This window comes from Rana temporaria, chromosome 1 (genome assembly GCF_905171775.1).
Source record: "Rana temporaria chromosome 1, aRanTem1.1, whole genome shotgun sequence".
NCBI classification, from domain to species: Eukaryota; Metazoa; Chordata; class Amphibia; order Anura; family Ranidae; genus Rana; species Rana temporaria.
The window spans coordinates 90525916-91102631 of NC_053489.1; the positions used below are offsets into that span (position 1 = coordinate 90525916).

Sequence of the window (576716 nt, forward strand, 5' to 3'; positions counted from 1 at the left end):
ATATATATATATATATATATATTTAGCGCCCCACCCCTTCGTGCTTGAGCACAGAAGCGAACACATACATAAGTCACCTCCACAAATGTGCATAGTGTTCAAACCACACATGTGAGGTATCGCCGCGATCGTTAGAGTAGGAGCAATATTTTTAGCACTGAACTTCCTCTGTAATTCTTAACTGGTAACCGTTAAAAATCTCCATAGACGTCGCTTTACCGTAGTTTGTCGTCATTCCACGAGAATGCGCAATTTTAAAGCCTGACATTATAGGTATCTATTTACTTGGTGTAACATCATCTTTCACATTATACAAGAAATTGGGTTAACTTTACAGTTTGATTTTTTTATTCATGAAAGTGTATTTTTTCCCCAAAAATTGCATTTGAAAGACCGCTGTACAAATACATTGTGACATTAAATATTGCAATGACCGCCATTTTATTTTCTAGGGTCTTTGCTAAAAAAAAATATATATATAATGCTTATGGGTTCTAAGTAATTTTCTAGCAAAAAATACTGGGCCAGATTCACGAACAATTACGGCGGCGTAACGTATCCCCTTTACGTTACTCCGCCGCAAGTTTTCGTCATAAGTGCTTGATTCACAAAGCACTTGCGTGTAAACTTGCGGCGGCGTAGCCTAAAGCCGTCCGGCGCAAGACCACCTAATTCAAATGGGGCGTGTACCATTTAAATTAGGCGCGTTCCCGCGCCGAACATTCTGCGCATGCTCCGTTAGGAAATTTCCAGTCGTGCTTTGCGCGAAATTACGGCGCCCCGACGTGTTTTTTGAACGGCGAGGTGCGTTAAGTCCTTTCATATTCCCGGACGTCTTACGCAAAAAAAAAAAAATTAAATTTGACGCGGGAACGACGGCCATAATTTAACATGGCTGGTCTAAATCTAAGCCATGAAATAGCAGGCTTAAGTTTGCGATGGGAAAAACCGACTAGCGACGACGTAAGAGAATGCGACGAACGCGCGTACCTTCGTGGATCGCCGTAAACAGCTAATTTGCATACCCGACGCGGAAAACGACGCAAACTCCACCCTGCGGTCGGCGAAGTATTGCATCCTAAGATCCGAAGGCGTACGAAGCCGTACGCCTGTCGGATCTTAGCCAAAAGCCGTCGTATCTTTGTTTGTGAATTACAAATAAAGGTACGACGCGGCAAATTTGAAAGTACGTCGGAGTATCAGCAGATACTCCGGCGTACTTTTTCTGTGAATCTGGCCCAGTGATTTTAACTTGTAAGCAATGTGTCAGAAAAAGGCTTAAGCTTCGTACACACGATCCAACTTTATGGCCAGAATTGTCTAATGGACGTGTTGTGCCGGATAATCCGACCATGTGTATGTTCCATCAGACAATTGTTGGCTGAATTAACGACAACAAAAGTTGGCTGTTCATGCTCACCAATTGCTGGGCAATAAATCTGTTACGTCGTTTTTTTCTATCATGTGTATGAAAGTCCGTCCATCTCTTTTTGGCCGATCGGATCAGATTTGATGTAGGCAGGTGTAAATGGACACATTTCCGTTTACACCTGGCACTCCATAGGGAAGAATGGAGGCTCCAACTGGGACCACCTGAAAAATGAACAGGCTAACCTGATTGGAACATCCATTTGAAAGGCACCTTAACCACTTCCCGATGGGCCTATAGCAAAATGACGGCCAGGTGGTGGTTCAGTTATCCTGACTGGGCATCATATGATGTCCAGCAGGATAACTGCCCATCATCAGTGCCCATCAGTGCCACCTCATCAGTGTCACCTCATTGATGCCACCTCATCAATGCCCATCGGTGCCGCCTTATCAGTGCCCGTCATTGAAGGAGAAAACGTACTTATTTACAACATTTTATAACAGAAACAAAGAAAATAATATTTTTTCTACATTTTCAGTCGTTGTGCACAAAATAAAAACCCCAGCAGTAATCAAATAACACCAAAAGAAAGTTCTATTTGTGGAAACAAAATGATAAACAATTTGTTTGGGTACAGTGTAGCATAACCGCACAATTGACATTCAAAGTGCGACAGCTAAAAATTAGCTTGGTGTAACAGGTATTTGTGGGACTTTGCACAAAGAAAACTGTAAGTGCAGATGCACTTATAATTACTGTATATACTTGAGTACAAGCTGAGTTTCTCAGCCCTTCTTTTATCACGGAGGTCCGCTCATCCTCGGACTCATTTTCTCAGCAGACACTGTGTTCAGTGTTCCGCCAATCGTAGACGTCCTCTTGTTTGAGGATGAAAGAATGTCCGTGATTCGCGGAACACTGAACACAGTGTCTGCTGAGAAAATGAGTCCGAGGATGAGCGGACCTCCGTGATAGGCAAAACACAGTGTCAAATGTCTATCACGGAACGGAACACCAAGAGGAAGCCGCGACTTTAAAAAAAATGGACGCCTGTCAAGATTGCAGGTACTCGGGCACAGAGAGGTATGGCACAGTGAGACTGCAATGGGCACAGTGAAGTATGGCACAGTGAGACTGCAATGGGCACAGTGAGGTATGGCACAGTGAGACTGCAATGGGCATAGTGATATATGGCACAGTGAGACTGCAATGGACACAGTGAGGTATGGCACAGTGGGGTTGTAATGGGCACAGTGAGGCGTGCAAATGGGCATTGTTGACCCTCTTTTCCGCTTACAGTAGCTTCTGCATTCTCACCCTCGGCTTATACTCGAGTCAATACGTTTTCACTTTTTTTTTTGTGGTAAAATTAGGTCCTCGGCTTCAAATGTGTGAACAACTGAGGCACAGGCAGGACAGGAAGGCTTTAATAATCTTCTTTTTTTTTCTTTATTTGTTCTTAATTTGTTATGTAAGACAGAGTCACTTTAAAGATGTGTAGTTATACAGATGAATACATTAGAGGAGTGACAAATGTGGAAAAAAGAGTGGCAGGTAATTTTGCTCCAGAATTGGGAGCTGTGAGCTATTGGAAAACCATGCTAATTTTCTTTTTGTTTTGCTAGAAACAAAAGCCAACAAATATAACTTCATAATCACCACTGAGTTTTTAAAAAGGTTCTCTACTAGAAATTGGACCTACTACCTCCACCTTCTTTGCCTGTGCTTTGATACCTGCCATCACAGGCCTGGTCTGGTGTAAACAGTGCTTTGTGTACATCTGGCCTGTCTGCATTGTAAATACAGAAAAGCACACATGCTTTTTTGATTTAATATCTCTACTGCCAGGAACCATAAATGATGATGCCTATACTGCACTACACTCCATTCTTGGAGGTCAACAGGCATTCCCTGAATAATTGTAGCTTAACACTCATCCCCTCATTGCATGTAAATCCAGACAGCCATTTGTGAAAGGAAGAATGCAGGTCTAGATGGATCTCTGATGCCTTTCTTGTTCTGGGTCCGGGACACTATAGCTGACATTATGCAGGGGCTGCCTGTGTCTAGTGTTTTCTGATCTCCAGTGATTGCATGAATACACTGCAGCATAGAAACAGTCCTTTTATAAAAAAATTTGGCAGTGAAGATTTTGGGTCAAATATATGCATGGAGCAAACAGTTTCCTTATGCTCAATCCTTGTCTGCAACTACGATGCGGATTTGGACATGCTGAATGTCAAATGCATATAAATCAATGGTTACGCTGGTCTGGTCCTCTGAGGCCTCGTACAGACGAGCGGACAGGTCAGATGAAAACGGTCCGCGGACCGTTTTCATCGGACATGTCCGCTGGGATCATTTGGTCTGATGGCTGTACACACCATCAGACTAAATTCCCCGCGGACAGACGACGCGGTGACAACGCGGTGACGTGACGGCGACGATGACGCAGCGACGTGCACGAACCCGGAAGTTCAATGCTTCCACGCATGCGGCGAATCACTTCGACATCATGCGCGGGTTCTCGGGCCAGCGGACATGTCCGATGAGTCGTACTGACCTTCGGACATGTCCGGCGGACAGGCTTCCAGCGGACATGTTTCTTAGCATGCTAAGAAACATTTGTCTGCTGGAAACCTGTCCGGTCGGCCGGAAAATTTTCCGGTCGGCCCTACACACGACCGAACATGTCTGCTGAAACTGGTCCGCGGACCAGTTTCAGCAGACATGTTCGGTCGTGTGTACGAGGCCTGAGAGGAACTACTCTTGAAGAACTAGCAGATGCGACAGAATCCTGAAGGATATAAACATATAATAGTATAATAAACCACACTATAAGTATAGAGGGTAAAGGTAAAGTATGTGATCTTATTCTGTAATGTTATTCTATAGATGATTGACCAAACACACTTACCAACATGGGCAATAAATGTAGCATATGGTAACTGGTACATGGTGAGCCGAAAATACAGACCCCGTCTCGGGAGCTGAGGTGGAGATATATAGGGCCGCAGTAACAGATGATGTAGGGAAATGATTGGGTAAGGGGATAAACTCCTTGTGACAACAGTGAAAGTTGTAGCTCATCGGGCATACATATCTACTGTAGAAACAAGTATTAAGGGCCAGATTCACAAAAGAGATACGACGGCGTATCTCCTTATACGCCGTCATATCTCTGTGTTAGGGCCGTCCTTACTATGCGACTGATTCATAGAATCAGTTACACATAGCTAGCCCTAAGATCCGACAGGTGTAATTGAATTACACTGTCGGACCTTAAAGCGGGAGTTCACCCATTTATTAATTTTTTTTTTTCTCCCCTTAGATTCCTGCTCGTTCGGTCTAGGGGAATCGGCTATTTGTATTAAAATATGAGCAGTACTTACCCGTTTTCGAGATGCATCTTCTTCCGTCGCTTCCGGGTATGGGTCTTCGGGAGCGGGCGTTCCTTCTTGATTGACAGTCTTCCGAGAGGCTTCCGACGGTCGCATCCATCGCGTCACTCGTAGCCGAAAGAAGCCGAACGTCGGTGCGGCTCTATACTGCGCCTGCGCACCGACGTTCGGCTTCTTTCGGAAAATCGTGACGCGATGGATGCGACCGTCGGAAGCCTCTCGGAAGACTGTCAATCAAGAAGGAACGCCCATTCCCGCAGCCCATACCCGGAAGCGACGGAGAGGATGCATCTCGTAAACGGGTAAGTACAGCACATATTTTAAAACAAATAGCCGATTCCCCTAGAGAAAACGAGCAGGAATCTAAGGGGAAAAAGTGCCCCCTAAGGGTGAACCCCCGCTTTAAGGATGCAATTCTAGGCCGGTCGCTAGGTGGCGAGGCCATTGCGGTCAGCGTAGAATATGCAAATGAATAGTTGTGGCGATCCTCGAACGTCCGCGCTGCCCGTCGATCTAACTTTACGTCGTTTCCGTCGAGTTACGCCGCGTAAAATTAGGGCTGAGCCCTAGTTGTCCTAAGCCATGTTAAGTATGGCCGTCGTTCCCGCGTCGAAATTTAAAAAACAACGTCGTTTGCGTAAGTCGTCCGTGAATGGCGCTGGACGCTATTTACATTAACGTCAAAACGTTAACGTCAAAACGTGCGACGTCATTTAGCGCAATGCACGTCGGGTAATTTACCCGACGGAGCATGCGCAGTACGTTCGGCGCGGGAACGCGCCTAATTTAAATGGTGCCATTCAAATTGGGCGGGCTTGCACCGAGCGCATTTACGATACACCGCCGCAAGTTTACAAGTAAGAGTTCTGAGAATCAGGCACTTACACTGTAAACCTGCGGCGGTGTAACGTAAATCACATACGTTACGCTGCCCAGGAGCAACGTAATTCTATGTGAATCTGGCCCTAAAAGTATAAGTAATTTGAGTAGTAGGGGATTACAAGTAATTCATAAATATTAAACATAATGTGGCTACATCTAAAGTGGTGATAGGAATAAAAACAAGGGCGATATTAAATAATATACCTATGTGTAGGGGGGAAGTTTCAATATTTTAAAAATAAGTGTGCACCAAACTTATATGGGATAGTGAAGTAATGAAGTAAAAACCTACAAGTGAAACAAAATTTAAAGGGTGTGTAATAGGACTAAACCAGCAAGATAGATTCAAATCCAGGGATCACTTACCCCAGTACTGTGGACGTGCAACATCAGCAAGTGTAGCTGGTGTGCAGAGATCCCAAGAGGAGATCAGCCGTGCAGACAGCTCGCTCCAACTGGGAGAGGGATATATACTCCACCAACGCCACATAGGTGAACCTTGTCAGGGGAGGCGTCCACACCTGAGCTGGATATCGCTCAATGAATGGCGCCAAATCCCTTCAAAGGTCACGTGGTTGGTACACGTTACGTCGGCGCAATGACGCCATGGATGACGTCATGCGCACGAAGCACGGTTTAGTCCTTTAGTCCTATTACACACCCTTTAAATTTTCTTTCACTTGTAGGTTTTTACTTCAGTACTTCACTATCCCATATAAGTTTGGTGCACACTTATTTTTAGAATATTGAAACTTCCCCCCTACACATAGGTATATTATTTAATATCACCCTTGTTTTTATTCCTATCACCACTTTAGATGTAGCCACATTATGTTTAATATCTATGAATTACTTGTAATCCCCTACTACTCTAATTACTTATACATTTAAAACTTGTTTCTAGATATGTATGCCCGATGAGCTACAACTTTCACTGTTGTCACAAGGGGTTTATCCCCTTACCCAATCATTTCCCTACATCATCTGTTACTGCGGCCCTATATATCTCCACCTCAGCTCCCGAGACGGGGTCTGTATTTTCGGCTCACCATGTACCAGTTACCATATGCTACATTTATTGCCCATGTTGGTAAGTGTGTTTGGTCAATCATCTATAGAATAACATTACAGAATAAGATCACATACTTTACCTTTACCCTCTATACTTATAGTGTAGTTTATTATACTATTATATGTTTATATGCTTCAGGATTCTGTCGCATCTGCTCCTGATGAGTGGAAATATCCACGAAACGCGTCGAGCTATACCTGATGCCACAGCTATACTAGATATGATCTGATATCCATCGGCCTATATTATATAATGTATTCATATATCCTGGTAACACAGACACAGCTATCGGGCTGGCCGCCTTGGCATTTAGGCCAGTTCATCGGTCATGTTTGTATAATTACATCAACTACTATTTATTCTTATGATTATGCTTTATATCTGAATTTACATGTACTTTTTTATCCATCATATTGTTATCTTGTGCAATCAAATATGTATATATATGAAATTCTTGGTCTACTACAATTTTGTCATTAATAAAATAATTTAATTACTCTTACCTCCGCATTTTAAATTGCTTCATTTAAAGTCCCAACTTCCCTTTTTGCGCATCTAAACCAGGGATGGAGGCACTGGCCTGTGCCTCATTTAAAGTTCCACATTCCCCCCTTCTACGAATCTCCAGAGGAGACAGCAACTTCCCGCAAAACTCCCACTCACACTACTCTCATCCATTTACATAAAATACCTCTTCCTAGCTCCCTTTTAACTTACCCAAATCAACTATCCTATGAACCTCAAGGATACCTCTTTCAGGAGTACAGACTGGTGATCCAACTCTGCAATCCAGGCCTGGCCCAGTTGTGATGTCACCACTGGAGTCTTCAGGGCTGTGAGAAGATCCCATGGATGACCCAATGGATGACCCATGGATGACCCAATGGGACATGTTCAGATCACCAGGCACTGGTGACCCCAAATCTGCAGTTCAGAATAGAAAAGACCAAGGTCTTCATTTGATTGCATATTCAGGTGTGTATTTAGGCTATTAAGAATTTTTTTTTTTGGGGGGGGGGGCAATTACCTAGAGGAGGAGGCATGTCTGCTGGTGTATGTATGTGAGTGTGTCAGGGGGTTCCCTCGACAGACTTTAGGTCTTTTTCACACAGGTGGCTGTTGTTTTTTTTGCAAGGTGGCAATATAAGCTTCATGGATGCCTTTGTTTTTTATCCCGCCACATCATGCCACAACCACGTGCATTAGGCGTGTGCATGGTACGGTCCCATTTACTTAAATAAGGTTCTTTTGGTAGTACCTGCCTAAAATGATATGGTTTATAAAATTTGCAGCGGCACAACAATGTATACAGAGATGTCCACTGGCAATGTTAACTTGCCAGTGGGTGGTCAGGAGGAGCATTAAAAATGCAAATCAAACCTCTTGTTATTACTGCAACCCATGTGAATGAGCCGTGAAAATACAGTTCCCCTTTAAACTTGCTACATTCCATTCTTATTCCTTAAGTGTTTTCCTTGCAGTACTTAATCAGTTAACTGGATATGTAATGCAGACTGTCAAGACAACTTTAAACTAATACTGTAGTTCATCCTTATCGCTGTATCATGTCATATTTCAGATAAGCTTTACTTGGTTTCTCTTTGGAGACAGACATTTTGCCAGTTTGACAAACTACCCAGCCTTAGGATAGAAATTAAGGCATTTAGCAGATGGTCCCAGTTAATATAAATTTCTTTACAGTGATAACAAACAGTAGAGAACCTGAGGATTAAGCTGCAGGCATGGTCTATAGCAAAGACACTTCGGGATAACTGTGGTAGCCTCTTCTTACACAAAAGAGTCTATTTTAATGCCTTGATTTTGGAACTGAGCCATAATAAGTGAGTTTTCTGAGAAGAGATATAAAAGCAATTGTACAAACATATTGAACATGCTTATTTGTATTACTCAAGAGGTGTTCAGGCTTGAAGTGTTTTATCATGGCTGCTATGATAATATATTAACAGAAAGTATTTTGCTTGGAAGAGAAAACAGTCCATCTAATACCAAGTTAGATGAGGCAACTTCTGCCTTTGTTTGATAAATCTGCCTTGTGGTGAGATTACTTGAGCAGATCCATGGCTTGCACCTAAAATACATGGGCTGTAGATGTAGTCTTTTTAATCTTAATTATAATATATATATATATATATATTTGTTATTCTATAGCACTTTTTTCCTGAGGTCTCAAAGCATTTAGGAGGTGAGACAATTAACCTACCAGCATTCCTTTGGAGTGTGGAAGGTAACTGGAATACCCAGAGGAAACTTGCACAAGCAGAGGGAGAACATCAAAGTCTATGGAGATGGTCAGGATTTTACATTTGAAAATGCAATACTCTCTTAAAGCTGAATTGACATCATTTGGAAATTGCACCCATCATTTCATGGTGCACCACATTAACAGATTTTCAGAGATTCATTTTTATCTGTGTAAGAATGACCCACAGCTTGGACTAGACTGTGGGACTGCTCCCCATACATAATATAAAGGCCGTAAAAAAGAAAATATATCCTAAAATTATGAACATTTGTACAAGTCTCAGCTAAAAATGAGAACATCTTTAAATTCGGGTTAGGTCTTATCTTAAAACGAAACACTTCTAGTGAGGTTTGGTAAGTGTAGCACCCTCCTAGTTGGTGTGGGAGGCTAGGTAAATTTAGTTTTGATTGTTTTAGCCTGCTCAGTGTTTCACAAGCTGCTGATCTGATTACTCCCTCCTGCATTCAAGTGGATTATTGAATCAAAATGGGAGGAAGGCTAGAGCGGCAGCCTGAATTTTTATGGAGATACAGCTGGAGAGGTGTGTCCAGAAGGTGGCTGGATAGACCATAGACTTAGCCCTGGAGCAGAGTATGTGGTTCCTTGCTCTAGTCAATGCAAGAGGGCTCTGCTCCTAAGGGCAGGCTGCTGGAAATATTTCCTGAAGGTCATCAAGGTCCCAGTGTCCCAGTGGAGCTAATGCTGGGGGGGGGGCATTTCTAAAGTTTGATCTGGAAGTTTATGGCCTGGAGAGCTTAGTGAAGAGTACCTGGTGGAAGTTGGGGAGGGGGGCTATAGTGTCTAGCTGTCCTGTGTTATTGTGAGTTTCTGTGTCACCCTCACAGAAGAGTGCCTGATTGATATCAGAAGGAGGCAGCCCATGATCCTGTGGCATTGTAAGTAGTACAAAGTAGACTAAATATCCCGTGCATTTTAGTTGACTTAAATTATTTTAGTCTACTAAAATCTCCAGTCCTTTTTAGTCAACTAAAATCATTTTAGTCTACTAAAATCGAATGTGTTGAGTTAAATAATGCATTATTTAAGCATTTTTCTAGAATTTCAAAACTCATTATACACTTCTGGAGTAAATATAAAACACCTAATATAATGTTATTATTTATGGTTTGAAAAAATTACACCGACACAGATTTAGCCGTTATAGAACGTCTTTACGCTGTAAAACCAAGTTTTGTTACAAAAATATTGCTTTTCTGAGTCACAGCTTCATTCCTTGCTATAAGTGCATGCTACTTTTCTGTTGTTGTGAACAAGTATCCCATAGCCTACCCACACACTGCACAGTCAATTAAATCACTATGTGGACAAATGCTTGCACGAGTGGGATATACCAAAGAGGAAGATCCTAAGCGTTATAACAGACAATAGGAGTAATATGGTGGCAGCATTTAAACAAACCACAGCAGCAGCAGCAGCAGCAGAAGAACCACCCAGCTCTAGGGAGGAAGATTCCCTCATGATAGAAAGTGACTGTGAGATTGCATCCAAAATGAATGACCTGGGTGACCCATTTTTATTATTCTTTTACATCATAACACTATAGTCAATTATCAAATGGGTGTGGAATGAATATTCTTGGGGCTGCTCTACTGGTGTATCTTTGTTATTTTTCCACTTTATTTGTATCTTGTGTAAAAACTATTCCCATTAGATGGACTGTACGCCGTGTATGGTCTTTTCTGGTGCATGGAGGCAAGTGTTAAAAGAATCTTTGATAAAGCATGATCAAAAGACTCCTCAAACCAAAAGAGTCGGTCTGCCAAATCGCAAACAACATGGGCTTCTTTGGAGCGCATTAGGATCGGTGAACTCACCGATCCTAATGCACTCCTGCCCATTGAAATCAATGGGCAGTGCTGCCGTACCGCTGGCAAAAAGTCTATGTAGGGGCGCTTTGCGGGCGGTTTTAACCCCTATTTTCGGCTGCTAGCAGGGGGTAAAACGGCCCGGCTAGTGGCTGAAAAGTGCCGCAAATCCGACGGTAAAGCACCGCTAAAAATAGCTGCATTTTAGCGCCGATACTCGTGGCGGTATTGTACTTTGATTGTACTTTGAAACACTTAAAAGAGCAGTGAAAATAGTTTGCTGTAGTGGTGCACTGGCTTGACTTGACCCGTCATTGGAGGTTTTATGTAGCTATGGGGTTGAATTAAGGTAAAAAAAAAATATTCTGATTTTATTCTCTCACCCCAAACAGTCTCTCTATAATATACTACATGTATGGCTCTTCCCAGGGATGGCCTTAGGCCTTTAGGTGCCCTGTGCCGTGCAAAAAATTATTGACAGTGCCCCCCACAGTGACCACATCCCTCTATATATATTTAGATGAGATACTTCAATTCTGGGAAAGCAGCAGCTGAGAGATATTATGAAATCACTCCCATTAAGATTCAGTGACTAAGTGCACAACATGACAAACAGCTATTACTTTGGAATAAAAACAAAAGGCATGCAATCTGACTGCAAGAAAGTTTTTAAAAAAAGTCCCTGCCATGTACATAGATAAGACAGTTCTTAACAAAAGTGTAGTTAAGTGTACTGTGTTTACCTTTGTATGAATTTTGGGATGGGTTGTCTGGAATGTCCGCAAATCATGCTTTAAGTTTGTTGTATTTTTACCAGCAAGTGTTGCTCCACATGGTTTGCAGAGGGTCTTGTTGTCTTTAACATCACAGCACTGGACGATCTGAGGACAGTGAGGAGGCCTTTAATGCTGCAAAATGCTCTGGATGGTGGTCTGAGGAGGCCTATAAAGCTGCAGAGTGCTCTGGACGTTGGTCTGAGGAGGAGGCCAAGATGGTGGTAGGAGTAGCCTGTAAAGCTGTATAGTGCTCTTAGCGGTGGTCTGCGGAGGCCTGTAATGCTGCACAGTGCTCTGGACGTTGGTCTGAGGAGGAGGCCTGTAATGCTGCAGAGTACTCTGGACAGTGGTCTGCGGAGGCTTGTAATGCTGCATAGTCCTCTGGATGGTGGTCAGGCAGGTCTGAGGGATGGTCTGTAATGCAGAGTGCCTTGGATGACGGTGGTCAGAGGAAGCCTGTTGTATTGCTGCACAGTGCTGGATGGTGGTCTCAGGTCTGAGGGATGGCCTGTAATGCACAGTGCCCTGGATGCCACTGCCAGTGGTCGGAGGAATACTGTAATGCTTCACAATGCTGGATGGTGGTCTCAGGTCTGAGGAATGGCCTGTAATGCACAGTGCCCTGGATGCCACTGCCAGTGGTCGGAGGAATACTGTAATGCTTCACAATGCTGGATGGTGGTCTCAGGTCTGAGGAATGGCCTGTAATGCACAGTGCCCTGGATGCCACTGCCAGTGGTCGGAGGAGTACTGTAATGCTTCACAATGCTGGATGGTGGTCTCAGGTCTGAGGAATGGCCTGTAATGCACAGTGCCCTGGATGCCACTGCCAGTGGTCGGAGGAGGCCTGTAATGCTGCACAATGCTGGATGGTGGTCTCAGATCTGAGGAATGGCCTGTAATGCACAGTGCCCTGGATGCCACTGCCAGTAGTCAGAGGAGGCCTGTAATGTGGTGCAGTGCTCGATGGTGGTCTGAGGGATGGCCAGTAATGCACAGTGCCCTGGATGCCACTGCCAGTGATCAGAGGAGGCCTGATATACACGCACACAGTGCTTTGGACACCAAACGGTGGCCTGAGGGGAGGCCTTAGACCTGTTGTAATTGTAATGTACTACATAGTGTACACACTTAATCTGCTCTTCTCTGGGCACCTGGCGGTCATCTTGTGAGTCGGAGTCGGGACTTGGTCGGGAGACCAGGCTGGCCTGTAATGCACAGTGCTGCAGAAGTTAGTTCACAAGGGTAAACGTCCCTGCCTCAAATTCAGTGGGAACTTTTTTCTTGTCAGATCAGTGTGGAGAGAAGAAATCAGTTCAGTATTTTTGGGGTATTCTATCCTTAATCCCATCCAAGTTTATTTCAGCAATAAAGGCACAAAAAGAAACTTCAATGTCAGCCGCCCCCCCCCCCCTCTATGTCAGCCGCCCCCCCTCCTCAATGTCAGCCGCCCCCCCTCCTCCTCTCTGACAGCCGCCCCCCTCCTCTCTGTCAGCCGCTCCCCCTCCTCAATGTCAGCCACCCCCCCTCCTCTCTGTCAGCAGACCCCCATCTTCTGTGTCAGGCCCCGTTTTCTTTGACAGCTCCCCCTCTTCTCTGTGATCTCTCTGCTGCCTGCCTTCACTCTGAGACACAGCAAATGGCAATCCGCTACATGTGGCAGGTGAAGTGACAAGTGACAATCTGCTACGTGTGGCAGGTGACGTTGTGGCAAGTGACAATCTGCAACGTGTGGCAGGTGGCGTTGTGGCAAGTGACAATCCACAATGTGTGGCAGGTGAAGTGGCAAGTGACAATCTGCTACGTGTGGCAGGTGACGTTGTGGCAAGTGACAATCTGCAACGCGTGGCAGATGGAGTTGTGGCAAGTGACAATCCCCTACATGTGGCAGGTGAAGTGGGAAGTGACAATCCGCTACGTGTGGCAGGTGACATTGTGGCAAGTGACAATCCGCAATGTGTGACGTTGTGGCAAGTGACAATCCGCAATGTGTGGCAGGTGCCGTTGTGGCAAGTGCCAAAACGCAATGTGTGACGTTGTGGCAAGTGACAATTCGCAATGTGTGGCAGGTGACGTTGTGGCAAGTGACAAAACGCAATGTGTGACGTCGTGGCAAGTGACAACCCGCAATGTGTGACGTTGTGGCAAGTGACAACCCGCAATGTGTGTCAGGTGGCGTCGTGGCAAATGACAATCCGCAATCTGTGACGTTGTGGCAAGTGACAATCTGCATCTGAATGCAGGTGATGTGGCAAGTGACACGCTTGGGGCTCCCACTGATTCTGCATTATGGTGAGTTGAACTATTTTATATATTATATAACAATGTAATAATAGAAATGATGCACTTCACTAATTTTGTTTTGCGATACGGCACTGCGTTGATTTAATTAACAATTGCACAGTCACGCGATGCTGTACCCAAACAAAATTTACGTCCTTTGTTTCCCACAATTAGAGCTTTCGTTTGGTGGTACTTCTTCATCAGTTTAGGCCAATATGTATTCTTCTACGCAATAGGTGTATATTGATTAGTTAGCGCGAAAGTTATAGCGTCTACAAAATAGGTGATAGATTTATGGCATTTTTATTATTGTTATTATTATATTTTGTTATTACTATTATATTATTTTGCTAGTAATGGCGGTGATCTGGGATTTTCAGTGAGACTGTGACATTGCGGTGAACAGATTGGACACTTTTGACAAATTTTTGGGACCAGTGACATTTATACAGTGATTTCTGCTATAAAAATGCACTGATTACTGTGTAAATGTCACTGGCAGGGAAGGGGTTAAATGAGGTGTTTCTAACTGGGGGGATGGGACTGACTGAAGGAGGAGAGAGATCTCTGTTGGTAATAACTAGGAACAGAAGATCTGTCTCTCCTCCCCTGTCAGAATGGGGATATGTCTGTTTACATTGACAGATGCCCTTTCTGGCTCTCTGTGGAGCGATCGCGGGTGGCCGGCTGACATCACGGCCACACACAGGTCATTTTTTACTTCTATATACATGTATAGAGCCATGACATGTCCTCTTTATATTCCTACAGACATTTATTGAGCCAAGACACATCCTTTTACACTCCTATACACATGTATAGAGCCCTGACAGGTCCTTTTTAACTCCTGTATACATGTATGGAGCCATGACCAGTCCTCTTTATACTCCTATACATGAATACAGCCATAACAGGTCCTTTTTATTGAGCCATGACAAGTTCTCTTTATATTCCTATACACATGTATAGAGCCATGACAAATCCTCTTTATACTCCTACATACATGTATAAAGCCATGACAGGTCTGCTTAAATTATCATGATATAAAATGATATCTTTTTGGTAGGCGTGATTTTTTTTGGGGGGGGGCAGCATTTCATTCTTGATACCAGGCAGCACAATGTCTTAGGCTGGCACTGCCTGCAGCCCTTTCCAGCTTCCCAAGTCTTTCTCTCTCTCTCTGCACCGTTGATCAGCATTCCCCTCTCTCCTGTGCTTTACACTTGCTCCCTTTTCTTATCCCCTGGTGTCCTATCCCCTGGTTTCCTTGGTTCATAGTCTCCTGTGGGTATCCCTTGTCCTTCCAGTGTGTTATTTGGTTGCACTATGCTGCACGGGTGTGCTAGGGAGCCACAACCTGGGGACTGCCCCACAGCGCAACATCCACACCTCCTGTGGCTCTGGGGAAGACCGAGTGGCTCCTTAGATCCTACGACTCTGAAACATCTCTGTTTGCGTGCACTCACACTGCTCCTGCATCTGTGAGGACTGATACCCAGGCACACCTGTTTAGTTGTTCCATTGGCTCACTAGATCTTGAGTTTACAGTCCCAGGTGGTCTTACGGTCTGATCATGACACATACGTTGGAATCCAGTACTAGATAAAAATAAATAGCCCAATAAACAAAACCAGTTTTTGCTGTAATGTTTACCCATTTCCCACAGAACTTCTTTCTGCCACTAGATGCCATCAGTCTTATGATCAGTGCCATTCCAAGCACTTCCGTTGAGCCCAGGTCATCCTGGACCAGCCCCAGCCCATTACTGGAAATGCAGCAGAGTGATGAGATAATTCTCTTTTCTCCTCTTATCGGCATCTTTCTCGTATACCCCAGCTCTGGTATACAGAGACTGCAAGAGATTGACACCAAAACAGATTTAGGTACTTCAACTGCTTGAATGTAAATACATTTATTGATGCATGAATTAATACAAAGCTACATTCTTTTTATCTTTGAAATCTGCCTAGAGTTACTTACCCCCTTGCATCAATATACTAAGCAGCAAAGAAGTGACTCACCCTTGTAAAGGGTAATCACTATGGAACTTTTTTAGGCATCCATCATTCCCCCTACTGCGGGGTGGGTCTACATACCAAACAAAAAAACTGTATTGAACAATGGGAGAGTTTTCCCAGGACAGAAGGTATAAAGTGACCCCAGACGTTTATGCAGTAACAAAATTGAAACAGTTTATTGGACTCAGAACAAATAGAAACAAGCATTAAAAATGTATCAACCTTCCACCTGTCACCAAATAAATAATTTGGTGACAGGAGGAAGGTTTTTTAATGTCTAATGTTAGTTTTAAAAAGCCAATAGACTGTTTCTATTTTGTTACTGTATAAATGTCTGGGGTCTGTCCTGGGAAAACTCTCCCATTGTTCGTTACTTAACCACTTGCCTACTGGGCACTTTCACCCCCTTCCCGCCCAGGCCAATTCTCAGCTTTCAGAGCTGTTGCACTTTGAATGGCGTGCAACACTGTACCCAAAGAATTTTTTTATCATAGTTTTTCCCACAAATATAGCTTTCTTTTGGTGGTATTTAATCAGCACTGTTTTTTTTATTTTTTGCTAAAGAAATAAAAAAATACCAAAAATGTAGAAAAAAACATAGTTTTGCAAACAGGTAATTTTTCTCTTTCACTGATGTGCGCTGATGAGGCTGCACTAATGGGCACTTTTAGGCTGCACTGATGAGACGGCACTGATGGCCTGCACTGATGGGCACTGATGAGGCGACACCTGTGAGCGATGATGAGAAGGCACTGATGAGGCTGCACTGATTGGCACTGATAGGTGGCTTTGAGGGGCAGCACTGAAGGGCACCGAAGGGTGTACTAATAGGTGACACTGATGAATAGGCACTAATTGGCAACACTGGTAGGCACTGATTAGCATCACTGGTAGGCACTGATTGGCAGCACTGATGGGCACACATTGGAAGTACTGGTGGGCACAGATTTGCAGCACTGGTGGGACTGCACTGATAATCAGTACCCTGATAATCAGTGTAGATGTTTTTTTTTAGAGATGTCGGTTATTGGGTCTCTTCTCCAATGCTCATGCTGTCAGTACGAGGAAAGGAGTGTCGATAACCGGCATCTATTTACCTCTGTGATTAGCTGTGATTGGACACAGCTGATCACGTTGTAAAGAGCTGCTGATTGGCTCTTTACTTCATTCTGTGATCAGCAGTGTCCGGAGAACTAGACAACCACATTGTAGCCATTATTTGGCTATAGCGTGGTCAACAAGTGGTTAAAAAACCTCTTGTATCCATTTGAAATTCTTACAGATAAAAGAGCATAAAAATCAGCATTAGTACAGGAAAAGTGATGCCAATATTAAAAAGACGGTCGGAGAAGTTGAACTTTCAAGCAATGCTTTTCTTCAGCTCCATATATTATAATTGTTGCCCATCATGTGGAATACATTATTCTTGCTACTCTCATTCATAAAATGTCTTATGGAAAACGACTGATATCAGTAGATCCAGATCTCCAGTCAGGCAAGCAGACTCACCTTAAATACCAGACATGATTGGATAATACACTCCAGGTTCTGAATCTCTAAGCTGATTTCACATTCTTAAACCCTCCAAGACCTGAGGGCAGCTGAGAGTTTACCAGCAGATCATAAATATTTATTTCACACTAATGATTTGTTATTTGTCTTTCTGGGCAGTTCCTAGAATATATACCGGGGTAATAAGTAAGGTCCTAAAGTCATGGATGTATATTATAAAAAGAAGAAATAAAGGTTTATTCATATGGCTGTTACAGGCACAGTGTGGAAAGATTATGATGAATCGCAGAATGCGTTAGCATGATGTGGAAGACAACATAGTCGTGCTTGTTTTATAAGTCACCTCTTAGAAAAGAGATTACCAAGAGACTGAAATTCACTGTGGGCAACTATCTTTTTTAAGAGATTAGGGTTGGTTTGGTTTGTATGTATAATTCCTTTTTTTTTTTTACAAAATAAATATAAATAATGACAATTATATAATTTGTGGATAAAAATAATTATTGCTCTTGCCCTAAACTGAACAAAAAAGAAAAAGCTGCTACGCAAGAATGTGACAGAATTCTAAAAGTGTAATGGAAGTGAATGTGTAGCCTTAAATATGAAAATAGTGAGATATGTATATATCACTAAATGGTGTATATCAAACTAGGTGTAACAGTGGAAAAAGCATTATAATAATAAGTCCACGTGCAAAACAAAAGCAATACAAGTGAAAATGTCCATCACAATGGAAAGAAGAGTATCACGGTAAAGATGTCATGTAGCCGTGAAGACAATCACATTGAAATTCCTTTCAAGTATGGTATGACTAAATACGCTTACCGGAACTGTAGGATCCAATTGTCAACGGATCAATTAAGCATGGATATCCCAATTGGCAAGTAGACTCAGCTGTCTGGAGACTCTCTGTGATGTTAACCAGTAATAAAGCCCATTGACCTGACAGTCCACTCCTGAAGATCACTCTGGTGTTGGTGTCCCAAACGTGCAGAGGAAACAAGCAGAGCAAACAAGGAAACAAGCAACCCCGGAAATCCACGACACTTTCAAGTAGTAGTAAGCAGGTTCAGGTAAGCAGGATCCCTTAAGGGTGATGAAGGGCACAAAAACTTTTATCCACCGAACATGGAAAGAAGGAAAACGGTGCTCCAATCATGCAGGTCAAAAACATAGGTTTTAATAATTAAAAACCAACAAACATTGAAAGGGATCACAGTTCGAAATAAAAGCAATATGGGGAGTGGTGTACCAAGTCCAACACGTTTCGTCTGACTAGGGCCTTGTACACACAAGACAATCCTCTGGTGGATTTTGATCTGATGGTTGTACTAACCATCAGATCGAAATCCGCGTGGAATTCATCCGCGGTGACGTGTCGCGCCGTCGCCGCGATGATGACGCGGCGACGTGCGCAACGCTGGAAGGTAAAGACTTCCCACGCATGCGTCGAATCATTACGACGCATGCGAGGGAGGGGATCGGACGGATTGATCCGGTGAGTCTGTACAGACCACCGGATCAATCCGCTGGACAGGATTCCAGTGGATAGATTTCTTAGCATGCTAGGAAATTTTTATCCGCTGGAAATCCATCGGCCCGAAAAATATCCGCGGATAAATATCCGCTGGGCCGTACACACCACAGGATCTATCCGCTGGAACTGATCCGTGGATAAATACCAGCGGATAGATCCTCTCGTGTGTACGGGGCCTAGGACTTCTACTGGGGCAAATATTTTTTAAGAGATTAGGGTTGGTTTGTATGTATAATTCCTTTTTTATTTTTACAAAATAAATATAAATAATGATATTTATATAATTTACTGCCTTGTCATTAAGTCTGGATTATATTTTTGTAAACTTTTTCTTAGTTGTAGTTTAGCAGGTTATCCCCAAAAGCCTAAAGAAGATTAAAAACACAAGAAAATGGACATCAGTTATTTATTGTCTTTTGTACATGTTCAGCAACCCACCTCACTCTCCTCATCTCCCCTTCTCTGTGACAGAGGGTAGGGGGGGCTATTCTCCCTAAAGTCGCTCTGACATTTTAAAAATGGTGTGGACGTGCAGGGCTCCTCTTGTCCAGCCAAGTAATTCGTTCACAGAGGTCTGTGAATAACCTACGAGTGCCATCTTCCACCGAGGCAGCAATTTGTAGTTCTCAATGACCTGCAAGGGAACAAGAGCACCCTCATTGTTCACTGTAACTTCCTGCAGCTCAGTAACTGTCTGTTTATACGGAGGTACAGGCAGAGAGCTGTCTGCAGGATATGTTTAAAAAAGAGAAAATGCGCCAACCTAAGTGCAGTAAGTAGGTATTTAATTCAAGCAATTTGCACAGTAAAAATGGCTACTCACAAAACCAGTATAAATACAGGCATGTAATGGAAGAGACGGCTGGTCCGATGTCACAACTTGTAGTCAGCAATGCAACAGGCTGGTCTCTTATCCTGGTCCCCCGGGTGATGGAAATGAAGGTCCAAGATGTTCGGGAGCCTTTGGGGAACCCCACAGAGAACAGGAGCCGTGGATGCTGTACCAGAAGCGGCGTGCGTTCCAGCGTGGAACGCAGCGTATCGCCGTATAACCGGAAGTGACGTAGGGGCTTCGGACAGCCAATGGGATGACGCGTTTCTCAGCCTCCGCTGGTTCATCAGATCCATACTGTCCAATAGGAGCGGACATAATAAATAAGCAGGGGAATGCCATGATTGGTCAGCGGCGCCAGTGGGCAAATACACACAATGAAAGGAGGAAATTCATATGAAATAACTGGGGAAATATACACTACTAGTAATAAGTGATTAAAACAAATGATGATTAAAAAGGGACCTCTAAAAAGGGGACCAATTTAAAAAGGACCAATTTAAAAAACAATTTAAAAAACGATTTAAAAAACGAACAGCAACATATCATATCAATGTAACAAGCGTGTCTAAGCATAGATTTGGGATGAAAAAGAGGGGGGGAAGTTACAAATGGGGACTGAGGAAAACAATCTGAAATTTCACATAAGCATGTGAACATCACTGAGTGGGTAAAATATACTAAGAAAAATTATACATATACATATATAAAAATAGTAAAAATAAATACACATATACATGTATATACATATATATATATACACATGTATATATATATAAAAAATAATAATAATAGACCAAAAATATAAAAAATATATACAAAAAAAAATTTATTATATATAAAAATATATACAATAATGAAGAATGAATAATAAATAAATAATAATAAATAATGAGCAATATGAAAATAGAAATAGATATAGATATCAACAGGTCAAAAAATTAATTAATATTAATATCTGATCCATAAAAGATCATAGGTTTACCATATATGTATATGTACATGAGATAAAATGTGTATAATAGAAAATAGAATATAGAACCGACACATCCAAAATTAATCATAAATCAAGGTATATATATATATATATATATATATATATATATATATATATATATATATATATATACATAAAACTGATGGTAATTCAAAATATTAAAATACACTGGTGCATATAATGCACAGTGTGTCTATAAATGATGACACAATAGATGACAAAAAGACTATTACACAAGGTAATCCTGTAGTACCCCGTGCATATGTCAAATACGTATCAGAAAAAAGTGTTTTGCATATATATGAAAATATGAAAAGTACCAAAGAACTATCCTCAACCAAAGGGCAAAATCTGTTAAAAGTAGGAGAAATCTATTAAAAATAGGAACAACCTGCACACATTAAATAATATTATTCGTCTCAATTTCCTCATTGAGGCCATGAGGCGACATCGTGTTTAAAGAATAAATCCAGAAAGTTTCCTGTCTGCATAAGCGCTGAAATCTCTCAACTGCAGTGGGGGTTTCAAGAATAGCCTCAATGACCCACACCTGCAGGAGAGAGATATCCTTGTGATGGTTAATGGCAAAATGACGTGCAATACTAGACTTGGGGTCCCCAGCATGAACAGCATGTCGATGTTCCCCAAATCTAGTACGAAGCGCTCTAATGGTTCTACCCACATAAAAAAGTCCACAAGGACAAGAGATGCAATAAATGACATAAGTCGTCGAACAGTTATAAAAAGAATTCAAATTATAAGTTTTGTCATGAATGACAAAACTTTTTTGTCCATGCTTAACATTGGAACAAGTCAAGCATTTGGCCTTTTTACATTGGAACATTCCGACAAGAGGAATGAGCGTGAGTTGTTTGAGCCTATTAAGTTTAGTATTACCAGAGGATTTTATTTTACTGGGAGCAATTTTACTCTTGACGCTGGGCGCCCTACGATAGGCAAATTTAGGCTGAGCTGTTATGGATGAGGACAGGTGGGGATCCTGAATAAGAATGGGCCAATGTTTTTTAATAATATTTTCCATTTTTTTGTATTTAGCGTGATACTGGGTAATGAAACGGGTAGTGGGGGCCTGGTCTGTTTTCTTGGATAAAGGTAGGGAATCCGAATCATAATTATTACAAGCGGATTCCACAAGGTTAGGAGGATAACCTTTGACGATAAATTTATCTTTAAGATTAACACTCAAAGATTTATAGTCCTCCAATCTGGTACAATTGCGTCTAAGACGATTGAATTGGCTTTTGGGAACATTATTGATCCATTTGGGGTGGTGGCAGCTAGAATAGTGAAGGTACGAATTCACAGCGGTCGGTTTGGTGAAGTTCCTAGCACCAATGATATCATGATCGTGAAAAAGTTCAAGATCCAGATAACATAACGATTCGGGGTCACTGGCTGAAGTGAAAGTCAGTCCAAAGGAGTTGTTATTGCAGTATGCTAGAAAATTGGTAATGGAGTCAGTAGACCCATCCCAGATCATTATGATGTCGTCTATATAACGACCATAGAACACAACATGTGCCGAAAAGGGGTTGTTTTTATCTATATAGCTAGCCTCCCATCGACCCATGGTCAGGTTGGCATAGCTAGGTGCAAAATTTGCACCCATGGCTGTGCCTTGCTTTTGTAGAAAAAACTCATCATTAAACTGAAAATAATTGTGTTCTAGGCAAAAACGAGTTGACAAAAGGATGAACTCAATCTGTTGTATGTTTAGACTACAATCTTCATTAAGGAAATGTGAAACAGCCTCTAATCCCACAGAGTGTGGTATGGAAGTGTAAAGCGAGTAAACATCAAGAGATAGCCAACGGTACGAGGGCTCCCAGGTATAAGGGGACAACAACTCGATTAGATGGGTACCATCACGAATATAGGATGGGAGGGCTGCAGGAGCCTGACATTGGACCTGTGATCCACTGATCACAGGTGAAATGCTTTGAAGGCTCCATTGTAAAAAAAAAAATGATAAATGCAAATTTCTACCTGGAAAATTATGGGCAATTATTGTTTTTTTACTAAAGGTGAACTTATCATTTACATTTAAGTCATATCTTAAAAGATAACTGCTACAGTTACCAGTGTGCCTAACAGAACTGTCAAGCCAATAAATGGCTAGTGTCATAAATGATCACATGCACAGCACTATTGCAAATGCAGATCAAACAGAGGCTAAAGTAGCAGTTTAGTATAGTATAGGACTGGTTAGTTCCACTTTAATGTGGACAGTAAAGCAATGCTGTATTTTTGCCTAAATAAACAGATGGATTTATTTGTTCCTGCCCCCAATCCTTCCTTTGCTCGCTGCCTGGATCACATACCTTCATCACTGTGATATGTTTTCTGCTGCACCACTGGCATGATTATATCCTCTCAGTCCTCCATACATTTTGCAGAAATTTGTGCTTAAAGTAGAACTATAGGCAACACTTTTTTTTCCCATTTTTCATAGAGTAAGGGATGGTTATAGCCCCTGTTAATTTTTTTTTTTGTTTGCCATCCGTTCATTTCCTGCCCCATAGCCAAACAGGAAGTTAGAGGAAATCTTTGCAGATTAAGGCAAAGGCCCCAAGGCCCTCAGGACTAGTGTCCCCACTAGAAAATTTCAGGGCAGGTGCTAAACAGAAAGGGGTGTGACCTTGACAGGAAGAGATGGATCATATTTAAATTAGGGGATGGACGAGTTTAGTCAGGCCTAAGGCAGCACAGAACCTAAATACACCAAGCCAGATCCACATACATCTGCACCGGGCGCAGCGTATTTAAGTTACGGTGGCATAGCGTATCTGTTGCGGCGTAAGGGCGCGGAATTCAAATGGAAGTGATGGGGGCGTGTTTTATGTTAATACGCCGTGACCCGACGTAAACAACGTTTTTTTTTAACTGCGCATGCGCCGTCTCTGGGGGTATCCCAGTGCGCATGCTCGAAATTAAACCGGAACCAGCCAATGCTTACGACGGTGACGTCATTCTACGCAAATTCCTATTCGCGAACAACTTACGCAAACGACGCAAAATTGTACGCGGGAAGGACGGCCATACTTAACATTGAGTACGCCTCAGAACAGCAGCTTTAACTATATGCCGGAAAAAGCCGAACGCAAACGACGGAAAAAAATGCGCCGGGCCGACGTACGTTCGTGGATCGCCGTAAATAGCTCATTTGCATACTCAATGCGGATTTCGACGGAAACACCACCTAGCAGCCGCCGAAAAATTGCATCTAAGAAAATATACGCCTGTCGGATCAAGCCGCGATGCCGTCGTATCTTGTTTTGAGGATTCAAAACAAAGATACGACGCAGGAATTTTGAAATTACGGCATCATTTCTTTGTGGATCTGCTCCACCGTCTGCCTGCTGGGAAAACAAAAAATAGTTTAAAAATAAGTTAGAAACGGAAATAAAATGCACTTACAGTATATGCACATAGTAGCAGTAGGACCATCATTTTTTTATTAGTAACTAGTATGAGTTTATTAATTACATACTGAGTTAAAAAAATTACAAGCAATTCCTACTGAACTGAAAATGTTCTTAAAAAGGGTTATCTAGTCATAGAGAAGTACTTAAATACTGCCATAATGACTGTTGGAATTCATGATACAAAAAAAGTGTGCATAAAAATCGGCCTAATTCAAATGGGGCGTGTATCATTTAAATTAGGCGCGTTCCCGCGCCGAACGTACTGTGCATGCTCCGTTTTGAAATTTCCCGCCGTGCTTTGCGCGAAATGACGTCGCACCAACGTCATTTTTTGAACGTCGACGTGAGTTACGTCCTTTCCTATTCACGGACGACTTCCAAAAAAAATTATAAAATTAAATTCGACGCGGGAACGACGCCCATACTTTAACATGGCAAGTCTAAAGATAGGCTACGAAATACCAGCTTTAACTATACGCCGGGAAATGCCGACTAGCAACGACGTAAGAGAATGCGACGGCCGCGCGTACCTTCGTGAATCGCCGTAAACAGCTAATTAGCATACCCGATGCGGAAAACGACGCAAACTCCACCCAGCGGGCGCCAAAGTATTACACCTATGATCCGAAGGCGTACGAAGCCGCACGCCTGTCGGATCGAAGATAAAAGCCGTCGTATCTTGGTTTAAGGATTCAAACTAAAGATACGACGCGGCAAATTTGAAAATACGCCGGAGTATCAGTAGATACTCCGGCGTATTTCTTCTGTGAATCTGGCTCTATGTGTCTTCATCGGCCAGCATGCCCTCTTATACTGCACAGTGGTCTAGAGACCTGGAGATTGACCTGGAGGTGGAGGATTGGGATGATATCTGGGCAACTACTAAATTTTCCTCTCAAAACAAATTCTAAAGTTCTTGTGTGGTGGTATTTGGTCCCAGTAAGGATCTCAAAATTTTTATCTGGGTACCCTCCTGTTTGTTTTCGTGCCTTTGGCCAAGAATAATGTCCATATCTGGTAGACCTGCCCTGTTTTGCAACAATTTTAGGCTAAGATTTTTAGAATGGCCTCTACCTTGATCAACACCACGCTAGACCCAGACCCATCCCTCTTGTTGCTGAACCAAAATAGTCTGCCCTGTACCCGAGCTGAGTTCCGTCTTACACTGCAGGTCATGACAGCAGCCAAACAAACCATAGCATGAGCCTGGAAGACCCCCACACTTTGCATTACTGAAACCAACCATAACCCAGGCCATGAACCACAATGAAAGTGAAGCTACCATCCAAGACAAAATACCCAAACACCTCAAAACCTGGCAACCCTGGGCGGACCATTTTCTACCTCCAGGTTTTGAAGAGTCTCTCCTGGAACCCATTGCAGTTGTTATAGCCTGCGCTTGCTTGGAGGCATTAGCCTCCCTCTCTCTCCTTCCTATTTTCCACCTTCTCTCCTTTTTTCCTCCTTCTCTTGACTTATTGTTATAACCCCATGCCTTAATATACACTGGAACACGATATTGCGAGTTATTTCTTCAGTATATCCCTTATTTACCAGTGCTGACCACACTGTAATTGTTATGTTACTGACTTCACTGTTACCTGTTTTTTCTTTTGTTATATGTTTAGAAGGCCTTGTGTCACTTTTCTTATTATGTATGCTGCATACCCATTGTGCAAGTTCTGCACTTATTGGAGTACTTCCACTATATGTATACTGTATGTTACACTTTATTTGGGAGTAAACTCTGTGTTCTTCTTTATAACTTCAAGAAAAAAGATTAAACAAGAAAAAAATAGAAGTGAATCTTATGGATCCTGAGGACTCATGTAGACAGGTGTTATAGCCCTGAATTTGAGGTGCATTCAATATGGAAATGATCAGTTAATTTAAAGGATTACTGTAGATGACAGTTATTAGGATGTGTTAGGCCTACTTTACATTGTCATTTTTGGAGGCAGAATGTCATTGGAATTGCAGACAGAGCAGGTAACCAGTATTATTTTCTTGTCAAAAAAATATTTTCTTTTGAACGTAAATGTATTAATTCTAAAGGAAGAAGCAGCATTTGACAAAAATAGAAATGCTTTTAGTTTAAAATTAAACAAGGTTCACCAATGAAAGAATCCCAGGGAATATTCACCTGCCAGCTGCCCTATTGACGTATGTTTGAACTGCAGGCATAGCAGTTTAAATGTAGTCTTTTCTTGTCATTCGCTGTGTTTTGCATTTGAACATTCATCTGAACAATGGTACATTCAAATGGAAAAAAGCTGTATAGTATTTGACAAGAACACACATTTTTATTAACCCCCCAAAAGTGGTGAGTAAAGCTGGCCATACTGTTTTATTTTTTTTTATAATTTTTTTTAGCCAGCAGGCTAAACTTAGAAAAAAAATACTAGATTCCTCTTTCCACACAAACAAGGTAAATGGAGGGCTGGGACATTGTATTCTGACAGCTGCACTCACCGCTGTCAAAATACACTGATCTGTGGATGCAGCTGATTGGCTGCAGCTGCCGATCGAGAACAAATTTCCAGCATCTTCCAGCTCGACTTTTGTTGATCAGGGATGGCCAAACACTGATCAAAATTCAGTCGGCCCCTGCAGAATCAGCTGAATTTCAATCATTGTTTGGCCTGCCTAACTTTAAATTGACTTTCAAGTAGAAATTGGCCTGTTTGTATGTTGCCTGTGGTAACCAGTTATCTATTTGTGCTCATTTATGGTCATCATTGTATCACAACAAAACATATCTTTCTTGTTGCAGCTGTTTTAAAGTAAAGTTACATTTGTGAATTTTAAACCAAGTAAAAAATAACAAAATCTGTTTTTCTGAAAATAATGATGAATACCAGAAAGGGTGTCACAGCTGAAAAATACATGTATAAGCAAAAAAAAATAAAAAAAAATACTATAAATACAAATGGAAAATGTGATACAATTTACACAAATGTTTTGTAATGCTTGTATAACCCATAATCACTAAAACAAAATATTATTTAAACGTGGTAAAAATTCACGAGTTGTCCAAGGGAACATATTTTGTGGTTACTGTAAATATGAGCCTTAAAATTGCCTGCGCAATGTCAACCTGTTGCCTGCATGACAGGCAAAATACAGTCATGCTTAATGAATTTCACTGCGAGTCAAAAGTACTCTTTGTTTAAACAAATCTGGAGGCAGGTTGTTGCATGAGACTCGATTACAAAACAAAGGAGGAACAATCATTTATTATAAAATTAAGTTGTCTGGTACAGTGATGAACTAGCCAAAAGCTATGGCTTCAGCTTGGCAGATTGCACACCTCCAGATATGGCTGAACTTCATCCCCCATGATAGAGCTGAACATGTAAGCTGACTAAGGTCACACAGCTTCTAATCTGGTTCCACTATTTGGAAATAACCAGGTCTGTGAATTTTTTTTATTTTTATTCAATGTTTATTGATTGCTTTAATTGCTTTATGGAGTATGTCGAACCCCTTTTTAATTAGCTTCTGCCCATAAATGTAGAGATCAAAATTGGCCCTCATTTATACAATATAATGCAACTTTAAAAATTGTTGTCACACTCATTTGCATTGGTTGTTTACAATACATCCATAGACTCAGACCGGCATCTATCAGAATTTTTTTGCCATATTAACATTAATGTTGATAACCACAATACATTTTATGACAGGCTTGTTGGAGTGATGTAGCCATTACAGTTAGCAACGATAGATACGTATGTCCATAGTAGATATGCTATAAATTAGTAGATAATGTTTTTCATTGCAAAGTTGGCCACTGACATTAGATGAAGATCTTCTTTTCAAACATTGAAGTACAAGCTTAGATCACCCTTTGCATGCATGTTAAGGTCAATGGAGGAGGGAGATGGGAGGGCAGACAGATATGTCTGGCGCTGGTTTAAAATTAACCTGTGCCCAATCAGAAACATGGATAAAGCTTTAACTCTGGCTTTTGTTCAGCTGTTCATTGACATTATATATATTTCATATATAGATTTCAAAGAATAACATACGTAATAAGTGTGTTTCACGTTGAAAGTGGAAGTGATGTAACATGGGACAGTAGGCGGCATGAACTCCAAACATACAAAGAACACTAGACACACTAAACTGGATTAATAATGGCCATGGTCTTGTTTATTGCTTTTCACAAATATAAGCAATTAAAGTAGTTGTAAAGCCACAAGGTTTTTCACTTAAATGCATTCTATGCATTAAGGTGAAAAACCTTCTGTGCTGCAGCTCCCCCCAGACCCCCACCCCCCTTTTTCTTACCTGAGCCCGATCGGATCCAGGGATGTGCAGGATCACAGCAGCTCCAGCCACTGTCCCTCTCCTCATTGGACTGATTGATAGCATCCAGTGACACTGGGGCGGAGCCGAGTCCCACTGTCTGTGTCAATGGACGCAGCAGCAGGACTCAAGAGCGAGCGTGCACCCCTATGGAAAATGGCTTACCGTTGCAGTACCCGATGAAGAGGAGGGCCCTGGAGTGCCGGTGGGGCACCCCAGAAAAAGAGGATCCTGGCTGCTCTGTGCAAAACTGTGGCAAACGAAACACAAGAATTCTGCAATGAACTATCTGATTTTTTTTATTGACAAAATCACAAACATTCGTGAAAAAATTCAGCAGAAAAAAACAATCAACCTCACTCGGCCAGAGCAAGAAACTAAATTTACTCTGGTACCAATCACCATCGGCACCACCAAAATCATCATCAGAAGTTTCTGAGACAGCACATAACCAAATGACATTATTTCTACAAAACCTCTGAAAGAATGTACCGACGTCTTGGCACCCACCATAACACACCTCATAAATCAATCATTCAAAGAAGGTATTGTATTGTTCCGATCTCCCTCAAGCAAGGCATAATCAAACCCCTCCTAAAGAAACCCAACCTCAACCCCAAAGACCCAAACTACCGCAAGCCTTTACACCATCTCCAAGATCATTGATAAAGGAGTAGTACAACAGCTACAGTACATGTTGCCGAGAATGTGTTTCTAGCACGACAGCATCATGCTGATTCTCGGCGACATGGTGCCGACATCTCGCACTCGCTGGAATAGACAAAGCACATTCCAGTGAGCGCGTCATAGAAGCGACGGGAGATCCGACTTTGATTCCCGCCAATTCTAGCTGTGGCATTTGGTATGCATTCCTGAGAGGGAGAACTCCACGCCAAATTTTAAATAAAAAACAGACATGGGTTCCCCCCCAGGAACATACCAGGCCCTTAGGTCTGGTATGGGTTGTAAGGAGACCCCCCTACGCCAAAAAAACGATGTAGGGGGTCCCCCTACAATCCATACCAGACCCGTATCCAAAGCACGCTACCCGGCCGGCCAGGAAAGGAGTGGGGACGAGCGAGCGCCCCCCCTCCAGAGCCGTACCAGGCCGCATGCCCTCAACATGGGGGGGTTGGGTGCTCTGGGGCAGGGGGGCACACTGCGGGGCCCCCCCACCCCAGAGCACCCTGTCCCCATGTTGATAAGGACAGGGCCTCTTCCCGACAACCCTGGCCGTTGGTTGTCGGGGTCTGCAGGCGGGGGGCTTATCGGAATCAGGGAGCCCCCTCAAATAAGGGGGCCCCCAGATACTGGCCCCCACCCTAAGTGAATGAATATGGGGTACATCGTACCCCTACCCATTCACCTGGAGGCAAAGTGTAAAAAAGTAAATAAATACAAGACACAGGGTTTTTAAAATAATTTATTAGTCTGCTCCGGGGGCCCCCCCGTCTTCTTTAGCTCTTTTAGCAGGGGGGCTTCTTCTTCACCGCCGTCTGGTTCTCTTCTGCTCTCCGGGGGGTCTTCTCCGCTCTTGGGGGTCTTCTCCGCTCTCCGGGGGGTATTCTTCGCTCTCGGGGGTCTTCGTCTATCTTCTCCGCTCTCCACTGTTGACTCGGCGCACCCTGGTTCTTCTCCCGCTCTCCGGTGCCTTCTCCTTCAGGGCTGGCGGCCGCTATCTTCTTGTGTTAGCTCAATTACTAGCAGGCGGCCAGCCCGCTCTTCTATGACGTCTTATTCTTCTCTTCTTCTGCCTTCTTCCGATGTTGACACAACGCCTCTTCTCGCTGCAATGACGGGTGCGCTGTTTGCATCCGATTTATATAGGCCTCTCGTATGATGTCACAGTCCCATCATGCTCCGGTACCTACCCACGTGGTTAGGTACCGGAGCATGATGGGACTGTGACATCATAAGAGAGGCCTATATAAATCTGATGCAAACCACGCACCCGTCATTGCAGCGAGAAGAGGCGTCGTGTCAACATCGGAAGAAGGCAGAAGAAGAGAAGAGAAAAAGAAGAAGACATCATAGAAGAGCGGGCTGGCCGCCTGCTAGTAATTGAGCTAACACACAAAGATAGCGGCGGCCAGCCCTGAAGGAGAAGGCACCGGAGAACGGGAGAAGTACCGGGGAGCATCGAGTCAACAGCGGAGAGCGGAGAAGATAGAAGAAGACCCCCCGAGAGCGGAGAAGACCCCCCGGAGAGCGGAGAAGACCCCCAAGAGCGGAGAAGACCCCCTGGAGAGCGGAAGAGAACCAGACGGCGGTGAAGAAGAAGCCCCCCTGCTAAAAGAGCTAAAGAAGACAAGGGGGCCCCCGGAGCAGACTAAGAAATTATTTTAAAAACCCTGTGTCGTGTATTTATTTACTTTTTTACACTTTGCCTCCGGGTGAATGGGTAGGGGTACGATGTACCCCATATTCATTCACTTAGGGTGGGGGGCCGGTATCTGGGGGCCCCCTTATTAAAGGGGTCTCCCAGATTCCGATAAGCCCCCGCCCGCAGACCCCGACAACCAACGGCCAGGGTTGTCGGGAAGAGGCCCTGTCCTTATCAACATGGGGACAGGGTGCTCTGGGGTGGGGGGGCCCCGCAGTGCGCCCACCTGCCCCAGAGCACCCAACCCCCCCATGTTGAGGGCATGCGGCCTGGTACGGCTCAGGAGGGGGGGTGCTTGCTCATCCCCACTCCTTTCCTGGCCGGCCGGGTAGCGTGCTTTGGATATGGGTCTGGTATGTATTGTAGGGGGACCCCCTACATCGGTTTTTCGGTGTAGGGGGGGTCTCCTTACAACCCATACCAGACCTAAGGGCCTGGTATGCTCCTGGGGGGGGAACCCATGTCGGTTTTTTATTTACAATTTGGTGTGGAGTTCTCCCTCTCAGGATGCATACCAAATGCCGCAGCTAGAATTGGCGGGAATCCAAGTCGGATCTCCCGTCGCTTCTATGACGGCTTTGTCTCCATCGCGGCAAGCCAGCTCGGCGCTGGCTCCCGCGATGGGGCTCGTAGGTGGTCAATCTCGCCGAGAAAGGGAGCGAGATTGACACAATATCGCGGTCACCTACTGTACAACTCCATTTGGACACCTACAAACTCCTGTATCCACTACAATCTGGTTTCCGCCCAGGCCACGGGACAGAAACTGCACTTTTTAAAATATGGGATGATGCCCTTGAAGCAGCAGATGATGGAGAATCATGTCAATTGGTGCTGATGGACCTCAGCGCAGCTTTTGACACAGTAGACCACAAAACTCTGCTCACTCGTCTCACAGAAGTAGCCGGAGTCGCAGACTCTGATCTACCCTGGTTCACATCCTGCCTAGAGAATCTATCCCAGACAGTAAAACTATGAGCTTTCACTTCGGAAGCACTGCTGCGTAGACTCATCCCTTTCATCCCGGAAGAGGACACAGTAGTAGTAGTTGGAACAATCATCAATTCCCAACTCGACTACGCAAACTCCCTCTACCTCAAACTCCCCAAATACCAAATTTTGAGTCTACAAGTCGTCCAGAACACAGCAGCCAGACTGGTATTGGGAAAAAAAACTGGGAATCAATCACCCCGTTCCTGAGGACCCTCCATTGGCTAGCCGTGAAGGATCGGGTTACATTCAAGACCCTCTGCCTCACTCACAAATGCACACAAGGAAACACTTCTCAATACCAATGCGAGAAAATAGAACACTACACCCCTAGTCGCGCCCTCCCGTCAACTAACCAAAACCTCCTCCACATCCCCAAGACCCGCTACAAATTTGGAACGCTCTACCCACGGACATCCGCATGAAAGAAAACCCAAAAAATTAAGACCCACCTCTTCTGAAGACACAGGATGGCACTGGATGCAAAAAGCACCTTGAGGCGATTTAGTTCGCATTTGTAGCGCTATACAAGTGTCAGGTCGCCTGTGGCCAGGTAACAAGTGCACCCCGTTGGGGTCAGGGATGCACCACAGGGTAGTGAACCCTATAGCCGACTGCTGCAATCAGAGAGGAAGCGTGAACCCAAGATTCCCCATGGTGCGGAGTCTAAGACCCAGCTTTGTGTTCACTAGAGCCTCTAGTGGTGAGAATGGCCTTCGCCGCAGCTGGATCCAGGTCGCGACCCCTGGGATCCCCTAGGTCATGCTCCGCAGGGAGAGAGGGGAAGCAGCAACCAGGACAAGTAATAGTGATGGGTAAGCCGAGGTCAGGGTAACCGAGGGACAGGCAAAAGCTCAGGGTCACAGGCAAACAGGAGAAGTCAGGGACGAGCCAACAACGGTACACAGGAAGGTAAACGTAGCACACTGCAGACAGAAACTTAAGCTAACAACACAGTTGAACAGCAAGCAGACCTGCAGTGCAACAGTTAATATAGACTTCCTGGGATGGCCTGGGGTGGGGCCATACAGGAAGGAGAGGTGATAAAAAGGCAGCCAGAAGAGAGTCAGGCCTCTGATGGAGACATGAGAAGAAGGTAAGCTGCAGACATTATTGCATGTCCATGACAACAAGTTACTCACTCACTCACAGTTGGCAAAAAAATAAGTCTACAGGGGTGTTTAGGCTTCCCTATCCAGAGCTAAAAATAAAATCCTGAGCATTATTCTAAAATTATTCTGAGGCTACCTTTTAGGAGTGGCATGGAACGTTGTTGTCACTTGGTTTGTGGCTGACTAGCTGATTCTCATTGCTATAGATAGTAAGGAAATAAGGAAAGCTGCAGAATTTACCTTGTTTTTTATTTCCTTTCCATAACTTCAACGGCTGGAACAACAAAACAACTTATCCAACAATCTGCTGCAATTGGCCTTCGGTGGAACAAAGTCAGTGACACTGACCTGCCATTATTCTAGTTATTTTATCACTGGGCTACTCTTTCTTCTCAGTTCTGGCATTGCACACATTTATGTGTTGGAGAAGTTTCAAGCTTGTTGTATCAAATGAACATTATTTTGTTTAATGCTGCGGAACCACAGCCTGATGGAGTCTAGTCCTTATAATGATAGCGTAGATACTGTGCACATTCTATTGTTCCCACTCTAGAGACTGATGGAATCTGTTTTCTTTAGAGAAAATGTTGGCACAATGTTAATACGTCGTGAATTATCTTCTTGTGTTTTGAATGTAAGAAAATTGTTCCCGTGAGGAGAAACAAAAATTACATATTTGGTCTGTCTTAAATCATAATACTGAGTTCAGAATAGCAGTTCACGATAGATTATAAGAATCCTCTGTGTCCAAATAGAGGGTTCTAACAATCTGCAACAATAAGTAAATTTTTTTAATGATAAAAAGATAAACCATAGAAAGTTTATATTGTCTCTTGGATCAACTTCTCTGTCCTCACTGATTATTCGATGATCTGGGAAGAGAGAATTATAGTGAAGTGCTTTGTTTTTCATTAAAGTTTACCGCATGCGATAAGGGTATCATGTTACTCATTTGCATAAATTATCGCATGCGGTAAACTAAGTTCAATTCACAAAAAAAACGATTATGTGGTGCTAAATACCACATAAAAAGCTCTTAAGTCCAATTCACAAATGGACCAGAGCATTTAAAAGCATGTGGTATTCACCACCAGGGTTTTGCTGGCGATATTTGTCAGAAAACCTGTGGTCGGGGGAACCCCCTATGCTCCAAACCACCCCCCCTCATGTTAAGGAAATCCAGCCTGGTATGGTTCAAGAGGGGGCGCTCACTCCCCCCCTCTTTCTTGACCTGTCAGGCTGCATGCCCGGATAAGGGTCTGGTATGGATTTTGGGGGGGTTCCCACGCCATTTTTTTTTTTTAATTGACGTGGGATTTCCCTTAAAATCCATCCCAGACTAAATCATACTTTTTAATTGTCTGCTTTTTTGTACAATTAGCTGTAAGCGGGGAGACCCACTGACAGCTGATGAGTCATCGGTTGTTAAGGACGTGGCGTCCGGCTTCCTAGCCCGCTCCTTAGCAACCAGCTCAATGCAGTAAATTACATGCATTAATAATGCGGTAATTACTGCTAAATCTAACAAATACCGCATGCGCTATTAAACTACAAATTATTAGTGAATTAAACACTTACACAATTGTTACCACATGCTGTATTTTACCGCATAGGATTGGCCATTATTTAATTTAGTAAATCAACCCCTATGTTCCAAATCATGCACCTCTGCTTCTCCTAAGTAAGTTAGTAGTTTCACAAAAACCCACCTTAATCATGCTGTACCCATCACTCCTGGTTTCTGTCTCTTTCCCTCTACACTATTTTTTCCTTTTCATCTCTCTCCTGTTCTCTTTATTTTGACATTGTTTTCTCCATGGCCCTTGGTATTAAGGGCTGTCTCTTTCAGTTTGCCATAGTTTAGACCCCTCTTACCCTGGCACCGCTCTGCGTTAGCAGGGTGCTTTTAACCCCCGCTTGTGGCTGAAGAAAGGGTTAAATTCCCCTGCAAAGTGCCGCTGCCGAAGCACTTGGCAGGCACTTTGGCAGTGGTGCCTATTAATTTCAATGGGCAGGGGCGGTGGAGGAGCGGTGTATACGCCTCTCCTCCACCGCTCCACAGATGCTTCTTGACTTTTTTCTAACATCGTGCAAGTGCACCGCTCCAGTGTGAAAGCACTCGGGGTCTCACACTGGGGCTGCAGAGAGGCATTTTTCAGGCGCTAGTTTTAGCCCTTTAGCGCCTGAAAAACGCCTCCAGTGTGAAAGGGGTCTTAGAGTTCCTTGCATATTTATGTAGCAACCCCAATGATGTAATGACTTGTCTTGACTAATTGCCTTCTCAGATGGTCACTTACACATTTTCTATGGTTCTCTTCTCCAATCTTATTTTGGAGGGATACAGTCTGAGATTATTTAGTCTTCCTTTATATGGCTTTGCAATTTGCTCCAAACCACCCCCCCTCATGTTAAGGAAATCCAGCCTGGTATGGTTCAAGAGGGGGCGCTCACTCCCCCCCTCTTTCTTGACCTGTCAGGCTGCATGCCCGGATAAGGGTCTGGTATGGATTTTGGGGGGGTTCCCACGCCATTTTTTTTTTTTAATTGACGTGGGATTTCCCTTAAAATCCATCCCAGACTAAATCATACTTTTTAATTGTCTGCTTTTTTGTACAATTAGCTGTAAGCGGGGAGACCCACTGACAGCTGATGAGTCATCGGTTGTTAAGGACGTGGCGTCCGGCTTCCTAGCCCGCTCCTTAGCAACCAGCTCAATGCAGTAAATTACATGCATTAATAATGCGGTAATTACTGCTAAATCTAACAAATACCGCATGCGCTATTAAACTACAAATTATTAGTGAATTAAACACTTACACAATTGTTACCACATGCTGTATTTTACCGCATAGGATTGGCCATTATTTAATTTAGTAAATCAACCCCTATGTTCCAAATCATGCACCTCTGCTTCTCCTAAGTAAGTTAGTAGTTTCACAAAAACCCACCTTAATCATGCTGTACCCATCACTCCTGGTTTCTGTCTCTTTCCCTCTACACTATTTTTTCCTTTTCATCTCTCTCCTGTTCTCTTTATTTTGACATTGTTTTCTCCATGGCCCTTGGTATTAAGGGCTGTCTCTTTCAGTTTGCCATAGTTTAGACCCCTCTTACCCTGGCACCGCTCTGCGTTAGCAGGGTGCTTTTAACCCCCGCTTGTGGCTGAAGAAAGGGTTAAATTCCCCTGCAAAGTGCCGCTGCCGAAGCACTTGGCAGGCACTTTGGCAGTGGTGCCTATTAATTTCAATGGGCAGGGGCGGTGGAGGAGCGGTGTATACGCCTCTCCTCCACCGCTCCACAGATGCTTCTTGACTTTTTTCTAACATCGTGCAAGTGCACCGCTCCAGTGTGAAAGCACTCGGGGTCTCACACTGGGGCTGCAGAGAGGCATTTTTCAGGCGCTAGTTTTAGCCCTTTAGCGCCTGAAAAACGCCTCCAGTGTGAAAGGGGTCTTAGAGTTCCTTGCATATTTATGTAGCAACCCCAATGATGTAATGACTTGTCTTGACTAATTGCCTTCTCAGATGGTCACTTACACATTTTCTATGGTTCTCTTCTCCAATCTTATTTTGGAGGGATACAGTCTGAGATTATTTAGTCTTCCTTTATATGGCTTTGCAATTTGAATAATTTTTACTCTTTTGCTGTTTGTGAAAGCTTGTACCAGGGCTCTAGTTGTCGAAATGACTAATGTGCTTTTTCTTTCTGTCTCATTTAATTTTTTTTAATAAAAACCAGTGAAAGTAAAAATCCCACCTTAATTAACCACATATGGCCAAAGTGCCTCCTTATTAGTGAGTGTTGAAAAGGTTCCACCTTAAATGCTATATCTGGGCAAAATCTCACCTTAATTCGTAACTGTAGCAAAAGTCAGCTTGCTTTTAACATGCTTATACTGTAAGTCACCCAAGTTTAGGCAAGTCTCTGATGACAAAATTATTTCCATACACAAAGCCAACGCTAAACTGAGTAGGGGTTCTTTACGGTCAAAGTGGTAAGGATGTGGAAATTCCTTCCACAATCGGTGGTGTCAACGGGATGTGTCGATAGTTTCAAAAAACTTTTAGCAAATGCAATATACAGGGATATGGAAAACTATAGTGACCTAAGCACACACACGCATACCCACACAGGTTGAACTGGATGGACTGGTGTCTATTAAACCTTATCATCTATGTAACTATGTTAGTAGGCTAATGCATGTTGGATTTAAATCTGTAGTATTGTGCTGTGTTAGCTATAGTAAGCATTAGGGAAATATAAATGTATGTGATACCTTTCTTTGAACTAAGTGGACCTACCAAATTTTCAGTTTTAATTTTGATAAAGTACAAAAAGGGTTAAAATTCCCTGCCACTTTTTATTTTATACATTACTGTTCAAAAGGCTTAGGCGGGTGTGAAAAATGCTTTAAATTAACAGTGCTTTCAGAACAGAAGTGTTAATAGTTTATTTTCATCAGTTAACAAAATAGAAAGGAAATGAACAGTAGAGAAAATGAATTCAAATCAATATTTTGTGTATCCTCCCTTTGCCTTCAAAACAGCATCAATTCTTCTAGGTACACTCAACAGGTTGGTTGTTCCAAACATCTTGGAGAACTAACCACAGATCTTATGTGGATGTAGACTGCCTCAAATACTTCTGTCTCTTTGTGTAATCCCAGACAGACTCAATGATGTTGAGATCAGGGCTCTGTGGGGGCGAAACCATCACTTCAAAGACTCCTTCTTTACGCTGGAGATAGTCCTTAATGACATTGGCTGTATGTTTGGGGTCATTGTTCTGCTGCAGAATAAATTTAGGGTCAATCTCCCACCTGCCTGATGGAATGGCATGGTGGATAAATATCTGCCTGTATTTCTCAGCATTGATCCTTACCAAATCTCCAAATCCATTTGCAGAAATGCAGTTCCAAACTTGCAAGAAACCTCCACCAAACTTCAATGTTGCCTGTAGACACTCATTATTGTAGCCCTTTCCAGCCTTTCGGCAGACAAACTGCCTCCCGCTACAGCCACATATTTAAAATTTTTACTTATCAGCCTAGAGCAGTGGTCCCCAACCTTTTTGGCACCGGGGACCGGCTGCAGGGAAGAAAATGTTGCCAAGGCCCGGTTAGGGGGAGGTTGGGGATGGCATGCGGGGGGTAAGCGATTTTTCGTGGGCAATTTGTCAGCGCATTATTTCTATTACATTGTAGTAATAAATTAAATAGTTAAACCCCCCATAATGCAGAATCAGTGGCAGCCTACCCCCCACATTACATTCCCAACCTCCACTTTAATATCCTCAGCCCCCCTCACATGACAGTTCTTGGTCACCCCAATTTAACTTCTTCAGGCCCCCCCACATTACAGTCCTCAGTCCCCCCCCCCCCACACTCCAGGCCTGCCACCTACAGCCATGTCACTTGTCACCTGCAGCCATGTCACTTGCCACCTACAGCCTGCCACCACAGCCTGTCACTTGCAGCCATGTCACTTGCCACCTACAGCCTCTCACCTGCAGCCATGTCACTTGCCACCCACAGCCTGCCCCTGCCACCATGTCACTTGCCACCCACAGCCTGCCACCTGCAGCCATGTCACTTGCCACCATGTCACTTGACACCTGTAGCCATGTGACTCGCCACCTGCCGCCATGTCACTTGCCACCTGCAGCCATGTCACTTGCCACCTGCAGCCATGTCACTTGCCACCTGCAGCCATGTCACTTGCCACCATGTTGCTTGCCACCACAGCCTGCCACTCACAGCCTGCCACCTGCAGCCATGTCACTTGCCACCTGCAGCCATGTCACCTGCCGCCACGTCACTTGCCACCTGCAGCCATGTCACTTGCCACCTGCAGCCATGTCACTTGCCACCTGCCACCATGTCACTTGCCACCACAGCCTGTCACCCACAGCCTGCCACCTGCAGCCATGTCACTTGCCACCATGTCACTTGCCACCTGCAGCCATTTCACTTGCCACCTGCAGCCATGTCACTTGCCACCTGCCACCATGTCACTTGCCACCACAGCCTGTCACCCACAGCCTGCCACCTGCAGCCATGTCACTTGCCACCATGTCACTTGCCACCTGCAGCCATGTCACTTGCCACCATGTCACTTGCCACCTGCCGCCATGTCACTTGCCACCTGCAGCAATGTCACTTGCCACCATGTCACTTGCCACCTGCCGCCATGTCACTTGCCACCATGTCACTTGCCACCACAGCCTGTCACCCACAGTCTGCCACCTGTAGCTATGTCACTTGCCACCCATGTTCCCCTGTATAACCTTCCCCTCAGGAGGCGGTGCCGATGTAGGCAGTGGAGAGGACTGTGCACAGCATGTCTGGATAGGGACAGGAGACTGACGAGAGGCGTTGCAGGGAGGGAGGCGGGACAGTTCTGGATGGAGGGTCGAGGTAACAAACAGGTGATTGGCTGCTAGGATGAAGGACAGTCCTAGCAGCCAATCGCCTGTTTGATAACCTCGGGCAGCTCCGCCCTCCACCCAGAATTGTTCCGCCTCCCGCTGTCGGCTCTGTGAGGATTACAGAGCGACGGCAGGAGGAAGAAAAGTCTCATGCCGCCTGCTCGCACTCGCGGCCCGGCTGCAGAAGGGCTGCGGCCCGGTAGTGGGCCGCGGACCGGGGGTTGGGGAACACTGGCCTAGAGCACCCACTGCCTTTGTTCTGCACCCCAGTTCCTATGTTTTCATGCATAGTTGAGTCATATAGCCTTTTTCCACATTGGAGGTATGGCTTTTTGACTGCAATTCTTTCATGAAGACCACTTCTGACCAGGCTTCTCTGGACAGTATATTAGTTTACCTGGGTGCTACTGGTTTCCGCCAGTTCTGTGCTGATGATACTGCTGGACACCTTCCGATGTCAAAGGGAAGTAAGCATAATGTATTTAATCTGCTGCATTAAGCTTCCTTGGCTGACCACTGCATCTACATCCTCAATGTTGCTCGTTACTTTGTGTTTCTTCAAAAGATTTTGAACAGCACACCTTGAAACCCCAGTCTGCTTTCTTTGCCTGGGAGAGACCATGCTGATGCAGGATAACTACCTTGTGTTGTGTTGCTGTGTTTTCCCATAATGTATGACCTGTGACATGAACCTATCTTCCACAACCTCACCTTAGCAGCAGAGTTTGACTGTTCCTCACCCTGATTTAAGCCTCCCACACAGCTGTTCGTGTTTCAGATAATGGCTGTTTTAACCTACATAGGGAATTGATGATCATTAGCAAAGTACTTGGTATAATTGGTTAGTAATACTCCTGACTCCAATCCTATAAAATCCCTGACTTTGTGTTAGTGTACAAGGTCTGCAAGTGTAAGAAATTATGCTGGTTTAAAGCCAGAGGGTAGTAGTACACACAAATATTTTTTTTCGATTTTTGTTCTGTTAGCTTACTTTTACATTTTGTAGATTGATAAAAATAAACAATTAAAATATATATATATATTTTAATACATTATTACTATACAGCATTTCTTCACAGCTGCCTAAAACTTTTGCATATACAGTGCTCTGCGAAATCCAAGAGATTTGAAATATAGGCACCAGGAGCATAAAGGCCTTCTAAAGCCTCTTTACTTTTATTTAAAAATAAGGTTGTTTGATTGTGACATAGAGCACACCAACACTGCTTCTACATTATGCTTGTCAAAAGTGGGTCCTATGACCAATTCCTATGTTTCCTGGCATTTATTGTTCCCTGTTTCTATGTATTGTTAGTTTTTGTCTTTTTTTCTTCTCCTTTTATATACCTCAGGTATTCTATTTTGCATCGATTTTACTATTGTATTGAGGTTGTTGTTGACCCTTAGGCTCCATTCCCGGATATATTTTGCAAAAACACATCTGAAGTCTCTCAAAAGCATGTGGGAAAATGTTTTATGGTCTGATGAAACCAAGGTTGAACTTTTTGGCCATAAGGCCAAAAGCTATGTTTGGCTCAAAAACAGCACTGCACAATCACCAAAAGGACACCATACCCACGTGAAGCATGGTGGTGGCAGCATCATGCTTTGGGGCTGTTTTTCTTCAGCTGGAACAGGGGCCTTAGTCAAGGTAGAGGGACAGGAATGGCTTCCCCAGAAGAAGATTAAAGGGGATGTGCCATGAAAAAAAAATATTAAAAGCCAGCAGCTACAAATACTGCAGCTGCTGACTTTTAATAGTAGGACACTTACCTGTCCTGGAGTCCAGCGTCGTCCGCAGCAGAGGACGAGCGATCGCTCGTCACTCTGCTGCTCCCCCCGCCATCCTCAGTGAGGGAACCAGGAAGTGAAGCGATCTGGCTTCACTACCCGGTTCCCTACGGCGCATGCGTGAGTTGCGCTGCGCCGCTGATTGGCTCCCGCTGTGCTCTGGGAGCCGAGTGTTCCCAGAGCACAACGGGGGGAGGACGGGAGGTGACGTCATGCCCGCAGTTTTCCCGAAACTGTGTGGCCGGAAGTGGGTGCACATACCTGTCTTTAGACAGGTATCTGCACCCCCCTCCCCCCTGAAAGGTGTCAAATGTGACACCGGAGGGGGGGAGGGTTCCGATCAACGTGAGTTCCACTTTAGGAAATTAGGAAAATTAGGAAACTTTCGCCTTTAGAGCAACGCTATTGCAGCCTGAAATACGCAGGAGGGGTGATTTTACATTGTCGGCTATGGAGATGGTTCACATCTCCACGCCGAACGCCGAAACGCCGTACGCCTGAAGCTCAAAACAAGTCCCGGACCCTTTTTTCAGGTGGCTTTCGGCGTTCGGCATAGCTGACAATGTTAATCATCCCTCTGGCGTATGTTAGGCTTAAAAAACGCTGCGTTTTGTCGCGGCAAATCGCGGGACAAAACGCCGCAATTTGTCGTGGCAAATCGCGGTAAAATACGCCGCGTTCAGGTGTGAATGCAGCCTTAAACTAATACTTTGTTAAAGCACCTTTTGATTTTATTACAACACTCAGTGGCCCAGATTCAAGAAGCACTTGCGCCCGCGCAACCATAGTTGCGCGGCGCAAGTGCTTACTTGCTCCGGTGTAACGAGTGCTCCTGATTCAGGAACCTCGTTACACCGAATGCAGCCTAGGATGTGACAAACATAAGCCTCCTTATGCCTTCACATCCCAGGCTGCATTCTTGCGTTGGCCGCTAGGGGGCGCAGCCTTTGTGATCGGCGTGTAGTATGCAAATTGCATACTACCACCGATTCACAAAAGTTGCGCGGGCCCTGCGTACGCAAGGTACGGAGTTTCCGTACGGCGCCTTTAGCATAAGGCTGCTCCTGCTAATAGCAGGCGCAGCCAATGCTAAAGTATAGCTGCGCCTCCCGCCCGTTAAATTTAAATTTCACGTAGTTTACGTAAGTGAACCCGTGAATGGCGCTGGACGCCATTCACGTTCACTTAGAAGCAAATGACGTCCTTGCGACGTCATTTGCCGCAATGCACGTCGGGAAAGTTTCCCGACGGAGCATGCGCTGTTAGCTCGGCGCGGGAGCGCGCCTAATTTCCTAAAGTGGAACTCACGTTGATCGGAACCCTCCCCCCCTCCGGTGTCACATTTGACACCTTTCAGGGGGGAGGGGGGTGCAGATACCTGTCTAAAGACAGGTATGTGCACCCACTTCCGGCCACACAGTTTCGGGAAAACTGCGGGCATGACATCACCTCCCGTCCTCCCCCCGTTGTGCTCTGGGAACACTCGGCTCCCAGAGCACAGCGGGAGCCAATCAGCGGCGCAGCGCAACTCACGCATGCGCCGTAGGGAACCGGGTAGTGAAGCCAGATCGCTTCACTTCCTGGTTCCCTCACTGAGGATGGCGGGGGGAGCAGCAGAGTGACGAGCGATCGCTCGTCCTCTGCTGCGGACGACGCTGGACTCCAGGACAGGTAAGTGTCCTACTATTAAAAGTCAGCAGCTGCAGTATTTGTAGCTGCTGGCTTTTAATATTTTTTTTTCATGGCACATCCCCTTTAATCTTCTTCTGGGGAAGCCATTCCTGTCCCTCTACCTTGACTAAGGCCCCTGTTCCAGCTGAAGAAAAACAGCCCCAAAGCATGATGCTGCCACCACCATGCTTCACGTGGGTATGGTGTCCTTTTGGTGATTGTGCAGTGCTGTTTTTGAGCCAAACATAGCTTTTGGCCTTATGGCCAAAAAGTTCAACCTTGGTTTCATCAGACCATAAAACATTTTCCCACATGCTTTTGAGAGACTTCAGATGTGTTTTTGCAAAATATATCCGGGCTTGGATGTTTTTCTTGGTATGAAAAGGCTTCAGTCTTGCCACTCTATCCCATAGCCCAGACATATGAAGAATATGGGAGATTGTTGTCACATGTACCACACAGCCAGTACTTCCCAGATATTTCTGCAGCTCCTTTAATGTTGCTGTAGGCTTCTTGGCATCCTCCCTGACTTTTTTTTTCTTCTTGTCTTTTCATCAATTTTGGAGCCAGTTCTTGGTAATGTAACTTTTGTGACATATTTTCTCCACTTGATGATAACTATATTCAATGTGTTCCATGGTATAGCTAATGCCTTGGAAATTCTTTTGTAACCTTCTTCTGACTGATACCTTTTAACAATGAAATCCCTCTGATGCTTTGGAAGAGCTCTGCGGACTGTGTCAGGGGAGCTTGGATTTTTTTCCCCACGCCAGTGGACCATGATCAGGGATGCATGCACTGTCCTGTCACCATTTCAGGAGGCCACAAGGATAGTGAGCAGTGACAGTGCATGCATTAGTGACACTGTCCCTCTTATCCACCTGTTGAAGCACATGCTGCGTGGAATAATGGACAGGGCCCTTAAGGCAGAACAGAGGGAGGAAGAGGAGGACTTCCTTACCTCTCAAGGCCCCCTTTATCCAGACAGTGTTCCTGCTTGCCCGCCTATCACACAGAAGGAGGACGAGGAGGAGAAGGAGGTCGAGAAGGGGGAGGAGGATTGTGTCAGCATGGAGGTGGAGCCTAGCACTCAGCAGCAGTCTTCAAGGGATCAATTACAGTCCCAAGAAACCCATGGACTTGTATGTGGCTGAGACGAGGTGGCTGCGGATCCTGTAGTCCTCAGTGACCCAGAGGACTCTGCACCGAATGCCTCAGCAAACCTACACTGTATGGCCTCCCTGATCCTGCAAAGCCTGCGGAAGGATCCTCGTATTCTAGCTATCAAGGAGAGGGATCATTACTGGCTGGCAACCCTCCTTGATCCACGTTACAAGAGTAAGGTTGCGGACCTTATCTTGCCGGCGCAAAGGGAGCAGAAGATAAAACATCTTCGGGAGGTCTTGCAGAAAGGTCTGTGCAATGCGTTCCCAGAGACTGGGAGGTTACAAAATCCTGGTCCTGGACAACGTGTTGCTGAGGCTTCGGTTAGTCACAGAAGGAATGGTGGAGAAGGTGGCAGTCTGACTGATGTGTTCAGACAATTTTTTAGTCCGCAGCCCCAAGGTATGACCAGTTCCAGCAACCATCGCCAGCGTCTGTTTTACATGGTGCGGGAATACCTAGGGGCAAGATCAGACTTGGACACCTTTCCCACCGAAAATCCTCTGGCTTACTGGGTCTTGAGGATGGATCACTGGCCAGAGCTTGCACAGTATGCAATTGAGCTACTGGCCTGTCCTGCATCCAGCGTTCTTTCGGAACGCATATTCAGTGCTGCTGGAGGCTTTGTAACTGATCACAGGGTGCCCCTCTCCACCGACTCGGTTGATCGACTGACCTTTATAAAAATGAATCAGGCTTGGATCACCACCAGCTACCAAGCACCTGATGCTTTTTTTGAAATGTCAGATCCCTTCAAGACTGCCTATGCTGATGCTGAGTGACTATCCTGTTATGCTGAGTGACTACCCTTTTCCTCCTCAATGATCATGCTGATAGCTTGTAAGAACATTTTTGGTTCTGGGCACCGCCACCAGTGGCTAAGGCCCAATTTTTCTGCCCCTGTTTTACATGCCCCCTGGCATGATGCAATACTTTGCAGCGGGCTCATTCCGGCGCTCCAACTAGAGCATCTGTGAGGGGTTGCAGTGTTGTGGCACCAGCACCAGTGCCTAAGGCCCAATTTTTCTGCCCCTGTTCAACATGGGCATGCAATTACAATTCTTGATCTAATATTTCACAGCAGGGCCCATTCCTGCACCCACCAAGAGTAACTGTGAGGACTTACAGTGTTGTGGCACCAGCGCCAGCAACAAAGGCCCAATTTTTCTACCACGGTTCAACAATGGCATGTAATTACAATTCTTGATACAATAGTTCACAGCAGGGCGTTCCAGCGCCCACCAAGACTAACTGTGAGGGCTTACAGTGTTGTGGCAACACCAACACCTAGGGCCCAAATTCTGCAGAGTATATACGGCAGGCCCCTACTTTCAAACATCCAACTTACAAACAACTCCTACTTGCAAACGGAAGGAGACAACAGGAAGTGAGAGGAAATATACCCCATGGAAGGGAAATCCTGTTCTGTAAGAGGTGTCTCCTGTCCACTGATGCTTTATCACCAATCCTTGTTTCACAAAAAAACCCACATTTTCAAAAAATCATTTGTCATTGGGACAGAAAGTGAGGTGCAATCTTCTGAACAGATGCGCACAGACAGCAAAACAAATGTTACAGGGGTGATAACCCTTCTCTATGTTTTCCGAAAAGCTTAAAAATAGATTTTTTGGCTGGAGCTACACTTTAAAAAAAGTACCAGTTCAAAATTACAAACAGATTCTACTTAACAACAAACCTACAGTCCCGGTCTTGTTTGCACCGCCTGTATACTGCTGTTCAAAGTATATAGGGCCAAAGGGGCTTGTAATGACCTGGGGGAAGGGGGGGAAACCTATGCTATTTTTGTCAATGATTTTCATCCATATTGCAGGGACCATTACATTAAAGCCGCAAGCAGTTTTAAATGACTTTTTTCTTATAGTAATGTAATTTTGTGCTGGGACAGTTCTAAACACGTGCCACTTCATAGGCATACTATAGACACCCAGCAGGTATGATATTTAAAGGAATTTTTTAATTTTGTTTTTCACTTTAAGCATCATTAAAATCACTGTTCGCGAAAAAACGTCAGTTTTTAAAACTTTTTTTTGCATTGATACATGTTCCCTGGGGCAAGACCCGGGTCCCCAAACCAGTTTTAGGACAATAACTTGCAAATTAGCCTTTAAAATTTGCACTTTTGAATTCGAACGTTCGAGTCCCATAGACTTCAATGGGGTTCTAAAGTTTGCGCGAACGTTCGGTTTGTTCGAAGGTTCTGGTGCGAACCGAACGGGGGGTGTTCAGCTCATCCCTAATTAAGACGTGCATCATCCTGGGCTAGCCAATATTAATGGCTGAAGATACTGAATCCAGAGGAAGAACAGGCAAAGATCGTGGCACCTGCGAAGGAGCTCCGGGAAATTGCATAGCTAGGTGCTGTCTCTAGTTCCACTTAATTTCTTGTGGATTTCAATTTTTACTGAAGGCTTATTTTCCTGACGCATTCATGGCAGCACACACTGGGTTGTGACTCCGCCCCCACAACCTGACAGGATTGGTTAGCTATAAATTTGAAGGGGAGACGCCCCGCACCATTCTCTTTTTTTATCCTCACCTGACAGATTGGACGAACAAGCAAGAAGCATGCCTCTTACCGCAGATCGCCCCAGCAGGTTCAGCCTCTCCTGTTTGGAAGTCCCTCCTGTACAGTCTCTAAATGAGCTTTATGGTGGGAACCCCCGTTCTGGTGGTCTCAGGGGCTCTGGAATTATACTGGCATCTGTAGCAAGCTTTAAAGAAGCTTCAAATCTCGCAGTGGCCCCCACTTTCGCTCTGTCTTTCCTTCCAGTGCAGTGTGTGCTTCCACAAAGGTATTTGTATCATTACATTTGCCACCTAAGGTTAGTCCATTTTGTACCTTTGCCTGCCTGTTGTTTTTTTCTCAGCTCTGCTGAGCCCTGTGGTTCCTCTGACACCCCATACTCTCGGGGTCACCGCCGCGTACCCCTCAGCGCTCTGCGCATGCACGCAGCTCAGTGATGATGCCGCCGGTCTCCTCTGCCCTCTTCCAAATGGCGGCGCCGTTTAAAAAAAAAAAAAAAAAAAAGGAAACACTCCTATCGCTCTGTAGTTCTGGCTGCAGTCCTGCTGCTCTGCTCTACTCAGAGTGAAGATTGCACCAGGTGTGTGCAGGCTCGTCCCAGTTCAGCCTGGGCCAATTGATTACACAAAAAAAAAAAAAAAATAGGAACAAATAGGTTAGAAGATATAATACATTTATATATTAATTTATAACATATTATAGGAGAAAGTATATCCATAATTAAACAATTAATATAATCCAAAAAATAAAAAATAAAATAAGGATAGATATATGTATATAAATCATTATATTTAATAAATATAAATGTTGGGGGGGGGGACATATTGTAATGTTTTCCCTTCTCTCTTTTTTCCCACCTTTCCGGGCTGTCTCCCTGCTATCCTCATGGGGGCCACTGCCCTCGCAGACCACCATCAGCTGACCAGGTATAGAGGCCGTCCAGAAGGTGGTAAGTAGAGAAGAGACAAAAAAGAGAGCTTGGCCACTGACGCTACAGTTTTGGTAGCCCTATCGGGTCAAAAGACGCAAGTTTGCGGCACAGAGGGAGATTCTAGCCATGCTTCCGGCAGAAGGCGCAAGAAGTCACTCAAGGTTACCCTCTTGCTTTCTTCAATCAAGGCATAGCCGCTCGCGTCACAGCCACTCCTGTCATAGTCGGTCCCACCGCAGACAATTACCTTCATCCCAGATGGAGCTATCTTACCCGCACCACAGCAAATGTTTGCCAAATATGCGGGGCGCCAGCCTTGCCAGGGGAATTGGCCTGCCGCTCGTGCTTCATTGAAGTAACCAAGGATTCAGAGGCCAGAGTATATACTAAGCTCCTAGGAGAATCGCACAGGGATCAATTGTGGGCGATCCTTCCCCAAGCACATCGCCCAGCACCCGGCCGTTACGCCAGGCTGCAAAAACCCTCTCTAAGAATGAGGAGTGTGAGCAGGCGTCGGACTGTCTCTTCTTTAGTTGAACCATTTGCCCATTCAGTCGAGGAAGCGATCGGCTGGGAAGGGGTTATGGCAGAACCTCTGAAGGTTCAGAAATATTTCCTGGTGCTGAAAAGGGGGCCCTGAATCATTTCCCTTCATCAAAGAGCTGGAAAACCTCATAGAGGATGAGTGGGGGAGATCGCATAAGCGGCCCAGTATGAGCAACAAGTTTGCAGATTGTACCCCTTGTGGGAGTCTAGGATCAATTCTTTGATCAATGCAACTACGGTCGATTCATCTTTAATGCGACTCGCTAGAGACGTTTCTCTACCGATTGAAGATGCAGTTACCATCCGGGACGTTCTTGATCGTAAAATCAATATAGAACTGAAGAAAGCCTGCTCCACGACAGGAGACGCTAGTAGGCCGGCTATCACCACGGCGGCAGTAGCTAAAACTATCGCTGCATGGGCGGCTAACATTGAGAATTCCATTCTAGAAGGAGCCGACCAGGGGAAGATATTCTCCTCCCTGCAGGGAAATTAAGTTGGCTTACGGCTCCTGAGGGGGCGACTTCATGACTGGGAAGAGCCTTATGGCTGAGACCCTGGATAGCGGAGACAGCATCAAAATCTACTGGTGCAAAACTCCATATGGCGGCTCAAGTGTATTTGGCACAAAGATGGACTTGGTCATCTCCAAGGTTACCGGGGGAAAATCCGGGCTGATTCCCTCCGATAGGAGACCAGAGCCCCAGAAGGGCCCCGCTTACAGACGCGATCTTCCTGTCAAGTACAGGGATGCTAGATCCTACCGTCCCGGCAGGAAATTTAGGAGGGACTGGAATACTCGACCCTCCATGTATTTACAGTAAGCCAAGGCTATCACAGCCGGGGAACAGCAGAAGTCCTTTTTGAGGGTCCGTCTGCCCACCCAGCTCAGGTGGGCACCAGACTCAAGAGATTCGCTCGGATATGGGCAACTCGTATAACAGATTCATGGACACTATCCTCTATCAAGACCGGTCACAATTGGAAATTCATGGGCACATTGCCAGGGAACACATTCCAGCCTACCAAGTACCTCCACACCAGAAAGGGAGGGGGTTTTATTCCCCTTTATTTCTGGTACAAAAAAAAAAAAAAAAACAGGGGATCTACGTCCAGTCCTGGACCTAAAGAGGTTCAACAGACGATCAAAATAGAGGCCCTCAGATTGGAAAAGCCTTCAGTCCATTTTGTTGACAGTGGACGTGGGAGACTGGATGCTATCTCCTAGATTTTTCGGACGTTTACCTTCACGTCCCGATCATCCCGCCTTCCAGAGGTCCCTTCGGTTCTCAATCTATCAATCTCATTTCCAATTTTGGTGCCCCCCATTCGGCATCGCCTCAGCACCCAGAGCATTCAGCAAGTCAGGGTGTTCCTAGGGGCAGAATAATATACCAGGTTGTACCGGGTGCAACTCCCTCAAGAGAGGCTGAAGCCCTTACTCCAGAAGGTACAGAATCTGCTATCATCCAGACGTCTACTGTCAGAGCCTGCCTCAGTACCCGGGGGTCCATGTCAGCATCCATACCTTTGATACAGTGGCCCCTGTGACACATGCAAGTCTTACAGAACTCCTTTCTCAGGCAGTGGAATGGAACGTCAATACTCCAAACCATTCACATCCCGAACTGGGTAAAGCAATTAGTATGGTGGTGGACACACCCGTCCAACCTCAGGGAGTCCATTCCAATAGTTCCCCCAAGTCCAGAAGTAGTAACATCGAACGCCAGCCAGGGGGGATGGGGTCCACACTATCTAGACCAAGTAGCCCAAGGACAGTGGCACTTTCGGGCTCAGGGCATAGTGTCAAATATTTTAGAGCTCAGAGCAGCCTTTCAGGCTCTCCTGGCCATTGCGCCTCTTCTAGAGGGGAAGAGTGTCCTGATCAGGATGGACAACAAGTAGCGGTGTCATGTATCCAGATACAGGGGGGCATCAGGAGTCGCACGCTTCAAGAGGAAGCTTGCCCATATTGGAAAGGGCACAAGTGCACCTGTTAGATCTATGGGCAGTGTATGTCCCGGCAACACAGAATTCGTTGGCCAACTACCTAAGCCGAGAGACACTTTCAAACAACGAATGGTCCCTGAACCAACAGGTATTCTCCATTCTTACGAAAACTTGTGGAATACCAGAAGTCGACCTAGCGGCCACGCCAAAGAACTCCAAGTGTCAGAGGTTCCTGTCCAGAGCTCACTTTCCATCAGCCGAAGGGACAAACTGCCTAGCTCTTCCATGGAGCTTCGAGCTGGGGTACATTTTTCTTCCAACTTCTCGGATTACAAGATTCCTGTCCCGACTTCGGAGGTCCTCAGCCACGGTTATTGTACTAATACCGTTACGACCGAGGAGGCCAGGGTTTACGACCCTGCTACAACTAGGTACGCGGCCTCCAATACATCTTCCAGTAACCTGGGATCTCATACATCAGAGGCAATTCTTCCATCCAGCCCAGAGAAGCTGCATTTGCCAGCTTGGAAGTTGAGAGGGCTAGGTTAGGGGAACTAGGATACTCTCAGGAGGTAATATCAACCTTATTACAAGCTCTAAGGAGCTCCACTGATGTCACCTATACTAGGATCTGGGAGAGGTTCGTGTCGTCGCAGCAAAGAGATTGGAATCCCATCTCAAATTCTTGAATTTCTTCAGTCAGGGCTTAACAAGGGCCCGGGCCCGGGTACCCTGAAGGTGCAAGTATCCGCCCTTTCAGCATGACGGGTACTAGATGGGCTCTTCATCATCCGGTCACTCTGTTCCTCAGGGCCTGCGTAAGATCAGACCACCTAGGAGGCCAGCCTTTCCAAAAGGGGATCTCTGTGTAGTACTCGAGGCCCTGTCCAATCCACCCTTTTCTCCATTCAACTTAGTCTCACCGTGGAACCTAGCTCTGAAGATGGCTTCCCGTATTGCGATCACCTCAGCTAAGAGGACGTCGGAGATACAAGCACTTATGGCTACGGAACCCCTATTTAGTGTTCTCCCCTGACAGAGTGGTTCTGAAGCCCTCAGACCATTTTTATCCAAGGGTAACTTCCTCCTTTCATTATAACCAGGACATCGTCCTTCCATCTTTTACTAATGAGAGGGGCGAGTCCCATGACTAGGATGTCAAGTCTACCATCTCCAGTTACTTCACAGCTACATCTCAGGAAGACGGATTCTGTCTTAATTATCCCACACGGGAGCAGACGAGGTCAGCCAGCTACCTCCCGTACCATTACCTCTTGGTTGTTAGTGCTATCGCGGAGACCTATTCCATCCAGCAACTTACGACTCCTAAAGAGCATTAGGGCTCATTCGACAGGAGCAGTGGCCACTTCTTGGGCAGCATTTTGCGGGATTTCACCGGAAACCATAGGTAGAGCAGCAACTTGGTCTTCCCAACACATCTTAATTTCTCACTACAGAGTGGATTCTGCTCTCCTGGCTACCGTCGACTTTGGCAGATCTGTTCTTAGAGCCAATTCCTCAGCGCTATAGAGAATAAATATTACTGTTTTCTTGCACCCTCCCGACTGGCGAGTTATTTCCCAGTGTGTGCTGCCATGAATGCGTCAGGAAAACGGAAAATTGTATACTCACCTTTCCGTAATTTTCCTTTCCTGACGCATCTTCATGGCAGCACACAGATGCCCGCCCTATTGTTTTATGATGATATATACAGAGAATGGTGCGGGGCGTCTCCCCTTCAAATTTATAGCTAACCAATCCTGTCAGGTTGTGGGGGCGGAGTCACAACCCAGTGTGTGCTGCCATGAAGATGCGTCAGGAAAGGAAAATTACGGAAAGGTGAGTATACAATTTTCCGTTTTTCTTCTTCATAGACTTGGTGATCCTACCTCTAGTGGAGTCTACAGGGGCCCAGCATTGCAACCCTAGGACACAGCAGTAAAAGAGACGCTGACATAAGCACATATAGTTTGACTGACATGTCTGGGACTGTTCTTTTTTAAAAGGGTCTTGGCATCTGGCCCTGCCTACTTTGCCGGTATGTACCAATTTACACTTACTGGAGCAGTTGCACAAACTGGAATGCCAGCCACAGGAAACACAGTGCCATGGATGGGGCAATTATTTACAATGGTTTAATTATACTTTATGTTCCGGAATTAAAGAACAGTTATTTCTACGAACCTGTATCAATCATTAAAAACATGGTCAGAGGTGGGATCTCACTGAAATGTACATGTCTTGTTTAACTTACTCTACAAGTTCTCAACCTCTGTATCCACCGATGTTAGTATCATTTAGCAGGCAGCCAACAATTGTTTCTGGTCATAAGCTTGAGATTTTCTCCTAGTTTCCGATTGGTTCTTCTGTTGATGTTGCTCAACTTTTAACTTGAACGAACATCAACTCAGATGTCATTGGGCTTTGATATACAATCATGCTAACACATACTCAGATGTCTGGCAGTTCCCCTTTCTGCTCTTCTAAAGCCCATTGAGGCCTCTCTTTATGGAAAGATAAACAAACAAATGAGCAATGGTAACAACAAATTAATAAAAGCAATAACATGCTACCCTGCCAAAGTGTTCTGCTTCTGGAGTCTGTTCCTCACACTAGACATGTGTTTAGCTTGACAACTGTATTTAATCAATTGTGATTCAATAAGCTACTATTTGTTACCCCTTTAGTACTGCTGGATAATCTGTACAGAACTTTTTCTTGCTTAAAGATTATGTTTTATTAGCTAGATTCACATACATGGCCGCAACTTTAAGGCGGCGTAGCTTAAGGCATTTAAGCTACGGCGCCGTAAGTTAGCGAGGCAAGTACATGATTCACAATGTACTTGCCTGCTAAGTTACGGCAGCGTAGCCTAAAGCGGGCGGGCGTAATGGCGCCTAATTTAAATTTTTTATGTTTTTTTTTTAACTGCGCATGCGCCTACATTTCCCAGTGTGCATTGCGGCTACGTCTGCCGCACGGGCCTATTGATTTCGACGTGGACGTAAACAACGTAAATCCCTATTCACAGACGACTTAAGCAAACAACGTAAAATTTTCGAATTTCGACGCGGGAACGGCGGCCATACTTAAGATTACTATTCCATATATTTGATGGAATAACTTTAGGCGGCCTATCTCTTACGTAAACAGTGTAAATGTACTGCGGCAGCCGGGCGTACGTTCGTGAATAGGCGTATCTACTGATTTGCATATTCTACGCCGACCGCAATGGAAGCGCTATCTAGCGGCCAGCAGAAATATTGCAACCTAAGATAGGACGGCGCAAGCCGTCGTATCTTAGATATGTTTAAGCGTATCTCTGTTTGAGAATACACTTAAACAGGTCGGCGCCGATTCTGAGTTAGGTCGGCGTATCTACTGATACGCCGACCTAACTCTTACTGAATCTAGCTATATGTCCCAAACTATTTTTATAGAAATGCTTTTTTATGTTTACTTTAAATGCTAGAACCTGCTAGCCAGTCTAATGATGTCATAGGTCTTTGTTCTTCTATCTTAGTCGTGGTGGACAGGTTTTAGAATAGAGCAGCATTCACATAATGAAGTGTGAGCACCACTCTGCCCTGGAGTACTGTGAGCCAAGACCAATATGATGACCGTACCTGGGAATTTACCATATCCCTACCGGCATAGCAAACTTTTCCCCTGTTTGAAAGCTTAAATGGCTCCGCAACTCATATTTGTCAGCAAAATTATGTGATGCTAGTGCATCATATGACTTGAGTCACTGCATACTGCACAGCTTGCTCATCTGTAATATGCACTGCCTGTAGAGAGGCCCTGTGCATTAGCTGAGCTTCCACATTGATCTGTGGAAGATTTACCCCCCTTCATAACCAGGCCATTTTTGCGATATGACACTGCGTTGCTTTAACTGACAATTGGGCAGTCATGCAATGCTGTACACACAAAAAAAAAATATATATATATGTAATTTTTTTGCCCACAAATAGACATTTCCTTTGGTGGTATATTATCACCACAGTGTTTTTTTTTTGCACTATAAACAAATACATTTTGAAAAAATGTACTTCCTGCTAAAACACACATCCAATATATATATAAAAAAATAATCACATTTCTTCATACATTTAGGTCAGTATGTATTTTGCTACATGTTTTTGGTAAAAAAAATCCAAATAAGTGTATATAGATTGGTTTACACCGTGGGTGCTCAACCTGTGGCCCTCTTGCTGTTGCAGAACTATCATGCATCTGCAACAAATGGAAAAAGAAAATATGGACAGCCGCACTCCAAAAAACCTTGATGGTTGTCTTTATTTAAAAAAGGAAAAATGCACTACAAGTCACAGCACACTACACGGGAGTAAATCAGCTGACGTGTTTCGCACTATAAATTAGTGCTTAATCAAGCATGATTAAGCACTAATTTATAGTGCGAAACGCATAAGCTGTTTTGCTCCCGTGTAGTGTTCTGTGACTTGTAGTGCATGTTTCCTTTTTTAAATAAAGACAACCATCAAGGTTTTTTGGAGTGCGGCTGTTCATATTTTCTTTTTCCATTTGTTGCCTTGTGCATTGCCAGCACCCTTGATCTCCTGAGACCATACTGATCATCCTAACACAATCCACCTGGAGCGGTAACTTTCTTTCTATCATGCATCTGCCTTTGGGAGTCTTGCGTGTATCGGTCAGTGGCTTGCAATGCCTCCTCGGACATATAGTTCTGCAATAGCTGAAGGGCCATGAGTTTAGCACCCATGGTTTACGCAAATGTTATAGCATCTACAAACTTTGGGATAAATGTATGGATTTTTTTTTTTTATACTAGTAATGCCAGTGATCAGCAATTTATAGTGGGACTGTGATATTGCGGCAGGCAATCCCACACTAATTGCCACTTTTGCCACTTTGCGAGAACCAGTGATGCTAATACAGTGATTAGTGCTAAAAATATGCGCTGTCACTGTACTAATGACACAGGCTGGGTAGGGGTTAAATATCTAGGGGAATCAAAGGGTTAACTGTGTGCCTAGCCAGTGTTTTTGTGTACTGCATGTGCTGCTTTTACTAGAGGAAGAGATTTTATTCCCTGCTTTGCAGGGCCCAGACATGTGTGGGTTGTTTTATTCTAAATTGAAATTCAGAGAAATTTTCCATTATTCTGAAATTAGTATGTCTTCGAATTACAATAGTAATACATTTAAACAAATCTGAAATAACAAAACAAAATTTGGATGAAATTTCGGTTTGAATTAGAAAGCAAATTTGAATCTAAATCAAATTCTAAAACACTAGAAATCGATTTTCTAAAAAAGAATACAATAAAAAATAAATGATAATAAAGCAATATAATAAAAAAGAATAATAAAGAATAGAATAGAATTTAATAGAATAGAATAAAATTAAATATGGCCATCTTCCTAAATTCTGATAGAATAAATTCAAATTTGAATAGAATAGATTGGAATAGAATTCAAAACAATGGAATCAAAAATAATAGAAAATAATTCAATAGAAAAAAAGAAGACAAAATAGAATAGAATAGAATAGAAAAACAATAGAATAGAAAAAAATATAAAGAACCAAAATGTGGAATTTAAATTTGGAATAGAATTTTCTTGTGAAATTTTTTTTTTGGAATAGAATACATTTGAATAGAAAAAATGATAAAATAAAAGAATAGAACAGAAAATAAGAGAATCGAATAGAAAATAATTGAAAAATAATTAATATAGAATAGAATAAAATAGAAAGAATATACCGTATTTATCGGGGTATTGCGCGCTCCGGCGTATAGTGTGCACCCCTAAAGTGGACCCGCATTCATGTAAAAAAAACATTTTAGTACTTACAGTTTTGGTGTCTTGCGCGGCGTTCATCGGTGGCCTCGTCGGGTCCGGCGTCCGTCTGCGGCTTCGGGTGTCCTCTTTGTGGCGTCCGGCGTCCTTCTGCGGCTTCGGGTGTCCTCTTCGTCGGGTCCGGCGTCCGTCTGCGGCTTCGGGTGTCCTCTTCGTCGGGTCCGGCGTCCTTCTGCGGTGTCCTCCCCGCTCGATCCCCGCGTTCCCACGCTGAGTTTGAACACTGCGCCGGCATATAGGGAGCGCAGTACACTCGTGTATAGTCGGGCAGGCTCGGCTACTCTCGCGCTCATGTCCTGGACGTCCTGCACGTCCGGGACATGAGCGCGAGAGGAGCTGAGCCTGCCCAACTATACACGAGTGTACTGCGCTCGGTATATGCCGGCGCAGTGTTCAAACTCGGCGCGGGAAATCGGGTATCGGCGTATATATCGCGCACCCACGATTTTGCCCTGATTTTCAAAAAAAGTGCGCGGTATACGCCGATAAATACGGTAACCATAATATTTTTCCTATTTCATTCTAATCTATTGATTTTCTTTTTTTTTTTTTCTTTTTTCTATTGTGTTCTTTTCTATTATCTTTTATTCTTTTCTAATCTTTTCTATTCAAAATTTGAATTTCGGAAGATGGTTATACATTTTTTCTATTTTATTCTATTTGGTTCTAGGTTTCGAATTGTCAGACAGACAGTATCAGTAGCCTTTGCTACTTATCGCCAAGTCTGTTTTTGTCAGATTAATCACTTAATGCAACAAACTGTCTATATGTTCCGTGTGGCGTCTACATCATTGCTAGGACTTTTTTGATCCAATTTGCATGCATACTAAGGACTGCCTTTTTACCACTTCCCCACTAGTCTCATATCGAGTCAGTGTGGTTGCCCAACAGATGGAATTAATGTGATTAAAGTCTCCACTTGCAACCAATATTGGTGCAAGCCAAGGCCCCCTATAAAATTACTCATCTCTTACCAGATTCCCTCCTTCTTTCCCAAAACCCAAACCCCTTCTTTCCCAAAACCCAAACCCCTTCTTTCCCAAAACCCAAACCCCTTCTTTCCTTGGAGCCACACACAGCCAGCCTGCCATTAAATGACTAGCCACTAGGCATAAGTCTTTATTTAAAAGCACTAACTTATGATGATATTTTTATCTGACAGACTGACTGCGTGTTGATACACGGCGTCCGGACCTTCTCTTAATTTGTTATATGTTGTGTCAGTTTGTGTATTTGTGGTGATTATGTCATAACCGTTAACGGCTATTGGTCAGGTTTTAGTGAAACTTGGCTTTTCATTGTGCCAAAAAATATTTTGCAATATACTAATAAAATTTGTGATTTTTTACGATAAATCTAGTATGATCCAATTACTGTTGCCATAAGTAACTCTTCTTCTTGTGTTCTGTGCCAGGTCACTCTTTGTTGTATATGCTTTTTTGGTTACGGCAACAGCACCTTACACAGTGAATGATCTACCATTGGCCACTCTATTTAGGTGGCTTAAATAAGTGCTGAGCCTGCCTCTTGTTTCTTCCTGTAGCAGTAATTCTGCTATAGGGTGGTCCGAAAGTGGTTAAAGGAGAAGTTTAGCCAAAGCTATTTTGAATGTACTTCTCCTATAGATCACAGGATTGCATTTTGTTCTGCTCTCATGTTATTTGTTTTCACCTGACAGTGGGCTGAAACCTGCTGTCGACTGACTTCACAGAGCCGGTCTAGGTTCAGAAAAGATCCCAGCCATACAGTCAGGATCTGTCCAGAAGCCTGGATCAACAGCTGGCCAGACCCTCCTGCCCCCTCCAAAGCCCAGCACTCCAGTGAGCACTGAAGGGGCAGAGCAGAGAGCTGGAGACTGATAGTCACTGGCTCCTTGCTCACAGAATGCTGAGAACTGAGCAGTCAGCGGTCTTTGATTATTCAGTTCTCAGTGCAGAGATGGCATGGGACAGATGCAGCATTTTTTTTTTGAAAGTCTATACTTCTCTTTAAAAGTGGCACTAAACTCTGGTTTTAAAAAATTCTATTCAAATATGTATTGCTAACTTTAAAAAGCATTGTTATTACTCTCTGCCACCTCCAAATCTCTAGTTTTTTTTTTTTTTTGCTGCTGTGATCTGACTTTCAGCTAGAGGGTGGCTATGTCTGTGGCCCATGGTCCCACTGTATGTAGGAATGTAGCCACCCTCTCTTGCTCAAGCCAGAGATGTACTAGTAACTATAGACTGTGGACTCTGGGATATGTAGTGTGCATAGAGCAATGCACATGACTGCAACTTGCATGCAGCAGGAGTGGACCTGGCAGCACGGGGCTGGATGGAGGGGCCTGTGGCTGCTCTGAGTATTAGGATGGCAGGATCAGTAGAGTACAGAAAAATGTTAATGTACAAAAATCTTATTCCAGGAATATAATTTCTCCTTATAAATGTGCCAGCTATGTTTAGTATGCAGAGCAGATTATTATACTTTCAACTATAAAACATGAAATTGATGTCTTGTTCTCTTCAATTTATGTGTTTTTGGGTTGAACTGAATGTGCAGACATTTTGTTGGGTCATACATAGCTGTGAATAAATATTTTTAGTAAAACTGTCACTTTGAGTTGGAAATGTTTTTTTTTATATTTTTCTGTTAATTTGTCATGACAATTTGAGGGAAAGAGAACATTTTTTTTTCTGGGTCTCCACTGTGTATTTATATGAAGAACAAGTGTCTTCATTTTAGATTAATGATAATTGTGTTCTGCTCACTGAAGATCTGGCTATAATATTGTTGGATTACAATCAGTTGGTTTCCACAAATGGTAATTTTCTTCTAATTCAAGTGGAATGTGTGGCCGTTCTGTATTTTCTGTCTTTTGCCCAAGTACTCAAAACAGTTCGTCTGAAGTACAGGTGTCATCGGGAATGACATTTTTTTTCCTTTGTATGGTCAAATCAGAAATGTCTCTTCAGAGGACCATAATTTGTTAATACAACCCCTGCAGTCTTGTCACTATTAAATCGCAGCAGTGTACTTGGCTGGGGAGCCTAAAGTCCCTCAGGAACCAAACACATTTTGATCAACGTGTGAGCAATTGGGGCCACTGTCAAAATAAAATGTCTTGGCAGGGGATATTTCCTCCATATAACAAAAGGGAAAGGGGAAAGGAAAAAAGTGTACCTCATGCAGGAAAACTACTAATGTATAGTAGCGACTGTGCTGAGTGGGCCCTCCCCGAGTGTGGGGTCTTACCGTAGCCAAACAATATAGGCACAACAAAAGGAAGGTGCCCCAGGGAAACCCCCAGGAGGGAGGTGTCCCAAGAGCAGAAGGGGCTACTATAGGTAAAAACAGGCTGATCTCATGAAACAAAAGTCTACAAAAAATATTATTTTTTTATGAAAAAAGTCGCTACAAAATATAAATTGATTAGTAGTAAAAAGTACATGTGTAACTAATAAAGCAAGCAACTGATCCAATTAGGTGAGCAGCATGCACCAGTATTAGTTACTATGTGCTATGGAAAAACATACATGAAAGACAATGACGAACATGAAACATATATAGACAGACAGTCCGGACACTCAAAAAGTCACCTCTGCTGTATTCTCCGATCGGAAATGACAGAGTTATATAAGTAAAAAACCTGTGAAAAATTGGTATAAATACTGTGGAGGATAACAACAGAGGTGACCCCACGGGAGGTAGGAAATAATGTGGTACAAAAAATATATCAGGGGAAAAAAATTGCCTATGTGTGTAGGATATCAAAGAGCCCGCCCCTTAGGGTGAATTATGCTCTGAGCCTCAGGCTGAGCCTCTATCCTGTTGAAGGCAATTGGATATACCCTGATAGGAACTAAATATAACACAGCTGTGGATATGAGTATATCAATCAAAATGTCTCAATGGGGATGATCGGTTCAATAAAGTATTTGTGTAAGCTAGTAGATCTATTTAATGTCACTAGCGGCCGCGGCCATGGATGGTTGTGAATAAACAGTTCCCATGAAATTAGATTGAGTTGTATATCTTCTTCAAATGAATGTAGATACAGAGCCGAATAGAGGGGTAAGCGTCAGATCATCAGATCAATTGCATGTAATAGTCTTACCAGCACCTCGGTTAGAATCACAGCCGCACCGATGCTCAGCGGGTGTAGCGAGTATGGGGGAAGATCCTCCTGATGTCCTTTTGGTGTAAGGAAGATAGTGACCCTCTAATCCTCAAAGAGGCAGTGCCGATGGTGTGCACGGTATGATCCGCGTGAACACGTACGCTCTGTACTCAAATCATTCATTGTTTGTGGCAGTGATTCGAAGCTGGTTCGAAACTGGCGCGATGTGCCGTACTATCGTATCTCCAACCCAGAGTGGCGGGGGGGGGGGGTGAGAGACGTCCGGAGGCTGTGACGTCATCTACTTTGTTTGTGTGGAGAGAGGAATGTTATTTTTTTCATTCAGCCTACTGACTGAATGAAAACAGACTGTGTATGGCCAGCTTTACATGTGCCCCTCTCAGACGATTGCTGTCAATTTTTTAGCAGCATGCTCTGTATGCCGCTGTTAGCCCCTCCACTTGCCCTACGCATCGCTCTACCCCAATTATAAGTTGACTAACTTTGGAAAGTTTCCATGTAAGGTGATAATGATGCCTGTATATATAACCTTTATAACAGGGGCTCACAGGAAGGACACTGGGCCTCATTTGCCTGAGGCCCCATACACACCATAGAATCCATCCGCAGATAAATCCCAGCAAATGGGTTTCAGCGGATAGATCCTATGGTGTGTACACGCCAGCGGATCTTTATCCGCGGATATATCTCCCCTGGGATGGATTTCCAGCAGATGGATATTCGCTGACATGCACAACAAATCCATCTGCTGGAATCCATCCCAACGGATGGATCCGCTGGTCTGTACAGACTCACCGAATCCATCCGTCCGAAGGGATCCCCCGCATGCGTCGTAATGATTTGACGCATGCGTGGAATTCCTTATATGACAGCGTCGTGCACGTCGCCGCGTCATAATCGCGGCGACGGCACGACACGTCATCGCAAGAGGATTTTGGCGCGGATTTCAATGTGATGGTGAGTACACACCATCGCATGAAAATCCGCCGAAATCCACGAGAGGATTTATCCGCGGATACGGTCCGCTTCGACCGTATTCGCGGATAAATTCTATCGTGTGTATGGGGCCTGAGAAGAGGTCCATTACTGAACTGGAGAATCATTGTGCCCTTCACACATCTGCAAATTCAAATCGTCCAGCCCATACTAAGACAACTGTTATATGTTTCATGGTCTGTTTGGGTCTCTTTAAGAGGAGCAATAAAAGACAGGGGTTCATATTCACATATTCATGCAGGGTGAGGGGTTCTGTGGAAGTCTGGTTGGAAAGGAGAAAACTGATTTACAGTTCTCTCAAGAAGTAGGTTCTTATTTAGGGCCCAGGATTTGGAGAGATTTAGATGGAAAGGGCCTCCAACCCTGAATACAAGGATTTTTCTCCTGAAAGGGCATGACTTTTTGTCCTGCAGGAGAGGCCTGAAAAGCAACAGGAAACAGCCAGGAGGTGTCTGTTAGGTGAAGGGTGAACCAGGATAAACTTAGGAGATAGAGTGTTGGACTCCCTGTGATTGAAACCCTGCTAAGGGACTTGTGACCTACTCTTTGGGACCCCTGAGGCAGGCGGGGATTTAGCCCTGTTAAAAAAGTTTTGCATGGTGAGCCAGAAGCTTGATATTTGTACCATATATGTGTACTTTTTTGTTTGTTTTTACTGCAATCAAGCTGTTTTCTGTAAAAAAATAAAAATAAAACACTGCTTTCCTTTTACCAACTTGGCTGGCTGTTGATCCCAGACTCCCCAATTCTACAATGCCTATAGGCTGGTTTCTAACACTCTAGCTTAGTTCTTTATTTTGTGCTTTTCAATAAGTGTTTCTGAATGCACCAAGGGGCCAGGAGCAGAGAGCAGGGACCCGAAAAGAAGAGGATCCGGGCTGCTATGTGCAAAACCAACTGATCAGAGGAGGTAAGTATACCATGTTTGTTATTTTTTTAAAAAATGACCTTACAACCACTTTAAGGTGACCATAAGTCGAATTAACAATTATAAAAGCCACCAGAGACCATCACATAAAAAATTAACCAAGCAGCAGATAAGTGAGGCACTGGACATGCCAAAAAAAGTTTTTTGCATTGCGAACATCTTGCAACATCAAAAGTGGCTGCCTACTGGGTTCCATGACCCTTTACATCTAAGCAAACACTGATCAGACAGAACATGCAACAGAACAGTCTTTTAGTGTCTGAATCCATATGGAGATCCACATTATCACAAATCCATACTATGCTCTGGGGAAAATTTCCTTGCAAGGTGAGCAGCCTGTTTTCCTTTAGTAAATCAATCCCAGTGAGTTTAAGACCCTAAGGCCCTGTACACACGATCAGTCCAAACTGATGAAAACAGACTTATGTTCAGTTTCATCAGTCTAAACCTACCGTGTGTATGGCCCATCAGACTTTTGTCCTTCAGACCAAAGTTTTAAAACTTGCTTTAAAATCGGACTGATGGACTGATGACCGATCGGTCAAAACCGATGGTTAGTACGCAAAACCATCGGTTCAAAACCCGTGCATGCTCAGAATCAAGTCAACGCATGCTTGGAAGCATTGAACTTCATTTTTTTCAGCACGTCGTTGTGTTTTACGTCACCGCGTTGGACTCAATCGGATTTTGAACTGATGGTGTGTAGGCACATCAGACCATCAGACCATCAGACCATCAGACTTCAGCCTTCATTCCGTTTTTATCGGATGGACTGATCGTGTGTACAGGGCCTTAGAAACAACATCCCTTTTTCATTCTGGGTTCTTTCCAGGTTTTAGTGATTTATACATATACAGTCCTGACCTCAACCTGACAGAACACCTTTGGGATGAATTAGAGCGGAGACTGTGAGACAGGCCTTCTCGCCCACATCAGTGCCTGACCTCACAAATGCGCTTCTGGAAAAATGGTCAAACATTTCCATAGACACACTCCTAAACCTTGTGGACAGCCTTCCCAGAAGAGTTGAAGCTGTTATAGCTGCAAAGGGTGGGCCAACTTAATATTGAACCCTACGGACTAAGACTGGGATGCCATTAAAGTTCATGTGCGTGTAAAGGCAGGTGTCCCAATACTTTTGACAATATAGTGTATATTTACAGTATGGTTCTACAAGATCACAAAGCAAGTAAGTGCCTCAGTATCAAAAGCCATGCTCCTAAAGAATAAGGCCTTTTTGAGCATTGATGGAAAGAGATTTTAACCTTGACTCACGTGTCACATATTAGGCCCCGTACACACGACCGAGTTTCTCGGCAGAATTCAGCCAGAAACTCGATCGGAGCTGGATTCTGCCGAGAAACTCGGTCGTGTGTACACTTTTCACCGAGGAAGCCGACGAGGAACTCGTCGGGCCAAATAGAGAACATGTTCTCTATTTCCTCGTTGTTCAATGAGGAAAGTTGGCCCGCCGAGATCCTCGGCGGCTTCACACAGAACTCGACGAGGAACTCGATGTGTTTGGCACGTCGAGTTCCTCGGACGTGTGTACGGGGCCTTAGTCTTGGGGCAGTAAAGCTAAACCTACTCTATGAGTCACTGCCAGAGAGTTACTATGCGGTACATGAATCAATGAATGACCATTCTACTTAGAGCAGGTGTTTTTCTTCATGACAAGGTCCTTAAAAAAAAAGATAGACAATGGCCCTGAGAGACTAACTACAAAACCCAGTAGCAGCTGGTTATGACCTAATGACCATGTCAAACAAGACAAAAAATCCAAATTCCTTCACAGTGGGTGGCATGGGAGCTGCCTATGATTTAAGCAAGTCACATACTCTATACAGTTAAAGACTTTAGTGGACTTAGCTGCTTGTCTGCATCTGGATTTCATTAGAGTGATGTTCCTGAGAGGTCTCTTATGTGATAGGACCCAGTGCACGTCTTCAGCCAGCTGGCAATCTGTGCAGGTTTGCAAATCAAGAGAGTGTGTTGGCTTTTGCAAGCTTTCCTTTTCTACCCAAATCATGTATAATAGTTAATATTACCTAGTGTATATTTCCAAGCAGACTTACTTTGCCAAATACTTGTCATCTCCATTAAACAAAGAATGACTGATCGGTTTAAATTAGTTGTGGATCTAAGTAGGTGCTACAGATACTAATCACTCCTAAAAATAAGCCATCCTACCAAATGGTTATATACTTAGGAGAGTAAGCGTAAGAGTAGCATAAAAAACAATAAAACATGATTTGTGCCTATGAACAAGAAAACATAAAGAGTAAAAAATGATAATAAAGTATGACCAGGATGATATAATTTTTTCTCCCTAGTATTTGATTTGTGTCCCATTTGTAATGTCTGTTAGTAAGATTACTCTATGTACAGACTCTGTGTAAACACTAGCAAAACATTGCCAGGTGTCTCCCCTTGAAGAGACAAAGTAGATGAATCTGTCCCAAACTTTGTTTGTGATTGGGTCATTCAAGTTTTTTCTTATTGCTTGTACTTTTCATGATGTAGTTTAGTGTTTAGGCAGCTATGTACAAATAATTTTTCTCGAAATGTACATTGGGCCCGCATATTCACAGAATATAGATAATAAAAACGTATTTTATAAAATTATATAGCAGATATTCTGAAAGTAACAGGATAATCTCAAAGTGGAACATGAAATCACTATGATCGAGCCTATTGCTAAAATTAAACATTCACACTTATGGTAAGTACAGATACCTAATTGTATATCATGGAGGGTAGTTAAAGGTAATGTATAGTGGTTTTGCACACATTATCCTAATTTACTGTAATTAGGACTAAAAATGACTTTTAACATTTTTATGGTCAGATAAATAAGAATGAATATTTAGTTTTCATATCTAATGCAGCAAGTGATTTTTTTCCCCCTGCACATGTGTACCTATCTCTTCTTAGCTACTCTGTTGATAGCTAAACCTGATATATCCATGGAACTAAATGAACTATGGCTAAGGCCACTTGCATTAGCTTACCAAAAACAGTGACAAATATCACACTAGTTTTATATTGTCCTCTTTTACTTTTATAATAAAAAATATTTACAAAAAAATGAAGTTTTATTACTTAGATATGTACATTATCTATATCAGTTATCAATAATTTGTGATCTGCATGACTTTTTCTGCTCATTAACTATCCTTATTGTTAGTGTATTTTATGTTTGGCAAAAGCAATTCCTCATCTTCCAATGTGGTCCAGGACGGTCAAAAGGTTGGAAACCCCTGACAGCTTTAATGAGGTCCTAGCGTGCGGCTTCTGGTAAGCTTTATGGAGCTGGATTCTGCCTTGGGGAGATGGGGACGGCTCATGGAGGCCTCTGAATCACTGAAGTTATTTTTATATGTCTTTCTAGAATAAAAAATCCCCCTGAAGAAGACCACGACTACATGGATTGAAACACATTGGGATATTAATGTGTCTGGCATTCTGTAATGTAATGTTTTGCTCCACTGTGTTAATATTGCTATGTATGATGGAATATGTCCTCTAATGTATAACCAGAGCTCATATTTTAAACAATTCATAAATTTGAATTTCCTTTTTGGTACAATAAAAAGATTTTAATTAAGAATTTGTTTTTTTTGACTAAATCAATTTGCTGCTAAAAAATACAAAAACCTTGGGAGAACCATTCCATATTACAGCTTTAAAGCATTTCACAAAAATACAGTTTAAATGATTGGTGCTGGTGATCAAAGTAGCATTTAAAGGACCTTTTACCTTTTTGTAAATATCTCCAATAATAGGCCCAGTTTCCCATTCCTTTTTTTTTAAGCACTTTTTTCATTACCCAGAATTAAGTAGCAAGATACCCCCTCCCTCGTAGTCTTCAGTGGGATTCATGGCTAATTTCAGTTTTCGTGGATTTCAACAAAAAAATCTGTGTCCCACTTACCCAGTCGCCTATCCTTATTGCTTAACATTTTATAAACCAAATCCACTGAACTATGAATCAATTTACAATTTTTTTCTGTCAGAAAGCCTAACATCCTAATTCGATGAATGCACAGCAAAAATAGCATTTGTTTTGGACAGTAGAATGTCTTAATGCTGCTGAAATGGGTACAGTAGATGTGACACCTTCAAAGTGTTTACAGAGCTCTAAGTTTTTTTCATAACTTTTGCCATGCCAAAACACAGTAAAAGACCTGAAGATTTGTCACAAAAGATTCACCGGTACAAATAATTTTGCAAACCATATAACACTAGGGATACTGTAAGTAGTCTCTACTTTCCACAAACTTTGCAGTTATTGTAAGCTGTGTTCCAAAATAGTGCCTATCCAACCAATCAATGTTGGACTCTATAACCTTGTTGGGAAAACTTTATGGGGAGATAGGCTTGACAGATCACCGGTTTTAGTAAATCAACCCCAATGAGTCTGCATGGATCCTTGAGTGAGTCTGGCCTTGTTCTGGTGTCATTGAATATAGTGGTGTAGAGAAGTAACATCCTGAGCCGACTTTGTGTGCCGGGAGGAGAGCGGAGACATCTTCCAAGAACTTCCTGCTCCCTGAAGTTGCTGTCCCCTACACCTGCACCAACAGAAGGAGGAGACCATTGGAGGAGTCCTATCTGGAGCACCACTACCGGTGGATAAAAGCCTAGTTGACCCACAACTGCAAGGTGGTTTGGGTCCTCGTCTGCTGCTTCCTCATTCCAGTGATCAGTCATAGGAGGAACGATCGTGGATCGCAGTGTATTATCTGGGCATCCTAACACTTATATCGTGGAAGATATAACATTGATGTGCCTACATTACTTATTTGTAAGGTGAGAGTTCTGGGAGACTGGTGGAGGAGAGTCACCATAGTTCAATATTAAAAATAGGGAATATTTACATCAGGAATTTGGAAACATTGGAGGACCTACCCTCTCATCAAACATATGGGACATTTTATTCATCTTCTGCATATACCATCATTGCATTATTGAACCATCCACTATTGTGTATATTGGTGCAATTTTGTGGCACTATCGGCACTTTTTATACATTTTTTTTGCAGTTAATTTGCATCATTCAGCCCTGGTTCACACTGGGTACGATTTGGAACGATTTGAGATGCGATTTGACATGTCAAATCGCATCTCAAATCGGCGGCAATTGTCGGCAATGGCACTGTCCTAATCAGTGCGACTCCGCATCTGCGATTTCAAAAAGTAGTTCCTGTACTACTTTTTGTGATTTCGGGCCGCGATTTACATTAAATTGCGGCCAAAATCGCGGCAAATCGCGGCAAAATCGCGGCCTCGAAATTTCGCGGTAAAATCGCGCATTTTACCGCGATTTTGAATTCGCAGCAGTGTGAACCTAGGCTAAGAGTTACTATATTTGCACAGCAGCACTTTTTAGTTATTGATTTTTTAGATCACTTGTATATATTTGATCTTTTTCACGTGTGTATTATAATAGCCGCTTGTTATTTATTATATAGCACTTTATCACCTTATTGCACGGTGAGAGGATCGTTTGTATTTATTTACTCTAGCGCAAAATCATTTATTTATTTATAAAGGAAAGGTACACCATTCCTACTGTGAAACACGGAAGTGGATCGCTGATGTTTTGGGGATGTGTGGGCTACAAAGGCACAGGAAATTTGGTCAAAATTGATGGCAAGATGAATGCAGTAATTATGTACGATTATGTTTTTGTAGCATATTAGTATTGTATATGGCTAATGTATGTATGTTCTTTATCTAGTTATTAAATTAAATTGAATATCGGTTTCCCCTGAGGAAGCGGAACACCGCAAAACATATAGGGATATGCGATTTTCCTGTTAAGTTTACCACAATCTCGTCTGCTGATGACCATTGATATCCGTGAAATCAATTGAACATTCGATTTTAATATATATCTTTTTTGCAAATTCCTATGTATTAAATAACATTTATTTTGTATTTTTATAACAAAGACATTGTTCTTTCTCATCATTTCCACCAATCTAAATTGCACCGTAAATTATCCCCCTTTCCTTTACCATTCCAAAATTCTACAATTATTTGGGATAATAACGTGACGTTCCCTGCTAGTGTGACGAGCAGGAAGTTGGAAGGAGAACGCTGCGGCTGTGAAGCCCTCTGAGCACCCGGAAGAGGACTGCATATTGTCCAAAGCATAACGTCTATCTGTCCACAGGCAACGATCGAGCAGCTGGCTTACACAACCGGGACGGTTCGTGAATTGCGATTACTGCACGACTCTCCCGCCCAGCTGACTGGCCAAAGCATACTGGTACCATCCAAAACATCTAAAGGGTCAACTACCGTTGAACATGCCTGTAAATGACGACATATTGGTAAAGTATTGACCTCTTCCTGATTGTTTAATCCCACTGGATACCGGAACCAGGTATTTCAAATATCAATGATCAAATCCTCTTGCTGTCAGCACCGTTTACTTTACAACTGTGATAGGACTGTTTATGAATCAATAATCAATGCTAAAAGGTGTATATATAATAATGCGCAAACCAAATGCTTAGTGTAGATCAGGCTGCCAACATACCATATGGATGTAAGGTGAAAAAGGTGGAAAAGAAAATGTAGCGCCCAAAAGTATAAAAAGACCCCTAAAAAGGGTGAATTTGATGTGTACCCTGAAGGTAAATGACTAAATGTCTAAGCCTAGTACCTCTTAATACACAATGGTGAAATTGTGGAATAGTGAGGTGGGCATTGGGAGCTGTAATGTGAAAAATGCTCCTATATAGCAAAATTACATACAGATCCGTGCTATAAAAAAATCAACAAGCAAATATACATATGTGAAATAACTATGGTGTAATCACCATACATGTGTAGAAAAAAATTATATACAACAAAGTGATATATAAGACTAAACTAGATGTTTAGTAATAAAAAGAAAAAAGTCAGTGGTAAAGACAGTCCTCCAAGGCCAACATTCCACTGTTGATTAGGTGTGCCTCAGTATTAAAGGCGTAAACCCAATCCTGCAAATATCAAAAAGTCTGCTGGGGAATGTGGAGTCTAAATTGCACATATAAACTTCCAATGTTGGGTGGAGCAGATATCTTCAATACCAAAAATCTTCAGTGCTGGACAAGTAAATAAATAAATGGGTGGGTACCCTTACCAGAACTGGTGGACCCTCTCAACCACCATACGGTGGGAGGGTCGTCAGGGCTTGTATAGACCGATTGTCTGGGTCCAGGGGTCCTCACTCCACGTGTCCAATCCAGAAATGGTTACTGAAGCACTTGTTCTTCCAAGATAGATAGCCAAGGTTGGTTGATCGATAGTAGCTCAAAACACCCAAAGTGGTAAAAAAGGAAAAATATAGAGGTGCTCCTCGTAGTGTAAAAACATTTAATAAAAAAGCATTGCAAATACACACACGTGGCAAAGAATGCAGTAAAAATATAAAAAACTTCAAATAGCCACACAAGAAAAAGATCACTCTGCTAGCAATCAAACGAAAAAATAGCAAAAGTAAAAGTAAAAAATACAGCAGCAAACTCCCACCTTGGATAAAGGTGTGGGGAGTGTTCCAACAAAGTTGAGAATGCAATGGGGATGCAGTGGAGTAATCACCCGACCGGTTTCGTCGCTAACGGACTTCAACTGGGGTATCTGGTCAGACCAGATACCCCAGCACTGAAGATTTTTGGTATTGAAGATATCTGCTCCACCCAACATTGGAAGTTTATATGTGCAATTTAGACTCCACATTCCCCAGCAGACTTTTTGATATTTGCAGGATTGGGTTTACGCCTTTAATACTGAGGCACACCTAATCAACAGTGGAATGTTGGCCTTGGAGGATTGTCTTTACCACTGACTTTTTTTCTTTTTATTACTAAACATCTAGTTTAGTCTTATATATCACTTTGTTGTATATAATTTTTTTCTACACATGTATGGTGATTACACCATAGTTATTTCACATATGTATATTTGCTTGTTGATTTTTTTATAGCACGGATCTGTATGTAATTTTGCTATATAGGAGCATTTTTCACATTACAGCTCCCAATGCCCACCTCACTATTCCACAATTTCACCATTGTGTATTAAGAGGTACTAGGCTTAGACATTTAGTCATTTACCTTCAGGGTACACATCAAATTCACCCTTTTTAATAATCAATGCTGACCAAGCCTTTGTCATTTAATGATTACCGGAACTTATTGGATCTAATTGGATATGCATAATCAGGACTGCCTGTACATAGTATAATTCTGTATTGCCTGACTAACTACAGCTTACCATAGTGTTTGCAGGACTACTAACTAACAATACTCACCAATGCATGCTCATGGCTTCCTTCTTGATACCGACCAATATGGACACTTAAAACCCTAATTAACTTTTGGTTCCTTCCAGATAGCCTTCCTTCCCTTTCCCCTCTATCTCGCGCAGGGTTCAGCCACCAGCGCCCTTTGGCTCTATTTAAGAAGGTGTTATCAAATTAATTTATTTTGATTTATACAATTCCTTCTTTCAATAATCTTATATATACATTTTTGAACCATATTGGACGGGGCGCATACACTCTGTGGCTTAACTATACACGTCCGGACTGGTGCTGTCTTTGTGTCTTGTATTATGTGAGTCCTGTTTGTCATTTGTGTTCATGATAAATCATGTTCTTTTAAGGATCCATTTTTTTGTATCATTTAAACTGCACTTTTCTAAGATTTTATGGTACTAGAATAAAATTATATTGTATCATTTTGGTGAAGATCATTAATTGTTGCTAAAGGTAACCTCTTTCTAAGTGACCTTTTCTTAGATCACTTCCCTTCCCCAGTCCTCCTTCTATTTAATAATAGACGTATATTACGGTTACAGCAACGAAACCCAACAGGGTACATGATCAACTATAGGTACTTTCAGAGATAATCTATAAAACTAGCGTACATTTGCCACTCCCCTTCCCCCTATTCCCCCTAAATTATATGAGAAGATAAAGAGCCTCATCCAAAAATACCACAAAAGACTTCAAGCTGTCATTGATGTTAAAGGGGGCAATACACGGTATTAAGAAGTGGGGTATGTAAAGTTTTGATCAGGGTCATTTGGGTAGTTTGTTGTCATTATGATATAAAAAGAGTAAACACAGTTGATTGATAATAAATGGCTTCAGCCAAACACTAACCACAACTGAAAGAAAAGTTTTTGTGTTGTCATTCATATTCTCTGAAAAATGGCCAAGAAATCATAATTGCTGCCAGGGGATGTAAACTTATGAGCACAACAGTAGGTAATCTCTCAGAGGAGCAATGGGAAGACATTCCTAATATGCTGCCATAATGCCTACATCACAATCTGGAAGACTAACCTAATTATTTATTCTACATAGGACATATCACACACCAATACCTGTTTATTTTTAGGCTACGTGCAGATTCCATTTGTAATAGGTGGCAAGGCAAAGTAAAATGACCACTTAATTTCCTGGAACCCTATTCTCTCTATTCCTTGTTCCTGCGTTGCTCTGTTCCTCCACCAGGACTGGGAAAATAAACCATGCATAGGCTCAAAACCTATATGTCTTCCCTCACCCAATCCGTCAATTCTAGGTCACTCAACAGGTACCCCAGAGATGTCTCATGGGAGAGGCTGAGTGAGCCATATGTTCACCTATACCCAAAAATGAGAGACATTTCAGTTTGCTCCTGGTGGATGAATTCAGCAGCATAGGACTGAAGAAAAGGTGATTTTATGCTGTTGGGTAGGAGCCAAGGAAACCTTTTACTTTGTGCTGCATGGGCAAAGGGAACATTTGCTTTAAAAACAGACAAACGCTAAAACAAAATTGTTCTATTCATGTACTATACTTTTGGTTTAAAAAAGTAAACAACTGAATATACTAATCATTTCTATGTATGCATATAAGAAAGATACTTTTATTATCTTAATTATTAATACATGTTGTAAATAACCATTCAAGTGGCTTCATATACCTTGGAAGTCTGTATGATATTCTATACTAGAAGGCTCATCAATGCTTGACCTAGGTCATGGGAACCCACAGATTTAATACAAGAGGCAAAGGTTAATGAGTCTTCTGTGCAATATATGCCACGTTTATGACAAAATCATTTTGCAACCTATATCCGATTTATGTTTAAACCCCAGACTCTACTAATCCTAATCTCATGATGACCCTTTTAAGTGTTTCAATCTGTGTGCTCAACAGTGATATAGAAGGCACAACCAAGCACTAAATGTGGTAAGATGCTGACCCACCTTTGCAAGGGAAGGTAGCACTGTTGGCCGTTTTTAATCAGCCTTTAACATTTTAGTCGTATATAATGAAGAATGAGTTCATTTCTCAAGAAAGAAATATAGTAGATGAACCTAAAGTAAATCCCAACCATACCAACATATTCACAAGTAGATAATAAACATGTCAGTGTATACTATTTATATACCAGGCAGTGGAAGAAAGCTTTGGAGATCAGTTTAGTTTCAGCCAAGCTTAGACAGATAAATCAAAGTAATAAAGTTATAGTATACTTAGTAAACTGCCATAGATAACTCAGCTATCACCAGTAGGAAGAACAATATTAAAGCTTTACTTCACATTTTGTTCACATGATCTCAGAATTATATAACTGATTAAAATCTTTTTTAAACATTTTGGGCTTATTAAAAAAGGAAAAAAATGTAAAGTGTAACTGAATGCAAACTTTTTTGGATAGAATAAGGGAGGTTATAACCTCTGTGATTTCTTGTTCATACATCACGGGACACAGAGCCTTAACTACTTAATGGTTTATGGAAAAAATGGAAAGAAACTGTGCTAAAAAATACCAGAAATAAGAGGAAAGAAGGAGAAGAGAACCTGCAACATAGTCACAGTCTAATCCCTCCAGGTGCTGTGATTATCGTGTAAACAATAAATACAAGAAATAAAATAGGAAAAATATAAATCGTGCTACCTCAACCGCCCTTCTTGCCAAACATAAATGTATGTAAGTGGGTGATCTACAATAATATACGTGAAAGGCTGGCTGCTATGTCAAAGGTGACCTATAATGGCCACTAGGGTGCAACATGTAGTCACCTCAAAATCCCTCAACAATCATAGTGATGGTGATTTACAAAAGAAATAAACAAAAACCAAAAACAAACACAAAAAGCACCTGGATCAAAAGACATCAACTGAATATGAGTTTTGTCTCTGAATAAGTTAATAAACAGTCCAAAATGTTGACATTAGAGAGTGCATTAGATAGCAGGTAGTATGTCAAACACCTGTGCATCTGTGCCACATTGCAGATTAGTTGTGAACGTGTCCAAAAGAAAAAAAAAAAGAGTGACATCTCCTCCACCAAACTTAAAGATTGGCCTCTTACCGAATTCCCACGATCCCTTATGACAGGGGATCAGAAACGGCATATAATAGGTCCCAATCTCATGGTTTCAGATTTGCAGTCCTGATGGATCTCATTCTCCAAGAAATTCAAGCAGTATTAATGCCCACCATGTAAGAAACAGTGACAGCTCCACATAGTGCATTAAATGTGTAGAAATGTATTTAAAAGATTAAAATTGCACTTACAGTTATGCAGTTTAAAACTTGCCTTGAATCTAATGTGCCGGCCGGTACACAAAACTCTCAGGCACCCGTCCACTGGGAGAACGTCAGGAGCTTCTTGGGTGACGACAGCGCGCCCCTCGCTGCACAACCTGATGCTGAGCAGGAGTCTTAGGTTTGCCTGGTTGAATCCACAGGTTGAATCCCTGAATCAGTTTCTGAACATCCTTTCGCATGGAGTCTGTCCGTTCAGTTGTCTCCATCCTCCAGGGAGGAGAATTCCTGGCATCAATAGACATCAGAGATGCAGATCTACATGTGCCAATATTCCACACTCACCTAAGGTTTGTGGTGGATCAGCGCCACTTTCAGTTTGTGGTCCTTCCTTTCGGTCTCGCTACGGCACCTCGAGTGTTCACGAAAATACTGGCCACGGTCTTGGCAAGGCTGAGGGCATGGGGCATAGCAGTAACAGCCTATCTGGATGATCTGTTGCTCATAGATCAGTCCGCTGCACACTTGGGCCCCAATGTGCACAGCACAGCGGAGTATGTAAAGTACACAGGCTGGATACTCAATCTGGAAAAATCCTCCTTACAGCCTCAGAAAAGGCTGGAATATTTGGGCATGATTGTAGACACATCCCAAAGCAGGGTATTACTTCCCAAGCCAAAGGCAAAAGCCATAGGAGACTTGGTCCGAGTGATAAAGGCAAAAAGAAGGCCTTCCATCCGGCTATGCATTATTGGGAAAGATGGTAGCCTCATTTCGAGGTTGTCCCTTACGCCCAGTTTCACTCAAACCCGCTACAGGGCAGAATTCTGTCCGCTTGGAACAAAGATGTTCAGGCCCTGGACCTTTCTATGATCTTATCTCCAAAGGTTCGCCAGAGCCTCAATTGGTGGTTGCTCCCCCAAAATCTATCAAAAGGAAAATCCTTTAGTCTGGTTACCTGGAAAATGATAACCACAGACGCCAGCCTTCTAGGCTGGGGGGCAGTTCTGGAAGAGGCATCTGCACAGGGGAAGTGGTCCGGAGCCAAAAATCTCCTACCCATCAACATTCTGGAGATTCGGGCAATTTATCTGGCCCTCAGAGTCCGGTCTTACAGACTGCAGGGTTGTCCTGTTCGGATATAGTCCGACATTGTGACAGCTGTGGCCTATTATATCAATCACCAAGGGGGCACCAGAAGTCTGGATGCTCAAAGACGTGAATCAAATCCTGTCCTGGGCAGAAAGGCATATTCCTTGCATGTCTGCGGTCTTCATTCCAGGGGTAGAAAATTGGCAGGTGGATTTTTTAAGCTACCACCAACTGAGTCCAGGAGAATGGTCTCTACACCCCGACATATTTCAAATCATATGTCAGTCAGAAATGGGGTTACCCAGATGTGGACCTGTTGGCTTCCAGGTTCAACACAAAACTGGACAACTTTGTCATCCACAATCTTTCCCCTTTTCTTTTTCCCCTCCTCCATCAGTTATTAGGGATGGAGATCTATGTACCTTGGAGTCATGGTCTCATTTAAAGTCCCACCTATATATATATATATATATATATATATATATATATATATATATATATATATATATATATATATATATTGACAAACTTTGTGTCAAGGACAAGAGATCCTTTTGCTCAAGGGTCGGATGCCCTGACAATTTTGTGGGATCGATATTCTCTAATTTATGCATTCCCTCCAGTTCCGCTTCTCCCATGATTCCTTCAGAGAGACAAAAGGGAAGGAAAGCCGGTGATTTTGGTCGCCCTGGCTTGACCCAGGAGACCCTGGTACGCAGAAATCTTAAAGCGGGGGTTCACCCTATCGACGGGAAAAAAAATAATTTTTTTTCTTTTACCTTTAAATCAGGCATTGTAGCGCGAGCTACAGTATGCCTGTCCCGAATTTTTTCCCCCCATACTCACCTTGTAGTCGTCCATCGAAGATACCGGGGAATGGGCGTGCCTCTGGAGACGGAGGATGATTGACGGCCGGCTCTGGCGCGTCACGCTTCTCCGGAAATAGCCGAAATAGGCTTGGTCTTCACGACGCGTGCGCATAGCCTGTGCGCACGCGCCGTGAAGAGCCGAGACCTACTCCGGCTGTCTTCGGGGAGAGTGACGTGCCAGGGCCGGCCGTCAATCATCCTCCCTCTCCATAGGCACGCCCATTCCCCGCGGGAGCCGGAATCTACGATGGACGACTACGAGGTGAGTACGGGGTTAAAAAAATCGGGACAGGCATACTGTAGCTCGCGCTACAATGCCTGTCTCGATGGTAAAATCAAGTACGAGAGGGTGAACTACCGCTTTAAGGATGACAGAAGGAAGACCTTGGGTTCTACCACTACGCTCGGACCTACTATCGCAGCGTCCAATATTCCATCCTGCCTTACAAAGTCTAGATATGATGGTTTGGCTGTTGAGACATACATTCTGAGAAAACGTGGGCTCTCAGGCCCAGTCCTATACACTCTGGTTAATGCTAAGAAGCAGGCCTTCAGGCTCATCTACTACAGAATCTGGAAGGTATATGTTTCCTGGTGTGAACCCAGAAGATGGCATCCTAGGAAGTATGTCATTAATAGGATTCTTGCCTTTCTTCAGTTGGGCCTAAATTTGAAGTTGGCCTTGAGCACTATCAAGGGCCCAATCTCGGCCTTGTCGGTATTCTTTCAAAAACCGCTTGCCTCTCATTCCCTAGTCTGGGCCTTTGTTCAGGGAGCACTGCGCTTGAATCCGCCGGTTAAGTCTCCCATGTGCCCATGGGATTTGAATTTGGTATTGTCTGTTTTACAGAAACTACCTTTTGAACCATTACATCATGCTTCTTTAAATCTTTTGACAAAGAAACAGTTTTTTCTCGTAGCCTTATCCTCAGCAAGGAGGGTATTGGAATTGGCGGCTCTTTCGTGTAAAGTACCATATATGATTATTCATGACAGGGTGGTGCTGCGTCCTCACCCAACCTTTTTACCTAAGGTGGTTTCAGGATTTCATCTGAATCAAGATATAGTCCTACTGTCTTTTTTTCCAGATCCGCAGTCAGCGGAGAAAGATCTTTAGATGTTGTAAGAGCGATAAAAGTTTATCTGCAAGCTACGGCTCAGATACGAAAGACTGATTGTCTGTTTATTCTGCCACAGGGCCCAAGGAAGGGCCAGGCAGCGTTGAAATCTACTATTGCATGTTGGATTCAACAAGTCATTATTCAGGGCTATGGTTTAGAAAATAAGATTCCTCCTTTTCAGGTGAAAGTGCATTCGACTAGAGCAGTTGGTGCTTAATGGGCAGTGCATCACCAGGCCTCCATGGCTCAGATCTGTAAGGCTGCTACTAAGTTCTACCAGGTAGATGTGAGAGGGTACGAGGATGCTGCCTTTGGGCGTAGTGTACTGCAGGCAGCAGTATAGATCCTCTGGCCAAATGGCGGTCTTGTTTCTGATCTGTGCCTCCCTCCCCTCAATTTAAGCATTGCTATGGGACATCCCATTAAGTAATTAAGGCTCTGTGTCCCATGATGTATGAGCAAGAAAATATTTTTTTTTAATACAGCTTACCTGTAAAATCCTTTTCTTGGGAATACATCACGGGACACAGAGCTCCCGCCCCTCTTCAGAGTTAAACGTGGAACACTTATTGCTTTGCTACAAAACTGAGGTACTCTCCATTTGGGAGGGGTTATATAGGGGAGGAACGCAATTCTAATTGGGTTTGCCAGTGTTCAATCACCTGTGGTGACTACATAATCCATTAAAGGAGTTGTAAAGGAAAAACATTTTTGCCTAAAATTAATGTCTGCAAGGTAGACAGACAGAATAGTGTAATGATTCTGTTAAAAAATGAGTAAATACCTATTAAATTTCTTCATCTATATCACCTCCGGCGGTCTAGTTTCTGTTCTCTCATTCACTTCCTGGTTTGCAGCGCTCGTTCATGTAAGAACTACATTTCCCAGTATGCATTGTGGCACGCCCAGTAATTCACACCTCCTTGAAGTCTCTAACACGTAGAGAGCGTCCTGCCGCACAGATGTAGTTCCCAGGAGGGGGTGAGCACGTCACTGACCACCGCAGTAAAGCCTCCCTTCACAGTGGTGAGTAACAATCAGACAAGCAGGAAGTGAACAGAACAGAGAAGAAATAGAGCAAATTTTGAGCAAAAACGAGGAAGTGAAAAGAGGAATGTCTGCAGGTAAAGGATGCTTATTATGAACAAAAACATTTTTCCTTTACAACCCCAATTAAGGTTTGTGTCCCGTGATGTATTCCCAAGAAAAGGATTTTACAGGTAAGCTATATTAAAAAATCCTATTTTTTGTTATCTGTTTCCTATTGGAAAGATTTTGCTTCACTGCCTGTTCAAAATACAATACAGGAATTGAGAGAAATCCCCCCAGTGAGGGAATCCTGGGGTGTCCCCAGAACAAACGTATCCATTGGAAGATTTCCCCTCTATTTCTTTTCTGTTGTCAACCCAACATTTTGGATTTTCTTTTTATTTCACTTTTGACGACTGTCAAGAACAGGAAACCATAGCAACAAATCACACTTTTTTTGCACTTTGTCAATATCAAATAAGCACAGGAAGAGCACTTAGAAGAAACACATTGAAGAAAAAATGTAATAAAAATTATATATATATATATATACATAAATACTGTATATTGAATCAAGTTCATCTTTTTTTCTTTTTTCAACAAGTGGCCCCATCTCTGAAGACTCACTGGGCCAGATTCATCAATAGATACGACGGCGGATCTCCTGATCCGCCGTCGTATCTGTGAGATCTGATGGTCGGAGCTATGCGACTGATTCATAAGAATCAGTTCCGCATAGATCTCCCTTAGATCCGACTGGTGTAAGTGACTTACACCAGTCGAATCTTAGGCTGTAATCTCCCGCCGGCCGCTAGGTGTCGTCGCTTTTTTTTACACGTCGCATATGCAAATGAGGAGAACCGCCGATTCACGTCCGTACGCCCGCCCGTCGCTCTTTTTCAACGTCGTTTGCGTTCGGCTTTTTCCGGCGGATAGCTACCCCTGCTAATATGAGGGGTAGCTAATGTTAAGTATGGCCGACGTTCCCGCGCCGAGTTTTAAATTTTTTACGTCGTTTGCGTAAGTCCGTAGGGAATACGGATGGCCGTAAGTAACCTAGCCGCCGAAAACAATGACGTCCTAGCGACGTCATTTGGAGCATGCGCACTGGGCTTTTTCGCCGGCGGCGCATGCGTAGTTAAATCAGCGCGGTAACGCGCCTGATTTAAATTGTACACTCCCCCTAGCCGCGGAATTTGCATTCTGCCTGGGGGAGTTAGGATCCGACGGTGCAATTTGCGAGGTAAGTGCTTTATGAATCATGCACTAGCCTCGCTAAATTGCACCGGCGGATCGTAAAACAGGTAGATCTAGCGGATCTAAAGATCTGCTAATCTACATGAATCTGGCCCACTGTGTGGTTGTCAGATTGTATGCCCTGTTATAGAATTTTACCTCTTACTCTGTATATGCTTTTACAGTCTGTCTGTCGTATTATGGTAATACAAACATACACCTTGGTGTATTTTGTCTCTATGCATTTGCTCATTCTAGTAGTCTGGAGACTCTCTGTACTTCTGGTAACTGGCTGCTGCTATATAGCATGCCTGGCACAAAATGTAGGAATCTGTGCTACAAGAGAGGACGTCCTTGGCGTTGACCTCCAAAGTGTCAATCACACTGGTAACCGTGGGAAGACTTTGGATGGCTCCTGAACATTGAGTAGTCATACCTGACTCCATCACATTATTTGGAGTACGTAGTATTCAGTTAATTTCGAAAGGTATCACAATTTTAGCTTAGGTCCCTGTATTGTCATTGACAGCTCCTTTTCATTGGACGATTGTCATGTCCTCTGGGTTGGAGTGGCATTTTGGACCATCTTTCTGCTTAGAGACAATAGCCTCAGATATAATTGACACTTCCAATTGCATCCTGGGGTTCCAAGCTAATTACCTGTTATTCGTTTCTTGGTCCCCCTTTTGCCCAGTTATCTATTTCTATCAGGCAATGCCACAATTTAATAACATACATTTTTAGAAGGCCACCAGGAATGTTGCAGCAGCAACAGAGGCATCATCTATCCTGTTCTGGCTGGAGTTTCATGTTTTTGCATTCTCCACTGTGACTATTTCCAGGTTAGAAAACTAGCAGGCAGATTTTTTTCTGTGTTGGAGGGTTTGGATGTGGATCTGCTCTTTTCTAGATTTAATAAGCATCTAGACAGGTTACAGTATTTATTGTTAAAATACTATTTGCGACATCTAGTTGGTGTTGGAGTAGCCTTCTTGTCACTTTGTCCAAAAGGGTTCTAAGTAATCAGTATTATCTTGTAAGGAGCTCCATTTGTCCTTTCATTGACAAGGTTGACCTTTTATTGACAAGGTTATTTGGAGACCAAGGATGTCCATTTTATCCATGGTGATCACCGACCTTCGCCTTTATGACAATAACAAGTTACCTCCCTGTAATGCGTTACCACCCTGTGCCATTCTCTGTTTTACCCTACAGACATCGCTATACATTTTATGGATGTGGTGAGGGCCCTCACAGTTTACCTCTTGGCCATTGGTTCTTTTAACCAGCTGGAGTTTCTGTTTGTTATTCCTAAAGGTCCTAAAAGAGGCTCTCTGACTTCCAGATATACTATTTCTGAATAGTTTCAACAGTATGTTGTGTAGGCGTAGAAATGATGGGATAATGCGCTCCTTTTCCCATTTAAGCCTGTTCCACTAGGACAGTACCGTATTTATCTTCCTATAACAAAAATTCCTGGAAAAAAAAGAAATACTTACAGTTTGGATGCCCCTCGTCGGTGTCTTGCCCGGCGTCCATCAGCGGCCTTGTCCGGTGTCCTTCTGCGGCCATCGTGGTGTCCTCCCCGCTGTGTTTTTCAGCCGATCCCCGCTTCCCGCGCTGTGTTTGAACCACTCCGCCGAGATATACCAAGCGCACTACACTCGGGTATACTCGGGCAGACTCGGCTCCTCTTGCGTAAAGGACGTACAGGACGCATAGGACGCGACCGCGAGCGGAGCCGAGCCTCCCCGATCATATCCGAGTGTACTGCACTCGGTATATGTCGGCGGAGTGGTTCAAACACAGCGCGGGAAGCGGGTATCGGCATATATCGTGCACCCACAATTTTGCCCTGATTTTAAGGGCAAAAAAAGTGCGCGGTGTACGCCAATAAATATGGTAAGTGCTTTTTTGTCATTAGATCTCTGTATTTCAGATCTGCATGGATGCAACCAGAACTTCTGTAATTATGTTTTCCAAGTTCTATAGGGTGATGTGTCTGCCTCAGCAGATGCTATTTTTGGTTGAAGGGTTCTTTAATCAGCTGTTTAATGCCCATAGTTTGAGTTTTGCTTTGTTTTCTTTTTTAATGGACTGGTTCAGTTGTACTGTGTTCCCTCTGTCTGGACTGCTTTTGGAAATTTCTAGTTTGCCACGTGATCATCAAGCTGTGTCCCTTTGATTGAAAACCCCCCCAGAAAAATAGGATTTTTGTACTCATCGTAAAATCCTTTTCATGGAGGCCATTGAGAGACACAGCTCCCTCCCCTCATACTTTATTGTTTTTTGCTTGTTGGACTGCTTGCTACAGGGGGGTTATTGACTCAAGGGGGCCGGCCCTTCAATCTACTTGCGTGTAGTGTCCATTTGTTCTGTTGGAGGCAGGGAAAGCTCTGACACAAGGAGACAAACCCCCAATGCCTGACCAAAATGGCTTTCTCTAAACACAGAGAGGAACAAGCATGGTAAGTCAGTAATAAGGAAAACATCATCCGCAGGGAGACCACAGACAATGCTAATAACTAGACTTTTGTCCTCTGCTTGTCTTTTTTGGGCACATCTACCCCAGTACAGTCCCTATTTACCCCCTGTCATTTTGCAAGGAGGATTTGACTCTCCTCTGCAGCAGTACAAATAGTTATCTCAGATCCTTTGTTCAGTGAGACTCGACAATGACACTTTTTAATTACAAATATGTCAATCACAAAATGTGTTTTGCTACCCAAACTCAGTACCTATTTTCTTTGATATAACTCTGTGGATCAGTGGCGACTGGTGCTCAAAATTTTTTGGGGGGCGCAAAACAAAAAAATAATAATAATAATAATTGCAGCCTCGCTGTGCCCATTAAATGCAGCCACTGTGCCCATCAAATTCAGCCACTGTGCCAATTGTCACCACTGTGCCATGCCATCAAACGCAGCCACTGTGCCATCAATTGTCACCACTGTGACATGCCATCAAATGCAGTCACTGTGCCATCAATTGTCACCACTGTGACATGCCATCAAATGCAGTCACTGTGCCATCAATTGTCACCACTGTGCCATGCCATCAAATGCAGTCACTGTGCCATGCCATCGAATGCAGCCACTGTGCCATCAATTGTCACCACTGTGCCATGCCATCAAACGCAGCCACTGTGCCATGCCATAAAACACAGCCACTGTGCCATCAATTGTCACCACTGTGCCATGCCATCAAACACAGCCACTGTGCCATCAATTGTCACCATTGTGCTATGCCAAACGCAGCCACTGTGCCCATCGATTGTCGCCACTGTGCCAATTGTCGCCACTGTGCCCTTTAATTGTCACCACTGTGCCAATTGTTGCCACTGTGCCCTTTAATTGTCACCACTGTGCCCTTTGATTGTCGCCACTGTGCCAATTGATGCCACTGTGCGCTTTAATTGTCGCCACTGTGTCCATTGATGCCACTGTGCCCTTTGTCGCCACTGTGCCCTGTAAAATGCCCCACCCCCTGCCTGGCACTTACCTTTCTGGGAGCCAGCCATCCTCCTTCCACGTCCCTCAATGTCTTTTCCCGCCCTCGATGACGCTTCAGCCAATCAGGTTACCGGTAACCAGAACCGGTGAACCTGATTGGCTGAGACGCCTGTCAGTCTTATCCAAGGAACGCACGTACATTCCTTATTTAAGCATTTAGAAGCCGACTACAGCCTGAGGGCTGTACTCGGAAAGCCTATCAGAGCCGCTGGCTCTGATAGGCACTTCCACACAGCCAACCAGCTGCCGTTATTCAGGTGGCCGGCGCTCACCATCTGGCCATCTGAATAGTGGGCGGCAGCGGCGAAAATACATAGATTCATGCAATACATGAATCTATGTATTTCAGTGGCAGTGCAAGAGCCAGAGGGAGTGGCGCTCTGGCACCCTATATGGACAAACCGCCACTGCTGTGGATACTTCTTGTTAGTCCTGCTATCAAACACCACTTATTTGCCTTTTCGTTTTTGTATATCAAGTTTCCAGTTTGTAAATTATTACAGTTCATTTTATCATTCATTTTTCATTTAAATTGAGTGATGATGCCCAGCCAAGCTAAACCACTGTAGTTACCAGTATCCTTGTATTTTGAATACCCAATCTGCGGTTTTGAAAATGAAACCTTGTGTGTTCTGTTTTCCGTACCACCCTCTCTCTTGGAGTCCACTACCTCCTTACCTGCAGAGCTTGGTGTATAAAGGTGCACATTGGCTAAGTGGTTAGCACGTTCACCTAGCAGCAGTCATCAGTTTGAACCCCAACCCTGGCACTACTTGTATGTTCTCCCTGTGCTTGTGTGTGTTTTCTCTGGGTACTCTGGTCTCCTCTCACACTCCAAAGACATGCTGGTAGGTTAACTGGCTCCTGTCTAAATGGGTCCTATTGTGTGTATATAAATGTAAGGCTGGGACCTTAGATTGTAAGCTACTTGAGGGCAGGGACTGATGTGAATGTACAATATATAGAAGTAAATTGACAGTGGTAAAGAAGTACCTCTAATAAATAAATACGGGTCATATGCCAATAGACTGCAGTCCCAAATGGAAGTGCTATGCAAGCCCTGATGGATCTGGCAGTAAGGTGTCAAATATAAAAAATGTGAGCTAATATAAACTCAGAGAACCTCATGGCTCTAGCACAGATTTTTGGAAATCATCTTTATAAGTGATTTGGTTGCCTTAAAGTGGACCCTCACTCATGATTATGACTTGCACCTCTTTCACTCCTCCTTCCTCCCTCTTACACAAGTGGACATTTATTTTTATTTTTTCTAAAACATGAACCCCCATGCATGAGCAGAAAACTGCCAGTCTAATCTACGGGACCAGACAGAGATGCAAGACATGTCTGTGCATGTGCAGGGATTTCACAGATTTTGCGCATTTGCAGAATCACTGCAGGTCTCTGTTCTGTGGCATGTCGGCACAAACATGGGGTATCAGTCTAAAATGGCATGGGAGCAGAGTAATGAAAATACATTTTGGACTGAAAGGTGGACAATGCTTTACTCCATGGACGAGTATGTATTTTTCAATTAAATATGGCAACAACTTCCAGGGATTAGCAATACCATTTTTGCTGGGTAGAGTTTCAAGTTACTCTTTAAGCCTACCATATTTAGCACATGAATGCATCCTGGTTACATTTCAGGACACTCTGTGAAGCTAAGCAGACAAGATAGGGAAAGGACCTTGTGTTTGTGGACTTGTTGTCATGACATGTCATTCTAGGTTATCGACTCTATATTACCGATGGATACTGGGCTTATCTTCACATGATGGGCTGTAGACTGCGTGACAGCTGTTTTTTTCCTGGATAACTTAAAAAAGGCACCATTGTTCCTTATTCAAACTACAAGCACCATCATATTGGTAAATTATTATTTTAATACAGCCTCTTTGTATGTCATAGTATTCTTTATTAGAATATAATGTAGTATTAAAACTAGTAATATTTGTCAGTATTAATATGTGCTCAGAAAATAAAAATGACAACTAAGGGATGACACCCTTAAAAATGAGCTATCATCCATATATAAGCAACTGTTTGTAGATGGATTCTTGTACCCTGTCATAATGCTTAATTGGCTAATTTTCCTAGAATGGTTGGGGATTACTGGTCTGGGATGATATCTGGGACTTATTCAGTAGAATGGTGTCTGCTAGAGACCACCTTATCCAATATAAATTATTGCACAGAATATATTTAACTCCGGCTAGATTTGCGAAGAAATTTCCTTCTCAGTCACCTAGTTGTTGGCAATGTAATTCCTCCCATGCAGATTCCATCCATGTATTTTGGGACTGTACAGCAATGCAACAATTCTGGCTCAATGTAGTACAATGTGTAAATTCTGTTACAACATTAAACATAATCGCTACTTTGGAGATTTGCTTGCTTGGTCGACTCCTTAGCCCCTACAAAGGCAATCCAAACTCTCCTAACCTCATTGTTCTTGTCACGTACCTGATGGTTGTGAGCCTGAATTGCAGAGGACGGCCTCCCTTACGGCTCCCACTCGTTGCCCCCTGATAGGGTAACAGGAGTAAGGAATGGCACGGGTGCCCGGCAGGATCAACAGGAAGAGGAAGTGAATCAGTCCAGCAGAAGCTTCCTTGCAGGAACTGGAATACCGAAACTGGATCAGCTTAGCAGACTGGATCAGCTCAGCAGACTGGATAGGCTCAGCAGGCTGGATCAGCTTAGCAGACTGGATAGGCTCAGCAGGCTGGATCAGCTTAGCAGACAGGATCAGCTCAGCAAACTGGATTGGAACTAGGAACAGACTGGAATCGTTCAGCTGGACTGGAACTAGGAACAGACTGGAACCGTTCTGCCGGACCGGAACTAGGAACAGACTGTAACCGTTCAGCTGGGCCAGAACTAGGAACAGACTGTAACCGTTCAGCAGACTGGAGCAGACTGGATGGTCAGACAGGCCGGGTCGGTTATCGGGCGGACAGCGAGGTACAGAGGTGCAGACAGAAGGGTAGTCAGAACAGGCCAAGGATCAGGTGCAGGCGGATGGCTGGAATAGTCACAGGTAAGCTGGGGTCTTTCACAGGTTAAGTTTCAGATCAGGTTTCAGATACACAACGGTATAGAGCAGACAGCAGGGATGGTGTGTGAGAGGCCGGCTTAAATACCCCACCTGGCTCCAACAGAGGCGTGCACGCACACGCATGCGCGGTCGCAGCCGCGATCGGGAACCGCAAAGTCTGAGTCGCCTGTTTCTGGCAGGATCTTCATGACAGTTCTATTATGCCAGAAAAAAAAACATTATTCTATCTTGGAAAAAATAAAATAATGCCACAGCCAACATGGCCTGGAATGCTCTAATAAACAAAGCCCTACCTCTTTCTGAAGCTGCATATGCCAGTAAAGAGGTACTGGCAAAATTCGACAAAGTGTGGGGAGGCTGGGTGAGCGATGCGTCTACTGCATCAGCGTGAGAGCTATCTTGTTTTGCATATGTGGTTCAATTGTTTATTAAGATCATACAACTGCATGTAGTGCTTCAGGTTTATAATTTAATTGGGGATAGGTATCAGTCAGTAATACATGTGGAATTTATATGTGAAGTGTTGATTGTATATCTGGGTGCCATAGTCGGTTGCATATAATACTATTGTAAAAAAAGAAAAAATTATTTATGTGGTAATGTGGTGAGCTTTTCTCCTGAGCTAGTCCTTTACTGTTAGTCAGGGCCATGCTGGCCACTTGTGTTGTTGTATGAGGCCAGGTTCACATATGTGCGAATTGGATGCAGTTTACACAGCATCCAGTTTGCATGTCATGAGTGTGACTGGCTCTCATTGGAGCCACTTCACACATGTCCGGGACGGTAGCAGTGCAAATTTCGAATAGCTCCTGTGCATTTTTTTTTTCCATAACATTTTTATTTGAAATCGAAAACAGATAAATGTGTACAGTTGGACAGCATGTACCTCATACAGACAGGAAAAAAAAAGAGTTGTGAATCATACGTGCTCTTCAATTAGTTTTGTGTACCAGAAAAATACAAAGAATGTACAGTAATCAGGAAACTCCATTTAGCGCACATGTGACATATCTAACCATAACTTTATGTGCATAGTAAGCAGCCCTGTTATGTCTGGCGGGTCCTGTGCATTTTTGGGTCCTTGCTGGTTCTCTCCAAGTAGAAACAATAATAAACAATGTCAGCGTCCCACATCCACAAATCAGATTCAAACCTGCCCTGAAAAATGAAAAAAATCTACCCCCCCCCCCAAAAAAAAATGTTTTGCATGTTTTTTGTCTTTTTGTCCCCTTTATTTTTTTTACCTGGGGATTATCTGCTGGTAATACACTTTTCTGGTGCTTCCATGGCAGCATACCTGTGATAGAGCTCCGCCTCGACTCCTCCTTCAGGACTAGTGAATAGAATAAATTAAAGGCGTAGTCCCTCCCCCATCATTGTCCTTTTTTTCCTAATACCATCTCGTGCTAGTGAAGAGTAGCAGTATGTCCATACCTCTGCAGTCGGCAGCGTCCGCCAGGTTTAGCCTTTCCCGTGCGCAGTCCCTGTTCTTGGGCCGCTCACAGCGCTAATAAGTCTGGGAACCCCTCTGTGGATCTGTTGGGGTCTTCTTGTAGAGTTTCCTTACAGGAACGCAATCTGCCAAAGCATGTAATGATGAATGTCAGCGAGGCACAGAAGGATCAGCTGCTGTCACCCCCAGGCTAGTAGTTATTTTTTTTGGGCATTATTGCTCACATTAAAGTTTAATCTCTACCTCTTCCCCCTTGTTATGTTTTCCCCTTCTTCCTCTTCTTGGTAGTTTCCCATTTACTTGTACACTTTAGGTTGGTTTTTATCTTGTCAGGGATTTTTTGTTTTCCCTGACATACTCTGCACCCCTCTCATGTCATATTTCCAAAGTTAGGACCCAGCGGAGGCGCAGCTTTGGGCGTGGGCGCTGTTTACTTTCCCTCACCTGTTTCCCTGGATGGCGGGGGGCGAGCGGTGCAGGTCGGCGCCCCTGCCGTCGTTCTGCGCAAGCGCGGTCCAGGGCGGGATCCGGCAATCTGATGCAGGCTTGCCTGTGTCACGGACACCGTCGCGGTTGTCCGGTGAGCCGGCGGCCATTTTGGTTCCTGGAAAAAAGGGTCGGTTTGCCCTTTATTTCCAGTTTCAGCCCAGGGATGGGCGTTTTGCATTAACCCTCCCACTTGGTCCATCTATATAAGCCCTATGAGCAGGGTTATGGCTGTCAGAGCCATTTCAGCTGTGGCCTGCTAGGTGCTCCCACCCAAGCCCTGTGGTAGGTGCAAAAAAAAAAAAAATGATGACAGTGTTTTTTTTTCTATTTCTCACTCCCATAGCCTTTCCTATCTATTATTATTTTTCGCAGCTGATCTTCCTGCTCAACTTCACAATGAGTCATTCATCCTGTAGCAAAGATCCTCAAACTTCCGTTAGGTATGTGACCAACTATACATGAGTATAAAAAAAAAAAAAAAAGTGCGCTCATTGGTTTTAACGTGAGTTCCTTACATCGTAGCCCTGCCCACTCCATGAGGTCCAGAAAATCCTCACGCCACCGGTCCAGCTCATCAGGATGCAGGTTCCAGTCCTCACACCATAAGTCAGGGAGGTCAAGATCCAGAGAACATGTGTGGTCCTGCTCTCCCAGTTCTCCCACTATGCGTCCAGCCGCGAGCTAGAAAATCAGCGGGCTGTAGATCTACTAAAGCGAACAATGAAGGTCTCCTTCTCTGAGCTTTTGACTTTGGTTCCTGCTCAGCCAGCTCCGCAGATATCCCAGATACAGATCCCAATCTCTCTGGTCCTTCAGCAGTCAGTGCGCCTCTGCCACCAGTAGACCGACCAGCTAGAGATTCACCATCCGAAGACTCTGCAGCAGACTCTTCAGCGGACTTGGTAAAGCCGTTCATCCAGGCAGTCAAAGCTGCAATCGCCTGGAAGGATGTAGAAGATCCTCCCCAAGAGTCTACGAGCTACTTTCCATTCCTCACAAGGAAGCAGGTTCTCTTCCCGTTGATGGGCGAGATTAATCAAGTCATTCATAATGAATGGTCAAAGACTGATAAAAAACTTTCATTGGGTCAATAAACTATATCCCTTACCAGAGTCGGGAACGCAGTCACTAAACTCCATGCCAGTGGTAGACGCTTCGGTGGTGCGACTTACAAAAAAATATAACTTTGCCAATGGAGGATTCCGCTTCCTTCAGAGACCCTCTAGACAGGCGAATCGATCTAGAACTGAAGAGGAGCTACTTAAGAGCAGGAGCGGCATGTAAGCCAGCTATTGCCCTCACGTCGGTTTCAAATGCCATAAGGTCGTGGACAGATAACATTGAGACGGCTTTGCGTCAAGATGTCCCCAGGGAAGATATAATTAAAGCCTTGGAAGAGCTCAGATTGTCGGCAGACTTTGCCGGGGTAGCAGCCATTGACACAATCAGGTGCTCAGCAAGATCCATGTTACACGCAGTAATGGCGAAAAGGGCCTTGTGGCTGAAACCCTTGACGGCTGACCTTTCCTCCAAACAAAAGTGGTGCAAAATTCCATTCGATAGAAAGGCACTATTCGGAGACAAAATGGATAAGGCTATCTCCAGGCTGTCAGGAGGGAAGTCTGGTATGCTTCCACAGGACAGAAGGATGCGAAGGTTCAGAGGTGGTTCCTCTAGATTCCGCCATTCGAATCCAAGGGATTTTAGGCAATCGGGGCAACCCAGAGACAACAAAAGGCCCTGGAAAGGTACGCAGCAATCCTTCTTGAACAGGAAGATGAAGGCCCTTCCGGCTCCTCAGGAGCAGAAGCAGTCTTTTTGACGCCAAAGTAACCCAGGCACTCCCGGTGGGAGCCAGGCTAAAGTTCTTTGTCCCAGTCTGGGCCACCCACTCCCAGGACCCCTGGGTTCTGTCAACAATTCAATGGGGGCATTTCTCTCACCCCCCACCTCGGAACTCTTTCAAAGAAACAGAGATTCCATCCTCTCCACCGAAGGCTCAAGCTTTGAAAGACTTCCTAATGTCACTCCAACTTCAGGGGGCGGCTGTTTCCGGTTCCCGTGGGGGGACAGTGTCACTACCACCACCGAAGGCAGAGATTGTCATCCAGAGAATGATCAAGGCCATCCGGAGCCCATTTCTGACGGCCTCACAATGTCTGAGCCTCATTGGCACAATGTCCTCCTGCATACCCATGGTCCCTTGGGCCCATTGGCACTTGAGGTATTTCCAGATTGGTTTCTTGGCGCAGTGGAATAAACAGCGACTATCTCAGACGATCCTGTTGTCGGGAGTAATGCGCAGAAGTCTTCACTGGTGGACAGTTCCAGTGAATCTCTCCAAGCCTTGTCACCTGGGCTCCCTACCTTGGATCACAATTACGTCCGATGCCAGTGGGCAGGGCTGGGGAGCCCATTGCGGGGAAACCAGAATACAGGGGAGATGGTCATGTTCCACCCAGGGAGTGGTATCCAACATCTTAGAGATGAGGGCAGCCTTTCTGGCTCTGACTGCCTTGGCTCCCCAAACCAGAGGCCAGAGAATACTTCTACACCTGGACAACAGTGCATCTGTCGCTTATCTGCAGAGGCAGGGAGGCACTCGCAGCAAGTCACTCCTCAAGGAGGTAGAGCTGATCATGCTCTGGGCGGAAGAGAACCTCCTGTATCTCTGAGCGATGTATCTGCCGGGCAGGTTGAACACGGAAACAGACATGTTGTCCAGAAACTTTATGGACGAGTGGGTTCTCCACCCCCGCGTATTCCATCAGATTTTCAGCATTTGGGATCCCCCTCAGGTAGACCTGTTCGCCTCCCCGAAGAATGCCAAGCTGGACAGATTCTTCTCTCGGCTACCACATTCGCAACCCGAGGCAGTGGATGCCCTGTCATACCCATGGAGGTTCACCATGGCATATGCCTCCCCCCCGGTCATTAATATTCAAGTTCCTCCTGAGACTCCTCAGGGAGTCGATCCAGGTGGTGAAAGTACTCCCGTATTGGCCGAAGAGGCCCTGGTTTCCGCTAACCATGCGCCTCAGTGTGGGCCCTCCAATCAAGATCACTCCTTTCCCTCAACTTCTGTTGCAGGGCAGTCTAGTTCATCCAAACCCTCAGAAGTTGAATCTTCGAATCTGGAAGTTGAGAGGCGAAGGTTTGAGTCCCTAGGGTGTTCCCCGGGAGTTATAAAAACCCTTCTAAAGGCTAGGAAGCTGGCAACTAATGCCATATATTCAAGAATCTGGGACAGGTTTCTGTCATTTGCTTCCGGAAACAGATTTGATCCAATCCTTCCCGCTACAAGCCATGTTTTAGGATTCCTCAAGACAGGACTTGATCTGGGTCTTGGTCTAAGCTCCCTCAAAGTGCAGGTAGCAGCAATCTCTGCTGCAACAAATAAGAGATGGGCAGAGGATCCTTTAGTAATCACTTTTCTCAGAGGCGTATCGAAGATTCGCCCACCCATCAGATGATCCTTTGCTAAGTGGGATCTGTCCCTGATCCTCGACGTTCTATCTGTCCATCCCTTTGCTCCAGTGGAACAAGTAACAATATGGAACCTAACATTAAAAACGGCTTTTCTGCTAGCCATTACATCTGGCAGAAGGATCTTGGAACTCCACTCTTTAGGAATAGGTAACGACCACATCTCCTTCTTCCCTGATAGAGTGGAACTTCGCCCACTTCGGGGGTTCACACCGAAGGTCGCTACTCTAAGCCACCTGTCGAAACCCTGGGCTCTACCAGTATTTACAGACACAGATTCAGAGTCTTGTCACAAGCTGGACGTATCCAGAGCGCTCAGTGCCTACTTAGAAGCCACAGGTCCCTTCAGGAACTCTGAGAGACTTTTCATCGTACCTTTCGGTAAATACAGGGGCAAAGAAGCTTCCATCAGAACTCTGGCATCCTGGATTGTAAAGTTAATACAGAAGGCCTACAGGGTGAAGAATATGGAGCCTCCATCCCGAGTGAATGCTCATTCTACAAGGGCAGTCTCAGCTTCCTGGGCAGCAAGGGCTAATGTTTCGTTGGAGATGGTGTGCAGGGCCGCCACCTGGTCTTCGCATCACACATTCCTTAGACACTACCATATTGACCCAGGAGCTCTCACGACGGTTGAGTTTGGAAGAAGGACAGTTCAGGCTGCTATGTCCTCTTCTAATTAAACACTTATTGTTAAGCATTATCCCACCTGTGTCAGCTAGTTATTTATCACAGGTATGCTGCCATGGAGGCACCAGGAAAACGGGAAATTGTATCATACTTACCAGTAATTTTCCTTTCCTGGTGCCTATCCATGGCAGCATACCTGTGATAGATCTTTGCCTTGACTCCTCCTCCAGGACTAGTGAATAGCATAAATTAAAGGCGTAGTCCCTCCCCCAACATTCTCCGTAATTTACAATCCTGAGGGTGGGAGCGTATGCTGCCATTGATAGGCACCAGGAAAGGAAAATTACTGGTAAGTATGATACAATTTTCCGTTTTCCTGGTGCCTCCATGGCAGCATACCTGTGATAAATAACTAGCTGACACAGGTGGGATAATGCTTATCACAGGTATGCTGCCATGGAGGCACCAGGAAAACGGAAAATTGTATCATACTTACCAGTCATTTTCCTTTCCTGGTGCCTATCAATGGCAGCATACACTCCCACCCTCAGGATTGTAAATTACGGAGAATGTTGGGGGAGGGACTACGCCTTTAATTTATGCTATTCACTAGTCCTGGAGGAGGAGTCGAGGCAAAGATCTATCACAGGTATGCTGCCATGGATAGGCACCAGGAAAGGAAAATTACTGGTAAGTATGATACAATTTTCCGTTTTCTTTCCTCTCCTTTCTCTAGTTATTGTGTTACATTGCATCAGGATGTGAGTCCAGTGATTGACAAGTATGGAGAGCTGTTTAAACACTGCTAAAATGAGCACTAATGAGTAAAACATATATGTAAGAAGTGAAAAAATGCGCATACCAAAAAAAAAACCTTAAAAAGAGCAGCAAACTCAAAATGTTATGCAGCATAAAAGTCAGATGTTAGAAGATGGGAGTTGCGCTAAAAATTATAAATGAGTGAACATATGAAATAAAAATAAAAGAAAGCTGTGCCAAAGACAGCTCGTGGAAATGACAAAAAGATCAAAAAATTAATTAATTATAAGTCTCAATATGTGTACATAGACAAATCAGTAGAGAAGCTTGATTGAAAGAATTCCAAAAAATAGTCCAAAAAACTAAAAAGTGAATCCAATTCTGTGGTTAAAGTTGGGACAGTATCCAAGTGAAAGAATTCAGGCTTGACCCTTACCAGAAGTATAGATCCCCAAGGATCAAGAAGAGCCATCCATACTGTAGCCACAAATAGATCCTATATGGAGCGGTGCAGGAGTTCCTACTTCCGTAGACTCAGCCCAGTAAAAAAAGAAAAAGAAGAAAAAATAGTGCAAAAACGAATGATAGGCAAACACAGACTAACTCCCAGTGGCTAATGTTGACAGACACTGTGCAGTAAGGCTGGGGTCCCACCACCAAACAAACACACTGACCCTTACCAAAGCTAGGCGACCCTCAAAGGATCAATTTTGCATGTCAGTGTGTAACGATCTACAGCAAGGAGACGCTTGTCAGGCAGGTCCTTTTGATCCAGAAGTCAGGTAACCAGGAACCATGAAAAATATGCAAACTCTCATAGTGAAATACCATCAAGGTTTAATCGGTAAAAAAAGTAGAGCACTTACAGTTAAAATGAATAAAAGCAGCAGGGATAAATTGTAGCCGGCCGGCAAACAAACAAACGAGGCACGTCCTCTGTACGCGGTGACGTCAGCACGCCAACCTCCCAACGTTTCGTCTTCGTATAGACTTGGTCACGGGAATGAGGATGCGTGCCGCGTCACCGCGTTAAATACATCCGTTTCATGGGGCGTATCAGATACCTGATCTTAACGAGTGCAAGCCCGCCATCTTAAGTAAGGGAACCCAAATGGGCAGAACCAAAACTCCGATGGTAAGGCGGATGTTGCCCCAGGACAAAAACTGATAATAAATGCGCTGTAAACGCGGACATCACAGAAATTAAAAACATCTACAAAATTGTGGAATTAACAAAAAGGGGATGTTACAAGACCTGGTCCAAGATGATTGGACAAGCGGTATAAGATGTAAACTAATATAAGAACACCATCCGGGCATCCATACAGCGGGCTTAGCAACCCCATTAGAAAGGACAAAAAATCTACAGCAGCACAATGTAAAAATAAGTTTAGTTTTGCAGTACTATACTAGATGTTCATTAGAAAAGTGATTATTTTTTTACCTGATGTCACGGACAATAACAAATAATTAATTGTAATGTTAAGTGTGAGATCTAAATTCTTTGTGACTGATAAAAAATATTAAAGAGAACTTTTCCCATTTGGACTCATGCAAGAATTTCTCCATTTATTATAACTGTTCAGGCTTACTTATGACCTATTTAAAATTGTCCCGTTATTGACAATGCATGTGCCTAGCTTATCCTCCAACATCTTGGGTCAAAGGATGCAAGGACACCGCCCTGCGAACTCCCTGAGCTCAGCTTTAATTTTCTATTTATGGTTGTCCATTTTTCTGTCACAGACCAATAGCATTCCAATAATTTAATTGGCACTAGTTTGTGCTTGCGTTTGACAATACACTGTAAACTGCTTCAGATTCATGCAACACAGTGCTATAGAAAGGTTTCAGCACTTTAAGGGATTCAGTGTAAAAAAAAAATCGAAGGGGGTCTTGCAAATTTTTAGATTTAACTAGATGGTCTTTGATATTGGTTTGCTATGAATTGTATGTTAGAATCGTAGTTCTTTTTTAAGTAGACCTTGCCAAAAAATGCATAAAACACAGGGCGACTATTGACTGTGAATGCAACTGTTAGAGTGTACCAACGTCCCGATACTATGGAAATGAATCTGGGCTAATAGAATGGACTTTTGGCGGTACAAGTAATTAGTATAAAAATCTATAAATATTTATTCATAAAAAAGATATATGAAGAAAGATAAACATAACTTCGTGAAAACAGTACATTATCAGCATATTATCTCAGTACATATTATAAAGGATACTACAAAAAAGCTTATACTAGGTGAATGGTGACTTATAAAGGGGCTATGATTGGTGCTAATTTTGTGCAGCTGCAGACACTTTCACAAACGCCAACCAAGGTTGGCGTTTGTGAAAGTGTCTGCAGCTGCACAAAATTAGCACCAATCATAGCCCCTTTATAAGTCACCATTCACCTACGGCACTCCTTACCTACGATTAAGTGGCGTAGTTCAGCCACGCAACGCGTCAGGTGTTAGGAGAAGTGCCGTCGGTGACGTTATTTCCGCTCGCGGCCGAGAGTGGAGATTAGCTGTCTGTCATTTCGTTTGTCTGTGAACCGTTTGCTGTTGCTGCTGGTGTTCAAAGATTTTAACTAGCGGCTGGGACCTTATGTGATGAAAATTACCTGGGACCTTATGTGATGAAAATTACCTGGGCTGCCCTGGATCCAGAGCTATCCCCTGCTGACCTTCATATTACCTAAAGGCTCTAATTAGCCTTTCATGAGGTGAGAGGCTAGTATTTACCTTCTGATTCTGCACTACTACACGGAATGGATCGTGCATTGGATTGCAGCATCATCCTCTAACCTAGCACTATTGCACTTTTTGGGAATTTTTGCATCAAGCACTTTATTATTTATTCCACGTTCACTGTGATACAATTATCCTGTTTTTTGCATGGGAATTTTTTCGGGACACTTTGATTATTGGAACATTATTTATTTATTTGGCACATTTAATTAGTGCACCTAACTGGAACATTATTTTTTATATTTATATATTTTTAGGCACAGACTTTATAGTGCACGTACTGTCATTTGGGTTCACCATTTTACTACGTTTATTTGTGGTTGCATGGATTCACTCTTACAGATGCAATTATCCACATTTTGCTTCATCATATATGATTGTGTATGAACTCAAGACTTTGAGTCATAAATATTGTTTGGATCTCATTATCTTCACCCAATCCCTCCTTCACATCATAGTCATTGATGTGAGAGGAGTTTATAGAGGAATTTGGAGTGGAACACATTTTTTTGGACATTATCACACGTTGCTGTGCATTTTTTATTTTTTTTTGCCTATTATTATAGTATTATAGTGCACGTACTGTCATTTGGGTTCACCCTTTTACTACGTTTATTTGTGGTTACATGGATTCACTCATACAAATGCAATTATCCACATTTTGCTTCATCATATATGATTGTGTATGAACTCTAGACATTGAGTCATAAATATTGTTTGGATCTCATTATCTTCACACATCCCCTCCTTCACAGTCATTGATGCGAGAGGATTATAAAGAGGAATTTGGAGTGGAACACATTTTTTTGGACATTATCACACGTTGCTGTGCGTTTGTCTATTTTATTTATTTATTTACTGCAAGTGCCACTACACCCCCTATTTCTAATAGTAAAGTATAGTATATACAGCACTGTTACCTAAACAGCCTTTTGGGCATGTGTTAGGTACTTTAAAACATCGTTGTATATGAAGGTAAAAAACGTTGGCTATCGCACGGTTGCTTGGAAGGTGGTGGTAGGGGGTAGGCAAACGGTAACCCCATCCAATGTCCCTAGAACGTGTCCCAGGATCGGATGTACCTCCAAATATAGGATAGCTGTAAGCTGAACAGCAAGGGGGAAGAAACAAGGGGTAGAGAATAGTAACCCCAGCACAAAACGGGAAATAGTCCTTTAGAGGGTACAGTAGTATCTTAGTATCCAGGGAGTGAAAATCCAGCAAGGACCAGTAGGGAGCAAGGAGGGGGTAGTGTGTCCGTATTGCACTAACCATAGTTCTGGTGGAAAATCTTTATCTTATCTCCTGAACACTGGTTTCTTTTTATGGACCATCAATGAGCTGTTATAAGTCACGGTGTAGCAATCAAAACAGGCCTGAAAATCTCTTGGCCAAACAGCTTGTGGGCAGGCTACACATATGCCGAAAAGGCAATTTAAAACCGTTTAATTAACAGAAACCACTTTTACCAAACAGATAGTGGAGAAATGCCAAGATAGTAAAAGCCTTTGACACATATCGTCTAAGTGAATTACAGTATTTAGGAATGTAACACTTAACTTTTCCACACCCTTCTTTATATAAGTCATTCATTTAAAGACCATGATGATGACAGCCTTGTATAGCTCCTTATTTCACACCTCAGCTTTGGGTTTTGTTATCTCAGAGATTGTAGAGTGTATTTAGACATAATGGCTTAATAGAGGGACCTTTTCCATGTGGCTTTTCTTAGTGTAGCACAATGTTTTATATATCTAACACTTTTGAAGCCATCAAGACAATCTGGTAGAGACATTTAGATAAAGGCATTAGTCTTTGTGTTCCTGTTTAAAACTTCAGTGGCTTATTTTGCATATTTGATATGTAAAATCCCATTAATATATTAATCTCATAAAGGGTGGGTAAACTATTTTCAATTATTGTATAGATGGCAGTTATTCAAGTGTTGACTATTTTGTAGTAGATTGAGGGTGGACTTGCTGGTTGGGTGTAGAGGTATGAGACATACACAGTTGCTGTTGGAGTCCTTACAGGAACTTGTGGTGAGAGAAATATAGTCAGCCTTGACAATTACTTTTTCTGTAACTTCTAGTTTCTTGGCTGTCATAGTGATACAATGGGGGTTATTTACGAAAGGCAAATCCACTTTGCACTACAAGTGCAAACTACAAGTGCAAAGTGCACTTGAAAGTTCAGTTGCTGTAGATCCGAGGGGGAACATGCAAGGAAAATAAAAAACAGCATTTTAGCTTGCACATGATTGAATAATAAAATAAGCAGAGCTTACCCTCATTTCAGATCTACCCCTCAGTTTTACAGCGACTGCACTTCCAAGTGCACTTTCAGTGCAATTTCAAGTGCACTTTGCACTTGTAGTGCAAAGTGGATTTGCCTTTTGTAAATATTTAAGCCATGAAGCCAGATTAGGAGTTCATTGACTATAGAATGTAACAGTTCACACCACTCTAGTTGACCCAATGTGATCCACTCCTTGGCACTTGTAGGTGTTAGGTACAGTTCTTTTCTTCCTATTACAACAAGAAAAGTGGACCATTGCCTTACTGCAGGGCTCGACAAATCCCGGTCGCCAGGTCGCCATGGCGACTAGAAATAGGGTCCTGGCGACTTGGCTTGGAAGGGGGGGCATCTGTTGGTGAGCCGTTGGTATTACAAGTTATTACCACCAGATGTGTAAGCTGGAGCCATCTGGTGGTGGCCGTTGGTATTACAAGTTAAGCATTACAAGTTAAACAGCAATTCTAATGTTATTTTTTACTATTTTCACTGCCATCTTCTTCCCTCTAATTAGAACCCCCAAACATTATATATATTTTTTATCCTAACACCCTAGAGAATAAAATGGTGATCGTTGCAATACTTTCTGTCACGCCGTATTTGCGCAGCGGTCTTACAAGCGCACTTTTTTGGGAAAAAAATACACTTTTTTTAATTAAAAAATAAGACAACAGTAAAGTTATCCCCATTTTTTTTTTATTATTATGAAAGATAATGTTACGCCGAGTAAATTGATACCCAACATGTCACGCTTCAAAATTACGTCCGCTCATGGAATGGCGACAAACTTTTCTCCATAGGCGACGTTTAAAAAATTCTACAGGTTGCATGTTTTGAGTTACAGAGAAGGTCTAGGGCTAGAATTATTGCTCTCGCTCTACCAATCGCGGCGATACCTCACATGTGTGGTTTGAACACCGTTTACATATGCGGGCGCTGCTCACGTATGTGTTCGCTTCTGCGCGCAAGCTCGTCGGGACGGGGCGCGTTTTCTAGCTCCTAACTTTTTTAGCTGGCTCCTAGATTCCAAGCAAATTTGTCAACCCCTGTCTTACTGGATTATCAACTTTAAACATAGAGAATCTGATTTAGCCCTCCAGAGTGCACACATAACTCAAATAATAAATGTGGGTGAGCCAACACTATAGTCAACTATTGTCAATAACTTTTTTTTTATCCTTTTATGATGTTACAAATACAGGTGCCAATAGGGATGTAGGATAATAAGTTGCAGTAACACAATACTGTTAAATTGCACAAAGGATCAATTGATATAAATCATTGTTGTGAAGAAAATTAAACCAACTGCAGTGTTTTTCAACATGAAATAAGTTGTTTTTAGAAATTCCTAATAAAATTCAAACTAAGTCACCCATAAGTTTGACTAGTTTTCACTGAAATAACAAAGAATGATTACTTGCTTTATCTAATATTTTGTTAGGCAACAATCCAGTACCTGGGCACCTTCAGATTCTGCAGACACTCCCCCTGACAAATCTTGTTTTGGGTAAGGGGAGTCTGTTGACTATGTTTGATTTGATTGATTCTGGTTCACTGACTGGTGTTCCTCCGAGATAAGACAAATGCCAAGGTGTTCTTCCGAGAACACACTTATCAAACATGAGCGTTCTTAGATATGTATTAATCTACAAAGGAGCTAATTATTTGTCAGTTAGATAAAGCTTGCATATCCGCTCACCATGTAATTTCTTTGGTCAGCTTTATGAAGTTAGAAGTTTTCATTACATCCTGAATACCTTAATAAAAATTACCATACAAGACCTAGTATTTGCAAAGCACAGAATCAATTTAGGAATTGCTTGTGATAGTCAAGCTGTTCAGGGCTTCTTACCATTGAAAATCTGTCATGCCAACATACAGATATTTTTTTATGTATTGTAAAATGTTCTGTGTTCTTTCAGAAATCATTTCTCCTTCTCAATAGAAAAGGGAAGAGTTCTCGCTTCATGCATGTCCTGCGTGCATACATTGGCCATTCTGGGGGAAAGATTGCATCAGCCACTACCCGAGTATAACGAGCACATGCTTCACCAAAATTCTTATGCCTAGTATACACGATCGGTTTTCCCAGCGGTAAAAAGTCTGCCGGGAAAACCGAGAACCTGCTTGGTAACTATTTCCCCCTACATACGACCAGGTTTCCAGACAGGAAAACTGCCATGAGAGCTTTGGTCGGGAAACCCGGCCATGTGTATGCTCCACTGCAGTCTTGCCCCATAGAAAAACTGCCGGTGACTTGTCCTCAATGTTCCCCTATGGGGGAAGTTCCTCCACTGACTGCGCAGTCGCAAACTTCCCGACGGAAATCCCCGAACCTCGCCCGGCATCCAGGCTCATTCTTTAACATCCCCGTGGATTGGAGGATGATAAAAAAAGAGCCAGGAGGCCGAGCGAGCGAAGCGAGCCGTCCGAGCGCAGCGAGGACGTGAGGCCGACTGGCCACTTTCCTCTAAGTCCACGTCGCCCTGGATGCCGGCCGCCGTTCGGGGATTTCAGTCAGCAAGTTTGCACCTGCGCAGTGCTTGAAAGAACTTTCCCGATGGCTGGAACCATCTCAGCGCATCAGTTCGCGCATGCGCTGGAACTTCCGTGATACTTGGAACCAGCACGGCAGATCACCGGCCTAAAAACCGCCAGGAGTTTTCCCCGGCAGTTTTCCTATCGGGAAAACTGCAATGGAGCATACACAAGGCCGGGATTCCCGGCCAAAAGCTCTCATGGCAGATTTCCCGACAGGAAAACCGGTCGTGTGTACGAGGCATTAGAGACCAACAATGGAGTCAGCAGATTTGCTACATGGAACTCTGGTTACTTTTTAAATCAATCAGATTGTATATATAACTGGTTACTCTTTTCAGTTAACACACCTTGGCTCACATGAACCTAGAACAAGTAGTATTTCCATTTTTAACTGGTTCATAAATCCAACAAGGATCAGTGCTTGCAGACAAAGGCTGCGAGCGCTGATCAGTGTGGTCTGGCGGGGGGGGGGGGGGGGAGTGCCCCTGTCAGTATACAATAGCTTAGCGGGGGGCGATTGCTGCACCAACATTGCTTATGTCAGTTTTTTTGTCCAGCCCGCTGGGTTGAATGAAAAAAATCTGTGCAAACACATGTTTGCATCTTTGAAAGTTAAACGTTTGTATGTAGGGGACTAATGCCGCGTACACACGATCGGAATTTCCGAAAGAAATGTTTGATCTGAGCTTTTGGTTGGAAATTCCGACCGTGTGTAGACCATTTCGGACATTTTCTGTCGGAATTTCCGACAGCGAAAATTTGAGAGCTGGTTCTCAAATTTTCATAAGGCAAAAGTTCTTGTCGTAAATTCCGATTGTCCGTATGCATTTCCGAAGTTCAAAAATCCTTTGCATGCTCAGAATCATTGAACTTAATTTTTCTCGGCTTGTCGTAGTGTTGTACGTCACCGCATTCTCGACGTTCGGAATTTCCGACATTTGTGTGACCGTGTGTATGCAACACAAGTTTGAGCCAAAATTCAGTCGGAAAAAAAAATCTACGGTTTTGTTGTCGGAAATTCCGATCGTGTGTACAATGTCAATACAGTAATGCTGCGTACAAAGTGTGACAGGAAGTCAGGTAAATCTGTGGGTGTTGTCACTGATGGGACATACATTTATGCCTTGTTTAGACGATACACAGATGGTTATCAGGCGTCGGCTACAAACGTAGCCAGAGAAAGGCTAAAGGCCGTTGAAAAAACTTCAGCTGTTCAGAATAAGGCAATTAAGGCCTCTATAAGTAGCCCAAAGGATTACCACTGAAGCCCTGCATCATTCCTAAGGCTTTGTGAGTAGGAGAGCAGCGTACTGAAAGTCTCCTGAGGAGGTGAGGAGACCATTGATTTTTCTGTGTGATAAAAATCAAAAGACTATTGTTTGTGCTGTATGACCAGCACTGTCTACCCAGCAGTAGGCTGTGTTAGACTTCATAGATAGGTTCCTGTGTGGAAGGTAGACGCCCAAAGTGGCTAGGATTTATTTTATGTTTGATTTTGTTTATGTTGTTTGGATGCTTGCAATTGTTTTCCAGCAAGATAGAAAAATAAACCAAAAACTTTGTTTTCAACCGTCTTCGACTGCCAGTCTGTATAAATTCAGTGTGTGTTGAACCCATCCAAGGGGTCACACACCCCGCTACCGAGCTAACCCCCTCACAAAAGATACACAGAAAAATATACAATGGCATCCATTATTACAGTGCATTCAAATCTGCACAAATAATCTGTTACCCAAAGCACAGTGCAGGGTTTTCCAGCTACCAGGACCAGATCATTAAATATTTGAAGAAGGTGTTCCTTTTTAGGTCAGGGACCTTTCCATAAGACCGTACTAAAGCCATATTTAAGTCTTATAGAAAATTTAACTTGTGATTTGAGAGTGCAGGAAAAATTACAGATTTTCGATTGTCTTTGCTGTCAGTGCGATGTTTCTGCGACTGTTGTGTGAGAATCATAGAAAATAGGAGTGTAAAATTGCTACTGGCTTAGGCATAAAAACTTGGTCCCTGAACTTATCTGGACAATCGCACTTAGGGCAATGGGCTGCCCAAAGTGCAACACACATTTGTGCGCGGGAATAGAGCAAAGTTGCAAGCTGAAACGCAAGTTCCCGCAATGCATAGTGTGAACGGGGCCCAAAATAGGGGAGGCAATTTTCTAGGAGACTTCATCTGAGATATAAATAGACATGTTTAACCCACTATTTAAAGTGTTTGTTACACCAACACGTCAACATATTCCTGATATGTGGCTGCTGTACCATGTACTTGTAAAAGAAAGTATCTTGTTCTCTTTGTATTGCTTCCTTTGTGTGAAATTTGTGAAATTCCTGGTGATCCTGCCAGTCCCTCTGCTTTCCCACTAAAAACTGACTACATTAAGCAGGAGAGCACACCGTTGTCAGTTCTCTGGCTATGCTGGGAACTCAGTGTACTCTTCTCCAATGATCAGACTTGACCTGACATGCTCCAGTTGCACAGCCATGCACTGGGAAGCTCAGTATGCTGCTGCTTCTCCCCCCAGCTCTTATGCAGCTGAGAACAAAAGGAATGCGATCACTTATAAAAAAGTGAAAAACGGGTATTTATGTTTTCTTTTATATATCTATGCAAAAATGTCATGCCTTTCAGTTATATTTTAAACTGAATGGGTTGTTTTACAAGGTGATCATTAACAATCACTTTAACTGTAGGGGTCAAAGGGGATACCCATTTTCTTTCAATTGGCTTTCTATTGATTGCCCTTGCAAACTCTGCTTACCACACGTGTATAATGGAGGTGTCAGGGCTGATCTTTCCAGCTTGGGATCTATGTGTAGGCATGCAAATGAAAAATCATAAATACACTTACATACAGGCAAAAATATACATAACAAATATAGAAATTACATCAGCATTTAAACATGTTCTCAAACAAAGTGTATTCTGTCCCTATCTTTACTGTAAATTTGCCAAGGAAGGGTGGCCACACAGTTACTAAAAAGTCAACCCATAAATCTGGCGGGCAGATGAATAAATTATATGCCACACCTTTGCTGATAGCATTGTTATAGTTCATTCATAGGAAGTTACAGAGCAGAATAATTTGCAAAACTATTATGACCCCTTCAAGGGACATTAAACAGAAACTCTGCAACAACATGATTCATAACAGAAAATAATACATTGGAAGGAAACTCTACTCATGCTCGTTTGTGACATTTCGGACATTAGTATGGACCAGCCATTGTTCGCTTTAAGTGGGGCATTTTCCAGTGCAAGTGACCATTACATTATTTATGATGAACAGTGTGTGGGAAATTTCTGAGCACAGTATGTGGTGGGAGAAAGTCCTTGTTCAATTTGTGAAAGTTTACATGCTTGGGAAAGCCCTGCAGCGGAGGTGAAGAACACTAACACAGTGAAGGAATTAAGTAATTACAGACACAGAGGGGACTCCTGCATAGGAAAACAAGATCAAAGGATTATTAAGTTGTGAGAAGTCAGAATGAATAAGCTGAGTAGCAACATTTATCAGGTTCTTGGATATGCATAACAAGATCTGGTTCAAGCAACACTTGGGGCACCAACAGAAAGGTCTCCTTTTTAGGTTGCTTTGAAGTAGGTTAAGTATTTTACATGACATGCTTTGATGTGTTAATATATACTAGTACATCAGAACAAGACACCTTTGGAAACTTTTGTATTTTTGAGGCTGCTGAATAATTATGCAGTGCAGGTCACATTACAAACTTTTCTTTTTTAATATCCTAATGTTTTTAAAATGAGGAAAACATATCAATCATCGTTACCCTAAAACTGGCCTTAGATATTGGTGAATGCGCTGACATACATGCATTATTCAAAAACCTCACAAGGAGATCTGCTCTGGTCAAATTGGCATTCCTGTTTATGCAATGGAGAAGACACATGCAGACTGTCCAGGACTGTCTTATCTCAGGAGAAAGAAAAACAATGGGTTAAGGTGTTCCAGCTTATCGGTTCTCTTTTTATCCTAAGCACAACCATTTAGGGCCATTGGGCGGAATGTCACACAGACATTAGACAGTCATCAGATCAGAACACTTTCATCCAATATTCATGGTCACTGAACCGTGGCTAACTTAAGCTGGCCATACACTGATTAAAACTTGGCTGGGCCAGCAGGGGGCGAATAAAATAGCGATTACTGTGTGGGCTAACCCACTCAACTGAGGTCCATTGTTGAACCAATTTCTGTCAAAGGGACATGTTGGAAAAATCTTCCACCAGTCAGTGGAGGGTGCCCACTGTCAAAATACAATGTTGTGGCAGGTGTTTTTGTAGATGGAGAAAACTGTTAGTTACCAAGTATATAGGCCTATTAAAACCTGCTTGTGTCTGTTACCATGTGTGTTGCACAGTGATGAGCGTGTGTCTCTTCTCCAGGGGTTATATGGGCTGATTTTGTCCTTTTTAATAGCTCTCATAAGTGAGACCTGTTTTTCTCCTTTTCCAATGATCCCTGAATGTGTCCTGACAAAGCGAGACAGCGAAACGTGTTGACGCACAGGGGTTTATTTTCTATCATGTATTTTATATATATATACACACATATATATACATATACACACACACTTTTTTAATTCTTTCAAATGTTCTTTATGTACCATGTGCTTTTTTCAATAAATATTGTAATATTTTTTCCATTGTTTGAGTGTCTTCCATTGTTCCTTTAAAGTCAAATGTGGGGGTTACCATTTTGGTACCCCTTCCCCTTTTCTTGTATACCCAACTATTTAGGGACATGGCCATGTGAGTGCTTTTTCTTTAATTTCCATGTGTGCTGCAACACATGTGGAACATTAGGGCCAGCATGTGTGTTGCAGCACACATGGTAACAAACAGGGTGATATTAGGTCTATATAGTTTGTTTCCGTTTCCTTTTCACAATAAGCTGTATCACAAAGTTGTGAACCAACCATATGCTAAACAATAGGATTTCAACTTTTTTATTCAGCAAAGCATGTAAATACATTCAAGTATTGTATTAAAAGATGCGTTGACCAATATTTGATTGGAATTGCTTAATAAAAAAAGGGGCTAAAACAGCAACATAAACATTAAAAAATCAAAATACAAACCGGGCAGGTTGTACACAAACATCAAAACGCAATCTTTATTATTCATGACCAGCACATTCAATGACATTTTAAAGCTGAACTCCAAGCATAAGAACGTTAATTTCTTAAGAACCACAAAGGATTTATATTCACTTTGCGTGCTCCAAATGTTTTTACAAATCAAGATATTACCTTGTAATAGTATCAGTGACATCATTACTATACCGCATATAGCCTCTGCCAGGAGCAAACAAGACGCCTGGTGAAAACTACAGGAAGGAGGGTACAAAACCACTCTGCACAAGAAGGGTTAGAGAAGTATTCTGCTGGATTACCTATTTATGGGATATGCTGCTGGAATGTGACATACATCTTCTGTTCTAAAAAGGCTTTACTGTGCTATGCATGGATTCAGTTAGAGGACTTTCTTTAAAAGCAGCGATTCTCTTAGTTCCTTCTCACCATAACCAATATGGTTATACTGTCTCTATAATTTTTATTGGTGTTCCATATTGTAATAGGGTCAGAATGTATAGGAGTTCACAATTGCTTTAAATCTGTAGGTATACATTGTAACCAAATAACATAAAAGCCTGTGGATTTAAATGTATATTTTTTATTTTACATTGTAAACACAAACCCGTATTTTGTAGTATACATCACTGACAATAAAAAGAAAGATAATAGGCTACAATACAATGTCAACATGTCCAACTTTAGATTAGATTAGAAAGTGAAAATAATACGTAAAATAGGATTTTCTTTCCATCCTATAGTCTGGAGGAGCTCCTTGAGTGGAATAAGCAAAAAACATTTTACGGTATTACCAGCAAATGACATCTGAAGAATGTAAGCTGGAATCAAATTGGTTGATGGAGAATTAAAGCCGTTTTCCATTGAACATCAACAAAATACAATTCTGGAACAGCAACACATATTTACGCACAAAAAAGTGAAAACAACATCATCTTATACATTTCGAACCAAGGAATAATACGGAAGTGGTCAACAAAGTGAAGATGTCCATGTTAACCATTTGTAATAATAATAATAATAATTGCATTTTTTCAGGTTTATTCCTGAAAATAAAAGATTCTGATTGGTTAAAGCCAATAACTCTGCAATTCATTTAATAAAATACTCCTGTTCATTCAATTTCCCTAAATTAAGTAACAGATAGGGGGGCAGATTCACATACAATTGCATGGGCGCAGCGTATGTGAGATATGCTACGCCGCTGTAACTTACTTTGCCAAGCTTTGAATCCACAAAGAATTTGCGCCGTAAGTTACGGTGGCGTAGTGTATCTCTCGCGGCGTAACGGCGCGTAATTCAAATCGGCGAGTAGGGTCGGGTTTCATTTAAATGAAGCGCGTCCCCGTGCCGAACTGCGCATGCGCCGTCCCTAAATTTTCCCGCCGTGCATTGCGCTAAATGATATCGCAAGGACGTCATTGTTTTGACATGGACGTAAATTACGTCCAGCCGCATTCACGGACGACTTACGCAAACAAAATAAAATATTTTCAAATTCGACGCGGGAACGACGGCCATACTTAACATTAACTACGCCACCAAATAGCAGATTTAACTATACGCCGAAAAAAGCCGAACAGAAACTACGTAAAAGAATGCGACGGCCGCTCGTACGTTCGTGGATAGTCCGAAATAGCTAATTTGCATACTCAACGCAGAATACGATGGGAACGCCACCCTGCGGACGCCGAAGAATTGCATCTAAGATCCGAAGGCGTACGCCTGTCGGATCTAACCCAGATGCCGTCGTATCTTGTTTTGAGGATTCAAAACAAAGATACGACGCAGGAAATTTGAAAGTACGCCGGCGTATCACTAGATACGCTGGCGTACTCTCTTTGTGGATCTGCCCCCAAGTCTCTACCTGCTTTGCGCAATAGCAAAGCTGTAGATGTATGAGCTGATTATGTAGCAAGCTAGGCAGTTTACAACAAGTTAGCTGTTACTGGGCCGTGACCTGGCAGGGGTCCGGGTTGAGACTGCCACTTGTTCACACACAACGGATCTTGTTCCGATATTCAGCTCCCGGTACGTTAGCTCCTGTCTATCATTGTCTGGAGCGTAAGCGGGCTCCTTCCCCGCAGCAGGCACAGAACTATACTTCCATGCAGCCTGAACTGCTCACATACACACCATGGGTTTGCTGATAGGTGGCCAGGGACTGAAATGGCGTACCCATGCAATCGATATACTATGAGTGCTCAGGTGCCAAATATCTGAACCTCAAATATCTGGACAGGACCTTCTAAATTTTAAACCCAGAATATATGGGAAAGTCTTATCTTCAAAAAGCTAAGCTGGTCATACAAGTGGGAATCTGAGTGACTGAATTTTGTATTCCATTTTTTGCTGAAAGCAAACCAATCAGACATAAAATTGTGGTTTCAAACAAAGAATGGAATGCAAACAGATATCATTGAAATCACCTTGGCAGAACCTGATGGGAAACCTGACAATTTTCAACAAAACTGCCATCATTTTTTTCAGTTGTCAATTTGAGCCGTCAAGCAGTATTGAAGCTGTTAATTTATTATCTAGATTCAATTTTACAATTGACTAATTTGTGGTAATCAAACTCTTGGTTAATACAGTGCTTATTTTCTGGTGATCATATGAGGATGGAAAATGTCTGAAATCGACAGAAAATTGCCATGTGTATGGGGCTTTAGGGTTTGCTTTATCCTTAGTTCTACACTTGTTCTCATAAAAAAAAAAATCAACTCAAGAAGGCATCTTTTACGAAGATAATTTCTTAAAATGACAAAGGGTCATAAGGGTCTATAAGTGTCTTGACTTGACAAAAGTAGAATCATTGTTCTACAACAATCATTTTTAATCATATTTATTTTTCCTGGTAAAATATATTGAAATTACAGAAAGTGGACACGTCCTGCAATCATGGAAAATACAGATCATTAATGTGAATTAAGTCATTCATCTTCTCTCCTTCTTCAGCTTCATCAGTTTTTTGCTTTCCTCTCTTCTCCTCTTATTCACTGGGTTCCTTGGATCGTCTATCTCAAACGTGTCCTCATCTTGCATAGTGGCATCTTTTACCTTCCGACTCTTTTCATCAAACTGGAGTACATGAGACATCCTGAAAGAAGATGTTGATGTTAACATATGGAAAGTACGTGGAACAGATTCCATTATCATTAAGTGAGCAATCATATAAAAATGATAAAGCACAGTGTATGATGGCAGATACAGGATGCTGTAAATTAGGATGAAGGGGTGGTTATCTGTGTTCTGTTCCAGGATTCTGTGACTGGAAAATAAAATGTTGGATAATCCTAAACACTTATGGGGAAACTAAAGTTTGCATAGGTAGATTTGGCTCAAGTACATAGTATACAGAACTTTGGCACCTTCATAAATCTGACAGGCTAAAGGAATCTATTAAACAGTGCAATGGTTTGTGTTTTCCCATAGGAGCTATTAAAAGGCAAACAAGGTAAATGGAATTTCATTCTGTAACCCAAATAAAGAGCAGACAGAGCAAGACTGAGAAATATAAATGTCACAAAAAATAAATCTACTGACTATACTAGTACTTATGTATTAAAGACTGCCCACTGGATTTCACAAGATGACTTGAAAACAATTAGGCAAGCATGAACAATACAGCAAACTGTTTCACTAATAGAAGAGCAGCACCAGCAGTGCCTCTAATGCACATAGGATATAAACACGCACATGTTGATAAAACGCTGTTCGGCAGTGGAATCATTTCCTGTTATCGGACGGGTGTATACACTCACCGGCAACTTTATTATTAGGTACACCTGTTCAATTGCTTGGTTACTCAGCCTATCACATGGCAGAAACTGCATTTATGCAAATACAGTAAATGCATCAATGGCTGCATTTAGGCATCTAAACTTGGTGAAGACGACTTGTTTAAGTGACTTTGAATGTGGCATGGTTGTTGGTGCCAAGTAGGCTGGTCTGAGTATGAATCAGTTTCAAAAACTGCTGATCTACTGGGATTTTCACACACAACCATCTCTATGGTTTAAAGAGAATGGTCTGAAAAAGAGAAAATATCCAGTGAGCAACAGTTATGTGGACCAAAATGCCTCATGATGTCAGAGGAGAATAGGGAGACTGGTACGAGCTAGAAAGTAACTCAAATAACCACTCGTTACAACCAAGGTATGCAAAATACTATCTCTGAACGGACAACACATCAAACCCTAAAGAAGCCAGGCTACAGCAGCAGAAGACCACACCAGGTGCCACTCTGGTCAGCTAAGAACAGGAAACTGAGGCTAAAATTCAGACAGGGTCAATTAAAGAATGGAAAAAGTTCCCCTGTCTGATGAGTCTCAATTTCAGCTGCGACATTCAGATGGTAGGGTCAGAATTTGGCGTAAACATGAAAGCATGGATCCATCCTGCCTTGTATCAACAGTTCAGGCTGGTGGTGGTGGTGCAATGGTGTGGGGAATAGTTTCTTGCACACTTTGGGCCCCTTAGTACCAATTGAGCATTGTTTGAACGCCATGGCCTACCTGAGTATTGTTGCTGACCATGTTCACACCTTTATGACTACAGTGTACCCATTTTCTGATGGCTATTTCCAGCAGGATAATGCACCATGTCACAAAGCTCAAATCATCTCACCATTGGTTTCTTGAAAATAAAAAAAATCTCTGAGGAATGTTTCCAACACCTTGTTGAATCTATGCCAAAAATAACTAAAGGCAGTTCTGAAGGCAACAGGGGGTCCACCCCAGTACTAGCAAGGCGTACCTAAAAAAGTGGCTGGTGAGTGTATAAAATCAGTATGTAGAATATGAAGCAGACCGGAGGTGTAATCAACGGGACTTGCAAAAGGAGGAATTTCAACATGCTTGTATTAATTTAAACGTACGCTACAATAAAATGGCACTGTTAATAAAGCATGAGGCTATGGCAACATGGCGCCTGGACCATCCAATCACACTGAAGTCACATGCCCTGTGATAAAACACATAAGGGCCTGTCCTGGAAGACGTTATGACGATTGAGTGACGTGGAAGTGCGGTAACCCACAGTGTGTTGCGATATTGCACATGATTGCTATTTTTCACAATCAAGCTGGATACATTTGGTGAGATCTCACACCTGTTGCATATAAGTGTGGATTTTTAAATTTGGTTTAACAACATTTTTAAAAGGATAAGCATTATTATAGACTGGTGTCATTTTGGAATATTTACCTTGAAACACTTAGAGGGACATAAGCATGTATTGTGCGGTCGATAAATCCAGGTGAGAGCACATCTGGTGGTGGTAGTGGATACATGGAAAGGATTTAATAATTAAGCACGCATGGTGGATGGTTTAAAAAAAAAAAAAAAACATTGAAGTACTTTGTGTAAATTGTGCATGCAATTTTTTTTGCAAAATTTTGCATGAGCAATAACCTGTCAATGTTTCATCGGGGCGCAGCCCAACTTTCTCAAAAATCGAAAGGTTGCCGAAATGTTGCCATTAATAAAACCACAGTGGAAGTTCTTCCTGTTGCATGTCCTCTAAGTATACCTGATGCCTGCTTAATATTCTACATACTTTTTTCATAGATTGCACCTTGGCCAATATCCCTACAGGTGTGTATGCAGTGGCCCAAGTCTACACAAAGTATTTGTATCAGTGTGACCGTAATATACCCTTAAACAAGCCTGTATTGCATGTTCGGACATTAATTTTTTTCTTTTACCTTGGTAGAGACAGTTTTTGTTAGGATACGCTCACACTGGCGATTTAGGCCGGTGAAAATTATAGTAGCGGGAATCAGAAGATTCCTGCTACTGCTCTGAGTGGCTAGGTGTGGCCATGAGCCCCTGCTCACTATGACAGGTTGGCAGCAGCTGTTTACACAGCCAGCAATTACCTGCAGTGATCTCTGCTGGATGCAAACAAAGTGCATACAGCAGTCGGAAATTGCTGGATGTGCAGAGAAGTGCAAATCGCACCTAGCCGCTCAGAGCCGCAGCAATCAGAAGATTCCTGCCGCTACAATTTGCACCGGTCTAAATCGCCAGTGTGACTGTAGCCTAAATCACTGTTACATCATCACCAGGTGTATACAATTCATGCAAGGGTAGCTGCTGGGAGGACAGCTCCAACTGACAACTCCCTCCAGAACTACATCTCCCAAGGAAGCCTTTTTCCTACACAGTGTGTAGGCAACCCCTAGGAGTCAAGGTAGAAGCACAGATTTTCTGAAAAATAAGTCAATGTATGCACATGGAGAAAGACAGAGGTGCAGGGTAGGGCCAATACCACCGCTTACGATTTCAGTTAACAAAAAAATGTAGGTGAGCACTGGATTTCTGGCAGGTCAACAGGGATTTTTCTGTACAGTGTTTTTAAAGGGATAAAACATGAGGAAATGTGCATCTTATAGAGGTGATGTGCATGTATTTATTTATTTTTTGCCACTGGTCTTCGAGTGGGTATACCAGGATGATGCTTGCAGCTGCAGGCATCATCCCAGTATTGTTTTTTCTTAGAACCGATGGTCAGCTTTGCTGTAAAAGCAATCCCAATTGTTAATTAGCCACTGGATTGCTTTTACAAGCAGTGGGAGAGGTGGTTCCTCCCCTCTACCTCTTTCTGCTGCTTTCTCAGGCTCTCCCATCCCACTGGTAGACCTGAGAGACAAGCTGGCGCTTCTGCCAGCTGACTATAGAGGTAATCAGAGACTGGAACAGCGCCGATTGCCTCTGTGGTGTAAGAAACCAGAAATGATAAGTATACATCACTTTGAGATTCCCCAGATGTAAACAAAACCATTTTTAAATAGGAAAAAACAGAGGAGACCAGACTCTGGTTATTGCTATCAAGGGGGATACTCATATGCCCTGAGAGAACAATTAAAGTGACCCAAAAATAAAAGTGACAATGTAAAAATAATAATGAAGAAAAAATAAACTTTTTTTCTCGTCCCCCTGTGCTCACGCACAAAGGTGAGGGCACACGTTGGTTCTACTGATGTGCAAACAGGAATAACCCCACACATGAGGCATCACCATGAATGGATCGTGGGCAGTAATTCTAGCACCAGACCCCCGTGTAAATCTAAAGTGGCATCCTGTAAAGGCTTTTTAAAGCATTGCCTACAGATAGTAAAATGTACACCGTTTGTCACTGTTGCACAGACGTGCGCAATTTTAAAGCGTGACATGTTTGGTATCCATTTATTTAAAGTAACATCTTCTTTTAGGTTTTACCAAACAATTAGGCATTGGATTATGTTTTTTGTGCATTGAAATGCAAAAAAGTGATTTTTTTCTAAAAAACGGTTTGAAAAACCACTGCGTAAATACTGTGTGACATAAAAAAATTGCAGCACCCACCGTTTTATTTTCTAGAGCCTCTGCTTTAAAAAAATATATATGATGTTTGGCACTTCTAAGTAATTTTCTAGCAAAATATACAGCATTTTACATGCAATTAACCACTTGGCATACCGGCTATTGTACATTGACAGCCACAAGGTGGCTCTACAATGCCGGAAGGATGCCATATAACGTCCTCTGGCCCCTCGGCCGCTGGGGGGCGCTCGCTCATGCCCGCAGCGTCCCTCAGGTGCCAGTGCGCGTACCTGGTGGCCGCGATATCCACCAGCTACCCACCATCGGCAGTTACAGAGCCCAGGGACGTGGATCTCTGTGTGTAAACACAGAGATCCACGTCCTGTCAGGGAGAGGAGACCGATGGCATGTCCCTTGTACATAAAGACACTGATCGGTCACCTCCCCCAGTCAGTCCTATCCCCCCACAGTAAGAATGACTCCCTAGGGAACACATTAACCCCTTGATCGCCCCCTGGTGTTAACCCCTTACCTGCCAGTCACATTTGGAAGCACAATGGGCTAGCCTGTACATGTGCTGTAAGTGCCAAGTTTGTAACTCAAAAGATGTCTTGATATGTGTGATAGGGTATATGACAGTGTTCAGATGGGGTTTATATATATATATATATATATATATATATATATATATATATATATATATATATATATATATATATATATATATACCCCAACAACAAATTTCTTATGTGCTCCTTTTTGATATATAGCATTAAAGGGGTTGTAAAGGTTTGTGTTTTTTCACCTTAATGCATCCTATGCATTAAGGTGAAAAAAAAACACCTGGCAATGACGGGCCCCCCGTTTTACTTACCTGAGCCCGTTCACCTGCTGTGCGCGTCCCCCGATGTCCTCTTCTAAACAGAGTCTGGCCGTTGATTGGCTAGATTGATAGCAGCCATTGGCTTACGCTGCTGTCAATCACATCCAATGATGCAGAGCGCCGGGGGTGAGCGATACAGTCAGCTATAGCCGCCAGCTGTATCACAAGAGCGCGCCCGCAAGCTAACCCCCTTGGGAGAGAGCTTCCCATTAGGAGTTAGCTATTGTGGGGAGGAGCCGAGAAAGCCGCTGAGGGACCCAGAAGACGAGGATCGGGGTCACTCTGTGCAAAACGAACTGCACAGTGAAGGCAAGTATAACATGTTTGTTATTTTAAAAAAAAAAGCCTTACAACCCCTTTAAAAATGGTCTTAGTATAACTTTTAACAAATACAAAAAAATACCCCTCGATGCTGCCAGAAATGCAGTCAGTAAACAGCTTCCTGTGCTGCACTGTTATCAGGGTTTAGATACGCAGTAATCAGTAATATTAGGTGTTACACTTGGCTGTGCACATATGTTGATCAGATTGAACAGAGATTTTCAGGTCCAACACATGCAATGTCATCCCTATAGTAGTTCAGCACAGATGCTAGTTACACGGTTTGCGTTTGCCCTTTATTAGCACACTTCTGTATATGAAATATGTTGAACAACAGGACAGACCTATGAAAAGATATGGAACTTATGTTAAAATTCTATATCCAAATTAAGTTAAGAATACATTGTGTACTTTTGCAAAAAAATAAAAATAAACCTCTGCTTCTTAAACGTTGAGGGTTTCTAAATCCTCAAACAGAAGGAACAATTTAAGATGTGCTGGAAAAGAATGTCTGCACACGCCGCACAATTATCACTGAAATGTGTCTTAATTGGTTTTTGTTTTGGTTAAACAATGGCTGAAAAATTAGCTGGATTTAAGCTGGGAGGCTTTCTTTGGCTTGGTCACTGTGTCACGTTGCCTGGAATCTTCTCCACTAATCCCTACTGCAGTGACACCTACAAATGAGGCAGAGCTGATCAGCTGCAGGCTTCCTCACTGTGAGAACAGCCAAGAACTCCATCATTACTCTTGCAGATGTTCCTCTGCACCGCTGGGGATTCAATGAATGCTTGAAAACACTCGTTTTCTCAATATTTGTAATTAAAAAGAAAAGTATGCACCGGCTTACAGAAAACAGCACCTCACAAAGATATTAAACAGTTATTACGCAGAGGATTACATATGAGCTAGAAAAATGTAAAACACTTTCCTTTAAAGTGATGCTAAACACACACTTCTCTATTTACACTGTCCCTACTAAAAATTAATAATCAATAAACCGTTTTAAATTGTCATACAAATATATATTTGAAATAAAATCTTTGGGCGGATTTATGGCAGTCACACATTATGGCTGTGTCTTGCCTCTCCAGCCTATGTCTTAGAATAATAGGAGGGAGATGAAGCCTCCATTAATCTACATGTGATATCCCACTCTCATTGTGTTTAGCTGGTTAGTGGGCATGGAGGAGGAGGGAGGAAGTGGGCTGTCATTTACCACTGTAGATACACCCACATGTATGACTTTATAGTCACATGGGCTGCTCAGATGTGATAGGGAGGAAATGCTCAGCAAAGAAACTCACTGAAAACGGAATTGGGGACATGCACATTAGGTGGAGGTAGAGAGCAGCAGGATCAACCAGTTTTTTTTGCAGAATACAGAAAACAAATCTCATAGTGACAGTATGAACAGCATGTAATACACCATGTATTAATAATTTTTATGATGTGGGTGACGCTTTAACTAAAGATGCATTTTTAAAATGTCATAGGATGGTGATTTTAGGAGGTCAGTTGGCTTTGTGATACATGCAACATGTCTACGTTACCTTGCTAAAATTACCTTTCAGCACCGGACTTGGTTTGATCAATCTTTTCTTTCTAAACTGTACCACATAGAATCACAGGAGTTAAAGAGGTTGTAAACCTCCCTTTTCAAGTTGTACCTATAAATAAGCCTAGAAGAAGACTTACCTATAGGTACTGTAAATATCTCCTAAACGTGCGCTGTTTAGGAGATATTTACTGTGCCGATGATATCAATGGCGGATGCGCTGTGAACAAACCCCTTCCTTTTGCCATTTCTTCACAAGAGAGAGCCGTGACCGGCGGCTCCCTTGCGCGGGAGTGACGTTACATGGCTCCGGCCAGTCACAGCGACTGAGTCCACAGCCCTGGAAGGAAGAGGGGCGAACATTTGTTTGCAAGCAAGAGTCACATAATGTGCTTACTAGCACATTATGCTTTTACTTTGAAGGGTAAAAAAAAGGAAGTAGGGTTTATTTTATCTTTGTGCTACACCCAAAAAAGAAAGCTTTATTACTTCCAATTTTGGGTGCAGCAAAGAATTCATCATATTATCACTTCTTCAGAAACCTTTTGCATTTTCACACTAGACGCAAGCAAAATTTGAAATAAAACAGTGCAGGTAACTATGTAGAACCTCTCTCCTATGTATTCACAATGCTCAATCCAAACCTACTCCATTATTCATTCCACTAAGTGTAGTAAGACTGCTTTCAAGTAGGTATGATACCTGTGTTTACGATGGGTATAGCAAACACCTCCACCTTAGTATAAACCATCGTTACTGCTCAGTCTCCCCTGTACCGCTAATGTTAGCATGCTGGGAAGGAGAGGATGAAGTGACTCTGCAGCCAAAATCCTTCCTTTTATATACAATGATGATCAAACAATTGATACAATTGTCACTTGCTCTCTATCAGACTTCCTAATCCCCTCAATCATTATCACATTCCCACTCTTTCTGCAAATTCTCCTGCACAGAAGCCCGCAAACAATCTGTGCAGATTTTTTTCACTTTTTAATTTCCTCATTGAGCTCAAGGCATAAGTGCACTACCTGGACTCAAATGCTTTCTTTACCAGCGTCTACCCTCATTGCGCCAATACCCCTGGAATAAAATACTAAGGCTCCATTCACATCATGGCATTCCGTTTTGCTGCCAGAATCGCCCATATTCTGCCCATGATTTGGAAACGTTGCGGGACACACTTGCGATCCCTTTTACTTTGAATGGCACCAAATCGCGGCACGATTTTGCCACGATTGTCGCTTGACAAATTGCGGTACAATCGCGGAAACACAATGGTGGAATGCCCGACACCCAAAAGAAGATCTTGTACTACTTTTGGGCGTCCCGCGATTTTACCGCGATTCATTAAGTGGCAAAATCGTGCCACGATTTGGTGCCATTCAAAGTAACGGGGACTGCTCGCAAAACGGAATGCCATGGTGTAAATGGAGCCTATAAGGTTAAAGAACTGTTCCTAAGTAGCTGAATGGAAAAACAAACAAAGCAATACTAATATTTCCTAAAATGTTATGAATGTCCATTAAAGCTCCCTCTTGTGTCAGTCAAAAAAAAAAAACGTATACATCCATAGTCACACAAGGGTTAAGGGTTCAAAATGTTTTTTTTTTTTACAAGAAATTAATTCAAAATGTTTAACTACCTTTTTGCCGCTTTTTACCTCCCGTACAGTGTCTTGTACACACGCTCGGAATTTCTGACAACAAATGTTCGATGGGAGCTTTTGGTCGGAAATTCCAACCGTATGTAGGCCCCATCGGACATTTGTTGTTGAGCTGGTTCTCAATTTTTCCGACAACAAAATCCGTTCTCGTAAATTCCGATTGTGTGTGGACAATTCTGATGCACAAAATTCCATGCATACTTTCAATCAAGTACGAGACAGAAGCGCTTGGTCTGGTAAAACTAGCGTTCGCAATGACATTGCACATTCGTCACGCTGTAACGAACTGAAAAACATGAGGTTGAAAAGTGCGAATCGTCTCTCACCAAATATCTACTAACACGACTTGTATTGAACTTCCCTTTTATAGTGCCGTCGTACGTGTTTGTCACCGCGTCCTGACGTTCGGAATTTCCGTCTCTATTTGTGGGACCGTGTGTATGCAAGACAAGTTTGAGCCAACATATGTCTGAAATTTTTCCACGGTTTTGTTGTCGGAATGTCCGATCGTCTGTACGCGGCATTAGGACTATGCTACGTGCTTTAAGGAAATGGACAAAATCAGAAACATCCCCATTCTGCAGCTGTCAATCTTACCAGCATAATGGACTCCCTTCCAGGTTCTGCCCTGTTTCACCTCATACAAATTTCTTGTACAGACTACAAAACCATCTCTATACTTTGGCAGTTAGATGTTCTACAACATGCATTCAGCCCAAACATGCCCTCAGCTCCAGATGCTCTTTTAGCCACCAAGACCAACCTCTATATATCTCCTCGCCAGTGTCTCGATACACTGCCCTAAGCCCAACCCCTGGTCTGTGCACATTTTCCACTCTATTTCATGTACCCCATTGCATTCTTGCTACCATTATCTTTCTTCCGAACTGTGGACCTCAATTTTTGTTATACAATTCTGTAATTTGCTCTCCAAACTTATTCTTAAACCCCACTTCTTCAGGTCAATGTATAATATGTTGCTTATTCTCTGATGAGGTTACTTATTCTCTTCTCTTTTTCATGCCTCTTGTAGATTGTAATCTTGTATGGGCAGGGCTCTCATCCATACTGTAGATTGTGTTCTTCCTTATGTTTTGCTATGTGTCTGCACATGTTGTTCATGTGTTTTGTATATATCTAAATTGGTTTCTATTGTATGTAATACACTAAATACCTACAGAGGTGACAGTGCCACATAAATAAATGTGGCATTACAGAGGTTGGAAAAAATTCTGATAGAGATCTTAGTTGACTCAACTATTTCTTTGGAAAAAGCTAACTCTGATAATAGGCATCTTGACAAATACAAGTCATAACTGTTTTATTGTACTGTATCAAACCAATTGACAACAATATTTAAAAAGTAAGATACTCTCTTCTGTGCCCAGGTGCTGCTGCCTCACATTGATGGCTTGTTATGCTATGGGTGACTCTGCCAACAATGGTCCCATGCCGAACACTGGCAAGAGCACCACTTTCCATTATTAGGAAGTCACTTGTGTAAAAATATTGTCCTAAACAAACTGAAATAAGGTTGGCTTTATTCAAACCTGCCCACTTAGGAGAAGAAAATTAAAGTGGAAGTAAACCCTTCAATTTCATAGTTACAAAAACAGTCAACATTCCCGGCATGCCGGAAATGCTAGCTGTCACATTTGTTTGTGCTCTCAACCAAACTGCCAAACCATCCAATGGCTGGTTTCATAACAGGTCACATGTACAGCATCATGGCAGTTGCAGATTAAACAGAGGTCAAGATGGGCGCTTCCTTGGCTAAAAACGATAGGAGGGTTTACTTCCACTTTAAGTTTTGATTTAGAACAGAACGCCCAACATGTATTTATTGTATACCTAATATGCAATATTATAATACTAATGGATTTCTGCCCAGAACTCATACATTTAACATTTCCCTTTTGTAACAAAACAAACACAATGAATAGTTTCAACAGCTTTTTCGTAATTTCTTCACCTGTTTGCCTTTCAACATATTTGGCTCACTAAGTTTTTTTTTAAACAAAACAGCTATTGTGATTTTCAGCACAACTCTGATTTGTACAACTCCATAAATCATAGGTTTCACTGTGCTAAAGGCAAGACTACGATGTCCAATGAAATCACAAAATATACACAAAAGCAGAAAATCATTTATTGAAAAACAAATATTAAAAGGTATATAATGAAGTTAGAGCATTTCTATATTTTAAATATTAATTGACTGCAAAAAGTATTTTGAAAGTGGATATCCAGGCAAAAATCGAAATCTAAGGATATGAAATACATCCTACAATTATGGCCACATTACTTAAAAATGCACAGTTCAGCATTTTTAACCTCAGATCATGGGTGCTCTCAACCTGTGGCCCTCCAGCTGCTGCAGTACTACACGTCCCATGATGCATTGCAAAGCAGAAAGTTACAAGCATGACTCCCAAAGGCAGAGGCATGATGGGAATTGTAGTTCAACGACAGCTGGAGGGCCACAGGCCATGCCTTAGATCATAAGAAACCCACCCATTAAATAGGCGACTATATATTTGTTATTTTTAAAGAAAAAAATCAATCATTTTAAGTCACCTCTCTTTGCACGGCCCGTGATTAGACAAAAAAGGAGCAGCAGCACAATAATAAGTGCTCTCCCCACCTGTAAACATGTTAGAATGACAGTACAATGCAAAGCAAGAGAGCCCTGGCTAGCTTACTCGCTGTCTCTTTTGCAGGGCAGCACGAAAAGTTAATATTAAGACCGATACACAAGCTATATTAAAATATGTATTTTATTACTCCTTTAACAAATTTATAAGCGAGTTCCCTATTTTTCTAGAACTTCTTTACATATTTTGTTTTTTACATCTAAGGGGTATATGTATAAAGCAGTGAAATTTACATCCACCCAACATTATTAAATGGTTAATCTGCAGTGAATATTTAGTGAATGTCACATTTACATGGAATAGAGGGTTTTGGTACCATCATACTCAAATATCCTGCTACATGAGAAAATATATCCAGAAAAGTTTGTTGTTCCAACCACTAAACAATAAGCTGGTTATTAATAACAAGTGACACAACTTGGGAAAAGAGGATGCTCAATTATAAGAATATCAAACGTCACAATAAATTTTTATTATTTATTAAAAGTATCATGAAATTGTTATACAAACCATATGATAAACAATTTGTTTAAAAACAAGTAAATTGTTGCAGCAATATTGGGTAATCTGGGTCGCTGGAGTTCCCACATTGAAATATACTGATGGTCAGGTATGATGTTTCCCTATATATTTCGCCAAATTGGCTTCATCAGGGGTTACACTGTGACCATAAATTAGTATAGGGCAGCCAGCTCTATCAAAAAAATCGAAACAGGTAAACAGATGACACAAACAAGAAAACATGTAATGCAATTTTCCATATGCATATAGATATGTGCTGACCAGTCGCCCCAAAGAGCACCTCTTTGGGCGACTGGTCAGCACATATCTATATTCATAAGGAAAATTGCATTACGTGTTTTTTACAAAAATAAAAAATAAACTTTATTCGGAGCAATCTGATGGCCTTAACGTGGAAGAAAAGCCTATGTTTACCTATTCTTAAAAAACATTCCCTACACTAGGTAGACTAGCCTGGCTAACCTATATAAAAAAAATATGTTTGCATCTACCTATTTTGAATTCACTTTGCAGGGGAGAGAAGGGAGCGCCAACAATAGCAGAGCCATGGGAGCCTATGAGTGATGTCATGGGTCCCAGAATTCCCAGCTGTTGTTGAGTGCTCCCTGAGCCAGAGCTGAAGGATTGAGTAATCAGATTAAAAATAGGAAATACACACATTTTTTATACAGGTTAGGTAGGATAGGTAGGGGGAGGGAACAATTTTAAAAACATAGACTTAAGCCTGGTACACAACCACTGGGTCAAAAAAAATAATAATAATTTGGCAGCTCTGGTCGGAGCCGCTGTTCTAACGATCCGACATTTGTGCATCAATCCCCCTGCTGTTCTTTTGCGTTCTGACAGGGGGACAGGACAGCCCCTCAGCTAGAACACTCCAGTCAGCAAGGAGTTGGTCAGCTGCTGGTTTTCCAGCATGCTTGTCCGACAGACAGCCTGTCTGTTGGAAAGGCCGCCATACACATTAGCCAAATGTCGGACAGTTTTTATTGAACCGGCCGATGTCGCCCAACATTTGGCCAGTGTGTACTAGGCCTTAGCCTTTTGTTCCTATTGCTAATCGCAGAATTAGGAAATAGATTGATTTGCATTTAGCCAATGCTAGAAACTAAACACTGTCTGTAGACAATATGATCAGAAGACTCAGGTGGATCCAAGAACGGCAATGCCCCACAGTTGTTTGAATCTCACCGTCATGACTAAAACAAATGTATCACTTTTTTTACAATCATTTATGAAGTCCCTAGTTACCTTATGAAGAATACCTTGGGGGGGGGGGGGGGGGGGGGGGGGGGGGGGATACTATAATTTATGTTTTTGATTTTTTTTAATAGAACAGGAAATTCCATGGTTGTAAAGAGATACAAGAAACCGGCATGTTAATCCAACTTGCCAAAACGCGTATGAAAATACAACGTCGGTTGGAGCTGACCCAACATAAAATGTAAACATAAACCTCCAAATGAGAAATCTCTATTTATGTGTCTAGATCAGCCTTTCTCAGCCTTTTAAATACATAGGAATCCCTGAAATTACTTTCCGAACAACTCATGGTACATCAGTGCGATAGTCAGTGGGAATATTTGCCCTTACACTTGTGGTCATTAGGAGGGATTACCCCCTTAGGCCGCGTACACACGGTCGTTCCAAACCGATGAGAATGGTCCGACGGGCCATTTCCATCGGTTCACCGCTGAAGTGGCCTGATGGTCTGATGGTCTGATGTGCGTACACACCATAGTTCCAAAAACCGATCGGGTCAGAACGCGGTGACGTCAAACACACAACGTGCTGAATAAAACGAAGTTCAATGCTTCCAAGCATGCGTCGACTTGATTCTGAGCATGCGCGGGTTTTGAACCGATGCTTTCTGTACGAACCATCGGTTTGGACCGATCGGGCAGCAGTCCATTGGTTCAATTTTAAAGCATGTTTTAAAATTTTGGACCGAAGGACAACAGACCGATGGGCTATACACACGGTCGGTTTGGACCGATGAAACTGAACCTCGGTCCATTCTCATTGGTTTTATCCGACCGCGTGTACGCGCCCCTACAGATAGCTAAAAATTTCAATGGTGTCAGTAGAAACTTATATGAAAGGCAGAAATTGCTCATTGCTCTAGAAACCCCTAGCAACCTCTGGAGGAACCCTGGTTTAGAAACCCTGATGTAGACACATGCAAACAGTCTGCCATTAGTATATCCATTCCTCCATTTTAACACCTTACACATAATGCCTATCGAAAAGCAACACCTTTAATATAAATGTATTTAAATGTTTGTATTGACTTCTCTGGCTTTGTGCCCTCTCTACACGATTACTTACATTACCACATTCTAATTGGCTACCAGTGTTAACACCTCCCACTTAGACCCCTTTCACACTGTGCCGTCCATAGAGTCGGCGGTAAAACGCCACTATTTTAACCATCGGATTTTAGGCGCATTTCGGCCGCTAGTGGGGCACTTTTGACCCCCGCTAGCTGCCGAGAAAGGGTGTAAAAGGGGTCTAAAGCTGAAAAACATCTGCGTAGCCATTGTTTGGGAAAAAAATAAATCCAACTTTGCACTTTTTGTCCAGGGTTTGCTTTTTTATAAGGCTTCATTTCCATGGACGTTTTTTCAGCCACTTTTCTGAGCATTTTTTGCAGCTTAAAAACGGCTCTCCATGTTAGTCTATGGCCTCATGCCCACCATGACGTTTTTGAGCTGTAGATGGAGCCGTTTTTAAGCTGCAAAAAAAAAACAGGACCAGTGCGTTCTGAAGCTCCAGCGTTAGAGCTGTAAAAACGCCAGACATTAAAAAAAAGCTAAAAAACGCGCAAAAACGCTACTGTGGCATTTTTGAGCTCCAGCGTTTTATCAGCAAAAATTTCTTGGGTCACTGTAGCCTCTGTAAACACAGAAAATTCCCAGGAGTGCTTAATAACATGGACAGGCTTTTTTAAACTGTAAAAAACGCTCAGAAAAGTGGCTGTAAAAACGTCCATGGAAATGAAGCCTAAAGGGTGAGAAAGAATTAAAAATAATCCTTTATTTTCAGTACAATAGAAAACTGAATAGTACTTGAGACTTACATTGTGGCTTGGATTTGACATCAGGTCATTTAGGGTAAATACAACTGAAACCTTTCTACTGCCTATATGACACTTTGACAGACACATTGATGTCCTAGACTGCTGAATTGGCATCACTTTAATTCCAAAACTTTTTTTCCCCTCTTTTATGATAAAATGTCTGTAAATTGTTTTCCAGAAGACGGACTTCCAGATGGATCTATTTTGGTTGTGATAATAAAGGAGGAGTGGCATGCTGCCAGAGAACTGGAGCAGGACTAAAGCAGAGCAAAAAACAGTTAAGATTATATCCTTCAACACTTTTCCAAAAGCACCTGACAGCATAAAGTTCTTACACCTCAGTCTAGTACTGCTGCTGACCAGAATATTGTCTACTGATGACAACAATGTGCAACATCTGTATGTTCATGAGGAACTATGAATTCCAGCAAATAAGCTGCCCAATAAACTGGACCAATTCTTAATATGCAATCTGCAGGCATAAAATGATCAGCGAATCATTTTGGCTTGGGTTTGCAGTTAGTCATAAGGATCGTTGCCTGATTCAGCCAGATAGGATGAGAATATTATTGGCTAAAACTATACTGTTTCTGAATCAAGGCCAACGTTTGTTTTTGAGGAAGCAAAATACACCTTCCAATGGCTTGCTTGAAGGATAACTGTCACAGGAGAAAAACTGAGAATTCCTCTGATGACTTACTTTTTGAAATGGTATCTGATTGCATGTCGTAAAAATTCCATATTCTGAGTCAACAAGTATTCAGCTGATAAAGTAAGCATGAAGTCCTAATATGCATGCTTGTTTTAGGTTAGTGACGCAAAAACTGCTATAGTCAGAAGGTCAGTATGGTAACCAAGCCTCCAAACAAGGTGGAGGTGAGGCCCCACTGAGTGCTGGCGATTCTCGATTGCATGCTGCAGTTGCGGATGTAAGTTGGACGCAAAGATCCCCCCCCATATAATTGTTTTATTTATTTTCAACCCAATTTATTATGTTTCCCTCCCCTATACCCCATTATTAATATTGGTAAATACCCAGTTAAGTATATATCTTCTTTTTCTAGATAAACGCCATGGTTTTTTTCTCCTGATGAGCGGTTAGTAGACCGCGAAACGCGTAGAGCAACAACATTTTCACCATCATTGAATACCATGGATCAATTTACATGATTTTAATAACAGATTTAATTCATTTAGTATGTACCATTGTGGTATTTACTTTTGCTTCTTTTTTTTTTTTTCCCATTCCCTATAAGGATTTTCTAGACCAACAAGGCATTTGTCATATATTGGTTGTGTGTACAATGTTATCATTTGTTAACTGTTTGTAACTGTAAAATCGTTTTTATATGCAACTGCGGATCACTTTGTATTCTGAATTCTATGTGACTCAAATGTTATTATTAAGAGGCTGTATGTGGCTGCAGTGGCTCAACGCGATTGGCACTGCGCTGACAAGCCATTCACCTCTGCAGCTAGGGGTTCGGATCCCGGTCTCAGCTACATGTGAATTGAGTTTGGTGGTCTCAGCACGGCTCCCGGTGGGTGTGCTATGCGAGGTAAGTCTGCGCTTAGTACGCCCACCCCCCTCCCACAAAAACCACCACACTTACACGCACTCGAAATTGGGTTAACATTCACGTACTTTGACCATGCGGTCTCTAAAAAGAGAGGCGAAGGACTAACGGGGCTGGTTGAGCGGGCTAGATCCTCTCACTCCCTTATAGGGAGTCCCTCTGCCCCGTTGGGCTTCAAAGCGGAGCAGGTAGGGCGGGCTGTGTGGGAGGACCCCCTCACACACCCACTATTGCCACCCGGGGCATGGAGAAAGGTGGCAGATTGCCTCTGGGGGAGGCCTGCCTACTCCCAACTCCTGCAGTCCGGCTCCTCTCTCGAGTACACGCACAAAATACACTTTAAAAAAAAAAAAAAAGAGGCTGTATGCCCATAAAATGCTATATGAGTTCTTATAAATAAAAAACAGAAAACATGATCCTACCAGTCGCTCGACTTCCTATTCTTATATTGTACTGCTGTGTGTTGCATTTAAAGTCCCACCTTTGTCATTCCCCCTTTCTCCCACTTTTACAATGATACTCGGGATGCAGGCATTACCCCTTTGTTTCTAGCCTCATTTAAAATCCTACAAAATCTTTATTTTATAAGGTGAGTATATGTTTTATGAAATTAGGATAACCTTTTGATTTTTACATGGTTACATTCTCCTTGATTGTCATTCATTTATAATAATGAAACAAATTTCTTTAAAGCAATTGTAAAGGTAAATGTAAAAATAAAAAATAAGTAACACCACACATCTCTATACTTACCTGCTCTATGCAATAGAATTGCACAGAGCGGCCACGAACCTCCTCTATTCTGGTGCTCCTGGCCCCTCCTCTCTATCCAATGCCTCCATGGGAAGATGCTTCCCATGGGGGCACTCATGCGTGCTTGCTTCCAAGCCCTGCTGCTGCATCCATTGACAGACAGCGGGACCTGGCTCGCCCCGTCACTGGCTTTGGATTGACATTGGTACTCCAGCAAAGCCAGCAAGATCCAGAAGGGGTGAGAAGAGCTTCAAACGCAGCGCTGGATGAAATGAGGGCTCAAGCAAGTAATAAGGGCGGCGAGGGGGGGGGGGGTGTCGATGCCTACACATTTTTTTCCTTCATGCAAGGAATGCATGAAAGAGGTTGAAAAAGGTTCAGATTTTTTTTAAATGAAAATAACAAACATGTTATACTTACAGTTGTGCTCATACATTTACATACCCTGGCAGAATTTATGATTGGCCACTTTTCAGAGAATATGAATGAGAACACAAAAACTTTTCTTTCACTCATGGTTAGTGTTTGGCTGAAGCCATTTATTATCAATCAACCATGTTTACTATTTTTAAATCATAATGATAACAGAAACTAGTCAAATTACCCTGATCAAAAGTTTACATACCCCAGTTCTTAATACTGTGTATGGCCCCCTTTAACCTCCCTGGCAGTATTCCAGAGTCTAGCTCGGGGTGAATTTCTCATACCAAAAGCGGTAACCCCGAGCCAGACTCGGGATCGCATTGCAGGATACAGGGGAAGTTACTTACCTTGTCCCTGGATCCTGCGATGTCTCACCGCTGTGTGCGCACGGTCATCTTGCTCGATTCACACTGGTGACTGCCAAGCTCCGTTCCCTGCGAGCAGCACGACGCACGGGGGGAGGAGTTCGGCGGCAAATTAAAAAAATGAAAAACGCAGTATAGATACAGTATACTGTAATCTTACAGATTACAGTACTGTATCAAATAATTACATATCCCCTTTTGTCCCTAGTGGTCTGTCCACATGCAGTGGACATGCATGCAGTTTTACATTATAAAAACTGTTCTTTCTGCCTGGAAACTGGAGAATGTCCATAGCAACCAAAGTGTCCGTTTATGTCAAAAGTGGTTTTAGACCAGCTAGAAAACAGCGATAATAAATTAGAATCACTTGCAGAATTGAGCGATAGCGATTTGTGAAAGTAATGACAGCGACAATTCTGCATCTGAGCAAATTTCAGCGTTTATTCTGCTGTAGCCAATGACAAGCAGACTTGGCCTTGGGATTGATCAATCCCATGACCAAGTTTTTTATGACAAAACATGTCGGGGGATGGCTGTGCGGCAACCGTCTGAAGTGAACGTGTGACGTATAAAGGTCGATCAAGGAAGCGGAGATCCAGGAAGGAACAGCAGGGAGGTGGTGAGTGATCAGTGGACATCTTGGGTCCGCCGCGACCAATATACTCGGTTTTCGGTTCATCTCTGAACAAAGTTTGCTGTGCAGTGTAATGCTCTATTTTTTGAGATTCATTGAATTGGTTGGAACTGGGATTATCACCTACCAGTGAGGTTTTTTTGTACACGTTTACACACCGAACACAAGAGTGTAAGGCAATTTGAGTTGGTGAGTTTTGCATCTGAAGGGAGAGGATTCACTGACACCGGGTGTGGCGGAAGATTGGAAGCTATTATCATTATTTTTTCACAAACCTACTTGATGTGATATATGGACTTATATTTAATTAATATTCAAACACATTTATAGATATTTTTGGGAATTTGTGCACATATTCACTTTTGTCACATGGTGATATTTATGGACATTATTTTTGAATACCTGTGAAAACGGATATTTCATCTTACATTGTTTACAGCGCTGCTTATATTTTATTACACTAACCCTTCCCTATGCCATTCAAAAAGCTTAAAAATGTATTTTTTGGCTGGAGCTACACTTAAAAAATGAACCTGTTCCAACTTATAAACAGATTCAACTTAATAAAAACCTACAGACCCCCATCTTGATTGTAACCCAGGGACCGCCTGAATTAAACACATTTCAGTTAGCGTGTTCAATGCTTTTTCCCTGTATCATTCCATTTTATTACACAGAAATTCATTACTGAACTTATTTGTTTTGGTTTCTTTGTATGTATGGATTGCATGGGTTGTTACCGGCGTGTGGTGAACATTTCATGTCAATAGCACCTTTAAAAATATATTTACCCAGAAAAATGGTGACATGCTCAATACTTTTTACCCGCTGTATAAGATTTTTTTCACACAAATAGAGCTTTCTTTTGGTGGTATTTGAGCAACCGAAAATGAAAAAATAAAAACATTTTGCTTTCTGCTATAAAAAATATCAAATAAAAAAAAAAACGTCTTCATAAATTTGGGCCAAAATGTATTCTACTACAGCTCTTTGGTAAACAGTCCCAATAAGTGTCTATTGATTGGTTTGTGTGAAATTTATAGCATCTGGTATATATATACTGGAATTTTTTTTTATTTTTTTTATACTACTAATGGCGGTGATCAGTGACTTTAGACTGCAATAATGTGGCGGCAAATCTGACACTGAGTGGGAACTGATTAACTACCAGTGACACCAATACAGTGATCAGTGATAATACTATAAACTATCAATGTACTAATGACATTGACTGGGAAGCAGTTAACATCTCGGGAAATCAAAGGGTTAAATGTGTGCCTAACAATGTGTAATATGTGCTGCTTTTTACTAAATAATTTTTGATTCTTATCTCTTCTTTGCAGGGATAACAGAGATCAATCCTTCTGTACAGACAATTAACACAGGCCTCTAGGCTGTGATTGGACACAGCCAATCAGCAGGTCCCAGCAATGAATCACTGGCCGGGACCTGTTGACAAACTCCTGCTGTGTACCACTACAGCGAGTGTCGGCTAGCGTCATAAGCCCAGAAAACAGGCAGCAAAGTACCAGTACATTGCGGGTGGGTGGACCGGAAGTAAAGTGATTGTAAACATTTACATGTCATACTCACCCGCTATGTGCAATGGTTTCGAACACAACAGCCCCAATTCTCCTCTTCTCGGACCCCCCCCCCCGCTGAGAGCTCACCATAGCAAGCCACAGGTTAACTCTCACATAGACACACCTGGCCCTGACCCCAGATCCCTCTTCGCTGGCTGTGATTGAGAGCAGCAGAAGCTAATAGCTCCTGCTGCTGTGTCTGAGCCTATGCAAAGGAGGAGAACTTATAAAGCTGCTGCTCTCGTGCACATCGCTGAATCGGGGTCAGGCTTGTGAGAAGGCAGAGCTGAAGCCTTTGATACTTTGTGAACCAGGAAAAACAAAATGGTGCAGCACTCAAAACAGTGTAAACCTTTGCAGGTATAAGACGGTGCTGTGGACAAGGCTTATTGTCCGGAACGCATGAGCCCATTTGAATTTTTTAACTCTCTCATGTACTAATAAAATGGATTAGGGATCACTGGAGTCACTGGAGTTACAGCAACTTTTCTTTTTACTTTTGGAAATTTGTTTACCCATAAAAATTAGAGGTGCCTGTTGTAAGAATCCCCATGGCATATTAAATGGTTTCTCCCAGCTATCAGTTTTTGCTGATAATGTAGAGAAAATATAAATGAAGACATGAAAAAATAAAGTCATATACCAAATCCTATTATTTTAAATACAAGTCTCAGCAAACATCTACATACATACATTATATATATATATATATATATATATATATATATATATATATATATATATATATATATATACACACACACACACACACACACACATATATATGTATATATTGTATTATTATCATGGATTGCAGCATACTAATTATGACCAAAAAGCAGTGGACAGAAAGAAAAAAAAAAAAAGAAAAAAAAAAGGAGGCTACTCAACACAATGTTTGTAATGTAATGAGGATATAGGACCACTCAGCCTCCATTATTTTGGCACGGGTGAGGTCACTCAGATGTCAAACCCCCCACATGAACTGTAATTTATACATATGTAATGCTTAGACAGTATTTGTGTCTGTCTACTCCCTTATCAAGACACAAAATAGCCAACACTTAAGATATTTCAGCTTCTGCTGTTACAGATTCACTTTGCAAGTTTTTCATATGACAAATACTCTTGGCGTTTTTTTTTTCTAGAGCTGAAAGCATTTAGTCAAGATAGGGTATGCCCCCAGTGACAACTGCCCTTAAGCACATGCCCACAGATGTCTCCAATGGCACATTATTTTATGCACCTTATCTCAAATGATTTGCTTATTATTCTCTTTAAAATTTTGTAATTGAAAGTTTTAAAGCTGTTTTTTTATTATTGGATTAAAGTGGAGTTCTACCTATTTTCCACAACTGCGATCTATCTCATGGCATGTGAGAATGTCCTTACAGATCCCAGAGTGGTTCCGTTTCCGGGGGGAGTGGTTTAGGCATGGAGGAGTGAGGAGGCGAGTGAGGAGCCCTTAGCGAGAGCACCGTATGCACCCGACAGCAGACCGGCAAAGCGGAGCAAGATACCCCAGCAAGAGCGGCGTTTGTCGGCACATGTCGCGCCGTGGAAGGAGACCAGGAAGGAGTTCCAGTGCTCCAAGTACACTAACCCACTCGTACATCACCCGCTACCTCAGGGCAAAGACGGACGCTGTACTGCAGACTGAAGCAGACACGGGGACCAACGCCAGCGAGAGAGACAGCCCGGAGACAGCAGCTGTACACGTCATGGCTGGGAGGAGGGATTCGCTACCAGAGGTATCCTCTATAGCAGCGGCAGTGACTCCTACACAGCTCGGAGGTATGTCAAGGGGGAGAGATTCAGGATTGCTGGATCTCCCTACTGAAGCGGTTGTTAACAAGGAGGGGGAGAAAAAGGTATGCCTGGTTAATAAGAGCAAGGTTACACAGACTCAGGTGAAACAGGTTCAAGAGACCATACCTGACATGAAGCAGCTTAGTGCACTCATACAGGCACTCCCCACAAAGGAGGACATACAGACATTGGCTAAGAGCATTATGGGAGCACTGAAGGAGGAAATAGAAGAGGTGCGCGCGGGGGTAGCGAAGGGTGAATGTAAAATTAATAATCTGGAAGAACAAAATAGCAGATTGGAACACAGAGTGGAGCATATGGAGGAAGAGTTTAAGAGACAGCGTCAACAGATGGCTATGATACAACTACACACTGAGGAAGCTGAGGACAGAAGTAGGAGGAACAATATTCGAATAAAGGGGGTACCAGAAAATTTGGAGGGTCCCGCTTTGAGTGAGGCAGTTATGATCATACTCAATCAAATTCTGAACAACCCCGCTGACACATTAATTGAATTGGACCGGGTCCACAAAGTCCCTACCTTCCGTCACCCGACCCAGCTGGGCCCCAGGGATATTGTTTGCAGAGTACACTTTTATAGGATCAAGGAGGAAATAATGCGAGCAGCCTGGAAAGTAGGAGTAATAAAATGGGAGGGGGTAGACATCCAGATCTACCCAGATTTGTGTAGATTTACAAAATGGAGACGACGACTGTTAAAGCCCCTTCTGGAGTACGTACGTTGTAAAGAGGCTACATATCGGTGGGGCTATCCTCTGGCATTGATTGTAAAAAAAGGAGGTCAGAACTTTAATTTAAGGTCTCCCGCACAACTAACGGAACTTTTCCAGTTTCTGGGAGCGGACCCCATTGAAGTCCCAAACTGGTTAGAATTGCCCGTACAAATGGATAGATATTAGTTATAAGGAGATAAAAGGGAACTATGGACTGACAGTGGAATTCAGAGGAGATAGGAGGAAAATCCATATGGAAAAGAAGAGAAGAAGTACAGAAGGACAGTATATGGAGACTTTATTTACTTAAAATTTTTTTTTTTTTTTTTTTTTTTTCCTTTTTGGGTTTCTAGTTTTAAGGTTTTTTTTTTTTTTTTCTTTTTTTTTTTTGGCCCCTGCTGCTGCCTGGGGTTGAACCAGAATTTTTTTTTTTTTTTTTTGGAGAGCCAAAATCTATATGCTAGAAGCTGGATTTGTGAGAACTGGGCGCATTGGCGCCAAAATTATTATGTAGAGGTCACTATAAATAGGCAGAGGATAAAGATCATATCCGAGGCCCAATAAATGGGAGGGGGAGGGGACAATGTGGTGTGCATTTTTTTTTTTTTTTAGGGGGGGGGTTGTTGCTGTGTTTTTTTTTGGGGGGGTGGGGGGAAGGGCTTTTTTCCCTTCCTTTTTTTTTTTTTTGGGGGGGGGGAAGGGTAAGGGTTAGGGAGGGGAGGGGGTAGGGGGGTATTAAAGGGCCATAATCAAACGGCATACACAGATAAGGCACACAAAAAAAAATACATATAACACGAACACTATGATATGGGGCACTTGCCCCTCCTTTATTTTTTATTTTTTTTTATTTATTTTTTTCACGATAGAAATGTCGAGTAAGTAGGAAAAGCATACATATAGATTGTACACAACACCATCACGAATATACGATTGTAATTGAGGGATCACAGAGGAAGAACAGAGTTTAGAAGGGTGAGTCAGGGTATAGGGGAAAAGGGTTAAAGGGGCCTTGGGTAGGGGAAGGATCAAAGGCATAAGGGCTAGGTTCTCAGATTATAGCTAATATATTCTTTATATATATATATGTATATATATATATATATATATATTATTATTACTACTATTATCATTATTATCATAGTATATCATATTATTATTATTATATCTTTTTTTTTTTTTTTTGCTGTGGCCGAGATGGCATGTTTTCTTTAAGTATCGAGTATCCGAATCTATATCTCTTAACAAGGTTTAAGATATAAATATGTATTTGAATTTTTTAGTTGTAACAGAGGCTGATACTAGAAAGCTTATTGTTGTTTGCTTGTATAAGAGTTAGGATGTAACATGTCAACAAGATGAGTCGTAAAAGCTATGATGTTTTCAATATATAGATTGTATCTCCCTCCGCAGATACAGAGGAGGAGACAAGTTAAGATATAGACTTTGAGAGGTGGAAGAAAATATTTATTTATATACTTTTATTTTATTTATTTATTTATTTTTTCCTCCTTTTTCTTGGGCTCAGGATGTGTCCTTATGGAAGCTTTGCTTGAAGGCCTCTATGGGGGGTCTCCTGAATACGGGGAGGTCTTTAAGGATGAAAGCCCACACCGCCCCAATAGTGAAAGAGGAAAAGAGCGTAAAAAAAGAAGGGAAAAAAGCAGAAGGGGACGGATGTGTGAGAGGGGCCAATGGATATAAGATTAATATAAAGTTAATGTGAAATGATGAAGGGGTGCATGCGGGCAAACGCAGGGGTGCTCCCGATACGCCCCACTCGCTCTACTCTGCACATACACTCTCCCCACTTAAACGCCTCTCCTCCAGGTGGAGGTAAACCGGAGGCGTTTTATTTTTTTTTTTTTTCCTTCCTTCCTTCCCGCCCTCCCATCTCCGACAGTGGTTTGCCTCCAGAGTGTTGGGAGCTCACTGGATGGGGCTGTGAGGGAGAGGAAAGGAAAGGGAATTACTCGGGTACTCGGACGAGTGACCAGTTCCCGAGGAACGGGGGGGGGGGGATTAATTTTTTTTTTTTTCTTCTTCTTGCCCAGATCTGGGCTATTAACTCTCTCTCTCTCTCTCCATCATCCCCCTATATAGCCACCCCTCCGTGACGTTACTGAAGCCCGTTGTAAGGATAAGGGGAACTCTCCACATTAGTTCTGAAAGGAGATAAAATGGACATAATTAAATTTACATCATATAATTTGAAGGGCTTAAATAGCCCAGAAAAACGTACTAAACTAATGGCAGAACTTGGCAGAATTAAAGCTCAGGTAATTTTTCTGCAAGAGACGCATTTTAGAAGAGATAAGATTCCAAGATTGGGCAATCTAAGATTTCCGATTGTGTACCATGGTGCCTCACAAACATCTAAGGCGAATGGGGTGGCAATTATGTTCTCAAAACAAATGGTATGGAAAGAATCTAATGTAATTACGGACGATGAAGGACGGCTGCTAATAGTAAAAGGGGAGCTAGGGGACCAAAAGATCACCCTGGTGAACCTTTATTTACCCAATGATGACCCCACAGCTGCATTGGAAAGATACCTAGAAGTGGTGCAACTAAATAAAGAGGGGATATTAATCATGGGGGGAGATTTGAATATAGCACTAGAGCCATCATTAGACGTGTCAAAGGGAATATCTCACATTTCTAAAACAAAGCTACGCAAAGCAAGGTGCCTACTGCAAGAAGCACAGTTAATAGACAGCTGGAGGATGATGCATGTACAAGAAAAAGATTATAGTTTTTTTCTGCGAAACATAAGACATACACAAGAATAGATTACGTTTTCTTAGATCAAAGCATTCTTTCACGACTGCGAGATGCGGTAATAGGATCGTTTACAATATCCGATCATGCACCTATGAATTGTAGTATAGAATGGGGGGAGAGGGGGCCACGAGAATGGAATTGGAGAATAAACTAGACGCTTTTAAAAGACCCGGATTATGAGAAGCAGATAGCTCAGGAACTAGATAACTTTTTTTCCATTAACGACACGGACGAAACATTGCCAATGAACATCTGGGAGGCACACAAATGTTATCTGAGAGGGGTGCTCATAGCAATGGGAGCACATAGAAAACGTACTCTGAGTGCTAAACTTGACAATCTGCTGGGAGAAATTCAATTGCTGGAAACAGCGCATAAGAAATCGCAGACGCGCCGGACTGAAGAGAAGTTGGCGGGTTTGCGGGAAAAATTGAATCTCATGCTAACGGACAAAGCAAAAGCCAAACTGAGCCGGTGTAAAAGAACCTACTATGAGTTTGGAAACAAACCCAGCAGGTTGCTGGCGAATGCACTCAGAGAGACGAGAGCCCGGAATCAGATCGAAAAAATTAAAACACAGGGAGATGTGATGGTTAGATCCACGCAAAAAATAGTAGAAGCATTTAGAGACTACTATTCAAATTTATATAATTTGGATAAGCAGCAAGCAAGAGCAAGTACCTCAGGAAGAGAAGAAAGGATTAAAGAATACCTAGAGTCCTCAGAAATGCCAAAGATATCTATAGAAAATGCAGAAAAGATAGATGGCCCGATCACTGTAGAATAATTTCTGGGAGCCTTGGGAGCATTAAAATCGGGAAAAGCGCCGGGTCCCGATGGATATACATTGCGTTACTATAAAAACTTTGCGGAAAAACTGGCGCCTAGGTTCGTCGCGGCCTTCAACTCGATCCGCGACGGACACAGGATGCCGGCGGAAACCTTAATGGCCGAGATAGTAGTGATCCCTAAGGAAGGGAAGGATCCTGCCCAGTGTTCAAGCTATCGGCCGATATCTTTGCTAGATGTAGACCTAAAGATTCTGGCGAAGATTCTGGCCGATAGACTGCTGACGTATATCCCGGCATTGATACACCCAGATCAGGTGGGATTCACCCCGGGTAGAGAAGGCAGAGAAAACACTCAAAGGATAATTAGTACAATACACCTAGCCCAACAACGTCACCAACCAGTAGTCCTGATATCCGCCGATGCGGAAAAAGCATTTGATAGGGTAGAATGGGGGTACCTAAAAGCTATATTACATCATATTGGCTTGGGGAAGGGCCTACAGAACTGGATTACGAGCTTATACTCCTGCCCATCGGCAAGAGTGAAGATAAATGAGAAAAAATCAGACCCTTTCCCTATCCATAATGGAACCCGGCAGGGATGCCCTTTATCCCCAATCATATTTATCCTCACTTTGGAACCCTTTTTAAGAACTATAAGAGCAAACAGCGACATACGGGGTATCCGGGTGAGGGAAGATGATTACAAGGTGGCAGCTTATGCTGATGACCTACTGTTTACGTTAACATCCCCAGTAACATCGCTTCCATGTTTATTAGCAGAAATAAAAAGATATGGAAAAATCTCTAATTTCAAAGTAAACTACAACAAATCGGAGGCAATGGGAGTTGAGGTGGACAGCGGGCTGCAGAAACTGGGCAGGATCTTTGAATTAAACTTCGTACCCCTGACAAAACAAATAAAATTAGATCTACAAAAATGGGATAAAGACATTTTTTCATGGTTTGGCCGAATAAATATAGTAAAAATGAATGTGATACCAAGATTACTATACCTATTTCAGACTCTTCCCATAACACTATCGATAGGATTTCTGAGAGATCTGAGAACTAGGCTTATGAAATTCATATGGGCTGTTAAATCGGCCAGAGTCCGGAGAAACATATTGATTCTACCGAAAGAAAAAGGAGGAGTCGGACTCCCAGATCCTATGGGGTATTATGAGGCATCCCACTTAACACGAATAGTGGACTGGTGCACACATCAGGCAGATAAACCATGGGTTAACTTGGAACGTGAAGTAAGTAATATCCCTATAGAGGGGTTGGCGTGGTTAGGGGAGAAGAAGATATCCCAGAGTATAAAAAATCACCCAATGATTAAGGCCACACTTAAAGTAATAAGAAGGGTTTGTAAGAAAACGAAGTTGGTGAAGTGTATCGGCCCTATGACACCTATTTTGGGAAATCCGAGCTTTGAGCCAGGTCTAACAGACCGATGTTTTAGCAGATTAAGACGGAGAGGAGTTAGTAGGCTGATACACTTCATGAGAGGAAATCATGTGATGCAGAACGAGGAATTAGAACAGGTTTATGGAGAAGATATAGATATATGGAGAAGAAATCAGTTGAGAACGTTCCTAGGCTCCCTGAAAATCCAGGAGGTAGACATAGGGATCCCGTCCAAATTTGAAGAAATCTGTTTAAAAAAAGAACCACTGAGACACACGTTATCATACATGTATAATCTATTGATCGAATCAAATGCGCCACAGGAGCTTGTTTTTATACAGGCGTGGGAAAGGGAGCTGGGAACTAAGTTCTCAGAGACACAGAAAGATAAGATCTTCTCATTCACCCACAAAGCCTCAATCGCATCCAGGTATCAGGAGGGGGGATACAAAGTACTGACAAGATGGTATAGGACACCAACAATACTGAACCGGTTTTTCCCTAATACGTCTAAAGTTTGCTGGAGATGTCAGAAAGAAGAGGGCACCATGTTACATATTTTCTGGGAATGTCAGGTGATAAGAGAATTTTGGAAGATGGTCTCGGAGACAACCCTGGAAATTACCGGGGTGAATCTTGGTGACAGACCGGCGGCTTTCTTATTATTTGACATTCCCATATCACTGGAAAACTATAAGCAATCCCTACTACGTCATTTAATAACAGCTGCAAAGGCATGCATTTCAATTCTATGGAAAAATACTGCCCCCCCAACAAAATTACAATGGCTTAGCAGAATAAACGAGATACAGATGATGGAAAACCTTACAATGGGAATGCAGGAACGAGAGGAGACTTATTGGAGGACCTGGACTCCATACATAGAATATAGGGAACGAAACCCTTAGGGGGGGTGAGGGGGAGAGACTGGGGATGACGCGGTGCGGGATTTATTTATTTATTTATTTATTTTTTTCCTGGGGGTGGGGAGGGGGGACGCAGGGTGAGTGACCAACACTCCCTCGAGACCAAGGTGCTGCTCCGAAGGTGGTAGATGAAGGCCTTGGGGCCACGAAGGAGATAGCACCCTGGCCAGTATATGGAAGATCAGAAATGGAACAGGAGGTAGTAACACAGAGATTGTGAGATGTTTAGGTGGTGATATAAATGAAGGCTACAATACTGAAGATATTGAAAGAATTGTACATGTTATCTTTCTTGTATGTGAAAAGAGAAAAGACACAAAAATAAAGAATTATAAAAAAAAAAAGAATGTCCTTACAAATGGCAATATTTATTTTTTAAAGTAAATACCCTTTTTTTCTTATTATTTTCAGCAGCAGTTCCGGCTGCGGCCACCTAGGTGGTTTCATTACTAGGAGATTCACAAGGACTCCAGGGATACCGGCGTCATGTATCCCAGGAGTCCATGGAAATCGCCTAGTAATGAAATCTTGCGTTAGTTCCAGACTGGAAAAAGAGGAAAAGAGGAGAGGGTGCCACAGTGGCATTAGTGCGCAGGCACGAGATCGGAAGGTGCATGCTGGGTAGCCAGCTGCATAGATTCACAAAAATGGAGAGGAGGGCTTCAGATGCCCGCAGCTGGACTGGAACCTGCCTGCTTCCCAGATGTGGTATAGTATTCCACTATTTTAACAAACTACAAAGACCACACATATGACATTATCTGAATGTTGTTGTATATGTGTGGACAAGTACGGAGAAATGTTTTTTTTTTTAAAAAAAATAAGTATTTGGGGGACTGAAACTCTGCTTTAATTCTCCAGCACCACTGGCGTCCAAGTTTTTCTTGGAAGATAAGATTAAAAGAGAAGTTCACCTTTGAAACATGTTAAATGTTCTATTCGTTTTTAGGGTGGAACATGTAAAACGTTTTAGCTTCTGCACCTTCTCCCCCTTGAACTCACACCCTTCTCTGTAACGGGCAGAGGTATTTCTCCCATAACCGTTATCACTTTTTAAGTAGAGCAGCTGTGGGGTGCTCCACTCACCTAGCTGCATCATTCATTCAATTTCCTGTGAATTAATAAACTACAAGTACCATCAGCCACCGCAGCAATAATACTTGTAGTTTGAATGAACTGCAGGCTCACTGATCAGCTCTAACAAGCAAGGCCCTCTGATTCCACCTGTATTGAACCTGTACTGTGTGCTCTCATGATGTTAAGCGCTGCGCAAACTCTTGGCACTATATAAATCCTGTATAATAATATCAGCACACCAATAGTACATTCACACTCCCTACAGCTCTGCAATGACAGCTAGTATGGGCAACAGAGTTGTAGGCAGTTTGTGCAGGAGCTTGACATTGTACCTACGATCTGTTGACCACAAGTGCAATGCTTTTTAGGCACCTGTTTTATATATTAACAAATGCACAAAAGATGTGTATTTATTATTTTCAACGTAAATGTGAATTTATCCACTAAAAAGAGGGCACCTTGGCTTTAGGGCACCGATAAGAAATTAAAAGTAGTTTTTTTATTTTTTATATACAGCATTTCAGTAAAGTATACTTGGTAATCACTAAGTATACATTGTATCTTGAATGTACGAAATTGTTTTTTTTTTTTTTTTAATGGAACTTCTTTGTCTTTTATAAAATTAACCACTTGCTTACTGGGCACATATACCCCCTTCCTGCCCAGGTGAAATTTCAGCTTCCGGCACTGCGTCGCTTTAACTGACAATTGGGCGGTCGCGCGACGTGGCTCCCAAACAAAATTGACGTCCTTTTTTTCCCCACAAACAGAGCTTTCTTTTGGTGGCATTTGATCACCTCTGCGGTTTTAATATTTTTTGCTATAAACAAAAAAAGAGCGACAATTTTGAAAAAAAAAAAACACAATATTTTTAACTTTTTGCTATAATAAATACCCAAATCTTTTTTTTTTTTATCAGTTTAGGCCGATACGTATTCTTCTACATTTTTTGGTAAAAAAAAAAAAAAAAAAAAACGCAAAAAGCGTATAGTGACTGGTATAGTGCCTACAAAATAGGGGACATAATTATGATATTTTTTTTCTTACTAGTAATGGCGGCGATCTGCGATTTTTATTGGGACTGTGACATTATGGCGGACACATCGGACACTTGACACATTTATACAGCGAACAGTGCTATTAATATGCACAGCTTACTGTATAAATGTGACTGGCAGGGAAGAGGTTAAACACTAGGGGGCGAGGAAGGGGTTAAATGTGTACCCTGCAAGGTGATTCTTACTGTGGGGGGAGGGGACTGACTGGGGGAGGTGACCGATCTGTGTCCCTATGTACAAGGGACACAGCATCGGTCTCCTCTCCCTGACAGGATGTGGATCTCTGTGTTTACACACAGAGATCCACGGTCTTGCTCAGTTACTGGGCAATCGTGGGTGCCCGGCGGTCATCGCGTCTCCCGGGCACGCTCATCGTGTTCCCAGTAACGCGCGCCCCCTAGTGGCTCTGAAAGACGAGGATGTCATATGACATCCTGTCAGAATAATAGAGCTATCATGCCGCTGTCAATTGACGGCGGCCGGTAGTGCAATGGTTAAAGGATATCTAAAGGTTTGTTTAAACAATAAGATAACAAACATATCAATACTTGCCTCCTCTGTGCAGTTTGTTTTGCACAGAGTGGCCCTGACCCCCCCCCCAGTTCTGGGGTCCCTTAGCGGTGCTCCTGGCTCCTCCTTTTTGAGAGCCCCATTGGTGCGCTCCTATGTCCTGCTGTTGCATCCATTGACACAGACAGCAGGACTCAGCCCCGCCCCCGCGTCATTGGATTTTATTGACAGCAGCGGGAACCAATGGCTGCACTGCTATCAATCTATCCAATCAGGACCCGAGACACCGGCTGGAACTGGTGTTCTCATCCCTGTCGCTAGAAAGACCGCGTTAAGGTAAGTAAAAGAGGGGCAGCTGCATCACAGGAGGTTTTTCACCTTAATGTTGACAATCCATTAAAGCTCTGTTTTTTCTATATTCAAAAACCTTAATAAAACAATATTGAAACAAAAAAAAAATTGCATGTGTAAGAGAGCTTTAAGCAAACTATTAACAGTATTAGATTTTCAAGCCCCATTGAACATTCAGTTTAAATTGGCTAAATACATTCCTGGTGCATCAAAACAAAAAGTGTGCAAAGGCATGCACAGTTGGTTATCTTTAGAAAGCTGCCACATCCTGAGAAGAAAAGCCTGTCCTTTGCCAGCATTCTGTGAAGGTGATACCTTGCTCTCGGTGTGGTCTCTTTGCAGACGCAGCAGTAAAAAACCTCCGTTATGTAGCACTGCACAGAACAAGCACAAAAAGATGTACTAAGCCAACATGGCTGCCCCGTGTCCATGTATAAATGCAATATAGCCATAGAAACAAATATTAAAACAAAATAAAAGGATTAAACCATTGATGTGTATACATGGCCATTAAAGTGCTTCTTTCTAATATTCCTTAGAAGGACACCACTTAGAACTTGTTTGTTTATGAAAACTTTATCGCACTATCACATGTACATCCAACAAAAACATTAATATGTGTTTCTTTATAATATTCCAGAGAAGAACACCACTTAGTAATTGTTTGTTTATAAAAACTTTATTGTGCTATCCAAAGTTTCAACTAAAAGCATCTATATAAACAAAACGTGAAGGAGAGGAGAGTGGTCATATGCGGAGTGGAGGATTGGGTTGGCGTCTACATAAAATTCTTTGTGTAATTACCAATATAAAATTAGAAAATGGCCAGACTAATGACTTTAGCCTCTTTTAGCTACAGTTCCTCTCTCCGTGAACAAAACATTTTCTGCTTCATTCTGTAGCGTCATGTAAGAAGCAGTCGTCATAGTTCGCTTAAAACTCTAAAACTTTGACTTAATTTTATCTATGGCTAAACATTGTTTGATTGTTGGCTATAAAAGCATTTTGCAAAGCTTTGGTGCACAATATTCAATTATCACTACGAGCTGGCAGATAGGGCTACCCTTCCATCACACTTATTTGAACCAACTGTTTGTTTTTCTTCCCTCCACCCCCCCTTTTTTTCGATGCCTGAGGAGTGAAAGAAGTCAGTTCCTTTGAGGCAGGTTTTAGACACAGGCTGAATAGCTTACATTTTCAGTCCAGACTTGATTTCCAGTGTCTGACCTGTAATGACCCAGGTTCCCTCAGTGAGGCTCAACAGCTACTTAATATATCATATTTTATTTTGAAGTTTTATAGCAGCTCTTTGTGGACAGCTTCGGCTCACATTCTTTACTGTGTTTGGGTTTTCTGACAGTCTGGGGAGGACAGAAGGAAGCCGATTGTGATGGAGCTCAACTTGTAAAAGTGATAAATGAACGACTGCAGAATGCACTGGGAGCAAACGACCTTGGATGGAATGGTGGCCAATATCCAGAAGGAATTACGGGGGGGCAATCAATAGGAAAAAAAATAACTGTAAAGTGTAACAAGTGCTGCTGCTATGACCATTGCTAAAGTGTACCCGTGATGAGGAAATATTTAGCCTATTTATACACTACTGATGACATCACTTTGGGAAGGACTAAGATGCCAACTACTTCTATTTGACTTTTTGTGGCTCAGGCTTTTTTAGCTTTCAAAGCTAAATTCTTGGATGCATGTCAATTTATGCATTTGATTCTACAAACCTCCTGTGCATCTTCCCCACTGCATTGTCAGTTTTTGCAGTCTATAATAATCTTGATCGTAGGTGAGTATTACACCATGTTAGCCATGAATTAATGTAGAAAGAGCTATCCTAGTCATGTGACTGTTTAATTAAAGCAGAGTTCCACCCTAAAAATTTACTTTCTATTAACAGCTTGCCTTTAATGTAAAAAAATAAATGTTTTTACTCACTTCTATCTGGCTGTTACTAAGCAGATTTCGTAATCTGCCTAGTTCCTGGTCCTAGGTGGTTCAACTTCCTGTCTTAAGACTATTGCCTCCTGGGAAATGACGACATCCCAGGAGTCTCTGGGCATTACTGTGCCTAAAAATCACCCAGCATGCACCACTCCCTGAAAACCAGGAAGAAAAAGGAACTGGGCTTCACATGGACACGGCCACAACATGAGCTGGAGGATTTGAGGCAAGTGTTTGCAATGATTTCTGGAATGATTGGGGAGCTATTAACATGTTTTAGGGACCATTTAATGTGATTAATTTTAGCTTGCAAAAAAAAGAAAAAGAAATTATGCCCAGAACCCCGCTTTAAAGTGGTTGTAAACCCCACTTTATGACTTTTACCTACAGGTAAGCCTATAATAAGGCTTACCTGTAGGTATAAAGAATATCTCCTAAACCTGCACGGTTTAGGAGATATTCCCCTCGCAATGCGCCGCTGACGTCAGCGGCGCATGCGCAGGGGGGATCCTCAGCTAAAGAACCGGCACCCGCCGGACCTTGCCGAATTTAAATCTCGCGCGCGCGGGAGTGACGTCATGGCCGCTCCAGCCAATCACAGCGCTGGAGCGGCGATACCCGGAAGACACACCGGAGCAAGATGATTTCTCGCTCGGCGTGAACCAGGTAAGTTTTACACACCTCGTTCCGAGGTAAGTATTTCATAATGAGCTAATATGCGGTGCATATTAGCTCATTATGACTTTTGCCTTGCAGGAAAAAAAAAAAAAAATTTGATGCGGGTTTACAACCGCTTTAAGTATAACTAAGGGCAAAACATTTTTGTTGTTGTTGATACAGTGCAGAGAGATTTTTATTTTTATTGCCGTCTGTGCTTCTTTAGGATTTGTCCTGTTTACTGTTAGCACTGAGAGTGAAACAGTCTGGTCACTGGTCATCACAACAGGAATAGAGGAAAAATCTTCCTGGTGGGTGGGATTCTCTCACTTTGGAGGGATTTCCTCTTACTTCTTGTTAGGTCTATAGAACAAGAAGTAAAAGGGAAATTTCCCCAAATTATTATTATTATAGGGGATTTATATAGCGCCAACAAGATAATGTTATGCCGAGTAAAATGATACCCAACATGTCACGCTTCAAAATTGCGCCCGCTCGTGGAATGGCGTCAAACTTTTACCCTTAAAAATCTCCATAGGCGACGTTTAAAAAATTCTATAGGTTGCATCTTTTGAGCTATAGTGGAGGTCTAAGGCTAGAATTATTGATCTCGCTCTAACAATCGCAGTGAAAGCTCACTTGTGTGGTTTAAACACCGTTTTCATATGCGGGCGCTACTCACCTATGCATTAACTTCTGCGCGCAAGCTCGTCGGACGGGTCGCTTAAAAAAAATGTTTTGTGTTCTTATTTAGTTTTATTTATTTTATAAATTTTTACACAAAAAAAAAAATAAAAAAAAAAATGGATCACTTTTATGTAAACATCCCTTGTAATAGAAACACGCATGACAGGTCCTCTTAAATATGAGATCTGGGGTCAAAAAGACCTCAGATCTGATATTTAGACTAAAATGCAAAAAAAAAAAAAAAAAAAAAATAATTTGTCATTTGAAAAAATGACAACTAGAAAATATTGCTTTAAAAAAGCATGGGCGGAAGTAACGTTTTGACGTCACTTCCGCCCTGCTATGCTATGGGGACAGGTGGGGGCCATCTTGCCCTCACTCGTATCCCAGCTGAGCAGGGGAGAGGAACCGATCGCCTCCGCCGCTGCCGACGGCTCTGGTAAGCGGCGGAGGGTGTGGAAGAGCGGCGGGAGGGGGGCCCTCTCCCGTCACCGTTAACGATGGTCTCGTGGCGAATCTGCCGCGGAGACCACCGTTATCATTGACAGGACCGCTCACTGAAGAGATGGATATCTCAGTTGTGGCAGCAGCTGCTGCCGTTACCGAGATATCCATCTTTAAGAAAATGACGTATATATACAGTGAGCGGTCCTGTAAGTGGTTAAGGCAGAAGTTTTTTTTTTTATCTCAATACAATATATTGCAGAGACGGTCCAAATTTCGATTCATATATAGGCAGGCTGATCAACTTGTGTACTACCAGCCTGTTAGAAAATGTTCTCGCAATCAGCGCTGCTGGCTATAGCCGGTAGTGCTGATCCGTGTATCCTGACAGCAGGGAAGTCTCTCCCCTGTCAAAATAGAATAACTCAGTGGGAGGGATTTCATGTGTATAGGGGAATAAAGTCCTTTTCTTTTATTCAATTGGCTATTGAACGGAAAAAAAATGTACTCTTGTATGGCCAGCCTTAGTCCACCCTTTTTTTTTGGAAAATAAGCAACTGCACCTGCTGGATTGTGGTTGCAATACAAGGCACTGGCAGACTCTTCCTCAAGCTCTATGTCCATAACTAAACAGTGCAAATTTCTTTCCTGCAGCCAAAGAAATTCACATGATTCCCCCATCAACACAAACCGTGTCGACAGGGCAATCACTCCTGCCGAGAAATTGTCTGCTCCCAGCTGTCCCCACCAGGAGAAGACAGAGATTATTGCTAGCAGCCTCTGGTGATAATCGCAAGAGAATGTGGCAGGCTGGTTGTACCCAAGTTGATCGATCAAGCCTGCCCATTAACAGATCAAACCATGTATGGGCAAGTAATTGTGTTACACTTCAAGAAAGTGAAAAAAAATTGTAAATGCGCTGAAACAGTGAATCACACCACCAACCACTGGTACACAATGAACAGCAGCCTCCACAGCGAAAGGCTGCAGACTGGTGTAAACGAGCACTCACAATTTATTCTCAATTTCCTTAGAAAATTAGACGGGTAGAATATAACTGATTGAACCCCCCCCCCCTTTTTTTTTTATTATTTTATTGCATCTTTCTGAACCCTTGAATCTGGGGAGCTGAATTAAAAAATACAGGGGTTTTCAATTTATACAATAATGTGTTCCAGAAATGTGCAAGTATTTAGAATTTTGTAAAATGTAAACAATATTTTTTTTCCTCATGAAAAAATTGGAATCGTACAAATTAAAAAAAAATTGGAATCAAACATATTTCTGATCCTTCTAATACTAGTGAATAGTGGGCTTTCCAAACATTAACCAAGTTATGGATGACAGTGCAAGTCAGAACTTGTGAGAGGAAAAGGAAGCACTGTAAGCCAACCAGGCATTAAAGGGGTGTTCCAGGCTTTAATGTTTATTAAAAGTCAGCAGCTACAAAAAGTGTATCTGCAGGCTTTTAATAAACAGACACTCACCTGCTCCACGGTCCAGCAACGCGCTGGCCGGAGCTCCGCTCCACTCCCCCCTCTCCGGCCAGCGTCTTTATTCTTAGCGTGGGCACCCGGCCGTGACAGCTTTCGGCTTCACGGGCGGGCACTCGCTGCACACTCTGATTGGTCAGGCCATCGTTTATAGCGAGGGGCCGCTGTAGGCGATATGACGTATCACCTAGGTGGTCCCTGGGCGGAAGGAGGAAGTGAGACAGGAAGTCCCACTCCTCCTGAAGCCCCCCTCCCCTCCAAAAAAATTACGTGCCAAATGTGGCATGTAAGGGGGCAAGGAGTGGATTGAGCGGAAGTTCCACTTTTGGGTGAAACTCCGCTTTAAGGCATTGTAGAAGAGATTTAAATCTAAGGTCTCATTCACAGAGGCAGAAAAAAAAAATAGGAGTACAGCAGATGGTTTTGTATGCATCAAAAGGCAGCACTATAGTAATCAATGAGGCCGTACGCACAGTTGTGTCTACATAAGAAAATGTGTGCTTCGTTTACTAGATCTACACAACACAAGCAGCCAGGCTAACAGCCAATGACTGGAGTGGAGCGGCCGAGGCGAGCATCACATTGGATGATCGGCCGGGGTGGGGCGTCAGATGATAGATGTCAGAGTCTCAGAAACATAGAGCAACAGTGCCCCCCCTTGATGATTCCAGGGGGGGGGGCACTGCCCCCTTGCCCTCTCCTGCAGATGCCTATGGAATGAACACCTAAATTTGGAACTGGCTGATTAAGGGCCCTTTCACACGGGCTGTCCGATCAGGTCCGCCTGTCAGTTTTTCATATGGACCTGATCAGACCTTGCAGTCTCCCTTATGGAGCGGCAGATGTCAGTGGACACATGTCCGCTGACATCCGCCGCTATCCGATCCTGCCTGCAAAACACAGACGGATGGTGGTCCTATTTTCCATCCGTCTGGTGGATTGGATCGAATAGGATCAGATGAACAAGCGATTCGTTCCATCCGATTTCCCCAAAGAGGAAGAGAGTGGCTGTAACTGAGCGGACAGGACCTGTCATCCGCCTGCTCAGTGGGACCAGCAGCAGCAAAATCCGTTGCACGAAGGCGCCTGTGTAAATGGGGCCTAAAGAAAAAAACAAAAAACAAAGAAGACCTCAAGACGAAGCCGCTATCACTACCCAATACATCTTGACCAAATAACATTGATTTGACTGCAGTGGAGCAAAATAAATGGTCAGGACATTTTATAGTGTCTGGCAGAGGTGGCTGGATTAGAAAACTGGCTGAACAGAATTACACATTTTTTGGCAGATAAGACAGTTGACAAATATGTATTTAAACTGTGTGATCAGCTTACACTTTAAGGTATTTAAGCAGCAACTGCCACTTATAGGAATCGCCTCATTCGAAAAAAAGTCAATGAAAGAAATTCCACAAATATATGAATTTAAAAGGCACTCACCGCCTATGATTCTAGGGAGCGAGAGAGTTAAAAATAAAACATAATATAGAAACATTTAAGAACTGTGCATATTTTTGTCTTATATACAAATTAAACATTACAATAAACATTCTAAGTCTGAACAGAACGCAGTGTTAAATGTGCTACCGCAGTGTTTTTCCCTTACCCCAAGGAAAATAACTAGAAGAGTCTATTGGGCAACAGTTTCCATAGACTTTTGGTATAAGAGTGCAAAGTAAAGCCATATGTTCCAGGATTAACAGTCTGCAATAAATGCATCTCTCTTTCAGACAAGCTTTTTGCCTATTACAAATCACAGAAAGCACATAAAACTTTAAGCTGCATTTTCCTAATTCAATTACATGCTTACAGTTTTTAGGTCCTTATCCTAAACTTCCAGTGACAGAGTAAAGCAGCCAGCCCTGGTTTAACGTGAGCCTTCAGACTTGCAGATGTCTGGTTTATTCAAAGTAACATGAATAGGGCTCTCATTGTGCTCCTGTGTTAGACACCGCATGGTTAGACCCGTAACTGTGCTGAAAATTAGCACTCAGGACTTCTTATAAAATCATTGACACTTTTGTAAAGTCTAAGGCTCCATTCATACCGCAACATGGTTCTCAGCAACAATAATTATGAATGGGCTTCATGTGAAGGAAAATGGGTCTTTCACATTTTTTCTTATTAAAAAGGCAGTGCACTGCAACACACCTGACAGTGTATTTGCATATGTGTGTTGTGGTGCACTATAGCGCAGGTGCATTGCAGTGCACTGAAGGTGTACATTGGGGGGTTGTCAACAGTGAAGGCCAATGGAGTGCAATATTTAATAAGTTATTTGTACAGCTATTTATATGGCACTGACAATGCTTTATTGACTGTACACTGATATCCGTTTCTCCCTCAAGGAGCTTACAATCTATAAAAATACTACATGCAGTGTCAAGAGGAAGGAGATCCAATGCACTGAAGGTGGTCAGCCCTATTCAAAAACCCTTGGGTAGATAGGTTAAAATAAACAATAGTCACATTGGATTAGTGGCAGCTGCGTTAGAGGAGCTAGAAGTGACTGCAATGAAGACAAGAAGAAAGGCAGCGCCATCTAAGGCCCCATACACACGAGAGGATTTATCCGCGGATACGGTCCGGCGGACCGTTTCCACGGATAAATCCTCTCGAGGATTTGCGCGGATTTTGATGCAATGGAGTGTACTCACCATCGAATCGAAATCCGCGACGAAATCCTCTGGCGATGACGTGTCGCGCCGTCGCCGCGATGATGACGCGGCGACGTGCGCGACGCAGTCATATAAGGAATTCCACTCATGCGTCGAATCATTACGATGCATGCGGGGGATCCCTCTGGACGGATTGATCCGGTGAGTCTGTACAGACCAGCGGATCAATCCGTTGGGATGGATTCCAGCGGATAGATTTGAAGACATGTCTTCAAATATTTATCTGCTGGAAATCCATCGCATGGGAGAAAAATCCGCGGAAACAGATCCGCTGGATTGTACACACACCATAGGATCTATCCGCTGAAACCCATTCGCTGGGATTTTTCAGCGGATGGATTCTATCGTGTGTATGGGGCCTTAGAGTGGCAATATGTGAGTTTAGTGACCACAATGTGCCAACAACTTACAAGATCATAATAGGTTTGCTCATTAGATAGGCAAGTCACTACTGTGGGCAGCCGGTTTCCTCATCAGGGAGACCAGATGGAGTCCTCAGCAGTATAGGTAGGCACTTTCTGAACCTGGTCCGAGATTCCTGGGTGGACGGGGACTGAGCCAACGTCACTGTCACAATGTCACCCACCATCTGTTACGTCGCCTCGATCCCCGTCCACCCAGAAATCTCAGACCAGCTCCAGGTAGTGCCTACCCATACTGCTGAGGACTCCATCCGGTCTCCCCGACGGGGAACACCGGCCGTCCAGACACCCACAGCGGTGACTTACCTATCCGACAAGCAAACCTACTATGGTTGTAAGTTGTTAGAACATTGTGGTTATTGACCACTTGCCGGCCGCCAATATGACGTGCGCAAAGTGGTTAAGTTATCCTGACTGAACATATGACGTCCAGCAGGATAAACCGATGTGCGGCAATCGGTGATGTGGTGCGCGAGTCTGACACACCGCATCTTCGATTGAGGTAAAGAGCCTCTGACAGAGGCTCTTTACCATGTGAACAGCTGTGTCTAAATCACAGTGTAAACAGGAAGAACCATATATTGGCTTTTCCTCCACTCGCACTAACAAGCGTGTGTAGAGGACAGCTAATCAGCTGCTCTCCTGACAGGGGGGATCTGCACGGATTATCAGTGCAGCCCCCCCCCCCCGAGGATGCCCACCCAGGACCAGCAGGTATGCCAATCAGTGATGCCTACCAGTGCCCTCTGATCAGTGCTGCCGAACAGTGCCATCTATCAGTGCCCATCTGTGCCACCCATAAGTGCCCACCAGTGCCACCTATCAGTGCCCATCTGTGCTGCCTATCAGTGCCTTATCAGTGCCAATCAGTACTGCCTCATCAGTGCCCATCAGTGAAGGAGAAAACTTACTTATTTACAAAGTGGAGTGGGGTTATGTGGTCCTTCCCTTTTTTCTCTTTTCCTCTGCTTTGGGCTGCAACTAACGATTATTTTCATAATCGATTAGTTGGCCGATTATTGTTTCGATTAATCGGATAATAGCCTTAAAAAAAAAAAAATTGCATTTAAAAAAAAAAATTGGGCCAATTTGTTGTTGGGCAGATTACAAAACACAAATTGCCGCAAAAACACATTACATGCTTTTCTGCAGCTTCTCCATTGAAGAATATTGAACAAAAAAAAACAAAAATAGCACAGTTTTGCGTTAAAAACTCGCAGCAGCTGAAAAAAAAATCATGGATGTGAACGTGTCCCTTTGGAAAACATGTAAATGAACTGTAGTGTGTTTCTGCAAAAAGCACCAAAAACAGGAGGTGTGACCCAGGCCTGAGATGTTTAGTAACATAATGGGGTTAAAAAAACAGAAATAAGTACAAAAAGAGCAAATAATCGCTACTGTAAGGGGTTCATTTTTTTTTACTGTGGGACAGTTAAAGTAATATTTACAGTAGCCATTTGCTTTTTTGTACTATAAAGGGCTAATTTTAGTTTTTTTAACCCCATTATGTTACTGGCCGATTAATCGATTATGAAAATTGTAATCGATTCATTTCATAATCGATTAGTTGTCGATCGATTAGTTGTTTCAGCCCTTCTTTAGACATTAGGTTAACTTTTTTGCATTGTATACTATGTAGTTATGCATTTTTCTTTCTGATTTTGTATTTTGGTACGGTTGTCTTGTGCAATCTTCTTTTAACCTTTGTAATAAAGTTGTATTGATTTTATTTCTGTATATATCTTCTTTATGGCACAATTAGAGTCGTAATTTACCTTCTCCCTCTCCAATTGGTGGGTGAAAGGAGTAGGATTTGTTGTATAAGGCAAGAAATTCACTGCCAAGAAAACTGATTGTAGGCGCCCTCTAGTGGCCTGCAAATGCAAAAATGATGGATCCATGAGTAGGTGATCCATCATCAATGATCAATGTCATATCCATGACTAAACTTTCACTGTTTGCGTTGCAGAAAATTAAGATTTCCGGTTTTAATTCCCTACTATATTTAAACTGCTTTCTTTTTGGGTACTATTATTTACAGTAGCCAAAGATGAACACATTTACTGTCAAATTTCTGCTTTTGCTTGGTTTTTGAACCACTTACTATAGGCTGGACACATACAGTAGGTAAAATAAGTATTGAACACATCACCATTTTTATAGGTAAATTGATTTCTAAAGGTGCTATTGACATGAAATTCTCACAATCAGTAACAATCCAAGCAATCCATACGTACAAAGAAACTAAACAAATACGTTCAGAAATTAAGTTATGTGTAATAAAATAGAATGACACAGGGAAAAGGTATTGAACACATGAAGAGAGTGAGGTGCAAAAAGGCATGGAAAACCAAGACACCAGCTGAAATGTATCAGTAATTAGAAAGCAATCCTGTCCCTTGTCTGTGCAAATTAATATCAGCTGGTTCAGTCTCAACTGTTGGCCTATAAAAAGGTGTCTCATTACCAAGATGTCACACAAGGGACATCTCATGATGGGTCAAAGCAAAGAACTATATCCAGACTGTTGCAACTTTATTGTTGCAAAACATACTGACAGCATTGGTTACAGAAGGATTTTTTAACATCTAAACATTCCATTGAGCACTGTTGGGGCCATAATCCGGAGGTGGAAAGAACATAATTTCACCATAAACTGGCCATGACCAGGTGCTCCTCACAGTTGTTCAAGAGCCAAGGACTCCTGTGTTAGTTATAATGTACACCATGTTTGGAGGTCAAATGGCACTGCACATCACCCCACAAACACCCCTCATACCAACAGTGAAGTTTGAAGGTGGGAACTTCATGGTGCAGGGCTGTATTTCAGCATACAATACTGGCAAACTTCATGTAATTGAAGGAAGGATGAATGGAAAACTATACAAGACATTCTTGATAAAAAATCTGCTGCCATCTAGCAGGATGATGAAAGGAGGGTGGACATTTCAGCAAGACAATGATCCCAAACACAAAGCCAAGGAAACTCTCAGTTGGTTTCAAAGAAAGAGAAAATAAAGCGGCTAGACCGGCCCAGCCTATCACCTGACTTTAATCCAGTAGAAAATCCATGGAAAGAACTAAAGATCAAAGTTCATTGAAGAGGCCCACAGAACCTTCAAGAGTTGAAACGGTTTGTGTGAAAGAATGGACAAAAATCACACCACTAGCATGTCTTGAAGCTAAGTGTTAAATACATTTCGGTTAGCGTGTTCAATAATTTTTATACATAGCTATATGTGGAAAAATAAGCAATATTACACATAGCTTAATTTCTGAACCAAAACAAATAAATTCAGAAATTAGGTTATGTGACACAGGGAAAAAAGTATTGAACACATGCAGAAAGGGAGGTGCAAAAAGGCATGGAAAGCCAAGACACTAGCTGAAATCCATCAGTAATTAGAAAGCAATCCTTCCCTTTTTTCAGTGCAAATTAATATCAGCTGGTTCAGTCTCAACTGATGGCCTATAAAAAGGTGTCTCATTACAAAGGTGTCACACAAGAAACATCTCATGGTTGGTAAAAGCAAAGAGCTCTCGCAAGGCCTTCGCAACCTTATTGTTGCAAAAATACTGATGGCATTGGAGCACTATTGGGGCCATAATCTGGAAGTAGAAAAAGCATGTTAAAGCTTGCTTAACCACTTAAGCCAGGGACCATTTGGCTGGTTAAAGACCGGCGACTGTGCCTCTTTACCTGACAATTGCGTGGTCATGCGACGTGGCTCCCAAACAAAATTGACGTCCTTTTTTTCCCATAAACAGAGCTTTCTTTTGGTGGTATTTGAGCACCTCTGCGGTTTTTATTTTTTGCGATATAAACAAAAATAGAGCGTAAATTTTTCTATAGTTTAGGCCGATACCTATTCTTCTACATTTTTGGTAAAAAAAAGAATCACAATAAGCGTTCATTGAATTGTTTGCGCAAAAGTTATAGCGTCTACAAAATAGGGGATAGTTTTATGGCATTTTTATTAATATTTTTTTTACTATTAATGGCGGCGATCAGCGATTTTTATCGAGACTGACATTATGGCGGACACTTTTGACACCATTTTGGGACCATTACCATTTTTACAGCGACCAGTGCTACAAAAATGCACTGATTACTGTAAAAATGACATTGGCAGTGAAGGGGTTAACTTAAGTGTGTTCTAGGGAGTGCTTGTAGCAGTTAGGGGGCGTGGCTTGCCGTGACATGTCACTGATCGTTGATCCCGATGACAGGGAAAACTATCAGTGACCGTGTCACCTAGGCAGAACGAGGAGATGTTTACACTAACATCTCCCCATTCTTCAGCTCTGTGACCTGTTTGCGGGACATCGGTGGCGATCGGGTCCATGGGTGCGGTCATGGAGCTCATGGCAGGGTCGCAAGTGTGCCGCCGCCGGCTCACAAATTAAAGGGGACGTACCTGTACGCCCATTTGTGCAGGTGTGCCATTATGTTGACGTATATCGTATATCGTCATGTGTCGGTCGGGAACCGGTTAAAGTTTGCTGCACAACATTTAGATAAGCCTACAAAATACTGGGAGAATATAAGTCTTGACGGTTAAAACCAGAATTGAACTCTTTGGATGACATAAAAACACACCATGTTTGGAATGGCACTGCACATCACTCAAAAAACACCCCCATACCAACTGCGAAATTTGGAGGTGAGAACATCGTGGTGTGGGACTGTTTTTCAGCATACGGTTCTGGCAAACTTCATGTCATTGAAGGAAGGATGAATGGAAAGATGTTAATAATTTTCTGCCATTTATCAGGACGACGAAGATGAAACGAGGGTGGACATTTTAGCAAGACAATGATCCCAAACACAAAGCCAAGGAAACTCTCAATTGGTTTCAAAGAAAGAAAAACAAAAAGCTGCTAGAATGGCCCAGCCAATCACCTGACATGAATGCAATAGAAAATCTATGGAAAGAACTAAAGATCATTAGAGTTCATAGAAGAGGCCCAAAGAACCTTCAAAATTTGACTGTTTGTGTGAAAGAATGGGCCAAAATCACACTTGAGCAGTGCATGCGACTAGTTTCTCCATACAGGATGCGTCTTGAAGAGGTCGTTACCAGCAAAGTATTTTGTACCAAGTATTTAACACATTTCAGTACAGCGTGTTCAATGCTTTTTTCCTGTGTCATTCCTTTTTTTTTACACTTAACATTACTTTACAACTTAATTTCTGAACTTATTGTTTTGGTTTCTATGTATGTATGGATTGCATGTGTTGTTACCGACATGTGGTAAAATTTTCATGTCAATAGCACCTTTACAAATAAATATATATATATATATATATATATATATATATATATATATATATATATATATATATATATATATATATATATATATATATATACTGTATTTTCCGGCGTATAAGACGACTTTCTGGATGCAAAAAAATGCATCCAAAGTCGGGGGTCGTCTTATACGCCGGGTACAGTCTCAGTACTCACTTTTTTTCCCCAGCGCTGACAGTGTCCCATGCTGCGATTGCGATCGTGAATGATTTCAAAGCCGCGCCTTCACTGCAGAGTGTTCTGTGATAGGATGAACAAAAATCTTCCCAGCAACGCCTCTGTTCTTTGTTCCTCCTATCACAGATGCCTTCTCATCCTCGGACGAGATGAGAAGACGTCCGTGATAGGCGGGAAACATAACAGAGGCGCTGCTGGGAAGATTTTTGTTCATCCTATCACAGAACACTCTGCAGTGAAGGCGCGGCTTTGAAATCATTCACGATCGCAGCATGGGACACTGTCAGCGCTGGGGAAAAAAAGTGAGTGTTATTGCACTGGGGGGGGGGGGGGCAACAAGTTCAGGCACAGTGGGGGCAAGTGATGGCAATGTGGGGGCATGTAATGGCACAATGGCAATGTGAGGGGCAAGTGATGGCAATGTGGGGGCATGTAATGGCACAATGGCAATGTGGGGGCATGTAATGGCACAATGGCAATGTGAGGGGCAAGCGATGGCAATGTGGGGGCATGTAATGGCACAATGGCAATGTGGGGGCATGTAATGGCACAATGGCAATGTGGGGGCATGTAATGGCACAGTGGCACAGTCTGGGCATGTAATGTAATGGCACAGTCTGGGCATGTAATGTAATGGCACAGTGAGTAATGTAATGGCACAGTCTGGGCATGTAATGTAATGGCACAGTGAGGAATGTAATGTAATGGCACAGTGAGTAATGTAATGGCACAGTCTGGGCATGTAATGTAATGGCACAGTGAGGAATGTAATGTAATGGCACAGTGAGATTTGAAAAAGCCTGTTTCTGTCAGCGGTTCTTGCTCCCCCTCAGCTTCCAGAAAGACAGTAAGAAGGGGGTAGTCTTATACAGTGAGTATATCCCAAAACCAACATTTTTCCTGGAAAATTAGGGGGTCGTCTTATACGCCGGGTCGTCTTATACGCCGGAAAATACGGTATATATATATATATATATATATATATATATATATATATATATATATATATATATATATATATAGTTATTTTACCAGTTGTATATTAGATTGAGACTGGACAATTCTACCACTGGGGCATTGCCATCTATTTGCAAGCCCATGAACACTCCTCTGAACAGAACATTTAGGTGCCATGGGCACACTTCTACACTGTACACAGAACAAGGAGGCATCTAGAGAGAAATTTCCTTTCAAACCTGTCTTGAGGCTTTCTTCTGCGGTCCTTTTTACCACATACAGTGTACGGCTGACCTGCTCTCAAGGTGAAATCACATGTATAGGACAACAGGAATCCAACTTGTATGGGCAAGTTTTTGGGATTAGCAAACAAGAGTTATTTTTATAAGCTTTGTATGTAAGTTTAGGGGTCCTTAGAGAAAATTCTCTTGAAAAAGATGCATATTATCTGATCTCAGTATCTGAAGAAAAAATAGAAAGTCTAAAAGCTAGTTATAGACACTAGAAGGCACTCAGGCGTGCAAGCAGTTGCCAAACCCCTTTAGGCATCTGTGTCTTTTGCGGCTACACTCCTAAATACAAATGGTTACAGGACATGACTGTATGGTCTAAGGCTGCATTCACACTATAGCGTACTGAATCGTGGCGTTTTGTCCCGCGAATTGCGGCGGCAAATAGCGGCGTTATGTACCGCCGCGATTGTGAATGCAGCCTGTGACCCCCTCTATGGAGATGGTTCACATCTCCTAGCCGAACGCCGAAAGACGCCTGAAAAAAAGGTCCGGGACCTTTTTTCAGGCGGCTGGCTTTAGGCGTTCGGCGTAGACATGTGAACCATCTCCATAGAGGGCAATGCTAAAGCATCCCTCTGGCGTGTCGGGGCGGCAGCGGCGTTCACACTACAGGCGTATATACGCCTAGGTGTGAACGGGGCCCAAGGAAAGAGGTGAGGAAGGAGGCAGAGCTGCAGATATCTCTGGAGCCACAAACAATAGTGACTACACAAGACTCTTCCATTCACTATTCATTACAAGATGTCTTGGCCAGTGGTAGTTCAAACATTACAATTTTGACAAATTTGTTACAAATTGCCAGATCATAACAATGTATGAGCATCATAAGCCTATTTTTACAAAATTTGCAATTGCATAATGATAAAATGGCAGTTGCAATTCTGTAATGATTTTCTACAGAATTTACTAAACATAAAAACATTGGGCCAGATTCACAGAAAAAGTACGCTGGAGTATCTGCTGATACTCCGGCGTACTTTCAAATTTGCTGCATCGTATCTTTAGTTTGAATCCTCAAACCAAGATACGATGGCTTCTGGCTTTGATCCGACAGGCGTACGGCTTCGTACGCCTTCGTATCGTGGGTGTAATACTTCGGCGCCCGCTGGGTGGAGTTCGCGTCGTTTTCCGCGTCGGGTATGCTAATTAGCCGTTTACGGCGATCCACGAAGGTACGCGCGGTCGACGCATTCTCTTACGTCGTCGCTAGTCAGCTTTTTCCAGCGTAAAGTTACGGCTCCTATTTCGTGGCTTATATTTAGACTCGCCATGTTAAAGTATGGCCGTCGTTCCCGCATCGAATTTTAATTTTTTTTTTTGCGTAAGTTGTCCGTGAATAGGAAAGGACGTAACGCACGTCGCCGTTCAAAAGATTACGTCGGTGCGACGTCATTTCGCACAAAGCACGGCGGGAAATTTCAAAACAGGGCATGCGCAGTATATTTGGCGCGGGAACGCGCCCAATTTAAATGATACACGCCCCATTTGAATTAGGCGGGCTTGGTTTGGACGGATTTACGCTACCGCAAGTTCACAGGCAAGTGCTTTGTGAATGAAGCACTTGCCCGTAAAACTTGCGGCGGTGTAACGTAAATGCGATTACGCCGCCGCAATTCTATGTGAATCTGGCCCATTGACTTGAAGAGAGGAGAACATGTCTATTCGCAAGACAAACAGTTAAAAGCGTCTAATCGGCTGGGAGAAAACAATTTGACAATTTTACTCAAGAAAACAAAAATACTTGTATAAGAAGATCTAATGCTAGGGTTTGTGTATTCTATGTTGCCAAAAATCGAACTTGAATCGCAACAAAGTAGTACAGGAACCTTTTTCAAAACTGCACAATGCCGAGTTGCATTGATGTGAACGTGCACCATTGAAAACAATGTGATTTCCATTGTTATGCGATTCTGTGCGACTCAAGTCACACTATTATAAACAAAAAGACAAAAGGGGGCAGCCCTGGGACTTTGAATGAGGTGAGAGAGGTTTAGCCAATGTTCAAAACGAACAATGAGACAAAAGAAATGTATTAATTCCAAAGTGTTATGTAACGAAGCGGCAACAACAATGATTGTGCGTTACCCGGCATAATAGCCAATGTACACAGCACAAATGAAAGTAAATATATAAAGATTTATTACGATTGTTAAACATCAATGAGCAACAATAAAACTTGAAAGTTGCAGGGCCAGTGGATGCACATATACAATAAAAAAATAAAATGTACATACATATAAACAAAAATATGTAGACATAATGCAGACATCAATAATATCCAGATATTCTCCTGTACTCCCTTGGACTACAGGAGAGTCAGGACACTCTCTACATTGCAGATAGAGAAAGGAGCTGTGTGTTAGTGGACGTGCTGACTCTCCTGTTGTCCAAGAAAGGGGGACGAGCACGACACTCCACACCAGGGCAAAGCCTTGCATTACTGCGTGTAGTTACAGACAGAAGAACAGGAAGTGAGGATTTCTCAGAAGAAATAAGGACATTTAAAAGCAAAATTGAAGGATAAGGTAAGTGAAGGAGAACTAAGGTAAAGGAAGCTATTTAGGGATTTTTTTTAACCTTTACAACCCCTTTAAGTAATATCGGAGGTACATGGTTGCCATACTATTCGAGGAGGCGCAATCATCCAAAAAAAAAATTACACTGATCAGAAAAGATATACTGCAAACATGAAAGTCCTAAAAATGTATTACAGCATTTTCTAGAACATCAGATACTTCCAGAGTAGACAAGCCAGTATATGTTTTATACATAAAGTTCTATCTGGAATGTCTGACATTTTTTTCCTTCTACCAAAACATATGTCTAGAATTAACCGTAATTGAAAAGGACTCTTTAGCAATCAAGAAAAATGCTGTGGCTGGTCATTTTTGTCAGGTATGATATTTTTAAAGAGGTTTGTTTAATCAATCTGTTTATCAGTGGAGAAGAGGCATAGTATGGAATGTGCATTAGATGTGCTGAAGAGTGTTAGGTTTCATGTGCAAAAAGAACCAAGCCTGAGTATGTCAGTGGTGGCAAATGAAGGTTAGAAAAAAAACCAAAAAAACACTTCTATCAAATACACAAGGTGTAAGCGTTAAAGGGAACCCATTGTCCATACACATTAAAGGAAGCCATTTTGGTTTTGACAGATGGCTGGTAAAATCATGACACTATGAAGATCCTGGGTGCCTAATATTATGCTTCAATGTTAAGTACCTATTTTAAAGCTGTATCAGCCAAAAAAAAAAAAAAACACCTGCCTCCACAGTGTATGAGTGGTGCTTTAAATAAAGTCATTCTGATCACTTAAAATATATAATCATATAACATTGTTAGCTACTCTTACAATAAGGTCACTTTATAACTGCAGGTGCCAATGTCTATAAATACAGAAAATTCACTAACTTTGGAAGCATCTTCTACATAACATTTGTGCCCAATAACATTGCTAACCCAAGCTCAATAGTAATTATTGAATCAAATAAGTCTGTGCACTGGAAGTCAAGAAGTATAGTCACCGATTTATGACCGATTTGCTCTGCATTGCAAGGACATATTAATACTCTATGGGCTCTCAACCTGAGTCCGTAAATCACAAAAAGTACTTAACTTATTTGTTTGCAAATGCAGCAACGGGTAGAGCCGTTATACACGCAGAAACACATTTATGGTGACAGGATCACTTTATCAAGCTCCTAGTACTCCTTGCACATTTTCTTGTGCAAAAAAAGAAATGCAACTCTTTTTTTTACACAAAAACAGCAGATGTAGTAGGGGGCTGGTTTGGGACCCCTCCATGTTGCTACACAGAAGGGCCCTTAATCAAACCGAGGATCTAAATTTTCTCTTTTTACTTTTATGAACATATACTATTGTGTTTCTTTACTAAAACTGGAAAGTGCAAAAGTTGGAGCAGCTGTGCAAGGTAGCCATTCAGCTTCTAACTTCGGCTTATTTAACTACTTGCCACCCACCCACGGTCAAATGAGACGGAGAAGCAGTGCAGCTCTCGTTCTGGGAGGACATCATATGACGGCGCCCCAGAACGGCTGCGCCCCGGTTTCTAGGACATGGCACGACCCTGATTTCTGCAAAAAGCCGGTGACAACTCTTTAACCATGTGTTTGGCTGCGTCCAATCACAACCAGTCACATGTAAAATGTGTGAGGTGTGTGGTCGTATCTCCTCTCAGGGGAGATAAGGGCAGGTAATCGAGGCTAAGGATAAGAGGGTACTACAGCATTTCTGGTCCATGGCAAGTGTGCAGGTACGATCCTGCTTAAGCGTTTGTGATCTTTTTTATAGTTAAAAAGATCTATTGAGTCTGGTAAGCACAATTCCCTTCTGTGCACTTTGGGTGTCGTATCTACAGTGTTTTGGTGAAGGAACAAGATTACATAATTTTTTTTGGATAACAAGTTTACTGCAGCAAGAATCCTGTTGGTGGTGGCTGTTTTTTGGAATTGAAACACCAGTTTCTTTTTTTTGTTTCCACAATTATTGGGACTCTAATTTTGATCATTGACTTTTTCAGTTATTGCAAATTGGACAACTATCTGATCAATTATCAAGTTTTTCTTATTAACACACATTTGTTTCACAGGGGTTGATTATTTGTGGTTTTTATATTCACATTTAATTGTGTTTGTAGTTTCACTTTAGTATTACAGAGCCCCCTAATCACTCTCTACTCCATGTATGGTAGTTATTTAAGCTTTGACAAAAAAAAAACTGGAAGCCGATTGGTTTCTATGCAGAGCTGCATCAGATTTTGCACTCTCCAGTTTTAATACATCAACCCCAATATATTTTAAATCTAATAAAGCCATTTTTAAATCATAATCAATAAAACGCTTTGAGATGTTAAGCCATGAAATGTGCACCGTACAACCATCAAAGACAAGAGAATGAGCTTCATATATCTTCTGATGATTAAACCAGCCCTGTGACACTCACAATTCCGGTTCCTTCAGTCAGTTCCCCATAACAGATGCTTTTCTAGTAGACTGTCATAACTTCCCTTTGTGCTACAGGATCTATGACTCCCTCACACACTGGAATTCACTTGCAAAAGAAAAATGTCCTCCTGCTAATCTGTTTAATGGTCACATCCTCCTCAAAAGAAAAAGAAAATGAAAGCGCTATGTATTATTCCAGGCTAAGCTATTTGTACTAGAAAACCAATCATGAACGTATGTTAGAAAATAAGCTATTAAAAGGATAAGTTCACCTTTCTTAAATAAAATAAATGTGCATATTTTTGCAGGTAAACAAATGTGCATTTATTTATTTATTTTTAGGAGCCTGTAAAGCATTGCAACCACAATCATTAGATCATGAGTGCAATGCAGGGCTCCCGCAGACTGTCAGTGTATCTGTTGGCTCGTACTTTGTATGGCCAGGCAGTTACACAATGACAAGTAGACTCAATGAACTACCGAGAGCGCTCATTGAGAACTACAAGCTGTAAGCCCCAAAGGCTGATGGTACTTCATTTATTCAAGAAAATTGTGGTAGATGGCGCACGATTATCAGAGCATATAATAATGATCAATGGTATAATAGCATAAGGTCCATAAAAAATACAGAGGGTTTGGTGAATAGTCCAAAAAAAAAAAAAAAAAGTGCGCGTGTGTGTATATATATATATATACGCACACACACACACACACACAGGCGCGCACTTGCGGCAGCAACCCTGAATCAGAAGCAGGCTCTAGAAAATATTTCATTTAATCACAGAGATCTCTGAATAAATGAAGTATTTGTAAAAGAAGAAAGAGAAACGCCAATCTAAGTGCAGTAAGCATAAAATTTAATAATAAAACAGCCAAGTGACTACTCACAAGCATCATAAGTAAAATGGGCATGTAGATGGTAATTGCAGGCCCGATGTCACTGAGGTGGTGGCGCTAGATGTACTCCAGTTACATCTAGCGCCACCACACTCCTGTGAATGCGCATCGGGACCCAGGAACTGCTGACCACCTCAGTGACATTGGGCCTGCAATTGCCATCTACATGACCATTTTACTTATGATGCTTGTGAGTAGTCACTTGGCTGTTTGTTATATGTTATGCTTAGTGCACTTAGATTGGCGCTTCTCTTTGTTCTTTTACAAATACTTTATTTATTCAGAGATCTCTGTGAGTGAATGACATGGCCAAGTGAGTGGAGCCTCGCACAGCCTTATTCTTTTCAAATTGTAACAGCAGGTTCGGGAAGAAGGTGAACTTATGGGAAACCTGTGGATTAAAAGAATAAAGGTTACCATTGTTGTATGTTCCTTTCAAAAATGCTAGTTCTTTGGTTGCCATGCAGATTCAACCATTTGCTTATCACTGACCTGGAACAATGATTATAAGTCAGGAGTTCCGATTTGCTTTTGAATTTCTAATCTGCATGCTTGTTCCAGGTTAACTTTACTGCTAAAATATTGTAAACAGCAAATACATTCAAGCATTTTAGAAAGAGGTCAGCACTAGGGATGAGATCCGGTGTGTTCGAAAAACTCCACGTGCAGAGCCCGCCAGGAGGTCGGCACAGCGCTGCACTAATCACAGGCAGGGAGACATTGTCCTGATGCTCGGCTGCAGAGATCGGGAAATGTCTCACTGCCTGTGATTAGCGCAGCGCCGTGCCGACTTCCTGGCGGGCTCTGCACGTGGAGTGTGCGAACACACCGGAGCTCATCCCTAGTCAGCACTTCGAGCCTACATATTTTTTTTTTGGGCTTCCTTAACCACTTCAGCCACGGAGGATTTGGCTGCCCAATAACCAGGCTATTTTTTGCAATTCGGCACTGCCTCGCTTTAACTCACAATTGCGCGGTCGTGCGATGTGGCTCCCAAACAAAATCCTAACCATATAATTTTTTCCCCCCACAAATAAAGCTTTCTTTTGGTGGTATTTTTTTACTAGTAATGTCAGCAATCAGCAATTGTTATCGTGACTGCGACATTACAGCGGACACAATCGGACACTTTTTCACGCTATTTTGGGACCATTGACATTTTTACAGTGATCAGTGCTATAAAAATGCACTGACTACTGAGTAAATGACACTGGCAGGGAAGGGGGTTAGCCAATAGGGGGCAAAGAGTGTCCTAGGGAGTGATTCTAACAGAGGGGGGGTGGGCTACCAGCGACATTCATCACTGCTCCCGATGACAGGGAGCAGTAGATCATTGCCCTGTCACAAGGCAGAACAGGGAAATACCTTGTTTACACAGGCATCTCCCTGTTCTGCACCTCCATGACACAATCACGGCAGAGGCACGCTCGTGCCGGTGCCCATGCGCCCGCATGGTGGCAAATTCAAAGCAACTTACCTGTACATTGCTTTGCGTAGCCGTGCCATTCTGCCGACGTATATATCTGCAGGAGGCGGTCAGCAAGTGGTTAAAAGGAAATATTCCTGGATTATACTGTAAAAACTCCCCAGCCTCCTCCCTGGCCATCCCCCCTCAGGTGGGTACCTCCTCTGATGGCAGCAGCCTCCTGTGTTGTCTAGCTAGGCCTATCTAGTGCCATGCTGACTGTGCTTGCACACTAGGATATAGACAACATGGGTGATCCCTGCCATCAGAAGAGGCTAGAGTAACAGAGGTTCAACTTAGGGCAGTTTAGAGGGTCAGGGAGGAGGGCCGGTGGTGTTTCTTATAAATCATGATAATGGAAAAAAGCTATTCCAGGCTACAGAACCACCAATCTTTGGGGTCTTTCACACGGAGCCGCTCTGCTCTGTTCAGCAGGTGATCTGTGAACAGGATGGATGGATGTCCGAGGGTGAGAATGCAGCAGCTACTGTAAGCAGAAATAAGGGTCAACAATGCCCATTTGCAGAATGAACTCACTGTGCCCATTTGCAGCCTGACCTCACCGTGCCCATTGCAGAATCCGATCTGTGTACCCGAGTCTGTGACATAGACCGCGGCTGTGCAGTTTTAAACAAATCGCACTCCTCCTTGTGCTGTTCCGTGATAGGCGGAACACTTGGTTTCCCAGAAAACACTGTGTTCAGTGTTCCGCTTATGACGATCGCCCTCTCGTTCGTGATAGACGAGAGCGGTCGTGATAGACTGAACACAGCTGGGAAACCGAGTGTTCCGCCTATCACGGAACAGCACAAGGAGGAGCGCGATTTTTTAAAACTGCACAGCCGCGGTCTATGTCACAGACTCGGGTACACAGATCGGATTCTGCAATGGGCACGGTACTGACCCGAGTATAAGCAAAGGGGGACATTTTTAGCAAAAAAAAAAGGGCTGAAAAAAAAAAAAATTGGCTTATACTCGAGTATATACGGTACGTTCTCTAGATGTAAAAGTTACAATCGTACTCCCCAGACTCAAGCATCATCACAAATTCTATAGTGTAACTACTGCCACATAATTACAAACTAGGCATAGGAATAACATTTTCAAAAATTTACATACACTAATAAAATTATATAACCAAAATTGATGTATTTTACATGTGTAACTAAATGAAAAAAACTATAAAATACATCCCCTTAAAAAACAATTACCTGGCCAAAGAATGAACGGTGTCTAAAAGTAGACATTTGTTCTTTAAGTGCTTGCTTATTTTTAATTATCTGTCTCCTGTCTGATGTCAGTAGGAAGGAAAAAACATTATCAGTGCACATTTTGGGAAACAAATTTGAAAAACAGTCTTAAAAGTTTTTGAAAAATCCATCAAGGAAATAATAAAAAAAGAAAAATCCTTCTTGTTCTCAAGGGTGGTTAACATTAACTATAGCTGTCTTCAGCTTCACATAAGTCTCTATACTATTCCAGAAAGGGGAATTGTTGTGTACTACAGTCAATCCTTATTTTTCGATATTTTGAATGCTTGATTTGCTCTGAACATTCATAAACAAATGCACTGTAACATTCATTTGGAGTGCTGAATGTGTGCAGCCCATGATTCTAAATATATATTTTAAAAAACATTGTTTTGTATATTAACTTTATACTTATTGCAGAACTGGGTATAATAGCTATTGCTATGCTATTGTCTTGCAGGTTTTTTCCCACCTCTTTAAGTAGGCAATAGTAATAGTTCAATTACAGCCCAAGCTCGGAATGGTGGTAAAAGGGCCACTGGAAATTGTTGTACTTTTTATGTTAAAGTTATCGTAAAAAAGTTCTAGAACATCAAAAAAGAAAAGTTCTTAAAAAAAAAAAAAAAAAAGTTAATTGACCCAAAAACAATAGTTCCAACGGCAAAGTTGTTTGGATCTCAGAATTTAACCAATGATCAATTCTGTATTAGTGTCTGAAACCGGCATTAAAGGGGTTGTAAAAGGATTTTTTTTTTTCATAATAAGCATCCTTTACCTGCAGACATTCCTCTTTTCCCTTCTTCATTGTTCGTTTTTGCTCAGAAGTTGCTCTATTTCTTCTCTGTTCACTTCCTGCTTGTCTGATTGTTACTCACCACCGTGATGGGAGGCTTTACTGCGGTGGTCAGTGACGTGCTCGCCCCCTCCTGGGAACTACATCTGTGTGGCAGGACGCTCTCTACGTGTTAGAGACTTCAAGGAGGTGTGAATTACTGGGCGTGCCGCAATTCATACTGGGAAATGTAGTTCTTACATGAACGAGCGATGCAAACCAGGAAGTGAATGAGAGAACAGAAACTAGAATGCCGGAGGTGATATAGATGAAGGAATTTAATAGGTATTTACTCGTTTTTTTAACAGAATCATTACACTATTCTGTCTGTCTACCTTGCAGACATTAATTTTAGACAAACAAATGTTTTCCTTTACAACTCCTTTAAAGTTCAGCCGAAAAAAAATGTTTTTAAATTAAAAGTCAGCAACTATAAATACTGCAGCTGCTGACTTTTAATGTTAGGACACTTACCTGTCCTGGGCGCGATGTCAGCACCCAAAGCCGATCCTCGGCTTCTTGGGTGGAGGCGCCGCCATCTTAAAGGAATCAGGAAGTTCACTTTCTGGTTCCCTACTGCACATGTGCGAGTCGCACTGCGCGATCCCATTGGTCCCTGCTGTCTTTAGGGACCTCTGTGTCTCCCAGAAGAAAGCAGGGGTGGGGGACGAAGTAGGCGCCGGACGTGGCATAGGTCACAGCGGTGATCTATGCCCAGAAGTGGGAGCAAATACCTGGATTATACAGGTATCTGCTTCCTCCTCCCCCTGAAAGATGCCAAACGTGACACTGGAGGGGGGGTTTCGAAAAGCAGAAGTTACATTTTTGGGTGGAACTCTGCTTTAAGATAATTGAGGGGTCAATGGGAGGTATGTTTTGTCAGTGCCCACCTCTAGCACTGTGATATGCTAAAAAGGAAAATCAATCAGTTATAAACAGCCATGTTTTTGCAATGACAAATGACTGTTGGAGGCACTGGGATCCCATGGTATGCGTTTCTTCATCAAAAGAGTTTTTAAGCTGATTTACTAAAGGCAAATAGATGGTGCACTTTGCAAGTGCAGTTGCACTTTTTCCCAGAACTTGTGAATGTGGTAAAGCTTCACTTTGTAAAGAATACCAAATCAGGTTCAGGGGAAATAAAAAACAGCATTCTTTTCTTGCACATGATTTAGAGATGAAAATCTGTAATCTTCATCCTATCCACTAAGCTCTGGGAAAATTAGTGCAACTGTATCTGCAAAGTAAAGTAAGTAAATCAGCCCTAATGTTATTCTGAGGTTATATTGTGGGTAAATGATGTTGCTAGTTTAGATGTAAACAGTTACTATTTGAGTGCTTCTTTAAATATCCCATCACACTTGTTAAATAAACAGTGGGAAATACCATCTATGAACACGTGTGGGACCTCGGGTCGGCTATGATACTCACATTTACAATATGATACTACAGTATGATATTATACTCATGATGATACGCCCCACTTACAATTGCACAATCACATTTACAATCGCATTGTGAGATGTCTCTAGTACGGATACCCAAGCATTGACTGATCATGCTAGAATATACCCATTAAATGTATATCACTGTCTGTGTACCACCAGAATACTATTCCCTTGCGCATTGTCTGTTGACATGCTCAGTGTCTGCTGTTAATATTTTCAAGGTTGATACCAGTCAACCATGTATTTGGTCATCTTGGGTGTAAAAGGACTCGCACTTCATTGCATTGCACCCCTAAAAATCTTACATAAGCTCCAACATGTTCATGTAAAAATGTATTTTCATTATTTTTTTATGAAATTGTATACTACTGTGAAAGTCCTTGTTCAGGTACATCCTGCTACAGTGTGACAACCCTCTGTCACTATCTCCCAGTTGTACTACTGCATTGTCATCCTGTCACATGGGCTCCTGATGGAGACTACAAGCGACTGTTTCAACTCACATTACATTCAGGCATTTTCACCCAGTTGCTCAAAACATTTTAACATGTCAAGTCAATCTACACCCAACACAGATACCTAAATAGAATTGAAAAAATCTGTTGGTGGTAGGTTGCATTAAATTTTTTTTGCATTATTTTTTTTTGCAATTCCTGTCCATGGCCCAGTAATCCCACAATCTTGGCTTACGCTGCTCATACATGTGTAGATGAGCCCACTCAACAAACCGTTCTCCATTAGTATGTAAATGAGCTCACACAACACATCTGCCTCCATAGATATGAACTCCTACTCTTAAGCTGGGTACACAGGCTGAATGCCGGGAGACAGTGGCCAGTTTAATGGCCGACACTCAGCCCGTGTGTATGTCAGTCTCTCCAACAGAAGCCGGCCGTTCGGCCAGCTTTGGTCAGACTTGCATGCTGGAAAACCAGCAACCGACAGTTACCCAATCAGCGCTTCCAGCCAATGGCAGAAAGCGCTGATCGGAGTGTTCTAGCGGGGGTCTGGGGGTGAAGCTGTCAGAACACAACAGCTTAGCGGGGGAGATCGCTGAACTTTTTTCGAAGTTCAACCCAAACCAAAACTGTGTACCCGGCTTAAGGTAATCTTAACAGCCTTGCTTTAAGTGGGAGTTCACCCATAAAAAAATGTTTAACCTTAGATTGATGCTCATTTTGTCTAGGGGAATCGGCTAGTTGTTTTAAAATCAAAGCTGTACTTACCGTTGTAGAGAGCGATCTTCTCCGCCGCTTCCGGGTATGATCTTCGGGACTGGGCGTTCCTATTTTGATTGACAGTCTTCCGACAGGCTTCCGACGGTCGCATCCATCGCGTCACGAGTAGCCGAAAGAAGCCGAACGTCGGTGCAGCTCTATACTGCGCACCTACGTTTGGCTACTTTCGGAAAATCGTGACGCGATGGATGCGACCGTCGAAAGCCTGTCGGAAGACTGTCAATCAAAATAGGAACGCCCAGTCCCGCAGCCCATTTCCCGGAAGCGGCGGAGAAGATCGCTCTCTACAACGGTAAGTACAGCTTTGATTTTAAAACAACTAACCGATTCCCCTAGACAAAATGAGCAGGAATCTAAGGTTAAAAAATGTTATTTCCGGGTGAACCTCCACTTTAAATAGGATTATCTTTTGAAAAACATTTTTAGTGGTTAGAATAGATCCTGTTTAGATAATCAACCACCCTCAAATACCTATAGCCATTTTACTTTGTTTGTATTTAGACCCCAGGAACAAGATGGGCTGATTATTTTACATTTCATGCTGGCAGTTACCTACAGCTATTTTCCTAACAGCATATTTGCAATAACAAATCAATATTTTCATACACACGCGCAACATCCTCAACCAAGACAAGCTTTACTAAAGAATTTATTTTTTTACAAAAACAAAAGCTCACTATTTTCTTTAAAGATGATATTCCATACAGCAAAAAAATGCAGTTTCTTTGATAAAAAAAAGAAGCTACTGTCTAACAAGAAACAACTGTTCCTTTTCTTGTGCCATAAATGCATGCGTTATACTTGTGGACGGCATACATCCCCGAGAGTCCACCCTTACATAGCTGAAATTTCCTGGTTTGGCTCCATGCCTCGCAATGCCCTCAGGCATCCATTTTAATCACAAAACCAGACAAGCTGTTTGACGATTTTTGCTGTTATACTCAAACGGGTTTGACTTCTTATTGGGCAGACAGATAAGATAAGCCATAGACTCCCCATGGAAAAAAAGCCTATATCTGGAGAAAATTAAGGTCAACGCAACACAGAAGTGATTAGCATGTACACAGATATGTATATATGTTTCTGCTTAGAAGGAAAAAAATGGAGCTCTATTGTCAATATACAATTTACAAGTGTGCGCTAAACAGGTGTACTTTTGCATTTTATCTGCATATCTACTGTAACCGAAATTAACGTTGTCCATTAACAAAATACACAATAAAGACAAAGGTTTGTGAAAACCTACATACAGCAGGAAAATCATTATTTGATCCCCTGCAGATTTTGTAAGTTTGCCCACTTCCAAATAAATGAAGGGTCTATAATTTTGATCATAGGTGTACTGTAGTTGATAGAGATAGAATAGCAACCAAATATCCAGAAAAAAACATGATACAAATGTTCTAAGTTGAGTTGCCGTTCAGTGAGTAAAATAAGTATTTGATCCCCTACCAACCAACAATAATCCTGCCTCCCACAGACTGGCTACAGTATGTGCTCATGTGGTACACAGATTAGTCCTGTGAATTTAAGAAGGTGCTCCTAATGACAACCCGTTATATGTTTAAAAAGCACCTGTCCACAGAATCTCTTTCTTCCATTTGAACCTCCCGATCGTAGGCAAGACCAAAGAGCTGTCAAAGGGCGTCAGGGGCTGGATTGTAGACCTGCACAAGGCTGGAATGGGCTACAAGACCATCAGCAAGAAGCTTGGTGAGAAGGAGACAACCGTTGGAGCAATTGTTTACAAATGGAAAAAATACAAAATAACCATCCATTGTCCTCGGTCTGGAGCTCCATGCATGTTTTTACCTCATGGGGTAAGGATGATCATGAGAAAAGTGAGGGATGGACCCAGAACAACACGGGAGGAGCTTGTGAATGATCTCAAGCCAGTTGGGCCCACAGTCACCAAACAAACTATTGGTAACACAATACGGCAACAAGGATTCAAATCCTCCAGCACTCGCAAGTTTCCCCTCCTCAAGAAGGCACACGTACAAGTCCTATCTGAAGTTTTCCAATAAACATCTAAATGATTCAGAGAAGGATTGGGAGAAAGTGCTGTGGTCAGGTGATGCCAACATTTAGCTCTTTGGCATTAACTCAATGCCATGTTTGGAGGAAGAAAAATTCTGACTATTACCCCTAGATCACCATCCCTACAGTCAAGCACCGAGGTGAAAACATAATTTTTTCGGGCTGTTTCTTTGCTAAAGGACTTTGCTGCATTGAGAGGCCAATGGACAGGGGCATGTATTGTAAAATCTTGAATGAGAACCTTCTTCCCTCAGCCAGAACACTGAAGATAGGTGATGGATGGGTATTCCACCATGACAATGACTTAAAACATACTGCCAAGGCAACAAAGAAGTGGCTCAAGAAGCAGCACATTAAGGTCATAGAGTGGCCTAGCCAGGGGAGGGAGCTGAAACTTTGAGTTGCCAAGCGACAGTCAAAAAACCTTAAAAGGTTTCTTGTGAATCACAGGAGTGTAGTTTTGCACTCCTGTGACACGTTTTCAGCAGACAGCGGGCTGGAGCCCCCTGTCTGCTTAAGTCACAGAGCCAGTCCAGGTTTGGGCAAGATCGCGCCAATGGAGTCAGGATCCGCCCATATGTCTGGCCTAGCACCAGGTTCAGCCTCTCAGTGAGCCACCGAGAGCCTGAGCCAGCTGCTCCAACCCCCTCCACACCAAAGCACTCCGGTGAGCACAGGGGTGGGCAGAGCAGAGAGCTGCTGACACACAGTCACCAGTTTTGTGAGAACCGAGCGATCGGTGGCGTTTGATCACTCGGTTCTCAGTGTTAGAGGTACCGGTGGACAGATGCATCATTGGACAGATGCTGTATACACATAGGTAAGTATGCTTAAGTATCTCTTGAGGATTTAGAGAAGATCTGTAAAGAAGAGTGGACCAAAATCCCTCTCGAGATGTGTGCAAACCTGTTAACCAACTACAAGAAATGTCTTACCTCTGTGCTTGCCATCAAGGGTTTTTCCACCAAGTATTAAGTCATGTTTAGGGCAAACTTACAAAATATGCTTCGTTCTTCATAATCAACACACATGTGAATGAGCCCTAAGTAATCAACACTTTGTAACAGATATTGTCTGACACTCCCCTTCTCTTTCTCTGCATTCCGTATGAGGACACGTTTTGAGGGAAATGACTATTACTAAACTATGCCAGCATAAAACACTGGAGTGTGAGATCAGAAGAACTGGCAAAGGCTGAAACAGTGACATAGTAAACCAACAAAAAGGTGTGACCTAAGAACAAAGTCATAGCCTTACAAGACTGGAAAAACATAAGACTGATGCCAAAACACCCATCAGGCAGTTACTGCCCTATTGGACTGATCCCTAAGGCCCCTTTCACACTACGCAACTTCAAAGTCATGCAATTTTACGGCAGCGATATCAGGGAATGCCTATATAAACTTGAGGTATATGGACCTCAACTCGCATGAAAGTCAGGCCAAAGTAGTACAGGGACTACTTTGAATTTGGCACGACTTGAAGTCGCACATATATGAATGGTTATCATTGGAAATCATGGGGAACGACTTGTCATGTGACTTTGCAGTCCTAAGTCGCAGGACAAGTCGCACAAGTGTGAAAGGGGCCTAACTAGAAAACAGGGGAATCTTACCCTTTAAGACCATATGCCAGTACAATGGTCTTCTGAACCCATCTTAAAATGCCAGGGACTTTGTTTGGGATCACAAACAAGGCATGAGACTTCCTAAAAGATACATAGGGGATCAGAAAAATGGAATAGCCAGGACAACATCCAGACAATGTAGTGCAAATTCCTTCCTTTCCAGACTATGTAGCGCAACTTGCTTTAAGACACACAAGAGCCAAAAACAAGGACGGTAAAACAATGTCCTTATTGAGAAGAAAGTCTGAGACAATCATAGATAGAAAAGACCACCTTGTAATTTTAAAGAACAAAAACATGCTCCCTACATAACAGTGCAGCTAGTTCCAAAACTTTTTTCCACCTAAGCAAACTAGACTAAACAGAAGCATGACTGGTATGAAGGGGCTATATACCCTAGAGATGGCCTACATTTTTTCTGTACAAGTATAGTTTCTCCTGTAGGTGATACTATTATAACCCATGATAATATACTGTTCCTGTGTCCTTTAAAAATAATTTCATATTTCCTTGCTACACATGCTTACACACCTATTGATCCAAATAATAACATTTTTAATAAATTTGATCTTTGACAACAAAATCACTTTTTGCATTTCTGGCACAGCTGTGCTTTTGGCATGGGTCACAGGAGAAATTTTGCCTTCACATTTTTTTTTTCAGCGTTCAACTGTTGCTTTATGCAAAAGAACGAGAAACCTAAGTCTTCTGTAAACATTGTGTATAGTGTTTGATAATCATTACCAGACTGTGCTGTTAAGGAAGTGCCATTAGCAGATTTGAGAGAAGATAGAACACAAAATGGTCCTTCCCTGAAATGCCTGCGGACTGGCTGGAAGGCCATAGCTGCTGATTTCACTAAAACTTTGTGGAAGTCCGTCAGGGGTGATAACATGTACCTGTCGGCACTTCGGCCGTCAGCCGCAAACATCCGGCTTCCTTACCCATCTTTTAGGACAGAGCCGTTTCATAGGCTTGAGTCTTATCTAGCACATGAACCTTTCCAAGAGTGTGTAAAGCATACTTTCAAAGTTATCAATAGACGAAGGTCTAAATATATTCTGCACCAAAGTTCAAAAACAGCAAAACGTTCAATTTATTAAAACAGACTAATGCCGAATAGGAAAGTAGGATTTTTTTTTTAATACATATTTTATTGATTTTCTCATTTAAACATTATGAAATGGTTCCATAAAGATGGAATAGCCACACAGCGTCCCACTTAAAGCATACAAGAAATTGATATCATGAAGTAATTATTATACTAAACGGTTAGCTACATTATAAAAAAAAAGTATGAAAAATGTATAATCTCTATATACACACACACACACACACACACACACACACACACACACACGTAAAGAATCAGTCTCTGCAAAGTGTATAATTTTGTTTAATGATCATTTCTCATATTTCACATAGATTCTGGTGGTGAGATCTCGGAGCTTCAGTTTATAAGAATTACAACTTGGCATAGGATGGAGCAAACGCTTCCTATTTTATTTTATATGAATCTTGTGTTATGAATGATGCAGTAGGAGCAGCTCAAATTTGGCAGCAATAGAGCTGGGAATTATGGTGGGAAGATCTCGTTGCTGGATCTCCGTAGAGAAATAAGAATCAAATGATAAACTAGGGGTAACTTGGCCTCTTGGACTGCACCTATACCTTTAATAATCCCTTGAGGTGAACTTAACTTTCTTTTCAATGCAAAGGTAGTGTGGCCAATATTCAGTACACTCCAGCTAAAGATAAACTAAAACAAAGTTAAGTTTATGCCCACCTGACCTACAATGGAATGGTGATCACCAGCACAAATCCACACAGGGGAGTGCCACTTACATTTTTTTGAGACCTGATCAGCTCTTGGGTACTATGCAGGAATGGTCACTCATAGGTCTTTTTTATTCTTTTATGTGAGATTGACTGTTAAAGAAATGCGATCCCCATAAACATTGTGTTTTTATTCATAGAAAGGATTGTTGGCTCAAAGAAATAGCACTGGGATTATAGTACAAGATCAGTTTCAATCCTAGCAGTGCGGTGGTTCTTTAAGAATACAGGACATTTTCTGCATGTAAATGTTTCATTGAGTCTATAAGTCCAGATTAAGATGGCCACACACAGGCCTTTTCAACACTGCAAAAAATGTTGCTACCTTCAGAGAATAGTATAAGGTGGTGATTTATAAATTCCAGAAGCCTACACTGCAACAATTTTGGAATGTAAAAATCTTATGCAAGACCTCTGTCTGTATACCTCAACTGCATTGTTCTCCAACTAATTTCTAAAAGTAAAACATAATTTTTGTACCCACCGTAGAATATTTTTCTAGGGGTCCATTGAGGGACAGGGATATTCAGATACAGTAAGGATGCTGCTGCCTACAAGAGGATCGGACACCGGCAAACAAAAAAAGGGATTTTTATTAACAGCTTACCTGTAAAATCCTTTTCTTGTAGTACATCACGGGACACAGAGCAGCATAGCCATTACATATGGGTTATATAGTGTACCTTCAGGTGATGGACACTGGCACTCTCCGACAGGAAGTTCCCTCCCTATATAACCCCCACCCATAGTGGGAGTACCTCAGTTTTGTAGCAAGCAATATGCATCCCAAAATTCCCCATAAGAGGGGTGGGAGCTCTGTGTCCCGTGATGTACTACAAGAAAAGGATTTTACAGGTAAGCTGTTAATAAAAATCCCTTTTTCTTTATCGTACATCACGGGACACAGAGCAGCATAGCCATTACATATGGGATGTCCCCAAGCAATGCTCCATGAGGGGAGGGAGACAACCAGAAAAAAACAAACAAGAGGTGCCACCGGACAAGAGGAGATTAAACTGCGGCCCGCAGTACCGCCTGCCCAAAGGCTGAATCAGCGTTCCTCCTAACGTCCATTTGATAAAATTTTGCAAATGTGTGGACAGATGACCAGGTTGCTGCCCTGCAGACCTGAGCCATAGGGACCTGGTGATACGCTGCCCAAGAGGCACTTATAGCTCTAGTGGAATGAGCCTTAACCGATAAGGGTGGACTCTTCCCCTTCAGGCCATAGGCCTGAATAATCGTCTGCCTAATCCACTTAGCAATAGTGGCCTTAGACGCTGCCTGGCCCTTCTTGGGCCCTTCCGGCAGAATGAATAAGACGTCCGTCTTACGAATCTGGGCTGTAGCTTCCAAGTAAATCTTTACAGCTCTAACTACATCCAAGGAATGTAGTAACCTCTCTTCCTTAGAAGAAGGCTTTGGAAAAAATGATGGAAGAATCACATCTTGATTAAGGTGAAAATTTGATACCACCTTAGGCAGGAAGGACGGAAGCGGCCGCAAAACGACCCTGTCCTTATGCAATAATAAATAAGGTGCCTTACATGACAAGGCTGCCAACTCCGACACCCTTCTGGCGGATGCCATGGCCACCAGAAACACTAGTTTCCTAGTCAAAAGGACCAAAGGGATCACGGACAAGGGCTCAAAGGGCTGGCTTTGCAAGGCCGATAGAACCAAATTTAGATCCCAAGGATACAGGGGAGCTTTAATCGGGGGATTCACCCGAATAACACCTTGTAAAAAGGATTTCATTAAGGAATGGGCAGCCAACGATCTCTGGAAGAAGACCGACAAGGCAGACACCTGCCCCTTGATTGTGCCGACCGCCAAACCTTTTTCCACTCCCAACTGTAAAAACTCCAGGATTCTCCCAATAGTATATTTGCGGGGATCCCATTTCCTGGTTTCACACCAGGTAATATAGGCCTTCCACACCCTATAGTATATTAACCTGGAAACTGGTTTTCTTGCGTTTATAAGGGTAGAAACGACCTGCCCTGAAAGGCCTCTGTTTCTGAGAATCAGGGACTCAGCCGCCAGGCCGTTAAATTTAGGGCCTGTAAGGCAGGGTGGTAGAATGGCCCTTGTGAGAGGAGGTCCGGACGTAGAGGGAGGACCCAAGGCTCCTCTACGGTCATCCTTTTTATCAAGGAGTACCAAGGTCTTCGGGGCCACGCTGGGGCCACTAGAATCGCTGGCTTGCGTTCCCTTTGAATTCTGTGAAGAAGACGGGGTAGCATCCGTATTGGAGGGAAGGCATAGATTAGCGCAAACTGATGCCAAGGACACACCAAGGCATCTGTCCCGCAGGCCAATGGATCCCTCGTTCGAGAGACAAAGTTTGCTACTTTGGCATTGAATCTGGACGCCATAATGTCCACCTCCGGAGTACCCCACTTCCGGCAAATGACCTGGAACACTTCGGGATGGAGGGACCACTCCCCTGGGGACATCTGTTGGCGGCTGAGGAAGTCCGCTTGCCAATTGTCCACCCCGGGGATAAAGATAGCTGAGATGTAGGGGACATGGGCTTCTGCCCATGAAAAGATCCGATCTACCTCCCTTTGGGCTGCCTGACTCCTGGTGCCACCCTGGTGGTTTATATAAGCTACGGCAGTGGCATTGTCGGATTGTACCCTTACTGGGGAGCCCTGCAGAACCTCCGTCCAGCCCAAAAGAGCCAACCGAGCTGCTCGGATCTCTAAGACATTTATTGGTAGGGGTGATTCTGCCCTTGACCATTTCCCCTGTAGGGTTAAATCGTCTAAGACTGCACCCCAACCTGATAGGCTGGTGTCCGTGGTTACTATCCTCCATGAGGGGGGATTGAACGATCTTCCTTTCAGAAGATTTTTTGTGACTAGCCACCAACACAGGCTCTGCCTTACCGCATAGGGAAGGGAAATGGGAAGATCCAAGGCCTGGAGTCTTTTGTCCCAGGCCGTGAGAATTGCTCTCTGTAGCCTCCGAGAATGGAAATGGGCATAGGGCACTGCCTCGAAGGTGGCCACTAGCTTTCCCAACAGGCGCATGCAGAGGCGTATAGATGGCCTTGTGCTGCTTAGGACTATGTGGATTAACTCCCTTATCGAGTCCACTCTGGACTGGGGCAGGAAGATCCGTTGTTGTCTTGTATCTAAAATCAGACCTAGATACTCCAACCTTCTTGTGGGCTGTAAAGCCGATTTGTCCCGGTTTAGAACCCAACCCAGGGACTCTAGGCAGTTTACTGCTAGCAACACTGCCCGATTTAGACCGGCCGCTGAGTGGTCGACTACCAGAAGATCGTCTAGGTAGGCCATGATCAGAATGCCCTGTTCCCTTAGGATGGCTAATACGGGGGCCAGGATCTTCGTAAAAACCCGAGGGGCCGTGGCTAGTCCGAACGGAAGAGCCACGAACTGATAATGCCGATAGTTTAGGGCAAAACGCAGATACCTGTAATGGCCTGGGAAAATCGGAACGTGCAGGTATGCGTCCTTTATATCGATGGAGGCCAAGAACTCCTTTCCTTGGAGGGCGGCCACCACCGAACGAATGGACTCCATTCGAAAAGACCGGACTCTTAAAAAGCGGTTTAATAACTTTAGGTCCAGAATAGGCCTGACGTCGCCGTTTGGCTTCGGGACAACGAAGAGGTTTGAGTAAAACCCTTGTCCTTGCTCCCCTGCTGGTACTTCCATAATCACTCCTTGAGACAGGAGTCGCTCTAGGGCGGACAGAAGCGATGCCTGTCTCTGAGGGTCGCCTGGAAGTCTTGACGTTTGAAAGTGAGGAGGGGGGAACTCCCGAAACTCCAGCTTGTACCCCTGAGTTACTGACAGAACCCATTGGTCGGTAACTTGGGCCCCCCACAACTCCGAGAACAACCGGAGTCTTCCCCCCACTCGAGAGAGTGGGGGCGCCCCTTCACAAGGCTGCCTTAGGGGCAGCCTTAACCGGCTTACGGTTCCACGGTCTCTTGTTCCCTGCAGCTTGCCCCTGGGGCCTGTTTGCAGCTGCGCGTCCAGGAGGCCGTCGATACTGCCTAGAGAATGAGGGCCCTGGAACTGGAGAGGTTGGGCGCTTAAAAGAGGGACCTCGGAACCTTTTCTTAACCGGCAAAAGGGTGCTCTTACCACTAGAGATCTTTTGAATATATTTGTCAAGATCTTCTCCAAACAATCTCTCTCCTTGAAAGGAGAATCCTGTAAGGAGTTTTTTGCAGGGGGTTTCTGCAGACCAGTTCTTTAACCAAAGTAATCTTCTCATGTGAACCAAATACAGGGATAGGCGGGACGCCTGTTGGATTGAATCCTTGATAGCGTCTACCGCGAAACATAAAGCTCTAGGTAGATCGGCTAAGTCCTGAGCCTGTTGAGCCGGAAGGTCCTTTAGGGCCTGCTTGGCCTGGTCTTTTAAAGCCTGGCAGACGCCAATGGCAGCTACAGCTGGCTGGACCACTGCCCCCGCTGTGGCAAAGGATGCCTTCAGTAAGGTCTCAAGCCTTTTATCCACAGGATCTTTGAACATGTGAATATTGTCCACCGGACACGTTAACGCTTTATTGACACATGATATGGCTGCGTCAACAGTGGGGACAGCCCATTTCCTTGAAAACTCCTCCTCTAAAGGGTACATAACTGCGAACCTTTTAGGAGGCAAAAAAATCCTGTCTGGCTTAACCCAGTCCTGAAATATCAGGTCCTTTAATAAAGGATGGACCGGGAACACCAGGTTGGCTTGGGGCGCTTTTAGGGAGCCCAATGAGGACACAGCGGAGGCCAGAGGCTGAGGCAAAGGCATTTTAAAAGCTGACCGCACCATATCCGTTAAGGACTGGACCCACAATTTTTCTGCGTGAGAAGCTGAAAAAGGTTCTTCTATAGTAGAATCTTCAGAACCTAAATGGTCCAGGTGATCCTCAGCCTGGTCTCCTGTATCTTCCAATTCCTCAGTGGAAAGGACATCTTCCTCAGGAGATTCAAACCTGGGAGACGGGGACCTAGCCCGCTTCTTCCCGGATAAAGAGGCCGTAATAAGAGCGGCCATCCTTTTTTCAAATCCACCCAAGGTGGAGGCTAACATCTCTTCCGTTACATAGGAAGGAGTTGGTTGAATAGGGCCCGCCATAGCACCTAGCAACCCCGATGGCTCACCCAGGGCAGCAACCTCCGGATCCTCCGGGGAGGTAGGTGCAGGTGGATTCTGGGAAATATCCTCCGAGCCCGATGGGGAACCCTTCGGCTTTTTAACACCTTTAGCATTTTTAGCGTTCCCTGCACCCTTAGGAGCCATAATAAACAAATCTGAGATACTCCGCTAATATACAACTAACTGTAATAGCTGGAGAAAAACACACATTTAAATAAATGAGGAAAAAAATTAGGCTAGGGTAATGTTAGACAGAAAACTAAACTTCCCAAAACATAACAAGAGATAGCAATATTGAGCCCCAAGGGCTTAATCATATCCTAATATTGCTTCCCTTAATGCTGGGCTAAGAGAGTACCAATGCTAAGTACTCTGACTGCTACTTAGTACACCGGCTTCTCAGAGAAAATATGAGCTTAAACAGCTCTTTAGCAAGGTGTGTACAAAAAAACGGCCACTAGGTGTCACTGTGTCAGCATAACATAGGCAAACCTATCCTGCTCAGCTCAGCATCGCTGCTCCGTGTCCCTTCACAGCCTTCAGGAAACTGACAGGCTAAATAGAGTTTTCCCTCTGATGTACAGAGGGGAGGGAACTCCCTGGGCGTCCCCCGCCCCTCCACGCAGCGTCGGCGCCTATAACAGTGCGCGCGCGCGCGCGCTCCCGACGCCGCTCTACAGGAAGCAGGAAGCAGAATCCATGTGGGGAGAGGAGCCCGGGAGCTGCTGGAGACACACAGACATCAGGAAGTAAGTAATTTAAAACCTGACATGCTCCCCTTTACATTTCATGGAGCAAAAACACCTTGTAGCAGCAGCAGCAGTCTATTAGCCCAGCCAGAGGAACAGTATACCTGGGTGTTTGAGCCATCCAGTCATGCAGACTTTGTGGTTTCTCTTTAGCCCATGCACAGAGGCATAAAAAAAGGCTTTTCCCCAGAGTCCCCTGTGGGGAGCCCACTGACAAACCAAGTTCCGTAGGCCCCCCGCTTACCTTTCCACGCCGCAGGGTATTGCTCATGCAAGAGGCCCAATCTTCCCCCTTCACCGTGGGTATGGTCATAGACCTTCAGGGACCGGGGTCCAAGTCAGGAACACCACACACCTGGACCTATACAGCACTACTGGCAGCAGGTATCCATAGGTTAAAAAACCCAGTCCTGGAACCCAGAGTCCAGCCCTCCAAGGAGAGGCATTATAGGCAAAACCCCATCCACGAATTGGGGCCCGGGTACCGTCCACTTTGGCTATGAAGCACCTTGGACGGATCCGGTCGGCTGGCCCTGGTCCCAAGGACAAACTGCAGGCACAACCTTCAACGTGCACCAACACCTAAGACACTGGCGAAAAAACTGAGGTACTCCCACTATGGGTGGGGGTTATATAGGGAGGGAACTTCCTGTCGGAGAGTGCCAGTGTCCATCACCTGAAGGTACACTATATAACCCATATGTAATGGCTATGCTGCTCTGTGTCCCGTGATGTACGATAAAGAAAAGTTGTAAACCAGCCCAGGAATAAACCATCTTTCACCCAGCATGCCCCAGTTTGTAGCAAGCAATACCAAGATAATGAACATAAAAACACAGAAGGGAGGGAAAGATAATGAATACAAACACAGAAGGAAGGGACCGTGTCTCTCAATGGCCACGAGAAAAATATTTTAGATTTAGCACAAAAATCTTTTTTTCTTTTCCCTCCACAGTAATTCAGAATAAGTTGGGACATCCAAAAGCATTCAAGATGAGAGATGGCCAACACACAGCTACTGACAGGCCTGCACTGCAGAGCCCATCTGAAGGACAATGCCTGAATCTGTACCAGATGATGCCAAGCTCTTGCCAGAAAGGGGAGCCACCAACACAACCAGAAGTAGGGGAACAGAGACTCAACCTGATGCTCAGACTAGGAATAAAATGTCACCACCAAAGAATAACTGCACGCTGGAAAAAACACCAATCTGAATCATCAAAAAGCTGATAAAGATGAGACTTCAATGACCTAGACCCTATAACTATATGTTACCGGATCCCAGATAGAGTATATCAAGTAGACCCAAAACTGTTGGAAGAATATGGGCTGGAGTCACCAGCATCAGCAGTACTGCCTCCACTCTGTCGGTGTTTAGACATGTTTCACCCAAATGAAGGAGATGTAACTAGGTCCAAAGTTTAAGGTACTCATAAACTCAGAAAAAATTGTAGGCCCAGATTCACAAAGGACTAACGACGGCATCTCTCCACGTACGCCGTCATAAGTCCAAATGTGCGCCGTCGTATCTTTGCGACTGATTCATAGAATCAGATACGCCTCACTGTTGCCAAGATACGAGCGGCATAAAGTCTCCTACGCCGTCATATCTTGGGGTGCATATTTACGCTGGCCGCTAGGGGCGCTTCCGTATATTTCCGCGTTGAATATGCAAATGAGCTAGATACGCCGATTCACAAATGTACTTGCGCCCGGCGTATTAAAATACGCTGTTTACGTAAGGCGTACGACCGGCGTAACTTTACCCCTCATAAAGCAGGGGTAAGCCATGTTAAAGGTATGGACGTCGGAAACGTCGGAACAGCGTCGTATTTTACGTCGTTTGCGTAAGTTGTACGTGAATGGGGATGGGCGTAGGTTACGTTCACGTCGACTAAGCATTGAGCCGGCGTAATTTACGGAGAAAAATCTACGTGATAGCGAGCATGCGCGCGCATGCGCCGTTCGTTAGGTGCATCATTTACGTGGGGTCACGATTCATTTCCATACAACACGCCCCCTACCACCCTACTTTGAATTACGTGGGCTTACGCCGGCCCATTTACGCTACGCCGCCGCAACTTACGGAGCAAGTGCTTTGTGAATACTGCACTTGCCTGTCTAAAAAACGGGGCGGCGTAGCATAAATAGGATACGCTACGCCCAACTAAAGATACGCCATTGTATCTGAATCTGGCCCATAGCCTTTATTAAAAAAAATATATATTTTTTTTAATAAAGGCTACAAGTTTTTCAGAGTGCGGCTGTCCAGAGACAATCTTTGTTCCTGCTTTGCTAAGTGCATTGCCTGCACCTGAGTTGTCTGCAACGGAGGATATTCATCTGGGTTCCCACCTGGAGCGGCTACTCCCTTTTCACTCATAAACTCAGGCAGCTGACACTGGTGAAGGTCGGACATCTGAAGGTTACCAGATTACTGTAGGCAGGCATTAGAAACCCACAGGTGATCAGAGTATCACTTGGTGCTTTTCAAAGCAGGAGCAGCAGAATTATGCTTTCCCTACGTGGAATGATGGGAAGAGAGCACATTCGTGCGACACTCCACCTAGCAAATTACATCTGTCATTCAGCATTAACCATTTCCATGGTAAATTTTAATGTAACAAGAGGCACCTAGGGCAGCAAATAGATTGTAGCTCCCGATGCTTTAGCCTGAAAAACCTTACTCACAAAGTGAGTATTCAGAGACAGGGTCACACTTTTGAACTGTGCCACAGTTTTGGACATGGCCAACTTATACCAGCATAGAGTACATCGGACTGGGAAAGAACCACAACACAGAGCCTAGTGTCCGAAGGTGACGTTTCAGACTAGCTGGCCAATGTCCTATCCAGTAGAGTCTGGGTATAACATGTCAAGAAGTGATTTACTGAGAAATTTTGGAGTCTTTAGTTTAGGAATCTTTCAGCTAATAAAGGCAATAATCTTAATAAAAAAAATGGGCAGGCATCCATCCTCCAAGGATACTAGAAAAAAACCTGAGGCATGCTGGGTAGGTGAGGAGTTGCCCTGAGGCCTTCTTACAGATTTTCTGTTTGCCAGTATCCAATTTTCCTATAGACAGCAGTACAATCTAATGGTCTCTGACTTCCTGTGTCCCTCAATGGACGAGATGGAAATAATTTCTTACTGGTGTACAGTATACAATGCCAACAATTACATAAACATTTCCAATTGCCTTCAGGGGATTTTCTTTTTTACTCGCACTGGAGCACATAGGATCATACTTTATATGTTTTGTTTTTTGCCTTCCTCTGGATCAACTGTGGGTATAGGGTCCTGTATATAAAGGTTTTCTGTTTTCCATTTATTTATTTTTGGTTGAACTAGATTGTACATGTCTTTTTTCAACCTCACTAACACTGTAACTACCAGTGAATGACCCTCAATTAGTCCACCACTGTGAAAGTGCTTAGCTACTAGAGTCACATAGTAAACCTTTAGGTCACTCCAGAACACAATGTTCCTCAGTAATATCATTAAACAACACAGAACCACCTCACAGCCCTTTCCTTGCTTTTGTCTGGCTCGTGAAAAGCTTTGTGACATTTCATGCTTCTGCTGCCAAAATTTAAAAGGTCATTTCGGACCCTTGGCTTGGCAATATGTAATACTACCTCTAGGTTGACAATCACAGGAAGTGCTATTGAAACACAAAATATACACATCAGAATTGGTCTGATGGCATTCAGCAACAGAAACTGTACAAAGTGCACTAATACCTTGTTATGCAGTCTCTGTAATGTCCAGGCACATTTTCCAGCTGCTACCATGAGACCGGGAATCCAAAACATCTCTCATTTCTACATTCTTAACCAATCAAGTTTACCTTTAATTAGCACCACCGCAGTGTGCTGAAATGTGTCCTGAAAAGTGGTTCCCCTGGAGGCTGTGCACAACGTAACACACTTCCAACACATTCTTCTGCAGACACCAGGGAAAATAAATATTCAAAAACCAGGCACACTTCCTATAATATGTTTTTACATCTAATATGAGGCAACGTAGCATAGCAAAATAACCACTGAGGGTCCAAATAGCAAACTGCTAGAAAGAGAAGACATTTGAGGTCAAGGAAGGTAAACAGCAATATGTAAACTCTACGTTTGGTTCATAAGCAGTACATGGATAATGCTGTAAAGTGAACCTGTTACATGACTAAAGCAGCAGCTGTTACCTTCATCAGTACAAACTTCACTAAAAAGCACGCAGCCACTGTCCAGTTTCCACTTCAATTTCTTTTAAAAAGGAAGTCATTAAGCTGCTGGAGTGGAGTGAAACAGTCACCTACCTTTCAGTGATGCAGAACAGGTGCCTTACTACTTCCTCATTAGAAAATAATTTATAATATACTCCTTGTAAATAGGAATCTAGCTTATTAAAGTGGGGATCAACGAACAGAGTGTGGTGGTAAGCAAATCTTGGAAAAGTAACATAAGTTACTGTTTGGTCTTTAAAAGCCTCCTGAACCCTACAATTTATGACTATATTACAGCCAGGAAGCATATATAGTAAGAAATCCGATTTTACTCTTTTCATTTAACTGGTAGGTGCTGCAGCTATAAAAACATGACAGGGGTTCCAACTTCTACTCTATCCAAAACAACAAAAATAAATAGTTTGTGGGTGAAGTAGCAGTTAAGTCTACCAACCTGCACAGTTATGTATTTGTCCGTCTGTACCAATAATGTGTCAAAGAACCATCTGAATTTTTATTATACCGTATATACTCGTATATAAGCCACATTTTTTAGCCTTTTTTTGGGGCCGAAAATGCCCCCCCTTGGCTTATACTCGAGTCATGCTGACGCTTACTTGTCTCTGGTGTGTCACTCCTCTAGAGCAGGGGTCTCCGTATCCCGGCCTGCAGCTCGCATCCTTCCAGCTCGTGTATTACCGGTATTCTCACTTGCTAGTCTTTTGCTTGTAGCAGAGCCACTGCCGAAAACTCCCGCCCATGCCGTGATGCTCTGCGCTACGATTGGCTGCTGGGATGTCCTAGCCATGTCCTAGCAGCAAGTGACATCATTGGCTCGGCACCTCCCAGCTACCTGCCTGCTGTTTGTATTGCACTGCATTTTACGGCAGGAGTCGGGAGATGAAAGAGAGAGGAAGTCCGCTCTAATAATAACGAAGGCAAGCAGTACAATGTGGACATACACAGATAATGAGGACACTGATGGGGACACTCGTTTCAGAGCGTCCCCGCCAGTGTTGGTTTCAGAGCGTCCCCGCCAGTGTTGGTTTCAGAGCGTCCCCGCCAGTGTTGGTTTCAGAGCGTCCCCGCCAGTGTTGGTTTCAGAGCGTCCCCGCCAGTGTTGGTTTCAGAGCGTCCCCGCCAGTGTTGGTTTCAGAGCGTCCCCGCCAGTGTTGGTTTCAGAGCGTCCCCGCCAGTGTTGGTTTCAGAGCGTCCCCGCCAGTGTTGGTTTCAGAGCGTCCCCGCCAGTGTTGGTTTCAGAGTCTGATCAGACACTGATGGGGACTCTCTGATAAGACACTGATGGGGACACACTGGAAAAAGGAGGACACTGATAAAACACTAAGACCAGTAGTACGTACCAGTAGCTGCTGCATTTCCCACCCTAGGCTTATACTCGAGTCAATACGTATTCCCATTTTCTTGTGGTAAAATTAGGTGCCTCGGCTTATGTTCGGGTCGGCTTATACTCAAGTATATATGGTAACCAATATTACAGATGTTCAAATGTTGCATGGTTGTTGCAAAACAAATCTAAGCTGGCAACGGTGTGGCCTAAAATAAATTATAGGTTGCAAGAATTCTTAGTTGCCCCTTATTGTGTCTGTATACATTGTTATATTGATTAGTTAACACCAAGTCAGCACTTACCATCCCTTGTCATCATCTTCTTCTGGATCAGTCGTTTCTTCTTCGGGTGTTTCAGAAATTGCCTGGGTGAGCTTCGATTTAAACCGGCTCAGAAGATCCAGTGTCTGAAATGTACTATACATATTTAGGTCTCTCCCCAACCACTACATAATATATAATACAGTATATTCTTAGGAGAAAAATAAATAAAACAAAGCTATATTGTAGACACTATATGGGGGTCGGGGACAGACGACACTATGGTGGGGAAAGAGGACACTATAGTGTGGGGGGGGGGGGGTGCAGGGGAAAGAGGACACTGCTCTGGGGGCACAGGGACCCAATCACACCTGGGGATAGGGACCTCATCACCACTGGGGACAGGGACTACTTTTCCCCTGGGGTCAGGGACCGCATCACTCCTGGAGATGGGGACACCTTCTCACCTGGGAACAGGGACCCCTTCCCGCCTGGGGACAGGGACCCCCATCACCCCTGGGGACAGAGACCCCTTCTGCCCTGGAGATAAGGGACCCCATCACCCCCCCGGGAACAGGAACCCCTATCACCTCTGGGGAAAGAACCCCATCTCCAGACCATGCTGGCTGGCAGGGCTGGTGTGGATGGGGGGAGGCAGTAAAATCCAAATCCCCAGCCACCTACTCCCTCAGGGTGAACTGGCTTTTTATTAGTGAAGCACCTTAGAGCGAGGTAAACCTGTATTGTTATTATTACTATGTTAGGACTATTATTTAGGGCTGCGGAAAATTAACGATTAATTGGTCGATTAATCGTTAATTTCTTTGGTCGATTAAAATTATTTTGATCGAGGACGATCCGCGGAGTGAGCTCCGCGGTCTCGCCCATAGGAAAGGCCGCGGCTTCGGCCTAGCTCCGGAGCCGTGGCCATCTTGGTCCACCCGGCGGCAGCCGAGTAGCGGCGCGCTGACGTCATCATCACCTGCCCGCCTGCTTGTATCTTCTTCCCTTGCGCACGTGTGTCCATCAGCTACTCTGCAGATGGGTCTGCCTGCCTGATAGTCAGGTAAGAAAGGACAACCATCTGTGTGTGGTAACATTATGGGGCAGATGTATATATTCCTGGAGTATGGGGACAGATGTGAATATTAAAGCATGGGGGCAGATGTGTATATTACAGCATGGGGGCAGATGTGTATATTACAGCATGGGGGCAGATGCTGTAATGTACACATCTGCCCCCATGCTGTAATGTACACATCTGCCCCCATGCTGTAATGTACACATCTGCCCCCATGCTGTAATGTACACATCTGCCCCCATGCTGTAATGTACACATCTGCCCCCATGCTGTAATATACACATCTGCCCCCATGCTGTAATATACACATCTGCCCCCATACTGCAAGAATATACACATCTGCCCCCATGCTGTAATGTACACATGGGGGCAGATGTGTATATTCTTGCAGTATGGGAGGCAGATGTGTATATTAAAGCATGGGGGCAGATGTGTATATTACAGCATGGGGGCAGATGCTGTAATATACACATCTGCCCCCAAACTGCAAGAATATAGCGCCCAGAAGCGATTCAGTTCGCATGTGCCGCGCTATATAAATTTTTCATTCATTCATTCATTCATTCATTCATATACACATCTGCCCCATGCTGCAATGTACACATCTGCCACACAACTACTTTTAGCTGATCTCCTTGCATTGCAACTCTGCATTAGCCACTGGTAAATGTGGTGGGGGCAGATGTGTATATTCTTGCAGTATGGGGGCAGATGTGTATATTCTTGCAGTATGGGGGCAGATGTGTATATTACAGCATCTGCTCCCATGCTGTAATGTACACATCTGCCCCCATGCTGTAATGTACACATCTGCCCCCATGCTGTAATATACACATCTGCCCCCATACTGCAAGAATATACACATCTGCCCCCCATACTGCCCCCACCACATTTACCAGTGGCTAATGCAGAGTTGCAATGCAAGGAGATCAGCTAAAAGTAGTTGTATCTGTATGTGCGTTAATTAATCGAAATTAGTCGATTAATCGATTAAAAAAAAAAAAACGATTAATCGAACACAAAAATTTTAATCAGTCACAGCCCTACTATTATTATCTTAATTTATTAGCAGGTGAATGCGGCCCTCTGTGCATTCAAGTACATTAAATCCGGCCCTTAAGAGGAAAAAGGCTGCTGACCCCTGCTTTAGGAAAAGGCTTCATTTTTGCCCTAGATGAGAATGGGGGCAGGAGGCGGGTCGATCATAAGACCCCCCCCCCCCCCCCAAAAAAAAAGAGGCGCACTTGTTTTATGCTGTGGAGGAGAGGGGAATTGGTAGGGTGCAATTATTGAGTGAAGGTCTGATTAATTGTCATGCAGAACTAGTTCACTCTGTACCTTTGCTTTCATTTATAAAGTGTATGAAAGTATTCAGTACATCTGTGCAATACAAGAGCACTTTCCCATTTTTAGTCTCATTTTTTCTCATTTTAGTCTTTTAAAATGCTGCAACTACAGAAAAATATCTGCTGATCTGCCAGGCATCCAGTGTGCTGCTAACTTCATGTTTATAGAGGAACTGCAGTCTGCTCACATATTTTGTAATAAAAACATCTTTGCCTTTCTGAAGCTTCCCTCCAACCACTTTGCATATTATTGTATATATACACTGCGATTCTGTATTAGCCAAAATTTGCTGTGGAAATATCCCTTCATAGAGTCTGGCTGCAACCATTTTAACTATGGTCAGCTGAAACTGTTGCCTGTTCACTTCCTGGATTTACACAGAGGCACACCTCCAGCTCTGCAGCTCTCATTGGCCCTCGTATGACTCATTACCCCTCCCTTCGTGGCAAACTCTCATGAGAGTTAGAGAGAGAGCTGTGCATGATGTCATAAGCCAAGGCTTCTTACCAGACAAGAAACAGGATGTGGGCTATATAAGTTATTTAGTGGCAGAAAAAAAATGTTTTACTATCCAAAGTTAAAACAACAAGGAGAAGATTTAATAGATGGAAAGTTGAAAAAATTACTGAAGGTCCTCTTTAAGTTAAGTTATCACAGTGCCTTTGCTACTCTGAAATTCCAGGAAGTGTTGTCAGCCCTACCAGACTCTTTCCTGGACTACAGAAAACCCCTTCTCATCTTTATAACATACGAGGGAAGTATACTGTAATCAAAGTAAAGAACTGTTCCTGGATTTCCTTGATATTTTAGTGCAGCAGAGGCAGCATTGTCAGCACCAATGATGAGCTCTAGTAGGCTCATCAGACATTTTTCCATTCCTGCAACATTTTTCAAGAGACAGAGCACAGGGAAATTTTTAGCCTTTTACTGCGATTTTACCCATTGACTTTTCTTATTTTTTTTGTTGGGATGTTTATATCCTCATATAAAAATGATAGGTAGAGAAATTTTGTTATATACAGTATCTCACAAAAGTGAGTACACCCCTCACATTTTTGAAAATATTTTATTATATGTTTTCATGTGACAACACTGAAGAACTTACACTTTGCTACAATGTAAAGTAGTGAGTGTACAGCTTGTATAACGGTGTAAATTTGCTGTCCCCTCAAAATAACAACACACAGCCATTAATGTCTAAATTGATGGCAACAAAAGTGAGTAATTAAAAGATTTTCAAAGTGAAAATTTCGAAATTGGACCTAATTAGCCATTTTCCCTACCCAGTGTCATGTGACTCAATAGTGTTAAATTTGGCATTATCGCCCTCACTCGCTCATACTGGTCACCGGAAGTTCAACATGACACCTCATGGCGAAGAACTCTCTGAGGATCTGAAAAAAAAAAAAAAAGTTGCTCTACATAAAGATGGCCTAGGCTATAAGAAGATTGCCAAGACCTTGAAACTGAGCTGCAGCATGGGGGCCAAGACCATACAGCGGTTTAACAGGACAGGTTCCCCTCAGAACAGGCCTCACCATGGGCGACCAAAGTAGTTGAGTACACGTGCTGAGCGTCATATCCAGAGGTTGTCTTTGGGAAATAGATGTATGAGTGCGGCCAGCATTGCTGCAGAGGTTGAAGGGGTGGGGGTCAGCCTGTCACTGCTCAGACCATACGCCTCACACTGCATCAAATTGGTCTGCATGGCTGTTGTCCCAGAAGGAAGCCTCTTCTAAAGATGATTCACAAGAAAGCCCACAAACAGTTTGCTGAAGACAAGCAGACTATGGACATGGATTACTGGAACCATGTCCTGTGGTCTAATGAGACCAAGATAAACTTATTTGGTTCAGATGGTGTCATGCGTGTGTGACGGCAACCAGGTGAGGAGTACAAAGACAAGTGTGTCTTGCCTACAGTCAAGCATGGTGGTGAGAGTGTCATGGTCTGGGGCTGCACGAGTGCTTCCGCAGGGCAGTATTCCAACATAACGACACCAAATACACCTACAAGACGACCACTGCCTTTCTAAAGAAGCTGAGGGTAAAAGTGATAGACTGGCCAAGCATGTCTCCAGACCTAAACCCTATTGAGCATCTGTGGGGCATCCTCAAATGGAAGGTAGAGGAGCGCAAGGTCTACAACATCCACCAGCTCCGTGATGTTGTCATGAAAGAGTGGAAGGGGACTTCAGTGGCAACCTCCATGCCCAAGAGGGTTAAGGACTGGAAAATAATGGTGGCCACACAAAATATTGCCTAGGCCATCTTTATGTAGAGCAACAATTTTTTTTTCAGATCCTTTAGAGAGCTCTTTGCCATGAGGGGGGGGGGGGAGAGAGAGAGAGAGAGAGAGAGAGAGAGAGAGAGAAAAAGAGAGAGAGAGAGAGAGAGTGATAACACCAAATTTAAACACACCTGCTCCCCGTTTACACCTGAGACCATGTAACACTATTGAGTCACATGACACCGGGGAGGTAAAATGGCTAATTGGGCCCAATTTGGACATTTTCACTTAGGGGTGTACTCACTTTTGTTGCCAGCTGTTTAGACATTATCGGCTGTGTGTGGAGTTATTTTGAGGGGACAGCACATTTACACTGTTACAGGCTGTAGTCTCACGACTTTATATTGTAGCAAAGTGTAATTTCTGCAGTGTTGTCACATGAAAAGATAGAATAAAATATTAACAAAAATGTGAGAGGTGTACTTACTTTTGTGAGATACTGTAATATATAGATTTTACACACACACAAAAATATATATATATATATATATATATATATATATATATATATATATATATATATATATATATATATATATATATATATATATATATATATATATATATATATATATATATATATACACACACACACACACACACATATATACATACACACACACACACACACAGTACAGACCAAAAGTTTGGACACACCTTCTCATTCAAAGAGTTTGTAGATTCACACTGAAGGCATCAAAACTATGAATTAACACATGTGGAATTATACATAAGAAAAAAGTGTGAAGCAACTGAAAATATATTTCATATTCTAGGTTCTTCAAAGTAGCCACCTTTTGCTTTGATTACTGCTTGGCACACTCTTGGCATTCTCAAGAGGTAGTCACCTGGCGCAGCACCCCATCACTCTCCTTCTTGGTCAAATAGCCCTTACACAGCCTGGAGGTGTGTTTGGGGTCCTGTTGAAAAATAAATGATGGTCCAACTAAACGCAAACCGGATGGAATAGCATGCCGCTGCAAGATGCTGTGGTAGCCATGCTGGTTCAGTATGCCTTCAATTTTGAATAAATCCCCAACAGTGTCACCAGCAAAGCACCCCCACACCATCACACCACCTCCTCAATGCTTTACGGTGTGAACCAGGCATGTAGAGTCCATCCGTTCACCTTTTCTGCGTCGCACAAAGACACGGGGGTTGGAACCAAAGATCTCATGTTTGGACTCATCAGACCAAAGCACAGATTTCCACTGGTCTAATGTCCATTCCTTGTGTTCTTTAGCCCAAACAAGTCTCTTCTGCTTGTTGCCTTTCTTTAGCAGTGGTTTCCTAGCAGATATTCTACCATGAAGGCCTGATTCACACAGTCTCCTCTTAACAGTTCTAGAGATGTGTCTGCTGCAAAAGGTGGCTTACTTTGAAGAACCTAGAATATGAAATATATTTTCAGTTGTTTCACACTTTTTTGTTATGTATAATTCCACATGTGTTAATTCATAGTTTTGATGCCTTCAGTGTGAATCTACAATTTTCATAGTCATGAAAATAAAGAAAACTCTTTGGCCTAGTACACACGAGAGGATTTATCCGCGGAAACGACGCGGTCATATAAGGAATTCCACGCATGCGTCGAATCATTACGACGCATGCGGGGGATGGATTCGGACGGATTGATCCGGTGAGTCTGTACAGACCAGCGGATCAATCCGTTGGACTGGATTCCAGCGGATCGATTTCTTAGCATGTCAAGAAATTTTGATCCGCTGGAAATCCATCCCCGGGGACAAAAATCCGCGGAAACAGATCCGCTGGATCGTACACACCAGGGGATCTATCCGCTGGAGCCGGTCCGCGGATCAATTCCAGCGGATCGATCCTCTCGTGTGTACGGGGCCTTTGAATGAGAAGGTGTGTCCAAACTTTTGGTCTGTACTGTATATATATATATATTTTTTTATTAAACATGGTTATTAAATCACCTGTTGTTCTCTGGATGAGCCCTTCACTGTATTCTTTTTTTTGCAGCCGTCGTACTTTTCTTTCTCCTTGATATATTCTTCCAGAGCACTATTAGCCACAGTTCTTTCAGCTATAATAAAAAATGGGTAAAATTAGCCTCATTTATATAGTTAGTAATAGTTTCCCATCCCTACGTTAAGAGAATTTGGTCAACAGGATTCTTATTTTAGTCATATTAGCCAAACAATCTAAATAGATGCCCAACATTCAAATATATGCCCGACATTAAATCATCTAAAAAGATAACCGATTTATAAATCTGAAAAATCGAATATTATTATTATCTATTTTGTTGCCATTGAGAACTGTCATTTTACAAAGCATCACATTATACCCTGGTTCTTTTACAACAATGAAGGGTTTTAGATACACCACAGGTAGGATGGACCATTACAGCTATATCGAAGCAGAAGAAAGGGGGGGGGGGGCAGGAAGAGCTAAGCTTAAATGATTAACATTCTCCATGCCAAAGTCACAGAGGTGCTGTTCCAACACAAGTAAATATACTGCCAATATATAAAAAAATAAAATTCAAATAGTAAGCTGGCACTCTTTGGAGGTACATGTGCCAACTAGCCTAGCCAAAAGGGATTTCTTTTAGAAAAATAAAAATGCCTCATAGTAATATGATTAATAACGTACACACATAGAGCCAAGATCTGTCCTATTTCTAGCCACCTTGGATAACTATGCTCATACTGTATGTATACTGTGTTACTATACAGTAAAAATATTACAAATACAAATGTATTTTGATGCAATATGGATTTAAAATATATGTGATGGAACCCCATCTTCTTTGTCTACCCGGAATACTAGGCTAACACTGAAGAACCAGTGTGCAAGTAACAAAATTAATAAGGGAAACTGTAAAAAAAAAAAAAAAAGTGTGCTCTGGCTGTGTGCATACTGGGTTTGTTGTGTCTAGTCTCTGTGTTTGCTCTTTCTGCATATGCTGTGACTGTGTGGGGCCTGTCTGCTCTGATTTGACAGGTACCCGCTCCCACTTCTCAGTAAGATCACTGCAGTGATCTGAGTATTTCCATCTCCCCCCCCCCCCCCCCGCTGCTGCCTCCTGGGACACACACACACACACACACAGGTCCCAGAAGGAATGGGGGGGGACAATTCAGAAAGCACAGCACGACTCACCCATGCACAGTAGGAAACCTGCAGTAAAGCCTAAAGGTTTCACTGATGGTTTCACATTGGGGCAGCACACCAATGTGAACACGGCCTGAAAGCTGGTACACACAGGCCGAAGGTTCCCACCCCCCTTTTTTTTTTTGCAGAGATCTGCTATTACATAATAAGTGAGACAAACGAAGAAGTGCCCAAGTCAGACTGCACCTTTTAAAGAACCCCCCCCCCCCCCCGACCCTCTTTACCTCATGTTTTTGGCTGTTATATTTTAGCATATAAGTAATGGGAACTGTTCTGCATCCAGCAGAATATATTTTAGTTCGCCTGCAATATCAGATTTGACCACAAGATGGAGCCAGTGGTAAAATGTACTGTTATTGCAGAAACTAGAATCTAGAGTTCCCCTTTATCCACTTCCCGACCAGTCGGCGTCATTATACTGTGGCAAGGTGCCTCGATCCCGCAAATCGTCATAGGTGTATGTCGGCTCGTATACGGCGATTTGTGGTTGCGCTCTCCGATTGGCCAGCAGGGAAGCCCATGAGCGGGTCCTGCAATTGTGTCCCTATGCAGGAAGACGGATCTGTGTGTTGTCCCAGTGACCCTTCCCCCAAAGTGTTATAGCAAACAGTGAGGGAACATTTAACCCCTTGATCGCCCCTGATGTAACCCGTTCTGTGCCAGTGTCATTAGTACAACAGTGCATATTTTTAGCACTGAATACTGTAATAATGTCACTGGTTCCCCAAAAAGTTTTAAAAATGTCAGTTAGGTGTCCGACATGTCCGCCGCAGTTCCGCTAAAAATCACTGATCGCCGACATTACAAGTAAAAAATAATAATAATAAAAATGCCATGAATCTATCCCCTATTTTGTAGCGGCTACAACTTTTGCCCAAAACAATCAAAATACGCTTATTGCATTTTTTTCTTACCCAAAATATGTAGCAGACTACGTATCGGCCTAAACTGATAAATTAGTTTTACAGTTTCTGGGGGGGGGGGGGGATGTTTTATAGCATCCCTCCAGACATAACCCTCCTCACTGCAGCATGCAGCCTCAGTTCGTAACAAGCAGTACAAACCTAAAAAAGGAGGAGTGGGTGCTGTGTCTGTCTATGGATTTTACGGTGAGTACAAAAAATCCTATTTTGTCTTATCATCCATGGACGGACAAAGCTCCTTAAATCTTGACAAGTGGGATGTCCTCAAGCAGTGTCAAAAGCGAGGGGTGGGAAATATATCAGTAAAACCAATTTTAACTTCACCCCAAAACAAGCAGAGCTCCTCAACGGAGGAGATGCAAAAACTAGCGGCCGGAAAAAGCATCAGAAGATGCACTCACAGCAACCATGTAAATTCTGGAAAAAGTGCAAACGGACGAGCAAGTCGCCGCCTCGCACACCCGCGAGACCGACGCATGATGTCGGGAAAAACCCCAGGAAGCACCAATTGCCCTGGTCGAAAGTGCCATGACCGGAAAGGGGGGCCCGCCACTTAAGAGCATAGGCCTGTATGACAGCATGCCTGATCCACCGAGAAATGGTGGTCGATGAGACCGCCAGGCCATTTTGTGGACCAGACACCGACACAAAAGACAGTCAGAACTCTGAAACGGAGCCGCAGCAGGCTGGTACACCCGCAAAGCACGTACCACGCCTAAAGTATGAAAGGCAACCTCCGTAGGATGCGCCGGCCGAGGACAGAAGGATAGAAGAACAATGTCCTTATTTTGGCGAAAGGTCGAAACCACCTTCGGAAGAAGGGAAGGTCGCGGGCGCACCACCACCTAATCCTTATGGAGGATCAAGCATAGCGGCTTGCAAGACAAGACCGCCAACTCAGAAACCCCTCTAACAGAGGTAAAGGCCACTAAGGGGCCACCTTCTGAGATAGTGTCAAGAGAAAATCTCTCTGATGTATCCAAAAAAAAGGTTCCTGAAGAACCGAGAGCACCAGAGTCAAAACTCATGGGGGAAGAGATGGGCCAAAAGGGGAAAGTATATGACAAACCCCCTGCACACAAAAAGGGACCCACCAGGGAACGGGCCACAATAAGGCCACTGAAAAACACAGCCAAGGCTGAAATCTGCCCAGAAAAACGGTGCTTTAAGCAATTTTTAGATCCACTCCAAGCTGTAAAAACAGCAGGACATTGGACACCGAGTACATCCATGGACGTCACTCCATCCCTTCGCACCAAGAGATGTAGGCCTGGCAGGTGTGATGGTAGATCCTCCGGAAGAAGACTACCGTGCCCTCAGCATTGTTGAGTTCACTTAAAGTCTGGCTTCCAATAGCCATGTTGAGCAAGTCAGTGACTGCACAACAGGAGGAAGTATGGGACCTCGAGACAGAGGGACCTCCCGCCCTGGCAACCGCCAGGGTACCTCCGATCCATACCCCGTGAGGCTCACCTCCTGCAAGGGAGCCGAAACATCCCAAGCACAAGACCAGTCGCCCTAGTCCAGCATCTGGCGACTCCAGTAGTCCGCCTGCCGGTATACCTGATGGTAGACTGAAGCCACGGAAGACTGAAACCAGATCGGATGACCTTGCAACCTCCTCGACCATTGTTGATTTCAGAGACAAGAGATTTTTACCACCAGGACAGCATTTCCCCTGGAAATACCGAGTGTGGAACTAGGCATACAGTACCGCCTCGAAGGACCCGCAGGCCCCGGAACAGCAGGCGCCCGGAGAGAAGACAGATTGCGTGATGCCAATAACTTCACCGCAGACTGAAGAGTTTGCAATTTCTCCAGGGGAAGAAGGACCTTCGCCACCAAGAAGTCCGGATCAACCCTAGATACTCCAACACTGAGTGGGAACCTAGCATGCCCAGGATTTGAACCCTGGGTCGCACACATGGAGGGCAGGCTTGCTGCCACTGAGCTACACCTTCTGGCCTAAACATTTAAAAAACACACCCAAATCTTCGGAGGGTCTGAATGGGAGTAACATCCACTAGGTCTGAGACAGAAGCTGCTCTCAGAAGAAAGTCGTCCAAGTAGCCAATGAGGCAAAGCCTCGCTGTCCCAACAAAGTTAGGTTAAGTGCGAGCTCCCAGCTGAAAACCCATGGTGCTTACGCCAGAGCAAAAGGGAGGGCCACAGGCTGACAGAGACCCTCTCTCATCACGAAGCACAGAAAAAAACACTGACATGTGCAAAACAGGACATGCATGTATGCGTCCCCGATGTCCGAGGACGTCCCCCTGTTGGAGTGCAGCTACCACCGAACGAATGGATACCATGCGGAACTACCCGACGTTCACAAAAGGTATTTAGGGCCTGAGGCCCATAGAAAACCCCAAACCTCTCGTCCTGCAGGAAAGGTAAAATTACCCCGCAGCTTAGCAAGTCCCACACTGCCCAAAGCAGACCAACAGGTCGGGAGAGGAAGACAGGAGAAAAGAACTTTGTTCTGTGGATAGGAGGAAACCCTATCTAGTACTTCGAAGAGACCACCTCGCAGACCCACTGGTTGGAGAACAGGGAGGTTTCACCGAATTGTGAACCTGCAAGCCGCCCCTCCCACCTAGAGAGGGAGTGAAGGCTACATACATTAGCAGGATTTGGGTGCCGGCGTGATCGGCTTACATACCCAGGGACGGATTAGTCCCCCAGCTTTGACGGCCTGGGAGTGTTGCCCCTAAATAATACACACACATAGTATGCACACATGCCTTTGGAGGAAACCGGAGTACCCGGAGGAACCCATGCATACACAGGGAGTGACAATGCAAACTCCAGGCAGATTGGCGTCATTGCCCGGATTCGAACCAATGACTCTCTTGCTGCCAAGCAATGGAGTTAACCACTACACCACCGTGTGCATAAACCCATTCTGAAACAGAAGCCCTGGATAACAAGGGCACAGCATTCAATGAAGCATCACAGACCTATATGAGGCCTTGGACCAGCTGGTCCGCTAGCATAATAACTTCGGGAGAGAGTCGGTGCTCCTCCACTGTCTGGTGCAAAATGCTCACTCCGTGAGTTGTATACAGCACTAGGGGTCAGGACAACTCCAAGATGGCCGCCGAGCGTACAGAACGCGGCCACAGGAAAATGGGCGACCGCAATGTAAGCTGCGCCATAGCGCGGCTACGACAAAATGGCCACCAATGGGAGTTTTCAATGTAATTGAAAAACCTCCCATAAAATGGCACCAGCGCCGACTGAGACCCCAGAGTAGTGGCCGCAAGTCAGACCGCAGCATGGTAATCCATGCACTGAACCGCCCGGCTGTGAGGGACTACAAAAGCCCTCAGCGGCTGTTCTCATTCCGCCTCTTAGAAATCATCAAAGAAGGGCACAGAAGGAAAAAAACTACACAGAGCGGTCTGATTTGTGTGATCCAAAAAAGACCGAGCCCTCTGCGGAAACCCAGCTGCACTATCCAGCTTAAGAGAGTCCCTTGCAGCAGTGAGAAGCGCACCCATAAATGCCTTATCCTGCTTTTTTTTTTTTTTTTACTACCCAGGAACCTGGTCCATGGCTCCATAACAGAGCATTCCCCAGGGGATAACGGGGGAAGGGGGCACTCTTTTACCGCCTGTCCACAGTCCACCCCCACCCTGGCAGAAACGTGTCCAGGACTAACAATAAAACCTCTGTGGGAATTTCAGGTGCTAACACCTGCTGCCACCAACATGTTGGGGAAGGACCCAGATACTGACTCCAGATATTAATAATATTTACATAGTGTGTATGTAAAATATGCACACCTGTCCTTAGAAATAAACAAAAGCTCCTAGAGTCCTATTCAGGGCCTCTCACCCACTTGCTGCGCTGATCTGGGGTACCCAGGGGACTCACCTCAGGAGGAGACTGTCCGCTCTCAGCACACAGCGTGTGAGAGGAAAAGAACCGTGAGGTAACTGTGCGGCATCTGCAGGGACCTGTGTGCCAAATGGCTGCAAAATGCAGCGTTTAAAACAGGAAAAGCCTCCTAGGGCTTTTTAACAGTGATAAACCCCTCACAGGAAAGCCCAATACAAAAAAAAAAAAAAAAACACAGGCCAGATAACAGTCCCCTCAGGAAGGCCACCTCCCCCCTGACAGCGGCAATGTTAGCAATGCAGCAAAGGAAAAGGAGCAGGGAAGGGAGGAGAAGAGGACCCTCGAACCCCAGGAATGCCCAGCCGTACCAACCCACTGAAGCGGGAGGGACTGTACTTACCTAAGCGAGGACTCGATGACGCAATCCTGACAGAACTACAACCGCAATTGAGGTAGCTGTTGGCCCGGTTCACTGTGAGTGAGACAACACCTCAGCCCAGTCATATGTCGACCTCGGAGCAAAGCTCACCGGCCACCCCAGGAGTCATGGGGTATGGCATGGCAGACCCAGCCTCTTTGCAAAGGTGTGGCCACGCTTTCTGGTCGGACTGAGTAGACTACAAGGATCTATATTATCCAGCCTGTCTCTCAGCCGACAGTTGAAAGAAGATTCTTCAAGAAAAAGTAAAATAAAATAAAATTTCTCCTCAGGGCGCTGGGCCCAAAGGGAGCCATACATCCTTCTAGTTGCTCGGCAGAATAAAACTGAGGCTGCATGCTGCAGTGAGGAGGGTTATGTCTGGAGGGACCGCCCCCTGGGCAGGGCTGTTCAACTCTGTTAATGTAACATGTATTTTATTATCCAACATGTTTCTGCCTAGTCCTCTCCTGTAAACAGGGAACATAACCCACTTGTCAAGATTTAAGGAGCTATGTCCGTCCATGGACGATAAGAGAAATAAAGTTTTTCTAAAATGTCGCTCTTTTTTGTTTATAGCGCAAAAAATTTCAAACGCAGAGGTTATCAAACACCACCAAAAGAAATCTCTATTTGTGGGAAAAAAGGACATCAATTTTGTTTGGGTACAACGTCGCAAGACCGTGCAATTGCCGATTAAAGCGATGCAGTGCTGTATCGAAAAAAATGGCCTGGTCAGGAAGTGGGCAACTCCTTCCGGGGCTTAAGTGGTTAACAAAGTTCCCATCATGCTTCAATAAGAGAAACAGGTGCATCCTGGGAACTCAGACTCCATCTTTTAGAAACTGAAAGAAGGAACCAGCTATCAGAGAACATGTTGGACTAAAACTTGCATCTCTTAAACGCAGCATGCTGGTGAGAATTACTTAACACCATCTACAGCCTAGCTTATTCATTGTATTTCTTTATACTTCATATACTGATTATATGTATCTGTATTTGTTTTTTCTCAATAGTTTCACCCCACCCTGATTTGTTAATAAAGCTTCAAAATGACACTCAGTCTGATAATTGCAGAATAGGAGGATATAGCTGCATGTCGAGCTACACACAGGGAAAACGTTGAGCAAGGATAGAACAAGAACATTGGAAGCACAGACTGCATCAGTTTGTCACAAAGCATCAACGTCTGCTTACCAGATGTTGCAAAATTTTCAACTTAGGCCTCATGTACACTGCTGCTGGTAAACTGACATTTAGACCCCATTCACACCTAGGCGTTTTTACGCCTGTAGCGCTACGCCGCTGCCGCCAGAGGGCTGAAAACAGATGTCCCTCTATGGAGATGGTTCACATCTCCACGCCGAACGCCGGACGCCTGCCGCGTGAAAAAAGGTCCCGGACCTTTTTTTCAGGCGTCTTCGAGCGTTCGGCTAGGAGATGGCAATCATCTCCATAGAGGGGGTCATCTTGGGGCACATCTAGGCGGACAATACCGGCGTTTTGTCGCCGCAAATCGCGGTACAAAACGCCGCTATTTTTACCGCGATTTGCGGCGACAAAACGCTGCGATTTCGTCCGCCTAGATGTGAATGCAGCCTTAAGAGCAGTTGGGCGTTTTTTTCAGCTGCCCCTAAACTCTCCTCTATGTTATCTTATCAGTACTTGTACGCAGGGTCAATTATAGTAGTTTCTAGGCATATGAGTATAGAAACCTTTTTTGGAACGCAAAAAAAAAAAAACATGGGTTCAGACGGATGTTCAGAGGCATTTGAAACGCCAAAATGCCTGTAGCAGCTTTTAAACGCCACAAAAAATACGGTAGGCATTGAGCAGCGCTTTGTTTACAGTCGATTTTAATGTTAACAGTTTTTCTGCGGCAGGTTGGCGCTAGGCTGGGAAAACCAACGTTACCTTACATCGTTTCCCACTGTGGCCACTAGGGGGGGCCCACCGGACACCTGCGATTGCTAGTGACAGAGCGAGAACCGGGAGCTGTGTGTGTAAATACAGCTCCCGGTTCTTTTAGCTTTTAGGGGAGAAATGACTGATCGTGTGTTCATACAAAGTATGAATAGCTATCTGTCATCTCCCCTAGTCAGTCCCACCCCCCCTTCAGTTAGAACACAGTGAGGAAACACAGTTAACCCCTTGATCGCCCCCTAGTGTTAACCCCTTCACTGCCAGTGTCATTTTTACAGTTATGAGTGCATTTTTTGCTTTCAATAGATTTTTATTTTTCAAATAAAGGAAACAAGTACAGTATGACCAAAGATTGGGTCTACATCATCATAACATTCAACGAACAAGGCATAATGTCAGCAACAAGGGCTCAATATGCACTGATCGTTGTGAAATTGACAATGGTACCAAAAATGTGTCAAAAGTGTCCGCCGCAATATCGCAGTCTGGATAAATTGCAGATCCCCACCATTACTAGTAAAAAAACAAAATAATAATAAAAATGCCATAAATCTATCCCCTATTTTGTAGACACTATAACTTTTGCGCAAATCAATCAATGTACGCTTATTGCAATTTTTTATTACCAAAAATATGTAGAATACATATTGGCCTAAACTGCGGAAAAACATTTAAAAAATAAATAAGTGGGATATTATAGCAAAAACTAAAAAAATATATTTATTTTTTTTCAAAATTGTCACTCTTTTTTTGTTCATAGAACAAAAAATAAATACAGCAGAGGTGATCAAATACCACCAAAAGAAAGCTCTATTTGTGATAAAAAAGGACGCCAATTTTGTTTGGGTACTGCATTGCATGACCACGCAATTGTCAGTTAAAGCGATGCAGTGCTGTATCGCAAAAAGTGCTCTGCTCCGGAAGGGGGTAAATCCTTCCGGGGCTGAAGTGGTTAAACAACGTCCTGTGTACATTAAATCTTATAAGCATTTGAGGTTTCCAGGTAAACCAAGTATAAATGTATGCAACACTACTCACACCAAATGTTTATGACTATTCCGAAACAAGGAATCTGAGAAACAATACGGCAGTTAATGTCATGTAGCAAGCTTATGAATCCCAATCAGACAACAAGTAGGAAAAGTTAATGGTCAGGTTTAAGTTAAGTTATCAAAAGCTAAAGTATGTAAAAAAAAAAAAAAAACACACAACACCACTACAGTTTACTGTCTAGCAAGTCACATTTGCAAAGCATTAAATGGAAAGATTTCAAGTTGAACCCCAGGCAAAATAAATATTACGACTGCAAAACATGTATAGCAACTGCCTTAATCGCTAAAAGATTTGTAATACTGTTTAGCCACTCTTGTGATCTAAGAACCCCTGCAAGGCTGCATAGCCAGGTAAGGGGCTTCATTTTGTCCCCCACTGCTGTAAAGTAATATCTTGCTCACAGATCCAACCCAGCTGCAACAATGAAGGATCTGAGTATACTGATGAAGTCATTGCTATGGGCAGTCTGCTCTCTCCTGCTGGTAAGAATGCAAGCGTTACAAGCACTGTAAAATACAGTAGAGCTTATTGGCAGAAACTGGTGACCCTCCTCTTATATTCTGAGTCTTGTTATGCATGAGACTATACAAAAGTGAATATGAAGATAAAAGTATATACACTGGCAATACATTTATTTTTAATAATTGTTATTGAAATTTTCTTGACATCTGGAAGGTAAGAAAAAATAACATTGTCACAGACAGTTGTAATATAAAACAGAAAACTGTTCGGGAAGAAAACTAACATCTTTTGACCTACTCGCCCAGGAAAATAAGTTACCCCAAAACAAGAACATAAAATAGGTTGAAAATAAAAGCAGACAGAAGAAAAGAAGAAGAAAAAAAAAACACAACACTGTACCGCCTCCCAATAGCAACCATTGGGGGCTCAGGACCTTCCCATCACCCCACCCCCCAAAAGGGGAGGAGGAAGGGGAGATACCATGATGGCACTTCTGTGAAGTTGGTGTCAACTGTCCCGTGCTCCATGAAGACTGAACATTTTAAAAATATACATGATATATTTATTACATCACAATTTGTAACCTCCATCTCCCCACCACAGACCAGGAGAGAACGAAAAAAAAAGAAGAAAAGTAAATAAATGAAAGTAAGAGAAGAGGAGGAAAAAGAGAATAGAAGAGGGTAGGATACCAGAGAAAAAAGTGCACTCTATATTGCAAACTTATCTGAACCCTTGTTACTCACAAAGGGTCAGACAGATATCTGATCCAGGGTTCCCAGATTGTTTCAAACCTAGCTTGCTTGTCTAACAAAATTGCCGAAAGGCGTTCGTTTATCATGATCCAAGAGAGCTTGGATTTCACCAAATTAAATGGGACTGTGGGTGTTCTCCATGACCTGGCAATCGCTATCTTAGCTGCCGTGAAGATGAAGGCTATGGCCCGGATTCACAAAGCACTTACGCCGACGTATCTCGAGATACGCCGCGTAAGTGTAACTATTCGCCGTCGTATCTGTGCGCCGTGCCCACAATCTGAGATATGCCTAAAAATAGGCTTCCTACGACCAACGTAACTTGCCTACGCCATCGTATTGTGGGCGCATTTTTATGCTGGGCGCATTTGCTGCTCCCATTGATTTTCTATGCACATATGCAAATGAGGGAGATTCGCCGATTCACGTACGTAGTTGCGCCCGGCGCATAATATACGTGGTTTGCGTAAGTCGTACGTCCGGCGTAAAGTTATTCCCCATATAGGAGGCGCAACTCATGCAAAGGTATGGACCAGGGAACACAAGCCGTCATATCTTTTGTCGTTTACGTAGTACGTGAATATGACTAGGCGTAGGTTACGTTCACGTCGTAGGCAGTGATTCAACGTATCTTAGGCAGTCGTTTCGACGTGATTCTGAGCATGCGCACTGGGAATGCGGCCACAGGACGGCGCATGCGCCGTTCATTTTAAGTACTTCTATGGCGCTTGGCCCATCATTTGCATGGGGTCACACCTCATTAGCATGGCTCACGCCCACTTCCACCGAGGAAACCCAGCGTATCTTTAAGAGCGAGTGGGAGCAAGTGCTTTGAGAATCCAGCGCTTGCCTCTGTGCGCTGCGCCGGAGTAACGTAAAAGAGATACGCTACGGCGGCATAAATATGCGCCGATGTATGTGAATCTGGGCCTATGAGTTTGCAACAAATACATTTAACCACCGACAGCGTGAGGAGAGAAAAAAAGCCGATCACCGGCTTGGGTGCAAGGCATATCGGTCCTGAAGAGGAAGGAGGCACATCTGCCTCATATGTATGCCAATCTAAACATCCTGCCAGTGCCACCTATCATTGCTTACAAGTGCCACCTATCAATGGTGCCAATCAGTGTCACCTACCAGTGCTGCCTATCAGTGCCAATTATTGCCACCCATCAGTGCCCATCACTGCCACCCATCAGTGCCCATCACTGCTACCTATTAGTGCCACCCATCAGTGCTACCTATTAGTGCTACTTCTCAGTGCCCACCAGTGCCGCCTTATCGGTGCCCATCAGTGCCGCCTTATCGGTGCCCATCAATGGAGAAAAATTACCTGTTTGCAAAATTTTACAAAAAAATTATTATTTTTTTTTATAATTCAGCGTTAATTTTTTTTTAACAAAAAATAAAAACCACGGAGGTGATCAAAAACCACCAAAAAAAGCTCTATTTGTGGGGAAAAAATGATAAAAATTAAATTTTGGGTACAATGTTGTATGATTGCGCAATTGTCATTCAAAGTACATCAGCGCTGAAAGCTGGTCTGGGCAGCAGGGGGGTTTAAGTGCCCAGTAAGCAAGTGGTTACCGTAATTGGATTTTTGAAGATTTTGTAATTTGATTAAATTGCTGTTTTTATATTTGAGTTTGTAAGAAAAAAATTGGTGAAACGTGTAAAATAAAGAAATTCACAGGTATGGCAATTTGCAAGTGGTTGTCAGAAACAGACACTGGACTGGCTAGATTGCATTTTGAGGATTTCATAATGGTTGGAGTTCAAGGATAAGTTCACCTTTCATAACGTTTTACACCCATATTCAGGGTTATGCTTGCACCGGTGCCCGCACCTCCCCGATCACCACTGTGCCAGCAAGCAGGAGTTCTTCTCCACCCGTTAGCTGTCAAAATAAAAAAAAAGCGTGGTCGTGCAGGGCTCCACCCACCCAGCCACATCACTCATTTACAGTGCTCTGTGAATGGAAAACTACAGGGTCTGGCTGTTGGCTTGTAGTTTTCAATGTACTACCACGATGCTGTGAGCTCTGTGGTCGTTCATTCCTTCTTCCCGTCAGCATGTATCTGCTTCCTTGTATAAGCAAGCATATACACTGACAGGTCTGCAGGAGACCTGCATGGCATCAGAAATCTGCTGATCATCGGTGCAATGCTTTACATGCAAAAAGATTAAAAAATGCACATTTTTTACCTGCAAAAAAATGTGCATTTATCATTTTTCTGAAAAGGTCATCTTATCTTTTAGCCACTTGCCAACCGCTGCGTGCGCGCGGATCCCGCAAACTCTATGTTCGCCGGAGGCCTGCGATTGTGACACGGAACTGCATAATGGAGGGATTTCCCTGTTCTGCCTAGTGACATGACAGAGAGCTACTGCTCCCTGTCATCGGGAGCAGTGATCTCTGTCATGTTGTAGTGAGACCACCACCCCCCCTCAAAGATAGAATCACTCCCTAGGACACATTTAACCCCTTGATCGTGTTTAACCCCTTCCCTGCCAGTGTCATTTACACAGTAATCAGTGCATTTTTATAGCAGTGATCGCTGTATAAATGACAATGGTCCCAAACTAGTGTCAAAAGTGTCTGATGTGTCCACCATAATGTCGCAGACAAGATAAAAATCACAGATCACCGCCATTACGAATAAAAAAATAATAATAAAAATATAATAATAAAAATAAATGCCATAAATCTATCCCCTATTTTGTAGACACTATGGCCCGGATTCACAAAGCACTTATGCCGACGTATCTCGAGATACGCCGCGTAAGTGTAACTATGCGCCGTCGTATCTGTGCGCCGTGCCCACAAATCTGAGATACGCCTAAAAATAGGCTTCCTACGACCGACGTAGCTTGCCTACGCCGTTGTATCGTGGGCGCATATTTACGCTGGGCGCATTTTCCGCTCCCATTGATTTTCTATGCACATATGGAAATGAGGGAGATACGCCGATTCACTAATGTAGTTGCGCCCGGCGCATAATATACGCGGTAAGTCGTATGTCCAGCGTAAAATTATTCCCCATATAGGAGGCGCAACTCATGCAAAGGTATGGACCAGGGAACAGAGCCGTCGTATTTTTTGTCGTTTACGTAGTACGTGAATATGGCTAGGCGTAGGTTACGTTCACGTCGTAGGAAGTGATTCGACGTATCTTAGGCAGATGTTTTTACGCGATTCTGAGCATGCGCACTGAGATGCGGCCACGGGGCGGCGCAGCCGTTCATTTTAAGTACTTCTATGACACTTGGCCCATCATTTGCATGGGGTCACGCCTCATTAGCATGGCTCACGCCCACTTCCACTTACGCCGAGGAAACCCAGCGTAGATTTGAGAGTGAGTGGGAGCAAGTGCTTTGTGAATCCAGTGCTTGCCTCTCTGCGCTGCGTCGGCGTAGCGTATATTCGATATGCTACGCCGGCATAAATATGCGCCAATGTATGTGAATCCGGGCCTAAAACTTTTGTGCAAACCAATCAAAATATGATTATCGCAATTTTTTATTTTACCAAAAATTTGTAGAATACATATTGCCCTAAACTTTGAAAGAAATTCGTTATTTTTAGATTTTTTGGGGATATTTATTATAGCAAAAAGTAAAAATATTTGCTCATTTTTTGTTTATAGCGCAAAAAAAAAAAAATGCAGAAGTGATCAAATACCACCAAAAGAAAGCTATATTTGTGGGGGGGGGGAGAAAAATGTTATTTGGGTGCAAAGTCACACGACCGCGCAATTGTCAGCTAAAGCAACACAGTGCTGTATCGCAAAAAATGCTCTGCTGAAGCGGTTAAAGTTTTACTCACCTGAGCCCCGTATTTCCCATGCCGGAGACGCGTTCTTCCTATCAGCCCTCGTCTCAGCTCTTGATTTGGATCGATTGATAGCAGCGCAGCCATTGGCTCCCGCTGCTGTCAATCAAATCCAATGATGCGGGGGGCAGGGCCGAGTCCAGCATTCTGCATCTATGGATGCAAATGCTGGACTCGGGAGCGCACCCGCAAGGTAACACCCCCCCCTTTCCCAGGAGAGCGCTTTTCCTAGAGGGTTATAAGATGCAGGGAGAAACTACCAGAGGCGTCGGGGGACCCCAGAAGTCGGGGATCAGGGCCACTCTGTGCAAAACAAACTGCACAGTGGAGGTAAGTATAACATGTTTGTTATAAAAAACAAAACAAACAAAAAAAAAAACACGAAGCTTTACAATCACTTTAAAATGGACCTAAATGATTAGGGGTTACACAGGATTTTAAATATTTTCTTAAAGTGTATCTTTATGTAAATTCAAAAATGAAGACATTCAGAGTGCATCACAAGTATTCTTCAATCAAACAACTCACATTGGGGGTTATTTGCTAAAGGCAAATCCACTTTGCACAACAAGTGCAAGCATACAAGTGCAAAGTGCACTTGGAATTGCACTGAAAGTGCACTTGGAAGTGCAGTCATTGTAAATCTGAGCGGTAGAACTGAAATGAGGGGAAGCTCTGCTGATTTTATCATCCAATCATGTGCAAGCTAAAATGCTGTTTTTTATTTTCCTTGCATGTCTCTCTCGGAACTACAGTGACTGCACTGCCGAGTGCACTTTCAAGTGCACTTTGTGGACTTGCCTTTTGTAAATAACCCTCATATTTTTTTGTGTCTTCTATCCATATAAATGTACCTATTGATCCTGCCAGTTGGATTCGTATTACTATTATTTCCAGCAGAGGGTGATCAATGTTGGCTGTCCACTGCTAAAATGATCAACATGGTCAGGCCTTCTGTATAGCGTCTTCCATGTGTCTGTCCCAGGTAATGTAGCGCATCTCATATACAGGCACTTTCAGCCAGGAATTAAAGTGAAATGTGCATATTGCAATGTCATCAAATGAATTTTACAGTGTTTCACCTCATTAAAGTGGTTGTAATGGCAAGACATTTTTAAGCTTAAAGTGGAACTACACTTCATCTGAGCACCAAAAACACTATTTAATTTATTTTTTATATTCAAAGAAGCTTTATTTTGTTGAGAAATCACTGAAAAACACCCACTAGCATTTTTGGCTGCGACCAACTCAAGTAAGGACAGATGATTCATGTAGCATTTACTTCCTAGAATCTTGCCCTTAGCTCAGGCATGCAACTGGGAGAGGGTATGCTTAGCTGAGAAAGCCCCTCTTCCCCTCCTGAAGTGTCCTGAGATGTATGCTATAATTTGCCTAGGCATGGAAACCAAAGTAACTGAACTAAAAAAAGTAAAATGGTTCTAAAAAGGCAGAAAGTTTTTTTTTTTGCCATCTACATCCAATTGGGAGATTTCTTTTCACTTCCTGTTCTATGGACACAACAAGAAGTGTTGTTAAGAATCACGTCTGAACCCTACCCCTTCTGTGCCAACCCAACCACCTAAGGCTCGCCATATATGAGTACTAAGATTTGTAGGTAAAGTTGATCCAGGGTAAATCCGATTGCCTCTCGGGGGATCAGGAGGGAATTTTTTTCCCCTGCTGTAGCAAATTGGATCATTGCTCTGCTGGGGTTTTTTGCCTTCCTCTGGATCAACTGTGGGTATGGAGTTGGGTGTATGGGATTGTATTGTGTTTTTTTATTTTGTTTGTTTATTTTTTTGTGGTTGAACTGGATGGACTTGTGTCTTTTTTCAACCTGACTAACTATGTAACTATATAAGGTTCAAATTTGAACTGTTATGGGCAGGCTGAATGTACCAAGTTGATCGATCAACTTGGGTACAACCAGTCTAGGGAAAACAGGTGTAATGAAGGACTAACGTCCAAAACAGCTCTGTACATACATTTAATAAAGAAATACTATTTTGGATGTCATCCTGAGTGATGACCAGCCCTGTCCTTTATTCTGGGTACAACCAGTCTGATGGATACTCTTTTGCGATTATCGCCAACAACCGCTAGCAATAATCAGTCTCTCCCGGCGGGGGTGGCTCCTCTCTCCGCCATTCCAGGCCAGGAGAAGCCAATGGCCCGGCAGAGAGTGTTGATGGGGGAATCAAGCTAATTTCTTTCCTGCAACCCATAGTTGCAGGAAAGAAATGTGCTCCGTGTATGGCCGGCCTTAGACTTATCTTAGATTGGCCCCTAACCTGGTCCAGGAGCCGTGGCCTACGCCAGGTACCTTGGAACCTTCCTCAGCTGGCAAATGAAGTTCTGCCTGTCTCATGAGTTGTCCCCAGCGGACAGAGGGGGACACTATATTCCACATCTGGGAGGTATCAGGCATATGGTTCTGCAAAAGACCAAAGTTTCTGCAAACCAGCTTCCGGACAGGCAAGTATAAACCTGATAAGCCTGCTTTCATTACAGGCTTATGCTGCTTTGATCCCCTTGTAAGAGGGTCACTTTAAAAGAAGATCACCGACTTCTGTAGGTGCAGACACTGCATATTAGCTGCAAAGAAATGACATAAAAGAATGGACTTGCTATATATATATATATATATATATATATATATATATATATATATATATATATATATATATATATATATATATACATACATATATATATATATATACACACACACATATATATATATACACACACACACACACACACACACTCATGTTAAGAAAACCTTATTTTTGAGCAATAGACTGCATGTAGTTGAATCAAAACTGTCAGTTTTGTAACCTTGCGTTTCTAATCCGTGCCTTTAGTATATGAGAAAATAAAACATCTGGTCACTGTCATTATTATATCCCTTATAAATGTATTAAAAAAAAAAAAGCAAAAAGGGCAGTGCCAGTCTGAATTCCGGGCATACAAATATTACAGGAAATCCAACATATTTTTTACATTATGAAACATCAAAGCCAATTTTCTCTAGCCAGGAGGCTTAAACAAATTAGGTGATGTACAATGTATGGCACCAAGATTAAAATAACTGTCTTGGTCATGATTTATATTGATAAAGCTTTAAATTACTTAAGAACTACTAGGCAGAATAATTAAAGGATAAACCACTATCTTCCACAGCATTAAAGAGAACAAAGAAAAAATAATAACCATGTAACAATACAGTAGTACATATGTGTAATGCTTGCCATATTTAAAATGTATTTATAGACAAGCTGAAAATTGCTTAATGTAAAGGAAAGAATGATGACCAAAGCCCAGGCAGACTGAATAGTGAAGTGGAGAGACCCATTTATCAGGCGCCTGTAATCTATTGTTTGGTTCCCTGACATATGTGACAAAGATGCTCGGTATTGGGGATACGATTCTTGCAGGGTCTCTAGATATTTGCACAGTACAATTAAAGCAAATGATTGGCCTCATTTTTAAATATCTTTTTGAGGGCCTGAGGTAGGAACTGTCAGTATTATCTCAAAGAAACGGATCATGTTAAAGCGATAATAAACCCTTACATAAGCCCACTGAAGTGGCTAGCCTCAGGTGATGCACAGTAATCTGTACCTGTTTATCTGAAGCCCTTTAGTCTCCAGAGCCTTTTGAAAATCCACAGATGAACGGGTATTTTTCAGCTCGCAGGAGTCAGGGGGCGGTGATCTGACATCACACACGGCACAGCACAGAGCTAGGTGTAATCTGACACCTGAGTGGAGTGAATGGACACACCCTCCTCTACATAGGGAAACATGTACAGTTAAGGCTGTCATTCACCTGCTGTGTGCTGGGAAGGGGAGCAGGGTCATCTTCCAAAAATTGCCTTGTGTATGGAAAAATGGTCTGAAGTGCCTCATGCAGATATCAGAGCAAGAAGAGCGCACATAGGATCCATGTTAAATGCCACAGATTGAGGCAAGTACACATTAAAGAAGGACATTCTTAGTTAATTTTTCATTTTAGAGATTCACAACCACTTTAATAATCTGTATAAGAAAGAACCGGGACGGCCGCACTCCAAAAATCAGAAAAAGGGCTAACGCTAGCTATGAATAAGCACTGTATGAGAGTGTGAAACGCGTTAGCCCTTTTCAGATTTTTTGCTGTGACATCCATGTTGTAACCAGTTTTTATTAAAAGGAACAAATTTTTATTTTTGGAGTGCGGCCGTCCCGGTTCTTTCTTATACATTTTTGCATACTATTGCAGTGCCTGCACCCAAGTGTTTGGACTCCACTTTGCAGTTTTTTGGGACCTCTGAGCGGTAAACTTTCTCACTTTAATAATCTGTTGATAATTATAATTTGTAAGTAGCTTACTTTGCATCTTGAAGCTGGTTGATACAGCTTAGAAATAGCCTAGGTAGGTCGACTACCCAGGAGCCAATAAAAGTGAAAAAGAAGAAGAAAACAAAAGAAAAAGATATATACTGTATATAAGTTTATATTTTCTTTGAGCCATGCAAGGTCAATTTATTTTACAAATGTTTGTACAGGTATCAGTTATGTTTGGTCTAGTTGTCCATATCAATCACTGTAGTAGAAATCAACATACTGGTGAAAAGAAACCAAATCTAAAATAGGTACGGCACGTACAGGAGGGCGGATGAGGATAATATGCCAAAGAAGCATCATGTAAAAACCTGATCTTGAAATAAGGAACACCACTATTTTCAAAAGTATGTTAAAGCATTTATGGTTAACAATGCATTTATCAGACACATCCTCCGAGATGAAGGAGTTGAATAAATGACAAGCTGGAAAAAAAAAAAAAAAAAAAAAAAACTTTACTTAACATGTACAGTATGCAATTTTGACAGCACACTTTTCCATACTAGTTTTATGTGTTGTTGGACAGTCTCGTATACTCATAGCAAAATTTGTTTTTTTTTGTCACTGTCGTCGCTGGCTGTGGCTTCAAAGCAGGGCATGCACTGCGCATGCACGATCCGCGTTGCGCACCGTGACTGGCCGAGCAATCATCTGGGACCTGTGACTTGTCCCAGAAGATTGCAGAGAGGGAGAGGGGAAAGGTAAACTTCCTTCCGATGCTGCGGAGCCCCCGGAGGAAGTGGGAGCTGGAACCCTCTAAAAAGAGGGTTTTCATTCCCCCCCTCAAAAAAATAGCCAAACATGAAGTGAGAAGAAATCTCTGCAAATTAACTACTTGCCGACCGCGCACCGTCATTATACGGCGGCAGGTCGGCTCTCCTGGGCGAGAGCCCATAGCTATACGGCGGCTCTTTGAGCGGCCACTAGGGGTGCGCGCGTCCCCTAAGTCCCGTGCGTGTGCCCGGCGGGCTCGATTGCCGACGGGCACCCACGATTGCTCGTTACAGAGCGGGGACCGGGAGCTGTGTGTCAGCGGGGGAAACGCTGATCTTCTGTTCATACAATGTATGAACAGAGGATCAGTGTTTCCCCTAGTGAGGCCACCCCCCCCACAGTAAGAACACACCCAGGGACATACTTAACCCCTTCCCCGCCCCCTAGTGTTAACCCCTTCACTGCCAGTGGCATTTTTATAGTAATCTAATTCATTGTTATAGCACTGATCGCTATAAAAATGCCAATGGTCCCAAAAATGTGTCAAAAGTGTCCGCCATAATGTCACAGTACCGAAAAAAAAAAACGCTGATCGCCGCCATTACTAGTAAAAAAAATATATCAATAAAAATGCCATAAAAATACCCCCTATTTTGTAAACGCTATAACTTTTGCGCAAACCAATCAATAAACGCTTATTGCGATTTTTTTTTACGAAAAATATGTAGAAGAATACGTATCGGCCTAAACTGAGGAAAAAAAAATGTTTTTTTTATATATTTTTGGGGGATATTTATTACAGCAAAAAGTAAAAAATATTATTTTTTTTCAAAATTGTCGCTGTATTTTTGTCTATAGCGCTAAAAATAAAAACCGCAGAGGTGATCAAATACCACCAAAAGAAAGCTTGATTTGTGGGAAAAAAACAGACGCCAATTTTGTTTGGGAGTCACGTCGCACGACCGCGCAATTGTCAGTTAAAGCGGCACAGTCCCGAATCGCAAAAAGTGCTCTGGTCTTTGGGCAGCAATATGGTCCAGGGGTTCAGTGGTTAAGGGAATGCATTGAGGACCACAAGAACTAGCTTCCCAATTGGAAGATTTTCCCACTATTACCTTTTTGGGGACAACCCAAAAATTGGGATTTTCTTTTACTTTCGCTTTCAATGATGATAATAAATAGGTTAAAGAGAGAGGGTGAATCTCCTTAACGGGGCACAGACCGCAATAGAAATTGACAAGCGTTCTAATCCCTGTGCCCTCTAGCCAAAACGATTTTTTTTTTTTGCCTTTAGTTATACTTTAAAGCTTTATTTCAAAGCTGAACCTTTAATCTCCACTGTTCTAAATACTTTGCATCTATTAAATACTTTGTAGTAGGCGTCCTCTGGCAATTGGCACCCAAAACGGCTACAATAAAAGGTCAAATGCCCTTTATAACAGGATGATGTTCATAGAGAGCCAGCCAGTCAGCAGTTCTGACCTTTGACAGAGTAGGTGGGCTGCTGCAGATTACCAGCAAAAAAGAGCACAGATTCATTTTAAAGTGTAGAAAAAACATATTTTACTATTAGTCAGGACAATATAAGATGGTTGCTGTTTGGTTGGTATGTCTTACAAAACTTGCCTTATTGTATAAGCTGGCATATGGTGTTAGGGGTGCAAAGAAAAAAAATATACCTTCTTTTGCATCCTTTTCTTTTTGAGCTTCAATTGCATCATCTTCTTTTTTCCTTTTGGCTGCATTTAGCTCCCGTTTCAGCTGTCGGGCTTCTTTTCGTAGTTGTTCACTAAAAGAAAAAACATGACCAATAACTATAAGGATAGAATGAAAACACAGATTGCAGAATATTATTAATGCAAATCTGCGCTTAGGATATAATTACCATACTTTCACTGTCACAGGAGAACTCCATGCATTGAGGTGAAAAACCTTTTGTGCTGCAGTCCCTCCCCCCAGAGCCCCCCCTTTTCTTACCTGAGCCCGATTGTTCCAGCGACAGGGACAAGCACAGCAGCTCCAGCCACTGTCTCAGGTCCTCATTGGATAGACTGATAGCAGCAGGAGCCATTGCGGTCAATCAAATCCAGTGACATGAGAGCCGGGGGTCGGGCCGAGTCCTGCTGTCTGTGTCAATGGACGCACCATCAGGACTTGGGAGCGTGTCCGCACAAGTGCCCCTCATTGAATGTGGCTCTCCATGGGGGCACTCGAGAACAGGAGGAGCCAGAAGTGCTGCTGGGGGACCCCAGAAAAGGAAAATAATGGCCGCTCTGTGCAAAACCCTTGCACAGAGGAGGGAAGTATAACATGTTTGTTATTTAAAAAACCTTTACAATCACTTTAAGTAAGCTACAAATACATGATTTGTAACATACTAAATTGAACTGAACCTGTTCTTTGCCCCAAGTGCATTTAAAATGTTCACCTTAAAGCCTCGTACACACGATAGGTTAACCAGAGTACAACGGTCTGAAGGACTGTTGTCAAAGGTTAACCGATGAAGCTGACTGATGGTCCGTCACGCCTACACACCATAGGTTAAATAACCGATCGTATCAGAACGCGGTGACGTAAAACACAACGACGTGCTGAAAAAAACGAAGTTGAATGCTTCCAAGCATGCGTCGACTTGATTCTGAGCATGCGTGGATTTTTAACCGATGGTCGTGCCTACTAACCATCGGTTTTGACCTATCGGTTAGGAATCCATAGGTTAATTTTACAGCAAGTTGGCTTTTTTTTAACCTATGGTTAAATAACCTATGAGGCCCACACACGATCGGTTTTGACCGATGAAAACGGTCCTTCAGACCGTTGTCCTCTAGTTAACCTATCGTGTGTACGAGGCCTTAGGCTTCTTGCACACAGGCAAGAAAAAAAATATATATATTTTTTTTTTTTATGCATTTATGTGCTATTCTTGTTTGTATGCAAGTACTGGAATACACCCAAATACACACAGCCATTCAGGTCTATGGGAAGCTGAACACAGTACCCAGGCTTCTCAGGTGGGGAAAATACACACAAATTTACATTATAAAGGCTCAGGCACCCACACGCAAGACACCCTAAAGTACACCTGTCATGAGAAAAGTATGTAGTTTGCCATTGGTGAATTTTCAAATTGAAACTTTTGGTTCCCCAGCTGCCAAGTTGGCATCAGTGCTTTCTGGGTCACTGGCTTGGAGCACAAGCAAGTAATTCTCACACTGTTTGACATGTATTTAAAACATGCTCATTCCAGGTCTGTATTACAACCAGGAATAGCCAGTGTTTTAAAGCACCTCTCTGTACTAAGCGCTTATTCCAAGCTCTCTGCAGCAGTATTTAACAAGATATTAGAAATGTGTATCCTTATTCGTGCTGGAGCAATCTCAACCTCAATAAACCACCTGAGTTGGCCCAAAGAACAGGAAATATGGCTTTACTTTGGCTATGTACAATTACAATACAAGTATTTTTGCCCAGAGAAACTGAACCACAGTTAAGAATTCATCAGCCACTATAGAAATAGCAGATAAATTCTTACATATTAAAGAAAAATTTCCACAGCCTACTGAAAAACAAACTCTGCCTTCTTGAGTTCCTGTCCATATAGGATATAATAAAAAAACACATACCTAATTAAATATTTATCCAGCACGGTATTTAGCACACCCAAAACTTCCACATTATTTCTTTACTTCCCCCTACTGCCATCTTGAATTTGGGAGCCTGCTGTCACATTTTAATATTCAGATAGTGACAGCTATCTCCTTAGTCCAATGAAATGGCAAAGACGGCAACTTAAAAAGTTATTTAAAAAAATATATTATTACAAAATATGTGATTATGTCAACTGAGGTGATAAAGAACTGGGAAAGTTGAGAAAGAGGGTGAAGGTTTGCTTTAAAGTGACACTCATTTCTGGTTTAAAAATATATATTTTAAGTATGCATTTGTAAAGCAGACCTAAAGTCCTGCTGTATAAAACTGCAAGCAGGCAGACTTTAATTATAGAAGAGACATGCACTGCCAGGATGATGACCTCCTGCTCATGCACAGGGGCGACATCATCCCCTGCCGATCAATAAAGAGGTCCAAAGACCAGCCATCATAATTTGTTATGTAGCTGTGGACTGACTTCTTGTAAGAGGGTAACTATGTTTGTTCTCTATGGTTCCAGTGTATAGAGGAACCTAGCCACCCTCTCTTGCTCGCTCCAAAGATGGACTAGGGACTATTTGTAGGGGTAACATTTTGTGTCACGTTAAGTCTGAGTTTTAATTGTAACATGCGACCATTTATAAACAAAAAGTACCTTTTGCACCTAGGTCCTTTGACTTTTGGTTACATGAACCTAAGCATGAAAGTAAAGATTTTCTGTCTTGTAGGGATCTAGAACCAATAATTGTGCTTAAACAGAATCGTAAAATATCACTTTTGTCTTAGATACCTCCTAAAGTAACGCAGTGTACTTCCTATGCATCTACAGTGTGAGATCTAAGACACTGCTGTCTGACTGTGGCTGTCATGTAAAAAATATTAAGTAAAACCCTTTTTATTTTTTTATTGAAAGCCCATGGTGTGTAAAACACTCAAAAAACTTCCCCCGTGCCAAAAAAATGTGCACAATATAAAGAGGTGACACAAAAACGTGCAACGGGTGTACACAAGCCCTCTAAAATCAGAGGGCCTTGCCCGAATCACCCGGGCGTTAAGCTCCTGACAGGGAAAGGGGTCCTTACACTTTGGTCCATCTGGCCGAAACCAGACAGATCCCCATTCTCTGGAGGGTCTGCCGATACAGACCCATCCAAGTACTAGGTGGGGTTCCCCCGTAGGGAGACCCCATGAGAAAGGGCAAACTAAGCCAGAAGGCCATGTCCCCCCACCCCTCCCAAGACTTTCAGAGCAGGCCCAAGGACCTACACCCTACCAGTCACACAGTGCAAACCGTGTACAAACATAAAAATACAAAAACGTGACAAACAAAGGATAAATAATAAGAAAGTGGGGGAGGAATAAGTGGAGAGGAGAGTGAAAAGGTGGCCATTGTGCAATACAATGGCCAGGCCCTCCGGCCAGCAATAAAAAAATTACTCCGGTCCCAACCAAAAGGCCAAGCTCAGGAGGCAGATGCTAAAAAAGCATGTTCTGGTGCAGTGACCATGGTACCATTAAAATCAATGTGACCCTCACTCACAGTAATTCGTTGGTACCCCTGAACTGCCACTCCAGGGGCATATGCACCATAGGCTTTCTAGTCCCATATCCGACCCCTCGACAAGGTCAGTGCAGCCCTCCATCCCTGCAAGATAGAGAGCCCTTTAAAGGTCTTCTCAGGGAGAGCCGCCCTGCAGATAGCAGCCTCCACCAATACTAGCCCTTCTAGGCCCCATCAATCCAGCTGATTTGCATGGCGCCACCCAGCTCCTCCACCAGATCTCTGGCAGGGACAGCACTTACACTGACCAGCCAGAAGGCCGGACTAAGACTCTGCAAAAAGACCAGACCCAGTGCAGCCAACCATCCTCACCAGGAGCACCCTTCTAGACGGCTCAGACTCAGCCCCGCTGATGTCAACTAAGGGCGTCCAGACACTGACCACTACCGAAACCGCCCTTCCAGGTGCTATGACACCATTGGATTTAAACAAGCAAAAATAAAAATTCAATAGTGCAGTGCTACAATAAAAATAATAAATAAATAGTGTCCAAATGAGTATGATCTTCAAAGTGTTGAAGCGAAGGACCTTCACCAAGATTTCAGTGTGCAGATATGAAAACACACCACACCCTGTGCAGTCAAACTGCTTACCAGAAAGACATCATTATAGGCATGTAAAATTTAAATAATGCAGGGGTCAATGGGAGTCACACCTCCACTCGGATGTATAGATGGAAAACCACAAACGTCGTCAAGGATAAGGAAGCGTCCAGAACTCATAAGGATCCAAAGATATATATTGCGTTCATCAGCAAAGGGATAACCATAAAATGCAGAGAGGAGACGACAATAGTGAAGCCCGTAGGTATAAGCAATACGCAATTTATTGTATTGTACTTACAGAAAAGGGCAGGTTAACGGGCATGAAAAAAAAACAGAGGGTTCCATGGATCATAGCGTACTTGTGTCAGGCCAGCCTTACATGTTTCATCCAATAAGGATTTCATCAGAGGCGTGGACTGAGACACAAGCACGCCCATATATATATATATATATATATATATAGCAACATTGTCTAATGAAAAAAGCCCATGCAAAGGCCAGCCTAGCTGCAAAAGCAGCTGTATGCAATCACTGCACCCCCTACCACATCGCCGATTGTGCATGCCCGGCGCGATCGTGCGATCAGAGGATCAGGGGAGTAAATGCTTAAAGCCATCCGCTGGCGCAGCACATCCACACTCACCTGCGGATCAGGGAAACAAACAAATCCTCCTTCCGGGGTGACAAGCGGCAGATGTGCTCAGGCTCGCGCATGCGCACTACTGCAAAGAGAACGTCATAGGAACTAGTGTGCAACCGGGCCGCAAACCTGGGGAACGAGACACACAGGAAATGACGTGGACGCAGAGGAGGGGCCAGGCCAGCAAAGGGGAATCGGGTCAAAACAAAGCAACACGGCCAGGAGACGACGCCCACCGGCCGGAAATGACCTCAGACTCCGGAACTGGCCCACCATTGGATTTGCATGTGTCCTCCCCACACTTGGGAGTAACACAGTGCCTCCCCTCTGGCAACTGATAAGAACAGATACTACACTTGATCGTAGCCAAATGGCTGAGAAGCGATTTTTAAGTAAAGCCCTGCCTTTACCAAGATGGCTGCCTCGACACAGAAACTGTGCACAATAAGGCATAATAAGTCAGTAATAGGAAAAGGACTGCTGCTGGGAGCCTATAGGAAATACTGGAGACTAGTCATTTGTCTTCTGCTTTCCTTTTTTGGGCATGGCTTTCAAATGACAATTTTTTTTAAAGACTGCAGTTCCTTAACCACTTAAGCCCCGGACCTTTAGGCAGCTAAATGCCCAGGCCAGGTTTTGTGATTCGGCACTGCCTTGCTTTAACAGACAATTGCGCGGTCGTGCGATGTGGCTCCCAAACAAAATTGGCGTCCTTTTTTCCACACAAATAGAGTTTTCTTTCTATTTGATCACACTGTGGTTTTTATTTTTTGCGCTATAAACAAAAATAGAGCGACAATTTTGAAAAAAATTAAATATTTTTTACTTTTTGCTATAATAAATATCCCCCAAAAACATATATACATTTTTTTTTCCTCAGTTTAGGCCAATACGTATTCTTCTACCTATTTTTGGTAAAAAAAAAAAAAAATCGCAATAGGCGTTTATCGATTGGTTTGCGCAAAATTTATAGCGTTTACAAAATAGGGGATGGTTTTATTGCATTTTTATTAATTATTTTTTTTTTACTACTAATGGTGGCGATCAGCGATTTTTTTCGTGACTGCGACATTATGGCGGACACTTCGGACAATTTTGACACATTTTTGGGACCATTGTCATTTTCACAGCAAAAAATGCATTTAAATTGCATTGTTTATTGTGAAAATGACAGTTGCAGTTTGGGAGTTAACCACAGGGGGCGCTGTAGGAGTTAGTGTTCACTTGGTGTGTGTTTACAACTGTAGGGGGGTGTGGCTGTAGGACTGACGTAATTGATCGAGTCTCCCTATATAAAGGGATCACTCGATCGATGCAGCGCCATACTGAAGCACGGGGAAGGCGAGTTTACATACGGCTCTCCCCGTTCTTCAGCTCCGGGGAGCGATCACGACGGAGCGGCTATAAACGAATAGCCGCGCCGTCGTCCCAGATCGCTCCCCGCGGGGATCCGACCGCCGCATGTAGCGCGGGGGGGGGGTCCCACCCGCTAGAAGGCAAGGACGTACATGTACGCCCATTTGCCTGTACGTGCCATTCTGTGGACGTACATATACATGCGGCGGTAGGGAAGTGGTTAAACAAGAATTCCAGGCATGGTATATATGTGATCCAGCTTGGACAAATGTAGCTATGTACAGTTATGGCCAAAAGTTTTGAGAATGACACAAATACTTCCACAAAGTTTGATGCCTCAGTTTTTATGATGGCAATTTGCATATACTCCAGAATGTTATGAAGAGAGATCAGATGAATTGCAATTAATTGCAAAGTCCCTCTTCGTCATGAAAATGAGCCTAATCCCATAAGAAACATTTCCACTGCATTTGTGAAGAAGGCTTTAGAGCACCCAAGAAAGTCCAGTTAGCACCAGGACCGTCTCTTACAGTTGATTCAGTAAGGGATCTGGGCACCACCAGTGCAGCGCTTGCTCAGGAATGGCAGCAGGCAGGTGTGAACACATCTGCATGCACAGTGAGGCAAAGACGTTTGGAGGATGGCCTGTTATTAGGAAAAGCAGCAAAGAAGTCACTTCTCTACAGGTAAAAAAAAAAAATCAGGGACAGACTGATATTCTGCAAAAGGTACAGGGATGGGACTGATGAGTTCTGGGGTAATGTTTTCTGAACGAATGCCCTTTCGAATTGTTTGGGACAACCGGAAAAAACCTTGTCTGGAACAGAAAAGGCAAGCTACTATCAGTCCTGTGTCATGTCAACAGTATAGCACCTTGAGACCATTCATGTGTGGGGTTGCTTCTCAGCTAAGGGAGTGGGTTCACTCACAAATTTGCCTAAGAACACAGCCATGAAAAAAGAATTGTACAAAAACATCCTCTGAGAGCAACTTCTCCCAACCAGCCAAGAACAGTTTGGTGATGAACAATGCCCTTTCTAGCATGAAGAAGCGCCTTGCCATAAGGCAAATGTGACAGCTAAGTGGCTTGGGGAACAAAACATCAACATTTTGAGTCCATGGTCAGGAAACTTTGCAGACCTTAATCCCATTGAGAACTTGTTGTCAATCCTTAAGATGCGGGTGCACATAAAACCCTACAAAGTCTGACAAACTCCAAGCATTATAATTATCAATAAAAGCCTGTGACACTTATGAGATGCTTGTAATTATACTTCAGTATACAATAGTAACATCTGACAAAAAATATCTAAAAACACTGAAGCAGCAGACTTTGTAAAAAATAATATTTGTGGTCACTCTCAAAACATTTGGCAATGGCTGTATATACCATATCTGGCCGATGCCCCATGAAGATGGAGATCACTACAGTCAACATCGCTACCCCAGTGATCTCTACTTCTCAGGCCTTGTACACACGACCGAACATGTCCGCTGAAACTGGTCCGTCGGACCAGTTTCCGTGGACATGTCCGACCGTGTGTAGGGCCGACCGGACAGTTTTCTGGCCTAGCGGACAGGTTTCCAGCGGACAAAAGTTTCTTAGCATGCCAAGAAACTTGTCCGCTGGAAGCCTGTCCGTCGGACATGTCCGATGGTCAGTACGACTCATCGGACATGTCCGCTGGCCCGAAATCCCGTGCATGCGTCGAAGTGATTCAACGCATGCGTGAAAGCATTGAACTTCCGGGTTCGCGCACGTCGCCTTCCACGTCACCGCGTATTTTGTCCGCGGGGAATTTGGTCTGATGGTGTGTACACACATCAGACCAAATTCTGCCAGCAGACATCTCCGATGAAAACGGTCCGCTGACCGTTTTCATCGGACATGTCTGGTCGTGTGTACGAGGCCTCAGAGTCCTGTGCTGAGCGGCTAGCCTGATGTATTGTGAACACAGAAGGTTGGCCACTCAGCATGGGCACCATTCAGAGAATGCTTTGCATCTTCTGAATAAATGCAAAGCCTTCTCTGAGTAGGTGAGGTGGAGAGGCAGCGTTTATTGCTGTGTGTGTAGATGCATACATACTCTGCCTGGCCTTCAGGTCTTGATAGAGTCTGTCAGCGCATCTGCGCACGTGCCATGGAAATGCTGCACACGTGCAAAGAAAGGGAACGTTTCTAGCTTCTTTATTAGTGGTCTTTGCATGTGCAAAACCCACACATGCGCAGATACTTGATACCCCGGGATTCCTCCCAGGATCTGAGCCCTGCAGGACATCTGTGCATGTGCTAGGGGTGGTGATGTGCCTATGCAAGTAAAGCACAAGTATTTAAAAAAAAAAATGTCAATTGCAAAAGGGGAGGGCGCAGAGGCAGGAGACGACGACTGCACAATTAGGGTGAAGTTCCGCTTTAATCCTGAATTTCAAAAATACACAAGCTGAAATATTTTACAGCATCAGTATGACAAAAGGCTTTGATATTGCCATTATTTTTATTTCTCGCTATGCACATGCTACTTTTGCTCTTTGAGCATAAATAATGAAAAACCAAACATTTATCAGGATATCTACTAGGTGAGCTTCCAAGAAAGGCTTAAAAATCATATGCAATTTCTAAGAACTGTTAAAATAAGAAAAGCTTTGGAACCAAAATATCTAAATATTGTAATTTGCTACCGTTATTACCATTTCAGAGAAGCTAAACAGAAGAAACAAAGGCTTGTTTAACGATTGCTGTAAAACTAGAATGAAAACATCCAGCAGCTGTCACAGGGCACAAAGTGTACGCTGAAAACAGTGGTTTCATTTAATGAATATGAAACTCCCAGCACCTCTTGATATATCCCAGTTCTGTGTAGACAAAGTCAAGAGGCATAATCTTTTTCATAAAGAAGAATCCAAAATTTGTACTTTCCAATTAAACCAAGAAAATCGGTGAGAAAGAACCCTTTAATCCTTGATGTGAGTTATTACCACTTCAAACTATTTTATGACATGCCAGGCATCTTGCTAGTTGATGTATGGTGCACATACATACTTATTATGGGGCACATTTATGAAACAAGCAGGCTGAAAAACAGCCGTTTTTTGTGGATTGTGCGTGTTACATTGATCTATATCCAAACTTTATTTTAATTAAATAAGAAAAGCTGGCCATACACTGATAGAATGTTTTTTGTTTGGAAATCCTGAAGAACAATGTTCACCAGAGCATTTGATCTTGCCATCACTGAGTCAAACAAATTTTGTTGGAAAGCTCTACAAATTTCATCCAGATCTACTACTTAAATGGAATTTCAGATGTACAGGGTCCATTTTGTGCTTAGAACATGCGCATTACAAGTTTCATGTGGTACAGCTCAAAAACCCCTGGGGTACCCGTCTTTCTCCCTTCTCTATTTCCCTTCCCTCTCTCGCTTTTTCTCTCTCCTTCTCTATTTTCCTTGCCGACTGCCCTTCCGTGCTTTCCTCCCTCATTGTTGAGCTCCTGTAGGCTCTGGGTGAACAGTATAGACCATGGCCCTCTATATTATCTCCCCCCCCTTTTTTTTGCCCTTGCCTCCCACTCATATCTTCCATTTGTGCCTCAGACTTGTGAAGATCAGTGGTTCAAACTGCATGACTGGATGATGTTCTTTTGCCATTTTCCGTGAACAAAATGACCCTTATGTCTTATGCCGCGTACACACGATCGGAATTTACGATGAAAAGTCAGACAGAATTATTTCATTGGATATTCCGACCGTGTGTGTGCCCCATCAGATTTTATCCTTCGGAAATTCCGACGGACTTAGAAAGAGAACATGTTCTCTTTTTTTCCCCGATGGAAAAAAATTTATATTGGAATTTCCGTTCATCTGTATGGATCTCCGACAGAGACAAAAATGTGCATGCTCAGAATCAAGTCGACGCATGCTCGGAAGCATTGAACTTAATTTTTCTCGGCTCGCCGTAGTATTGTACGCCACCACGTTCTCGACGGTCGGAATTTGGAGTGACAGTGTGTATGGAAGACAGCTTGAACGGAATTCCATCTGAAAAATCTGTCAAAGTTTATCCCGATGGAAATTCCGATCATGTGTACAAGGCATTAGACGCTCAACTTATTCTCACAAATTGAGGTCTTATATTTCCCTGTCTTATTCATGTTCTGTTACAGTATTAGATTGTTGCCACTCTAATTTTGCTTTTGGGGAGCAATACTTTAACAAAGTGTACTCATATTTTATGTGTACACTTTGTTTCTGTACTGCCTTATTTCTCTTGTTATACTAAAAAACCTTAATAAAATCTCAGTAAAAGAATATGTGCATTACAATATGTACAATTTTCCTGAACAAAAACCACATTCACAGTTAAAAATTTGTCTAAAGAAAAAATTGCCATCTTGCTCCATCTAATTTTCTCATTCTTACGGATGACAGGGATCAATTTGACCGCATTAACCTATAGAAAATGGAACGACTGTTCCAAAAGTTGAAATGTTAAAATAAAATTCTACTAGTGTATGGTCAGTTTTAAAAATGCTGTCAGGTTTTACATCTATCTGGAGCTCCATTAAAGAGATTTCCCCTCACTTTGTTTTGAGGAAATTCTTTTACCAATATGAAAAAAAAACTTTATACAACTTTTATCAGTTTTTTTATTGTTGATAAAAGGTTCTAGCATTCCCCAATTTAACAAAAAAAGTGTGTTCTGTCTGTTTTGCTGTTGAGAGAGATTTCCCTTCACTTCCTGACTTGTGGGTAACAATTTTTACTAGAGAAATAGTGAAGGACCCTCCAACTGCAGTAAAACCTGAAAAGTACTCTAACCCTTCCCCATTCCTTGGAGCAAAGTTGTTAAGGTGGTTATAAAGGCAGAAGGTTTTTTTTATCTGAATGCATTCAGATAAAAAAAACCTTCTGCCTTTATAACCACCTTATCTGAATGCATTCAGATAAAAAAAACCTTCTGTGTGCAGTAGCTCCCCTAATACTTACCTGAGCCCATCTCAATACAGTGATGTTGCACAAGAGACTCAGCTGTCCAGGACGCTCTCTCCTTATTGGCCGAGACAGCAGCAGAGCGCCATTGGCTCCCACTGCTGTCAAAGTCAGTGGGCCAATGAAGAAAGAGTGAGGGCACGTGGCCAAGCAAGCTGTCCTCACTGTGGTTGCACTTGGCAAAAGGGAGGGGCCAGGAGCGCGGAAAAGGGACCCAAGAACAGGAGGATCCGGGCTGCTCATGTTTGTTCATTTTTAATGACAGAAGAAGTCTGCATGCCAATTATGCATGCTAGGTTATGCATGGCAGTCAGAGGTAGAGGGTGAAGTTCTGCTCAGGCTAGAATCAGGTCCGCTTCTCTTTGAACTGCGCAACCTCTTGTGCCTCTTTTATGGCGGATCTAAGCCACAGCTGCTGTTTCAACTGATTGAATCCTGGTCCAATGACTTTACCACCTGGAGGTCCAGTGCTGAAGGGACAACCAACTGTCCTGAGTTTCATACTAAAAAAGACTTGAAGCTGTAATTGGTGCCAAAGGTGCTTCAACAAAGTATTACGCGAAGACTGTGAATACTTATGTACATGTGATTTGTTTTTTATTTGTAATAAATTTGAAAGGATTTAAAACAAACTTCTTTCATGTTATCATTATGGGGTATTATTTGTAGAATCTTGGAGGAAAATAATGAATTTAATCGATTTTGGAATAAGGTTATAACACAAAAAAATGTGCAAAAATGTAAGCGCTGTGAATACTTTGCGGATCAACTATATGTGGTAATAACAAGGAAGAGCTGGAAGAACATTTTGCAACTAATTAGGGTATTTGGCAATAGGTCAGTAATGATTAGTTATAAAAAGAACAACTTAGAGAGTCAGAGTATCCAAGATGTTCCTCAACATAAAATTGCAAAGCCTTGAATGATCATCTACAGTATAGATCATCAAAAGATTCAGAGAATTTGCAGAAATCTCTGAGGACAAGAGACGAAGCAGAAACACTATTGGATGCATGTTGGATGCCTGTGATATTTAGGCTCTCAGGCAGCACTGTATTAAAAACAAGCATGATTCTGTGATGGAAATCACTGCATGGGCTCAGGAATACTTCCAGAAAATCACTCAGTGATTCAGTCTGTGAACAGTTTGCTTTGCTATCCAAAAATGCAAGATAAAGCCCTATCATGCAAAGAAAAAGCCATATCTGAACATGATCCAGAAACGCCACCGTCTCTAAGCCAAAGATCATTTAAAATAGTCTACTGCAAAATGGGAAATGGTTCTGTGGTCAGCCGAATTAAAAAAAACATACATTATCTCTGGACTAAAGCGGAGATTGGCATTATGGCTTGTTATCAGCGCTCAGTTCATAAGCCTGAATCTCTTATGTTATGGGGGTGCTTTAGGGCGTATGGAGCAGCTTGCATGTCTGGAAAGGCACCATAAAAAAAAACTTCCCACTGCTTCCAAAGTACGTATTACACCTGTGGCAGCAAAAAGTTAGAAACCTTGTCACCAACTGAAAAATTTGCATTTAAAGTGTTACTAAACCCACAACAGTAAAATCAGTCTGTATATGCAGTAAAGCATGCTTGTACTCACTGTGGAACCTAAGGACTTCTTGATCTTGTATGCACAGATCCTCCCCTCCCTGCACCGCCTCCTTGGACAAGTCTGGATAAGACAGAGCCTTGGAGTCAGGCTGCACATGCTCAGTTTGGTGTGTAGTGCTAGAGAGATTTTTTCTTTCTTTCTTGGGAGAGTGCATGTGATCAGCATAGAGCCAACTGACACTGCCCAGACATGTCCAGACAGAGGGTCAGGAGCCTGGCAGTCTCGTAGGACAGCTCGGTGCAGTAGGAAAACTCCTCCTACAAGCTTCACCAGGAACTGATAGAAATCACAAGACTGCTATATACTGCTGAGAAAAGATATTTAGTGGTTTATATTTATTAAATGAATTGCATTTCCATGTTCTGTGTAGGGTCCTGGGTTTAGTAACACTTTAAAATTTTCTATTGGCCTGCAAAGTGCCATTGAACTTGCATGTCATACTGTCTGTTCTAACCAACACCATTTACCTCTCAACTTCTCTATAGAACCTTTTATATCCAAATGTGAATGTTTTTATTTTAAGCAATAAAGTGTTAACTTTATTATTATTTTTATTATTATTATTTTATGTTTTTCATGAATTTTGAAGAAGACAAGCTTTGTTTTTAACAAAGCACACAAGCAAAACTGAAGAATAGGTATATCGTTGTATACAGCACATTGGACAGCAGTGAAACAAGTACAATCTTTTAACATCAAAGAAACTGACATTCCAGAAGACGGCTGCTCTGCAAGGCTAGTAAAAAGTATGCCAAAAAATCTTCAACGAATTGCCCTGGCATGCTTATCTATACTGCAGAATTTAAGCCGCCTAAATGCCTCTGATTGCCAAGTCACTAAAACAGTATTCTTGCTGTCAGCCCCCTGTGCTGGACCGTGCTTGGTCACATAGCACAGGTAAGCTGCTGTGTCTGGGCTCATTTCCCAGAACACTAGAGGCATCCCGCACAGAAACAATAGAGCTTTGTCACTCACCCTCTGCTAGTCAGCACATTTTTCTCATTCACTGTAGTCTGTTTATAGAAATGTTTCAGGCTGCACTGAGCTTCAACTAAATCAGCTGCATTTAACAATTGTTAAAGTATTACAGCAATGCTGATTGTGTTTCATATCACCACACACTCAGGAATGTGCCAACCATACGATTATCAGTATAACCATACAACATGTTGCATTTTATGCAGGACAGTTCAGCTGGAGGGTCAACAATGGAAAAAAGCTCATTTATCAGTTATGTCATTTTCTAATATACTTTAAAGCAGCTTTCCACCCAAAAGTGGAACTCCCGCTTTAAGCACCCCTCGCCCCCTTACAAGCCACACTTGCAATGTCTTTTTTTGGGGGGGAGGGGGGGTGCTTCGTTTTGAGTGGGACTTCCTGTCCCACTTCCTGGCAACTCCTCCTCTCACCCTCCCTCTCGGCAATCTTCTGGGACACGTCACAGGTCCCTGGCCACTCAGAGCACAGCGGGACTAGCGCATGCACAGTGCGAGCCTGGCCGTAAAGCCACAAGCTGTCACAGCTGGGTGCCCACATTTTCAATGGAGACACAGCGGAGAGGAGGGGGGGAGGAGCGAGACTCCGTGCGGCCGCATCGCTGGAGCGTAGGACAGGCGAGTGGCTATTTACTAAAAATCAGCAGCTACACTTTTTGTAGCTGCTAACATTTAACAAACAAAAACAAAGCCTGGAACTCCGCTTTAATTGCAAATAATTACTTTTGACCTTAAAGCTGTATTAGACCCAAAATCAAAAATATGTTGGAGCTTAAAGCGGTTGTAAAAGCACAGGTTTTTATTTTTACCTGCATGCATTCTATGCATGCAGGTAAAAACCCTTTATGTAGCAGCCCCCCTAATACTTACCTGAGTCCCCTCTTGATCCAGCGATGTCCAAGAGGGTTTTGGCTCTCCGGGGACTCGTACTCCTGATTGGCTTTTGGCAGCCATTGGCTCCTGATGCTGTCAATCACAGCCTGTAAGTCAATCAGGATTGCCTTTATCCGGCCCTTGAGGCACTATTCTTCCTACTGATACAAAACACTGTCAACTGACACCAACAATTGGGCATCATTTCTCCCATTGACATCAATAATGTGGCACTATTCTTCCAAATAATACAAATGATGGGGCACTTTGTTTAGAAAGCTTGAAAACCCCTGCTATAGATGACAAAAATGCAAACCAGGTGTGTTCATTGCTTTCACATGCTCCCTCTGCTGATTCAAGAGAAGTCTGAAAACTGAAAACAACCTTGCTGACTTGGAATATTATTACACAGGATTTATATAGCGCCAACAGTTTATGCAGCGCTTTACAACACCAGGGAAGACATTATAGTTACAATACAATTTAATACAGGAATGATCAGAGGGCCCTGCTCGTACAATCTAGAAGGGAGGGTCAAGTGGAACAGAGGGAAGTAGATGTGGGGGGTGATCAGGTGGGCAAAGTTAAAATACAGTTGTTAGATGTGGGAATAAGCACCAAAGCTCCATGTAATACACTGATGAATTTTCCTAGTCCATCGGAGTAGGTATCCGAATACAAAATTTGGTAAATGAGAATAGAATCATTGTAGATCTATCGTATCCAAGGGTAAAGCTAGCCAAACACTGGTAGATGTTCGAAAAAACGTCTCATCAGTATATATTCAATGACAAATGTCATTCAAAATTACTTAAAAGGAAAATGTTTACTTTTAAACATTCGATTTTGTAGTGAATGCGCTTTCCTGAATGAAAACTAAATTCGCTAGTACATATTCAATGTTCGAGAAAAATTGAGATTTGACCCCACTAACCATTAGAAAATGGAACAAACCTTCTTGGAACAGGGGTGCACCGAACCACGCACCAGATACCGCTGGGCTACAAACATCCAGTTTATTCGACCCAATTAAAATTGAAAACGTAGTGCCATATAGTATGCTGTATATGCCAAATTGAGTGAAAAACCTCATAACCCAAGGATATAACTGGAGGTGTTCCAAACTACTTAAAAGATAAAGTAATTTAAAGTACCCATACCCATGAAGGTCCTCCTTGGGAATAGGTATTTTAAATGACTATCTTTTGATAAGTTTCCACTTTTCTTTACACATGCTTATTGGAGTAAGATACTGCTTGTCAAGGTAAGTTGGTTTGGAACCTGGTCTACACTAGGAAAGCAAATTGTGCATGCATGGGCAGAGGCTGGCATTGTTGGCAAGGCTTTTATGAAGCCAGAATAAGCCTTTTAGGGTCCACAGTGCCTTATAGACCTGCTCGATTCTGGCCAAAATGAGAATCACAATTTTTTTGCTTAGAATATAGATCACGATTCTCGCGGACCACCATCATCATTCACATTATACAAAAAAAATTGGACTAACTTTAGTTTTTTCCTCAAAAAATTGCATCTGAAAGATCACTGTGACAAAAAATGCAGCAACCACCATTTTATTCTCCAAGGTCTCTGCTGAAAATAAATAAATTATATATATATATATATATATATATATATATATATATATATATATATATATATATATAATGTTTGGGGGGTTCTAAGAAATTTTCTAGCAAAACATAATGGTTTTAACTTGAAACCAACAAATGTCAGTCTTTAAGTGGTTAAACTTCCCTCATTTACATACCAGAGTTCATTCCTTTGATATAAAGAAAATAACGTTACAATGTTTATATTTAGCTCTGTGGCTGAGGAATGTTGCGATACTTGGCAGACTTTTTTTTTTCTTTTTTTCCCTTTTATAGCTGTCAGCAGGAGCAATTCTCTGCATAGAAAGAATCTGGAAAATGCTTTGTCGAGGTGGCAAGGGGGGAAAAAAATGTGATCTCGATTCCTAACGATTAATCGCGCAGCTCTAGTGCCTTATACAGTAATATAGAGGCAAAGCAGCTATGTACTTATGCAGCTGGAAGGGAACAGGTTGTACACTGCTTCTTTAAGACCAGTTATATATGCTGAAGATGAGACCCCCTCCGGTTATATTCTTAGGTTATGCAGTTTCTAACTCAATTTGGCATTTACCGCATACTATATGGCAGCATTTTTGCCATTTTATTTGGGGTGAATGAAATTGATGTTTTTAGCCCAGTGGTTCCCAGAGCGTGAGTAGGTGCACCCCTGTTCATGTTACTGTAATGTTACAAAGATACTGAATTTCTATCAGAATCAATATATTTTATGTAGTTGCTCATTCATTGATAGTTTTCCTATTTCAGCCCCAAGAACAAACACATCCATTGATGCAAAGAGATGAGTAAACCTCCGATAGAGTAAACTCATAGAAATAAAGCTGTTGCGCGATGTGTCCTGTGTGCTGGATTGGCTATATTATAAAAAGAGCACATGTTGACCACTCTTATTAGGGGGTCACAATCTTTCCGGTAAGCAGAGCGTGATAGTGAAGGGTGTCACGGGCTTTGTTTGGAGACGCTTACGTCCATTACTTCTGTGGGATCACTGAAGTTTATTTTTGTTGGCTTTTCTGGACTTTTTTTGGGTCACTTATCTTGCCCTTTTCACTTTATGGACTACTGATATCTAAATGCATGTACTATTTGAGCGCTGCACTATTGTTTAATTATACATCAATGGATGAGCAAACAATATATTCAAGTTTTGTACTTGGGTTTATATATACACAATTTAAGATGCAAGACAGCTCATAGACAAAGTAGATTTCCTGCTTAGTAAACCATGAAAAACTGACATCTGGCACTGAATTAGGAGATGCAATCTATTTAGTGGATTTTAAGTGTGCTGGAAGACAGGACTATTTCATTATTTGTTCTGCACAATACTAATTAATGATTATGATGTAAGAGCCTGCCAAGTGCCCATTGCTGTCATAGTACTATAGTCAGTATCAGACTTAGAATGTACAAGAGAAGAAGCTGGACACAAATCAACACCAATTTCACCAGAAAACTGAATCCAGCTTGTATGGGTGAACTGAAGTCAACGGAGCCAAGTTTCTGTTAACCATGTTATTAACCCATATACAATCTGGGGGTTAAGGGGCAGCTTTCAATACATTTGTATGTGTTGGTTCTACCCATTTAAGTATGATACACACACGTTTTAAAATGTTAATGTCAATTTTAAAAGTCATTTTTTATGTGTTTAAATCTGCAGCTTTTAACCACTTCCTGCCAGCTGTACGACTTTGTACAGCCGCAGTGTGGATGCCAATTGCCGGGAGGCCGTCTACATACGGCCTACAGCCACTGGGGGGCCTGCGAGCGTCGCCGACAGCGGTGCGCACGTGCCCGCCGCATCACTGAGATGCCGATGCGCGTGCCTGACGGCCGCGATGTCCGCCAGGCACCCGTGATCGACGGTTACACAGACAAGGACGTGGATCTGTGTGTGTAGGCACTGCAGGCACTACCATTCCGTGGGTCAAAATGTAGGCAAGATCTAACGCCATCAATGAGGACAACAATAAAAACATGGAAAATTACTATGGAGAAAAAAACAAAAAAAACAGATATCTCCAAATATACCACTATGGAAAAACCCAGAGCTTCCACATCTAGTTTCTGTACAAGATCCCCGGGCATGGACAAAATATGAAGTTAAGAAAATATCACAAGTGATATATGAGGGAGAAATACTCTCATTTGAAGGTATGAGACAGAATTGGAACATCCCCGGGAGTTACTTCTTTAGGCATATGCAGTTGGTACACGCCCTATCGGCTCAGTTCCCTGAAGGGATTCCACAGCTAATAGAATTGGATTTGGAACAATTAGTAAGAAAAAAAAAGGGAAAAAAGGAATGATTTCAACTTTATATACCTAATTAATAAAAACGGAACCGTCAAATATGAACAAAATACGGGAGTGCTGGATAAAAGACATACCAAATCTATCTGCAGAAAACTGGGGAGAGATATATACAGTGATGAAAATAAGTATTTGAACACCCTGCTATTTTGCAAGTTCTCCCACTTGGAAATCATGGAGGGGTCTGAAATTGTTATCGTAGGAACATGTCCACTGTGAGAGACATAATAAAAAATAAAAAAATCCAGAAATCACAATGTATGATTTTTTAACTATTTATTTGTATGATACAGCTGCAAATAAGTATTTGAACACCTGAGAAAATCAATGTTAATATTTGGTACAGTAGCCTTTGTTTGCAATTACAGAGGTCAAACGTTTCTTGTAGTTTTTCACCAGGTTTGCACACACTGGAGGAGGGATTTTGGCCCACTCCTCCACACAGATCTTTAGATCAGTCAGGTTTCTGGGCTGTCGCTGAGAAACACGGAGTTTGAGCTCCCTCCAAAGATTCTCTATTGGGTTTAGGTCTGGAGACTGGCTAGGCCACGCCAGAACCTTGATATGCTTCTTACAGAGCCACTCCTTGGTTATCCTGGCTGTGTGCTTCGGGTCATTGTCATGTTGGAAGACCCAGCCTCGACCCATCTTCAAAGCTCTAACTGAGGGAAGGAGGTTGTTGCCCAAAATCTCGCAATACATGGCCCCGTTCATCCTTTCCTTAATACAGTGCAGTCGCCCTGTCCCATGTGCAGAAAAACACCCCCAAAGCATGATGCTACCACCCCCATGCTTCACAGTAGGGATGGTGTTCTTGGGATGGTACTCATCATTCTTCTTCCTCCAAACACGGTTAGTGGAATTATGACCAAAAAGTTCTATTTTGGTCTCATCTGACCACATGACTTTCTCCCATGACTCCTCTGGATCATCCAAATGGTCATTGGCAAACTTAAGACGGGCCTTGACATGTGCTGGTTTAAGCAGGGGAACCTTCCGTGCCATGCATGATTTCAAACCATGACGTCTTAGTGTATTACCAACAGTAACCTTGGAAACGGTGGTCCCAGCTCTTTTCAGGTCATTGACCAGCTCCTCCCGTGTAGTCCTGGGCTGATTTCTCACCTTTCTTAGGATCATTGAGACCCCACGAGGTGAGATTTTGCATGGAGGTGTACAATTTTGTCTCTAGTGTCTTTGGACAGCTCTTTGGTCTTGGCCATGTTAGTAGTTGGATTCTTACTGATTGTATGGGGTGGACAGGTGTCTTTATGCAGCTAATGACCTCAAACAGGTGCATCTAATTTAGGATAATAAATGGAGTGGAGGTGGACATTTTAAAGGCAGACTAACAGGTCTTTGAGGGTCAGAATTCTAGCTGATAGACAGGTGTTCAAATACTTATTTGCAGCTGTATCATACAAATAGTTAAAAAATCATAAATTGTGATTTCTGGAATTTTTTTTGATTATGTCTCTCACAGTGGACATGCACCTACGATGACAATTTCAGACCCCTCCATGATTTCCAAGTGGGAGAACTTGCAAAATAGCAGGGTGTTCAAATACTTATTTTCCTCACTGTAAATTCCCATTTCAGATTTTAGTCTCACTACGAGACAAAACTAATTCAATTTAAAATAACACACAGGAGCCAATTTACACCGTATACAATGTTCAAAATATCTCCATCAAGTTCTCAAAATTGTTGGAGATGTGCAGGTATCCCGGAAAACTTTATCCACATATTCTGGCTATGCCCGAAGATAATGGCATGTTGGAGAGAGATCCTAAGAATAATTGATAAGGTGGCGGCAGTTTCACTTGACCTAGAGGCAGAGATCTGCCTACTAGGAATAGTGGAAGAAAACAAGGCTTCTATAGAAAGAAGAACACAGGTGGGCCTGGATCCTGTTCGGCTCCCATAGACTTCAATGGGATTTGCTCTTCGGGTTAGAACATTTCCCTGCTGTCAACCGAACAAGGGGGTGTTCGGCCCATGTCTAGTTATAACCCCTGTCAGGTTTTTTTTCACCATCAGTGTTCCATTGCAGAGATTTCCCTTCACTTCCTGACCCATATCTAAACAGGAAGGGAAAGGAAATCCCTGCAAATCAAGGGAATACCCTGGGGAGCCCCAAGTTACCAGAACTAGTGTCCAGATTGGAAGATTTACTTTTCTGGGGACAACACAATATTTGGGATTTTCTTTACTTTCACATTTTCAAGATTAAATGGTTAACAGGGTGCAGAGACCGAAATAAAATAAAAAATAAAAAAACACAAGCATTCTAATCCCTTTGCACTATATTCAAAACTAAGAGGAGAGTTACACCCTGCTCTGGCTGGTTCTAGCACTCTCTTCCTCTGTTCTGTGGGCAGAGACTCTGCATCATCAAATACAATACCAATGTATTACCCTGTAATAGAGGCTGGAGTGCAACGAGAGCCAGTCAGAGCTTACAGAGCAGGCTGTGGAAGACCAGTCGCAGCACTGGAGAGACCCTGCTGCAAGGAGGCTTATTATGCTTACCATAGACTAAACAAACACTTGATCCTTGCAGTGCGGGGGGGGGGGGGGGGGGGGTCCCATTGCAAGGATGGACATTTTTTATGCTCCTGGAGTTGGGCTTTAAGTTCCACTTCAACTACTTCCAGTCCGGGCCTTTTCTGTCATGTTTTGCCAACATGTAACAAATCAGTATTTTTTGCTAGAAAACTGCTTAGTACCCCCAAACATATTTATTTTAAAGCAGAGAATAAAGCTGGTAGGTTTTGCAGTTTTTTATACAACGCGGTATTTGCGCAGTGGTTTTTCAAATGCAATTTTTTGAGAAAAAATACATTCTTTTTTATTTTTTAAATATAACAATATATAACCCACTTTTTATAAATGATAAAATATTAAGTTATGCTGAGTAAATAGATACCAAACATGTCATGCATTAAAATTGAGCATCTCTGAGCAACGGTGACAAGCAACGTAAATGTTATCTATAGGTGATGCTTTAAAAGCCTTTACAGATTACCTATACTTAATAACCCGCACTTTCCTCCAGGACAAAATCCCCAACAATTTTCATGGTGGGTTAACAAAGGCCTTTACAGGATAGCACATTTCATAGACCATAAAGGGATTAAACCTTGGCAATACTTCCAGGAAAAATTGCAGTTACCTCAGATAGAATCAGTTCATCTACATCAGATTACTCATTTTTATAAAATCGCTAGACACAGATCTAACAAATATAACCACTAAGACCTTATTTGAAAATAAATGCCTAAATAGACCTGAATCACGAGGAGGAATTTCAGATCTATATAATCTCTTCAATAATAAACAGACCAAGCCTTCTTACCAGATAGCATGGGAATCGGACCTAGGTGAAACTATAGAGGAAGAGACCTGGAAAAGATGGTCGACCATGGTGCACAGGGGAATACTTCATACTTCCATAGTAGAACCATGGTGCACAGGGGAATACTTCATACTTCCATAGTAGAAGCAAATTTTAAGGTGCTATCCAGATGGTATTTATTTCCATCAAAATTAGCAAAAATATACCCTGATGCTTCACCCCTTTGCTTCAGAGGATGCGAACAAGAGGGCACTATGTTTCATGTCTGGTGGACCTGTCCCAAAGTCCAACACTTTTGGGTCAGAGTTTTTGCATTGATCCACTCAGTGACCGGACATAATATACCTGATAATCTTAAGACAGCACTATTTGTGGACTTAATAGACGGGACCCCTAGACATCTTCAGACCCTTATCTTTTTTATTTTCTCTGCAGCAAAAATTACGATAGCACGAGCATGGAAGTCTTCAGTGATCAGTCTTAAGGTGTTGAAAAATAAACTTTCTTGGATTATGGTCAATGAGAAATTGACCAGCATCCTTAAAGACAAACAAACCAATTTCGACAATATATGGTCCCCATGGATTAAATACCTCCAAACTCCACGATCCCTAGATCTGATTAATGAGATGATTTAGACTGATAGGCATGAATTACATCTTGATATTTTAGACTTATTGTCTCTCATTTATATTCTATTTTCTTTCTCCTCCTCTACTTGATTATTTGGATTATCCCCTCCCCTTTTTTTGTAATTTATTTTTCTTTCTGGGATGTAAACATTTTTTTTTTCTATAATGAATTATCACTTGTATCTCGAATAATGTTTTTTAATCTTTAATAGAAATCTATTGAATCGAGATTTACAGAGGAGGTCCAGTGCTAGAATTACTGCCCATGATTTGACTTTCGTGACCAAAGCACACGTTCGTCTTTTTGCGCAAGTGTGGGAGGACGGGGGCACTTTACTTTTTTCCATTATAAATTTTACACGGTTGCTTTATTTATTAATTTTGAAATCAATGATTGCTGTCACAATTGTATGCACTGCCCTGGAAAAAAACATTTATTATTTAATTTCATAAGCTCATAAATAGAAATAATTCAATAAAATGCAGTGAAGAATAGTCTCCACTCTTCCACAAATGGGGACAAGGGCCATTATAAACTCAGTAAAACTTCCCCTACAATTTACATTATCTACAAACTAACATTAATTTATTGCTGAAGCGGACTACTGAGAACTGTACACATCAGTGTAATTACAATATCTTCCATCCTTTTCAAAGACAATTACAAAATTCCAGACCTTTGTGCACAAGACAATGCAGCCTGGAACATCTTAGCTTGCTTATAAAAACGTGCTCAAGCATTTCTTGGGTTTATGAAATTCATTTCTTTTTATGTACCACATGTGTAGAAATACCAGGGAAATCTCAGGTCACTTGAGGATAGCAATTCAAAAGGAATTCATATGTTATCATAGCATTTTGTTGATCCTTTCGTACTTTGAGTAATCCTATTCGGAACGTGGATTTCAGTTCCTGAAAATCTATAAGGTTAATTGTGTCAATCTATTGTGTTGAAACAAAGTCTACACAGCTCTTTCAAACCAAACTCCATTTACCGATATAGAAGAAAAGGTTACTAAATGCATGCTCAATTTTAGACTCATCCCATTTGGTGTAAGGAAAAAGATAGGCAACTATGGCTTAAAGGGTCACTAAAGGAATTTTTTTTTTTAGCTAAATAGCTTCCTTTACCTTACTGCAGTCCTGGTTTCATGTCCTCATTGTTCGTTTTTGCTTTCATGTTGCTGTAAATCCTCTCTGTTCTGGACACTTCCTGGTTGCCTGTTTCCTGATAACCACAGTACTGGGAGATTTCTCACGGTGGTCACTAATCAAGGAGCTGTGTGTAAAACGAAACTGGATTGGTGCTGAGGAGTTTTAGACAAAGTATCACTGCTCTCTATTGGCTGACTGCCCTCTAGTGGCTCTCTGTACATCAGAGAACCAGGAAACAACAGCAAAAACGAAACTACACTGCAGGCACATTATATGATTGTTTTTTTATCTGTTTTTAATCATTTTTAAAAGGAATCAGTTAACTATTATGTCTCTATGTCCTGTAAACAGTCATTTCAGCTAAAAAAATGTTTTCCTTTAGTGACCCTTTAAATACTGGATAACTAGCCAATGTGGCCACTTACCCAAGTGATCAAAGGGAACCAATAAATGGGTCACCGCATAGAAGAATAGGCTTGCTTGTTGGGGGAATATTTTTTTATAATATGCTATTTTCCCCCTCTTCCACATGTGGTGCCTAGGTGAGGGAAACATCGTCATCCTCCCAATGAAATCCCAAGGAATATTAGGTAATCCAAATCTCAGAAAAATATGATCCTGCACTGCGCTGCAGTGTTTTCTTGCAATATTTAGAGTAGTTGGCTTTCCCTGGGATTTCTTCTTCAGAAAAATAATGACACCTCAGAAAGTGGGAGGAAAGGCAGACCTTGCTTGGAGTGCAGGGTATCGATTTAAGATAAAGCAGAAGATATAGCAGAAAGTTCTTAGTCAGCTGATCATGCTTCTATCACATAAAGCAATTATTAGGGAGGCATCGATAGATCAGCCACCGAAAGCTAATCAGACAAAAATAGGGTTATCAGCGTTTTGCCATTAGAAAAAAAAAAAGGTGCCGATAATGGCCGCCGAAAAAATGATTGGCCAAAAATAGAAAAAAAATGTGCCAATAATGGCCCAAAATAAATTCATATTCATTTAAACTCATAATATTAATTAACCCCTTAAAGCCGACGTAACGCAAATATGCCGCCTTCGGTTTCTGCAGGCATCACCCCGGGACCGTTTTTTTTTTAGAGAAGACGGTCAGCCTTCTTGTAAAAACAACTGATGTGGTTAATCACCGCTCCGCTGTTATTACAAGCGGCGGGTGAGGTTGTCCCCCCATCTCGCCACTTGCCTGGACTCTCCCGTCCCACCAGGAGGCCCGGGCAACCAGCAAGCACGTCCGCCAGGTGACTGGAGACCCGTACAAAACCTGAATGGTCTTTGATCAGGTCTCGGATCTAGTAACCCGGAAGTGATGCCATGACATCACTTCCAGTTTACTGGAGCCTTAAAGGGACAAAAACAAAAACTGCATTCAAAACAGCCAACCTTGTAGTTTTGAATGCTTTTAAGTGCAAAGGAGGAATTTGGGGTCTTATTGACCCCAGATCGTTCCAAAAAGAGTACCTGTTACTGCCTATTACTGTCACAAGGGATGTTTACATTCCTTGTGAGAGCAATAAAAGTGATCAGAAAAAGAAGAGAAAAAAGGGACAGTATAGAAAAAATAAATAAAGGGTCTCATCCCTTGCGGTCGCACCCACAAATGTAAACTGTTTTTTAATGAGAGTGTGTATGTCTGTAATTTGAAAGACCGCAAATACAGTGTGACATAAAATATTGCAACAATCGTCATTTTATTCTCTAGGGTATCTGCTAAAAAAAAATATATATATATATATATATATATATATATATATATATATATATATATATATATATATATATATATATATATATATATATATATATATATATATATATATATGTTTGGGGGTTCTAAGTATTGTAATTTTCTAGCAAAAAAATACTGATTTTAACTTAACTAAAGCAACAAGTGTCAGAAAAAGTATAATATATATATATATATATATATATATATATATATATATATATATATATATATATATATATATACACATATACACACATACACGATCGCGCCCGCCGGGCACCCGCACGGGAGTCACGGACGAGCGGGGGGCATGCCTCCGGCGGCGCGCACGCGCCCCTAGTGGCCGCAAAGAGAGCCGCCGTAGAGCTACGGGCTCTCGCCCAGGAGAGCCGACCTGCCGCCGTAGAATGACGGCGGCTGGTCGGCAAGTAGTTAAAGGGGTTGTAAAGATTTGTTTTTTATTTTCTAAATAAGTTCCTTTAAGCTAGTGCATTGTTGGTTCACTTACCTTTTCCTTCAATTTGCCTTTGAAATGTTTTTTTCCTTTGTCAGAATTTCTCATTTCCCGTTTCTCCTCAGTAGGCTTGCCATCATCATCCGAGTGATGGTTAGTCAGCCAGAACAGCTTACTGACGAGGAACAGGAAGTGAGAAATTCAGACAAAGGAAACAGAGGGAAAAAAAACGTTTAGAAGGGAAATCAAAGGAAAGGGTAAGTGAACCAACAATGCACTAGCTTAACCACTTCCCGCCCAGGGACGTCATATGACGTCCTGGACTTTCAGTAGGGATATCTGAATGATGCCTGCAGCTACAGGCATCATTCAGATATCTATCTCTTCAGCCGGCGAATCCCTGCACCATAAGAATGATCATAGCGGCGGTTCCGCCGCTTGATCTTTCTTTTAAGCGGCGGGAGGGGACGCCCCCCCCTCCCGCCGCCATCCGGTGCTTCTCCGGGCTCTCCTCTGCCATTGGAGACCCAGAGAAACGATCCGCCGGCGTCCGATGGAAACCATAGAGTAGACTGGTGACCAGATGGTCACCAGTCATCTCTATGATCGTCGGAGGCCCGGGCGCGATGTTATGACGTCACGCCCAGGTCCTGGAATGTAAACACAGCCGCAATTGCGGCTGAAAGCATTAGATCGGTGAATTTTTTTTCATGATCTAATGCTTTCCAGCCTGGAGGAGAGATGTGGGATCTTATTGACCTTGCATCTCTCCATTAAGAGTACCTGTCACAAACATTCCTATTACAAGGGATGTTTACATTCCTTGTAATAGGAATAAAAGTGATCAAAAAAAAAAAGTGTGAAAATAAAAGAAATCGAGTAAAATAAAAAATAAAATAATAAAAAAAAAAAAGTTTAAACGCCCCTATCCCCGGTAGCTCGCGTTTAGAAGGGAACACACACACGCAAGTCCCGACCACATATGTAAACGCCGTTCAAACCACACATGCGAGGTATCGCCGCGTGCGTTAGAGCGCCAGCAACAATTCTAGCACTAGACCTACTCTAACTCTAAATTTGTAACTTGTAAAAAAAAAATAAGCGACGCCTATGGAGATTTTTAAGTATTGACGTTTGGCGCCATTCCATGAGTTTGCGCAATTTTAAAGCGTGACATGTTAGGTATCTTTTTACTCTGCGTAACTTCATCTTTCACATTATACAAAAAAATTGGGCTAACTTTACTGTTTTGTTATTTTTTAATTCACAAAACAGTTTTTTTCCCCAAAAAAAGGCGTTTGAAAAATTATTGCGCAAATACTGTGCGAGATAAAAAGTTGCAATGGCCGGCATTTTATTCCCTAGGGTGTCTGCTAAAAAAACATATATAGTGTTTGGGGGTTCTGAGTAATTTTCTAACAAAAAAATTATGATTTATGCATGTAGGAGAGAAGTGCCAAAATAGGCCCGGTATGGAAGTGGTTAAAGGAACCCATTTAGAAAATAAAAAACAAACCTTTACACCCCCTTTAAGCCTGAGTAGTTTCTAGAGCAGCCCTGCTCATCCCTTTTTACTAACCTTCCTCAACCACAGAAAGCCTTGAAATAGTTTTCAAGTTTCAGGGAACCACTGATAAAAAAGGATCAGCGAGAAGAATGCCTCTTGCATTGGTGATCAGTGGGAAGAATGCCCTTCTTACAGTGATGGTCAGAATGCCAGCATTAAAGGCAGCTAAAAAGATTTGCCAGGTGACATTGGATGTGAAACCATGAAGGCATCAGAGAGGAGGTCAATAAACCCACAGCTTAAGGAATCCCTTGGCAACCTCTGTAGGAACCCTAGTTAGAGAATGGCTGTTCTAGACGATGTAGGTGCTCTTTCTCTTTTTTTAGCCCTGCTGTACTATTTCTAGACATCACATATTTAGGAATAAGTATTTTGTCAGATGTTACATTCATTGTTTGTGATCCTAGTGATGGGTACATAGAAACACTGCATTTTGCACTTTATCACCATTATATACAGCAAAGGAGGGCTTCTTCCACGATTTTGGAGGTCTATCAGTGCTACAAAGTAGGAAGTAGCAAACAGCAACTGTTACACTATCTTGTTCGTCAATCAACTAGGATGGAGCCCTGCAGCAGTACTAGTCTGTGATGGCATAGAACAAATAACTAAATCCTTAGAAGTAGCATAGTATGAAAATAGGTTAAAACTGGAAAAAAACATTGTCTACTTGTTTTGAGCTAGAAAAATAACTTATGGTAACTGTGCATTAAAGTGGAACTTCACTCAATCAACATTAACAGTTTTTAATCCTTATGCTACTAGCATTAGTAAATAGATATGAAAGTATATAATATTTACATGTTTTGAACTTTTTAAATGTACACTGTTACGTCCTGGTTTCTTGCCTAGAAAAATTATGCCATACATACTAGAAGTCTTCATAAGCGGGGGGAGAGATTTTCTCATCTATACAAGCTCTTTTGGCCTGCATGCCTGAGCCAAGAGCAGATGGATTCCATCACATATATGCTGCATGAATCATCTGCCCTTACTTAAGATGGACGGGGCCAGAAAGACTAGGGGGTATTTTTTTAGGGCGATTTCTCAGCAAAATAAATCTGGAGACAAGCCAGAGCCCTTAGATGGCCACGGTCATAAATGTTAGGATGTGCTTCTTATGCCACGTTTACACAATCGGAAATTCCGACAAGAAAACCGTGGATTTTTTTCCGATGGAATGTTGGCTCAAACTTGTGTTGCATACATACGGTCACACAAAATTCCGACCGTCAAAAACACGGTGACGTACAACACTACAACGAGCTGAAAAAAAGGAAATTCAATGATTCCGAGAATGTGTCAAATTGATTCTGAGCATGCGTGTTTTTTGGCGTGTCGGAATTGCATACAGACGATCGGAATTTCCGACAAGAACTTTTCCCGTCGGAAAAATTGAGAACCATCTCTCAAATTTTTGCTGTCGGAAATTCCGACAGAAAAAGTCAGATGGAGCCTACACACGGTCGGAATTTCTAAACAAAATAAAGCTCCATGGATGGAAGAGTTTGCTTTGAATACGAACGTTGAATTAAACAGCGTTTTGGGTTTGTGGTTCTCAGATACAGTGTAGTTCCGCTTTGAGGAACCTAGTGTATATGGGCTTTACTTGTAAAAGAGTATTACCTAAAGAAAGCTTTTGACATCTTTGTTGAAGCTTGAAAAGCAACTTTCAGCTCTAATTTGAGAATGTTAAACTGAGATAAAAATGAGTGTCGGGTGTCATTTTAAAAAAGCTGCTAGCATACTTTTATTAAGTTTCAATTGGAGCTGAAGCTTTCTGAAGCCTGCAAGCAGCTTGTTTAAAGTGACAATAAGCACTCCAATTAAAATCTGTCATTTTAAAATATAGACATCTAACCAACTTTCTTCTATAAGGGCTAAAATATGGATCCTAGACCAAAATCTCTGCACTTAACCTAACGAAAATTAGATAGCTATTGCCTCTACAACAGAGATTCTCCTACAAGAAGTTGGTTTGAAGAAGGTTGTACATGTCAGAATGTTTAATCTCCCTCTATCTTAAACTAGAGATTTCAGCTGCTCATATTCCATGGCCTTTTATAGTTGGCTCTCAGCTGACGACAGCATTGTCACTTTTCTTCAGCTGGCACTCTCTCCAAGCCATTAGTCAAATAGTTTTAACAAGAATAGAACAATAGCGACCATTGAAAGTGCTTCTGTTCTGCCAACAGGCAGGAAATGTTATTTCAGCAATCAATGAAGTAAAACAACACCGTCACAAGCCCAGCAATGCATAGAGAGAAAGAGAGAAGGAATACACAAGAGACACTAGAAGTCAACCAAAGGTAAGAATCACTATGCAGTGAAGAAAACAGAAAATTCATATTAAACTTATCAAAACATTTAAAATGTATATTAAAAAGGGACCAAACATATTTGCAGCATCATGGGGAAAAAAAATAAAAAATTCTAGGCGTTCACAAAATGCTTTTTGCTCAATACATGCGGTCCCCGGGTTACAAACAAGATGGGGTCTGTAGGTTTGTTCTTAAGTTGAATATGTTTGTAAGTCGGAACAGGTTCATTTTTTAAGTGTAGTTCCAGACGAAAAAAAATATTTTGATGTCTTTTTTTTGGATAGCACAGGGAAGGGTTAACACCCATGTAACATTTGTTTTGCTGTCTGTGCCCCTGTTCAGAAGATTTCATCTCACTTTCTGTCCCAATGACAATTGGATTTTGAACATTTTCGGTTGTTGTGGAAACAAGGATTGGTGATAAAGCTTCAGTGAAGACACCTTTTTCCCATGATAAATCTTACAGGAGTAAATTTCCCTTCCTAGGGGTAGATTTCCCCCCCACTTCCTGTTGTCTCCCTCCATTTGTAAGTCAGATGTTTGTAACTAGGGGACCGCCTGTACACTGGATATACTGAAGTTGTTCGTTGAGCAGGTTGAAAGAAGTAGTGAAGTAAAAAAGGTGCATTGCTAAACTAAGAAAGAAGTGCATCATCTGCCTGGTTGGGAGGTGACCAAGGTCTATAAAATCACAAATCCTTTGACAAGTATAACAGTAAACATACACATTGGACAAAGTGGAGTATGGAGGAACTCGAGTGACTGCACAGAGCCCCAACCTCAACCACGCTGAACACCTGTGGGATGAATTAGAGCACTGATGGCAAGCCAGGTCTTTTCATCCGACATCAGTTTGTGACCTTACATATGTTCTTTTAGCTGAATAGGCACATATTTCCACAGAGGAACCGCAAAATCATATTAAAAACATTACCAGAGGAGTAGAGGAAGTTAAAGGCGCTTGGGGGAGTTCAATATTAATGTTCATGGTTTTGGAATGAGATGTCCAACAAGATTTTGAGAGGGGTGATGGTCAGGGGTCCACAAACATTTTCCCATATAAGGTATAATCACAATTAATATGATACGTATTGTCCGTTTCAACCAATGTTACATAGTCACATAGTTAATTTAGTTGAAAAAAATACATCTAGTTCAACCAGTAAAAGGAAAAAAATAAATAAAACATCATACAATCCTATATACACAATCCTACACCCACAGTTGAGCCAGAGGAAGGCAAAACAAAAACAGCAAAGCCCGAACCAATGTGCTCCAGCAGGTGAAAAATGTCTTCCTGATCCCCCAAGAGGCAAATTGGATTTTCCCTGGATCAACGTTGCCTATAAATGTTAGTACCCAGTTATATTATGTACATTTAAGAAAGAATCCAGGCCTTTATTAAAGCATCTACTGAGCTGGCGAAATCTTTCTGCATTTGGAGATTACATCTCTTTTTCTCTAGACGTAAAGAATGGCCCGGATTCAGATAGCAGTTACGACGGCGTAAGTCTCTCACACCGTCGTATCTTAGGCTGCATATTTACGCTGGCCGCTAGGTGGTGCTTCCGTAGATTTACGCAAGGAATCTGCAAATTAGGTAGATACGCTGATTCAGAAACGTACGTCCGCCGCATTTTTTTACGTCGTTTACATTAGGCTTTTTCCAGCGTACAGTTACCCCTGCTATATGAGGGGTATCCTATGTTAAGTATGGACGTCGGGCCAGCGTCGTATTTTCCATCAATTACGTCGTTTGCGTAAGTCGTTCGCGAATAGGGCTGGGCGTAATTTACGTTCACGTCGAAAGCATTGGCTTTTTGCGGGTTAATTTGGAGCATGTGCACTGGGATTCTTTCACGAACGGCACATGCGCCATTCGTAAAAAACATCAAATACGTGGGGTCACAATTAATTTAAATAAAACACGCACACATCATCCACATTTGAATTCCACGGGCTTACGCCGGACCACATACGTTACGCCGCCTTAACTTAGGGCGCAAGTTCTTTCTAAATACGGAACTTGCGCCCTAATTTACGGCGGCGAGATACGTTACGCCCGCCGATAGATACACTATTGTATCTGAATCCGGGCCAATGCCTCCTTGTCCTCTGTGATGTCCTTAAAGTGAATAACTCAACACCAAGTTCACTATATGGAACACCTCCCCTTAAGCCTGGTACACACTACAAGTTTTTTTGGGTTGAACAAAGTTAGTACATCGATCTCCCCCTCTGAGCTGTTATGTTCTGACAGGGGGACATCCCCCACACCAGAACTCTCTGATCAGTGCTCTCTGAAATTGGCTGAGAGCGCGAATCAGGAGACGGTCGGCTGCTGCTTTTACAGCATGCTCATCTGACAGAAGCCGGCCAAACAACCGGCTCCTGTCAGACAGGCCAACACACACACGGGCCGAACAATGGCTGTTTTTTATTCAATCGGCCAATGTCTTCTGACATTCAGTACGTGTGAGCGGGGCTTTAAACTCCTCTTCTCAAGGGACAATAAATTAAGTTCCTCTAATCTTCTCATAGCGGTGTTCCTTCATGCCGCTAATTGTTTTGGTTGCCCTTCTCTGCACTTTCTCCAGTTCCCCAATATCCTTTTTGTGAACTGGTACCCAAAACTGAACTGCATATTCCAGGTGAGGTCTTACGAATGACAGGGGCAGAATTATGTCTCACTCTGGAGTCTTACCTCACAATGTACCACAAAAAAACCCTTTAAAGGTTTACTTAGTTCACCCTTACCAAAAAAAAGAAAAGCGCTTATTCAGGTAAGACTTTAAGAGGCGCCTCTAGATAAAAAATAAATTATGCTGTTTTGACTAAAGTTGACTAATACCCTTGCTATAGATTTAGGCCATCTACGTACCTTTTAAAGCCTAGAAGAAAAACTCCTAGAGAAGGCTTCATCCAGTCCTGCCTTGTTCTTGGGGCATTGCTAAGACACTCTCAGCTGTTATTTCTCACCCCCACCATCAGAATAGTAAACTCTCAAACCCCCATACATGTATGTTTCTACCATTTTCTCCATTGCTGAGCTCAGAGCTACTGCAACGGTGGAAAGAGAATGCATGTGAGGGGGTTTGAAAGAGAGAAAGGATGTCCTCTATGCCTCTCAGGCTTTGCTAGAGACTTGTTCGTTGGGATTCACATCCACTCCAAAATTTCCATTTGAATTTTGTAAGTTGCTGTGCTTGTATATTATGATGTATTGTACACGCAGTGTTGTAAGTAACGGCGTTAAAATAAACGCTGTTACCCAACGATGCCCCTTTTGAGGGTAACGAGTAATCTACCAGATTACTCTTCCCCTCGCGGTAACGCCGTTCCCATTACTTGGGCGGCGTTACCGCAATTACATGTACCTGTGTCAGCCTTTGGCGGCCATCCATTATTAAAAAAGCGCTCCTCCTCTGACTGTTCCGTGGACCGTGATAGGCGGAACACCAATTTTCCCAGCAGAAGCCTCTGTTTAGTGTTCAGCCTATCACGGATGCCTTCTCATCCTCAGCCTCGGACGAGAGGACATCCGTGATAGGCTGAACACTAAACAGAGGCTCTGCTGCGAAAATGATTGTTCTGCCTATCACGGAACCGCCTGAGAAGGAGGCGCGGCTTTTGAATAATGGATGGCCGCCGCTGTATTGTCACATTCTGCTGCCTACGGCTCCCTCTCCCCTCCCTCACAGTCCGGAGCCGCCAGCCCGCCGACTCCGAGTCACCGACAGCACAGCAGGGAGCGGCCATCCCAGCCATGGCAGCAAGCCAAGGATGTAGGACCGTAAGCACTCCACCACCGAGCGGGCGACTAAATGTGAAGTGACTGTACTAGGCTGCAATTGCCCTGCTTTATCACCAGCAAACTTTGTTTTTTTTTTTGTATTACAAAGCAAAAGACATTAATTACCAGTACAGTAAATGCATGCATTAGATCGTAGATGACCGAAGTTCAGTCATCTACGATCTAATGCATGCATTTACTACTGTACTGGTAATTAATGCCTTAAGCTTTGTAATGAAAAAAAAAAAAACGAAGTTTGCTTTTATACTGGCTGGTGATAAAGCAGGGCAATTGCAGCCTAGTACAGTTTACAACGAGACATAAATTACTTATTTTCCATACGATTTGTGAAGGCAAGCTCAGAGTCATTCAGTGCCTTCTGTATTGGGGGGGGGGGGATGCAACAACCATTCTATGCCTTGCAGAGAAATCTGTGCCATGGCTCCACTGCCTGCACATTTTTTTTCTTGATTACTGTAGCTGTGAAGTATCCCCTCGGCCGCGGCTGTCGGCACAGTGAGGGGTCGTCTTTTACAGTGAGTATATCCCAAAACCAACATTTTAGCTGGAAAATTAGGGGGTCGTCTTATACGCCCAGTCGTCTAATACGCCAGCAAAAAAAAAGTCAGTTACTTTGCTGAGTAACTAATTACTTTTTCAATGTAGTAACTGAGTTACTAACACAATTACTTTTTCGGAGAAGTAATTTGTAACTGTAACTAATTACTTTTTTAAAGTAAGATGAGCAACACTGTGTACATGTTTGCATATTTTTCAGTTTAAATATCTTGACATGTATTTATGTTTCAGGCTAGATCACCTATATTTTTCTACCCTGATGAAGATCAATTGCATCAAAATGTGTTGGAGTTTACAGGTATTTGTAACAGTTTGGGCTGCTACTGGTATATTGTCTCGTACCATTAAAAAAAAAAAAAAAAAAAAAAGATAGCGGCACTTCCAGAGGATAAAAACCGCTCCTTTTATTGTGCAAAAATAAGAATGAAAGACATGCCAGCAAAGTCAGCAGATGCGTTTCACACTCCTGACTGATTGTATCGGACCATGCTGGTCATTTTATATTTTTTTAAATGACCATTTTGAATAAAATGTTGTCAATTTTACACACGTGTTACTTTGGTGCCTAAAACATTCCCATCCTCTCACTATATACTAGAGCTGCACGATTAATCGTTAAAAGATCACAATCTTTATTCAACCCCCCCTCACAATGCTAATCAGCTGTTTCCACGATCCTATGTAAACAGTGCAGAGCCGAGTTGGCAAAAAAAAAAAAGCCAACAAATGTTTATCAACATTCCCCAGCGCTGAGAGAAGACATAAGATGCATCTCTCAGTTCTTTTTGGTGAAATGAATGAACTTCGGTCAGTAGATGAGGGCAGTTTAATCACTTAAAGACCAAACCTTTTTGGACATTTGTTGCTTACAAGTTAAAAATCTGCATCTTTTGCTAGAAAATTACTTAGAACCCCTAAACCAGGGATCTTCAAACCATGGCCCTCCAGCTGTTGCAGAACTACACATCCCATGAGGCATTGTAAAACTCTGACATTCACAGACATGACTAGGCATGATGGGAATTGTAGTTCCTGAACAACTGGAGGGCCATAGTTTGCAGACCCATGCCGTAAACATTATATATATTTTTAGCAGAAAACCTAGAGAATAAAATGGCGGATGTTGCAATATTTTACGTCACACTGCATTTGTGCAGCGGTCTTTCAAACACAATTTTGGGGGGGAAAAAATACACTTCAAGAAGTAAAAAAAAAAAAAAAGTAAACAGTAAAGCTACTATTTTTTTTGTATAATGTGAGAGATGTTATGCCACGAGAATCGTGTTCTTAATTACAAGCAAAAAAAATAAATATACTATATATTATTCTCAGTTTTCAACTGCACAAGTTTTCAACATTCTGCCTAATTTTGCTCCTCTGACATCCTACATTATGTGCAATGTACAGATTCAATTGCAAGTTATTTCACATATGTGGGACTGTCTCCCTGTGACCACTTTCTACAGTCTGGAAACAGGATTAAAAAAAGAAAAAAAAAACAGTCTTGACCCCCTTAAAACAAGAATTAGCTTGTGTAAATTTCCAAAAGGCACAGTATACTATAGTTGCATGGCCAGAAATACATACTCAGAAATGCTGACCCTAAAGTAATCACTGCATAGTTTGCTTGACCTTGTCATCACATCCAGCACATCCATTAGGATACATTACAAGGACCTAAAGGAATATCCCTAAAAAAAGACAAGTCAACTTTCAACACTTTGGACTATTGAGAAAACCTCGAAATTACTGAGAATAAAAACACTAAAATAGCGAATGAGGATGACATTTGAAAGTGATCAACTCAATGTAAACAATGTTGTTTACATATTTGTAATGATCTATGTCCTTGAGAGCAGCCTTATAATCTCTTATTTCAATGTTGAAGATATGCTGTGCAGGAATGATTAGTAGGCAGAGACCATGTGATCCAGGCTGACAGCTGGATAATGGATAGATAATAATAAGATAAAAAAACAAAAAAAAAAAAACATTATAAACACCTTTTTTTTTTATAGATGATCACATTCCCTCTAGTCTTAACTGCATAAGAGCTGGGGGAGGAGAAGCAGCAGCACACTGAGCTTGCCAGTGAATGGCTGTGCAATGGGGGCGTAGCAGGACAAGTCTGATCATTGAAGGAGAGTACACCGAGTTCCCAGCATTGCTAGAGAACTGTCCATTATGTGCTCTCCTGCTTAGTGTGGTCAGTTTGTAATAGGAAAGCAAGGGGATTAGCAGGACCACCAGGGATTTTCACATAAAGGAAGCAATACATAGAGAACAGGATACTTTCTTATACAAGTACATGGTAAAGCAGGTACATATTAGTAATATGATGTGTTGGGGCAACAAACACTTTAAGAATAGCTTCTCCTTGACGATTGAATGAGAGCGAAAGAGTGAGAGCTCATCTGAAAGCGTATGATACTTTAGGTGAAACAACCTATAACTTTGGGTTCTAAAATACATTTTTATGATCTCTAGATTGTTAGAAGTAATACTTATTCTAATGGTATCAGTTGGAGAAACATAATTAAACTTCTGTACTATTAGACTTGTCTACACCAAAAAGACATTTGTAATTATTTTGATAAGATAAAACTTATAGAATTGTTCTGGAATTTGGTATGAAAGTTATTATTATGCATAAATGCCAAGTAAATGGCTCAGAGGATGGTGACTCTTCTCATACGGCAGAACTTCTATGATATGTAAAGATGCCTGTTATTTTCCCATGGCTGCAGCTAACTTAGAAGCAAGATGACTAGATCCAGACAGTTGGCTCTGCGCATAGCTGGGAGCCAGAGCCAGCCACCCCTGCCCTGTCCTCCTGTAACTCCGAGCCAGCATTGGAAAAGAAGAGAAAGAAGGAGGAAATTTCTGATGCTAACGGCCAATCCCTTCCAATAGGAGCAAAGACCAAGAGCTGACTGATCAGTAGTCACTTGATCGCTCAACTCTTGGTCCTAGGCAGGTCATAGACGGAGTGAATTTCTCTTGATTCCCCAATCAACACAGAAACTGTTGACAGGGGAATCCCTCCCGCAGAGCGTTTGTGTTCTCCTGGTGAGGGGTGATGGGCAAGGGATGTTTGAGGTCCATGCTGTAGCCGTCATCCGGTATAGCGCAGACGCCAAGTGGTTAAACTTTTGCCACCCATATAATGCTTACAGTATGTGCCATGACAAAAGGAGGGGGCTGTAATGCCTGCATGCCGCACATATCCGACTATGGGCAGCAGAGGTTCCTGTGCTGACCGCACATTTGCTGTGCACTCCCAGCACAGAAAAAGACAGCTCCCAATCTCTAGTACTGATCAGGAGGCCACAGAACTGGCTCCCAACCATGTGACCAGGGCCGGATTCCAGACAAGGCCAACAAGGCCAGGCCTCGGGGCGGCAGTGGGTGCAGGGGCGGCACTGTGGCTGAGAGGAGAGGACACTTTCACTTTAATTTTGGGAGCTCCCCCTGTCAGGTCACGGATGGTGAGAGGAGAGAAAACTTAGGGAAGAGGAGGTGAGCACCACCCCGCTTCTCAGTGCAATTTTCAGCAGCAGCATCCCCCCCCCCCAGCCTCTCAATGTCAGCACCCCCCCCCCCCCCCCAGTGTCCTGCCAAAAAAGTCCCCCGGCGGATAATGTCCTCTGGGATGGCAAAGGGAGTAAATCCGGGCCTGCATGTGACCACTGTAACAGCCAATCACAGTGGTCACAAGAGCAGGTAAACCTTCCAGCTCCTGGAGAGTAATAGCCCAGGTAAAGGGAGGGTTAAAAACAAATTTGTTAGAAAGCGAAGCCAGATTCCATGTGGTTTATAAACATGCCCCATAATATTTTTCTGTGCACATGGCCCCCCTCTAAGGCTGTTGCATGTTACCCACTTTAGGGCAATATTTATAAATATTTCCTTCTGTACATGTAGAGCTTGCACAAGGCAAAGTAAGGAATCATAAACATGATTTGTTTTTAAATGCAAGCAAATAAAAAAATACTTGTCAAATATTTTACAAGCAAAAAATATGAAAATGGTTTGGGCTAAGTGTTTTGTCTCAGCATTATTACATAAACCATATTATTATTGCATTCCTGGGACTGCTTTGGCTTGTGAAGTGTTTTGTGATGTCACCTTGCAATTATTACATAATACACATTTGTGCTTCTGGTACAGATTCAGATTCTGAAGTGTTCCGTGATGTCATTGTGTAAAGACTGATCACATCATTATATAATGTATAATTATGTTCCTGGGACCGATTCAGCTACTGAAGAAAACATTAACTACATATGTAAATGTCTGCACAGCATGCAAAAGCTTACCATTAATATGTTTATGGAAGATGTCTTCAACAGCTCCATTGGCTAATAAATACATTGGGGTAGATTCAGGTAGGGGCGCGCACTGATATGGCGGCGTAGCGTATCATCTTTACGCTACGCCGCCGTAAATTACAGGAGCAAGCGCTGTATTCACGAAGCACTTGCTCCGTAATTTGCGGCGGCGTAGCGTAAAAGGGGCTGGCGTAAGCGCGCGTAATTTAAATGATCCGGTAGGGGGCGTGGATCATTTAAATTAGGCGCATTCCCACGCTGAACGTACTGCGCATGTGCCGTCCCTAAAATTTCCAGACGTGGAATTGCGGTAAATGACGTCGCAAGGACGTCATTGGTTTAGACTTAAACGTAAATGGCGTCCAGCGCCATTAACGGACGACTTACGCAAACGACGTAAAATTTTCAAATCGCGACGCGGGAACGACGTCCATACTTAACATTGGCTGCGCCTCCTAATAGCAGGAGCAACGTTACGACGAAAACGAGTTACGCAAACGACGTAAAAAACTACCGCCGGGCGCACGTACGTTTGCGAATCGGCATAAGTATGTAATTGGCATACTCTACGCTGACAACTACGGAAGCGCCACCTAGCGGCCAGCGTGAGCATGCACCCTAAGATACGACGGCGTAAGAGACTTATGCCAGTCGTATCTTAGGCTAATGCCGGCGTATCTTGCTTTCTGAATAGATACGCCGGCGTAGCATTGAATTTACGTGGCGTATCTATGGATACGCCGGCGTAAATCGTTTGTGAATCTACCCCACTGTATTCCTATGTTTTGTCACTTCCTGTTTTCCAACATCTCTAATATGTTCTTTATCAGCTACTAATTGGATGCATGTGTTTATAACAAAATCAATAAAAATAACATTTTATGACTTTACCACTAGCATCCACTTTTTTTTAAAGTACTTTGCACAAAAAAATATTAACTCTTTGGCCTCACAATTTTCACAAATATTTTTTTCTTTTTCCAAACAAAGATGGACAATTTTGAATGCTTTTCTTCCAATCACACCGAAATACGAGTGAATGAATGAATGACTTGTATAGCGCAACTAATGCGAACTGAATCGCCTCTGGGCGCTTTTTCCAGCCAGAGACTGCTTGGCTGGTGTGGTCATTTTACCCCGTAGGATCGTGACACGCTTGGGACACACAGTCATACACACAGATATACATATATATACTGGGCCAATTTGGGCAGGATCCAATTTACCTACCAGCGTGTCTTTGGAGTGTAGGAGGAAACCGGAGTACCTGGAGGAAACCCAGAGTGTCTAAAGAATGAAAATGTCTCTGTTTGTCTTAAAGCTACAAGGAGGCCACCAGAAATTATTAGCCAGTAGAGCCAACTGGATATAATTGGTGGTTGTCGCAGCTGTTAGTGATTAGACAGTTGTCACTGGAACCATGGTCTCAACTGGATGATCTACCCCCTATTCCTGTTCTAATAACGACTCAAAAAGTTGGACTGTCGATCACTTTCCATACCAGTGGCAGAGGTCACCAGGATGAATAAGAGATTGAATGTCACCAATGGGGGCACAGAGGGCAATAAATCCTAACAGGAGTACTAACCCCCCACCACTCTGGCCAAAACCTCCCAAAAAATTGGCTTTAGATGCACTTTAAGGCTAGGTTCACACTATTGCGACTTGGATGTAGGTTTCCTTGCATCCAATTCACATGTCAAGAGATTGTGACTGGCTCTCAAGGGAGCCGGTTTACATATCTCCAGAGCGGCTGTGGTGTGAATTGCACAGGAGCCCTGTGAGTTTTTTAGTCCATTTCAGGTCCGAATTCAGACAAAAATTCGGACCAAAATGGGACCTGAAATGGTGAACCAGACCCCTGTTGTCAGCCGCTCTGTACGGCAGTGTGAACCCCGCCTAAAAGAACTACGGGAAAGGGATGTGAAAAGGTGCTGAAAAAGTACGGTAGGGAGCTGCGGTGGCTCAACGCGATTGGCACTGCGCTGACAAGCCATTCACCTCTGCAGCAGGTTCGGATCCCGGTCTCGGCTACATGTGAATTGAGTTAGGTGGTCTCAGCCCGGCTCCCGGTGGGTGTGCTATGCGAGGTAAGCCTGCGCTTAGTACGCCCACCCCCCTCCCACAAAAAAAAAAACACCACACCTACCACACCACACCTACACCACACCTACACGCACTCGAAATTGGGTTAACATGCACGCACTTTGACCACGCGGTCTCTAAAAAGAGAGGCGAAGGACTAACGGGGCTGGTTGAGCGGGCTAGATCCTCTCACTCCCTTATAGGGAGTCCCTCTGCCCTGTTGGGCTTCAAAGCGGAGCAGGAAGGGCGGGCTATGTGGGAGGACCCCCTCACACACCCGCCATTGCCACCCGGGGCATGGAGAAAGGTGGCAGATTGCCTCTGGGGGAGGCCTGCCTACTCCCAACTCCTGCAGTCCGACTCCTCTCTCGAGTACACGCACAAAATACACTTTAAAAAGAAAAAAAAAAAACGGCAGCAATTAAAGTCTTTTGCTTTGTTCTTAACGAGTAAAGTATTTCAGCATATTGACTACATTTTCCATTCTCACTCTACTTGGATCACAGAAAGGGTCGAGAGCAACAAAAGTTAAAATGATGTGAAATTTTAAATTCACTATACAAGTCTGATTCCCAGAGGGGTAAATAGTTGAGGTCCCAAAGGAGGACAAATACAGTTCTGGTAGCACCAAGGTTTCTATGTTTAAGAGCTTACAAGAATAATGGTTGAAGGGGCCAGACTGCAATTCTAGGTCTAGGCCATGCTTCAACTAATTTTATCTCTATTCCTATGCAAACCATTGTGCCCCTGCCCACACCGGTGCGACTGGTCATGTGATTCAACAGTTTCAAATTCAATGACAAGTCGCACCCTATTGTCAGCAATGGAACCACTCATGTCGCAGAAATTATGAAAAATTATAGAAAAAGGTTCCTGCACTGCTTTTTGATGATTTTATTGCGACTTGCATAGACTTCTGTTAAAGGAGATCACAAGCCACAATTAAATTTGCAATTCTAAAGCCGCACCGGTGTGAAGGGGGGGGGGGGGCTTAAGGTCCAAAAAAGACGTCAAATCATAATTCCATTATGGCTTTGGGGAGTATTAAAAAATCTTTACAAAAAAGGAAATATAAAATTCAATAATCCCCCCCTAAAAAAAAAAATACACATTTCCCGTTTGGTATTTAAGTGTTTGTCTCGCATTCTACAGTGCTTTTAGCATGTGATTATGAGACTACTGGTTTACTGAAATTAATAAGTGGCAGGTGTAACCAATTAACAGGAATGATGTAATAGTGTCATACAGTGTTTAATGGCGCTTAACACAAGCCACTTTTCTCTGGCAATTCTTTTCCAGCAGTGAGCTCAGTATGGCTGCTTATCAAAAAGACTTGCTGCAAAACTTCAAACACTCTCTACTGTGGATTTATTCCTCATTAAAAATAATTTTGGTGCAGACATTATTAGCAGTGACAGCCGTATGCTCTGCAGCCTTTAAAGTCAAGGAACTGTCCAGTGGAGAGCGTCGACGCGGACTGGTTACAATTAAGTAGAAATAAAACTCGGTGTGCAGATTCCACTCTTTTACCTCAAGACATAAAACTTGTTACAAGAAGCTATAAAGGATTTACAATTCCTACCATGCTATTCACAAAAAAAAAAGGACCAAAATGCATCAACTGGAGATGTTACATAAAAGACCTGTAACCACTGTAAAGGTATAGAACTGTAAAGAGTTTGTTTCATTTGAACAGCTATAAAACAGAGGTCCACAATTACCATCCAACTAACCAAAACAATTTGCACCAAATTTGCCAGGAAAAATAGTCTCAAACCATGTAAAGCTGGTACATCAGGGGTCAAGTCCTGGGGAAAAAAGTGTGGGAACTCCCACCCAAGATCCACTCCCCCACCAAAAAAAAAAAAGAAAATGGATACGCTCATATGCATAATTCCTAAACCGCAAGTTCTTTCTAAATCCTGCGATAACTCGCAGCAGACCTCCGCAATGTCTCCTGGGAACAATGACAAAAGCTCCCAGGAGACATTGCGGCATAGAGGAAGTGACAGAATACCCGCACACTACCCGATGAATCCATATACAGGAAGCGGCCAGTAACAAAGGATTATTAAGGTTCACCTGCCCCTGACAGTGACTCGAGCTGGGCATCGCCGCTTAGTGAATGATTGGCTAGGGCGGCTCGGCTGCTCTCAGCTGCTCTAGTCCTGCAAAGGGAACTGAGTTCCTGCTGTGAAAAAAGTGCAGGAACTCCGTTCCCACGCGTTCCCGCAGGACTTGAGCCCTGTGGTACATGTGTGCTCCTATGCCTTTCTCTCACCCAAAGAACCATTGTACCATTAGCTCTGTGTTTCCCAACTCCAGTCCTCAAGGCACACCAACATGTCATGTTTTCAGGCTTTCCATTATTTTGCACAGGTGATTTGATCAGTTTCACTGCCTTAGTAATTACCACAGCCGTTTCATCTGAGGGAAATCCTGAAAACATGACCTGTTGGTGTGCCTTGAGGACTGGAGTTGGGAAACACTGCATTAGCTGATGTTCAGTAGCAATGACTTTTCAAGGGTGTGGTTGCAAGCACAGTCCAATCCTCCTCTTATTCCAGCACTAGTTTATGACCAGCCATAGTGGAGTACAAAAGTTGCTGCGTTCCTACCCTCAAAACATTTACAACTGCTACTACTGCAATAGTGGCAATATTAAAATACAAGAATTAAATACAAGCATACCACAAATATACACACTCATCAGCCACTTTGTTAGACATGTGAAAAAGTGGGAAAAAAACTGCGCTAGAACCCAAATAAACAAAGAAGGGAGCTGCTAGCACTCAAACAAAGTCTGGTTTAAATGGGGGGTAATTAGTGCAGCGCTAATGATCAACAATATAGAAAGTGCCAGGGGTTAACAAATTTGCTTGGAATCTAGGAGCCAGCTAAAAAAGATAGGAGCCAGAAAACGCGCCCCATCCCGACGAGCTTGCGCGCAGAAGCAAACACATACGTGAGCAGCGACCGCATATGTAAACGGTGTTTAAACCACACATGTAAGGTATCGCCGCGATTGGTAGCACGAGAGCAATAATTCTAGCCCTAGACCTCCTCTGTAACTCAAAACATGCAACCTGTAGAGTTTTTTAAACGTCGCCTATGGAGATTTTAAAGGGTAAAAGTTTGACGCCATTCCACGTGCGGACGTAATTTTGAAACGTGACATGTTGGGTATCAATTTACTCGGCGTAACATTATCTTTCATAATATTAAAAAAAATGGGGATAACTTTACTGTTGTCTTATTTTTTTAATTAAAAAAAGTAATTTTTTCCCCAAAAAAGTGCGCTTGCAAGACTGCTGCGCAAATACGGCGTGACAGAAAGTATTGCAACGATCGCCATTTTATTCTCTAGGGTGTTAGGATAAAAAATATATATAATGTTTGGGGGTTCTAATTAGAGGGAAGAAGATGGCAGTGAAAATAGTGAAAAATTACATTAGAATTGCTGTTTAACTTGTAATGCTTAACTTGTAATACCAACGGCCACCACCAGATGGTGCCAGCTCACACATCTGGTGGTAATAACTTGAAGTACCAACGGCTCACCACCAGATGGTGCCAGCTCACAAAAAACAAAAAAAAAATTTTGCCCCCCCCTTCCAAGCCAAGTCGCCAGGACCCTATTTCTAGTCGCCATGGCGACCTGGCACCCGGGATTTGTCGAGCCCTGGAAAGTGCACACTGGAACGAACACAATGTGAATTGTGAAATGTAAACAAAGATGTGAGTAATATAAACTAATAACGCGCCCCATGTTGCTTTTTATACATTTTATTGTGATCACTATTTGTCATTAATACATGACATTTTTATAAATAAACCAAAGGTGGTTTGACCTGTACCATTGGGAGCATCTCTTTCTATTCCATTTTTTATTTTTGGAGTTTGTATGGAATTACCTTGTTACCGTATTTTCCGGCGTATAAGACGACTTTTTAACCCATGAAAATCTTCTCAAAAGTCGGGGGGTCGTCTTATACACCGGGTGTCGTCTTATAAGCCGGTATACGGCGTGCTGAAACTTCAAGGACAGCCACCCTCTAGCTGAGCCACCGTGCTCTGCATCCTGGCCAGCCGCCCCCCACTCTCCCTGCTCTCATGCGTACCGTACTCACATTGCTACTACCGCTCGGATTGTCTTGGGGACAAGGAGGGCTGGACAAGCAGGGAGAGCTGACCCACCCAATCCAATCAGGCTTTGTATGCAGAGGAAATACATCACTTGCCGTGATTGGCTGGTTGTTGTATACTGGGATTGGCGATTCTGAGGGAAGGCAATCTACCTGGTGAGCAGATACATGCAGTGAATACAGTAAGCATTTGAATTTACCATATTGAAATCAAATCTGATGTTATTTTTCCATTTGGTGTGCGTTGGAAGAGGGGTAGTCTTATACGGCGAGTATAGCCCAAACCCTATATTTTAACAGGAAAAGTATGGGGTCGTCTTATACGCCCAGTCGTCTTATACACCGGAAAATACGGTATTCATCTGTCAGTGGAAGAGTGTGAACGCCATACCTCAGCCTGCTGGGCCACCATTTCTATCCAGGATTGATTTAGGCCTCTGGGGACCACAAGGATCCATCTAACACTGATCCAGACCATCTGGGATCACAAGCCTGTATGACCCACTGTTGTATAACAGATGTGTCCACCCCATTTGGTAAGAGTACCTAATCTGTACAAGTTTTGAAGAGTTTGAGAGCAACTGCAGACAACTTGTTTTCCTCTCACTCTGAGCCATCTAAATGGGAAGAATTGTACTTCATTGTGTTTTCTTCACATGGACTTTTCTCACATTGTTATTTGAAGCCTACTCGCTTCTCTGAACATTCATTATTAGTTTATATTACTCACATCTTAGTTCCAGTGTGCACTTTCTATATTGTTGATCATTAGCGCTGCACTAATTACCCCCCACTTTATTAGGCACACCTGTCTAACTGCTTGGGTACATCAATTGCCAATCATCCAATCACGTGGCAGCAACTCAATGCATTTAGGCATTAAGATGTGGTGAATATGACGTCCTGAAGTTCAAACCAAGTATTAGAATAGGGAAAAAAAGGGAATTTAAAGGGGTTGTAAAGGTAAAAAAAAAAAAAAAATTCACCTTAAAGGGGTTGTAAAGACACAAATGTTTTCCTCTTAAATTAAAGTCTGACAGTAGCTGATAAAGTAAAAAGTAATGTTTTGCATTAAAACTAGTTTGATACCTGTTGAAATCGACCTGCTTTATTCACCTCCGTCACTCCTGAATCATTATTCTCACTAACTTCCTGGTTTGCGGTGCGCATTCATTCTTGCTACATCACAGCCTAATGGGAACTACAGTTCCCATTAGGCTTAGCCTCCATGCCTGTGAGGGATAAGAGAGCATCTTCACGCAGGGCTGTAGTCATAGGGAGGGGGTGAGCACATTCTGCTTTCCACCATGCAAAACAGCTCAGATGCTGGTGGAAAGCAAGAAGAGGAGTGACAGGAAATGGCATTTTCAAACCTGGATTACTGTATTTTGGAGGTCAAAAGGAAAAACGAGGTAAGTGATATTTAAATGCTCTAGCTTACAGCAATCAATTGATCTAATAAAAAACAAACCTTTAGTGTTCCTTTAACCACTTCCATACTGGGCACTTACGCCCCTTCCTGCCCAAGCCAATTTTCAGCTTTCAGCACTGTCGCACTTTGAATGACAATTGCGCGGTCGTGCTACACTGTACCCAAACAATTTTTTTATCATTTTGTTCCCACAAATAGAGCTTTCTTTTGGTGGTATTTGATCACCTCTGCGGTTTTTATTTTTTTGCGCTATAAACAAAAGAAGAGTGACAATTTAAAAAAAAAACACTATTTTTTACTTTTTTATTTAATAAATATCACAATTTTTTTTTAAAAAAAGTTTTTTTTCCTCAGTTTAGGCCGATATGTATTCTTCTACATATTTTTGGTAAAAAAAATCGCAATGATCATATATTGATTGGTTTGCGCAAAAGTTATAGCGTTTACAAAATAGCTGATAGATTTATGGCATTTTTATTTTATTAATTTTTTTACTAGTATTGGCGGCGATTTGCGATTTTTTTTACTGTCACCGTGACATTGCGGCGAACACATCGGACACTTTTGACACGTTTTTGGCGCCATTCACATTTATACAGCGATTAATGCGATAAATATGCACTAATTACTGTATAAATGTGACTGGCATTCAAGGGGTTAACACTAGGGGGTGAGGGAGGGGTTAATATGTATACCTAAATTGTGTTCTAACTGTGGGGAAAGGGGGGTGACTGGGGGAGGTGACCGATGCTGTGTCCCTATGTACAAGGGACACAGATCCGTCTCCTCTCTCCCCTGACAGGACGTGGAGCTCTGTGTTTACACACAGAGCTCCACATCTTGTCCCTGTAGCCGCCGATTCCGAGTGCCTGGCGGACATCGCGACCGCCAGGCACGCGCATCGGCATCTCGGGGGCGCGCCCCCCAGTGGCCGCAAGAATACAGGATGTCAAATGACGTCCTGTTGAATTTTCAGAGTAACCGTGGAGCCGTCATTTGACGATGGCCCGGTACTCTAGTGGTTAATGCATTGTATGATGCCGCACCCCCCCCCCCCGCGCTCTGGTTAAACTTACCTGACCCTTCGAAAGTCCCACGCTCGCCCCCATCCTCCTCCTCGAGTCTAAGGCCCCATACTCACGAGCAAACATGTCTGCTGAAACTGGCCCGCAGGCCAGTTTCAGCAGACATGTTTGGTCGTGTGTGGGCGCGAGCGGGCCGAATTCCAGCAAACATTTGCCCGCCGGGCCTTTTCCCAGCGGGCAAATATTCCTGGACTTGTTTTAAAACAGCCCGCTGGAATTCAGCCCGCTCGGACATGTACGGTCGTCAGTACAGACCTACCGTACATGTCCAGGCGCCCGCCGTCCCTCGCATGCGTCGAATGACTTCGACGCATGCGTGGAAGCATTTTAAAGGCGGGCCGCCCACGTCGCCGCGTCATTGTCGCGGCGACACCGCGTCATCGACGCGGCGACACCGCGGACACGCCCCGCGTATTGTTTACGCGCGGACTTCTGTACGATGGTGTGTACAACCATCGTACAGAAGCCCTCTGGCAGACATGTATGGTGAAAACGGTCCGACGGACCGCTTTCACCATACATGTTTGTCCGTGTGTACCCGGCCTTAGCCTGGCCGTTGATTGGCTGCAGTGGATGTATTGAAAGCAGCGCAGCCATTGGCTGGCGCTGCTGTCAATCACATCCAATGATGCGGCGCGCCGCCGCTGTATCGCGGGAGTGCACCGGCAACAGCTACACACCATGCGAGCTCGCTCGCATGTCTGTGTGTAGTTTTTGCGGGGAGGAGCCGCGACAGCCGCCGAGGGACCCCAGAAGACCAGGAGCGGGGGCCACTGTGTGCAAAATGAACTGCACAGTGGAGGTAAGTATAACATGTTTGTTAATTAAAAAATAAAATAAAAAATTTCCTTTACAACCCCTTCAAGTGACTTTGAACGTGGCATGGTTGTTGGTGCCAGATGGGCTGGTCCAAATAATAAAAAAACTGCTCCTTTACTGGGATTTTCACACACAACCATCTCTAGGGTTTACAGAAAATGGTCCGAAAAAGATAATATATCCAGTGAGCAAGAGTTGTGTGGACAAAAACACCTTGTACATGTTAGGCCCCGTACACACGAACATGTCCGCGGACCAGTTTCAGCGGACATGTTCGGTCGTGTGTACGGCCTATCGGACAGGTTTCCAGCGGACATTTGTCCAGACGACCGTTTTCCAGCGGACAAAAATTTCTTAGCATGCTAAGAAACATGTCCGCTGGAAGCCTGTCCGTCGGACATATTCGGTCGTCTGTACAGACTCACCAAAGTGATTTGACGCATGCATGGAAGCATTGACCTTCCAGGGCTGCGCACATCGTCGCGGCGACGGCGCGGCCACGTCACCGTGTATCGTGTCCGCGCGGATTTCTGTCTGATGGTGTGTACAACCATCAGACAGAAATCTCCGAGCGGACATGTCTGCTGAAAACGGTCCGGCGAACCGTTATCAGCGGACAGTCCGTCCGTGTGTACGAGGCCTTAGAGGTCAGAGAAGAATAGGCAGACTGGTTCAAGATGATAGAAAGGCAACAGTAACTCAAATAAACACTTGTTACAACTAAGGTATGCAGAATATCATCTCTGAATGCACAACACATCGAACTGTGAAGCAGATGGGTTACAGCAGCAGCAGACCACACCGGGTGCCAGCCCTGTCAGCTAAGAACAGGAAACTGAGGCTACAACTCGCACAGGCTCACCAAAATTGGACAACAAAAGTTTGTGCTTTTAATTTGCAGGATTTTCAGGTAGAAAAAGAGGAAGTAAAACACATTAGGGTTTACTTCCTCTTTAAAGTGGTTGAAAAGGTAATTTTTTTTCCTAAATAGCTTCCTTTTCTTAGTGCAGTCCTCCTTCACTTACCTCATCCTTCGATTTGGCTTTTAACTGTCCTTATTTCTTCAGAGAAATCCTCACTTCCTGTTCATCTGTCTGTAACTCCACACAGTAATGCAAGGCTTTCTCCCTGGTGTGGGGTGTCATGCTCGCCCCCTCCCTTGTACTACAGGAGAGTCAGGATGCCCACTCACACAGCTCCTTTCTCTATCTACAACATAGAGAGTGTCCTGGCTCTCCTGTAGTCCAAGGGAGGGGGCGAGCACGACACTCCACACCAGGGAGAAAGCCTTGCATTATTGTGTGGAGTTACAGACAGAAGAACAGGAAGTGAGGATTTCTCAGAAGAAATAAGGACATTTAAAAGCCAAATGGAAGGATGAGGTAAGTGAAGGAGGACTGCACCAAGGTAAAAAATTGTAAATTCACAACCCCTTTAAGTGGGGAAAAAAACAGAATGAACAGGCTGCATATAATCTGCTCCCCCCTCAGCGTGCACAGTAGTGGTTGCAGAATTGTTTTTTAGTCTCCCTAACCTGCCCCATTCTTAGCATTACAAAATATCGTTTCTACCAGGTCTAAAAAGTCAACAGTGAAAAATGAAGCCCAATAAGCACACACACACACAATATTAAACTTTATCAAAATCTACTGAGTGTTTTCATATTTTCACCACATTTCTTTTTTCCAATTTCCAAATGTCAACTAAATTTTCACGGTCATCTAAGCATTCTTTTATTCCAGGTGACTAGACATATACTTGCAAAAGAAAAGAAAAAAAAATTATGTTAAAAACACACCGAGTCATGCCAAGTAGCAGCAGGATGAAGTGTACCACTCTGACAATCCTGCCTTTGTACTAGTTCAACACTATACCTTATAATATGCTTTGATGCATGGCCAAGAAAAATCTCAGCTGGGATACAGTTTTGTGCCTAAACAATCTGTGATTGTGTTTAATGTACTCGAGCAGGTCTGACTATAAGACTCTTGCCAGTGCCTCACCAAGGTAGAAGGCTTGGACCATTATTTATTTATTTATTAAAGACATACCAACATTTTTAAGTGGAAGTGGCTAGTTAAATATTATGCGACAACGTTGGTTTCCATCTCTCGCTATTTTTTCAGTCACACAAGTCACAGCTGGGTGGCATGTATTAATACAGAACTTCTAAAGACTTTTCATCAAAGCTTCACGTTATTCACAGATAATGCCTTGGCAATTTTAAACAATTAGTGGAAGAGATGGATTTAAAGCCCAACTCCTGACCGACACATGGCTTCTCCATTAAAGTCCATTGAAAAAAAAAAAAAAGAACAAAAATTCTGTTACCAGCTAAACATAAAAAAAACAAAAACAAAATCTAAACTGTTTCGAGCAATTGCATTAAAATGATAGGTCTTTGTTCCATACATTTGCAAATATACTGTATGTGAAACCACACTGGCGTGTCAAGCCCCTCTGCAAAGTGTGGTGCCCAACTCTAGCTTAACAGAGCTTTCAATACGGGACAAAGCAAGCAATTAATGAAATGAAAGTAGGTACTGTATTTCTTGGAGGTAGTTTCTTCCTCCTTACGGGTCTGTGTCAGGGGGCTTTTGTTTGCTTTAGGCAGGTTTTGCACTCCCATAAATGTTTAAAGGAAGGCAACACACATTTTAGGCTGGTGCAATGTGGTTTAAAAGAAAGTCAACTGCAGGTCAAATGCACCTGACAAATTTTTAATGATCTCACAAGTGTTGCAAACTGATGCCATTGACACGATCCCAAAGCCCATCAACTCAAACCATAAGGTCCCTTTCACATAGAGCAAAATCCGCCTTGCTCAGCAGAGTAGTGCAGGCAGATGACAGGTCCGGATCAGCTCAGTTTATGCAGAGCAGATACAGACACAGCCCGCTCTTCTCTATTGGCAGACCAGCTGTCTGTTTACATCCAACTGTCCTTGGATCCGATCCACCTACAGTACATGGAGGAGAACGGATCCTCGAGTCTTCAATTTTTAGTGGACCAGGTCAGATTGAAGGTATGCGGGTGTAAACGGTCCATAGAGATACATGGACCATCTGAAAAACTGACAGGCGGACCTGATCGTATCGCTCATGGGAAAGGGGCCAAAAGTGGCCTAAAGGTGCAGGAACACCGTGCAAAGCTTAGGACTCACCCTTTGGCAGCTGATGACTTTTAGTGTGTATATCTGCACCAAATAAAGCAAGGAAAGAAAAAATGGCAACCATTTAAATAATTTCCAGCAAATACAAGGTGCACATGAGCAAAGCAGTCCACAGAAGGCTACAATACAAAACAAATCCCCAGCACACTTAGCAGAAAAACTAGACTATTTAAACCATTTGTGTTAAAAATGGAGCCCTATGAAACTGTAAAGAAAAGGAACAACCATATAGTCAAACACTTGACATGTATGTCACAGATACACCCATCACAAACAAACATCGAAAGAAAATATTTGATACAGCTCATTATCCATGCACTAAGCAAATTCTGATCTGTTGCATGCTTTAAATCTGTAAAATTAGTTTTTTTCAATTAGTAAGTTCATCATTTACAGTGAAAAACTCTTTGTTTACGGAGATGTCTTTTTAAGTAAACTATTTTACAATCCAGCTGCCCTGCCAGCTTCAGCTCTTGCACATGGTAGATGAGTCTTTTAAATGAGCAAAATTTGAAGCAAAGTGAGTGCCAAGCCACGAGCAAGTCATCATAACAACTGTGCTCTGAATTAATGATCGATCCAATAAAAAAAGATTTTAAAACATTGTGACCCACTCATTTTATTGTGTGATTGGCTTTAAGGATTTATGGCATCAACTTTCAAATACTTTCTAAAACATTTGATTAATCGCTAAATATTTTAGCACAAAATATTTTAAAATACCGTATATTTTAGGTTTTATTATTTAAAGTCTCTGATGGACGCTGTGATTCCACATTAGCGAAGACAAACCAGTGTTCTAAACTACCAGGAAATCCTGAAGATTGGAGCTTCTTCTGAAAGAAGTGCACTGTATGTACCTGGTTAAATTTCGTTAACTTTTAAAACATTTTGACAGAAGTAATTGAAGTTTGCACATAGGTCCCTGTCCCCAACCTACACAACTGCAGCTAAAAGCACAGAAAAACATCATTTTAAAATCATAACTCCACTTTTATTGGAGAAAAAAAAAAGAACACATTCCACTTTAGGTGATCTATCTACATTGCAGGTATTTTAACAAACTTTGCTGCAGAATCCCAACTTGTTATTCTGAAGAAATCCCTGTGTTTGTCTGTGCCCCTGTGTACAGTGAGTCTAATGGGAGTTGTTTTATAATTATTAACCAGCTGCTGCAGCTGTAGAGCTTTAATGAGGAAAACTGCTGGGCCTGCATCCCTTTAGACGTGATTTCCTATTGGGAGTACAATTTTGTTGCAGGGGATGCCACAAATCTGACTTGTATCTTAGGGTAGACTTCTGGGAAAATCAGTGAGTCAATCACACAAGGAGGAAATTATGTTTCTGGGGGGTGTACTGTACACATTCTGGGCCAGATTCTCGTAGATTGGAGTAAAACTGTGCGGGCGTAACGTATCTCGTTTACGCTACGCGGCCGCAAGTTTTACGGGCAAGTGCTTAATTCACAAAGCACTTGCCTGTAAAGTTGCGGAGGCGTAGCGTAAATTCTCCGGCGCAAGCCCGCCTAATTCAAATGATCCAGGTAGGGGGCGTGCGCTAAATTACGTCGCAAGGACGTCATTGGTTTCGACGTTAACGTAAATGGCGTCCAGCGCCATTCACGGTCGACTTACGACGTGGGAACGACGGCCATACTTAACATTGGTTGCCCCTCATAGCAGGGGCAACTTTACGCGTCGCAAAAACCACGGAAACATTGTAAATTCACTGCGTCGACCGCGCGTACGTTCGGGAATCTCGCGTAAATAGCTAATTTGCATAGACGACGGGGAAAACGACGTCGGTGACACCTAGCGGCGGGAAAAAAAATTGCATCTAAGATCTGACAGCGTAAGACCCTTACGCCTGTCAGATCTAATGGATATCTATGCGTAACTGATTCTAAGAATCAGTCGCATAGATACGCCAGGCCAGATTAGGACTTACGACGGTGCAAATGGCATTGCGCCGTCGTAAGCCCTTTGAGAATCTGGCCCTCTGTGTACAGAACACCTCCAGGTAGTCATATTGCATTGCATTTACAGAAAATTACAGCAGCTGCAGATTGAAAAGGGAAGGTCATTTTTAATAACATTCAATTACAATATGACTTGTGAAGCAATTGTAAACCTTATTTTTTTTTATATGAAATTTTTCTCATGAAAGTGGAGTTGCCCTTTAAATTCTTGAGCACCCTTTCCAAAAGGCAATGTGTCTTTGAACTTGCTTGAAAAATAGCTGCGGGGAGAAGAGCAAAAGAGAATAATATAGTGTCACTCGAATGACAGCTCCGAGTCTGCTTGGACAGCTGACATCACATCAAAGATGGCAGTGCTTAGTAGCAGTCTTATAGCTACAAATCTCAAATAATTGTTCTCTTGGGGAAAGGTAGGCGTTGGTACTCGTTGGCTCTTAGATACACTTAATAATGACTACATCTACAAACTAAATCTGAGGGTTTTAAGCAGGCCAGGACTGAAGAACTATAGGGTGCCGTTATACATTAATCCTTTCGCCGCCAGGTCTATATGTTGTACAAACCCAATGGCGGGGGGAACTACACACAATCCAGCGATTGCGTGTGAAACTGACAGGCAGAATCCTGCCCGTCAGGTGAGAGCATTCAGCGGCTCCGTTTCCGCTCGATCACTCCCACCCACCATGCTTTCCGGCTGTGCCCAGTGGTGGGCCCGGGGTCTCCATGGCGGGTGCCAGATGGTAGAGAGGAATAAGCGGACACGCGTCTGCCCTCCTCCTCTTCTTCTGACCTAGAAAGCGACATCTCTGACTTCACGTTCGAGTCAAGCTCTTAGGCCTCGTACACACGACCAGACATGTCCGATGAAAGCGGTCCGCTGACCGGTTTCATCGGACATGTCTGCTGGGATCATTTGGTCTGATGTGTGTACACACCATCAGACCAAATTCCCCACGAACAGAATACGCGGTGACGTGCGCGCACCAGGAAATTCAATGCTTCCACGCATGCGTCAAAACACTGATGCATGCGTGGGATTTCGGGCCAGCGGACATGTCCGATGAGTCGTACTGACCATCGGACATGTCCGACGGACAGGCTTCCAGCGGACAAGTTTCTTAGCATGCTAAGAAACTTTTGTCTGCTGGAAACCTGTCCGCTAGGCCGGAAAACTGTCCGGTAGGCCCTACACACGGTCGGACATGTCCGCGGAAACTGGTCCGACAGACCAGTTTCAGCGGACATGTTCGGTCGTGTGTACAAGGCCTTAGTGTCCCTGGCTCTGCTGAGAAAAAGGGTATTGTGCAATGCGATCTGCATTGTGAAACATTCAGTGGAGTACAGGGGAGCAATACAGGGTCTTTTACCCTGCATATCTCAATAAAGAGAACCTGTCGCCTAAAAATCATCACGTGATGAAAAAAAAAAAAAGTAAAAAAAATATATATGTATTTTTTTTGCAAAGAAAATAAAGTTACACCCAAGCACCCGCCCCCCTCCCCCCCACACATATACACACGCATGAACGTTGGGCGCCTACACATGAAAACTTTACATAGCCATGTACGCCGGAGTAAGAGCAATAATTCTAACACAAGATCTCCTCCGTAACACTAAACCGATACCAATAGGGGGCTTTTGAAGCATTGCCTATTGAAAATACAGGGTACTGAAGTTTGATGCCATTTCACGGGCGCACATAAACTTAAGGTCTGACATGTTGGGTTAGGTATCTTTTTACTCGGTGCAACCTCGCCTTAAATTACCTTTCCGGTATAATCGTGTGACATAAAAAAATCCAACTACCCACTATATTATTCTCTAGGGCGTCTGCTTTCAGAAAAAATATATTTGTGGGTTTTGTGCAATCTTGATTTTTTTAAATGTGTGCAAAAAAACAAAAAAAAAGCAAAACCTGCTCTGGCAGCAAAGGGTTAAATGGTGAATGTAATGGATTATCCTTATAATTTATTAAAGTCCGAAATCTATGATCATGGCATCCCAGTTCAGCTTACTAAACTTGCAGATTTCTCATTCAAGAGAAACATAATGGTAAATATGGTCAAAGTGATCTGGTAAAGACAAAATATTTACAAGTTCCACTGCTATCTTCACTCATATCTAAAAGCCACAGTCTCCAGGCCTGCTTTTCTTATCTCATCCCTACTACTTATCACCCACTCACTTGGAACAAGTATGAAAGAGAGGAGTTCACATTTCACAGGCTACTTGCATGTTCCAGGTCAGCGACTTGCGAATTATAGCCCCAGGTCCTGCACCTTTAAAATACCAAGTCAACAATGGCAGCTCCAATAATTTCTGGCTTTCCAGGTTTCGATAAAGGAGTAGGTCTATTGAAAACTATACTTCAGATTCTGGTGGAGATTGGAGAGCAATTTTCCCAAATGGTCTATTAAGTGTCTCAGGTTCTCCGATGGTGAGAGCTCAGCTATTGGGTTTCTAAGTCTAAAAACCTGCAGCTCCATTTAATTAGTCAGGGGGAGCAGGAAATGACCCTGTTGTATCAAGAGCCTGAGAATCTATGGTGGGTAGAAACAGAGCTTACCACTATGGCAGTTTAGGCTTAAAGTGGATCTATGCTCAAAAAACATTTCCAATTTTATAGGAAAGAGATACATTTATTTGTGCCTGAACAGGACCCTGAAAAATCTATCTTTAGGCTCCATGCACACAAAAAAAAAAAAAAAAAAAAAAAAAATTATATATATATATATATATATATATATATATATATATATATATATATATATATATATATATATATATATATATATATATATATATATATATATATATATATATATATATATATATATATATATATATATATATATATATACATATACATACATATACACATACATATACACATACATATACACATACACATACACACACACATACACACACACACACACGTAGCTTTGCAGGGAGCCTTTCAACTTTTTAGCGTTTTTGCAATAGCATTTATTAGCGTTTTTAGCTTTTTTTTTTTCTGGTGAGCCGCGTTTGAGCGTTTTGCGTCCCTCCCCCGAAAAACTTCACTTTGAACGCAAATTTCAAGAAAAAAGCCAATAAACTACAAAGCTCATTAACACTAAAAAACAACCATGTGCACATACATAGGCTTACATAGAGTTCAGTTTATTCCACCCTTCCCTGGGCACAGGGGTGCCGACACTGATCCCACCACCCCCCCAGCACTGACACCAACTTCCCCCCCCCCCCCGGGCACTGACACTGATCCCATCCTCCCCCCGGCACTGACACTGATCCCGTCCTCCCCCTGGCACTGACACTGATCCCATCCTCCCCCCGGGCATTGACACTGATCCCATCCTCCCCCTGACACTGAAACTGATTCCATCCTCCCCCGGGCACTGACACCGATTCCATCCTCCCCCGGGCACCGACACCGATTCCATCCTCCCCCGGGCACTGACACCGATTCCATCCTCCCCCCCCCCCCCAACACTGACACTTATACCATCCTCCCCCCCTAGCACCGAAACTGATCCCATCCTCCCCCCCAGCACTGACACTGATCCCATCCTCCCCCCCAGCACTGACACTGATCCCATCCTCCCCCCCAGCACCGACACTGATCCCATCTTCCCCCCCAGCACCGACACTGATCCCATCCTCCCCCCCAGCACTGACACTGATCCCATCCTCCCCCCCATAACTGACACTGATCCCATCCTCCCCCCGGGCATTGACACTGATCTCATCCTCCCCCGGCACTGAAACTGATTCCATCCTCCCCCGGGCACTGACACTGATTCCATCCTCCCCCGGGCACTGACACTGATCCCATCCTCCCCCAGGCACTGACACTGATCCCATCCTCCCCCCCAACACTGACACTTATCCCATCCTCCCCCCCAACACTGACACTTATACCATCGTCCCCACCTAGCACCGACACTGATCCCATCCTCCCCCCAGCACTGACACTGATCCCATCCTTCCCCCCAGCAATGACACTGATCCGATCCTCCCCCCCAGGGAGGCAAACATTTTTATACAGAAAATTAAAAGGCTATGAAAAAATCTCACTAGAAGCTAGTGACATGGTCAGGGAATTTAGCTTTTTGTGGCTCATTAAATAGTCATGTTTCTAGGCGAGTCATTGACAGCCCGAGTAGTGGCTGAATAGAATATTGGTTAAAAGAGAAGTTCAGGATTGTAATAAAAAAAAAAAAAAACTCACCTAGGTGGTTGCAGCGTTGATCCGATGTTGCATTTGTCTCTTAAAGTCTCTGCAGTAAGAACCAAGCGTTCCAACAATGTCGATCGCTCAGTTCTCTCTCTTCCTCTGCTCTGACTAAGCAAGGAGCGGGGACTGTCAGCCAGCCACTTTCTGGTCTCCCTTCCAGCGCTGACTGGAGTGCCAGTTTGTGGAGGGGACAGGATAGGCTGGGCTCAGGCTCTCAGCAGCTTGCCGGGTGATGATTCAGGCTTCTGGGCGGATCCTGACCATATGCATTTTGCCCACTGTTGGCTGAAAACGGGTCACAAAAGCACAGAACAAACTACACTCCTGTGATCCATAAAAAGTATGGCCATAAAAGCTTCATCCATACTTCTCCTTAAGCCCAGGTTCACACTGATGCGATGCGGGAACCAACATGATGACAGCACTTGTTTACAATGCCTTCTGCGGACCGCTGCGGGTGTCAATACATTGTTAATGACGTTCACAGATCGCAGTGTGAATTGTAAAACTCGCACAGGAATCAGATCGCATAGGTGAAAACACCCATGACATCCGATTTCAATGAAGGGGAAAAAAGTCCCTCCACTTTAACGGCACATTTAATGCGAGTTCAAGCATAGAACTGTATGGCTGAACTTGCAGCTCAAAGACATTGCATTTGATCACTACCTGCAGTGCAATGTCTAAGATCGCGCTAGTGTGAACCTGGGCTAAGGGTCTGATCATACCAGGTGCAGCGAGACTGCATTGGACAGCTATTCCAGCAAACCTCCACCACAAGACAAAATGCCTGGTCTCCAGTGTGGCTGGTTCACAACACTGCATTGTGGTGGCGTGCGGGCAGTGTACATTTAAAAAGTACTGCATGTAGTCAGGGGCATTTCTACCGTGAGACAAACAAGGTGTTTGCCTGGGGTGGCATTTTTCAGGGTGGGGGGGGGCGTCTGTACCGGGATGATGCCTGCAGCTTACCTATGTAAATCTAAAGTGGTAACCTGTAAAGGCTTTTAAAGGGTTGCCTAAAATGTAAGTCGTTTGTCGCCATTGCATGGGGTGGAACAAATTTAGATGGGGGGGTTGCATTTTTAGTCTTACCTAGGGCAGCACAAAACCAAAATACACCACTGCATGCAGTACTCTTTCTAGTGCGGGTCACCACACGCCTGTTTATAGAACTCTATATAAAGTTACTATGTGACATTTCAATAAAGCTTGTTAAAAAAAAAAAAAAAAAAAAGTGTGATGCATCAGTATCAGTGCATCAACACTGTGCTGGTCTGGCCAGACTGCACCAGCCACTGCATTGTAATGCAACGGCTGATGTAAACAAGCTCTTGGTGCACAAAATCGCCTCCTATTATCAGCAAAGCACCACAGTGTAGAGAGAATTTAAAATTTCAAATCAAACATACAACAGAGCAAAGACAAGTACAAAAAGAAAATGTAATAACTCCAGCCATTTACTTATACACAAGAGCTAATATACTTTTACATCATAGCAATTGTCCAGTGATTAGAAGCCTCCACAAGCAGGGTTATTTTACTACTGAAAAATGTAAAAAAAGGAATTCTGCAGCACAGACACAACAAAACTTAATGAACAGATTAATCTAGTTAGCCGATTTTTTTCCCTCCTCTCTCAAACACTTCTTGTCAGAACGACTGCAGCAGTTCTTAATTATCCATATGTCGCAGTTTTTCCTTTCAACAAATGGAATGGTTCTTGTATGGCCTTAATCCTGCTATTTGCAGACAGTAGGCCTGTTAGGGAAGAGTGTATGGGGTGAACTGGGCGGCAGTCCAAGTCTGGAGCAATATGCCATGTGTGCAGTACGCACTATGTCTGACTTCTGACGGGGAGCTGGTTCTTCTCACAGGCAGAAATGATCTTTCAGTTTCTACACTGAATAAAGCAGCAGACTGGAGATTCCACTGTTTGCCACCTTCTGGAAAAACATGTCTGCAGGTTACCATCCAATCAGAAGGGTACTGATGGTTCTTCAGGCCCCAATGAGTTTGTTTAACCACTTAAGCCCCCGAACTATTTTGTTGCAAAATGACCGGGCCACTTTTTGCGATTCGGCACTGGGTCACTTTAAATGACAATTGCGCGGTCGTGCGAAATTGATGTCCTTTTTTTTCCCACCACAAATAGAGCTTTCTTTTGGTGGTATTTGATCACCTCTGCGGCTTTTATTTTTTGGGCTATAAATAAAAATAGAGGGACAATTTTGAAAAAAAAAAATGTATATTTTCAACTTTTTCCTATAATAAATATCCCCAAAAATATATAAAAAAAAAAATTTTTCCTCAGTTTAGGCCGATACATATTCTTATACATTTTTTTTTTTTTACCAAAAATAACGCAATAAGCATTTATTGATTAGTTTGCGCAAAAGTTATAGCGTCTACAAAATAGGGCTATAGTTTTATGGCATTTTTATTGATAATTTTTTTTTTTTACTAGTAATGGCGGCGATCAGTGATTTTTATCGTGATTGCGACATTACGGCGGACACTTTTGACACATTTTTGGGACCATTGTAATTTTTACAGCGATCAGTGCACTGATTACTGTGAAAATTACACTGGCAGTGAAGGGGTTAAACACTAGTTGGTACTGTAGGGTTCAAGTGTGCCCTAGTGAGTGTTTCTTACTGTAGGGGGAATGGGCGGTGTGTGACATGACACTGATCTCCTCTCCGATTACACGGAGCGGAGATCAGTGTCATTGTCACTAGGCAGAGCAGGGAGATGCTTGTTTACATTAGCATCTCCCCGCTCTATATCTCCGTGAGACAATCGCGGGTATCCCCGCGGCGGTCGAGTCTGCGGGATCCACGGTCGGATTCACAGAAAACAAGGCGCGCGCACAATGGCACTTCCTTAAAGGGGACATGTATATACGTCCTTCTGCCCAGGAGTGCAATTGTGTCAACGTATATATGCGTGTGGCGGTCGGGAAGCTGTTAAAGTAAATCCAAGTCCACACTTTTTTTTTCCCCCAAGAAGAGAATGGTTAACACCCCTCTTAGATCTTTTTTGGAATCTGTGTCCTATTGAAGAGCTTTCCCTGTAGACACAAATTGAGAGGAAACAGGCCATGGTCACTAGAATAAATATCCCCACTCAAAGATTTCCTCTTTAGTCCTATTCTTGTAACAATCGAAACATTTGTATTTTCCCTCACTTTCAGTCCAAGTGATAATGATCACCAAGGCAGACAGAAGAGTGGATTTCCCTAATGAGGACAATGACAGCAATAAAAACCCAACAGGAGATCTTACCCCTCGCCACTCTATTTAAAACTAAAAATACATTTTAGTGGAAAGCGCTACGTCTGCTTTTTCAGTGAAAGGCTTGTTAAGTGTCAATCTACCAAAAATGGATATTCCAGTGTTAAAGAAATGAGCGATCATAGTTTATTATAACTCTCAAGAACTTCAGTGGTAACATCTAAGGCATACCTACAATATCCATTAAATGGGTCTCACTCTACTTGTCAGGATTTTTAATTGGCTTCATATTAAAGGAAACCTGTCACAAGAGAAACGTGGGGGCTACTACTGCTGATCATTCCTTCTGAAAGGCTAGTTGCATGGCTGTTATGCTGACCGTCTTGCTTCAAAAGTTTGAGTCACTGACTCAAATGTATGCAGTTGAGGACTTCTGACGTTATATGGCTTTCCTGATCTCCAAACTGCTATTTGGTAAATAACTGAGGAATAACTAAAGAAGAACGTCTGAACAGCAATTTTTAAGTCTTGCCACAGATTCTCAATTGGATTTAGGTGTGGATTTTGACTGGGCCATTCTAACACTTGAACATGCTTTGATCTAAAACTATTCCATTGTAGCTCTGGCTGTATGTTTAGGGTTGCTGTCCTGCTGGAAAGTGAACCTCTGCCCAAGTCTTTTGCAGACCAACAGGTTTTCTACCAAAATTGTCCTGTTTTTGGCTCCATCCATCTTCCCACAACATGATGCTGCCACCACCATGTTTCACGGCGGGGATGGTGTGTTCAGAATGATGTGCAGTGTTAGTTTTTCGCCACACATAGCATTTAGGCCAGAAAGTTCCATTTTGGTCTCATCTGGCCACCGTGCCTTCTTCCATATGTTTGCAGTGTCCCCCACATGGCTTCTCGCTAACTGCAAACGGGACTTTTTATGACTTTCTTTCAACAATAGCTTTCTTGCCACTCTTCCCTAAAGGCCTAATAGTTGTCCTGTGGACAGATTCTCCCACCTGAGTTGTGGATCTCTGCAGCTCCTCCAGAGTTACTGTCAGTTTAGGTGGACCGCCATGTGTTGGTAGGTTTGCAGTTGTGCCATACTCTTTCCAGTTTTGTATGAAGGATTGAACTGTGCTCTGTGAGATGTTCAAAGCTTGGGATTTTTTTTTTTTATAACCTAACCCTGCTTTAAACTTCCACACAACTTTATACATGATCTGTCTGGTGTGTTCCTTGAACTTGCAGCTTGTTCACTAAGGTTCTCTACCAAACCTCTGAGGGTTTCACAGAAAAGCTGTATTTATAATGAGATTAAATTACACAGAGGTGGACTTTATTTACCAATTAGGTGACTTCTAAATGTAACTAGTTCCACTAGATTTTAGTTAGGGGTATCAGAGTTAGGCTGGATTCACACCTATGTATTTTAGTGCTTTTTACATTTTGCACTTCAGAAAGTGTTCTATAGGAAACCATGTTAAATGGACTGTAGTGCAAATCTGCAAAATGCACTAAAAATGCATAGGTGCGAATCCAGCCTAAAGGTGGCTGAATATAAATGCATGTCACACTTTTCAAAAAAAAAAAAAGGAAAACCATTTATCATTTTTCTTCCACTTCACAATTATGTGCCACTTTGTGTTGGTCTATCACAAAAAATACATTTACGTTTTTGGTTGTAACATGACAAAATGTGGAAAATTCCAAGGGGTATAAATTATTTTTCAAGGCAATTTATCTCTGGGATATATTTAAATTGGTAGAAGTCCAGGACTTCCACCACAAAAGCCGACGCTTGCACGTCTCCACCTTATATGTCGCAGGGTTCAATAGAGTGCAGTGGCTATATTGCATTCAAAGTGACTGTATGAAGTCTTACAATGCCAGGCGGAGACAGTGATTGTGGTGAAGAGAGATTAGAACCAAATGACATTACAAATTCAGGGATTATTCCAACAAATTGGCTTTCCATCTAAAAATCACATAATTATGGCATTCATAAGGGTCTATTATAAAAGTAGCGGGATCCAAAAGCAACACAAAGCCAGTGGGTCCTATGAACAGACAGCGATTTGTGAGCCATTATGAAAGAGACCCCCTGTTCCTCAGCAAAATACTTATGGCTTTGCCCCAACACCTAAGGTCTGTCTGACTCTATCATAGTCCCAGAGTACAGCCCATGAGATGTACCATGCTTACAATTTCGGCCATCGTGGTAATTTTACCTGGGATTTTAAGGATCCGAAAATACCAGAGACAGCATAAGGGGGGGTAGCGGCACAAACTACAGATTGACAATAGAAAATGATGTGGCTACGGGGCCAGCACAAACAGTACTACAGATCATACACCTAATAATGAACGTAAAACTCCCAGGTGGGTATGTCTAAATGGCAAGGTAGCATTACTCCCAGACACAGAAATGCTGTCCGTACAAATTGGTCCTCTAAAGAGGTTCGAACGCTCAAAGGTTCTTTACTCCGATTGCATTCTCTGTGTGCAGCTTCCCCCTTCAGACCTCCCTATACTTACCTGACCCCTTATCACTATCCAGTGCAGAGGCCGAGAGCAGAGATCCTTTCTGCTCTGTCCCTCCTCATTGGCTCCTGCTGCTGTCAATTACAGACAGTGAGGAGAACTGGGAGACAGGGCCAAGCCACACTGTGCGTCAATGGACAATCGGCTTGCTACTTAGGCACTTGTGGGGGAGGTGGAGTCAGGAGCTCCATTAAAGGACCCAAAAAGAGGTGGATCAGGGGTGCTCAGTGCAAAATCATTGCACAGAGCAGGTAAGACAAAAAAAAACATTAAGGTTTACAATCACTACAATCAAAGTGCTTAAAGCACTCAAGCAGTATTTAATTTACGTGACTCAGTTATATGCAATTTGTTGGAAAGAGATCCTCTGCAATCTAAATTGTCACACTGTCTGCACACCATAGAGTGTGTAGTTAGAGGTTCCCCATAGACATGTTAAGGAAGTCATGAATTTCAGGTTGGCAGCCTCTTTTGTCATGACAATGAGGCCCCCAGATTGGTCCCAGGTGACCATAGGACCATAGGAACCTACAGAGTGAACTTTTTCCCACAAACAGTACTGACTTGGAGTTTCTAAAGGACTGCCACTGTGAGGAGGTGACTCAAAACCAAGTGTTTCTGACTAAGAGCATAGCTTATTCAGCCTGTCAGGAAAAGAATCCTAGGAAAATGTTTACAGGTTTGTTCAGGATTTTAGGACTCTTTGGTAATACAATCCTTAATGGTAGTAATGGCGTATCCCCACATTTTGTTTTCAAGGATTCAAGAAAGTACAATTATCAAAGTTTTCTTTTCTGTCACCCAGTAACCATTTTCTTGCCTTTACCTTTCAAGAAAGGCAACTTACCTGGGCTCAAAAAAATAAGCTCATCTGAATTCTATCAGACACTGTTAAATGTTCTTTAGAGATGGCCAGCAGGATGTGCTTCTTTCAGTGCATTGATAATTTACTGCTCGCTTGTTACTCAGAAACAATATATAAAATGTGGCCACTACGGACTTTGTATAATTTATCTATATAGCTGAATGCAAGGTCTCGTCTTCAAGGTTGCAGTATTGTCAAGATAAAGTTATTTTCCTGGGCCCCTATATTTCTGAAGGATCAAAAGCACTTGGCAGCTAAAAGAATCTCTGTAATCTTTAGAATCTCATTGCCTAAGAATTAAAATGGCTTTTTTGTGGTGTATTGATACTAGTGGGCTAGTGTCAGTGGATTCCCAATATATTAAATCACTAATCCCACTAAGCCACATCTGTGTGAAGCAGCTCTGCTCCAGCCCTAATCCTCCCCAACTACACCAAGGGGCTGCACTCTGCAGGTGCAGTTGCTCCAGAGCCTAGTAAATGAGGCAAAGCTTTTTTGCTTAGACATGATTGGATGCTGGAAGTCAGAGCTTCTGCTCTTACTAAGCTCTGGAGCAACTGCTCTTGCAGAGTGCAACTGCACAGTCTATTTGCCTTTAGTAAATCAAGCCCTGAGCCTTTTGCACTGTATTGCCATGAAGCAGGTGGACAATTGATTGATAAAACGGGCTGTTGTATGAGAATGTGGTTGTGTGTATAGATAGACGAGTGGTCAGTTAGAAAAGTGATAGCCCAGACCACTGCCAGGTTATTGCTCTCAGAAATTATTTGTAGACTTGGGGTCCCAGAAGTAAAAGTGTACCAAAGGCGAAAACTTCAAAGGACAGGTGTTCCCATACGTTTCCTTCATTACCATATTCTGAGCTAAGGAAATGCAAAACAAACTCAATATCAGAGATTGGTTGAGCAGCACCTTGCTAAACCTCTACAGTCCCATTGGGAGGGGCCTTTTCAGGTTCTGTTGACCCCCGATACATTAGTCAAGCTTGCATATAAGCCCATACAAGTCCACGCCCCCCCCCGCCTGAAATGCTTCCCCTCTAACAACAACGCTATAGTTTGGTGAGAAAGCCATTACCTAAAATGGATGAAGACTTTAAATGGTGAGCTGGTTGTGGTTTGCTGCTGTTTGCAGCGTTCAGTTCTTCTAGTTGACCTCTGATGAAGCCACGTCATGGGGCGTAACTAGTAAGGGCCTGATGCACCAGGAAACACTAGAAGAACTGAACGCTGAATCGTTGTTTTACATTGCTTAACAATCCTTTATGTAAGTTTCTATGTTTTTATTTAATACAATTCAATGATATACTTCACTATGGGATGTCTCTCTGCTTTACACTTGGGCTAACATCGAGGACAGATCCTGTGAAACCATCTACACCCACAGTGACAGACAACAGCTGGAGACCAACGCAGAGTAACCATCCCTGGATTATTTATATCCGCACAAGCGGTTATACACCTGCCATAAGGTAAGCGCTCTGTGAGCACAACTTATAGAAGAGCTACATAAGAAGACTGTGAAGACATATTTGTTTGGATATCTGTTTACACAAGGACAGGGGGATATTTATTATAGAAAAAAAGTAAAAAATATTGAATTTTTCTCAAAATTGTCACTATGTTTGTTTATAGCGCAAAAAATAAAAAAACACAGAGGTGATCAAATACCACCAAAAGAAAGCCCTATTTGTGGGGAAAAAAAGAACGCCAATTTTGTTTGGGAGCCACATCGCACGACCGCGCAATTGTCAGTTAAGGCGACGCAGTGCCGAATCGCAAAAACTGTCTGGGTCCTTTAGCTGCCTAAAGGTCCGGGTCTTAAGTGGTTAAGCAGCATTTATTTGATAGTTTATCTTTATTTTACACTTGGTGGTGCGGAAGCACTCTTCACCTTTTATCTCATAGAATGTAGGTTAGCTTTGCAAAATAGAGTAGCAGATGAATATTTTCTGGCCGAGCTATGAAGTATGTGTGTGTGCTTTGCTTAGTGATGAGTTCTGTACTTATCAGTTATAGAAGGCGTTTCCTTGTTTGGCTTTTTTTTTTTTTTTTATAACAATTGTTGCTATAACTTGTCTTTTGTATCCTGATGTGTATTTGTCATTAGTACACTTCAAAAATCTCAATAAAGCAGCTGAGACTAACTTTAATTTCTCTTAAATGGGGATTGTGGGGGCCTAGTGATCAAGTGTTTTTGAAGCGTAAAGAGTTTATAAAATAAAAGAGGGAGGTGATAAAGAAAAATGTTTACGATATGTTTTACTAAAGCAGCCATATACGGTCAAATTTTTTATTTTTTTTTGTGATCCGATGATGCCACCATTGATTTTCGAAATTCGGCCAAACAAACCTTCATGTTGCCGGGAATATTCTGTTCTCTTGGGAATATTATTTTCTTGCACATGCGTATTTTTTTTCTATTACATTTCTCGCACGATTCTCCCATCATTGATCAGAAAATCATTTGTTTTTCAAAAATGTTGTCGGATTCCTCAAGTTTGATTGCAGCATGAAAATCTGCTGTTGCTTCAGCCCACTAACGGTGCGAAATTCGTACGAAAATTCTTTGAAACGATTTTCGAAAGAAAATTCTTTCGAAATTTGAACAGTGTAACTGTTAAACTATAATATTAGGGGGTTATGTATATGCCATTAGGTTTGTTGGAGTCCGTCTGCTCAGCAGGGAAACTGTCTGCCGATTCCCGCTGAGCAGGCGGTTGGCTGGTCCATGTCTGCTCCGCTTATTCAAAGTGGACACACACACCTCGCTCTCCTCTATGGGAGGTTGGATGTAAACAGACCGCCTGTCCATTTACACCCGACTGCATTCCAATCGAAGGATGGGGAACAAATCCTTGCCCTGTTTGTTTTTAGCAGAACAGGATCAGATCAGATTTAGGTGGGTGTCAATGGACACATGTTCATTGGCACCTTTGCTCCATAGAGGAGACTGGAGGGTCCAATTGGGTCCACATGAAAAACTGATCGGTCCGCCAGTGTAAAAGGGGCCTAATTAGAACAAGTTATTGTTCTTTCTTTGGACTGTGTAAAGAATTTAGGTCTTTACATTCTGCAGCAAGAGTCTGGATTGCATTAAAAAACTGATGAGGTGTTCCAAAATAACAGAAATTAATGTCTCTTGCAATTGTTTAATATGTTGCTGATTCAAATTCTTATGTGAATGAGTTAATATGTAAACGATCATCTAGGAAAGTCCTATATGGCAACTGTCCAGGTTTGTTGCTTAAAAGTCTTCCAAAGTTGACAGGTCCTTGGTAATTTCCTAGGACCTCCAATGGTGTGTTATTCTCTCTACAATTTATCATTACTATTACTTTAGAACTCTTCACCTTCCACTATTCCACTGATGCAGAGAGCCGTGACACAAGTCTATCACAGGAAGAATAGTGTCTTTGATGTGTGGACAGTAGTAAACAGCCTGGTTGCACCATTTGCAGTTTGAGCGGGAGGCAAAGGGGTCGATTTACTAAAACTGGAGAGTGCAAAATCTGGTGCAGCTGTGCATGGTAGCCAATCAGCTTCTAACCCCAGCTTGTTCAGTTAAGCTTTCAAAAAACAAAAACGGCAAGCTGTTTTTATGCACAGTTGCACCATATTTTGTACTCTCCAGTTTTAGAAAACCAACCCCAAAATGTCGGTGACCAATGGATGAATAATTGGGTCTCCAAGGACAGACATTTTTCACTGGTTAAGCAATGGTGAGTGGTTTATAAGCTGAATAGTAGATATTTGGCTGTACTTTCCGTATACACTGGCAAAAGCAAGGGTTGCTTTAAATTATCTTTGAATGTGTTTTGCGGATTGTATTGGTACCAATGTAACTGGGCATTACATGCTGTACAGAAGTGGTTAGGACAACAGAGAACAAATTTCAAAAAGCGAGAATAGCTGCAATGCCAGAAAGCCACTTAGTGATTATAAGGTTAACACAGGTTAGTTTTTTGGAATGCCTATCGCATGATGTACAGTCTAGTTGAAGTACAGAACACATTATTTTGTGCCTCCAAATTTTTGAAATTGGATACAATTAGACCACAAGTAGTTATTCTCCTGGTGCTTACCAGTAAAACAGTACAGAGCTACGTTAATAGGAGCAGACATTGATAAAAGATCAGACTGGGTTACCCAGACTGTAAAGGATATGCAGAATTACTGGCTGTGGTGACCTGAGCAGAGCGTGCATCATTATTGTACCCAGTCGGTATGCAATAGCTCCAGCTTCAATATAAAATAACTGCAATCATTTTACAGGCGCAGTTAAGCTTCCAATCACTATCTTGGCATTTCTTTAATCATCTGAATAGATGCATATAAAACGTTGGAGTCAGACAGAGGTTTAAGAAAAAAAAAAAAAAGCCAAAAAAGGAGGAGAACGAGGATATTCATAAAAAAGAATGCAGAATGTTAGACTCTAGACAGGAAGTGTTAAGAGCTGAGACTCCTGGGATTTCTCCTGTCCTATAATTAATCATAAAACAAGCCACTCTCTGTTAGTGGTAATTAAAACAATGCTGCAATTTAACCTCTCTCCAGAGGTCTACTGGCTGGAGGTGTTCAGCACATTAGAAGCAATGTCACTACAACATCTAAAATCAGAAGTATTGCGGCTTCCAGTCTAAACTTGCACAAAGCTCCATGAAAACGTGTGGCGTTTTCTAGACAACCGTAAATGTGGTATTTCTTAGCTTGTATTTTACACTGTCAACATTTCTGGCATAACTATGGAAAACCAAAGTGCTTCCGTCATTAACATAAAGGAAAGGCTGTGGATTTAAAGCGGAGGCTGAAACTAGCCAGAGCTCCATCATTTCATGGTCACTGGATGCCTCCTAGAGGAGATCCGATACCTGCGACAGTAAAAGCCGATAGTGAAAGGGTGAAATGCATGCTGGAAGACTTTGGCTTGACTTTTCATTAAACGGCAGCAATTGTTGTGTATATTATATAGTATCTGTAGCCAATAGCCTTTGCTACTATTTAGATGAATAGTACGGATGCCAATGGGCGACTCAGTTGCAATGCAGTGTTATGTATCGGAGATCAGTTTCCAAAAAGTGATTATCTGCATGGAGCATGAAAGACCTCCTTGTCAATACAAAATACAATAAAATTATAGAATAAAGAGCTACCCCCCCCCCCCCCGACAATAGAAAGGCTTTTCCTAAATAAAATTCTACTCAATCCACAGCAACAAGATTTCATGGTGCTCCTGGCACATGCCAGTAGACATAAAACAGTGCTGTGACAGTGTCTCTCCATCTGATTCATATCACCAATTTGTTTCAAACTTTAAGGCATCTCTTGATCAGATTGTTGGCTGTGGCATAGTCAATCCTCTAAATGCAATACTGATAACTTTCATATAGAAGTAGAAACACAGATTTCACAGTGGGCATGTCTGAAATACCTCTCCTGCACTGCACATGGGCAAGTAAGGGTAATTCCCAGGTTACTTAAAGAAGGGAACTGGGGGTGGGCAAGTACACTACAGCTATACCCAAATGAATAACTAAAGTTTTAAGCAGGTTGGCTGATCACTAGATCACCCACATGGTGTATGGAGTATAGTGGATGAATGTGCTAAATCCTTTACTGTTAAGAGGGAATTTGCAAATACATTTCCTGGCTAAATGTTGGCTCCTGGCTAAAATGTACAGTGCCAGACTCCACCCAGCTGGTCCTAGTGTGAATGTAGCACTCATTCAAACATATCTTCCATCCCACCTGTTCAGCTTGAGACTGGGTTCACACAATTGGACTCCGGCAACTCACATGTCAGCAGACATGTTGCCATAATGCAAAAAAAGATGTGTTCTCCACATTGATGTGATGCATTAATGACACTAGCCCTACCCCGAAAATAAGACACAGCGCGGTATGTGATGTGGGCTGTGTGTGCTGGTAAAGCGCCGCTCGCGCTCAGCTGGCCTCCCACTGCTCTCCTCCTCTTCAGACAGCTATTAACGGGGGATTTTGACCCCCCCTCAGTGCTCGAAGCAGGAACAAGGGCCATGGAAGCACATAGCGGCGCTCAGCTGATGTCCCGCTGCTTTTCTCCTCTCTTCTGCCAGCTCTCTTCTGTAGGGAATATCGGACCCCCCTCCATTTGCAGTGCTCTGGCGGGACATGGGTGCGGCACTATGTGAAGGTGTTTGTCACACATGGATTGCAGAAAGGTACAGTTTTCATTATCCGATACTGTAATCCAGAGCATTCTTGAGTTTTGCAGGCACTTTTACTCGTTCCACTGGCCACTGGGGATTCCTGACAGGCAGGGAGAGAGATTGGGGGAGAAATCAGCACATGACAAGCCCTACCCCAAAAATAAGCCCTACTGGGTCTTTTGTTGCCAAAATTAATATAAGACCCAGGCTTATTTTCGGGGAAACACGGTAAATAAGCTAATACCAAGCTATTAAGAGCTGTCACCACAGTGAATCAAAGCATATCTAAAATGTCTATTAGGAAGATTCAGGTAGCAGAGCCTATAGTTACGGCGGCGTAGCTTAGCGTGTTAGGATACGCCGCCGTAAGTAAGCTAGGCTCTAACTTTACGCGGCCTATCTCTTACGCAAACGGCGTAAAAGTACTGCGTCGGCCGGGCGTACGTTCGTGAATCGGCGTATCTCCTCATTTACATATTCTACGCTGACCGCAATGGAAGCGCCACCTAGCGGCTATCCAAAATATTGCAATCTAAGATAGGACGGCGCAAGCCGTCGTATCTTAGATATGTTTAAGCGCATCTCTGTTTGAGCATACGCTTAAACATAAGACGGCATAGATTCTGAGTTAGGTTGACTTATCTACTGATAAGTCGGCCTAACTCTACCTGAATCTACCTATATATCTATAATATGTGAGCCGTTTCACTTTAGCAAAAAGACAAATGCAAGGGGAGGCAGTACCTCATATAAAAACATAAACTGATTGTTTTGATTGAAGAACACTAGCAACACAAAAGCATCTTTTAAATCTGCAGTTTTAGGCGATATCTTGTTTTAAAAATATTGCTATTTCTACATTCTCCTTTTTTTTTTTTTTTTTTTCCTCTCACAGTGGTCTGTCTTATGGGCTGTACACTAGTCACACTAATCAACCCCCTACTGACACTCACCTTGCAATCTGATAGAATGTTAAAATGAATAATCAGAGTGGGATATCACTGGGGAAGAGGAGACTTTTCTCACGCCTGCAGCAAACTGATGTAAATTTCTCTAGCTGTATGGCTGCCATCAGTGAAACCAGGCTGTCATTTAACCACGTCCATACTGGGCCTATTTTGGCACTTCTCTCCTAAATGCAAAATTCATATTTTTTTTGCTAGAAAATTACTGAGAACTCCCAAACACTATATATGTTTTTTTAGCAGACACCCTAGGGAATAAAATGGCGGTCATTGCAACTTTTTATCTCGCACGGTATTTGCGTAATAATTTTTCAAACGCCTTTTTTTTTGGGAAAAAAAAAACGGTTTCATGAATTAAAAAACAACAAAACAGTAAAGTTAGCCCCATTTTTTTGTATAATGTGAAAGATGAAGTTACGCAGAGTAAAGAGATACCCAACATGTCACGCTTTAAAATTGCACACACTCATCGAATTGCGGCAAACTTCAGTACTTAAAAATCTCAAAAAAAAATTCACGGATCTCATGCCGTCCCCTTTCCGTCGCCTATAAGAACGATCAAGTGGCGTAACTGCTGCTATGATCGTTCTTATGGTGCACAGAATCGCCGGATGAAGAGATGGATATCTGAATGATGCCTGTAGCTGCAGGCATCTTTCAGATATCCCCACTGAAAGTCCAGGACGTCATATGACATCCTTGGAAGGGAAGTGGTTAAAGCCCTGTCCCCTAGTTATGTTCCAGAATCAGAGTGGTTCCAAATCATGTAATCACAATATCAGCTAACATAGTCAGCCTTTATCCTGCGGTTTAACTCTATTACTGTGATTGTCAGATACAATTACAGTATTCAATTTTTTAATGCTCACAATTTTTAGCCTAAAAATAAAAAAGCCTTTATATGCCCTTTAAAAAAAATAACGAAATCCAAGTAAATATTTAGGTAGGCAAATTAGTCAGATGATCCTAAAATTTGACCAGGACATCTAGGCGATAATAACCTATGGGTACAAAAAAGTTGATAAAAAAAGTACAATATTTTGGTTCAAATTATACTGTTTTATAGTATGACATGTTTGGCATTGAAATATTTTTGTTCCAATTTGCATTCTTGTTTGTGAAATGTTTGTGTAATCCTAAAGAATTGGGAAGGTTACTTTTCCCAGAGATTTGGGGAGAAATAGTGTGTCTAGTGGTCTTTTCTGCCATCTACAGGTTCGCGTGGAAATGACAACAGTAGATTATTATTTGAAAGAAACTAGGAAAAGCAGCAGTGTTTTTTATTTGCAAAACTCGCATAAGGCTGTGAGCATTCTTATGTTGTATTGATCCAGTTCTAACTGGGGGTTAACATCAAGTTTGCATCTTAAATTATAGTTTTGACAGCATATTTCCTCAAAGAGTTCAAGGTTTGTATTAGGCGTTGGGTGAAATTTACCTTTACATACTGTATACACAATGAAGTGGCTGGCCTCTGGTGATGCCCAGAGGTTAAACAAATACTCCTGCATAAGTTATACTTATTTATCTGCAGCACTCTCTTCCCTACATCTGTTCAAAGTACTGCATTATAAAGCAGAGTTCAGAAAAAAGGGGGGGAAAAGCTAGTTACACTTTGCAGAGCTCTCTTTAAACTCGTCAGAAGGGATTCATGCTAAAAGCAGAAGAACAAAGCAGCAGACAAAAGTGACACTTATGCCGCATACACACATCGGAATATGCAATGCATTGATGTTGGTCTTGTCATTTGCCCTCTCCAACATGTGTTTCAGATTCCAGCAATTTGCGGGAACCAATCGGGTGTTGGGCGGGCCAAATAGGGATTTTAGATCACTGTGTATATATACACATTTGAATTCTTTTGTTTCATTTATAGCTATGACTAAGCATTGAAGTTCAGTGTGAAACGCGTCAGCTGTTTTTTCCCACTGTATGCTGTTTTTTGTAGTGCATTTTCTTTTTACCCAATAAAGGACACGTCTTTTTTAGACATTGGAGTGCGGCTGTCCATATACTTTCCTTCCTTTGCATGCTTCGGGCATTGCCGGCACCCTTTGGTTCTTGAGTGGACAGTGATTGCCTTAGGTGTGCTCACCTGCAGCGGCAGTTTTCCCTATCTGTATGTTCTTTTTCCAAGTCTGTTGGAATTTCCGACGGAAAAAGTCCGATGGGGCATACACATGGTCGGAATATCCGATGAAAAAATCCCGTCTGACTTTTTCCATCAGAAATTCCGACCATGTGTACGTGGCATAAGGGGGTTATTTACGAAAGGCAAATCCACTTTGCACTACAAGTGCAAAGTGCACTTGAAATTGCACTTGGAAGTGCAGTCACTGTAAATCTGAGGGGTAGATTTGAAATGAGGAGAAGCCCTGCTGATTTTATTATTCAATCATGTGCAAGCTAAAATGCTGTTTTTTATTTTCCTTCCATGTCCCCCTCGGATCTACAGCGACTGCACTTTCAGTGCAATTTCAAGTGCAACGTGGATTTGCCTTTAGTAAATAACCCCCTTAGTGCTCTTAATTGAGACAAGTACAAACTATAGAGGTTTGCTTTGTTCCCATTTCATGTTTGAGGTTTACAACAGGCTTAGAATGGGTTGAAGATAAGTGTCAAAGCCTATGGCCCCTTTCACATGGGCACCTTATTGTTTTGTAAAGCAGGGAATCCTAGACTGACCCTGGCTGAGTTGGATCAGAACTAAAAAAAATATTTCACATATATAACATAGTTCCCTTTTTCCTCCTCAGAAGGAACAATGTAATGGTCAGATATAAGCGCACCTGTGTCTGCTTAGGTCAGTAAAAGTGGATCTTGACCCAAACTTTTTCTGTTTCTTTACCCTGAATAGATCCAGATATGGCTGAATATAGGAAATTACATGTCCATCTACATCCAGCTACCCATAGGGATACATTACAGTCCATTGTTGATTCATGTAATTACAGTAAAAAACAAACTGACAGAACAACTGTGTGAAAACAGCCCATTTGTTTTAAAGGAATGATACATTCAATGAAATTTCTGGAATTAGGCTCTAATGTACTGAGAATAGGCCTCGCCATGGCCGACCAAAGAAGTTGAGTGCACGTGCTCAGCGTCATATACAGAGGTTGTCTTTGGGAAATAGACATATGAGTGCTGCCAGCATTGCTGCAGAGGTTGAAGGGATGGGGGGGGGTCAGACGGTCACTGCTCAGACCATATACCGCACACTGCATCAAATTGGTCTGCATGGCTGTTGTCCCAGAAGAAAGCCTCCTCTAATAAAGATGCAAAAGAAAGCCTGCAAACAGTTTGCTGAAGACGAGCAGACTAAGGACATGGATTACTGGAATCGTGTCCTGTGGTCTGATGAGACCAAGATAAACTTATTTGGTTCAGATGGTTTCAAGTGTGTGTGGTGGCAACCAGGTGAGGAGTACAAAGGCACATGTGTCTTGCCTACAGTCAAGCATGGGGGTGGGAGTGTCATGGTCTGGGACTGCATGAGTGCTGCGGGCACTGGGGAGCTACAGTTCATTGAGGGAACCATGAATGCCAACATGTACTGTGACACACTGAAAAAGAGCATGATCCCTTACCTTCAGATACTGGGCCTCAGGGCAGTATTCCAACTTGATAAAGACCCCAAATACACCTCCAAGATGACCACTGCCTTGCTAAAGAAGCTGAGGGTAAAGGTGATGAACTGGCCAAACATGTCTCCTGACCTAAACCCTATTGAGCATCTGTGGGGCATCTTAAAACAGAAGGAGTGGAAAAGAATTCCAGTGGCAACCTGTGAAGCTCTGGAGAACTCCATGCCCAAGAGGATGTTGGAAAATTATGGTGGCCACACAAAATATTGACACTTTGGACCCAATTTGTAAATTTTCACTTGGGGTGTACTCACTTTTGTTGCCAGCAGATTAGATTAATGGCTGTGTGTTGAGTTAAATTGGAGGGGTCAGAACATTTACACAGTTATACAAGCTGTACACTCACTACTTTACATTGTAGTGTAATTTTTTCAGTGTTGTCACATGAAAAGATATAATAAAATATTTACAAAAATGTGTGGGGGACCCTACTCACTTTTGTGAGATAGTGTGAGTGATAGATATATATATATATATATACACATATACACACACACACACACACACACAATTTGTCCACACAGGGATTTTAAAGCGCAAAGTAATAGGTGGAGACCATAACAGGACGGATGATCACTGATCACATCGAATTCATAATCTTTTATTTTTACCTCTAGTCATACTAGTAACTAGTCTATGAGTAACAATTATCAAAATAGAGTATTAAACCGTAATTAAGCAGCAATATTATTCATATAAATAAACAGGTAAAGAAGGCTCCAAGATTTTAAAAAATATTTGCATGCATTTAGTGGATGTCTCTCCCTAAAAAAAAATTTTTGGTGGTCTTAAAATTATGGAAAAATTGGGGGAGAAACTGCGCTAAGGAAATAATGTTCAAAAATCCCAAAATAAATAATGAATATGGGATAAGTGGTTAGAAAGCTGCAAACCTACTGAAAACAAAACGGTGAACAAAATGTGGAAAAAATAAAGTTGCGCTAACTGCATAAAAGGTGGCAGAACTAAGTGCATGAATAAACATTAAACATCAAAACATATATGTTCAACATTCCACAGAAACTGCTCTCCTAAAACTAACATACGATATACTAACGGCCAAAACTAAGGGACACTATTCTCCCCCCTCCTTAAAAAACTCCCCACCTTTGGTCTCTGTGACTGTACTCTTCACTGGTTCTCTACCTACTTATCCAACAACACCTTCAGCGTTACTTACAACTCTACTTCCTCCTCTCCTCTTCCATTCTCTGTTGGGGTCCCCCAAGGTTCTGTTCTTGGACCTCTCCTATTTTCAATCTACACCTCCTCCCTGGGTCAGCCGATAGCCTCCCACGGCTTCCAATACCACCTCTACACTGACGACACTCAAATCTATTTCTCTGCCCCTCAACCCACTCCTTCATTCTCCTCACGTATCACTAATTTACTATCAGATATATCACTTTGGATGTTAGTAGAATGAAATCCCTGTCAAACATTCCCTTCTTCCCATAAAGAAAATCACCCAATATTCCACGAGGAGGAATATTCCTGGAATCGCCCAATAAGCCACACATGAGCCAAGCTTACTGCTGGAACAAGACACTTTAATGGTAGCATGCTGCTAGGTATATATGCAGTTTACAAGCTAAATCCTCAATCAAAGAACAATGAAATCTCCACCCCCTTTCCACACACAGTGGGGGCTCTCATACAGATTATAGGCAGACACTTCAGCGCCGACTCTGAAGACACATTTCTTTAGATAATGACATCAGTGAAGGTAATTACTAGTTGTAACAGAATACGTTATCTAGACAGCTTGGCACGGCATATAGAAGAGGTAATTACCACAATGAAGCAATCAGAATAATTAACATGAGCCCCTTCTAATCACAGTAAACAGTAAACACAGGGCTTCTTCACACAACACACTAGATCAATTACCCTTTAACATACAAAGCATTACTAGCAGGGAGAATTACCTGAAGCATATCCTTCACAGCACCACTTCCTCAAACTCAATCTATCCAAAACGGAACTTATCATTTTCCCTCCCCCACATGCCTCTTCCCATGATCTCTCTGTCAATATTGATGGCACAACTATAAGCCCATCCCCACATGTCAAGGTCCTAGGAGTAGTCCTGGACTCTGAACTGTCCTTTAAGCCTCACGTTCAATCACTGTCCAAATCTTGCCGCCTCAACCTTCGCAACATCTCCAAAATACGCCCCTTTCCAACCAAGGACACCACAAAGCTCTTAATTCACTCCCTGGTCATCTCTCGCCTTGATTACTGCAACTCCCTCCTCATTGGCTTACCTCTGCATACTTTAACCCCCCTTCAGTCCATCATGAATGCTGCGGTCAGACTCATCCACCTTACCAACCTCTCTGTCTCTGCTACTCCTCTCTGTCAATCCCTCCACTGGCTTCCGCTCACCCAACAAATTAAATTCAAACTACTAACAATTACCTACAAAGCCATCCACGACTCTGCCCCTAGCTACATCACTGACCTAGTCTCTAAATACCAACCTAATCGTTCTCTTCGTTCTTCTCAAGACCTCCTACTCTCTAGCTCTCTCATTACCTGCTCCCATGCTCATCTCCAGGACTTTTCCAGAGCCTCTCCAAGCCTATGGAACTCCTTACCCCAATCTATCCGCCTATCTCCTTTTCCATTAGCTTTTAGAGGATCCCTGAAAACCCTCCTCTTTAGAGAAGCCTACCCTTCCCACACCTAACAACTGTATTTTCATTTGAGTCCATCTGATCATCTCCCACAGCTACTACACTTTGTTCCACTTGACCCTCCCTTCTAGATTGTAAGCTCTAATAAGCAGGGCCTCTGATCCCTCCTGTATTGATTTGTATTGTGACTGTACTGTCTTCCCTGATGTAAAGCGCTGCGCAAATTGTTGGCGCTATATAAATCCTGTATAATAATAATAATAATAATGTGAATGGGTGAAAAAACACAGTAAATAAATAGCTATTATAATTAAAATAACTAAATAAGTGATATGTGGGAATGGAATTCCACATGTGCCACATAAAAATTCATAAATTCCAAAAATAATCTGGTCAAGGAACAAAATGAAAAAAAATGGACACAAATGGGTTAATATCTAAAATTGGTGAATTAAAAACTTAAATACACGTAGAAAAACCTTGCGAGATCAACCACAGAACTGAAAAAAGTGCCTGCTTACCAAACCTCCATGATCCCCCACCACAGAGGATCTGGAGAAACGTGAAATAAAGAGCCCGATCTGATCCAGCCAAAACCCAAGCAGATGCAGTCCCAGTCAGCACACTCCAAGAATCGCTCAGTAAATCCCAGACTCAGGTGCCATGCGATTGAGCAGTGTAAATACAGCCTTAAACCTGCGGTGACGGCTGGACACACACAGGAAACCCGTTACTGCTGGATGGCGAGTATGTTGGGTGGTGACGTTGATGCGTCGCTCCGCCCAACGTCATTTCGCAATAGAATTGCGTCTTCCAGTGCCCCTAGAAGACTGCCTTGAAAACTGTATATAAACTTGAGAGCTAACCATTAAAAGTGTTCATACATTTTGAAGCAGAGAATAGAGCTGTCAGTCTCATTTTCTGGGGAATTGATATGGATCGGGTTCTGTTGGTTGGAGTGTCAGATAAGCGGTCGTGGGTTGATGGAAGGTCGTAAACGGTGGTGACCGTTACACTGAGCGATTCTTGGAGTGTGCTGACTGGGACTGCATCTGCTTGGGTTTTGGCTGGATCAGATCGGGCACTTTATTTCAAGTTTCTCCTGACCCTCTTGTGGTGGGGGTCATGGAGGTTTGGTAAGCAGGCACTTTTTTCAGTTCTGTGGTATATCTCGCAAGGGTTTTCTACAACAAGAGAACTCTAATCCATGGATGAATTCATTATAGACTATTTCTTTGCATGGGTGTATTTAAGTTTTTAATTCACCAATTTTAGATATTAACCTATTTGTGTCCATTTTATTTCATTTTGTTCCTTGACCAGATTATTTTTGGAATTTATGATTTTTATGTGGCACATGTAATATTCCATTCCCACATATCACTTATTTAGATATTTTAATTATAATAGCCATTTATTTACTTTTTTTTTTGCCCATTTACATATACATTTTGATGTTTAATGTTTATTCATGGTCTTAAAATTAACCAAGTTATTCCTCATTTTTCAAATTTTATGTCTGCATACAAATATCCAATCATCTATTCCAAGCCAAAAATCTACAGCATACCATAGTATAAGATGTAGTGCAAAGATCGACCAGAAACTTCAGTAGGAGAGGTCTGTTATCGCAGTCCCTGCACCTCAAAGTATACCCCCAGCCATCAGCTGAGGATATTCGAATTATCTTTTCTTCTATATACAGGATGTCATGACAGAGGATAACTTTATTTGCTTACCTGCGGCTACTCCTCTTCTCCGATAGATCTTCAGCTGCTTTTGCTAATAGCTTTTCATTTTTACCCGAATCTTTTTTCAATTTGTTGGAGATGCGATCTTTCATCTGATTCTTCTCATCACTGTCAATTTCCTCTTCATCTTCCTCACTTGTGCTCTCCTACAATACAAAACAAACCTGAGAAAAGACTGCATATTATATATAAACCAAGAGCCTTACACTGATCAGAGTGTGGCTATATTAAAGCACAGGATCAAACACAAACACATGAGCCCTTTACATCACTGCCCTACACAGTGCCACAGGAATATTATTTTGTTCAATGGCAAGCCTTGAGTTGTAGTCACAACCAATGGGTACTCTTAGCTCCCATTCACACAGGTGTTTCAATCCATACACATGTGCGAAGGGCTGTTTACCCGTGCAGGATGATCAGGTGATCCATGCTTGGATGTACATTACGGGATGTGTGTGGAGGTCTATGCAGGTTAATGCAGCCAGCCTGTCACTGATTTCAACAGGCTGCCTGCATTGGAAAACTCCTGTACATCCCACATGGGCAAAAATGGCCCTTCACATGGGTGTACAGATCAGTATGCCTTGAATGATAATCGTTATAGTTATTAACGTGGTTATGTTAGCTATCAAATGACCCTTCAACCATCAAATGGTTGGTGTTACAGCTGACCACATGTGTAGCGCCATGGCAAATGTACATAAAACAAGGGCTAAAAGGGCAGCTTCCTTGGCTGTAAATGATAGGACAGTTTAGTTCCACTTTAAAGTCCAACTAAACTATCAGTTTAAATCCCCTAAATATATTTGGGGTGCATCAAAACAAAAGGTCTTTTGGTTCTTTAGAAAGCAGTCACAGCCCACGTAGAAAAGTTTGTCACCCGCCAGCATGGTGTAGTTGAGAACTGCTTTTTGCATAGAAGCAGCAGTCTCTCTTAAGTGGTCCACCACATCCCCTCTACCGAGTATGACCTATAGCTCTGTAATCAGAAACCCTCTTGATCCCTGCTAATTGCAAAGCCCTCACACTGACTAAGAGGGGGCATATCAAACCTATGAAGCGAGACCACTGCTTCCACATAGTGAACAAGTGTCCCATCCTGCAGTATGCCAGCAGCACACAGGCTTTTCTACTCAGGCTGTGGTTGTTTTCTAAAGGAAATTAATTGTAAAACTTTGAACAGCTTCTGTTGTGATGTGCCTGGAATGCATTTAAAGCCAGATTGAACTTTCAGGTTAAATTCGCTAAAGTCCTTCCCAAACTCTCTGCAAAGGATCATGAGAAAGCTATACAAAAAAAACGTAAAGCACTGGGTCACTTTAACCACTTAAAGGAGTTCTCTGACCTAAAACTTTTAACCCCCGCTGTGCCCGGGCTGTAAAAATATACAAAATAAACTTTCACTTACCTGCCTACGATCCCCCGTTGTTCCGATATCGCCGTCCCGTTCTCCGGTCCCGGTCCCTTCCGCTTCCTGTGTGTCGGTGACTCATAGTGCGCTCAGCCTATCAGCGGCCGCGACAGGACATTGCTGCGGCCGCTGATAGGCTGAGCGCACTATGAGTCACCGACACACAGGAAGCGGAAGGGGCCCGCGACCGGAGAACGGGACGGCGATATCGGAACAACGGGGGATCGTAGGCAGGTAAGTGAAAGTTTATTTTCTATTTTTTTACAGCCCGGGCACAGCGGGGGTTAAAAGTTTTAGGTCAGAGAACTCCTTTAAGGACCGTCTAGCGCATATACAGTATACGTCGGCAGAATGGCACGGCTGGGCACAATCACGTACCTGTACGTGATTGTAAAATGCCCAGCCGTGGGTCGCGGGACCCGCAGACCCGATCGCCGCCGGAGACCCGCGGTCGGTCCCCGGAGCTGAAGAACGGGGAGAGCTGTGTGTAAACACACCTTCCCCGTTCTTCACTGTGGCGCTGTCGTTGATCGTCTGTCCCCTGATATAGGGAAAGGCGATCAATGACGTCACACGTTCAGCCCCGCCCCCCTACAGTTAGAAACACATATGAGGTCACACTTCACCCCATCAGCGCCCCCTAGTGGTTAACTCCCAAACTGCAATTGTCATTTTCACAGTAAACAATGCATTTTTATAGCATTTTTTGCTGTGAAAATTACAATGGTCCCAAAAATGTGTCCGCCATAATGTCGCAGTCACAAAAAAAAAAAAAAAAAAAAAAAGCTGATCGCCGCTATTAGTAGTAAAAAAAAAAAATAATAATAAAAATGCAATAAAACTATCCCCTATTTTGTAAACGCTATAAATTTTGCGCAAACCAATCGATAAACGCTTATTGCGATTTTTTTTTTACCAAAAATAGGTAGAAGAATAAGTATCGGCCTAAACTGAGGAAAAAAAAAGGATTTTTGTACTCCCCGTAAAATCCATTTCTCTGAGTTCATAGACGGACACAGCCTTCATTGACCTTAGGGTTACGCTTCTTCCTACCAGGAGATTTAGGCAGAATTCTACAGCACTTAAGGTGTTAAAAACTTTCCTTCATGCCGCTCCTCCCAGGGGGCGTGGCTCCCCCAGGCATAACCCACACCCTGCTCTAGCAGCTTCAGTTCGTAACAAGCAGTACAAACCAAGGAGGGGTGTGTGCTGTGTCCGTCTATGAACTCAGAGAAATGGATTTTACGGTGAGTAGAAAAATCCTTTTTTCTGTTTCGTTCATAGACGGACACAGCCTTCAAATTCGAGGGGTGGGAAAAACAACACAGCAAAAACAGGTTACACCCCAAACAAAACCGGAGTTACTCAACGGAGGAACTCCAACCTTAAACTGCAGCCTGTAACACCCTGCGGCCGAAGGAGGCATCAGAAGATGCACTCACATCCACCTTATAAAACTTTGAAAAAGTGTGGACCGACGACCAAGTCGCAGCCTTACACACCTGTAACACAGAGGCTTGATGTCGGAAAGCCCAGGAGGCCCCGATCGCCCTGGTCGAATGCGCCGTGACCCGAAAGGGAGGCGCCCGCCCCTTCAGGGCGTAGGCCTGAAGCACAACCTGTCGGATCCACCTCGAAATGGTGGCCGACGAGACTGCCAGGCCCTTACCGGGATCGGACACAGACACGAACAGCGAGGCCGACTTCCAGAACGGAGCTGTCACCGACAAGTAAACTCGAAGGGCCCGAACCACATCCAGAGAATGTAAAATGGCCTCCTTCGGGTTCTTCGGCTGAGGACAGAAGGATGGAAGAACAATGTCCTCGTTAATGTGAAAGGCCGAAACGACCTTCGGAAGAAAAGAGGGCTGCGGGCGCAGCACCGCCTTATCCTGATGGATGACCAAGTAGGGGGCCTTGCAAGACAAGGCTGCCAGTTCAGACACCCGTCTGATAGAGGAAATAGCTACCAGAAAGACCACCTTCTGCGACAAAGTCAGCAAAGGGATCTCCCGAATGTCCTCAAAGGGGGCACGCTGAAGCGCGAACCAAAGAGTGCGCTGCCAAGGGACGCTGAAAATAAACAGCCAGAGCAGAAATCTGGCTCTTGATCGTGCTCAAGGCAAGAGCCTGGTCCACTCCCCGCTGTAGGAACAGCAGGATCCGGGACACCACGTAAGTACGGGGGTGCCACTTCATCTCCTCACACAGAGATGTATGCTTTCCATGTACGATGGTAAATTTTTTGAGAAGTGGACTTCCGTGCACGCAGCATGGTAGAGATCACCGGGCCCGACAGGCCCCGGTCCTTCAGCACCTGGCTCTCAACAGCCACGCCGTTAAAACCAGTGACCGTAAAGCAGGATGGAAGATCAGACCCTGAGACAGGAGATCTTCCCTCAGGGGCAAACGCCAGGGGGCGTCTGCCACCAGACGTACCAGGTCCGTGTACCAAGAGCGACGTGGCCAGTCTGGGGCGATCAGGATCGTTGGAATCCCTTCGGCATCCACCCTGCGCAGCAGGCAAGGGAGGAGCCTTAGAGGAGGGAAGGCGTAAATCAGGTGATAGTGACCCCAGGGAGCCACCAACGCGTCTGACGCGTCCGCCCACGGGTCTTTTGACCTGGCCACGAACCGTGGCACCTTCCGATTGAGACAGGACGCCAGAAGGTTCACGTCTGGAGTGCCCCATTTTTGGCACAGGACCCGAAACACCTCCGGGTGGAGAGACCACTCCCCTTGATCCATAGTCGTGCGACTTAGGAAGTCGGCTTGCCAATTCTGAACCCCCGGAATGTACACGGCCGACAGAGCCGGAATGGACCTTTCGGCCCACAGAAGTATGTGAATGACCTCCGTCGCTGCAGGCAAGCTCCTTGTGCCGCCCTGATGATTGACGTACGCCACTGCCGTGGCGTTGTCGGACTGGATCCTGACAGGACGGCCCTGCAGCTCCAGGGACCACCTGGCAAGGCACAGCTTGATTGCTCGGAGCTCCAGAATATTGATCGGCAGGCGGGACTCCTCCCAAGTCCAGCGCCCCTGGGCTGACCGGGTGCCCCAGACGCCCCCCCAGCCGAAGAGGCTGGCATCCGTCGTGACCACTGTCCAGCGGCACGGAAGAAAAGACTTCCCGGACCGAAGCACCGGAGACGTCAGCCACCACGCCAGGGACGACTCGGCCAGATGGCTCAACCGAATCTGGTGATCCAGAGAAGATGGGACCCTGTTCCAACGTGACATAATCTCTTTGTGTAGTACCCTGGTGTGGAATTGGGCATACGGAACCGCCTCGAAGGAGGCCACCATCAGACCCAGAACCCTCATGCAGAAGCGAAGAGATGACCACTTCTGGGTCGACAACAGTCTCACTGCAGATTGCAGGGTCAGCAGTTTTTCCGATGGGAGGAACACTTTTGCCTCCCCCGAATCCAAAACCAGCCCCAGGTGTTCCAGTCTCTGGGACGGAACCAACACTGGCTTTCTGAGATTCAGAATCCAGCCGAACTCTTGGAGAGTCCGACACGTGATGGACACGTCCTCCTCTAACTCTGAGCCTGAAGAAGCTCTCAGGAGAAGGTCGTCCAGGTATCCCACGATAGCGATCCCTCGCTGCCTTAGCAAGGCCAGGATCGGGGCGAGCACCTTGGTGAAAACCCGTGGCGCCGAAGCCAGACCGAACGGGAGGGCCACAAATTGATAGTGGTCCTCCCCGATCGCAAAGCGCAGATACCTTTGGTGTCTTGTGCAAATGGGAACATGCAGGTATGCGTCCATGATGTCCAAGGACGCCATGAAGTCCCCCTGGTGGAGGGCCGCTATGATCGATCGGACCGACTCCATCCTGAATCTTTGCACTATGACAAAGGAGTTGAGGGCCTTTAGGTCCAGGATAGGGCGAACCCCTCCCTTCTTGGGGACCACGAACAGATTGGAGTAGAACCCCTGAAACCGTTCCTGCGAGGGAACCTGCACAACCACCCCCCTGTCCAGAAGATCCTGGACAGCCCCGGACAGGGCCAGCCGACGATCCGGAGGAAGCTGGAGGGAAAAAATCTGTTTGGGGGACAAGAAAGCAACTCTATCTTGTACCCCGAGGCAACCACCTCGCAAACCTAACGGTTGGATAGAAGAGAATTCCACCGATCCGCAAAGCCGTACCCCCACCCGAGACTGGGGCGGGGGCAGACCTTCATGCGGAAGCAGGCTTGTGCGCAGGCTTGTTGGGTTTGTTGAACCAGGGGCGCTTACGCCCGGCATCAGGGGCTTTAGCACCTTGCGGACCTTTTCCCGCCGCGCTGGGCGCACGAAAAAAACGCTTAGGGGTAGTAAAAGTAGGACCTTGCTTGCGGCGAGGTTCTTTACCCTTCCCAGACTGTGGGAGCAACGTGCTCTTACCACCCGTGGCATCCTTAATGATGTCATCCAGGGACGCCCCAAAAAGCCGTTCGCCCTTAAAGGGCAAATCCACCAAGGCCTTTTTTGAGGACTGGTCAGCCGACCAGCATTTCAGCCACACAAGGCGGCGCAGAACCACTGCGTAGACGGAAGCCCTGGAAAGCAAAGGTATCGAATCCATGGCCGCCTCGCAGAGAAATTTTTGACCCTGAACCAACTGTTCAGCCAGGTCCCTAGAAGACTCGGAAGCACCTTGGACATCCAGCTCCTGCAGCAGGAGCTTCGCCCTTTCAGTCAGAGTCTGTGCCACCAGGGCTCCGGCCAGAGCCGGCCTCACCGCCGAACCCACTACCGAGAACAGGGAGCGGGCCACAGCCTCCACTCTCCTATCTGCGGGGTCCTTGAAAGCAGGAGCCCCCTCCACAGGCAACGTAGTAGCCTTGCTCAGTCTGGACACAGGAGGGTCCACTGACGGAGGAGAGACCCACTTTTTCAAGAAGTCCTCCTCAAGGGGGTAACGGGTAGCAAAGCTTTTAGGAACAGTAAAAACTTTTTGCGGTGTATCCCATTCCTTATACAACATATTGTCCAAATAAGGAACACAGGGGAATACTTTAGCGGTACGCGGTGGTTTGCGGAATCCAAAAGGGACTGACACCGCTGGTGTCTCCGCCACATCCTCTAATTTTAGAGTCTCACGCACCGCAGTAATAAGAGCTCCAACAAATTCCTTGTCAGCCGACTCTGCAGCAGAGTCATCCTCGCTGTCCCTGTGGGTTAAGCCCGCATCCTCTGACATGACAGAACCAGAAGCAGCAATAGCATTGTCAGATTCTGCTTCAGAGATGTCCCCAGAAGCAGGATCGGGGGGGGGTGGCGCTTTTTACCCCCCAACCGAGCACTGGCGGCTTCAAACCTGGTGAAAAAAAGGACTCCAGGACAGCCGACACCGCCTCAACAGATGTGGCAGGGGAAGGGGCGTTAAGGGTTAACTCCGGCATCGTGAGGAATGAGGGGCCTGATTCAGGCTCCATAGTGTAGCTGCCGTGTCACCCCCACTGCCAAGGGCAGAAAAAAAAGTCCCCCACAGGTCACCTCCCGGCCGCTAGAAAAACAGTATGGGGCCACTGGGACTCACCACCCCCCTGGTACGGCGCGGTCTGTGAAGGACAAGTGTGTGCTGAGAAGAAGCTGCAGCGCTGTGTCTGTCCCCTCAGAGGATTTGCGGTCTTTTTTCCTCGCCAAAACGGCGAACTAGAGCTGAAAACAGCGCTGGCCACAAGAAAATGGCCGCCGAACAATGCAATCGCGGCTCCGGCAAAATGGCCGCCGTGGCGCAGATTTAAAAAGACAGTGTACCCAAACTGTCAGCACACAAAATACAGCACACAGAAGAATGTCCACCACAGTCCCCTGCAGTAACACAAAACAGCCCCCGCCATACCACGGACCAGTGAAAATGAGCCCCAGAAAAAAAAAACCCCGTACAGCCATCACCCAAAGGGGGAAGGAGGGAGAGGAATAAGGGAGAGAGGAAAGCAGGGAAAACCCTCAGTCGACCTCCCAAGGGAAAATTCCAGCCAGACCACTTACCTGAGTAAGGGCCACTACTTACCCGTCCTGCGACCACCCGGCTGGAGGTATCCCAGACAGAACCAACGTCCGAACGGCATGGCTGTCGGCCAGACACACTGTGACAAAGCCATAAAAGACCGGTCATATGCGTGCCCTAGAACCGAAGTTCCCCGGCCTGTCGTGGACGTCCCAAAGCTGAGCTGAGGGCCGGCACACGCTCGAAGGCCGAACCTGGGGGGACTACAAGGGTCGAGGACCCAGCCTGTCACCCAGTCGGCTGTTGATAGAAGAATCGCAGGATACAAAAATGCAGGAACAAAATAATAAAAAGCGAGAAAAATCGCAAGAAAAATTGCAAGAAAACTCCAGAGTCCAGGACTCCAGAGAGAGCCTGACTCTCCTGTCGGTTAGGCAGAAAACAAACTGAAGCTGAAGCTGCTAGAGCAGGGTGTGGGTTATGCCTGGGGGAGCCACGCCCCCTGGGAGGAGCGGCATGAAGGAAAGTTTAACACCTTAAGTGCTGTAGAATTCTGCCTAAATCTCCTGGTAGGAAGAAGCATAACCCTAAGGTCAATGAAGGCTGTGTCCGTCTATGAACGAAAGAGAAAAATCTTTTTTTTATATATTTTTGGGGGATATTTATTATAGCAAAAATGAAAAAATATTGCATTTTTTTCAAAATTGTCGCTCTATTTTTGTTTATAGCGTAAAAAATCAAAACCGCAGAGGTGATCAAATACCACCAAAAGAAAGCTATTTGTGGGAAAAAAAAGGACGCCTATTTTGTTTGAGAGCCACATCGCACAATTGTCAGTTAAAGCGACGCAGTGCCGAATCGCAAAAAGGGGCCTGGTCCTTTACCTGCATTTTGGTCCGGGTCTTAAGTGGTTAAGCAATACGAGAACATAAAAAAGGAAAAGAAGTAGAATAATAGAAAAGCATCATAAAAGTAGATTGTATGATAATGAAGTCCAATAGATTGAGTAAGATGATCTAGAGCTAGGGTCTCCAAACAACCGCCCTCCAGTTATTTAGGAACTACTATTCCCATCATGCCTAGTCATGTCTGTGAATATCAGTGTTACAATGCCTCATGGGATGTATAGTTTGTAGCTTGAGGGCCGGCGTTTGGAGATCCCTGATCTAGAGGATGAAGGAAAGAAAATGGAAGGACAAATGACTGAGCCTTGCTGTATAACAGCCGAGGGAGGACAGAACAAGAATGTGGAGATATGGACTCCGTTTCCAGTAAAGCTACAGCGAAAAGATTGTAAAACTGAATATTAATATCATCATTTATACATTTACATAATATAGATAGCCCTATAGATTTGCTGGGTATTTAGATTTAGTCACTGGGTTGCAAAACCCGAGGGCACAGGAAAAATACTGCTTGAACATAACTAAATAAAAAAAAAAACTTTATTCTTACCTCATCACTTTCACTGTCAGACTTTTTCGAAGTTTTTGGGCTGTAAAACAAAAATTCTTTATAAACTCCTTTCAGTTTGAGACAGATACAAAATAACAGCGCCATCTATATGACCAAAAACGTAAAAAAGTTCTAAAAGTGTTACTAAACTCACAACAGTAAAATCAGTCTGTATATGTAGTAAAGCATACTTGTTATGCTCACTGTGGAACCTAAGGGGTCAATGTTCTGCATTGTGTTAACAGGCTGTTTGATCCGGTCTTCTCCAATCCTCCCCTTCCTCCAGAGGCCTCAAGTCATTGCCTGATTATAGTACAGATCATTGGGGGCAAGCTGCACATGCTCAGTTTGGTGTGTACTACTAGTGTTTGTTTTTTGCAGTCAGCCCCTTGATGATGTGGCACAAGCTTCGCCCTCCTCCAATGCTGTGCGTGTCTCAGCTAAAGCCCCCTAGGATGCGAGCTAAAGCCCCCTGGGATATGTGATGTGGAAAGAAAGTAAGCAGCTGCAAATAGATTTTGTAAGGTAAATATACCATAGCTAATACACTATGATTAAGGATCCGTGGATTAGCCAACGGGTTCTGGATATCCCTTTTTTTAATTTTGTCTATATAGGTCTTGTAATAGGATACAAAAAAAGTGGGTAACTAAAGCGCTAGCCAACAGTGAAAATGATAAGTGACCAGTGAAAAGATCAAAATGCTGCTCAAATCTAAATTGTGCTAACAACAAATAAAAGGTATAAAGTGGGAGTGATGAGCGCAAACTGAAAATCTAAAAGTGAATATAAAGACAGTCAGAAGACTGATAACGTCTATAGATGAACTAAAAAATGGCAAACTGTGACTCCCACTTTATACCTTGTAATAGGATGATTGATTCCATGCACCATGAAAAGGGTGGATGGAATGCAGTGGAAGGTTAGCTGTAAGTTTATTTTTTATCATTATAGCCAAGACATGCGACAAAAACAGTGTCAATAGAGCACACAAGAGTGCTTCGATGGGTACACGGGTACTTGACAAAATTCAGCACATCACTTTCCTATGGCAGGACTCTGACTTGTATTTCAAACACCGAAAACTCATCATTCGTAACAACTAAAAGTAGGTTTCTACTGTAGTCTCATACTAAAATTCTTAAAAGAAAGCACCTCTCAAAAAGGAAACTCTAATCCACTGGTGAATTGTTTTTATGTGCATCCTTGCATTTTATTCTAAACTCACCTGCCCAGTGAATCCGATATTGTCCGGTTGTGATTTGCAGATCAGATGCCAAATGCCAGGTCCCACGCCACCATTGTCTTCTCTAATTTTATTGAGTCAGTACTTTTTCAGGTTAAGGCAACTTGTCCCCAATGACACGTCACACACACACCCCTCTCCCCACCACACAAATTCAGGCACGCACACATGCGAAAAAAAAAAAAAGTAATATATTATACCCTTTGGCGGAGAGAGGAATGCAGTGGGGTAAAGTTTATAATTTGAGTTGCCCGTTTTAACAAAACCTTTTGTCTCCTTGATATCTTTAACCCGATGACCTGCAGAACCCATCTCACATCAAATGCTTCTTATGTTTACTGTATCATTATGCAAGAAAGAGGATGCTACTCACCTGGAAGAGGAAAATCCTCTCCAGTTCTGTCAGAATGGCTGATAAACAGTTTATAAATAGTGCCCCAATATTATACAAAAGACCCAAGAATCAGAAACAGGACTCAGATCTTTGAAAAAAATATGGGGTCCTTGGCTTCACTCAACCTTCACTGTTCCTTCCTCGACTACTAGGAATGTAAAGTCACTCCTTACCAGGAGTACCATGTACTGTACAAGCCATGCTCAACTTGTATTATTAATTCCTTCTGTGAGATGATTTATTAAAGTGGTTGTAAAGTCAGAAGGTTTCTTTTTAATACATTGTATGCATTAAGATAAAAAGCCTGTGTGCAGCAGCATCCCCAGCACCTCCTAACAATTACCTGAGCACCATCTCTATCCAGCGATGTCCACGAGTTCCTCGGTCACACAGGACTAACCTCCTGATTAGCCGACACACAGCAGCATCCTACTGGCTCCCGCTGCTGTCAGTCAAAGTCAGTTAGCCAATTCGAAGGGGGGGGGGGGGTCGAACCAGGGCTCCATGCCTGAATGGACACAGGGAGCAATGACTTGGCTTGGGTGCTCCCATAGCAAGCTGCTTGCTGTGGGGGCACTCAACACGAGGGAGAGGCCAGGAGCAGTGAAGAGGGACTGAGAAGAGGAGGATATGGGCTGCTCTGTGCAAGTATAACATTTTTTTTTTAGCCAAAAATAACAAACAAGACTTTACATTCACTTTGATGACTAAAGGCAACTCTGTTGTTTTACAAGACCTATATTATTATTATGTACTTTATGAACAATAAAATCATCTTAGAAAAAAAAAAAAAAAGTTTCTACTGAGAAGAAGATATTGGGGTTGATTTACTAAAGTCAAATATACTGTGCACTGCAAGTGCACTTGCTCCAGAGCTTTGTAAATCATGTAAAGCTTCAGAATACTCAAAGAAAGAAAGATAAAAAAAAAGAATTTTTGCTTGCACATGATTGGATGATTGAAATCAGCAGAGCCTGTCTCCTTTTAGAGCTTCCCCTCAGATCTAGAGCAACTCCACAGCATATATGCCTTTAGTAGATCAATCTCATTGTATTCTTACCTTTCAACTGCGGGAACAGAACTTAGTCGTGGGTCATCCTTTAGGAGATCATGACTACTTTTGCTTTTTCCCTTCATGGTCTGTAAAATAAATGTATATGCATGTCAATTTCTCTTGGACTTTATGATCTATTAAGTATCTGCATAGACTATAGAGTGCAGTTAAAAGAGTTCAGTTAGCTTCTGGCTTCTTAAATGTTTCATTCCCTTCTTAGAAGAGATTCCCCCTTTGGATATGGATATCCTTGCCCCACCACCCCCAAAACTTATTTGAATTCACCACGTCAATATTTGCATGTGAACTTGGTGACCCAAAGTTACTTGTTGCATTCACTATAGTTCCTATAATGTAATATTATTGAGAATTGTCTTGGCCACAAATGTGAAGTCAAAAAACAACTGCATAGGGAAATCAAGGACAGCAGAAAAATTGCTGGTTTGTGATACTTGCTTATAGTAACTGATACAGGGCAGGAGAGAGGGAGCAGAGATGCACTGATACAGGGCAGGAGAGGGAGAGCAGAGATGCACTGACACGGGGCAGGAGAGGGAGAAGGCTGCAAAAGAAGGATAAGATTGCCTAGCGTGTTCTAGAATCAGATTTCTTTAGTCTCTCTGCCTGCATTTTACTTCCCTGTGTGTGCGCAGGAATTATTGACTTCAGAAAAAGTAAGTATGTATTACTTATGGATGCATTACCTCACAGACTCTATTCACCACCTCCTCTTCCTCCTCAGCTTCTTCTCCAAAAGAGAGCAATTTAAAATTTCTGCAAAAAAAGACAAAGGAATGAACAAAACTGCTTTTAACACACTACAGTAGGATATACTCTGCAGATCTTAGATCTATGCAATTCTGCAAACCAGGGATTCTCAATGAACTCCCATGAACATCATTCTGTAGTCTAATTATGCATATCCTTGAAATCAAGTGCCTCCTTTTGTATCACAGTTCTATAGCTAATCAGATTAAATGCAAATACAAATTATGTGTCTGTGAAGGTTCTCATTTATTCAGGTCATGGTAACACACACACACACACACACACACACACACACACACACACACACATATATATATATATATATATATATATATATATATCCATGCCAACAGCGTGGATGGGTAAATGCCCCCTGCCCATTCTTAACTTCTTCAGTTACAAATATTAGGAAGATACCCCAGCCTTACCATGAAATGTATTGATTTTGACAGGCCAAGAACAGGATGGGAGATGTAAAAGTTTTGGAACCACCCTGTTCTACATAACACCATCCATGCTGTCAGGAAGTTTGCATAGGTGTTAATTCCATGGTGACTGGGTTAATGTATCTGTAATACCTCTGTGAATATAAAGCCTGGGATATCTTCCTGAGACCCATTGAAACTTATGAATTCACTTGAAAAAGCTACAAAACATCTTCAACATCAAAGAAGTCCATTAGCATGACTAATTACTAGTAGCCATAGCCTAGCCGTAGCCACTTATTGTCATGTGACCTCTGAAGTGAGAATGTGTTTGAAGGTAGCATTGGAGTGCAACTGATAATAAGCTAGACTTTCCTGGACATGCCTTTAAAAAACTTGGCACAGTTGCACTTTCTATAGTAATTTCTATTTAAGTGAGCTAGCATGTTGTGAAAACCCAAACGTTTCGTCTACTCGCTCAAATAGTACCTTTATGCAGACAACAAGAAACAACATCAGTTGTATGGGCCATTCTCCGTTAGGCAGTGTTAGCTACAGGTTACATAGCTCAAGGTCTGTATCTAGCCCCACTCTAAGATTAAAAAAAAAAGTGTTACCTATCCTGACAGGCCCCCCTCCACCTTTGTGAAGTCAGCAATACTCACCTAAATCCCTGATCTAGGTACCTCACTGTCATTGTGTAGGGGACCTCTATTCCAACAATGCCCAAGACCACTGGTTCCCTTCCATTCCCATGTGATAGTTTCAGCCATCTTCTCTTTCCTAAGTGGATCCCACCACCAGCCATCCAATAGTAGGTGTCCACGTCACTCAGGCAGTGACATTGACAAACAAAGAAGAACCTCAAGCAGGAGGTTACCAGGAGCAGAAAAGGACTGGTGTCAATGGTCATGGCTTAAAGCAAGTTAAGAAAGTCATTCAGAGAGGACCTTTTTATAAATACAGAGATCGGTTAGTAGGGGGTGGGAGAGGGTCATCTTTATCTAAGTGAGGGGCTTTAAAGAACTGTAACATTTTATTTTCTAGTAGGTTGATTTCTCTTAAATTGAATCTCAAGCTGGCCATATAAATGTAGAATCTTGCTCAAAATTTTGTTCGAAATTCTAAAAAATGGTTAGTCAGAGAATTAAATCTTGTCATGCAGACCTGCAACTTGGGTTGTAGAATTTTTCCAGAGCAAAAACCAAATTCAGTGTTAGAATTTTGTTTGTTCAATAAGTATTTTCCACCTTGCCCCTTCAAATGTTCATTCCTATAATCCAAAATGAACATTGATTTGACCCTAGTAAAGCGGAGTTCCGCCTGGGTAAAAAAACAATTAAAAGTCAGCAGCTACAAATACTGCAGCTGCTGACGTTTAATATATGGACACTTACCTGTCCAGGGAGCCTGTAATGTCAGCACCTGAAGCCGATCTGTCCCTTGGCTCCGGGTGCAGGTGCTGGCATCCTTACTAAGGGAAAAAGGAAGTGAAGCCTTAGGGCTTCACAACCCGTTTCCTACTGCGCTTTCTGAATAGTCCCTGCCATCTTCTGCGACCTGCATGTCTTTCAAAACGCAGCAAGGGCGGGGGGACACCGGACATTGCAGCGATCTTTCCCCAGAAGTGGGAGCAGTTACCTGGATTTGACAGGTATCTGCTCCCCCCTCCGAAAGGTACCAAATGTGGCACCGGAGGGAGGGAGGAATCCAATCTGTGGAAGTTCCATTTCTGGGTGGAAGTCTGCTTTAAAGGATAAGTTCACCTTTAGAAGAACGTTACACCCATATTTAGGGTGTAACATGTTCCTATACACCTGCCTCCTGCCACCAACACTCCCCGCTCTGTGAGAAAGGGAGGGGGGATCTTCTACCTGCACTTGCCGTCACAATTTGAAAAAAAAAAAAATGGCTGTGCAGGGCTCCACACACACAGCCGCATTATTCAATCACAGTTTCCACGTACCATCATCTGCTGCGGCAGACTCAATGAACTGTGAGGGAGCTGGTGTGAACTGCCAGTACGTGAGGACACGGCCAGAAAGCTGAGAGAGTCTGCAGGAGCCTGGCATTGCACCTGCGATCTGCTGATCGTGGGTGCAATGCTTTACAGTCTGATGTGTAAGAAAATAAATGCACATTTTTTTTACTTGCAAAAGGATGCATTTAATATTTTTGAGTTAAAGGTGAACTTATCCTTTAAAAATTTGAAAACTGAATGTTTTGAAAAAACATTCTTTGAATGTCTGTATTAAGCACATCTAGTTTATAACCAACATAAAACTGCCAAAGTAGATTGGATTGGACATGCAACTACTCTACAATAGCTTAAAACCCCATGCAGAAAGGTAACTTACAATGAAACTGCAGAAACTAACGAGTTTTCTAAAGTACTCACAAAATAGTCCTTTCTTGCGGACTGCATGAAATTGCTCCTGTAAAACAAATTACAACTTCCCCAGCTGACATACAGCCAGCCTCTAAAAACAATTACAAATCTATTATAATAATCATGAAGTGCCTGCTGTAAACACCGCATTTTTTTTTTCGTTTGTGTTCCTTTAATTATATGCTGTTTATTTCTTAAGTAATTAAATTCTGTTCCAGAGAGAGAAAAATTCCATACTTTTAATGGGAGATGGTGTCTTGCTGTGACTGCACTGAATGACGCTACACAAACCTAGAGTCGCTCATAAAACAAAAATCCAATTGCTAGCTGCCCGTGGGGGGAAAATGTAGAATATTATGTTTAAAAAGGAAGGGAAAGCTGATTATGTTCTGCTACTTGGCCAGACATAAATGTGCCGCATACAAGGATCTTCAAAAAGAGCAGAGACTTCTGGGTAATAACCAATTATATGGTTATTCTTACATCGACTCGTGACCCTGTGTGCTCCCAGAACATGACAATTTTCTTACCACAAAAAAATCTCTCCAATTTAGGACAGCACAAGAAGATCCGGTACACAAGGACATGAATAGCATATGCATTGTGTATTCCCAACAGCTGCTGCCCTCTCCTGATGCCCAGCATTGAGTGTCCTGAGCAAGATTTCTACAGGTCTTGTGGTGGAAGTAAACGGTATAGTTTGCTAGACCACAAGACAGCTAACTGATCACTACAGCAGAATAAAAGTTCCGTTTTTAAAGTGACACTAAAAGGTTCACTTTAAAAAATCAAAAAACAAAACAAACATATCATACTTCCCTTCACTGTGCAGTTCGTTTTGCACAGACTGGCCCCGATCGTCCTCTACTGGGGTCCCATGGCGGCTTCTCCCCGCAAGAGCTAACACCCTCTGGGAAGCTCTCTCCCGAGGGGGGTTACCTTGAGGTCGTGCTCCCGGGTCATACAATCGGCGTCCATAGCCACGGATAGTATGACTCAGCCCCACCTCCCGGTTGCCGCGTCATTGGATTTGATTGACAGCAACGGGAGCCAATGGCTGCGCTGCTATCAATCTATCCAATGAAGAGCCGATCAGGCATGGGGGTCGGGGGGGGCAGAAACTGCAAGGTGTTTTTTCACCTTAATGCAAACGATGCATTAAGGTGAAAAAACACAAAGCTTCACAACCCCTTTAAAGCCAAACTTAAAAAAAAAAAAACAGCTAAATACAAAGAATAGATATGAACTGCCAAAGGATTTATTTTTATTTTTATCTAGCCATTCCTTAAATTTACACAGCTCTGTCACACAGCACAGCCCTGTCTAGCAGGGCAGGAGACTTTATTTTTTTTTCTATCTATGGTTAAAGTGGAATTAAAGTCCAGTTTTTAAAATCTGTGAGCAGGTGGGGTCTTTATTGCAGAAGAACATATGATTTTTAATAACAGCTTACCTGTAAAATCCTTTTCTTGGAGTACACCACGGGACACAGAGCCTCTATTCATTACCCTAGTGGGTTGTCACCAGAGGTGATTAGACACGGGCACAACCAATGAAGACAAGTTCCCCTCCATATAACCCCTCTCCTAAGGGAAGTACCTCAGTTTTGTAGCAAAGCAGTAAGGTTCCCATAAGAAGGGGGGACCTCTGTGTCCCATGGTGTACTCCAAGAAAAGGATTTTACAGGTAAGCCGTTATTAAAAATCCTATTTTCTTTACCGTTCACCACGGGACACAGAGCCTCTATTCATTACATAGTGGGACATCCCAGAGCAATGCTCAATGAAGGGTGGGAGACACAGATCCAAGCAGGCCGTTAATGGACAAGAAGCCCTAGATCGCTGCCTGCAGCACACTATCCCCGAAGGCAGAATCCGCATGTCCTCTTACATCTATTTGATAGAGTTTGGTAAATGTATGGACTGAAGATTTACAGATCGAAGCCTGGTGATGCGCTGCCCATGAATCGCTCATAGCTCTGGTCGAGTGCGCCTTAACAGAAGAAGGAGGAATCTTGTTCCTTAAATCATAAGCTTGAATAATTACTTGTCGAATCCACTGAGAAATGGTGGATTTTGATGCCTTCTTGGGACCATCTGGCAAAATAAACGAAACATCTGTTTTACGTATCTGAGCGGTTGCCTTCAGATACCCTTTTACTGCTCTCACTACATCTAGAGTGCAATAATCTTTCCTCCGCTGTCCGCGGATCAGGAAAAAAGGATGGCAAAACAATATCTTGATTCAAATGAAACAGCGACACCACCTTTGGTAAAAAGGTAGGATGGGGTTGTAGAACAATCTTGTCTTTATGACAAATTAAATAAGGCTCTTTACAAGAAAGAGCTGCCAATTCTGATACTCTTCTAGCATAAGAGATAGCAAAAAAAAGGCCAATTTCCTGCTCAAAATAATCAAAGGAATATGGCGAATAGGTTCAAAAGGTTGCCTTTGCAACACTGATAATACCAAGTTCAAATCCCATGGGCACAAGGGAGACTTGACTGGCGGATTGATCCACAGTACCCCCTGAATGAAAGCCCGAACTAGGGAATGAGATGCCAGCGGTCTTTAAAAAAAGACCAATAAAGACGATATTTGACCCTTCATGGTATTAAGGGCTAATTTCATATCCACTCCTAACTGGCAAAAAGCGAGAATCCTTATTTCATACTTCTGAGGATTCACACCAGGAAACATATGCCTTCCAGACTCTATAGTAGATAAGCCTGGAGGCTGGCTTTCTAGCATTAATGAGTGTAGAAAGCATTGGACCCGAGATCCCTCGTTTCTTCAGAATGTGGGTCTCAGTAGCCAGACCGTCAAATTTAGCTTTTGTAAGGAAGGATGGAACACGGGACCCTGTGACAGCAGGTCGTGACAAAGTGGAAGCTTCCAAGGTCTTCCTACCACCATCTTTACGATTTTAGCATACCAGGGCATTCTGGGCCAATTTGGGGCCACTAGGATTATTGGGATTCCCTCCTCCTTGATTCTGCAAAGAAGCCTTTGTAAGAGAGCGATCGGAGGAAATGCATAGACCAGTGAGAACTGATTCCAGGGAATTATTAGAGCATCTGATCCGTAGGTTAGGGGATTTCTCGTCCTGCATACAAAGTTGTCCAACTTCCTGTAGAACCTGGAAGCTAGCAGATCTACATACGGGGTCCCCCATCTCTGGCATATTGCCTGAAAGAGATCGGGGTGGAGAGACCACTCCCCTGGTGACAGCTGCTGGCAACTCAGATAGTCCGCTTTCCAGTTTTCTACCCCTGGAATGAAGATTGCAGAGACACAAGGAACATGTTCTTCTGCCCATGCCAAAATCCGATTCACCTTTTTCTGAGCGCCCTGACTGCGGGTGCCACCCTGGCGATTGATGTAAGCTACTGCAGTAGAACTGTTGGATTGAATCCAAATCGGGTGGCCCTGTAACCAGTGTGTCCAGGTTCTGAGTGCTAGATATACTGCCAAATCTCCAGTATGTTGATGGGCAGGTTCTCTTTGGTCTTGGCCCAGGTTCTCTGGGCTGAAGCTTCTTCTAACACTGCCCATTAGGCTGGCATCCGTCGACACCACCTTCCAGGTGACTGGGAGAAAGGATTTTCCTTTCCACAAGTTCTTGGTTTTTAACCACCAACTGAAGCTTTGGCCCACTTGGGTAAATTCAGAGCTTGGATCTTCCTGTTCCAGGCCGCTAAAATACTGCCTTGAAGTAGTCTCGAATTAAACTAAATGAAACTGAATGTAAGGGACAGCCTCAAAGGAGGCCACCATCTTCCCTAATAGCCTCATGCAGAGGCGAATAGACTGCCTTGTTTTTGCCTTGACCTTGTGGATCAGGTCCTTTAGAGACTTGATCTTTGGTTCTGGCAGGTATACCCTGCGTTGGGCTGTGTCTATGATCATACCCAAATACTCTACCCTTCTTTGGGCTTGTAGAGAGGATTTTTGTAGGTTTACAATCAATCCTAAATGCTCCAGGTATTTTATTGTAGTGAGCACAGCGTGATCTAATCCTGCCACGGACTGATCTATCACAAGTAGATTGTCTAGATAGGTTGTTACCGCTATGCCCTGTGCCCTCAGATTTGCCAACAGAGGGGCTAGTACCTTTGTAAATACCCGGGGCACGGTAGCCACAAACTGGAAATATATATTCCCTCAATATGCACATCTGCAGGCTGTAACTGATGCTGTTGAGAGGTAAAAAAAAAAACAAAAAAAAAAAAAACACTGCAACATGTACAGGGGTGTCATCTCATTTGTGGGAATCACTGCCTATTGAAATGCACTACAGCCTGTGTCATCATGCTGTTATGGGAGGCGGATCATCCATCAAAGTGTGACATCCCACCCACTGTGTTCTTTTTTTAGTTACTGGGCTATGGAGGAATAGGGAAGGACTGGGCTGTCATTTAGGATCTGTATACACACCCCAATGTGTGATGTCAATACCATGTGACCTGACCAGCCCAACTGAAACAGGAAATGTTCTCTCCAGCAATAGAGATCAAACTGAGCATGAGCAATATGTCTCAATATGTCTTATCTAGACTTGTTCAGAGTGATCCTGCATACAGGATCAAACAGCCTTTTTACACATAATCAGAGGATAATCAAAGTGTTTGTTAACCAACCCCCCCCCCCCCCAAAAAAAAAGTGTCCTTCTCCATTAAAGGGTTTTATACAGCACAGTGCTTGTGCTGTGCCATTTGCCCCCCTGTAACACCTGAAATACCCGATTAATCCTGCCAGTTTCAGCCCTCCATCATCCGCAGCCCTGCTGTCTCTCCTCTGTCCTCCTCTCCCCTCCCCTCCATCCCTGTCGGCTCCCGTGTCAGGGCCCCCCTCCTGCTGCTGCTGTAATAACTTACTTTAAATAATCTGTTATTTCTTCTAAGGGTGTGTGTGTTGTATATAAAAAAGCTATATATACACCTTATTTGTGAGAGCTGATCAGCAGTCACGTGACGGCTCTCTCCTCCTCCCCTCCAGACTGATGTCAGCAGGGGAATTTCGTCCCCTCCCGCTGCATCTGTCAGACAGGGAGAGGAGAAAGGCGGCGCATCATGTCACCGCTGATCAGCGCTCACAAATAAGGTATATAAAGCTTCTTTTTTTTTTTTATACACAACAAACACAGGGGGGGACATATCCTTAGAAGACCGAGCAGATTATATAAAGTAACACATATGGGTTAACAAACCCTTTAAGTTCCACAGTGAGTATAACAAGCATTAACAGACAGGTTTTACGGTTGTGGGTTTAGTAACACTAAGTTAAGAGAAAGATCTCAAATGGGGAAACCGTGAACTAAAAGCCAAGGCTCTAACCCCTACCCCATTCAATACAAAGCTAAAAATAAAGTTTTGGCTGTAGTTGGGATTTAACATTTTTACATGCTTAGCTTTAACATGCTTCCACATGTACCTAAATTAGAAGCACTTTACCCTATAAAAACAAGTGTACCATTCCACAAAAAGGTTAATCGATGTTCTAAAAGTTCAGGGAGGTCATATGTGAGTGCAGTGCACAGCATCCGATACCAACTTGGGAAAATATCTGCATGAAGTTTGTGCATTCTCTCCCAGTTTACACAAGTTTCCTTCTACAAACCTAAAACATGATTGGAGGTAAACTGGCATTTGACTAAAGCCAGTTGCACCCATAAATGCAATCTGGATTGCAAGTGCGATGGATCTTTTCCAAGTATTTAAGCTAAACTCCAGGCAACCAGGCAAATACACAAATTAAATTATGTACAATGACACTATTTACTTATCAAAGATTCAAACGGCAACTGTCCCAACCTATAGCTTGACTTAATGGCAAGGAGCTGTTGGAAGGGCAACGCATGTCAAACTACAAAGAAAAATTCCCAGCTCAACTTACCAGTCAGCCAGCAACAAACCAAATTGTCCTGTCTAACAGTTTGCGTTAAAAACAGAGGTTTCATTTGCAAATATGTGGGTAAGCTACAGAGTCCACGACAAGGCACCCCAGTGTTATGCGTAGTCCTAACGCTATAAATGTTGAGATCCTCTATAGTAGGAAAATGCTACACAGCACAGCCATGTCTGGTGGGATTATAGCTTCCATCTCCCCCTCCAGTTAGTGGACATGGAATGAAGAAGCACAGACTAATCAGCTCATTTTTTTTGGCACTCTGCACTGTCCTATTGGCAAATTCTTTGTTAGCACATGAGCACTGCACCGAATGGTTTATTTTTCCATTCCCAGTCTCACTGCATACCAAAAACTTTTAAAGATACAATAACATTTAACTCTGGGCAATTTATTTTACCCCATGCAGTGGGGCTGTGCCTGCACTACATGGGTTAACTGCTTGTTTTTGGTCCCAGAGATATACTTACCTAATCCTCCCAGTACAAGACTGGTCACTTCGGCATCTGCTCTGGAAATAAAGACGTCAGGAACAGTCCACTACTGACCCTTGGGGAGCGCTGTTTGCCACTGGAGCGAAAGATCGGATGAGCTTTCTGGTCACCCCTTGTCAAAAAGGAGAGGTCCAGCCAAGGCTTATTTGCTGGACTTCTCCTATGGATCACAGGAGTGCAATTCGTTTTGCACTCCTGTGACCAGTTTTCATCCGCTCTCTGCGGACGTCACAGAAATCAGTCCAGGCACCGCGACTTCACGGCAATAAAGTTGGACTGACACCAGTTTCAGCCTTTCAGCGACCCGCCCCTCTACAGCTCAGCAACCCAATGAGCAAAGAGGGAGCAGAGAGCTGTGACTGACAGTCTACAGCTCTCTGCTCACTGAGCTGGAAAACCGAGCAATCAGCGAGGTTCAATCACACGGTTTTCAGTGCAGAGGCGCCGGGGGACTGATGCCACATCCACGAGGCAAGTAAAAATCCAAAATAGAAAAGAACCCCATACTTCTCTTTTAACCCATATGTCGCTTGCACAGCCCCACTGCATGGGAAAACAGGAGTTGGACTTTAATGAATTTAGAGCTGCATTAGTTCTTTTATATCTGCCTGGAGTGGTTTTCATTATTTTTATTGACTGGCATATACAAAAGCTTAGGGGTGGTGGGCGTGGCACTTACTTGGTGCCTTTCACCTTTGTCTGCTTGGACTCTTCCTTCAGTTTTTCTTTTTTCAGCTTTGTTACTCGTGGTACAATGTCATCAAATGGATTAAATAAGACCTAAAAAACAAAAACAAAAGCAGGACAGGATATTTCATATTTTAGTTAGTTCTAAAAAGTGTTAAAGGAGAACTCTAGCCAAAAAAAGAAATAGCTGTAAAAGCACATGACACCCATTTATATCAACCTGCTATTTATTTTTATTAGATTTTGAATTCTAATAATAGGATTTTTATAACCGCTTACCTGTAAAAATCCCTTTCTTGGAGTACACCACGGGACGCAGAGACATTAATCATTACCTAATGGGTTGTATGGTCACCAGAGGTGATTGGACACTGGCACAACCAATCAGAGACAGTTTCCCTACATATAGCCCCATCCATCAGGGGAGTACCTCAGGTTTTGTAGCAAAGCAATAAGGTTCCCTTTAAGAATGGGGGGGGGACCTCTGTGTCCCGTGGTGTACTCCAAGAAAAGGATTTTACAGGTAAGCTGTATAATCGTGCACCACGGGACACAGAGCCATTAATCATTACCTAAGGGGACGTCCAAAAGCAATGCCCTATATGAAGGGGGGGGGTGGAAGGACACAAACAGACCGCCCTGGATAGGAAGCTCTATACTGTAGCCTGCAGCACACTGCGCCCAAAGGCGGCATCCTCTTGTCCCTTTACATCTATTTGATAACATTTGGAAAATGTGTGGACCGAAGACCAAGTTGCAGCCTTACAGATCTGAGTCACCGAAGCCTGGTGATGCACTGCCCATGAAGCACTTACAGCCCTGGTAGAGTGCGCCCTAACAGAAAAAGGAGGAGTTCTGTTCCTTAAACCATAGGCTTGAATAATTGTTTGTCAAATCCAACTAGAGATCATGGATTTCGATGCCGCTTGTCCCTTCTTGGGACAGTCTGGCAAAATAAACAAAATATCTGTCTTGCCTATCTAAGCGGTTGCCTGCAGATAAACCTTTACAGCTCTCACAAGATCTAGAGAGTGTAATAATCTTTCCTCCGCCGTCTGCGGATCTGGAAAAAAAAAGGCGGCAAAATAATGTCCTGTTTTAAATGAAAAGCTGATACCACCTTAGGTAAAAAGGCAGGATGGGGTCGTAATACTACCTTGGTCTTTATGACAAATTAAATAAGGCTTTTTACAAGAAAGCGCTGCTAATTCAGATACTCTTTTATCCGAAGAGATAGCAATCAAGAATGCCAATTTCCTGCTTAAAAAAATCAGCGGAATTTGGCGAATCGGTTCAAAAGGTTGCTTCTGCAACACTGACAGTACTAAATTCATACCCCATGGGCATAAGGGGGACTTGATTGGTGGATTGGTCCGCAACGCCCCCTGAACAAAAGCCCGAACTAGGGAATGGGATGCCAGTGGTCTTTGAAAGAAGACTGATGGAGCTGATATTTGACCCTTAATGGTACTAAGGGCTAACTTCATATCCACTCCTAGATGGCAAAAGGCAAGAGTCCTAGATATGTCATATCTCTGAGGATTCCATTTGTTATTTTCACACCATGAAACATATAGTCTTCCAGACTCTATAGTAAATAGCTCTGGAAGCTGCCTTTCTGGCATTGATAAGCGTAGAAAACACCGGACCTGAGATCCCTCTCTTCCTCAGAATGTGGGTCTCAGCAGCCAAACCGTCAAATTTAGCTCTTGTAAGGAAGGATGGAACAATGGACCTTGCGATAACAGATCGTGACGAAGCGGAAGCTTCCACGGTGTTCCTCTTGTCATCTTAATGATCTTGGCGTACCAAGGTCTTCTGAGCCACTAAGATTACAGGGATTCCTTCCCTCCTGATCCTGCAAATCAGCCTCTGTAGTAGGGAGATTGGAGGAAAGGCATATATCAGTGAAAACTGATTCCACGGCACTACTAGCACATCCGATCCGTAGGCCAGAGGATCCTTTGTCCTGGACACAAAGTTGTCCAACTTTCAGTTAACAGGTCTACATCCGGGGTCCCCCATCTCTGGCAGATGGCCTAAAAGATCTCGGGGTGGAGAGACCACTCTACTGGTAAAAGCTGCTGGCGACTTAAATAGTCTGCCTGCCAGTTCTCTACCCCTGGAATGAAAATTGTGGAAAGACAAGGAACATGCTCTTCTGCCCATCTTAGAATGCGATTCACCTCCCTCTGAGCACCCCGACTGCAGGTGCCTCCTTGGTGATTGATGTAAGCTACTGCTGTAGCATTGTTGGACTGAATCCGAACTGGGTGACCGTTTAACCTGCTTGGCCAGCTTTTGAGGGCCAAGTAGACTGCCCTTAACTCGAGTATGTTGATGGGCAGACCTCTGTCGGCTTTGGCCCAAGTTCCCAGGGCTGAAGCTTCTTCCAACACAACTCCCCAGCCCATTAGGCTGGCATCTGTCGCTACCACCTTCCAGGTGATTGGGAGAAAAGATCTTCCCTTCCATAAGTTTTTGGTCTGTAACCACCAACTGAGGCTTTGGCGTACTTGTGAGGACAGGCACATGGGTAAATCCAGAGCTTCGATCTTCCTGTTCCAGGTAGCTAAACTCTTGCCTTGAAGTGGTCTTGAAAGATATTGAGCGTAAGAGACAGCCTTGAAGGAGGCTACCATCATCCCCAATAGCCTCATGCAAAGACAAATGGATGGTTTCTCCTTTGCCTTGACCTTGTGGATCAGGTCCCTTAGAGACTTGATCTTTGCCTCTGGTAGAAACACTGGCCCTTTCTAAGGGAAGACATCTTACTAAGCAACAAGCTGAGGTACCAAAATGCATATACTCCTGTGCCAAGTTAGCAATCTATATAAGTACGCAACTTTTAACACACAGTTTCATACAAGAGTAAGTGTCTCTCCTTGGTAATGCACCAACCACATAGATCTTACGTGTCCCAAGGCAAAAAGCTGCTGCTGTGTCCCACTGGGAGAGCTGCTGGCTCTCTGGCTGCTTTTTTGGCCTTCTCTGGGCACCATCTTTAAAACTTCAGCGTATGCGCGCGCTCCCGCTACTTCCGTCTATTCCCAATAAAGCGTGCCCCCTTGCGCGCGCGACCTAATCCTTGGGGACAGCTGTCGAAGTATGGATGCCTTCTCCCTGCCTGTACTTTGCCTTTTGTCAGGCTTATGGGAGAAGGGGAGCGACGCCAAGCAGAGCTCTGCAGCAGAAAGCATGCCTCTGGTCTGACACTTCCTGGAGTGAGGCGAGTGAACTCAGCTCCATCTAGTGGCCAAAAAGGAGAACACACCCTCAAATTTGCTTTGAAAAAAAAAGTCCTTATTTAATACTTAGGCTCTTTTTTCCCCATTTACCTTATCCCCGCCGCAGGTTTAACTGCTGAATTTTCAGACAGCACCAATCTTCACCCATCTCGGCGGGTTTGCGTGCCAACCTTCATGGGTATGGGTTTCCTATTTAAAGGACCTCTTCCCTGGGCCTTGTAGAAGACTCTGACCAGGCCTTTTAGCTGCTATAGCGAAAGGACTGGACCTCAGAGCCCAGTCCTCCAAAGAGAGACATTACAGGTGACGCCTCATACGTGAGGCCTGGATCTCATCCAATTTCGGCATATAATTTAGCGTCTTGGATGAACCCGAAGGTCTAGCTCCTTTTTGGCCCCAAAGAGGCTTAGTTGGGCTTCCCTTAGCACTTTATCCACGCGTCCTACACCTTAGACACTGGCAAAAAAACTGAGGTACTCCCCTGATGGGAGGGGCTATATGGAGGGGAACTGTCTCTGATTGGTTGTGCCAGTGTCCAATCACCTCTGGTGACCATACAACCCATTAGGTAATGATTAATGGCTGTGTGTCCCGTGGTGTACGATAAATAAAATAGGATTTTTTATAACAGCTTACCTGTAAAATCCTTTTCTTGGAGTACACCACGGGACACAGAGGTCCCCCCCTTCTTAAAGGGAATCTTATTGCTTTGCTACAAAACCGAGGTCAAACCCCATTGTGTGAAACAGATGACATTAGGACTACCAGGAAACTGTATGAGTTGTTATTGGAGTCAAATTCAATTTCATACATAGTTACAAGAAAATGCAAAGGAGCAGGATGAAAAAAAAAATTAAAGGAACACTTTGAAAACACATCAGATCTCAATGGGGAAAAACATCATGTTGGATATCCATTATCTAGACTGATATGGACTGGGTAATGTGTTAGGAACGAAAGGATGCTACATCGTTTGATGGAAATTCAAATTATCAATTCAAAAATCAAAGTGAAAAAATTATGCAGCAGGAAAGTCCATTTTGCTGAAATTTCATTGCAGCAACTCAAAATGATACTCAGTAGTTTATATTGTCCCCACATTCTTGTATGCACGCCAACTTGGCGCTGCCGGATGGACTGGCACATCATTTCCCAGGGGTGGTCTTTTGGATTTAGATCAGGTGAGCGTAGGGGCAATTCAATGGTATCCATTCCTTCATCCTCCAGGAACTGGCTGCATGCTCTCACCACGAGAAACCCAGGATCCACTGCACCAGCGTAGGGTTTGACAATGGGTCCAAGGATTTCATCCCAATACCTAATGGCAGTCAGGATGCCATTGTCTAGCCTGAAGAGGTCTGTGCGTCCCTCCATAAATATGCCTCCCCAGACCATCACGGACCCACCACCAAACCGGTCATTCTGAATGATGTTACAGGAAGCAATGTTCTCCATGGCTTCTCCAGACCCTTTCAAGTCCGTCACATCTGCTCAGGGTGAACCTGCTCTTATCTGTGAAAAGCACAGGATAACGGTGGCAGACCTGTCAGTTCTGGTGTTCAATGGCAAATGCTAATCGATCTCCAGGGTGACGGACAAAATTTGAAGGACTATTGAACAAAATAAGTTGACTTAACGATGGCAAGAATGCTCTTATAAATGTTTTTTCTACAAATGTTTGAACCAAAATCTAGGTGTGTATGGTCAACTTTACTACAGTATCTCTACCTTAGACAAGCCTGTGTCTGTCCGATTGGCCAAGCCACGTTGACGTCACTCCCATGCATGCATGGGGAGTCATGGACCGTGGCACGGAGCTCTGAAGGGACGGCACAGGTATGCTGTCCGTTCAGAGCGCATGTGCCAATGACATTACCGGCTGCATGCAGTATGAATATCCCCTAAAAAGTGCAAGCTTAGGAGATATTCACTGACATTTTTTAGAATACTAGAAAGGAAAAAAAAAAAAGAAGAAGGAGGGGACCCCCCATTGCCATGTCTTTACTTCACCGCCTCTCCTTGTGACGGACAGGAACGTCTTCATCCTAAATGATTGAGGCCCCTTCCACACGGGATCCTCCATTTGGCTGATTCCGCACTCCTCTATGGGAAAATCTCCTCTATGGGGAACGGACCACCTGCTTCATTGGATCGAATAGCGGACGTGTCATCACTGACATCCGCCGCTCGATAGGGGAGACTGGAGGGCCCGATCAGGTCTGCCTGAAAAGGCAGACCTGATCGGACAGCTTGTGTGAAAGGGGCCTTATACACAAGAACATGAATTTAAACAACATGCATACATACCTCACTGGTCTTGATCTTGTGTGGATTAACTGGCCTTTCTTCTTCGCCAATTTCTACTTCTGTCAGTCTTAACAGATTGTATACTGTGTCTCCGGTAACCTGGAAAAAATAAAGTTTCAATACCTCCTACATAACTGTAACCCTGACCACTGTAAATAAGGCAAAAAAATAATAAAAAAATGTATAAGTGTGTGCGCGTATATATATATTACATATATACACACACACACACACTTTATATAAATCTTTTATTTTATTATGAACACACATATTAAAAAAAAAAAAAAAAAAAAAAAAAAACGTAACATTTCACTCCAGTACAATAAAGATGCATACAAAGGCATAATCAAAAACAGGCTCCATGAGGACATCTGTCTAACCTTCCCAAATATGGTGTGTTTGTTATTAAGCTCATCCGCACGGCCAAGTGTAAAGAAAAATTGGCTGCCATTGTCATGAGGTCCAGCATTCGCCATGGCAACCAGCCCTCTCCGGTTAAAGCGCAGACGTGAATGGAATTCATCCTGAAAGTGAAAAGGAAAAAAATAAATAAAATCCAATTCTGTACACAATATACAACTATTACTCTCTGACATTCTGAGAAACTTACACTTGTTAGCAATTCATATATTCAGAGCAAAGACTGTGCATCACTCAGCAAGCTATAAGGCAAAGTAGATGGAGGTACAGTATGGAAAAAAGATATGGGTTTTAAGGTTTGAAAAAAAAAAAAAAAAAAAAATGAATAAAAAAAGAGAAAGCCTTTTAACCCGTTCGATGTCAGGTTCTGAGGTCTACTTTTAAACTCAGGTAGCCAGGCCATTTTTCCATTGCTTTTCTCTTTTTCCCTTACAGCTTTCAGAGTTTGTGAAAGACCCCCACCCCCCCCCCCCCCCCCCCCCCAACCATACATATGCCAAAAGCATAGGACCAGTGGAATAAAAGAAAGGTGCTACTGATTTTTTGTAGGCCCGGTGACATTTGCTTATATGTTTATCAAAACAATTTTTTCCCCCAAAAAATACACTAAAATCCTTATCAGTGGATACATACATGGCAAAATTTACAAATTTCCTGCTAAATTCCTTTTTTTTGCCAAATTTTAAATAGCACCCATTTGTAAAATGGTGAGAACTGAAAGTGCGCAAAACTGTAAATAGAAACTATTTACTAAAAAAATCTGAAGGTTACCATTTTTCACTTACAGCTTTCAGAGTTTGTGAATGACCCACCAAACCATACATTTTCTGAAAGCACGTGACATCTAGAGTTCGGAAAATTAGCTACTGATTATTTTTTTAGGCCCTGCAATAGTTGTGCAAATTTTCACCAAATTGCTATTTTCATTAAAAGTACAGTAAAATCATTATAAGTGAATACATAAATTTTACGAAAATTTTCTAAATTCCTTCTAAATTTCTACTAAATAAAAAAAGCTAAAAAAATACACCAAAATCATTATTAGTGCACACACACACACACACACAACATAACTTACAAAAATATTGCTAAATTGCTACTAAGACATTGTTTACATGGGGCGTACTAAAGTGTATGCCCGTGGATGCAGAAGTATTCCATGCATCCCCATGCAGACAGTCCCATTTTTGTCAATTGGGATGCTACGACTGCACAGGCATAGCCACCGTTCCCAATCTGACATCTGTGTGGGTGCACGACCCCAAACGCAGACAGTGTGAGCTCAGGAACATGCAACTGGACCCAGGTGGATGTCAAATTAGGAGCAACGACTGTTCGTGAAAGGTGAATGCACTGAAGCGACCATGAGCTTATATCAGGAGGAGGAATGTGTTGTCTGTATGACATACAGACCTGGCCAGCTGTAAGCAGTTAAAGTTAATTTTGTGGAAGTTTTTTTTTTTTTTTCAAAAAGGCACAGAGGTAATTTTAAATGCTTATACAGAATTAAATCCTGGTTCACATTGATGCTACTTTGAAATCGCACTACTTCACTTGAAGTAGTGCGATTTCAAAGTAGCAAGGTCAGCACAATTTTAACTGCTACTTGATAGACATCTGTGTGGCTTCATGCACAGATGTCTATGGAAATCGCACCTGAAATTGGCAAAAGCAGTGCAGGAACTACTTTTGCAAAAAGGTGCGGCACCACAAAATCAGTGTCGCACCAATTGGAACAGTGCCTTTGCCTCCAACAGGCTGCGACTTGTCACGCGATTTGATCTCTCAAATCGCATGACAAATCGCTCCAATGTGAACCTAGGCGGAAGCGTAGATAAAGTTAGGACTGCAACAACATTCTGATCTTTTCCATAGTTACAGCACCTCTACAACTCTCTCTCACAAATACATGTGTACGTAAACTTCAACTATCAACCTCTTATTTGCTCCCATTTATCCTGTCAAATGTACCATTAAAAGGGTTTAACTATATATCTATTCCATAAGTGCAAAATAAATACATACACACACATACACACACACACACACACACACACATATATATATATATATACACACACATACATACATACATATACACGCACGCTATATTTACTATTACATGTTGATCTTGACAGAAACCAAAGGACTGTCTAACTTTCTGTACATGCTTTTGTGTCCAAATGTATTTTCTTTCTCATTCTGCACAGTATGCAAATGAGCATTTGCACGCATGAGGCATTAATTACTGACCAAAAATGCAGAGTTTTCCATTTTCTTTTTACTGAAGAATGCACAGCGTTTGTTTCTGCGCCAATGTACATGCTCACATTACAATTACAGCGGAACCTTGGTTTACGGGTAACGCGATTAACATTTTGAATAACGAGCAACAATGAGTGTTGTCTCGCAAAACGAGCAGAATTAAAGCTAATGAGGCGTGCAGTACCCGAGCCTTGCCGCATATTTACAAGGCTCTTTCGGTGCCCCCCTGCTACCTCTGGCCACATGCAGTATTGCATGTCATAGAAGTCAATGCGGAACAAATTATTTTCTCTTCCATTGACTTCTATGGGGAAATTGCTTCGATATGCGAGTGCTTTGGATTACAAGCATTCTCCTGGAATGGATTATGCTCGTAATCCAAGGTTCCACTGTAATGGGTTGCATTTCAGCTTTTTCAAACTATGGCGGGCAAGAAGCCTAACGAACAGGTACTGGAAAGCTCCTGATGCATACTTGCGATTGGGAGCTTTGCGATCATGTGACTGCCAATCACAACAGTCACATGATCGAAATGCATGCCTCCAACTCCCGGCATTTAGATCAACTTAAAGAGCTGGGAGGTGGTGGCAGGAAGGGATAAAATGTCATACCTACAAAAAAGCAATTTACCTCTCCTGCTGCCCATGACACCAAACTTTCCTACTGCAAAGTACCTCCAAATGAGATATTTTCTGAAACCAAAACATAGGGAGTATGGATCACATGTATCCCCAACAGCAGAGAATGGTTCCCTCCAGCCAACCTTCCTGCCACTGTACTGAGGAGGTTGTTGGGAGGAATCAATTAGGCCCCTTTTACACTGGGGCGGGAGGTGCGGTGGCGGTAAAGCGCCGCTATTTTTAACAACGCTTTACCGCTAATTTTGCGGCACTATTCAGATGCTAGCGGGGCGGTTTCACCTCCGCTAGCGGCCGAGAAAGGGTTAAAGCTGTCCCATTGATTTCAATAGGCGGGACCGGTGAAGGAGTGGTATACACACTGCTCCTTCACCGTTGCAAAGATGCTGCTAGCAGGACTTTTTTCACATCCTGCTAGCACACCGAGGGCTTTCACACTGGAGAAACAGCAGCCGCTGTAATTGTACGGTTTGCCCTTATGTTATAAAGGGCTGTGTAAACTGTTGGCGCTATATAAATCCTGTATAATAATTATGTAAACATAAGAAAAAGTTAGAAATGGCGAAAAACAAACATCTCTTTATTGTAATCAGTCTTACCCTGAATGGTTTGCCGTACACGGATTCTCCCCCTGTGCCAGTGCCTGTTGGATCTCCCCCCTGAACAATGAAGTCAGGTACAATTCTGTGGAAGATTGTATTATCATAATAACCTAAAAGGACATAAAGAATAGAACATACGCTTAATTGTCAATACACTTTCATGTGCAAAATAAAGGTCAGCGATGATACAGATATAGAATATTCTGCAGTGACATGGAAGGAGATCTTATCCTACTGAGATCGAGAGCCATTTTCACATTTCAGCTTTGGACCTAATAGTTTATCAATAACTTTATCACTTATGATACAAAACAAAATACTAATATTTTTGGGGAGGGGTTGCCATCCAAGAGTCATTTCTGTCATGGATATGCAGTAATGTTTGTCAGCTTTCCTCTCCATGTGTTTACCTTAAAGGCCAGCCACTCTCACCTGGCTGCCTAAATAATCTCTCCTCTAGCAAGGCTCCACCCCAGGCCCTATCAGGGAACTCTATATTAACCTGTGCACTGCAAGTCAGTCGTGCTGATTAACAGTGTTTGTTAAGCTATTGTGTGTTTGAGTTCCTGCTTGCCGTGTGCTCTACGTCTGTCTCCATTTTACCGATCTTGGCTTGTTCTCGACTATCCCTGTCTGCTTGTGACCTTGACCTTTGGAGTGTCCTTTGTTTATTGTTGTCTGCTAGTCGCCCCGACCTTTGTCTTATCCCCTCACTACCTCTTGTATCCTGAGCTGCTGCTTCCCCTCTATAGCCTACTGTGAGCGTGAGCTGGGGGACTCTGGGGTCGGCGACCTGGATCCAGTTGCAGCACAGTCCATCCTCACCACTAGAGGCTCTGGTGAACACCTGCTGGATCTTAGACTCCGTGCCCTAGGGAATAATGGGCTCTAGCTCCCTGTGGGATCCCTGTTAGTGCTCCAGTGGACCTGCCTTCCTTAGCCACCCAGTGTTCCGTCTGCAGCAGTCAGCCGTAGGGTCCACTACCTAAGCGGTGCACTCCTGACCCCAACAGTGTGCATTTGTCACCTGACCACAGGTGACCTGACAATTTTATTATATCATTCATCCCACTAAGGTGGATCCTCACCCTTTAAAACAAGCCTGCTCCTCTCCGTCCCACCCCTTTCTGCTACACAAATATCCTTTTTTTATTTTTCCTGTTTATTTTCATTAAATAGTTTTCAGCCCGTCCCCCTATCCTCCCTGATTGGCTAGCTGAATGATGTCAGGCCCCCCAGTGCTCCTTGGGATAAGTTAAGTGTATATCCCAGGAGACACCAAGAGCACTTAACCCATTCCAGTAATTCATGGAGGAGGGGAGTCGGCCAAGCTGTGCATCTTCAGGATCCTGCACCTCAACCCAGAATAGCTAGCAGCATTCCGATGTTGTCACAGAGGAACATGATGGTGCAGGACTAGAGCAGTGGTTGCTCCAGAAGATTTCAGCGGCAGGGGTAGGAGGGTGTTGGAGAATGAAGATTTCAAAGAAAGGAGGAGGTCAGCAGCACAAGGGACACACTAGATGAAGCCGTAGTAAACCGCAGTTGATGGGGAAAAAAAAATCTCCTGCAAGACAATGTCATAATGTGCTAGTATGCATCACATACTAGCACATTATGAGAGATTTCCTTTAAAAAGAAGCCCTCCAGTGCCAGGCTGTCATCGCTCCCCAGTCTTCCTTCTGGGTTTGTGGCCTCCAGCTACATGAGTGGCCTGAGGCAGGGCGACGCCTCTTCACCACGTGTGCTGGAGCCGCTGTTTACGGCACCGGCTCTGAAGGCCTTGCACTGTATGACTTACTTTCAATTTAGAAGAAGTTAAAGAATTCCGCTGCACTCTTTAAACACAGTGTCAGAATAAATTTATCATCGTTATAAAACACTTAGGGGGTTATTTACGAAAGGCAAATCCACTTTGCATTTGAAATTGCACTGGAAGTGGAGTCGCTGTGGAACCGAGGGGGACATGCAAGGAAAAAAAAACAAACAGCATTTTAGCTTGCATATGATTGGATAACAAAATCAGCAGAGCTTCCCCTCATTTCAGATCTACCCCTCAGATTTACAGCGACTGCACTCACAGGAGCACTTTCAGTGCAATTTCAAGTGCACTTTGCACTTATAGTGCAAAGTGGATTTGCCTTTCATAAATAATCCCCTTAGTATAAAAAAGCCACTTTTCTATAGTAAAATAAAAAAAACTCTACGCACAATAAGCTCAAGCATCTCACCATGTTAAAGTGGTTATATAACTTCACGCATTCTATGCACGAAGGTAAAAAAAAAAATTCTGTGTGCTGCTCCCCCACAGCCACCTAATACTTACCTGAGCGCCCTTTTGATCCAGCGATGTGCACAGAAGCCTCGCATGCCCTGGGTCTCTCTTTCCTCATTGGCTGAGACACATCAGCCAAAGCCATTGGCTCCCACTGCTGTCAATCACAGCCAGTAAGCCAATGAGGAGAGAGCTGGGGATAGGGCCATTGGGGGAACTGGTCAAGGGGAGGAGCCAGGAGAGCCGACAAGGGGACCCGAGAAGAAGAGGATCGAGGCTGCTCCGTGCAAAACCATTGCAAAAAGCGCAGGTAAGTATTATTTGTTTGTTATTCAAACAAAATATATATTAAATCTTTAATATCACTTTAAAAATTGCACTGTAAAATGGACACAGAAATTAATGGAGAACGTCTCTTTTACCTTCCAGACAAAGTTGGGCAAAGTTTCGACAAGCTCTTGGCGCTTCCTTTGACCACAACTCGATATCGATATCTCCAGCTGTTGTTTTCAGCAAAACCTGAAATGTTATTATACTGTTAGCATCGTATTTTTTCTTAATAATAAAGTGTAAAAAAGTCCTAAACAAATTGCATTTTTTTTTTTTTTCTCTTTTTTTTTTAAAGTGTATTTTGTGCGTGTACTCGAGAGAGGAGCCGGACTGCAGGAGTTGAGAGTAGGCAGGCCTCCCCCAGAGGCAATCTGCCACCTTTCTCCATGCCCCGGGTGGCAATGGCGGGTGTGTGAGGGGGTCCTCCCACACAGCCCGCCCTACCTGCTCCGCTTTGAAGCCCAACGGGGCAGAGGGACTCCCTATAAGGGAGTGAGAGGATTAGCCCGCTCAACCAGCCCCGTTAGTCCTTCGCCTCTCTTTTTAGAGACCGCATGGTCAAAGTGCGTGCATGTTAACCCAATTTCGAGTGCGTGTGTAAGTGTAGTGGTTTTTGTGGGAGGGGGGTGGGCGTACTAAGCGCAGGCTTACCTCGCATAGCACACCCACCGGGAGCCGGGCTGAGACAACCAAACTCTATTCACATGTAGCCGAGACCGGGATCCGAACCTCTAGCTGCAGAGGTGAATGGCTTGTCAGCGCAGTGCCAATCGCGTTGAGCCACCACAGCTCCAAACACATTGCATTTAAAGTGGTTCTAAAAGCAGAAGTTTTTTTAATGTATTAGGATAAAGTAACCTTCTGTGTGCAGCTCCCCCTCATACTTATCTAACCCCCATCTCTATCCAGCAATGTTGCAGGAGAGCTTTGGCTGTTAGGGACTCTCCCTACTGATTGGCTAAGACACAGAAGGGGGCGCCATTGGCTCTCGCTGCTGTCAATCAAAGTCAGTGAGCCAATGGTGAGAGAAAGAGGGCAGGGTAAAACTGCGGCTCCATGTCTGAATGGACAATGGAGCAGCAGCTTGGCTCAGATGCCTCCATAGCAAGCCGCTTGCTTGCTGGGGGGGGGGGGGGCACCCGGGGGGGGGGGGGGGCGCCGGTGGGGGACCTGAGAGAAGATGGATCCGGGCTGCTCTGTGCAAAACCACTACACAGAGCAGGAAAGTATAACATGTTTGTTATTTCTAAACAAAAAAAAGTTAATATCATTTTAAAATAATGTAACTGTCTCCACATATATACATGAACATTTGACAGGTGTTTTTTCATCTTGATGTATTAAGGTGAAAAAACATGAGGGTTTACAGCCCCTTTACAGCCTCATACACATGGGGTGTATATACGTATACCCCTATGGAAAGCGATGTTTACCCGCACCCTCCCAGATGTCACATTGGGCCCAGCCCCTGTGTCCCCGCAAGCCACTGCGTTCCAACTGACAGCAATGGGAATCCATGCAACACTGGTGCACCCCTATGTGGGTAAAAATGGTCCTCCACAGGTGTACACCCTGCGTGAACAAGGCCTTATTCACACATAGGTGTACGTTTAATAAACCGTGATAAGCCGAGATCATGATGATCACGGCTTATCACAGAGCATTGCCGGTTTAATAAACTGTGATAAGGAGCAGAGAACATATTCTCCACTTCTCATCACATCACATGGATGTTTTGTCACAAACGGCCAGTTTAATAAACCGTGATCTGAAGATTTCACAGCTCTTCACCTGAAATATCTCCCTTCCAGATTCACCAGCTCAGAGGTGGAGAATCTGGGAGAGAAGCAAATGCAGTACCAAAAGTTTCTGGGGCCCAACAATATGTTCCAAAGAGCCAAAGGTTGGGCGCTAAGGGATGGCCGCTCCCATTCCATTCTTTAGTGGTCTTTCCCACCAGCCCCTGCTCACCCTCCTCCTGTCTCTATCAGCAGTCCCTCTCACCCCCCCCCCCCCCCTCATGCAGTGGTCTCTCCCACCCCTCTCCCCGTAGTGGTCTCTCCCAACAGTTGCACTTACTCCTCTCTCTGCAGTGTCCCCCCCCCCCAGCAGTCCCCCTTACATGTATCCCCCCACACAATGATCACACAGCTCCCCCTACACCCCACAGTTGCTTTTCACAGTGGTCCCCCTTGCACTCCCCTCTCTGCAGTGGTTTCTCCCAGATGGTCCCCCTTGCAACCTTTCCTCTCTGAAGTAGTTTCTCACAGATGGTCCACCTTTGTACCCACTCCTCTAAGGTGATCTCTCCCAGTGGTCCCCCATGCACCCCCCCCCCTCCACACTGGTCTCCCTTTGCACCCCCCTACTCCACATTCCACAGTGGGTCCCCCTCCTTGCACCCCCACTCCACAGTGGTCTCTCCCCAAGGTCCCCCTTGCACCACCTTCTCCATAGTGGTCTCTCCCAGGGGTCCCCCTTGCACCACCCTCTCAACAGTGGCCTCTCCCAGAGGTCCCCCTTGCACCCCCTCTCCATTGTGGTCTATCCCAGAGGTCCCCCTTGCACCCCTCTCTCCATAGTGGTCTCTCCCAGAGGTCCCCCTTGCACCCCCCTCTCCACACTGGTCTCTCCCAGAGGTCCCCCTTGCACCCCCCTCTCCACACTGGTCTCTCCCAGAGGTCCCTTTGTACCCCCCTACTCCACAGTGGTCTCTCCCTGAGGTCCCCCTCTCCACAGTGGTCTCTCCCCAAGGTCCCCCTTGCACCACCTTCTCCATAGTGGTCTCTCCCAGGGGTCCCCCTTGCACCACCCTCTCAACAGTGGTCTCTCCCAGGGGTCCCCCTTGCACCACCCTCTCAACAGTGGTCTCTCCCAGAGGTCCCCCCTTTGCACCCCCATGCAGTAGTCGCACCTTGCCATTGGTAGGCGGCTCCTGGATGTAGATGTTACTCATGTCGATCAGTCAGATCCTTGAAAACAAACTGCCGCGTTCAGCCTGACACTCTGGACTGAACCACTCCGCAGACACGGGGGCGGACACAGACTGTTCTAAACGATTATACGCGAGGAGTTAGAAGACGTTCCTCCAAATTTACATTACAACTTATGTTAAGGCCGCTCACAATCGGACACGGCCGCTGTGCCAACATTCATTGTAAAACAATCACGTGTTAATTGTTGGTATTCTTTTGGTGCGCTCCACTATGCAGCGAGTAAAGAAGCCCGCCGGAAATTATACCGAATGTTTAGTTCCGCTTCGCTGAATAGGAAGTTGAGGAGAATTTTGTGAGGCGAGCGGAGTGAGCTCGAGGGGAAACTATGGCGCTGCCTGGTGAGTGGTGACACAGACAGGATGTGATCTGTCCAGGGGGAGGGGGGACACTTGTAGTTGCGTGCTCTGTCCAGCAACTAGGGGGGACATTTGTAGTTGCGTGCTCTGTCCAGGGGGAGGGGGGACACTTGTAGTTGCGTGCTCTGTCTAGGGGGAGGGGGGGACACGCGGGTAGTTGCGTGCTCTGTCCAGGGGGGGACACGCGGGTAGTTGCGTGCTCTGTCCAGGGGGGGACACGCGGGTAGTTGCGTGCTCTGTCCAGGGGGGGACACACGGGTAGTTGCGTGCTCTGTCCAGGGGGGGACACGCGGGTAGTTGCATGCTCTGTCCAGTGGGGGGGGGGGCAAATGTAGTTGCGTTCTCTGTCCAGGGGGAGGGGGGACACTTGTAGTTGCGTGCCCTGTCTAGGGGGAGGGGGGGACACGCGGGTAGTTGCGTGCTCTGTCCAGGGGGGGACACGCGGGTAGTTGCGTGCTCTGTCCAGGGGGGGACACACGGGTAGTTGCGTGCTCTGTCCAGGGGGGGACACGCGGGTAGTTGCGTGCTCTGTCCAGGGGGGGACACACGGGTAGTTGCGTGCTCTGTCCAGGGGGGGACACGCGGGTAGTTGCATGCTCTGTCCAGTGGGGGGGGGGGGCAAATGTAGTTGCGTTCTCTGTCCAGGGGGAGGGGGGACACTTGTAGTTGTGCGCTCTGTCTAGCAACTAGGAGGGACATTTGTAGTTGCGTGCTCTGTCCAGGGGGAGGGGGGACACTTGTAGTTGCGTGCTCTGTCCAGGGGGAGGGGGGACCCTTGTAGTTGTGTGCTCTGTCCAGGGGGAGGGGGGACATGCTGGTAGTTGCATGCTCTGTCCAGGGGGAGGGGGGACATGCTGGTAGTTGCATGCTCTGTCCAGGGAGAGGGGGGACACGTTGGTAGTTGCGTGCTCTGTCCAGGGGGAGGGGGGACACGTTGGTAGTTGCGTGCTCTGTCCAGGGGGGGGGGCACTTGTAGTTGTGTGCTCTGTCCAGGGGGGACATTTGTAGTTGCGTGCTCTGTCCAGGGGGGAGGGGGGACACTTGTAGTTGCATGCTCTGTCCAGGGGGGAGGGGGGACACTTGTAGTTGCGTGCTCTGTCCAGGGGGGACATTTGTAGTTGCGTGCTCTGTCCAGGGGGGAGGGGGGACACTTGTAGTTGCGTGCTCTGTCCAGGGGGGAGGGGGGACACTTGTAGTTGCGTGCTCTGTCCAGGGGGAGGGGGAACACGTTGGTAGTTGCGTGCTCTGTCCAGGGGGAGGGGGGACACGTTGGTAGTTGCGTGCTCTGTCCAGGGGGAGGGGGGACACGTTGGTAGTTGCGTGCTCTGTCCAGGGGGAGGGGGGACACGTTGGTAGTTGCGTGCTCTGTCCAGGGGGAGGGGGGACACGTTGGTAGTTGCGTGCTCTGTCCAGGGGGAGGGGGGACACGTTGGTAGTTGCGTGCTCTGTCCAGGGGGGGCACTTGTAGTTGCGTGCTCTGTCCAGGGGGAGGCACTTGTAGTTGCGTGCTCTGTCCAGGGGGAGGCACTTGTAGTTGCGTGCTCTGTCCAGGGGGAGGCACTTGTAGTTGCGTGCTCTGTCCAGGGGGAGGCACTTGTAGTTGCGTGCTCTGTCCAGGGGGAGGGGGGTCACTTGTAGTTGCATGCTCTGTCCAGGGGGACACATTGGTAGTTGCATGCTCTGTCCAGGGGGGTGGGGGGACACTTGTAGTTGCGTGCTCTGTCCAGGGGGGAGGGGGGACACTTGTAGTTGCGTGCTCTGTCCAGGGGGGAGGGGGGACACTTGTAGTTGCGTGCTCTGTCCAGGGGGGAGGGGGGACACTTGTAGTTGCGTGCTCTGTCCAGGGGGAGGGGGAACACGTTGGTAGTTGCGTGCTCTGTCCAGGGGGAGGGGGGACACGTTGGTAGTTGCGTGCTCTGTCCAGGGGGAGGGGGGACACGTTGGTAGTTGCGTGCTCTGTCCAGGGGGAGGGGGGACACGTTGGTAGTTGCGTGCTCTGTCCAGGGGGAGGGGGGACACGTTGGTAGTTGCGTGCTCTGTCCAGGGGGAGGCACTTGTAGTTGCGTGCTCTGTCCAGGGGGAGGCACTTGTAGTTGCGTGCTCTGTCCAGGGGGAGGCGCTTGTAGTTGCGTGCTCTGTCCAGGGGGAGGCACTTGTAGTTGCGTGCTCTGTCCAGGGGGAGGCACTTGTAGTTGCGTGCTCTGTCCAGGGGGAGGGGGGTCACTTGTAGTTGCATGCTCTGTCCAGGGGGACACATTGGTAGTTGCATGCTCTGTCCAGGGGGGTGGGGGGACACTTGTAGTTGCGTGCTCTGTCCAGGGGGGGGGGGGGACACTTGTAGTTGCGTGCTCTGTCCAGGGGGGAGGGGGGACACTTGTAGTTGCGTGCTCTGTCCAGGGGGGAGGGGGGACACTTGTAGTTGCGTGCTCTGTCCAGGGGGGAGGGGGGACACTTGTAGTTGCGTGCTCTGTCCAGGGGGGAGGGGGGACACTTGTAGTTGCGTGCTCTGTCCAGGGGGAGGGGGGACACTTGTAGTTGCGTGCTCTGTCCAGGGGGAGGGGGGGACACGCTGGTAGTTTTGTGCTCTGTCCAGCTTGTAGCATGTGCTGTCATGTGATCGCGGTTTGTTTCTGCCTGCGCTACAATGGTGTACAATAGGCCAGAATGCGACAAATCTCAGGTCGCCATGGCGACTATAAATTGCGTCGTAATGCGTGGACTTTTCTCAGCCCATTCACTGTTGGTAGCAGGCGCAGGAATGTGCAATTTGTATCGCCCAATGCGCAGGACATGCAGTTCCAGGCGCTGGGCAGGTAGCTTTTTTCTACATATAGCGCCGCTACGGGCAACAGCAGGGCTTGCCTGTCAGGTGGAAACAATCCGGCGGCTGCCACCCAAATTTTTCCACACACCCCGGTAAGGTATTTGCCGTTACTTCCGGGTCAAGGCCGGGAAAGAATGTAATGCAGTGCTCACCTGCCCTTCTAGTTGTTGACCTGGAAGTGATGTGTGATGTCAAAAGAATTTAGGCCACCCTCCACATACACACACACACAAATGCACGCGTTGTGGGAACCTACACCTAAGAAGGATTGCGATACACGCCGGAATGAGAGCGATGTTTTCAGCACCAGACCTTCGTAATAGTAAACTGATGACCTATAGGGTTTTTTTTTTTTTTTTTTTAAAGCATTGCCTATGGAAAATATAGTGTACTGACATGTTTATTGTTTGACATGTTGTTGTGTTTATTTACTTTTATATTTTACCAAACAGTTTGATAATTTATTGCGTTTTTGTGCCGCCTAAAAATAATTTTTGCTGTAATATCATGTGACATAAAAAAATTGGAACTACCGCTATTTGTTTTTTTTTTCTCTAGGGTGTTTGCTTTCAAAAAAGATCTAATGTTTGAGGGTTTTATGTAATCTTCAAGCCTAAAATGTACAAAAAATGTCTCTGGCTGGGAAAGAGTTAAAGGATAAGTTCCCCTTCAGGGACATGTTAAATTCGTTAGTGTAAAAAACACTCCTAACTCCTAACTTTTTTAGCTGGCTTCTAGATTCAAAGCAAATTTGTCAAGCCCTGGATTAACCACTTCCTGCAAAACCACAGACCTGTACATCATTTTGAGGAAGTTGGTTGTACCGGGTGATGGAGCCGACGGTCGGCTTACAGGTGATAACAACCGAGTAGCCACTCTGCCGTTAACACAAGGAGCGAGAGGGGACGTCTCACCACCTTCCACCACTCTGCCGGGTCTCCCATCCCAGCGGGAGACTCGAGCTACCAGTCGACATGTCCACCAGCTGGCTGGAGTCCCGAACAATACCGGAATCAGCTTAGATCAGGCTTCCGATGTCGTACCTGGAAGCAACGTCACTTCTGGTTTACTCAGCTGCAAAATCCCCAGTATTCAAAAATGCAGATTTTTACATTTTGAATACTTTTAAAGCGGAGTAAAGTGGAACGTCCGCTTATCGGATCCCCTCCCCCTCCGGTGCCACAATTGGCAATTTTCGGGGGGAAGGGGGGAGAGGATAGAGTGGGGATCGAAAGTTTGGGCACCCCAGGTAAAAATTTGTATTAATGTGCATAACGAAGACAAGGAAAGATGGAAAAATCTCCAAAAGGCATCAAATTACAGATTAGACATTCTTATAATATGTCAAAAAAAGTTAGATTTCATTTCCATCATTTACACTTTCAAAATGACAGAAAACAAAAAATGGCGTCTGCAAAAGTTTGGGCACCCTGCAGAATTTATAGCATGCACTGCCCCCTTTGCAAAGCTGAGACCTGCCAGCGTCATGGATTGTTCTCAATCATCGTCTGGGAAGACCAGGGGATGTCAATCTCAAAGGTTTGAAATGCCCAGACTCATCTGACCTTGCCCCAACAATCAGCACCATGGGTTCTTCTAAGCAGTTGTCTAGAAAACTGAAAGTGAAAATAGTTGACGCTCACAAAGCTGGAGAAGGCTATAAGAAGATAGCAAAGCGTTTTCAGATGTCAATATCCTCTGTTCGGAATGTAATTAAGAAATGGCAGTCATCAGGAACAGTGGAAGTTAAAGCAAGATCTGGAAGACCAAGAAAAATATCAGACAGAACAGCTCGCAGGATTGTGAGAAAAGCAATTCAAAACCCACGTTTGACTGCACGATCCCTCCAGAAAGATCTGGCAGACACTGGAGTTGTGGTACACTATTCCACTATAAAGAGATACTTGTACAAATATGGTCTTCATGGAAGAGTCATCAGAAGAAAACCTCTTCTACGTCCTCACCACAAAAATCAGCGTTTGAACTTTGCAAATGAACATATAGACAAGCCTGATGCATTTTGGAAACAAGTTCTGTGGACCGATGAGGTTAAAATATAACTTTTTGGCCGGAATGAGCAAAGGTACGTTTGGAGAAGAAAGGGCACAGAATTGAATGAAAATAACCTCTGTCCAACTGTTAAGCATGGGGGTGGTCAATCATGCTTTGGGGTTGTAATGCAGCCAGTGGCACAGGGAACATTTCACGAGTAGAAGGAACAATGGATTCTAGGGTTGTCCAGATACCACTTTTTTAAGACCGAGTACAAGTACCGATGCTTTTTTTTCAAGTACTCGCCGATACCGATTACCGATCCTTCTTCTTTTTTTTTTTTTATTTCATGTGTCAGTATTTTCTTTTATTTTACAATTTTAAATTTTCACAATTTTCTGTTGTTTTTTTACAATGCTTTCTTGGGGGGGGGGGGGGATGCATGTGTTGGTGTGTTTTTTTATTTTAATACTTATTATTTTTTACAATTAATTATTTTTATTATTTATTGCCATTTTTCTTCTTAGCCCTGTTGGGGGGCTTTGGTGAGATATCAGGGGTCGTAACAGACCCCTGACATCTAACCTTTGAGACAGAGAAAGGGACTAAGGACACAGATTCCTCAGTCCCTTTCTCAGCCGCACTGGAAATGAATGGACAGGAGACAGAGGCTCCTATCCATTCATAAACTGAAGCATCGTAAACACAGTTTACGATGCTCAGTCATATGAATGGACAGAGTCCGTGATCACGGACTCTGTTCATTCAGAAAAGGTAGGAGCCGGGTTTAGCGGCTCCTACCGCCGCTCTCCATCCTGACAGAGTGGGCGGTGGAGGGCGACACAGAGCACGGAGGGGGGAAGCAGCAGCACGGAGCGGGGACACGGAGCATGGAGAGGGGAGAGCAGAACAGAGGACAGCAGCGGCACGGAGGGGGGACAAGGAGCATGGAGGGGGGAGAGCAGAACGCCAGCGGCACGGAGGGGGAGAGCAGAACGCCAGCAGCACGGAGGGGGGACACAGAGCATGGAGGGAGAGAGCAGAACGGATGGGGGAACTGGAGGAGGATACAGGGAAAGTCAGGTATCGGTAAAGTATCGGAGCATTTTCCCTGAGTACAAGTACTCGGGAAAATGCTTGGTATCGGTACCGATACTAGTATCGGTATCGGGACAACCCTAATAGATTCAATACAATTTCAGCAAATTTTGGATGGTAACTTGATGCCATCTGTGAAAAAGCTGAAGTTAAAGAGAAGATGGCTTCTACAAATGGATAATGATCCTAAACACGCCTCAAAATCCATGAGGGATTACATCAAGAGGCGTAAACTGAAGGTTTTGCCATGGCCTTCACAATCTCCTGACCTCAACATAATTGAAAATCTATGGATAAACCTTAAAAGAGCAGTGTGTGACAGACAGCCCAGCTCTGTACTGAGAGGAGGGGAGATGTGGATATTACAGTGGGGGAGAATTTTTTTTTTTTTTTTTTTTTGCCGATCCGAAAATGATCCGATCCGTGACTCCTGATCCGAGGAACGATCCGAACCGTGAGTTTTTTGATCCGTTGCACCCCTACCATTACATATAGCCGCACATGTCGGAGTAATGGCAATAATCCTAACCTGCTTAGGTTAGGATTAACTAAACCTAACCACAGAGCCTATTGATGCTTTTGCAGTGATGTTACTATTGTTTTTTTAGTCTTTTAATTTTTACAATCTAAACATTCAAATTATGAAAATAAGCACAAGCAAGCCTTGTTTGTTTTCTTTGAATGAGTCTTTGTCATACCAAAATTCTTTTATAATGCTCTTTGCTGCCCCATGCGTCATGCCTATGCCTGTGCCCGCCTCAATATTGACATCGGACCACTTCCTCTCTTTTTTCCATCTGCCACACCTGACGTTTGTTTCATTTTGGATAGCATTGGAAACTGATAAAACTTCTGTCTGTGTGTGTTTTTTTCCCCCTATAAGATCAATATCTATTTTAAAGTTTTACCACTTGTCTATCAAAACGCGTTTTTTAATTTTCTGCGCGCATGGTAAAATCTGCAAAATCATATATCGGAGAATAAAATGGCGATCGTTGCAATTTTTTCTAAATCGCACAATGTTTGCGCAGTTGTTTATCAAATGCATATTTTCAGGGGAAAAAAAATACACTAAAATGAATTCTAGTGCAAACACACAATATTATACCCAATTCTTTGGTAAAAGATGAGGTTGCATCGAGTGATTGGACGCCAAGCTTGATGCAACTACGCACCTGTGGAATTGCAAAAAGCGATTGTATCCAAAATTCTCTATAGGCAATGATTTAAAAGCCTTTTATAGGTCATCAGTTTAGAGTTAATTGTGAACTACGGACCTAGAATTATTTCTCTCACTCCGATGTTCACAACAATAACTAACATTTGTGGTGCAATTGATGTTACATACGTATGCACGCCCTACGCTGTGCTTGTTTTTTGTAGCTATTGTTTTCTGACAGCGGGGACCCCGTCCCCTCAACAGAATACACTGATTAACGCTGCAGCCATTGGCTACATGTGCTGACCGAATGCTCTAATGGCCAGCTTCTGTTAAACAGAAAGGGATACACACACATCAAAATTTGTCCGGCTTCCTGCTGAACCAGCTGAATTTTGTCATAATGTGTGGGGCAATATTTAGACTGAAATTAGACGGTCTGCTTTCTTCCCTTTTACTTATGTAAAAAATGGAAGGGAATGTTTGGACTGCACTCCAAATACCTTTCTGTTTGGACTGCACTCCAAATACCTTTCGGTTGCCTTTATAGTAAAATGAGGATAAAAGCACTACAAATCACAGCAATAATTAGGATACACAGCCGACGCCCTTTGCACTGATGCTTAGTCATGGCTTAGTCCATGATTAACCACATCAATACTGGGCACTTTCACCCCTTTCCTTCCCAGACCAATTTTCAGCTTTCAGAGCTCTCGCATTTTCAATGACAATTGCGCGGTCATGCTACACTGTACCCAAATTAAATTTTTATCATTTTGGTCACACAAATAGAGCTTTCTTTTGGTGGTATTTATTCACTACTGCGTTTTTTTGTTTGTTTGTTTTTTGCGATATAAGTGGAAATTTGGGGGAAAAAATATATTTTCCTCTTTCTATTTTTAAAAAAAATCCAATAAAATCTTATTTTGTCATAAATTTAAGCCAAAATGTATTCTACTACATGTTTTTGGTAATAAAAAATCTGTTAAGTCAGGGATCGACAAATCCCAGGCGCCAGGTCGCCATGGCGACTAGAAATGGTGTCCTGGCGACACCATTTGTGAGCTGGCGCCATCTGGAGTTGAGCCGTTGGTATTACAAGTTAAGCATTACAAGTTAAACAGCAATTCTAATGTCATTTTTCACTATTTTCACTGCCATCTTCTTCCCTCTAATTAGAACCCCCAAACATTATATATATTTTTTATCCTAACACCCTAGAGAATAAAATGGCGATCGTTGCAATACTTTCTGTCACGCCGTATTTGCGCAGCGGTCTTACAAGCGCACTTTTTTGGGAAAAAATTACACTTTTTTCTTAATTAAAAAATAAGACAACAGTAAAGTTATCCCCATTTTTTTTAATATTATGAAAGATAATGTTACGCCAAGTAAATTCATACCCAACATGTCACGCTTCAAAATTGCGTCCGCTCGTGGAATGCCGACAAACTTTTACCCTTTAAAATCTCCATAGGCGACGTTTAAAAAAATGTACAGGTTGTATGTTTTGAGTTACAGAGGAGGTCTAGGGCTAGAATTATTGCTCTCGCTCTACCAATCGCAGCGATACCTCACATGTGTGGTTTTAACACCGTTTACATATGTGGGCGCTGCTCACGTATTTGTTCGCTTCTGCGCGCAAGCTCGTCGGGACGTGGTGCGTTTTCTGGCTCCTAACTTTTTTAGCTGGCTCCTAGATTCCAAGCAAATTTGTCAACCCCTGCGTTAAGTGTATAATAATTGGTTTGTGTGATCACGGACATATGTACGCAAATGATCATTGGAAAATCAGATTTTACTGTTACATATGTCGGGGCCAGGTGTTTTTACTATGTGGGGACATATTTGTTTACTTTGTGTATTACAGTGTGTGGGGACACTAGACTGGTGATCATTGAGTAAAAAGCTGAAAAAAACGGCTCATACTCACTGATCACCAGCCAGCTGCAGCAATCCACCCTCCTCTCCTCACCGACGACTTATGTGAGAGGAGAGCCGATCACCTAGCAACCGGCTGTTTGTTTACATCACATGACGGCTGTGATTGGACACGACCGTCATGTGATCAGGAGGGTCAATCACAGAGCCCTCCTGCCGGTCTATGATGCGCCGTGTCCGGGTGAAATGAGTGCATCGGGATCGCGCCGCTGCGCGGGAACCCCCTCTTTCTGAGGGGCGTTCCTGAACGTCCACTCAGAAGGAGAGAGCACCCACCCGGCCGTATATGTGCAGTGGCTGGGTGGGAAGTAGCTAAGCATCAGTGCGAAACGCGTCGGCTATGTGTCATTCCCCCTTCCTCACTTTTACTTTTGTACCAGGTCTTGTAAACACTCCAATATATGTTCACAATGGGGGTTATTTACTAAAACAGGAGCACACAGAATCTGATGAAGCTCTGCAGAGAAGCTTCTAGCTTCAGCTTGTTTAGTTGAGCTTTAAAAATAAAACCTGGAAGCTGATTGGTTTATCTGCAGAGCTTCACCAAATTCCATGAGCTCCAGTTTGAGTTAATTAACCCCCATTGTGAGCATATATTGGAGCGTTTACAAGACGTGGTACAAAAGCGAAGGGAAGAAAGTGTCTACTATGGCCGTCCAATTTTCCTTTGTACACTAATGGCGTTATTCTCCCTGGAAACTACAAGGCAATTTAGAAGGTTTACTTCTGTTCCTTTAAAAAGGACAAACTGTATTGGAAGTTGATATTCATATTATTTTTGACCCCCCCCAGAACACTGTGTGTATTCCTGCTAGATCAGTCAACATGTAAAATTAATTTTCTTTTGCATATCGTGTTGTATCAACACATTTATTTTTACAATTACACACTTACACAAGGGAACAGTGGGTATATTCTTCTATGCTTATTAGTCGCCTCCGATTTTATTACCTCCTAATTCATAAATATTCAGCACCAAAATGAAAAACCGTATTTGAAATAATAAATATTTAATAGCCAACACATCTTTGGAAAATAAATCGCAGGCTGTAACAATCATGTGCGTTTTTAGATGGCTATAAAAAATGTATTTTATTCATCGTCATTCTTTTTCATTCAGTGCATTTGTATTTTTTTATTATTATGCAATAAGAGTAACCCTGTTGGCATTTCAATTGAATGACTACCTTAGAGAATTGTCAATGAGGGCTTGTGTCTGCCTCCTTTCATTAGAAATAGGATGTTCCTATTTACTTTTAAGCAAGAACACAGCATTTTATTTATTTTTATTGGGTAGAGCAGAAGTTACATTTTATATTATTACTGCCGGCTACAAATATATCTTGGACCCCTTTCACGCTGAAGACGGCTTTCATGCGTTTTAGCGCTAGAAATAGTGTCTGAAAACCGACTCCCATGCTGCCCGAATTTGAAAGCCAGAGTGCTTTCACACTGGGGCGGTGCGCTTGTATCCGTCGTAGAGACCACTTTTATCTTAAGACCCCTTTCACACTGGGGCGTTTTTCAGGCGCTTTAGCATTGAAAAAAGCGCATTTAACCACTTATGGACCGCCGCATGTACATTTACGTCGGCAGAATGGCACATACAGTCACATTGAAACATATAAAATATAGATGCGCTAATATTAACTTAAAAGGTGATAAAACGTACAAAGAAAACTAATCAGGGAGAACACTCCATAAACTGTGAATTACTAATATGTCCTTAATTAGTGCACAGTGATTAGCAGGATTCCATGCAGGGAAAAAATCACTCTCTTCAATCTGAATGCTAATCCAGCCCTCTCAAAACCTCTCATTGCGCAATATTCGATGACAGATCAAAAAATGTAATCAGAGCATTGACATATGCACTCACGAATCCCCGCTTTCATTAAAGCATGAAAACGCCACTCAGTATGCTGTTTCCTCAGCTCGATCCGATGCACTCGGATTCGATCGCAGGCTCCTCCCCTATAAAGATGCCGTCACATTGGCGTACCTGTACGTCCCTGCCTAGACATGGGTCGGGGGTCCGATCGGGACCCCCCCGGTACCTGCGGTGGTCTCCGTGGCTGTCCGAGCGATCCAAGATGAAGGGGCGGCTGTTTGTTTTTGTCCGCCCCCCTCCGGATCGCTCCCAGCCAATCCGCGTGCTCCCCCGTGTGTCACTTCCTCTGCCTGTGTAAACACAGGAAGAGGGAAGTGATGTGATCTCTCCTCTCAGCGGTATTTTCAACCGCCACTGAGGAGAGATCACATCACACAGTGAGTCTGCACAGCACTATACTGACATACACTACACATAGGCACATTAACCCCTTGCGATCACCCCCCACCCCCCTGTCACAGTGTCACTGAATGCAGTGATCATATATCACTGCATTTAGTGTTAGGTTCAGGGTAGCCCCCGTGCCCCCCTAATAAAGTTTTAATCCCTTTATCACCGCCCTAGTTAACCCTTTCACTCCCTATTGCCAGTGTCACTAAGCGATCATTTTTCTGATCGCTGTATTAGTGTCGCTGTTCCCGCTAGGTAGCTATTTTTTTTTTTTTACTAAAGACATGTGGCTGAATAAATTTTGGCCTAAATGTTTGACTAAAATTTTGTTTATTTGATTTTTCTTATAACAAAAAGTAAAAAATATTGATTTTTTTTTCAAAAATGTTGCTCTATTTTTGTATATAGCGCAAAAAAATAAAAATCGCAGAGGTGATCAAATACCACCAAAAGAAAGCTCTATTTGTGGGAAGAAAAGGACGCAAATTTTGTTTGGGAGCCACGTCGCACGACCGCGCAATTGGCAGTGCCGAATTGTAAAAACCCCTTGGGTCATTTAGCAGGATATTGGTCCAGTCCTTAAAGCGGAGTTCCACCATATTTTACAACTTCTTTGCATTCGTTTTTACACTGCCCCCTTAAATACATTTGGGATGTTTTATTTGTGTCTTTTAAAAACTCAAGTTTTTATCTGTGAGTCTCTTATTCCCCCGCCGCGGCGGAATGGCCCCCCCCCGCCGCATCCAGCGCTGCTATGCCTCCTGGGATATGTGTGTCTTCAATCCCAGGAGGCTGGGCTGAACATCGCAGCCGTGGATGAACATCTCGGGGGGCGGGAGGGAGGGAGGGAGGGCAGTGCCGCCCATAGAGGTGGTGTCCTTCCTCTTCTCCCTCTCCAACTCCTCCCCCGTCCTAGCTCCTCCACCCGTCCTAGCACCGCCCCCGTCCTAGCACCGCCCCCGTCCTAGCTCCTCCACCCGTCCGTCACCGCCGCCCCCGTCCTCCTCCCTCCACCACCCGCCCACCTGCCATCTGTCTCCGGTGCACGGAGATACAGATCATCAGGCAGAGAGAGCGAGTCTCACTCTGTCTGATAGATCTGTATGTGAGAGCACCGAGCATAGTACAGCCCCGCCTCCCTGTACAGCCCCGCCTCCCTGTACATAGAAGCTCTGCACTGTGTGTTACAAGTCTAGTGCAGGGAGGCGGGGCTGTACTATGATCACTGTACTCACATACAGATCTACACAGACCGAGATGTGCTCTGTATGCCTGATCATCTGTACCTCCCCCCACTCTGCACATACTGTCACCGCACTGACATCACCGCACTGACGTCACCACCGCACTGACGTCACCACCGCACTGACGTCACCACCGCACTGACGTCACCACCGCACTAACGTCACCACCGCACTAACGTCACCACCGCACTAACGTCACCACCGCACTAACGTCACCACCGCACTAACGTCACCACCGCACTAACGTCACCACCGCACTAACGTCACCACCGCACTAACACCGCAGCACTAACATCACCGCACTAACAAAATGAATTTGACAGTGCACATGTCTGGTATATGTATACACACCACATATATAACAAGAGATGTATATAATCTTGTTATGTAGATATATATGCACAGGAACAAATTATTTATTATATTTACTGGTTCCTGGAAGGAGGGGAGGAGAGGTTGCTTTGCATAGATAAGGGGCGGTAACTTCCTCTGATACTCCCGTTGCTATTGAAAACTGATCTGAAACCATTACACTGCTTGTACAGCACTGAGCATGTGCGAGGCTGAAATCCAGGAAGTCATACAGTCTGGCTTCATGATGCCCACACTTAAGATGGCCCCAGTCAATTTCTGTTTTATAAAGTGTCTAAATGCTGTAACAACCTAACAAAATGGACCTTAGTTTACAGACTAACTGTAGTAGAATACATTCAGCTTGTGTATTACAGGGGTATTTATATTTAAAAAGTTTTTTTTTTTTCAATTTGTGGCCGGAACTCCGCTTTAAGTGGTTAAAGCGCCTGAAAGAAGCTGCATCTGCAATCCCAATATGAAAGCCTGAGTGCTTTCACACTGAGGCGCTGCGCTGGCAGGGCGTCAAAAAAAAGTCCTGCAAGCAGCTTCTTTGCAGCGCTTTAGGAGCGTTGAATACACCGCTCCCATTGAGGCGCTTTTTTTAACGCCAAAGCGCCTGAAAAACTCTGCAGTGTGAAAGGGGTCTAAACCAGACTGCTCACTGAAGCAGAGGATAACGGGGTTATGGCAACGATATCCCTCTTCAAAGTGCCGGTCATTGCACCCGATATCCCGCTTAAAGGGACTGACGTACAGCTATGACGGTTCGCGGGATCGTGACAATCTGTCGCAGTATAATGACGGCGACTGGTCGGAAAGTAGATGACAAATAAGGATTGATCAATTTTCAGATATATCCCATAGTTTGTGGACTCTAACTTTCCTACAGACTAAATAATATACACTGATTTGTGATATTTTCACCAAAGAAATTTGTATGAAGAACAATTATTTATTTGCAAAGTGTTATAACAGAAATTATTCAGTCACAATTTTCAGTCTTCTTTTTTTTTTCATTTTTTAGCAAAAAGTCAAAACTCAAATGGTGATTAAATGCCACCAAAAGAAAACTCTAGATTGTGAGCAAAAGGATACAATTTTTCTTTGGGTAAAGTGTTGCATGACCGCGCAATTGTCATTCCAAGTGCGTCAGCACTAAAAGCTGAAAATTGCCTGGAATTGAAGTGGTAAAGTAACAGAAGAATGCTTGGAACAGACTTGGTCTTTACAGTGGAATGATTTCCATTTGAAGTGTTCTGACGTTTGTAACAACAACGTACATTACAGTCAATTTCTGTTTAGAGGGACATTATAGTGTGTGTGTGTATATGTGTGTGTGTGTATATGTGTGTGTGTGTGTATATATATATATATATATATATATATATATATATACACATGCACACATACACACACTCTCACAAAAGTGAGTACACCCCTCTCATTTTTGTAAATATTTTATTATATCTTTTCATGTGACAACACTGAAGAAATTACACTTTGTTGCACTGTAATGTAGTGTGTACAGCTTGCATAATGGTATAAATATGCTGTCCCCTCAAAATAACTTAACACACAGCCATTAATATCTAAACCACTGGCAACAAAAGTGAGTACACCTCTAAGTGAAAATATCCAAATTGGGCCCAAAGTGTCAATATTTTGTCTGGCCACCATTATTTTCCAGAACTGCCTTAACCCTCTTGGGCATGGAGTTCACCAGAGCTTCACAGGTTGCCACTGGAGTCCCCTTCCACTCCTCCAAGATGACATCACAGAGCTGAAATAAGTTTATCTTGGTCTCATCAGACCACAGGACATGGTTACGGTAATTCATGTCCTTAGTCTGTTGGTCTTCGGCAAACTGTTTCCGGGCATTCTTGTGCATCACATTTAGAAGAGGCTTCCTTCTGAGACGACAGCCATGCAGACCAATTTGATGCAGTGTGCAGCATATGGTCTGAGCACTGAAAGGCTGACCCCCCCCCCCCAACCCCTTTAACCCTCTGCAGCAATGCTTGCAGCACTCAAACGTCTATTTCCCAAAGACAACCTCTGGATAGGACGCTGAGCACATGCACTCAAATTCTTTCATCGACCATGGCAAGGCCTGTTCTGACTGGAACCTGTTTTGATAAACCGCTGTAAGGTATTGCCCATGGTGTTGCAGCACAATTTCAGGGTCTTGGCAATCTTCTTAAAGGGCAGGGAGCCTCAAACTACAGCCCTCCAGCTATTGCGGAACTATACATCCCATGAGGCATTGTAAAACACTGACATTCATACAGGGCTGTGGAGTCGGAGTCGAGGAGTCGGAGTCGGGGGAAATTTTGGGTACCTGGAGTCGGAGTCGGCAAACAATGCACCGACTCCTACTAAATTTTAGATTGGAATAAAAAAAAAAAAGCAAGTTTAAATGTCCCAATTCACAAAAAGTTATAATTAATGACTTCTCTACTGTAAGAATAAAGACCAATGCATGCAGTGCCTCACGTAACCGCAAAACGAACACGTTAAGTGACCGTGAAGAAGCATGCTTTTCATGTGCTTCACTATATGGCACGCAACGCACAATTAGGAGCGGCAATACTTATACTTTCCATAGTGTTGTGTTCTGCTTTTACAGGGAACGCATGTTAGAGAACCAGTAAGGCCTCGTACACACGGCCGAGGAACTCGACGTGCCAAACACGTCGAGTTCCTCGGCGAGTTCAGCCCTGAAGCCTCCGAGGAGCTCGGCGGGCCGAGAGCTCCCATAGAACAACGAGAAAATAGAGAACATGTTCTCTATTTTCTCGACGAGTTCCACGGCGGCTCCATCGGGCCGAAAGTGTACACACGACAGAGTTTCTCGGCAGAATCAGGCTCTGACCGAGTTTCTCGCCGAATTCTGCCGAGAAACTCTGTCGTGTGTACGAGGCCTGAGTGTCCAAATAAAAAAATTCCAACAGGAGTTTTATAAAGCACTAAAAGAAGTTGAAAAGTATGATCGCTCATCAAAACTTACTGTTGAAGAAGCCATCCTTGTTTATCCAGAGATCGTTAGTGATGTGGCCATAATAGTTACTGCAATGCCACCCACCCAAGTCAGTGTCGAAAGATTATTTTCAGCCCTAAAAATAATAAAGTCTGACTTAAGAGCCTCTATGAAAGAGGATCTGGCAGAGGCAATTCTCTTCCTTAGAACTCTACATTGAATTGATTTGCATTTGCTAAGCCTAGAACTACATTTCAAGATTAATATAAACCATTTCTAGGTTTTGCAGATTTTGTTTTTGGTTCATTATAGATAAGCTTTGTTTTTGTTCTAAAACAACCAAATAATGTGGTTTGTATTTTTGAACTGGTAAAGATCCTGTTCCTGATGTTTATGCCTGCTGCTACTATCCAGTCACTTGATTGTTTTCATTGTGTTTGTCTTTTGCTTAAACTGTGCAATACAGTAGACTGTTGGCTTCCCAGCCAGTAGTCCTGTGGTAGGTTGCGTTTCTTTCACTCAAGGAATGTATAAAATACATTCGCATATTAATACAGAGGAGTCGGAGTCGGGGAGTCGGAGTCGGAAGTACATAAAACTGAGGAGTCGGAGTCGGAACATTTATCTACCGACTCCACAGCCCTGCATTCATAGACATGACTAGGCATGATGGGAATTGTAGTTCCTGAACAACTGGAGGGCCATAGTTTGAAGACCCATGACCTAGGCCATCTTTATGTAGAGCAACAGTTCTTTTTTTCAGGCCTTCAGAGAGTTCTTTGCGATGAAGTGCCATGTTGAACTTCCAGTGACCAGTATGAGAAAGTGAGAGCGATAACACCAAATTTAATGCACCTGCTCCCCATTCACACCTGAGACCTTGTAACACTAAGTCACATGACACCAGGGAGGGTAAATGGGCCAAATTTGGACATTTTCACTTGGTGGTGTACTCACTTTTGTTGCCAACGGTTTAGACATTAAAGTGGATGTAATCCCACTTGCATCCTTTCTAAACTACTGCCAAAGTGGTGATCTATAAGGATATACATGCCTCTTGCATGTATCCTTACCTGTCAAGTGTTTCCCCTCCGTCTGTTATAAGAACTGAAAAACTGCAGATTCGGTGGGTGGATCTGTTGTCTGGAGCTTGGTGGGTGGAGTCGTGATGTCAGGAGACTCCCCGCCCTCCTCTACACTCCCCTTGTCAACATGCATTTTTTCCTATGTATTCCTTACACTAAATTCTGCTATGATCACTAACATCCAGTCAAAATCCAGAAAAGTAACCACATGACTCCAGAAAAGGAGTGGGGGTGGGAATTAAAAAATAATGCCTGTCTCTAGGGCCGAAACAACTAATCGATTATGAAATTAATCGATTACAATTTTCATAATCGATTAATCGGGCAGTAACATAATGGGGTTAAAAAAAAATAGCCCTTTATAGTACAAAAAAGCAAATCACTACTGTAAATATTACTTTCACTGTCCCACAGTAAAAAAATTAACCCCTTACAGTAGCGATTATTTGCTCTTTTTGTACTTATTTTTGTTTTTTTAACCCCATTATGTTACTAAACATCTCAGGCCGGGGTCACACCTCGTTTTTTGGTGCTTTTTGCAGAAACGCACTGCAGTTCAGTTACATGTTTTCGTATGGGACACGTTCACATCCATGATTCTTTTCCGGCTGCTGCGTATTTGAAAAGGGCGAGGAGTTTTTAACGCAAAACGTTGCTGCTTTTTTTTTTTTTTTGGTTCTATATACTTCAATGGAGAAGCTGCAGAAAAGCATGTAATGTGTTTTTGCGGCAATTTGTGTTTTGTATTCTGCCCAACAACAAATTGGCCCAAAAAATGTAAAAATGCAATTTTTTTTTTAAGGCTATTATCCGATTAATTGAAACAATATTCAGCCAACTAATCGATTATAAAAATAATCGTTAGTTATATATCAGACAGGAGGCTCATATCTTATGCATTATCTTTCCTTTAATAATGCCCACAGCAGAAATACAACTTTAGTGGATTTTAGTAATAATAAAAGAATTTTTTACAACCACAACTACAAGTCCCAGCAGCCCCTAGGGCCTATCAGCCAATCACGTGGTCCCTGCCAGTATATAAGGGGCTGCCCCTTTAATCACTTCCTCTTTCTTTCTGCTCACAGCAAGAAATCAGATAAGTACTATTCAAATGAGTACTAATTATAGATTGATATATATTAATTATTCAGATTTTAATTTATTGTGACTCGTGGATGGGACTTGTTCCCTCCACACTTATCAGTTACTTAGATATTGTATATATTGGATATATTATGTATTTTCTCCCTTTTAGGGTATAATAGATATATATTCTGTCTGCATCATTGATCTAGGGGAAGGTAGTGAGTCTCTAGGTTTATCAATGCTCAAACCCCTGTTTGCGGCGTTAACAATAACCTCATAACGTTATTTTGTCCCTAGATCCTAATCTCCCAGGCAGCGCCATCTCTTACTGGCTTGGCGCCCTTTTCCTACCTCCTCACACGCTCCGCACGCTTCTCCTCAGGCGCCCGTGTCTCTGGGGGGGGGACGTGTCGAGCAGCCCACACATCCTCCTATCAGCGTCCAGTACGCTGCGGGGGGGCGTGCCCGGCGGAGCTCCGCTCCAGCCTACCAGCATGCAGGAGACGTAATCTCGCGAGATTACGCCCTCCTGAACGGGGGATCTGCCTATCGTACGCCACGGCTCCAGTGTGGAGTGACCTGGCGGTACGGTAGGAGCTCTTAGAGTATCCTCTGGGGCAAAATAGATATTTCTATATATATATATATTATCAATTCAATTAACCCCTTCAGCGACTCCCTTCTATCAGATACTCACAGTATCTGCTGACACTGCTGAACGATTTCTACTGAGGGCACAAATAGATATATATATACACTAAAACTGCATAATTGAGCAACATCATGGCTGATGAAGACTGCTCTGAATTTACCACCATGCCATCTGAGGGAAATATTACCCCCCAGAACCCTATTTTCCTTACTGCTGCCCAGATACAGGAATTAATAAATCACTCGGTGCAAATAGCCATGGCTTCCGCCCCTGTATCTCAACTGGCTGCACCTGTCATGCCTGGACCCCCAGGCCGTGGTGAACCGCCCACAAAGGGCAAAGCGACACACAAACGCAAGCATGTTCCCACAACATACGACTCCCCGGCAGGGGAAGTAAATAATGTGCCCCAGGCAGCACCCAACCCGGTCTGCCGACCCACTACCCTACCAGACTCTCACCGACCCCTGAGCCTCGGGGAGCAGCAAAAGCAGAGGCAGAAGTCCACCAAATGGACTAAACCAGATTCCTTTGTGGACACATCAGATTCGTCCACAGGATCTGAGGCGTCAGACGCCTACGAGTCTGAGGAAGATACGGATTATGAGGGTAGTGGGCATATGGCGCCACCTGACAACGCCACCCCTGTAACCCAGGGCGAAATTATCTTAGACGCCAGGGGAGAACCCTTCTTCGACCCAGAAGGGATTTCTCACCCCCGATCTGGCGAATGGGCTCCCCTCCCGGAGGTAGCCCAATATATTCAATACTGGGCCCGTAGGTCCGTAGATAAGAATAATCGCAGTAAGCTGAGGGCGGAGTGTCCCCGTCCCTGTATCCCTAAAAAGACGGTAGTCACCCCAGAGGTAGACCCGGTACTTCTCAGGTACCTTACCAAACAAGGTAAATACTCCAAAAAGGGGATTGAAAGATCTTTCCGATCTATTCAGGATAGAATCCTCGACCTGTTTGGCCCAGTCACCAAAATACTGAACATTGCCGAACAGGCCTCCTCCACGGGGACCCCTGTAGACCTGGACCAACTTAGAGGTTGGGCCCAGAGAACAGTGTGCCTACTAGGCTCCGCCAATACCATCTGCTCCACGGAGCGTCGTCGCTCCATCCTGATGAGGTTAGACCCTCAATTGGCCCACCTCGCAGACTCAGAACCGGGCCCTTCAGCCGAAGGTATGCTCTTTGGCGATTCACTTATTAAGGACATTAATAAGATGGTAGGATTATACACCAGTTTGGACAAAGCCCAATCATCCCTGAAAAAATCAGGGTCAACCAAGGTTTTTCCTAGGGCCGGCAGAAACAGGGGCCGTTCTGCCGGTCGCTATTCCGCAGGCAGGCAATACTTTAGAGCTCCCGCTCAGTACAGCCAGGCTCCACAATCCTACCCAATCCCGGTGGCGCAACCAGCCCCCTTCTTCCCGCCTCGCGGACGACCCTGGAGAGGACGCGGAGGGAGAGGCTACCCCCGCTCAAGACCTAATACCGGTGAGTGTCACACACCCGAATCCTTGTCACATTCTCTTGGGGGGAAGGCTGAGACATTTTATCCACGCTTGGTCTGCGATTACGGCAGACGCCTGGATACTCAACACTGTGGCAGGATATCAGATAGAACTGTACTCTTTGCCAGAAATGAATGTAATGCCTCAACCCATCAAATTCTCAAACAAAAGTTCAGCACTCATAGACCTAGAACTTCAGGCCCTTCTTACCAAACAGGCCGTGATAGAGGTACACCCTGTCTCCCCGGGGTTTCTCAGCAACCTCTTTCTAGTAAGAAAAAAGGATGGCGGATTTCGCCCCGTCATAAATCTAAGGACCCTCAATCAACATGTCGTCTACCGACATTTCAAGATGGAGGGGATCCACTATTTGAGAGACTTGTTACGCCCCGAGGCCCGATTAGTAGGACTTTTATCGGCCTCTATTCAGGCCATCTTCCCGGCTCCCCTACATTACCGAGCCCTTCAGAGACTCAAAGCGCTCCACCTGCGACAGTGTCTTCGCTATGCAGACGAAGTACCTCTGGATGCAGAAGCAATAGTAGAATTGCGTTGGTGGCTGAGTCACGCCATCGATTGGAACGGGAAGACCATCTTCAGCTCCGATCCGGATTATATTATAGAATCGGATGCGAGTCGACACGGCTGGGGGGCTCGCTGCGGAACATCCACCACAGGAGGGACATGGTCCGCAGGGGAGTCCCTGCTTCATATCAATGCGTTGGAACTCATGGCGGCCTTCTTCGCCCTCAAGAGTCTCCTTCCGAACGCCTCCAATTGTTGTGTATTGCTGCGGATGGACAATGTAACCGCAGTCCAATATGTCAACCGCCTAGGAGGTTCCAGATCCAAAGCTCTGGCGAACCTGGCAAAAGAGTTTTGGCACTTCTGTCTGGAACGCAATGTCGTTCCTCTGGCGGAATACATCCCAGGTGCCTCGAACTTGATCGCGGACTGGAATTTCAGATACCTCACAGATTCCAGCGATTGGCGACTGGATCGGACGGTATTCCTTTCTCTGTTCCGGTTATGGGGTCCTTTCTCCGTGGACCTGTTCGCATCCCGCCTCAATTGCCAACTCCCTCGCTTTTACAGCTGGAGGCCGGACCCCGAAGCCCTGGCAATAGATGCCCTTCGGCAGGTTTGGCCGCGAGGGACACACTATGCGTTCCCTCCCTTCTCCATGATCCTCAGACTCCTATTGCAGGTGGCAAACCTGCAAGCTTCAGTTGTGCTGATCACTCCTTGGTGGCCAACACAACCGTGGTTTCCCCTTCTCCTGGGAATGACCATAGATCTCCCCAGGCTGCTTCCCCGGGTTCCTCACCTCCTCTCCAATCCTGCAGGAGAACCCCACCCTCTGGTCGTGGATCACAACCTTCATCTCCTCGCTTGGCTGATTTCGGGGTGTCAGGCGCAGATTGCGACCTTTCACGAACAGCTAGGGACCTTCTCGCCCTGGCCTGGGCCCCCGGGACTAGATCGGCATACCGATCAGCCTGGGGAACCTGGGTACGTTGGTGTGATCAACGGAAAATTGATCCCGTTCACGCACCTGTAGCAATGGTTGCTAACTACCTGGCAGATTCTTTTGCATCCGGGAGATCTTATAGCTCCATTAACGTGTACCGCTCTGCGATTTCGGCCTACCATTCCCCGGTAGATTCCCTTCCAGTGGGCAAACACCCCGTGGTGTGTCGCCTCCTGCGAGGCGTTAGATTCCAACGTCCTCCTCGCCCCAGATATCAAAGCACCTGGGATGTCTCCAGGGTATTGAACATGTTTTCTACATGGGAAGATAACGACGCTCTTCCGCTAAAACTGTTGTCCTTCAAGCTTACAGTCCTTTTATGCCTTGTCTCCATCAAGCGCATATCCGATGTGAGGGCCCTGGACATATCCAGACGCCAATTCTCACCTCAAGGCGTACAGTTTTCAGTAGTTCGAAGAACAAAGACAGGGATACAATCTGTATTCTATCCCTTTTTCCCATCACATCCACGTTTATGCGTGGTTCGCTGTTTACAGACGTATGAATTACAGACGGCCCCGCTTAGGTCTCCGTCTCTATCCCAACTTCTTATTTCTTATGTCGGCCCACACCTGCCGGTGTCCTCGGCCACTCTGGCCAGATGGGTTAGGTCCACCATGGGCTTGGCTGGGATTGACGTTACACGATTCGGTGCACACTCTTCCAGGGGTGCAATGGCCACAAAGGTAATCACCTCGGGAGGTTCGCTTTCGGACCTTCTGAGAGCGGCGGACTGGTCTTCCGAATCCACCTTCCGTCAATTCTACTTTAGACCGGAGGAACACGTATCTATGTCGGTTCTATAACTCGGTTGTTAATTAGACGTATACTTAATTGTTATTGTATTTATATCTATGTATGACTTTGAACTTGCATAAGATATGAGCCTCCTGTCTGATATAAAAATTGAGATTTTCCTAGCTTGTGACGGAAAATATTAGTTATATGAAGACAGGAGGCGAGTATCTTCCCTCCCGACCCAACCCTATCATGGTCTTTTTTCTCATATTGTTCCAGGTTACTGAGGACCGCAACACGCGAGCCACGGGCTGAGCAATTTCCGGAGGAATCTCCTTTGTTGTCCCCGTTGGGACCTCTGCTCACGCGATTCACCGAATCCAAATCGTTGATGGTCGGAAGACTAGTTGGAATTGAAGTTCGCGGTTTCAAGTCTTTGACAGTTCGCTCCAAGAAAGAGGAAGTGATTAAAGGGGCAGCCCCTTATATACTGGCAGGGACCACGTGATTGGCTGATAGGCCCTAGGGGCTGCTGGGACTTGTAGTTTTGGTTGTAAAAAATTATTTTATTATTACTAAAATCCACTAAAGTTGTATTTCTGCTGTGGGCATTATTAAAGGAAAGATAATGCATAAGATACTCGCCTCCTGTCTTCATATAACTAATATTTTCCGTCACAAGCTAGGAAAATCTCAATTTGCAGCCCTACCTGTCTCCTGGCTAATGCATGAGATATGTAAATAACCTGTCACAGCAAGGGGGCGGAAAGGACAAAAGTTTTTCTCTAAGTCCGTTTTATTTCACTGAACAATAAAAGAGGATTGCTCAGAGCTGGATTAAGACTGGGCACAGATGATAGGAAATCTTATACTGTACATTGTGACAAAAAATTGGGTTTACATCCACTTTAAAGCGGAGTTCCACCAATGATTTTTTTTTTTTTTTAAAGTCAGCAGCTACAAATACTGCAGCTGCTGAATTTTAGAATAGGGACACTTTCCAGTCCAGGGCACCCTCAGATGTCGGCACCCGATCTGTGGCTCGGCTCTCAGGTGCTGCCGCTGCCATCTTGTGGCTTCACTTCCTGGCTCCCTACTGCGCATGCACGATCCCACTGGTCCCTGCCGTCTTCTGGGACCTGTGTGTCTCCCAAAAGACAGCTTGGGGGGGGGGAGAAGGCGGCTCGATTATCTATGCTGGGAAGTGGGAGCAAAATACCTGTATTACACAGGTATCTGCCCCTCCCCCCACCTTAAAAGGTGCCAAATGTGACACGGGGGGGGGGGGGTTCTGAAAAGCGGAAGTTCCATTTTTGGGTGGAACTCCACTTTAATGGCTTTGTGTTGAGTTATTTTGAGGGGACAGCAAATGTACACTGTTATACAAGCTGTACACTCACTACTTTACATTGTAGCACTAGCAACGTGTTATTTCTTCAGTGTTGTCACATGAAAGGATAATAAAATATTTACAAAAATGTGAGGGGTGTACTTTACTGTTGTGAGATACTGTATGTATATAGAATACTGTGGTGTGTGTGTGTGTGTGTGTGTGTGTGTGTGTGTGTGTGTGTGTGTATATATATATATATATATATATGTATATAGAATACTGTGGTGTGTGTGTGTGTGTGTGTGTGTGTGTGTGTGTGTGTGTATATATATATGTATGTATATAGAATACTGTGGTGTGTGTGTGTGTGTGTATATAGAATACTGTGGAGTGTGTGTATGTATGTTAGGGGTGTTGAATATAATCGATGCATCGCGATTCGGGGGCCCCCGATTCGGCATCGATGCATGTGGCCCCAATAATCGATGTCGGGTGACGTCATCCCGACTTGCCCCGCCCCTCCCGGGAGATCGCTCCGAGCGCGTCTAATAAAATACCCATTTTGCATTAAATGCCACTATAATACACTATATGGCCACTGCTGCATGTACTTTTTAAAATACACAGTGTTTCATACTTATATTGCTGTCTGTATATTCCGGAATCCTCTCATGTTAGCTCCGGCCCGCCTCTCACCTCCTACGTCTCAGCCCCGCCCGCCTCTCTTCTCATCTGATAGCTATAGTACAGTCAGTGGGCGGGGCTGAGAACTCCCACTGAAGTCGGGAAAGAGGAGAACGAGAGGTGAGAGGTGGGCCGGACAGGACAGAGTCACATGTGCGGAAATATAGAGAGCAGCATACACACAGAAACGAAGGTATGAGAAGCTGACTGTATATATTTAAAACAGCACATGCAGAAGTGGCCATTAAATGGTTTAGAACGGCATGTATTGCAAATAGGGGATTCTTAATTACAGCAGTATTCTTTCTCCTCCTCCATGTGCTCTATGTTGACATTTCTCTGGTGTCCTAAGTTCGCACATTCCATTGTGTTAACTCCTAGTGTGCTGGAATGTGCGAACTTGGGAAGCCAGGGAAATTTCAACACAGGAAAAACTTTTTCTAGTAGAAAAAAACACTGCGCAGAATACAGAAAAAGTGCTGCCAGGTACCAAAAATTATAGATACAAATTTTAAAGCTAAGTGAAAAAAAGGGGAGGTACAGCGCAAAAAACTAATGTAAAAATTGAAAACCTGCACATGAGGCGTAGGTTGATATGTTAGTGGTAATGAATTGATGACACTAGAAAAAACAAATATATATAATCAATGGTTATTGGATGTAACATATGAAGGATAAACCCAATAATTATGACATATAGCTGGGAAATCTTCAGATAGTGCAAGAAAAAAATCTCTCAACAATACGTGCCAAAAGATGAAATCAATCAAAGAAATCCAAATAAATATGGTGACGTATGAGTGGGTGAAAAAAATCCACAAATAATGATCAAGTGAAAAGCTGTTGAATTATGGGTTTATCTTTCATATGTTACATCCAATAACTATTGATTATATATATGATTATACCATTGATTATATACTGGCAACATAATTCAACAGCTTTTCACTTGATCATTATTTGTGGATTTTTTTCACCCACTCATACGTCACCATATTTATTTGGATTTCTTTGATTGATTTCATCTTTTGGCACGTATTGTTGAGAGAATTTTTTCTTGCACTATCTGAAGATTTCCCAGCTATATGTCATAATTATTGGGTTTATCCTTCATATGTTACATCCAATAACCATTGATTATATATATTTGTTTTTTCTAGTGTCATCAATTCATTACCACTAACATATCAACCTGCGCCTCATGTGCAGGTTTTCAATTTTTACATTAGTTTTTTGCGCTGTACCTCCCCTTTTTTTCACATTCAAATTTCAACACAGACAGTACAGGGAACTTGCTGTGAATTATAATCCCTCCAGACCTCCCAGCAGCCACATTTGTATATTCCTGTACCCTGTAGTGCACTAATCACTTTTTATAGTGGAGTTCCACCGCTTTTTAGTTTAGTAAAAGTCAGCAGCTACCAAAAGTGTAGCTGGTGACTTTTATTAAACCGACACTTACTTGTCCCACGGTCCAGCGATGCGACCGCACAGAGCCCCATACCTTTCCCCGCTCCTCTCCTCAATGCCATCATATCTACTGTGGGCACCCGGCCATGATAGCTTACGGCTTCATGGCCAGGCGCGCACTGTGATCTGCCATTGGCCAGCCAAACTTCTGGGACCTGTGTCCCAGAAGATCACTGGCATGGAGGGGCCACCTAGGGCGACAGAAGGAGTCACCTAGGCAGCCAGGACAGGAAGTCCCACTAAAAAGAGGACCCCCCCCCCCAAAAAAATGATATGCCAAATATGGCATGTCAGGGGGCGAGGAGTGCTTAAAGGAGAAGTTCCACTTTTGGGTGGAACTCCACTTTAAGGGAGTGAGGTTATTTTTATTTAAAAGCAGAGTTCAGTAAAAAAAAACATATTAAAAGTCAGCAGCTACAAAAAAAAGTATCTTCTGACTTTTAATAAAAAAACACTCACCTGTCCCACAATCCAGCGATGTTGCCACCCGAACACTCCATTCTGTCCACGGCGCTGGCAATACTTCTGTGGGCATCCGGCTGTGACAGCTTGCAGCTTCACAGCCAGGTGTACATGTCTCACTGCGCTGTCCTGCATAGCTAGGCAATCTTCTGGAACCTGTGATGTGTCTCAGAAGATTGCGGGGAGGAAGGGCCACCTAGGCGGCCCAAGCGGAAGTGAGAGCTCGTCGGTAATCGTGATGCATCGTGATGCATCGCCGAATCGAATCGAATCGTGGACTTGATAATCGTAATCGCATCGAATCGTGAGACGAGTGAAGATGCGCAGCCCTAATGTATGTATGTATGTATATAGAATACTGTGGTGTATGTGTGTACATATATAATATTCCATTTTATTATCTTATGGAAAATAAATGCCTATATGCTGTAAAACCATTAAGGCTTGTTTTTATCAAAAATAAACCGGCACAAAAAATACTATCAATTAAAAAAACATACTGAAAAGCTATTTGATAAATAACCGTATATGATGGTCGCTAATGGGCTTTTCTGAGAAACTGATGGGGACAAGTTCAATTCATGATTCATCTGGAATTTGGAGTGGCGACAGAAAACCTTTTTACCATGTCATTTTCATTTCCTTTCATTGCTCAATAGAGACAATTCAAAGACAAGTCAGTTCAAGATATTATTCGCTGTGGCATAATAACGAGCAGAATACAGCCAATTTTAATATCAATGGCATGAAACGTAATTATGGGAAAAGGAGAAATAGATTTATTTTATTTTTTTAGATAAAATGCATTTTTTTTTTTTTTAAAGTTGCAATTTTGCTTAGAATTACTTGGCAGTTTAATACCATTGTTATACTAATGCCTTTCAAAGGGAAAATTACAGATTTTTATTTATCCTTTGCCTCTATATGTGTTATTTAATGTGTGGTTACTCAACATTTATGAGTGATTTTATAACCGCTTAAAGGTCTCATCTTTTTTTGTTGGTAGGAAAAAAAAATTCGTCAAAAAGCAGTTTTGTGCTAATATTAATCCCAGGAATTTGTAACGTAGTTTGTGGTTACCTTCACTCATGTTGTCCGGTGGAGGTATTGATGTACAGAAACGACTTTTTTTGTCCATTTGAAAATGAATTCATTGGACAAGCAACATTTTGATTATTTTTCTGGTATAAGCAAGCTTTCTATTCTGATCATTTCAGAGCACAGGAATGAACATTCCTTCAAAATGATTCCCGTTTAGAAGAGTACCTTATATCCAAAAGAGGACTGTAAAAGCTGTGCCTGTAAAAGACAGAGGACACAGGACTGGTCACCAGTATTGCCTGAAGGTTCTGTGACACTGTATTTTACCTTATTACTTTGGCTGCAGTACTCTTGGTAATACAGCAGGGCTTTGCTTCCTCGTACCAGAGCTGTCTCCCTGATATCTGGGAACTGATGGCTGTTGGGCTGATGAGAAGCAGCAGGAAGGGGTGGAGGAAGCACAGAACTCAAAGTGAATCAAGCAGGGACATCCTAGCACTACAGGTACAGCTTACTCTTCAGCAAACACAAAATCTCACTCCAAATCTCTTAAAGAGGAACTGCAGTCTGCTCACATAATTTGTAATAAAAAATATCTTTGCCATTCTGAACCTTCCCTCCAACCACTTGTCATATTATTTTATATATACTTTGATTCTGTACTTGCCAAATATGCTGCAGAAATATCACTCCACTAAGGCTGGCTGTATCTATTTTAACTGTGGGCAGCTGAAGCTGCTGCGTGTTCACTTCCTGGATTTACACAGAGGCACACCTCCAGCTCTGAAGCTCTCATTGGCCCTTATTACTCCCCCCCCCCATCTCTTCCTGGCAAACTCTCACAAAAGTGAGAGAGAAAGAGCTGTGCGTGATGTCGTAATAAGCCGCCTAGGCTTTTTACCAGACAAGAAACGGGAAGGCAGGGTTTGACAAATTTGCTTGGAATCTAGGAGCCAGCTAAAGTTAGGAGCCAGAAAATGCACCCCGTCCCGACGAGCTTGCGCGCAGAAGCGAACACATACGTGAGCAGCGCCCGCATATGTAAACGGTGTTCAAACCACACATGTGAGGTATCGCCGCGATTGGTTGAGCGAGAGCAATAATTTTAGCCCTAGACCTCCTCTGCAACTCAAAACATGCAACATGTAGATTTTTTTAAACGTCGCCTATGAAGATTTTAAAGGGTAAAAGTTTGTCGGCATTCCACGAGTGGACACAATTTTGAAGCGTGACATGTTGGGTATCAATTTACTCGGCGTAACATTATCTTTCCTAATATTAAAAAAAATGGGGATAACTTTACTGTTGTCCTATTTTTTTTTTTTATTAAAAAAAGTGTAATTTTTCCCCAAAAAAATGCGCTTGTAAGACCGCTGCGCAAATACGGCGTGACAGAAAGTATTGCAACGATCGCCATTTTATTCTCTAGGGTGTTAGGATAAAAAAATATATAATGTTTGGGGGTTCTAATTAGAGGGAAGAAGATGGCAGTGAAAATAGTGAAAAATTACATTAGAATTGCTGTTTAACTTGTAATACCAACGGCCACATCCAGATGGCGCCAGCTCACACATCTGGTGGTAATAACTTGTAATACCACGGCTCACCACCAGATGGCGCCAGCTCAAAAAAAATTCCTGGGTTATCCCGCCGTGGAATTAGTTTATTGCTGGTATTAATCTACCATCTGGTAAGCTGCTGTCCATGTGGTGGTGGTTCACAAGGAATTCAAGTGCATCGGGGTGTTGTTTGTCCCAATTCATATCAATATATTGGACATTTACTATATATTTATTCACAAGAACTTGATTGTTTTTACTTATGTTGGCGCAGTTTTTCTTTTCCTCGATGTCCTGTATTGTACTCCAAGATAAGGAATTATACGGGTAAGTCAAAATTCTATTTTTTCTTTTAATTCAAGTATAACGTAAGGTGTATTTGTGTTTTCTCTGCAGGTGTAAACAAGGATAATATCCGAGCTGGATGTAAAAAGTGTGGATATCGTAAGTATAGATTAAAACCAATTTTTCTAAAGAAGATGCAGCACAAGGTTTTTATCGATTTTGGGTGTATGATAAAAACTGTGCTAGGACAACTATTTATATGAGTCAAAGGAGTTCTTTCCCCCCAACTATTTTTATTACTTTCTGCAATAGCCAGGACTTTAGTGTTTTCAGTGTTCTAAAAGGGCAGTAATTGAACTATTCTGTTGCACCTTATGTTAATTTAAAAGTATATGTAATGCCAACATTTTTATTTGTATTTATTTTGTATAGGGTGGGGAGTGTTAAACCCAGTCAGGTCCTTATTGGGCCTTTACCCTTCTATATGTCCTGGTAACCATTTTGCAACCAGTAATGTGCACTTCAGAGTTTGATTATGGTCACATTAGGTCAATGATGTTACCCCCCCACCCCTTTTTGTTTGGTGCAAATATCATATCCTTTTGCAATTGGTATATCCTTTTGTATTGGCAATTTTCTCCCACAGTCAATACATTTTCAAGTTTTTTAGCTTATGTATAATCCCCCATTTTGTGGACTTTAATATTAGTTATACTCTTAAAGGGGTTGTAAAGGTAAAAAAAATCCCTAAATAGCTTCCTTTGCCTTAGTGCAGTCCTCCTTCACTTATCTCATCCTTTGATTTTGCTTTTAAATGTTCTCATTTCTTCTGAGAAATCCTCACTTCCTGTTCTTCTGTCTGTAACTCCACACAGTAATGTGAGGCTTTCTCCCTGGTGTGGAGTGTCATGCTCGCCCCCTCCCACAACAGGAGAGTCAGGACACCCACTAACACACAGCTCCTTTCTCTATCTGCAACATAGAGAGCGTCCTGACTCTCCTGTTGTCCAAGGGAGGGGGCGAGCACGACACTCCACACCAGGGAGAAAGCCTTGTATTACTGTGTGGAGTTACAGACAGAAGAACTGGAAGTGAGGATTTCTCAGAAGAAATAAGGACATTTAAAAGCAAAATCAAAGGATGAGGTAAGTGAAAGAGAACTGCACTAAGGTAAAGGAAGCTATGTAGGATTTTTTTTTTTACCTTTACAACCCCTTTAAGTCCTTCTCACCTGTAATCTATTATTAACATTAATGGGCATCGTGCTGAGAATATGTTGACAAACCATCTTTCTTTGAGAGCTACCAGATGACGCATTGAGCAGCTGGTGGCCTTCAATTCTAGCTGTCACTGACTTTTTCCAGTCCCCACAAACCACTAGTCGTGGTGGTATACCATCATGAGCATTACGACAGCTGTGACTACAGTTTCAAGGTGGCAGTGGGTATTTGTTTGATATTGTTTATGTCAGATTCAGCTGCAGTATTAAAAAATGTTTTTTAAATTGGAACTATACTCACCTGTTCTCCAGTTCTGTGATTCCTCCAGAGCTCCCCACCAACCACTGACCTCTTCAGCCCAGCGGCTTCCGGGTAACAATTCCATGTTACGGCCTTGCCGTGTGTGTGCGCATCTCCATTGCACAGCACAGACCAGCAGGAAAGGGAACCTAAATGCGGATGAGGCTCGGTATGTCTCTACCGCAGTTAAAATCCTGCCTGTCCACAGTTTTTTGTTTTTTCATTAAAGTTTTTAAAACTTGTAACATTATATAGGTATACATTAGTTGTATAACTAATTGTTAAGTAACCGATGCATATGGACACTGCTACATTTGGCCCCGGGCAGCTAGGCTTGCCATGTGTCACTGCTTGCTCACACCAGCCGCACACTATAATGAGCCATTTTACCAGGCTGGTGTTAGTTGTGTACAGGCAGTGAGGGCAGTGCCATGCATTGTTACTTTTTTTTTTCTCTCTCTACTATGTTCTTCATACATTACACATATTTGTATTTATTTTTACTCCTATGCTCTGTGAGAGAGCTGTTTTGCAGTGACCTGAGGTAGGGTTAGGTGTGTTGCAGAAAGTTTCAGTTAAAGCATATCAGACAAAGACAAATGTCTAATAGAGAGAATGATTATCCATCAAGATCAACCAGTAGCATTTAAAACAGAAAGAGGCCTGAGAATAATAAGCCTTTGTGCCCCTTAAATGGAAGAATTCCCAGACTCAAGATAGCCAGTCTGAGGGTGCGGTGAAGTAAAGGGTATGTTATGTTTGGTGTGATGATGATACGCCAGGCTTGGACTCCAGAAGCGCCTGCAGAGTGTTTTATCAGGTAGTTAATCCAAGGTTCCCAAATCTTTTTGAACTGTGGAATTTTATCATTGAGGAAGGTTGAGAGTTTCTCATTGATCATTATCCAGGGTAGCTTGGCCCATCGGGTATCACAGGGGAACGCTTCTGCATTTTTAAACAGCGGATGTGCAGAATAACACGGATCAGTGCACATGGTGGGAACTAACTTCATTTTTCATATCCATGTGTCTCATTGTGTTAATTTGGTCACAACCAACAGTCCAGGGTCAACCTATAACGGGGGTGCAACCTTCACATTGTAACAAGGCCTACAAAGTATATTGTGCCTTATGTTGTACACTCACCGACCCACTTTATTAGGAGCACCTGTTCAATTGCTTGGTAACACAAATTGCTAATCAGCCAATCACATGGCAGCAAGTCAATGGATTTGGCATCTAGACGTGTTGAAGACAACTTGCTGAAGTTCAAAGCAAGCATCAGAATGGGGAGGAAAGGGGTTTTCAGTGACATTGAACGTGGCGTGACAGACAGGCTGGTCTGAGTGTTTCAAAAACTGCTGATCTACTACTGGGATTTTCACACACAACCATCTCTTGAGTTTACAGAGAATGGTCCATAAAAGAAAATATCCAGTGAGTTGCAGTTGTGTGGACGAAAATGGCTTGTTGATGTCAAAGGAGAATGGGCAGACTGGATCAAGATGATAGAAAGGCAACAGTAACTAAAATAACCACTCGTTACAACCAAGGCATGCAGAATACCATCTCTGAACGCTCAACACATTGAACCTTGAAGCAGATGGGCTACAGCAGCAAAACACCACTCCGGGTGCAACTCCTGTCGGCTAAGAACAGGAAACTAAGGCTACAATTCGCACAGGCTCACCAATATTGGACAATAGAAGATTGGGAAAACGTTGCCTGGTCTGATGAGTCTCAATTTCAGCTGTGCCATTCAGATAGTTTGGACAACATGAAAGCATGGATGCATCATACCTTGTATCAACAGTTCAGGCTGATATTTTCTTATTTTCCCTTTAGTACAAATTGAGCATTGTTTAAATACCACGGCCTACCTGAGAATTGTTGCTGATCATGTCCATCCCTTTATGACTACAGTGTACCCATCTTCTGATGGCTCCTTCCAGCAGGATAATGCACCATGTCACAAAGCTCCAATCATCTCACCGCTGGTTTCTTGAACATGACAATGAGGTCACTGTAATACAATGGCCTCCACAGTCACCAGATCTCAATCCAATAGAGCACCTTTTGAGATGTGGTGGAACGGGAGATTGGCATCATGGATGTGCAGCAGACAAATCTGCAGTAACTGTGTGATGCCATCATGTCACTATGGACCGAAATCTCTGATGAATGTTTCTAACACCTCGTTGAATCTATTCCATGAAGAATTAAGGCCGTTCTGAAGGCAACCCAGCACTAGCAAGGTAGGTGTACCTAATAAAGTGGACGGTGAGGTCACATAAGGCAGTTGTTACACTGTAGGCCATCTTCCTGATCTTGGGGTTTAGCATTCCTCAGAACGCACTATTTCCAACAAACGCATACGCATTACACAAAACAACAATACACATTCTCTTCTGAGGAAATCTGATCACAGGGATATGCACATTATTTGAAAAATCATTTGTCTGGTAGATCCTATGCACAGTAATTATATGGACAGATTATAACTGCAATCCTTGTTTTTGGAAGTCGTTTCATAGATTGAGAAAATGTCTAGGTTCTCTGACTTTTATTCACTAATTGTAATAGTTTGAACCACAGGCAAGTATCTTACATTATGTCTTATGTGCTCCTCCTTTTCAGCTGGCCATCTTACGTTTGAGTGTAGAAACTTCCTTAGAGTGGACCCACAGCGAGATATCGTGTTAGATGTGAGCAGCACAAGCAGTGAGGACTCTGAGGAGGAGGACGAGATCCCAGCTAAACCACAACTTTCTGCAGATAAAAAAAGTAAGATCCTACTGTACCCGTGTGAATAGCTCCAAAGTTCTCCCTTGTGGTCTGTTTTCAGGCGTGATATCTGGGACCATCTCCTCATGGTTGCAACCCAGTTTAGTCTTTTGATCAGCAAAAGTTCTATATATCCCTGTGAAAAATACACTAGAGACATATATACAGGGCTTTTTTTCAGGGGGAACTCAGTACCACCACCTCTGGCTCAGACCCTTTGGTGCCCGCTCACCACAATCACTTGTAAACACAGAAGTCTAGTTTCTGTGTTTACAAGTGACAGCTCTGCACTCTGTAACCCCCCTGAACTCTGCACTCTGTATGTAATGCAATCCTGGTATTTAATGCACCTCTAAGACCCTTCTACTGTTTGTGAAATCTGAACGGGGCCGTGGTTGAGTTCCTGCACATATTTTCTGAGAAAAAAAGCTCTGCATATATGTGTTACTAAACACACAACAGTAAAATCAGCCTGTATATGCAGTAAAGCATGCTTGTTATACTCACTGTGTAACCTAAGGGGTTAATCCTCTGCATTGTGTAAAAAAGGCTGTTTGATCCTGTCTCATCTGATCCTCCCCTTCTTCCACTGTCCCCAATCCATCCCCAGATAGTATGGAACCCTGGGGCCACTCTGCACATTCTCAGTTTTATTTTTATTGCTGGAGAGTTTTTATTTTTGTTTGGGGGGTACATGTGATCAGTACAGGGCCAATCGGCACTGTCCAGACAGAGGGTTAAGGGTCACGCAGCCTCAGAGGAGAATGAAAACTCCTCCTGCAAGTGTTAACCAGTGCTCAGCCGGACACTGATAGAAGTTACAAGACTGCTTTGTACTGCTGATGAGAAAAGGTATTTTCCAAGCAATGGAACAGGTGGGTGTACCTAATAAAGTGGCGTGTGTGTGTGTGTGTGTGTATGTGTATATATATAATTAGCATGTGTATGTAGCGCCGAGTAAATAGATACATATCATATCACGCTTTAAAATTATGCACGCTTGTGGAGGTGCGAAAGACTACGATACTTAAAAACACTTATAACACAAATATTTAAAGTTTAGAGTTACAAAGGAGATTTAGAACTAGAATGATTGCTTTTGCTATTACATTCGTGACTATACCTCACGTGTGGTGTGAACTCTTACATATGTGTGCGTGACCTACGTATGCGTTTACCTCTGCAAGCACAGGGGACGGGGGGGTGTTTTTGATTAAAAATAATACATTTTTTAATTAAATTAAAAAAAAATCACTGTCTCTTTCCGCTGCCTGTAAATGCAATCCAGCAGCTAATTGGCGGCTAGGATTGCTTTTACTTTGTAGAGCTTTGCCTGCTCTAAAAAAAATAAAACCGGGGTTATGACTGACATCTGCAGTCATAACCCCGGTATAACCACTTGCAGTCAAGCACATACATGTACATGATTTGGCAGAAAGTGGATAAACTATTTTTAAAACTTTGTCTGTACAATATCATAAGAACACAACTATTTTAGGGCGGTATATGTCTCTATTACTACTTTTAATCATTTATAGCATAGCTGAGGCTGACAACAAATGAGCTATTTATCCATGTAACGGCTAGCCAGCTAGGGAGAGGGTCTCAGCCGTTGGAGAAGTCCTTTTCCCTGGCAAGCTGCGATATACAAGTACCGCCGGTATCCCCATCCAATAGATCCAGAGAGAGAGAAAGAGTTCCCCTTCACGAACGAGACAAGGCTACGTTGAAGGGTCAAACAAGACTGACTTTATTTGCACATTTCACCTCGCTTATATGTGGTTACAAAAACTTACATGAACAATGACACTCTCCGCCCCCCCTTCACACAGATACTTTGAAATATTGACATCTCCTTGAATCAATCAGTCTCTAGACGTTCGGCTCCAACCTTATATTTAACATGACTTGATCAGACAATAGAATTCAATTAACCTTTAAAACAATTATACACTCCCACATAACAGCCTCCGTATGCTGAGGGGATTAACTACACAAAGGAGAGCCCATTAGCTATGCAAAGGGAATATTAGCATTCAGCAGTGAAAAAGTCCCTTGTATAATTAACCCTTTGAGCTCAGAATACAATGTGGTAAATCCAATTGTAACGAGCCATGCAGTTCTTTGTAGACCTCACTGTAGGAGTATTATAGGATGTCCAGGCAGAATAGTTCATAGGTCCGTTACACTGCTCCCCTTTTGTGGAACACTCCGGCAGACCCAGATTGATCCTTTTCAGGTCAACTTGGGGATGACCGATCTGCTGTTAGGGTAAAAGTTCAGTTTGCCTGGACAGTCCGTCGGCATTCCCATTGGCTTACCAGGTCGGTAGCTGATGGTGACGGTGAATAATAGAATTCAGTTCTGGAACAGTCACTTGCTTTGCTCTCTCAATGGCTCCCAAAACCTGTTGCTGATGCTCTTGGGACAGATACGGCACCACCTGGATGCAAATCCCATTTAATCTTTTGACAATTTCCGCCTGTTTGTGCATTTCAATGTTCAAGCCCCGGGACATCTCATAATACATGACATAGTGTCGTTGCATCTCTGATTTCTCACTGGCCAACTTGTCACATTCCCATTTTAGACTGTGATATTGTGCCGGATCTACAGTACATGTCGGGGAAGGTAGTCTTACCCGGGTCTCAGCAGCAAGCGAGTTGATTCCAGCAACGCGGGTGGTCACGGGACAAGCGGCAGCAGGTGTAGGTAAATAAGCCGAAGTCAGAGGGCCAATGTCGTTGCCCAGCACCACCTCGGCAGGTAGGTTGTCCATGATACCAACTGTGGTCTTTCCTGACCCGGCTCCCCAGTCTAAGTGCACCCGGGCGGTGGGTACGCGAAATTCAGCACCCCCTGCGACCCGGACGGCAACTGTGCGAGTGGACACGTTCTCTGGCTTTACCAGATGTTTTTGAATCAGAGTGATAGTAGTCCCGGAATCTCTTAGGCCTTGTGCTACTTGTCCATTCACCCGTACCTCCTGATGGTGATGCTGACGGTTATCCGGAGAGGCAGCTTGTATTGGGTCTGCTTCATACCAAATTCCCAGACATTCCTCCGGGCCCCCCTCGGTCTCTAGGCAGTGGACTGCAGAGGGACGTGATGGAGTGACCTCTGTGTTGGGTGTTGTGCGTCTCCAGTTGTTATTTGTAGTTCTCAAAGGGCAATAACGAGCAATATGTCCCGTGTCGCTGCAGTGATGGCACGTCACCCTAGGCGAATCCCAGGGATAGTTGCTAGGCCCCTGAGGACTTGGTGGGACTGGATCCCGAAACTCTGGGCGTGGGGTGACGGTTGGAGTACGCGGTTCTACCTTCTGAGCCAGCCGGGTAGTACCCTGGCTTACTTTCCTTGTCTCCGCGTACTCATCTGCTAGCCGAGCCGCCTCGTTTAAGTTAGCGGGACGGCGATCTCGTACTCAGTCTTGTATGTCTGCGGCCAGGTCTTGGAAGAAATGTTCCATTAGGAACAGCTGCAATACTTCCTCCCCGGTGTTGGCCTTGCACCCTTGGACCCAAAGGGATGCCACCCTTTGTAACTGGTTGGCCCATTCCATGTGGGAGTCCACAGCCTTCTTCTTGGACTCCCGGAAGCGCCGGCTGTAGGCTTCTGGCGTTACGGCATATCGGGTTAGCAGCGCCTTTTTAACTTGCTGATATTGTAAAATATCCTCTGGAGCGAGAGCCCGAAAGGCTTCGTTGGCTTTGCCCGACACTTTCCCAGACAAAATAGTGACCCATTGGTCTGGTGGTACCTGGTGTAGTGAGCACTGCCTCTCAAAATCCGCCAAATATCCATCGATTTCCTCCTCACTTTCTACAAAAGCTTTAAATGCAGTGAACGGTATTTTCTTTCCTGTAGCCACGGGTGGGGGGGTAGGAACTGCATGTGTAATGGTCTGTCTTGCTCTTACCAGTTCCAGTTCTTGTCCCCTCTTCATTTGTATCTCCTCCCTTTCTTCCTGGAACAGCTGGTTGATTAGTTCCACGGACGTTTCTGGATACAAGGATAATCTCTGCTGTACAATCCCAGTAATTACATCTTCCTTGTTGACAGGTCCATGGATCCATCCATTTCGTCCAGCTCCAGCAGGTCAGCTATCAGCTCCCTCCGTGGTCTGTTGCTGGCGCTCCTACCACGACTCTCCAATAGATCTTTTAGTGTGGATCTTTTCAGCCTGGCGTACTGCGACTCCATTCAGCACTTGCTCTTTGGATAAAAGGACCATCCCAGTGCTGCCAACCAATGTAACGGCTACCCAGCTAGGGAGAGGGTCTCAGCCGTTGGAGAAGTCCTTTTCCCTGGCAAGCTGCGATATGCTAGTACCGCCGGTATCCCCATCCAATAGATCCAGAGAGAGAAAGAGTTCCCCTTCACGAACGAGACAAGGCTACGTTGAAGGGTCAAACAAGACTGACTTTATTTGCACATTTCACCTCGCTTATATGTAGTTACAAAAACTTACATGAACAATGACACTCTCCGCCCCCCCTTCACACAGATACTTTGAAATATTGACATCTCCTTGAATCAATCAGTCTCTAGACGTTCGGCTCCAACCTTATATTTAACATGACTTGATCAGACAATAGAATTTAATTAACCTTTAAAACAATTATACACTCCCACATAACAGCCTCCGTATGCTGAGGGGATTAACTACACAAAGGAGAGTCCATTAGCTATGCAAAGGGAATATTAGCATTCAGCAGTGAAAAAGTCCCTTGTATAATTAACCCTTTGAGCTCAGAATACAATGTGGTAAATCCAATTGTAACGAGCCATGCAGTTCTTTGTAGACCTCACTGTAGGAGTATTATAGGATGTCCAGGCAGAATAGTTCATAAGTCCGTTACAATCCAATTTTAACATTTCGTAGGATAACTCATCCATTTCTGACCTCTAGGAGGGCTGATAACTAGAGTCTCTGTGATCAGAGCTGTACATGCTTGTCACCATAAGGCAGGCACCACGGTGCCCCAGCTTACTCATGTAAGGGCAAAGGAGATATTTTCCCACATACAGTATGTCCATCCTGGATATGTGCACACCGGATTGAGTAATTTATAGTGCAATATTGTGGGGGCTCTAAACAAATATGTGAGCAGATTTTAAAGTCCTGCACGCCCATGGAAGAAAACTTTTTTTTTTTTTATTGGAACTTTCCATGGAAGCCCTATGAAAGTAGACCTTTATACAACAGAAGTGTTGTGGGCACACAACACTAGACCAACATCACTTTCAAGCCACGTGGTGGTTCCCAGGGCTGCAATTGCTCCATCACTCCTACCGAACTAGGATCTCTGTAAACAGTATGAACTGGTTTAAACCATGCTTGGCTTGCGAAGTCCTGTTTTCTCAAATAATCCCTTTTTTTTTTAAACGTAACCGTTGTATAGATTATCAGTAAAATTTTAAATTATTTTGTCTAATTCCAAATTGTGCAATGTATTTCAAAACTAATAATGATCCCATTACAAGTGAATTTTCAGTTCTCTTAAACATTTCCTTAAATGGTAATCTATTAATTACACTTGCTTCACAATTGTAGCTACCACATTAGAAGTTTTATTTATAAATTATAATTTTTTTTTATAATTTCCTTTTTAACAGCTGCCTCATTTTTCTAATTACCTTTTTGATAAAACATTTAATAAAACCACTTTATCAATTCTGTAACTCCTGAGACATTCATTGTATAAATTAGTATCCTGGTGAGAATTACATTTCTGCTATGCTCAATTTTCTTTTGCAATCTCAGCAGTTGAACAACTTAAATAGATTACATTTTTTTTAAATACATCAGGTGTTTGTATTCCCAATGCTTCCTCAAGACTTTGCCGATTGGCAGTATATCCATTATTCTGATGTTTTAAAAATTTGTTGTAAGTTCTTCTTCTTCTTTCTTCTTCTTTCTTTCTTCTTTCTTCTTCTTTCTTTTTTCTTCTTCTTTCTTCTTTCTTCTTCTTCTTCTTCTTCTTCTTCTTCTTCTTCTTCCTTCTTCCTTCTTTCTTCTTTCTTCTTTCTTCTTTCTTCTTTCTTCTTTCTTCTTTCTTCTTTCTTCTTTCTTCTTTCTTCTTTCTTCTTCCTTCTTTTTTCTTCTTCTTTTTTTTTCTTCTTTTTTTTTTTTCTTTTTTTTTTTTCTTTTTTTTTTTTCTTTTTTTTTCTTCTTTTTTCTTCTTCTTTTTTCTTCTTCTGTGTAAGACGCACCTAAAAGCCAGGTACCCAACATACCTATAAATATGCTGCTTTTTGACTGATTTTTAGCTCCTTAAAGGGCCCAGAAGATCCCCAGCTCTATAGTACCCCTGTTCAGTAGACCCCCCTGCTAAGTAGTAACACCCAGTTCTGCTGATCCTCGATCACCCCCCACTATATTGCTCCCATGGCTAGTTTCTCCTGCTCCAGTTTCTCTCTCCCTACTCACCTTCCACTATAGCATTCCCATGTTACTACACATGTGTGTCATCAGCTAGTTGCTCCAGTCCGGACCCCGCTCACCTGCACACCAGATTTGACGTCTGAACAGACACTTCCAGATTATAGCCACATGAACTGGAAGTGACTGCTAAAGACATCTTTCCAGTTTGCGCATTGGTTTACCAGTGCATCCTGGGATATCTTGTACCTTCAAGAAGCTAAAGCTGTATTAAAGCCTTTTAAAAGCTGCAGGTGCTGTAAGTAAGCTTTGTCATAGACTTCTATGGAGGCTTTGAAGCACCAAGAAGGTAGAGTTTTTGAAGAAAAGCCAACGGGACTGTAAGCTTACCATACTATTTGGTGACAGATGCTTTGATTGGCATTCAGAGTGCTTTAAAAAAATTATGTACAATGCCACATTTTAAAGCAAGTGTAAACGAGACCTAAAGGCCAAGTTCTTTTTTGGAACATGTTCCATCTGTATTTTGGCCAACATGAATGGGCTGAAATCGCAATGCACAGAACTACATGTGAATTTCAGAAGAACGAACAACGCATTCCTATGTGATTCCCAGTGTGAACTGGCCCTTATAGAATGTTTGCTTATTCTGGCCATTTTTGATGAAATGGTTTGGAAATGTTCTTATCTTTGTAAGCCTCTCCATGACCCTAGCCAACATTCCCATATCGAACCAACTTGACTATAGATTTACAGGACGGGCTTAGTTGCATAAGGGAGCGGGCACAGAACAACATGGACAGAAATTTAAGGCTCACTTGGATCTAAGATGCTCCCAGGACACAGGATTCATTTCAAAGACTAACACAGGTACTTTTAGGCATCGCAAATGCAGCATTTTTAGCACTGTTGTTGCATTATAAACATTTTAAATCAGGTTAGGGTAACTTTAATGGCGTATACACCCAGGTATCTTTGTATTTTATTTCTTGCAAGTTGATAAAAGCACTTGTACTTTGTAGTGGGGCTCAGAGAATCTATCAGGTGCAGAAAAAAAAAGCAGGGAGCTCCTAAGTTAATGCAGACATATGAGGACACATAGTTAAAACATGAACTGCATCACAGAAAACTGGTAACTTAAGTTCTACTATAAAACCCAACTTCTGGGTGCTTTTAACCCCTTGCCGACCAGCCGCCGTCATTATACGGCAGCAGGTCGGCACGAGCCGTCGTAGCTGTACGTTGGCTACTTTAAGTGGGATAGCGGGCGTGCCCGCTGAACTGTGGGGTGCCTATGCTTGTGGCCGTGATTTACGATGACCACCGGCCAGGTGTGATCGTGGGCACAAGAGGCAGAACAGGGACGTGTGTGTACGCACACATTCCAGTAGTTCTGTGAGGAGAGAGATCTGAGTTCCCACTAGCTGGGAACCACAATCTGTCATCTCCTATAGTCAGTCCCCTCCCCCCACAGTTAGAACACACACTGGGGAACACCGTTAACCCCTAGATCACCCCCTAGTGTTAACCCCTTCCCTGGTAGTGACATTTACACAGTAATCAGTGCATTTTTATCGCAGATCACCGCCATTACTATTAAATAATAATAAAATGTAATAAATCTATCCCCCATTTAGTAGACGATATAACTTTTGTGCAAACCAATCAATATATGCTTACTGCAGTTATTACCAAAAATATGTAGAAGAATACATATCGGCCTAAACTGAGTAACAAATTAACTTTTTGTCAGTAAATTTAACATGGGGAAAAAAGTGGTTGCATTCACAACAAAAGGTGTTTGTATGTCGTAACTTTCAACTAAAGTTTTTTTCCCGCCTCATTTAAGGATAGTGTGCTTTCTCATCTTGCTGGGTAAAGTATGTTGCTCGTACCCAAATAGAAGGTGCTTTCACATCAAATCCAAGATAGTTAGTTCCTTTATTTTCAGCTGTTAGTACTTGCATTTAGCACCCCTACAGTAAAGTAGCATTGAACATTCTTTGGAAATGATGTGACATTTTAGACATTTGCCATTTGTATTATTTAAAGTGGATGGTTGCAGATCTCTCTCTGCGTGGCACCTCTAAATTGTCACTGCTAACAAGCTCACTTGAAATGTAACAGCTCTATTATGTTAATGCTACAACAAAAAAAACTCAACTGCTGGTATTGGAAATGACAGATTGGCTGTTCTATCTGTGCTCCTATAATTGTGTAGTTTCTGCGATTTCACAGAAAGCATTGATTGTTTCATTCTATTTTAGATGCAATTTACTGACATACACACTTTCACTTAATGGGAGCGTGCTACACTTTATTTGTACACTTTCTAGAAACAAATGCACTGTAATGTGGAAATGCTGTATAAGAAGTGTCTGTTTTTAGATATATCTATGTATTCTTGGGTATTTTACTTTCCAGGCCCCTAAAATTGTGAATTCTACTGTTTTATGAAATCTGTGAATTTATAACTTTGCTGAACACAGTAGTTGGGCTTATTATAAACTCAGATTGTGCAGTCTTCATCAAACTTGTTCAGTTAAAGCAGATTTAGACTTCAACTCAATGCCATTCATTTTGCTAAAACAATGTTATAAATAGCTGACTTTTCTTTTTCCTTTTTTTTTTTCTTTTTTTTTTGTCCTTTTTTTGCAGCTCAGTATTGATCTCATCTAGCCTCATTAACCACTTCAATACCAGAGGCACCTTTCTGCCCAGGCTAGTTTTCGTTTCAAAGATTTTATTGACATTTTCGAATTATAAGTGCATTCAAACATACAGATGCATAGAAAGAATATAGGATAATTAATAGGGAAACAATATATGAGTGCATATATTTAAACGAATAAATCTATATTTATAATATGCATTTAACAGGTTGCAAACTATAAATGAGAATAATACAAAGGAGGGATTAATAAGGGGAGGAAAGAAATAGAGAGAGAGAAGAAAAAAAAAGGGGGGGGGTAGAAGTGGGCAACATAAAGAGATAATCTAAAAATAACAAGTCATACAGAGTTATCATATTGATTTTGGAAATCTGCCCGGGCTAGTTTTTAGCTTTCAGCACTGTCACAACTTGCGGTCATGCTACACTGTACCCAAACAATTTTTTTATCATTTTGTTCCAACAAATAGATTTCTTTTAATGGTATTTGATCACTGCTGGGGTATTTATTTTTTGCGCAACAAATAAAACAATACCAAAAATGTTGACTTAGAAGTACGTTTTTTCCTTCATTCATGGGCACTGATGAGGCTGCACTGACGGGCACTGATAAGGCAGCACTGAGGAGCACCAATGAGGTGGCCCTGGTATGCAGCACTGATAGGTGGTACTGATGGGCATCACTGATGAGGAGACATCGGGCACAATTTGTGGGCATTGATTTGCACTGTGTGGCATCCCTGGTGCCCATAGGTGGCATACCTGGTCATCCACCAGGGGTGGCCATCCCTGGTAGTCCAGTTTGAGCACCCCCTGGGGGGCTGCACTGACTCCCCCCCCCCCCCCCCCCCCCATCAGACCTGTCTTTAAGACGCGAGTGAGGAAAAGCCGATACATGGCTTTTCCTGTTTGCACTGTTATCAGCTGTGATTGGACATGGCTGATCACGTGGTAAAGAGCCTCCGTCGAAAGCTCTTTACCAAGATCGTTGTAGTGGTGTGTCAGACTGACACACCGCACCACCAATCGTCGCACTGAGCAAGTGCCGGCAGTTATCCTGAAAGACTTCATATGAGGTCCAGTCAGGATAACTGAACCACTAGCAAAATAACGGCCGGGCGGGAAGTGGTTAAGTCACTTCCTGTCTACATGTATGCGCTCCAGCGATGGCTACTGGCATTGCTCAGGGTGGGTTCCCTGATGGTGACAATGTTGGAACATGATTGCACAATGAGCGTTGGCATGACCACTTGTCCACCAGAAGTATATATGACAGGGTGACCACGTAGGAGAGCAATTGGTGAAAAGCGTTTTTGGCCTATAATAGGAAATACCTGAACAAGAACCTTCGTGGCCTCCCAACTTTTTATTTGAAAGAAAAAGCTGCAAATTTATAAAGAATGAAAATTTATTTTGAAATTACAATAACTCAAAGAATACATGAGATTTTAGTGATGGGGTTTATTTCTAATATGGTTGACCACTGGGCACTTAAACCCCCTTCCTAACCAGACCAATTTTCAGCTTTCGGTGCTCACATTTTGAATGACAATTACTCAGTCATACAACATTGTACCCATATGAAATTGTTGTCCTTTTTTTCACACAAATCGAGATTTCTTTTGGTGGTATTTAACCACTTAAGTACCGCCTCCTGCAGATATACGTCGGCAGAATAGCACGGCTGGGCAAAAGCACGTACCTGTACGTCCTCTTTAAGTGCCCAGCCGTGGGTCGCGCGCGCATTTCTGAATCTCTGTGACCGTGGACCAGCGGACCCGATCGCAGCTGGAGTCCCGCGATCGGTCCCCGGAGCTGAAGAACGGGGAGAGCTGTGTGTAAACACACCTTCCCCGTTCTTCACTGTGGCACTGTCGGTGATCGTCTGTTCTGATATAGGGAACGACGATCACTGACGTCACACGTCCAGCCCCGCCCCCCTACAGTTAGAAACACAGATAAGGTCACACTTAACCCCTTCAGCGCCCCCTAGTGGTTAACTCCCAAACTGCAATTGTCATTTTCACAGTAAACAATGAATTTTAAATGCACTTTTTGCTGTGAAAATGACAATGGTCCCAAAAATGTGTCAAAATTGTCCAATGTGTCCGCCATAATGTTGCAGTCACGGAAAAAAAAACGCTGATCGCTGCCATTAGTAGTAAAAAAAAAAATTATAAAAATGCAAGAAAACTATCCCCTATTTTGTAAACGCTATAAATTTTGCGCAAACCAATCGATAAGCGCTTATTGCGATATTTTTGGTAAAAAAAAAAAAGTAGAAGAATACATATCGGCCTAAACTGAGGAAAAAATAGTTTTTTTCAATATTTTTGGGGGATATATATAATAGCGTAAAGTAAAAAATTAGGGCTGTTACTGATTACAATTTTTGTGTTCGATTAATCGTTTTTTTTTTTTTTTTTTTTTTATCGATTAATCAACGAATTTCGATTAATTATAATGCACATACAGATGCAACTACTTTTAGCTGATCTCCTTGCAGGCTGATTCCCAGTGCAGCTACCAACCACTGGAAAAATGGATAGCAGGATACAAAAAACACAAAGGCCGCGCTCGATGGGAATAGCATTAAAACTTTTGTAGTCTTCAAGTAGGTAACAAAATAAATATTGCACTGGAGATAAAATCGATGTAGCTACATAAACTGTAAAAATGATGCGATTAATACCAAATGGTAGCAAAAGCAGTCATAAAAACATGTAGCCAAGTATGATACTGGTATAAACGTGTACAATGATACCACTGCTGAATCCAGATGAGGAGGGGTTAACATCAGTCCGTCGGCATGTAGATGTCCTGTGAAGGGAACTATCACACCTCCCAGTGGACGGCTGTAGAATCCCAGGTTGATAGATGGAAGTGTAACAGCCCAGATAGTAAGGTCCCGCCAGCATACAGATATGAAGGCACAGCAAAGGAGCCCTTCAGATGGACATAGCAAGCCCCGCCGGTGTCAGTGCCATCACCGGATCTCCGACGGAACTCCCTGAAGACCTGGAAACCAGCAGAGAGGTGAGTACCGATTAAAAGAATTTTGATCGACCAAAAAAATTTACGATTAATCAAGGAATTAATAGTTAATTTCCACAGCCCTATAAAAAATGTGTTTGTTTATAGCGCAAAAAATAAACTGCAGAGGCGATCAAATATTACCAAAAGAAAGCTCTATTTGAGAGAAAAAAAGCACTTCAATTTTGTTTGGGAGCCACGTCGCATGACCGCGCAATTGTCAGTTAAAGCAACGCAGTGCCAAATCGCAAAAAGTGGCCCGGTCATTTGGCAGCCAAATCCTCCGGGGCAGAAGTGGTAAAAACATTTACTGGAGGAAGAGGCAACTAATGTGCTCATCAGAGAAACTAGTCACATTTTTTATTTTATTTTTTTATGTTCTAGCTTTTTTGTTTTCAAAAGAGTGAGCTAGACTGTAATTTACAATTACAGCATAAACTGACCAAAGTTTTCATCTCTGAGTTCCTTTTAGAGGGAACCTGTTGTCAAAATTTAAAATTGTATATTCATGTTCATTGTATTTCAGTTGCTTCTAGCTCCTATTATTTAAATAATCTTTCAAAGTTGGTAAACTTACTTTGTGAAGATCCACACACGTTTACTTACTTTATGATCTTTGTGACATGTATTGACTATGCCCTGTGAGTAAGCGTGGCTGTGTCACACATTTTTACAGAGCTTGCCTTCTAAACTATAGAGGTGCTGAGAGGAGGAGTTCCAGGAGGTGAAGTCAATGCAGGGATCAATGCTTTCAGATAGGAAGGTACCATGGGACACGTAGTCCTTAGAAATTGTAAGTAAATGGCAGAGGAGAAGCTACAATGTATGCAGGGAATCCAGGAAGTTGTGGAAAGAGATGGCCATTAGACAGGCAACACCTACATCATAAAAGAAGATTTTTCAAGCTTGTCAAAAATAACCATTGTTTGTATCGCTATTACAATGCTGACGTTCTAAAATGAAAGTGTATTCTGTGGCATAAATATTTTAATTATGTTCTATATATATGTTTTAGGAATTACATTTAGAGCGTAAAACGACAGCAGTTAGTCAAGTGTGTATGTCTCTTCTGCCTGCTCACCGGTTTTCAATTGTGGGTGTGGTTTCCCTTTTAAAGTCAACTTACAACACACTTCTTTTCACACACAAACCCACACAGCTGCTTGAATAGATAAAGTATAAACCTTTCTTCACCTTTTAGCTTTTAAGGACCAATATTCATGTTGGAGGCTGCAAACAACTGAAAATAGTGATGAGCTACAGTCGAGCCAAACTCGCAGGAAGTTGTTACATGATAGCAGGCCATCAGCCCAATCACCTGCAGCCGGGTAATTCCCTGCCCTGTAGCTGCATGTAGCAAAGGGGCGTTGGAATGCTTGTGACATCATTGACCACATGGCCAAATTCGGTCAATAGCGTTGTCCAAATATACCATGTGGTCAACTATGTCACCAGCATTCCCACCCTTTTGTGACACGGGGCTGCAGAGTTGGGAATTTCCAATCGCAATGGTTCCCAAACTCACAGCGCTGCCCCCTTCTTTTTTTTTAAATCCATTTCTAATATGTTAGTGCAAATATCAGTCCACAAAATAACTAAAAGTATATTCTCCAAATATAATTAATCCGTGTCCAATATTATCACTGTAGTATTGGGCTTGTGCAAAATAAACTGGCGTAGTCTTCCAATCCTTTGTGATGGTGTGCAGCTGCTTCTCTCTATTTGGTACAAAAGCCACAGTGCCATGCTCCCCTCGGGTGTTCCCACACTCACCATAAATCGTGGACTCTATGCATAAACATTGAGAGTCATACGCGCTTGTAATGCACATTTCCTCTGACTCATATAGGCTTCTTAGATTTACACTTCTCTATTCCTCTGCCCCTCCAATGCAGCAGTTGGATTGAGTACCTCTCAATATCCCCCACATGTAGAAGGATAAACAAGAGCGGCCACAAACCTCCTCTTCTCGGATCTCCTGGCCTCTCCTCTCTGTCCAGTGCTGCGTACTATGTGATTTGGTGATTTCAATGCACTGCAATTGCAAGATGCACTTTAGGTGTTATTAACAATTAATTGGCATCTGTGCAAGTCTTCTAAGGGCAGTTGGGGTTTTGGTATTGCCAATATATATATTAATTATACAGTGGTGATCGAAAGTTTGGGCACCCCTGGTAAAAATTTATATTAACCACTTAAAGCGGAGTTCTGGCCACAAATTGAAAAAAAAAACTTTTTAAATATAAATACCCCTGTAATACACAAGCTTAATGTATTCTACTACAGTTAGTCTGTAAACTAAGGTCCGTTTTGTTAGGTTGTTACAGCATTTAGACACTTTATAAAACAGAAATTTACTGGGGCCATCTTAAGTGTGGGCATCATGAAGCCAGACTGTATGACTTCCTGGATTTCAGCCTCGCACATGCTCAGTGCTGTACAAGCAGTGTAATGGTTTCAGATCAGGTTTCAATAGCAACGGGAGTGTCCGAGGAAGTTACCGCCCCTCATCTATGCAAACCTCTCCTCCCCTCCCCTCCCCTCCCCTCCCCTCCTCCCTCCAGGAACCAGTAAATATAATAAATAATTTGTTCCTGTGCAGATATATCTACATAACAAGATGATATATATCTCTTGTTATATATGTGGTGTGTATACATATACCAGACATGTGCACTGTCAAATTCATTTTGTTAGTGCGGTGATGTTAGTGCGGTGATGTTAGTGCGGTGATGTTAGTGCGGTGATGTTAGTGCTGTGATGTTAGTGCGGTGATGTTAGTGCTGTGATGTTAGTGCGGTGATGTTAGTGCTGTGATGTTAGTGCTGTGACGTTAGTGCGGTGACGTTAGTGCGGTGACGTTAGTGCTGTGACGTTAGTGCGGTGACGTTAGTGCGGTGACGTTAGTGCGGTGACGTTAGTGCGGTGACGTTAGTGCGGTGACGTTAGTGCGGTGACGTTAGTGCGGTGACGTTAGTGCGGTGACGTTAGTGCTGTGATGTTAGTGCGGTGATGTTAGTGCGGCGGTGACGTTAGTGCGGTGATGTTAGTCAGTCAGTCAGATCAGTCAGTCAGTGTCAGCGGTGGAGTAGGGCGCTTCGGATCTTCCGCTTACGAGCCTGCTTCCACCCAGACCTGGCAGTCAGAGGCTAGGCAGCTGCTAGGCTAGACGCTGCATGAAACAAGCTCCCTGGAACCTGGAACCAGCATCTCGCTCTCCACGAGGACTCCTCTCTTCCGCAGGTAAGACCCTGCCTCTCAGGGCCTGACATCCTGGGGATCCACTGACGGCCATCCTTATCAGGGCAGCCGTCACACAGACCCCACACTGCGGCTTTCCATACTACCTCTCGCCGGCATCTATCGCCCGCACGGCCACCCACTTTGTGGTGGTCCCAAATCACCCCCCCTGGGTGTATTTCCGGCGTTTCTGGGTGTTTCTGGGTGTTCTTTCACCCCCGCGCCGGCCCGCTCCTTCTCCCGGCCGCCGCACCTTAGGAAAGTCCGCGGCTTCAGCCGCGGCCTACCGGCGCGCCGCTCTTTTTCTCCTACACCTAATTCCTAAGCACAGTTTGCTCTGGATATTCACCCCCACACCCCCAGAGGCCCCCTGCTCAGCAACTTTATCGGTAAATAGCATTTTTACCAAGCTGACAGCCCCCCCCCCCAGCCCGGGTCCTGTGCTTTGCCTGGCAGCCATTATTTTGGTACACCCAGCAGCAGTGACACCCAGCTTCCCCCCCCCCCCCTTTTTTTTTCCCTCCACAAACCGTTAGTCTTTTGATCCAGGGTTTTGAGCCGATCGCCTTTAGGGATCAGGAAGGAATTTTTTCCCTGCCGCAGCACATTGGCCAGCTTGCCCAGGGTTTTTTGCCTTCCTCTGGACCAAAAAAAAAAAACAAAAAAAATAAAAAAAAAAATAAAATCCCATTTCCCTTGAGCTAGGATTCTCGAATCCTCTCTCACCCTACGCCCGCACCCCAGCCCTTGGTGACTGGTTAAGTTGCGTTACTCTGCAGAAACCATTTGGGGTCTGAGACAATTCGCTACTACATTGCCTGCCGCCACCACAATAACCTTAAAATCAGATCAACTTTTGAGGTTCGATCATCGATCGATCATCAAATATTTCAATCATTTCAATCATTCAACACAGCTCAAGCACATATCATGTGCTTTGCTTAACACTAGATCAGCAGTTAAACACCGATCAGAAATCCATGATTTCTTACTACAATACGATCTAGACTGCCTCTTTATCACGGAAAGTTGGCTGTCAGACGATTGCAACACCATTCTCGGAGAACTGGTGCCAGCAAACTATCGCATCTTAACGAAAAATAGAATAGGGCAAAGGGGAGGAGGACTGGCGGTGATTCATAAGTCGCATATTGCAATCACTAAACCGGTCCTTCAAAATCCTCTTCCTTTCATGGAAACCCTTACGCTTCAACTTCAAGCTCATTCTCAGGAGACCGTTCATATTCTCCTCTGCTATAGGCCCCCTGGGCCCAAATCGCAGTTGATATCAGCATTAACGGAGTTCATCTCCACCTACACCCTTAGCGGTAATCATCTTTTGCTGCTCGGGGATTTCAATTTGTGGGCTAACTCCTCACAGGATCCCATCGCGGATGCCTGCATCAACCACCTGGAAGGATTTGGACTTCAACAACTTATACGCGGACCAACGCATGCTTCAGGTCACACACTCGACCTAATTTTCAGACAAAATCTGAAAATTAATATTGTGGGAAATGAACCTTTGCCATGGACAGACCACCATGCAATCAGCTTCATAATCCCCAGAACTCCATTAGTCATGAAAGTACCCAAGCCGGTGACAATACACTGGGCTAGATCTCAGAGGAAGCTCCACTCGGAACTCTTCAGATCTACCCTGGGAAACCGAATTGGGGCTATTCCTCCTCAGTTAGCAGCCTCAGATACTTTGGATGCCATTAATGCAGCTCTGCTACAGTCAGCCGACTTAGCAGCACCAAAGCGCAAACTTCGCAGCCGGGAAAATAAGTCCAGCTGGTTCAATAACCAACTGTCGCTATTGAAGCAAGAGCGCAGAAGGGCGGAAGCCTCCTGGAAAAGAAGTCCGTCAGAAGACCACCTCAACATCTACAAAGCAGTAACTACGCGCTATCACAAGGAAATTTTCAAAGCCAAAAAACTTCACTTCTCCAGGGTGATTAACAGCGCACCGAATCGCCCTCGCGAACTCTTCAGGATGGTCACCCAGACCATGAATCCTGGATGTCTAGAAGTCCCCACTTCAGACACCCAAGAGTTCTGCAATGAACTATCGGATTTCTTCATCGACAAAATTGAGAAAATTCGGGTAAGTATTCGGCAAAACAATACTCCACTCAGCCCCGTCTTCAATCAAAACAACGACCGAACGCCTCTACAATCAACTAAGTTCACTTTGGAACCCATCTCCATCGATACAACAAAAAAATTCATTGGCCTGCTGCGCGACAGCACAGCACCGAATGACATCATTCCCACCAAGCTACTGAAGGAATGTGCCGACATCCTGGCGCCTCCGATCACGCAGCTTATAAATCGGTCATTTAAGGAAGGCATAGTGCCTTCCCTGCTGAAAGAGGGCACAATCCTGCCGATCTTGAAAAAACCTAATTTGGATCCTATGGACCCAACTCACCGCCGTCCCATAACAAGTCTAAATGCTCTGTCCAAGATAATGGAGAAAGTGGTGGTAAATCAGCTGCAACAGCATCTGGACACCCACAACCTACTCGATCCATTTCAATCCGGGTTCCGTCCCGGACACGGGACAGAAACGGCCTTACTGAAAATATGGGACGATGCGCTCGAGGCCGCAGACGAAAGAGAATCATCTCTCCTGGTTCTGCTGGACCTAAGCGCTGCTTTTGACACAGTAGACCATGGACTGCTACTGAGACGACTAACAGAAGTCGCCGGAGTCTCAGAAGATGCCTTACCATGGTTCTCCTCTTTTCTAGGAAACCGATCACAAACAGTGAAACTGGGATCCTTCACGTCAGAAAAACGGACGGTGACATGTGGGGTCCCCCAAGGATCCCCCTTATCACCAGTGCTGTTTAATATCTATCTTCGTCCTCTCTTTGATATTATCAGTAGCCATGAACTACTTTATCACTCTTATGCAGACGACACGCAGTTGTATTTTCGCATCTGCCACAAAAAGGATCATCATCTAAGTTTAGAGAACTGTCTCTCTTCAATAGAAAACTGGATGACTAAGAGTTATCTCAAACTCAATAGTGCTAAAACAGAACTCTTTATCTTCGATGCCAGTCGGAAGAAAACACCGACAACAAACTGGACACCATCTCCCATCCTGGGACAAATCATCGCCCCTAGCTCCAAAGTCAAAAGTCTGGGAGTCACGTTTGACACCTTCATGACAATGGACGCACAAATAGGGTCAGTAGTCAGCGGGGCGCACCATTTGATGCGCCTACTACGCAGACTGATTCCATTTATTCCCAAAGAAGATGTAGCAGTCGTGGTGGGATCTATCGTGAATTCCAGACTGGACTATGCAAATGCCCTTTACCTCGGGCTACCCAAGTACCAAATCGCTCGTCTCCAAGTCGTACAGAATACGGCCGCTAGACTGGTGACTGGGAAAAAATCTTGGGAATCAATCTCACCTTCACTGAGATCCCTTCACTGGCTGCCAGTGAAAGACAGAATTGCATTTAAAGCACTCTGCCTGACACATAAGTGCATCCATGGGAAGGCTCCTAGATATCTATGCGACAAGATCAAACCGCACAATTGCAGCCGCATTCTGCGTTCCACCGACCAAAATCTGGTCAAGGTTCCTATAACCAAATACAAGTCCAAAGGAGAAAGAAGGTTTGCTTTCCAGGGCCCCAGGCTTTGGAATGCTTTACCAACCAGCATTCGGTTGGAGCAAAACCACCTGTCTTTCAGAAGGCAGATCAAAACCCTGCTTTTCTGAAAGGCATGAGATACTAACAACAAGCGCCCAGAGGCGATTCAGTTCGCATGTGCCGCGCTATATAAGTTTTTCATTCATTCATTCATTCATTCATTAGTGCGGTGATGTTAGTGCGGTGACGTTAGTGCGGTGACATTAGTGCGGCGGTGACATTAGTGCGGCGGTGACGTTAGTGCGGTGACGTTAGTGCTGTGACGTTAGTGCTGTGACGTTAGTGCTGTGACGTTAGTGCTGTGACGTTAGTGCGGTGACGTTAGTGCGGTGACGTTAGTGCTGTGACGTTAGTGCGGTGACGTTAGTGCGGCGGTGACGTTAGTGCGGCGGTGACGTTAGTGCGGTGATGTTAGTGCGGTGACGTTAGTGCGGTGACATTAGTGCGGCGGTGACGTTAGTGCGGTGACGTTAGTGCGTTGACGTTAGTGCGGTGACGTTAGTGCGGTGACGTTAGTGCTGTGACGTTAGTGCTGTGACGTTAGTGCTGTGACGTTAGTGCTGTGACGTTAGTGCGGTGACGTTAGTGCGGCGGTGACGTTAGTGCGGTGATGTCAGTGCGTGACATTGGTGCGGTGACAACATTGGTGCACAGTGCAGAGTGGGGGGAGGTACAGATGATCAGGCATACAGAGCGGATCTCTGATTGGTCTGTATGTGAGTACAGTGATCATAGTACAGCCCCGCCTCCCTGCACTAGACTTGTAACACACAGTGCAGAGCGCTGTTGCAATGTACAGGGAGGCGGGGCTGTACAGGGAGGCGGGGCTGTACTATGCTCGGTGCTCTCACATACAGATCTATCAGACAGAGATTCGCTCTGTCTGTCTGATGATCTGTATCTCCGTGCACCGGAGACAGACTGCAGGTGGGCGGGTGGTGGAGGGAGGAGGACGGGGGCGGCGGTGACGGACGGGTGGAGGAGCTAGGACGGGGGCGGTGCTAGGACGGGGGCGGTGCTAGGACAGGTGGAGGAGCTAGGACGGGGGAGGAGTTGAAGAGGAAGGACACCACCTCTATGGGCGGCACTGCCCTCCCTCCCTCCCGCCCCCCGAGATGTTCATCCACGGCTGCGATGTTCAAACACATATCCCAGGAGGCATAGCAGCACTGGATGCGGCGGGGGGGGGGGCCATTCCGCCGCGGCGGGGGAATAAGACACTCACAGATAAAAACGTGAGTTTTTAAAAGACAAAAAAAAAACATCCCAAATGTATTTAAGGGGGCAGTGTAAAAACGAATGCAAAGAAGTTGTAAAATAGGGTGGAACTCCGCTTTAAGGACCACCTCCTGCACAATTACGTCGGCAAAATGGCACGACTGGGCACATGCACATACAGGTACGTCCTGTGCTAGTGCCCAGTCGCGGGCGCTCGCTCGCGACCCGGTCCGAAGCTGCGGGACCCGCGGACCCGATCGCTGCTGGAGTCCCGCGATCGGTCCCCGGAGCTGAAGAACGGGGAGAGCTGTGTGTAAGCACAGCTTCCCTGTTCTTCACTGTGGCGGCGTCATCGATCGTGTGATTCCTTTTTATAGGGATACACAATCGATGACGTCACACCTACAGCCACACCCCCCTACAGTTAGAAACACATATTAGGTCATACATAACCCCTTCAGCGCCCCCGCGTGGGTAACTCCCAAACTGCAATGGTGTTTTTCACAGTAAACAATGAATTTTAAATGCATTTTTTGCTGTGAAAATGACAATGGTCCCAAAAATGTGTCAAAATTGTCCGCCATAATGTCTCAGTCACGAAAAAAAAACGCCGATCGCCGTTTTTTAACAAAAATAGGTAGAAGAATACGTATCGGCCTAAACTGAGGAAATTTTTTTTATATATTTTTGGGGGATATTTATTATAGCAAAAAGCAAAAAATATTGCATTTTTTTCAAAATTGTCGCTCTTTTTGTTTATAGCGCAAAAAAAAAAACGCAGAGGTGATCAAATACCACCAAAAGAAAGCTCCATTTGTGGGGATAAAAAAGGACATCAATTTTGTTTGGAAGCGATGTTGCACGACTGCGCAATTGTCTGTTAAAGCGACGCAGTGCCGAGTCGCAAAACCTGGCCAGGTCCTTTAGCTGCCTAAAGGTCCGGGTATTAAGTGGTTAATGTGCATAACGAAGCCAAGGAAAGATGGAAAAATCTCCAAAAGGCATCAAATTACAGATTAGACATTCTTATAATAATTAAAAAAAAGTTAGATTTTATTTCCAGCATTTACACTTTCAAAATTACAGAAAACAAAAACAAAAGTCTGCAAAAGTTTGGGCACCCTGCAGAATTTATAGCATGCACTGCCCCCTTTGCAAAACTGAGACCTGCCAGTGTCATGGATTGTTCTCAATCATCATCTGGGAAGACCAGGGGATGTCAATCTAAAAGGTTTTAAATGCCCAGACTCATCTGACCTTGCCCCAACAATCAGCACCATGGGTTCTTCTAAGCAGTTGTCTAGAAAACTGAAACTGAAAATAGTTGACGCTCACAAAGCTGGAGAAGGCCATAAGACGATAGCAAAGCGTTTTCAGATGTCAATATCCTCTGTTCGGAATGTAATTAAGAAATGGCAGTCATCAGGAACAGTGGAAGTTAAAGCAAGATCTGGAAGACCAAGAAAAATATCGTACAGAACAGCTCGCAGGATTGTGAGAAAAGCAGACAGTGGAGTTGTGGTACACTATTCCATTATAAAGAGATAAGGTACGTTTAGAGAAGAAAGGGCAAAGAATTTAATGAAAAGAACCTCTGTTAAACTGTTAAGCATGGGGGTGGATCACTCATGCTTTGGGGTTGTATTGCAGCCAGTGGCACAGGGAACATTTCACGAGTAGAAGGAAAAATGGATTCAATAAAATGTCAGCAAATTTTGGATGGTAACTTGATGCCATCTGTGAAAAAGCTGAAGTTAAAGAAAGGATGGCTTCTACAAATGGATAATGATCCTAAACACACCTCAAAATCCACGGGGGATTACATCAAGAGGCGTAAACTGAAGGTTTTGCCATGGCCTTCACAATCTCCTGACCTCAATATAATTGAAAATCTATGGATAGACCTTAATAGAGCAGTGCCTGACAGACAGCCCAGAGATCTCAAAGAACTGGAAGACTTTTGTAAGGAAGAATGGGCAAAGATACCTCAAACAAGAATTGAAAGACTCTTGGCTATATATTCAATATTTATTTATATGCCTCCAGAATACTTGTGTTAATATTCATTCAATTTAACACAAAAAAAAGTATGCCAGTGAGAGTTGCTCTTGAAATAAAATAAAAAGTAGTGTTTCTTGGAGTCTTTATTCTCAAGTAAACCTCAATGTTTACATGGCTTGATATCCCATGGGGCTTCAGCTCTCTAAGAGTATGATCATTGTAATGTGCCATTCATGGGCAGACAAAGAAAGCTTGGTTCCTGCTTTGTGATTCCAATAATGTGTTATTTATGTCATTGTGCACACATCACATAGAATGTTCTTGTTGTGTTTTTCTAAATATTCTTATGCTTACCTACCCTATAAAGCTGAAAAATATAATTTCCACATGAAAGTTTCCACATGGGTACCAATTATACCGTCATATCTTATTATCCTAAAATTGTTCTTTGTGTGAACTGGGCTGGTGTTTTAACTGCTGCTTAAAGCAAACATTTCCTTTGGTAAACTAACATGAAGTAGAATCTGAGATACAATTTAAGTAGCCTCGCAGAAAAACCTGTTCAGTGCTGCACCTAGGAACCCCTGAATGTATTTCTGCTCTATTCCCAATAATAAAATAACCTCCTACTAATACTAAAAAAAATATACATTTTTAATTTTTTTGTCACAAATTGTAATATTGCACAAGGATAACCCAAGTAAATACAAAATGCAGTTTTTAAGTGATGATTTATTAACCACTTAAGAAACGCCTCCTGCGTATTTACGTCGTCAGAATGGCACGGCTGGGCACATGCACGTACAGGTACGTCCTGTGCTAGTACCCAGCCGTGGGTCGCGGGCGCTCGCTCTCGACCCGGTCCGAAGCTGCGGGACCCGAGGACCCGATCACTGCTGTAGTCCCGCGATCGGTCTCCGGAGCTGAAGAACGGGGAGAGCTGTATGTAAACACAGCTTCCCCGTTCCTCACTGTGGCGGCTGCATCGATCGTGTGATCCCTTTTATAGGGATACACAATCGATGACGTCACACCTACAGCCACACCCCCCTACAGTTGTAAACACACATGAGGTCACACATAACCCCTTCAGCGCCCCCTTGTGGTTAACTCCCAAACTGCAACTGTCATTTTCACAGTAAACAATGCATTTTAAATGAATTTTTTGCTGTGAAAATGACAATGGTCCCAAAAATGTGTCAAAATTGTCCGAAGTTTCTGCCATAATGTCGCAGTCACGAAAAAAATCGCTGATCGCCACCATTAGTAGTAAAAAATTAAAAATTTATAAAAATGCAATAAAACTATCCCCTATTTTGTAAACGCTATAAATTTTGCGCAAACCAACCGATAAACGCTTATTGCATTTTTTTTTTATACCAAAAATAGGTAGAAGAATACGTATCGGCCTAAACTGAGGAAAAAAAATGTTTTTTATATATATTTTTGGGGGATATTTATTATAGCAAAAGGTAAAAATATTGCATTTTTTTCAAAATTGTCGCTCTATTTCTGTTTATAGCGCAAAAAATAAAAACTGCAGAGGTGATCAAATACCACCAAAAGAAAGCTCTATTTGTGGGGAAAAAAAGGACGCCAATTTTGTTTGGGAGCCACGTCGCACGACCACGCAATTGTCTGTTAAAGCGACGCAGGGCCGAATCGCAAAACCTGGCCGGGTCCTTTAGCTGCCTAAAGGTCCGGGTCTTATGTGGTTAAGAGAGAAAAGCTGTCCAAACCTGCCTGGCCCTATGTGAAAAAGTAATTGGCTTTCGTCCTTGCTAAATCCTGAATGAACTGTGATTAACCACATTTTTTGGAGGCTGAGTTCAATTTCACCAGTTACACCCAGGCCTTATTACTGCCAGATCTGTTGAATTAAGAAATCGCTGCCTGACAAAGTGAAGCACGCTAAAAGATCTAGAACAAAGTAATTGACATGTATCAGACCGTAAAGGGTCACAAAGCCATTTCTAAGGCCCCTCTCACACATACGGACGATTTGTTTGTTTTTCATCCATCTGTTGACCGATGAAAAAGGGACATCCATGCATCTCTATGGAAAAACGGATGATAATCCATTTTTCATTTGTTTGCATCCACTTACGTCAACGTATGCTTTTTGGAATGGTTCAAACTGACAAAAAAATGTTTGTCAGCAGACTCAAGTGGTTAAAGACACTCTAGCTGTCAAATGTAAAAACGGATGAAAAACTGATGTAAACTTCATCCTTTTTTTTTCTTTGAAAAAACATGACCGAACTGATGAAACAAATGATCAGCGTGTATAAAAGGGGCATAAGGCTTTGGGATGCCAGTCAACCATGGTGAGAGCCATTATCCACAAATGGAGAAAACTTGGAACAGTGGTGAACATTTTGTATTTACTCAGGTTATCTTTGTGTACTATTAAAATTAAAGTGTGACAAATATATAAAAAAAAAAAATCAGGAAGGGGCAAATACTTTTTCACAGCACTGTATCTGTGATGAAATATAATTTTACTGGGTAGTTGCCTGGACACAGCTGTGGCCTTGATGTCTTTCTGATTGGGAGAGTGCTGATACTTGGTGATGGGCCCCAGTTGAAAGTGTGAGGAAGCCGGAGGGAGTACATGTGGCTGTTAGGAACTTAAAATAGTGGCAGTCTTGGTGCATGCTGGAATTTGTAGTAGCACTGCTCATCTAATGCAGCTTTTTCAGCCGACAGGCTGCAAATCCAACTGCTTCCACAAGGGTGAATGTTGCCATCTAGTTATGTGCTGATGATATCCATGCCTATGATAATGAGGGTAATGGCTTTCCTTCTTTTGGTCCACCATACTGCAGTTCAGCTCTGCTTTATTGTGGTTGCTATTTAGCATTGACTGGTGCTCCTAGTTTAGCAGTGAACTGGATGGACTGGTGTGTGTGGTTTTTTTTTTCAACCAGTCTAACTATGTAACTGGGAACGGACAGACCTGAAAAATGGTGTTGGTTGTTGTGGCTCAGACCCTGGTAGAGAACACACACATAGGTCTGGATTCCGGAGGAATATACAGTATCTCACAAAAGTGAGTACACCTCTCACATTTTTGTAAATATGTTATTCTATCTTTTCATGTGACAACACTGAAGAAATTACACGTTGCTACAATATAAAGTAGTGAGTGTACAGCTTGTATAACAGTGTAAATTTGCTCTCCCCTCAACATAATTCAACACACAGCCATGAATTTCTAAACCGCTGGCAACAAAAGTAAGTACACCCCTAAGTGAAAATGTCCAAATTGGGCCCAACTAGCCATTTTCCCTCCCCGATGTCATGTGACTCATTAGTGTTACAAGGGCTCAGGTATGAATGGGTAGCAGGTGTGTTAAATTTGATATCGCTCTCACTCTTTCATACTGGTCACTGGAAATTCAACATGGCACTCATGTCAAAGAACTCTCTGAGGATCTGAAAAAAAAGATATGTTGCTCTACATAAAGATGGCTTAGGCTATAGGAAGGAAGCCTCTTCTAAAGATGATGCTCAAGAAAGCCCGCAAACAGTTTGCTGAAGACAGGCCAATGAAGTACACTGAACCCACGTCTTGTGGTCTGATGAGACCAAGATAAACTTATTTGGTACAGATGGTGTCAATTATGTGTGGCGGCAACCAGGTGAGGAGTACAAAGACACGTGTGTCTTGCCTACAGTCAAGCATGGTGGTGGGAGTGTTGTAGTCTGGGGCTGCAAGAGTGCTGCCGGCACTGGGGAGCTACAGTTCATTGAGAGAACCATGAATGTCAACATGTACTATGACATACTGAAGCGGAGCATGATCCCCTCTCTTCAGAGACCGGGCGGCAGGGCAGTATTCTAACATAACGACCCCAAACACCTCCAAGACCACCACTGCCTTGCTAAAGAAGCTGAGGGTAAAGGTAATGGACTGGCCAAGCATGTCTCCAGACCTTCAAAACGGCATGTCTTTCTAACAGCTGGAAAAACAAAATCCAGGCAGCCTGAAAAGTTTTAATACAACACAGAATAAGTGGAAACAAAGTACCTTTTAATTCAGAACTCTGGCGTGTAGATGAAGGAAGTTTAACCATTTAAAGACCAGACCTTTTCTGACATTTGTTGCTTACAAGTAAAAAGTTATTAGTTGCTAGAAAATTACTTGGAACACCCAAACATGATATATATATATTTTTTTAGCAGAGACTCTAGAGAATAAAATGGTGGTTGCTGCAATATTTTATGTCCCACCGTCTTTGGGCCCATTTTGGACATTTTCACTTGGTGTACTCACTTTTGTTGCCAGTGGTTTAGACGTTAATGGCTGTGTGTGGAACTATTTTGAGGGGACAGCAAATTTACACTGTTATACAAGCTGTACACTCACTACTTTACATTGTAGCAAAGTGTCATTTCTTCAGTGTTATCAATTCAAAATATATAATATATTTTTAAAAATGTGAGGGGTGTACTCACTTTTGTTAGATACTGTATATGTGGCTATGTTTTTAGCTTTTAAAGGAATCGCACGGCCAGTGTTACTTGTTGCTGTGTTTCCAGTTATGCCAAGGGTTTGATTTTATTATAGAAATGTCTTAAATTGATCAGTTTAATATACTAAATCCTTTAGTTCCACTCGTCTAACTACATTCCAGGTACATCAAAACAGAAGATGTGCAAAGTCTTATGCCTTGTACACACGACCGATTTTCATGTCGAGAAAACTACAATTTTTTATATTGGTCGTGAAAACCGGTCGTGTGTATGCTCCTAGCAGTTTTCCCGATGAAAAAACTGGCCACAAAAAAATAAAAAAACAGCTCTCTTTTTCTCGTCATGAAAAACGGTCGTGTGTATGCTTTTCCGAGGCGAAAAAAAGTGTGCATGCTCAGAATCAAGTATGAGAGGGAGCGCTCTTTCTGGTAAAACTAGCGTTTGTAATGGAGCACATTCGTCACGCTGTAACGGACTGAAAAGCGCGAATCGTCTCTCACCAAACTTTTACTAACACGAGAATCGGCAAAAGCAGCCCAAAGGGTGGCGCCATTTGAAAGGAACTTCCCCTTTTATAGTCCAGTCGTATGTGTTGTACGTCACCGCGCTTTGGTCAGACGTTTTTTTGCATGAACGTGTGCATGCAAGTCAGGCTGGAGAGGAATCACGTGGGAAAAACAACGGCTTTTTGCACGTCAGGAAAAACGATGGTGTGTACAAGGCATTTCAATTTATTTTCTTTAGAAAGCCACAGCCAAGAGTAGAAAAGTCTCTGCCAGCATGCTATAGAGAAGGAACCTTGCTCACTGTGGAAGCAGTGGTCTGTCTTGGCAGGGCTGGGCTCATTCCTTCCATCTCAGAGCAGGCCGCTCAGCTGTCACTTAATTGCCAGCTCTAATTTTTCCACAGTGACTCACCTGGTGATGATATCCTGCTCGTCAGTCCTGCTGGCTACTTAACCACTTAAGGACCGTCGCACGCCGATATACGTCGGCAGAATGGCACGGCTGGGCACAAGGCGTATATGTACGTCCCCTTTAAGAGCCCAGCGACCTGGTCCAAAGCTCCGTGATGGCACCCGCGGACTCGATAGCCGCCGGTGTCCCGCGACCAGTCATAGGAGCTGAAGAACGGGGAGAGGTGTGTGTGTGTGTAAACACACCTTCCCCGTTCTTCACTGTGGCAATGTCAGTGATCGTCTGTTCCCTGATGTAGGAAACGACGATCAGTGATGTCACATGTCCAGCCCCGCCCCCCTACAGTTAGAAACACACAAGAGGTCACACTTAATCCCTACAGAGCCCCCTAGTGGTTAACTCCTTCACTGCATTGTCATTTTCACAGTAATCGGTGCATTTTTATAGCACTTTTCGCTGTGAAAATGACAATGGTCCCAAAAATTGGTCAAAATTGTCCGCCATAATGTCGCAGTCATGAAAAACATCACTGATCGCCGCCATTAGTAGTAAAAAATTATTAATAAAAATGCCATAAAACTATCCCCTATTTTTTAAACGCTATATATTTTGCGCAAACCAATTGATAAACGCTTATTGCGATTTTTTTTTTTTTTCCCATAAAAGTATGTAGCAGAATACGTATCGGCCTAAACTGAGGGAAAAATATGTTTTTTTATATTTTTTGGGGGGATATTTATTATAGCAAAAATGAAAAAAATATTGAATTTATTTCAAAATTGTTGCTCTATCTTTGTTTATAGCGCAAAAAAAAAACGCTCAGGTGATCAAATACCACCAAAAGAAAGCTCTATTTGTGGGGAAAAACGGACGCCAATTTTGTTTGGGAGCCACATTGCACGACCGCGCAATTGTCAGCTAAAGCGACGCAGTGCAGAATTGCAAAAAGGGGCAAGGTCCTTAACATGCATAATGGTCCGGGTCTTAAGTGGTAAAGCTGCTCAGTTCAGATCCTCTCTTCTTTCGTCTGGTCAGCATATTAAGCGATGCTCTCCTGTATTCCTTGTCCGACTATCCGTTCCGGTTACCGAACTCTGGTTATGTTTTGACCACGTTTGCTCTGTTTACCTTTTGCCATTATTATTATTAAACAGTGTGATATATATTTTTTTTAGGCCCCTTTCACACGGGCGAACTGTTCAGGTTTTTTAGGCAGACCTGAACAGACACTCCATGCAGGTCTATGGAGCGGTGACCAAGTCCGCTGACATCCATCGCTCCATAGACCTTACAAGGAGTCTCGGTTCAGGATGTCCATTCAGGATGTCAGCGGTGATCATGTCCGTAGACATTCGATCCGCTAAAATCAGACGTATGGCGATCGGATTGGATCAGATCTAATGAAAAAGAACATGTTTTTGTCCGATCACTTCGCTTCATAGGAATCAGCGGCACTCGACAGGCCCCTCCCCGCTCAGTGAGCAGAGACAGACCTGTCATCCGCCGGCTCAGTGGAGATCGACGGAGTGATCTCCTTCTGAGCCGGCAGACTCCGCTGAAACGGATCTGCCTCATCTGGAAGGGGCCTTACTGTACTTCTGTTTGTCTGATTCATGGTTCTTGACATGTCTGCAGATGTCTGGCCAAGTCAAACGTAGAATTCTTCAGTCAGCCAGGAAATGTGCTTTCCTAATTAGAAAGCTGTAGGTCTGACTTGGAAGGGGGCTTGTCAGAACACTACCTAGAGACCACTGTGTCTACCCTGCCTGTGGCTGCTTAGCAAAGAAAACCTGCATGCCTTTTTTTTTTTGATACATCTGGAATGTATTTAGGCGACCTAAACTGAAATTCTATTGGGGTGTAATGGCAGAAAAATTGCTTACTGCGCATGGCCTCTATGCATCCAATAAGGTTTCATATTCTGACAGAACATGAAGGCAGCAGCGGACATCTTGTTACACCCTGATCTTGTTACACCCAGGCAAGTCTGGAATTTCGCACTTGTTTTAGCAGTAATGTCAGCCTATATAGTAGAATACAGTATTGTAAATCTGTGATACTGTTTTCATGTTACATTTGAAAATGAGTGGCAAGGCTTTAGTCAGAAAAAGGTGTCGGCCATCTTGGTACACACCGCACTGCTTACCACCAAACTGATGGTCATAAGGGGGCGAGGAAATTTTTGGACACCCTCAGTCAGTCGCGTTGATATAGTGCATTTCAATCATGTAAGGATCGTCAGGACGCTACTTTTACACGTTCTTCTCATGCGCCATTTGATACGAATGGATTTGTATACCTTTTTTTCCTTCCAAGGAATACTGCTGTGTTTTTACACCTGCTTTGGAGTTTATGTATTGCAACTCCTCCTTTTTATTAATAAAACGCCTTAGGAAGACTTTCTACACCATTGGAATTTTTTTTTTTTTTTAACATATCATCACTTCCTGCTGTTTATACCATTGGGCTTCCATCTGATGTCCATGGATCTCTGTTGAGGGGAATGTCAGAGTACTTTGTCAGTGCAGGCTTTCTGGTAAGCCTTTTATCCTAATGAGGTGAGAGGTATCACAGGTGTCAAGCATTTCATCTACGTTCCACATTGCACTTGAAGTCACTTTATTGGATTCCAGCAGTATATGACCTTTCAATATCAATACATGTTTTTTGTACTTGTATAGCACTTTAGCACGTTTTGTATTCTGTATGCGGTTCTGGTTTTACTATACATAGTCGCATAGAACTACACAATTTTGCTATTTTTTTGATCATATATAGTATTGTTTACTTTACTTTATTGCACTACACAGTTGCACTTCATTTGACATATATCATTTATGTCTCGGGTCACATTGCACATTTACTGTACTGTTGCATATAATGTTATTCATGCATACAGTTACCCCATGCAAAACTTAGCGCTGCACTTTATTATTTGTAATACTAAACTTTACCTGAGAATTTGGACATCGGTGAGCTCTGGGCACAAAAGGGTTACTCATCAAAATTAAATACAGAAGCGCATGTGGACCAGAAAACACCAGTTTGACATGTCTGATGTAAATGGATGATATTGTTCTGTACCATTGTAAATAATATGTAGCTAAGCATGCAACAACTCCCTAACGGTGCCTAAATAGTTGCATAAAAAAATCAAAATGTAAAAGTTAAAAATTGAATGTAAAAGTTTTTTTTTTTAACCGCTTAAGACCCGGACCATTATGCAGGTTAAGGACCAGGCCCCTTTTTGCGATTCGGCACTGTGTCACTTTAACTGAAAATTGTGCGGTCGTGCGACGTGGCTCCCAAACAAAATTGGCGTCCTTTTTTTCCCACAAATAGAGCTTTATTTTGGTGGTATTTGATCACCTCTGTGTTTTTTTTTTTTTTTTTTTTTTTTTTGCTCTATAAACAAAAATAGAGCGACAATTTAAAAAAAAAATGCATTTTTTTTTCTTCAGTTTAGGTCGATACGTATTCTTCTACAGCAATTTTTTTTGTGACTGTGACATTATGGCGGACACATTAGACACTTTTGACACATTTTGGGGACCATTGTCATTTTCACAGCGAAAAGTGCTATAAAAATGCACTGATTACTTTGAAAATGACAATGGCAGTAAAGGGGTTGTCCTATTGTGTGTTTCTTACTGTAGTGGGCGTGGCTGGATGTGTGACGTCACTGATCGTCGTTCCCTATGACAGGGAACAGACAATCACTGACATTGCCACAGAGAAGAACGGGGAAGGTGTGTTTACACTCGCCTCTCCCCGTTCTTCAGCTCCTGTGACCCGATCGCGGGACACCGGCGGCGATCGGGTCCGTAGGCGCGGAGCTTTGGACCGGGTCGCGAGCGCAACGCAGGCCGCGCGTGACCGCGGCTGGGCACTTAAAGGGCAACGTACCTGTACGTGCTTGTGCCCAGCCGTGCCATTCTGCCAACGTATATTGGCGTGAGGCGGTCCTTAACCACTTCCCAAAGAAAAGTGAATACCCTGCGCTGCCTATAGTGCAATAATGGTAGCTGCTAACACAGCTTATTCAAAAAAGCAAAAGTGACAAAAAAGATATATAAGTGTAGCGCTTAAAGTGATATGTTAAATATCAAAATACCATGATATATATGATAAAATTTACACAGAAATGAATAAATGTGAAACAAAAATAAACAGTTTGTGCAACCCTTTGGGAAGAGGGTAATACCAATAAATGAATAATGTAATATACTTGATGTGATATCCAGTGAAATCAAAGTCCAACAAAACTTAGTGTTCAAAATAATTAATAGTATTGAAGTTCATTATTTCCACATTTCATCCAAGTGAGTGAGAAAAAATGAAGAAAATGCGTGACTTGTAGAGCGATAAAATCCCACCACCGGTAAAAGTGCAGGCTTACCAGAACTTATTGACCCCTAGTGGCGTATGCCAAGAGAGGTCAATCAAGGCTTATTATGACGGATGTCAAAACACGATCCTTAGCCAGGAATTGTAGACCCAATTGGATGATGTATCCGTAGATGGAATAGATCCCCAGAGACAGACTGGAACCTGCACTGGTATAGGGCTCTCACAGCCAATTGGTTCAGTAAAATGGCGGTGCATAAGAAAGAGAAAAGAGAGGTGGCCACATAGCGTAACTCCGTATGGTAAAAAATAGCGAGTTTATTCACAGCTGACAAACTTACATTAGGCTGTTGTAAAGATTTCTTGCATGCAAAAATGGGGCGACAGTGGAGTCCTCCCGACGCGTTTCGTGGTCAAAAGCACATCGTCTGGGGTGACCCTCCACTGCAGCCCACTCCAATATATATACAGTTCATGTAACCATAGCCAATCAAGTAAAGATCTGACTCACCCTCAGCACTTAGCATTAACATGCAGCTGTTCACCTATCCAAGATGGCGCTGCAGCTTGCACTCCAAGCCTCCATATGAAAACTTGTCAGTGAGAACAGGAAGTTGATATAGTGAAAAGTATTTTGGCAATTAGTGTAAGGAAACATGTAAAGATGATCCCAATGGCGATGAATGGTCAAATTGTTAGAATCTTTATGATATATAATCTGACTGTGGAGTTAAATAAAAAGTTCTGAACCGCTGCGATCAATAGCTGGGGAATGAGCGTGCGCAGTATCCAAGCCTCGTTTCTATGAGGCAAGGCAAGGAAAACAGCCTGTATATGACGATCGTGGCTGATGAGATGTCACCGCGCGTGCGCGGCAACCAAGCCTCGCTCTCGCGGTAACCAAGCCTCGCTCTCATAGTACCCACGTCTCACTCAGAAGGCTAGAACGTGGTGATTACATGCACGTTCACAGGCTGGAAAGCGCGCGCGTGCGGGCCAAGCCTCTCTCTGGAGGGGCATGGTCACTGAATTCCGGAAGCGCACGTGCGTGTAGATCGGAACGTATTGTACAAGGGGCCGCGCTGATATAGACCTAGAGAGGCTCACATATACAGGAAAAGCTGTCCAATATCATTAAGCACTGTGACACCTATCTGTTCATGATGAACCATGAACTGGTCCAAAAAGGCTGCCCCAAAAGATGAGTGTATTACAATTGCAAAGCCAATGTAAAATAAAAAATTGAATATAAATATCAGTATGGCACTACTTATAATGCCAATAATAAAAATTTAAAAACATTATTTAATATAAAAGTGTCATATTACAAACCGGAAAGGTATTTATTAACGTGGACACCAAATCAAAAACAATATATATGAGTGTTATAAGACCCATGTATAATATTTAAAATAAACTGAGAAAATTTTATAAAAAATAAATAAAAAATGCAAAAGTGTCACTGAATGACTAATCTAATGCGATAAAATGACATGCATACAATGTGCCTATACACCCTCATATATTGAGATTATTGCCTCATGTTTGATGTGAGCCAGATCGTCACTTGTAATGACCTACATAACATCAATATTAATAATAATACCAAATGATAAAAATAGAGCATTGAGCGCATATATGGTCATTAAATACAATATGTAAAGTTTCCAAAGACCCAGAATATATGAAAAAACAATATACAAAAAGTGAAAGGGAATGAATGCTCATGACATATTAATAAAGGAATTTATGTCCCATTCAACATTCATTCCAAACGGGACATATGTCTGGAGGAATAGATTACTTGTGTTAGACAAAGAAATCAAGGTACTTAAGGAGAAACTTATGTCACATAAGAACTCTCTGGAATATAATTCCCTGTCCTCCAATCTACAGAGTCATCTTGAGAAGGAGGACAAGGACCAGAGAATAAAAAAACATAAGAAATACGCCAGAGACGTGGGTGATTATAAATCAAACACAGTTTTTGGGTGGCAGAAAACACTCACATCTACCAACTCAATGGATACCGCTCCAGCTGTCAATGTAGGTCCAGCGGTGCCACCAACACCTATAGGTGGTACTACAAGCTTGGCATCTCAATTTGGCGCCAATCCTTTACCCCCATTGAATGTTTTGCCAACCCAAGTATTGCCTCCAATGCCTCAAAGGTTACAATACCAAAGTCCCCGCACGTCAAACTACCCCGCCAGAGGAAGGGCTAACAACAGGGGTAAACGTGGGGGGAAGGGGCACATTAGAGGTAATTCTCATCACTCTGGATCACGTTTATCTCGTGATCAGAGGGGTCATTCCAGATGGGCATCCCCAGCTCCATATAGAGAACAATATGATGACCGTCATCTCCATCAATCATATTATAATTCACCTGCAGTACCTGTTCATAACAGATTCTCTCCTCTCAGAGACCATAGAGATTACGTACAACAACAAACACGCGGTGGTTATGAGGAATCACCTCACCGCTACGGTCCCCGCGATACTAATGCCCATGGTGAACAGGGTTTTCGCGGAGACCGTCCTTGGTATTCCAAAGGTCCAAACCAAAGAGAGGATGCAGAGCAGGAAGGCGTATACAGAAGAGAAAAGAGAAGGAGAACATAATTGGCCAAGGAGTATTCAACTTGAGTTCTAAAACACTGACTGTGGCAGAACAGTCCGTGTTAGACAAAGGCCTCAAGTTTTCTCCCTCCAAACCATTAAATAAATTTGGCACGTTTATAGACGTGCAGAAATTTATACGTAAAATCAATATCCAGCGTTATATGGTTTCAAATACATTCTCAACAGATAGCAGGGCAGCGACTTCGGGAACTGTTCATTCAGGACTTTCAAACCCGTCTCTGTTTAATCCCTCCGTTGCTGTGGCTCCTGCTGTTAAAATCTTTAAAGAGCTAGTTCTTAAAGACCTGTCTCAATTAAAAGAAAAGCGACATTTCTCGCAGCCACTATGTAGCCAAGGTGTTCGTTCCTTGTGTGACAACAAGGATTTGATCATTCGGCCGGCTGATAAGGGCGGAGGGATAGTCGTTTTAGATAAGTCACAATACGAACAAGAAATGAATCGTATTCTCAGTGAACCTGGGACCTACCAAGAAATTCCCAGTAATCCCACTGCCATATACAAAAAACAGTTACAAGTTCTTGTTAATAAAGGATTTGATCTTAAGATTCTCAACAAAAAAGAAAAATTATATTTAGTTCCCAAAGTACCCAGAATTCCGACAATATACTATTTGCCTAAAATTCATAAACACCCTACACAACCACCAGGCCGACCTATCGTGAGTGGCATTGATTCCGTCACCTCACGTATAGGTCGGTATATAGACTTCTATCTCCAGCCCTTGGTCAAACGAACTCCATCATACGTTAAGGACACGGGCGACACTATTCGCCTGTTAGAAGGACTGGAGATACAAGAAGGTTGCATTATGGTCACTGCTGATGTCGCCTCATTATATACTTGCATCCCACATCATCTGGGCATACAAGCAGTAAAACATTTTCTAAACAGTGAGGTAACTCTTGCTTCATTTCAAAGTGATTACTTAATTGAACTTTTGGACTTCGCCACCAAACATAGCTATTTCTGGTTCGATCGACGCTACTTTTTACAACTAAGGGGAGTGGCGATGGGCGCCAAATTCGCACCAAGCGTTGCGAATCTTTTCATGGCCAAATGGGAGGAGGATGTCGTCTATGCCCAGACAGTCCCGTTCTTGGGCCTATGGGCAAGATACATAGACGATATCCTCCTCTTATGGTATGGGAGCCCAGAGTCTTTAGAGTCATTTTTTGACTCTTTAAACAACAATGATAGAGGTATCACTTTAACATATGAGTTTAGTCCAACCAAGATTCATTTCTTGGATCTGGAGATAACCATAGTCGATAAGAAGTTTCATTTTCAAACATACTTCAAACCGACCGACCGTAATGGATATATCCCCATGGGGAGTTGCCATCATCCATCTTGGCTTCGGTCGGTCCCTCGCAGCCAATTCCTGAGACTTCGTCGGAATTGTACAGATGATAACACCTATCTTGCTCAAGCAGAGATTCTTAAAACTAGGTTCCTCGAGAAAGGGTACCTCTCTAGTGATGTAGACTCAGAACTACAAAGAGTCCTTTCATTAAGTAGGAATTCACTAATATCTGTTAAAACCAAACGTCCTATAGACGAGGGTTTCAAATTCTCAATGCTGACCACCTACTCTACTCAGTACAAACAAATTAAGAGTATTTTTAATAAACATTGGAACATACTCAGAGGAGATAGAATTCTAGGTCCATTATTACCCGAACAGGCAAGAGTGGTTTTTAGGGGAGTACCCTCCTTACAGAGCAAAATTGCTCCCAACATAATTAACCCTCCAGTTAAGAGCTCCTTCTTCCACAACTTAGTGGGATTTTTCCCTTGCAGGAAATGTAAGGTGTGTCAACACAATGCTCTAACTACAAAAAAAATTCTGGAATTCTCTTCTAACATCACCAATAAGAAGTACAGTATAAAGACCTTTTGTACATGTGCGACCAAGTACATTGTATATTTATTAACGTGTCCTTGTGGTAAACAATATGTCGGCCGGACCATCCGCACCTTCTCCATTAGAGTGGGTGAACATATTGCACTCATAATAGGTGGGGACACTAAACATCCAGTCCCCCGACATTACAGAGAATTCCATCAGAGAAACCCCAAGGGAACACAATTTGTTATTATAGACAAATATACCCCCCCATGGAGAGGTGGAGCCATGACGAGGGGTGTTTCACGCTTGGAAACTTTCTGGATATATGAGCTCCAGACATATGTCCCGTTTGGAATGAATGTTGAATGGGACATAAATTCCTTTATTAATATGTCATGAGCATTCATTCCCTTTCACTTTTTGTATATTGTTTTTTCATATATTCTGGGTCTTTGGAAACTTTACATATTGTATTTAATGACCATATATGCGCTCAATGCTCTATTTTTATCATTTGGTATTATTATTAATATTGATGTTATGTAGGTCATTACAAGTGACGACCTGGCTCACATCAAACATGAGGCAATAATCTCAATATATGAGGGTGTATAGGCACATTGTATGCATGTCATTTTATCGCATTAGATTAGTCATTCAGTGACACTTTTGCATTTTTTATTTATTTTTTATAAAATTTTCTCAGTTTATTTTAAATATTATACATGGGTCTTATAACACTCATATATATTGTTTTTGATTTGGTGTCCACGTTAATAAATACCTTTCCGGTTTGTAATATGACACTTTTATATTAAATAATGTTTTTAAATTTTTATTATTGGCATTATAAGTAGTGCCATACTGATATTTATATTCAATTTTTTATTTTACATTGGCTTTGCAATTGTAATACACTCATCTTTTGGGGCAGCCTTTTTGGACCAGTTCATGGTTCATCATGAACAGATAGGTGTCACAGTGCTTAATGATATTGGACAGCTTTTCCTGTATATGTGAGCCTCTCTAGGTCTATATCAGCGCGGCCCCTTGTACAATACGTTCCGATCTACACGCACGTGCGCTTCCGGAATTCAGTGACCATGCCCCTCCAGAGAGAGGCTTGGCCCGCACGCGCGCGCTTTCCAGCCTGTGAACGTGCATGTAATCACCACGTTCTAGCCTTCTGAGTGAGACGTGGGTACTATGAGAGCGAGGCTTGTTACCGCGAGAGCGAGGCTTGGTTGCCGCGCACGCGCGGTGACATCTCATCAGCCACGATCGTCATATACAGGCTGTTTTCCTTGCCTTGCCTCATAGAAACGAGGCTTGGATACTGCGCACGCTCATTCCCCAGCTATTGATCGCAGCGGTTCAGAACTTTTTATTTAACTCCACAGTCAGATTATATATCATAAAGATTCTAACAATTTGACCATTCATCGCCATTGGGATCATCTTTACATGTTTCCTTACACTAATTGCCAAAATACTTTTCACTATATCAACTTCCTGTTCTCACTGACAAGTTTTCATATGGAGGCTTGGAGTGCAAGCTGCAGCGCCATCTTGGATAGGTGAACAGCTGCATGTTAATGCTAAGTGCTGAGGGTGAGTCAGATCTTTACTTGATTGGCTATGGTTACATGAACTGTATATATATTGGAGTGGGCTGCAGTGGAGGGTCACCCCAGACGATGTGCTTTTGACCACGAAACGCGTCGGGAGGACTCCACTGTCGCCCCATTTTTGCATGCAAGAAATCTTTACAACAGCCTAATGTAAGTTTGTCAGCTGTGAATAAACTCGCTATTTTTTACCATACGGAGTTACGCTATGTGGCCACCTCTCTTTTCTCTTTCTTATGCACCGCCATTTTACTGAACCAATTGGCTGTGAGAGCCCTATACCAGTGCAGGTTCCAGTCTGTCTCTGGGGATCTATTCCATCTACGGATACATCATCCAATTGGGTCTACAATTCCTGGCTAAGGATCATGTTTTGACATCCGTCATAATAAGCCTTGATTGACCTCTCTTGGCATACGCCACTAGGGGTCAATAAGTTCTGGTAAGCCTGCACTTTTACCGGTGGTGGGATTTTATCGCTCTACAAGTCACGCATTTTCTTCATTTTTTCTCACTCACTTGGATGAAATGTGGAAATAATGAACTTCAATACTATTAATTATTTTGAACACTAAGTTTTGTTGGACTTTGATTTCACTGGATATCACATCAAGTATATTACATTATTCATTTATTGGTATTACCCTCTTCCCAAAGGGTTGCACAAACTGTTTATTTTTGTTTCACATTTATTCATTTCTGTGTAAATTTATCATATATATCATGGTATTTTGATATTTAACATATCACTTTAAGCGCTACACTTATATATCTTAACCACTTCCCGACCCCCGCATGTACATATACGTCCACAATATGGCACGTACAGGCACATGGGCGTACACGTACGTCCTCGCCTATTAGCAGGTGGGGGGTCCGATCGGGACCCCCCCCGCTACATGCGGAGGTCGGGTCCGCTCGGGGAGCGATCCGGGACCACGGCGCGGCTATTTGTTTATAGCCGCTCCGTCGCGATCGCTCCCCGGAGCTGAAGAACGAGGAGAGCCGTGTGTAAACACGGCTTCCCCGTCCTTCACTATGGCGGCGCATCGATCGCGTCATTCCCTTTATAGGGAAGACACGATCGATGACGTCATTCCTACAGCCACACCCCCAAACAGTTGTAAACACATACTAGGTGCACCCTAACTCCTACAGCGCCACCTGTGGTTAACTCCCAAACTGCAACTGTCATTTTCACAATAAAGAATGCAATTTAAATGCATTTTTTGCTGTGAAAATGACAATGGTCCCAAAAATGTGTCAAAATTGTCCGAAGTGTCCGCCATAATGTCGCAGTCACGAAAAAAATTGCTGATCGCCGCCATTAGTAGTAAAAAAAAAATAAAAATGCAATAAAACTATCCCCTATTTTGTAAACACTATAAATTTTGCGCAAACCAATCGATAAACGCTTATTGCGATTTTTTTTACTAAAAATAGGTAGAAGAATACGTATCGGCCTAAACTGAGGAAAAAAAATGTTTTTATATATGTTTTTGGGGGATATTTATTACAGCAAAAAGTAAAAAATATTGCTTTTTTTTCAAAATTGTCGCTCTATTTTTGTTTATAGCGCAAAAACTAAAAACCGCAGATGTGATCAAATACCACCAAAAGAAAGCTCTATTTGTGGGGAAAAAAGGACGCCAATTTTGTTTGGGAGCCACGTCGCACGACCGCGCAATTGTCTGTTAAAGCGACGCAGTCCCGAACTGTAAAAACACCTTGGGTCTTTAGGCTGCATATTGGTCCGGGGCTTAAGTGGTTAAACACAAACATGTCATACTTGCCTGCTCTGTGCAAGGGGTTTGCACAGAGCAGCCTCGATTCTCTTCTTCCAGGGTGCTCCTGTGCTTAGTCTGAAAAGAGAATACTAATGCAGGGACCACATTTAAATAGGAAATAATTATAGTGAAGAAATGGCAGATATCAGGGGCAACTTGTTACTATACAAATGGATGGTGGACCAAATATGCTCCGTGTATATCTTGGCTGTCAAACATTTCCTATGAAGCAGCCTGGTTTCTGTCAGTTTACTGATACATTTGCATTGCTTTGTAGGATGTGATACATTCTGCAAACCTGGAAGTGGCTAACAAACATTGAGAGGTTTCCAGGACACAGCTGAGCATGAGCAGTATAGTATAATGACTGTAATCGCCCCCTCCAGATACTGGGGATTAGAAATGCACAGGGTCATTTTAACGGTTTGTTTCTAAATACAGGTTTGCTTGAGGCTGAATCCAATGATTTTTTCTTGTTTTTGTTCCCTTTTTTGTGAATTTCCTCCTTCTCTTTATTTTTTTTTAATAACTCCATGAAATTTCCCTTTGAACTTTTAGTGCAGAATAAAGGAAGCCAAATGTGTACTGCTGAGATAATATGGTGCTTCAAATGGCTTTGCTGTTTATCCATAGTGATCAAATGTTCTGATTTCATATGCCCGCTTTTCATTTTAACAGAGGAGGTAGATGTGAATAAGAAGAAGCTGAAGAAAAAGAAGGAGAAAACTAAATCCAAGAAGCCAAAGAAAAGGTAATCTTTTGAAATGACTTCAGAATGTGGCTTTGTGAATACGCTGCCCTGTATATACTTCTTTATATGAAGTTTTTTTTTTTTACTTTACTTACTGTAGGTATAAATGGTCTTCTTAAATAGTTGCCATTTGATGTAATGGCTTTTTAGAGGCTTTGAAAAATACTGCTAAAACACCCAGTTTAGTGCTATGTAACATATAGCTATATGGTTTTTTTCTGATCAAAACCCTGTGTTGGGTATAAACAAGGAAATTTACATTGAATTATGTAAGCAGTAATACACTGAATAACTAAACAAGCCATCCAGTCTAATGGAAAAGCAAAATGTGTGTGTGTTTTTTTTTTTTTTAAGTTGTTCCTCAGAAATGATCTGTTTTGCATAAGTACATTGGTTCAGCTTGGCACAATGTAAGTATGCATTTTTTATATCTGATTAATCTGCTGGAAAGCTTGAAATCACTGTGGTCAACGCTATTACAATAATGGCCGCAATCTTCCATGTCCTGCTAAGGTTTTATACTAGTGGCTGTCACACTGACCACAGGGGGTCGCTTGCTCGGCACTGTTGCCATTCATAAAACACCTTGTAATTTTTCAAATACATTCTTCTTGCCCGCCCACAGTACATTTACCTCGGACGGACTGCATAGCCAAGCTAGGCGATGTACTGTTATGTCGCCTAGCACACGTGCACTAGGTGGACACAGCAGATCATGGTGATCGGTACCCAGCCGCTGTGAGCAGCCAGGGTCATAAGTGTGATATGGTACTTCTTCGGGGATGCAATATTCTGCACCAGAGGTTCGTAATAAGTTCACCGGAAAACTGGCTGATAGTCAAGCCAGGGCTGCCATACTGAAGAGGAATTTATAATGTTTGTTTTCCACTACCGCCATTACATTTTTCGTTAATGAAGAAACCTTGAATTCTAGATTTAACTTTCTTAAAATGGAGAGATGGTGATTTCCACGCACATGCTATAGTCTGCTTCATTGCCATAAAGAAAAATGTAATTCGCGCTCAGGGACATCACGGAACAACTTTGAGCATTCTATGGAGAAGAGCTTCCCCTTGGTTTTCCCACAGGTTGAATTGTGTGACAGAATTGATCATGTTCATTAGGGTTGCAACTAAAGATTATTTTTATAATCGATTAGTTGGCCGATTATTGTTTCGATTAATCGGTTAATAACCTTAAAACACAGCGATTTGCATTTTTACATATTTTTTGGCCAATTTTGTTTGGCAGATTAAAAAACACAAAATTGCTGCAAAAACACATTTATGTTTTTCTGCAGCTTCTCAATTAAAGTATATTGAACCAAAAAAAACAAACGAAATAACATAGTTTTGCATTAAAAAAAGTCCTTGACCCTTTCCAAATATGCAGCAGCTGAAAAAATCATGGATGAGAATGTGTCCCATAGGAAACCATATAAATGAACTGTAGTGTGTTTCTGAAAAAAGCACCAAAAAACAGAGATGTGACCCAGGCCTGAGATGTTTAGTAACATAATGGGGTTAAAAAAAACAAAAATTAGTACAAAAAGAGCAAATAATCGCTACTGTAAGGGGTTTATTTTGTACTGTGGGACAGTGAAAGTAATATTTACAGTAGCGATTTGCTCTTTTTGTACTATAAAGGGCTATTTATTAATTTTTTAAACCCCATTATGTTACTGGGCGATTAAGCGATTATGAAAATAGTTGTCGATTAATCGATTAGTAGTTTTGGCCCTAATGTTCATATACATAAGCCATGGGCAAGACCACCGTATATGAAACCTAGTCCCCTTGGCCCCACAACCCCTGAAAACATGAAGGATTGTAACTAGAAACATAATTGACTATGCACGCTGGGGTAAAGTACAAGCGAGAAAGGACTTTTATATGAGTTCTTCAAAGCTTGTATGTTCCAAGAACATTTGGAGACAGCCTGCCAGATTGGCATCCAATCTTCGAGTGGCAGCGTCTCTTGCAGCTGTTGCTCCCACTGAGCTCAATAAAGGAGGTAGGATTTCAGAGATATTGCCCTGGATGGATGCATAAATCAAGGACAAGGTACCCTTTGTAGCAGCAGCTGACTTACAAAATGGCTCAAAGCTTGCGAAAGTCTTTGGGGGTGCAAGATTCTGCACCAGAAGTTCGTAATAAGTTCACCTGAGGGGATATTATGATTATTATGAAATTGTGCAAATGTTTGCCAGCCCTTAGTTCGGGTTCACACTGGTGCGACAAACACTCCGACATTGGGAGCTTGTGTCGCATGACGTGTGAAAATCAATGTTTCCCTATGGGATCCGTCTAAACTGGTCCGACACATGTCGGTCTGACTTTTAAATGTTTCCTGCACTACTTTGGTCTGACTTTGATCCTACTTCAGCCCATTGAATATCACTAAAGTTGGAACGCTGTCTTGCATGATCCGACTGTGGCATACGACTTGTGCTCTGATGATCTTGAGGGCATGCGGTCTGGTACGTTTCAGGAGGGGGTAGGGGGCGCTCGCTCGTCCCCATCCCCTTTCCTTATAAGCCAGGCTGCGTGCCCGGATAAGGGTCTGGTATGGATTTGGGGGGACCCCCACGCCGTTTTTTTTGGCGTAGGGGGTTCCCCTTAAAATCCATACCAGACCAAGTGGGGAACCCATGCCGGTTTATTTATTTAACATTTGACGTGGAGTTCCCCCTCAAGATTCATACCAGACACAGTGCCTGGTATTGGCGGTGATCCATGTCGGATCCCTGTTCATTGAAGTCGGAAGCGTCTGTGACTTCAAGTTGCAGGGCAAAGTCAGATCCAAAGTAGTACAAGTGTCGTGTCATAGCAGTGTGAACCTGTCCTGAACCAGCATAGAGTGTACGGTCTCAGAGCCAAGGAAAATCCACCATGCGAATATGTTCTTGCCCCATACGCCCGGTGGAAACAAACAGCAGTCAAGCAACTTAAGGGGAGGGGTAAGTGGGGGGGGGGCATTAAACCCGCTGAGTATTTGCAGGAGTCCTATATCTTTAGAGAGTGTGCCAAAATCGGAATTAAGGAATTTGGGTCTAGAAGACAGAGGGAGCCATACAAGAGCAGACCAGCAGCAAATCGCTTAACGAAAAAAGTCAGCAGTGTGATTTGGGCTGCCGTGTAGTAATTGCTCCAAATTCGGGATCCCAAAGCCCCCATAGATTCTAGGAGGATTAGTAAATTTTCCAATATATATACCATAGTTTGTAGACTGTATAACATTCATACAAACTAAATTATATACACAGATTTGGGTTATTGTTTACCAAAGAAATGTAGCAGAATAGATTTTGGCCTAAATCTATGAGCAAAATTTTATAACAAACTAAGAAAAACATATTTTTTTTCCCCCTCAAATTCTCAGTATTTTCATTTATATCGCAAAAACGTAAGACCTCAGTGATACTCGAATACCACCAAATAAAGCTCTATTTGTGTGGAAAAATATGATAAACATTTAATTTGGGTACAGTGTTGCACGACCAAGCAAGTGCCAGTTAAAGTAGCACAGTGCTGAAAAACAAAAAATGCCATTGTCACAAAGAAGGTAAAACATTCTGGAGGTAGCATGGTTAAAACAAGGGTTTCTCCGATCAGACATTGTAAAAAAGAGGGACAATAACATCAGGTTTTTCACCCCATCCAATCAGAAAAGGCCTGGTTTTCCGTGAAAATAAAACAAGGTGTTTTATGAATGGTGGTAAAAAGTGAGCGACCCTCTGTGGTCAGTGTTCACTGGGGCAGCCACTAATATAGAACCTGAGCAGCCCCCAGATGATTGCAGCTGCTATTGTTGTAGCACTTGACTACTACAGTGGTTTTCAGCTTTCCCCGGGGGTCTATTAAATATGAGATATGCATACTTGCATTGTGTGAAGCTGCACGATTCTGGCCAAAATGAGAATCACAATTTATTTTTTTTGCTTCAAATAAAGATCACGATTCGGGCGGTGTAACATCATCTTTCACATTATACACAAAAATTGGGCTAAATTTACTGTTTAGTTTTTAAGTACATTTTTTTTTCTCCAATAAAATTGCGTTTGAAAGACCACTGCGCAAATACAGTTTGACATAAAATATTGCAACAATCACCATTTTATTCTCTAGGGTCTCTGCTATATATATATATATATATATATATATATATATTATAATGTTTGGGGGTTCTAAGTAAATTTCTAATGTGTAAACAACAAGTGTCAAAAAAGGTTTAGGGGCAGATCCATGTACAGCGGCGCATATTTCCGCCGGGCGTAGCGTATCCAAGATACACTACGCCGCCGTAACTTACTTTTTTTTTTCGAATCCTCAAAGAATGCGCGCCGTAAGTTACGGCGGCGTAGTGTATCTTTGGCGGCGTAAGGGCGCGCAATTCAAATCGATGTGATGGGGGCGTGTTTTATGTAAATACGTCGTGACCGTTTCGATGCTCGAAATTAAACCGGAACAAGCCAATGCTTACGGCGGTGACGTCATTCTACGCAAATCCCTATTCGCAAACGACTTGCGCAAACGACGTAAAAAATTCATATTTCGGCGTGGGAACGACAGCCATACTTAACATTCAGTACGCCACCATATAGCAGCTTTAACTATACGCCGGAAAAAGCCGAATGCAAACGGCGTAAAAAAATGCGCCGCCCGGACGTACGTTCGTTGGTCGCCGTATCTAGCTAATTTGCATACTCGACGCAGAATTCGACGGAAACGCCACCTAGCGGCCAGTGTAAATATACACCTACGATCCGACGGCGTACTAAGACGTACGCCTGTCGGATCGATCCCTCATTCTGTCGTATCTTGTTTTGTGGATACAAAACAAAGATACAACACGGGAACTTTGAAATTACGCGGCGTATCAATAGATACGCCGGCATAATTTCTTTGTGGATCTGCCCCTTAGTCTTTAAGTGGTTAAACTGACCTCCTTTATACACTGAAGTTCATCCCTTTGATCTAAAAGGACGAAGTGTTTTCTCTTTATCTCCGCTTATGCCATGGTGTGAAAATCTTGTCGGGATACCTGTGTTTCCCCCCCCCCCTTTCTTTTGACAGCTGTCAGCTGAGCAAAGAACTCTCTGCACTGAATCGGAGAAATGCTCTATTAAGATCACAAAGGGATTAGAATCGATTCTTTAACCTGTCCATTCTGCACTATAGCCAAATGATGGCTACAGTGTGGACCTACATTGCCGGGAGCAGGGCTCAAGTCCTGTGGGAACGGAGTTCCTGCACTTTTTTCACAGCAGGAACGCAGTTCCCTTTGCAGGATTAGAGCAGCCGAGCCAATCCTTCACTAAGCTGCCCAGCTCGAGTCACTGTCAGGGGCAGGCGAACCTTAGTAATCCTTTGTTACTGGCCGCTTCCTGTATATGGATTCATCGGGTAGTGTGTGGGTATTCCGTCACTTCCTCGATCAAAGGTACAGTGGATCGAAAAGAAAAAAAAGAAACATGCAGTTTAGTAATTTTGCATATGAGCGTATCATTTTTTTTTTTTGGTGGGGTAGTGGATCTTGGGTGTGAGTTCCCACACTTTTTTCCCCAGGTCTTGACCCCTGGCCTGGAGGCCATCAATAGACATCCTCCCCTTTGCACGCTCCCCGCGCGCCCCCTGCAGGGCACGCGCTGTGATCACCGAATCAATACGACTCGGGTGATCGGAGTAAGGGGCCGATCCCGGCCCCTTACCACGTGATCAGCTGTCGGCCAAAGACAACTGATCATGTGAGGTAAACAGAAGGTCATAATCTTTTTTTTTTTTTTTATGTGCCGACAGCGCGAGTAGAAAAAAAAGCCGATCACCGCCTTCTGTGTAAGGGACATCAGTCCCGAAGATGAAGAGGGACAGCTGTGCCAACCACTACCGCCTGCCAGTGCCCACCTGTGTATATCAGTGGCAACTATCAATTCCCAGGAATGCCACCTATCAATGCCCACCAGTGGTGCCAATCAATGGCTCATCGGTGCCACCTATCAATGCCCTTCAGTGCCGTCCTATCAGTGCCCATCAATGAAGCCTATCAGTGCAGCCTTAACAGCGTACATCAATGAAGAAGATGTATTTTTTATTTATTTTTTTTAAAAAATGTCAATCTTAACAAAAAATAAGAAACCCAGAGGTGATCAAATATCACCAAAATAAAGCTCTATTTGTGGGGGGGGGGGGGTAATGAATAATTTGGGTACAGTGAAGCATAACTGTACAGTTTTCATTGAAAGTGTGACAGCGCTGAAACCTGAACATTGTTCTGGGCAGGAGGGAGGTTTAAGTGCCCAGTAAGCAAGTGGTTAATGATTAATCGTGCAGCTCTACTTCGAGTTTATCTTTGCGGATGTCAGCTTGTAGTTTTCTATTTCAGGGTAAAAAAGTGAGTGTTATACGCCAATAAATACAGTAACTACTAAGGCGTTGTGAAAGACTGTTGTAGTTCATTGAGTCTTCTGATCATATTTTATCTGCTTGCCCGTATGATGTATGGGCACACAGATATACTGACAGGTTTGCAGGAGACCTGCATGAAACTAGCAAATCGCCGATCGCCGGTGCAATTCTGTAGAGGTTCTAGAAACAAATAATAACTGCAAAAAAAATGTGAATGTATTATTTTTTGTTAAAAGGTGAACTTATCCTTTAACCCCTTCAGCCCTGGAAGGTTTTACCAGCTTTCTGACCAGAGCACGTTTTACAATTTGGCACTGCGCTTTTTTAACTGGTAATTGCACAGTCATACTATGCTGTACCCAAACGAAATTTGCGTCCTTTTTTTTTCTCCCACAAATATAACTTTCTTTTGGTGGTATTTGATCACCTCTGCGGTTTTTATTTTTTGCAAAATAAACAAAAAAAAAAAATTATATTTTCTACTTTTTGTTATAAAAAAAATGCAGCCACATGTCTGGGTTAAAAAAAAATAATAAGTATATTTATTGGTTTGCGCAAAAGTTATAGCTTTTACAAACTAGGGTACATTTTCTGGAATTTACGCAGCTTTTATTTTGTGACTGCCTATCTCATTTCTTGAGGTGCTAAAATAGCAGATTTGCTGAGAGGCTTGTTGAGCACATTGAATATTTAATTTTTTTGTCACAAGTGATTGAAAAATTACAAAAAATTTCACTGAAATTATATATTGCTCAAACATGTCATGGGCATATGTGAAATTACACCCCAAAATACATTCTGATGCTTCTCATGAGCACGGGGATACCACATGTGTGGGACTTTTTGGCAGTTCTAGCCACATACAGGCCCCCGAAAACCAATCGCTGCTTTCAGGATTTCTAAGGGCGTAAATATTTGATTTCACTCACTACCTGTCAGTTTCGGAGGTCATGAAATGCCCTGATAGCACATAAACACCCAAACCCCCCCCCCCCCCAAATGACCACACTTTGGAAAGTAGATTCCCCAAGCTATTTGCTGAGAGGCATGTTGAGTATTTTGCAGATCTCACTCTTTGTCACAAAGTTTTTAAAATGGAAAAAAAAAAAGAAAATTTCCCTTTTTCTTTCTTCATTTTCAAAAACAAATGAGAGCTGCAAAATACTCGCCATGCCTCCTTAGCAAATACCTTAGTGTGTGTACTTTCAAAAATGGGGGTGGGGGGTCGTGCTATCTTGACATTTCCGGGCCTCTGTGATAGGTAGTGAGGGGTCCTGTATGCGGCTTGGCTGCCAAAAAGTCCTACACATGTGGTATCTCCGTACTCGGGAGAAGCGGCAGAATGTATTTTGGGGTGTAATTTCACCTATGCCCATGGCATGTTTGAGCAAAATATAATTTAGTGACAACTTTGTGAAAAATAAATAAAAAATGTATTGTTATTTTCCAAAACTTGTGACAAAATTTTAAATATATTCCATGGACTTAACATGCCAGAAAATAGCCATGAAATGCCCAGATAGCACAAAAAAACCCCACCCCCAACCCAAATGAACCCAATTTTGCAATCTGGGCATTTCATGGGATAGGTAGTGAGGAGTGAAATCAAAAATGTATGCCCTTAGAAAACCTCAGGAGGTGCTTGGTTTTCGGGGTCCTGTACATGGCTAAACTGCCAAAAAAGTCCCACACATGTAGTTTTCCCGTACTCGGGAGAAGCAGCAGAATGTATTTTGGGGTGTAATTTCACATATAACCATGGCATGTTTGAGCAATATATAATGTAGTGACAACTTCATGAAAAAAAAAATAATTGTAATTTTCCCAAAACTTGTGGCAAAATATAAAATATTCCATGGACTCAACATGCCTATCGGCAAATAGCTTGGGTTGTCTACTTTCCAAAAAGGGGTCCTTTAGGGGTGTTTTGAACTGTCCTGGTATATTATGCACTCAATTGGAACCTTATGCCACACATCACCCACTCTTCTAACCACTAGAAGACAAAGCCCTTTCTGACACTTTTTTTTGTTTACATGAACATTTTTTATTTTTTTGCTAGAAAATTACTTTGAATCCCCAAACATTATATATTTTTTTTAAAGCAAAGGCCCTGCAGATTAAAATGGTGGGTGTTGCAATTTATTTAAACTAGTGTGTGGTAACGTTGGAAACATTCACCGATGCAGAGACCAGGTTAGTTAAGACAGGAGGGACAATAAAAGCAGGTGTCATGCCTGTATGCCCGTTTCTTACAGACGCATCTTTTTTGGGTTGTTTTTTGGCCTGGGGTACCACAGAGGCCTTTGAGGAAGTATCTCTAATGCAGCCGGCTCGCTGCATTTGCATTGTGAAGTTAGGCCACTGCACCATCTGGAAACGGAAGGGCTGTGATGATCTCTTCCTGGAATTTAAGTAAGAATCCAGTTTGTCATGACGCCTTGTATAGCACATAAGCGTTCAGCAGAGCCAATTGAAATGAGTATAAAAACACTTTTTTGTTCCAGCGTCTGGCCTTACGGGCAATTGGGTACGGTGCCAACAACTGGCCATTGAGGGCCACCCTTCCCAAATTTAGGTGGTATTCGTGGGCACAGAGGGGTTTCTCCTCAACACCATTCGCCATTGGAATTCGGACAGCCGTATCTGTGTGAATGGAGGACTGAACAAAAACATTACTATTATCCCTCCACTTCACTGGGAGCAAATTTTTACACCTCAAGCAAGCTCTCTCCCCCAGCCTAAGACGAGACTCTACTAAGCCGCTGGGGTAAGCCCCAGCGATTAGCACACACAGTCCCACATGCGCCAATTCCATGATCAAACAAGTGACTAGAAAGTGGCACGTACAAGTGGTACCCCTTTATGAATAAGGGTGGCACCTAGTCCCGCACAATCTTACCAGCGATCCCTATGTAGTTTGGGCAGTTCTCGGGCTCCACGTGACTATATTTTCCCTCGTAAGCCATAAAACTATATGTATAGCCTGTTGCCCTGTCACAGAGCTTATACTTCTTGACCCCATATCTGGCATGCTTGCTGGGAAGATACCGTTTGAATGACAAGCGGCCAGAAAACGTAATCGGGGACTCCTTAATGCTGACAACTTGATCGGGAGTAATCAAGGCTGCTAACTGCTGGTTGAAGTGGTATAGGAGGGGTTTAATTTTGTAGAGCTGATCAAATTCAGGGTTACTCCACCAAGGACGACAGAGTTCATTGTCATTAAAATTCATGAACCGCAAGATCTGCTTGTATCGTGTCCTGGCCATGGATGCAGAGAACACGGGCATATGGTGAATTGGGTCAGTGGATCAATATGACTAGGGCTGCAACTAACGATTATTTTCATAATCGATTAGTTGGCTGATTATTGTTTCGATTAATCGGATAATAGCCTTAAAAAAAAAAAAATATTGCATTTTTAACATTTTTTGGGCCAATTTGTTGTTGGGCAGATTACAAAACACAAATTGCCGCAAAAACACATTACATGCTTTTCTGCAGCTTCTCCATTGAAGTATATTGAACCAAAAAAAAAAAAAATAGCACCGTTTTGCGTTAAAAAGTCCTTGCCCTTTCCAAATTCGCAGCAGCTGAAAAAAAAAATCATGGATGTGACTGTGTCCCATAGGAAACCATGTAAATGAACTGTAATGTGTTTCTGCAAAAAGCACCAAAAAACAGAGGTGTGAACCCAGGCCTGAGATGTTTAGTAACACAACGGGCTTAAAAAAACAAAAATAAGTAAATAATCGTTACTGTAAGGGGTTAATTTTTTTACTGTGGGATAGTGAAAGTAATATTTACAGTAGTCCTTTTTTGTACTATAAAGGGCTCATTTTAGTTTTAACCCCATTATGTTACTGGCCGATTAATCGATTATGAAAATTGTAGTCGATTAATTTCATGATCGATTAGTTGTCGATTAAACGATTAGTTGTTTCGGCCCTAATAAATCCTTTTCTTGGGGTACACCATGGGACACAGAGGTCCCCCCCATCTATGTGAACCTTGCTGCTTTGCTACAAAACTGAGGTACTTCCCTTTGGGGAGGGGTTATATGGAGGGGAAATCGTCTTCATTGGTTGTGCCAATGTCCAATCACCTCCGGTGACCATACAACCTACTATGTAATGAACAACAAAAACCTGGGGAATGCCCAGGGAAAAACCAAGCCTACTTACCGACCAGCTTGCAGAAAACCAATTAACCTGTCTACAGTATGCGTTAAAAACAGGGGTTCAGTCCGCACGCATTTGCAAACGCATGCGTGAGCCACAGAGCCGCGCCAAGGCACCCTGTAATATCTGTGGTCCTAACACTAAACAATGAGCATCCCCACAGTGGAGGCACATGCATTTTAATGGATAGACAGGGGCAGGTGAACTGAAGGGAAGCCACCCCTCCTTTAAAGGTACAAGAGCACACCAAGCACCCAGCATATAGCACAATGGCTGCAAAGGTGTTGGTGCACTGATGGATCAATATAAACACCACAGGTGAAGCATAAACATGTCCACTGCCCCCGTCTATAGCTGGCCATAACAGTAAGTAGCATTGGAAGGCTAAAGCAGATAACAACAAAAACCTGGGGAATGCCCAGGGAAAAACCAAGCCTACTTACCGACCAGCTTGCAGAAAACCAATTAACCTGTCTACAGTACTATGTAATGAATAGAGGTTCTGTCTCCCATGGTATAATCCAAGAAAAGGACTTTACAGGTAAGCTGTTATTAAAAATTCTATTGTTGCTCTACATTAATGGCTGTGTGTTGAGTTATTTTGTGGGGACAGCAAATTTACCCTGTCATACAAGCTATACATTCACTATTTTAAATTGTAGCAAAGTGTCATTTCTTTAGTGTTGTCACATTAAAAAATATATAATAAAATATTAACAAAATGTAAGGGGTGTACTCTCTTTTGTGAGATGCTGTATATGTCACAGAAAAGTTGCTGCTTTGATGTTTTGCATATAATAAGGGTCTTTGGTGCAGTTTCATAAAAAAGTTATCGTTTGCCAATATTGGGTATTGGGAAGTTAATCTTCACACATCATCAAAAGGGGCTTTTTATTTTCCGGTCTTACAGACTCTCCTTCCTAAAGTCAAAAATATTAGGGCAGTAACAATACTTACAATGTATCAAGCTTATTGCCTATCAGTTGGCTCTGATTTCACTGTTAGTAATTCTTCATTTTGTTGACCTCTTTTTTATTATATCAGCAAACAAGCAAAAACTAAAATGGGGTTTAAGGGGATTCCTTCCTGTGGTAATATCTGTATGAATGAGGAATATTTTGTTTGCACTAATTCAATTATATATAAGGGCCCTTTCACATGGGCGAACTGATCGCGTTTTCCTGTCAGTTTTTGGGGCGGATCCGATCGGACCCTCCATTCACCTCTATAAAGTAGTGGGTGTCAACAGGCATGTGTTCATGGACACCTGCCAACGTCTGATTCTGTCTGCTAAAAACAGATGGCAACGGACCATAGAGGAGACCAGCCATCCGCTTGCCCGACAGGGATCAGCAGACAGATTCTCTGCTGATCAGATGGACTCCAACAGAGTGTTTATTTTTCCTTGTTTAATATAACTTATTCTCATTTTGAAACAGATAGAATTTTTGTGTGCTTTATTTATATATATATATATATATATATATATATATATATATATATATATATATATATATATATATATATATATATATATATATATAGTCGACCGATATATTGGCCGGCCGATTTTAGCACTTTTTAATCGGCATCGGCCGATTGTTTTATAAAAAAAAAAGCCGATTTACTTCAGCGTGACTTGCATTGATCTATGATACAGAAGTGAGTGAGTAAGAAACTTGTAAAGCGCAACACATGCGAACTGAATCGCCTCTGGGCGTAGAGCTGATCAAATTCAGGTTGCACGTTTTTTTTTTAGCAGAGACCCTAGGGAATAAATTGGCGGTTGTTGCAATATTTTATGTCACACTGTATTTGCGCAGCGGTCTTTCAAACTAAATTTTTGGGGGAAAAATACACTTTAATGAATACACTTTAATGAATAAAAAACTTCTTCTTTCTTCCTTCCTCCTTCTTCCCTCCTTCTTCTTTCTTTCTTTCTTTCTTTCTCTTTTCTCTTAGATTTTATGAGATGAAGGGGAATTTTTTTTTTAAATCGTCCTAACATATCGGCCCAAAAAAATCGGCATCATATAGCCGCCGCCGCAATTTCTAAATATCGGCATCGGAGAAAAACCCATATCGGTCGACCTATCTATCTATCTATCTATCTATCTATCTATCATATATATATATATATATATATATATATATATATATAAATAATATATGAGGAGAGGAAATAAATACAGGTCTTTATTATTATTATTATTATTATTATTATTATACAGGATTTATATAGCGCCAACAGTTTACGCAGCGCTTTACAACATCAGGGAAGACATTTAGTTACAGTACAATTTAATACAGGAATGATCAGAGGGCCCTGCTCGTTAGAGCTTACAATCTAGAAGGGAGGGTGAAGTTTATGTGAAGAATACTAACAGAAATGAGATTTTTTTTGACAAAAAAAAAATTCCATTCAGGTTCCATAAAAATAGAGAGAATAGTTTCTGTCTTTGAAGTGTGGTTGGTAATAAACTCCAAATAATGCTATCGTAATAGTTGTAATGGGATCATTAAAGGTAAATGGTTCCTCCCAGTCACAATACAAAGAGGATCATGTGTGATTCATCTTATCAGGTTTATACATTAAAATGCCCATGAGGTCTTCTTTATGTAGTAGAGACCAAAGAAATGTTCAGAGAGATGATCAGAAGCAAAATTTCAGCATACATAGAGGAAACTGTTAGAGGACATACTGTCCCATTTTTAAGAAGCACGGCATGATATTTTGCAATTACAACTTCACAATGACAGCTGGGAATTGGCAGTAAATGCAGAGAGCTGCAAGGTAGGAAAAGGGGTTGCGACCCCAAAGTTTTTAGATTACATTTTTTTGTCTAGCACACTCTGTGTCTATAACTTGTTAAATTAACTTACAAAGGAGATGCTTACATTGTGGGAAAAGAGAGAAAATAGGCAGATGCCTGGCAGTCAGTATTCCGCTGCATCTAGATCAGATTTAGATCTGTTGCTTAGTCGCTAACATTCATGCTAACATTTTTGCATGCAGATAGCACATTAATAGCTGCATTTATAAAGTTGTCCTATTTTTGATAAATACTTATTTTTTTATATATATATATATCTATAATTTTATATTCACATTTTATCATCCTTTTATCAGTGCTGATGAGTTCCTAGAGACTTTTAGCCCCTTCCTGTCTACATGAACTCACTTTTGTGTTGTCTGCACATCACTGCTCCATACCTCCCAACATTTTGAGATGAGAATGAGGGACACCTACTTGCAAACGTATGTAGGCATAGAACACGCCCCCCAGACACACCCCCTTAAAGGAGAATTGCCCAAAAAAAGGTAAATTAAATCCACAAGGAACTTTTTTTACCACTCCTATTCCTGCGTAATGTGTGTCACCATGGCTGTAGTAGTAATCACAGGTGCATGTGTCCGGGTGAGATGGTTTGTCGCCTCATAACAGGAAATGCCAGAACAAGAACTTTCATGGAAGGATTGCCATGTGTTATTTTACAATATTGAAAAATATCTTTGAAATACCATGTGTGACAGTGGTAAGGCCCTGCCACAATGGGAATGTAAGAGAAAATGACACAGAATTCGCATTCAGACCTAATGTGAAGTTCCAGACTGTTGTTTGAGTGGAGAGAGCTGTGTTTTTGGTTTTCGCTGGATTCTGTATTCCTAGGAGCTTGAAGTTTCTCCTATCGGGATGTCAGGAGAACCCCTATCCATAGGCTAGGAGTAAGCCATGCAGCGGGTCGCTGAGCCAAAGGCCAGTTGAACCAGGAGAGCTGGACAATACATTCAGACGGACTGGTAAAGAGAGCAGGCAAGGAAGCCAGGTAGCTTGGTGCTTTCAGTTGACTTTTCATGTTAATGGTGAAAACCCCTGCGTGGGCAACTGATGATTATGTGAACTTTCCATTTTGTTCAATAAAAGTGGTCTGCCATGCCCTAAAATAGTTTGGACTAGTGCAACTCATTGGGAAAAAGCATCACCAACATGAGTATAATCACCCCAACAAAACACATGTTAAAAATGATCTGAGCTTTTAGTGGTTTGGCTTGTATATACTTTAAAACATTTTCCCCTTATATTAAGTGAAAGTATAAAGAGTTTAGCATTAAGTGTATTTTTTTATAACATAGTTTATGGGGAAAAGGGTGTTGAACATATAAGTAATGACACTTCTATGATCCAATATTAACTTCTTTACTGTAAATGTATATCTACATCTATAGCTGATGATAAGACTAACCGATATGTTCTACATAAAGAGGAGGCACACTGATAGGTCACTTTGCAATCCATTGTTGATCAATAGCTTTAGCTGGTATGTTCTCACAGCAAGAACCACTTTCCAGTACTGAACACCTGCAAATAATGATTGGTTTATAGATGGTCAGTTTTCAAACCTTTGCTGATCAATAGTCACCTATTGCACTGCCAGTCTTTTTAAAATCTTACCTAGCAAAGGGCAAACATAGCATATCCCTATTTTAATCAGTATATACCTATTAAAAATCTTTATATTTATCTCTAACTTTAACTCTCGCCACATATATTACCCCTATAGACTAACGCAATTTTTATACTTCTGTTTAAAAATGGAGTACAACCTAGAAATGGAACATCCACGGATTTGATCCAAGGCATTTGGCACCTTTCAGGGGGGAGCGCATACCTGTCAAAACCAGGTATCTGCTCCCACTTCCAGGAAAAATTGTCGCAATCTTGTGCGTCAAACTACGCAATGTCCAGCCGCCCTCCTCCCCCCACTGCCTTCTGGGCGACACACAGGTCCCAGAAGACAGCAGGTACCATTCAGAAAGCGCAGCACGGCTTGTGCATGCGCAGTAGGAAACAGGCCGTGAAGCTGCAAGGCTTCACTTCCTGTTTCCCTTAGTAAGGATGCCGGCGCTTGCACCCAGAGCTGATGGACAGTCGGCTTCAGGCTACGAGTGCCGACATCGTGGGCTCCCTGGACAGGTAAGGGTCCTTTTATTAAAAGTCAGCAGCTACAGTAATTTTTTTTCACCCAGGCAGAACTCCGCTTTAAGTTGTTAATTCGTCATTACTTTGATAACTAAACAATACATGTATCATATTTTTCAGTACAAACAAAGTTTTCTCTTAGCAGTATTTTATCGCAAAAATAAATTTCTTTTCATATAATCCGTAGACAAAAAATGTAACAAATGGGGAAAAAAAAACTTTAGTATTTTTGGCCCATTGTTCATATTTAAATTACTGGCATTTCTGTAGATAAAAAAATGCACCTTTTTATTCCATGCGTTTTTTTGTTTTTTGCTGCTTGGGGTCTAAATATTTTAACACAAAATTTAAAGGATAAAAAAATCAGCAAATAAAAAAAAAATGTACATATATGTATACAATTGTGACGCAAGTCATATTGTAATTGAATGTTTTTAAAATGACGCACAGATGGTGTACAGCAACGATGCCCAACCTTTTGAAGAGCAAGGGCCACTTAAGCGACTTGGTAATTGGTCGCGGGCCACAATATGGGCCCTCCGATCCACCCATATGAAAGGGGACAGATACCCTCCTTTTTTTTATGGGGATCAAATTGGAGGTAGGTGGGTGTAAAAGTGCTTTCACACTGATGCGCTGTGCACCTATGGCTTTCCTGGGGGTTAGCTGCACTTTGCCATAGACTTCTATTATATCCTGCAGATGTGGAGAACTGTCTGAAAGCTCACCAAACCTGCAGGTTAAAACAGAGTGCATTTGGTATCACTCCTCTTGTGGCAGGAGCCAGCGCTATACAGGAAGCATCAGCTTATACACCTCTGCTGCGCAGGCGCTTGCTTCCTCTACTGCTGTCTTCATTCACAACACTGATACTCTGGGATGGCGGGTTGGAAAACTGCAAACTGGGCTTGCCAACCCACCATCACAGAGAAGGAGGTCATGGGCCACATCAGAGGGCTCTGCGGGCCACTGGTTGGGCACCCCTGGTGTACAGAATGGCCCCTAAAAATTTAATTTCCTGCTTCTGTGATTGCTTTACTAATTTTCCCAGAAGTCTGCTCTAAGATACAAGTCAGATTTTAGATATCCGCTGCAACAAAAATGTCACTAAAGAGATGCAGACACTGCTAATTACCTCAATAGAGCCCTAAATGTATGCAGAAATATGAGATTCTTTTCATGTTTTAAATATTTTTTTTTTCCTAACTGTTGGTCTTTTTTCATTTTATATAGCAAAAAAAAAAAAAACACCGGTGATCAAATGCCACCAAAAAAAAGCTCTATTTGTGTGAAAAATTTACATACATTTAATTTGGGTACAGTATTGCTTGACTGCGCAATTACCATTTTAAGTAGTGCAGTGCTAAATGGCAAACAAATGGCCTGATCATGAAGGGGGTAAAATCTTCCAGGACTCAAGTGGTTAATTGGATCGAATTAGAAAAATGGGGACGATCGTTGTCAATATTGAGTGAAAAAAAAAAATACAAATAGACCTATTAAATTACATTCATGGGCCTCCTCTGTTTAGAGACCTCTGGATGAGGGGAAGAGAGGGTGGGTGAGTTTGAGGACAAATTTGCTAGTAGTATGTAGCGTTCTAGGGGGGTTTTGTGTGTGCTTTCTTTGTTCTTTTGCTTTGTGTCTTTTTTTTTTTTTTTACCTTTTTTTTTGTAGAATATTTTTATTTTTTGAATAAAAAAGATTTGATTTAAAAAAATAAATTTCAAAGTATTTTCAGAATTAAAAAATTATGTAAAATTCACTTTTATTTAGTCTTGCACATTTTTAAAAGTGCCACTAAAAATAATAAGAAAGAAACAAATGAAACAATTATGTTAAAAGGACAAGGGGAAAACGGAGTGGATAATGTGTAACTAAGGGTAACTGGGCTTCTCCTATGGGTCACAAGAGTGCAGTTCATTTTGCATCCAGGCACCGCTTCATCACGGCAATGAAGTCTGGATCCACCGGGTGCCTGGACTCATGCCTGTCTCGGCTTTCAGCGAGCTGCTAAGAGACTGAGGCCTCGTACACACGACAGAGTTTCTCGGCAGAATTCAGCGAGAAACTCGGTCAGAGCCGGATTCTGCCGAGAAACTCTGTCGTGTGTACACTTTCGGCCCGATGGAGCCGCCGAGGAACTCGTCGAGAAAATAGAGAACATGTTCTCTATTTACTCGTTGTTCTATGGGAGAACTCGGCCCGCCGAGCTCCTCGGCGGCTTCAGGGCTGAACTCGCCGAGGAACTCGACGTGTTTGGCACGTCGAGTTCCTCGGCCGTGTGTACGAGGCCTGAGACAGCCAATTCCCGCCCCTCCACAGCTCGGCTCTTCAGTGAGCATGAAGGATCAGAGCAGGAGAGCTGCTAATGTTCGATCGCTCAGTTCTCAGTGTAGCAACGCTGGGGGACAGATGCAGCATTGGTCCCTTGCTGCATCCACCTAGGTAAGTATAAAAGGGGGGAAAAAATAACTCGTACTTCTTCTTCTCTTTTAAGGAGTTAATTTTGTGCATAAACAGGCGTTGTGGTTTTACTTATTATTAGGGTTGTCCCAAAAAAAATTTTTATGCCCAAGTACTCACTGATACCGATGCTTTTTTTTTTTTATGTCATGTGACAGCTTGACTGATGGGTGGCACTGACTGATGGCTGGCACTCATAGATGGCACTGACTGAAGGGGACTCATAGATGGCACTGACAGGTGGCTGGCATTGATAGATGGCACTTACAGGCCTTGATAGGTGGCACTGATGGCTGCCACTGATAGATGGCACTTATGGGCACTGATAGGTGGCACTGACAGATGGCTGGCACTGAAATGCAGCAATAAATGACACGAGGAAAGGATTTATTTTAAAATTCTATTCTGCGACGCCCATCTTAGACAGCTTGCACTCAGCCGCAGTAAGCAGTAGCAGACACCGTGTTACACCCACCCAGCACTATATGCGCTGGGTGTAACGAGATGTCCGCTGCTGGTTTCCTGCAGCCTAGTGCAGGGTGTACCAAGATGAGCATGGGGATGTTCAGCTGCTGATGGCTCCGGTCACCGATCCTGATGCAGCTGCACCCCTGCCAGCTTACTTAGCAAGTCCCGCTCGCTCTCCACCCCGCTGACGCCACCCGCCCACTAATTGCCAGCCCTCTCCGCCAACCAGCTATCGGATAAGGCATCGGGAGCATTTGTGCACATACAAGTACTCACGGTATCAGTACCAATACTAGTATCGGTTTCGGGACAACCCTACTTATTATATTAACATGAATGTGAATGTATTTGTGATGGGATAAAGCCTGAAAAGGAAGCAAACCACTCTGAAATTTCCTTCCATAAAAACACTAGTTTTGATTTTATGAGTACTAATCATTCATACTTTAAGGCTCGTCGGTTCACATAGCCGCGGTTTCAGTGTGGTTTTTAAAAGGAGTGCGGTTTTGTTTACTGGTTCAGGTGTGAATTTTTATATGAAATTACACCTAAACTGGACTAAATGCACAGGCATTTTTTTTTTAAAAATGGGCCGTGGCATCCCTGGACATATGTGAACCGGCTCCATTGAAAGCCGTTCTGTTCACATGTTATGCGAATCGTATGCAGTTCAAAACTCATCCAATTTGTAACATATGTGAACAGAGCCTTAAAGAACTCTCAGTAAAAGTAATATTTAAAGAGAGGGTGCTGATCATCCGTTAAATATTGCCCACCTTCAGGTTTCAAGAAGATATGACTGTAACACACTTAGATTCCAAATGTACCCCACGCTCTATTGTGATGTAAAATTATTTTTGCATTTATCATTTCATTGCAGATCCTATTCATCAAGTGATTCAGAAGATGGCCCCAAAGCAAAGAAGAGTAAAAGTCATAAGAAAGAGAAAAAGCCTAAAAAAGAAAAACATCACAAAAAAGGCAAAAAAAAAGGGAAACCTGAGCGCCATTCCTCATCTTCTTCAAGCGGTTCAGATTCCTCCAGCAGTGACTGACTCATGGTTGTGCTGTGTAGCCAGAACATTGTGTACAATGAGCCTCTGGGTTCCGTCATTATGGTAAATAGCCAGGACTGTTACAGAGACCAAATCACTACTGGAGCAAAGCATGGATAACTAATTCTATACAAACAGGCTTGCGTATGAAATATTATGAGCCGTGTGCATTGCACACTGTTTATTTTGAGTTACAAGCAATGAAAAAAAAATAAAACTTTAGGCTGCTGATTGGGTCACATTATATTGACACAATCAAACATGTCTAATAAGGGGTTGATGATGTGCATAATATAACAATCTTTTTTAATGAATAAGTCTGATTAGACTAATTTTGTATTTTGTATGTGCTACAAAGGAATAAAGAAATGGGTCATTTTTATACGGATGTGTTTCTTTACTCTGTTAAGGGTTCTTTTTGTTTATACTATTGTTTGTTCTCGCTCATTTATATAATTGGTGAAAGTGGTAATGGCACATCTTTCTGCTAGTTTGTGTCACACAATGCTTCCTATTAAAGTGCAGTTACAATACAGTACAGTTACAATACAATAAAATAGGGTTAAGAGGGCCTTGCTCATAAGAGCTTACAAACTTAATAGTAAATTATACATCTTTTGTAAATGTTTGCTGAAATTAAGTTAATTTAAGCACAGCTTTGACCCCATGGCATATTTGTATGCTGGCACAAAAAAAGGATATGATTGTTTGATGGAAGAAATTTTTAGCACAAACATTATCTCTGCTTTTAAGTGACCATGGCACTACAGTAGACAATGAAGTGAAGCCAAACCTGTAAAGAAGTCTCAGAATACCTACATTTTTCTACTGTCCTTGTCACGGAAAGCCACTCTGATCCTGAGAAATCTTTTTTTGAAGTGGGCAGTGAAACTGACACTTTGGGAGTACTGGTCTCCTCCACCACCCACTATCACTGGATCCTCCTGCTGATCTTTGTGCCATTACTCTTTCTCCTGTGGTAGTCAACAGAAGAAACACATGAGAGCTAGCCAGACTATCAGACTGACATTCTAATAATGAAAAGAGGGATTGAGACTTTATACGAGGCTTTGAACATAGTAGAACAATTGTTTCCATCCCTATTACATTGAAAAATTAAGGGAAGGTTTGGAACTTTGTATAAATCAAGCAACCAGGGAGATAGCACAACAAATTGTGTCTAGTGGGTGTGTTAGAATCGCATAGTTACATAAAGCATCATTCATAGCAAAGAAGTAAAATACATAAAATGTATTTCATACAGAATATATGCTAACATGATAATGTAATGACATAGTAACATATAAGTTCATCTAGTAGACAAAAACACCAAACTCGTGTGGCTCCACAGTAAAATATAGATTGAGTTGGTACACTCCAGTATAGCATAGTAAGTATGATATTTGTAACCATGATAGATTGAACAGAGGGGGCATCTATTAGCTTGACGCGTTTCATGGCCAATCGCTACTCTTCAGGAGAGGATGGTAGACTAGGAGTATATAAAGAGAACGATATAGTTGGACATTACTATAAAGTAGAAGTTGTAAAAATAGGTCTGTCTTAAACAGGAGTAGAAAAATAGGGGTTGGAAAAATAAATACACAAACACCCAATCGTACTTACAGACCAATTTCGATTTTTTTTTTTTGGTCACGCAACATCACACTTCCTCCTAATTATTAGTCATCTTACTTTCCACCTTCATATATTATCTCATCTTATTACTTTTTTACAGATGGGTATGGCGACACGATTTTTATATATATATATATATATATATATATATATATATATATATATATATATATATATATAAATCGTGTCGTCATACCCATATATAGGTGTTCATTCCCGGGGACTGCTGTTCCTTGCTACCTACTTCTATCATTGTGCCATGGGGTTTACCGCCTCAGCTCCCTGGGCTGATGACCTTTATGACCTTTCCAGCCAGTCCCTGGCTCTCAATGTCTGCACCCACATTACATTGACCATAGTTGGTCTGTAAGTACAACTGGGTGTAAATGTATTTATTTTTTCAACCCCTGTTTTTCTCCTCCTGTTTAACCATTTCTATACCAGGCACTTACACCTCCCCCCTCCTGCCCAAGCCAATGTTCAGTTTTCTGCACTGTCGCTGTTAAAATTACAATTGCGCGGTAATGCTTTTGTACCAAAACAGAATTTTTATCATTTTGTTCCCACAAATAGAGCTTTCTTTTGGTGGTATTTGATCACCTCTGCCCCCCCCCCCCCCCGCTAAACAAATAAAACAAAAAGCTGAACATTTTGAAAAGAAAAAAGTTTTGCTTTTTGTTTCTGTTATAAAATTTTGTAAATACGTTTTTCTTCTTCACTGATAAGGCGGTACTGATATGGGGCACTGATGGGCATTGATAGGCGGCACTGAAAGGCTGTGGAGTGATCCCCTGCTGAGCTAGCATAGTCCGCTGAGCGGCTCTGCCCTGTGTGAAAGGGGCCTAACAGCTGAAAATAAACAAGTGAGATGGGAGCATTTTTGTTTTTCATTTGGTTACATAATAATTTTGCATACGAATAGTTGCCCAATAATTGTGCACACATAGATATTTTCCTAAGAAAGCCAGAACCTCACTTTTACTTTCTTAAATATTCCGGTTTGAGGTTTATTAATATTTTGGATTTGACCGAGAGTGCTGTAGTTGTTCAATAATTAAATTAATCCGCAAAAATACTACTTGCCTAATAATTGTGCAAACAGTGTATATAGCCAAAGCTTTTTTTTTTTGGATAGAGTAGGGAAGAGTTAAACCCACTCCTGTGTTATTTTTTTGCCATCTTTGATCCATTGCAGAATTTTTCCTCCAAAGCAGTGAAAATGGCACATTCGTAAATTATTTATTTTAGGTACTATGCAGCAATTTACACATTTATTATACATTCACATTAGTTACTGCCCTCAATGAGCTTACAATCTCTAAGGTCCCTAACTCATTCATACATAAAGATGCTAGGACCAATTTAGACAGGAGCCAATTAACCTACCAAGCATGTCTTTGGAGTGTGTGAGGAAACCGGAGTACCCAGAGGAAACCCACACAGGCTCAGGGAGAACATGCAAACATGCAGGTAGAGTTGTGGTTGGGATTTAAATCAACGACCCCAGTGCTTCCAGGCAGAAGCGCTAACCACATACCCACTGTGCTGCCACAATAATCCAAAATTAAGTTTGTTTTGTGTGGTTGCAGTCACTTTCTCCCCCCCTTCATTATTCTGGCCACTGGAGGGAGTGTCTGAGCCGGCTCCGCGCCTATAATATTGATCCAATGGGATCCCATGGGAGTGGACGGGTAAACCGGAGGTGGCAGGTGGAGCGCAAATACCCCCGCACTTCCTGGTTGTTCCGAGATGCGCCGCCCATACAGGGCATGCGCGCATGGGCGGAAGTGACGTTCCTGCCCAACCGGAAGTGACGACGTGGCTGGAACGTAGGAAATGTATACACTTCCTGGTTGGGACGGCCTGCGGGCCAAGAGCAAGGGGTTTGAGAGGAGGTGTTGTACACAATAGAGGTGGGTGTTGGCTGCCGATCCGCGACTGCCCGGTGGTGGGCTTGTGGTGGTGGGGGGATAAGACATCTATGGGGGATGTTACCCCTGTGCACCCCTCCCCCTTGGGTCTCCGTGGTTGCCCCTGTAGTGGCCTGTGCGGCAGCAGTGTGGGCTGGTGCTGGGAGTTGGTGGTGCCATGATGCCCCACACATGGTATTAAAAACATCTCTCTCCCCCCTATTTGGGTAAGAGTATCAGCCATGGAGGGGGTCACCTAAGAGTTTCATCCCTGCGGATGGATTAGGGGTGGGATTGGCTAACTGAAGGTCATCTGACCTCTGGACTCCTCTGCACATTTGCAATCACATACACACACACATAATAAATATATATATATATATATATATATATATATATATATATATGGGCCTTCTGGAGAGAGCTATGACAGACCTTTCAGGCACTGAAGAAAGGGGTGCGCCTCAGAAATGTTGGCCGTTCCGCCATTGCGGTACCATAGGATCCTCGACGTCATTAGGTCTTGTTGGTAGGAACCAAGAGACCAGCCTGATTGTCTGATACGCTGTATTCAAGCTCTCTTTGTGAGTAGGACTTTTTGCATTTACTTATTCAAAAAAAAACTCTTATGGTAATGCACTAGGTCGGTGCACCCTCCCTTTCTTTTTTCTTTTGAACATTCCCATAGACACACTCGGGAACCTTGTGGACAGCCTTCTCAGGCCTCGTACACACGACTGAACATGTCTGCTGAAACTGGTCCGCAGACATGTCCGACCGTGTGTAGGGCCTACCAGACCGGATTCCTGGGCTAGCGGACAGGTTTCCAGCGGACAAAAGTTTCTTAGCATGCTAAGAAACTTGTCCGCTGGAACCATGTCCGTCGGACATGTCCGATGGTCAGTATGACTCATCGGACATGTCCGCTGGTTATGACGTATAACCAGCGGGCCAAAATCCCGCGCATGCGTCAAATTGATTCGACGCATGCGTGGAAGCATTGAACTTCTGCGTCAGAGAACGTCGGTGTTGTATACGTCACCGCGTTCTCTGTCCGCGGGGATTTTGGTCTGATGGTGTGTACACACATCAGACCAAAACCTCCCTGCAGACATGTCCGATGGAAACGGTCCGCGGACCGTTTTCATCGGACATGTCTGGCCGTGTGTACGAGGCCTCAGAAGAGTTGACATTGTTATATAGAATTATAAGGGAGGGTTATAACCCCTGTTATTGGTTTTGCCATTGGGGAGATTTCACTTCACTTCCTATTCCATAGCTAATACAGGAAAAGAGAAGAAATCCATGAAAATTAAGGGAATTCCTTGGGGACCCCCAGGTGACCAGAACTAGTGTCCCCATTGGAAGATTTCTCCTCTAGTACTTTTCTGAGGACAACCCAAAATGTTTGATTATTTTTTACTTTCACTTTCAAATGATAATGGTAATCAGGGAAAATAGATGAAGCTCCGTGACAGGGCGCAGACAGCAATAAAACCTGACATGTTCTAATCCATCTTCACTCTATCCATACCTGTGCTAGCTGTAATTTAAATTAATTTAAATATATACCGTATTTATCTGCCTATAGCGCGCACCGGTGTATAGCGCATACCCCTAATGTAGAAGGGAAATTCATGGAAAAAAAATTGAATTACTTACAGTTTTGGTGTCTTGTCCGGCGTCCATCGGCGGCTTTCTCCGGTTCGGCGTCCGTCTGTGGCCCTGGTGGTGTCCTCCCCGCTTCTCCTGCACTGTTGAGCTGATCCCCGCTTCCCGCGCTGTGTTTGAACGCCGCCGCCGACATATACTGAGCGCAGTACTCTCGGGCACGCTCGGCTCCTCTCGCATAAAGGCTAGGAGGTGGCACAAGGCGTGACCGTGAGCAGAGCCGAGCCTGGCCGAGTGTACTGCGCTCGTATATGTCGGCGGCCGGTTCAAACACAGTGCGGGTATCGGCGTATATCGCGCACCCACGATTTTCCCCTGCGCGGTATACGCCGATAAATACGGTATATATTTTTTTAATTGTTAAAAACGTTCCTCCATGTGAGACCCCTGATACATTTTGTGGGTACAGCAGTGACTTCTAAAGAAGAGTTTTCCTGGTTCAAGGCGGGATGAGGATCTTAGAAATAGTAGGTAAGGGAGGTGGGAATGCAAACTCCTACCAAGACTACAAATACAGAAATGAACAGTACATGCAGTACCTAAACCGATTGACGTGAGAGAACAGTTCAGGTTGGAAGGGTATTGGTTCTGCCTATTTTTCTGAAAAGCTCAATATCGGCTTAATAATGAGATCGTTCAGCCTGAAGAGATTAGGCTTGTCATTTTTGCTAACTATTTTTACTAGTGAAAGAAAACACTTATCAAAGGAGATCATCCGAGGTTCGGTATTTCTACTTAAGCAGCAAGTACAAGTTGTACATAAAGCATTGAAATTCTTTTTAACTATTTCTCTGCCAGACACATAACCATTTAGCTTGCCAACTAAAAAAGAATAGACAGATCGAAATCTTTACTGCTGAAAAGAAAAAGTAATTGAATTCTTCAGGAGAGATCAGCTGGTGGTAAAGATCCCACATCGGTTTCATATTCATTGCCATTTAGACCACTCTATTCCATGCAGAATATGGGCTGCAGAGCCTGCCCATTAATTGTTCTATTGGAATAAAATATTGTGAAGAATATTCAGGATGGCAGTGCTCTATGTGAATCAGTATTTACAGCAGAATTATCCATACAGGAAAAAGCAGTTCTTTCAAACAATTATGAGTGATAAGCCTATAGGTTAGCATTAGTTGGCATTTATACTGTTACTATTTTTTTTACTCAGTGGCACACTGTGACCACCTTATTTAAAGTCCCAAGGGCGGCTCTTTTTCTGTATATGTATTGTGATACATTTGCCTATATGTCTCAGTTTACTGCTCCCTGCTAGCCATATGGGTAGAGGTAGAAAGGAATTTCATGTGTGATTCATTCCTCTGACAGGTTATTGACGTGCTAATGTCCCCTCACTATTATAAACGTTAATTGATCTATTGTGTTGTGTGAAGAAGATCTGTGTTTACCCTTAAAAGATGTGTATTGTATCATCAGGCTAAATGATTAGAGAAGTAGTATGTTAATTATTCTGATTGCTTCAGTGTATTAATTAACTCCACTGATGTCTTTATCTAAAGAAACGTGTCTGCATGGTCGGCTCCGACTTGTCTCCTATAATCTGTATGGGAAACCCCACTGTGTGAGGGGGGCGTTCCTAACAGGCTGTAACCACATATAAGCTGAGTTTTTGTGTCATTAAAGTGTCTTGTTCTAGCAGTAAGCTTGGCATGTGTGGCTTTCTGGGCGATTCCAGGGATATCCCTCCTCGTGGAATATTGGGGTGATTTTCGTTATGGGAAGAAGGGAACGTTGACGGGATATCATACCAATACCGTCACATGTATATAGGGATGGAGGTGCATCACTGGTGACTACAGACCTTTTTATATTTGTTTCTTAATTGCACTTGTAGCACTGCCGCTCTGTTTGCTCACCAACTCTGTCCATACAGCTAGCAGTTGGGATGGGCCAAATGGACCCCTGTTCGGTTCGGACCCGAACTTTCAAACACAGCAAAAGTTTGAACCCGAATAACGAACCCAATTAAAGTCAATGGGACCCGAACGTCAAATATCAAAAGTGCCCATTTACCGTCACCCATGCCATGTCTTCCTCCTGGGGGTATCTGTGTCTGTTTTCTCCCCCTCAGCTCCCGTGCCATACTCTGGCTGCTGCCATCCATTTGGGGTTCAGCAATGGAAACTCTGGTTTCGTTCATTGGTAAGTATTGGGCCGTTTTACTCAGGCTTATTCTGCCATTGTTCTTGCATTTACCACTGTGACACATCTCTTAATTAGTGTTGAGCAGAATACGCCATATTCGATTTCGCGATATATCTCGAATATTCGAGATATATTCGCTAAATTCGAATATTCGTGATATTTTTTTCGAAATTAAATGATTGCGAATTTTCGCTATTGCGAATGCGAAAATAATTGCGAAATTTCGATAACTGCGGTAGGAGCACTCTGGCTCAGAATATTCTTGATATTTTCCCTATCCGTCTTTCAGGACAGCCACAACTTGAGAGATAGGCTCCTCCTCTTCCTTAGGAAACACTGCACAGCCTTTAAAATCTCTCCTCCCCCTGCTAGACCTCAGTTCTTAGTGTTTCCTCCGGTGGGGAGACACTGCTGAGGAACCAGGCAGTGCAGTCAGGGGACTGTGGCCATTATTTTTCCTATGTGGGAGGCAAGGGCTTCCTAAAGGAGATTGGGCGAAAAACTTACCGCCAAAAACGCACCCCAACCAGGTCGAGCGCGGCAGACGGTTTGTGGGGGGGTCCCTATCGTGTCCACAGGACCGCGGCGGGGGAACTCAGCTCCGGGCAAGTCCCTGATTACAGGCCGCACATTGTTTTTCAAAAATTGCGGGCCGAGTGGCGGGCGACGTCACTTCCGGTGCGCCTCGGAAAGGATTCCCTGTGACCCGCGGCTTCCGGTTCCGGGTCGCGGCGCTGATAGAGACCCACGCGTCTTGCTGGAGGTGTCGGATACTCGTTGGGACGAGTTAGACACAGCGCAACCACCCCACTATGTCGGTGACCTCTCCGGAACGGGACCCGACCAGGGACGCTACCTCCAGCCAGTCCAAGGTAAGGGTTCCTGGGGAGGGTTTCCCAAAACCTTAGACTGTGTCTTTTTTCCTTCCTCTACTTCCCCTTGGTGGTTGGGGGAGAGGAGGGATAGGCAGCAAGGGCACCTAGCAGTAGTGTCTGTCTAGTGCTTCCCAGAGGGTTGTAACCATGTTGTTGTTTTTAAAAAAAAAAAAAAAAAAAACTTTTTGTATCTTTGCTTTTGTTAAATGTGGGTCCTTATGTCTTCTATTTTTCAGAAGAGCCTAGAAAAAAGCCAAGAAAAAACAGGAAGGACACATAGTTCTAAGAAGAAATGTGCTTCCTGTAGGGACTCCCTTCCTGATTCTTGGGCAAAAGTTTTGTGCAGAGACTGCATAAACTCTCTAGTTAGGGAAAGGGATGCAGAACAGGAGGATAGTCTAGCTGCTTCAGTTAAGGAACTGGCCTCTACCTTTTCCTCTTTCAAAACCTTGTTTGAAAGGGTGCAACCCCCCCTGGTACCCACACAGGTTACAGCCCACCCTGATGTTCAGGGTCCTGCACCTGCCTCTCCTGATCCTTCAGCGGAAGCAGTTGATTTTGCAGGCCCTTCTCAGGGGCAGCACTCCTTATTGGAGAATGTTGCTTCCGACTCGCAGGCAGAGTCAGGTGAAGAAGACCAGGACAGTGAGTCCAAGAAGTCTTCCAGATATAAGTTATCTCTTGATGAGGTTGAGGAACTGCTAGGTGCCATTTACACGACCCTAGGCATTCACACGGATAGTAAACCTCTTAGTCTCCATGACCAGATGTACAAAGGTCTAGGGGAACACAAGGGCAGGGTCTTCCCAGTGCACAAACTTCTAGTTGATACTGTTAAGAAGGAGTGGCAGGACCCTGAAAGAAAGCCTTTCTTTTCTCAATCCCTTAAGAGAAGGTTTCCCTTTGCGGAAGATTCCACGTCCGTTTGGAATAAGAACCCTAAATTAGATGCGGCCTTTTCACAAGTCTCTAAAAAGACTGATTTAGCATTTGAGGATATGGGCAACCTGACGGATGCTATGTATAAGAGAATGGACTCATTGTTGAAAAAAGCATGGGAGTCCATAATTGGCAATTTAAAACCAGAATTAGCAGTTACAGTAGTGGCCCGTAATTTAGAACACTGGCTCTCAAAGATCCAAGAACATATTGAGGCAGATACGGACAAGGACACTATTTTGGCTTCCTTCCCCACAATTTTAAAAGGGGTAGCCTACATTGCGGATGCCTCAGCAGAATCCGTCCGCATGTCAGCCAGGTCAGCAGCCCTGGCTAATTCTGCCAGAAGAGCTCTCTGGCTCAAGACTTGGTCAGGAGACATTGCGTCCAAGTCTAAGTTATGTGGGATTCCCTTTACAGGAGATCTCCTATTTGGTCCCGACCTGGAGTCAGTCTTAGACCGCACGGCGGATAAGAAAAAATCTTTTCAGTTTAAACGTAAAACTCCACAAAAAGGGAGAGGGTTTCGTCCCCAGAGACAAACAGGGGTCCCGAAACCAGAGACTCAAAAAAGGATCTGGACACCTAGGGGTAGGGGAAGAGGAGCGATTTTTCGCCCACCTGACCAGCCCCCCAGAAAACAATGACTCCCAGATCAGAGTGGGGGGAAGGTTGGGGGCCTTCCTCCCACAATGGGAGTCTTTTTCCCCAAACAGGTACGTATTGGCGATAGTGAGAAGGGGGTATTCCCTAGAGTTCTCATCCCTTCCGCCACAGAGGTACCTGGTCACTCAGCTTCCCAGAGCCAAGGAAAAAGCAGAGGCTCTAGTGGGGGCCTTGAGGGATCTGGAGGTCCAAAATGTTGTTTGCAGAGTCCCAAAAGGAGAGGAGAAAAGAGGGTTTTACTCCCACGTTTTCGTGGTAAAGAAACCCTCTGGCAAGTACAGGTTAATCCTAAACCTGAAACCGCTGAACAAGTCAGTAACATACAAAAGATTCCGTATGGAGTCAATTTTCACGGTAAGGGCCCTCCTACCACAGAATTGCTTTATGGTCTCCCTGGACCTCAGGGACGCGTACCTGCACGTACCCATTGCAGAGGGGTCTCAGGAGTTTCTACGGCTAGCGATAGACTTAGGAACTTCGGTGGTGCACCTACAGTTCCAGGCCTTGCCATTCGGTCTATCCTCCTCACCCCGCGTGTTCACAAAGGTCCTGGCGGAACCAATAGCTTTTCTGCGTCTTCAGGGAGTGGGTATAATAGCGTACCTGGACGACCTGCTTCTTTTTGCAGCCTCTCCGGAACAAGTATCCAGGGACCTGGAACTAACCAAAAAGACCCTTATGGACCTAGGTTGGCTGTTAAACCTGGAAAAATCCAGTCTAATACCATTGCAGCGCATTCCTTATTTAGGGTACACCCTGGACTCCACCCTGCTAAGGGTCTTCCTTCCATTAGAGAAGGCTCTAAAGTTGGAAAAGTCGGTATCTGCCCTCCAGGGCAGCCATCAGGTTTCAATCAGATTCCTGATGTCAACACTAGGACTGTTAACTTCCACTCTACCGGCAGTCCAGTGGGCAGGGATTCACTTTCGGGCCCTGCAGGCCTTTGTACTCAGAATCTGGGACCACAGCTCAGAACACCTAGACGTCCTGGTACAGGTCCCAAGTCAGGTAAAGAGATCCCTCTGGTGGTGGAGAAAGATCACCAATTTGTCGCAGGGTCGTCTATGGCATATCCGGTCTCCACTGGTTGTCACCACAGACGCCAGCGGCAGAGGTTGGGGGGCTCACCTGGGTGTACTTCCAGCACAGGGTGTTTGGGAAGTGGCAGAGCTGAAACATTCCTCCAACTGGAAGGAGCTGAGGGCGATCGGTTTAGCTCTCATCTTCTTTCAGGAGAGACTTCGAGGACACCACGTCCAGGTGAGGTCAGACAATGCGTCGGCCGTGGCCTATGTGAACAAACAGGGTGGCACCAGGTGTGTAGCCCTGTCGGCCATAACAACAAGAATCTTTCGCTGGGCCGAAACAAACACCCTGTCCTTATCAGCAGTTTTTCTAAGGGGAATAGAAAACAGTACAGCGGATTTCCTCAGTCGAAGTCAACTGAGGGAAGACGAGTGGTCCCTCAATCAGGAGGTCTTCCATCTTTTGGTCAAGAGATGGGGGTCTCCGGAGATAGATCTCTTCGCATCCAGGGAGAACGCAAAAACACATTGGTTTTTCTCTCGGGGCAGGGGAGAGGGAGCAAGAGGGATAGATGCCCTATCCCAGAGCTGGCGATTCGGGATTTGTTACGCCTTCCCACCCCCAGCTCTTCTACCATTGGTCCTGAGAAAATTTCAGCTGGAGAACACCTCACTTATCCTTGTGGCACCCCACTGGCCCAAGAGGGCTTGGTTTTCGGTTCTCAAGCAGCTGACCACAGAACCCCCTCTTTTTCTTCCTCTTCGAGAGGATCTCCTCTCGCAGGCTCCAGTTCTATGCCCACAGGTACACAGGTGGAACCTTGCGGCGTGGTTACTGAGGAGTCCTTGCTGAGGTCCAGAGGTTTTTCGGACAAACTGACTGCCACCCTTCTTAACAGTAGGAAGAAGGAGACACGTTCTATTTATAGAAAAGTTTGGCTTCGTTTTAATACTTGGTGCCAGGAATTTTCCTTTCCAACACAAAGCCACAAGTCCGTTCTGGAGTTTCTCCAGTGCGGAGCGGATAAAGGCTTGTCAGTGAGTACCCTTAAAGGCCAGGTCTCAGCCCTCAGTGTGTTTCTAGAGAGCCCTCTAGCCTCCAATCCTTGGGTCATCAGGTTCTTTAGGGCTTTGTCCAGACAGAAACCTTCCCAGGGACCTCCCTTCCCCAAGTGGGATCTATCACTAGTTTTACAGGTGCTAACAGGGTTGCCCTTTGAACCCTTAGACAAGTGTTCGTTAAAGGATTTAACATTTAAAACAGTCTTTTTAGTTGCAGTGACTACTGCCAGGAGGGTCAGTGAATTGGAAGCCCTGTCCATTCGTCCTCCTTTTTGTGTAATTTTTCCGGATCGGGTTGTTTTTAAAACCGATCCGGCTTTCCTTCCGAAAGTGGCTTCCAAGTTTCATAGAAGCCAGGAGGTTGTGTTACCTTCATTTTGTTCCAATCCCTCGGGTGAAAGGGAATTTAAGTTTAGTACACTAGATGTTAGGAGATGCATCCTACAGTACTTGGAGCTGACTCGGGCTTTTAGGAAGTCAGACTCTTTGTTTGTTTTGTTTTCTGGGACCAGAAAGGGACAGAAATCGTCTCGGCGCACAATTGCTAGGTGGCTTAGACTAGTTATTGGGCAGGCTTACTCCTTGACTGGTAGGGAAGTCCCTACAGGAATAAAGGCACACTCTACTCGAGCGGTGGCTACTTCTCAGGCTGAAAGGGCTGGAGCGACGCCAGATCAAATATGCAAAGCCGCAACTTGGTCCAGCTACGCCACTTTCATCAAGCATTATAGAGTAGACTTGGTGTCAGCAGGTGAACAAGCCTTTGGGAGAAAAGTCTTGCAAGCCGTGGTCCCACCCTAAATTGTAAGTACTCGATTATCCTCTCAAGTTGTGGCTGTCCTGAAAGACGGATAGGGAAAAATGGAGTTACACTTACCGGTAACGTCCTTTCCAGTAGTCTTTCAGGACAGCCCTAGTTACCCTCCCGAAAAGTTGGAAGAAGGGGTTTCTAATCCAGGAACATAGTATGATATTGATGTGTTAACTATGGATTACTAACATGTTCTTGTGTCTCCCCAGCGGACCGGAGTGCTCGTATAAAAACTGAGGTCTAGCAGGGGGAGGAGAGATTTTAAAGGCTGTGCAGTGTTTCCTAAGGAAGAGGAGGAGCCTATCTCTCAAGTTGTGGCTGTCCTGAAAGACTACTGGAAAGGACGTTACCGGTAAGTGTAACTCCATTTTTTTCGAAATTTCGCAAAATGCGAATGCGATATTTACTGCGCAATTTCGACAAATGCTGTAGGAGCACTCTGATTGGCTCAGAATATTCGTGATATTTTATCGAAATTTCACAAAATGCGAATGCGATATTGATGGCGAAATTTCGACAACAGCGCTAGGAGCACTCTGATTGGCTCAGAATATTCGTGATATTTTGCAATACGAAATAATTGCGAATATTCGGCAAATGCGGAAGGAGCACTCTGATTGGCTTAGAATATTTTTGATATTTTACAATACAAAATAATTGCGAATATTCGGCAAATGCAGAAGGAGCACTCTGATTGGCTCAGAATATTCGTGATATTTTACAATAGAAAATAAAAAGTGTTTTGCATTGGTGGTGATTCTTTACTCTATCCATCTGTCACAGCCGTTTGTCAATCAAACACCTTGAAGATTGAACACGTTCATGCTGCATGCTTTGGACTTTTTTTCACTTCACATATCAAAGACATTTTTATGAAAGATTATTTTTCTATTATTGGGACTATTTCTTTATATATTTGTTTCACTGTGTATTTCACAAGTTATTTGCGCTTGCTTATTTTATAATTTGCCCACATGTCTTGTCACTAGACATATTTTTTATTCTTGTAGAGCGACTCCATTTTCTGTCTTGTATTAATTTATGTTGTATAACATTTTTGAGTTGCTGCTGTATTCTCCCCTTTTTTTAAGGTATGCGCAATTTTTTCCATCTTACCAAAAAAAATAATATCAAACATACAAATATTCATAACAGAAACATACACAAAGCCCCCCCCTTTTGCATCAGAGACAATCAGAGTTCTCCTACCACAGTTATCGAAAATTCGCAATCATTTTCGCATTCGCATTAGCGAAAATTCGCAATTTTTTTTTTTTATATTCGGCAACATAAAAGGATCGCCTCAGCTTAGCTACTCGGCCCAGGGCCTCTAATCATACCAGCAATGCTTTTAGACGTCGATAGGATGTGATCTGTTTTAAAAATAAAATTGAAAAAATGTGAATTTTCGGAATAGCGAATATTCACTGCGAAATTCGAAATATATCGCGAATACTCGAATATGCCATATTCGAGCCGAATATTCGCAATACGAATATTCGTGAGCAACACTACTCTTAATCTATTTAGATACATCCCATCCGCATCCACCCCTGATGAGCGAGCAATGATCTCGCAAAACGTGCATCTGGTTTTCTGATGCGTGCATTTGTATATACTGCATTGTATAACGTTTGTATCAATTTTAATTATTCTCTTTATTATGTGCAAATCCCATTGGCTGAGCTATTATGCTGTATTATTCATGTATGTGCATCAATTTTAATAAACATTTATACTGTTACTATTTTTGTTACTCAGTGGCACACTGTGACCACCTTATTTAAAGTCCCAAGGGCGACTCTTTTTCTGTATATAGGGATGGAGGTGCATCACTGGTGACTACAGACCTTTTATATTTGTTTCTTAATTGCACTTGTAGCACTGCCGCTTTGTTTGCTCACCAACTCTGTTCATACAGTTAGCAGTTGGACCCCTGTTCGGTTCGGACCCGAACTTTCGAACACCGCAAAAGTTTGGACCCGAATAACGAACCCCATTAAAGTCAATGGGACCCGAACATCAAATATCAAAAGTGCCCATTTTAAAACATAATTTTTAAATGAGCAGTGTTTTTTTTTTTTTTTTTTAAGTGAAAGCCTAAAAAAGAAAAAATCCTTCCAATATAGTGCCTGGGAGGTCACCTTAGTCTAACTGTAAAGTGGCAGATCTGTACCATGTCTAAAATCTGCTGCAGCAATAATTGAATTTTTAAAGCCCAAAAAAAATTAAAATTTTCCTGCAAGCTGCCTTTATTTTGCTCAGCAACAGCTGGGGAGTCAGTGTGTATGATGAGGCCACAACGTAGAGCACTGGGAACAAGATTAGAGTTTTTTTTTGGATTGAAGTAACGGGTACGTTAAAATTGGTCTTTTGGTGTCGTGGTTCCTTCCCACCGTAACCCTATAGAGATAATCTTGATGCAAGCAAGAATTTACCTTGCTGTAAAAAATTGCAATGATATGCACCTGTCAGACAGGTGCTGAAAAATTGGTCTTTGACCACCACATCCATCTTTGCCTGTGGACTCATTTGTTGCTGGCCCCCTTACAGTGCCAAGGGAATGTCTGCCTCTCCTTGTTGTCCTCCCAGACATTATTGGGAGGGAGGGGGCGGTGCTTTTAAGCAAATGTAAAGGAGAAGTTGAAATCTGTACGTAGATGCACTTTAATCAATGTAAAGAGGTGCTTGGTACCCTTTAATTTGAGTACTCGCACTACACAGATATGCTCAACAGATGCAATATAACGTGCCAAATGTACAGTGACGCACAGCACTATATGGCGTTAAATTGGCAGTAATGCACGCAAAACGATATGATGTTAAACTGGCAATAGCGCATGCAAAACTAAATGGCATAAAAATGGCTGTAACACACGCAAAACTGTATGGCGTTAAACTGGCAGTAAAAAACACAGAAGTAAATGGCGTTAAACTGGCAGTAACGCACACACAAAAGTAAATGGCGTTGAAGTAACATTTTGCAATCCTATATGCTCTATTGTAACCTATATAGCTATTGCATATATGTATCAATTGTATATCCCTATAATTTGCTTAGTAAACAATGTTACATTTATTTCCCAAGAAAATAGAAATATCACAAAGTAAACAGCAGATATCTACAGCATATCACAATCATTAAAATTCCACATCCCTGCCGCTCTTACAGTAAATAATCCACTACCTAGTTTAAGGTTAAACCTCTTTTCTTCTCATTTTAATGAGTGGACACGTGTCTTGCTAAACTCCCTTCCGCGAAAAAGTTTTATCCCTATTGTGAGGTCACCAGTATGGTATTTGTAAATTAAAATCATATCCCCTCTCAAGCGTCTTTTCTCCAGAGAGAATAAGTTCAGTGCTCGCAACCTTTCCTTATAACTAATATCCTCCAGACCGGTTATTAGCTTTGTTGCCCTTCTTTGTACTCTGTCCATTTCCAGTACATCATTCCTGAGGACTGGTGCCCAGAACTGGACAGCATACTTTGTTAGCAGCAGCTTGGCATTGCATGCCATTGCTGAGCCTATCATCTACTAGGACCCCCAGGTCCTTTTCCATCCTAGATTCCCCCAGAAGTTCTCCCCCCAGTGTATAGATTGAATTCGTATCTTTGCAACCTAAATGCATTATTTAAAAATTTTCTACGTTGAAGCTCATTTGCCATGTGGTTGTCCACCCCATTAATTTGTTCAGATCTATTTGCAAGGTTTCTACATCCTGCAGAGCATCCTGCAGAGCAGTTATTGCCCTACTTAGTTTAGTATCGTTCACAAATACAGAGATTGCACTACTTACCCTATCCTCCAGGTCATGTATGAACAAATTAAACAGGATTGGTCCCAGCACAGAACCCTGGGGGACCCCACTACCCATCTCTGACCATTCTGAGTACACCCCATTTATGACCACCCTCTGAAATCGCATTTGTAGCCAGTGTTCAATCCATGTACTCACCCTATTGTCCATGCCAATGGACCTCATTTTGTACAGTAAACGTTTATGGGGAACTTTGTCAAATGCTTTTGCAAAATCCAGATACACCACGTCTACAGGCTTTCCTTTATCTAGATGGTAACTCATCTCCTCAGAGAAGGTCCTCTGCAGTGTGCACCTAAAGCTACGTGGTGTGTGTACTGCCCGTGTCCTCTGCAGTGTGCACCTAAAGCTACGTGGTGTGTGTACTGCTATTGTCCTCTGCAGTGTGCACCTAAAGCTTCATGGTGTGTACTGCCTGTGTCCTCTGCAGTGTGCACCTAAAGCTACGTGGTGTGTGTACTGCCCCTTATCTTCTGCAGTGTGCACCTAAAGCTACATGGTGTGTGTACTGCCATTGTCCTCTGCATACGCACCTAAAGCTACGTGGTGTGTGTACTGTCTGTGTCTGTGCTATTTTTCTCAATGATTTTCATCCATATTACAGGGATCAGACATTACATTAAAGCCACAAGCAGTTTTAAATTACTTTTTTCTTATAGTAATCTCATTTTGTGCAGGGACAGTTCTAAACACGTCACTTCACAGGCATGCCCAGCAGGTACGATATTTAAAGGAATTTTTCATATTTTTTTTCACTTTAAGCATCATTAAAATCACTAAAATCACGACCGTTTTTAAAACTTTTTTTTTCCTTTGATACATGTTCCCTGGGGCAAGACCCGGGTTCTCAAACCTGTTTTACGACATTAACTTGCATATTAGGCTTTAAAATTAGCACTTTTGAATTCGAACGTTCGAGTCCCATAGACGTCAATGGGGTTCTAAATGGACGATAGAAATTAATTTTAAATGTATATCACCATGGTATATCACCCCGGATATTGCACATCGATTCCAAGGGGAGACTTTCAGATTCTGTTGGAGGGGTTGTATGGAACCCGGAACCATGTCACACCTTTGGTGGACGTGCCCTAAAATCAATAGATATTGGCATAAAGTTGTATCAGTAATCAAGGAAATCACTGGAATTAAAATAGCAGTCGACCCGTGGGTGTGCTTGTTCCACGGGACAAACATGACTAGTAAACAATATATGAGAACCTTGCTCCCCCATATCCTGAATGCAGCAAAGAGCCTGATCCCTAAACAGTGGAAAGATCCCGAGAGTCCAACAATGAGGAATTGTCTTGGTAAAATAAATGACATTTATTATATTGAACAGCTTAAGTTTATGGCAGAGGAAGGTGAAGGGGGATTTAAATTGAAATGGCAGGACTGGGTCGATTATAAGTCATCACAGAGTTATCTAGTCCAGATGGTATTGGGTAGGAAGCGTAGGATAGTAAAAGTTGATAAGTTAGGAGACTGAGGTTCGGAAAGAAAGGGGAGGGCTCGGGTATGGGGGGGGAGTGGGGGGGGGGTTGGGTTAGTCGACTTGGGTAGGGGCACTTTGGTTTTATTAATATGTACATTTTTGCACTTTTTGTACTTTGCTATTCTGTGGCCATATCGGCTTAACATAAACACATAATGATATAACAAACAAAGCAAAAAAAAAAATTCCTACCATGATACGAAACAGGATGAAGACAGCGTATGAACGCAAAATCGATTAGGTCTCCGGTAAGTGTTCTCTAAATCGGAAAAAAATAAAAAAAAGATACATGTTCCCTGGGGCAAGACCCGGGTTCTCAAACCCGTTTTACGACAATAACTTGCATATTAGGCTTTAAAATTAGCACTTTTGAATTTGAACGTTCGAGTCCCATAGACGTCAATGGGGTTCTAAATGTTCGCGCGAATGGTCGGTCTGTTCGAAGGTTCTGGTGTGAACCGAACGGGGGGGTGTCCGGCTCATCCCTCCTCCTGGCATTAGTGAACAAACCTCTTAGTTTTATCCAAAAGCATACTATCTCCTTATAGGGTGTTCTGAGGTTGCAAATAGGACTGGTTACTATAATTACCAAGGGTTTAGGTCCTTTACACAACCTACCACTATAATGCCCCTAATACTACCCACTGAAATTTGTTCCATGCTGGCTATCTCTATATCTGGACCCCCCCTGCATCGCCTATTTTAAAAGCCCCTCTAACTTTTTGGCCATTTTCTCTCCCAGCAGATCTGCACCTTCTACATTTAATGACTAGTAACGGAGGAAGCACAGATCCACACAATGAATGAATGAAAGATAGAGACAGCTGCTAGGAGAACCATAAGCAGCACAGTTAAAGCAACACTCAAAATCCCATGAGCTTAGCAAACAGAGCATTAAGCCTGGTACACACAATCATAATATCTGACAAAGTTTAGTTTTTTTTAGCATACTGGTCTCATATCGAAAATGAACAGGTTCCTGAAGTTACAAAAATTATCGTATGATAGAATACAACTTTGGAAGTGATGTAATGTTTTGTATTGTAATGTATTCTTTTGTTTCCAAGCATGCACAGTCTTGGTCACTGGATTTTTTTTCGAAAAGAAAACTGTACTGATTAAATGAAAAGTGTTCCTTCTGGTTTCACAGGAGAAAATGTTGTGCTTGTCCCTTCGGATAATCTTTTGTGATCGCCTCTCGAAAGCTGTGTACGAATGATCAAATTATCATGCTATTGGTTCAAAAGCAGTAATTTTCATCCGATTTTCTATTTATGTGTACTAGGAATTAGCAGGGGCACTTTGACATTTATGCAGACCAAAATTATGCAATGACTTCTGTTGTTTAGAGAAAAAAAAGGCATACAGTATTCAGTGACTTTAATTAACCTAAATCACCTAATGTCTTCAGCTAAAAGGCCTGGAAACATAATTTCTTTGGTGGCACATTTTCACACCTCAGCTACATTTAAAAAGTACTGCTAATTAGAAAGATAAACATGCAAGAAATAAAATGATGGGTGATTTTTGCAATAAATACATTTCAATAGCAAAACAGAATTATATTTAAAAAAAATGAATTCAATCTGGAGAACACATTCTCACATTTTTGCTTGTATACTGATTTGTTTCTTGATTCTTATATGGGCAAAACACATGTTTGCTTTAAGGCAAATTTGTTAAACGGTTCTTTACCTGAATCTGGTTTTATGAGGGAAAAGATGCTGAGGTTCTAGCACATGGCTGTCAAACTGGCGGCCCTATGGCTGTATTGCAAGGCTGATGCCCTGTACACACGATCGGTTCATCCAATGAAAACGGTCTGATGGATTTTTTCATCAGATATCCGATGAAGCTGACTTTCATCAGTCTTGCCTACACACTATCAGTTAAAAAAACGATTGTGTCAGAATGCGGTGACGTAAAACACAACGACGTGCTGAGAAACATGAAGTTCAATGCTTTAAAGTATGCGTCGACTTGATTCTGAGCATGCATTGATTTTTAACTGATGGATTTCCCCACAGACGATGTTTTTTTCTATCGTTTTTTTAACCATCAGATCATTTTAAAACAAGTTCTAAATTTTTTCACCGAGAAACTGGGAAAAAAAATTATGGGGCCCACACGCGATCGGTTCGTCTGATGAAAACGGTCCATCAGACCGTTTTCATCAGACGAACCGATCGTGTGTACGCGGCATGACAGTTACAAGCATGACTGAAGAATGAAAGTTTGTCATGAACAAAATCCTGCATCATTGGGTTCCATGCAACTATTACACACAAACGTGCTTCATACAACAGTGAACATTATGCTTAAAATGTTTAAACTCATGTATTTCTACTCTGGGTCCTGGATTTAGATTCCACCTGGGATTTTATCAGTGTGTTCTTGCCATGTGTCTGTGTGCTTCTTTTGAATATCTACATGTCTGTTAATTGTCTTTTTACCTAATTGGTGTTGATGTGTATATAAGTGAGACATTATACTGTACACTTCTTAATGGAAATCCATGGTCACAGTACAGAGTTTTACTCTTTAACATCAGCATTGTAATACTATAAACAATAGTTATATTTGATCCTATATAAGATTACTTGAAAAATCTCCTTTCAAGTTGTGAGTTCTGCTTATCTGCTGACCATCTCTTTCCGCAAATTCCTGGATTCCTGGCATGCTTTGCAGTTTCTCCTCTGCTGTTTACTTTTAGTTTCCGAGGACTATATATCCCATGGTACCTTGCTGCCTGCAAGCAGTGATTCATGTGCTGAAACTCCTCCCCTTAGCATCTCTGTAGGTCAGAAAACAGGCTCTGTAAAATGTGTGATACAGCGGTGTCTTCTCACAGGCCATAGTGAATACATGTTACAGAACTCAAGAAAGTAAATGTCCGGGGATCTTTACAAAGTACATTTACAGACTTTAAGATCAATTGGAATAGAAAGCAGACAGAAATAATTTAATATGAACACAAAAGAAGACACCTCTAAATGCAATAAGTCAAGATTTTAATACACCAAAAATGGTTAAAAACACTTACAAGAGGTAAAAGGTAAAACAGGCTCAATACTCGAAGAGGACATCCAGAAAGGGGGTCTCCTATAACAATCCTTATGTTTTGTCTCACCAACGGCCAGCGGTGTGGAACAGTATGGAATGCAGGAAGAACCACCACCCTGCCAGAGCCAGCGTGGAATGCAAGCACCTGGAAATTGCGTCATTTCCGGGTGCTTGTGTTCCACGCTGGCTCCGGTAGCGTGGCAGTTCCTCCTGCTTTCCAGACATACTGTTCCACACCTCTGGCTGGTGGGGAGACACAACATAAGGATTGTTATAGGAGACCCCCTTGCTGGAGGTCCTCTTCGGACCTCTTAAGTGTTTTTAACCATTTTTGGTGTATTAAAATCTTTACCAGAGTCTGCTTCTCTCTTATAGAGTGCTGTTGAAGTGCATACCAAGCTACCTGCCCACTGAGTGACTTCCTGTCCATATTCTGATTAACATTTGGAATTTCATGAACATTAGAGGGGTCACCTTCCAAGAGCACCCAATACACAGCTATTTTCTGTAAATAATTTAAATACAATGTGGAAAATAATATTTGATTTTATATTTTGACCATAGACACTTTTTAAGGGGCAGGGACTGATGAAACAATGCACTGTATTCTATAAAGCTCATATTGATATCTGTGCTGTATCTGGGAAAAAATGATAAATCCTCCATTTAATCTAGCATACCTTCTGGTAAGTAATTTGTAAACAGTGCAGAATACTGTCTAACCTACAACCAAAGTTCACCTTTTATGCATACTGATACTTTTTTGTTATGCTGACGTGAGATGATTTGCCCTCATGTATCTCTACTCTGGGTCCTAGTCCATCACTAATTGCGTCTATGCGCAGCTCCAGACAACCTGATTACAACAGATCTTGGACAGTGGTCAAGACAGTTCAGAAAACGTTATCTGATATCCCCCTGCCCAGCGATAGGACTGGGGGAAATATGTCTACCAAGGACTCTCTTTCTCTTCTCTACAGACATAAAAAAGAGCACTTGGTGGAGTTGAACATTCATATTTGTACATCTTATGTCCAGCCATTTTGCTTGAGGATGACCATACTGTACCTGCACATCCCACTAGCTCTTTGAGATTTATAGGAAAACCATTTAGCATTCAGGAGAAAGCTCAAGACGCATCTCTTTTGATATCAAAGGAGACAGGAACAACAAGCGCCCAGAGGCGATTTCGTTCGCAAGTGCCGCGCTATATAAGTTTTTTCATTCATTCATTCATTCATTCATTCATAGGAGGCTTAAAGTTGTTCCTGTGCCAAATTCAAATATTATGACATGCTAATTGATTAGCATATAGTTGTATCAAATGAGTCTCTTAATAGCCAAAGCATAAAATACTCCTCCATTTTGAAAGATTATGATTTCCATGTTGTCACACCTCCCAGGACCTCCTGCTTTTGTTTTGTTTTTTTGTGTCGGTGGAGTGCAGCTTGTTCTATAACGCCATAAGGCCCGTACACACAATCAGACTTTTTGACAACAAACCACCAACAGACCTGTTTTTGCAGACAATCCGACCGTGTGTGCGCTCCATCGGACAAACTTTTTTGCTTTTCATTGGACAAATGTTCGCTGTGAGAACAGACAAACTTTCAAACAAATGTTCGATGGAGCAAATCCGATCGTTTGTACACAAGTCCATCGGACTAAAGTCCAAAGTACAAACATGCATGCTCAGAACCAATGCTAAAGATCAGACAACAATAGCAAAAGTTGCCCAAAGGATGGCAGTAAAGAGGCGGTCTATTACAATCTATTACGTCACTACGTTCTACCATGTGTATGCATGCCAAGTTCACGGCCAATGCCCTTCGGAGCAAAATCCACGGAAAAGACTGACTGTTGGAAGTCCAATCGTGTGTATGCGGCTATAGAGATTTTCCTATTCAGCAGCCTTGATATTCTTGCTTACCTTGAAGCTGCTAACTAGAACAAGGTCTGTCAATCAGAATGGTTCCTTAGACCCCATACACATTATTAGATTTTCTGCAGTGATTCATGTGCCGAAACTCCTCCTCCTTTGTCTTCAGATTTACCAAAAACTTATAATAAGAGGTTAAACCTTAAGAGTTTCAATTTGTATGCAATCAGGCAGGCCCTTGCACTAGATGGTTTTGGTAAATCTGAAGAGAAAAATCTGTATAAAATCATAATAGTGTGTATGGGGCTTTATAGTTTCATAACATGTTGGTCTGTATAGTTTAGTTCACCTCTTTAACCCCCCTGGCGGTATTCCCGAGTCTGACTCGGGTTACATTTTTGTGCTGCGATCGGTAACCCCGAGTCAGACTCGGGCTTGCCTCGCTGAATCCACAGGCAGTGTTTACTTACCTTGTCCCTGGATCCAGCGATGCCACCGAGCTGTGTGAGCGAGCGGGACCTCACTCGATTCACACAGTGCCTCTGTGTGCCACCGATTTCCGTTCCCTGCGACCTTACGACGCACGGGAGCAGAGAACGGCGCCAAATTCAAAAAGGTAAACAAACACCTTACATACAGTATACCAGGGGTGTCCAAACTTTTTTTTAAAGAGGGCCAGATTGATGAAGTGAACATGCGTAAGGGCCGACCATTTTGCCTGACATTCTTTGAATCATTAAAATTTGGTCTAAGTGTGTTCGTTCGAGCACTAATACACTGCCCAACAAGAATTCTCTTGCCTTTGTCGCTGTGTGTGGTGAAGAGATGAGCTTGGGCGTGTTATTTGGATATACCGTTTTTTTTTCGGCGTACAACACACACCTTCGCTTTAGGAGGGAAGTTTCAGGGAAAAAATATTTAAATAAAAAACTGTGAAGCAAAATAAGGGTCATTGCCCATCAATGCAGCCTAATCAGTGCCCATCTGCAGCCTCGCCATTGCCATGAATGCAGCCTCGCCATTGCCATGAATGCAGCCTCTCCATTGCCAGGGAAGGTGGGGGGGTGGGATTAACACTCTCCTAAAAAAAAATAATGGTGCCACAGCTCTGAAATTTTAATGTAAGGGGGTACTCTGATGGGGCAGCTGATATACAGTATGGAGGCACACTGATTGGGGAATCTGATGTTAAGGACCAATTTTTATATATTGGGTATTCTGATTGGGGTTCCCAATTTATGTGGTTATTCTGATGAGGACAATTGATGTGGGTATTCTGATAGGGACCCTGATGTAAGGGGGCACTATGATGGGGACACCTTATGTATGGGGGAACTGTGATGGAGACACCTTATTAAGGGTGCATTCTGATGGGAACACCTGATGTAAGGCGGTACTTTGATGGTGGTTCTCATTTCTTTTAACTGAAATGTGGATGTGATTGGCCTACTTTTATGTTTTATTAGCGATTTGGACCATAGCTGGAAGAATATTTTAGTGACCAGACCTTCTTGAATTTTAATTCATTAACCTAGGTATACATTTGTGCATTAAAGGAATGTGTGCAGAATTGCATGCATTCCTTCAATGCACAAAAAACACACTGCCCTTTTGTAGGCATGCAGCGGTGCTATTAATTCTTACAACCACACAACTTGCTTTTGCATTTATTCACCTGTGGCAAAAACAGGTGGTAACAAGTGTCAATGCTTTTAGGAGTTTTAGGGCTTGTTTACACTTGCAGTAGCCCTCTAAAAGAGTAATTTGATAGACGGTGAGGATGCATTACATTTCCTTCTCATCTTCTATTTTAACTCCCTAAAATTCTGCACCACCACGCGGAAACTTCATGCATTGCATGCTGTTACATCTCAGCCCCATTTACTTGCATGGGTCATGTTCAGCATCAGCAGGCAGTACTGCCTGTCAAACATGATGGGCATAATTTTGCTGGGCATGTGTTTACCCCCTTATGGCTGCCTTTACGGCTCAGGGGGCTGTTGGGAGGCAAAAAAAATTCAGCCCAATCACCTATTTCCAACATTCCCCTCAACAGCAAGTGTAAACCAGGCCGTTGGGTTTGTTCACATGGATGGACTAGAGGGTAGTAAAAGCTTTTTTTTTATTGTCCCCTGACCACCTACCTGAACAAGGAGATGCAACTGCTCAGGGTTGTACATGGGGGAAAAAAAGATGAAACGGGTTCACAATACAACTGCTTGCAATGTACCCGGCTGCAGTGTGGTGGGTCATTCGGTTAAAACAGACAGCAAGATGGTGAAAAATCTGCTCCTTACTGTCTATCAAACACCCACTGAAAATTAATCTGCCACAGATTGTTTTTCACGGGGGCAGCAATGATAGCAGCACATTAGAAGAAGCCCCTTAAAGCTCTTTCAGCACCCTGTCCAAACTCAGAGCCCCCTTCGTTCCCTTTAGTTCTCTCTTTTTTTTTTTCAATAATTTTTTTATTGAAGTATAAGAAGCACATACAAAGGTCTTGGCCAACAGTTGTACATTGAAAGTTTTAAGAACAACAAAATATAGTTACATTCAAGAACATTCGGTCACTTCTGCATTAACCTTAATGAGGTGGGTCTGGACCCACCATTTGATTCAAGATACACTGCATTTCTTTGGTGAACGTTTCCTAAGGTAGGCATCCAAATTAGTTCCGGAGAGCTCAAAAGTTCCTTGGTAAAGGATTAAGAAGGGTAGATGTTTTATTTAAAATGTGTGGTTATGGTATAATCCCATTTGGGAGGGAGTAAGATTAGTACTTATGAAAGATTTGCCATGTATTAGGTGCGTGCAATGCTTCATTAGAGGGTCAGATGTGGTGTATGCGAAATGGATTTGGCAGGAGATTATGTGGGTATATTAACTGAGTACATGAGTGAGATGGGGAGGGGGGAATAGGAGAAGGGAAAGTGATAGGGGGAGAGCGAAGTAAAAAAGGGACAAAGGGGGGAAAAAAGGGGAGGTGTAAGGGGGGGGGCCTCTCTGACTTCCCTCCTTAGTGTTCAATTAAATGTGGAAATTCTGACTGGAAGTCGTGTGCGCTTTCGAGGGGGACAGCCCTTAGAGGCCGAGGAATGCCAAACAGTTGGGGTACTGGAGGACAGGTTTCGTAAAACAGGGTGTGTAGTAAGAATAGCTACTGTATGTCCTTATGTGAGTGAGTTGTGTATGTTTAAGTATTTGGGTGTCGTGAAAATATGACCAACATGCCCATTTTTTACTGAATTTTGTTGGGGTGTCACTTGAGATCTGGATTAGTTCTTCCATTTCAGCGACTTTACGGATCCTATTAAACCATTCTTTGAGTGTGGGGATCTGAGAGGAGCCCCAGTGTAGGGAGATGCATTGTTTTGCTGCATTAATCATGTGCATTGCTAAAGATTTGTGATTGGATTTGTGTGATAGGGGCGAATGGTGAAGCAAGAATTGGGCTGGGGATAATTCTGGATCATACGAGGTTACCTGGGAGGTGATGCGGCATACCTCTTTCCAAAAACTTTTTAGGGAGGTGCAGGACCACCAGAATGTAATAGAGTGTCTCTGTCTTTATGGACCAATATGCTGCTAAATGACCCAAGGGGTTTTTACAATTCGGCACTGCGTCGCTTTAACAGACAATTGCGTGGTCGTGCGACATGGCTCCCAAACAAAATTTGCATCCTTTTCTTCCCACAAATAGAGCTTTCTTTTGATGGTATTTGATTGCCTCTGCGATTTTTATTTTTTGCGCTATATACAAAAATAAAGCGACATTTATGAAAAAAATCAATATTTTTTACTTTTTGTTATAAGAAAAATCAAATAAACTAAATTTTAGTCAAACATTTAGGCCAAAATTTATTCAGCCACATGTCTTTAGTAAAAAAAAATCGCAATAAAAAAAAAAATAGCTACCTAGCGGGAACAGCGACACTAATACAGCGATCGTAAAAATGATCGCTTAGTGACACTGGCAATAGGGAGTGAAAGGGTTAACTAGGGCGGTGATCAAGGGGTTAAAACTTTATTAGGGGGGGTACGGGGGCTACCCTGAACCTAACACTAACTGCCTGTCACACTGACACTAAATGGAGTGATCGGTACATATATGATCACTGCATTCAGTGACACTGTGACAGGGGGGTGGGGGGGGGGGGTGATCGCAAGGGGTTAATGTGCCTATGTGTAGTGTGTGTCAGTATAGTGTTGTGCAGACTCACTGTGTGATGTGATCTCTCCTCAGCGGCGGTTGAAAATACCGCCGAGAGGAGAGATCACATCACTTCCCTCTTCCTGTGTTTACACATGCAGAGGAAGTGACACACGGGGGAGCGCGCGGATTGGCTGAGAGCGATCCGGAGGGGGCCGACAAAAACAAACAGCCGCCCCCTCATCCCGGATCGCTCGGACAGCCACGGGAACCGCCGCATGTACCGGGGGGGGGGGGTCCCGATCGGACCCCCGAACCACGTCTAGGCAGGGACATACAGGTACGCCAATGTGCCTGTACGTGCCATTCTGCCGATGTAAATGTACATGCGGCGGTCCTTAAGTGGTTAAGGATATTCAGAATTCCCAGTTCTCTGTTGAACCCATTAGTTCTTTGCACTCTTTCCTTCCTTCATCCCACTGACAGTCCTTTCCAGGCTGGCACTGATGCAGCATGATTGTTCCTCTTAGCTAGACTGCCGACACTGGGACATTTTTTCCTTCCAGTGACACCACCGACACAGGGAAAGTTTTATCTTTTCCACTATTAGCCCCATATTTGTGCACTGATTTTAAACTCTTTGGTTTGCTGCAACATACCACAACTATTTGTACTATTTCAGCACGTTACAATTATCACATACATTTTACTCCACGTGCCGCTACTAGCTCTGCAACTTCCACCCAGGAGAGGAGGGGGGGGGGGGCAGTATGCCATTTTTGCCCAGGGCACTGAATGGCCTTGTCCCAACACTAGATTTAGGCAAATTATAGTGGACAGACCAGATCAAAGCTGGTTGTAAAAAATAAAAAATTGAAATTAAGCCAATTTATAAACATTCTAGCTGCACATTTGTTTAGTGTACTGAGACAAGGCATGATAAAATATGTATCGTAATAAAATGTAACTCTGATTAATCACAGAGCGTAGGAACCCGCAGATTCTTTTTGAAGTTCATAATACCGGTATGACAGTTTGACAGATTCCTTTCTCCAATGACACAGAGAGATAGAAAATACATAATTATATAACAAAAGTCACCACACAAAAACATTTGTTTAGAAAAAAACTCACATTTTCCTATTCTCTACCATTGCTTATGTAATATTGAGATAAATACACGCTGTCTAAATGTTTTTGTAGAGAAGAGTATGTCCCCTTGTCTGGGAGGATGACAAAGTAAAATATCTGAACATTCATAAAGTATAAAACTGATGAAATAAAGGTCCAAAGCCATTGTTTAGTGGAAATTATGGGCCAGATTCACGTAGGTGAGCGGCGGCGTAACGTATCGTAGATACGTTACACCGCAGCAAGTTTTCATCGCAAGTGCCTGATTCACAAAGCACTTGCGATGAAAACTACGCTGGCAGCCTCCGGCGCAAGGCGGGCCAATTCAAATGGGCGTGTGCCATTTAAATTAGGCGCTCTCCCGCGCCGGACCTACTGCGCAATTCCCGTCGTGCTTTTGGGCGCCGTGACGTCATTTTTTCGAACGGCGACGCGCGTAGCGTACTTCCGTATTTCCGGACGTGTTACGCAAACGACGTTAAATTTTTAATTTCGACGCGGGAACGACGGCCATGCTTTAGACAGCAATACGATTGCTGACTAAAGTTAGGGCACCCAAAACGACAACTAACTTTGCGACGGGAAACTAGACTAGCGGCGACGTAGCGAACGCGAAAATCCGTCGTGGATCGCTGTAACTCCTAATTTGTATACCCGACGCTGGTTTAAGACGCGAACTCCCCCCAGCGGCGGCCGCGGTACTGCATCCTAAGATCCGACAGTGTAAAACAATTACACCTGTCGGATCTTATGGATATCTATGCGTAACTGATTCTATGAATCAGTCGCATAGATAGAAACAGAGATACGACGGCGTATCAGGAGATACGCCGTCGTATCCCTTTTGTGAATCTGGCCCTTTACTCTTATTTTCCAGTGCTCCAAATCATAGAAAAAGATTTCCCTCATTTCTTTGGTGCTGCAAAACCATTAGAATGGAAAGTCATGCTCTCATATATTAAAACAACAGCTGCAATTCCCAAGTTTACTAATGTTGTATATACAGGTGCATCTCAAAAAATGAATTGACATTGAATATGATCAAAAAGTTCATTTATTTCAGTAATTCAATTTAAAAAAGTGAAACTCGTTAATTATACAGATTCATTACACATAGAGTGATATATTTCAAGCATTTCTTTCTTTTAATGTTGATGATTTTGGCTTACACCTAGTGAAAACCCAACATTCAGAAATGCAAAAAATAAGAATATTGTGACAAAGTAATTAACTCAAAACACCTGTAAAGGTTTCCTGAACCTTTAAATGACCTCTCAGTTTGGTTCAGTTGCTTACACAACCATAGGGAAGACTGCTGACTTGACAGTTGTCCAGTGATTGACACCCTACACAAGGTAATTGCTAAAGAAGAAAAAATGGAAAAGGACACAAAGGGGGTAGGGAAAGTGCTGCTCACCCCTAAAAAATTGTTGTAAAAGGAAGGGCTCCCCAATGGGGTTTTTAAACCCCATTGGGGGAGCCCTTCCTTTTACATTGCTAAAGAAGATTGCTGTTCACAGAGTGCTGTATCCAAGCATAATAATGGAAAGTTTAGCGAAAGGAAAAAGTGTGGTAGAAAAAAGGTACACAAGCAACAGGGATAATCGCAAACATGAGAGGATTGTGAATCAAAGGCCATTAAATAATTTGGGGGAGATTCACAAAGAGTGGACTATGGCTGGTGTCAGTGCTTCAAGAAATCATATATATAAGAGAATAAAAATAATTAATCATAAGTAATGTGTATAAAGATGAACATCAAACAATTAATTAATTAAGGATGCAAATTGGAATAACAATATTTTAAAAATTATATAAAAATGCTTGCGTAAAAATATGTCCAACACAAAAAATGTGAGCAAGAAATATATAATAATAAATTGCTTGTGTAAAATCCTTGGTGATAGATGTGCAATCAAGTGCAAACATTTCAATTCATAAACGTGTAGTAACAATAGCTTCCACCATATGCAGTATACCAATAGTGTGCCCCAGCCTCTCACCTCAAATGAAGAACCCTACACGTCTAGTAGGACATTTGTTGTTTAATATTCTCAATGGCAAAAAACAGCTACCTCTTCTCCTTGGAACATCCAGCCAGGCAGAGTATAATCTAATACTTGGATAAGAGATTTTACTTGTGCACTGTATCCTTCTTAACCTCCTCCACTCTCCTCCATTCAAAGCTCATATGGAATGAAAAGAGATCTCCATAGTGCAGTAATCAGGCAAAAAACATTTATTTAGCAGCAGCAAACTTACATATAAAATAAGCAGTATTCAGCATCAATATAACAGGGACTTTCGGTCTTGACCGTGACTGGAAGTAACATCACCCGGCTCCTCCCGGCGTGTTGCACCCCAGATCACATGACTTTATTAAGGATTTGGCGTCGGGTGAACGTAGCCGGACTTAAATACCAACCACCAGTGGCCCTTTTAAACTTCTAAAGATTCAATGTTAAACATGATCTTTCAAAGACTCAATATAATAAAACACATTATGCTCCAATTAATGACATGCAGCCTTTAAAATATTTCTCTAATGTAAAATATAGTACTAGACTATACTAAAAATGTCTACATACATAATATAAAAAAAATAACCCCAATACCGACATCTAGTGGCACAGAACTAGAATAACACCCTCATGCTAATTTAATAATAACAGGAATGATCCCAATATCGACATCTAGTGACAAAAAACTAGAATGACACCCTCAAGCAGGAATACAAAGCGCAAACAGGGACTATAACGAACAAATTAAGAAATCTGAAAAAACTATTCAGATCAAAAACTACATTGTGCACAAAAGTCGCCAACATATGTAATTTGTGGATCCAACGTGATTGAAATTGACTGAGTTTAATAATTTTATTATCACCTCTCCAATGGGGTTTATATTTTTCTATACCACAAACCAACAAGGAGGTAGAATCCTTATTATGGTATTGAGCATAATGTCTCAATAAACTATGCTTAGAAAAACCCTTTTTAATGTTCTGCGTATCTTCCCTTAAACACTTCCATAATGGTCTTTTCATTCTTCCTACAGATTGGACATGACATGGACATTCCAAAATATAGACTACTCCTTCAGTTATGCATGATATAAAATCATCAATCTTATTATTCACCACAGTCACTACAGACCTAAATTCTTCCTTCTTCTTCTTGTTTACTTTTATATGTCTACAGGTGTAACAATTCTTACATGGATAGTAACCTTTTCCTTCAAAAAAGCTAAAATTCCTTTTAGATGGTGGATTTACCACATTCTTGGCAATTCGGTCTCTCAAGGTGGGTGCTCTACGATATGTACATTTTGGGGCATTAGATAAAATTTGTTCCAGGTGTCCATTTTCTTTTAGTATCCCCCAATATTTTTAAAAAACACTTTCAATCTGTTTGTGTTGGATATGATAGTCCATTTCTAAAGGGATGTTTGGATTTCGTTTAACTACTCTAAGCGAGTCCTGGATCAATCTCTCTCTCTCTCCATCTCTGCTACTTCCTGTATTTTTTGTTGGATGAATCCTCGTTGGTATCTGTAAAATCAATAATATTACTGTATTAATAATCGATTTTCAATAATTCATATTGATGAGGAAAGTTCCAAGAAAATCCGTTCAGTTTTCGTGTAAAAACTCCAAAATTGATTTAATAATAAAATGGCGAAATGTTACAAGAATAACATACATTTTTAGAATATTAAATAGCATCAATAAGTTTATTCTTGAAATGAAGATTGCATAAATATATCTGTGTGTGTGGCTATGTCAGCCTTCTTCCAAGTGTGTCTGTGTGAGAGGTCCTAGCGTCCCAGCATGTCAGCTCATGTCTGCCTCATGCCCCGTACACACGATCGGTTCATCTGATGAAAACGGCCTGATGTTCCGTTTTCATCAGACGAATCGATCATGTGTGGGCCCCATCGTTTTTTTATCCATCGGTGAAAAAACTAGGAACTTGTTTTAAAATTATCTGATGGTTAAAAAAACGATAGAAAAAAAACGATCGTCTGTGGGCACGTCCATCGGTTAAAAATCTATGCATGCTCAGAATCAAGTCGACGCATGCTCGGAAGCATTGAACTTCATTTTTCTCAGCACGTCGTTGTGTTTTACGTCACTGCGTTCTCACACGATCGTTTTTTTAACTGATGGTGTGTAGGCAAGACTGATGAAAGTCAGCTTCATCGGATATCTGATGAAAAAATCCATCAGACCGTTTTCATCGGATGAATCGATCATGTGTACAGGGCATAAAAGCTAAAAGAGACAAGCTCTTATAAATCGCCCACACCTTTTCTAAAATAGGCTAATTCAACGTTCTTTATTTTCCTTGTGGTTCTACAGAAAAGCCAGTGAATATTAATGTTTTCCTTATTTACCCAAGGGTGGGGCTACTCAGTCTAACATTCCTGAGGAGTCAAGTGAGCAACATTTAACTTATACAATATAACATCTTCTTTCATCTAAAACAAATACTAATATAAATCAGTATTATAATCATAAAAAAACAATGTTCTATAATAATATCCTAATCAAGAAGCATTGCAATATTAAAGAACTTATATTCTTAACTAAAACATCTTAAGTAATATGAGATCTTTCTTCTCTTACAATGGGGGAGGCAAGTATCTCAAGAGAAGAAGCCAATTCAGACTAGTTACTACCTCGCGTTAGCTCTCCATAGGATAGCTTATGACGTGTACAAACATATATATATTTACACAATTCTAAAAGTGTATATATTTCACTTTTCCATATCCAGACATTATTCTCAAAGACCCAATCCATTCATTCATTTGTTAATATTATTAATTAATGAATATTAGATATTAGATTAAAGAAAACTTTCTAACCGTATCCTTTCTGTATGAACCCCTCTCCGACTAGTTTGGCTTGTTCTTTGAACTCATAGGCCCAGATCCACAAAGAAATTACGCCGGCGTATCTATTGAAACGCCGCATAATTTCTAAGATGCCCCGTCGTATCTTTGTTTTGTATCCACAAAACAAGATACGACTGAATGTGGGCTCGATCCGACTGGCCGCTAGGTGGCGCTTCCGTAGATTTCCGCGTTGAGTATGCAAATTAGCTAGATACGCCAATCCACAAATGTACGTCCGCCCATCACTTTTTTTACGTCGTTTACGTAATGCTTTTTTCAGCATAACATTACCCCTGCTCTATGAGGCGTACGCAATGTTAAGTATGGACGTCGGGCCAGCGTAGAATTTTCCGTCATGTACGTCGTTTGCGTAAAACGTTCGCGAATAGGGCTTTGCGTAAATTACGTCCACGTCGTCTAGGCATTGAGCAGGCGTAATTTAATTTGAAAATCCGACGTGATACTGAGCATGCACGCGCATGCGCCGTACGAAAAAAGCGTCATTTACGTGGGGTCAAGCTTGTTTTACATAAAACACGCCCCCCTGTTCATCATTTGAATTCCGCGCCCTTACGCCAGGAGATTTATGCTACGCCGCCGTAACTTTAGAGGCAAGTGCTTTGTGAATACAGCACTTGCCTCTCAAAGTAGCGGCGGCGTAGCGTAACTACAATACGCCTGCCTAAAAATACGCCGCCCTACGTGGATCTGGCCCATTATCTTCAGTGCAATTCCTTCTTAGTCTAATTAATTGACCTTTTGGTATATTGATAAGCCAAGGTGTAATTGTGGCAGCTATCCATAGGTAAATAGCTATCTCTGTCTAACGGTTTAAAATACGTTTGAGTTTTTCGTTTTCCTCCTTAATTTCTTATCTCCAAATCTATAATGTTAGGGGCAGATCCACGTACATCGGCGTATATATACACCAGCGTAGCGCATCTCCTTTCCGTTACGCCGGCTCAACTTAGAGAGGCAAGTACCGTATCCTGATAGTATTTGCGCCGAAATTTGCGCTGGCGCGACGTAAATTCCGAGGTGTAAGCCGGCGTAATTGAAAGTGGGAAGGAAGTGGGCGTGTTCCATTGAAATGAGCCGTGACCCCATGCAAATGAAGGGCCGGCTGGACTGTGCATGCGCATGACGCTGACTATGGTCAGCACCTTTCTGCGCATGCTCAGAACTCGGCCCGGCGTAATCAGTGAGATAGGAACTAGGCCCGGCGTACTTAGTGAGATACCTCCAGGGCATAAATAGGCCCAGACATACGCCCGTCCATTGCAAAAGTACATCCATTTGTTTCCCCCCCTGAAGCAAGGTGCTTTTGTTCCGATGTCTGTTGCTGTTTGTAGGTTTGTGTTGTGTCGGTGTGTTTTTTGGATCGTGTGTTTTTGAGAGATGTCAGAGAGGAAGATTAAGTTGAACTACTCCCTGCGGGAGAAGGCCATTATTGTGAGGGCCATGACCCAATTTGGTCGGTTTCTGCATGGGCCTGAGAGTGCCAACACCACCAAGGCCAGGAGGAGGGAGATCCTACAGATTATTGCAGACGATGTCAATGCGTTGGGGGGTGAGACCAGGACCCCCAATTAGATCATAAAAAATATCAATGATCTCAGGCGCGTGGTCCGTGGGAAGCTGGCAAAGATTTCAGCTCATGCCAGGGGCACTGGAGGGGGACCTGCATCCACTATCAGGCTCACTGATGAGGAGCGGGTGGTTGCCCAGTGCCTCCACAGGCAGCAAGTGGAGGGACTGCCTGGCTTTGACTCCATTGAGGAGGTCTTGAGGACAGGTAAGTGTGTTTTTTTTCTATCTGGTGTGTAGCATGTGTGGGGGGGGGGGGAGGGAATATGTGACAAGTGTTCGGATCCTCCAACCTGTGAATGTTTTGTGTCATCCACAGATGTGCAGGAGGGTGCTGGGCCATCTGACCAGTCCACAGCCTCCCCCGGACATGAGTCTGATGCAGACCCCCAGGCAAGCCCGGAGTCCTCTGTGCAGGGGAGTGGCCCCAGCTCTCCTCATGAGGAGGTTGAGGAGGAGGAGGTGATGTCGGGGAATGAGGTACTTCTCCATTTGGAGGAGTCTCCCCCTAGGGCTGGCAGCAGTCAGGCCTCCTTCAGGGCTAGCCCCTCCCACTCCTCCCCCAACAGGGCTTCCCCCCAAGGGGCTCCCCTTCTCCCAGGCCACAAGCCTCATCAGGAGGCAGGAAGGCAACCCGCAAGACAAGGGGGGTGGCAGAGGTTCTGCCGGAAAATCTAAGGAGGGACAAGGCCCGTCAGACCCGCCATCTGGGTCAGGTCACCCAGACTTTGGACCGGATGGAGGAGAGCCTGGCCTCCATCAAGGAGTCCGTGCAGGACATGAGTTGCAACTCCCTGGCTCTGATTACCTGCTTCAACGACCTGCAGGCGTGGGTCAGGAGGTGCGTGCCCTGACCCAGGCTGTCCAGGCCAACACGGCAGCCCTCAATGTGGGCCTCACGCGCATCGCCCTGGCCTTTGAGGGAAGGCCGCCAGGTGGTCGAAAAAATCTAGTTTTCAGGCGTATCTCATTTTGGGGATACGGCGCATAGATACGCCGGTGCATAGTTACACTTACACCGCGCATCTCGAGATATGCCGGCGTAAGTGCTTTGGGGATCTGCCCCTTAGATGGTAAACACGCTACTGCACTCACATGGAACAATGAATGGCGGGCTTGTCCCCACGAGCGCCGAGCTCGCAAAAATCCTTATGTTCCTCTTAGATCTCTCCTACTCCCAGTGTACAAAAAAGCGTACTCGAAGGGTGGCAGTATGGTCAAGGAAAAAAGGAAAGGAAGCACATTGCGTAATCCCATATGCACATTTATTGGTAAAGAACAGTAAAAAACACTCACATATACTTCAGCTATATGATCGGTGACACTTGCGAGTGCCGTGACTCAAATGCCTGCCATCAGAGTGCTGGGTCTAGTGCTCCAATCTCGACACGTATCGTCACATCACGTGACTTCATCAGGGGACCTGTAAAATAAATTAATATTGTTGCGTAAGTGTGCACACCCTTAAACTAATACTTTGTTGAAGCACCTTTTGATTTTATTAAAGCACTCAGTCTTTTTGGGTATGAGTCTATCAGCATGGCACATCTTGACTTGGCAATATTTGACCACTCTTCGTTGCAAAAACATTTTAAATCTGTCAAATTGCGAGGGCATCTCCTGTGCACAGCCCTCTTCGTGTAAAAATTTAATCAGATTTAGGTCTGGGCTCTGGCTGGGCCATTTTAAAACTTTTATCTTCTTTTGGTGAAGCCATTACTTTGTTAATTTGGATGTATACTTTGTGTCATTGTCATGCAAAGATGAAGTTCCTCTTCATGTTCAGCTTTCTAACAGAAACTTGAAGGTTTTGTGCCAATATTGACTGGTATTTGGAACTGTTCATAATTCAATGTAGCTTGACAAAGGCCTCTATTCCAGCTGAAGAAAAACAGCCCAAAAGCACGATACTGCCACCACCATGCTTCACTGTGGGTATGATGTTCTTTTGGTGATGTGCAGTGTTGTATGTGACCATAACACATTTTCCCACATGTTTTTTGGAGACTTCAAATGTGTTTTTCCAAAATTTAGCCAGGCTTGGATGTTTTTCTTTGTAAGAATAGTCTTACCACTCTACCCCATAGCCCAGACATATGAAGAATACGGGAGATTGTTGTCACATGTACCACAGAGCCAGTACTTGCCAGATATTCCTGCAGCTACTTTAATGTTGCTGTAGGCCTATTGGCAGCCTCCCTGACCACCAGTTTTCTTCTCGTCTTTTCATCAGTGTTGGAGGGACGTCCAGTTCTTGGTAATCCTTTGATGATGACTGTCTTCACTGTGTTCCATGGTATATCTAATGCCCTGGAAATTATGTTGTACCCTTCTCCTGACTGATACCTTTTAACAATGAGATCCCTCTGATGCTTTGGAAGTTCTCTACAGATCATGGCTTTTGCTGTAAGATGCGTCAGGAAATGTCAGGAAAGATCTACTAGAACATCTAATCTTTATTTGGGGTTAATCGGAGGCACTTTAAATGATGGCAAGTGTGTACTGACTCCTATTTACCATGAGTTTGCATGTGATTGTTTTATTCTGAACACAGCTAAATTTGAGATTTTCCTAACTTGTGACGGAAAATATTGATTATATGATGACAGGAGGCGAGTATCTTGTGCATTAATCTTCCTTTATTAATGCTCACAGCAGAATAACATTTCTAATAACTTAATGTAAAAACTTTTTAAACAGACTACCCCTTTCGTAGTCCATAATAACCCTCTAACCACGCCCCATATAGTGACCCCATAAAAGGGGCCGTCTGTGAACGATCCTCCTCTTTCTTGATGCGATAAACTTCATCTAAGAATGGTACCGGAAAGAAGGATTGAAGCGTGTCCTTGGAGTGAAGACCGGCCGGTCGACCTCCGAATGACTTCCAACTGGAAATGCACCACCAATCGTGACCCAACAGGGGTTCCAGGAACAAGGAATCCAAAACGAGGATTTTCAAGCAAACTGCATTCCAACGAGCAGGCAGGATTCAATCAACTTCCGTCTGTATGTCCCAGATCGACCTTCAGTAACCTGCGAAGAATGAAAACAATCGTAATAGGGAGGGTCGGGAGGGAAGATACTCGCCTCCTGTCATCATATAATCAATATTTTCCGTCACAAGTTAGGAAAATCTCAAATTATATATCAGACAGGAGGCTCATATCTTGTGCAAGTTCAAAGCTTAAATTTTTTTATATACATACAGATATAATTAAACACAAGTCATAAATCTAAGGAAGGACCGATAGGGAGACATGGTCCTGAGGTCTGAAATAAAACTGACGGAATGTGGTCTCGGAAGACCAATCCGCTGCTCTCAAGAGATCAGAGAGAGAGCCTCCTGAAATGACTACTTTAGTAGCCATGGCGCCCCTGGTGGAATGAGCTCCGAACAGGGTAACGTCAATCCCCGCCATCTCCATGGCGGTTCTCACCCATCGTGCCAAGGAGGCAGACGAGACAGGAAGGTGGGGATTGACATAAGATATAAGAAGTTGAGAAGAACCCGCAGGGCGTAGATTAGCCGTGAGGGATTCGTATGTCTGAAGACACCGAACGACACAAAGGAGGGGGTGAGCAGGAAAAGAAGGATAGAAGACTGAGTGAATACCGGTCTTGGTCCTGCGTACGATGGAAAATTCAACGCCGTGAGGCGAAAATTGTCTTCTGGAAATGTCCAGAGCTCTAACATCTGACACCCTCTTAATGGAAATTAGACAAAGAAGGACCGTCAATTTCATAGATAAAAGTCTCAGAGATAGGTCCGAATTGTCCCCCCAATTGGCGAACATACCAAGTACCTTCGACACATCCCAGGTCACTTGGTATCTAGGCCTAGGGGGACGTTGAAATTTTATGCCTCGCAATAGCCGGCATATCAGCGGATGTCTGCCAACTGGTAAAGAATCCACAGGGCAGTGATAGGCTGAAATGGCTGAGCGATATATGTTGATAGAACTGTATGCCTTTCCGGATTCAAAAGACTCCGTCAGGTAATTAGCTACTAGCGAAACAGGGGCCTGTATGGGATCAACCTGTCGTTGATCACACCAACGAACCCAGAGTCCCCAGGCTGATCGATATGCCGATCTAGTCCCGGGGGCCCAGGCCAGGGTGAGGAGATTCCGAGCCGAGACTGAAAGGTCTCTATCTGTGGTCGGGATCCTGAGACTAGCCACGCCAGAAGTGGCAGGTTGTTCTCCAGAACCATGGGGTGAGGATCCCCGGTCGGATTGGTGAGGAGGTGAGGGGAGTAGGGAATCAGTCTGGGGAGGTCTATAGTCATTCCCAGTAGGAGAGGAAACCATGGTTGGGTCGGCCACCATGGTGTGATCAAGACCACCGTCGCTCCCAGGTTGGTTATCCGTAGGAGAAGCCTGGGGATTATTTGAAAGGGGGGGAACGCGTAGTGTGTCCCCTCTGGCCAAGGTTGGCGGAGAGCGTCCACCGCGTGTGCTTCCGGATCTGGCCTCCAGCTGAAGAAATGAGGTAGCTGGCGATTGAGGCGTGAGGCAAAGAGATCGAAAGATAGCGGACCCCAAAGTTGTTGCAAGTGAAGAAAAATTGATCGATCCAATTTCCAATCGCTGGAATCTCGGAGGTATCGAGAATTCCAGTCGGCTACCGAATTGGATACCCCCGGGATGTATTCCGCTATAGGGGTAATGTCGTGAGACAGGCAGAAATGCCAAAAGTCTTTGGCGATGTATGCCAACGTCTTGGATTTGGTGCCTCCCAGTCGATTGACATATTGCACCGCCGCCACATTGTCCATGCGAAATAGAATACAGCATGTGGACGTATGGGGCATAAAACTCTTGACGGCAAACAGAGCTGCCAAAAGTTCCAGTGCATTGATATGCAGGGAGGTTTCCGTTGCGGACCACGTTCCTCCTGTGGAGGACGTCCCGCACCGGGCGCCCCAGCCCCTGCGACTGGCGTCTGATTCTATCACGACGTCCGGTGAGGGATTGAAGATGGTCTTGCCGTTCCATTCCACGGCATGATGAAGCCACCATCTCAGTTCCTCTGTAGTCTCTTGACATAGGGGAATCTCGTCTGAATACTTGAGACCTTGTCTCAGGTGCATAATTTTGAGTCGTTGTAGGGCTCTGTAATGTAGTGGGGCCGGGAAGATGGCCTGGATGGAGGCCGCGAGTAGGCCCACCAGCCGAGCTAGAGTGCGGAGGGATAGAAAACCTCTGCCCAGTGCTGCCCGAATTTCTTTTCGGATGAGCGCAAGTTTTGCTTTGGGTAAACTGAGGGTTGACTGTACGGTGTCTACCGTAAAACCCAGGAACTCTATTTGTTGGGCTGGGGTTAGACTGGACTTTTCGTGATTGATTACGAATCCTAGTTCTTGGAGTAGGGAAATTGTCCAAGACATGTGAAGGAGGGCCTGATTTTGGGAGTAGGCCATGATGAGGATGTCGTCGAGATATATAATCAGACGAACTCCTCTGCTCCTCAAAGCTGCCACCACTGGTTTCAAAAGTTTGGTGAAACACCATGGGGCAGACGACAGGCCGAACGGGAGGCAAGTGAATTGCCACATTCTGGCCTTCCAAGGAAAGCGAAGTAAATGTTGTGAGTCGGGGTGTATGGGAACCGTAAGATATGCATCTTTTAGGTCCACCTTCACCAGCCAATCGTTGGGGTGGAGAAGGTCTCGGAGGAAGTGAATTCCTTCCATCTTGAAATGTCGGTATTCGACATATTGGTTCAAGCCCCTCAGGTTTATCACCGGGCGGAAGCCTCCCCCTTTCTTGCTTACTAGAAAGAGGTTGCTTATGAAACCTGTGGAGGAGGGATCTACTTCCATTATTGCCTGTTTTGTGACCAGATCTTGAATCTCTTTGTCTATGAGGCGTTCTTTTTGTTTTGCAAACCGAATGGGAGGGGGAATTATATTGAGAATCGGTGGGGATTGCAGGTCTATGACAAACCCCCTGACGGTTTGTAAGATCCATGCGTCTGCCGTAATCGCAGACCAATTTTGGGAAAAATACCTCAGACGTCCCCCCACGGGGGTGTAATTGAGTGTGGTGTAAGGTATGCTCACCGGTAGGAGGTCGGGATCGTGGATATCCGCGTCCACCACGTCCGCGCCAGGGTCTGCCTCGAGGAGGAAAGAATGGTGCAGGTTGTGCCATCGGGGTGGCATAGGACGGAGCCTGGTACTGATATTGGGCAGTGGATCTGCCCTGTGGCCTGAAGAAGGTAGAGCGGCCGGCAGAACGGCCTCTATTTCTGCCGGCCCTGTTAAAAACCTTGTTGTTTCCCGTTTTTCTTAGGGAATTCTGGGCCTTATCCAGACTGGTGAACAGTCCAACAAATTTATTTATATCCTTGATGACCATGTCACCAAAGAGCATGCCTTCGGCTGCCGGGCCGGGCTCTGACTCCGCCAGGTGGGATAACTGGGGGTCTAAACGCATAAGAATTGACCTGCGTCTTTCCACTGAGCATGCCGTGTTGGCGGTGCCAGCTAGGCACAGGGCTCTCTGTGCCCAACCTCTGAGCTGTGGTAGGTCAACTGGTTGTCCAGAAGCCGCAGCTTGCTCTGAGAGGTTGAGTATTTTGGTTAACGGGCCCATTAGGTCCAGGACGCGGTCCTGTATGGCTCGGAAGGACCGTTCGATGCCCTTCTTTTGAAATTTTCCTGTTTTTAACAGGTATTTTGTTAGAACCGGATCAACCTCCGGGGTGGCTACCACTTTTTTGGGAATGGAGGGTCTGGGGCATTCAGCCTTCAATTTATTGCGGCTACCCTTGTCTAATGACTTCCTTGCCCACAGTTCCACGTATTGTGAGACGTGCGGCAGAGGGGTCCACTCTCCAGAACGCGGGTGTGTTATTGCGTCTGGGTGGAAGAAGGGTTCCCCAAGTGCGTCCAGGAGGACCTCGTCCTGTGTGGCAGGAGTGGCTGCTGTATTAAGAGCCGTATCCCCAGCATCTTCAATATCTGAATCAGAGTCAGATCCGTCCGATCCCTCTAAAGGGTCGGCAGAGTCCTCCTCAGAGGAAACCACGTAGGAATCAGGCTTTGCCCTTCTGGTGGCATTAAGCCCCTTTTTCTGGGTCTCCCTGAGGTTCAGGGGTCGAGATGTAACAGAGTGATGCTGGGGTTGGTAGACCGTGGTGGGGGCTACCTGTAGCAGATTATTTACTTCCCCTGCCGGGGAGTCATTGACCGCAAGGGTGTGTTTCCTTTTTTGTAAGGATTTTCCCTTCTTAGTGGGCGGTTCACCGCATTGCAGCGGGATATTTGTGGCATCCGTGGGTTGTAGTGCCCAGGGGGATGGGGTAGTGGAGGCTAGGGCGGCCTGAATAGACATCTGTATGATGTCCTGGAGTTGAGAGGCACTCAGGGTGTGTGAGATGCCTGTGGTTTGCAACTCCCCACTGGGGTTCAGTGGATTGGCATCAGTCATTTTGGCAAATGTCCTAAGACAGTCACTAGAGCAATGAATTCAATTAGTTGCTCAGGCTGGTAATATGTATATTTATATATATAATTTGCTGTTAATTATTGGTAATTAATATGAGGACTGAAGTTAGCCAGCGCTGGGGAAGGATTCTATGCTCAGGGGCAAACCACTGTACTTAGCTGTTTTATGGGGGAAAAAACAGAGTGTGCAGGCTCCTGTCCTATCCTCTCCTCCGTCGGCTCCGAGTGGCTACGGAGGAGAGGGGAGCCTCAGAACTGCAGCGGCCCGGGAACTAAATCTCGCGAGATTTCGTCCGGTGCGCGCTGATTGGTTGAGCGGCGAACGAGGGCGGAGCCGCCCCCTGAAGCGCGCGAATGTAGTGAGGGAGAAGGTAACAGTAATGGCGCTGCGCCAGGACTGTCAGCTGTGCAGCGGTGTCGGGAGGAGACGCGCTCCCGACCCCAAGCTGCCTGAATGACGCTGCGGTACGATACAGTAGTTAACCGCAATGTGCAGTAAGAAAATTAAAGGCAAAGGTACTATAAATCCTGGAAACACAGGACAGATTGCAAAAGCTGTAAAATTATATATATTAAGGAATATCAGGAAAGATAGAACACATATATGTGAAAAGTCAGGAATATAGGAAAAATACAGGAGATAATCTCTCTAGTAATCCTATAAAAACAAAACACACTAGTAAATGAGTACTTATCTGATCTGTGAGCAGAAAGAAAGAGGAGGATCGTTCACAGACGGCCCCTTTTATGGGGTCACTATATGGGGCGTGGTTAGAGGGTTATTATGGACTACGGAAGGGGTAGTCTGTTTAAAAAGTTTTTACATTAAGTTATTAGAAATGTTATTCTGCTGTGAGCATTAATAAAGGAAGATTAATGCACAAGATATGAGCCTCCTGTCTGATATATAATCCCCAGTTATAAGAGGTATGCAACCACATTATTTTAGTTTTCATTTTTACTCCCCCACACCCCTATGATACATTTCAGTTTGTTTTTTCAACTGAGTTGTACAGTTTAAAGGTCACATTAACCACTTAAATACTGGGCATTTTCATCCCCTTCCTGCCCAGACAAATTTTTAGTTTTCAGCGCTGTCGCACTTTGAATGACAATTGCGCGGTCATGCAACACTGTACCCAACTTAAATCTTTATGTTTTTTCCCCCCCACAAATAGAGCTTTCGTTTGGTGGTATTTTATCACCTCTATCGTTTTTTTTTTGCGCTATAAACAAAAGAATAGCGACAATTTTGAAAAAAACACAATATTTTTTACTTTTTGATTTAATAAATATAAATTTTTTTTTTTATATTTTTTTCCTCAGTTTAGACCGATACATATTCTTCTACATATTTTTGGTAAAAAAATAATCACGATAAGCGTTTATTGATTGGTTTGTGCAAATGTTATAGCATCTACAAAATAAAGGATAGATTTATGGCATTTTTATGTATTTAGTAATGGTGGCGATCTGCAATTTTTATTGTGACCGTGACACGGACACATCGGACACTTTTGACAAGTTTTTGGGACCATTCACATTTATACAGCGATTAGTGCTATAAAACTGCACTGATTACTGTTTAAATGTGACTGGCAGGGAAGGGGTTAACACTAGGGGGCGATCAAGGGGTTAACATATTCCCTAGTGTGTGATTCTAACTGTAGGGGGAGGGGGACTCACAAGGGGAGGAGACTGATGTGTGTTCCTCTGTACTGGGAACACAACATCGGTCTCTTTACCGCTGACAGGACATGGATCTGTGTGTTTACACAGATACATGGTCCTGCCGTGATTGCAGGCAATCGCGGGTGCGCGGCGGGTTCCGAGCGATGCCCCCTAGCCACCTGGGAAGCCCAGGACGTCATATAACGTCCTCCCAGAGGGAGGGACGGTTCCCGCCGACGTTATTTCACAATGAGGCCTCGTACACACGACCGAGTTTCTCTGCAAAAACAGATTTTCATTTTTCGACGAGGAAACTGTCGAGCCAAAAAGAGAGCAAGTCTTATTTTTCCTCGACGGGAATGGAGAAACTTGCCTTGTCAAGTTCCTCGACAGCCTAACAAGGAACTCGACGAGGAAAACGATGTATTTCACCCGTCGAGTTCCTCGGTCTTGTGTACGAGGCCTGACTCGTAGGGAAGTAGTTAAAGGTTAAAATTATTTATCTTTGTCTCATTTTTTTACATCACAGAAACCTGACATCAGGTCAATTCATGTGCCTGTGGGGTTTTCCCCTAAACTACCTTTTGTACCAACATGTTTTTTGGCTGTTACTGTTTAAGTATTGGTAGCTAGATGTGTCAGTTGAAGAGCACCTGATCTGCAGACTTACAGTATATACTGTATTGAATCCATTGATTTGTTGAGAATCTCAAAATATAAATAAAGAATAAAAAAAAAGTAAATTCAGTTTTGCTGAGAGAAAAATTATTATATCAACAAAGGATGCCCACAATATTTTGGAAATTATGGCAGGAAAAGTTGGCATTACATGGGCTGAATCCATCTCTGCTAATTCTCAATTGTCTTCTACAAAGGTAATACCACATACCATATATACTCGAGTATAAGCCGACCCGAATATAAGCCGAGGCACCAAATTTAACACAAAAAACTGGGAAAACGTATTGACTCGAGTATAAGCCTAGGGTGTCTATCTGCATGCCTCACTGTGCCTCACTTTGCCTCACTGTGCCCATGCCTCACTGTGTTCATGCCTCACTGTGCCTCACTGTATCCATGCCTCACTGTGTCCATGCCTCACTCTGCCTCACTGTGTCCATGCCTTACTGTGCCTCACTGTGCCCATGCCTCACTGTGCCCACCTTTGAAAAATCGGTGTTCCCCGGTCGTAGGTCCCCCAGACAGCAAACTTTGCACACTTGTAGAGGAGAACTGGGGCGCCAAGTTTCGGGTCCAGGGGACCTACGGCCGGCCAGTACCGAGTCCGCCGCTTCCGGGTATGGTCTTCGGGACTGGGCGTTCCTATTTAATTGACAGTCTTCCGACAGGCTTCTGATGGTCGCATACATCGCGTCACGAGTAGCCGAAAGAAGCCGAACGTCGGCTTCGGCTACTTTCGGAAAATCGTGACGTGATGTATGCGACCGTCGGAAGCCTGTCGGAAGACTGTCAATCAAATAGGAATGCCCAGTCCCGCAGCCCATACCTGGAAGCGGCGGAGAAGATTGCTCTCTAAAACGGTAAGTACTGCTTAGATTTTAAAAAAACTACCCGATTCCCCTTGACAAAATGAGCATGAATCTAAGGTTAAAAATTAACTTTTCGGGTGAACCTCCACTTTAATGTGATACACCCGCACTATCATTTTGTGCTAAATAGTGGCAATCAAGCTATATGAGTAATTATTACATTGTGAAAATAATAATTAACAAACTTCAGAGCTGCTGCTAAGGTAAAGGGTTAACCTAAGGCTGCTTTCACATTGAGGCGTGCAGCCGCGGTGACGGTATAGCCGTGCTATTTGTAGCGCGGCTATACGGTCGTATTTACCGCGATATTTGGGCGCTAGCGGTGAGGTTTTAACCCCCGCTAGCGGCCGAAAAAGGGTTATTACCGCGCTTTCCCATTGATTTCAATAGGAAGGCGCGGTATAGGAGCGGTGAACACACCGCTCCTATACCGCGGTAAAGATGCGGCTAGCAGGACTTTTGGAGCGCTCCTGCTAGCGCACCGCTTCAGTGTGAAAGTCTTCGGGCTTTCACATTGAACACTACAGGGCAGGTTTTTTCATGCGGTATAGCAGCGCTATTTTTAGCGCTGTACCGCATGAAAAACGCCTCAATGTGAAAGGGGCCTAAGTGATTTGATAGCAAAGGACCAAGCACTGCTCTTTCATAAACTCAATATGCAATATGGTCAAAATTAATATAGATACACAGTTCAAAATCTCTATACAAAAAAAAATCATGAATTCTTTCTACAAAAAAGTGACTAGTGCACAATAAAGTGTCTCTAAGAAAACAGTCTTAATTAATTAATAAAGTCCATTGTGCAGATCAAAATGCTTGTGCAGAAAGGTTTCTTAAGGAGCAGATTCCACTTGTGCTTCCCGACTGCATTCCCCACTCACCGACTCTCATGCCGTGTACACACAACCGTTTTTCGGGTTCTAAAAAATGACGTTTTTTTTAACGTCATTAACCACTTCAATACTAGCCCATAGACATATGACGTCCACAGATGGGATCTCCCATTATGGGTGGACGTCATATGACGTCCTGGGCTTTGTGGGGGGATATCTGAATGATGCCTGCAGCTAGAGGCATCATTCAGATATCATTCTTTAGTGCCGGCGATCCTGCGCACCATAAGAATGATCATAGCGGCAGTCCTGCCGCTTGATCGTTCTTACATCCGGTGCTTCACCGGGCTCTCCCGTGCCATCGGGGGCCCGGAGAAAGAATCGTCCGGCGTAGGCAGGAAGCATAGAGATGACTGGTGACCAGATGGTTCACCAGTCATTTCTATGACCGTCGGAGACCTGGGCGCGATGTGATGAAGTCACGCCCGGGTCCCCGTAAGTAAACAAAGCCGCGATTGCGGCTAGTAAGCAACAGTAATCATGAGATCGGTGAATTTTTTTTTCACCGATCTCATGCTTTCCAGCCTGGAGGAGAGATGCGGTGTCTTTTTGACCCCGCATCTCTCCATAAAGAGGACCTGTCACACACATTTCCTATTACAAGGGATGTTTAGGATGTAATAGGAATAAAAGTAATAAAAAAAGAAAAAAAAAAGTGTAACAAAATAAATAAATAAGTAAAAAAAAAAAATAATACAAAAAATTAAAACGCCCCTGCCCCCGGTAGCTCGCGCGCAGAAGCGAACGCACACGTAAGTCCCGCAGACATATGTAAACGCCATTTAAACCACATATGTGAGGTATCGCCGCGTGCGTTAGAGTGCCAGCAACAATTCTAGCACTAGATCTCCTTTGTAAATCTAAACTGGTAACCTGTAAAAAATTTCAAAGCGTTGCCTATGGAGATTTTTAAGTACCGAAGTTTGGCGCCATTCCATGAGTGTGCGCAATTTTAAAGCATCTATTTACTCGGTGTAACATCATCTTTCATATTTTACAAAAAAATTGGGCTAACTTTACTGTTTTGTTATTTTTTTAATTCATAAAACAATTTTTTTCCCCCAAAAAAGGCATTTGAAAAATTATTGCGCAAATACCGTGCAAGATAAAATGTTGCAATGACCGTCGTTTTATTCCCTAGGGTGTCTGCTAAAAAAACATATATAATGTTTGGGGGTTCTGCGTAATTTTCTAGCAAAAGAATGATGATTTGTACATGTAGGAGAAAAGTGCCAGTGTGTATAAAAGCCCGGTATTGAAGTGGTTAAAAACGATCATGTGTGGGCTTCAGAGCATTTTTCGGGTTCTAAAAAATGGGCAATTTTTTTTTTTCGAACATGCTCTATCTTTTCATGACGTTTTTAACGTTGTCGTTTTTCGGGTTGTAAAAAATGGTCGTGTGTGGGCTTTAACAACGTGAAAAATCCACGCATGCTCAGAAGCAAGTTATAAGGTGGGAGCGCTCATTCTGGTAAAACTACTGTTCATAACGAAGTAAGCACATTCATCACGCTTTAACAGACAGAAAAGCGCAAATCGTCTTTTACTAACACAAAATCAGCTAAAGGGTGACGTCATCCGAATGAAACTTCCCCTTTATAGTGCCGTCGTACGTATTGTATGTCGCCGCGCTTTGCTAGAGAATTTTTTTTTTCACGATCGTGTGTAGGCAAAACCGTTTTAATGATCAAGTTGAAAAAAACTTTGTTTTTTCTAGAGCCTGAAAAACGTAGTTTTTTACAACCCGAAAAATGATCGTGTGTACGCGGCATCAGAGTCATGATAGCATGTCAGTGCCAATATCCTGACCTGGGATAGATAGTCTCTTGCGTCTCTTATTTCCTCCAATGATTAGATCAGTTGCAATGTAGCATGTCATAAAAAAATCATAAGAGAGATCTCCAAAGTGCAGTACCGTTAGGACTTTATAAAAATGTTTTATTAAAACTATTACACTCGCAATTATAGTTAAAATCGTAAGCTTATAATTAGGGATGTCCCGATACCGATACTAGTATCGGTATCGGTACCGATACCAAGCATTTCCCTGAGTACTTGTACTCGGGGGAAATGCTCCGATGCCTCACCTGATACCTGGGCAGTCAGGGTGATCGGTGCGGCAGGGGAGTTGCAAGTCTTCGCCGCGCTGTCTTCCCCCCCCGTGCTCCGTGTGCTGCCTTCTCCGTGTGCTGCCTCCCCCCCCCCCCATGCTCCATGTGCTGCCTTCTCTGTGTGCTGCCTTCTTCCCCCCCATGCTCCGTGTGCTGCCTTCTCCCCCCCCCGTGCTCTGTGTGCTGCTTTCTCCCCCCCGTGCTCCTTGTGCTGCCTTCTCCCCCCTTGCTTTGTGTGCTGCCTTCCCCCCCGTGCTCCATGTGCTGCCTTCTCCCCCCCATGCTCCGTGTGCTGCCTTCTCCCCCCCCCATGCTCCGTGTGCTGCCTTCTCCCCCCCCATGCTCCGTGCCATCTTCTCCCCCCTCCGTGCCGGAGGTAGGAGCCGCTAAATCCGACTCCTACCTTTTCCCAATGAACAGAGTCAGTGATCACTGACTCTGTCCATTCACATAACTGAGCATCGTAACTTGTGTTTACGATGCTTCAGTTTATGAATGGAGAGAAGCTTCTCTCCATTCACTTTAGCTGAGGCTGCTGAGAAAGGGACTGGGGAATCTGTGTCCTTAGGGCCTGATCCACAAAAGGGATACGCCAGCGTATCTACTGATACGCCGTTGTATCCCTGTTTCTATCTATGGAACTGATCCACAGAATCAGTTTCTCATAGATAGGCAGAAGATCCGAAATGTGTAAGGGACTTACACTGTCGGATCTTAGGATGCAGTACCGCGGCCGCCGCTGGGGGCATTTCTCGTCGAAATCCAGCGTCGGGTATACAAATTAGCACTTACGGAGATCCACAAAGCTTTTTCGCTTAGTTTTTTCTCCGTAAGTATTAGTTTGCCGTCGCAAAATTACGGCTGCTTTTACAAAGTGTAAACTGTTTACACCCTGTAAAAGTATACCCTTCTATCCCGCGTCGCTGTCATTTTTTATTTATTTTTTTTTACGCCCGTCATGATTCTCAAAACCCGGCGCAACGAAAATCCGCGCAAAGCACGTCGGGAAAATAACGTCGGGAGCATGCGCAGTACGTCCGGCGCGGGAGCGCGCCTAATTTAAATGGGACTCGCCCCATTAGATTAGGCACGCCTTGCGCCAGACGGATTTAAGTTACACTGCTGAAAATTTCTAGGTAAGTGCTTTGTGGATCAGGCACTTAGGTAGAGATTTTGCGGCGGTGTAACTTAAATAGCAAAAGTTAAGTTACGGCCGGTTTTTGTGGATCAGGTCCTTAGTTCCTTTTCTCTGTCTCAAAGAGGAGATGTCAGAGGTCTGTTAAGACCCCTGATATCTCTCCAAAGACCCCCAACAGGGATGATTAACAAAAAAATAATAATAATTGCAATAAATAATTAAAAAATAAAAAAATAAAACAAAATGTAAATAATAATAATAATAATAATAATAATAATAAAACACACTGATTATCCACCCCCCCCCCTAAAAAAAAGAAAAAAAAAAAGGAAAAAAAAAGTATCGGTATTCGGTATCGGCGAGTACTTGAAAAAAAAGTATCGGTACTTGTACTCGGTCTCAAAAAAGTGGTATCGGGACAACCCTACTTATAATCTAAAATTTGATCCCCGCGTGCGTTTCAGATGTCAAACGTAGGTCACTGTTCGTCCCCGCTTAACCACTTTATGACTGCCCACTGCACATATATTGCCGCAGGGTGGCTGCTCTGCGCTGGATCGTGTACCTAGTATGTGATCTGGCACTTCCAGGTCTGGGACACACATGCACGCTGCCAGCGATCCACAGGTACCGTGGACTTGATGTCTGCCAACACCCGCAAATCATTAGGCAGAGAGCCAGAACAGCTTTGCATGTCCTCCTTCTGCCTGCATGGGTTTCCTCCAGGTACTCCAGTTTCCTCCGACACTACAAAGGTAGGTTAATTGGCTCCTGTCTAAATTGGCCCTAGTATATGTATGAATGTGAATTAGGGACCTTAGAGTGTAAGCTCCTTGAGGGTAGGGGCTGATGTGAATGTGCAATGTATATGTAAAGTGCTGTGTAAATTTACAGCTCTATATAAGTACCTGAAATAAATAAATAAGTAGTTGAAGTCCCTTAACCTCCCTGGCGGTATGATTATTTCAGATTTTAGGTGCTGAAAGCAGTACCAATATTTTGCGTGGAAATTTGGCATTTTACATTGTAGGCCTGTAATTCTTAGGAATAACCCACTGAAATCTGTCCAAACAAGAGTCTAGTAGACATCCCGGGTATGATAAAGTTTGAAACCCAAAATCATAAATTATAATATAATAAATAATAACAAATAATAATTTAATAATAATAATACTTTTTTTCAATCAATTTTAGTAAATAATATAATCAAAAACACTGAATTATTTTTGGTCAAATAAGGGTGCAATATTAGTAGTCATATTCCTTCAGTTAATGTCTTGGGTATGGAAAATTTTAAAACAAGGTACAGCACAAAGTCCTACGTCACAATCGGAACAATAGAAACAGGTTTCTTTTCGGATTTTCCTGCCAGTGTCGTCACGCTTGGAGCAGCAAACACCACACATTCTTGTGGGTGCTGACTTCTTTTGCGTTGGTGGAAAGTGGTCCATAAAGTGACGACCAGTCAGGCGTTTTGGGTTCACACGCCAGCAGCCCGACGTCCAGATTTGTTTACAGCCGTTGGCATTTGGTGCTTCAGAAATAAGAGTTTGGCAACCTTCCACACAAAGTCTGCATGAACCATAGGCCTGTCACTCTTTTTTTTCAGAAGAATGAATGCATTCCAAATATTTTTTTTGTTGCTTCCTCATGTCTGGATAAAAGGTTATGGCCTGGTCAGCTCTGTCCACACCTCCCATGGTGTTGTTGTAATCCAACACGACCTGTGGCTTCATTATATCTTTTCCACCTTTGGTGTGTACCATTACCGTAGCGGTGTTGTGAATGGTACTCATAAGGCACACGTCTTTTTTGTCCCGCCACCTCAGTGCCATAATTTTTCCTTTCTGCCAGGCAACTATTTCTCCTACCCAAGCTTTTTATTGGTCCCATATGCATCCGTCTTGTTCAGAAGAAGTAACTCATAGAGTTCTGGGGACGTATAAAAATTGTCTGTGGTGACACAGTAGCCCAGTAGCCCTGGTTAAGCAATGGCTCAATCAAGGAAAGAACCCGAAGCGATTGCCATTCCAAAACTGCTGAATCGATCGCTTAATTTAGTCCCTTTCCCGGTGTACAGGACTGAATTCCAGATGTACCCAGAGCTGGATTCACAATAGCTTTATCAGTCAAAAAGAGCTTGAGGTATGCCAAGGGGTTGTCATCCTCAACATCCACTTTGATCCCAGGTGCTCCTGTAAATGAAAATCTTGGGGGCGCTACGTGCTCCGTACTACAATCAATCGAGCACCAAGTCCGCACATCGCTGGGCACAGTCGCAAGATCGTCGCTAAAATCGCTTTCTGTGTCTGATGACGAACTTCCCTACGAGTCGCTGTCACTCAACTCTGCAAGCGATTCCGTATCGCTGTCGCCGTTTTCCAGCAGGTCATATAGCGATTATGAGGTAGAGGCGCGCTTTTTTTATGCCATGGTCGCTGTGCAGTTTACAGACACAAAGTACAGTAAAAATGCAGACAAGGGCACTGGAAAAAGCACTGGGGGGCAATCTAAGGTCACTTTATTTTATTTTTTATTGTAATCCAATAGGATTACATTGTATCAGTGTGTTTTGTGTTTTATACTTTTTAAATTTTCCGCCGATTCCGCCCACTGCGTCAAGACGCTCGCAGGGAAAGGAATCAGGGGATCGAAGATCAGGCCACCGTACACTGCGGAAATACATTGCGGGATCCCTGGGACAAGGTAAGTATCCTCTTCCAGGATCCAGCGAGGCAATCCCGAGTGTTGCTCGGAGTTACCGATAATGGCACTGAAATCTCACCCCGAGTCACACTTGGGAATACTGCTAGGCAGGTTAAAAAATATACCCTGATGAAGCACATTTAATTTGGTAAATTACTGTGTATAATACAAAGTTGCCATTTAAAAAATATATATATTTTGACATTTCCTTATCCTTTGGTGCATCTCGGTGTTGCTGATCTTTTGCATTAAATTTGTGGAAAGTTCTTGTTGTCATGCACTCCAGCGATTGCTACATGGCATTTCTCAGGGTATCAGATGAGATCTCTCCTAAATGAGCAGAAGCTGCACTGATTAATGAGGCCCCGTACACACGACCGAGTTTCTCGGCAGAATTCAGCCAGAAACTCGATCGGAGCTGAATTCTGCCGAGAAACCCGGTCGTGTGTACACTTTTGGCCGAGGAAACCGACAAGGAACTCGTCGAGCCAAATAGAGAACATGTTCTCTATTTCCTCGTTAGTCAATGGGGAAACTTGGCTCGCCGAGATCCTCGGCGGCTTCACAAGGAACTCGACGAGCAAAACGATGTGTTTTGCCCGTCGAGTTTCTCGGACGTGTGTACGAGGCCTGACTGTGCTGTCTAGAGAGGCACATCGGAGACATTGCTAGAATGCTATAGTACATTTCCGTTGATAAACCCCTAGAAGCTTGTATCTCACAATAAGTTGTTGTTCTTTGGGGATGTGGACATAATAAGACTTTTATTGAGTATCTGGAAAGTGTTATTTAGTGTTGGAATTACAGCCTAGTTGTTGCCGGGTGCTCTTTCTTTGATTGGAGGGGAAAATTGCTCTTAAGTCTTATTACTGCAATTAGGCTGGAAAATTGTAAAAAGTACTGGCATTAGATCTGACACTTTCTGGAGACTGTGTAATTTATTTTATTCTATCTGTGATTTGTGTCTCTTAAGGCTGAGATAGGAAGGTAGTTTGGATTCCTCTGGGGAATATTAAATATCTTTTAGAAACGCTTGCGCTGTCCTTCAAGTACATGGTACACACACTTTCCTGCACAATGGGGTTCATTTACTAAAAGCAAATAAGCTATACACTTTGCAAGGAAATTTTCCTCAGAGCTTAGTGAATGTGGTGAAATTTCACTTTGTAAAGAATACCCAATCATGCGCATTTTTGCTTGAACATGACGGGATGATGGAAGCCAACAGAGCTTCATGCTTGGCCCCGCTGGTTGTTTGTGACACATGCTGTGTAATTCCTTCGAAATTATAATCGTGATTTTATAATTTTATTACAATTTTGGTGAAATACTACACTATGGGGGCAAATCCTAAAAGCAAAGTGCACTTGAAATTGCACTGAAAGTACACCTGGAAGTGCAGTCGCTGTAGATCCGAGGGGGACATGCCAGGAAAATAAAAAACAGCATTTTAGCTTGCACATGATTGGATGATAAAATCAGCAGAGCTTCCCCTCATTTCAGTTCTACCCCTCAGTTTTACAGCGACTGCACTTCCAAGTGCACTTTACGTGCAATCACAAGTGCACTTTGCACGTGTAGTTTGCACTTGTAGTGCAAAGTGGACTTGCCTTTAGTAAATAACCCCCTATGTGGATTTTCCTCTGTAGTTTAACTTCCTCCATTGAATCTATCTTGGCATAGGACAGTGTTTCTCAATTCCAGTCCTCAGGCCCCCCCAACAGGTCAGGTTTTCAGGATTTCCCTCAGATGAAAAGGCTGTGGTGATTACTAAGGCAGTGAAACTGATCAAATCACCTGTGCAAAATAATGGAAATCCTGAAAACCTGACCTGTTGGGGGGCCTGAGGACTGGAATTGAGAAACACTGGCATAGGAGATTGTGGAACCTTTGCATGCAAGATCGTGGTGTATATGGTTGCTATGCAGCAAGGCGTCTGATGGTCTCTTTGTGGGATCAGAGCAGCTGGTAAGGAGCTCATTTAATTGCTTGTGGTGATTCCTTTTGGGAGAACCTTTTTATCATTCCTTCACGGAAAAGAAAGGAATTAAGGTTTAGAAAATCTGAGCAACTTTGTTGCACTGTATACAGCATCTCAAAAGTGAGTACACCCCTTACATTTTTGTAAATATTGTATTATATCTTTTCATGTGACAACACTGAAGAAATTACACTTTGCTACTATGTAAAGTAGTGAGTGTACAGCTTGTATAACAGTACAAAATGTACTGTCCCCTCAAAATAATTTGACACACAGCCATTAGTGTCTAAACCGTCTAAAGTCTAAAGTGAAAATGTCCAAATTGGGCCCAAAGTGTCAATATTTTGTGTGGCCACCATTATTTTCCAGCACTGCCTTAACCCTCTTGGGCATGGAGTTCACCAGAGCTTCACAGGTTGCCACTGGAATCCTCTTCCACTCCTCCATGACGACATCACGGAGCTGGTGGATGTTGGAGACCTTGCGCTCCTCCACCTTCCATTTGAGGATGCCCCACAGATGCTCAATAGGGTTTAGGTCTGGAGACATGCTTGGACAGTCCATCACCTTTACCCTCAGCTTCTTGAGCAAGGCAGTGGTCGTCTTGGATGAAAAAGAGGAATCACCGCTCTAAGATACTAATCAGAAATTCTCCTCACCTGATCCGAAGCCAAGGGTGCTGGCAATGCATGGAATGATGCAAAATGAAGGAAAAACGTTCTGGACAGCCGCACTCCAAAAATAAATTGCTTTTTATTGTAAAATAAAAAAAAACACACAAAAAGCATGCCACAGCAGACGGGGTAAAAAGCTGATGTGTTTCACACCAAACTTTAGTGCTTATTCATAGCTTACAACATAGAAAATGGATGTCCAGTATATATACAACTATAGGTCACATGACAAAAAGGATAGCAGCTGGGAACCCAATCAATAATCCAATTAGCAAGTTACCAATTAGTATCTGGTGTGAACCTAGACAAATCCAGATTGCATGGTTGAGAGAGCAAACACACCTGTATAAAATGTAACCACTTAAGGACCCCTTCACGCCGATATACGTCGGCAGAATGGCACGGCTGGGCACATCAACGTATAGGTACGTTGCTCTTTAAACCGAGCCGTGGGGTCGCGGGTGCACGCCCACGGCATCTGAAGCTCCGTGACCGCGGGACTCCCGCGATCGGTCCCCGAAGCTGAAGAACGGGGAGAGCCGTTTGTAAACACGGCTTCCCCGTTCTTCACTGTGGCGGCAGCATCGATCGTGTCATCCCTTTTATAGGGGGACACAATCGATGACGTCGCACCTACAGCCACACACCCCTACAGTTGTAAACACACATGAGGTCACACATAACCCCATCAGCGTCCCCTGTGGTTAACTCCCAAACTGCAACTGTAATTTTCACAATAAACAATGCATTTTAAATGCATTTTTTTCTGTGAACATGACAATGGTCCCAAAAATGTGTCAAAATTGTCCGAAGTGTCCGCCATAATGTCGTAGTCACGAAAAAAATCGCTGATCGCCGCCATTTCTGGAATGAAAATAAATAAATAATAAAAATGCAATAAAACTATCCCCTATTTTGTAAACGCTATAAATTTTGCGCAAACCAACCGATAAACGCTTATTGCGATTTTTTTTACCAAAAATAGGTAGAAGAATACGTATCGGCCTAAACTGAGGAAAAAAAATGTTTTTATATATTTTTGGGGGATATTTATTATAGCAAAAAGTAAAAAATATTGCATTTTTTTCAAAATTGACGCTCTATTTTTGTTTATAGCGCAACTATTTTTGTTTATAGCGCAAAAAATAAAAACCGCAGAGGTGATCAAATACCACCAAAAGAAAGCTCTATTTGTGGGAAAAAAAGGACGCCAATTTTGTTTGGGAGCCACGTTGCACGACCGTGCAATTGTCAGTTAAATTGACGCAGTGCCGAATCGCAAAAAGGGGCAAGGTCCTTTAGCTGCATTTTGGTCCGGGTCTTAAGTGGTTAAATTGAAATTTAAAAAGACCACAAAACACATATAGTTATTCTCATTCCAGAAATAGTCCTGAGAATGAGAAGCAGATTAAGTGAATCAAAATCAAAAATAATGCTGAAGTCCCTGGGGCAAATCCACAAAAGAATTACGCCGGTGAATCTATTGATACGCCGGCGTAATTTAAAATTTCCTGCGTCGTATCTTTGTTTTGTATCTTCAAAACAAGATCCGACGGCATCTCGGGTCGATCCGACAGGCGTACGTCTTAGTACGCCGTCGGATCTAAGATGCAATTTTTCAGTGGCCGCTAGGTGGCGTTTCCGTCGAATTCCATCGAATTCCGCGTCGAGTATGCAAATTAGCTAGTTACGGCGATCCACGAACGTACGTCCGGCCGGCGCATTTTTTTACATCGTTTGCGTTCGGCTTTTTCCGGCGTATAGTTAAAGCTACTGTTATGAGGCATACTCAATGTTAAGTATGGCCGTCGTTCCCACGTAGAAATTTGAAATTTTTACATTGTTTGCGTAAGTCGTTCGCGGACCAGTTTCAGCGGACATGTTCGGTCGTGTGTATGAGGCCTAACTGTTTGCAGGCTTTCTTGTGCATCATCTTTAGAAGAGGCTTCCTTCTGGGACGACAGCCATGCAGACCAATTTCACGCAGTGTGCGGCATATGGTCTGAGAACTGACAGGCTGACCCTCCACCCCCTAAACCTCTGCAGAAATGCTGGCAGCACTCATATGTCTACTTCCCAAAGACAACCTTTGGATATGACACTGAGCATGTGCACTCAACTTCTTTGGTCGACCATGGCGAGGCCTGTTCTGAGTGGAACCTGTCCTGTTAAACCGCTGTGGCTTCCTGTTCATTCACAAACTGAAGCACAGTAAACATAGTTGAACACATGAGCGATCGGTACAGATTACACACTGTGTATTCATTCATCATTCCTGAAACAGAGAAGAGGAGGCAAGCTGGCAGCACTGCAGGGGACAGACAGGGAACCCCAGGAAGCAGGCACACCCTGTGCACACGCCTTTGATTACTATCACTTTATAAGACCACCAAGAGGATTTTTTTGTGAGCAGGAAGAGAAAAGTACATATCGTACTTAAAAAATAGTTATAGTTACCCACTAAATTTAATCGGCAAGTTGCTTCTAATGGTCAAGGCACTGTAATATGACTTTCTCAGAGCCTTTTCGCTGCCCTGATCTGCCTCCAGAAACCTAAGAAATGACTAGTACTTGGAGAACATAAGACATTCCCCTGTTTACCTGTAATGCAGAACACAGTTCCTAAGCAGCCAATTACCAGTCCAAATTGTAACGAGACCCTTGCTCGCTTCTGCTCTCCCGACACTCCTCTGCTACTATTGAGTCAGCTTGCAGATCGCAACGTCTGATGGTTCGGTCATCCAAGGCTCCGGGATCCGAACTACAGCTATGTGGCGTTTGGGATCCATAAGAACAAAACACCAGGCAGGCTGTATGTAAGTTCAAACAGGAAGACCTTTATTGGAAGTACACAACACACTTTTAAACATAATTTGGAACATCCCGCCCCCAACAATAGCTTTCCTATTGGTCAATTGTAAAGTACATCGAGTTCTCCTTCAGGTCCTCATAACTATGCAAATGAGGACTTGAACATGAGTCAGCAGGGATTGGTCCGATAGCTTGAATGGAGGGACTGTTATGTGTATTGAGACAGAAGCCCCAGGGGGCAATCAATGTACACAATAGCCAGACACAGAACAATGGAGCCGTCTGGCCTTAAGACAGAGCAGAAGACCCCTCACTGTGTAAAAGATTTCAAAGAGATACCCTTCAGCATTCCAAGGTCCATGACATTACTTCCCCTGGGAAACAGTCCAACAGCCACAGTGGGACCCCGAACGGGTCAACCTCGAGGATGTTGGAAAAGTAGTCTTAAGGTTCCAGGTCTGTCTGTTTGCCGGGATAACCCATCAGCATTGCCATCTGGCTTACCAGGTCGGTAGCTGATGGTGAAGGTGAATAATGGAATTAATTTCTGGAACAGTCATTTGCTTTGCTCCCTCAATGGCTCCCAAAACCTGTTGTTGATGCTCTTGGGAGAGATAGGGCACAACCTGTGCGCAAATCCCATTTAACCTTTTGACAATTTCAGCCTGTTTGTGCATTTCAATGTTCAAGCCACGGGACATCTCATAATACATGACATAGTGTCGTTGCATCTCCGATTTCTCACTGGCCAACTTGTCACATTCCCATTTTAGACTGTGATATTGTGCCGGATCTACGGTAAATGTCGGGGAAGGTAGTCTTACCTGGGTCTCCATAGGAGTGGAGTTGCCTTGAAGTTGGCTCTGACGTCTGATGGTCACGGCCATGGCAGCCTCTGGGGCAAACGAGGAAGTTAAATGGCCCAAATCGTTCCCCAAAAGTACTTCTGTGGGTAACTTGCGTAGTAATCCCACTCGCACATGTCGCTCCCCAGAGCCCCAATCCAAGAGGACTTGGGCGGTGGATAAACGTAGCACCTTGCCCCCTGCTACCCTGACTGCAACAGTCTGGCCGGTCCGGGCTGACTGGGGAATCAAGTGAGGCTGGATAAGAGTAATCGTAGCCCCAGAATCGCGGAGTCCCTGGGCCGGCTGCCCATTAACCCATACTGCCTGGCAATGGTGCTGCCGATTATCTCCGGCAGAAGCTTGGACAGGATCCGCTTCGAAAAGTTCGCCGCACTCTTCCTGAACATCTCGATGGTTGGGCTCATTCTGGAAGCAATGAGCCACTGGTCTGGATGGATGATTAGTCTCTCGATACCTCGTGGATTGGGTAGGGCAATATCGTTGCAGATGACCAGTTCGGTTACAGGTATAGCACTTAGGTCCGGTAGGAGGGTTGGGGGTCTAGAGGCAGACCACTGAGGTACTGAAGTTGGCTTAAAGGCTGGTAAGCTGGGCCGAGATAGTGGATAGTGCTCGTTTTTGCCTGACCTTCGAGAGTCCAGATATTCATCGGCCAAAGTAGCCGCTTGCTGTACCGTCCGTGGTTGCTTATCTCGCACCCAATCCTGTACTACCGGAGGGTTGTGGATAAAGAACTGTTCTAATAGTACTAGCTGGGTGATGTCCTCTATGGTATGAGCGTGGCTTCCCTGGAACCAGCTCTTAAGGTTCCGCTGCAGACAATGTGCCCACTCCACGTATGTTGTGTTGGTTTGTTTGTGGGAATCTCGAAACTTAATCCGGCTGGCTTCGGGTGTAATGGCAAATCGGGCTAGCAAAGCTTCTTTTACCCAGTCGTAGTCTTTAGCGTCCTCCTCCTGCAGGGCCCGATATGCATCCGCTGCTCTGCCAGTTAAATTACTCGCTAGTAAGACGACCCAATCTTGGGACAGTACTTCATGTATCTGGCATAGTCTCTCAAAGTCCTGCAGGAATGCTTCAATTTCCTCCTCTCCTTCCTTAAATAGTTTGAATGCCCGAAAGGGCAACTTACGGAAAGTCGCTGCATCTTTAGGCGTTTTCTCCAATTGCCGTATTTCTGCTATTCTCTGCTCATGTTGCCGCTCTCGTTCTCTCTCTTGTCACTCTAGTTATTTTTCTTGTCGCTCATCCTGCAGCTTGATGTCTCTAATGGCATTCTGTATGGTGGTCTCTGATGGGTTAGCACCATATAATGCCAACCACTCTCGAACTCGTTGCTGAAACAAGTCTTCAACTGACCGGTATCCTGCATCACCATCCCTCTGATCCATCTCGGCTAGCTCACTGATCAGGGTGGCCTTGTTCTTTGTCCCACCGGTCCCTCCACGGCTCTCAAGTAAGTTTTTCAGCGTGGCTCTCCTGCATGCTGCATAGCTGGTCATTGACTGTGGTGGTTTGGAGTGTCCCAGTTACTGGAGAGCAAATCCCACCGCTGCCAACCTGTAACCTGTAACGAGACCCTTGCTCGCTTCCGCTCTCCCGACACTCCTCTGCTACTATTGAGTCAGCTTGCAGATCGCAATGTCTGATGGTTCGGTCATCCAAGGCTCCGGGATCCGAACTACAGCTATGTGCCGTTCGGGATCCATAAGAACAAAACACCAGGAAGGCTGTATGTATGTTCAAACAGGAAGACCTTTATTGGAAGTACACAACACACTTTTAAACAGAATTTGGAACATCCCGCCCCCAACAATCGCTTTCCTATTGGTCAATTGTAAAGTACATCGAGTTCTCCTTCAGGTCCTCATAACCATGCAAATGAGGACTTGAACATGAGTCAGCAGGGATTGGTCCGATAGCTTGAATAGAGGGACTGTTATGTGTATTGAGACAGAAGCCCCAGGGGGCAATCAATGTACACAATAGCCAGACACAGAACAATGGAGCCGTCTGGCCTTAAGACAGAACAGAAGACCCCCCACTGTGTAACAGATTTCAAAGAGATACCCTTCAGCATTCCAAGGTCCATGACACAAATCACTCTCCAATGGCGATGGACTGGAGCTTACTGATCTCTGTGTATGCTTTGACTTTTGAAAGTTGAAATGTGTGCACAGGAAACTTGGAGCATCAAGAAATTGTATTGAGGCACTAGGGGGGGGGGGGGGCACAAGAAAGATAACCATGGTCAACAGCTTACGCAAAATATAGCCATATATTGTAGAAGGTGGCACTTTCAAGGTACCAAGGTATGAAAAACAAACTAAACAAATTACATTATACATACATATTACGTACATTTTTCATCCTTTGAGAAGATTTTGTGGTAATAATCTTTGAGAGAGCCTGAGGAATCTATAGGCACTACCAGCTTTACCCAATAATATCCTACTTAGAAAATCCTTCTACCCTTCAGTTGTTTATTGACTATTTAAGAGCAACAGGTCAGATTTATTCATGGCTTGTATACCCTCTGTGGCTCCCCACCCACATGTTGGGTGTTTTTTGACTGTATTCCTAGTTGGCTAAATGCAAAAGTAAAATGATCTCCTTCCTTCTTGTTTTTCTCTTGCGGAAGAATATTTTAATAACTGTGAAGCACGTAGAAGTAGTTGGGGGTTATCCCTCTGTTGTATATATGCAGATGTAAAAAAAGACAAAAAATGGCCCAAATTTTGTAATTGTATGAATATTCCATGTGAACATATATTAAGGTATGCATTTTCATATTTTTTTATATTTTTAGATATCTTGACACTTTAAAGTTCTACATTCTACATTACTGTCATGATTACAACAAGGAATGTGCTACCTAGATTTTGAGTCAGTCCAAGTACATACATTTATACAGTGGCAGCTGGTGCTCAAAATTTTTGGGGAAGCGAAGAACAAACTGAAAACAAAAACATCAATTGCAGTCTCACTGTGCCCATCAAACACAGCCACTGTGCCCATCAATTGCAGCCACTGTGCCCATCAAATGCAGTCACTGTGCCCATCAAATGTAGGCACTGTGCCCATCAAATGCTGCCACTGTGCCATCAAATTCTGCCACTGTGCCCATCAAATACTGCCACTTTGCCCATTAAATGCAGCCACAATAGTGATTATTTTAAAGTGGAACTTCACCCAAAAGGTTTGGTAGGTACCCGCTCCCACTTCCGCTTGAGGAACTTCAGCGCTCCTCAACGCCTGCAACCTTCTGGGACACATCCCAGGTCCCAATAGGCTACAGGACCATTCCCAGGGGCGCAGAGCTGTGTAGCTGCGGAAAGTCACAGCCAACTTACCTTAGTAACAGAAAACAGAAAATTCTGCGCTATCAATAGTAAGCAGCTCACACTACCAATGGACAATGGTGGAATACAAAACAAACATAAAAAAGTGTAGCGCATACAATTAATAGATCACCCAATGAAAGGATGAATAAACAGTGCATCAAACAAATAGTGAAAAAATTATGATGACAATATATCAACCAAAAAAGTGATGTATATGTATATACACTGGATGGTGTATATATAAAATCTAAATAAATGTATGTGGAAAAAAAGGCCAATGTGATGAAAATTGGTGATAATAAGCCCAATGCCTCGGAATGAAGTGCAGTAAAAAAAATCCACCAACGATCTTTGAAAGTAAGGCTTACCAGAGATACTGTACCCTAATGGACATATGTCCAGAGGGTCAGTAAAGCAGGGTATAAACCACTCTCAGGCCTAAAACAGCCGACTTCCCGAAGACCAGTGAAGAACCGACTCGGTTGAGGACAGTGCTGGATCCCTGGACAGATGAGTATCTGTTTATTAAAAGTCAGCAGCTACAGGATTTGCTCCTCTTAAAACCAGGCACATCTCTGGCACAATGCACAATAGATTAGGTTAGATTTACAGCTTTGTTTTCCTCCTCCTGTTCATTGAGTAACTGAAAAGTTTGCTTAAGCTTGTTCATTGTATGATACATTCAAACACATACGCAATTTTGTGCAAGTCAAATATTGACCATTTTCTTTGAAGAAATACAATGATAGCTGTATATTTACAATAATAGTTTATTTATAATCACATATTGTAAAGGAAATATAAAACTAAAAAAAAAAAAAAAAAAAAAATTAATTTCTATCAGGTTAAAGTTTTATTAACAATCTGTGTAACTTCAGTAAGCTTTTCCTGAGCAATTCCATCAGGGTCACAGGGTATAAGGTTTGTTGAATTCTGGGTGGTAGCTGAATAACCAGGTTTCATATTTGTTCTTAAGCGACCTGCAAAATGAAACAAACAAACTGATTAGTTAATCAACCAGCATATTTTCTTTTTGTTTTCAGAGAGACCCTATCACCAGACAATTAATTTCAACAACAATCTTCACATAAGATTATATGTGCATTCAGTGTATTTTATGTATGTTATTAATCTGTAAAAGCCCCACTTGTACAGATCTCCAAAAGCCATGGGCTTGTTGCTGGGAACCGCCATCTTGGATGTGATGTTATCAGACCCAGCAGACTCAGAGCTGTTAAGAATGTCACTCATCCTGAAGCAACATTTTTCAACCTTTTTAACCACTTGACCACCAGGCACGAAAACCCTCTTAATGACCATACCAATTTTCAGCTTTCGGTGCTCTCACAATTTGAATGACAATAACTCGGTCATACAACACTGTAACCAAATGAAATTTTTGTCCTTTTTTTCCCACAAATAGAGCTTTCTTTTGGTGGTATTTGATCACCTCTGCGGTTTTTATTTTTTTTCGCTATAAATGAAAAAAGAAAGAAAATTTTGTAAAAGAAAAGGGGTTTTTCTTCATTTCTATTATAAAATTTTGCAAAAAAGTAATTTTTCTTCATAAATTTGGCCTAAAATGTATACTGCTACATATCTTTGGTAAAAAAACAAAAAATGTGGTTATTATTTAGTCTGGGTGAAAGTTATAGGGTCTACAAGCTGTGGTACCAATTACTGAAAATTGATCAATTTGATCACACCTGAAGTACTGACAGCTTCTCTCGTTTCTTGAGACCCCAACATGCCAGAAAACTACAAATACACCCCAAATGACCCCTTTTTGGAAAGAAGACATTCCAAGGTATTTAGAAAGAGGCATGGTGAGTTTTTTGAAGTTGTCATTTTTTCCCACAATTCTTTGCAAAATCAAGGCGTTCTGGAACACCCAGACCAATTCTGACATTCCTCTCCTACATGGAAAAATCATCATTTATTTGCTAAAAAATTACATAGAACCCCAAAACATTATTTATGCTTTTTTAGCAAAGACCCTAGAGAAGACAATGGTGGTCATTGCAACTTTTTATAGCGCACTTTATTTTCGCAGCAATTTTCCGAACGTGTTTTTTTTTTTGGAAATAAAACGGTTTTGTGCTTTAAAAAAAAAAAAACATTAAAGTTAGCCCAAAGTCAATAGATACCCAACATGTCACCCTTCAAAATTGCACACGCTTGTGGAATGGCGCCAAACTTCGCTACTTAAAAATCCCCATAGGTGACGCTTTAAATATTTTTACTGGTTACATCTTTTGAGTTGGAGAAGAGGTGCTGACACCCGCGCTCCCCCCTCTCACACTGTACCGATCGGTACAGAGAGAGGAGGGAGGTACCAGCGTCATCAAATGACGCCGGTTTGTTTACATGTGATCGCTCCGTCATTGGACGGAGCGATCACGTGGTAAACGGCCGCTATCAGTGGCAATTTACCGCGATCCGTGATGCGCCGGGTCCTCTGGACCCGGCGGTCACGGACACTTCCGTGTGCGTGCCCCAAGAGGCGTGCGGGAGCGCGATTCTGGGAGGACGTCCATGGACGTTCTCCCAGAGTTAAGTGACCGCCTTGTAGACGTATATCGTCTATAAGGTGGTGATTAAGCGGTTAATAGAAAGGATTCCTTGAAATAATTTTCATGTCTCCATGAACTCCTGCTACATTTGCTACATCTTTAGGTCATGGCACATTTACATGACCAGCAAGTTGTAAATATACTAATACCTAGAAGAATGTAGAATGTAGTGTGTCTAGCATATTTGACACCCAGAGCAGATATTTTCTTTTTTTTTTACAATGTAACAATCCCCTGATCTATAAGAAAAAAAGTTTCAGTATAAATCATGAAATAGAACAAATAATAATGGGCAGGAAAGAAAAGGAACACCAATGGTTAAAATTGTAGTGCCCCTTTACATGGTGGACCTTCTTATATTGATAGTCTGTGTAAGGGTTCCACACACTGGTGGTCAATGGAAGAAGGACCCCTTATATTAATGATCAGTGGGAGAAGGACACTCTAACCCCTAGCAACCTCTGGAGGAACCCCAAGGTTCTACAGAACCCTGGTTGAGAAATCCTTCTCTACAGTATACCCCTTCAACCCTCCCCTGGCTGCTACATAAAAAGGCATGCAAGGTTGTTTAGGAAGGTGAAAGAAGGGAGGAGCGGAGAAGCTTGGTCAAATACATTCCGAATGGAGTGGGGGGGGCTGGGGGCGATGATATGCAAGCAGGGAAGAGCTGTTATAGGTACAGTGGGGATCATAAGTTTGGGCACCCCAGGTAAAAAATTGGATTAATGTGCATAACGAAGCCAAGGAAAGATGGAAAAATTTCCATTAGGCATCAAATTACAGATTAGACATTCATTTTTCCTTCTATTCGTGAAATGTTCCCTGTGCCACTGGCTGCAATACAACCCCAAAGCATGTTTGATCCACCCCCATGCTTAACAGTTGGACAGAGGTTATTTTCATTAAATTCTGTGCCCTTTCTTCTCTAAACGTACCTTTGCTCATTCCGGCCAAAAGGTTATATTTTAACCTCATCGGTCCACAGAACTTGTTTCCAAAATGCATCAGGCTTTTCTATATGTTCATTTGCAAAGTTCAAACGCTGATTTTTGTGGTGAGGACGTAGAAGAGGTTTTCTTCTGATGACTCTTCAATGAAGACCATATTTGTACAAGTATCTCTTTATAGTGGAATAGTGTACCACAACTCCAGTGTCTGCCAGATCTTTCTGGAGGGATTGTGCAGTCAAACGTGGATTTTGAATTGCTTTTCTCACAATCCTGCGGGCTGTTCTGTCTGATATTTTTCTTGGTCTTCCAGATCTTGCTTTAACTTCCACTGATCCTGATGACTGCCATTTCTTAATTAAATTCCAAACAGAGGATATTGACATCTGAAAACGCTTTGCTATCTTCTTATAGCCTTCTCCAGCTTTGTGAGCGTCAACTATTTTCAGTTTCAGTTTTCTAGACAACTGTTTAGAAAAACCCATGGTGCTGATTGTTGGGGCAAGGTCAGATGAGTCTGGGCATTTAAAACCTTTGAGATTGACATCACCTGGTCTTCCCAGACGATGATTGAGAACAATCCATGACACTGGCAGGTCTCAGCTTTGCAAAGGGGGCAGTGCATGCTATAAATTCTGCAGGGTGCCCAAACTTTTGCAGACGCCATTTTTTTGTTTTCTGTAATTTTGAAAGTGTAAATGATGGAAATAAAATCGAACTTTTTTTGACATATTATAAGAATGTCTAATCTGTAGTTTGATGCCTTTTGGAGATTTTTCCATCTTTCCTTGGCTTTGTTATGCACATTAATACAAATTGTTACCTGGGGTGCCCAAACTTTCGATCCCCACTGTAATTGAATCTTCCTGAAGAAGTCAGATGTGCTAGCAAATTTTATGATACCGAAAAAATGCTGCAAGCAAGGGTGATCTACAACAATCAGTGTAGATGACATTATCTTTTATAAAGAGGAGGTTTGGTGGTGCTTTGTGCAATACCTTTGTACAAAGCAGGTAAGTATAACATGTTTGTTATTTTGAAAAAATTTACCTTTACAATCCACTTTAAGATGAGAATAATTTGGGTTGATGAGAACACAAGTAACACATTTATTACAAGTATTCAATAGCTAAAATTACAAATGAGTTTGCTTACATGAGTATTTGGTGCAAATATCATCCAGTTCATCTACCATATTGTCATTGTTTGGACCTTGGGAACAATTTATATGTAATATTGTTATATGTACACTGCTCAAAAAAATTAAAGGAACACTTTTGAATCAGAACTCCTGGGATTTTGATCTGGTCAGTTAAGTAGCAGAGGGGGAGGGGTGTATACAGAGGGGGTTGTTAATCAGTTTCAGCTGCTTTGCTGTTAATTGAAATTAACAACAGGTGCACTAGATGGGCAACAATGAGACAACCTCCAAAACAGGAATGTTTTTTCAGGTGGAGGTGTCTGACATTTTTTTCCCTACTCATCATCTTTTCTGACTGTTTTTCACTAGTTTTGCATTTGGCTAGTGTCAGTGTCCCTACTGGTAGCACAGGGCAATACTTGGACCCTATAAAGTTTGCACAGGCGGTCCAACTCCTCCAGGATGGCACATCAATACGTGTCATTGCCAGAAGGTTTGCCTGTCTCCCAGCACAGTCTCAAGAGCATGGAGGAGATTCCAGGAGACAGGCAGTTACTCTAGGTGAGCTGGACAGAGCCGTAGAATGTCCTTAACCCATCAGCAGGACCGGTATCCGCTCCTTTGTGCAAGGAGGAACAGGATGAGAACTGCCAGAGCCTTACAAAATGACCTCCAGCAGGCCACTGGTGTGCATGTCTCTGACCAAACAATCAGAACCAGACTTCATGGGGGTGGCCTGAGGGCCAGATGTCCTCTAGTGTGCTCTGTGCTCACTACCGGACACTGTGGAGCTCCATTGGCATTTTCCATTAAACACCAAAATTGGCAGATCCGCCACTGGTGCCCCATATTTTTCACAGATGAGGGCATATGTGACAGATGTGAAAGGCTCTGGAGAAGCCGCGGGGGAACTTTATGCTGCCTGTAAAATCGTTCAGCATGACCGGTTTGGTGGTGGGTCAGTGATGGTCTGGGGAGGCATATCCATGGAGGGACGCACAGACCTCTACAGGCTACACAATGGCACCCTGACTGCCATTAGGTATCAGGATGAAATCCTTTGACACATTGTCAGACCCTACGCTGGTGCAGTGGGTACTGGGTTCCTCCTAGTGCACGACAATGCCCGGCCTCATGTGGCGAGAGCATGCAGCCAGTTCCTGGAGGATGAAGAAATTGATGCCATTGAATGGCCCCCCACGCTCACCTGACCTAAATCCACAAGAACACCTCTGGGACATTATATTTCGGTCCATCCGGTGCCGCCAGGTTGCACCTCAGTCTGTTCAGGAGCTCAGTGATGCTCTGGTCCAGATCTGGGAGGAAATACACCAGGACACCATCCGTCGTCTCATTAGGAGCATGCCCTGATGTTGTCAGGCATGCATACAAGTACTTGCGGGCCATACAATCTACTGAGGACCATTTTGAGTTGTTGCAATGAAATTTCAGCAAAATGGACTAGCTTGCTGCATAAATTTTTCACTTTGATTTTCGGGGTGTCTTTGATCAGTATCAGTATATATATCCAGCATGAGATTATTGCCCCTTTGCGATCTGATATGTTTTCAAAGTGTTCCTTACATTTTTTTGAGCAGCGTATATACAGAATCTCACAAAAGTGAGTACACCACTCACATTTTTGTAAATATTTTATTATATCTTTTCACTGAAGAAATTACACTTTGCTACAATGTAAAGTAGTGAGTGTACAGCTTGTATACCAGTGTAAATGTGCTGTCCCCTCAAATAAACTCACTCATTTTTGTTGCCAGCGGTTTAGACATTAATGGCTGTGTGTTGAATTTTTTTGAGGGCACAGCAGTGCAGAACCAAAAGCCCCCTTATCTACATCCCTGCACTGACTGGCTGATACAAAACACAATGACCACTGATCCAATGTGCTCCTGGCAGACTGTCAGTGTGAATGACATTTCACAGCCTGAGTGTCAGCTGAATGTAAACAAAAGGGGATCCCTGGATCCCCTGCCCCATTGTGAATTATTGTAACACTGAGGCCTCGTACACACAACGGGACATGTCCGATGAAAACGGTCCGCGGACCGTTTTCATCGGACATGTCCGCTGGCGGATTTTGATCTGATGGCTGTACACACCATCAGGCCAAATTTCCCGCAGACAGCGAACGCTGTGATGTGGCCGCGCCGTCGCCACGACGATGACGCCGCGACGTGCGCGACCCTGGATGGTCAATGCTTCCACGTATGCGTCGAATCACTTCGACGCATGCGAGGGCTTTCGGCCGAGCGGACATGTCCGGTGAGTCGTACAGACGACCGAACATGTCCGACGGACAGGCTTCCAGCGGACATGTTTCTTAGCATGCTAAGAAACATTTGTCCGCTGGAAACCTGTCCGATCCGCCGGAAAATTGTCCGGTCGGCTGTACAGACGACCGAACATGTCCGCGGAAACTGGTCCGCCGTATCAGTTTCAGCGGACATGTTCGGTCGTGTGTACGAGGCCTTACAGGTTTGTATTAGCTCTCACACAGCTTTCCCCCTGATAATGTATTTGTTTTTCTCTCCAAAAGGATGAGGTCATCTTGATTCATGCATTATACAGGTTCAGCCCATACTTCCTGGACTGAAATCCTCATCCAGAGATAACACAATTATGAAAAATCCTGGTGCAGTACTTGGCTGTATTAGCAAATGTCTGACACCCCCTGATCAGCCTCCTACTGCAGCTTCTCACTGACTTACCAAAGAGTTACAACATTACTGTCCCATCACTGGAGTAGAGGAGGCTGAGAATATATTTTATATTTAATTTCTTCACACCTGCCTAAAACTTTTGCACAGTACTGTATATACTATAGTTTCCGTTTATGCTATCTACTTAATGAAGCCTGATCACGCCCAGTAAAATCCAGGAGTCAGCATATACATTGTAAAGTGGGAAAATACTAATCATATAGATATATGGGGTGAATTTTGGGACTTTAAATTATACACATAAAAATGTGCATCCATCCCTGGTTCAGTTGCCTAGGAAAAGGAAGGTTGGGACTTTAGATGAGGACATTGACTAGTGGAGGTATGGGTTGTAAAAACATTTAATGAGCATGGATGATTGTATAGATACATAACAATCATGAAAAAACAAGTAAAAATTCTTAATTTGATTTATATACAAATACATGCATTTAAGGCATGGACATCGAGAAAATCATGATTGCATATATATTGGCTTCACGGCAATAAAATATACAATAACTTGATAAGTAAAAATATTTGTTGTAAGGTCAAAGATATATACAGACATGTCATCTGAATGGCACATTGGGTCTGGATAAATGCCTATTAACAGGCATATGACTGCATCCTAAATGCCCCAAATACTAATCATAAGGTGCAATAATAGAATGGTCTGGGAGCATTTACAAATCTGAATATGAAGTACAATAAACAAAACAAGTAAAAGTCCTGTTAAATATTACCTTTAAGTCTATGTTAGAATAATAACTCTATGTGTGGTCTTACTCAAATATATACTAATATACTCAATGCTATGTACATAGTGAAGTCTGATTCTGCCCAGCAAAGCCCAGGAGTCAGCAATGCTCCCAGACCATTCTATTATTGCACGCCATGATTATTATTTTCCCACTTTATACTTTCAGAAGGCTATTTAAATCTGATTTGCGCAGCATGTATAATTTATAAACATGCCACTAATTCAGACAAAATGCTGCTTCCCCATCGTGTGTGTTGGCCAATGGCCATGTGTTAATAAATAGGTAAATGTGCCAAGTTAAAGCAGAAAAATGTTTTAGTGGGGAAACAACAATATAAAGTAGTAATTATTTCAGCCACACTGATAAACAAATACAGCTTCATAAACTGTATGCTTTCACATAAATAAATACATGATTTGCCTTTATATGAATATACAATGGACACTATACATCAACACATGGTAGACAAAGACTATTTAATGAGAAATAACGATAACCATTTTTTAAACATGAACCATTAACCTCAGGAAGTAATCATATTTTCCTAAATGCTAATTATCATAATTAAAATGCTCCAACCTCCTGCCAGTTAATGATTCATATGGAAAACTATAATGAATATCAGTGAACACATTGCATGCTGTAAAGCAAGGGGGAGGGGAAAAATACACACACTGCCATCACATAACACCAAAGCTTATTTTAATTAAACATTTTCACCCAAAAGCCACAAGTTTTTCACATAAGATTCAGTTTAGTTAAAATCGGTGAACGTGGATTAAGATGACATTTGGATGTTCACCTACAGTAGTTACCTCAAGTGCAGCACTGAGCAGTAGTAAAATGTATTCTACCACGTGTGGAAATTATTTATGGCTGTGATGCAAGTCCTAGACCAACAAATAAGCACTGTCCAAAAGGAAAGGAGCATGATAGCAGAAGGGGCAACAAAGGGGTTTGCAGAAAAACTATTATGGGAGGGTCAGTCCTTTGAGATATTCTTCTGCCTGCTATTGTTGGGGCCCTTTAAGAGCATTGGTGCACTGAATAACAGATGTGGTAAAAGTTCAGTATAATTCAAAATGGGGTTGGTAAATGTGCAGTCTAGGATTAGAATAAGTGTGATACAGAGTGTAGTATGGGTGCAGTATGGATTGGGAACCCTTGGTGTCCTGCTTTGATTAGCTCAGTCCCTGTTAGCAGTATCAGTAATGGGCAAATAGCCCTCTCACCAGTCCCCAGGATGGTTCCATGATCTCTCATTGTAGAAGGGGGCCTCCTCAGTCTCTCCCTGAAAGCCTCCAGTGATTAGTGATTGAAAGTAGAGGGTGAGTGGATGCTTCAGTCTCTCTGAGGCGGAGCTGTAGGTGCTGGGATGTGGGCTGTGCTGCGCAGCCCCCGTTGTCTTCACTCCTAGTCTCCGGCTCGGATCTCTGCATGGAAGTCTATAGGTTTTCTTGGCTTTAGCTCTCCCTCTGCTGGCCAGTGGTGACTGGTGCAACAAAATATCAAAATCTCAGTAGAGAGAGGAATAAAAGGCAGAGCCATCTTCTCCATATTGCTGTAATCCAGCACCTAGCTACATACGGTATGTGTCAGATCTGGCAGTTTTAAAATAATTAAGAAAAAAGTTATATTATTATACAGATGCAGTTCACTCTTCCAATCAGAGGCCATTCACATCTACAGTAAGTGGTATCCAGTGGCATAACATATACTGGGCATACATATCAATCAAACCCATTAATGTCTTTGTGCAGACTCCCCATTCTGAATTTTACAGTCTGAGTCATCCTACCACATTGTTGATGAGAATTAGGACAAGAGAAACTATTCGTATTCCCAACTGTGAAACAAAAATATATATCTATTACTTTTAGAGAAAGGCATTTTTCTGAAACCTTCCTTAGCGTTTACTTGATCTCAAAAGTGTTAAGGTTTACTTTAACTTTTGTGTTGTATTCCTCCTTAAAAATAACAGTATGCTTCATGGCAAGTAAGTGTGCCAAGGTACTCTTGTGCCTACAGCATCTTAGATGTTTATTTGTAGTGTGAGATGTACAGCTGTGGCCAAAGGTTTTGAGAATGACACAAATATTAATTTTCACAAAGTCTGCTGCCTCAGTTTTTTTTATAGCAATTTGCACATACTCCAGAATGTTATGAAAAGAAATCAGATGAATTGCAATTAATAGCAAATCCCTCTTTACCATGAAAATTAACTTAATTCCATAATAAAAAATCCATTGCATTTGTGAAGAAGGCTTCAGGACGACTAAGAAAGTCCAGCAAGCACCAGGACTGTCTCCTACAGTGGATTCAGCTGCGGGATTGGGGCACCACCAGCTTGCTCAGGACTTGCAGCAGGCAGGTGTGAGTGCATCTGCACACGCAGTAAGATGAAGACTGTTGGAGGATGGCCTGGTTTCAAGAAGGTCGGCAAAGAAGCCACTTCTCTCCAGGAAAAACACCAGGGGCAGACTGATATTCTGCAAAAGGTACAGGGATTGGACTGCTGAGGACTGGGGTAAAGTCATTTTTGCTAATGAATCCCCTTTCTAAATGTTTGGGGCATCTGGAAAAAAACCTTGTCCGGAGACGAAAAGGTGAGTGCTACCATCAGTCCTGTGGTCATGTGTCATGCCAACAGGAAAGCATCCTGAGACCATTCATGTGTGGGGTTGCTTCTCAGCCAAGGGAGTGGGTTCTCTCACAATTTCGCCTAAGAACACAGCCATGAAAAAAGATTGATACAAAAACATCTTCTGAGAGCAACTTCTCCCAACCATTAAAGAACAGTTTGGTGTGGAACAATGCCTTTCCCAGCATGATGGAGCACCTTGCTATAGGGCAAAAGTGACAGATAAGTGGCTTGGGGAACAAAACATAACAATGGTGGGTCCTTGGCCAGGAAACTCCCCAGACCTTAAAACCATTGAGAAAGTGTAGTCAAACCTCAAGAGGTGGGTAAACAAAAACCCCCCTCAAATTCTGACAAACTTGATTATGCAGGAATGGGCTGCCATCAGTCAGGATGTGGCCCAGAAGTTGATTGACAGCATGCCAGGGCGAATTGCAGAGATTTTGAAAAAGAAGGGTCAATTGCATAAACTTAATGTAATTGTCAATAAAAGCCTTTGGCACGTATGATATGCTTGTAATTATATTTCAGTATACCAGAGTAACATCTGACAAAAAGATCTAAAAACACAGAAGAAGCAGACTGTGAAAATTTATATTTGTGTCATTCTCAAAACCTTCGGCAACAGCTGTAAGGCACTGCTTCCTCTGACTGCTAATCTCAGGAGATTAGATTTGGCACTACTCTACTGCTCTCTGTTTTCCTGAGGGCTTGCTGGAGAGAAAAATGTACCAGAGGATCGTAGTGCAAAAATTTCCTTGCTTCTGTTTCATTGATTCTGTGGATCTGACCACTTTTCCTGCTGTCTCTTGAATACCCCCCCGCCCCCCAATTAGTCAACAGGGAGACAGCTGTAAAAAAAAGTTGTAAGAAGGCAAAGCCCTGTCTGAAGTTGGTCACCACCACACACTGTAGATCAAGGTATGGTAAGTTAGTACTGGAGAAAATATCAGTTGCAAGGAGTCAACAGGAAATTTTGGTGAGTAGTCATTTGCCCTCTTATGCCATTTGTTGCCATGACTTCCACAGTTCAAATCATTTTAAAATGTCTGCCTTGCAAATATAAAACTAAAGCTTTGCAGTTATAGTGTGAAAGAAATCATTAGGTTCATTTCAGAAATTTTCACTTCTGAAAGAAAATAAATCTCTGCTTTTCTGGCAAATGTTTTTCAGGTTTCTACCATTTATTTTACTTTACTGGACATACCAGCTCAATGCATTAGGCTCAAATCCCAAAGTAACAACAGTATAAGGCATTCTATTTTCAGCCATGTGGCTGTAATTTTCAAATCCTGTCCTTGCCCTGGTTTGGATGAACAGTTGTAGGTAGCTTCTCATTCCATTCAAGTTTACTTTTATTCTTTGGTTTTTCTCATGTGATGAAGAAACCACTTTCATTGCCAATTTCTTCTCCATTAATCATGCTTTTGTGCCATCAGCTCTGGAGTGTGCTTATAATAGTTCTCAGTTTTCTAAGGAAGTATGTCACAGTATAGTCAGTTTTTGTAACTGTAGCAGCATACATAGCAACCTTTGTAGCCTTGCAAAAGCTTGACCTGTGGTTTGGAGTAGCTTGTTGAGCTGACCGGTCAAATTGCACACTGGCTCCATACACGTGTTGGTGGACTTTATTTGTTGCAAACCAATCCTTAAATTCTGTATCATTTTTTTCTGCATTTAATAACCTTGATGAATAAAATAGTTTTATTCATCAAGGTCTGGATCTGCTCCTAGGTAATTTACGCATATACAGGTGGTGCAGTCAGAAATGCTTCATAGGGATTTTATTACACTAAGTATCTTGCTATACCTAAAAAGTGCATTAGACCCTATTTGTCCTGTAATATGAGTATGTTTCAAAATACTGAAGTTTGTGATCATCTATCCCTCTGAAGTTATAATGAATGGGGATTCCAAAGGGTCCATGGATGAAGGAGGGTGCAACATTGGATGAGGTATCGCCACCTGTCACTCATCATTGCAAATAGGCTAGCACACTAGCCAAATATTGTGAAAACCCCAATGTTCCCCAGTCAGGACTGTGGTACAGGCTGTAAACAACACACACTAATATTTAGGCTGTCACCACCCACAAACTACAGGTTTGTGGGAAACCTTGCTTTTGACATCTCCACTCAGTACTCTCCACTCTCCAGCAGACTGGCACTCAGGTTTTGCAGACCACACATACTGCTCTCTCTAACAGTTACAGGTTAGCCAAAAACTACATTAGTAATTCTAGAGTTAAAGTGGTTGTAGAGGTTCCCATTTAAAAAACAAACAAACAAACATGCCATACTTACCTCCACTGTGCAGTTCGTTTTGCACAGAGTGGCCCTGATTGTCCTTTTCTGGGGTCCCCACAATAGATAACACTCTCCTTACCCGACGAGTGTATGACTCGGCCCCGCCCCCCAGCGCCCCCATCATTGGATTTGATTGACAGCAGCGGGAGCCAATGGCTGCGCTGCTATCAATCTATCCAATGAACAGCCAAGAAGCCGTGGAGAGAGCGAGGCGGGATCTCGCCCACGGAAATTCGGGGCTCAGGTAAGTAAAACGGGGGGAGGGGGGCTGGAGGGCCGGACGCTGCAAGGTGTTTTTTCACCTTAATGCAAAGGGTGCATTAAGGTGAAAAAACACGAAGGCTTACAACCCCTTTAATATGAATGCACAATCGGTGTCTCTTCTCACCGGCCACCACTAGTTATAGAGATAAAACTTTAATGAGAGCTTGCGGTAAGATTTATATGTGCGCTATCCTTCAGCGGTATTATATCGGACTCTTGTGGATGAATGTAGACGCACCTGGTGCAATTCTGTCCTTTGGACTGAGGGGGTATCCTTCCATGATGCAGCTGCCGCCACTGTTCTAGCAGCGTTTATCATGTTGATTAATTAGTGTGATTACTTCCGGACAAAGCCCCTGATGAAGGGACGGATTGTGAGTCCCGAAACGTGCTGGGTCGTCTGGATAGTAACATGTTAATAATCATTACTATCATCATTGCTTTTATTGGTTTGAGATTATGATATGTATACTATATTTGATTACAATTTAACTGTATTTTTATCGTACTTTGGAGCCTCTAAAGTCCCATTTATATGGGGGGTACTGCCTTTCTGATGTAGGGTCACAGGGGTAATGACGCCGTGCTAACATGTTTCGCTTGTGAAAACTAGCCTTTTCAGCGCACTTGCTACCACTTCTAGGGAATAAAGCCATTAGGAGCTACTTAACCAGTGACCCCATAGCTCTAATACTGGCTGCAACGAGCTCCAACGAAACTTAGGACTGCCCCTAGTTGTAACTACCTTGAAGCTCTATCTGCTGGCCAGTTTAAAGGGGTACCATACCTCTGTTTATTCGGTTGAGTGCACTCAAAATCTAGTGTGGATTTATAAGTACCCTTGTTGTATTTAAAGTTTATATGCATTGTTTATTGCTAGCCTGCCTGCTGTGTGTTCAATTCGGTTTAACCGTTACTTACGCTATAATAGTCAATCAATAGATTAAGCATATTTACCACTAAACAGATGTGTGTGTGTGTGTATTTATTGCCATATCCCATAGCCAGGCACTTGTGTTGTAAATTGTGCTTGCAGTCATTTTATTCAACCAGGTGTACCAGAGGGGCTGAGGTTGTTCTTGAAGTCGAGGCGCAGAACAGAGAACCCAAAATTTAGCCAGCGGCTCCTTCGGGGGTGCCGCCACATAAATTAAAATGTGTTAATAATTGCAGAAAGGGGGGAAGAAAAGTATTTTTAAATAAAGTTAAAAAAACAAGGTAAGTTGTGCTTCATCAGCAACAGCTCTTTTGTTTCAAATAGCTTTCACTCATTCAATCAATCCTCTGCATGAAATGGAGCTGTACACATGCTTCTCTTGCTAGAGTAGGTGTACAGTTCTCACATATAATAAAAAAACAGTAGGTTAGATTTCTGGTCTTTCAGCACCATTTGCAGTCTTGCTCATTGTTTAGGAAACATTTTATGGTATGTCACGTACACTGTGGTCGTGGGTTTAGTTTTCACACAGGCAGCCAGTGAATGAGCCCTTGCTACTTGCATTATATTATTTCATTCTGTTAGTGACAAGCTTGAATTAAACAACATTATGTTCAATAGCGACATTTGCTTATCACCATTAACTCTGTGGTGGTCAACCTACATGATATAGGGGGCTTAGGTGCAGCCCCTGATATCAACATAAGGGCACACATAATATTCAGTGAACGCGATGCTACAGAAAGCTGTCAGAGACTGCAGACTAGGGTGACCATGTGTCCTGGATTGCCCGGGACAGTCCCGCATTTTGCTGGGCTGTCCCGGGCACATTCATTCCAGGACAATACAGTGTCCCGGAATGAAACTGACACTGACACCCCCCCCCCCCGGCCAATCTGATTCCCCCCAAAAAGGCAGCCACATCACCGCTTTACTCACTGACAGTACTTGTCCTGGCCAGGAATACCTGGCACAATCCCGCCCCCTGCTTGTGATTGGAGAAATCATAAATCCCACCTCTTGTGTCCAATCACTGTGCTGTGATTTGTTACAGCACAAGCTGATTTTTGGGAAGGGGGTGTCACTGAATGGTAGTTTGGAAATGTGGTCACCCTACTGCAGACACAAACCAGGAGATGGACAAAATCTAACGACATGCTACAAGAAATGATCAGAGACTAGGCACACGTCTAAATCTACGATAAGGATATCCTGAAAGTGTTGCACTTGTGATAATGGGTTGTGTATTTGTAACCACGTGTTTTCAGTTAATATTGCAGTGTTTACAGACAGGTATCTGCACCCACTTCCGGCCACACGCTACGGGCAAAAGACAGGTTTTTCTGACTTCCCGTCTGTCGCCCGTTGTGTGCTGGGAACACTCGGCTCCCAGCACACAGCGTGTGAGCCAATCAGCGGGCGCAGCGCGACTAGCGCATGCGCCGTAGGGAACCGGGTAGTGAAGCCGGAGCGCTTCACTTCCTGGTTCCCTCACTGAGGATGGCGGGGGGAGCAGCAGAGAGACGAGCGATTGCTCATCCTCTACTGCGGACGGCGCTGGACTCCAGGACAGGTAAGTGTCCTAATATTAAAAGTCAGCAGCTGCAGTATTTGTACCTGCTGGCTTTTAATATTTTTTTATACTGGCACATCCGCTTTAAGTGACTTTCACATTTTACATGTTTGCAACTTTTTCAAATTTTTTGGGCATTCAATATAAAGAGCTTATGGTGTGGTATGTTATATATGTGATGATATTCATATGTATAATGATATAGATTGTATATATTTTAATAACCAGTCTGCTAACCAAAGTTGAGGCAAGTTGCCAGCAGAAACAGGGAGTGTGTTGTTTTGAATGCATTTCCCGACTCATATATAGTAAAATCTTAGTTTGAGAGTAACTTGGTTTGAGAGCCTTTTGCAAGACAAGCATAATTTTTTTGATATACAAGCGAAGCCTCCACAAGGGGATTATAAGCAAAATCCAGCAGGAGCTCCGGAGTATAAAAGAGAAGAGAGGCGCCTCTAAGTGTAGCAATATGGTTACATTTAATGAAGGTACAACATTTAGAAACTCACATGGTTGATTATTAAAAGAGGCGCATCTAAGTATGCAGGCATCCAAGATAAAGCTGTCCACATAGACCATCCTCCGCACCACCATTGATGTCGTCCCTTCCACGAGCGGTTCAAGCCTCACTTTCAGAACGCTCTACTGCAGGGTAGTCTTCACAATCACAATTGCAGACTGACAGCAGTGAGAGCCGCGGTGAAGAGGACGGTCTATGTGGACAGCTTTACCCTGGATGCCTGTATACTAAGATGCGCCTCTTTTAATCATTAACCATGTGAGTTGGTAAATGTTGTACCTTCATTAAATGTAACCAGATTGCTACACTTAGAGGCGCCTCTCTTCTCTTTTATACTCTGTAGCTCCTGCTGCATTTTGCTTCTAATCCTCTTGTGGAAGCTTACATTTGTGGAAGGACATTTTATGGTTACACAACTTATCACATTGCTATAATCTTTTTATATAGACTGAAGGACTTGAGGAACGTATCATTTGAGTTTCCATTATTTCCTATGGGAAAATCCGCTTTGATATACAGGTGCTTTGGATTACAAGCATGCTTCCGGAATGAATTATGCTCACAATCCAAGGTTTTACTGTATTTGTATTCTCAGTTGCCCCCTAATGACCAGGCCATTTATTCCCTCTCCATCTCCCCCTCTCTCTTCCTCTCCCTCCCTTTTCTTCCTCTCTCCTCCCTCTCTCTCCCTCTCTCTTTCCCACTCTCTCCCCCTCCTTCTCTCTCTCTCCTTCTCTCCCATCTCTCTCCCCTCTCTCTTTCTCTTGCCCTCACTCTTTTTCCCCTTCTGTCTCTCAATGTCTCTCAATGTCTCAATGTCTCTGTCTCTAGTGATACCTAGTATGTCATTAGAGAGAAGATCCGCTTTAAATGTACATTTTTTATTTTGATTCAATAAATTTATTTTAAATTTTAATTTTTTTTTCACAGCAGCAATCTAAAATATCTTTCTACCAAGATATGAGAGACTAGGATCACAGCAGTTGCCTTGGGAAAACAAAATCTGTTGGAAAACTTAAAAAAAAAAAAAATAATCACTTAGGAAATAAAAGCCTGACTGGTGCACCTGAGCCACTTTAAAAGAATCCAATGTTGCGTGGCAACTGTAAAAGCATTGAGGAAGTTCCACATTGTGTGTAGTACATTGCTTTTTTTTTCTTCAAGTTCTGTCAGAGTAAATGCAATAAGAGCAATGGGCTATTAACATTCTACTATTATAAACTGCATAGTGCAATGAACAATGAGTCATCGGCAAATATTGTAGAACAAAAAGAAACATGTAATACAAACCTCAGAATAGAAGTCACATGGCAATGCTAGTTAGGAGCTTTATTTGCATGTTTATAGAAAGCAAAGGAAATTCTTTCCTAGATTCCTTGAGGAGAGGGTCTCATGTGAATGTACGTATAATATACATGTAAAGCACTGCATAAATTATCAGCGCTATATAAATACCTGAAATAACAAATTAACAAAATAAATAAATAAGAGGGATGAGGACAGTAATTAAAGCAGGTAAAGGTCCTGACCAGTAAGAGCTCATCCAATCTATATGCAGGGCACCGGACCAGGGCTGTCTTAATGAGAGAGCACACCTGGGCACTGCCCAGGGGCCCCAGCTGCATAGGAGGCCCCTGTACTTTCCCCAAAGCAGCTGGTCCTTGAGCCCATGCTGCTCCGAAATTAGGGGCCCCATGATGGCACTGAGAGTGATGGATACACAGGGGAGGCAGGCTTGCAGCGGTGCTCCGTGCTGTGCAGAATACCTATTTCAAAGCCAGCAGGGAGGGGCAGGGCTGGAGTGCCAGTGATGCTCTGACCCTGCCCCATGCAGCTTGAATGCTTGGGACTCGAAGGGTGTGGGGTAAGACCTGGAGTGGGAACTGCTGAGTCGTCAGCACTGAGAGCCCACCTGCAGAAGTAGCATTGTGGATGGTGTCATGGTGAGCCCAGCTGTCTAGCACTGTTTGCACCGAAAGGCTTGGAATGCCCGGAGGGATGCTCCCTCATCTACCCCTCCTTCTGTTTGCTTGGTATAGGTGAGTCCAGTGCTGGAGGTGGACAGAGAGCCAAAAGTTTACATGCACTGTATCTCCGCTGGAAAAGGGAGTACTACAGAGTGCTGGGGAGATATCTGAGATGTAGATTGGTCAAAGTGCTGGGGGGATATCTGGGATGTAGAGGTGTCAGAGTGCTGGGGGGATATCTGGGGTGTAGAGGGGTCAGAGTGCTGGGGGGATATCTGAGATGTAGATTGGTCAAAGTGCTGGGGGGATATCTGGGATGTAGAGGTGTCAGAGTGCTGGGTGGATATCTGAGATGTAGATTGGTCAAAGTGCTGGGGGGATATCTGGGATGTAGAGGTGTCAGAGTGTTGGGGGGATATCTGGAATGTAGAGGTGTCAGAGTGCTGGGGGGATATCTGGGGTGTAGAGGGGTCAGAGTGCTGGGGGGATATCTGGGATGTAGAGGTGTCAGAGTGCTGGGGGGATATCTGAGATGTAGATTGGTCAAAGTGCTGGGGGGATATCTGGGATGTAGAGGTGTCAGAGTGCTGGGGGGATATCTGGGGTGTAGAGGGGTCAGAGTGCTGGGGGGATATCTGGGATGTAGAGGTGTCAGAGTGCTGGGGGGATATCTGAGATGTAGATTGGTCAAAGTGCTGGGGGGATATCTGGGATGTAGAGGTGTCAGAGTGCTGGGTGGATATCTGAGATGTAGATTGGTCAAAGTGCTGGGGGGATATCTGGGATGTAGAGGTGTCAGAGTGTTGGGGGGATATCTGGAATGTAGAGGTGTCAGAGTGCTGGGGGGATATCTGGGGTGTAGATGGGTCAGAGTGCTGGGGGGATATCTGGGATGTAGAGGTGTCAGAGTGCTGGGGGGATATCTGGGATGTAGAGGTGTCAGAGTGCTGGGTGGATATCTGAGATGTAGATTGGTCAAAGTGCTGGGGGGATATCTGGGATGTAGAGGTGTCAGAGTGTTGGGGGGATATCTGGAATGTAGAGGTGTCAGAGTGCTGGGGGGATATCTGGGGTGTAGAGGGGTCAGAGTGCTGGGGGGATATCTGGGATGTAGAGGTGTCAGAGTGCTGGGGGGATATCTGAGATGTAGATTGGTCAAAGTGCTGGGGGGATATCTGGGATGTAGAGGTGTCAGAGTGTTGGGGGGGTATCTGGAATGTAGAGGTGTCAGAGTGCTGGGGGGATATCTGGGGTGTAGAGGGGTCAGAGTGCTGGGGGGATATCTGGGATGTAGAGGTGTCAGAGTGCTGGGGGGATATCTGGGATGTAGAGGTGTCAGAGTGCTGGGGGGATATCTGGGGCGTAGAGGGGCCATTGTGCTGGGGAGGCATCAATCTAATAGATATATTATATGTACAGGACAGCTTTGTTACTTTGTGAATGTATTTTCCCACTGTTTCTTGCTGTCTCCATTGTAGGGGCCCCAGAGCATTACTTTTCCCAGGGGCCCATGATGCTATTAAGATGGCCCTGCACCGGACGCAATAGGGTTTTTGTTTCTTTTAGAAGCACATGATTAGAGCCTAAAGCTCTAATTTACTTCAAAAAAGGGTGGGCTCGGGGGGGGCAGAGCATTGTGCCCTGAGCCGACCCTATTGTGTGACAATAGCGAATTAATATTCGCTATTGTCTTCCTGAGAGGAGAAGTGATCCTATTGGCCCGCCTGAGCAGGAGGAGGGAGGAGATGCAGGGGAAGCCGTCGCAAAGCCGAGGAGGAGAAGCAGGGTGAAGACGCCCGCCACCCGGAGGAAGTGATGCCCGCAACCTAGGTGGGGTATATGCGGGGCCGGTGACAGGCCGAAACCCCCCAAAAAAATGATACCACCAGCCGCCACTGGTGCTAACTCTTCTTTATTCTATCCAATTCAAAAATAGTATCTGGAACTCTACTTAACCTGATATCAGAATTGTTAAGAGCAAGAGCCAATGATCTCCCAAAACTGAAATACTTGGGTGAATTTGGGTGAATTTGAAGATTCTTTTAGACAGGGGACGCCACTTAGTGATTTAGCATTGGTAATGGAAAGAGGGTGTGGAAGCACAGGACAGGGAATTGCTGGTATAAAGCAAGTTGACCCCAAACCATAAATTTGATAGGAGAAGAGCACTCACCTTGCTAGAACATACAAAGCACCAGATGAAGAAAGCACTGCACCAGCCAGGTAGTAATACCGCTATGGGCAAGTGTTTCAGTAAGCCCTGAAGTAAGTTCTGTTAAAGTGATTGTAAACGATTACCTTGTAACAACCCATTCAGTTTAAAGTAGAAACATTTGTGTATAGATATAAAAAAATAAAAAAAAAACATTATAAATACTTTATCCTTTTTTTTTATATATAAGCTGATAAATAAAAGGAGCAGAAGATGATTGTTAGGAAGGGCATGCCAGTAGAAAACATGGCTCCTCTGGACAGACTTCTCTGCCACCCCACAGGCAAATCCATGCTTCCTCTCGTAGACAAAGGATTTGGGCTCATGCTCATTGGTGCGTGTATCCACGCATCAGCATGCCCACATGCACTTGTGACAGATGTTGCCATCAAATGGGCTGTTTAACCACTTCAGCCCCAGAAGGATTTACCCCCTTAATGACCAGAGCAGTTTTTGTGATTCGGCACTGCGTCGCTTTAACTGACAATTGCGCGGTCATGCATCGTTTTACCCAAACTAAAGTGACATTTCCCCCCCACAAATAGAGCTTTTTTTTGGTGTTGTTTGATCACCTTTGCAGTGTTTATTTTTTGCACTATAAACAAAAAAGAGCAACAATTTTGAAAACAAAAACAATATTTTTTTACATTTTGCTATAGTAAATATCCCATTTTTTTAAAGACACATTTCTTCATCAGTCTAAGCCAATATGTATTATTCCACATATTTTTGGTAAAAAAAAAAAAAAATGTAATAAGTGTATATTGATTGGTTTGCGCTAAAATTATAGCATCTACAAAATAGGGAATAGATTTATGGCATTTTTATTATTATCATTTTTTTTACTAGTAATGGCTTTGATCGGGGATTTTTAGCAGGACTGCAACATTGCGGGGGACAGGTCGGGCACTTTTGACACTTTTTTGGAACCACTGACATTTATACTTCGATCAGAGCTAAAAATAGCCACTGATTACTGTATAAATGTCACTGGCAGGAAAGAGGTTAACACTAGGAGGCGATCAAGGGGTTAACTGTGTTCCCTATGAGTATTTCGAACTGTGGGGGGTATGGGCTTACTGGGACATGACAGAGATCACTGTTCCCGACCACTGGGAACAGTAGATCCCTGTCATGTCACCTGTCAGAACAAGGAAATGCCTTGTTTACATAGGCATCTCCCCGTTCTGCCTGTGTACAAAGCAATCCCGGGCTGCCGGGTGACATTGAGTCCTCCTGACCCACGGCACACACCTGCAGCTAAGCCTCCGCGAGCTGTCGTACACCTATGGCGATTCACGCAGGAAAGCCATTGTGCCACCATCAAACGTTTGACGGCGACCAGTCCTAAAGCGGATAAACTGTATCACTGCTCAGGATCAGTGCTGCTTTGTCTTCAGCCTTCCCTGCAGTGGCGGTGCGTCTATAGGGGGCGCTGGAGCGCCGCCCCCTCTGGCTCTCGCACCGCCACTGAATAATATAGATTCATGTATTGCATGAATCTATGTTATTGTTGCCGGCCACTGCTGCAACTATTTAGATGGCCGGACGGTGAGCGCCGACTACCTGAATAATGGCAGCTGGTTGGCTGTGCGGAAGTGCCTATCAGAGCCAGCCCTCGGTTCCCGAAAGCTTATCCTTGGGACATATGGGAGGTGCGTTCCTTGGATAAGACTGACGGCCGTCTCAGCCAATCAAGTTCACCGATTCTGGTTATCGGTAACCTGATTGGCTGAAGCGTCATCGAGGGCGGGAGAAGACATCGAGGGACGTGGAAGGAGAAAGGTAAGTGCCGGGTGGGGGGGTATTTTACAGTGCACAGCGGCGACAATGGGTACAGTGGTGACAAAGGGCACAGTGGCGATAAAGGGCACAGTGGCATCAATGGGTACAGTGGTGACAAAGGGCACAGTGGCATCAATAGGCACAGTGGCATCAATGGGCACAGTGGCGACAAAGGGCACAGTGGCATCAATGGGCACAGTGGCAACAATTAAAGGGCACAGTGACATGCACAATGGCAACAATGGGCACAGTGGCGACAATTAAAGGGCACAGTGGTGACAATTGACACAGTGGCGACAATTGAGGGGCACAGTGGCTGCGTTTGATGGCATGGCACAGTGGTGACAATTGATGGCACAGTGGCTGTGTTTGATGGCATGGCACAGTGAAATTGTTTGATGGCATGTCACAGTGACTGCGTTTGATGGCATGGCACAGTAGTGCGAATTGATGGCATAGTGACTGCGTTTGATGGCATTGGCACAGTGGTGACAATTGATGGCACAGTGGCTGCGTTTGATGGCATGGCACAGTGGTGACAATTGATGGCACAGTGGCTGCGTTTGATGGCATGGCACAGTGGTGACAATTGATGCCGCAGTGGCTGCGTTTGATGGCATGGCACAGTGACTGCATTTGATGGCATGGCACAGTGGCTGCGTTTGATGGCATTGCACAGTGGTGACAATTAATGGCACAGTGGCTGCATTTGATGGGCACAGTGAGGCTGCAATTTTTTTTTTTTTTTTTTCGTTTGCGCACCAGCCGCCACTGCTTCCCTGTATCCTGTGACCCTGTGATTCTGCATCCTGTTTCTAGTTGCCGATCTGGTTTGTCTGATTACTTCTTGAACTCTGTCTGCTTAATTTGCTTCTTCTCCCCTGATCGGTTCCTGACCACAGTGCTTGTACTCTGACCACGCTCCTGCCTGTGCCTCTGATTTCCTCTGTCAGTGTATGACCTGGTCATTCTGACTCTGCTATGATTTCTACAGTCTTCAGTACCTGCCTACCATCCAGCTGTGCCTTCTGTCCTCATCATATCAGGCTCTGCTACCAGATACATGATAATGAGATGAAAAATAATGAAACAGAAGAAGAAAAATGACAGAAACAGATGAGCTGAAGAATGGAAGAAAGAGAAGTTGAAGAATGACAGAAACAGGAGAGGAGATGGAAATAATATAAAAAGAAGAGGAGCTGAACAATGACAGGAATAGAAGAAGAGCTGAGAAATGACAGACACAAATGATGAGATGAAAAATTACAGAAACAGAAAAGGAGAAAAAGAATGAAAGAAAGAAAGAAAAGGAGCTGAAGAATAAAATAAACCAAAGAGGCACTGAAATAAGACAGAAAAAGAAGAGAAGCTGAAGAATGACAGAAACTGAAGAGGGATTAAAGAATGACAGAAACAGACGAGGGATTGAAGAATGACAGAAACTGAAGAGGGATTGAATAATGAAAGAAACAGACGAGGGATTAAAGAATGACAGAAACAGACAAGGGGTTGAAGAATGACAGAAACGGACGAGGGGTTGAAGAATGACAGAAACAGACAAGGGATTGAAGAATGACAGAAACAGACAAGGGATTGAAGAATGACAGAAACAGACGAGGGGTTGAAGAATGACAGAAACAGACGAGGGGTTGAAGAATGACAGAAACGGACGAGTGGTTGAAGAATGACAGAAACAGACGAGGGGTTGAAGAATGACAGAAACAGACAAGGGATTGAAGAATGACAGAAACAGACAAGGGGTTGAAGAATGACAGAAACAGACGAGGGGTTGAAGAATGACAGAAACAGACGAGGGGTTGAAGAATGACAGAAACGGACGAGTGGTTGAAGAATGACAGAAACAGACAAGGGATTGAAGAATGACAGAAACAGACGAGGGGTTGAAGAATGACAGAAACAGACGAGGGGTTGAAGAATGACAGAAACGGACGAGTGGTTGAAGAATGACAGAAACAGACGAGGGATTGGAGAATGACAGAAACAGACGAGGGATTGGAGAATGACAGAAACAGACAAGGGATTGAAGAATAACAGAAACAGAAGAGGGATTGAAGAATGACAGAAACAGAAGAGGGGTTGAAGAATGACAGAAACAGACGAGGGATTGAAGAATAACAGAAACAGAAGAGGGATTGAAGAATGACAGAAACAGAAGAGGGGTTGAAGAATGACAGAAACAGACGAGGGATTGAAGAATGACAGAAACAGAAGAGGGGTTGAAGAATGACAGAAACAGACGAGGGATTGAAGAATGACAGAAACAAAAGAAGAGCTGAAAAATGACAGAAATATTAAAAGGATCTGAAAATTGAAAGAAAGAAGAGGAGCCGACGAATGACAGAAACAGAAGAGGAGCTGAATAATGATGGAAACAGAAAAACAACAGAAGTGTGAGTCATGGCAGTTTACATAAAGTGAGAAGTGAGAGATATTATCACAGCAGCCATTAACTATCCCCTCTAGAGAAACAACTGGATTGTATGTTTATTTCTTTATATTTAAGAAAACCTTTTTATTTTTGTCTTACCTTTTTGTGAACTTGATGACACGGAACGCTGTAGTTTTAGTCCAGTGTCTATTCTCTGGGGCTTTGTGTATAGAAATAAATAGCACAGCACGCACACACTGACAACAAATGCTAATAACACCAACGCTGCGATTGCCAGACCAACCAAAGCTCCTATACTGCAAGACAAAAGAGGAAATATTAATAAAACATTGTATATTATTAGGTGACCATGGAACTGTGTAAAACTTCCAGCATACCTGGCACATACTAAATAGATTATGGAGCGACATTATTAAAATGCAAGTCTTTCATTCAGGTGAGTTTTTCAAATGAAACGAACTTCTTCAACTGACATTGAGGTGGATTTAGTAAAAGTGGAGTACACATAATTTGGAGCAGCTTGTTCATAGTAACCAATCAGCGTCTAAATACAGTTTGTACAGTGAGGCTGGGTTCACACTAGTGTGAATTGGAGTCGGTTCACACATCTCTGGGGTGGCTGCGGAGCGAATTGCACAGGGGTCCTGTGCGTCTTTAACTCCATTTCAGGTCCAAATTCAGACAAAAATGTGGGACTGATTCATCCCTGAGATGGAGAACAGGGATGTGCCGGGCCCCTGCTCTGAGCCGTCTCTGAATTAGGTGTGAACCCAACCTTAAAGGCGTTGTAAAGCTTTGTGTTTTTTCTGTGGTAATAAAAATGTAGCGCTAATGCCACGTACACACGACCGTTTTTCATGACGTGAAAAATTAATTTTTTTTTGTCATTAACCTCTTGACGACCAAGGATGTCCCTGGGACGTCCTCGGCTTTGTGCGGTGATATCTGAATGATGCTTGCAGCTACAGGCATCATTCAGATATCGCCGTCTTCAGCCTCCCATTCTGTGTATGATAAGAATGATCAAACCGGCGATCCCGCCGCTTAATCGTTCTTATAGACAGCGGGAGGGGACGTGTCCCCCCCCCCTCCCACCGCCATCCGGTGCTTCTCCGGGCTCTCCCGTGCCATCGGGGGCCCGGAGAGCGAATCGGTCGGCGCTGCTGGAAAGCATAGAGATGACTGGTGACCAGATGGTTATGACGTCACGCCCGGTACCCGGAAGTAAACAAAGCCGCAATCGCGGCTGTCGGCATGTGATCGGTGATTTTTTTTTCACCTATTTCATGCTTGTAAGCCTGGAGGAGAGATGTGGGGTCTTATTGACCCCACATCTCTCCATAAAGAGGACCTGTCACACTGATTTATATTACAAGGGATGTTTACATTCCTTGTAATAGGAATAAAAGTGATCAAAAAAAAATAAAAAAAGTGTAAAAATAAAAAAAATTAAGTAAAATAAAAAAAAAATACATTTATTTTTTTTCAAAACGCCCCTGTCCCCATTATCTCGCGTGCAGAAGCGAACACGCATGCAGGTCCGCCCACATATGTAAACGCCGTTCAAACCCCAGATGTGAGGTATCGTTGCGTGCGTTAGAGCGTGTGCAACAATTCTAGCACTAGATCTCCTCTGAAACTCGAAAATAGTAACCTGTAAAAAATGTTAAAGCGTCACCTATGGAGATTTTTAAGTACCGAAATTTGGCGCCATTCCATGAGTGTGCGCAATTTTAAAGCATGACATGTTAGGTATCTATTTACTCTGCGCAACATCATCTTTCACATTATACAAAAACATTGGGCTAACGTTACTGTTTTTTTATTTTTTAATTCATGAAACCGTTTTCTTTTTCCCAAAAAAAGGCGTTTGAAAAATTATTGGGCAAATACCGTGCGAGAAAAAAAGTTGCAATGACTGCCATTTTATTCCCTAGGGTGTCTGCTAAAAAAAATATAAAAAGTTTGGGGGTTCTGATTAATTTTCTAGCAAAAAAATGTTGATTTTTACATGAAGGAGAGAAGTGCCAAAATTGGCCCGGTGGTAAAGTGGTTAAAAACGATTGTGTGTGGGCTCCAGAGCATTTTTCATGACATGAAAAATGGGCATTAAAAATTTAAAACATGCTCTATTTTTTCGCGTCGTATTTCACGTTATCGTTTTTCACATCGTGAAAAACGGTCGTGTGTAGACTTTAACAACGTGAAAAAAACGTGCATGCTCAGTAGCAAGTTATGAGACGGGAGCGCTCGTTCTGGTAAAACAAGCGTTCGTAATGGAGATGGCACATTCATCACGCTGTAACAGACTGAAAAGCATGAAGACTGAAAAGTGCGAATCGTCTCTCACCAAACTCACTTTTACTAACACTAAATCAGCAAAAGCAGCCCCAAGGGTGGCACCATCCGAATGGAACTTTCCCAGAGTACAGCTGTAGACGATCCTTATTCGTGATATCCCAAACCGGAGAAGAACTCGGGGTGCACTCATGGGCGTAGGAACCGGGGGGGATGGGGGGGACGCATCCCCCCAGGAAATAATGCGGGGGGGACAGGTATGGTAAAATCCCCCCCACCCGCCGAGCCTCGTCCAGTCAGTGTCCAACAAGCTGGCAGCATGAGCGGGCTGTGCTGTAGGGGAGGTGGAGGCGGAGCGGCCAGGCCGACAGCTGCTGAACCCGCCAGGAGCCGACTGAGGGGGGTAGGGGAGGCTAAGGATGCCGCTTGTTCCGCACTGCTGAAGACAGCCTTGCCGGCCGCCGGTACACTGTCTGCAGCAGAGCGGTGCGAGTGTGCTGTGAGTAAATCACGCACCATTCACTTCCCTGTCAGGCTGCCTGACTCAGGCAGAGTGTTCTCTGCCCGACAGGAGCTTCCTAGTCCCGCCCGGCGTGATGTCTTTCACATACCGGGAGGCGGGAAGAAAAAGCCGAGGAGAGTGCTGCTGTGAGGAGCCAGTGAAGCCCCTGCAAAAGTTCAGGTAAGTTTTGTAAGCTAAAAACGTAACCTAAATCACTGTTGTCACAGTGGCTTAGCTGTGTCAACCTGCCTGAAGTGTTTAACTCTTTCCGGGGGGGGTGGGAGTTTACATTGGTATTTGAAATATGCAGCATGGAGGGGGTAATTGCATTAGTGACCAGTTAATTAACCCCCTTGTGCTGCATTTGTGGTACCGGTATCAGAGTTAATTAACCCCTATATGGTGCAGCATCAAAGGGTTCATAAACTCTGATACCAGTGCCACTAATGCAGCACAAAGGGGTTAAATAACTGGCACCTTTACGGTATAGGTGGGTAGTATGTACATGAGAGGGGTGGGTATAGGTGGGTAGTATGTACATGAGAGGGGTGGGTATAGGTGGGTAGTATGTACATGAGAGGGGTGGGTATTGGCGAGTAAAAATGCTGTCCCCCCCAGATTTGTAAGGGTTCCTACACCCATGGGTGCACTGGATGTCAATATGGTCCTTCAAAGGATGAAGAAAAAGTTCTAATCTATCGGTCCTTTTCAGAATTGTAGATGGCACATTGGAGCGAGGCTGGCGGCAGTTATATTGGGTGTTCCGGGAAAGTGACATCTTGGTGTTCAGAGGATGCACCCCGAGTTCTTCTCCGGTTTGGGATATCTCGAATAACGATCGTCTACGGCTGTACTCTGGGTCTTTGATCTCCATCCACGGCTTCCAGCAGTGAGAGTCTTCAGATGAGTGTCGAGGCCCCCTCCACATCCACATATATGCATGTACGAATGTAAACTTGTGTGTCGGGGGTGCCTACACATGAAAACGTTGATCGCGATACACATTACAATAATTTTAGCACCAAACCTTCTCTGTAACACTAAACTGATACCTATTGGGGGCCTTTGAAGTGTCACTAATAGAAAATATAGGGTACTGAAATATGTTGCTTGTTCTTGGGAACACACAAATTTAAGGCATGTTGCAACCTTGTCTTTTATATAAAAAAACAAAAAAAATGTGGGTAATTTATTTCATAAAATTCACTTTTGCGGTAATATAGTGTGAAATAAAAAAAATATGGAAATACCACTATTTTATTCTTTAGGATGTCTGCTATCAGAAAATATATAATGTTTGGGGGTTTTATATCATCTTTAAGGCTAAAATTATTTTTTAAACATGTGTGCAAAAAACGCAAAAACAGCTCTGGCAGCGGAAAAGTTAAGGAGATTGCTGCAATAACAGCTGTCAGTAACGTCTTACAGAAAATACACAATGCGTTTCTAAGATACAAAAGATCTTCAGTGCATCTTGTTGTAACAAACCAACTTTTTTTATTTAAATACATATAAAAAAAGAACATTATGGCCCGGATTCACAAAGCACTCACGCCGATGTATCTCGAGATACGCCGCGTAAGTGTAAAGATGCGCCGTCGTATCTGTGCGCTGTGCCCATAGAACTAGATACGCCTGAAAATAGGCTTCTTACGACCGATGTAACTTGCCTACGCCGGCGTATCTTGGGCGCATATTTACGCAGGAGGCATATGGGAATTTCGATTCCCATATGCAAATGAGTGAGATACGCCGATTCACGAACGTACTTGCGTCCGGCGCATTAATATAAGCTGTTTACGTAAGTCGTACGTCCGGCGTAAAGTTAAGCCTCATAAAGCAGGGGTAAGTCATGTTAAGGTATGGACCAGGGAGTAAGTGTCGTATTTTACGTTGTTTACGTAGTAGTACGTGAAAAAGGCTGGGCGTAGGTTACGTCACGTTGTAGGCAGTGATTCAACGTATCTTATGGAGTATTTTCGACGTGATTCTGAGCATGCTCACTGGGATGCATCCACGGGACGGCGCATGCGCCGTTCATTCGGCCCATCATTTGCATGGGGTCACGCTTCATTTAAATGGATCACGCCCACCTTCCACCTACTTTGAATTAGGCGGGCTTACGCCGAGGAATTTACGTTACGCCGGCGCAACGTTGGGAGCAAGTGCTTTGTGAATACTGTGCTCGCCGCTCTGCGCTACGTCGGCGTAGCGTATATTCGATATGCTACGCCGGCATAACTATGCGCCGCTCTCTCTGAATCCGGGCCATTGAACCTTTTTTGATGTCTGAATAAAAGAGAATTGATTTTACAAAAAGACATGCTTATCAAGATCTTGTGTACATTTTATTATTGATGACATTAAAAATTAACAAAGGATTTTAAACTGTATGCAGTTCCGTTTTGGTCACCAAGCCTCAGGAAAGACATTGTTCATATAGAAAGAGGAGTTCAATGACAGGCAACAAAATGAATACAGGGAATGGAGGACATTATCTATGAGGATCAATTACATAGATTACAGTTATCTACTCTGGAGAAGAGGTGTTTGAGGGGGGATATGATTACATTGCACAACTACTGTATATCAAAGGTAATTCCAGTAACTGTAATATCCTGTTTACTCTAAGGTCCCTGAAGAGGACACATAGCCATGATTAGAATTGAAAAGGAAGTTGGTTTAACCCTAGATTGAAAGGATTTGAAATGTGGCACTCCCTTCCCCAGGAAGTGGTACTAGCTGAGAGTGTTGACAGTGTTTTTGTTTACTGAGCTTCTTAGGTGAAGTTTGCTTGAAAAAAAGCTTGGTTCACACTAGCCCAACTCCAAAGTCCCTCGACTTTCAGTGCAACCGTGCCCCTGATGATGCCTATTGATGCGGAACGCGTAGGAAGGGGCTTAACTCATGACGTTATGATGCCCACTGAATATAAGCCGGTGTAGAGTTTTATCACTGCGTTCTGATCTACCTTTTAAATTGTGAGTGCCTGTCTTTTTTTTTTAAATAAACATGCAATACAGAGTTACAGTATGTCTGGCCTTTGTTCCTTTGCATAAAATCCTGCATGGGGTCATCCGTCGAGGTAAATGGAACTGGAAGCACCTAGGAAGCCCAGGGATGGTGTTTATGCTGGTGGTTCATCTTTGAAAGCCTGGAATCATCTACATTTTAACATGCCTTGTTGATCTCTGTGATTGAGGATCGACATAATCTTGTAAGAGGCTCAAGAGGGCACAAGGCATCGTGTGTGTTTCAATAATCATGCATTCTGCTGTTGGAAGGCTGGAATTCTATATTTATTCCTGTCTGAATAGACTCACTTCATTATATTTATTTATTTTCACAATATTTAGGAAATAATTGGACTTTATTTTTATAGTGATTTTTATGTTTGTTTGGTCTATAACATTTGATGTCATCTTGTATTCTGATGAATGGTAGGTACAGATCTTGACACAATTGATTGTTTCACACTAAGCGCAATTTTTTTCTGTTTTATTATAATGCAAAAAATGTACTTGTAAGTTAAATTAAACTTTTAATGAGTCCAACATGTGCTTTCTTCAAATACTTATTCAAATCACAACGCTGCAGCAATATTGTGTTTACAAATACTACTGTGCAACTTGGTTTGCGCCAATTAATGGCATACACCATTCAATAAGCCTGAAAAAAGGGATCAAGGGACATGTAGTTTGGGTAGCAACTGCCAGGGACATTACATGTTTGCAGTGCATAATACCTCACATTTTGCCCTATAGCAACCTGTAGATCGCAATCTACTAGTAAATCGCAGACAGGTGACTAGTAGATTGCGATCTGGGCTTGCTGACCCGCCATTTCAGAGCATCAGAGTGCTATGCAGAGGGACCACTTGTAAAGTTAGAGTTGTAGAACGGAGCGAGAGCCGCATAAACCAATGGCTCCTCTGTAGTGCTGGCTCCTGTCCCATGTGGAGTGATACCAACTACACGAAACCTCTTATCCCAGCTAGTGGTCTTCAGAGTGGTACCAGAAGCAGGAAAGAAGAGATCTTAAGATCAGTGTGAAGCAATCTGGGCATAATAGTATAGGGCTGTTTTCACACTGATGTGCTGTGGTTTATCCACACCGTGGGTGCAGTGCTGTGTACCTGCAGCTTTCCTGCACGTTTGCTATGCTTAACCATAGACTTCTATTATATCCTGCTATTTTACAACCCCAACTTTACGTGTGAATGAGCCCTAAGGTGCTGCTGCTGAATTCAACTAAGGGCTCATTCAGTGCTGTTCCTCTGAAAAGCAATCCCAGTTTGTTTTGATAGGTGGTGAGGGGGCCATATGTTACCTTCTCACCACCTGATTTAAACCCATGATTGCCTTGCAATGCACGCGTTTTTGACACAGTAGTACAGCAATTAGAGGTTTAAATCATGTGTGAGGAGTCGACACTGTGCCGGTGATCTATGACGTCTCCCATGTTGTTCAGGTAGATCTCCACCTCTTTAAGGTTGCCCTGCCCTATAGACTTGTGCGGTGGGAACCCACATTAGCACTCACAGCAAACATTTGATAAAACTTATGTAGGCAAGGAACATTTGGGGACCTTCCTGCTCAAGCCAATTTTTAGCTTTCAGCGCTGTTGCACTTTGAATGGCAATTACGCTGCACCCAAACAAATTTTTTATCATTTTGTTTCCACAAATAGAGCTTTCTTTTGGTGGTATTTGAATGATCACTGCTGGGGTTTTTATTTTTTGCGCAACAAATAAAAAAATACAGAACATTTTGGAAAAAAAAAACTTTTTTCTTTGTTTCCGTTAAATAAAGTATGTTTTCTCCTTAAATTACAGGCACTGATATGGCTTCACTGACAGGCACTGATAAGGCGGCACTTATGGACACTGATGAGATGGCATCAATGAGGTAGCACTGATGGGCACTGATAGGCGGCATTGATGGGCACTGATAGGCTGCACTTATGGGCACTGATAGGTGGCACTGGTATGGAACACTGATATAAATAAAGAGTGATGAGCAAGGATCTGGGCTCACAGAGCGCTTACCTCCTTGTTGGTAATGAATGCCTTTAATGGATATCCTTGCTTTCTTTGATGTCATGTTCCGGCTGTGCGTTTCTTGCAGTTGCTCCAATAAGGAAGCCCCAAGCTAGGTTCCAAAGGTGTGTGTAGTGACCACCGATGTGTCTCTCAGCGTGAGGATGAAATCATAAACAGAGAAAAAGGCTTCCCATGGTGAAGTAAATAGTGAAAGGTTTAATAAAGAAAAAGTACAACTCTTACAAAAATTTAAAAGATCGTGAGCCAAACACTGATGGCTAAGTTCGTGTTCCTCATCACTTCTGGTCTTTTCGGGTAGTTCCGGCCCTTACATGTTATGCCACGTCACGTGGCTTCATCAGAGGTGTTGGATTGGCTAACTATCCTTTCATTTATACAAGAAAAATGGAAGTGATTCGGTGGCCATTTTGTCGGAGTACATGTCTCCGCTCTGGCGGCCATTTTGTTGGTTAATAACAACTATGTCATTCCGCGATTTAGGAGTGCCTAAACAGAGTGTACTCGGCAGTTATTAGGTTAGGCTCCCGGCTCATAATTGCAAAGCAATCAGCTGGGCATTTCAATGAAACTAATAAATAATGGCATATTAGATACAGTGAATATATAAAATATAGTACATAAAAATAAATAAAATATAGTAAAAAACCTTTTGGTTCTTCCTGCAACTTACAGTACGTAGGAAGAACCAAAATACCTCTAATGGTCAGAATTAGGGAACATATCCAAAACATCAGTTATGAGCCGGGAGCCTAACCTAATAACTGCCGAGTACACTCTGTTTAGGCACTCCTATATCGCGGAATGACATAGTTGTTATTAAGCAACAAAATGGCCGCCGCCAGAGTGGAGACATGTACTCCGACAAAATGGCCGCCAAATCACTTCCGTTTTTCTTGTATAAATGAAAGGATAGTTAGCCAATCCGACACCTCTGATGAAGCCACGTGACGTGGCGTAACATGTAAGGGCCGGAACTACCTGAAAAGACCGGAAGTGACGTGGAACAAAAACAATCTTTTAACTTTTTGTAAGAGTTTTACTTTTTCTTTATTAAACCTTTCACTATTTACTTCACCATGGGAAGCCTTTTTCTCTGTTTATGATTTCATCCTCATGCTGAGAGACACATCGGTGGTCACTACACAAACCTTTGGAACCTAGCTTGGAGCTTTCTTATTGGAGCAACTGCAAGAAATGCATAGCCGGAACGTGACATCAAAGAAAGCAAGGATATCCATTAAAAGCATTTATTACCAACAAGGAGGCAAGCGCTCTGTGAGCCCAGAAATTTGAAGAGCCACATATAGAAGATTATAAGGAGATGTTGGTGTTCATCCAACAGGAAGATCACAGCACTATTGCTTTTATCACTTGTGTATATTGAACATTTGTTTAGAATTGTTCATCATTCATGCAGTTTTCACTTTGTGATACAATTTTTATATTATTTTCACATCTTTTAGCAATAGTTTGCACTTGATATTTCACATTCAGTATTTAAACTGTTACGCTCTTCACTCTTTATTTACATTTACTTTGCACATATATTTACACTCAGATTGAGCTGCAGTTGTTTATATTCACATAATATTGACACTATAGCCAATCAACGGCTCTTCCTGTTTACATTGTGATCAGCCAGGATTGGACACGACTGATCACGTGGTAAAGAACCGCTGTCGAGGCTCTTTTCCGAGATCAGTGTAGCGGTGTCAGACTGACACACCGCACCTACCGATCGCCACCCTACAGGCGTGCCCAGTCAGGATAACTGAACCACTTCTCGGCCGTCATTCTGCTATAGGCCGGGCCCTGTCTGCGAGTCACGTGACCGTCCTGATGACAGCTGAAAAGTGGTATTTACACTGCTCATTTTTTTAAATGCTTTACACAGTGTGGTATGCCAGCCTCCAATAAAGGGGATGGCAGTTACAGTTGTAGTTTTTTTTCCCAATAATAGCAGCGGGGGAAGGGGGACTGGGCGGTCTGAGTGGAGACAGACAAAAAGAGGGAGCTGAGAGGCAGGAAGGAGGAGGTGAGGGGGAGAGTGGATAGCTGAGAGCAGGCAGCGTTTGATGGAGGGGCGTGCTCAGCAGCCATGATTTTCGTGGTCAGTATGGAGAGGGCTTACAGGAAGTGGCAGATTCATGGAGTTTTGTTTATAGTTTAGAGGGGGCAGATTACACAGCTTTCCTCTATAAAACAAATGTTTTTTTGTCAAAGTATTGAAATTTGTCAAGATGTCCTGTTTTTTGCAAACATTTTGGTGAAAAAAACCCTCTCCTTTTCACTCATTTCTATTTCTACAAGAAGCTGCCTTTCTTCTCTATTCTTTTCTCCGTCATTACTTTCAGTCTGCTGTGCCAATCTGAAATACCCACAGCAACCAATCAGCAATACTGCATTAATTTCCCAGTGTTGCTTCTTAGTTGTACAAACCTTTTTACATATTTATAGATTTCAGTGACTTGTCACTTTCTGAATAAGTTATTGTGTCATCCTGCACATTAGAGAAAAACACTGTTTAATGAAAAGCTTGAGGTACCATGTAATTTCCACAATTCCTTCTTGCTAGTTAATTTATGATGTACAGAAATATTCTGCAACATGGGATAAATAAAACCCACATAATTTACAGCTGGCTCCTTATTATTTTTGACTCAAAGGCTGTTTTCATTGCTTCCTAGCTGAGGCAATAACAATGGTAAAACCAGACTTCTACAATGTAGCACATATTTCATTAACAGCTTTCCTTCCCCTTAGATTATGCTTCTACATGCTAATCGAATGAGCATAAAATAGTTCTGCTTCAGTTAAAGAGGTTCTCCAGGAACAGTTAGAATTTCCCACTTCAGCTCATTAACTTCCACCAAAGAAATGAAGACCACGGGAAGCCACGTGAAGCCAGACCCCCTATCTGAACTCAAAGCATTACTCTCTATTGGTCAACTGATCAAATTGGCATACATTTGTTTAACTTACACAGTTACATCTGTTTGAAAAAAGTCCATCCAGTTAAAAAAACACACACAAATAGAAAACCTCCATATATACAATCCTATACAGGTGGTCCCCTACTTACAAACATCCCACTTTTAAATGACTCCTACTTACAAACGGAGGGAGACAACAGGAAGTGAGAGGAAATCTACCCCTAGGAAGGGAAATTCTCTCCTGTAAGAGTTAATATGAGAAAAAGGTGTCTCCTCTCCACTGATGCTTTATCACCAATCCTTGTTTCCCTTATAACCCAACATTTTAAAAATCCAATTGTCATTGGGACAGAAAGTGAGGTGAAATCTTCTGAACAGGGGCACAGACATCAAAACAAATGTTACAGGGATAATAACCCTTCCCTATGTTATCCAAAAAGCTTAAACATAGATTTTTTGGCCGGAGTTACACTTAAAAAATGTACCTGTTCCAACTTACAAACAGATTCAACTTACGAACAAACCTACAGACCCTGTCTTGTTTGTAACCTGGGGACCGCCTGTACTCACAGTTGATCCAGAGGAAGGCAATAAAACATGATCCAATTTGTTTCCAGTGGAAGAAAAACATTCATTTCTGATCCCCCAACAGGCAATCAGATATTTCCTGGATCAACTTTACCTATAAATATTAGTGTTCAGTTATATTATGTGCATTTTGGAAAGAATCCAGGCTTTTTTTTTAATAACAATCTACTGAGCTGGACAGAACCAGCTCTTGAGGGAGTCTAGCTTCTGTTAAAGCGGGGGTTCACCCTATTAATAAAATTTTTTTTTTTTTTTCTTCTAGCATAACATGAGGCATAGTAGCGCGAGCTACAGTATGCCTGTCCTTATTTTTTTAGTCCGGTACTCACTGTGTAATCGTAGAGACAAGATTCCGACCCCCCTCGGGGAATGGGCGTTCCTATGGAGAGGCAGCATGATTGACGGCCGGCTCTGGCACGTCACGCTTCTCCGGAAATACCCAAAATAGGACTTGGCGCTTCACGGCGCCTGCGCATAGCCTGTGCGCAGGCGCTGTATAGCGCCGCGAAGAGCCGAGACCTGTTCCGGCTGTCTTCGGGGAGCGTGACGTGCCAGAGCCGGCCGTCAATCACCTTACCTCTCCATAGGAACGCCCATTCCCCGCGGGGAGTCGGAATCTTGTGTCTACGATTACACTGTGAGTACGGGGATAAAAAAATAAAGACAGGCATACTGTAGCTCGCGCTACTATGCCTCATGTTATGCTAAAAACATGTTAATAAGGGTGAACCACCGCTTTAAAGTGTATATCAACCTAAAAACAAAATATAATATTTTGCAGCTTATCAGTCTTTAAATTGTTTTTCAGATTATTTTTTTTCACCTGGTGATTTTGACAAAAACCCTCTTCCTTTCCCCTCAGGTCTACCCTAATTTCTCCATTGTATTTGTGGAGGAGAAACACGTTTCATGGTTAATTGAAAGGACTAGTAGTGTACACAAGAAAGATAACACTGGCCCGGATTCAGGTACGACTTGCGCGGGCGCAATCGCAATATGCGCCGCGCAAGTACGGATTTGCGCCCAGGCAAATCTGCGGATGACCCAGAAAACGAGCTAAGCCTGAAATTAGGCATTTTTCAACGGACGCAGTTTCTCTGCCCCGGCTCATTTAATGTGCATTTTTGCGCAGGGTGCAACTTGCGCTCTCATTGTTTTCCCTCAGCAAATATGCAAATGAGGAACTAACGCTGATTCAAAAACCTGCGCGTGTGAGGCGCAGTTTGCACACCAAGCGCGCAAGCTGTTTGGCCAGGGCAAAATTGCTCCTCATAAAAGCAGGGGCAACTTGGCAACAGACGTCCACAGGTCAGCTGGAGAGCCACTACAGCAGCACAGTTTCGGACGAGCTGAGCAAGCAGAGCACCCACACTTGCAGGACCTCACATCTGTGTGCCAACATGCCAGGGGCAGCTATGGTTCTAGCAATACTACTGAGTGAACCGACTCGTAGGAGGGCACGGGAGAGGATATACCGAGTGCGCAGGAACATCTTTGACATGGGGGATTCGGAGGTGTATCGCATGTTTAGATTCAGCCCTGAAGTCATCCTGGATTTAGCCACAATCCTGCATGATGACATCACCAGCCAGACACATCGTGCCCATGCAGTGGAGCCACTGGTCAAGGTAGTGGCAACCTTGCATTTCCTGGCCACTGGATCTTTTCAGCGTACAGGTGGAATGGTGGCTGGGATGTCACAATCCAGCATGAGCAGATGTGTTCACCAGGTTATTCCTGCAATCCTGAGACGCATGGCCAATCAATTTATCAAACCCACCCAGGAGGACCTGCGGCAGAGGGCAGTGACAGATTTCTACCAAATTGCAAGATTCCCATGCACCATCGGCGCCATTGATTGCACCCATGTGGCACTACAGCCCCCCGTGAGACCGAGCACATATACTGTAATCGGAAGCATTGGCATTCCATCAATGTCCAGGTCATAGTGGATGCCCATGGCCTCATATGGCAAGTATGTGCCAAACACCCGGGTCCTGCCATGACAGCTTTATATTCCGTCAGAGCAGCATCCCAACCGAATTTGACCAGAACATGTATGGGGACAGCTGGCTGGTTGGTGAGTGACATGGGTGTCAGGTATGACTGTCCCCCCCCCATGATGCAAACATTACGAGGGGCACATGCATGACTAACATTCTCCTGTTTTTTCTCTTCCAGGTGATGCGGCATATGCACTGGGACCTCATCTAATGACCCCATTCCGGAACCCCCAAACCCCAGGAGAGGAAAGATATAACGAAGCACACGCACGTACCCGTGCAGTGGTGGAACGCACATTTGGCCTCTTGAAGTCCCGTTTCAGATGCCTGGATAAGTCTGGGGGTACCCTGCTGTGTGTGCCAGATCATCGGGGCATGTTGTATTCTGCACAACTTCGCCATGAGAAAGGGCCTGGAGATTGACATATGTGATGACCTGACCCCCGAACCACACAATCCCCCCCCAAGAAACTCTACCCGGTCTACTGAGGGAAGAGCAGTCAGGAGTGGTCTCGTGGAACGTCTCTTTTCACGTTAAACACACAACATTAATCATGTCACAAGTAGAATGCACGCGTGCACACCACTGTGGTCCCTAGCACACACACCCCACATGCACCCAAAATTGGATTAGACCCAAGGATACCCCATGGTATTAGGGAGCAGCAACGCTGCGTCAAGACTCCAATTATGTTGCTGTCCATTCATACATCTTTCACATGACAGAGGGTGACACCCCTTTTCCAGCAGGAGTGACACCCCCCCCCCATTCACACACCAGTCACACTGTAGTATACACTCCTCATCGTGTGTAGGGACTACAAATTAAAATAAAAACTCAAAGTTTGAGCATAGAATACAAATATAAAAGCTCATAATCTGAGCATTAAATAAAAATTTAAAAGCTCATAATCTGAGCAAAAAATAAATATCCAAAAATCAAAAAATTATGAGCATAATCAAAGTAAATAGAAAAAGCTCCTTATCTGAGCACCAAGGGATATGTAAAATAAAAAAAAAAGGACAGGAAAATAATTATTTCTTTTTTTCCGACATCCTCGTGCCAAGGGTGCCCCGGCTCTGGCTCCTCAGTCGGCGTGGTTGAGCCTGGGGTGGGGATGGAGCATGGGGTGGGGATGGAGGGGGGGGAGGAGCAGCATCCCCTACTTCCTCACTCCTGGCAGGTGGTGCCTGCCTGCCCTCCATGGCGTTGGCCAGGCGGGTGAGCACATTGTTGGTTTGTGCCAACATCCGCAGCTGCTGGGTGGTAGTGTTCCTCTGGTGCCGCCGGGTAAGTCTCCCCTCCTCCCGCACAGCAGCAGTGTTGGCCTCCACCGCACCTGCCAACCTGCTCACCTCCACTGTGAGCAAAGCGGTGGCGCCCTGCTGCTCTACCATGCAGGTGACCATGGCTCCACAGTTCGCGCTGACTTCCTCCAGGCTCTCTGTGTCTCTTTTCCCACGGTCAGCCACTGTGCCTGCTGCACAGAGGAGGAGGAGGATGCCAGGCTGTCCGCCACCCGCCTCAAATCACCCACCATGGCCCCTATATGGCGGGTCTGCCGGGCCTGTTCCTCATGCAGACCCTCGTTTTGGAAAGAGCCTTCCTGGGAGGAGAGACTGGGGCACGTCTTGAGGGAGAAGAAGGGGAGGGGGTCACACTGGTGGGAGGGACACTGGAGGGGGCGACAATGGTGGGAGGGACAATGGTGGGAGGGACACTGGAGGGGCTTGCCCTGGAGGGGGATGACGTTATGGTCGGGGTGGTGGTGGGGAGGTCAGGGATGGTGGGATCCTCCTGGAGGTCAATCAACTCCCCCACCACTTCCTCCTCCATAGATGGCCTATGGGTGGTCTCCTCCTCCACCAACATGGCCAGGATCTCCATGGGGGTTGACTGTACCACCTGAGGATGTGGGGATGGCGTGGGTCGCCCTGCAGCCGACGACGGCCCAGCTTCATCCTCAACATCTGTGGATGACACAAAAAAACACATGTTGCTGGAGCCACACACTTCTCACATGTTCCCTTCTACCCCCTCCCATGATACACAGCAAATATGAGAAAAAACACACTTGTTACATGTTCCCTTCTACCCACTCACATGTTCCCTTCTACCCCCTCCCATGATACACAGCAAATATGAGAAAAAACACACTTGTTACATGTTCCCTTCTACCCACTCACATGTTCCCTTCTACCCACTCACATGTTCCCTTCTACCCCCTCCCATGATACACAGCAAATATGAGAAAAAAAACACTTACCAGTCCCCAAGTCCCCAACAGTGGAATCGTATCCTGGGACTCCCTCCACCTGCTCCAGGGCAAAACTTTGAGCAATCACCTCCTCCTCCGCATTTAAACGTAAAGAGCAGGCTGGTCCTCCTCCCGTGCCCCTGGTATGCTTCCGTATTAAGACCATTTTGTCCCGAACCCGACGCCGCATGTCGTTTAACTTCTTCTGTATTTCGTCCCAGGTCCTCTCCTCATTGCCCAGCGCATTCACGTCTAAGGTGATGGCATCAAAGATTGCCCTCCTTTGGGCTGTGGTGGTATTCTTCCGCTGGGCACCATACAGCACAGCAGTATGGCGAGTGAGTGCCGCCAGCATTATCTCCATCTCAGAGAGATTAAAATATTTTTTTCTTTTTTTTTGTCTCCGAGGAGGTGCCATCTCAAAGAAAGGGCAAAATTACCTTGCTCGGGGGGGGGGGGGGGGGGGGTGGTGGAAAAAGCAGGATGTAATTTTGCACAGGACATGCGCAGATCTGCCCCTATTTATTTGCTCAGTGCAAGCAGGTGGGCCGGCGTTGCCCAGAAAGTAGGACAGGCGCAGTTGCACGCATGCGCACACGGGAGCGTTCGGTCTGCGCATGCGTGCGCCGGGCGCAAGCCACTGCTGAGCGGACAGAGCATCATTTGCATAGGGGCACACCCACTTTCACTTGCGCTGGCTTGTGCCCTCAATTTTGCCTTAAACAGGTGCAAATTACCACACAAAAGGCATCCTGAATCAGGTGGCAATCTTGCCCAATTGCGCCGGCGCAGAGCAATTGAGCTGAGCTGCACAGGTGTAATTAATGGGCAAATCTACCTGAATCTACCCCAATGTTTTTGCTCTCTGTTCAGCTCACAGGAAATGACAAGGTCACTGCATTTATTGCAAGATCAACAGTTTTTTCCATACTTGCTGAAAATGTTCTTGGTCTTAAAAATGAAAACTAACGCAGTCATCACATTTAAGCAAAAATATATGGCATTTTAGTTTTTTTGGGGGGGTTTAGATGGACTTTAAAGATGTTCTCCAGGAAAGATTGCAACATTTCTACAACTCTTTATCTTCCATTGAAAAGTTGAAGGTTGGATGAGACCAGAGCCCTTATCTGAACTCTGCTCCATCACTTTAATGGCAGAACTGAAGTCCATCTGAAGTCAGGAACCTTATCTGAGCCCAGTTCTTTTTAGACTCCAGGTGGATTGTGTTAGGATGATCAGTATGGTCTCAGGAGATCAAGGGTGCTGGCAATGCACAAGGCAACAAATAGAAAAAGAAAATATGGACAGACGCACTCCAAAAAACCTTGATGGTTGTCTTTATTTAAAGAAGGAAAAATGCACTACAAGTCACAGCACACAACAGGGAAGGAAAACATCTGACGCGTTTGACAATTGCTGGGCACAGTGGTAACAATTGATGGCACAGTGGCTGCATTTGATGGCATGGCACAGTGGCTACATTTGGCATGGCACAGTGGTGACAATTGATGGGCACAGTGGCTGCGTTTGATGGCATAGTGGTGACTGGTGACAATTGCTGGGCACAGTGGTGACAATTGATGGCACAGTGGTGACAATTGATGGCACAGTGGCTGCGTTTGATGGCATGGCATAGTGGTGACTGGTGACAATTTCTGGGCACAGTGGTGACAATTGATGGCACAGTGGTGACAATTGATGGCACAGTGGTAACAATTGATGGCACAGTGGCTGCATTTGATGACACAGTGGCTGCGTTTGGCATGGCACAGTGGCGACAATTGATGGGCACAGTGGTGACAATTGATGGGCACAGTGGTGACAATTGATGGCACAGTGGTGACAATGGGCACAGTGGCGACAATTGATGGCACAGTGGCTGCGTTTGATGGCATGGCACAGTGGTGGCAATTGATGGGCACAGTGGCGATAAATGATGGCACAGTGGCTGCGTTTGATGGCATGGCACAGTGGCTGCATTTGATGGCACAGTGGCGACAATTGATGGCACAGTGGTGACAATTGATGGCACAGTGGCTGCATTTGATGGGCACAGTGAGGCTGCAATTGTTTTTTTTTTTTTAGTTTGTTTGCGCCCCCCAAAAATGTTGAGCACCAGCCGCCACTGTGCAGACCCCTACTTTCTGCTTTCAAGCAATGCATCCAGCTTCTTCCCAGCATGCAGCATAAGGAAAGGGGGTGCACTGTGATGTAAGGGAGAGTGGGGGACTCAACTTCTCATGGTGGGGTGGCTCTTGACATCTAATGTAAGGGGGGGGGGGATGCGCTGGACAACTAATCTTACAGATACAACTGGCCTTTTTGAGGGCAATCATAATGCTGATGCGGCCCACAATGAAATTGAGTTTGACACCCCTGCTCTGTATATGACTGACCAGGAGAGCTTTTTTTTTTTAGTACAAGTAGATTTTTTCTTTAAAGCTTAGAGAATGTATGCTTTAATTCTTTCTTGAAGATGTGGCATTTCCTTTGGGAGAAACAAAGTATTACTCTTAAGATTTGTCTTTTTTTAGCATTGGGTAAGAATACTAATGCAAAAGAAATGCTGTTCTCCATGGTAGGATGATTTAGGAAAATAATATCTTGGAACAAAAAGCTTTGATCAAGATAACATTCAATCTATAATACATACTGTTTTTCCTACATGTAGCAAAAAAATTACCTAATTTTTATTACTCAAAAACGTGGTTGACTTTCTAATACAGTAGGATCTATTTTGTTACATTTCTGCCTGTTATTACCGTCAATATCCTTATTTTTCTCTATAATAACACAATCTTGCAGTGATAATACATAGAAGCTAAAATAAAAAAGATAAGGCATTGCTTATAGAAAGTATCAATTTTGATGATTAGGCTGGTGTTTGGACTTCCTGTGATAGTGAACTGAAACACTTGGGGAATATCAGATATTCCCAACCCCCCCAAAAAATCACCCATTGCAAGGCTGCTAATTTATTTTTAAGAAAAAACTTTCTGCTACATATGTTGTGAGGACTGCTTCTCCTATGAGCATTCAGCGGTTTTTAGCTGTGTGCTTCTGCCAACCACCAGGAGAGCTTTCTGGTGGGGCAAGTAAAGCATTAAATAAGTAAGCAGTGAGATAATTAACACATGCATTTTGGACCCAACCTGACTTATTTGTATACTGTAGTTTATGGGGCAGCTACATTTGAACTTTAATATTCATAATGGTTCACATGTTCTACTGGACTTCATTACCTGGATTATCTCAATGCACTTGATTTGCAGTTCAGCAAGATGGTAAAAATTGAACGCTTTGATCTCTATACTGGAGAATTAAGTTCAGAAAGCAGATGTTTTTTCCCAGTTTTCAGGGCATAAATTCAAAAGTAAAAGCAGCTCTTAAGTACAGGCATTGTATACATCAGTCAATGAAATGTGCCTGAGTTTTGAAATCAAGTTTCAGACTTATACCCACCCCAAGAATACAAAAGGGATTTTACTCTCCACTAATTAGAGGAAGAAGCAATTCTCCTTTCATCTTGTTATTCCATTATTTTCAAATTATTAAGATTCCACTGTGAGTGGCAGAGCTTTATACTTTTCTGTATATAAATTTTTTTAACCCTCAAATATTCAAATCTGCTGCACCTGTACTCTTAGCTCTATTACAGATTTTCTCTATATTCATATTCTGGTAAAAATTATAAATGTCACTGCACTGGATAATAACACCATCTTTTGATATAAGCTAGCTAGCACAGAATTTGTGATCCACATCCACAAAAAAAATGTTTAACCAAAATATATACTGTATATGTGCAACAATTAAATATATATTCTTTCTATAGTTACTCTATATACATAAATCAAAAAAACATAATTACCTTTACATTAACATATAATATAATGTGCAACTCTAATAACTGAATAACAGTATATGTGACATCACGTGTGAATTGAGCCAAACTTCATAAGTAAGGATGAGCTTCGTGTTCGAGTCGATCCCATGTTCGACTCAAACATCGTATGTTCGACAGTTCATCGAAATAACGAACGTTATGGGCCGTTCGTGCCAAATTCGGGTGGCGTGTCACGGCCCATAATTCACTGCGGCATCGCAGTGCATTGCTGGCTGATGATTGGCCAAGCATGCACTGTGTCCCGCATGCTTAGCCAATCACAGCTTGCAAAAAATGGAGAGTCATAATTGGCCAAAGCCAGGGTGGGTTTGGCCTATTATGGCTCAGGGGGTTTAGTACACACCCCACACTATATAAGGCTGCTTCCCTGGCAGCCTTGTGTAGTGTGTTGCGGTGGTTTACAGAGACAAGAGAGAGAGAGAGAGAGTGTAATTTTTTGCAGTTAGATAGAGCAGGCAGGCTAGTCAGTTAGAGTTACAGTGTGTAGAGGATATATATTCATCCCAGGTGTTGTATATATATTTATACACTGTATTGAGTTTAGCTAGATCCACTCTTCCTAATATACTGACAGGCAGGCATGTGATTGTGCTAGCTGCAGTATTTTCAAGTGGTGTACTGTCTGTGTCCTCTGTACAGTGTGCACCTAAAGCTACGTAAAGCTGGTGTTTCTCATATTAGAGGCAGGGATCTGCTCATATTAATACCACAGGCAGGGGATCGTTCTGCAAGTACTTTGACGTGGTGTACTGTCTGTGTCCTCTGCACAGTGTGCACCTAAAGATATGTAAAGCTGGTGTTTCTCATATTAGAGGCAGGGATCTGCTCATATTAATACCACAGGCATGGGATCATTCTGCAAGTACTTTCACGTGGTGTACTGTCTGTGTCCTCTGTACAGTGTGCACCTAAAGCTACGTAAAGCTGGTGTTTCTCATATTAGAGCCAGGGATCTACTCATATTAATACCACAGGCAGGGGATCATTCTGCAAGTACTTTCACGTGGTGTACTGTCTGTGTACTCTGTACAGTGTGCACCTAAAGCTACGTAAAGCTGGTGTTTCTCATATTAGAGCCAGGGATCTACTCATATTAATACCACAGGCAGGGGATCATTCTGCAAGTACTTTCACGTGGTGTACTGTCTGTGTACTCTGTACAGTGTGCACCTAAAGCTACGTAAAGCTGGTGTTTCTCATATTTATTCCTAGAGGCAGGGATCTGCTCATATTAATACCACATGCAGGGGATCATTCTGCAAGTACTTTCATGTGGTGTACTGTCTGTGTCCTCTGTACAGTGAGCACCTAAAGCTACGTGCTGTGTGTACTGTCTGTGTCCTCTGCACAGTGTGCAAATAAAGCTACGTAAAGCTGGTATTCTCATATTAATTCCTACAGGCAGAGATCTGGTCATATTAATACCACAGGCAACGAACAGCAGGTATTGTCAGTATTTGTGCAGCTACATCTCCCTGCAGGCCATTAGTATGTCTGGAAGGACAACAAGGAGAGGCAGAGAGTCACAAGCCGATAAAAGAGGGCAAGCAGGCTCTGCGTCTAGAGGCAACAGTGCTGGTCGTGGACACGGTGCATCCTCATCAGCACGTGGCCGTGGGACACGCTCATCCTTTTTTTCGGCAGCAGGCCGCGTTGAGCCGCAACATGCCGAAGACTTGGTAGAGTGGATGACCAAGCCGTCCTCATCCTCCTCATCCTCTCTCACCCAGGCTCAGGGTACTTTGTCTGGCAAAGCAACTGCCAACGCGGCCTCTTCCCTCTGCTCAATGGCATCAGTCACTCCTTCCCTAGCCCTACCATGTCCTCCACACCTCCAAAATGCTACTACTGGTTGTGACACACCTCTCTCCTCCACCCCTCCTCTTCTTCTTCCTCTGTGGCCTCTTCCTGTGCTGATGTGTCCTTTGGAGCCAGCGGTGCTCCGTAGGGGTTCAAGGGGCTATGCAGGTACGCAGGCAAAGAGATGCCATGCGGTGCTTGAGCTGGTGTGCTTGGGGGACAGGAGCCGCACTGGGGCAGAAGTTCTGTCAGCACTGCAGGGGCAGGCTCAGAGGTGGTTGACGCCATGCCAGCTCAAGCCAGGAATGGTGGTTTGCGACAATGGCACCAACCTCCTCTCCGCCCTGCGACAGGGACAACTGACCCATGTGCCCTGTTTTGCTCATGTCCTTAACTTGGTGGTGCAGCGGTTCTCGGGCAGGTACCCGGGCTTACAAGATGTCCTGAAGCAGGCCAGGAAACTCTGTGTGTATTTCCGACGGTCATATAATGCCAGTGCTCGGCTGGCAGACCTCCAATAGGAATACAACCTGCCCAAGAACCGCCTAATCTGTGACATGCCCACCAGGTGGAACTCTGCGTTGGCCATGCTGCAGCGGCTGCACATGCAGCAGAGGGCCATCAATGAGTATCTGTGCCAATATGGCAGCAGGACAGGGTCAGGGGAGCTTGTTTTTTTTCCCCACGCCAGTGGGCCATGATTAGGGATGCATGCACTGTCCTGTCACCATTTGAGGAGGCCACGAGGATGGTGAGCAGTGACAGTGCATGCATCAGTGACACTGTCCCTCTTATCCACCTGTTGGAGCACACACTGCGTGGACTAATGGACAGGGCTCTTGAGGTAGAACAGAGGGAGGAAGCGGAGGACTTCCTTACATCTCAAGGCCCCCTTTTTCCAGACAGTGTTCCTGCTTGCCCACCTATCACACAGGAAGAGGACAAAGAGGAGGAGGAGGAGGAGGATTGTGTCAGCATGGAGGTGGAGCCTAGCACTCAGCATCAGCAGAAGTCTTCAAGGGATCAATTACAGTCCCAAGAAACCCATGGACTTGTACGTGGCTGGGACAAGGTGGCTGCAGATCCTGTCATCCTCAGTGATCCAGAGGACTCCGCACTAAATGCCTCAGCAAACCTACGCTGTATGGCCTCCCTGAACCTGCAAAAGCCTGCGGAAGGATCCTCGTATTTGTGCTATCAAGGAGAGGGATCATTACTGGCTGGCAACCCTCCTTGATCCACATTACAAGAGTAAGGTTGTGGACCTTATCTTGCTGCCACAGAGGGAGCAGAAGATAAAACATCTTCTGGAGGCCTTGCAGAAAGATCTGTGCAACGCGTACCCAGAGACTGGGAGGTTACAAAATCTTGGTCCTGGACAACGTGTTGCTGAGGCTTCGGTCAGTCACAGAAGGAGTGGTGGAGAAGGTGGCCGTCTGGTGCACCTGATGCGTTCAGACAATTTTTTAGTCAGCAGCCATCGCCAGTGTCTGTTTTACATGGTGCGGGAATACCTAGGGGCAAGATCAGACTTGGACACCTTTCCCACCGAAAATCCTCTGGCTTACTGGGTCTTGAGGATGGATCACTGGCCTGTTCTGCATCCAGTGTTCTTTCGGGACGCATATTCAGTGCTGCTGGAGGCTTTCTAACCGATCACAGTGTGCGCCTCTCCACCGACTCAGTCGATCGACTGACCTTCATAAAAATGAATCAGGCTTGGATCACCACCAGCTACCAAGCACCTAATGCTGATGTAACTGAATAATTTTTTTTTAAATGTCAGATCCCTTCAAGACTGCCTATGCTGATGCTGAGTGACTATCCTTTTCCTCCTCAATGATCATGCTGATAGCTTGTAAGAACATTTTTGGTTCTGGGCACTGCCACCAGTGGCTAAGGCCCAATTTTTCTGCCCCTGTTTAACAGGGGCGTGTAATTACAGTTTTTGATGCAATACTTTGCAGCAGGGCTTATTACTGCGCTCCAACTAGAGTATATGTGAGGGGTTGCAATGTTGTGGCACCAACACCAGTGCCTAAGGTCTAATTTTTCTGCCCCTGTTCAACATGGGCATGTAATTACAATTCCTGATCTAATATTTCACAGCAGGGCCCATTCCTGGGCCCACCAAGAGTAACTGTGAGGGCTTACAGTGTTGTGCCACCAGCACCACCACCACCACCACCAACAAAGGCCAAATTTTTCTGCCCCTGTTCAACAGGGGAATGTAATTAAAACTCTTGATCTTATATTTAACAGCAGGGCCCATTCCTGCTCCCACCAACAGTAACTGTAAGGACTTACAGTGTTGTGGCACCAGCACCAGCAACAAAGGCCCAATTTTTCTACCACTGTTCAACAATGGCATGTAATTACAATTCTTGATATAATAGTTCATAGCAGGGCGTTCCAGTGTCCACCAAGACTAACTGTGAGGGCTTACAGTATTGTGGCAACACCAACACCTAGGGCCCAAATTTCTGCAGAGTATATACGGCAGGCCCCTACTTTCAAACATCAAACTTACAAACGACTCCTACTTGCAAACGGAAGGAGACAACAGGAAGTGAGAGGAAATCTACCCCTAGGAAGGGAAATTCTTTGTCCACTGATGCTTTATCACCAATCCTTGTTTCACAAAAAAAATGAATTTTCAAAAAATCTTTGTCATTGGGACAGAAAGTGAGTTGCAATCTTCTGAACAGATGCGCACAGACAGCAAAACAAATGTTACAGGGGTGATAACCCTTCTCTGTGTTTTCCAAAGAGCTTAAAAATAGATTTTTTTGGCTGGAGCTATACTTTAAAAAAGTACCAGTTCAAAATTACAAACAGATTCTACTTAACAACAAACCTACAGTCCCGGTCTTGTTTGCACCGCCTGTATACTGCTGTTCAAAGTATATAGGGCCAAAGGGGCTGGTAATGACCTGGGGGGAGGGGGGGAAACCCATGCTATTTTTCTCAATGATTTTTATCCATATTGCAGGGACCAGACATTACATTAAAGCCACAAGCAGTTTTAAATGACTTTTTTCTTATAGTATAGTCATTTTGTGCAGGGACAGTTCTAAACACGTGCCACTACTATAGACACCCAGCAGGTACGATATTTAAAGGAATTTTTCATTTTTTTTTTTCACTTTAAGCATCATTAAAATCACTGCTCCCGAAAAAACTTTTTTTTGCATTGATACATGTTCCCTGGGGCAAGACCCGGGTTCCCCAAACCCGTTTTAGGACAATAACTTGCAAATTAGCCTTTAAAATTAGCACTTTTGAATTCAAACGTTCGAATCCCATAGACTTCAATGGGGTTCTAAAGTTTGCGCAAACGTTCGGTCCGTTCGAAGGTTCTGGTGCGAACTGAACGGGGGGTTTTCGGCTCATCCCTATTCATAAGCTTTTAGTGCAAGTTCATATTTTTATTTATAGCACAAAAAAAAACCGCAGAGGTGATCAAATACCACCAAAGAAAGCTATATTTGTGGGGGAAAAAGGACGTCAATTTTGTTTGGGAGCCACGTCGCACAACCGCGCAATTGTCAATTAAAACGATGCAGTGCTGAATCGTAAAAAGTGCTCTGGTCTTTGTCCAGCCAAATGGCACGGGGCTTAAGTGGTTAATGAACTATATATTTAATTTAAGGATTGACATGTATTTTTTTGGTTACATGAAAAGTGCCCTATTTTGCACATTTTGATGATCTGTCTCTTTGCACTTTACTATTTGATAAATTAGTCATTTGCACTTTATATTATTTTATGCTTTTTATTGATTGCACGTTTGCACTTTACAACAGTTATTTGTTGGGACTATATGTACTTATTTTTTAAAGTGCTGCTTTTTTTTGCTTATTCAGATGACGTCATCCTGCACATGCGAGTCAGTCATTTCCGCACAGCTAAAGTTTGTTGGGAATGGATGCTGAGGTGTGCATGCACAGCTCAGTGTACATTCAGTTGAAAACTGTGAGGCCTCGTACACACGACCGAACATGTCCGCTGAAACTGGTCCGCGGACCAGTTTCAGCGGACATGTTCGGTCGTGTGTACGGCCTTTTCGGACCATTTTCCAGCGGACATTTGTCCAGCCGACCGTTTTCCAGCGGACAAAAATTTCTTGGCATGCTAAGAAACATGTCCGCTGGAAACCTGTCCGTCGGACATGTTCGATGGTTAGTACACAAAAGCATCGTACAAAAAATCCGCGCATTCTCAGACAAAATGAGGGGACGGGAGCGCTCGTTCAGGTAAAACTTGCGTTTGTTTGTGACATGGCACATTCGTCATTTTAAATATCTATTGTGTCGTTTATTGCCTCGTTTTTTTTCTTCGTTCTCTTGCTAGAATAAACCCGTTCTCTTGCTGATGCTATTTAGACTGAGTTGTCCCATACTGAAATGTAAAATTTTTTGCTTGTGATGTAATATTTTTTAAATGTTTGCTAGCCAGATGTTGCATCTTTTTTTGGTCCTCCACATGTATATATTTATGTTCTTTTTAGTTAATGTTGATCTTATATATTTTTTATTTATTTTTGGTTTCAAGTTATGTCAACATTGTGTTTTTTTTTGTACTTGCTATATTTTTTGGATTTCTTTTGTTGGCAAGTTATGTCAACATATTTTTTTGGTGGGTGTTTTTTTTTTATGGGGGGGGGGGCACACCAAATGTCCCCCCCCCCCCAAGGAGTTTGTGTCCTTTGTAAATGACACATTGTATTTTTTTAAATGTTTGATGCCTAATCACCACAGTATAAAGCACAATAGACAAAATGGCAAACCTCAGGAGGCACGAAAAAAAAAAATCAGAAGCAGCAGCACATAACCAAAGGAACCCAAGCTGTGATAGTCCAACAAGCTCACTTTTTTGGGTGAATCAACTGGAAGGCAGGGAATCACTTTCTTGTCTTTTTTGCAGCCTTCCTTCCAGGCTGCCTTGCAAATTGAAATTCCATGGACCCGTACATGACCCCTTGCAGGTGGGGATGATCTGGCAGCAGGAGGATGATGTTGAGCAGGCCGGCCTGGGTCACATAGCTCAGTGTCCCTGGTCAGCGGGTCCCTGTGCATCCACCAAAGGACCTGATTAATCAGGCCCTTTGCCAGGGTCCTTTGCTCCTCCCCCCCTTGGTTCAGTTCATGAGCAACGGAGGCGCTGTAGGCTTTAGTGGGGTTGAGGGGGGCCCTCATTAAGGCACTAGCCTCCCTAATCATCTGAAGGCTATTGTCCTCCACCTGCCTCATGCGCCTCCTTCGGCCTGGTTGCCTCATCTGGAGGGGAGGAACCTGGCTGGTGGTGCTGAGCCTGGGCCTGGGGACCTGCTGAACGCCACTGGGCCTGGCCTCCTCCTGGCTGCAACTGACCCCTTCCGCCTGGCTGGCATTTTCCGCAGGAGCTGCCACCTCCTGGCTGGTCTGTTCTTCCTGTGTCAAAAAAAGGGACATGTTGTAATATTTTGTACAATCAAATCACACACATTTTCATGCTCGAGACTGGTTTAGTTTTTCTTCATTTAACTTGAACAGACACTCCTTCTGACCCCTGCAGTTGTCATCCCTGACACCTATTTGTATGCCCACGACTTGTGTTTTTTTTTCCAAGCTTGGCTTTTTGTTTACAATATCAAGTCAATAAGAAAACAATAATTAGCAGCCAAGAAATATGTTGGAAACTACTATACCTCATCACTAAAGACTCGCATATCTGGGTCCATGTCAGCCAGCCCCTCGGCGGACTCTGCAGGGGTGTGTGGATCTGTGGAAGTTCCGCTGGAAGGAAGCGTGGAAGGAAGGCTGGAAGGAAGACTCGAAAGTGAGTCCCTGCACTCCATTTGATCCCCCAAGAAAGCCAGCTCCTTGAAGTACCACAGCTTGGGCTCCATTGGCTCACTTGCTGCTGCTCCTGATTTTTTTTTTTTGTTGATCTTTGTAAGTTCTTCGGTATGTGCTCCTGAGGTTAGCGATTTTCTCCTTGACCATGTTGTATGTGCAGTCTGGAATCCAAATCTGCATGTATGTTGCTATCTGATTAAGTGCTGCCGTTCTGAGGGTTTTTTTATGATATGAAGGGTCCCTTGTATTCCACAGGATGGGCATTTCACGATATTTGTGGATCAAGCGAATTATATTGTCTGGTACCTGGAATTGGTCCATCCTTATCCTTATTTTTTGTAGGTATTTTTTAAATTTTAGTCTAGATTAACAAAAGATAAATAAATAGAAAACACGATTTAAAAAAGGCTCAGCTTTGACATTGTCAGAATATGTGCCCAATCATTTTTGAGCTACTATACAAACACAGTGTCTCCTGCTGCTAAAATGCTGGCCAGCTCTGCCCCATTGTTGTACCAAAAAATGATTTTACATGCAGACTCTTTGGTTCCATTTCACTAAATACATGGCATCTATAACCATCCACAATTATTATTAATGATAGCAATCATCAAGGCACTATTTCATGTGTAGATATCATGCCCCTCAGCATTGATGACATAATACACTTCCTAATTACCTCTGTCCAATCAACACAGAACAATACTTGCATGATCTGAATACACCAGACAAAAATTAAAAAGAGGTAGAGCATTCTTCACATCTAGATTTTGTGATGTGTCCAAGCATTTGGAGAACAAAATACCATTTTGGTCCCCAAGATACATAATAGCGTTAAAAGGGTGCAAACAACAGACAAAACCCCCATCCCATGGCTCTCAAGTTTCTAGGCCTCTGCTGATCCCATTTTGTAATTTCTTACCTTCGTCTCTGTAGCTCCTTGCTTAGAACGCTCGAATAATCTCCGCGTAACCTACGTAATCACATCGTTTTCCTTTTATACACTCTGCGTATGCATGAAACGCCGCCCTCGTCACCGCCCATGATGGATCATTACCTCTTTTCCACGCCCCTAATCACTGTGAAACGGAAAGATGGCGATGTCACACGAGCGTGCATTAAGCTCTCAGCCTGAAAATGAAGGGACAGAGGCAGGAACGTCCCGATCCAGGCCCAAACGCTATAAGGCAACTAATATGTCTTTAGAAGAGATGGTGGCGTTAGTTGACATACTGCGGAGGAAGGACTAAGACGGGGAACATGGCCCATACAAGACCCCTAACCGTAGAAAGGTGAAAATTATGGACAAGGTGGCGAGGAGAATTCATGAGATGTTTGGTGTCACCAGACCAAAGAACAGCTCAGTAAAAGTTGTTCGGACTTGAAACTGCGGGAGCCACATCGGTTTAAGAAGATAAAGAAAATTATTAAGAAAAGTAAGTCCTTTTATTTATTTTTTGGTCAATTGTCTTTATTAATTTGTTGGCATGTATATTTCTACATCTGCCTCGTTGGCCTGGTTGTACTTTTGAACACATGTTAAAATTGTATGTGTTTTTGGAAAATAACAATCTTTTTCAACGATTGTAGTAGTAAACATCGTTACATCACATCGTTTCTCCGAAATCCAATGTTGGTCCAGGAACAACACACCTGGACATGGCTATTTGGCGAAAAACAACGTTTGTAAACATTGGGGAAAAGATGATGTGTTTGTTCAAAATTAATAGAATGTGAAAGGCAAACAGGATTCATTCTCAACAGTGATAATAAGCAGCTGTTTTCCCATCTGGACTCAAGAGCACCTGTGTCTCCCCCAAAACTACATAACTTTTTGAGGGTCTCTGAGAAATAATTTTTATGGGGGACATCCATGTGTGTCACTTTACTAAAAAGGGGCAGGATCACAGCTTTGGCTATAAAGTCCTATAAAAAGAAAGTTTGGGCTTGGTGGAAGAAGACAAAAAACAATATAAATTGAAAGCCACTTCTAAGCAATGTGTGCGATTTCTGCTCTCCAATATCTGTGTGCTGATGAGTATACCTTTTGTTTTGTGTTATTTAGGGGAAAGAAGAGGACAGCATTTGGAGGAGGTAGGGAGGCCCAGACACTCCAAAAAAAAAACATCTCGGCATGTGGAGGAGTGGTGGAAGGAAGAGAGGAGGAAGAAGCCATTTTGGAAGGAGGAGTTATGGAAGATGAAGGTGAAGTTGAGGAAGAAGAAGGAGGATTTATGGAAGAAGAAGGAGGATTTATGGAAGAAGAAGGAGGATTTATGGAAGATGAAGGAGGATTTATGGAAGATGAAGGAGGAGTTGTGGAAGATGAGGATGAAGTTGTTGAAGAAGGAGGAGTTGTGGAAGATGAGGGTGAAGTTGTTGAAGAAGGAGGAGTTGTGGAAGATGAGGGTGAAGTTGTTGAAGAAGGAGGAGTTGTGGAAGATGAGGGTGAAGTTGTGGAAGAAGGAGGAGTTGTAGAAGTTGGTGAGGTGGAAATGAGCAGCCCAACAGGTCAGTGTCACCCCAGCTTCATAGGGCAAAACCGATGAAGTACATTTTCACTTTTTTTTTTTTATAGGGGATGAAGATGGTGTTAGCGCATCTGCTAATCCGCACTTTTCACGTGCAAGTGCACAAATCATAATTCAACAGATAATGGAGTGCAGCACAGAGATGGACAATATGATGCAAAGGATGTTATTAATTGAACAGAATTACAAAAATATAATCGACATGATGGGCCGTGTCAAAGACTTTAAAAAAAATATATAAAAAATATATATATATATTAAAAAAAATATATATTTAAAAAAAATATATATTAAAAAAAAATCTATTTTTTTTTTTACAAAAACAAAAAAGGCCAGGTTTTGCTCAAAAATACAAAAATGTTTTGGCTAATGAACAAGCTGAAAATAATTTTTTTTACACCAAATTCTGAAAAAAGAGTGGCTTCTTCTTTCTATGCTCAATACCCAGTTTGTAGATGAGTGAATAATGTGCAATTGTGGTTATTTACTAAAACATGAGAACTAAATTTGGCACTAGAAGTGCACTAGTTAGTTTAAGATCCAGGAAGACAGATAAAAAGAGAAAAAGCAATAATGACAAACAACTGTATAAAGTCCAATGGTCTAATTATTTATTATTTCTTGGAATATTTCTTTCTTTTGGGGCCGAATTAGAAATAAATGTGATCAGGCATAGCAATGGCCCCCCGACCCATGAAGTACTCAACATATTTGTCGCGTACCTCACGAGCAGATTGGGTGGCCAAGCCAGCGCAACCAGTGTCCAGCCCAGGAAGGGTATCTGAGAGTAGTCCTGCCTCAGCACCGATGTTGGGTAGGTACGCCTGGGAGTGCCTGCGTAAAAAATTGTGCAAAATGCAGCAGGCAAAAACAACGGTGTTCAATTTATATTCCGCCAGGTGTATCGCTGTCAGGAACAGGCGGAACCGGCTGGCGAGTATCCCAAAGGCATTTTCGACTACCCTCCGGTCTCTGGCAAGCCGATAATTGAATACCCTCCTCTCCGAGGTGAGGGTCCTCTCGGGAAAAGGCCGCATGAGGTGAGGTCCAAGCCCAAAAGCTTTGTCCGCTAAAAAAACAAACGGAAGTCCTTCCACATTGTCTTCATCCGGTGGCAGTTCCAGACCTCCAGTTTGGAGACGTTTGTAGAATTCAGTCCGGGCAAAACACTCCCCCATCTGACAGACGGCCGTTCTTCCCCACGTCCACATACAAAAATTCGTAGTGTGCCGACACCACTGCCATCAACACGATACTATGAAAACCTTTATAGTTAAAATAGTAGGACCCCGAACGGGGTGGCGGCACTATGCGGACGTGTTTCCCATCTATTGCTCCTCCGCAGTTTGGAAAATCACACCGCTGGGCAAATTGGGAAGCCACAGTCTGCCATTCCTGTGGCGTGGAGGGAAGCCAATTCACGAACGTATGTGCGCCCGTTGCAGTAAAGATACGCCGTTTCCGTAAGAGATATGCCGCGTAAAGATAAAGCTGCCCCTAGTCAATGTTAAGTATGGCCGTCGTTCCCGCGTCAAATTTTTAAAATTTTACGTCGTTTGCGTAAGTCGTCCGTGAATGGGGCTGGACGTAATTTACGTTCACGTCGAAACCAATACGTCCTTGTGGCGTACTTTGGAGCAATGCACACTGGGATATGTACACGGACGGCGCATGCGCCGTTCGTAAAAAACGTCAATCACGTCGGGTGATGAGTAATTAACTTAAAACACGCCCCCCATCCTCATTTGAATTAGGCGTGCTTACGCCGGCCGCATTTACGCTACGCCGCCGTAAGTTAGGAGGCAAGTACTTTGTGAATACAGTACTTGCCTCTCTGACTTAAGGCCGCGTAGCGTAAATACGATACGCTACGCCGCCTTAAAGTTGCGGCGGCGTCTATGAATCTAGGTAACAGTGTGTATGCAAGACAGCTTGAACGGAATTCTGACTAAAAATTCCATCCGATTTTAGGCCATCGGAAAATCCGATCGTGTGTACGGGACATTAGACATTTATTTGTAACCTCTCAATAGGTTGACAATGCTGCTGTCCATGTTACTTCTCCATAGATAAAGTTATCTATTTATTAAAAACAGAATAAAAATAAATGGTCCTACTCACAAGGAAATTTAAGTAAGCGCTTTTCAGACAGCTGGACTGGACCTTTACGGGTTAAGACCGGAAGTAGCGGGTGGAACGCAAATACACCCGCACTTCCTGGTCGCGCATGTCTGCACGCGCATATGTGCGCAGATGAGGAAGTGATCTTTGATACAGCCGGAAGTGCGGGGTGGAACGCAAGGGGTACCCGCACTTCCTGGTTGTACGATGGCGTGCGCTCCAACGGATCAATGCTATGATTGAGGACATTTGGCGCATCGGGGTGCCGGCTGCATACGGCGCCACTTCGTTTTTGCCTTTTTCTTGCAGTATGAGGGGGAGCAGGTAAGGACCTTTATGTTTGTCCTTATGTGGTGTCCCCTACTTTGGATCGGGCTCACCTCTCTCACCCCCTTGTGACCTATTTTAATCAAGAAGGCTATCTACTATGCAGTTGTCTATTGATAGCCTAGGGGTCCCCCTGATAGAGTACATGCCTTTGTTTACCACATCTGTTCCTGCTATCCTGAGGTGACAGTAGGGATGGGTGGGGTTTTTGTGAGGGGGGTGGGGCCTGCCAATCAGTGGTCACCAGTGTTGGGGGCCGTCTTTGAACATGTGCACACACACATACCTATATTAAGGAGGACACACATGAGAGAGTTACCACGGACCACTTAGGCTTTGAAGAAGGGGGTACGCCCCAAAAAACGCGTCAGCCATCCAGATGTCTGAGGTTCTACTGGCAGGTGCCGTGAGGTTCAGTCCAGCTGTCTGAAAAGCGCTTACTTAAATTTCCTTGTGAGTAGGACCATTGCTTTTTATTCTGTTTTTAATAAAATTTTAAGTGGTAATGTAAAAATAGGTGAAAACTCCTGCGCTGTGTAGGATACGGGGAAAGGGACGTAACAAAAAGAAATGGGGGGGGGGAGGGGGAGATGAGCTAAGGGATAAGTGCAATATAGTGAGCACTGCAGCAAACAAATGGAGAGTCTATCCTTAGTAGACAAAAAGTATATGCAACGGGTGGTGATTGTCTGCGCTGTGATATGGCTTGATCAAATGAGTGGAATGGGGAAACGGTGAGTGAACGGGCTAGGGAAGTGACAAGTGATGCAGACACATATTAACCTTGCCGGTTTAAAAATAGGTGCAGTCCTGTCTGGACTGTAAAATGATACAGTGAAATTTTACACATAAGGATGTAAGTGAAAATCAAAGCAAAAACCTGAACGTGAACATAAAATCTTGAATAAGTGCAAAACCAAAAAAGAAAGAACCCAGTTCAACACTGGAACTGGTGCAGCAGTGAGGAAATGATAAGGGTGGAAAGGGTTCCAAATACTGCAAAGGGGATAAGGTCCTAACCAATCCAAACAAACGCATGCAGCCCACACCTCAGTGATAAGTGCAGCTTACCTTCCAGCTGACATAAAGGGCCAGACACATAAGATATAAACGTTACCAGTTTTCAATTGGGTGAAAATCTTCCTGCCAGTTCTCAATAATTGGTCACACATAGAGAGACAAAGATAATGAGGAGAAAATGTTGTAGCCTTGTACTCCTAATACTTATACAGCTGTAGGGAAAGGGATTTGATTGGCAAGGTGGTAGATTGAGTCTCCACTTACACAACTTACACAGTGTGTAGGGAAAAGTTGCACATCTCCACGAGTGCCGAACTCGTCTCCTGGTACTTCTCACTGTTGACAGCTTGTGGCTCTTTATCTTGTATCAGGCTGTCCACTCGTGTCAGGATAAGGAGAGCAGGGGACGGAGGGAGGAGACAGTGCACATAGCATAAAACTGTACAGAAACTTTAATAACTAAAACCATAAAATAAAAAACTCACATGGAGCAGTGAGGTGGCGATCATGTATCCACGAGCGCCGCGCTCGTCTGCCGTCCGTTCGGTACTGCTCCCGGTTAGTGCTCTGAGTCCCGACGCGTATTCGTCACACCACGTGACTTCATCAGGGGATGGTTACTAGAGCACTGGATATGCTTAAATAGTGTCTGATTGATAGGACACAACGGCGGCCATTTTATTGAGGTCCGCAATGTAAAATGCCTAGTACCGACCCGGCGCCATTTTCCCTGAGCCATACAAGACTGGAAAATGGAAATGCTTCAGACATAGGTGATAGGCTGAGATGCAGGAAAGTAGGCGGAACCGGGTCGAAAGTGTCCTAAGTTAAAATGAGGGATATAGGCAAGAGATCTTACTTGATGGAGGAAAAAATCAAACATATTGTGGTAAAAAGAAAAATAAAGAGAGCAATGTCCAACAGATTTATGATCTAAAAATAAATCCGTGTGCACCGAGCTGCTATCCCACACTATTTTAGGGATGCAGCCATACTATATCAGTGCTAGTAGGTATGTCAAAAATTATATAACAAAAGAAAGGGATATTAGTCCTAATAGAATGGATAAAAAAGACACTAACACATGAAACATGTGTAGAGTATATATAGATCCCTGTGGTCATATAGGAATCACAAAACGGCTTATAGAAGATTAATAGTGTGTGATCAATATTGTCAGATTGATCGTGGCTCAGCTGGGAGCAGTACCCGACGCACGACAGATTAAAAAATATGAAACTGACACACAATCTGGCACACTCAATAGGTGTTATGATGGAATGAGGTGGACAGGCCAAGAGAAAGAATGGGTGAAAACTAAAAGTCACTCAAAAAGCAGTTCAAATCGAACTCGATGTTTAGGCCTCTGGGTGTGAAAGTGTCCATGTTAAAAATATATTTTGATTCTAGTTGGCTAAGGGCTCTGACCTTATGGCCACCCCGCCATGGTCTAGAATACGGCACTATCCCCCAGAACTTCAAGTGTGAAGGGTCTTTTTGGTGGACCTTGGCAAAATGGCGGGATACGCTGTGGTTGGGAAATCCACTTTCTATATTTTTCACATGTTCTTTTATGCGTATCCTTAACATTCTCTTTGTGCGACCAATATATTGAAGTCCACAGCTGCATTCGAGGGCATAGACTGCGCCCTCTGTGTTGCAGCCAATGAAGTCCCTGATCTCATATTCCGTCCCATTACTGTTGGATTTAAATGTACACACTTTTTGATTGGGACGTTTGGTGTGTGTGCAAGAGTAGCACCTCTTGCAAGGGTAAAATCCCTTTCCAGTGAAGAATGTAAAGTGTTTCTTCGGAGGGTTTATCACACTCTTCACCAACTGGTCTCGCAGTGTGGGGGCTCTTCTGTATATAAACCTCGGTTTTTCTGGCAGGAGATCTCGGAGGTCTTTGTCGCATTTCAGAATGTGCCAGTGCCTTTGGATAACTTTTTCGATTTTTTTGTGCTGTATACTATAGTCTAAGACCATAGGTACGACATCTTCTCTGCTTGTGGGTGTCTTGTTTTCCAAAAGCTTTTTCCGTGGTATCTTCGAAACTTCCTCTATTCTTTGCCTGATAAATGTGTCATCGTATCCTTTTTGTATGAATCTACCACCTATTTGTTTAGCTTGCGTCTGGAATACATCTAGGTTTGTACAATTGCGTCGTAGGCGCATTAGTTGGCCCTTCGGTATGTTATAGAGCCAGAAACAGCTATCTCCCCCTTACCAGCTGTCACCATAAGAACTGGCTCTATAACATACCGAAGGGCCAACTAATGCGCCTACGACGCAATTGTACAAACCTAGATGTATTCCAGACGCAAGCTAAACAAATAGGTGGTAGATTCATACAAAAAGGATACGATGACACATTTATCAGGCAAAGAATAGAGGAAGTTTCGAAGATACCACGGAAAAAGCTTTTGGAAAACAAGACACCCACAAGCAGAGAAGATGTCGTACCTATGGTCTTAGACTATAGTATACAGCACAAAAAAATCGAAAAAGTTATCCAAAGGCACTGGCACATTCTGAAATGCGACAAAGACCTCCGAGATCTCCTGCCAGAAAAACCGAGGTTTATATACAGAAGAGCCCCCACACTGCGAGACCAGTTGGTGAAGAGTGTGATAAACCCTCCGAAGAAACACTTTACATTCTTCACTGGAAAGGGATTTTACCCTTGCAAGAGGTGCTACTCTGGCTTTCCTCGTTTTTATTGTTCACTTTTAATAAACATTATTACGATATTGGCTTCTCCTGGTTCTCTTTTGCATATTTATCCTAATTGGAACGCCTGGAGCTGAGGTGCATTCATATTTTTCATGTCATCATGTGTGCAGGCACAATCCTGCTAAAGCGTATGTGACTATCTTTTTTAACTAAAGTAGTCAACCAGTTCTGGTAAGAGCATTTAAGTTACAACACACCTTGGGTGTATGAAGATTCAAATGTGGTGGTGGCACTCTTGATTTCTCTTCATTTAGGAAGATCACAGCAGATTGAGAAGATTTTAGCATCTTTCATGCACAATATTGGGACTTGATTTATTTATACATATTTTTTCCTTAACACAGTGGACTTTAGTGTTTGTGTTTTTTATCTTGCAAGATTCATCTGCAATTTTTTTGGAATCAATATTTAATTTTTTCTCAACACAGGAACTCAAGCGATTGATTTGCACAGAAGTTTTAAAGTCATCTGTATACGTTTTGACTTTATTGTAGATTAATTATTTTGTTTTACACTTCATATTTATCACCATTTATGTGTGTGGTTTAGCGCCCTCTATCTTGTATCTCAACCTTCACAATTCAGTATTGTTTCAAGAGGAGCAGCATTCTTTTCTTATTCTTATTTTTATTTTAGGTTGGCACGGAATTTTCACCCTTTTCAATAGTGGTCACTCACAGTACAGCCATGGCTGGAAAAGAGGTCAAAATTTGAAAAACATCATACAGTCTGAGTCAACTAAATCTCAGACTACCCTCTAAATTTAAAGCAGCGCTGGCTAAAAAGTAGCAGGCCGCTACACATAGATTATCTCATTACAATGACGTCTGAAAGCTGGTGTGATATATTAGGCAGCAAGTGAACATCTTGTAACTGAAGCTATGTTATCAGGACCTACCAAAGGTGGTCCAAAGAAGGAAAACCAGCAACAAGGTCATGGGTGGCCAAGGCTCACTGATGCACACGGGGAGCGAAGGCTGGCCAGTGTAGTCCAATACAGTAGAAGAGCTACTGTAGCTCAAATTGCTAAATAAGTTAATGCTGGTTCTGAAAAAAGATAGAGCACACAGCTTGTTGTGTATGGGGCTGTCTAGCTGTAGACCGGTCATGGTGCCTATGCTGGCCTGTGTCCATAGCCAAAAGTGCTACAATGGGCACATGAGCATCAGAATTGGACCACAGAGCAATGGAAGAAGGTGACCTGGTTTTGAGCTGTTGACGTGGCCTCCAAATTCTCTAGATCTCAGTCCAATCGAGCATCTGTGTGATGTGCTGGAAAAATAAATCTGATCCATGGAGGCCTCATCTCACAGCTTACAGGATTTACAGGATCTGGTACCAATGCCAGATGCCACAGCACACCTTGAAAGATCTAGTGAAGTCCATGCCTTGATGGGTTATAGTGGGTGGTCACAATGGTATAGCTGATCGGTGTACATGACCTGACTATAAACAGAGATATGTTCATCATTGGTATAGTAGGGTCACCATGTCAATTGCCATCCCATCACATCTGTTTTTTTTTCTGCCTGAGAAGCCTTTCCACTGCCGATCAACTGCTTTACATTTCATTTCGTTCCTCAGGAGTTCAGCTGTGTGAAAAACATCAACCAGAGCTTTTAAAGAAATGTAACAATAGAGTAGAAGACAGATGTCAGATCCTTCACAGAAGCAGAGGCAGAACTCAGTTGTGATCGAAGGCTGTGCTCTTCTGTTATCTTGAGTCATGCGGAATAATATCACTATGCTACAGCCAGCCCTCAGTCTACAGGACTAATGCAAAGCCATTATATTGTCATCCAAAAAATAAGTATGTTCCAAGGAACATTACACCCATTATCTGTTATCAAATTTCTACACTTACATGGTGAAGCTTTTTGTGGAACTTTTATCCTCTGCGGCCATTTCATTTCTTTTTTTACTGTTTATGCTGTGCCAAAATATTTAGCATTGTTTATAGAGAACCATTCTAATGTAACACTAACTTACATTTATAACTGGAATCCAAAAAAATATACAAGAAACAAGTTAATTCAGTTCTGTATTTATAATTGAAAGCAGTGTAAGCACCTGATTTTGACTGTGAGCCTGTTGTAGTCCTTAAAGGAGTTGTAAAGGAAATGTTTTTTTTTGCTGGGTATAGAGACATAGGCCCGGATTCACAGACACTGGCGCATATTTATGCCGCTGTAGCGTATCTCCTTTACGCTACACGAAGCAGTGCAGAGAGGCAAGCATGGAATTCGTTGGTGTGACTTAGATTTCAAAGGCGTAAGCCGGCGTAGGTGGAAGTGTGTGTGACCCCATGCAAATGATGGTCCGAGCGTGGTGCAGTGATTTCCGCCCGGCGTATCCTGAACGGCACATGCGCAGTGACGCTGACGTCTGTCCAGCACCCCTGTGCGCATGCTCACAACTACGCCAGCGCAACTTCCTGAGATACGCCGGCCCACCGGCTTACGCCAAGCGCATAAATACGCCCAGCCATACGCCCGTCCAGCGCAAAAGTACATCCGTTTGCTTGTTTCCCCCCCTGGAGCAAAGTACTTTTGTGGAGCCATGGCAGCTGCTAAGGTGGACAAGGAGAGGAGGAAGAGAAATTTCTCTATGGAGGAGAGGGCTATACTGTTATCTGCAATAGCCCAATATGATGCGTACCTTCATGGTGCCCACAGTGCCAAGACCAGCAAGGCATGCAAGAGGGAGATCCTGGAGAAGATCACCCTGTATGTCAATGCCATTGGGCATGAGACCAGGACCCCCGACGATATCCAGAAGAAGATAAACTATATGAGACGTCGGGTCCGTGATAAGCTGGCCAGTATGAGAAGGCACGTCAGGGGCACGGGAGGAGGACCAGCCTCATCTCTGAGGTTGACTGATGAGGAGGAGGTCATCGCCAGCTGTCTGGAGCGGGAGCAGGTGGAGGGCATGGAGGGCTTTGACTCCAGTGACCAGGACTTGAGGAGGAGAGGTAAGTGTGTTTTATGCCCCATTCGGTGTGTAGCATGTGAGGGGGTGCAAGGGAACATGTGACAAGTGTGTAGGTCCACCAACATGTGAATGTTTTGTGTCATCCACAGATGTGCTAGAGGGAGCTGGGCTGTCGTCTGCCGTTGTCCGACCCATGCCATCCCCGGAACATCCTCTGCCTCAGCCTGACCCCCTGGGAAGCCCGGTAATATCGGTGGAGGGGAGTGCCCACACCTCTCCTCTAAAGGTAGTAGAGGAGGAGCCAGTGAATATCCACACAGAGGAATGCCTCTATTTTGAGGAGGCTTCCACCTTACCTGGACCCTCAGACACCACCCCGCCCATTAGGGGAACCCCCTCCAGGGCTACCCCATCCAGGGGAACCCCCTTCAGGGCTACCCCATCCAGAGGAACCCCCTCCCGGGCTACCCCCTCCAGTGCTACCCCGTCCGGACGGGCACAAGCCTCTCCATCCCCCAGGAAGGCTTTACGAAAGACCAGGGGTGTACCCGGAGCCCTCCAAGAAGGGCTGCAGAGGAAACAGGCCCGGCAGACATGCCACATGGGTGCTCTAGCCGGTGACCTGCGCCGTGTGGCAGACAGCCTGGCTTCCTCAGCCAAGACCCAGGCTGAATGCACAGCGGCTGTGCAGGGCACCGCAGCTGCTATGCAGCAGTGCCTCACACAGCAGGCTGAGCAGAGCAGCTCCATCTCTGACAGCCTGCAGGATGTGAGCGCAAACTGCGCTGCCATGGTGACCTGCATGGGTGACCAAGCCCAGACCCTGGAGGCCATGCGTCACCACATGGTAGCAGGGGGTCCCTCACCATCTGGGGACCAGGGCTCCAATGTGCAGGCCAGCCTGGAGCATCATGCCCGTTCAATTGGGGAGCTACAGGCCACAACAGCAGGCCTCGTGGCAGAGGTGAAGAGCCTGGGAGTGGCTGTACAGGCCAACACTGCTGCCATCGAGGCGGAGGGAAGGCAGACCAGGCGCCACCGGCAGCAGACCACCACCCGCCAGCTGCGGATGCAGATGGAGACGAACTCCATCCTCACCCGCATTGCCCTTGCATTGGAGGGCATGCAGCCAGCATCTGCCAGGAGTGACAGACCAGGGAATGATCCTCCTCCTGATGCCCCACCCGAGGCTACCCCCAGACAACTGAGGAGCCGTACCCGTGGCACCAGGCCTGGCCCACGAGAGGGCAAATGAGTGCTCTTTTTTTTGTTTGTTTAGACTATGAGCTTTTTTTTTTTTGGAGAGACGTGCACAGAAGTATGTGCCGTCCTCCTATAAGGGCATGCCATGTCGGCCAATAGCATGATCCCTTTTATTTTTTTTGTAGTCGGTCAGTAGTGCAGGCTACAGTGTGACTGGTGTGTGAATGTGTGGGTGACATTCCTGCCAGCAAGGCGTGTCACCTTGGGTCGTCGGGGAGAGGTTATCCCCACGACCGTGTGAATGTGGTATGAATGGACAGCAACATCATTGGGGCCTTGGCGTGGCGTTGCTGCTCCCAAGTCCTGCACAGTGGACTTGGGCTAAACCAATGTGAGGTGGATGTGGTGTTCGTGAGCTAGGGAACACAGTGGTGTGCATGCGTGCATTGTCCGTGTGCCATGATGAATGTGTGTGTTTAACGTGCAAAGATGCGTTCCACGAGGCAACTCCTGACTGCTGTTCCCTTAGCAGACGGGGTAGCCTCGGTTAGGGGGGGGGACTGTCTGGTTTGGGGGTCAAGTCATCACATATGTCAATCTCCAGGCCCTTTCTCATGGCATAGTTGTGCAGCACGCAACATGCACCGATGATCTGGCACACAAAGTTTGGGGAATACAACGGGGTCCCCCCCGGACTTATGCAGGCATCGGAAACGGGACTTCAGGATGCCAAATGTGCGCTCCACCACTGCACGGGTACGTATGTGTGCAGCATTGTATCTTCTCTCGCCTCTGGTTTGGGGATTCCGGTATGGAGTCAGGAGATGGGGCCCAAGTGCATATGCAGAGTCACCTGGAAGGGAAAAGACAGGAGGATGTTAGTCATGCATGTGCCCCTCGTGATGTCTGCATCATGGGGTCGGACAGTCATGCCTGACACCCATGTCACTCACCAACCAGCCAGCTGTCCCTGTACACGTTCTGTTCGAATTCTGTTGGAATGTTGCTTTGACGGTATATGTAGCTGTCATGGCTGGCCCCCGGGGTGTTTGGCACGGACGTACAATATGAGGCATTGGGCATCGGCTATCACCTGTACGTTGATGGAATGCCACTGCTTACGATTGCGGTATATGTGCTCTGTGGCATGGGGGGGCCGTAGTGCCACATGTGTGCAATCAATGGCCCCCACGGTGCGTGGGAATCCGTCAATTCTGTAGAAATCCGCCATTGCCTTCTGCCGCAGATGCTCATGGGTGGGTTTGATGATGTGGTGGGACATGCATGTGAGGATTGCGGGGACAACCTGGTGCACTCATGGTGGATTGTGACATCCCAGACACGACTACACTTGTACGTTGGAAAGATCCACTGGCAAGGAAATGGAGTGTTGCCAGTACCTTGACCAGTGGCTGTACTGCATGTAAGCGTTGTGTCTGGCTGGTGATTTCATCATGCAGGGCTCTGGCTAATTCAAGGATGGCATCAGGGCTGAATCTGAAGATGTGGTACACCTCCGATTCCCCCATGCCAAAGACGTTCATGCGCGTTCGGTATATCCTCTCTCGTGCCCTCCTCCGTGCCTGTGGACGCAGTAGTGCTATGACCATGGCTGCCCCTGGCATGTTGGCATACAGATGTGTTGTCCTGCAAGTGTGGTTGCTCAGCTCATCCTTAACGGTGCTACTGCAGCTGCTCTCCAGCTGACCTGTGCACGTTTGTTGCTGAGTTACATCTGCTTTATGAGGAATAACTTTAGGCAGAAACTACAACTTACGCAAACATTGCGTAGCATGCGCCGGGCGCAAGTACGTTCGTGAATCGCCGTATCTCCCGCATATTTGAATATCAAATCAATGGGAGAGCCAGATGCGTCCAGCGTAAATATGCGCCCACGATACGCCGGCGTACGCAAGTTACGTCGGTCGGATGAAGCCTATTTTTAGGCGTATCTCGGTTTCTGGGCACGGCGCATAGATACGACGGCACATATTTGCACTTACGCGGCGTATCTCGAGATACGTTGGCGCAAGTGCTTTGTGAATCCGGGCCATAATAGTTAACTGATTCCTTTTAAAAATGATTAAAAATAGATAAAAATCAATCATATAATGTACCTGTAGTTTCTAGTTTCTGCATGTTGTTTCCTGCTTCTGTGATGTACAGAGCCACAGAGCCAATACAGGGCAGTGATGGTTTGGAAAACGAAAATGATTGGTGCTGTGGGGTTTTAGACACACAGTAATCACACCTCCTTGATTAGTGACCACAGAGAGAAAGCTCCCAGTACTGTGGTTATCAGGAAACAGACAACCAGGAAGTGTGGAGATCAGAGAAGAATTACAGCAACTTGAGAGCAAAAACAAACAATGAGGACATGAAAACAGAACTGCATTAAGGTAAAGGAAGCTATTAAGATTAAAAAGAAAATCCTTTACAAGCCCTTTAAACATCAGAGGTCAGAGTAAATAAGAAAACAAAAAAATACATTTTTTAAAGCGCCCTGTTCCGACGAGCTCGCGCGCAGAAGCGAACGCATACGCGAGTAGCGCCCGCATATGAAAATGGTGTTCAAATCACACAAGTGAGGTATCACCGCGATCGTTAGAGCGAGAGCAATAATTCTAGCCCTAGGCCTACTCTGTAGCTCAAAAAATGCAATCTCTAGAATTTTTTAAACATCGCCTATCGAGATTTTTAAGGGTAAAAGTTTGACGCCATGCCACGAGCGGGCGCAATTTTTAAGCGTGACATGTTGGGTATCATTTTACTCGGCGTAACATTATCTTTCACAATATATAAAAAAATTGGGCCAAATTTATTGTTGTCTTATTTTTTAATTCAAAAAAGTGATTTTTTTCCAAAAAAAGTGCGCTTGTAAGACCGCTGCGCAAATACGGTGTGACAAAAAGTATTGGAATGACCACTATTTTATTCTCTAGGGTGTTAGAAAAAAATATATATAATGTTTGGGGGTTTTAAGTAATTTTCTAGCAGAAAAAACTGTTTTAGTCTTGCAAACACCAAATCTGAAAAACACCTAAGGTCTGGAAGTGGTTAAATATAGTCACCACTAGAGTTGAGCGGACACCTGGATGTTCGGGTTCGGGTCCGAACCCGTACTTGAAAAAAAAAGTTTGGGTTTGGGAACCCGAACTCCGAACCCCATTGTAGTGAATGGGACACGGACTTTTAAAAAAAAAAATGCGCGGAGGTCCCCGCAAATTCAATAACCAGACCCATTAGGTCTGGTATGGATATTAAGGGGAACCCCGTCGTCAATTTAAAAAAAAATTACGTGCGGTTCCCCCTAAATATCCATAACCAGACCCTTCAGGTCTGGTATGGATATTAAGGGGAACCCCGCCGTCAATTTAAAACAAAAATGACGTGCGGTTCCCCCTAAATATCCATAACCAGACCCGTTATCCGAGCACGTTGACCTGGCCGGCCGCAGAAAAGAGGGGGGGACAGAGTGCGCCCCCCCTCCTCTCCTGAACCGCACCAGGCCACATGCCCTCAACATGGGGAGGATGTCCCCATGTTGTAGGGGACAAGGGTCTCATCCCCACAACCCTTGCCCAGTGGTTGTGGGGGTATGCGGGCGGGAGGCTTATCAGAATCTGGAAGACCCCTTTAACAAAGGGGACCCCCCAGATCCTGACCCCCCCCTGTGTGAAATGGTAATGGGGTACACTGTACCCCTACCATTTCACAAAGGAAGTGTAAAGTCTTGTAAAAAAAACACACTGACACCGTAGAATAAAGTCCTTTATTAATAAAAAAACAAAAATAAAAAAACTCCAGCGGTTATAATCCACTTGTTCCCGGCTTCCTGCTTCAACGTTGTCCTGATCCTGCGACGGCTGCGGGTGATCTCCAGCGATGAGAAGATCCTGCGACGGTGATCTCCGCTCCAGCGATGAGAAGATCCATTCATCCGAAGCGCAGCATCCCCGACCTCCTCTCACCGCTGGACACAGCCCAACGAATGACGCGCTGAAGCTGTGACATTACTTATATAGAGGAGGCAGGGCCACCCGTCACGTGACCCCGCACCCTCTGACGTACCCTCTGCTACGTCACTGGGTAAGCCCCGGCTTCCCTCTTCCTGGGCTTCCCGAAGTGACGTAGCAGAGAGTACGTCAGAGGGTGCGGGGTCACGTGACGGGTGGCCCTGCCTCCTCTATATAAGTAGTGTCACAGCTTCAGCACGTCATTCGCTGGGCTGTGTCCAGTGGTGAGAGGAGGTCGGGGATGCTGCGCTCCGGATGAATAGATCTTCTCATCGCTGGAGCAGAGATCACCCGTCGCAGGATCTTCTCATCGCTGGAGATCACCCGCACTCGTCGCTGGATCAGGACAGCGTTGGAGCAGGAAGCCGGGAACGAGTGGATTATCACCGCTGGAGTTTTTTTTTTTTTATTAATAAAGGACTTTATTCTACGGTGTGTGTGTGTTTTTTATTTACAAGACTTTACACTTCCTTTGTGAAATGGTAGGGGTACAGTGTACCCCATTACCATTTCACACAGGGGGGGGGGGGTCAGGATCTGGGGGTCCCCTTTGTTAAAGGGGTCTTCCAGATTCTGATAAGCCTCCCACCCGCATACCCCCACAACCACCGGGCAAGGGTTGTGGGGATGAGACCCTTGTCCCCATCAACATGGGGACATCCTCCCCATGTTGAGGGCATGTGGCCTTGTGCGGTTCAGGAGAGGGGGGGCCGCACTCTGTCCCCCCCTCTTTTCTGCGGCCGGCCAGGTCAACATGCTCGGATAACGGGTCTGGTTATGGATATTTAGGGGGAACCGCACGTAATTTTTGTTTTAAATTGACGGCGGGGTTCCCCTTAATATCCATATCCCCTTAATATCCATATCAATATCCCCTTAATATCCATACCATACCAGACCTAAAGGGTCTGGTTATTGAATTTGCGGGTACCTCCGCGCATTTTCTTTTCCCGAACTCCGATCCCGGACCCGAACTTTTTCCAATTATTCTGGTTCGGTACGGACTTTGGGTTTTTCCCGAACCCGAATAATTGGAAAAAGTTCGGGTCCGGGATTTACTGTTCGGGTTCGCTCAACCCTAGTCACCACATTTGCCTTACACCAATCCAGTGGTACTATGCCAGTCAATCATTAAAGAGTAACCAAAAATTAGAAACAACGGCTTTGAAATGACAGTGCTCAATTCTTTTAGGATCCGTGGATGGATGCCATCTGGGCCAGTTGTTTTATTCACCTTTATTCTGTCTAAATATTTCTGGACCATATCACTTTTGTGTCATTCTGGTTCATTTGGGCTGTGTCAATACCATCCCCATTATGGACATGACCTCCTCCATGCTCTTTTGTATGGACAGAGCTAATGAAAGTGTTTAATTAACCCTTCACATCCCTTTTCACTTGTATACCAACTGCACAGGCATTTTGAAACTGTAAGTGGGCCCCCATGCTTGCCTGGAGATTTTCACTGTGTGTGTTTTGTCTCAGCCCCCACCTGTCCATATGTGATAGATGCAACATTGTTTTTGTAAGTCTTTGTGATATTTAAAGTTTAATGTTATTATGGATATATATAGACAGACCCAATATTCTTTATTCATTCAGATACTATTATAATCTCCTGATGAAGCTTAGTCATGAAACTTGTTGAGCCGGATCTAGGGGCCGTGGTTGCTGTCAACTCCCCTGACTAAGGGATATTATCTAGCCAGTTTATATACCATAAAAAGTGTGTCCGGGGGGGACCCAGACAACCATACATTTTAGTGATATTATTTGAGTGGAATCACATTGTTTGTACAAATATGTAATTTTAATCATTTATGTAATAAAGATAATTGATTTTTAATTCAGCTGTAGACACAGTGCCTTCAAAGTGGTAACTTTTATTGCATCATAGGAAAACAAATTATATAGATGAAGACTCAGCAGTTTTCCTATAACTTAAATGAAAGGATATTCATTTCAGGACAGTGAAGTGCATACTTTGGATACAGTGGAAAACTGTCTTGCAAGAGGTGTAAAAGAGGCCTTCTACATCAAATTGGTACAACCATCCTTGAACAAGGGTGGTCCGACATATATTGCTGTTTTAACGTCTCTAGCCTGGCATTTTGATAATTCACACCTTTAGCAATATAAATCAAAAGATTAACACCTATGAGGCGTTTTTGACACCAAAGATGGGATTATTTATATAGAACAAGGTGGTTCCACAACTTTCACACTTCCTACTCTGTTCCCGGACAATAACATCTGCTCAAGAAGTGGCTTGTATAAGCTACAAAATGTCTTCAACATTACAGAACGTCCAGTTACAAAATGTCTTCAACATTACAGAACGTCCACTTATTTTTATTATGTCATATCTCTCATTATTCTTTCATGTGTTTATTAAGCATCCAATTATTGATAATTCTTAGCTTGCCAATATAGTTTTACGAATAAATAAATTGTTTAGAGGTGCAAGACATAACACTAATGCCGCGTACACACGATCGGTCAATCCGATGAGAACGGTCTGGTAGACCATTTTCATCAGACCAAACCGATCGTGTGTGGGCCCCATCGGTTATTTATCCATCGGTTAAAAAATTTGAAACTTGTTTTAAAAATAACCGATGGATACCTAACCGATAGAAAAAAAAACAATCGTTTGTAGGCACGTCCATCAGTTAAAAATGCACGCATGCTAAGAATCAAGTCGACACATGCTTGGAAGCATTAAACTTTGTTTTTTTTAGCTCGTCGTTGTGTTTTACGTCACTGCGTTCTGACACGATCGTTTTTTTAACTGATAGTGTGTAGGCACGACTGACCATCAGTCAGCTTCATCGGTTAACTGATGGAAAAATCCATCAGACCGTTCTCATCAGCTGTGCTGCTTTTTCTCCTATTTAGATAATATTATTATTATTTGATTAAACTGTTAGTATGCAATTTCAATGTGGGATACCAGTGACTGCCATGGCGTGCTGGGTGTTGGAGATTCCTAATGGCTGCTATGACACCTTTTGCATAGAGAATGTAGTTTGGGTGATCTGACACTTTACTGTGTCATTGGAGTATCCAGCTTATGATTTTGCCTTTTTGTTGTCCTTATGTTAAGCTGTCTGTATAATTATTAGCAGCTGATACGTACCATATATGAATTAGCTCATTCTGTATGTGTAATGCCGTGTACACACCATCACTTTTTTAAAACGTCAATTTAAATGACCGTGTGTGGGGGAAAACGTCATTTTATGTCTTGTGAAAAACGACAAAAAAAATTTAAGCATGCTTCAATTTTTTGTGTCGTTTTTCAAAACGTAGTTTTTTGTTTCACAAAAATTGACCGTGTGTAGCAAAAAACGAAGTTTAAAACAACGTTTTTAAATCCGCGCATGCCCAGAAGCTAGTTATGAAGCGAGCTTCAATGGAAAAAAGTGGTGAACATAACCTCGCTTTGCTAGAGCATTGTGAAAAAACGATGGTGTGTAGGCAACGTCGTTTTTGAAAATTGAAGTTTCAAAAACGTCGTTTTTTACTTCACAGAAAATGTCATTTTTTTCCATCACATAAAGCGATGGTGTGTACGCGGCATAAGAAGTAGAGTCCTCATGCGTTGCTCCAGTCAGTTGCTTTGAAATTACATCATATCCAGAAAGCATTTCCACTCTCTGCAGATCATTTAAGTTTTATTTCTTAATTTTTTCAGAGACATGACAGTGGTGTGAAAAGAATTAAAGAAGTGTAAAACTTCAGTATATGCATACATATATGTATATACCTATATAAAACCACACCCACAATACACTACAGTTTGTACTTTATTCAGGATTGTTATCTGTCTTTGTCAACGTGTTAATTTATTCAATAAAGCTTAAAGCTTTTGAAACTTTGCCTGGTCTGGAATTACTCAACGGGTATAATGCAAGTAACCGGCTACCAAGTCTACAGCTCGGGTCACTAAGCACATTGGGGTATGAATATAATGTTAATACAGTGTGAAGATGCAAGTGGTTACCAAGGGACGTTAAGCGCATACATGTGGCATCATGTACACAGTTATGGAAGACAAAGAATTAAGTGAAGTGCATGCATGGAATTCGTGCTAGTTGTACGGCAGAACCCCATACCGTTACTGGGAGTGAGCTCAGTGAGGTAGTGATGGTACACTGGACAGGTGGTGTGGGCAAGAGCTCTGCATGTCCCTCCTAATTGCACAAGTGACAGTGGTGATGTACAGTAACATTGTGAGAGTTTGTTAGAGATCAGTTAGTTGTTTTAGTAAAGGTACCCCGTGTGTAAGGCAGTGACCCTGTACAAAAGTGCCAGCATAGCCCAGAAGAACCCCCCGGGATAGACATCTCATGTGACCCTTTCTTGGAGCCCAATAAAGAGGGAAGCATGAAGGACATGACAACCAACTGCACCTCATCTAACCCTTACCCTTACACCCATTTATTTCATATTTATCTTGATAACATATACTGATACAGCTCATAAACCAATATACCAATATCCCTGCCATTAGTACGTTGGTTCCCGAATGAATTCGCTGAATTTCGATCCATGTATGGCCGGCTTTGTTGTGCTTCATACAGATCCCATTCCCCGTCCCCTATACCTGGTATTTGTGGTTAGCATCCTTACATTATGTCCATTGAGATAAAAACAATTCCAAGATAAGCAACACAATCAATGTTGCAAGACACAATAAACAAGTGCATGTAATAAGCACTTTTTTTTTATTGGCATGAAAATCTTTTTTTTCCTCCAGGGACTCAAATAAGGGTTCTCTCCTGGCCCTGCAGTCCCTAACTGCTTGTATAAACATAGGGTATACAGTAGTGTAACATATAACTTATTGTATATTGCAATCATTTCTTAAATAGCTACAGGGCAAGGCAAGGCAAAACCACAGTTCTGAGAAGCAAGACTTTTTTTTAGAGACTTGGGGGTAGATTCAGGTAGAATGGCGCTTCTTTGTGCGGGCGTAACTTATCCTATTTACGTTACGCCGCCACAACTTTTACAGGCAAGTGCCGTATTCTTAAAAAAATAGCCCGGCGTAAGCCCGTCTAATTCAAATTCTGAAGAGGTGGGCGTGTGTTATTTAAATCAGGCTTGACCTGACGTGATTGACATTTTTCCCGAACGGCGCATGCGCCGTCCATGGAATTTCCCAGTGTGCATTGCTCCGCAAGGACGTCATTGGATTCGACGTGAACGTAAATGACGTCCAGCCCCATTCACGGACGACTTACGCAAACGACTTAACTTTTAAAAATTCAACGCGGGAACGACGGGCATACTTAACATAGGATACGCCTCATATAGCAGGGGTAACTATACGCCGGGAAAAGCCCTACGGAAACGTCGTAAATGTACTGCGTTGGCCGGGCGTATGTTCGTGAATTTGCGTATCTAGCTGATTTACATATTCTAAGCGTAAATCAGCGTACACGTCCCTTGAGGCCAGCGTAAATATGCAGTTAAGATCCGACGGCGTAAGAGACTTACGTCGGTCGGATCTTAGTCAAATCTAGGCGTATCTGATTCTATGAATCAGGCGCATAGATACGACTAGCAGGACTCAAAGATACGACGGCGTATCAGGAGATACGCCGTCGTATCTTCTCTCTGAATCTACCCCTTGGTTTTAGAGATAGGCTTGGTTTAAACTAAAAACTCTCCTTCTTGATCAACGAATCTACTGTTAGGTATTCTTTATATTCATGTTATGCTATAAACTGTCTGCTTCATATTTACAGCATATTTTTGTATAAGAATGTAGAGTGTCCCTGAATTAATGATTAATATAACAATAGCATTTGTCTGCATGCTCAACTCAACTCACATCCATCATTGTTCTGCGGGGATTTGAAATTGACATTTACTGATGAGTAGCATTTGAAATGCAAAGGTAAAGTATTTATATCTCAGTATCCATGACCCTCCTTTGCATATACAGTATATGTATAATGATGTAGCAGCTCGATGTGTGCCTTTCACATTGCAGAAAACCATGAACATATCTTGCAAGTATTTTCTTAAAGTTGAACTTTGAGCAAAAATGTCATTTCAAAATATTCCTCGGTAGCAAAAGGATATACATCCACTTTTTGTGCACCAAATGACTTTGCAAACCTAGAAATTACCTTGTAATCACTGTCCAGAGGGACCCAACAGGTCAACCCTCTACACTCTGCCTGTTTTTTCCCCCTCAGATTAGTGACGTCCCGTCTTGATCATCTCGCACTCATCTGTAGTAAGCCTACAGTCTGAAGTCGTCAAGCAGACATCTTTTTCCACCCACATTTCAAACATATTTTTAACACTAAACTGAGCTTATATAGTGAAATACAGCATTTTGATGTTGAATTTTAAAAGCAGCGGCAAGCTGCTTTTAAATTTATTTTAGCGGAGTTCCGCGTGTCATATTGGTGCTATGACTCCACATGATATCCTCCACATAGTAGCCTCCCTTGAACATCACCCCCCCCATCACAGACTGACCCCCCATCACAGGCTGACCCCCCATCACAGACTGACCCTCATCACAGACTGATCCCCCATCACAGACTGACCCCCCATCACAGACTGACCCTCATCACAGACTGATCCCCCATCACAGACTGACCCCCATCACATACTGGCCCCCATCACAGACTGACCCCCATGACAGACTGACACCCCATGACAGACTGACACCCCATCACAGACTGAACTCCCATCACAGACTGACCCATCACAGACTGACCCTCATCACAGACTGACCCCCCATCATAGACTGACCCTCATCACAGACTGACCCCCCATCACAGACTGATCCCCCCATCACAGACTGACCCCCCATCACAGAATGACCCTCATCACAGACTGATCCCCCATCACAGACTGACCCTCATCACAGACTGATCCCCCATCACAGACTGACCCCCATCACAGACTAACCCCCCATCACAGACTGACCCTCATCACAGACTGATCCCCCATCACAGACTGACCCCCCCATAACAGACTGATCCCCCATCACAGACTGACCCCCATCACAGACTGACCCCCCCATAACAGACTGACACCCCATCACAGACTGATCTTCATCACAGACTGACCTTCATCACAGACTGACCTCCCATCACAGACTGATCCCCCATCACAGACTGTCCTCCCATCACAGACTGATCCCCCATCACAGACTGACCTTCCATCAAAGACTGATCCCCCATCACAGACTGACCTCCCATCACAGACTGATCCTCCATCACAGACTGACCCCATAACAGACTGACCCCCATAACAGACTGACACCCCATCACAGACTGACCCCCCATCACAGACTAACCCTCATCACAGACTGACCCCCATTACAGACTGGTCCCCCCATCACAGACTGATCCCCCCATCACAGACTGACCCACCATCACAGACTAACCCTCATCACAGACTGATCCCCATCACAGACTGACCCCCATCACAGACTGACCCCCCATAACAGACTGACACCCCACCACAGACTGACCCTCATCACAGACTGATCCCCCATCACAGACTGACCCCCCATCACAGACTGATCCCCCCATCATAGACTGATCCCCCCATCACAGACTGACCCCCACATCACAGACTGACCCTCATCACAGACTGACCCCCCCATCACAGACTGAACCTCATCACAGACTGACCCCCCATAACAGGCTGACCCCCCATCACAGATCCCCCTTGATAGTAGCCTCCTGTACTACACAGCACTCCCCCTCCCCACAGAGCCCTACCTTATTCACGCAAGACGGGAGGCACAGCAGACAGGAGCATTGTCAGTCTGGGTGGGAGGGTAGTGTTAAATGTACTAGTAGACTTAAATACACTAACAAATTGAAGCCACATACCAGCTCACACTTAAATAATCAGCTTTTTAAAATAACCTTTAGAAAATAAAGAGGTTATACAAAAAGTTATTGTATACTATACATTATCCTAGTAGTAGTTGTAGTGTTATATCCAACTATAGTGAAACAGGAGTGCTGTGTGAAGACCCTCTTGCATGGTTCTAAATAAATTGCAATTACAAATATTAACCAATAAGAATCAGGAATCTCTGCCATCTCTCCGTCTATGCAATGATGGAGGATTTTGGGAGGGTGCTAGCCAGTTTAATCACCCAGAAGAATTTATATCCATTGATCCACTATTAACCCCCCTGACGGTAAACCCGAGCGCGACTCGGGGTTGGTTTTACATGTTAGGATCGGCAAACCCGAGTCACGCTCGGGCTGGACGGGCTTACCTTTCGCTGGATCCACAGGCTTGGTTTACTCACCTTGTCCCTGGATCCAGCGATGCCACCCGCTGTGTGAGCGAGCGGGACCTCCTCGCTCGATTCACAGTCCCCGTGTGACGCCGATCTCCGTTCCCTGCGACGTTACGACGCACGGGGACGGAGAACGGCGCCAAATTCAAAAAAGTAAACAAACACATTACATACAGTATACTGTAATCTTATAGATTACAGTACTGTATGTAAAAAATACACACCCCCCTTGTCCCTAGTGGTCTGCCCAGTGCCCTGCATGTACTTTTATATAATAAAAAATGTCATTTCTGCCTGCAAACTGTAGATTGTCCAAAAGTGTCCCTTTATGTCAAAAATGGTTTTAGATCAGCTAGAAAACAGCGATAATAAATTATAATCACTTGCAGAATTGTGCGATAGCGATTTGCGGGGAAATTCGTCATAAAAAAAATAAAATAATGACAGCGACAATTCTGCAACTGCAAATTTCAGTGATTTTGAGTTGATTACATTATTGAATAATTTTTATTATAATTATATTATTATTTGTTATAATTATTTATAATTATTTATTATATTATAATTTATAATTTTGTTTTAAAAAAAAAAATCATACCCGGGATGCCTACAAGACTCTTGCTTGGTCAGATTTAAGTGAGTTATTTCTAAAAATTACAGGCCTACAGTATAAAACACCAATTTCCTTGCAAAATAAATGTACCGCTTTTGGTACGTAATTCCAGACAGAATCATACCGCCAGGGAGGTTAAAGCCATCTGGCACAGCCATTTGTTTCATCCTCCATGTTGGAGTTTACACAAATGCAATATTGAAGTATTGCAGAAAGTAGTCTGAAACATCCTTTTATACAGCAGGAAGAAAGAGACTCCTTGGATGGTGGGAAGAAATGGATACTCTACTAAAGAGATCCCACCAGTGGTCGAATCAAACCTACATTGTCCAAGCATAATTCAAATGCTAGCTTTCTTTTAATTTTGAGTAAAGTAGAAAGGGGTTAAAGTCCTATTAGGTTGTTTTTTATGCTATTTGTGTCCCATTGGGGAGACTTCTTTTAAAGCGGTAATAAACCCTCCAACATTAATTACAATTTCCTAATATTATGAAAGACCTCTTTAATTAAAAACAATTGATCTCTATGTATATACATAAAATCTTTATCTTAAGCCGTGTACACACGGTCGGTTTGTCCGATGAAAACAGACCGATGGACTGTTCAGCCACGCATGCTCAGAATCAAGTTGACGCATGCTCGGAAGCATTGAACTTCATTTTTTTCGGCTCGTCTTAGGGTTTTACATCACCACGTTTTGGGCACGTTGGATTTTTGACTGATGGTGTGTAGGCAAGACTGATGAGTCAGCTTCATCGGATATCCAACGAAAAAATCCATCAGATTAGATTCCATCAGATATCCGATCGTGTGCATTTATGTCTTATGTTCCCACGTTTCTCTTGTATCCTCGCCTGCGCCATCTCCACTGTGGTCTTCCTAGTCTGATGTGATATTTACTTCCGCCCTCAGTACCTAATCGTCGCGGTAATCCCGCGCATGCGCAGTAATAACATAGCCAAGCCTCTTCTTCGTTTCCGGTTACTTTGGAAACAAGGCATAGGTGAGGCATAGTGACTCACAGCTTGCTCCAGAAACAACTGTCTCCTTCATCCCTGTGACGTAGGAGTCACAAGGGAACCATGATCCTCTTGGGGAGGAAATATCTGCCTAGCCATGGGGGGATGTCGGGGCTGTCGTCAACAACAGGAAATGACACATCCCCGACATACACAAAGAATGTTTCCGGCAGGGTCACGGCTTGCCGGATTTATCGATGATACGGCGCATGAGCGTATCGACGTCATCACTCGTGAATTTAGCGATAACACAGAAAGGAAGCAGATAGGCAAAAAAAAAAAGGCAATAGATTGGGGAGATTAGGAGACATACTACATGCAAAGTTACAGATTTGGGTATATAACCGCTTTAAATATCTGTCCTGCAGAGATAACAGGATGCAAGAAGAAATCTGTTCAAAGTTAAATGTTGTCACACTCGCTGCAAGGAGTTTCCACATGGGAAGAATTCTCCTTCATTCCTAAAAAACAAAAATGTGGGTATTTTCTCTCACTTTCAATCCTGATGACAATGCCTAAAGACATAAAAAGAGTAAACGTTTTGAGCAGGGGTGCAGACAACAATACAAACCTGATAAAGGTTCTAACCCTTCCCTACTCTACACAAAAATGTAAAAAAAAAGTGCCTTTAGATACACTTTGAATATTTCAAATTACATAGTTACATAGTTAGTCAGGTTGAAAGAAGACACAAGTCCATCCAGTTCAACCATGAAGTAAATAAAATAAAAAATATTATACACTCCAATATACCCAATTCTATACCCACAGTTGATCCAGAGGAAAGTGAAAACCCCCAGCAAAGCATGATACAATTTGCTACAGCAGGAGAAAAAAATCCTTCTTGATCCCCCGAGAGGCAATCAAATTTTCCCTGGATCAATTTTACCTATAAATGTCAGTACCCAGTTATATTATGTACAGTTTGTATAATTTGTCTCTATTTATGCTGAAAAATAAATGGCTACTATAAAGTCACTTCTTTTCGCAAAGCTTTATTCAGCCAAGCATTAATACTGCAAGTCTTTGCCTATAAAACATCCTGCGCAAATGCTTTTAACCTTCTGGGCATATTCAAAAGGGTTTGAAATGCTCCCGTGCGGAGCGATTTCCATGCTTGGTTGAATAAAACTTTGTGAAAGACATGCTATCCATGAGAAGTTGTTTGTTTCTTGTATGGAGTTTACACAGATCAGGTATGGACTTCCATGGTCAGCAATTGGCACACCCATAGCGAACAGGGGTGATTAGAGTTTGGAGCAGTGGGGTCATCCTAGAAACTTGTTTATTGCTGACAAATATTATGTTTCCTATCTAGGGGTAAAAATAATGACCAGTTCTCTAAGTTGCCAAATTAATTGTCCCTCTAAACAGGCGCCAGTTAGAGGTGTAATGAAGGACCCACATGGAATGAGATTGCCTCGCATTGTAAGGGCTCATGTACATACAGACTAGTTAGACCGACTGCAGGAAAAGGCAAAATCACGCCACAATTTTACTGCAATTTTTCCACGCTTGGCATCCGGTGGTTAAAATGTTCCTTTCCTGGAAGTGATTCTTCTGCCTTCAGAAGAGGGTTGTTGAGGGAGTTTGAACCTCTCCTAACCGCAGCAGCTCCTAAACAATCCTAAAAGCCTAGTGTGTTACATGGATACATAGGGCCGGATTCACGTAGCACTTACGCCGACGTATCTCGAGATACGCCGCGTAAGTGTAACGATGCGCCGTCGTATCTGTGCGCTGTCCCTATAGAACTAGATACGCCTGAAAATAGGCTTCTTATGACCGACGTAACTTGCCTACGCCGGCGTATCTTGGGCGCATATTTACGCTGGAGGCATATGGGAAATTCGATTCCCATATGCAAATGAGTGAGATAAGCCGATTCACAAATGTACTTGCGCCCGGCGCATTAATATACGCTGTTTACGTAAGTCGTACGTCCGGCGTAAAGTTAAGCCTCATAAAGCAGGGGTAAGTCATGTTAAGGTATGGACCAGGGAACAGCCGTCGTATTTTACATCGTTTACGTAGTAGTACGTGAATAGGGCTGGGCGTAGGTTACGTCACGTCGTAGGCAGTGATTAGACGTATCTTATGGAGTATTTACGACGTGATTCTGACGCATGCGTACTGGGATGCGTCCACGGGACAGCGCATGCGCCGTTCGTTCAGCCTATCATTTGCATGGGGTCACGCTTCATTTAAATGGATCACGCCCACCTTCCACCTACTTTGAATTAGGCGGGCTTACGCCAAGGAATTTACGTTACGCAGGCGCAAGGTTGTGAGCGAGTGCTTTGTGAATACTGTGCTCGCCGCTCTGCTATACATCGGCGTAGCATATATTCGATACGCTACGCCAGCATAACTATGCGCCGATCTACCTGAATCCGGCCCATAAGCAAAAAATACAAAAAGCTCCTAAATTCAAATTTAGAAGTTGTAGTATACATGAGCCCTAAAACAGCTTGATTGGACAACTGATTTTGTGTCTATCGGTAGCTTTCCAGCTAGAAAGTACATAAGAAGGAGGACAGTGCAAAGCTTTGGAATATATATAAATATCTACATATTCCTTCTAATGACTCTTTTTTAGGCATTCCACCTTTGATTAGCATTACAGTTTTTCTTGTTCCCCATGAGCAAAGTGTGGCAATAGAAATCGGTAGACATGGAGGTCAAACAATAAAGAACAATTGAGAAACCTTCTGATGGGCTAAAAAAACACTTTGGGCTAGATTCAGGTAGAATTAGGCGGGCGTAGCGTATCTCAGATACACTACGCCGCCGTAAGCTTGAGCAGCAAGTCCTGTATTCACATAGAACTTGCGCTGAAACGTATCTCAGTTTGAGCATACGCTTAAAGTTGCGACTGCGGGGATTCGGACTTACGACGGCGTATCTACTGATACGCCCGTCGTAAGTCTATGTGAATCTACCCCTTTAGTAGCAAATGCAATCAGAACAGCACAACTAACATACAGAAAAAGTATTAATTCGTTTTTTCTAATTAATTTTTATTTAAAACTTTGGTATTAAAATATATTTTTTTAAATAAAATGCATAGTTTTTCATTCTGGAAACAAGAATTATACTTCAAATGAACATTCAGAGCATTGAAGTTTAAATACATTATTAAAGAGTTATTATACTTTTCGAATTGCTTACTAAAATTATATCGCTAATTTTAAATCAATTTTATTTTGCCGACAAAGCCACCTGTTATGCCAAAACACCAATAGTAAAAGTTTTCATGATAAAATATCTTACCTAAGAGACAACATGTAATCATGTTTGTAGGGAAAATAGTTTCCAGGTTCATTGCAGCAATATTTTAAGTCAACGAATCCACAGCAGTATATGAGATCCACAGTGTCATCTTTTCTTGGGCACCCAAAACTATTGATAAATGTGTTATTAGAGGTGTAGTAGCTGGAACAAGTCTCCGCCAGGGTCTTTGTCATCCTGAGGATGGAGGCTTCAAGCTTTCTCTTGTCTCCCAGACTTAGTGAAGCTGATTGCACTCCTTCACCTTGTTCCCCTCCACTACCGTACAAGTATTGCCTGCTATTACAGCTTTATATAGTTTTATATAGCTCATAAAGGAAAGGGATTCTGAGTTTTTCTCTATTGCAGCCTGTTGGTGCCATCTGCTGTACATTAACTATTCTCACATGTGGTATATGTGTTCAGCAGTTGTCAAAAAAATTATTTTCTTTGGAGATAAATACAGTATTTTTCAATTTAAAGCGGTGGTTCCCCCTTAAAAACAACTTTTTTTTTATTCCACTGGCCCCCCACATTACAATCGAATTAAGGCTATTATTTTTTTTTTGCTGCTGTACATACCTTGATACAGCATCTTCACCCGTGCATCCGGGTTGCGAGTCCCGCGGGAGTGGGCGTTCCTCACATGTGTTTGATTGACGTTTTTCCGAAAAACGAGCTCTCCCCCCGTCGCGTAAGCCGCGTCACGATTGGCGAAAGGAGCCGAACGGCGATGCGCATGCGCAGCATAGCGCCGACTTGCCGTTCGGCTCCTTTCGCCAACCGTGACGCGGCTTACGCGACAGGGGGGAGCTCGTTTTTCCGAAAAACGTCAATCAAACACATGTGAGGAACGCCCACTCCCGCGGGACTCGCAACCCGGATGCACGGGTGAAGATGCTGTATCAAGGTATGTACAGCAGCAAAAAAAAAATAATAGCCTTAATTCGATTGTAATGTGGGGGGCCAGTGGAATAAAAAAAAGTTGTTTTTAAGGGGGAACCACCGCTTTAAGTGTATGTGTTGACTAAAGACACTTTAGACACCACCAGAGTTCAAGCATGTGTCAGATGTGAGAGAGCTGAAAAATCCTGTGGTGAGAAACTGTAATGCCGCGTACAGACGATCGGACATTCCGACAACAAAACTGTGGATTTTTTTCAGACGGATTTTGGCTCAGACTTGTCTTGCATACACACGGTCACACAAATGTTGTCGGAAATTCTGAATGCCATGAACATGGTAACGTACAACAAGTACAACGGCACTATTAAAGGGAAGTTTAATACCAGTCGTGTTAGTAGAAGTTTGGTGAGAGACGATTCACGTTTTTCAGCCTAATGCACTTCAGTCTGTTAAAGCATGACGAATGTGCTATCTCCATTATGAACGCTAGTTTTACCAGACCAAGCGCTTCTGTCTCTTACTTAATTCAGAGCATGCGTGGAATTTTGTGCATCGGAATTGTCAAAACACGATCAGAATTTACGAGAACGTATTTTGTTGTCGGAAAATTTGAGAACCAGCTCTCAAATTTTTGTTGTCTGAAATTCCGACAGAAAATGTCCGATGGAGCCTACACACGGTCGGAATTTTCGACAACAAGGTCCCATCGATCATTTGTTGTCAAAATTCCAAGCGTGTTTACGCTGCATAAGTGCTTCAAGCTCATGGGTTCATATTGCATGGCAAAATCTCATAAAACGGACAGGCTTCATATAAGTAAATAATGCCATTATTGTGAATTATACAATAACTGCACTACCTGAAACCATGGGTCAATTGCCAATCTGTGCAAAAAAATAATATGTGAATGATTTGATAAAATAATAATAATTGGGAAGCTGCTGCTAATTCCATTGTGCAACTGCAACCTACTTTTGAAACCACCAATATAGATAGCTGAGCTCCCCCCTATACGTCATACTTTATACAATCTAATGCCACAACTTATAAGGTGCAACTATAAAGTGCTAACAGTCTATTGAAGTGCAAAATCAAACAAAGCACTGCAATTCTTGGACAAAGTGACTATGCCCCATTCTGAAAAAGGAAAAGTTGTTGACCTCCTGAGTGCACAATGAGGTAGGTCAAACTGTGCATACTGGGCCATATTCTCAAAGAATCTCCGCCTGCTTCGCTTAGGGCACTTACACTCCGCTGTCCCAACTTACTGGAGCAGGTGTTGTATTCCCCAACCACTTGCTCCATAAGTTGGGACAGCGGAGTGTAAGTGTCCCGGCGTAGCCTGGCGGATCTCCAAGGGGGCGGCTTCTATTCAAATGAAGCGCGCCCCCGATGCAAAAGAACTGGGCATGCGCCGGGCTGCAAAAAGCCCAGTGCGCATGCTCCAGTTCTCGGCGGAAAACGTCAATGACGCCGACGTGTGCGTCATTGACGTAAAGTCGTATTCAAGAACGACTTACGTAAACGACGTATCCGACGAAAAAACACGACGGGGACCCGACGCCATCCGTAACATGGCCTACGCGAGACTTGCGGAAACTTACCCCTCATATAGCAGGGGTAAGTTTCCGCTTACGCAAACGACGTTAGCGACGGTTACGCGACGTGAACTCGTTCGGGAATCGGCGTAGAAGGATCATTTGCATATGCAAATGACTCCTTCACGTAAATGCCATCTAGCGGCGGCCGGCGTCATTGCATTTAAGATCCGCCAGTGTAAGATGGCGGATCTTAAGTGTATCTATGCAAAAATGATTCTGAGAATCAGGAGCATAGATACATTGGCCTAAAAAGGGAATTACGATGGAGTATCTGACTTACTCCATCGTAACTTCTCTGAGAATATGGCCCACTGTCTCTGATGCCTCTCGTGGTAAGTCACCATCCACAGCACCGTAATACTCCATTCACATAGGAAAGGAACCAAAACTATCTTATTGCGCAATGCTATTGATTTATTAACCACTTTCTTACTGGGCACATATACCCCCTCCTGCCCAGGTGAAATTTCAGCTTCCGGCACTGCGTCGCTTTAAATAACAATTGCGCGGTCGTGGCTCCCAAACAAAATTGACGTCCTTTTTCCCCCACAAATAGAGCTTTCTTTTGGTGGTATTTGATCGCTTGTGCGGTTTTTATTTTTTGCGCTATAAACAAAAAAGAGCGACAATTTTTAAAAAAATACAATTTTTTTTACTTTTTGCTATGATAAATATCCCAATTTAAAAAAAAAAAAATTTTTTTTTCGTAGTTTAGGCCGATACGTATTCTTCTACATATTTTTGGTAAAAAAAAAAAAAATCGCAATAAGCACTGGTTTGCGCAAAAGTTATAGCACCTACAAAATAGGGGACAGAATTATTATTTTTTATTATTTTTTTTTTTTTACTAGAAATGGCGGCGATCTGCGATTTTTATTGGGACTGCGACGTTATGGCGGACACATCGGACACTTTTGACACATTTTTGGCGCCATTCACATTTATACTGCGATCAGTGCTATAAATATGCACTAATTACAGTATAAATGTGACTGGCATTGAAGGGGTTAACACTAGGGGGTGAGAAAGGGGTTAAATGTATCCCTGTATAGTGTTCTAACTGTAGGTGGAGGGGGGGGTGACTGGGGGAGGTGACCGATCTATGTCCCTATGTCACCGCTGTCTCTGTGTAAAACGGCAATGAGAGGTGATCTCATATGTTTACATATGAGATCATCTCTCATTGGCCGCACAGATCGCCTAGCAAACGGCCACTCTGATTGGCCGTTCACAGCGATCTGTAATTGGCTGTGTCCAAGGGACACGGCCAACACAGATTTTCCCCGCTGCGCGCTCTGGAGCGCGCGCGGGGAACGCCCAAAGGGGCGGACGTCTATTGACGTCCTGTTGGATTTTGGGATCCGCGCTGTAGCCGTCATTCGACTATTGCGCGGGTCCTAGGAGGTTAAAACATCCCCAAAAAATCATAAAAGTCACAAAATTTAGTACCTTTCCTTGCATTCAGAATAATCTGCCACCAAAATGTACTGGGGTGCCACTGCTCCGATACATGCGGAAGCCAGCATGCGTTCTACCAAGTGGAAGTGGCACAGTGCCATGCATCTACGCCCCCTACAGCACCTGGTATTCCCAGGTGATCCTCCATCCAAGTACTAACCAGGTCCTACCCTGCTTAACCTCCGAGATCAGGCACGTAAGGGGTGATGCGGCCATAGGCCAACAACTTGTGGTGAGTTTGGCCCTAGAAGGGCACGAGACTGGTGACAAGAGCGGGCATTATCTTTTTTGTTCAAGAATCAGAGCACTTTATTTGAAGCACTTTGCAGAAAAAACTTTGCAGAATTTTTTTTGAGTATATGCCTCTTTTATTAAAGATTCAGGGTACCCCTTTTCCCGTAGTTTCTTAGTCAGTGTCTTACTTTGTTCAACATAGTCGATGGTAGCGGTACAGTTTCGCCGTAACCGGCAAAATTGGCCCTTCGGTATATTGTTTTTCCATTTTAGATAGTGGCAACTTTTGAAATGTAAAAGTGAGTTGCCTGCAGTGGGTTTAGAGTAGTTTCTAGCGTGAATGGTGTTGTCTAAATGGTATAGTTCCAGATCCAGAAATGCTAGTCTATCTGGGTCTGTGACGAAGGTAAAATTTAAACTATAATCATTAGTATTGCAATATTGGACAAAATCTTCACAATCACTTTGTGTGCCACTCCATATGATGATAATATCATCTATGTATCTGCCATAGAAAACTAAATTTTTAGCATGGGGGTTGTTATTCCAGATATACCTATCTTCCCATAAGCCCATGGATAGATTTGCATAGGAGGGTGCAAAATTAGCGCCCATGGTTGTGCCTTTTTGCTGTAAATAAAATTGACCATCAACGGAAAAATAATTATGTGTTAGGCAATAATCAGTCCAGAATGAAAGATGCTATATAAATATATATGAAATAATATTTGCTATAAAAACATTTCTCCTACTGTACATATGTGTGCGAGGTCCCCCGGAGTGCACAAACAAAGTTGCATGGAACCAATCATAATATTAATACATCTTTTAAAATGACCCCTAAATGCATTATTTAAATCTAAATATATATTATCCTTGATATTCTTTATTAAATTAAAGTCTAACCTTAATTTTCCCTAATTTTTAATTTAGATTTAATATACATACTATCCTTGATATATATATATATATTTTTTTTTAAATTTCAGCCCTATTTTTCACCAATTTTCTGTTAATATATTAAATATCCACACACATAAAATTTTTAAGAGAAGAGTTTTTATTTTATTTTATTTTACTTATCATTGGTATTCCTGTATATCCCAAGGTATTCCAAAGACATATATATATATATATTTTTAACATGCTTTTATTTATTGTCACTGGAAACATGCCCATATGCCAGTCCTGAGCGTGCAGTATTTCATGTGGTTTTTCTAAAAAGTAGAATCAGTTCCTTTTTTCCTCCACAAGATGGTGCTCGTCTGTACACTTACAAATAGACTTTTTTCCACGTTCATCTCCCCATGCTTGAGAAAGAAGCGCGCTAAGTCATCCGATGGCGCCAGCTTTGAAACGTTGTCGCATTTGGTGACGTCACCGCGGCCTACGCTGAGCTCCGGGCCTCGTTTCCACTATCCCTCCGGACCAGCTGTTTTTACAGCAAAAGGACTGACTGGCTTAGGAGAGATACCCGAGAGCAAAAACAGCAAAACAACCAGCCCGGATCAACGTCCCTTTTACCCGCCCCCCTCAGCATTGATCGAGTTAACTTCCATACTGGATTTTAGGATTTTATAATGTAAGTTAACACTGTTGTCTGTGTATTAAAAAAGCTTCTTAAACGTTTAACCTGGAGGCGCCCTCTGTTTTTTTGTTTTTTCTTATCCTGTATACATGTTTGGAGTCCCTGCTCTGGTCTCCCCTGCTTTGGAAGGCTTGCCCTAGGACAGCGTTTTTGGGACAATCAGCTCATCACAGAACAGTGTCTCTCCCTCCAAGACCTATCGCATCACTCATCATTCCCAGGTTCATTCATTTAATTATTATTATTTTTTTTGTCATTTTATATTTTTTGAATTTTCTTTTATTTTTTGTAACAAGGATTCATCACTTATTCAGCGGACTTTTTCTCTACCCATGTGTTACTAATTTGCAGCGCCACAATTTCCTTTGTTGTATAGGTTTCAGATCAGGTTTCAGCACCTGTACTGTCCAAGTCACATGATTCTTCGAGACTGGGGAGTGCACAGACTCCTGGAAAGTTACACCCACTACATTCCCAGGAGTCTGTGCGGTGTAGGTTAGGAAGCTTAAGCACCTAAGTGCAGGAAGTGGGAAGATTAACTATTCTGCCTAGCAACAACACTTTGAAGGCATCTAAAAAAAAAAAAAAATTCTTAAAGGACTAATGACATTTTTTTAAAACTACTGATGTAATGTTATATTTATGGGTGGAACTCCACTTTAAAAGGAATGCAGTGGCAGGCACTAGTCAGCCGCAAGATATTTTTCCTAAAAGCCTGCACGCCAGTGAGGCTGGAAAAAATGCGCCCATGGCTGGACATTTACCCAAGCAGGGAGAAGGCGGGTTTACTCAATGAAGGTTTTGGGCAAGGGTTTCCGTTACCACCCTTTTTAGGTTTGGGTTGTAAAATGGTGGATAATTTGAAGTCAGTGGCGCAATTCCCTCAGGTAGTTAGGGACAAGCTTAGTAAAGAACTGAAAGAAGGGAGGATTGCAGGGCCATTTGAGCAACCCCCCTTTGAGAATTTTCGGATTTCCCCTTTGGGGGTAGTTCCTAAAAGGGAGCCTAACGAGTTTAGGATTATACATCATTTGCCCTTCCCCAAAGGGGACTCATTGAATGATGACATAGATTACAGGCTATGCTCTGTATCCTATGCTACTTTTGAGGAGGCGGTAGCTAAGATCAGGATGTTCGGTGCAGGGGCATTATTGGCTAAGGCTTATATCAAATCAGTATTTAGGCTATTGCCTGTCTCCCCGGCTGCCTGTAATTCCTTAGGCTTTCATTTTGAGGGTAGCTATTTTTTGACAGGTGCCTACCAATGAGCTGTTCCTTGTCTTGTGCTTACTTTGAGTCGTTTTCTACCTTTTTGCATTGGGTATTGAGCGTTAAGTCTGGGTCGGATAGTATAGTACACTATCTGGACGATTTCTTGTTTGTTGGTTTGGCGGAGTCAGGGAGCTGTGCGGCGTTGTTGGAGGCTTTTCAAGATATGTGCCTGGAGTTTGGTGTTCCCTTGGCTGAGGAGAAAACTTGTTTCCCTAGCACAACATTGGAATTCTTAGGGATCGAAATTGATACCTGCAAGCTGGAATTTCGCTTGCCATTGTCGAAATTGGCCAAATTGAAGTTTTTGATTGCATCAGTCTTGCAAAAAAAAAGGTTCAACTGAAAGAGATGCAGTCGCTCTTGGGAGTTCTGGCCTTTGCATGTAGAATCATGCCAGTTGGCCGGATTTTTTCCCGACGGCTCTACATGGCCACAGCTGGATTGAAATCTCCGCTGGACCATGTGAGGATAACAATGCCCATTAAGGAGGATTTATTGGTCTGGTCCAGTTTTCTCAACATTTATAATGGGAAGTCCTTTTTTCAAGACCAGTTTGTAGTGGCTCGTGATTTTCGCTTATTCACAGATGCAGCCGGCTCCAAAGGTTTTGGTGCCATTTGGAGGACGCACTGGTGTTGTGCAGCTTGGCCGGAGGCCTGGGTGAGCGCTGGCGCTATTAGGAATGTTGTATTGTTGGAGTTGTTCCAAGTCTTGGTGGCACTGGAGTTATGGGGCGCTGAGTTTGCTAACAAGCGGATCTTGGTAGAGACATATAATAAAGGAGTGCTGTATGCAGTGAACTGCCTGTCTTTCAGCTCTTGGTGAGTAGTGAAAATATTGCGGCAGGTAGTATTTAGATGTCTCAAGTTTAATGTGTGGTTGAAAGCAAAGTATACCCCTGGGTGTTTGAATAACATCGCCGACTCTCTTTCTCGCTTTCAGGGGGAACGCTTTCGAGCTTTACTTCCAGAGGCGGATGCGGAAGGTACCCCTTATCCGGCCCACCTGTGGGACCAGATCTGAGTATAGTAACTAATGCCATTAGGGGCTCCTTGGCCCCCAAGACTTGGGCAAGCTACTCGGCAGCCTGGAATAGCTGGTTAGTCTTCACTAGCAATGAAGGTTTACAATATAATAGGCCCTCTGAGGGTGCTATCCTAGCCTTTTTAGCCAGTTTAATGAGGCAACATTTTTCCAGCAGCCATGTGTCAAAAATGTTGGCAGGAGTTTCCTTTTTCTTCCGTTTACTAGGCCTAAGAGCTTGTTCTTCTTATTTCTCGGTAAAGCAAGCATTGAAAGGTTACAAAAGAGCAAATTTTATATCAGATGACAGAAGACCAATATCTCTGGACATACTCAGGGGCTTGTGTAAGGTTTCTGCAGCTGTATGTTTTTCTTCTTATGAAGTTTTACTTTTTAGGACAGCATTTGTGCTCGCATTTTTTGGAGCCTTTCGTATCTCAGAATTGGTTCCGAATAGTAAGAAAGGGGGCTGGGGGATTCTTTTCAAGCAGGTGCTGGTAGATCATGCAGGGGTGCACATATGGTTACAGCAGTCTAAAACAGATCAGCTCGGTAGAGGTAGGTGGGTTCATCTTAAAGAACATGTGGAAAGCTTCCTATGCCCAGTAACATTGGTCAAACAGTTTCTAGAGTTCAGGCCCGGTGTGGAGGGGGTTTTTCTCATCCATGATACCCTTCTTCCCCTTACTAAGTTTTAGTTCGAAGCTGTCCTAAAGAAGTGCTTGGTTAGATTGGGTTTAAATAATTTTAGGTTTTCATTCCATTCCTTCCGTAGAGGTGCAGCCTCGGAAGCGGCCCGGTTGGGTTTCCCAGAATCTGAGATTAAGGATTTGGGGAGCTGGAAGTCGAAATGTTTCAAAATATATGTTCGTCCTAATCTGTTTATTTAATTTTAGGTACCCAGAAAACAGTATGGATACTGGGTCACTCTTTTGTTTACTGGGCCCAAAAGAGGGCGGCTCACCGTAATTATTCTACAAATTTATCCTTTCATCCGGATTCACTTTGCTTAAATTGGAAAAGTATAAGAGGCCTCCAATGGCCACAGTTGAACTTTCATTTAACTAGGTTATGTCAAGTTTGGCCTGTGCCATCTATTTTAGTGATTCATTTGGGAGGAAATGATTTAGGCAAGATTAAGACTTTGGATTTGATATTTATGATTAAGAATGATTTGCAGCGTTTTTGTACCACATTCCCAGATACAATTTTAATTTTGTCTGAAATAGTGCCTCGTCTTTCATGGCTCTCCTCGACACAGCGGAGATTCATGGAAAAAATGAGAAAAAGAGTCAACAGGGCTCTGGAGAAGTTTATGCTTCAGGTTGGGGGGGGTGTCCTATCGACACGTGGATTTAGAAAGGGGTTATCCCGGGCTCTATAGGCGGGATGGCATCCATTTATCTGAAGTGGGCATTGACATATTTAATGTGGGCTTGCAAAATGCTATAGAAAAGGCCGCGACGCTTGGGGTTGGCCGGGCTTGATGCTCAAGTCCGGCTTGTGGGGACTTTATTATATTGGAAATCATTCTACTGCTCGAGTTCTAAAAACTGAGCAGGTAGTAAGATGTTATTGATGATTTATTGAAGTTTGATGTGAATAAAGTTTATGGATTATTATTTTTATTATTATTATTATCGACTTATTATTATTTTTGAAAAACCAATAAAGGGTGTTGCGGCCAAGTTTTTGCCAGTTAAGAAATGTTTTGTGTTTTATTAATTATTGTATCTGGGAATTTTCCGGGTGGGTATGTGGGGCCTGCAGGCTCAAAGAGGTTTGTGTGGTGAGGTTTGCACCTAAAAGTCAGTGATACCGAAGACTGAATTTATTCAAGTGGGCTAAATTATGGCCAATGTTTATCTTGGCATGTGTATTACATTTATTATTATTTTTGAAAATATAAGCCCTAGGTTTTCACGCTATTCATGATGCAAAGCATACATTTTATGGTGTTTTTAGAGTTATAGCCTGTTCTAATAAGGGATTTTTATCATGGACCTCCATATTTTTACTGCTCATGAACCTCACCAAAAGGAAGCAAGTTTGAGTCAAAATTTGCTCAAAGTCAGTGTACCATGGTCA

The 576716-nt window shown here is 43.3% G+C and overlaps 4 protein-coding genes and 1 pseudogene across 5 annotated transcripts; 2 read left to right on the forward strand and 3 right to left on the reverse strand.

Moving 5' to 3' along the window:
• Positions 1 to 107611: 107611 nt before the first annotated feature.
• Positions 107612 to 328589, reverse strand: CWC27 (CWC27 spliceosome associated cyclophilin). Its single transcript, XM_040340260.1, has 14 exons — positions 328274 to 328589; positions 325452 to 325548; positions 322752 to 322864; positions 319210 to 319353; positions 318830 to 318928; positions 313267 to 313367; positions 303309 to 303378; positions 302611 to 302690; positions 299911 to 299950; positions 291080 to 291237; positions 211909 to 212018; positions 190718 to 190827; positions 184103 to 184206; positions 107612 to 108003 (listed from the first exon to the last, which is right to left on the reverse strand). Exons 1-14 carry the CDS (start codon positions 328313 to 328315, stop codon positions 107841 to 107843), a joined length of 1431 nt encoding a protein of 476 aa, XP_040196194.1. The 5' UTR covers positions 328316 to 328589; the 3' UTR covers positions 107612 to 107840.
• LOC120925200 lies at positions 216898 to 217009 on the reverse strand (annotated as a pseudogene).
• On the forward strand, positions 328502 to 422907 carry SREK1IP1 (SREK1 interacting protein 1). 2 transcript variants are annotated; one of them, XM_040340270.1, is made up of 5 exons: positions 328502 to 328693; positions 358142 to 358189; positions 362187 to 362333; positions 402894 to 402966; positions 422351 to 422907. In XM_040340270.1, the coding sequence occupies exons 1-5, from the start codon at positions 328681 to 328683 to the stop codon at positions 422523 to 422525; spliced, it is 456 nt and encodes a 151-aa protein (XP_040196204.1). In that variant the 5' UTR covers positions 328502 to 328680; the 3' UTR covers positions 422526 to 422907. The 2 variants fall into 2 exon arrangements, with proteins under 2 accessions (XP_040196204.1, XP_040196212.1); XM_040340278.1 differs by lacking the exon at positions 402894 to 402966.
• A 9488-nt stretch (positions 422908 to 432395) lies between these two features.
• LOC120929087 lies at positions 432396 to 435534 on the forward strand. Its single transcript, XM_040340291.1, has 2 exons — positions 432396 to 435278; positions 435495 to 435534. Exon 1 carries the CDS (start codon positions 432414 to 432416, stop codon positions 435273 to 435275), a length of 2862 nt encoding a protein of 953 aa, XP_040196225.1. The 5' UTR covers positions 432396 to 432413; the 3' UTR covers positions 435276 to 435278; positions 435495 to 435534.
• A 49818-nt stretch (positions 435535 to 485352) lies between these two features.
• On the reverse strand, positions 485353 to 566843 carry SHISAL2B (shisa like 2B). Its single transcript, XM_040340305.1, has 3 exons — positions 566550 to 566843; positions 509408 to 509565; positions 485353 to 485492 (listed from the first exon to the last, which is right to left on the reverse strand). Exons 1-3 carry the CDS (start codon positions 566741 to 566743, stop codon positions 485353 to 485355), a joined length of 492 nt encoding a protein of 163 aa, XP_040196239.1. The 5' UTR covers positions 566744 to 566843.
• Between the last annotated feature and the right edge of the window lie 9873 nt (positions 566844 to 576716).

Excerpts from the sequence above, each read along its gene's own strand:
- CWC27 (XM_040340260.1), bottom strand. The coding sequence starts at position 328,315 with ATGAGTAACATCTACATCCAGGAGCCGCCTACCAATGGCAAG. Across the intron at positions 318,929-319,209 it reads AACACACCATATTTGGGAAG|GTTACCGGAGACACAGTATA; the intron begins GTTAGACAGATG and ends TATTTTTTCCAG. Across the intron at positions 299,951-302,610 it reads TCTGTTCCCGCAGTTGAAAG|CCCAAAAACTTCGAAAAAGT; the intron begins GTAAGAATACAA and ends TTTGTTTTACAG.
- LOC120929087 (XM_040340291.1), top strand. The coding sequence starts at position 432,414 with ATGGGAGTCTTTTTCCCCAAACAGGTACGTATTGGCGATAGTGAGAAG.
- SHISAL2B (XM_040340305.1), bottom strand. The coding sequence starts at position 566,743 with ATGACAAAGACCCTGGCGGAGACTTGTTCCAGCTACTACACCTCTAAT. Across the intron at positions 509,566-566,549 it reads GATTACATGTTGTCTCTTAG|TATAGGAGCTTTGGTTGGTC; the intron begins GTAAGATATTTT and ends TTTGTCTTGCAG. Across the intron at positions 485,493-509,407 it reads GTCATCAAGTTCACAAAAAG|GTCGCTTAAGAACAAATATG; the intron begins GTAAGACAAAAA and ends TTCATTTTGCAG.
- SREK1IP1 (XM_040340270.1), top strand. Across the intron at positions 358,190-362,186 it reads ATGTAAAAAGTGTGGATATC|CTGGCCATCTTACGTTTGAG; the intron begins GTAAGTATAGAT and ends CCTCCTTTTCAG. Across the intron at positions 402,967-422,350 it reads TCCAAGAAGCCAAAGAAAAG|ATCCTATTCATCAAGTGATT; the intron begins GTAATCTTTTGA and ends ATTTCATTGCAG.